At 39.2% G+C, this 426,623-nt stretch overlaps 8 protein-coding genes and 2 pseudogenes across 19 annotated transcripts; 9 read left to right on the top strand and 1 right to left on the bottom strand.

The window, feature by feature from the left end:
- Nucleotides 1–10,572: 10,572 nt before the first annotated feature.
- On the top strand, nucleotides 10,573–50,687 carry SCYL3 (SCY1 like pseudokinase 3). Of its 6 annotated transcripts, XM_059936043.1 has the most exons (15): nucleotides 10,573–11,012; nucleotides 12,087–12,228; nucleotides 16,631–16,848; nucleotides 25,554–25,739; nucleotides 27,592–27,705; nucleotides 29,666–29,722; nucleotides 30,823–30,925; nucleotides 32,128–32,239; nucleotides 34,186–34,263; nucleotides 36,361–36,500; nucleotides 37,158–37,342; nucleotides 45,169–45,340; nucleotides 47,802–47,960; nucleotides 48,776–49,473; nucleotides 50,004–50,687. In XM_059936043.1, exons 3-15 carry the CDS (start codon nucleotides 16,684–16,686, stop codon nucleotides 50,061–50,063), a joined length of 2,229 nt encoding a protein of 742 aa, XP_059792026.1. In that variant the 5' UTR covers nucleotides 10,573–11,012; nucleotides 12,087–12,228; nucleotides 16,631–16,683; the 3' UTR covers nucleotides 50,064–50,687. The 6 variants fall into 6 exon arrangements, with proteins under 6 accessions (XP_059792026.1, XP_059792020.1, XP_059792039.1 ...); XM_059936037.1 differs by lacking the exon at nucleotides 12,087–12,228; XM_059936046.1 differs by lacking the exons at nucleotides 10,573–11,012; nucleotides 12,087–12,228 and adding an exon at nucleotides 11,276–11,336.
- Nucleotides 44,689–44,806, top strand: LOC132354987 (5S ribosomal RNA; annotated as a pseudogene).
- FIRRM (FIGNL1 interacting regulator of recombination and mitosis) lies at nucleotides 49,755–415,913 on the bottom strand. Of its 5 annotated transcripts, XM_059935947.1 has the most exons (24): nucleotides 93,999–94,412; nucleotides 90,470–90,509; nucleotides 89,201–89,289; nucleotides 87,516–87,620; nucleotides 86,657–86,797; nucleotides 84,204–84,369; nucleotides 82,375–82,459; nucleotides 80,536–80,674; nucleotides 75,632–75,712; nucleotides 73,584–73,648; nucleotides 70,393–70,541; nucleotides 69,661–69,790; nucleotides 68,381–68,567; nucleotides 67,444–67,526; nucleotides 67,037–67,088; nucleotides 65,343–65,432; nucleotides 60,463–60,648; nucleotides 58,547–58,669; nucleotides 57,322–57,417; nucleotides 55,811–55,924; nucleotides 54,004–54,108; nucleotides 53,265–53,345; nucleotides 52,222–52,341; nucleotides 49,755–51,015 (listed from the first exon to the last, which is right to left on the bottom strand). In XM_059935947.1, exons 1-24 carry the CDS (start codon nucleotides 94,200–94,202, stop codon nucleotides 50,827–50,829), a joined length of 2,820 nt encoding a protein of 939 aa, XP_059791930.1. In that variant the 5' UTR covers nucleotides 94,203–94,412; the 3' UTR covers nucleotides 49,755–50,826. The 5 variants fall into 5 exon arrangements, with proteins under 5 accessions (XP_059791930.1, XP_059791939.1, XP_059791959.1 ...); XM_059935956.1 differs by lacking the exons at nucleotides 90,470–90,509; nucleotides 93,999–94,412 and adding an exon at nucleotides 415,850–415,913; XM_059935976.1 differs by lacking the exons at nucleotides 90,470–90,509; nucleotides 93,999–94,412 and adding an exon at nucleotides 369,228–369,698.
- Nucleotides 94,185–96,682, top strand: METTL18 (methyltransferase 18, RPL3 N3(tau)-histidine). Of its 2 annotated transcripts, none has more exons than XM_059936107.1 (2): nucleotides 94,185–94,375; nucleotides 95,317–96,682. In XM_059936107.1, the coding sequence occupies exon 2, from the start codon at nucleotides 95,528–95,530 to the stop codon at nucleotides 96,647–96,649; it is 1,122 nt and encodes a 373-aa protein (XP_059792090.1). In that variant the 5' UTR covers nucleotides 94,185–94,375; nucleotides 95,317–95,527; the 3' UTR covers nucleotides 96,650–96,682. The 2 variants fall into 2 exon arrangements, with proteins under 2 accessions (XP_059792090.1, XP_059792080.1); XM_059936097.1 differs by having other exon boundaries at nucleotides 94,185–94,417.
- Nucleotides 134,111–134,832, top strand: LOC132352762 (14-3-3 protein theta-like; annotated as a pseudogene).
- On the top strand, nucleotides 149,339–159,818 carry SELE (selectin E). Its single transcript, XM_059903446.1, has 13 exons — nucleotides 149,339–149,422; nucleotides 149,763–149,846; nucleotides 150,434–150,820; nucleotides 151,380–151,487; nucleotides 151,904–152,089; nucleotides 152,885–153,070; nucleotides 153,178–153,366; nucleotides 154,553–154,741; nucleotides 154,953–155,129; nucleotides 155,696–155,806; nucleotides 156,563–156,584; nucleotides 156,690–156,762; nucleotides 158,011–159,818. The coding sequence occupies exons 2-12, from the start codon at nucleotides 149,810–149,812 to the stop codon at nucleotides 156,745–156,747; spliced, it is 1,650 nt and encodes a 549-aa protein (XP_059759429.1). The 5' UTR covers nucleotides 149,339–149,422; nucleotides 149,763–149,809; the 3' UTR covers nucleotides 156,748–156,762; nucleotides 158,011–159,818.
- On the top strand, nucleotides 166,110–189,455 carry SELL (selectin L). The gene is made up of 9 exons (XM_059903433.1): nucleotides 166,110–166,188; nucleotides 167,052–167,133; nucleotides 168,386–168,772; nucleotides 169,728–169,835; nucleotides 175,891–176,076; nucleotides 177,316–177,501; nucleotides 179,198–179,326; nucleotides 183,257–183,275; nucleotides 188,306–189,455. Exons 1-9 carry the CDS (start codon nucleotides 166,186–166,188, stop codon nucleotides 188,322–188,324), a joined length of 1,119 nt encoding a protein of 372 aa, XP_059759416.1. The 5' UTR covers nucleotides 166,110–166,185; the 3' UTR covers nucleotides 188,325–189,455.
- SELP (selectin P) lies at nucleotides 214,256–260,017 on the top strand. 2 transcript variants are annotated; one of them, XM_059903421.1, is made up of 16 exons: nucleotides 214,256–214,385; nucleotides 230,396–230,486; nucleotides 232,183–232,569; nucleotides 235,827–235,934; nucleotides 236,406–236,591; nucleotides 237,110–237,295; nucleotides 239,603–239,788; nucleotides 242,404–242,589; nucleotides 245,913–246,098; nucleotides 252,029–252,214; nucleotides 253,097–253,306; nucleotides 254,356–254,541; nucleotides 255,391–255,510; nucleotides 257,379–257,409; nucleotides 258,699–258,754; nucleotides 259,339–260,017. In XM_059903421.1, exons 1-15 carry the CDS (start codon nucleotides 214,383–214,385, stop codon nucleotides 258,751–258,753), a joined length of 2,307 nt encoding a protein of 768 aa, XP_059759404.1. In that variant the 5' UTR covers nucleotides 214,256–214,382; the 3' UTR covers nucleotide 258,754; nucleotides 259,339–260,017. The 2 variants fall into 2 exon arrangements, with proteins under 2 accessions (XP_059759404.1, XP_059759410.1); XM_059903427.1 differs by lacking the exon at nucleotides 236,406–236,591.
- Nucleotides 262,307–344,726, top strand: F5 (coagulation factor V). Its single transcript, XM_059935936.1, has 25 exons — nucleotides 262,307–262,730; nucleotides 266,634–266,725; nucleotides 274,077–274,199; nucleotides 294,540–294,752; nucleotides 296,302–296,445; nucleotides 298,848–299,069; nucleotides 300,359–300,524; nucleotides 312,434–312,614; nucleotides 314,130–314,229; nucleotides 314,664–314,875; nucleotides 316,203–316,353; nucleotides 318,744–318,956; nucleotides 320,164–322,846; nucleotides 325,667–325,829; nucleotides 326,576–326,812; nucleotides 327,697–327,907; nucleotides 330,854–331,033; nucleotides 332,883–332,999; nucleotides 333,875–333,946; nucleotides 334,784–334,887; nucleotides 335,502–335,657; nucleotides 337,890–338,034; nucleotides 339,276–339,427; nucleotides 342,299–342,481; nucleotides 344,224–344,726. The coding sequence occupies exons 1-25, from the start codon at nucleotides 262,573–262,575 to the stop codon at nucleotides 344,365–344,367; spliced, it is 6,522 nt and encodes a 2,173-aa protein (XP_059791919.1). The 5' UTR covers nucleotides 262,307–262,572; the 3' UTR covers nucleotides 344,368–344,726.
- Nucleotides 371,684–393,204, top strand: SLC19A2 (solute carrier family 19 member 2). Its single transcript, XM_059936083.1, has 6 exons — nucleotides 371,684–372,090; nucleotides 378,571–379,173; nucleotides 388,164–388,386; nucleotides 389,482–389,674; nucleotides 390,019–390,160; nucleotides 392,467–393,204. The coding sequence occupies exons 1-6, from the start codon at nucleotides 371,887–371,889 to the stop codon at nucleotides 392,593–392,595; spliced, it is 1,494 nt and encodes a 497-aa protein (XP_059792066.1). The 5' UTR covers nucleotides 371,684–371,886; the 3' UTR covers nucleotides 392,596–393,204.
- Nucleotides 415,914–426,623: the final 10,710 nt, after the last annotated feature.

Here is a 426,623-nt window from a genome sequence, read left to right as displayed (position 1 = left end):
ACACAGGGATTCTGCTTCCACATAAAGCAGCCACAGCAAAAAGCACCAGCCTGAAAACCTACAAACACACAATACGGTACACACAAAACCAACTGTCCTAATGGTCATCACAAATGGGGGTTGAGTTGCACAACTGGTCATAAATATTGTCATTGTCCCTGAATACAAGTGTAGGGCAGTAAGTCAACACTGTTTCTTGTTACCTTCATCAGAAGTCCTTAGAATCCATCTACCATGTTCCCTGGGAAATAGTACCCTAGGAACACAATCCTAGGACCTATTTGTAGTATCTGTCAAGGTGGGACACCAAATTAGAGTAGATTTGATTGGCTTTCACTAGTTTAGATCCCAATTTTTACATGTCAGTTACTTGTAAGGGTGGTGCCCAACTCTCAGGATGTTGTCAGAACCCACCTTCCTAATACTTCCATGAAAAGAATCAGTGATGGATAGAACTCCTGTTGCCTCGGTTTTCCTTTTCACAGGCTTAGGGTTCAGGTTGCAGCATCTATTTCATTGCTATATTTAGAAACCTCTTCCTCATCAACTGAGTATCTACATATAACACCAGTGCTTGTGATAGTTCGTTTTCCCACACCGGTTTTCCTTTAATTAACAAGCCATTTTGTTTTCATCTATTTGACTATACGGTTAGTCCATTAGTTATAGCCCACCAGCCACATGGCTTCCTGTGCTGTCTGTATTGAGACTGCCTGGAGCTAAGCATGTTGTGCCAATTAGCTTAGTCCTTCTACAAGGGAATCATCAGAGGGAAGCAAGAAGCCTAGTGTTTAACCTAATTCCAGGTTATGGTGGCATTGCTATCCTTGACTCACAAGTAGTCTTTGTGTTTCCTCTGTTCATCCTGACAGTGTTGTTTCTTTTTAGCAGAGGCTCCCCTCTGATCTCAATTGACATAGCCATCCCTCAGAATAGGAGAGGACCAGTGTTTGTCTTGCCACCTGCTTGTGAACGTAATAGTTTGGCCCTTTCCTTAAAGCACCATTGTCATTTTAATCAGATCAGGATCTAGGCCATCATTCTGGACTGTTCAGAGTTTTAACTGATCCAAAGTATAATTAGAAGCTTTGCTGCTATGGCTGTAGGCACCAGACCCATGAGGCCTTTCAACTCACATAGGTCCAACTAGATAGAAAGTGGTTGTTTTTCTAAGGATATGAATTTGTCTATGTCCCCTGAAATTCCTTACATCAAAATCCCACTGGTGGCTTCTGCTCTTTTCCTGACCCTACAGGGATCATCCTAAGATCTAAGATCCAAAGCCCACCGTGAGTAATACCACTAAAGAAAATTCTGGGACAGATCGAGTCAGCTATTTTTAATTGGTCTTATATCATTCAGAGTTTGATCAGAAAAACAGAACCACTCTGAGTGATATAGCATATGGAATTTATTACAGGAATTAGACTTTATATAATTGTGGGAACCAATAGAAAAGTCTATGAAAAACTGCTTCTTCTTAGTTGTGTGGAGTTTGAACTAGCAGTTGGGAATGGAATAGAGAACACTCCCGGGGAGCAAATCTAGGCCTTAACTAAGGAACACTCCCTGACCCCAGAGTAAAAGGAATTAGCAAATGTGCCTGGCAGGATTTCAGATTTGCCATGAACCAACAACTCCCATTGCTCCCCTTTTTGACTAGGAGTGTCCTTTGTGGTTATCCTGTCCCTGTCTCACCACTGCATATTGGGTGGGAGTAGAGGGGTGATGTGGCAGGTAACTTATTTCAGTTCACAAGTCTCTGAATCAAGAGAAGCCGTAATAGAGGAGAACCTGAAAATCACACCCAAGGGGCCTCATCCTCACCTGAATATGATTTTGATGAGAAGCTCCCGTACTTCAAGCCAGAGCCTAATGCCATAATGGTAGGTGACTTTTGGGGGGAAAATTAAGTATATTCTGTATGTGGACAGAGTATAAATAATGCAGCCATACGGCTATGTGGTTTGATTGAAAAAGATGGCCATGGTATTTTTCTGCTCCTCTCAACGTGAGACGGACTCTGTTTCTTCACTTCTTGAATCTGGGCTCACCTTGTATCTTGCTCTGACCAATACAATGTGGCAGAAATGATAAGTGAGTTCTGGGGCCTGCACCTCAAGAAGGCTTGCAGCTCCTGCCTTTGCCCTTGTAGAATGCTCCCTGAGCCTGACATGCTGTGAAAATACTTGGAGAAGCCCAAACATCCCAGCTGTCTCAGCTGAGCCGCCCACCCCCAACCCTGCTGACATATCACCAAAACTCAGTTATGTGAGTGAGCCCAAGTAAGTCCAGAAGAAGGACCTCCCAATCAACCAAAAAACTGAAAAATGATAAATTGATGTTGTTTTAAGCCTGTGAGTTTTGGGCTGATGTGGCCGATTGTGTTTCCAGTGATGGCCCCTCTGATATATCCCATCCCACATGCTCGGCTAACAAAGTGATATTGACACTCCCCCCATCTAGTAATGGAGTCTATGTCCCCTCCCCTTGAGCCTGGGTTTCAACCAACAGCATTAAGCCGAAGTGATGTTACATGACTTCCTAGGCTAAGTCATAAAAGTACTTTCACTTCTGCCTTGTTCTCTTGGAACCAGCTGCCATGCTGTGAGAGGGTCCAGCCACATGGAGAGGCCAGGTATAGGGCTTGCAGGAGATGGTCCCATCTGAGGTCCCTGCAGACAGGTAGGATCAACAGCTAGAGGTGAATAAGGCTTCAGAGGATTCCAGCCTTCCCCCCACCCCCTACCCTCAAACCCCCGCAGAGGATACCACATGAGCCAAGATCAGCTGCCCTGCCAAGCCCTGCCCAAACCCTTACAGATTTGTGAGCAAAAAGAAAAGTAATGTTGCTGTTTGAGGCTCTTAAATTTGTGATGGTTTGTTATGCAGCAATTGATAACTGATACAAATTATATCAGAGAGTGATATATATAAAGGCCTATACAAATGCTTCAAATCACAAGTACTAAGACTTCCTTAAACCTTTCACTTTCTCTCCACATCTATTACCACCACTAGTATTTTCCACAGATAGGAAGACTGTGAGTTCATGAGAGTTGTTAACTAAATGAAGAACAATCAAGAACAACAACATATCACCCTGTAGAGTGACTATTTTAATTCATTTCCCAGCAAAGTTATCAGTTCCTATAAATCGTGATCTCTCAAGGCCATTTAGAAATATTTTGATTACCAGAGGTCCAACATACGGGGCTTTGCAGTATAAAATACTTGTGTGTGATTCTCATGACCGCTCAATATAGAAACCCTGTAGTTAATTAACTTGTGAGAAGAAATGTTTAGCATGCACTTAACTTCCTCTACTCTTTTCTCTTCCAGGCCTCTTAATCTTGTTTGGTTGGTAGTTTGGGGAACTGAAGTAAGTGAATCTGGAATCTGGAAGTTGGTAACTGCTACTTAAAAGCAAAATAAATACCTCTTATGAGGTCAGCTCTTTTTCCTCCTTACCTGCAATTTACCAATGTCTCAAGTCTGCTGTGTCATCAGCCCTGGGCTAGGGCGTGATTGTGAAATTGAACCCCAGAGAGCATGAATATTATTGTTTGCCCCAGGTGGGATGTGGAGCTGCGCATTAAGGCCTAGAGTCCAGGAGGGCAAGTTAAAGAGGCATTGAAACTTCTCTCAGTTTAGCTTAACTTTCAGCGCTCATTTATTTCCAATCCTGGGCCAAAGGAATCCATTTTAATTCAGTGATTTCAGAAAGGAGACCCCTAATTTTGGAAGGGAGCTCAAAGGGATCTGCAAAGCCCAGAAATGCAGTGAAATACTTTCAAAATGGAAGCCCAGCCTATCAATCATATCTCATTGAAATTAGTTAAGTCTAACCACTTGCTTTGTTTTTTAACATTCCTAATGTTGTCTTTATGACTATCCCCAATTAATTTTCCATTTTTGTCACACTTGACTTTTAGTAACATAGAATATGACATAAGGCACCTACCGATACAGGGTTCCCTTTTGTCACAACTGCTGACAACACCTTGATGAGTATTGATGAGTATTATATCCATCCTCCTTCATGTGCAGGTGTGTGCATGCTCACACATATTATATGCGCATTTTTAACTGAGAAAAAAATTCACACACCATAAAAGGCATCGTTTTAAAACGTACAATTCAGTGGTTATTAATATAGTCATCAGTTGTGCAACCATCACCACTATGTAATTCCAGAACATTTTCATCAAGCTGAAAAGAAGCCCTGTACCAATTAGCATTCACTCCCCATTCCCCTCTACCTCCAACCCATGGCAACCACTAATCTACTTTCTGTCTCTGTGGATTTACCTGTCCTGGATATTTCATATAAATGGAATCATAATATATGGGCTTTTGTGTTTGGCTTCTTTTACATAGAATAAAGTTTTCACAGTCCTGTATGTTCTAGTATGTGTCAGCACAGATCTTCCTCGACTTACCAAGGGGTTACATCTAGATAAACCCATCGTAATGTGAAAATATCATAAGTGGAAAATATATTCGATGCACTCAACCTACTGAAGATCACAGCTTAGCCTAGCCTGCCTTAAACATGCTCAGAACACTTACATTAGCCTACAATTGGGCAAAATCATCTAACACAAAGCCTATTTTATAATAAAGTGTTGAGTATCTCATGTAATTTATTGAATACTGTACTGATGTAACACTACAAGAGCTTCCAATCTAAGTTTACATTTCAGTTCCTTATTCCTTTATTAAATTATCTTTAAAATTACAAAAGTAATCTATGCTCACTCTATCACAAAAAAACACAAAATATGCAGATATATCATGAAAAATAGTAATTCCATCTCCCTACCCCACACAGTGACTATCAAAACAGACTAATATCTATCTTTCCACAGTTCCATTCACCATTCATCAATAAATGCTTGTTGACAACCTACAATGAAGGTTAGATCAATGCACAAAACAAAATTATTTCCCTTGTGGAACTTGTATTACAGCAGAGGAGAAAGAAGCCACTTAAATATAATTGTTTAAAAAGATAGAATGGGGTCTCTCAGGTAAATATGAGTCACACGTTAAGGCTTTGAAGCCCTAAGGCCATGGAAAGGCAAAGGTTCAAGAATGAAAGGAATGAGAACTCTGATGAAAAAAGCCAGGCCCCCTGGGGTCTGGACCAGTCACAGAACAGCAATAACAGGATGTAATAGTGTTTGAATGTTTGACATGTGGTAGCCCTTGACATGCTTTACCTAATCTAACCCTCACAAACACAAGTAGGTACTACTTTAATCCTTATTTTGCAGCTGAGAACATGGAGGTTGAGTAAAATGAATTTTACCCAAGAATACTCCAGACAGTGAGTAGCAAAAGTGGGCTCAAACCAAGATCTGCTAACATTGGAGCCTGCCATATTGGAAGAAAATATGCAATGAGGTTGAAAATAGTCTTAGTGAGAGCAAAACAGGGAACTAGCTAGATGGGATCTGGTCAGAAAGTGGTGCTGTGATTTTGAAAATGATGCACAGTTGAGACTGTAGGGTATGACCTGAGAAAGGCTCGTGGGTCTCCCAGACACGTCTCTGAAGGGTGGCCATAGATGGTCGTGCATACTAGATTCTAGTGTCTGGTCCTCAGCTTTGCTGGATTGGAATTGAGAGTTTGGACACCAGCTATGATCAAGTTCTAGGAGAAAAAAAATAACAAACTCAAAAAAGACTGATGCATATAAAAGCAAGAAGTAAGGGACTTCCCTGGTGGCGCAGTGGTTAAGAATCCACCTGCCAAAGCAGGGGACACAGGTTCAATCCCTGGTCCTGGAAGATCCCATATGCTGCAGAGCAACTAAGCCCGTGCACCACAACTACTGAGCCCGTGTGCCACAACTACTGAAGCCTGAGTGCCTAGAGCCCGAGCTCTGCAACGAGAAGCCACTGCAATGAGAAGCCTGTGCATTGCAACGAAGAGTAGCCCCCTCGCGTGGCAACTAGAGAAAGCCCGCGTGCAACAGTGAAGACCCAACACAGCAAAAAATAAATTAATTAATTTTAAAAAAAAGCAAGAAGTAATTTATTAATTTACAAAGAGAAGTAGAACCAGAAAGTATGAATACCTAGTTAGCATGCACTCATGAGAGTGGCTCATATAGGCTCATGAGAGCTGACTGTAAAATGTTCAGGAATTTTGGAAACCAGTTGTTAAACACAGCCATTGTTAAAAATTAAATTACATAAACTCATCATTAAATATATTTTTAAAGGTAAGAAAGACTAAGAACTCATCACTTAAAACTTATTTTACTATATTATATTATTATCTATGCTCAGAGGTTATTTACATCTTTTATAGCTCTACGATGGAAATACTATATAATGTGGGAGCACATTTCTTCCCAACTCTGCATTCAGTGATGTCATATTGATACCTTGAAGTTGGCCACGGTGGGAGTATTTACACTATAGAAATCAGCAAATCTACAAATCAGGGCTTTGTTTAATGTTTTGTTGATTATCTAGAGTTAATAAAGTGATGAAGAATGTTAATAACAATGCAAATTAAACTTAAAAGTCTTTCTTGACCTACATTAGAAATTGAGGAAATATTCTTCTAGTATTCAAAAATATTATTGGTTTCAGCATAGAAGGTAACTCACAACCAACATATGTCTTTCTCGTTTCATTTTCATCTTAACTGTTAATATAAATGAAAATAGTAACCACCTTTCATATCAAAACTACACTCATTCACCAGTTGCAACCATAGGTTGACCATGAACACAAGAGTATGGCAAAAATCAATGAAAGCATACTGTGAGAATCAACTGGTTATGTGGAATCTACAGTAAAGAATATTATATATGGACAAAGAATCTTACACAGAGAGGCAGTAGTCTCTAAATTCATTTGTTCAGATACTGTGTTGTGTATAGCTGAATCATACAGTATATCAGGATATTTACAACTTGATGAGACCATGATGCCCCAATTTTCGTCTCCTGTCTGGGCCTCTGCAGTGATTCTTCAAACCTTTATAGCCATCAGCTGACTTGATAGCTCCACTTGGATGTTTAACAGGTTCTGCAAACTTGTTATTGTTTCACCATGCATCCAATTGCTAGAGCCAAACCCAAGGCAGCAACCTTGATCCCTTACTTCACTTCCTCTTACCAGCTAATACCATTCATTCTATGTCTTAGTGGGCTTGCACTGCCCAAACAAAATACCATAGACTCAGGGGCTTAAACACCAGACATGTGTATCTTCACAGTTCTAGTGAGAGCTCTCTTCCTGGCTTGCAGATGACTGCCTTCTCACCCTGCCCTCATGTGGCAGAGATAGAGAGAGAGCACGGACTCCGGTGTCTCTTCTTATAAAGGCACTAATCCCATTATGAGGATCACACCCTCATAACCTCATCTAACCCTATTTAACCAAAAGCCCATCCCCAAATGGGGTTAGGGCTTCAATACATGAATTAGGGTTTAGGACTTCAATATCTAGATTTGGTGGTGGTAGTTGGGGGGGGTGGAGAGTTGGGGGTGCACAGTTCAGTCCGTAGCCCTCTATTCCAAAATATATTTCTGACTACTTAAGTCCATCTCTATTCCTTGTCCTGTAGCCCAAGTCACTATTATTCCCCACATAGACTAGTGCTAAAGTCTCCTAACCTGTCTCCTTGCTGCCCTTCTCTCTTCTTATGATCCATTCTCCATATAATGGCCAGCGTGAGTTTTTAAAACTGTAGACTAGATTGTTACTCTCTTGCTTAGAATCCTCAGTGGTTTCCCAAAACGCCTTCCCATGACCCTCAAGCCCCAGCCTCTCCTAGTGGCCTCGTCGTGAACACTCTCCCCTTTACTTACTATACTCCAGCCACACTGGCCCTCTTCCTGTTCCTTAGACACATCAAGCTAGTTCCTGCCTTGGGATGTTTTCCGTTGCTGTCTCTGTGCCATAGATCTTCACATAATTATCATTCAGTGTTAGATCAAACATCACCTTTTCAGAGGCCATCTTTGGAGATCCGTCTAAAATAACTCCCTTTCGTCTCCTGTCTTCCCCCTTACCCTATTACTCTCTATCACATTGGGGTGGCAGTATTGCATAATGGTTAAGAAAATGAAATCTGTAGGCAAACTACTCTATGCCATTACCAGCTGTGTGACTTTGGTCAGCTTACCTAACCTTTCTGTGCATAACTTTTCTCATGGGTAAAGTGGGATTGATGTACAGCTTAAATGAATTAACGCACAGTAAATACTCAACACGTGTTAGCTGCTATTACTACCTTGTTTTATTTTTTTCATGGAATTTACCATTATCTGAATTTATCTTTATTCATTTATATATCGTCTATCTCTCCCCTTATGGCCGCCGCCACCTGCCACCTCCCCTCCAAGACGTGAGGTCTGTGAGAGCAGGAAATTTATCTTGTTTTGTTTGCTGTAATATTTCCCCAGTCTCTAGAGCAGAGGCTGGTATATAGTGAGCACTTCTAAAGTATATGCTGACTAACTAAATGAACAAGAAACAATTGTCAGAAAAGCCTCAGAGTAACCAGGGAAGTGTAGAGTCATTTAGCTCATACCCAGCTTCACACACAGTAGATTGAAACTTATTTGTTGGTGGTGGCACAGGGCACTTCAGAAAACAAAAGTAACATTCCTAGCACTAAGCTACTAGCACCTCCTCAAGCACTTAAAAAGAAAAGTTTTATTTGGGCCCCTCAAAGAACCCACTTTTCTGCAATGACTGTTATCTTTTCCCTCCTTCTTTTCTTAGCGGTCAGCACCATGCATGGCTCAGAAAAGGTGTGTCAAATATCCGTGGAATAAATATAGTCTGTAACATAAGGTTGTAAGTTCTATAACATTTGTATAGTGTTTACAGTTTACAAAGCAGGCCAATATTCCTTACAGCGTGGGTATCATGATGTCTGTGGTCGACTTTAAATTTCTTCAGGACAGTGTAATATTCTGTGTGGGTCATTTGGTTGAAGCTATGCCCTGGAAGCTGCTGGCATTCTAGTAATTAAGAATCCACACTCCAGGAGTAGTTAGCTAGCATCATACCAGAAAGGTCACATTCCAGAGATGGAGCTACAAATACTTTAGTCACCTTGATCTCTGATGACACTGGATGTTTTGCTAATTATCAGAGTGAGTGCCAGAAATGGCTTTTGATTGGCAAAAATAACAGCTTATTAATTATTATGATGAATACTAGAGATGAGCTCTCAAAAGAATGCTCTCCACTCCTGAATAAACAGGGTGAGCACTAAAAATTCGAGTCCTCAGCCTTTGGAGATGCCATCTGAGGCTTCATCGCTATTGGTCCTGGCTCTACCACAGGTCTGGAAGATTTCTGGTTGCCAGATGCTGGCGGTAACTATGATGATAACAGAATCCTGCCTCTGCAGCCCTGTCTGTACTTCTGTTTCTCAGCTTTCTAGTGCAAGGTGGTGGTCAAACCATTTACAACTGCACCCTCCAATACTGTAATCTTTATCTACATGTGAATTTTGAGCATTCATATATGGTCAGTTTAAATTGTAAAACATACATATCAGATTACGAAGACAGTACAAAAAATGTAAAATATCTCAATAATTTTTTATTTTGGGTACGTGTTTAAATGACAACCTTCTGGCTATGTGTTAAAATATAATACTAAAATTGACCCCACCTCATTCTTTTTACAGTTTTGTTGCTGTTGTTGTTGTCGTTTTTGTTTTTTTTGGCTGCACCAGGTGGCATGCAGGATCTTAGTTCCCCCGCCAGGTATGGAAGCCGTACCCCCTTGCAGTATGAGCTCAGAGCCTTAACCCCTGGACCACCAAGGAAGCCCCTCTTTTTATTTTTACTGTTTTAAATATGGCTACCAGAAAATTTTAAATTACATATGTGGCTCAAATTCTATTTCTATAGGACAGTGCTGACCTAGGAAGGAGAGCTCGACTTTCAACAAGCTAATAGGACAGATTAAATACTATTTGTGCCTGCTTTCTAATAAATATTCATTTCTGAATACGGGAAAAATTGGGTTTGATATTTGCTTTCCCTTAATCTAGTGAAGAAACTGTGGAATCCTTATCCATACTGTAACAGACCAGAAAGAATTTAAAACTTTTAGGTGATCAAATGATTTAGGTCAGCTGTGAACTGCGAGGTTGTAAAAGCGTTAAATAGTAGCGATGACTACTACTAAGCTCATATGCAAGATAACAGAGAAAATATACTGGGTTTGAGCCATGTAGTTTTAAAACTATCACGTATATTCATTCTATTCGCACAACACCCTATTAAGTAGAAACCATCAATATTAATAATAAGTACTATTAATATTAATAGTCCCAATTTGACTCTCTGCTGGTTTTAGCATAACTTCAGATTTCCCATTTGAAAGGGATTCAGCCGGAATCATTTCTACCTCTGCCAGCTTCAGCTGCGGATCCGTACGACTTCCGCCCACGCAGCGCAGCCAATCAAGGCTGCGGGGTGAGCGACGTCACTCGCCCAAAAGTCCTCGCCAATTCCCAGAGTACTCCTCTTCTCCGTCCTGCCTCCTTTCTATTTGTCAGAGGCGACCGGCGGCCATTTTAGGTTCGGGCGGAAATCCAGTTAAGACCGTGCGGTTAAAAGCCTGAAAATTAAAATCAAAGCAAACTTGCAGGTTCAAGTCAGAGCCCAAGAGAAGAGACATCTTCACTGACTAACTAGGAGGCTGGGGACAGAGAGTGAACCGCAGGGCCGGCACCCCCGCCCATACTCAAGATGGCGCCGTCCTGAGAATCACCGGCGCGGCCGCCCCATCTGGGTTCCGGATTCTTTTGCCCCAGTGGTGGCGTTGTAGGGCTGAAGGCTGGCATCCTGTCCGGCTTCCGGACCCGTCTCTATGGTGCCGGAGAGACGGGACCTCAGAAGATTGTGGGTGTAGTGGCCAGAGTATCACGGGGGAGGCAAGGGGGGTTGGTGTCAGCAGGGGGCGAAGAGGGGACCGAAGCTAAGATCCTCGGCCGCCTTCCCCGCCGCCCTCCCGCAGGTAACAGGGAGCCCCGCGCTCCGTCCTCCGTCAGTGCGGGCCTGGGCCGCTGGGGAGGGGGCCGGGCCGGGAGCGAGGCGCGGAGGGGTGGGGGGAACGCGCGCCCCGCTCGCGGGTCCGCGCTTGGGGCCCGCTCGGGGGCGAGCTCGGCGTGGCGTCGCTGCCGGTTGAGCTCTGCTTCCCACCTCCGCGCAGTCTCCCCCTGCTTTCTGCGGGGCGCCCTGCTAACCTGGGCTTCGCGGGCGGCCCCCGCCCGGGGCGGCGCTGGCGGCCGGAGCTATCGAAGGAAGCCGCGGAGCCCGGCCTCGCGGGCAGGTGTGAAAGGTGAGGGGCCAGCTAAGCGGGAGCGCCGCCACCGCCCCTCAGAGACCCAGGGGAGTCGCAGTCGGACCCCCGCTGGCCCCCAGCCCCCGCGCCCGGGCCGCCCTCTTCGCCGCGGGGGTGGGGCGAGTGTGCGCGGCGGGGCCGAGCCGCGGGGAGCCTGGGGTTGCGCCCGCGCTGGGATGCTGCCTTCATTCTCGATCCGAGACCAGTGCCAGGCCCCCAGAGGCCCAGCTGGTTCCTGTCTTTGGGTAGTGCATTTTGGTAGTGCATTTAGAATGAAGATGAAACAGTTCTGGGAAAATCGTATGTAGGAAACCGTGTGAATACTTAGAGTTGGGTCCTGAATTGTGGAATCCCTGTTACTGCTCTTTTTAAGGACCCGTGTGCATACCCACATAACATCCCATGTCTTAGCTGAAATCATACTTAGTTCTTTCGCTACGCAAAGGCTTCATAATGTATTGCCGGACTGAGTTCAATATAGGGAATATATACGTGAAACAGATCAAAGCAAAGGGCCCGAAGTAATGTTATCACTAGATAACGAAATACCAATCAATACCGGGTGTCCTTTGAACTCACAGTGCAAGCCTTTATCGTTGGAACTTCCAAGCTGAGGGAGCTAGGATAACGATCATCTAGATTACTTGCTGTGAAAAGAACAGAGGGAGAGTTCCCCAGAGGACACTGATTTCTTAGTTTAGTGTATGAGTTGCCCAGTGACCTAGACAAGGGCTTTTAATCCCACAGGTGGCCCAGAAACTTGATGTGCTGCCCAAGGAAGCAAAAGGATGGAGGAAGATAGGTGAACAGCATTTTAAAGAGAAGACCATCATGCGTATTCAAGTCAGAAACTGTGTACCCCACATTTTATGATAAGAGAGTGGAGATGGTAAATTCTGCAAAATATCCATGCTAATATTCAAATATCATTTTCTGCCTTTCTGTGACTTTTTAATTTCAAAGTTAAATGATTTGGTGTTTTCCCCTTTACTCCTCAAAACAGAAAAAGATAGTATTTTGGAAGTCCAGGTGTTATTGTTTATCAGTATTACATTTCAGTAAATCCATTTAGCTGAATTACCATTTTTTTTTAAGAAATTCACATTCTTTTATTTATTTATTTATTTATTTATGACTGTGTTGAGTCTTCGCCTCTGTGCGAGGTTCCTCCCTAGTTGCGGCAAGTGGGGGCCACTCTTCATCGCGGTGCGCGGGCCTCTCACTATCGCGGCCTCTCTTGTTGCGGAGCACGGGCTCCAGACGCGCAGGCTCAGCAGTTGTGGCTCACGGGCCCAGTTGCTCCGCAGCACGCGGGATCTTCCCAGACCAGGGCTCGAACCCGTGTCCCCTGCATTGGCAGGCAGATTCTCAACCACTGTGCCACCAGGGAAGCCCCCTGAATTACCATTTTTAAAGTACTGTTGATAGCAACCGTTTTTGTGCCTCTTAGGGTACAGTTTTGTGAAGTTAAGAATTACTGCTTTAAGACCATCAAATTGCAATCAACAGCACATCTTTTTGTTTTCCCCCTAATGAAGTTTGCACTGGACATAGGCTATAACCCAGCTACTCTGTAAGCATTGCACGGTTGGTATCAGTAGACTTCTGTCAACAGTAATCATGCTTTCAAACCAATAAAATGTCAGCCTTTTGAGTTCTCACAAGGAAGGGGTTCATTCCTTTCAATTTTTAAGTGGCATTTCTTGGGGTCTTAGACCCAAATACATACTGCTAAGAAAAACTGCCAGTTTTAACCTCTTCCTAAAGCTTTTATAACCCTAAATTGTTAATGATCTTATAGTGGAATTCAGAATATTAAATGAAAGGTTAATAGGTGTTGTAAGGCCCAGTATTCCCACAAGAAGGTATTTTGCTATTTAGAAATGACTTAAGTTCATTGAATGTCCATTGCTGTACCTCTGCTGACTGCCATTCATTCAGCCAGAGCCTGCCCCTGACTCTTGGGACCATTTTATCTCCTTTGGAGATTAATATTAAAGCTAAGTGAATGGCATGATTTTCTGCCAAGAAGATTATTTTCTTGCAGCAATTCCTTATGTGTGGATTTTGGAAAGCTGTATGTGGCTAAGAGAGAAGGAAGTTAGACTAGCTTCAGATACACACTTTTCGAAGTAGGACTTCTCTAGCGCCTTCCTTTAGTCTGACTGGTTTTTCAGACAAGAGGAGTTAAAAAGAACTCCTGCTTATGAAATGGCAGTTGGTTTCAAAGAACATGGACCCATTCAGGCTACCTCAGGTGTGCCTCAGGCTACCCATGATTGTAAGGATGGCAGTGAGGCAGTGGATTTGAAGCTGGGCTTCTTGTAGCCTCGAGTTGGAGTAGTAACGTGACGCTCTAAATCTAAGTTACTCTCTCAGTGTTTGCTTTTCCTTCTCCTGCTGCCAGCTGGCTTCTTCTGTACTTGCCAGGTTTCTGCTTTTATGTGGCTTTGGCTTGCCATAGCCCTGACTCTACCTCATGGCCTCCTTTTACCTTCAGCTGTGCTGCTAACAGACAAAAATATCTCTTGTTCATTCAGATTCCTGGGGCAGACAGTGATTGTCCAGCTTAGCTCTTCATCCAGGTCATGGGTCCTAGAGATGGCTCATGTGTGATTAGACTGCCCTTTGGCCCAGGGTAGGCACCTGACCCATAAACTGTGCCCAAGAAGAAGGCAGGTGCTAAACATGACCCTCCCGACTGGGGTGGGAGTGGGAGGTTGCTGCAGGCGCCACACCATCTCCAGAATAGGGGAATTAACGGTAATTGCTTTTCTCCAAGATCCTACATAAATGCTAATTTTATTTGTAGTCCCAGTAGAAGGATGAGTGTTACATACACAGGTGACCCTTGAACAACATGGGTTTGAACAGCACACGTCCATTTACACGCAGATTTTTTTCAATAAATATGCGCTGCAGTATTTCACGGTCTGCAGTTGGTTGAATCCCCTGCGTTGGTTGAATCCACAGATGTGGAACTGCAGGTGTGGAGGATCAGCTGTAAAGTTACACTCACACTTTTGACTGAGAGGGTGTTGGTGCCCTTAACCCCTGCGTTTTTTAAGGGTCAACTGTAGTTGAGATACTTTTTAATACTGCTTTTCGTTTGTTGGTTTTTTTTTTTACTTCTCTCTATCATTCTTAAGAAAGAGAAATTGCTTGGTAGGTAGGAGCTCAGTGAATTTGTTACAAATCCAGCTTAGTTCTTATCCTCAGAAACATTCTTGGGTTTAAAAAAAAACATCAGTTTTAGGTAGAGCTTTAGCCCTTTTATGTGTTGTGTTCCTTATTCAGTGACGTATGTGGGTCTGTAGGCCCTTGAAATTCTCTGTTTGGGGTATCTGTTTTGAGCAGCATTACATACTCTGATAACCTAGTAAGCGTTGTATGGAACTTCACCAAAGTGGAAAAAAATCCAAATAGAAGGTCAGGATATAATGATTCTTGGGTTTATATTTACCCAAAGGATACAGATTTTAAACTGAATTTTTTTAAAGATCCACATAGAATTTGGGGCTGTTTTTTAGAACTAGCAACTTGTTTCCCACACTGCCAGAGTTAGTAAGAACTCTTTTTATCTTTTATTTTTTAAATAATGGTAAAGCCAGAACTGAAAACTGACTGCCACAAACTTTTCAGACGTGTGTTGTTTGGCCTATGCAGGTTTAAAAACATTTGAGCCAATGTTGGAAAATAGGAAATTTCCGCATAACTGTTCAGGCTCCTGGCTCTGTACGGTAAATGGTGTGACCTGCCAACTCTGAAATGGCAGTCCTGGTTGGAACCTGGTGATGGTGGCTCCCGTCAGAGTGCAAGCCCAGTCAGTAGGTGCCTGTGCACACAGTAGGCCTTTTGCTCTTCCACCAGTACTGCTGCAGTGCTGCGCATTGTCTTTTGTAACCATGTGAGCTTGTATCCCTGTTGTGAAGAGAGATATGCTCTTTTATGGAAGATCTGGGAGGTGCAGGCGGATGTATGTCTGTGTTCATATATATATATATATATATATATATGTGAATCATCCATGATCTGACGCCCACAACAAACCTCTGTTAATAGTTTACATATTTTTCTGTAGTCTGTGTGTGTGTGTGTATGCACGTGTATGTATATATATAGATAGCTATAGCTATAGATCACTCATCACTATAATCATAATCCAAATGCCGAATATATCCATTCTCCCCAAAGTTTCCTTATACCCCTTTGTAATCCTTTCCTCTCCTGTGGCCCCTCTAACTGCCCTCGCCCCAGGCAACCACTGATCTATTTTCTGTCATTATATAGTAGTTTGCATTTTCTGGAATCTCATGTACGTGTGGGTTGTCTTTTTTAAATTTTATTTATTTATTTATTTATGGCTGCGTTGGGTCTTCGTTTCTGCGCGAGGGCTTTCTCTAGTTGCGGCAAGTGGGGGCCACTCTTCATCGCGGTGCGCGGGCCTCTCACTGTCGCGGCCTCTCTTGTTGCGGAGCACAGGCTCCAGACGCGCAGGCTCAGTAGTTGTGGCTCACGGGCCCATTTGCTCCGCGGCATGTGGGATCTTCCCAGACCAGGGCTCGAACCCGTGTCCCCTGCATTGGCAGGCAGATTCTCAACCACTGCGCCACCAGGGAAGCCCCGGGTTGTCTTTTTAACATTTGAGATTATACAATTTTACATTTTCCCCTTTTTAGCCTAACTTTGAAGACAGTTACAGGATTGTACTTTTTCTTATGTTTATTGTCACTTGCGTTCAATGAGTAGTCTGTTTCCTTTCCTATTAATCCACAGGTGTTTTAGTGTTTTCTTGGTTTATATGCACTTTCCATTTGTTAACATGTTTTTCATCATTGTTAGAAATATTCTCCAGTTCGTATTGTTTTCCTTATAATTATACGTTATTTTAGACGTGCAGAAGTTCATCATCTTTGAGTGATCAAGTTTTGCAACACTTCCGTCTGCGAGGCAGGACATGAGTGGTTTTAGGGAGCAAGAGAGTTCTTACTCTGTATTTGATCGCCTTTCCACTGTGAAAGTTCTGCGTGTGCGCAGTGGGGGGTTGGGAGCAGCGGTAACTGCTTGTGTCTGTTTGATTAAGTGTATTTTCTCTAGAGCTGAAAGTTGTTAATTGACAAGCATTGCAGGTAACTTGCTGAACATTTACTACTTCTGTTGTCAAACAGCCTATTTTATGAGGGTTGTAGGAACTAGTAGGGTTGAGTGCCTGGGTCTGAGTACTCGGCTATCTCTGGCTCATGTCTCAGATAGAAACTCAGTGTTAGGAAATGTTTTCTGTTTTCTTTCAGGTCTGCTTGGCTTTGAGGAGGAGCTGCAGCACCCCTGCCTCACGGCCTAAGGGATGGGCTCAGAGAACAGCGCTTTGAAGAGCTATGCCCTGAAGGAACCACCGTTCACCTTACCCTCTGGACTTGCTGTTTACCCCGCTGTATTGCAGGATGGCAAATTCGCTTCGGTTTTTGTGTATAAGAGAGAAAACGAAGACAAGGTTAATAAAGCTGCCAAGGTACTGTAATAGGTGACTATCTAATAGTTAGTACTTTTTACTGTCGTCTTGTTTTCTATTAAAATATGAAATTAATGAACTTCAAAGGGGGTAGGTCATAAGGAATAGTATTTTTATTCATGTCCTTTAAAAATGTAGTTGCCCTTACTTCATGGGAATGTCTCCGACTTGCACGACAAGGTCAAGTACCATAGGTAAGCCAGAAGCTTATGCAACTCAGCGTGATAGCTCTTATCCTATTTTATTTTTTTAGTGAGAAAGTTTGGGAGGTGATTTTACATGGCTCATAGAAGATAAAGGGACTTAATCTAGCTTAGCAAAAATGCTGTAAGTATGGACATTTTAATCGGTGTATTGATGATGGACCTGGAAATTAAATATTTTAGGAACTGTAGCTACTGTTTTTTCTTTTCCTGAGGCATTGTGATGCTCCCAGAAAGAATGTGAAACTGGAATGTGGGACTGGATGCCCCAGAAAGAATGTGACCTGGGCTCTAGTTCTTGCCGAGGGAGCTTAGAGCGTTAACTTCTGGCGGCTTCGGTTTCCTCCTGCCTCACAGCTCCTAAGTGCTCCTCCCGGTAAAGGGTGCCAGTGCCATGCTGGCTGACCTACTGTCAGGGGACCCTGGCCTCTTATTAGAAAAAGTGATTTCTCCTTGGAATATAATTAAAGAAAACAGCCCTAAGTGTCTTTTCAAATTTAGTGAAAACAAAGGTATTAGGTGATATTTCCTTGGATAGCTAGCTGCTTCTTTGGGTATTCAGGCATTCAGATTATCTTCAGGAAGGTTCTGAAAAGGCACGCATTAATTAACTCTTCGTTGTTTACTATGGCAGGCGTACTTTTTCAGATTGATTTGGTATCTTTATTTTGTTAGAGTTATGATCTACGTACCTTGAGTCACTTTGTACTATCAACAAGAATGAAACATTGGTATCTATTTCATAGGTCTGTTTAAATGGTTTGTACCTTTTTTTATGATTATAAAGGGCTATGTTATAATATGTAATATTAGTAATATAATTTTGGCATTTTGTTTGTCACACCGGTTCAGTATTTGATGTCTCTGATCAGGCATGAAGTTAACAGTTGTAAGGTGGTTCCTGAGGAAAACGTTCCTCTCAGGATGCATTTTCCATTTATGGACTGTGGTAAAAAGTATAGCTGGCTGTTGTATTGCTAAGTAATTGTGCTTTTTGGTAAGACTACGTGTTTGTCTCTTTTCATCCCAACTAGGAATTGTTAATAATTTTTTATTGTGATTTTGCAAAAGATAAAATGCCTTGCCTCCCTGTCTTATTAACTGTATGTAGAGTTAATATCTGACATATTTCCTGTTATTTTCATCTGATAAGGTTGCACTTTTTTTTAGTAATAATTTAGAGCGACTGTTACTAGTAAAGTACTAGCAATTTACAATTCTTAGGGTTTTTTTCAAAAGACCATAAGATTTTTGAAAATTACATTAATCTTTATGGTGTATGTACCAAGAAAGTAGAACAACACAGGTCAAAAAGGTTCTAAAGGAAAGAAACAAAGACCTGCGCTCAATGTTTGAGGACTTCCGTGCTGTAGTAATTGCAAAGCTTGAGAGGGAGGATTTTTTTGCCCCTTGGTATCTGTGCATACTCTTCTGAGCCTTTTCAAATAGTTCATACTTGTCTCTTATGTTCTTCAGGCCATTATGTGGCTTTGAATACCTGAGCCATGAACCTGAGAAATCTGAAATGGCAACAAAATGATAAGGAGTTTAGATGTAGGTTACAGTACTTGAGAAATGTATGGCATTGCGTCAGGTTTTAGGAACTTGATTTCCGAGATACCTGAAGTATTAAAACACCATAGGTCACTTGCCTCACTTTCTGTAGAGTTAAGGCTCCTAGTTCTACCACTGATAGTTCTAATGACCGTTTCAAGCAGATATAGCAGTGTTTTCCTTACCAAATATTGTTAGGTAGTGATTGTACTCTTCCTCCACTGTTGTAAATAAAAAATAACAATCACAGCACACTGTTCAACCTCTGAAAAAAGACGAAATGCAAGTATAACCTTTGGCCACAAAACAACATCAGAAATATTTCAAGTCCATCATATCTTCTCATCTTACCTTGAATTCATTAGCTACAATAGTATAACTTTCTCACTGGTGATTATGACTCATTTCTAACCAATAGCCTATAAGGAATGATAAATCCTGAGTCAGAACTCGGTTACTGTGGTTTGCTATAATATAATCTAAGTGCTTAGTTAGGGCTTCATGGTGAGTACAGGCTCAGAGAATGATTCCTGAGTGTCTTTATACCAAGCAGCCACTTCGGAGTAGGTATATAGATGCTATGTCAGTGCTCTGCTTAGTGCCTTAGGAGACATTATGCTCTTCTCCGTGATGGGTTCAGGCTGCTTTGTGGAAAGGTTGGTCAACATATTTGAGAACCACATTGTGTGGGCACGAGAAAGAGATAGAAGGGATGAATGCTGTGCCTGCATTCTGTTTGGAAAATGCTTTACTGCTCTTCCTTAAGTTGACATTTTCTTTCTGTTCCTCTCCCTCTCCAGCCCTTTGCTATGCTACTTACAACCCTCATTCCAGTAAATCAACTTCCCTACATCGTCAGCTTTTAAAAAATGATTTCCTTCCCCTCATGATCAAAATCTGGTTCTCTTACAAGGCTTCTAAGCGTCAGCGGCTCAGGAGAACTTGGGAAGTATTCCCCCCTCCCTCAGGTATGATGGGGTCACCAGGTGGAAGTGGCCCTTTGCCAGCTCCCACCACAGTTTTCAGACTTCACAGTCTCATCCTTTCTTCTCTAAATATCTGTCAAAGCCTCTTGTCTGAACTCCAGATCTATATTTCCACCTGCCTCTTGAATATCTCCACCTGGGTATCCCAGCAGCACCCAACTGCAGGCTTTCCAACATAGAAATCTTTTTTTTTTTTTAACTTTTTATTTTATATCTAAGTATAGCCGATTAATAATGTTGGGATAATTTCAGGTGCACAGCAAAGGGACTCAGCCATACATATCCGTGTATCCATTCTCCCCCAAACTCCCCTCCCATCCAGGCTGCCACATAACATTGAGCAGAGTTCCCTGTGCTATACAGTAGGTCCTTGTTGGTTATTTATTTTAAATATAGCAGTGTGTACATGTCATCAGCTCACTAACTATCCCTTTCCCACCCCTGGTAACCATAAGTTCTTTAAGTCTGTGAGTCTGTTTCTGTTTTGTAAATAAGTTCATTTGTATCATTTCTTTTCCAATTCCGCATATAAGGGATATCATACCATATTTCTCTTTCTCTGTCTGACTTCACCCAGTATGACAATTTCTAGGTCCATCCATGTTGCTGCAAATGGCATTATTTCATTCTTTTTAATGGCTGAGTAATATTCCATTGTATATATGTACCACATCTTCTTTATCCATTCCTCTGTCGATGGACATTTAGGTTGCTTCCATGTCCTGGCTATTGTAAACAGTGCTGCAATGAACATTGGGGTGCATGTATCCTTTCGGACCATGTTTTTCTCTAGATACATGTCCAGGAGTGGGATTGCAGGGTCATATGGTAGCTCTGTTTTTAGTTTTTTAAGGAACAACGTAGAATTCTTTATTCCTTTCCCTTTCTGCATTTTATTCCTAGTTTATGATCTAACCTACAGGCGGTGGGCATTTAAAGACAGAACATACTTACCGTCTTTATCTCAGATTTGCATCTTAAGGGTACAAGGGAAGAATATTTCTCCCTGAAGATTCTTGCCCTCTAGTATAGGCATCTTGTTATTTTGTCATTATTTCTTTAATAGAGTAAAATTAAGGCTTTCTCCCTGTCTTAAAACTTGCAAGTGAATTTGATCTATAGTTAAGAACTACTACTTTGTGTTGTTTTCAAAGTGAAGTAGCAAATTAGAGGTAGAATGGTGATGAAAATTTAAGCCCCTAAGGCTTGAATTAATTCTCTGGGTAACTGATTCCTGAAAAGTAGGGATAGTTTATATTCAAGACTAGAGTCACACACTTAACATCTCTGTGTGGGCATAGATAAGTATACATATTGGCACATTATCTAGTACTACTCATATTTAATAATAAAGGCCCTTACTCAGAATCCTTTTTCAGAGACCAGCACCTAGTACAGTGAATGAGATGTGATAGGCATTCAGTAACTTTGGGACAAATGCTTTCAAGTCACTCTCATCTGACAGCAGTCACCTGTCTTCACCAGAACAAGAGCCATTTATGTCTTTAATTGATGTTCATTGAGAAAATATCCTAGTTACACTTAGCAAATACCTCTTGTTGTTCCCTCTGTTCTTTGGAGCAGCAGAAGCTTGGATGTATTTGATTCGTAACTGCTAACCTTTCCTGTGAATCTGTGCATAATTTTTGCATAACGTTGTGTGTGCCAAAGGGGAGTGACAAGTAAGGTTTTTGCTAAGTTAAGAGCTTTGTTCAGAATCATGCAAGAGTTATCCCATTCTTCATTCAACAAACAAGAAGTCATTTCGGATAAAGAATTTTGCTGGTCGTGTAAGGTTAAAAGGATAAACAGAAGCAAAATAGAACATATTATTTATTAATCAGGTGAACATTTATTGACTGTGTATTTTCATGCCAGCACTGAACCAGGTAGCATTCCTTCTGACTTACTAGTCTGCCCTGAGTATTAGAAGGAGAATAAAAGAAGGTTTAAAACCAAAGGAGAATAATTAGAGCCCTAAGACACAAAAGCTGAATGAAGACTTTTTCCTGAACAGGCAAAAATGAAGTATTTCATGTTTGGCTTGCAAATTATTTGAAATGTTTCTTATAATGAAAATATGAAAGAGGCTGCATAATTTTACTTGGAAACCACAGCTCCAGAGATACCCGTAGGAAGTTCCCTTCATTTAACACACACGCATTCAGCCAACCTGCTAGCACAGTTCTTGGCTTATCTGGACCTTTGCTGTATTTATATGGGTATGTATGGCTTGTTTTAAAAGCTGATATACAAATTAATGGTTTATAATTGCTAGTTAAAAAAATTTTCGTAACTCTTTTTTGTTTATTAGAGTAAATCAGGGGAGAGTAACAGCTTCCTTCTTAAGAATAAACAAAAAATCCTATTGGGGCTATCCCCAGAGTTGGCAAAATTTGAGATAAGAAAATAAATTGGACAAATCAATCCACTCAGAAGATTCTCCTATGATCTTACCTGGGAGAAGTTTAATAGACAAATGTGAGGTGACTGATATAAAACTTGTACCAATGCTGGGTTATGGGCTCTTCAACTATCCCATGTTCTTCTGAGAAGACGTTTTGGAACATTCCAAAGTAACTGCTTATTTGTGAAAATGAAACCTGATATTATATTGGGGGGCTGTTCTCCAAGTGAAATTTTCCATCAGTCTCCTCCCAATTTGATGATTGGTTTACAAGGCTTCCCCAATGTCCAGTGGATTGTACAGGGTAGAACTCGGAGATTTAAAGTCATGTAATTTCTTTTAGAAAAACTGGGTGATTTGTAAGGAAAACCACCAATCCAGCATTTAAGTTTTGCTGTAAATACATGATAAGATTATTACCTGGGTTGGGAATTTTGGCTTATGGATCTCCTAAGTTACTCAGGTCAAATTTTAGGGGGTAAACAGCATGGGTGGAGATTGGAAAAATCTGGATCTCGTAAGTCTGTTATAAAACCAACCAGGGAAGGAAAGCAACTCAACAGAATTAACCTCTCGTGTTCAGACACAAAATTGTTTTATATTTGTCATCCATCTGTGTATACTCTTTGTCTGCTAAGAAAATAGGACAAAGGAAAAAGGTGTGTGTTTTGGGGGAGAATACTCCGTATTAGGAGGTTCTAAAGTGGGTTATCCATACCCTAGGGATTGTGCAGTATGATTCATTGCCATTTGGGGAAAATATATCAAGAATGTCTATTTAAGTTTACCTTTAATCTTTTATTTTGGTACTTTCTCTTTTTTTCCATTTATTTATTTTTGGCTGCGTTGGGTCTTCGTTGCTGCACATGGGCTTTCTCTAGTTGCAGCGAGCAGGGGCTGCTCTTCGTTGTGGTGCGGGGGCTTCTCATTGCGGTGGCTTCTCTTTGTTGAGGAGCATGTGCTCTAGGTGTGCGGGCTTCAGTAGTTGTGGCATGAGGGCTCAGTAGTTGTGGCTTGCGGGCTCAGTAGTTGTGGCGCATGGACTTAGTTGCTCTGTGGCATGTGGGATCTTCCCAGACCAGGGCTTGAACCTGTGTCCCCTGCATTGGCAGCCGGATTCTCAACCACTGCGCCACCAGGGAAGTCCTGGTACTTTCTGTTTTGTGGGTGTTTTATAGTAGTATATGTATTTTATATATATAACATATATATACAAAATATATATTATACGTTCATATAATATATATCATGCATAAGCTACATATTTAACCTTTTTACTGGTGTGAAGTGTGTGAACAAAAACCTTTGACGATCACTTTTCTAGATGATAAAAAGAGGTTTTAAAGATGGTTGAATATTTTAGTATTTTTTAGTATTCCATTTTAATTTATCTTGACTTGGGGTCTGTATTTCTTTATTTTTTTAAAATGGTTGCACTAAGGACTTCAGTATACATAACTAACTTTTAATAGTCTACTTTTGGTTAGTATTGTACCACAGTCAAATAAAATGTAGAAGCCTTGGAATCATATAGGTGTCTCCAGCCCCCAACCCTGCCGTTCTTTGGTTACATATATATCAACTGTACGTGCACACTAGCACACAGGCATACATATACATCACACACATTGAAAATCTCACCAGGCAGTGTTAACAATATTTACTTTACGTAGGCATCTATATTTTAAATAAGAAGTTAAAAAGTAACCTTCAAATTTATCCTGAGGTTTATTATTTCTGGTTTCTGATGCTCTTCCTTCACTCCTGAAGATCTTAGTTTCCCTTTGATATCATTTCCTCTTCAGCTTGAAGAACTTTAACATTTTTGTAGAGCAAATCTTGTAGCAACAACTTTTCTATTTTCCATGATCAAAAATGCCTTTATTTTGCCTTCTTTCCTAAAGGATATTTTTGCTAGATACAGAATTCAGGGCTGATCTTTTTTTTTTTTCTTTCATTGCTTTAAAGATAGTTCCCCTTTGTCTTTTGGACTCTGTTTTCTTATGAGAAATTAGTATCATTCAGTTTGTTATTTCTCTCCACCTGTGTTGTTTTTCTCTAGCTGCTTCCAACATTTTTTAATATATCTTTGATTTTCAGCAGTTTGATCATAATGTAGTTCTATTTATCCTATTTGGTGTTCATTGAAGTTCTTAAATCTGTAAACTTAAGTATTTGGCCAGATTTGGGAAGTTTTCAGCCATTATATTTTTTAGCCCCAATTCTCTCTTCTTTCTTTTTCGGAACTCCAATTATATGCATTAAATTTTTTGTTATCGTCACCCAGTTTTCTAAAGCTCTGATCTTTTTTTTTTTTTTTAATACTTTTTCCTCTTTGTTCTTTAGATTGGTTAACATCTTCAGGTTTACTGACTCTTGCCTCTGTCATCATCATTCTGTTTTTCAGTCCATCCATTTAATTTTTTATTTGTAATATTTTATTTTTAATTTCCAAAATTTCCATTTAGTTCTTTTATGTAACATTCATGTCTCTTCTGAGAACTTCTATCTTACCACTTATCTCATAACTGTTTCCTTTACCTCCAGGGGGAATTGTTATAGTAGCTGCTTCAAATTCTTTCTGATAATTCTCCCTCTGGTCTATCTGGTGGTCAATCTTGGGGTTGATATTTGTTGGTTGTCTTTTCACATTTTCATGGTTCTTTGTCAGTTGAGTGACTTTGGATTGCATTCTGGGCGTTTTGAATGTCCTGTTGCATAGACCTTGGTTCTGCTGTAATCCTCTGGAGAATATTGATGTTTTTTGTTTGCAGGCAGTCAGTCCCCTTGGGTTCAAGCTGCTTCTTCTTCTTCTTTTTTTTTTTAACTACTCTCCTACCACCCTTCCTGTGCATGGTAGTTCAAACCTTAGTTCATTTCTCAAAACTTTGCTGTGCTCGTTTGGGTCTGTCCTGTGCGTGTTTGGTTCAGGGGTTAGTCTGAGACCTGCGTAGGTATACAGATAACTAGGGCATCTCCTTTTCCCTCCCTTAGCCCTCTCTCCTCTGGGGCAGCTTCCTCATACTCAGCCCTGCTTTGGTTCTCCTGGCCAGAAAGATGGCAAGGTTTCTCTCAGCGTTTTAGCCACCTTTGCTGCACTGCTCTGCACCTGGGGACCGCCTTCAGTGCACAGCTGTGAGAAGGGACATTCCCTGAACCGGGAAACTCCCCCCAGTGGGTGACTCCCCTCCATAATCTACGTGTTTTTGTTTACTTTTCAGAGTTCTTAGGTAGTTGTTTTTGGCACTTTGTTAGGAGTTTATAGCAGTAATCATTGGAGATCTAGGCTCTTGGGGGGCTTACCCTCCCATAGTGGAACTGGAATTCTCTGTAGAGTAATGTAAATGTTGGTAAAGTGAATACTGTCAGAGCAAGTCACGTATTCTTCTCTGCCTTTTTTGAAACTTGGCGGGGGTAGGTGGGAGAGGTAGGGAGCTGGAAAAGACCTTGAATGTAAGAATACATTTTCTGACTTGACTACAATGTTAATGACACTATAGTTAATCTTGTTTTGAGTCATTAACTTCACCAACTCTTCTGTTTATATTTTTAAAGCACTTGAAGACACTTCGTCACCCGTGCTTGCTAAGATTTTTATCTTGCACTGTGGAAGCAGATGGTATTCATCTTGTCACTGAGCGAGTGCAGCCTCTGGAAGTGGCTTTGGAAACATTGTCTTCTGCAGAGGTCTGTGCTGGGATCTATGATATATTGCTGGCTCTTATCTTCCTTCATGACAGAGTAAGTAACCTGGACACAGTCTGCCTCACAGGCTTTCATGTAGACCAGGGGTGGGGTGGTGGGAGGAGGCTGATACATGGGGTAGTGCTGGTGAATTACGGTGTCTGTAGAAATCATAAGTTACTATTCTTATCAGAAGGCTTCCTGAGGGAAAACAGCATATAAGATGCTACAGACAGACAGGTGGTTTGGGGAACAGGCGACAAGTTCTTTGTCCCTGGGCAGTTATTTATAGAACTTTATTTCAGTTTACTATAGTCTCTCTAGTTTTCGATAAGTCTTTACATAAAAATAGCTACAGCTGGTATTTGTTATTAAGTCAAGATAAAGGTTTACTAACATCGGTGCTGCTGATGGACCAACGTTCCTATTTGTTTTCAGGAGTTTTTTTTTTTTTTTAGATTTTAAAGAAAGAAATTACCATTTCTTAGAAAGAGGCAGAGTTTTACACACCCCTTTCCATTCAAGTAGGTGGTACCAAAGAGAGAGAGCCCCTAACACTGTGGCAATGTTTGCTATGAAGGGGATAGAGTATTTTGTTTACTTCTTGTTTATTTCTTAAGGGTATTATTGAGCTACTATTTGTTAATGGAATTTACATTCTAAAGTATTAAGGCCTTTGGCAGCCCCTCTCCCCAACCCCCCCAGATTTAAAAACACCAGTTGTAAGTTAGAAGCACTTGCATTTGACTCATCTTAATGTGTTTTTAAAACATTTTCTGTTATTGGGAGACAGACTCTCCAAATATCACTTTGGATTTATCATCTCTTAAAGTATGTCTAAGATTCACATAAGTAGAATTATTAATGCCCCACTGTGGAGGAATATTTTCTTTGTTGGAGAAATGCATGAATGTGGTAAAAAGTTTGAATAGTATGAGAGTGCAGATAGGGAAAAACAAGTCCCTGCCTCATCCTTGAATCCAGCGCCCTACTTCTCTCCATCGACAACCATGATGATCAGTGTGTTGGTCCAGAGATATTCCTTGTGTGTAGAAAGCAGATATCTCTGTGCTTATTCTCCTTTGCTTTTTCTCAAGCGGAAACACACCATGCATACTATTTTAAGCTTTCCTTTAAAAAATATATAACTTGGAGTGTTTTATATAAAAACGTGTACATATTTGATCTGGTGGGTAGAATATTTAAAATGCACTTATCCACTGGAATAATTTCTGGTTTGGAGAAAAACATACTTCAACCCTGTTCTCGTTTTCTTCTTCCCTCTCATTTATTTGACTGTACTATTTTTTATAGTTTTAAATTTGGCTCTTCTGTGGTCTGTGGGATATTTCTGGTGGTCCTTATCATTCCATTTTCCTCTTCTTCAGGCAGAATTTTTTTAATGCCTACTGACAAGATTTCAGGTGAAGTGGATCTGGGTTCGTGATAGAATGTAGGTGAGAAAGAATTTAGAGGAGAAAATTAATACAGTAACCTATGGGAGCAAAGATAAATTGTACCTTTAAAGGCATTTGAAGCATACAATGTAGGTTAAAAAGACTTGCAAATTTATGTTTAAGGACACTTGTATCTCCTGCCTCCCATGGAGATGGGGTTGTGTAATACCTGTGCAGTGGCTTTTACGTCTTTATTAACCTGCCTCACCAGGCAGGGGGAGATAAGCCTTTCTATTGTGTTTTTTCCCTTTTTTCTAACCTCATAATGTTTAAGCAGCCTCATTCAATTCGTCATTCCTTAAAGTTGTAGTTCTGTTTATTATGCCACAAGTAGGAAGACTTGCCATAATTTTTTTTTTTTTTTTTTTTTTTTTGGTAATGAGTACTTAGTTTTTTAAAACTTCTACTCAGAAAATTGGAGTGGCAGTCTTCTTCCTGTTCTTTTTTTCCAGGGACACCTCACACACAACAATGTCTGTTTATCATCTGTGTTTGTGAGTGAAGATGGGCACTGGAAGCTGGGAGGAATGGAAACAGTCTGTAAAGTCCCTCAGGCCACACCAGAGGTAAGCCAGGTGACAGGCCCTCTTTGTTATTCAGAATTTGATAGCATTTTGGTGTGTGGTTCTCCCCTAGGGACTTTCCTTCAATGTTAGTGTGATCTCAGATTCGGAGACTTGACTTTTTTGTCAATACTCATATTCGTAGAATTGTGGGATTTTACTCTCCAGGGGGAGACTAGGAGTCATTTATTCTTTTCTCCTCATTCTATAGTTGAGGAATCAGACTGAAAGAGGTAGAGTGGCTTGGTCAAATTTTTAATTAAATGCCCGTCCTCTGTGCTCCTGTAGTAGCCTGTACTTAATTTTCCCATTGAATGTTTAATATTGAAATTACCTTCATGTGTCTGTCTTCTTTACTAGTGGTTGAGCTTCTTGAGGGTGATAGTCTCGTATACTTATCTTTATATATCCACCTAGAATAGTGCCTGACACATATTAGGTACATTAGAACTGTTCATTGAACAATCGTTCAAGTTGTCCAGAGTCATACGTCATGTCTGAAGAGCTGGCATCAGGAGCTGTGCATCTCAGCTCCTCCTAGTGGGCTGTATTGTTGCTGCCTGTGGTACTTCTTGAACAGTAATTTTGTCTGACAGTGATCTACATATTCCCCTCCTGGGTTGAGCAACCTTGCTATTCTCTGTTTTGTTTCCTGTTTTCACCATCTTGCATGTTGCCACTAGACTTAACTCTTTTTAAAACAGAAAAACCACTCCCATCATAATTTCCCTATTGACAGGGTGACTCCCTGACTTCCTGGCTCGGCCTAATTTCCCTTGTTCCCTTGTGTGCAGCTTCCACACGGGGGCCTTGTTGCATGTGCACCTTCAGGGGCTCTGGCTCAATTCAAATGCTCCTTCCACCACGAAGACATTCCTTTATTATTTCTGCCCCTGTTGATCACTTTCTTCTCAGAAGTCAGCTTCCATCTAATTAGTATACCAGGACATAATTCTTCCTGTGGGGTTCATCCCAGATTCTTTACCATGGCATACAAGGCCCTTCACAGTCTCCTCCCCAGCCTACCTTTAGCTCCGTATACCACTCAGTTATTGAGCTACACTCCGCTTGCATCCTGTTCCACGCAGCTCAGCTGTGTTCTCATGGGTGGTCCTCCTTCACCCTCTTCTTTCTTTGTGTGCCTTCTTTCTTTCTGTTGCTGGGATGCCTTTCTTCCCCTGGGTTCTCTGCAGGATGTAAGATCGGGCTGACGCCTAGCTGAAGTCTGGATCTGGCTAAGTCTCCTCTTTATGAAGCCCTCCCCCAGGCGTTCCCTACCCAGCACGAGTAGTCCCCTCCTGGGCTTCCACGGCACTCAGCCAGCACACGGTACCGAAGTTCTTAGTTTACGTTCTAGGTTGCGAGCACCTGGCTGGGGGCGGGGATTTATTGCATTCATTTTGTATTCCTGGTGCCCTAAATGGCGCTTGGGACATATAAGCTCTTGAAAAATAATCTTTGAATCAGTGAATGAATGTACTTGTTCTGTGGATGTTGGCTTTGTCTCTGTAGTTTATAAGGTCCTCATTATATCTCATGTGACAGCAAACCTTATGATTGACTTGACTCAGTGAGCAGATTAATGATAGATTTGTTCTCCGCTAGAGAAGGCTTTTATTTGTTAGTATCTATGCAGGATGAGAAAGAAGTATTTCTAATTCCCTTATAAGGAAATCAGTTACAGAGATGCCTCTGAACACCAGAGGGTTTCTGTTAAACCAGCTGAAGGGGAAAGGAAAGGGAACTGATAATTTATTTTCCACTAAGCCTTGTGCCATGCCAGGTACTGTGTCTACATTTTTCAGTTATCAGGATTTTAAATTTATGCATTTAATGTGTGGCATTGGTTTGAAGGTTTCATTGCTGCTGTTTCCATTGCTTTTTGCTTTTGTAACTTAATGTAAGAGATTGGTTCACCAAACATACGCTTGAATTACTTTCCTTAATTTATTTCTCTGTCTAGTTTCTAAGGAGTATTCGGTCAGTAAGGGACCCAGCATCTATCCCTCCTGAAGAGATGGTAAGAGGATACGCTTCAGATGTAATGAAGGCTTCTTTGTGTAACTGAGTATGAAACTTTAAAAAAACCTTTCCTCTGCCCACCTCTTTCTTTGCTAAGTTATAGACGCCTCATAATTCCTCTGGCCTTGAAGGCTTCTAAGATTTATTGTATCATCACAGCAGAAAGCCTTTTTCTTGACACTCAGCTTACATTTGTTGGTCATATAGACACCCGTGATAGTGCTTAAAGATAAGAGGTACCTCAGTGAGCAGGGTTGGCGCTTCGTAGCTATTTCATGGTAAGTCTTTGTACATTATTGGAAGCCATGAGAGCTGAGGAGGCAAGATCCGAGCCCTTTTCTGTGCTTCACCCAACCAGTCATCTGCCTATCTGGCCATTAGTTGGGATTCCAAGATGTAAGGAAGAGCAATTATTAATATTATGGTGCTGGTAAAGAAAGAGTGTATTTACCAGTAAATTCAAAAGCAGCTGCTTTCTCTAAATTTGTTCTTAACCACTATAGACATTGACCCCCAAAGACATATTTAGTGTGCTTTACAGGAAATACAAACCCAACTATAAACTTAAGCATAAACCTAAGACTTGAAATAACTCAGGTTTACTCAAGTCAGTACTATGTATATATAGTAGTGTTTTTCAAACTGATGATTTGTGGGTTTTGAATCAATTTAGGGGTCCTGACCAGCATTTTAAGGGAGAAAAAGAAAGGAATAAAATAGAAAATATCATTGGACATCTTGGGTAGTAAAGCTAAATACTGTTTTATGAAACTTTTGTTTCTGATATGTATTTATACATGTATATGCATATGTTGATAATGATAATTATGATAATTTTTTTTCTCTGGTTTGCAGTCAAAAATATTTTTGAAAGCCACAGACATATATTCTGACCTTTTTTTCTTTTTGCCCTTGTTTGATATTATTAGTATCTTTGATAAATTCTATTCACTAATAGTTTTAAGAGCCTATAAATTTGTGTGTGGTAATATGTAGTTAGCTTTGAGTATAATGAAAGTGGGAGAAAGTGCTTCAGAGAAAAGTAGAAATGGTTTGTAAAGCAGATCCTCTGGTTTTAATGGTCTTTACTGCTTTTAGTTTCCAGAATTCACAACTCTGCCAGAGTCACACGGACATGCTCGGGATGCGTATTCTTTTGGGACATTGGTGGAAAGTTTGCTCACAATCTTAAGTGAACAGGGTGAGTTGGAGTTACGCTACTGCATCCACAGAATAAGTAGGAAAATCATCCATGGCTTGTTCTGTGTGTATTCAAAGCACTGCAGTCTTTGATCATAGTAAGGAGCTGTTGCTTACCAAGTAAGTTGTTTAGGGCAGATCCTCATAGCAGTGAGGGAAGAAGCTTTGGGTTTCTTTACTTTGCATAGTTAAAAGAATTTTAAGTAGGAAGCACTTTGAACTATGGCTATGAATATCATATGTTATTATCTTATTAATTGGTATTTATGGTCTAAAGACGATTCCTTATCAAGCCAGCCACTAAGTAAGTGAATGCTGTTATTGATGTATATGTAATGATCTGAAGAGTAGAGGAAGATTCAAAGTTTTTTATTAATTTCTAAATCAAGATTAACGTTTCTTTATCTTTATTTTTTCGAAGTCCTTTTGATTTTTTTCTTTGTGATTTCATTTACTCATACTTTTTTCTTCTGTTGGCCCTCAAAGCCCAGGCCACTGAACCCATAGGTCTCTTCTGAGCTCTCTGGCGGCAGCCTGCTTCACTCTCCTCCAGCCACGCCAGGCCTTCAGTCGTCCACCCTTTAAGTGTCCTGGGGTCCATGTCCCATTAGGCCCCTTACCGGCCTATATCTCACATTGCTGCAGCTCTGACGCAGTTTCTTCTTCCCGGTTCACGCGGTGCTCTGCAGTCACAAGCACCATTCGGCTGTCAGCTCTGCGTTGTCCCAGCCTAAACACTTGAGAATTAAACCCTAAGGCGTTCTTGGTGGATGACGAACTCACTGTTCTTCACTGTGTCTAGAATGGTGGCAATTATGTACCACCCCCGAGAGAATTGAAAATATAGTCATTCAGATAACTTCCTGTGTTCTGTGGGTGAGGAGACTTGGTTGAAAAGGCCCTCAAACCTGCCGCTTATTAAACCTCCTCCTCTGGGCCTGAGCTGAGTTAAACTGACAGTCGGGAAATGAGAGGGCTTCCAAGGGGAGGCACGTGAGCAGGGGCTTGGATGTGTTGGCAGGACAATTTTCTACACCTGCCAAGGAGTTTGGCTTCAGGCAAGCAGGAAGCTGTTCAGCAACAGCCAGGGCTTTGTTTGTTTGGGCTTTTACAGGTTGGTTTTTGCTCTCGTCAGTCTCCAGCTATAGAGGTCCTGAAAAGAGGGAGACGGCCTTGGAAACTAACTGTCGCTCTGGATTTCAGTTTCAGCGGATGTTCTCTCCAGCTTTCAGCAGACCTTGCACTCAACCCTGCTGAATCCCACTCCAAACTGTCGGCCAGCGCTCCACACCCTCCTGTCCCACGACTTCTTCAGGTGAGGGCGCCCGGGGTGACACGCTGGCTGCTCCCCGCCGATGCCCGCCTGCTCTCTTGCGGGTTATGCGCCAGCGCTGGGTTTTGGAGGACCAAATGATGCGGTCCCTTTCGCTGCTCTTGCTGTCCTTCATTATTAGAAGAGAGTGAATCATGTCCACCTGGGAAAACAGAGGGAGAAATCAGGTTGCCTCTCAGGTTCCTATCACAGATAGGAAGTTTTCGAACTCCTTGATTGTCATGGAGGGCCTGGGTCTAGAAACTATAGCTAGATTACTTAGGGCTTCTGAATGGGAAGAAGCTAGGCTGTGTCCAGTGGTTTACAGTTGGAAGTTAATTGAGGAACTTAATAAACATGGCCTCTCCTTTTTGCTGCCATTGTGATACGAGTCTGTTATTGTTGAATTTTACTTGGGCGGGGGGGGGTGGGTGTGGAAATGAGCTGATTTTTCTTCAGGCAGAAGATTGTTTTCTTTGTTTAGTGATACGTGATGGAAGAGCAAAGAAGTCAATTTAGAGGGAGGGCACAGTGTAGCTGTTAATACTGTCGCTGGATTCAGAGGTGTTTTTGAACCTCTCTTCCAGGTTAGTTTTAATTATGTGTCCTTTATTTTTTAATTTCCATGACTGCAGAACTTCTGCACAGGTTAACTCCACATTCATGACTTTTATTAGCAAAATCAATTTTATGTCAGAAACTAAAAATCCTATGTGTTTGCAGTCGGAAAGCCTGAGAGAAACCAGAGTGAAGGGAAAACTAATATTATCCCTGGAGGGGAACAGTTACCTCTAAGGATGGGGCGGGTATATTATTAAACAAGGCAGAGAGGGTATTTTCCTTGTAGTTACAAGGGTTTTGTCACTTATGCTCCAGGGAAACTGTTCAAACCTTTCCCATTATGAGTCTTTTAACCAAGGTATTTCCATGTCTTTTTGGGTGATTCATAGTGATACTTTATTTATCTTGGTATAGAATGTCTACAAAGAAGAATCCTTTACAGTAAATAGATGCTCTCATTACTATGTGTGATAAGAGTTCTTTAGTAAGAATTGGGTATTAAACAGAGACGGGAGAGGGAAGCCAAAACCACACACCGGCTCCCTCTCCCCCAAATCTGATTGTTACACGTGAGGGGAAAGCCCTGCCAGAGGCGGCAGCAGGAGGAGGGCCGGCAGTTCCCGCTGAGGCAGCCGAGCCAATCTGATTACACTTCAGTTAAGGCATTTGTGCTTTTTCTCTGCCGCTGAGCCAGAGGGAGACAGATGTCAATGTGAGGAGTGGAGACCCAGGAGGTCAGCTGTCCTGGCGGGGGCCGCAGGCTGCTGCTGAAGCCTCCTTTCCAGGGGCGACGTTCACTTGGAGCTGAGTGTCCTCGGGACTCTCTGGAGACCCTGCAGGAAACTGACCACTCCTCTCACCCTCTTCCCTGCCTGGCTGCAAAAGTGACCAGACAACTACAGCAGGAGAACTGAGAAGATCCCTATGACTTGTACCAGAAATTCCTCTTTCCCCAACCCTCTTTAATAGTTTTCACCAAAGGAGACTTGAAAATCAGCAACTATTTTGTAATGGTAATACCATTTCTCCCAGGATAGTTCATGTAACCACATCCTATTACAACAAAAAGTTTGGATGATTATGATGATGATTGAAACCGCAGTGTTTGTTAGCGTTTGTTAGCGTTTGTGTACGCACATGTGTGTGTGGTTAAGCGTGTATCCTCTTGACGAATCTCTTTGATATTCTTAAAATATTAAATTCCCTGTGGACTTGTTCCATAGTATTTGTCTTACAAGCTACTTAGTTATAATAGAATCTTCCAAGTGGCACAGGGGAATGTTTCTTTGTTGAATATTATTGTGGTGTGGTCTGTGGTTATGGCTTCAATATTTGACACGCCATCTTTAATCTGTTGTCCTGCATTTTTTTTTTTTTTTGGCATTTAGGAATGATTTTCTAGAAGTTGTGAATTTCTTGAAAAGTTTAACATTGAAGAGTGAAGAGGAAAAAGCTGAATTTTTCAAGTAAGTTTAGAAAATTCAGGCCTTAAAATTCCGTAACTTGGATTAAGACCATGTAATCACTTCAGGTGTCCTAGAGAGAATGAGTCAGACATTTGTTTTCTTAAAGTTTAGTGACATTTCCTATACGTCAGGCTCTTTTCTAGGCCCTGAGATGGATAGTTCTGGTGAGGGAAACAGATACAGACTGATAACTCTTAAACAGTGATGGAGCTTAGGGGGGGGGTCGTCCTGAGAACAACAGAGGATGGAGGAGAAGGAGGTTAGAGAAGAGGTATTCTAGGCAGAGGAGCAACATGAACCGGTGCACAGAGGCAAGACACAGTATGTCTTGTGCAAGGAATGATGAGCGCTTGGGTCCTGCTGGAGGGCAAGGGGTGGGCACCCTTGGACGTGGCAGTTAGGAGTATTGACACTACCGGTAAGCAGTGGACTTCAGGCCTTGAAACCACCGAAGGAGTGAAAACGGGCTGTGAGATGGCTGTCTCCTCGTGGGTGGCTCACTCTGTTTGCACAGGTTTATTTCACATAAGACTTGGGTCGGTTGGTAGACTGCGGTAGGCCAGGTAGTAGATGTGAGGCCTCATGTGAGGGCAGTGATGGTACAGTGAAGAAGACACCGGTAAGAAATATTAAAACAGACCGACAAGCCTTAGTGATTATCACCAAAAGAGTTAGAGAATACTGGAGGAGAGAACCTTCATGCAGGGAAAATGAAGAATTTGGCATTCAGTGTGTTGGTCTGAAGTGTCTGTGGGACTTCAGATAGAGATGTACGTGGGCCTTTGGGCAGATGGGTCTGAAGCTCAGGAGAGAGGTCTTAAGCTGATGAGCTAGAGGCGAATGTGAGGCTTCGTCAGCCTGTAGTTGGTGACATTGTCCCATAGAAAGTGGGTAGCATGAAAAGGACAGTGGCCCAAATGTAACCCTGAGGCACCCAACCTTGTAAGGGGGCCAGTGGGGAGGGAGTGGCTGATGAATGAGACAGAAGCAGTGGTTGGAGGAGGTTGAGAGCCAGGAATGCTGGTATTCCAAAGGAGTAGAAAATTTCAGAAAGATAGGAGCAGTCAACAGATACCTGTTCACTTAGCAGTCAGGAGAACACTGATGACCTTGTCTTGGAGCTGTTTCAGCAGAGCGAATCAAACTGCAGTGAATTGAGAAGTGGGTGGAAGGTGAGAAAGTGGACTTTGGGTAAAATCTCCTGAAAAGCTCGGAGAAGAGGAACATAGAATTGCTAAAGAGTTGCTAATGGAGTCAAGGAAGGATTTTTTTTTTTTTCTTTTTAACAAGGATGTTTTTAAGGCTGGAAGAGACTGGAGCATGTTTGTAGGCTGAGGGGATGGAGCTGGTGGGGGAGTGAGGGAGCAGTTGAAGATGCAGTTGTGTTGGGGGGCTGTCGGTGCATGGCCCTGGGGGAGAAGGGGGTGTTGGGGCAATGGCTCAGTGGGGGTGACCTTCAGTAAGAGGAAGCCGTCGCATCCATGGAACCTGGAAAGGAGCCGGGAGTGAGTTTCGGTGTGGACCCGTTTGTCAGTAGTGGCCGAGGGGCTTGCAGGAGATAAAGCATGGTGGGGCCTGTTTCCCGATTAAGGAGGAGGCAGGATTACCTGCTCAGGGTGATTGTATAGTGGCGTGTTACTACTGCTTACACCTGATATCTGTGTATTTCCTAAGTGCTTGTACATAGCTTGTTTTAATAAGTTGAGTAACAAAAGCTAGTATTTTGTTTACCATGGAAACTTTAGATAATGTAATATCCTACATCTTTTAAACTTGAGAAAGTACCGTTTATTGACTAAAAAGCCTCTGGCTTATTAGCGGGGAAAGAAGACACTCTTGCTATTAATGAGGGGCCGTTTGTTGAAAAAATTTTCCTAGCTTGGATTGGAGGTTGTGTATGTACTGACTAGCTGGCCTTGCCTCACACCTTCTGTGTTTTTCTTAAATACCTGGGGACCGACCTAGCTACAGTTTCTCTAGCTGCATTTCAGATTGATCACTTTGATGGAAGTGGAATAAAGCTGCATGTGTCTAAACTGTACAAGTGAGTTGATACAGTCACAGCCAATTTCCCGGGCTTTCCTTCTTTGCCCTCAGGTTCCTCCTGGACAGAGTCAGCTGCCTGTCAGAGGAATTAATAGCTTCACGGCTGGTGCCTCTTCTGCTTAATCAGTTGGTGTTTGCAGAGCCAGTAGCTGTTAAGAGTTTTCTTCCCTACCTCCTTGGCCCCAAAAAAGGTGAATTTTTTTTCAAAGTATTATTGGTAATTACGGAGTTTGGGAGTTATTAGTCCGTATTTGAGCAGTGCTAGATTATTTCATGGTAATCCGAACCACCTGGGGAGCTTTTTAAAAATTTGCCTGTGCCTGATCCACTGGTTCTGGGACAGAGCAAGGATGGGTAAATGTGTATTTTGAAAGGTGTCCAAATGATTCTGATGCATGTCTCTGTTCAATAACCTACCATAACTACTAGGAAGGAGAGGACTGTCGGCACCAACTCTTGCTGTAGCATTTAACACACTTCCTGGCTTGCGGATAAAATTGCAACGATCATATCCGTTGAATCTAGTATATGAAATTCCTCATTGATTAGATGTAAATATATAAAGAGCTGTCGACTCAGGATTCTATTAGAACATGAGGTTTCTATGTAAATAGTACATTAAGTATGATAGAGTATTTCAGAAGCACTTCTACAAGGTGGAGTGTGATTCAGACAGTTAAGCCTTGAGTAATTTGGGGTCAAAAGAAGCACTTCCCTTTGGTTTGGGACGTAAGAATTTAGAAGAGCACTTAGAACGTGTGTGAAGCTCTGGGCTCAGTTTCTGCGCCGGGCTTCGTGCTGCTTTCACCGAAATGACGAGCTGTTTTTCCCTCTGACCTGGGGAGAAGACGGTGCGAGGGGAGGAGCCCCCCGCCTGCTCTCGCCAGCGCTGTTCCAGGCGCGGGTGATCCCCGTGCTGCTGCGGCTGTTTGAGGTGCACGAGGAGCACGTGCGGACGGTGCTGCTGTCTCACCTGGAGGCCTACGTGGAGCACTTCACCCAGGAGCAGCTGAAGAAAGTCATCCTGCCCCAGGTAGGGGCGGGGCGGGGCGGGGCGCCGCGCCCACAGCGCTGTCCAGGGGAGGAGGCGGGGCCGGGGGCCGCCGCGGGTGCTGGGGGCCGGGGAGCTGGAAGGGAGGGGGGCTTTGGAGCGTCTGGGGAACAGCTGAGAAGGCCTGAGGCAGAACTTCAGTTTAAACGCCTCCTGGGATCCAAAGGGCAGGAATTAAAGTTGCATTTCCAGGCCAGTCACACAGGCAAATCAGTTAAACTAACATATTTGGTTTTCACCTGTTTATAACCTGAAAAACTATAATAATTCTGTTTGCTAATTCTTTGGGGGAAAACGAACGAGATTCGTTTGTGGGATGCTTTGTGAACATAAACTGCAAGTGTCATAATTAAATTACTGTAAGATAATTAAATTATAACTGAGAGGAACAGGAGATGATTCCTGTCAGTGGTTTTCAGCCTGTCAGTCAGCCAACAGGGGGCCTGTTAGATTTGACCACGCCAGGGCTCCAGGTCTGTATCGGTTTTCTGTAACTGATGTAAAAAATTACCACAAACTGCATGGCTTAAAACAAGAGAAATCTATTCTCTTATGGTTCTGGAGGCCAGAAATCCAAAACGAGGGTGTCAGCAGGGCTCCCTCTGAAGGCTCTAGGGGAGACTCCTTCCTTGCCTTCTTCCCAGCTTCTGGTAGCCCTTTAGCGTTTCTTGGCTTGTAGCTCTGTCACTCCCAATTTCTGCTTCCGTTGTCACATGGCCTTTTTATAAGGACACCAGTCATTGGATTTAACCCAGTATGATGCATTTCAAGGTCACATTCTGGGTGGACGTGAATTTTTGGAAGACGCTATTCAACTCAGTCAGTACAAGGTTTTAAAAGATTTTATCGGTCACGTGGTATTTTTCAAATAACTTGTTTTTCTATGAGATTAATTTATTTACAAATTATAAGGCCTGGTTTTATGCCAGTTCTTGTGCTTAGGTACTGGGGCCCTAGAGGTATGTAACACACTTCCTGCTTTCAAGGAGAGAGTAGATCGGAAATAATAGATGTTTGCTGTCTGTGTAGCAAATCACCCCAAAACTTAGTGCCTTAAAATGACAATCATTTTATTAATTCTCACGATTCTTTGGATTGATTGGGCTCAGCTTGGGGTTTCTGTTGTTCCACATGATGTCAGCTGAGGCAGCAGTCATCTGGGGCCCCATAACACATCCAGAACAGCTCCTTGGCACCTTGGAGGGGAAGGTTGAAAGGTGGGCTTACCTGGGACGTCGGGACAGCTGGGGCTCCCTCTCCATAAAGTCTCAGGACATTTCAGGGCCCCTGTTCCCCCATGTGACTTCTCCACATGAGTTCCTTAGCAAGGTGGGTGGGCTTCTTACATGGCTGGCTGCCCAAGGCTACCAGAAGTGCCCAAGCAGCCTTCTTAAGGCATAGATTGGAAACTGACAACATCGCTTCTGTCACGTTCTCTTGGTTGAAGTGAGTCACAGAAGTCAGGCCAGGTTCACCGTGGGGTGGTTTTGTACAAGGGCGTGGATACTGGGGGTGTGGTTCACTGGGGGCTGGCTTTAGAGCCTAGCTACCACAACATACCATTTTGTGTTTACATCTGCAGCAGTAGTTGTCACCCTACTTGTAGTTTGTGTCTGAAAATTTAGAAGAGGAATGAAGCACTCTAATTCTGAAATAGACATGCCATCACAGGTCTCAGAATTGGCACTGAGCTGAGGTCAAATAATAAGTAGATACTCAGCATATGAAAGGCAGTGAAAACTCTCAGTGGAGCTACTTCCCCTGTAGGGGAATAACTTGACTGATTTCAGGGTTCACTTTGGTAGCAGTGTGGAAGATGGACTAAGGGAGTTCAACTAGGAAGTTATTAGAATAGTCCTGCTCAGAGATGACAAGGACTGGGGAAAACATGGCGGCAGTGATTAAGGGTAGAAGGGGTAGGGCTCAGTTTCTCACTAGATGGGAGAGTTTTGAGGATGACTCTTGGGTTTTTGGCTTTGGTGGTTTCTTGTTTTACGATTACCATATTCAGTTGATAGAATTCTAACCATGATTTAGTTTACTTGTACAGCTTTGTTTCGAGAAAGTGCCTGGTTTGTTAGCATTGGACCTGTTAGTTATTTTATTGAGTCCTGTTGGAAACCTTCATCTTGGGTATATGAGGAAACTGGACCAGAATAATGAAGCGATTAATTGGCCGAGTCATACTGAGAAGCCCTGGCAGAGCGAGGACCAGAGCCCAGCACTCCTGATAGCTTGTGTCTGGCTGGTGCACATGCTTTGCCTGCCACCGTCCTTACGTACATGTTTGCCAATTCAGAGCAAAATCTCTCCCGATAGCTCCATGTGAATGTCTTAGTCGAGATTCTTCTGGTTGCAGGTAACTGAAACCCACTTAAACAAGCTAAAGCAAAAAAAAAAAAAAAAAAAAAAAAAAAGGAGAGAGAGACACTTTAATCAAAGGATGTCATTCTGCCTTACATGGAAATCAAGTTCAGCTGGGACTCAGCCATATGGTCTTCATTCCGTTCCTTTCTCTTTTGACTTTTGAAGACCAGCTTTAATTATTTGGTGTACACATGGACAAACATGGTTGACCCATAGCTTCTAAGTTCACTGTCCTCATTTTAAGCAAACCTCAGAGATAACCAGTTTCTCTAAATTCCAGTTTTTGTTACCAGGAAAGAGATCAAAATTGGCTCAGTTTGGGGCAGGTGTTATATGCATCAGATATAAAGAAGGTTTCAAGGTCCTATCCTTATGGGTGTATAAAACTGAGAAGAGGCCAAGGACTGGTAACATAGCTCTTAGTGACCTAGATGAGTGTTTCTAAGTGAGCTCTGCAGAATATTGCCAGTCCATGAACTGTTTGTTATGGTTCTGCAATGAGGTGAGTACAGATATGGAAAATTAACATTTAAAACCTTTTTTTAAAAAATTGAGGTACATTATTGATATATTCGTTTCAGGTGTACAGGAGAATGACTTGATATGCGTGTATATGTATATATATTGCAAATGATCACCACAATAAGCCCAGTTACCATGTGTCACCATACAGAGTTACAAAATCTTTTTTTTGTGATGACTTTTAAGAATTACTCTGTTAGCAACTTTGAAATATGCAATACAGTATTATTAACTATAGTCACCATGCTGTACATTATATCTCCATGACTTTTTAATTTTATAACAGGAAGTATGTACCTTTTGACCCTCTTCACCCATTTCATTTCCTCCCTACCTCCTCACTTCCACCTCTGGCAACCACTGATCTGTTCTCTGTATCTGTGAGCTCGTTTTTCTGTTTGTCCTCTTCCCCACCACCACACACACATATGAGTATTCGTCTTTCTCTGTCTGACTTACTTCCCTTAGCATAACATAATGCCCTCCAGGTTGATCCATGTTGTTGCAAATGGCAAGATTTTATTCTTCTTTATGGCTGAATAGTTTTCCTGTGTGGGTACTACATTTTCTTTATCCATCAATAGACACTTAAATTATTTCCATATCATGGCTATTGTAAATAATGCTGCAGTGAACATGGGAGTGCATATATCTTTTTGAGTTAGTAATTTTTTCTTCAAAGAAATACCCAGAAGTAGAATCACTGGATGGTATGGTAGTTCTGTTTTTAATTTTTTGAGGAACCTCTGTACTGTTTTCCATAGTGGCTACACCAATATAAACTCCCACCAACAGCACACAAAGTTTCCTTTTTCTCCACATCCTCGCCATCACCTGTTGTTTCTTGTCTTTTTGATAATAGCCATTCTAACAGGTGTGTGGTGATATCTCACCGTGGTTTTGATTTGCATTTTCCTGTTGTTTAATGATGTTGAGCATCTTTTCACGTACCTGGTGACCATCTTTCTGTCATCTTTGGAAAAATGTCTATTCATATCTTCAACCTATTTTTTTTTTTTTAAGACAGCTTTCCATCTTTTTTTTTTAATTTTTAATTTTTATTTTATGGCTGTGTTGGGTCTTCATTTCTGTGCGAGGGCTTTCTCTAGTTGCGGCAAGCGGGGGCCACTCTTCATCGCGGTGCGCGGGCCTCTCACTATCATGGCCTCTCTTGTTGCGGAGCACAGGCTCCAGACGTGCAGCCTCAGTAATTGTGGCTCACGGGCCCAGTTGCTCCACGGCATGTGGGATCTTCCCAGACCAGGGCTCGAACCCGTGTCCCCTGCATTGGCAGGCAGATTCTCAACCACTGCGCCACCAGGGAAGCCCAACCTATTTTTTTAATCAAACTGTTTTTGTTTTTGAGTTGTATGAGTTTTTTGGTATATTTTGGATATTAACCTCTTATCAGATATACAATTTGCAAATATTTTCTCCTATTCAGCAGATTACCTTTTTACTTTGTTGATGGTTTCCTTTGCTGTGCAGAAGCTTTTTAGTTTGATGTAGTCCCACTTCTTTGTTTTTTGCTTTTGTAACCTTTGCTTTTGGTGTCAGATCCAAAAACTCATCACCGAGACTGGTGTCACAGAACTTGCTGCCCATGTTTTTTTCTAGGGGCTTTATGGTTTCAGGTCTTACATTTAAGTCATTAACCCATTTTGAGTTAATTTTTGTATGTGGTATAAGATAGTGGTCCAGTTTCATTCTTTTGCATGTAACTGTCCAGTTTTCCCAACACTGTTTATTGAATAGACTGTCCTTTCCGCATTGTATATTCTTGGCTCTTTTTGTCATAAATTAATTGACCATATATTTATACGTTTATTTCTGGGCTCTCTGTTTTGTTCCATTGACCTATGTGACTGTTTTATGCCAGTACTATACTGTTTTGATTACTATAGCTTTGTAATATGGTTTGAAATCAGGGAGTGTGATGCTTCCAGCTTTGTTCTTCTTTCTGAAGATTGCTTTGGCTCTTCAGAGTCTTTTGTGGTTTCATACAAATTTTAGGATTGTTTGTTCTATTTCTGTGAAAAATGCCATTGGAATTTTGATAGGGCTTGCATTGGATCTGTAGATTGCCTAGGGTAGTATGGGCAGTTTATTAACAGTACTAATTCTTCCAATCCATGAGCAGAGAATATCTTTCCATTTATTTATGTCTTCTTCAGTTTCTTTCATCAGTGTCCTATAGTTTTTAGTGTACAGGTCTTTCACTTCCTTGGTTAAATTTATTTCTAGGTATTTTATTCTTTGATGCAACTGTAAATGGGATTGTTTTCTTTCTCTTTCTGACAGTCCATTATTAGTGTATAGAAATGGTACAGGTTTCTTTATATTGATTGTGTATTCTCTGACTTTACTGAAATCATTGTTAGTTCTAAAAGTTTTTTGTTGGAGTCTTTAAGGTTTTCTACATATAGTATTATGTCATCTGCAAAAAGTGACCATTTTACTTCTTACTTTCTGATTTAAATATCTTTTTTTTTTTTTTTTTTCCCAAGCCTAATTGCTGTGGCTAGGACTTCCAATACTGTGTTGGCAAGAGCGGGCATCCTTGGCTTGTTCCTAATCTCAGAGAGACGGCTTTCAGCTTTTCAGTATAATGTTAGCTGTGGACTTGTCATATATGGCATTTACTATGTTGAAGTATGTTTCCTCTATACCCAGTTTGTTGAGAGTTTTTATCATGAATGGATGTTGAATTTTGTCAGATGCTTTTTCTGCATTTATTGAGATGATCCTATGATTTTTATCCTTCATTTTGTTAATGTGGTGTATTACATTGATTAATTTGTGGATGTTCAACCATCCTGGCATCACTGGAATAAATCCCACTTGATCATGGTATATGATCCTTTTAATGTATTGTTGAATTTGTTTTCTAATTCTGTTGAGTATTTTGGCATCTATATTCATCAGGGATATTGGCCTGTAATTTTCTTTTCTTGTGGTATCCTTCTCTGGTTTTGGTGTCAGGGTAATGCTGGCCTTTTAAAATGAGTTCCCTCCTCTTCTATTTTTTTGGAAAGATTTGAAAAGGATTGGTATTAATTCTTTGAATGTTTAGTAGACTTCACCAGTGAAGCCATCTGTGTCTGGACTTTTTGTTTGTTGGTAGGTTTTTGGTTACTGATTCAATCTCCTTACTTGACCTGTCTGTTCAGATTTTCTATTTCTTTATGATTCAGTCTTGATAGGTTGTATGTTTCTAGGAGTTTATCCATTTCTTCTGGTTTGTGAAATTTGTTGGCATATAATTGTTCATAGTAATCTCTTGTGGTCCTTTGTGTGGTATCAGTTGTAGCATCTCCTCTTTTCATTTCTGATTTTATTTGAGTCCTCTCTCCTCTTGGTGAATCTCGCTAAAGTTTTGTCAATTTTATCTTTTGAATAAACTAGCTCTTAGTTTCATTGAATTTTTTTTCTATTGTCTTTTTAGTCTCTATTTCATTTATTTCTGCTGTGATATTTCCTTCCTTCCGCTGTGAGCTTCCTTTGTTCGTCGTTTTCTAGTTTCTTGAGGTATAGAATTCGTTGTTTATTTGGGATTTTTCTTGTTTCTTCAGACAGGCACTTATCACTGTGAACTTCCTTCTTAGAACTGCTTTTGGCTGCATCCCATAGATTTTGGTATGTTTTATTTCCATTTTCATTTGTTGCAAGGTATTTTTTGATTTCTCCTTTGAATCATTGGTTGTTCAGTGGCATACTATTTAATCTCCACATATTTGAATTTTCCAGTTTTCTTCTTGTAATTGATTTCTAGTTTTTTTACTGTCAGAAAAGATGCTTGATATGATTTCAGTCTTCTTAAATTTATCAAGTCTTGTTTTGTCACCTAACATATGATCTGTCCTGGAGAATGTTCCGTGTGCACTTGAGAAGAATGTGTGTTCTGTTGCTTTGGGATGAAATGTTCTTTGTATATCTGTTAAGTCCATCTAATCTAATGTGTCATTCAAGGCCAGTGTTTTCTTACTGACTTTCTGTCTGGATGATCTATCCATTGATGTAAATGGGATATTAAAGTCCCCTACTGTTACTGTATTGCTCTGTTTCTCCCTTTAGGGTCTCTTAATATTTGCTTTGTATATTTAGGTGCTCCTGTGTTTAGTGCATAAATATTTATAAATGTTATAAATGTTGGATTTGACCCCTTTATCATTATGTAATGCCTGCTTTGTTTCTTATTACAGTCTTTGTGTTAAGTCAGTTTTGTCTGATACAAATATAACTTACCTCAGCCTTCTTTTGGTTTTCATTTGCATGGAACATCTTTTTCCATTCCTTCACTTTCAGTCTATGTATGTACTTACACCTGAAGTGAGTCTCTTATGACATCATGTAGATGAGTCTCAGTTTTTTAATCCATTCAGCAACTCTGTCTTTCAGTTGGGAGTATTCAGATTCGTGAAGAATTTGGTTGGGGAATTGTCTACAGCCTTCCCACCCTGAATGCATCCATCTCATCTGATCTCAGATGCTGAGCAGGGTCAGGCCTGGTTAGTACTTGGATGGAAGACCACCTGGGAATACTTGGTGCTGTAGGCTTAAAAGCACTGAGCTCTTGGGAGGACTCTGTGGCCTTGGTTTGGAGGCAAGAGTCAACAGGCATCATGGACAAATCTAAAACCTTTTATAGTAATTTAACAGAGTCATCTTATTCCTAATATATTTCTAATGTATTTATCTACTTAATTTCTGAAAAAGTATCAGGCTGTGATGGATTGGGAGCAGAAAATATTGGTCCTTGACCACAGATAGGTTGCGAGCTACTGACCTAGAACACGTGTCTTAAGAAATGAAGTTCACTTGAGCAAGCACAATCTGATTGCAGCCCAACTACTTGTTTACGGGGGGAGAAAGAGACAGGCAATATGGCTGTGTACACTTACTACCCAATTCACTCCTAGGTATTACTGGGCCTGCGTGATACCAGCGATTCCATTGTGGCAATTACTCTTCACAGCCTGGCAGTGTTGGTCTCTCTACTTGGACCAGAGGTGGTTGTGGGAGGAGAAAGAACCAAGGTCTTCAAACGCACTGCCCCAAGTTTTACTAAAACTATGGACCTTTCCGCAGAAGGTAAGAATGATTAAAGGGCCTAGTGTGTTGTTGTTTTAATTTATTAGATTTTAAACATTATACAGATAATGCAGATAGATTGTATTCAAATGATACATAAGGAAAAAGTTAATAATTTCCCTCCCCCAGCTCCTTCTGGGGCGTCTAAGGTAACAATGGCTTAGTGGGAATTCTTTCATCCTTTTTTCTAAGCCCACAAAGACACACAAATGTATGTTTACACACACACATAGGATTTAAAAAAAAAAAAAGAAAAAAAATATTATGCACAATTCTACAACTTGATATTTTTCTTGTAGCAGCTTATCAGGGACCTGTCTCCAGGTCAGTACATAACTGCCTAATAGTTTTGTTTTGTTTTGTTTTTGATAGCTGCCTAATATTTCATTGAATATAATTCAGTGATTTCCCTATTGATGGCTATTGCACTCATTTCTGGATTTCTTACTGAGTCAGAGAATATATTGAATACTTAAAATTTTAATAGATAGTGTCAGTTTCCAAAAAGGTTGTAGCAGCTCTTAACAACACCAGATGTTTAAGTTCTTTTGATTTTGATGGCTTATTAGGTGACAAGCTCTTGATTTTTGGGTACTTCAAGAAATCAAGAGAAAAAAATGTCCGTATTTCTGGTATGTTCCCATTGGATGCTACATGGAAGTAGCAGTAATTTCTGATCTTTGTAGGCTATAAAAGTCAAGAATAAGAATTTTTTATCAACAGTGTCATTGCTTCTTTGCTCCTTTGTATAACCCCGAAGGATGATGACGTGTTATGAAGCTCTGGATCTCTAATCCGGTTCTCAGTCATAGTGAGTAGATAGCATGGAAACAATTACTAGTAGAAAAGAACTGTCAGATAGACAGTTCTCTAATTTTGATGCCAAGAGAATTTTTAAAGCAACACTGACTTCCTGACGTTTTGAAGGGTTCAGTTCTTCCTTGGTGCTAATGAATCAGTGTCAGTGTGGCTCCAGGGAGCTTAAAGAGGGCGATGGAGAAGCTGTCGCCTCCTCTTCAGCCATGAAATGTCCATACCAAACTGAGTGAGCTCTGCTGTTACCAGTTTTTCTTTTAGCAGAGCGCACAAAGAGCAGATGAAAGATTTATTTATATTTCATCCCAGAGGAATTTCTGGCAGGAGGAGAGGGTATGTATAATTTTGAGATAAGGCTTAGGGGTCAGTCTCTGGGGGGCAGCTTTACATGTTGAATTAGCAGAAGTCCCCACTCCGAACATCTTTTTTATTTACTGGATGGAGTTTTCTGGTTCTAGACGTTTTATATACTATCTACCTGGATTACTCCGTAATCTGAATAGAAAGCTGAAAAGGCACCAAAAGCAGCAACAGTAGATAAGTTTTTACTAAAATAGATTTTCCTGAAAACTTTATGAGTCTAATCCCACTGACTTGCCACATTAGGCTTTTCATCCAAGATGGCTGGGAGCCCTGGTGGCAGCCTACATTCCAAGTTTATACAAAAGAGAGGCCCTTCTTCTACAGGACATGGGGGACTGCTGGGGAAGGGGCATGTGTAAAAGAGGTACTCTTAGACTTTATCTTTTTCCTTCTGTTCTTTTACAGTTTACCTGCATGGTCAGACTTAAGAATAAGGGCTAATATGGAGGTTAGTGAAAAGTGTACCTAAGGGAAATAAGTCTGCATGAACAAGAGTTAGGGAAGACAATTTATAGAAGGGGACATTTTGTAAGACAAATCAGTAGGACTTCAGCAGGGAGGAGAGTGGCAGAAATAAGCAAGAGGGTGGAGGGCTTGTAGAGGTCTGACTGCGCTGAGGAGGGGAGCTGTGGCCTGTGATGAGTTAGCCCAGGCTTCCCCCTCACCCTCACTTTTCTGAGGCAGAGGAAGCATTCAGCCAGAAATTTTGCTAGAATCCTTTTGAGCAATACCCACTCTTGAGTATGAACTTTCTGATAAGCTGTTAAAGACAACATCTTCTTAAAACATTTTCCTTTTCCCAGCTGGGCATTAAATGTCCGTAACAAAGTTTACCATTTTAAACATTTTAAGTGTACAGTCTTGTGGCATTGAGTACATTCACATTGGTGTGTTTGTACTCTTTATTCTTAAAAGGAAAGTAAGTAGAATCAAGTATGATGTTAAATCACCACTAAGATGTTTTTAAAGGCTGTTAACTTTTATAACTAGGTATCCTAAAGGTTTTGTTTTCTCTACTTCAGCTGCTCACCTATGCTTGAAACCTTTCTGTTCCACTACCACCATGTGGGCACAGCCTGTTCTTAAATGCCTCTAGGACAGGCAGTCCCTTCCTTAGTAGCTATGTTTCTTCAAATATTTGGAGGTGCCCTCTTTCTGCAACTTATCTTTTATCTGTGTTAAATATACCCTTTTCCCTTAACCATTGCTCACCTAACATGGGATAGGAAAAGAAGCAATTTACTACCCCTTTCATTTTTTTGGAGTTTTTATTTACCTTCAGATTCTCCCACGCACGTCGTCTGCAGCCAGCGCAGTCCGATCTCGCCCGTCTTGAAGAACCCCTCCTCTAGCATATTCCCCAAATGTTTTTCTGCCAACATGCCCATCACCAGCAAGCAGCACATACAGCGAGATTACTACAGTACTCTTTTACAGACAGGTAGATTCGTTAAATTTATATAGCTGTTCCACTGCTTGGGTGAATGTTTTCCCGAGTAATAAGTTTAAATTCTGAACCTTAAGGGCACTTTGGGAATATTGAGACTGATTTTTATTATTTGTAATTATGTAGTCAGCTTGGGTCTGTCTTTTTTCCCTGGACTATAGGGTATATACCTGTATTTTCTTCATAACTGGTGAAGACGTTGCTTGAATTCTTTTTTGCACCAGATACTTTACTTTGGGACTTTTTCCAAATTGTATCAAAGAATGATAGTTCTGGAAGATGTTAATAGGTGTGCTATGAAAGAGGAGTTCTGTGGTTAAATAAGTTTGGGGAATTGAGCACAGAATCAGACCACACTGCACAAGACTTCAGTGACTTGACTACACTTAAGAAAATCTGTTTAAAATGAGGATATGTTGGGCGAGGCAAACTTATCTGAGCACACAACACTTTTTCAGGGTGTACGTAATTAACATCTCAAGGGTAACATTGCCTGGGTTAGAACATTTTTATATTTGTTTATAGACAGTTATGCCAATAAACAGTATGTTTGAATATTTAGTAAAGGATTAGATGCTTCAGTTAGTTGTTGCTTGGGATGCTTCCATCAAATTACAGTTGAAGTATTTGTTTAACTTACATCACATCTTTGTTGATTTATGTTCTGCTGGGATATCTCATACTTCAGTGTACATGGATATTTCCAAGGAATTGGATCTATACGTTTCTGTAGTGTTAACTTTCTCCTAAATATATTGTTCTTAAAACCAACATTTTATGAGAATAATTCTTGTACTTATCCCCCACAGGCGATCAGTTTTCTCAGCCTATTAAATTTCCCATCAACGGAATCTCAGATGTGAAAATTACCTCAGGAGACAGTGAAAAGTTCCCATCAAGTTCTAAAAAGTCTGAGGAGTGGCCTGACTGGAGCGATCCTGAGGAGCCTGAGAACAACACTGTCAGCATAGAGATCTGTCCCGCAGAAGCCCATGCTGCTGCCAGGTCCCCACTCACTAACTTGAATGCAGAGGCGGCGGCTTGGGATGACTTTGAGCCCAGCAGCTTAGATACTGAAATGAACCCAGGAGGTGGAATCACGGCTGCAAGACCTGTTACCTCAGGGGAACAAAAGGCCACTCCTACTTTGCTTCCACTCACTGAAGAGGCCAAGCCTTTGAAATCAAGCCTACCCGAAAAGACCAGTCTTGTACGAAGCAGGGATGACCCAGACCAAACCAAGCCACCAAAAGTGTTGTCACAAGAAAGGCGCCTTAAAGTTCCATCAGAACTTGGTTTAGGAGAGGAGTTTACCATTCAGGTGAAAAAGAAGCCAGTAAAAGACCCAGAGTTGGATTGGTTTGCTGATATGATCCCAGAAATTAAGCCTTCAGCTGCTATTCTTATTTTACCTGAACTGAGGACAGAAACAGTAGCTCCCACCAAGGATAATGTCTCATCAGTGATGCACTTTTCCTCAAAATTTGCTGCAGCAGAAATTACTGAGGTGAGGATTATTAAATTGTGCTACTAGTTTATGTGTTTCCCTCATAGGTAGCAGCTGCACTGTCCCATTGATAACAAACATGCTGTTTTCCCAGTGAGAGAAAAGACTGATGTCCACAATTGGATAACATGATCAAGCATAAAATGAATAAAATCAGTTCCTATAAGTGGCATCTTTCGTTCCCTAGAAAAATGTAGCAGTGCTTGGGCTAATAAATGGGCCACTTATTACAATAATAATCTTTTTGTCTGGAAAAGGGATTAAACCAAGAATGTGGTGTCATCAAGCTGATTTTATTGGCTTATATGGTCCTTGGAAAGTTATTTTCCAATACTGTGGTTTTGTAATTCTGGAACCAAAGTAATTCTACTTTTCAGCTTCCTGTTACAGTAAATTATTTTACTTAGTACAAGGAAATGTATTCTGGCATCAAAAGACACGTGTTGCGCCCCTTTTAAATTCCTGATCTTTCGAATCTGAACATGATTTGTTTCAGCAGGTTGCCCTTGGCTTGCTTTCTCTTGTTGCAGGGAGAGTCTGCAGGCTGGGGAGAAGACGGCGATCTGAACTGGGAAGACAATAACTGGTGACAACGGGTGTGAGTTAATCTTTAGGAAAATGGATTCCTTTTTTAAAAAAATCAAACTAATACCTCAAAAGCAGGCTCTGCAGACAAGAAAACCCAAAAGCATCCTGTTTTTCTCATACCAGGAGCTCTTTTTCCAGTCAGTGCCGACGGAAGTGTGAGACCTGGCGTGCTGGCGGGGAGCCCTGGGCGGTGCAGAGGTTCCCAGCCCTTCTCAGAGGAGGAGGCTGTGTGTCTGACTGAGGCCAGTTTCTGTGAAGAGCAAGTGGCTGTGGAAAGGTTGAACTTACTGCTTTTTTCCAGAACAATTCTGGAAGTAAAGAAAATACAAAAACTCAAGCTGATTAGCTGAATTTTGTGCTATTTCTTTGTCAGAAGAGTAAGCTCTATTATGAAATCAACTTACTGAAAAAATTTTAGCTATAAAGTATATAAATGATTTTAAATTGCTAAGGTTTCCTTAGGCAGCTTATTTGTTTGTTTACAGATGTACTATCTATCTATCTGAGTTACCGACTGTTCCTGTATTATTACCTTGTACCAAAGCTCTTCATGAGACATATGCCCCACCATCCTGTTCTCTCAATGTCCAATAAAGACTATTTTAACTAGATTCAACTTTAGAAAAGTTTTATGTGTTAGAAAATGTACAGACATAATTAATTACATCAATATTTTCATCTGTAGGTGAAATGCGCTGTAGGATGACAAAAAAATCATCCAACTCTACCTAGTGATAATATGGTCCAGTCCATTCAGTCTTCACCCTAGAATACATGATGTTTTAGCTTATCAATCCTTTCTTGGAGTGCCTCCATTTTCGTCAGAAGCCAGTCTGGAGGAGGAGACTTTTGGAGTAATGACTCGATTGCCTCCAAGGCCGCTGTTGCTGCTTGGAGTGCTGACCTGTACTCTTCTTCCAAGGGGAGCTCGTGACGTGCTCTTTTTGCAGAAGGCTGGCAAATGAGAAAAGCAAGTAGTGCCCATGATACCCATTCCAAAATGGTAAAAATAAAGAACTTTCCTTCTGGACTAGAGTAAAGCTTACAAGGACAAATTCTAAACCTGTTAAGTTTTATATGAAAATTTTATTCTCGTTAGTTATTGGTTCACAAGGGCAGGAGGGCACCCTCCCCCTGCAAGCGTCTGGAGAGAGATGTGAAGGCGTTTTTGGTTTGTCACAGGGATTCAGGCTGCTACCGCCATTAATGCTCAAGGTTGAAGGAAACTAAGAAGTGCTGCCTTGTCCAGTAACTTCCAGTGAGTATTCTTTGGCCATATAATCTGTCTTTTACAAAAAAGCCCCAAATATAAATTTTCGAAATGCCTGCTGTTTTTCCTTTTAATGCTGAGTTTATAATGATGCTTTCGGAGCCAGTTCAGTAAATTGTCAGAGTTTCTAACATCATCGCACCAGGAAGGGGAGGAAGGATTGAGGCCAAGACAGTTTTTATAATCCCTGTCTTCCTAGGGAAGATCATAACATATAAATTCTTGAGGGCTTATTTATACTACTGATATATTTAACTTTACAGATGTAAGGCATAAAAGTTAACATGTCTTAAAAACTAGTTTTTTTTTTTTTTTTTTTTAATGAGAACTGTAACTTAAATTTACCATTGTGGATTACCGTTCCAAATATACTATTACTGCTCAAAACAATTTTGAATATCCTTAGAGGTATCAGATTTCTGCCTTTTAATCGGTAGATGTGATTTCTAGACAGTGCCAAAAACTCTTAGGCTGATTTGATGAATGAGGCAAAGGATCAAAGTAAACATTTTGGAAGGTAAGTTAATTGGTTTTCTTCTGTGGTTCAGAAACTACTGCATTTGTAGCGTCACTGGTACGAAGACATAACTTTCCCAAAGGTTACTACAAATAATTGACAGTTATGTTAGAAGAGTATATTTTGTATGATGCTTAAAACTTTTTTTGTAGTCCCTCCTCTGTTCTATGTGTTGATAACCTTTCAGGAAGAAGAAATGTGATTTTTAAAAGAGTAGCTACCATAAAACAATTTTACATATCTAGACCTATTTATTTTGATATTCAGTACGAGGCCAAGAACCATGCCAGTTTCTGTTTTACTTTTATCATCAGTAAGTAATAAGGCAGAATTTCTTATTAAAGCTTGATTCACACTGAAAAGCAGTCCATACCTGTAAAGATGACTTCTCTGCTTCTTCTACAGTAACTTTAGCAAAGGGCGCCCAGAAAGTACCTTTTTCCTGTTTGACACGTTCCACCCTGGCAGCTGCAGTTTCGTCTACAAACCCCGTCTGCCAGAGACCATGAAAAACCAAGCAAACATCAACATTAGCATTCTCTGCTCAATATTAAAATGGTGTGATATTCAGAAGGTGAAAAGGCCTGCGTGTTTTAAGTGCCGGGTGTTAAACTGTTCTTGCTTAGCCTGTGAACTAAGCAAATTTTGGAAGTTAAGTTGGAGTCATCTGTAAATGTATCCTCAGTGTAATTTGGGTAAAATTATTCTACAGTGTTCTCCTTCCCTACAGAAAAATGATAGTCTGCTAGCCTTTACTGAATAGGGTGAGAAATTGTTAAAAGCAACATGTGCACACACTTACTTACCATCCAGCTTATATGTAATATATGCATATATAAAAATAATAAAGAGACACCGCCCAGTTCAATAATGAGATTAAAAAATTAAGTACTTAAGCATAATTCACTTTCTCCTAGCGTTCTAAATTTGTGGTTTAACTGCTCTATGAGTGCTTCAATTAACCTTTAACTTACATCCTACCACTATCTCCATATAAGTTTCAAAGCATGCACAAATATGGGAGCCATATGATTCAACAGTTTGGTCACTATTTGGAAAAGCCATGACTAAATTACAGCAGTGAACATGATCCTCTCAGGCCTACGACTCCTCTACACGTGAATCTAATTATGATGAGTCACGGGTGAGGGCTCCCCATTCTTCATCTCACTGCCTGAATGATCAGTGCAACAGTATCCCAAACTACAGGCAGAGGGACTCCAAAGTGTTTTACTTCTGACTTGTAATGAGGTCCCAACTGCTTAATAATAATGTGGGTCACCACTGTGTTAAGCACTGTGAAAAACTGGAGCTAACAAAGATATTCAACTTGGTTATAATTTGAAAAAAGAAAAGTAACATGATACAGAACAAAATATGTGCCACTACTATTTTGATTCTATATAAATAAAATACCTTCTCCAGAAAAGATACAACTTTCTTCTTTGTTTCTTCAGAACTGAGACACTGTGGAACTATCTCTTCATGATTTGTTCCCTATTAAAAGATTTGACAAAGCTAATTTCAATATATTTCAACAACTTGCAAAGACAAGTACATGAGCTTTAAGAGCTACCTTAATTAAAAATGCATTTTAAAAGAAAATAATAGTGCCAGAGGATACTCAAAAGATAATCTCATAGTTATTTCAGGGTGCCTTAGGATAATACAATATTCTGCACAAGTGTAGAGCTGTAAGCTGTAATGACTTCTGCCCGGTCATCCGAACATCTCTGGGCCCCCTTATGACCACAGGCACGCTGCACTACAGTGGGTAAAAGTAACCCAGGGCAGGGTCGCCTTCTCTACAGAACCAAGCTAACAGGTCTGTGTTCATCAACCTCTAGCCCCTGTGATTGATAGGTGGAGACGAAATGTATTCTCATTCGACCCCAAAATAGTGTCTGAGTTAGTACACCTGGTCTGAATGCCTGTTCTGATTGTTACTACTCATAGGACCTTAGGAAAGTCACCTCACTTCTCTGGGCCTCATTTTTAGGTCCTGTAAAATAGATGACTAGTAATATATCCGCCAGCAGAAAATTTTACGACTAAGATACAAAAGCAGCTCAATAAATGTTTTTGGAATGTTTTGGAATATCTGAGATACTAAATTATTTTAGAGGTCACTGTGATAGACTGGCCTTCTAATTACCTCAGCAAACTGAGTAAACGCCTCCAAGGAATGTTGTTCTAGTAGCCAATTCCTGTCAGCTAGCAGTGAGGCAAAAACAGAAGATAGGTGGGGCAGAATTTTGTCCTAAAAAGAAAACCAAACCTTATTAAATAGAGGAAAACCTCAGCAGAGTACACTGATTATTCTAACGTTGTCAAATTTCCATAATTCTGTCCCAGTGAACACGTGTTAAAACATGTTAAATCATGTCACTCTTTTGCTCACATCCTTCCAGTAGCTTCCCGTTTCCCTCAGAGTAAAAACCAGAGTCCTCACAACAGCCTGCAAAGCCCCACTGCCTCTGCGTTAGCTCTCCTATCAGGCGTGCTCCCATCTCGGGGACTTCCACTTACTATTTCCCCTGCTCTGGAAATGCTTTCCCCAGATACCTGCTTGGCTTGCTCCCTCAGCTTCAGGTTTTACCCACATGTCACTGTGGTGGGGACTCCAGTGACGAAGTTCGATTTAAGGCTCTGCCTCCCAACATACACATTCTTTCTTCCCTGCTTTATTTCTCTCCATAGCACTCACCACCATTTAGTACACTACATATATCCCCACTTCATTAGTCTGTTGCCTCACAACAGGCTGAGAGTCAGTATTTATTAGTTTCATTCATTACTGAACCCCCAGTGATTAAAATAGTGCCTGACACATAGCAAGAACTCCGTTTTTTCTTGAATGAATAAATGAATCAATTTCATCATGTGGCTTCAAATGCCTCTCATATGCTGATGAATCCCCAAAATTTCTTCACACCTGAACTTCACTCCTGGGAATATGTAAGGTAATGTCTGCTAATAAAACATTTGTTCCATAGGTTCTGGGCCCATTAGGGTCAGTAGTTATGCACTAATGAAGCAGCATTTTAGAATACATTCGTTTTATGCTAAAAAGAAGATAGCTCAAATGCAAGTATCTTTGAATACTTTTGTCCAGAGAGTTGAAAAGAAGCTGCCAAGTACACACCTATCTCATGAGACACCTTACGTGATGAAAACAAATGGTATGGTATTGTTTACCTGTGAACAAGAGAGCCCTTTAGAAACTAACCAGTTCAATTCTTGGTTTCAAAGGTTTTAATCAACATGTACTGAGATAACGTCCATCCATTCATGTTTTTGCTCAAGTTAACGTAAAAAGTTCTCATCACTGAACTCTTCATAGTATAAATAATATCTCCCGTGGAGGTGGGAGAAAAAGGTCAACTGTCTAGAATTGTTGTTTTGACCACAGACAGTAATAAGGAAGAAAAAACTCAATTTAGGAGGAAGACCTCCTTTTGCTGTGAAGCATGTCATAAAATTCAGTAGAAGTGTATTGCCAGGCCTTTACAGTTTTATAAATAAATACCAATTTGTCAACTCTATATATACTTTGCAACATTTTCAAAAATATCGTCTTAAAAAACAAACAGGCTGCCTTTCATGGATCTAAAACCAAGAGAATAACTTTTATAAATCACCCAATTTCCTCATTATACACCATTCCCTAGAAGACATAAATATGTTTTCCTTCCTCAGGAACTTTGTGTGCTAGAGCCCAACTAAAATAAATCTCACACCATAGCCAACTCTATAAATTATTTGTATGTCAACATATATTTTTCTAAAAGTAAATAAAATGAGTTCTATTTTGACAGTCACCCTCTCTTCACAAAATTTATTTTTCCCCCAATTTTCTTTGTCAACAATCCACAGAATTTCAGAAATTAAAGCCTGAAAATCCATCAGTAATTCTTAGAGATTTTGTTAACATGGGAACAAAAGAATTAAGAGAGTATTACCTGGATGGCTTGAGGTATAAAAAGTTTTCCCAGGGAAGACAGAAAATCAAGAACTGCCAAACGAACATGGTCAGGAGGCTCTGATTTGAGTAGTGAGGTCTGCAAAGTTATGACCTAAAGGCACAAAGACCAAAGAACAGTTATAAATGAAAACAAATGCTTTGTAGAGACATGACTAAGATTTTGATGGGTATGTAGGAGGGGAAACAAAACCAAACCCAGGACAGTCGAACATTCCACAAAGCCTACACTTCACAGGTGGAGTTTGAATAAAACAAAATGACTGAGTCAATCATTACAACATTAGTCCTACCAACCACTGTAAAAAAATGAAAAATCCATGTGTTTCTGAAAAATGATACACCAGTGCTCTTCTTTTAAATCTTCAAAAATTATTTTGTATTTTAAATTCTAGAGAGAGAAGTTCATTATTTAAAACATGGGTTGGCCAACTTTCTGTAAAGGGCCAGATGGTAAATATTTTAGGCTTTGCAGGCAACATGTTCCCTGTTACATATATATATACATACACACACACAATTTTTTTTTTAACAAACCTTTAAAAATGTAAAAATCATCCTTAGCACTTGTGCTGAAAACAGAAGGGCAGAATCTAGGCAGGAGGCCATAGTTTGCCAACCCTTGGTTTAAAGGAGCACTGAGCTAGTCTATAAAGGAGGCAATATCTAAATGAACGATTATGTTGACATTTTAAAATGTTATTTGGAGTTTTTGAAGGTAGGCAAAATTATTTACATCAAAACTATCACTATTTAATTTCTCAAAAAATATTAGAATCTTCAGAATCAACATAATTTGAGTCAATTATTTTACTATATTCTCATTCTCTGTAATTACACATACGGTAATTTAAAATATACCTAATTAGTAAATATTTGTTAATGCTAAGTTCTTCATGTGCACAACCAGAAACCAGAGCTACTAAAAATGAAGTGTTGCTAGTCTCACTCTGCAATATGCTGTGACAGGGTATTACTTCTCTCATCCTCCTAAATAGGAAAGGTTAGCTTTACCTTGGGACAGTTTTTGTTTCTTAAGTGACTGTAAGCTTAAGCCACTCTTGAATTAGGGGATCAAGTCTGTCCAGTATGGACTCATTCCAAAGCCTCAAATCACTTCAGGTAAGATTTTCCCCTCTCTCCATCGCTTAGAACCTCCAAAAGCGAGGCACACCTGAGGCAACACCACATGGTGACCCCTGTCCTGCCACGCAAGCTGGGGGCCAGAGAGAAAATTCAGGAGTGCTCCTCCTTGGTCTATTTCTTCAAAGAAACAATGGGGATTATCCTTAAGTCCCTGGTGGTTATATTCCACACTCCCACAGCTGCTGGCATGCCTTTGAAAATGCTATGAATGCAGGGTTCACACGTAAACTATGACTCCTAACCTCAGGGATTTTTCCCGAGCAGTTAACAGCAACAATAAAAAAGGTCTGAGTACTCAGCATCAAGGAGATAGAGAAGAACACATAACTTGCTCACTATTCTTACCTGACTTATCAGCTGAGGATCTAGAGTTTGAATGAAAAATCCCAGCAGTGGAAGTAAAAGGCTGAGTGTCTGTTGAACATAAGGTTGACCTGTTACCTTAAACAAGAAGCACAAAATAATTTTGGTGAAAATTTTCAATTACATGAGAATAGCAACCTTTGCATTTATTATATACCAGGCGATATGCTAAGCACTTTATTACCTCACTTATTCCTTATAACTGTGAGATAGGTATTATTACCCTCACTTTAATAAGAAAAAGGGGCAGAAAGGTTAAATAATTTGCTCTAGATCACAGAGCTAGGAAAAAGAGCCATGTTTCAAACCAAGATTTAACTCAGATGGGGATCTAATTACTTTTATCTGAAAGTCACTGAAAAAGCTTGTTTATTCCTTAGTCTTCTTAAAATTCCATTTCTCCTCTCCATAATTGTTGTTTCTATCATGATATTGCAAGCTATATCACCAGGAGAGGTCCTCAGTGAATATTTATTGAATGATTTGTAAGGATCAGAGGAAAGTACTCAGTGAAGTCAAAATGCTGCAGTAGTGAAATCTGACCTTATACATAAACTTTAATGATAAAACATCATCTGCAAAACCATTTCTATTATTTCCCAAGTGTGAATGTTGCCTTCAGCTTCCACTGACCGGGACAACCAGAGGTCACACATTTATTTCAACTTAAATGTCATATTTAGATATTTAACTAAATATGATTTCTAAAACACAATGATCTGTGGAACATACATCATTCTAATTCTAGCCTGATCATCACCTGGCTTTCCGGCTTTTCTGGAGAAGAGTAATACAAATTAGCCACAGCCATTTACTTGCCCCTTCCACCTTTAAGCCACATCACTCTCCATTGCCCAAAAGATTTTTTATAAAAGACCCTAGAATAACAAACAAGCTATACCAACCAAAGAGAGGAGAAAACAATAGAAGAGATTTTTAAAAAAAACAGGATCCAACTGGTCTTGAAACTAGTTAGCTAGAAGATCACTGTCACTTCTGTAGGTTCTAGTTTTACTGATATAATTCTATCACACTCTTAAATAGAACTGGCTGAAAGAGTACAAGTAGGTATTTTAAGTTCTAACCGCAAGTTCTACCAAGAACCTAAAGAAATTACATACATTTTACTCTACAGGGAAATTTCAGTATTATTCTTTTTTCAATATTTTATTTGTTCTTCAGGGAAATGATTAGTTGCTTTCCTTACCAGTTTAATGTTTAAAAGAGCCCAAAGCTGACTCCCAACTTCCTTAACTGCAGTTTGCTGTCCCATATCCAGAGCTTCGCTAGCAGAATTACACACGGCAAGCAAAGCAGAGAGCACTGGGTTCTAGAGGGGAGAGGCAGGGAAAGGACCTGAGTTTAGATACCAGTCTAAAGGAGCTGGAACCCAGTTACCTGGAGGTTCTGAGTTACTTACCACTCTTCATAAAAACCCACGTAGAATTATATTTCTAAGACCCAAAACCATCTCTTCAGCGATTTCTTTAATACATGTATATTTTGCTAAAACTAATTTTCCTTATACACAGAAACATTTGCTTCATTTTTCTAAATAAAGGAAACTTTTTTTCCTTTTAGGTTGAAAATTTAACAAAATGGAAACAGCATCATATTTTAATAAATAGGTTTGATACAAATGGCCAGTATGGTCAAGCTAATTTATAATCTTCATCAACTAAAAATTTTAGTTTTTTACATTATGTACTTAGCAGTCTTTTAAAGTTATCAGATTATTGTTGCTGCTGTTTTTATAACCTTTAAAATTTTTCAGCAACACTGCATTCAATAAACAAATATAGTACTTAAGTGCACTATCTAGAATTTGAAACTAAAGACAATTTTCCCTGGATTCGCTCTTATCTATACATCACATCTCTCTCCGACTGGCCGGGAATGGGGTTGGTCTGGTCGTGGTAACAATCAGTAACCTTGCCTTTCATCCATTACACGTCAACAACCACACTTAATTTTATGTAATTACCATACAGCTTTTAATTTATGATTTACTTATTTCCTTTTACAAATAAGCATGTTAAATGACCTGCTGAACTAAAGTTTTGGTCACAGAGCAAAGATCTGCTGAATTTTAGAAAATAGATGCTTTTATTTTATCTAATACAAAAGACTTTTTGTCTTTACTATAGAAATCTGTGCACAAAAACTGCAAAACCTGAACAAGTTCACCTACTCCTAACTAGGTATTTAATAGTTTTCCCAAAATAAAGGCACATAAAAATTTATATTTCCTTTCAATGTATGTAAATGTTTTAAATTATCTTGATGATTATGGTCAAGTGCCATTATGTAACAGACTATCAGAACATTTACACTCAGTATAGAAATATAAGTCCTGAGAAAACCCTGAACTCATAATTTAAAACTGCAAATAGGTCCTCATCCCCTTGAATGCCCTGTCTTCATCCTTGCTTGATTCTTCTCTACTTATCACAAACTGATATATAATATATATATTATTAATATATATATTTATTACTTCTCTGTCCACAGCTAAGCTAGAATGTAAGTCCATGAGAGCAGGAATTTTTGTTTGTTCTGTTTGTTTGTTTTGTTCCCTGATATATTTATATCTCCAATGCCTAAAACAGAGCTTGGCATATGAGCACTCAAAATATGAATGAATGAATCAAAGAATGAGCAAATAAACGCAACTACATGTACTATATTCAGTTTTTTAAATTGTATTTTTCTTTACTTACAGATGAATTTCTTTTTTATTCCATTATTTTAAGAGGGAGCATTCTAAATAGAAAGGTACATAAAAGCTCTGAAGAGGTTTGCATAAAATGAGGGTTGTACATCAAACAGAAGAATCATGTCTGCCTAATCCAGAGATATGTCAGCAAAAATACTACAAATAAAGTATTTCATAATGTGTTTCATGTTGTTCCAATGTGTCTTGAGCTACAGACACTCTCCCCCCCTAACATTTACATCAACCAAGATAATAGTAGTTTCTCAAAGACTTTTACAATGTAGAAATCTGAACCTCTTGCTAGATTCTAACCTGAGGGCACAACCTGTCTTTTCAACAATACATCCCCAGTAACTGAGCTTAATAAACAGCTACTGAATGAACCAAGGCCATCAAAATTATCTTACCAGAGACTCCAGTTCTCCCAACGAGCGACTGCTGCTTAGCCACTTCCTGCACTCTGCGGTGCCTGATCTGCTGACCTCAAGTGCAGTTTGTTTCCTAAGCTCAGCAGGTAATGCCTGAAAGGAAATAAACTGCCACAGAAGCAGATTTTCTGCTTCTTTTGGGGAAAATTTCTGGATAAACTCCACCTGAAACAAATTGTTAAACAAAAGTAACATAAAACAGTCTAGTGAATGGATACACCAAAGCTAAGTATTAGCTTCCATATTTAATATTTTTAAAAAGTTCTTAACTGAATAGCAGTATCACAAGATACCAGACCAAGGTAGCTTAAATGAACACACATTTTAGCCGTTATTCTTGTTGTTGCTGCATTTGTTTCCAAAATGAAAAACACAGGTTAAGTGGAGCACGATATAAATGCATTAAGAAATGTTAAATAATGTATTTCATTATTAGTCACATCAGCTATTTTACATGCTCCTACCCAATAATTCTATTTTTTCCTAAGAATTTGTGTAGTCATCACCCTGCACAGCTCAGTCAAAAGTAATATTCCAAAATATGCCAATGAGATTGATTTAGCCAACTTTTGTGGCTTACTACTCAGCTGATTATCATAGAGAACTTAAAGAAGCAAAGGTCATAGGTTCAGTTTTCCAATGGACTAGCCGCCAGCTCGGTTCTACTTTAGACAACATAGGAAACTCATTCACAAGTGTTCAGGATAGTATGGTTGGCAAATCCATTCTACCACTGAAATAATTCAAAGTGCTTGCCAGGTTAATAGGAAAACAGTACTGTTTTAAAACGTGTTGTCAACAGACTAGATAAAAATGGAAAACAAAGTTCTAAAAAAAAAAAGAGTTAAAATATTAAATTAGTTTCTTGTGGAAAAACAGCAAAAACTGGTGCACTTACTAATTTAGGTATACTCTAACTAGGAATATTAATGTAATTTTTTTAGAAGAATAATTCAATTTACAATCCAAAATCTACTCACTGAATGAAATTTTTCCTACATCAAAAATGAAAAAAAACCCCACTATATTAAATTTGACCGAGAAACTCTTCTACGTTATATATTAAATTTATATTTGAATTTTATTTTGTTTAGAGAAAATATTTAGCTGTCAAAACAAGGGAAAAATCATGTGGCTATCTTTTGGGATAGTTGATAAAGCTGGAAAAATGGATCCCTTCATGAGCTATGTCTATTATAATAAGCAGCTTTATTCATGAAACCAAACTGCACCAGGAAAGCTAAGAGAATTGTGCCAACTAATAAACATCTGTTCAAACAAGACCTTTCTTTATAATAATGAAGTCCAGTGAGTGACTGAGTTCCCTTCCCAAAATAGAACTATAAGTAATAACATCCTCGGCAACATTAAAGGGTAGGTGTTGCCAAGATTTGTTACATACAAAGACTGATTGACTGATTTACTATTCTGAGTTTGAAAACCTTGGCCTCACACCATTTCCAAGATTTAAAACTGCGAGTGCTGACAGTTTACAAGGAGTGAAGCATAAGGGGATGACGCGCAGAGCATTATGACTTCCCTCCTTAACACTAAGAGGAAAAATACACCAGTGGGCTTAAAATGCAAATATATGAAGTAATCTTTCCTTTACATAAATATGGTAGAACAACTACAGTGTGCTTAAATCCGGCATATTATATCCTTTCCCCTCAGGTAACCTCCTGGTACTTTTCCTTGTTTCTCTAAAACAGGAATATTGTTAATTTTACACACTAAAAGAAACAATAGGATATGCAATAATTACTCCCCATATTGAAACAGTGGATACATCTTAATCACATTATATACTTGCATTCCCCCCCCCCCAAAATTATTATCACAGACACCATACTTTTTAAAGTAAACCACCACTATACTGAGATTAACTATTTTCATTTACGTTAATGCTGCATCATAGATCCAAAATCTGGGTTTTTATTTCACTATCTAAAAAGACACCATCTTGTATGCAAAAGAATTGAATAATTATTTCCAGCTTCACTGCCTGCCTCTCCTTTTCGCCTAGATGTGCTCTCTCACCTTTGCTCTCTATTCCTGCCGACTCCCTCCCAGTTCACCCTTCCTTTAGCATGACTCTCAAATGCCACCATCTCCAACAGCTTCGCTATTCCTACCTGTTCCCACACCACACGTCCCCAATAAACACCCAACAAAACCTGATTTGCACCTCAGTCTTGACACTCATCACATACTACCTTCTATTATGAGTGTTTTTATAAATTTATAATTTCTACTAGGTTATATGTTGAGATGTCATGATATAGTGCAGTGGAGTCCAAGTTTTTTATTTTAAGCAATAAAACACTATTAAAAATTTGTGAGCAAGCTTTGTATGTCTAAATAAAAGCAGATTTCCTAGGGTAAAAGGGAGTAAGGATGCAGAGTCAACAGCCCACAGACAGAGGAGGCCCCTGAAGTAGCCGCATGAAGACTGAAAAGAATACTGGAGCTGTGGAAAGAGCACAGATTTGCGAGCACGACAGATCTGATCTGAATCCCAGCTCAGTCATTTATTATGTTTGAGTTTGGGGTAGTTCTTTAATTTCCCTGAGTTATTGTTTCTTCATCTGTAAAGTGGACATAATATCATCATCTATCCCACAAGGCTGATGTAAGGACTAAAATAATTGAAGTGCCTAGCACAGAGCCTGGTCCATATTTCAGTCTCAAAAAATACAGGTTTCCTCCCTGCCTACTTTAAGAAGAGGGATCAAGTCTTAAGAGAAACGGAAAAAGAGCTGAGCATGACAGAAGAACTAACCCTTGTTAAATGCTCACTTGATGTATAATATATATACATTCTCTATCTCCTCCAGTCTCGCAACTGCCATCTGAGTAATAGTATTTCAATTTTAGGATTAACTAACTCTCCCAAGGACTCTCAGAACAGGGATTCAAATTCAGGTTTGTCCCTTAATTTTTAGTACAGTAACTTGACCACAGCAGGAAAAATCAGTATTTGATAACTGAAGGAAAAAATTAATAGTAACCCCTCATTTATCTATAACTTACATATCTGATAGCTGCAATTATTTGGAAAAATTTAGAAAACTGAGAGGTATGTAAGAGATCTCTAAACATAGAGTTTATCTATAACAAAGCTTCTAGAACTCAGGGCTAGTTCATTCTGAGTTGTATTATCCTAAAAATTAAAATTTCACAACCCTGGGAAAAGGATTTTATTCCCATTTTGTAAGTGAGAAAACTGAGGATCTCTTCCAGACCCCACTTCTTCAGGAAGGGCCTCCCAGTTAACAGGGCTTCTAGGAAGAACAGTGTACTGGCAACCAGGGGTAAGACATTTGATAGAGGAGAGAAAGGTATTAAAATTCTAAGAGATCTGGAGCAGACAACTCTTGAGGAGTTTTGGAGGGAAGAAGAGCAACCCCAGCATGTTTTCTAGAGGGCTGTGAGGCGGGCCTGGTATGCCTTTTGCCTTGGAGACACCGGTAAGGAAGAGGGCTAGGAGGTCAGTGTGGTTCCTCTGGTGCCTGGCCAACCTCTCTCCGGCAGGAAGGCAGGCATGGGCTTGGGGTAAACACTCTAGTCAGAAATAACTCCCAGCATTTATTGAGCATCCTCTGAGCCTGGTACTATGCTAAGTGTTTTGTATATATTATCTCTAAGTCCTTACAAAATTTTTCAAAATGGTTACACATATCTGTCACTTTGTAGACAGGGAAATAGTTTCAGATAGGATGACTTGCCAAGGCACCAAGGCCTGTAACCCCCTTCACTAACCCAGTGTTTCCCCAGCTTGTATCCATGTCAGAATCATGTAGGAATTTAATAATAACAATAACAACAACAAGTTAATGAGCCTCACCTCAGAGCCACCACTCTATACCCACTCCATTCACAGGTTTAGGTCCCGGAACCTGTATTTTTTAAAAAGCTCCCATAGGAGCTACAAACTGACTAGTCCAAGGGACTATGCAAGGCTACACAGGTTCCCGTAACTGTAGAATCTCCTCTGTCACAGCAGAGTTTGTTTTCCTCACAGTAGCAAACAACTAAGGCTCATACTTTCAGTTTTCCCCAAAAAGTTCAACTTACTTACTTAAAAAAAAAAAAGGTATCATTATCATTAAGAGCATAATTAATATTCTAGTTCTTCAAAATAAGTTAAAAGGGGCAGAGGATATAGAGCCACTTCATTTCAAGCATCTTAAATTTATGAGAAACAAGGAGAAGACAGAATTATCAATAGAATGATTATCTGTAACTTGCAGCAAAGACATTAATAAGGACTCTCTCCTTGACCAAACTTACGTCAGGCTTTTCTTAGCCCTCCTCTCAAGTAGCCTTTGACCTCCGGCTTGTGTCCATCTTTTTTGGGCCTGCATCATCCAGTTTTGGCAAGAATCCTGCTAAGTCAATTTAGAAAAAATCCCTCACCCTTGGTATCTGATCACCCTGGTCTGTGTCCAGCAAGAATCTTGTCAAGCCAGAATCACCCCCTGACTCCTGATGCTTCTTCTTAGTAATTTTTATCCACTGACCCCCACCCTGCTCCTTGATCACAGAACCGCACTAGTTTATGCTGTATTCAGAAATGAGCCCAGTTCTACACTGAAGTCTCTTTGCTCCTATTGCAACAGCTCCGAATAAAATCTGTTTTTGTCACTTTAACTACTGTATAGCTCTGGCTTTTCTTTAACATCAAAATCTAAACACACCTAAAAGCAATAATCAAAGCAATGAAGACATTAAAAATTTATGTTCAGATCATGTCAGCATTTAAATGTAGAACAAATGGGGGTCAAAAAGCCTTCCAAAGTATCTGGATCCAATTCTCCTCAGGTGCTCAAAGACAGTGACGCAGATGGTATCCTTGCCTGCTGGGGTGGGGTCATGAAGAAGAAGAGGCGCCTCAATAGTACTGATAGGCTGGTGAGCTGATGGCATTCTCCGGGGCAAGATTTTATCTGGGAAAGGCAGGAAAGAGAGGAGAGATTGACTGACTTAAAATCATATAAGCTTGTAAAATAGCTTTTACAAGCTTTTATATGCCAAAATATTAACAGCAGCTCTTTCTGGGAAATAACCTGGGTAATTTTAATTTTTAATTTGGAGCTTTTCTTTATTTAATTTTTTCTCTTCCATGAACCTAGATTACTTTTATAATGAGAAAACAATTTTGATATTACTTAAGAACAGTACTTTGGAATTTCTATTTCTAATTACCATTTTGATTATAACTTGGTATGTTAATTCCCCTGCTCAAAGATAATTCATGGAATTTTTTTAGATCTAAGCACAAAAGTGCAGAGGTAAATCTCTATAAGATGGAAGCTTCATTAAAAGATTTTATAAATTCCTATCATAATGTACTAGGAGAGCTTTTATTTAAAGTAGATATAATACACATAACATAAAAATCACTCTTTGTTTTGTGCAAGACGTGTTGAGGATTTAGTAAAGTAGGTAAGCGCTCCAGACCATTAGCCATGGAGATATAGATGTCAGGCTGTCTGGTTATCATACACCTCACTGGATTTAGTCTACAATATCTTTATAAGGTAAACCAAGAAATATATGACACAATGACTCTACTAAAAGACGAAAGACACATGGACCCACATAAGATCAGGTCATGACCATCTTATACGGAACATAAACATCTTGGAATTTAAAAGCAAAAAAAGACCAACATTGAAAAGATTAACATAAGTTGTCATTAAATAATTTTCTCTTTGTATCCATTCACAAAGCATTACTTCTTTTTTTAAAAAAATTTTTATTGGAGTATAGTTGCTTTACATTGTTGGGTTAGTTTCTACTGTACAGCAAAGTGACTCAGCTATACGTATACGTATATCCTGTCTTTTTTGGATTTCCTTCCCATTTAGGTCACCGCAAAGCACTGAGTAGGGTTCCCTGTGCTATACAGTAGGTTCTCATTAGTTATCTATTTTAAACATAGTATCAAGTGTATATATGTCAATCCCCATCTCCCAATTCATCCCACCACCCCACCTTCCCGCCCCCTTGGTATCCATACGTTTGTTCTCTACGTCTGTGTTTTTATTTCTGCACAAAGCATTACTTCTTTTCCCAAAAGGCATCGATCACTATCACATTTAGTCCCTCTCAGAAAGAGATACAACAAAATCAAGAGTCAGATTGTCTAAGTCATTTCAGAGACGGGGGTTGTGGGGTGGGGAGAGAGAGAGAGAGAGAGAAAGGGGGGAGGAGACAGTAAGAAGAACTCTTGGTCATCAACATTAAAGCTAACTCCTATTTTCTACTTTACATTCAATTTTAAATTTATCCTCAATCAACCTAGTCTTTCTTTCCCAGAACAATCAATGAAACTCCATAAAATTTTGAAAATATGAGACAATTTCCCCAGTGTTACACTCTTTCTAGTATATCTTTCTCAAAGCATCAGCATTAATGAAGAGCAAAGAAACTGTCAAAACAATTTAGCTACCATGCTATTTCTCCTTTTGATATTCACTTTAAGATATCATATCCCCAAAGGAAGTGCAAGGAAAGTGGGTGTTTTAGGCCTTATAATTCTACTCACCAGATGAGCCACTATGGTGACATGGTGGGCACAGAGTTCAGCAGTCCCATATCTGTGATTTAAAGAGAAAGCAATTTTCATACAATTATTTATACAATTATTCAGAAAAGCAAGGAGATGACTTCCATAAAGCACTAAATATTCTAAACTGCAGTTATTCCATGGCCAAGGAATATCATAATATACAAAACTACCTAAGCAATAGGTTCTATTGACTTGAACCAAAGAAAGGAAAGAGGGAATTCAGTCTCTAATTTAGTGCTATGATATGAAATCAAACCATTTTGGGGGGCTGTTAAAGGATTATCAAGACAGAATTTTTCTATAAACTTACAAGTATAAAGTCATTTACTGTCAATCACTACTATAAATCAATCCAAACCCCAAAAAAAGTAAGTATGTTGTACCGAGCAAGGAAGCACCATGCGTCCATAGCTAGCAAAGAGGTGATCATATTAGCACTAAGCACAGCATTCAACAGAGCAGTGTCCTAATGAAAAACAAAAAGCTATGATAAATTATCATTAATATTACATTTCTCAAAATAAAACAACAAAATACTATCACAATCCAAAAAACAACAGATCCTCAGTAGGAAAGCTCTACTTTCTAGTATCTGAAAGAAGCTATGTTGCCATTCCCTCAACATTTATTGAGCACCTACTACAATGTTAAGCACTGTGCTGGGCTACAGAGATTCAAAAGTGGTTTTCAATGTGGTAACTCAATCACAAGACTCCAGAGAAATTCTCTATGTAGGCTGAAATTTTTAAAACAATATATACAACACACACGCCTATACTTTTGTTTCTGCCATAAATCATTCAAATACGATATTTAACATGTGCTGAATATTATCCATTGCATAATATCTTAAATGATACTGATCCTTAAGTAAATTCTAAGAATGTTTTCCCTAAAATTTTATCAACATCTTTTCTAATCCAATTACACTAAAAAAAAAATCCACATTAAGCCTAGGATCTATCTATAGGAGACTTGGTACTACATACTATTTACTTCTCCTTTTCTTTTTATGAAACTGAATTAGGTGAAATCCTACCCATTTTTCCTCTTCTCACACTGTCTTTCCGTACCTTCCCACCCAAAATGTTTCCTCAAATATTTTAGCTAAATATTACATCTGAATACTATAGGACCCTAGGATTACCATTTCCTAGGAGCCAACTGAATTAAAGGGTAAAATGTGCAAGCTGAGGGAATGACATTCAAAAATAAATACACATTTACTACCCCACACTTTCTTCTATATCTGAATCACAAGTTCAATGAAAAGAAAGCAAAAGTGTAATCTCAGCTTAGCCCAGCAAGTAACAAACTTACCAGTTCAGGGAACAGTGAGGGATGAAGGGAAGCAATAAATGTACACAGATGAACACAAACGTGCTGATATAAGGTGACAGCAACCTCAGTTTGCCCTTTACTCTTTACTTCCTGTAAATGAACAGGTAGAGACAGTTCACCAGAACACTGCTCAAAACTGGAGAAAATGGCTTTGAGTAGAGACACCCTGCAGGGAAATTGAGAACATTGAACCCAAGATTATTAACATTTAACAATTAGCAGGTGTAATAATATGACATATGGAGGTTTATCTTAGCAAAGCCAAATGTTTCAAGATGTATATATCAACAACAGTTTCCAATATGTGTGAATATGTATCCGTAAAAATAAAATATAGAGAAATCCCTTAAAGGAGAAGAATTTTCATATATATCTTTTATCATTTACCAAGTGTTTATCATAATACAGAACTGTACAGTCTAAGACAAAATTCATCAAGGAACTTAAATAGCTAAGCTAGGTAGCATATATAAAATAGAAACTAGGTATTATCATTCAGATAGGGAGGGGTTATTTTAAGATTTAAATGATTTAAGAATTCTTTATAGAGGATTTAAATAACAAATTAAAAATAGGCAAACTATAACAGGTAAAGAAGACAAAGCCTGAGTATACGGTAGACAGGAATCACCAGTCTGACAGAAGCAAGGTATATGTGTAGAAAATGAGTGAAACGATAAGGAGCAAAAGTAGATGATGACAACAGAATGGGTGGGTTTTAAATGCAAAGCTGGGGAGCTGAGATATTACGCTTTAGTTACTGAGCAGGAGAACAGGAAGCTCAGAGCTGGGGTGTAAGGAGACTAACTGGCAGTGGTACACAGGATGCCACTAAAGGATAGGATAAAAAACTAGGGCACAGCAATAACCCAGGAGGTAAGAAACTAGAGCCTGGTGTTGGCAAGGAAGAGGAATACAAGTGAAATTTCCCAGGAAATAACTTATAGAGTCTAAGCACTCTATTTAACAGAGCTCATTTTTAAATGTTACTAACTACATCTAGTCTGCTACACTCAATGTTTATAACACTATTAGGCAATACCTTCTAAAAGAGTGGACAAAATTAAATTATTTTCAGCGCCTATCGCAGATTTATGTATTTTATATTTTTATTAAGTAGCAATATGCATGAGGTCTACACAGTAACTATTAATTAGAATATGTGACATAACAAAGAACTTAATTTCAAGGTCATTGCAAACAAATAGGGCATTCTAAACCATGGTAATGTGATTGGATATCAACAACACGTTTACTACCTGGTTGTAGCTTCTGAGACCTGGCTCTCTGTGCACCACAGGGTCTGCACGTCCTCAGGCTGAGAGGGCAACTCATCCATGATGACAACCAGCAGCAGACACTGTGGAAACTGTAGTTCACACGGCAGCTCTTAAGGTGGTAAAATTAAGTTACAACAAATTGGTAAACACATACTCTACATACTTTCAGCAGAAATCTGATTGTAATACATAAAAAAATTAGAGGCATAATTTTTAAAAAGCAGAAATATGTTCCAAGAAAAGAAAGTGGAAGAAATTTTAAATAAAATTTTTAAAACTTAAAAGAAGGATGACTGGGACTTCCCTGGTGGTGCAGTGGTTAAGAATCCTCCTGCCAATGCAGGGGACACGGGTTCGAGCCCTGGTCTGGGAAGATCCCACATGCCGTGGAGCAACTAAGCCCGTGCGCTGCAACTACTGAGCCTGTGCTCTAGAGCTCACGAGCCACAACTACTGAGCCCGTGTGCCCCAACTACTGAAGCCCGTGCATCCTAGAGCCCGTGAGAAACCTGCACACCACAATGAAGAGCAGACCCCACTCAACGCAACTAGAGAAAGCCTGTGCACAGCAATGAAGACCCAACGCAGCCAAAAATTAAAGAAAGAAAGAAAGAAAGAAACAGGGTAACTATATAAGAGAAAATTACCCTGTCTCTAACATGTAATAATTAATAAGAGATGATTCAACACTAAATCTGTTTTGAAATTTACCTAATTTACTGTCCAAAACCACTTCCACGAAAGGTTGGAATTTGAGAAGCTGAGTGACAAGTGGATCCAGTGTGACCAGGAAAGCACCTGCTATTTCCTCCTGTTGTGCTTTAGAAATCCCAGCAGCATACAGGCTTGGAGGAAACTTACTGGGAAGGGAGGGAAAAAACTCATTCATTAATAACTATCTTCGAATTTTAGGTAGAGGTAAGTACTGATGTTCTTCCAGCAGTGAAAATATATTTAAAAATTAAGTAGCATGTGTTTTATAAAACAAAATTCAAAGTACTGAACTGATACCATAATTCTATGAAGAACCTCTGAACTAAATAACATGGCTATAATTCTATAAAATTAAAAGTGTATAATCTTAAAGAAAATGCTGGTATGGTTTTGATGCATTTTAATACATTGTTGACAATGATAGTCTTAAAAAATATTGTAAAAATATGAATCAAATAACTAGTAAAAACATATGTAAAAAAGATATTTCTGATAAATTCTGCGGTAATTACTTCCATTGAAAGTTATTTTAAAATAGGTAAGATGCTGAATTTACTATGAATTTAATGCTCAGTTTCTCAGAAGCAAGAGCTTTATAAGAACAAACTGTATACTAACACTGAAGGGAGATGCAAAGAATTTCATGGAAAATGTCTCAGTAACTGAGGTTTAAACTAAACTTCGATCAAAACCTATGTGAAATAAGATATGTATTCAGTATTTTTTGCCATGTTATTTTAACTGTGGCAAATTTGATAGTACATGAGAAAACCCTGTCTAGCAGGGGATGACAGCATTCAAAAGGAAGCACTTAACACCTGAGGCCTTTGTAGTGTGATGGAAGAAGCACCAGTCTGTCAATTACTAGTTATGTGACTTTGGTTCATTCATTCGACCTCCCTGAGCCTCACTTTCTTCACTTGTAACACTGATTCAGAGTTGTGAGGACTAAATTATAAGTGAAATTATAAGGTGAAAGACATATAAAATACAACAAAAGTAAGGAAACTCCATAGATTTGAACTACAGCTACTTAACATCAAAGCAAGTATGTGTTTTTCAATCAAATGATACATTTTTAAATTAATTTATTTGACAAATGTTTATAAAGTGCCTATGTATATGCCATGTACCTTTCTAGGAGTGTGATACAGTAGTAAACAGAATATACAAAGTTACTGCCTTTACCAAGTGTATACTCTAATGAAGGGAAGAAGTTAACAAGTAAGTGAGTAAGTAAATACACAATACAGTAGATGTTAATAATTGCTAAGGTGGACAGGAAATTCCATTGAATTTCTATTTGAAATTCTATTGAATTCTGTTTGAATATGGGTCATTTGAGAGTTTGTGCAGAGAAGTCACATGATCTAATTTATGTTTTATCACTCACTTCGGCTACTGTATGGAGAAAAGACCAGAGCAAGGCAAGGGTGGAAACAGAGACAGCAGATAAGATGTTCTTTTGCAAAAATGCAGGCAAGAAAATAATAGTGGACGCGATTGAATGGTAGCCGTTTAGGTGGTGAGAAGTGGCTGGATTCTGTTTATATACACTGCATATACATACTTATACTGAAGGTGATACTGACAGAATTTGCTAATGCACTAGATGAGGGGTATGAGAGCAAGACAAACATCAAAGATGACAGGAAGGTTTCTGGCCTGATCAATTTGAAGAACCAAATTACCACTTAAACTGAAATGAGGACGCTACAAGAGGAGCAGATTCTGGGGGGTTGGGGAGTGGGGGATAGATGAAATGGGCTGGAATCAGGAGTTTGGTTTGCGTCAGTTTAAGTACAGATGTCCTGATTGGCAGTTAGACATTAAAGGGGAGAGATATAAATTTAAAGTCTTGAGACTAAATGACCATAGAGGAGAGGAGAGGCCTGAAGATGGAGTGCTGGGGCACACCCAACTTAAAGTAGCTGGAGAGATGAGGAGGAACCTGCTGAGGAGGGAGAGGTGTCTTGGAAGCCAACAGAAGAAAGAGTCCAAATGAAAGGGTTAAGTGCTGCTGACAGGTTACATAAGATGAAGCCTAAAACTGCCCACTAGATGTAGCAACATGGAGTCACTGATGACCTTGACAAGAGCTGTTTTGGTGAAATAGTGGAATAGAAAGCCTGACGGGAGTAGCTTCAAAAAAGAAAGTAGAGACAGTGGTAAAGACAACTCTTTCTAAACACATGCAGAAAAATGGGAAGGTGTTTATTTGGAGGAGGACGTAGAGTCGAGAGATTTTGTTTTATATTGTTCTTAAGATGGGAAAAATAACAGCATGTTGGTATACTCATGAGAATGACCGAGAAAGCAGGGAAGATTGATGATGCAAGAGGGAAAAGGAACACCTGCTAAAGCAAGGTCTCTGAGCATGTGAGACAGGGTGAAATCCAATGAATAAATAGACGCTGGCCTTAGATAGGCACACAGACAGCTCACTCATGGGACAAGGAAATATATGGGCCTAGATACAGATAGAATAGTTGATGTGTCAGAAGGAGAATATGGAAGCTCTCTTTCAATTGCTTCCACTTTTCTCAGTGACACACACAGTGAGGACATTAATTGACAATGAGAAATGGGGAGGTGGTGCTGGAGATTTAGGATGTTTGATGAGGGAGAGGTATGAAAAGCTGTCTGGGAGACTAAATGGATTAAGGAAGTATAAGAGGGTTGCTGATGAATGAGCTGACAGAGTCTTTCAGTGTCAAATCAAGGGCTCTTCTGAGGTTACTATCAATTTTAGATGTCATTTAGCCCTCATCTAAATTATGACACCCTTTCTGTAACTCACTTTTTTTCTGAGATGGAGTCAACTACTACTTGAATTAAATCTCACAGAAGTAAAATAAAAATTAAGAAAGATAAAAAACGGTATGCTGATACAAAATGTATGCACGTATATATAACCTCCATTTTTTTTCCTTCGGTATTTATCATCATACCAATATTCATCACTTGGGTATAAAGTACTAGTTAAGAATATAAAGGTAAGTAAAACTCATTCGGAACCTATTCCTTAAAAGCTTCCGTCTCCATTAATTTTAAGCAAGCAGATAAAAATTCACTAAAACATTAAGAAAAAATTACTGTGATATTTTATTTTTAAATGATATACATTAATGTTTGCATGGCTCAAATGGCTCTATTACATTTTAATGGTCATATAGCAGTCTTCTTACCTGTGTACCTGAAGATAAAGCTGGTGCAATGTACAGCAAGAATCAGACAGGAAAGGAAGAAATTCCTAAAAATAAAGCAACTCTATTCACTCTTTATACACAATGTGCTTTGTTAAAATAGATCATCTCATCAAAGGCATGCAAAATAAAATAAAATCCCAGATGTGCTACATAGGGAAAAAATTTTCTTGCATGAGAAGAAAAAAGGGGATGAGGCTAAAAGCACCTCAAATTCTTTACTGTTAAAACTATCAACACAACCACAATTAGGAGCTATCATTTACTGAATATCTCCAAGTGCTCAGTAGACATGTAGTGACTTTACGTACATTATTTTAGTCCTCTCAAAAATATTATGACATATTACTGTCCCCATTTTATAGACTAGAAAGCTGAAGCTAAGGTATCAAGCAACCTGAGCCACATAACTAAAAACCAGTAGGGCTGGGATTAAAGTACAGTTGTGACTGCTCTATCCATTATGGTTATGCTATCTCTTAGAATGTCAAAGAAATAGTTTTAACTGTATTATATGATATAGAAAACAAGCTGATAGTTAATTATGTAAAAAATTTAAATTCCCCTGAAAGAAAAGAATTGGTTTAAAAATGGTATAATTAGGCACAATTTTGCCTCCTAACAACTCTGGCAAATATCAGATGGGTAACTGCTCAACAAGTGCCACTGGCGCCAGGACCCTCCCACCCTGTACCTCTGCCACTGAAATACACACCCTGAGAGCTGTAGGGAGCCCGGTGTTAGAGCAGCCAACTACGGTAAGTGGTAGTGGCCCCGAAGGATGAACTCGGACAGCACACCGATAAGGACGGCAATGTGCCAGTAGTCAGTGAGCCTGCCATGGCGTTCTGACTAATAAACAGTCATCAGAGATCCTTATCTTTTCCTCAGAAAGGAGGAAGACAAGGTCAAAAACAAATTCAACATGGACAATAGTTTTGTTTTTTTCTTTTAGTTACAAATATTTATTACTATTGGTATTTCTTTCACTGGCTGCTATAAGTATTCGCTCCTCTTTTTTCCAAATAATCTGCCTAGACAGCTTATCTATTCTATTCATATATCTTCAACAATCACTATGCTATCCTGATGACTCCCAAATAGACAGGTCTTCTTAAAATTATCACACAGTTTGAACATTTAAACTTTAACAACCTAATTTAGAAATATGGTAGAAATAATTTATAAACAGTATTTAAAGGCAAATTGAATTACCTTCCGAAAACTGATCTGTGCTTATAGAAATAATTTTGTTTATGCTTACAGAAATAAGTTTTTCAGAAAACTGAATAAAACTAGTAACAATATGGACTTCCCTGGTGGCGCAGTGGTTAAGAATCTGCCTGCCAATGCAGGGGGCACAGGTTCAAGCTCTGGTCCAGAAAGATCCCACATGCTGCAGAGCAACTAAGCCCGTGTGCCACAACTACTGAGCCTGTGCTCTACAGCCCAAAAGCCACAACTACTGAGCCCATGAGCTACAACTACTGAGCCCGCGTGCCACAACTACTGAAGCCTGTGCACCCTAGAGCCCACGCGTCACAACTACTGAGCCCATGTGCCGCAACAACTGAAGCCCGCACGCTCTAGGGCCTGTGTGACGTAACTACTGAGCCCGCGTGCTGCAACTGCTGAAGCCGACGTGCCTAGAGCCCGTGCTCTGCAACAAGAGAAGCCACCGCAATGAGAAGCCCACGCACTGCAACAAAGAGTAGCCCCTGCTCGCCGCAACTAGAGAAAGCCCACACGCAGCAACGGAGACCCACTGCAGCCAAAAGTAATAAATAAATAAATCTTCAAAAAAAATTAAAAAAAAACAAATCTAGTAACAATATGATGGTAGCAACTTAAATGATATAACAGATGCTCAATGTTTAACAATTAACAATATCAAACCAAAAACCCTACAAAATATACTCTTGACTAAATAACTTCAAAAGATTGTTTTTGGCAGGAATAATAAAAACAGGATAACTTACAATGTATTGTTGATTTCACATTCACGCATTATTAAAAAAAATAAGCCTTACCTTAGTATAGTGCAAAAGGGAGTTGGCAAAGAAACGACACAATTTGAGTGTTTTCTGAAATAATCTGCAGTCAGTATTATCCTGTTCCAAAAAAAGGAAATAAGAAAGCACAATAAATAGGAAAAGAACATGAAATTAGCTAAACTTGTAAATGAGACAATATTTTCTAAAAAGATCTCTTAATAAACAGAGTGTAAACATTTTCCATAAAAAAGTAATTCTTCTCTGAGTTGTTAGAAGCAATACGAACACACAACAAATGATGATAAACATATGTCAAAAAATTAAACTCTACATCACTGAAAAGAAATCTTAATCTATAACAGCAAAAGAGGTGATCATTTTTGATTGATCTGAAAGTGAAAGAAACTTTAATACCTTATTGTTTTTTGCTATATGGGGATCAGTAGATGGTCAAAAGAAAAAGGTCTTACAAACAAGTAAAAGAATGAGATATAAAAGAAAACAGGTAAGACATGAGAAGGCAGTTCACAGAAAATACAAATTTCCAATAAACTAAAATTGAAAAACTCTAAATTACAACCTAATTACATATTTTTTGAAGGGGGAGTGGAGAGGATTATTTGATTAGCAAAGATCTAAGACTGATAATATCCCAAAGTTGAGGAAGCGGAGTAGTAAGCACTTAATTTTAACATTCATGGGAGCATAAAATAATACACTCTTTGCATTACTATTAAAAGCTAGAGTGTTATAAATTCCTTGACCCAGTAGCAATCCCACTTTTGGAAATATATCCTATAGAAATGCCAGCACAGGTATGCAATGCAATCTTTCTTATATAATGAAAATGGAAATAAATCCAGTATCCATCAACTGGAGAATGGTTAAATAAATTCAAGGTATAAAATTGGATGATGAATACATAGATTCATTATTTAAAAAAAAAAAAAATTCAAGGTATATTCATAAAATGTAGTAGCATAGAGCTATTAAAAGGAATTGGGTAGATATACCTTCACGAATATAGAAAGCCCTAAGACAGATTAAGTAAAAAAATCATGCTGCAAAACAATATGTATAATATCATCCTATTATTATTTTTAAATGTGTGTTATGTGTTAATATTTCCTCCCTAACCCTCCCAAAATAAATCGAAATCTTACCTGTGGTTCTCTGTAGCAGATGAAAGTAGGATTTCACTGTTCATGTTAGGTATTTGTGTAATGTGTGAGGGTTTTCTGAGCATTTGTAAGTTGGTAAAACACTGGGTAATGCCAAGATATCTATGTGTATACAGGGGATGTAGAGGACAGTGGAGTCACCCTACCTGGATTGAAATCCTGGCCTTACCACTACCTCTGCATGATCGTGGGAAAGTTACCAAGCCTCTCTATGAGGGTGCAATGTGGCTTACACTAAGGTTACTGTGAGGTTTAAATAGTGTCTGACACTTAGGCAACTTAGCTTAATAAATATTGGTTGTTATGTCATCCAAATGTGTAATACACACTACAATCCAAAGAGCTTTAAATTAGTACCTTAAAATTAAGTCAAACAGATACATTATTATTTTTTTATTATTATTATTATCTTTAATTTGGAGAATAATTTCAAATGAAATAACTTTATTAACTGTGTATGTTCAATCTCTTTCCAAAAATATATCAAAACCTTAATTAAACCAATCAAAATGGAATTGAATGATCCACTAATTGAGTATGACCCTTCATTTTTACCTTTTATAAAAATATTTGGAAATAGTCAATTTTCCTCAGCAAGAGTAAGTTAGATGAAAATTCACCTCTTTGATAATTATGAATATGAACTCTCTCATACACTGCTATGGAAGTTTGAAAGGACAGAGATTAAAAATGAATCTAAGATACTTATAAGATACTCAATAAGAAATTTTATTTGGCTTAGATGTCATATCACAAGAAACTGTTCTTGACTTCATGATTGGGTTCCTACCTTTACTCACATAAGCCAACCCGCAATTCTCCGAAGATCACACTAGTCTATAATTACCTGCTTATACTATCTCCCAACCTAGACTATAAGTTATTGGAGGCAGAAAGATGTGGCTGGCTTAGTACCCAGCACATTTTCTGGCACACAGTAAGGACTCTGGAGATAGCTGGTAAATGAATTAAATGAATAAATGTTGACACACAACTTATCATGTTTGCCTACTTAAAATTTTTCTTTCTCATTCAAGAGGAAATTGTATAAGATTTGGTTGAAGACTCTGGTTTTACTTCATTACTAAATAGCATACCAATTAAATCTAGAACTGATTTTCACATTTTCAAAAAGCAAGTGTACAACACAAATACTATCCCACCTTGATTTACTCAACTGTTTAAGTCAGAAAGTTTGCATCTCAATGCCAATAAAAAAGGGGTGGGGATATAAACAAGGAAAACCATTTTTAATGTTTCAAAATATTGAGTATCCAGTCTTCCTTTCTTTAAATAAAACAAGAAAAATACCGATAAAATCTGAATGTAGTGAGCAATGAATCTCAGTGTAGGCAACAGATATAAAAATATGAGTTTATTTTCTGAATATAACTTTCAGTAAGCATTATATGAACAAAAGTAGGAATTACAGTGCAAATTAAATTTATATCTAAGAGCGTTACAAATAAATTTCCCTATCTTTATAGAAAAACTAAATTATTTGTGGCTAAAAAGCTTGTTACAAAGTCTAATGCAACAGTCTCATTTTGAAACCATGTTCAAGACTTAAGAGAGAATAAATATCTATTTTAGGGGCTGTCACAGGTTGAACTGTGTCCCCTAAAAAGACAGGGTGAAGTCCTAACCCCCAGTACCTTTACATTGTAGATGCAATTAGTTCAGATGAGGTCATACTGGAGTAGGATGTGCCCTTAATCTAACATGACTGGTGTCCCTATTATGAAGATGATAAGAAGAGACAGGGAGAGGACACCACGTGATGATGGAGGCAGAGACTGAAGTTATACAGCTGCAAGCCAAGGAATGCCAGTGATAGCAGAAACTAAGAAAGGCATGGAGCAGACTCTCCCCTAGAGCCTTCAAGAGAACAGGGCCCTGCTGACACATTTTAGACTTCTATCCTCTAGAAGTGCAAGCGAACAAATGTGCCACCTGATTTGTGGTAATTTGTTATAGCAGCCTCAGGAACCTAATTTAGGGACTGATACATCTACATGCTTCCATAAATAGCATATTACCTATGAAATCTAGAGGTTTTATTCTGATGTTTTTAAAAACAAGGTGAAAAAACTGCTTGGAAGAGTTTAATGAAATAGTTTGATTCTTCAATAAATATCAATAGTGAACAGCAGAGGGCGATGTTAATCAAAATTTAGAGTTAAGAATGGAGAAACTACACAGACCCTCTCAAAGCTCCATTTCAGGCAATGGACAGTAAGTAGTGCTACTTTCGTTTATCAGTACCAAGTAAGTAAAGAAAAACAAGTAAGGCAAAACATGAAAATTTGCTTGGACAGTTAGGAAAGTTTACGATTTAAATTCTCTGATTTTCATATACACGCAGTTTATATACACTGAACTTATGTATTCAATACTTCATGTACAAATAGCCATCCTGGTCAGGTACCCTCGGGACTTCTCTTTCTTCTTCCATTATAGACTATACTGTGGCTTGGGCTTTCCCCAACTTACTCCTGTCCAGGAATCTCTGTCTAATCTTACTCTCCAAGTAACTCTAGCTGGGGGATCTGTGGTGTCAAGATAAGCAAGATGGAAATTGGAAAAAGAGGAGGTGGAGGTTGAGGATACAGATGTATAGGATAAAGGTGGATAGGGGAACGTCCTTCCTGCCACTGACACAGGATACCCAGCAAAATGCCTTCTCCTTTCGGGAAGGTGAGGGGAATCAGAAAGGGTATAGGAAGGAAGTGAGGACACAAAAGAAAAGGAAAAAAGAACGAAAGAATGTAAGGGAAGGATAGATAAAGAGAAACAGAAGAGAAGCAAGAAGGAAAGGGTTTGCCCCTTCCTAAAGTTACTCCTCACTCCCTCTTACCAACTTCAGGACCCCTTTTCAAACTTCCACCCTCCTCTCAGGTTTGTCTTTCCAGATCAGCCCTGCCCCATGAGTTGTGACCAGTGTTTAGGAACTGGATGAATCCTTACATGTCCACCTGCATAGCTGCTGGGCAGGGAAGAGCACAGGTACAAAGGAATACCCTGTATCAGTTTGCAGGTCCACAACAGGAAGGGATGTTACTGTTATTCTATGGAGAAATATTTAACTCATTTTCCCACTGAAATTATTGCTTATAACTGTTAGGTCCTGAGTACTATTAATCCTATAATTTAGGACTATTACGAGTTAAACAAACTTTAAAGAGCTAGTCTGAGAACAGAAGGCACTATGTATAAACACTGTTACAGGAAAATATACTGTAATTCCCAATAAGCATATTACAGATTTTTAGAATACAATCTGTTTTATAAAAGGGATGCCAATTCAACACTATAACTTTTTGAAATCAATATAAATGTAAGTATACACCAAGTATACACACAGCTGTATACTGCATCTCTACAGGTTGTAATGGATTGGTGAAGAAAAGGTTGACTGTGGCTATATCATCAAGACGACCTTAAATAAATACAGGACTAAGGAATTAGATTTTTGTCCAAGGGTAGAAAAGATTCTGAGGAGAATGCCTTGACCAACCAGTGAGTATTTAAAAAGGCAGGGACAGATAGACTATAGATGGAACAAAAGCAGATAGGGGTCTAATGCAATGCTCTGAGTGAAAAGTAATTATGGGCTGTAAATAATCCCACAGATTAAAAACGAAAACAAAACAAATTAAAACCCTTTTAGGTAAACTGATCCGTAGATCTAAATGAGATTTAGTAACTGCCAAAAGAAAAAGAGCTACAGTTCACAGTGTTGTTAGACCATATTTTTACCTGCGCATCTGATTGTGTCATCTGCTCAGCTAACTGCAAACAAGAATGGAAGGAGAAAAGAATGTCTTCGCACAAGCTAGTAATTATATCTTTGTGTTTCAGCTGACTCTTTATAACCGACTGGTGCTTAAGGCTCTGCCTAAATGAATAAAAAGAAAAGAATATAATCACCACAAGTAACACATCAAGTAACTTAGGACCATAAAAATATGACTTGAAAGAACATGTAAAAAATCAAAATGCATCATATATATTAGACACGGCATAATTAAGATGTGTTGACGTTACCTCTGAAGCTGTCATGTTAGTTTGAGTAAGTTGATAATTTTTTTTTTTCTCCTTATAAAATATTAATTGAACTCTTACTATATGCCAGGCACTCTGTGAAGCCCTGGAGATAGAGGGGTGAATGAAAAGACACAATCTCTGGCCTGCCTGCATGGAATTTCTGGTCTAGCACAAAAGAGAACATTAAATAATGTAAGAATAGTTAATTGATTACAGCTGTGATGAATGCCAAGATAGAAAAGTCCAGGGTGCTACAATAGAGAGATCTAATCTAACTGATTCTCAGGGTGAGGATGAAAAGAATGCTACCATGAAGACCTAACACTTAAACTGAGAACTGAAAGATAAGCAGGAATTAGCAAGGTGTAGAGTACACGAGAGAAGCATCCCAGGCAGAGGGAAAAGCTGTGACAAGGCTCTGGGACAGGAGAGTGTATTATGTTTGAGGAGCTGAGAGCAGGGATAGCGCAATGGAGATGGGCTGGTGAAGAAGGCGGGAGCCAGAGAGGATTAGGTTGTTACTTTTAGTAAACTGGGATGGATTTTAAGCAGTAGAGTGACATGATCTGATCTACATTTTTAGAAGATCAGTCTGAATGCTCGATAGAAAATGAATCAGAGCGGGGCAAGACTGGAAGATATTCGATGATGATGGTGATGGCGATGGTGATGGTGATGGTGATGGTGTGGCTAATTCACTGAGCACTCACTATGTGACTTGCAGAGTTGCAAGCATTTCACACTGATAAACTCAATTCTCACTATAACCCCACAAAGAAGGTGCTATTGTTATAACTCCCACTTTCAGATGAGCAAACTAAGACTCAGAGAAGTTAACCAAATTGCCTAAGAGTTCCAGACGGGGTAAGTGATTTCAGAATGGATTCAAGCATATGCGGTATGGCTCTGAGTTGACACTTTGAACCACTGCACTATTACTTGTTGGCAACGTAATGACCTGGTGGTGCAAGAAAAACACCTAAGACCTGAAAGTATTACACTACCTTTAATGTTTTACGCATATGTATAAAGTAGAGGTCCTTAACCATTTTTACATCTCAACTATATCTCCTCCCCCCAAGAATCTGATGAATGCTACGGACAGCCTCCCTAGCAACCCTTCATAATGCTCTAGTTAAAATTATAAATGGAATTAAAATTGAACAACTCAAAAGTATATAATGAGGGGATTATATTCAGCCCTAATTATAATTATTAATTTATCTAAGCCTGGAAATAGGATACTTGATAGTCAGTTAAACAATAGTAGCAGTAGGCAAATGGTTAAGACCCATGGCCCATTATTTCAGATGTACTAGCTAACTGAGTAGAACTTTTTTTTAATTTTAGAGAGAGCAGGATAAAGAAGTATGATTTAGTTTGGGAGCTACATGTACAACATTTGGATTATAAGAGAGCAGTGTCAGTAAATATTGTACACACCCATACAAAATGTTTTAAATGCAATCTAAGAAAACTTACAAATAATTAAGACTTTGGATAAGGAAAATAGATTACAAAAAGTAAAAACAAAACAAAACAGAAACTTACTTAATTATAAATTTCCAAGTATTGGCATGAAATGCATGGTCCATACTGGAAATAACAGAGCAGATATCCAACAATGAATGAATAACTACAAAGAAAGATAACAGAACTCTTAGGACATTCAAATGTCATATGGGGTGAGTTTCTTCTATATTTAAAAATATCTACTGAACAATTTTGACATTTGCTAAAACAGGCAATACAGTTTGAAAAAAATTATCTCAAAATAATTAGTGAAAGTAAGTGTCAGGCTTTTGATTTAGGGTTTTTATAAATTACAGAAAATTAAGTTTGATGTTTACACCTACTCTATGACCTAAATAAAACTAAAAATGTTCAGTGGACTAAAAATTATGCCCTATTATAACTGAAATATTCTACAGATATTCGAATCAAAAATGACAAAATATACTGCTAAGGAAAGAAAACCTAACAAGGAAGAATCAAAATGAATTTGTACAGTACTCATTAAGGCTTGTACTCTGCCTGAGGTAGATTACTTGTTAAAATGAGCACAATAAACCCCCTTGCTGTGTCCACGCTCTTAGTCAGTTCGCTTCCAAAGACCCTGGGCTTCGCGACATAACTTGCTTTGGTCAACAGGACAAAAATAAACATAAACCAAGCAGAGACTTTAAACGTGCCTGCACACTGGGGCCTGCCCTCTCTTGCTGCTCTTAGGACCCCTGAGGCCATCAGCAGGTAGCTGAGCCTGGGCTAACCTGCTGCATGATGGGCTACACGGGACTGGCTCAGGACATTATCTCTCCCTCTGCCGACAAACGACCATGAATAAGGTCAGTGACCACAAACACACGAGTGACCCAGTTACACCATGTGAAGCAGAGAAAGCTGTTCTACATGAGCCCAGCCTAAAACACTAACTCAGAATCATGAATAAATGAAACAGTAGTTGCTTGATTTCTTTCTTCCTTTCTTCCTTCCTCTCTCCCTCCCTCCCTCTCCCTCTCTTTCCCTCCATCTCTGTTTCCTCCCTTCCTCCCTCCTTTCTTTCTTTTTTCCTTTCTTTCTTTCTTTCTTTCCTTCTTGCCATGCCACATGGCTTGCGGGATCTTAGTTCCCTGACCAGGGATTGAACCCAGGCCCCAGCAGTGAAAGCACCGAGTCCTAACCACTGGGCGGCCTGGGAACTCCCTAGTAGTTACTTTAATGTAATAGATTTTTGGGTTGGTTTGTTACAGAGCAAAAGATACCTGATAATACTGCACAAAACCACCTTACTCTCTTTATGCTGAAGCTATGAATGCAATCTTTTCATTAGAGTACTGCTTTTCAAACTCTGGGCCATGATCCATTGGTAAGTGATGAAATTAATAAAGTAGCAATCAGCAATTCTTTAAAAATGAAATAGACTATAATAGAGTACGTTATTTCAAGTACAATAAATAAATGTAGTATATACATACACAGTCACAAACATACATACAAGTATGTAATTATATGTGTTCCGGGAAGAAATGCAAACTTCATTTCTTACTATGAAGTTATGGTTTAAAAACTCTGAAAGCTACTGCTTCAGAATTTGGGCTACTTTAGAGGGTATAAAATTGCATAACTTTCTTTGTTAATCATTGTGGAGAAACAACCTACTTTGAACATTGACTAAATATATAAATCTATGTTAATGCATCAAATATCAATTTTACAAAATCTAAAATTTAAGAGATTAAAGGTTTATTGGGTAGGATTTAAATTTTTTTACACATAATATCATGAATCATTAGAAACAACATTGAGTTCAATAATTTAACTGATGTACAGTTTATAGTCAATATACATCATATACTAAGTAGTAAGTTTTCTTCACTCACCTACTACCATATTCAAAACGTCATCATTCTCATCTATTAAAGAGTCCATGCAAACCATATCCAGCAGTTCCATTAGCTGCTTTTGAAGAGAATAGGCCTCCTTGAAAAGAGCCTGCAGAAGGTCTGAGACTAGGTGTAAACGCCCAGAGTAAACAGATTCGCTATTCTGATCACAAAGAAATAAAAACGAGAGAAAAAGCAAATCATAAAAAACTCAAGAGCCAAATGTATTTTAATTCATTCTATCAGAGCTCATAAATGCAATGCTTTTAGAGAGTGGGTGGGTGGGGAGCATATGCAAAACATGGGGTGCAGAATAGCATCAGAATGTAAGCTGGTGCAGCCACTGTGGAGAACAGTACAGAGGTTCCTCAGGAAACTAAAAATAGAATTACCATGATTCAGCAATCCCACTCCTGGGCATATATCTGGACAAAACTATAATTCAAAAAGATACATGCATGCCTATGTTCATAGCAGCACTATTCATAATAGCCAAGACATGGAAACAACCTCAATGTCCATCGACAGATGAATGGATAAAGAAGATGTGGTACATGTATACAATGGAATACTACTCAGGCATAAAAAAAGAACAAAGTAATGCCATTTGCAGCAACATGGATGCAACTAGAGATTATCAGACTAAGTGAAGTCAGAAAGAGAAAGACAAATACCATATGATATCACTTATATGTGGAATCTAAAATATGACACAGGGACTTCCCTGGTGGCGCAGTGGTTAAGAGTCCGCCTGCCAATGCAGGGGACATGGGTTTGATCCCTGGTCTGGGAAGATCCTACATGCCACAGAGCAACTAAGCCCGTGCGCCACAACTACTGAGCCTGCGCTCTAGAGCCCGCGAGCCACAACTACTGAAGACCGCGCGCCTAGAGCCCGTGCTCTGACACAGGAGAAGCCACCGCAATGAGAAGCCCACGCACTGCAATGAAGAGTGGCCCCCGCTCACCGCAGCTAGAGAAAGCCTGCGCACAGCAACGAAGACCCAATGCAGCCAAAAATAAATAAATAAATTTATAAAATAAAAAAAATATATATATGACACAAATGAACCTGTCTATGAAACAGAAACAGAATCACAGAGAACAGACTGGTGGTTGCCAAGGGGGAGGGGGTTGAGGGAGGGGTAGAGTGGGAGGTTGGGGTTAGCAGATGCAAGCTTTCATATATAGAATGGATAAACAACAAGGTCCTACTGTATAGCACAGAGAACTAGATTCAATATCCTATGATAAATCATAATGGTAAAGAATATTAAAAAAGAGTAAGGTACATATATATATAACTGAATCACTTTGCTGTACAGCAGTAATTAATACAACACTGTAAATCAACTATACTTCAATTAAAGAAAAGAATTCTCACCAGCAAAAAAAAAAAAAAAAAATTTAATGCTTCTTAGTGAATGACATATTCGTTCATTAAACAAAAGTTTAGTGAACCTCCATTATATATAGTGTACTTTGAGAGATGCAGGTATGTATAAAATATGATTTCTGACTTCCAAGATCTTACAAATATAGAACTAAAAGGGAGCTAAATAACGTTAGGCCCGGTGCATGACATTTCAGTATCCTGTCACCAAAGAGAAGCATGAGTTAACTAGCAATTTTCATTCACCCAACAAACAGCATTATCAAAACTTCCTGTGACCCACAAATCCTAGGCCAGCGTTTGTGCTTTAAAGCTGTCTCAGGACTAAATAAGGGTCAGTGTCCCTTTAATAGGCACCTAATTGTTAAGCAATTCATCTGAGCCACTAATGCCATGACAGAACTATTTGAGGATCCCTGTGACTTGACACAAATCTGTATCACTTCTTTCCTTATCAAGAGGAAATAGAATAAGACAACAACAACAAAACTGCAAGAGCCCCCTTTTTAAGATTTCTTTATAACTACTTATTTTGAAACAAATATTTACATACATGCTCTTTGTTCTATGGAAAAATGCACTGCAATAATATAGGTTAAAATGTAAACTTATGAACAAATACTATAAGCACCACAAACTCAGCCCCTTTGCCCATGGATTCTAGGCCATTTAAAGTGTACTTAGGGCTTCCCTGGTGGCGCAGTGGTTAAGAATCCGCCTGCCCATGCAGGGGACTTGGGTTTGAGCCCTGGTCCAGGAAGATCCCACATGCCATAGAGCAACTAAGCCCGTGCGCCACAACTACTAAGCCTGCGCTCCAGAGCCCGCGAGCCACCACTCCTGAAGCCCGGGCGCCTAGAGCCCGTGCTCTGCAACGAGAGAAGCCACCGCAATGAGAAGCCCGCGCACCACGATGAAGAGTAGCCCCCGCTCACCGCAACTAGAGAAAGACCGCGCACAGCGACAAAGACCCAACGCAGCCAGAAAAAAATAAACAAAATAAAAATTTTTAAAAATGTTTTAAAAAAAATAAAGTGTACTTAGACCCATCACTCACCTTACAATGTACAAATGTACTTTTGATTACATGTAGGACCGAGGAGGGAAGACTGTGAATATTTTCTAGAATGATGGATTCCTGAGTGGCACAGACATGCTGAACACATCCTGTAAGAGCTCCTAATAGCTGTACCATTGTCTGGAAATACGGAAAGAAGTTTCATTCAGAGTATATTTTCTGTGTACCTAAAAGGTGTCAGACAATATGCTGAATGCTAAGGATACAGCAGTGAGCAAAATGGACCCTCTCTCTGTTCCTCCTTACACATAACTTCAGTCTGTCAGAACTACAAATATTAAAAGTGACTAGGGACTTCCCTGGCAGTCCAGTGGTTAAGACTTCGCCTTCCAATGCAGGGGGTACAGGTTCGATCCCTGGTCAGGGAGCTAAGATCTCACATGCCTTGTAGCCAAAAAACCAAAATTTAAAAAACAGAAGCAATACTGTAACAAATTCAATAAAGACTTTAAAAATGGTCCACATCGAAAAAATCTTAGAAAAAAAAACCAAAAAAAAACTGGCTAGCCATTTGGTTAAAAAGAAAAAGAAAAAAAGAAGTTGGAATCCTAACCCACAACATCAAAGTATATGGCAGGTGTTCTACATACATACGCTTTAGAATTACAGGTAGGGCATGCTATCTTGATTACCTGTCTTCTTATAGGAGTTTAGATATTTACTAAGCATGAAATTGTATAAGAAATTCAGAATTTATGTTTTTTGCAATATCTTTATATCTTTAATTCTATAAACTTAATTCTAGCATTGGGGCGTTATATAGAGAATATAAAGCTAATTAATATCTCACACTCTTTAAGCTCTCCCACCACCCCCCTTTCTAATATATTTGACATACCTGTAAAATATTTCTTAGAGTGGTCTGGATTTCTAAATTTTGGCTTGATAGTCCTCTGGCTTGACTGGTTAACTCATACATCATGTCATCAAATAATCTCACAGTCTGTGAAAGCAAAGCAGGTCATAAATAGTAGTAACAGAAGTCACTAAAAAAGGAAAGGCATATCTTCAAAGAAATAAATTAGATTTGATTTTGCATTATTAACAGCCACGGGATATTGTCTAGTGTAACAACTGTACCTAATAAAGTTAACAAAATATATATTTTGTATAGTGTTTCTATAGTATTTCTATTTTTTGTATACTATTTTTCTACAATAGAATCTCCTTAAAATAAAAAAGCCTCCAACAAAAATTGATTTGTCTTCCACTTCTGTGATTTGAATCTACTTAATAACATCCATAAAAAAAGATCAAAGTTCATTTTTTGGTGATGTAACAAAAGTGCTACTCTTACACTTAAATAAATAAAAGATGATGATCTTAACCAATCAACATCCATGTGAACATTTACAAGGATATTTTCTGGTAGTGGTAATGAATTTGTGCTGAATTACCTATTCACTTGTTTTCTAACCAGTTCCCCTTTCTGACCAACTCAAAATACTATTCCTGGGTTAGAGACATAGTACGTGACCTCAGAACTAAGTGTTTTTGTCTGTGAAACATTAGCCAACCTAAGATCTTAATACTCTAAACAAGTTAAATGGCCTGAACACTACACTACAAGAATAACCACAGTCAGCAGCACACTGTAATTAAAGAGGGCGCTGCTTCCCATAAGCCTGTTAACACTCAACATCTCGTTTTCATCTATATAATAGCTGGACCTTTTTTGGCGGTCAACAACAAATTTTAAGAAACTTTTTAGATAGAGAACAATCGAGTGAATATGAGTAAAAGGAGTTCTGATAATTATTTGTTTCAAAGCTAAACTTAGAAATCCATTCCAGTAAGAGATAAGTTATCATAAAAAAAATGTTTCATTTTGTCACCAAAGTATGTTTAGTTCCCACAATTAAAAAAAAAAGTTATGACTCTGCTTTTCAGAGAAAAGTTATACCACATATATCTAAAAGGTAACAATGCAGTTGGTGAATCTGATATTTTCTTTTAAGTTACTTGATTTTACCAATCTTCCAGCCATTTTTATTCTAAGGCTTCTTTAATAAATGTTGGCTCCATTTTTCCATACAATGAAATTTAACAGTTATTAATAAATTCTACAGAGACGATAAAGAGACTTAACTAACTTCATCATCCATCCCAATTTTCAATGAATAGCTTTAAAATACAAGAGTATTTAAAACCAACTACAAATAATGTAAATTCAATTAGTAAAGGATCCATACTCTCTGAAAATGTTTTTTTAATTACCTAATAATCATACTAACACCATCATATTCTCATATGAGATCTACTTTTAACTATTTTATTTGTATTTCAAATATGTGATACATTGGGAATTCCCTGGCAGTCCAGTGGTTACGACTCAGCACTTTCACCACTGTGGGCCCGGGTTCAGTCTCTGGTCAGGGAACTAAGATCCCACAAGCCTCACAGCGCAGCCAAAAAAAAAAAAGTGATACATTAAGAAATTAAGAATAAATGGTCTAAAACTGAGGCCAGATCTTAACAGCCTTTATAACAAGTAAATTGATTAAGATAATAATAGTACTATACCTTTGGCAGCACTTGTGAAAAGAAAGTCTGTTCCAATGTCAGGTGGTTCATATGAGGTAAAAACATTTCTACAATAATTTTCAGAATTTCTATAAAGGAAAATAGTAACATATTTTGTAGCAATATTAAGTCATGTCAGCCAACAAAGATCACTACCCTTTCCCAGATTCGAGTATATTAAGTACTAGCAATCAAAAGCTTTGTACAATTTCAAAATGCCATATTCTATGTAGAGAAACTATTAACAATTAAACAACCTGAAAAACTAGAAAAATTTTAAAAAACAAAACAAAACAATGTATGTGTCCAGCAACTGAACATCAGTTAATGGATGTGGGTACATCTACTGAATAGGATCTGCTATCATTAAAATGATTGTTAGAGATTGTTTAAAACCATGACAAAATGTCCACAATACATTAAGCTAAAATGAAAAAACTTCCAAATAGTGTAATTCCAATCTTAATATATATAAACATGTATATACAAAGAATAACAGATAGGCTGGCAGGAATATATAGAATCAAGATGAGAATGTCCTATGCCAAAATCTTAAACATTTCAGATTAATGATTGTTTTATTATCTTTTCTGTTTTTCTCCATGTTACAAATTTTCTATAATGAATATGTACAACTCTCATACACAGGATAAAAAGTAACTGTTCCTTAAAAAAATCAGACCCCACAGGCAGCACACAGATTCAAGATTATAAACAAATATTCCACAACCAAGTGAAATGTAAATAGAAAACTCAAAATATATGAGTAAACTCTGCAGGATAGTCCTAACTCTCTACCTCTCCTTCTAGCTAAATAAATAAATTACGTCAAGTAAGATTAATGAAGACAGATGAAGAAAGTCAACTTTTCCAAATGACAAATCTGTCATGCCTAAGCAATCAGCCTTTTGTAACTTAGAAAGTATTTTCTAATTGACACTAACATGTGAAGAGGCTGAAAGTTATTAAGTAGACTGCAAATTATGTTTTATATTAGTCTAACCAGTTTAACAACTAACATTTAAAATTTACAATGTGCTTATACACACATTATCAAACAGAACACTTTTGGTATCTATCCAAAATGGAATTTAAAACTTTAAGTACTGTAATTTGAAGTAATTCGGTCATTTTAAGTAACTGAAGATTACAAAGGCTGTAACGCTACAATAGGAAGAATAAACTTAAAGGGAATACGAAACTGGGATATGTGGGACTCAGGCCTTAAAGACATCAAAGTAACCGTACAATTAAGATAATTTTACTTACGAATATGCTCAATCCAACTGTCAGAATGCTGATACATAGAGTAAAAAAATTAAGGAAGATACTAGTATTACAGTAGTAAGATATTCACTACTGAGAACAGATTTTAAAAGGACCCTTCTTGAAGCTTAAGCAATGATCAGTAAGAGATTGAAATTAGACTCAAATTACTGGCTTAATTTTGCTGTAAAAAATATAATGTTTACTAGGTATAATGAAATATAATGAAAATACTTTAAGGAAATGTCTTCAAAATTGCTCAGGGATAAACTTATCTTTTCAAACTATGTGTACTTATGACTTACTTCTGACAGATGAGAAACAGTCTATAATAATCCATGGGTTTCTGGTTTCTGAAACAGAAATTTCTTCCTCCTCGGCACTTCTACAGTACTTTATTTGCACCTGTCTTAAGTCACTGATCACCTCCTATCTTCTTTTCATGTTACTAGCATATCTATCTTACCACCTTATCAGACAGAAACTCTTCTGCACATAGAAGCTTACAAATGTCATAATAAATTATGCTATGTTCATTACAAATGTTAATCACATTATAAACTATACACTTTTATACCATTCAGAATAATTGTTAGAAATGTTTTCCTGTAAAAATAATATACGAATTATTAAAGTATGTGTCAATAAGAAAAATGAATAAGCCATAACTCCATCACAGTAATACAGGAATTGATTCTTTTTCTGAAATCTTACTTTGCATATACATATCTTACAGCAGCAATCAAAATGAGATATAGTCATTAACTCATTTTAGTTCAGTAGGGTAGAATTTGCCTCATGGATAAATTTCAGTAAAGGTCAAAAAAATTCTAGCCTCTTCCAAAATTAAACATAAGTTATGATTATGCAGACATGCACGTAAAGACTGGAAAATAAGGGACTTCCCTGGCAGTCCAGTGGTTCAGACTCCACGCTTCCACTGCAGGGGGCACAAGTTTGATCCCTGTCAGGGGACTAAGATCCTGCAGGCCGAGCGGCGCGGCCCCCCACCCCCAAAAAAAGACTGGAAAATAACGTGTGAAATGCAAAACATGAAAATAATTACGTTTGGGTGATGGAGTTACTGAAAATTTCTTTCATTTGTTGAAAAAGTGTTGAAGTAAAACCAAAAGCTGAAAAAAAAGTTATCTAATGAGATTTTCAGGCAGTTTTAAAACCTGACAATATTTTTTAGCCCTTCACTGAATGCTTACTATGTGCCAGGCACTATTCTAGGTGCTGGAGAAAACAAAATTCCTGCCTTTATGAACCTTACAGTATAGCGAGGAAAAGTAAAAAGGAAACAAAGTAAACAAGATAATTTCTATTAAGGTTACTTCTGCTCTTTAGAAAACTGAACAGGGCAATGAGATAAGTATTACAGACTGGGTTTGGGAGAACCACCTAAGACTGAGGACGCTGAAAATGGCTTGCTGACGTGACATCTGAGCTGAGACCTGAATAATGAGATGGACAAAAGGCTGAGAGAAGAACAAACTATGCTGAAGGATCAGCAAAAATGAAGATCCTGAGGCAGGTGAGCTTCATGTATTTGTGGACACAATGTAGTGAGCTAATAAGTAAGCGAGGAAAAGGCTTAGACCATGAGGAGACTTGAAGGTAAAAGTTTAGATTTTCTTCCTAATTTGTTAAGAAGCCACTGGGGTGGAGGGAGTGGTTTAAAAAGGAAATAACATATATTTTAACTGTGAACTTTTTTTGGAGAATGGATTATAAGAGGACATGAGTAGAAGCAAGGGAGCTATTAACAATAGTTCAGGTGAGAGGTTATGGAAGTCTGAAAGAGTGGTAGCAACCAGGATGGAGATAAGCATTCGGATTCAAGATACAGTCTGAGGTCAGAAACAAAAGGACTTGCTGATTGGATGTGAGAGAGAGAGAGAGGACTGAAGGTTTTGGCTTGTAAAACCATTTATTTAGATGAAGAAGACTGGGGGAAGAACAGGTTTGGGTTCTTTTGAATTTTGAGTTTGAGATGCAAAACCAGGTGGGAATGTTGACTTTTTTTTTTGATGTAAATAAACAAGCTTGGGACTTCCTTGGTGGTGCAGTGGTTAAGAATCCACCTGCCAATGCAGGGGACACAGGTTCGAGCCCCAGTCCGGGAAGATCCCACATGCCGCGGAGCAACGAAGCCCGTGCGCCACAACTACTGAGCCTGAGGCTCTAGAGCCTGCGAGCCACAACTACTGAAGCCTGCACGCCTAGAGCCCGTGCTCCACAAGAGAAGCCACCGCAATGAGAAGCGTGCGCACCGCAACGAAGAGTAGCCCCCGCTCGCGGCAACTAGAGAAAGCCCATGTGCAACGAAGACCAAACGCAGCCAAAACTAAATAAATAAATATATAAAAAATAAAAAAATAAAAATAAACAAGCTTGACTTTCAATTACTGAAATCCCCCTATAAGCTTGACAAGAAAAAGAGGAACCGTGTTTCTTATCTTTGTTCCCCCCGAAGCCTAACACTCTGCCTGGTACATATAATATTCTGTACCTAGTAAAATTTTTTGAGGAGGAGGATGGCTATTTGCTACCGAAATCAAAAATCCTTGAGGACAGCAGTTCCATATCTACTCGATAACTAAGAAAGCGCTTTGGTACCTAAGTGGGACTTTGCCAATGCCCAGGTGAATGATTTCTACGTGACCGTAATATTTAAATTTGGCTTTAGCTGTAAAAAAAATTATTTTTGCAGTGTTAAGACTCTCTCAAGTGAAGGTCCTTTTTTTTCGTTTGAGCGTAGTTTTATGTGCTCAAAGCTGTTAAAAAAAAAAAAATTACCCCTTAACATGAAGGGCTAGGACTCCAGGTACAATTAAACCAAAAAGGGACTCGACTACTAAATGGCCTGCATCTGGACAACGGAGACATTAAGTACCTCACACCCAGCAGATGAAAGCCAATCAGCAAAGGAAGCAACTCCTTCTCACCAGCGATAAACCGAAAGAGGTTCAAAAAGGGGAGGGGAAGAACATTTGCATTTACTGAACATCTTACAGACTTGGCACCATGTCAGAGCTACGTCCTTTAATTTGATTCTCAAAATAGTGAGGAAGGTATTCATTTTCACCACCCATTTTAGAGATGAGAGCTCAGAGTACCTCGCTCTCTCTACTTCATCCAGTCAGCTCACCTTACAGCTCAAGCCTGAGTACTTGCCTGCCCCCGCTCCCCCCGCCCCATGGAAAAGTATTCACGCTTAACCACGTACAGAGCAACTCAAAGGCCCAGAGGAATGGCAGAAAACGCCACATCCACTGCCAAAACCACTGGCAGAACATCTCTGCGAGCCCTTCGGATGCCAAAGCCAGGCATGCCTTCGGTCCCGGCACCCACGGCTCTCGCTCGCCCTTCCTTCCCTCGCTTACTCATCTCGCTCATCAACAGAGAAAGGAGAGGGTTGAAGCCGCAGGAACCCAACACGGCCCGGCAGCGGGTGTGATGAGACAGGAGAGAAGATTGGAGACAGGCCCCACACCCCTCTCTAGGTGGAAGTGACAATGAAGGATATAAGGAGACGAGGCAGGACAGATGGCAGTTCCCGGCGGCATAGCTCCTCCGGCCAGCTACTTAATTCTTCCAGGGGAACCGCGCTCGCCGGGACAGCGCGTTCCTGAGACATGCTGTCGCCCAAGACCAAAGCTTCGAAACACTCCCGCCAGAGCCAAGACCGGAAACTCCCACCGTCCCGGCAGGCCTTGCGAGCCAAAACCATAGAGAGGAAGGGCGCCGCTTTCCTTAGTGAGCCCGGGCCCCACACGACTGGGCATAAAAGCCGGGCTTGTCTGGCCCGCGGAGGACTCGACTCACTGGTGCGCGCTTTCAGTCCGGAGGGTCTGGCCGGAGTACTCGGGAGCTGGGAACCTGCCGGGGGGCTAGCGTCCCCAGGTCTGGATCGCTGTAACGTTGCTTTGACACGCTTTGGGGGAGGTGAGTGCCGGAAGTCCCCAGATTTGCTACACTCCGTCCCTTGGGGCTTTGAGGTGGCACATCTGGTGTCGGGTTTCACCTGGGACCTACAGCCAGAAATGACTCCCAAGTCCCGCGGTGAAGTGGGATAGAAACAGGCGCCTTCCTACTCATTTAATGTGTTGACCCTACTCTGTACATCCTATGTAATGGGGATAAAGACCCACCTGCCAGAATTGTTGTGCAAATTGAAGTAGACGGTATATTTTAAGTGTCTAGCACAGTAGATACAGAGAAGAGTCTCTTTATTAACTTGCTTCCATTTTCTACGGACCTCCCCGCACAGTTCAGTGCCCTTATTCTGTGTCAAGCTAATCTTTACTAATTACTCCACAGTTACCTCACTCACTCCCAGTACACTTAGGGCTGCTGGTCTCCGCGAAATGTTTGTAGTGAGGTCATCTGAATGAATTTACACACATCAGAGCATACCTGTTCCTGTTTTTAAAGGGATGCTCATTTATCAAAATACAATCTTGAAGTCCTGTCACTTGAAACGGTAACAGACTGAAGAGATTCTGGCAGTTTAGGAGGTTAATATGTTTGGGCAGGGTCGTGACAGATGAAACACACTAAATAGCTAGGCTTGTCATTTCCTGCCTGAGAATTTTGGACTTTACGTTATTTCTAGTTGTTGCTGCTGCTGTTATTTTGTTTGTTTTTACGGTTTATTCTCTTCTCCAGCTTTTGAAACCTGAAGGGTGTGTGTGTTTCCAAGTCTCCTTTATCTCCCTGTCCCTCCACCGCTTTCATAGAAAAGGCAGCTGCTGGGGGTGGAGCGGGGGACTGTTTAATATTACATTTACATAAAATGTGTCATTTTGCTTTTTAATAACAATTTTCCTTTTTTTTTTCTCCAGAGCTAAATTGAAAAAAGAGCAAAGACCTCTTAAAAGTCATTTGTAAATATCTCTGAATATTTGTAACTGTGTATAAGCAGCTAAAAAGAAATGGACCTCCAGCAAAACTAACAGAATAACTGAAAGCAGGTTTACGTGTGTGTCATCAGTTCTATCCAGAAGTTGAAGAATCTTCGTTTGAGTTTAACGATTGTGTTCATTTTATGAGAGAATGACTTTTCAATTTAATTTCACTATAGAAGACCATCTGGAAGATGAATTAACATCCCTTGGAGACGGAGCCTTGGCCCTAGATTCCTCAAAAGAGTCTTCAGTCTCAGAAAGACAAAAAGGTACACATAGAGACAAAAAATGTTCTACAGAACAGTTTGACCTGCTTCAGGATCATTTGTGGGAACATAAGTCAGCAGGAAATGCAGGTCCCTCTCAAGACACAGACAGGTCACTCAATGCAGCTAACAGTTCAAGTAGCTTGGAGCCACATGAAAAACAGCCCTGCTTGAGAGTTGCCAAAGAGCATGCTATGCCTAAAGATTTAAAGAAAGTGTTAGAAAATAAAGTCATAGAAACATTACCAGGTCTCCAGCATATGAACATATCAGTAGTGAAAACCACCTTGTTGAAAGAGAACTTCCCTGGAGAAAACATCATTTCAAAAAGCTTTTCTTCTCACTCTGATCTGATTACAGGTGTTTATGAAGGAGGCTTAAAAATCTGGGAATGTACCTTTGACCTCCTGGCATATTTTACAAAGGCCAAAGTGAAATTTGCTGGGAAAAAAGTGTTGGATCTTGGTTGTGGATCAGGGTTGCTGGGTATAATGGCGTTCAAGGGAGGCGCCAAAGAAATTCATTTTCAAGATTATAACAGTGTGGTGATTGATGAAGTAACCTTACCTAATGTCGTGGCTAACTCCACTTCGGAAGATGAAGAAAATGATGTAAACGAACCAGATGTGAAAAGGTGCAGGAAATCAAAAGTAGCACAAGAACTATGTAAATTCCGGTTCTTTTCTGGGGAGTGGTCAGAGTTTTGTAAGCTTTTACTAAGCAGTGAAAAACTTTTTGAAAAATATGATCTCATTCTTACCTCAGAAACCATTTACAATCCAGATTATTACGGTCCTTTGCACCAAACATTCCTTAGATTGTTAGATAAAAATGGACGGGTGCTTTTGGCCAGCAAAGCACATTATTTTGGTGTGGGTGGAGGTACTCATCTCTTTCAGAAGTTTGTTGAGGAAAGGAATGTATTTGAGATGAGAACACTCGAAATAATTGATGAAGGACTAAAGAGATTCCTAATTGAGATGAATTTTAAGTACCCCAGTTAATGCCCACTGAGTGTCCTAAGTGAAATAAACAAAATAACCAAAACCTTATTTTGAATGTTTCATTTCTGCTTTGCTATTATTTTTTTCTGAAATTATGGTGTTTGTTTAGTTTTGTTTATCCAAATAAGAGACCAACTATATTAGCGACATTGTACTTGCTAGGTGAGACTGAAAAAATAGTGTTCCTCAGTATTTGAAAAGATCTCCTAGGAAATCATTTTGTGGGAAAGTTTTCTGTTCTCCACTTTCATTCTATTTGACCTTTCTACCACCTTTGACATATAAATTTGTTCCCAGGAAAATCTGCCATTTCTTACCTCAAGTTTGAATTTCTTCCCTGTCTTTGTCAGTTTCTGTTCACATGAAGTGCCTGATCGATCACCATGCTGTTAATTCTAAAGACATACATATGCATCACTAAATCATTGTGAATCTAAATATTAGATTGAAGGCCTTGGGCAACTAGGAAGAAGTTTTTGTTTTGTTTTATTTTTATATTCATTTATCTTGTATAATAAGAATTAGAATGCTGAGCAGTTGAATTCAACATTAAGATGGAGGAAATAAGGGGAATCATGATAGAGAATATAAAGGTGGTACAGAAAACTTACAGTGCTTTTAGCCCTTTTTAGCCAAGGAAGTAGGAGACGCTAGGGTCTTGGTAGGAGGAAAAAGAATAGGAAACAGAATTCCAGATTCTGGGGAGTAAAGACTCTTCACTAGTTAAGTAGGGCAAAGAAGGGGAGAAAAAGTATTTTGATTCTAATGCAAAAATGTTCACACTTAACATATCTAAAATTGGGGTCCACCTTACTGTCTAATAATTATTGTACAACTGGCAGTATTTTTTTCTTTCTTGGAGGTACCTAAAATAATGGTACGACTTGGATTCAATGAAATGTGATATTTACTGGACATCTGTTAACTAGGCACTTTGTATATATCTTGCTTAATATTTATAACCTCATAAATTATATATCATCCCCATTTTAATAATGATCATAATAGCTAACAGTTTTCAGCATTTACTTTATGCAGGGTAGAAGAGATTTACATATACTAACATATAATATTCATAATAGCCCTGAATTAGGTTATCATTACTATCTCGATTTTTAAAGAAATTGAGGGACTTCCCTGGTGGTGCAATGGTTAAAAATCCACCTGCCAATGCAGGGGACATGGGTTCGAGCCCTGGTCCGGGAAGATCCCACATGCTGCAGAGCAACTAAGCCCATGCGCCACAACTACTGAGCTTATGCTCTAGAGCCCGTGCGCCACAACTACTGAAGCCCACGTGCCTAGAGCCCATGCTCTGCAACAAGAGAAGCCCCCGCTCGCCGCAACTAGACCACGTACAGCAACGAAGACCCAACGCAGTCAAAAATAAATAAATTAATTAACTAAAAAAAAAAAAAAAGAAATTGAGACTCAAGAAAGTAAATAATTTGATCCCAATCACATTCCTCACATTCAGAATCAGAATCTGAACTGAAATCTTTTTAAAAGCTTCACTCTTCACCACCCCAATAGTCTTACAATGCCTATTTTTCATCACATATATTTCTTAGCACCCTTTTATTATTCCGAAATGAAAGTCATTGTTAAAGAAACTTATTTACACACATCATTAAAAATTATATGTATTGTACATAAATCCCTAATGCATATATATCATATATGTGTGTGTATGTATATATATATATATATATAAATAAAACTATAATATGAAGAAAGTCATTTATAATCAAATAATTTGTATTCCATCAGGTAAATGCACAGGTGTAGCTGCTGAGAGGACATGTAGTAGTCAGATGCTTGTACCTAGGATACTGTTAACTGCAAATATCACAGCTACAATTCCAGACCCACCTACTAGATAAGGTAGAATAGGCCCTGACAGCAGGTTTGGCTAATTGAGGATGTACAAAGCATTAGATAGAGTCCCATAACAATAGTCAGCATCAGTAATTTCGAGACAAACAGGTATCTCTCAGTTCTCCATGACGAATTAGATACCCAAAGAGGTGTCATCTAGGAGGCCTCTCCAGGAGTAGAAGAGACACAGGCCCTGAACAGGAGGGGGGGGGGGTCCAGTGAAAACAGCAGGAGTCAAAGCAGAAGCCCAGTCCTAGGAACTAGATAATCCTGGGCATTAAAGATAATTCTGGAGGTGACAGCCGAACAGGGACACATCTACCCAAGATAGCTGGCAGCAAAAGAGACTTGAGATAAAATTATGGATATAAATCCAGGAGAGGGATGCATAGTGCACTTTCTCATGTAAATAGCTTAACCATTTAAAGAGGCATATATGTTAAGACAATGAGCTTTGGAGTCCAATACCTGGGTTAAAATTCAGTTTCCCCAACTGCAAAATGGGGTTTATAGTAATATCTCCCTAACAGAATTCTTTTAAAGAATAATAGTTAATATTGGAAACCTTTCAGGGAGTTTGGAGTTTTAGAGCATGAGTCACCCATTCTCCTTGCACTGGTGCCTTACAATAAATGCTGCATTTTCCTTCACAACAACAAAAAAAAAAAAAAAAAAAAGGTAGTATTGAGCACTTATCATGGTTCCTTCCACATGGTTCCTATGTATAAATGGAAATTATTATGTTCATGAATTCTCATAATATTTTTCATCCTGTCACCCTGTTTTCGCAATCAAATAGGAAGCCTTGTTCACGTTTCTTAAAAATTGGGTTTGTGACTTTACAGTTTACAAATCCCAGTTCAGAACTTGGAGAAACAAATAGATTCCAGAACTTTCACTGCCCAAGGCCAACCCCCGTTCTCTCCCTCCACAACCCTCCCCAAACTTCACCTTGCAGTTTCCAAGTTGTCTTTTTTGGATGCTTTGGCATTGCAGAGCATTAAGGATGAAGAAGAATGCATCTTGCAAATTTTTTTCTAAAAACTCATTCACATGTAGCCTGTGTTCTGCCTTTAAACTCCCCGTTTGTCAGATGTGCCTGTACCCTTAGTTCCATTTCCACTGCCCCACAGAGGCTCTCTGCCTGTAGTTCAGAAACTGGGGATGTCTCCACGCGGACCTGGAGCTGACACACTTCCTTTGTCAAATGCAGTTGCCAATGACGCATGTGCTGTACTGTCCTCAGGGGAGATGGGGTCTGATGGGGTCAGCTGCTCATCTAGAGGAGAAAATATGCCTTCACTTTTCAGTACCCTCCATAGTGTTTTATTCAGGTTTTATTATAGCTTAATACATAGCTATTTGAAAAAAAAGAAATAGCAAGTAAACTATGTGACAACATAAACTTGATTCTTTGCCTACACCTCAGCTAGAATTTCCTGAACTTCTCATACTGTGTTGTGGTGGCACTGAGCTTGCTGATATTAAGTGTTTTCTATGGGTGAAAATACACATTCAAAATCACCATCATGACTTGGGTGCAGCCCAGCAGAGAAAGCTCTCTGTGCCATAAAAGAATACTTTTTTGCAGCCCTGGGATGCAGCTTCTAGTCAACCAGGTTGGTTGGGGGAAGCTACAGTACCCTTATCACCGTTAGATAGTCTCTCACAATTCCGATTGCTGTTTTCTTAAGGAATTAAAAGTGAACTCAGATAACCCTTAAAAGTAGCTTCATCATCTATACAGGAAGTTGTCAAAGTGCTTTTTCAGGAGAAGGATTAATACTCTGTTTGAAAGAGACAGTAAAAATTACAATAATAACAAGCAACTTAGTAACCTAAAGATTACTAAAGAAAGTATTGTAAAGGAAGTGTGTCAGCTCCTGGTCTGCATGGAGACCTCAGCCTCCCCAGTTTATGAGCTACGGGCAGAGAGCCTCTGTGGGGCAAGGGAAATGGAACTAAGGGTACAGGCACATCCGAGAAACGGGAAGTTTAAAGGCAGAACATAGCCTGCATGTGACTGAATTTTAGCAACACATTTACAAGATGCATTCTTCTTCATCCTTAATGCTCTGCAATGCCAAAGCAACCAAAAAGGACAACTCTTACCCCTTACACAACAGGATAAGTGGCCGAGAAGGTTATGATCTTCAAAAAATACACTGAAGGGAATGCTACTGCTATCTTTTTCTGTGGTGTATACTGATGGGATGGAAAAAGTCGATGTGAAGGTTTGCTTTTGGCGGTATGTATCATAAGCTTTTGCAGTAGAATCAGATGTACTCATTGTCACAGAACCCCCAGTGCGTCGGCCATGCTGCTGCTGGACTGTGGTGCCTTTGTGCAAAGAAAAAGACACTCTGCCCTCCAGACAGACACAGCTTCAGGTTAGAGAACAGGATGGGGCAGGTAGAACAGGGCTGTTTTCAGCTCCATTTGCCCCCTCAGCACTTCTTAGTAGCCCTGTGCCTTAGCCTTACAAACTTCCACAACTTTCTGACTGATAAAATATTGAAAAATGGGCAATAAACTGATGAACACCAGAGGATCATGTAAAACATCCACTAAATCCAGGAAGTGGAGGCTGTCAGAGACGGTGCTTTTCTTTTCTCTTCTCACGGTGATTTACAGTCTCTCTGTCAGGAGCAACCAGCACAGTTCTATGGAGTAAGGTCTTAGGGATCTTATTTTACAGCAGGTGAACTCAGAAGGAATGTTTGAACTGGGGTATGAGCTACAGAGACAAGAATTCCCACGTAACCTCCCCCTGCAAGCTGGACACTGCCGTGGACGTTATCAACATGAGTACTGGAAGCAGATGCCTCAGAGACCTGTCCCTAGCACCCCATCCAGGAGTCTCAGAGGCCTTTGGCTGCCCTAGTTGCACAGTAGCAGCTGCACAGTTCTGAAAGCCTCCTAACATATCTAGTTAGCCACATAGCACGAGGGTAGCTCTAGCAATTTTCTCAGCTTATTCTGAAATTCAACAGGTCAGTGAGGTTCAGCTCCTGGTCCCAATGTAATGAACAACAATCATTCAACCAGCCCAGTCATCTTTCAGATCTGAGGCTACAGAGAACTCAGTGCCTCAGAACCTGCTGACAACAAACCCACCCACCCTAAGAAAATTATTTAGTCAAAGAGGTAAATAGAAAAATTTATCATCCTCATTCTATTAATGGAAATCTGAGGTAGGAAAGGTCAAGACTTGACCACATTCTTTATGTGTGTCTATAATGTCATAGAACTCAAAATTCTTCTAGATCTTTGCTGTTCTGGGCTAAATTATTTCTGGTGAATTTTTATAAACTTGACTCTGAACTTGTTTTAGATAGCATGAAAAAGAGTGTTTGGGGTGCATTTTTTAGAGGAGACTTTGTGTAAAAGGGTAGAATAAAGCCCTAGAAAAACACACCAGTCAGTCACTGGCACACCATATTCTCATTAACTTATCTCTATGCCAGCTTTTTTATTAACATTGCTTTCCTACCTTCTGTGTTTAAAGAATCTTCAGAGGGAGCTACATTTTCAGTGATTTGCTTTTCTTCTCTGAGCTTTCCACAAATTGAATTCTGTTTCCTGTTTGCTTTGCTGTTTTCAAGCTTCTCCAAGATTTTTACAATAAGAACCAAAAAGGTTCTCTCTTCTAAGGAAAATACCTCAGAAAAACATTTTCTCGGAAGAGTGGCCCACATGTTTCTAATGTGGAGACGTTTTAGTACCTTTAACAGGAAATGTGTTCCGGCCTTTATTTTAAACGTTAAATGTTTTAATGTTTAATTTATTTTAAATATTTTTCATTTTCTCAGAGTAGGAAAAATATCTTATTCTGTACTTAATATCTAATTCTCTTCCCAAAACACTTCAGAAACTCTTCTGTCCTGTCTCCTATAATCCTATAATTCAGCATAAAGAGAAATAACTTTAGAGTCAAAATCATTAGACATTTTTATGTCTCTGATAATTTTAGTTTCCTAACATCTATTACTATCATATTGACATTTTACCCAATTCCTTAATAATAAAGGGCAAAGCCAGATGTCAGAGGCTGAATGTAAATTGCTCTACCCATAATTGGTCTAAAGAGGCATCTTAGTTAAATTTATTCCTAGATATGTTATTCTTTTTGATGCAATTGTGAGTGGGATTGTTTTCTTAATTTCTCTTTCTGACAGTTCAGTGTTAATCTAAAAAAGACAAACAAGTAAACAAAACAAAACTCATAGATACAGAGAACAAATTGCCAGAGGGGAAGGGGGTTGGGGTGAAGGGGATCAAGTGGTACAAACTTCCAGTTATAAAATAAATAAGTCATGGGGAGGTAATGTACAGCATGGTGATTATAGTCAATAATATTGCATTTCAAATCTGAAAGTTGCTAAGAAAATAAATCTCATAAGTTCTCATCACAAGAAAAAAATTTTGTAACCTTGTGTGGTGACAGATAGTAGCTAGACTTATTGTGGTGATCATTTCAACATATATACAAATATCGAGTCATTAGGTTTTACATCTGAAACTTATATAATGTTGTATGTCAGTAATATTTCAATTAAAAAAAAAGTCACCTTGTATGATCCCACTGTTTGGTCACACATAAACATGCACGTGAAGTTTTTACCTCTCAGGAGTATTGTAGTAATAGGAAGAATTGAGACCCCCGCTAGGAGCCACTTCCTAGGTGCCAATCCATTCATGTTTAATCTTGTCCAATACTTAACAAATCAAACAGAATTCTGCTCTATTCTAAAGCCCAAATGCATTCTCTTGCCAACAAGAATTCATCAAGTACTTATTGTATGTAGAAAAGACTATTTCCATCTTTAATAATTTCTCTCAAAGACATGTAATACTTATAAGAAAAGTTTACTCTTGGGTTCTTTGGTAACCAAACACACTTCCAGTTACCCCCCCTTTTCTCCTGGATCTTTATAGAAATGGTGTGATGAGTCAACAAGTCCCCAATTATATTTGACTTCTGTGTGCCCCCTTTACTGTGACTTGTGCATTTCCTTTGTTAATCAAGAGGCTTTGTCAAATTTAATTTATGAAGGGTCAGAGATTAACTAATGGGAAACAGAACAATAGATAACTGATAGGATTCAAGCCTCAGAAGAAGAGAGATGTATGAAAGCAACACAAACAAAGTTGGGAAGGTAAGAGGGAAAGGAGAGAAATGAAGAATGATAGAGAGACATATATGGAATTATATCAATTAAAATTTAGAGCACTAGAAAGAGTCTGGGGAAAGGTAAGATGTTGGAGCCCAAGGAAAAAGACCAATCAGGGAGTCAAGAGATTTCCTGGAATTTGCACAATAGTTGAACCTTTAAACAAGTGACTAGAAGTGGGACTGCTGGTGACTCACAGCGGAGAAGACACTGAAGGAACTGGGTCATGTGACTAGGGTAAGAGGCCAAGGAGAAGCATTTTATGGCAGCCCAAGTGACCTGGCTGTACCCCTAGCATTTCATCCCAGGTGGAGATTTGGTTTATGGGGCAACACTGCTGAGCTTCAAACCTAGAATAACCATACATCCTAGTTTACCTGAGACAGTCCCAGGTCCATACCTGTGGTCCCAGTGTCCCATCTAGTTTAACATTCTAGCATTCTCAAACCTCTGCTGATTTGGATGATAATTGTATGGTTAGCCATTTATACCAATTTGGTAGCACTATCCTTAACCTTATAATTTTGTGGAATAAGTCACAATCGAAAAAAAAAATCACTCATTAAATCAGTATTAACTTCCAAGTTCAGTCTTTTAAAAAACCTACACCCAAGAATCAAGAAAAATGCCCCTCTTCCCATCATATGTCAGACACTGAGCTTGACAACAGGATGTAAAGATAAAATGATACATTCTGTGTTTTTAGGGAGCTTCCAATCTGGGGTAGATATAGTAACACAACTAGGGAACCTCTTGTGCGAATGTCACACATACTGTGCGGGTTTCTGACAGGGTTGTCCTTTCAAGCTCCAGATTAAGACCATTTGCCTGTAATGGGGTGTATAAGGGAGAAAGTGGATGGGGAAGAGGATAGGTGGATATTTCCTAGTGTCAATCATCTGATGGTGACTTAGTAGATTTTCAGATAGAAACAGAAGTTGAAAGATTGGTCACAGAGCTAGGAAATCCTGCCTTTCTTTTTTTTTAATCTTACCTTCAAAAATTGAGACAGTGCTGCAGGGACAGGTGGCCTCTTCCAAGTGGAGGCAAGAAAAGGGAGACCATAGGCTAAAGATGAGTAACCTAGATCTCATAAGGGGAATGTGGGGTGAGTACGACCTCCCTTCCTAATTAAGAGTTTCCCCATTGCCAATCCTAAAGGCTAGGGGTTTTACTTCATTAGAGGAAGTTACTAGTTTCCTTACATAAATATGCAAACAAACAGTTAACATGCAAGAGGAGAGCAGCAATACTAGCAGTCACCCTTGAGCCAGGGCTAACACACAGGAGAAATTCCTTTGGGCCTGTGAGGGAAGACTTCTCAGAAGAGATAACACTTGATCTCAGACTCAAATGTAAGTAGATTTTTTTATCAGATTGCTAGAGGAATGGGGCTGGGAGGGCAGAAGGACTGGTCTGTGAAAAAGCACTGAACGCTGAGAATATGTTAATTCTTTGACTCATTGAATATTTACTGAGCACCTACTATCTGGCAAGCACATTTCTAGGTGCTGCGGGAGGTGGGTAGGGGGAGATTCTGGATTTCTAACAAGCTCAGGCGCTGCTGCTGCTAGACTATGGCTGGCACCATAGTGAAGCAAAGCTCCAAATCATGGCGCTACATGACCTCAGTCAGATGTGAAGCTGACTCATGGTAACAGGTAAAAGCTTCTTCTTGTTTTGTTTTTAATTTATTTATTTTTGGCTGCGTCGGGTCTTCATTGCTGCGCGAGGGCTTTCTCTAGTTGCGGCGAGCAGGGGCTACTCTTCGTTGCGGTGCGCAGGCTTCTCATTGCGGTGGCTTCTCTTGTTGCGGAGCACGGGCTCTAGGTGCATGGGCTTCGGTAGTTGTGGCAGGCAGGCTCAGTACTTGTGGCTCGCGGGCTCTAGAGCACAGGCTCAGTAGTTGTGGCACACGGGCTTAGTTGCTCCACAGCATGTGGGATCTTCCTGGACCAGGGCTCGAACCTGTCTCCCATGCATTGGCAGGCGGATTCTTAACCACTGCGCCACCAGGGAAGCCCCAGGTAAAGGCTTTTAAATTCAATGCTTTTCCTGTTAAAATTTGCCATCAATTATATTTCTTCAGAACTTCATCTTACCAATCTAAATTACATGTTCTATGGGCACATTACAAATTGGCATTCTTTTAAAATAAGCTAATACAGTTTACTACTGTAGTTTTAAATTGTGTTGAGAAAAAAATATTTTAGAGAGTGGGTTTTTTTTTTTAAAAACCTACACCCAAGATTCAAGGAAAATGTCGCCCTTCCTACCTGTTAAGCCTGTAATAGACCTCTGAGCATAAGTCCTTGGATTTTACTTACCACACATAATGATCAATCTGTGAAGATGTGTTTATTTCGTTCGTACATCCATAAAATTCTCAGGGAAAGCAATAGAAACCTTACAGGCCTGAATATTTCTTGGGGGCATCTTCATACCAGTGTTGTGACTTTCTGTTGTTTCTTAATCACTAAGCACATCTCAGAGCCAGCAGCACACAGCAAAGACACACATACAAGGAAGCAGCAGGTAGCATGGTGTTGTGGGAAGGCCACTGGAATAGAAGTCAGACAGACCTGAGTCCTGGACCTGACCCTTGCCCTGAGTAACTGTGAGCATGCCCTTCAGCAAATGACCAAAATCTCTCTAATATCTCCTCTTCAGTAAAATGTTGGGTATTTGTTCTGTTTATCCCCACTGAGCTCTGAGTTTCAAATGTAATATTGTACATTAAAGTTTCATATAAACATGTGACATTAGTCTTATTTGAAACCACTGTTCTTGATTCATGTTTCATTTTCATACCCGTATTTGGCTAAAACAAACTTTTCTAGAGCTGCCACTGCCATTATTTAGTTAATTGCTTCCTTTGTTTTTCTCTCTAATCAAGGATTTCCCCCATTCACCCAATGCTAATTTGACCAATCCTGATCCATTCAACCCATACCACCAGATAATAGTTTTCATAGCACACCTGATTAAAATCTTCTCGTCTCTCCCCTCATTAAAATCTTTAATAGGTTCCCATTTTCAAAGACTGTGGTCTCCAAAGTGGGTATATAAGACCCCTCATTGTAAGGAGAAAGGAAGAAAATATTAGACCATACATTTGCATTCATTTTTTTAAAATCTAAAACATAAGAAAGAAATTAATTCTTGATTTATCTCCTATGGCATAAAACACACCAGGAGTTCACCATAATGTCGTAATACTCTGTCAACATAACTGTTTCTGTCTTTATTTACATTATCTCAGAACCATAAGGACCATGTGTATGGAAAAGAGGACTCAGGATGTCTTCATAAAGAAGTGGTAAAATTGGGGTCACCATAAAAGACTTTCTGGGGGAAATTTTGAGAACTTACTTTGGTAGCCCTGATTATTCCAAAGGCAACCTCCCCCTACCAGACTTCTGGAGAAAGGCCTAAGTGCCTGAGAAATGGGTCAGTATTTTATTACATCACTCCTTTACTCAAAAACTTTCAGCAACTCTTTATTATCTCAAGGGTGAAGTTCAAATCTCTTAGTCTACATTCAAGACTCTCCTTAATTTAGCCAAAACTACCATTTGCATCGTGTCTCTAGAACACTGCTATAACTATTTCTCCTAAAGCAATCTTTCATTATCAAAGGTTACTTACCCCATTACGACTACCTGGGCTTCCTTCTCTCTCTCTTTATAAAAATTTTATTTCTTCTTTCAGTTTCATTGAGATATAATTAACGTACAGCATAGTATAAGTTTAAGGTGTACAGCATAATGACTTGACTTACATACTTTTAGAAATGATTACCACAAGTTTAGTTAACATCCATCATCTCATATAAATATGGAAAAAAAGAAAGAAAAAAGTATTTTTTTTCCTCATGTTGAGAACTTTTAGGATTTGCTCTCTTAGCAACTTTTCAATATCCCATAGAGCAGTGTTAACTATAACCATCATGTCATACATTACATCCCCAGTACTTATTTATCTTATCTTCCAGGTAGGTATAAACTGGAAGTTTGTAACTTTTGACCACCTTCATCCAATTCTCCCACCCGCCCCACCACCCCTACCTCTGGCAACCACAAATCTGATCTCTTTTTCTATTAGGTTTTTTTTAAGATTCCACATATAAGTGAGATCATACAGTATTTGTCTCTCTCTGCCTGACTTACTTTACTTAGTATAATGCCTTCATAGTTTATCTATGTTGTCTCAAATGGCAGGATTTCCTTTCTTTTTCCTGGCTGTGTAGTATTCCAGTGTGTGTGTGTGTGTGTGTGTGTGTGTGTGTGTGTGTGTGTGTGTGTGCATGTGCGCATGTGTGTACCACATTTTCTTTATTCATTCATCTATTGATGGACACTTAGATTGTCTCTCTCCTTGGGATCCCTTTGAAAATACAATTACATTAGAACAATAATACTTTCATGTAAATTATTTTATCAAATCACTTTTTTTTCTGTAAAGGTGAGATTCAGTGACCACAATACTTCTGGTGCCTATGGAAAGAGAAGACACACACAAAAAAAGGGAAAGGGGACTCCAAAGATTAATTTTGCTTGCATGACGGTTTCTCCAGTAGTTGCTCTGAGAAAAGGAACCCATTTGCAAATGAAAAACTCTTATTTTCCGTTCAAGCTATTTCCTATTAGTTATCACCATGGTATATAAATCTGTCCATTGTCAGTTTGCTGAATGTACAGCAATTCCCCAGAGGCTAGTCAACCCTTGGTAAGTTTATGGATTTGACAATTTCAGGAACAAAGGGTGGAAAAGTAAGATACAGCAAGCCAAGAGGTTGGGGGAAACAGCTAACACCCTTTGTCTTACCATATTAGTCACTGAGGACTATTGTCTGATTGCTATGGAAAATGTCTTAGAACAAATCTTGTTTGAGAATTATCTGTCCATCGTCTAGACTAGCCAAGTATATCAACGATTTTCTTGTTACTGACAGAGTTTTGGAAACAGTTAATCCTAAGGACCCTGGTGAACCTTGGGACTTTCCAAATGGGACTTCCAGATTTTTATCCTGAATAGGAAACAACTTTGCAAGATATTAACCACAACCAATGAAACACCAAAACTTTTCCACCAGAAACATGTTAATATCAATGTTCACTTTTTGAAATTCTAAGCAAATAATTGCATCCAATTTTTCCCCTCCTAGCTCACTACACTATAGGCACACTGAACTTCTTTTTGTTCCTTGAGCAGGCCAAGCTTGCTCCCACCTCAGGGCATTTGCACTTACTATTCACTCTAAATGTCTGTCGCACATCTTTGCACACCTAGCTTCTTGATATCCTTTGGGTCTCAGTTCAAATGTGGTCACCTTCTCAGAGAGACCTATTCTAACTATCCAAAGATAAGTAGCTTTCCTTCCCTCACCTTCTCATTGTCCATAGCCTTGTTTTATATTCTTCACAATAGATATCATTGCCTGAAATCACCTTGTTCAATTATATGTTTACTTATTTGTTGTCTTCCTCTCCCTCTTCAGAATGTCAGTTTCGTGAGATCTGGGACTTTATCTGTCCTATTCACGGCTATATCCTCAGTGTGCTTAGGAGGGTGCCTGCACATAAAAGGCTCTCAATCAATATTTGTTGAACAACTGACTGAAACTCTTCAGCTGCTGCCTATGGCATTTAGGATTAGGTTCAGGGTACTTCACAGGGTTTACAAGCTGGTCCCTGCTTCCTTATCTAGTCTTATCTTTCACTACCCAGATTCTCCGAACTCTTCTTGACTTTGACCATATACTGTCAACTATCCACCAATTCTGGACTTTCACGTATGTTGTTCTCTTTCCTTGGATGCTCCTCCCCCTCTATATTCATTTTTGCCTGACTCATTTCTACTTACCTTTTAACTCTTGGCTTAGAGTTCATTTCCTTGGTGATGGTGGTTGATAATCTTGCCAAACTGCTTCCTATTCAGACCAGAAAGCTTGGAGTCCTCATTTAGAAAGTTCAGAGGTCTCCTTGTCTTCTTGGAATTGAATGTTTCCATAAATGTCAATAACAAGAAAAATGTTGATAGGTTTGACTGAGACAATGATGTGACAATTCTTTCTTTCTTTTTTATAAATTTATTTATTTTTGGCTGTGTTGGGTCTTTGTTGCTGCGCGTGGGCTTTCTCTAGTTGTGGCGAGTGGGGGCTACTCTTTGTTGTGGTGCATGGGCTTCTCATTGCGGTGGCTTCTCTTGGTGTGGAGCACGGGCTCTGGGCACATGGGCTTCGGTAGTTGTGGCAGGTGGGCTCAGTAGTTGTGGCTCGCAGGCTCTAGAGCACAGGCTCAGTAGTTGTGGCGCACGGGCTTAGTTGCTCCGCAGCATGTGGGATCTTCCTGGACCAGGGCTCGAACCCGTGTCCCCTGCATTGGCAGGCAGATCCTTAACCACTGCACCACCAGGGAAGCCCGTTGTAACAATTCTTAATGAAGGCTTGTTTTAAATAGTCTGTTACCATAGCAATCAGAAAATAGTTGTAGTGACTAATATAGTAATAAAAGTTTTGAAGGTTAGGTTGAGCAAGATGTTTCCTGTGCAAATTGATGGGTTTCAATTCCTTACCCCTCTGCCCTTGGGCCCCTTTGCTGTTCACTGCATGTTTTCTAAGGAGTGGTCGTTTTCAGGAATTGGTCTTTAATTACCAAGTTTCATGAGCGTATTTCTAAGTTAAAGTCAGACATACGATTAATTTAAACCAGGAAATATCCTTGAACTTAAGAATGGGACATCTCTTCAGGGAAGACAACTGAGGAGGAAAAAACAAGCAAATATCATCGTATATACCAGTGCACTCTAATCTTACAAGTATCTTCAACTTCCAGACTGGATTGTTTCCCCTGCTCTGTTCATTAATACTTCTATCACAAAACTTACTACACTATAATTATTTTTCTACTTGTCAGTTAGCAGATAAAATCTCAAACATGTCTGTAATCTACTTAAAGGCAGTAATCTTATTCTGACTTGGAATTTAATACATACTTGTTGAATGTATGGGTTATTGAATGAAAATTGAAACTAAACAGTTCAACATGGAATATCATAAGATCATCTATGGGTAAATGTGAATTAAAGAGTCAGAAGAATGTCCCGAAGCTCAGAATAGGTAAAAATCACTGTGGGCAGAAGTAGTCAAGGGAGGCTTTGTAGGAGGTGGGATAAGAAAATGGCTTTGGAGGTTGAATACAGTTGAGTAACCCAGATGGAGAAAGGACACTACTCTAGAAACAGTCAGTGGCAGAGCAAACTTAAGCAAGAGGCACAGGGCCAGTGAGTGGACAAGTACTGCAGTGGAATGAGGGCCATGAAATCAGCTTGAGGTCTGCTTAGGGAGAGCTCTGATGTCCAGGCTAAGGGGTCAGAGCCTTTTACCCATAGATAGTGGGAAAATGTTAAAAATCTTTAACCGTACAAGTAATATACTGCAAATTCAATTTAAGGTAAATTTATCTTGTCATGGAATGCAGGGTGTATTGGAAGGAGGAGGAACTGGAGGTAAAGAAACTAGCTGGGAGTCTCATGTAGTAGTAGTAAGGGGAAGGCTTAGATTAGGCAAGTGGCTTGGAAAAAAGTATTCAGAGGAGAAGGATAGCCACCAATGGTGGTGATGCAACACATTAGGGAGGAGATGGTCCATAAGTCCTTTCCTTAAAAGAGTAAATGTGCTGGACTTCTGGTGCTTTTGTGGACTCCTCTCCCTATATTCTTGATACACACCAAGTCTCAACGCCCTTCATCAATTCTAAATCAAGACTCTAAAATTCTTAAGATTAGGAATTTCCTCCCTTCCTCCCTCCCTTCCTTCTTTCCTTCCTTCTTTCTTTCCTTCCAGCAACTTTACAGAAGAATAGCTATATGACAAACTGAATATTTTAATTTAAAGTCTGCAACTTGGTGAGTTTTCACATGTGTACAGCCACGAAACCTCATCACAAACAAGATCATGAGCACATCCATCGCCCCCAAAGTTTCTTGTGCCCCCTTTTTAATCCATCCTTCCTCCTCACAAATTCTGTAAACCTCACCCCTATCCCCACCTAGACAACAACTGTTTTGCTTTTTGTCACTATCGATTAGTTTCCACTTTCTAGAGTTTCATATTAATGGAATCATACAGTATGTATTCTTTCTCATTTACCTTTGTTATTGTTTTGAGATCCATCCTTGCTGTGTGTATCAATAATTTAATTCTTTTGATTGCTGAGTAGCATTTCATTTTATGGATAACCACAATTTGTTTATGCATTCACTTATTGATGGGCATTTGGGTTGTTTCCAGTTTGTGGTTATTACAAATGAAGCTGTTATAATCATCATTGTACCAGCATGTACAAAGAGATTCATGTTAAGGATTGGCTCATGTCTTCACGGGAACTGGCAAGTCTGAAATCTGTAGGGCAGGCCAGTGGACTCGAAACTCAGGCAGGACTTGATGTTGCGCTTGAGGTAGAATTTCTTCCTCTCTGGGAAACCACAGTTTTTCTCCTTAAGTTAGACCTTCAACTTATTGCATGAGGTTCATTCACATTATTGAAAGTAATCTCCTTTACTTAAAATCAACTGATTTTGTATAACTATAGTCCAATATCAAAACTGGGATGTTGACATTGGTATAATACACAGAGCTTCTTCAGATTTCACCAGTTTTACATGCTTGTGTGTGTGAGTAGTTCTACGTAATTTTGTTCCAGTGTAGATTCATGTAACTGCCACCTCAATCAAGATACAGAACTCTTCAACCACAAGCCTCTCTTTTGCTACCCCTTTATAGTTACACCCACACTTTTCCCACTCCCCATCCCGAATCACAGGTAACCACCAATCTGTTCTCTATTTCCATGATTTTGTTATTTGAAAATGTTATATAAATGAAAGCATACAACACGTACCATTTTGTGAATGACCTTAAGATCATCCATGTTCTTGCGTGTATTAATCATAGTTCATAACTACAATTCATTTCTTTTTTTTAAAAAAATTGAAGTACAGTTGATTTACATATTATATTAGTTTCAGGTATATATACAACATAGTGATTCAATATTTTTTTTTGACACTTTGTGACTTCCTTTTATTCACATTAGGGAGGAGAGTGGGAGTGGAATGGGGTGGGCTGGGAAGAGGGAGGTTCCAGGCACTGGAGAGGCAGATGGAGAAGGCAGCCTCTCAGGCACCATTTCCCTCTGCTCATCCTTGGCAAGTTTTGTGAGCCAAGGAAGGATAACCGCAAGCTAGTGCTGTGGAAAGGTCAGGAGACCGAGTTGAAAGATCTGCCGAATTCTGGTTCTGCCATTACCTGCTAGGTGTCCTCGGGCAGGTCATTTCCTTTTGCTGGGTCTGTTACTCCACATGTGGAAAGACACAAGATTCTGCTGAGAGCCAAGGAGCCCAAAGGGGCTCAACCTTGGTACCAGGTCTATAGTCAGACAAGACCCCGTAGAGCTGTTGTGAGGACCAAGTTGAGATAATGTGAGTAAAGGACTCAGCACAGTGCCTGGCACATAAGTGGGCACTCGATAAATGGTTTTTGCTGTTGGCTCTAGGAGATGGGGATGAGAATGGGCACCCAAGCATCCACAGTACAGAAAAGAGGCCAAAAGACATTTCCACTGCATTCTGAGGGGGTATGGGGGACAGCCCACACATATATCATCAAGAGGGGTTTTAGGAGCAGCAATCCTGGGCACACTGGTACAGCACTCATAGCTTTTGTTGCCAGTCTGTCATTAGTGCTCACAGTGGGATTATTGTCCCCATGTTACAAATGAGCAAACTGAGGACTCTCTGAGTCACACAGCTGCTAGACAGGGAGAGGGGCTGAGTCCAGTTTTTCCTGGCTCCTGAGAAACCCAACTCTACCAGTTACTGGTTGTGTGATCTTGGGCAAATTACCTAACCTTTTGGTGACTCAGTTTCTTCATCTGTGAAAGAACTTTAAACTCCATTTAAAGTTATTAAAAAATATTGGCTATATTCCCTGTGCTGTACAATATATCCTTGTAACTTATTTATTTTATACATAGTAGTTTGTACATCTTAATTCCTTACCCCTATCTTCCCCTCCTCCTTCCCTCTCCCCACTGTACCTGTGTACAGGTACACTGTATCTGTTTCTGTTTTGTTATATCCATTCAATTGTTTTATTTTTTAGATTCTACATGTAAGTAATAACATCTAGCATTTGTCTTTCTCTGTCTGACTTATTTCACTAAGTGTAATGCCCTCCAAGTCCATCCATGTTGTTGCAAATGGCAAAATTTCATTCCTTTTTTTAAGTAAGGCTGAGTAAATATTCCATGGTATATATTGAATGGATATACCATATGTGCTTAACTATTCACCCACTAAAGGACATTTGGATTGCTTCCAGTTTTTTATGAATAAAGCTTCTACAAACATTCATTTACGGGTTTTTGGTAAACAGATGTTTTTTCATTTCTCTGGGATAAGCGCTCAAGACTTCAATTCCTGGGTTGTATGGTGAGTACATGTTTAGTTTAAGAAGCTGCCAAACTATTTTCCAGAGTGTCTATTCCATTTTACAGTCCCATCAGCTTTAGGTTATGCTTCAGACCTTTGATTCCAATTGTTTGTTGGGTGAATCGCCCTGGATGTCTCACATCCTGGAATTCAGTATGCTAAAACGTGAGTTCATTATCTTCCCCTACACACCAGTAATCCTCCTTTATTTTCTGTCTTCACTAATATAACCATTTATTACCCAATCCAGACACTGAGAGCCACCTTAGATTCCTCTCTCTCACCTATTCCCACATTAAATCCATCACTTGGATAGGCCCATTTTATCTCGTATCTCTCATACAGAGAAGACAGATCATTATCAGCCACCAAGAATTATAACTATCTAAGCATTTGCATAATGATGTCCTAGCTTGGGGTATTTTTTTGTCAAGTTAAGAGCAGGTATTTTAGAGTTGGTTGGTACATTAATGCTTAAGGCTTGGAGAAGTGAAATAGATTAGCTGGTCACATATAAGCAGGTCTAAACTGCCAAGTGAACTCAAATCCCTCTACGTAGTAGCAGGTTAGAAAACAGATTTATTTGGGGCAGAGTTCTAGCCCAACATCTGGGTCAAAACTGCAAATGAGTTCTACTGTATTTATGAAACAACTATTTTAGCAGTGTGGAGGCTGTCAATCATATATGGCATAGTCTGCTGGCTTGGATCCACTGTTAGTTATAATAACGTGTAAAAGTCTGTTAAAGTCACCGAGGAGTCTAGTTAATAGTAACTGTGCCTTGATGACTTAGCTACTAAGTGTCTACATTTAAAATTTTTGAAGGAAATTTTCAAGTTGTTTGTGAGATGGGCCAGAGCACACTTGTTTCTGGTCAGCACTCTGGCCATTCAACAGAATTTGAGAGTCATAACTCACTGTTGTTACTCACTATACTTATCTAGTTAGGTCAACCACATGACTCCAGACCCCAAACTAGGTCTTTCTTGTCCAAGGAACAAATTTTCCAAATTCTCAGAGACATGACTTAATACTCATCAAATTGATATTCTGAAATAAAGGCCCTGTCAGTGCTGAGAAGTAAAATAAGGAAATGTACAATGCAGAGTCAGGTGCCAATCCATTTAGTGGCTTCTTGGAGATTACCCTGTCTTCTTTTCCAGTTGGGGAGCCAATTCCACTTCTGGTGGAAAAGCCATCGACTCTTTTGCATTTAGTATAAATGTCTATTAAGAAGTTGCTAGTTTGAAAGGAATCACTAATACCATGTCCCTAGAGACTGTGTAGTGACTGCTTGGCATAATTGTAGGTGAGGAAGCCAACCCGGCTTTGTAACAATAAGGAGTATGTTCAGGAAATTCCCCATTTAAGCTCATTTCCAACCAGATTCGTTCAATGAGTGCTATGGGACATTGGAATCCTTGGAAGTCAGAGCCATTATCACTGTCATATCCTTCATATGATCCAAGTTCCATCAGGTTACTGGACTGTCAACAACAGTCGCGAAGGGGAAACACTCACAAGTCTTCAGCCTTAGACATGAGATAGAGAGGGCAGACTCTGACCGTTTGTCTTGTCGCTTGCAGCACAGCTCATTTCCAATCTCCATCTTTTCTTCCCAGCTACACAGGGTCCAGCTTGGACTTTCCTATGGATATACCGGACATACAGTGAGTCTAAGAAAGTGAGGCTGGAGGACTAGACATAATAGTTTGCCATAGAATCAGCTAATCTTCTGAGAAGTTTGTCCAGTGTAGGCCCATATACCTGCAAAGTTTTCAGGGAAGAGCTCACTCTCTCTTGCTTAAGTCTTTCTGTATTAGCTTTACATTGATGCAGTCATAAATTACCACAAATGTATTATCTTACAATTCTGTAGGTCAGAAGTCTGACACAGGTCTCACCCGGCTAAAATCAAGGTGTCATAGGGCTGCATTCCTTTCTGAAGGCTCTAGGGGAAGATTCACTTCCTTGCTCATTTGAGTATTATTATTATTTTGTTAAATATTTATTTATTTATTTGGTTGTGCCAGGTCTTGGTTGCAGCACGTGGGCTACTTAGTTGTGGCAGGCGGGCTCCTTAGTTGTGGCATGTGAACTCTTAGTTGCGGCATGCGTGTGGGATCTAGTTCCCTGACCAAGGATCAAACCCAGGCCCCCTGCATTGGGAGCGCAGAGTCTTAACCCACTGCGCCACCAGGGAAGCCCATCATCTGAGTTGTTGACAGAATTCAATTCCTTGTGGTTTTAGGACTAAGGTCCCTGATTTCTTTTTTTAATTAATTAATTAATTAATTAATTTTTGGATGTGTTGGGGTCTTCGTTGCTGCACGCAGGCTTTCTCTAGTTGTGGTGAGCGGGGGTTACTCTTCGTTGCGGTGCACGGGCTTCTCATTGCGGTGGCTTCTCTTGGTGTGGAGCACGGGCTCTAGGCACACAGGCTTCAGTAGTTGTGGCACGTGGGCTCAGTAGTTGTGGTTCGCTGGCTCCAGAGCACAGGCTCAGTAGTTATGGTGCACGGGCTTAGTTGCTCTGCAGCATGTGGGATCTTTCTGGACCTGGGATCGAACCCGTGTCCCCTGCATTGGCAGGCGGATTCTTGACCACTGCGCCACCAGGGAAGTCCCAGTCCCTGATTTCTTGTTTGCTGTCAGCTGAGGGCTTTTCCCAGTTTCTTGAGGTTACTCACATTCCTAGGTTTGTGGCCCCCTTCCTCCATCTTCAAAGCCAGCAATAGTGGGTAAATTCATTCTCTCACTTTGAATCTCTTCTCTTTTTTCCTCTATCTCATCCTTTTATAACCTAACCAGGAAAGGTTTTCTGCCTTTAAGGTCTCATGTGATTAGACTGGGCCCACATGGGTAATCCAGGATAATCTCACAGTCTCAAAGTCTGTACCCTTAATTACATCAGGAAATTCCTTCTCGCCATGTCATGCAACATAATCACAAGTTCCAGGAATTAGAGTTTGGGCATTTTGGGAGGTCCATTACTGTGCCTACTAAATTATCTAAAGGTAAAAATTCATTCATTGACTTATTCATTTATTCATTTTTTTCAACAAATATTTATTTAGTGCCTACTATATACCAGAAAATTTACGAGGCATTGGATGTTCTGTCCTATTTCACTTGTGAACTGTGAGAGGTGATAAAGCATTTGTGCATTGAGCAAATTTATCTGCTGAATTTTCTCTTGTGCCACATATTGTCTACAAGAAGAAGAGGCCTGGGAGGGAACTGACAACATAGGAGACTCTCAGACAACCATAATTGTGGTGCGTGGTCATCCATCTCTAACTCCTATGCTGATTCAGTTCACTTTTCACAGATCAGGGGCTGGGTGTGAAATGAGGAATTAATGATGTGGATGTACTATTGTGGGAGTTATCTTTAATTCAGAAAGAATCAATTCCTGTAACAATACATAAAGGCTTATGATGCGTGCTATGCTGTCACACGAGCATTCATAAATACAGTTTCTTCCCTACAAGAGCTTACAATTTAATTCAGGAGATATGGCACTTCAAATAGTTTGATGACAATGCAATATTGCATTTCATTAAAGCAAAAGTCATGCTTCACTTACAGGGAGCTTAAGAAGGGCACAACCAGTGCAAGCTTGAGATGTAGGAAAACTTCCTTTCCTTCTTGTGTATGTCACCAGCAGGGGTGGTGGTGGAGGTGGGAGAGAAGGATCAGAGTTCTCAATACCAACTGTGGCCAGAGCATCTCATTAATTGATGGACTACAAATAAAAGATAGTATTGTCATTATATATCCTTTCTCTGTTATCTGTTATCTTCCTTGAAAAAGAAAATCTAGGAAAAATTACACAAAATATAATACTCAAACACTGACAATACCAAATGCTGGTGAGGATGTGGAGTAAGAGGAACTCTCATTCATTGCTGGTGGGAATGCAAAATGGTACAACCACTTTGGAAGACAGTTTGGCAGTTCCATACAAAACTAAATATATCCTTACAATAGGATCCACCAATCCTGCTTGTTGGTGTTTACCCAAATGAATTGAAAACTTACGTCCACCTAAAAACCTGCACACAGATGTTTATAGCAGCTTTATTCATATTTGTCAAAACCTGGAAATGACCAACATGTTCTTCAGTAGGTGAATGGATAAATAAACTATAGTACACTTGGAAAATGGAAAAGTGCTAAAAAGAAATGAGCTATCAAACCATGAAAAGATATGAAGAAAACTTGAATGTATATTACTAAGTGAAAGAAGCCATCTTTCAAAATTACATATTGTGGGCTTCCCTGGTGGCGCAGTGGTTAAGAATCTGCCTGCCGGTGCAGGGGACACGGGTTTGAGCCCTGGTCCGGGAAGATCCCACGTGCCGCGGAGCAACTAAGCCCGTGTGCCATAACTACCGAGCCTGCACTCTAGAGCCTGCCTGCTACAACTATTGAAGTCCGTGTGCCTAGAGCCCATGCTCTGCAACAAGAGAAGCCACCGCAGTGAGAAACCCATGCACCGCAACGAAGAGTAGCCCCCGCTCGCAGCAACTAGAGAAAGCCCATGTAGCAACGAAGACCGAACGCAGCCAAGAATAAATAAAAAATAATAAAGTTCCCTTAAAAAAATTACATATTGTATGATTCCAACCACATGACATTCTGGAAAAATCACAGCTATGGAGAGAGAAAAAAGTTCAGTGGTTGCCATGGGTTTGGAGGCACAGAGGCTTTTCGGGGCAGTGAACCTATTGTGTATAATACTACAAAGGTGGATATATATCATTAGAAATTAAAAAAAATTTTTTTAACATCTTTATTGTTGTATAATTGCTTTACAAAGGTGTGTTGGTTTCTGCAGTATAACAAAGTGAATCAGTTATACATATACATATGTCCCCATATCTCTTCCCTCTTGCGTCTCCCTCCCTCCCACCCTCCCTATCCCACCCCTCTAGGTGGTCACAAAGCACCGAGCTGATCTCCCTGTGCTATGCCGCTGCTTCCCACTAGCAATCTATTTTACATTTGGTAGTGTATATATGTCCATGCCACTCTCTCACTTTCTCCCAGCTTACCCTTCCCCCTCCCCATATCCTCAAGTCCATTCTCATTAGAAATTTATCCAAACCCATAGAATGTATGACACCAAGAGTGAACTCTAAGGTAAATTATGGACTTTGGGTGATAATGATGTGTCAATGCAGGGTCATCAGTTGTAACAAATGTACCCCAGAGTGGTGGGGCCTGTGGATAATGGGGTAGGCTATGCATGGGGAGGGGTAAGGAGTTATATGGGAGTTCTGTACATGCTGCTCAAATTTCCTATGAACCTAAAACTGCTCTAAAAATAAACCCTATTTTTAAAAATGCTATTGCTACTATTTTTTGAGCACCTATTTTGTGCCAGATACCAGGCCAGGCTATGTTAGCCATTTCTTGTCCTCACAGCAATCCGTAAAATAGGTGTTATTAACTTTATTCTACAAATTAGAAAACTGTTTTTTTGTCCAGAATAAACGAGTTTGTCAAGGTCATTCCGCTAATAAGTGAGAATCTGAGATGTTAACCTTGATTCCCTGGCTGCAAAGACCTGTACTTTTTTTATTATATCATTTTCACTAATAAACAAGAATATATATTCCTTTTTATAAATACAAGGGGGGGGCATTATATTTAACAATATGGAGGACACGACAACAATCACTGAATCTTCAAGCAGAAAAAATACCTGACTAAGAAGTAAGGAAATAAAAAGATTATGGCTGAGAAAAACGGAAAATAATGAGTTACACAGGAAGTAGCTAAAAGTCCTTTCCAGAGAAGAATGCTGTTCAAAGGCCAGTTATATCTGGAAGATTCCAACTTCCAGTTACAGGGAAGTAGTCCTTATCAAACCAACTCTCCAAGAGAAAACAACCATAAACTCTGGACTCCAGAGAGCAACCCAAAGCAGGTAGACATTGGGGAGGGGGGTCATCTACACTTGGAAGAAGGGAATAGCACCAAGATGAAAAATTTTCCCATTTTTGTCAAATTTTTGCCTCAGACAAGGCTAAAACTTAGATAGAAAATCCAAAATCTTACTGACCTGAAGAATCAGAAGGCAAAGTTCAGGGCAACCATAGCAGCTAGAGGGAAAAAATCTAGAAAAGGAGAACTCCAGAGAAAGGAGTCCCAAATTCTGTATATAATGTGCCCAAATCTCTAGCTGCTCATGAACTGCTGTGTGGATGGTAGAGGTCAAGCATATGGCTAAGGCTCAAAGAATTGAACAAAGATTTCTGCTGCTGCCCATTATGAAGGAGTTAGAGTTTGGAGTTTGAGTTCAGTTGAGTTACCTGCCTGGTAGAAAAAATATTCCATAATCTTCAGGGAATCCAGCATCTCCACAATGAGCAGTTCAAAATGTCCAGGTGGCAACAAAAAATTATTATACATCTAAATAAACAAGAAAATGTGACCCACACTTTTAAAAAAGGCAATGTAATAGAGACTGACCCCAAAATAACTCAGGTGTTGGAAACTGAGACAAGGATTTTAGATCAGTTATTATAATTATGCTCAAAAATGTAGATGAAAATATGGTCATAATTAATGAACAAATAGGAAATCTCAGCAGAGAAATGGAAACTACAATAAAGTGTGGAAATTCTAGAACTAAAAAATATAGTGTCTAAAAATTTTAAATTCACTGGGTGGACTTAACAGTAGATTGGCGATGACCAAATAGAATTATTGAACTTCAAGTTAGCTAAATAAGCATTACTCAATCTGAAGAACAGAAAGATTGCACACAGCAAAAAAAATAAATAAATAAAAATAAAAGAAGAAAGAAGAATAAAAGGCTCAGTGACATGTGGAACTGATAATGTGGTTGGGTAAGATAATACAAAGATGTTTTCTTACTGACCATAAAACCCACATTTCCTACATTCTGAATACATGCTGTCTGCATATACTAAATCTGCTTTCAGGATGATGTCAATATTTGGCTATAGTTTTCTTTCTATGAGGTCTGCTATTCCCATCTTCGATGGTTTTTATTAGTTAATTCACCCAGCTGTTATGGAGCCTTTTTTCCTTGTATCAGCCACTGTGCTAATTGCTGTAGAAAATAGATGAAATGGATATTATTCTTGAAAGGGCATGAAATGAGTGCTACACTAGAGACGCAGGCAAAAGGCTACTGTATTATTATGATGAGAGGTTCACTGGAGTAATTCTTTCAGCAACTGTCCACCTCCTTACACTGGAGAGATCAGGAGAAGGAGTTGACCCCACAGTGTTTCAGTCTCTCCCTCCCTTCTCTTTGGGATCTGCTTGCCCACAGAGAACTTATGTCCTACTCTGTGATATATGGTATAAGGTGTTGTCCTTTCAGGACAAGACTTGTGTTGGACATGTGAGGTCAGAGACTAAGTGGGTAAGTCCAATTCTAGGTGCAATGTTAAGAAGTCAGTTGCTGAAGACCTAAGCCAAGTTCACCAAATTGTATGTCTATATTAACATTTTTAGTGGTGGTGTAGTATTTTGATGACCTATATGTACCATAGTTTAGGTTGTTTCTGATTTTTTCTTTTTGCTGTTACTAATAGTACTGCAATGAGCAAATTTTTATATGTATATCGTTTTTATTTTTTGGAAGTTTTAAATTTTATTTTATTTTTTATACAGCAGGTTCTTATTAGTTATCCATTTTATACATGTTAGTGTATATATGTTAATCCCAATCTCCCAATTCATCACACCGCCACTCCCCCTGGCCACTTTCTCCCCTTGGTGTCCATATATTTGATCTCTACGTCTCTGTCTCTATTTCTGCCCTGCAAACTGGTTCAGCTGTACCATTTATCTAGGTTTCACATATATGCATTAATATATGATATTTGTTTTTCTCTTTCTGACTTCCTTCACTCTGTATAACAGTCTCTAGATCCATCAACATCTCTACAAATGAGACAGTTTCATTCCTTTTTATGGCAGAGCAATATTCCATTGTATATATGTACCACCTCTTCTTTATCCATTCATCTGTTGATGGGCATTTAGGTTGCTTCCATGTCCTGGCTATTGTAAATAGTGCTGCAATGAACATTGGGGTGCATGTGTCATTTTGAATTATGGTTTTCTCTGGGTATATGCCCAGTAGTGGGATTGCTGGGTCACATGGTAATTCTATTTTTAGTTTTTTAAGGAACCTCCATACTGTCCTCCATAGTGGCTATATCAATTTACATTCCCATCAACAGTGCAAGAGGGTTCCCTTTTCTCCACATCCTTTCCAGCATTTGTTGTTTGTAGATTTTCTGATGATGCCCATTCTAACTGGTGTGAGGTGATACCTCATTGTAGGTTTGATTTGCATTTCTTTAATAATTAGTGATGTTGAGCAGCTTTTCATGTGCTTCTTGGCCATCTGTATGTCTTCTTTGAAGAAATGTCTATTTAGGTCTTCTGCCCATTTTTGATTGGGTTGTTTGTTTTTTTAATATTGAGCTGCATGAGCTGTTTATATATTTTGGAGATTAATCCTTTGTCCATTGATTCGTTTGCAAATATTTTCTCCCAGTCTGAGGGTTGTCTTTTGGTCTTGTTTATGGTTTCCTTTGCTGTGCGAAAGCTTTGAAGTTTCATTAGGTCCCATTTGTTTATTTTTGTTTTTATTTCCATTACTCTAGGTGGTGGATCGAAAAAGATCTTGCTGTGAATTATGTCAAAGAGTGTTCTTCCTATGTTTTCCTCTAAAAGTTTTATAGTGTCCGGTCTTACATTTAGGTCTCTAATTCATTTTGTGTTTATTTTTGTGTATGGTGTTAGGGAGTGTTCTAATTTCATTCTTTTACGTGTAGCTGGCCAGTTTTCTCAGCACCACTTATTGAAAAGACTGTCTTTTCTCCACTGTATATCCTTGCCTCCTTTGTCATAGATTAGTTGACCATAGGTGCGTGGGTTTATCTCTTGGTTTTCTTTCCTGTTCCATTGATCTATATTTCTGTTTTTGTGCCAGTACCATACTGTCTTGATTACTGTAGCTTTGTAGTATAGCCTGAAGTCCGGGAGCCTGATTCCTCCAGCTCTGTTTTTTTCACTCAAGACTGCTTTGGCTATTCGGGGTCTTTTGTGTCTCCTTACAACTTTTAGGATTTTTTGTTCTAGTTCTGTAAAAAATGCCATTGGTAATTTGATAGGGATTGCATTAAATCTGTAGATTGCTTTGGGTAGTATAGTCATTCTCACAATATTGATTCTTCCAATCCAAGAACATGGTATATCTCTCCATCTGCTTGTATCATCTTTAATTTCTTTCATCAGTGGCTTATAGTTTTCTGCATACAGGTCTTTTTTCTCCCTAGGTAGGTTTATTCCTAGGTATTTTACTCTTTTTGTTGCAATGGTAAATGGGAGTGTTTCCTTAATTTCTCTTTCAGATTTTTCATCATTAGTGTATAGGAATGCAAGAGATTTTTGTGCATTAATTTTGTATCCTGCAACTTTACCAAATTCACTGAGTTGCTCTAATAGTTTTCTGGTGGCATCTTTAGGATTCTCTGTGTATAGTATCATGGCATCTGCAAACAGTGACAGTTTTACTTCTTCTTTTCCAATTTGTATTCCTTTTATTTCTTTTCCTTCTCTGATTGCCGTGGCTAGGACTTCCAAAACTATGTTGAATAATAGTGGTGAGAGTGGACATCCTTGTCTCGTTCCTGATCTTAGAGGAAATGCTTTCAGTTTTTCACCATTGAGAATGATGTTTGCTGTGGGTTTGTTGTATATGGCCTTTATTATGTTGAGGTAGGTTCCCTGTATGGCCACTTTCTGGAGAGTTTTTATCATAAATGGGTGTTGAATTTTGTCAAAAGCTTTCTCTGCATCTATTGAGATGATCATAAGTTTTTTATTCTTCAATTTGTTAATATGGTGTATCACATTGATTGATTTGTGTATATTGAAGAATCCTTGCTTCCCAGGGATAAATCCCACTTGATCATGGTGTACGATCCTTTTAATGTGTTGTTGGATTCTGTTTGCTAGTATTTTGTTGAGGATTTTTGCATCTATATTCATCAGTGATATTGGTCTGTAATTTTCATTTTTTGTAGTATCTTTGTCTGGTTTTGGTGTCAGGGTGATGGTGGCCTCATAGAATGAGTTTGGGAGTGTTCCTTCCTCTGCAATTTTTTGGAAGAGTTTGAGAAGGATGGGTGTTAGCTCTTCTCTAAATGTTTGATAGAATTCACCTGTGAAGCCATCTGGTCCTGGACTTTTGTTTGTTGGAAGGTTTTTAATCACAGTTTCAATTTCATTACTTGTGATTGGCCTGTTCATACTTTGTATATCTTGCTGGTTCAGTCTTGGAAGGTTATACCTTTCTCAGAATTTGTCTATTTCTTCCGGGTTGTCCATTTTATTGGCATACAGTTGCTTGTAGTAGTCTCTTAGGATGTTTTGTATTTCTGCTGTGTTTGTTGTAACTTCTCCTTTTTCATTTCTAATTTTATTGATTTGAGTCCTCTCCCCCTTTTTCTTGATGAGTCTGGCTAATGGTTTATCAATTTGTTTATCTTCTCAAAGAACCAGCTTTTAGTTTTATTGATCTTTGCTCTTGTTTTCTTTGTTTCTATTTCATTTATTTCTGTTCTGATCTTTATGCTTTCTTTCCTTCTAGTAACTTTGGGTTTTGTTTGTTCTTCTTTCTCTAGTTCCTTTAGGTGTAAGGTAAGATTGTTTATTTGAAATTTTTCTTGTTTCTTGAGGTAGGCTTGTCTTGCTATAAACTTCCCTCTTAGAACTGCTTTTGCTGCATCCCATAGGTTTTTGGATCATCGTGTTTTTGTTGGCATTTGTCTCTAGGTATTTTTTAATTTCCTCTTTGATTTCTTCAGTGATCTCTTCTTTATTTAGTAATGTATTGTTTAGCCTCCATGTGTTTGTATTTTTTACAGATTTTTTTCCTGTAATTGATATCTAGTCTCATAGCGTTGTGGTCGGAGAAGATACTTGATATGATTTCAATTTTCTTAAACTTACCAAGGCTTGATCTGTACCCAAGATATGATCTATCCTGGAAAATGTTCCATGAGCACTTGAGAAGAAAGTTTAATCTGCTGTTTTTGAATGGAATGTCCTATAAATATCAATTAAATCTATCTGGTCTATTGTGTCATTTAAAGCTTGTGTTTCCTTATTAATTTTCTGTCTGGATGATCTGTCCATTGGTGTAAGTGAGGTGTTAAAGTCCCCCACTATTATTGTGTTACTGTCGATTTCCTTTTTTATAGCTGTTAGCAGTTGCCTTATGTATTGAGGTGCTCCTATGTTGGGTGCATATATATTTACAATTGTTATATCTTCTTCTTGGATTGATCCCTTATGTAGTGTCTATCTTTGTCTCTTGTAATTGTCTTTATTTTAAAGTCTAATTTTTCTGATATGAGTATTGCTACTCCAGCTTTCTTTTAATTTCCATTTGCATGGAATATCTTTTTCCATCCCTTTGCTTTCAGTCTGTATGTGTCCCTAGGTCTGAAGTGGGTCTCTTGTAGATAGCATATATATGGTCTTGTTTTTGTATCCATTCAGCAAGCCTGTGTCTTTTGGTTGGACCATTTAATCCATTCACATTTAAGATAATTATGGATATGTATGTTCCTGTTACCATTTTCTTAATTGTTTTGGGTTTGTTTTTGTAGGCCCTTTTCTTCTCTTGTGTTTCACACTTAGAGAAGATCCTTTAGCATTTTTTGTAGAGCTGGTTTGGTGGTGCTGAATTCTCTTAGCTTTTGCTTCTCTGTAAACTTTTGATTTCTCCATCGAATCTGAATGAGAACCTTGCCAGGTAGAGTAAGCTTCGTTGTAGGTTCTTCCATTTCATCACTTTAAATATGTCATGCCACTACCTTCTGGCTTGTAGAGTTTCTCCTGAGAATCAGCTGTTAACCTTATGGGAGTTCCCTTGTATGTTATTTGTCATTTTTCCCTTGTTGCTTTCAATAATTTTTCTTTGTCTTTAATTTTTGTCAATTTGATTACTATGTGTCTTGGTGTGTTTCTCCTTGGTTTTATACTGTCTGGGACTCTCTGCACTTCCTGGACCTGGGTGGCTATTTCCTTTCCCATGTTAGGGAATTTTTCAACTCTAATCTCTTCAAATATTTTCTCTGGTCCTTTCTCTCTCTCTTCTCCTTCTGCGACCCCTATAATGCGAATGTTGTTATGTTTAATGTTGTCCCAGAGTTCTCTTAGGCTGTCTTCGTTTCTTTTCATTCTCTTTTCTTTATTCTGTTCTGTGGCAGTGAATTCCACCTGTCTGTCTTCCAGGTCACTTACCCATTCTTCTGCCTCAGTTATTTTACTATCGATTCCTTCTAGTGTATTTTTCATTTCAGTTATTGTATTGTTTATCTCTGTTTGTTTGTTCTTTAATTCTTCTAGGTGTTTGTTCTTGAATTCTTCTAGGTCTTTGTTAAACATTTCTTGCATCTTCTCGATCTTTGCCTCCATTCTTTTTTGAGGTCTTGTATCATCTTCACTATCATTATTCTGAATTCTTTTTCTGGAAGGTTGCCTATCTCCACCTCCTTCAGTTGTTTTTCTGGGGTTTTATCTTGTTCCTTCATCTGGTACATAGCCCTCTGCCTTTTCATCTTGTCTATCTTTCTGTGAATGTGGTTTTTGTTCCACAGGCTGCAGGATTGTAGTTCTTCTTGCTTCTGCTGTCTGCCCTCTGGTGGATGAGGCTATCCAAGAAGATTGTGCACTGATGGGAAGGACTGGTGGTGGGTAGAGCTGGGTGTTGCTCTGGTGGGCAGAGCTCATTAAAACTTTAATCCACTTGTCTGCTGATGGGTGGGGCTGTGTCCCCTCCCTGTTGGTTGTTTGGCTGAGGTTGTTTGGTTGTTTGACCCAACAGTGGAGCCCACCCAGCTCTTTGGTGGGGCTAATGGCGGATTCCGGGAGGGCTCATGTCAAGGAGTACTTTCCAGAACTTCTGCCACCAGTGTCCTTGTCCTCACGGTGAGCCACAGCCACCCCCTGCCTCTGCAGGAGACCCTCCAACACTAGCAGGTAGGTCTGGATCAGTATCCTATGGGGTCACTGCTCCTTCCCCTGGGTCCCGATGCGCACACTACTTTGTGTGTGCCCTCCAAGAGTGGAGTCTCTGTTTCCCCCAGTCCTGTCAAAGTCCTGCAGTCAAATCTCACTAGACTTCAAAGTCTGATTCTCTAGGAATTCCTCCTCCCGTTGCCAGACCCCCAGGTTGGGAAGCCCAACATGGGGCTCAGAACCTTCTCTCCAGTGGGTGGACTTCTGTGGTATAAGTGTTCTCCAGTCTGTGAGTCACCCACCCAGCAGTTATGGGATTTGATTTTATTGTGATTGCACCCCTCCTACCATCTCATTGTGGCTTCTCCTTTGCCTTTAGATGTGGGGTATCTTTTTTGGTGAGTTCCAGTGTCTTCCTGTCAATGATTGTTCAGGAGTTAGTTGTGCTTCCGGTGCTCTCGCAAGAGGGAGTTTCATGGATATTTCTGAAGAAAGAAATGGCATTGCTGGGTCAATGGGTTAAAGGCTGATAACTATTGACAAAATTTCCTCCAGAATACGTTGTAACAATTTTTACACCCACCAAGTTTTCACAACCTCCTATCTTTTCATTTGGACCATCCACCTGTCCTCATGCAAACTTGTAGGAGCTCCATTTTGACTGCCTCATTCATCCACATCTTAATACTCTTTGTAGACACCAATCCCTGGGGATTGTCTACTGTCTGGGACATTCTTTAAAAGATGCAATGTTTGCTGATAAATGTGTTGTCCTCTCTCTCTTCAACAATATGTCCCCAATTTCTATACAGACAACAGAAATATATCCAGTTTTTCAATATATGGTTTGAACATGTGGATGTCAAACACTCAACAAGATTTATTTTTAACCATGAAAAGTTTTCCATTTCCTGAGGGCTTGGTGGTAGAGAATGGGGATATAAAAGTAGGATGGAAGTCATTTTTGAGGATAAAGCCTTTTAATTCCATATTCTGAACTGAAACATGCCAGTGGAGCTAAACCAAACACTTCTGGTATCATATCTCAAAATAGTTTACCAACATAGTGATAATAAAAACTTGTCTATGTTTAGGTTAGAGACCTTACAAAACACTTGAAAGACAAGTGGGGTGTGGATTAATATCCCCATTTTAAAAATGAAGAAACTGAGTTTCAGAGAACACAAGTGTCTTGCCCAGGGTCACATTGTAAGTGGCCAAACAGGGACTTAAACTCAGACCTACATTCCAGTTTGAGCTGACAAGAAAGACTGAGGCAGATTAAACAGCACAGTGAATAGCTAAGAGCAAGCTTGTCTTCCTTTCCTCTGCCTTCATTCATGTAAGAGTGAGCAAAGTACAATGGAAAGGGGTACCTTGCATGGGAAGAAGTTGGTAAACAGTTATTTCTTACATAGGTATCTGCTCCTGAATTCTCACCTTGCTGTCTTCTCTGGAACCACCATCCTTCCCAAGATCTTCTCTTGCAGGGATTGATGCTGCCACCTCAACACTGGACCTCTAGGGGGGCACTGATCCCTCCCACCCCTCACCCGACCATGATTAAATATGAGAGAAAAACCTCAATGACCGTTTATTAACTAGCTTCTACGTGCCAATTACTGGGCTAGATTCTTTAATATTATCTCATCTAAACTGGAATTAGTATGCCCATTTTACATGTCAGGAAACTGCCAAGACTCCAGTAAGAACAGAATAGTCAAACATGTCTCTTTTCATCTTGAAGTGGCAAAGACGAGTGGCAGATTCTTTTGCATATTAAAATTAAAATGATGCATCAAAATGTAAAAGAAAAAATTAAAACAGCAAAATCAAAGATAATTCCACCAATCTAACACAACTATCTTTTGTGTACCGTCTTATTATGTGCATACATTTTTCTAGAATTTGCAATCGACATGTATGAAAATTTTATGTTCACTTTTAAAATTTATCATCAGAACCATCTTCCATGTTACCACAATCTTCATAATGAGCATTTTAGTGGTTGCAGAGTAAATGATATCCCCCATGGACATTTAGGTTGTTTCCAGTATTTGGTTGTCCAAATCAAATTATGTTTTGTGCTAAGCGTTTTGTTACTGTTAAATTATTTCCTTAGAATAAATTCTCAAGAGCCATATTATTGAATAAAAGGGTATAAACATTTTTTATAGCCCTTCCCACATGGTACCACATTACTAGGCAAAAGGGCTCTATTAATCTAAGTGACACACATAAGTAAGTGCAGAGTTAGATATTTTCAAAAGAAACCATGCTGTTTTCCATTCCTGGCAATTTGATGAGTTAGGAACCTTGAAAGACTTTCCACGTTAAAACAACCAAGATATTGAATAAAATATAAAAGCCATTTTCTTAAATTAATTACTGAACTGACAAGAAAATACAGAATCTAAGATCCCCAAAATGGATTAAAACCAACAACTCTGGAAAGTAAGTACTAAAGCTCTCCTTTACCTTGGGTACTGCTCAACACAGAAGAATACCACATTGATGATTTGTATCCTTCCTTAGTATGATATTTGTATCATATTAAGAAACACATGATTCAATTTGATACATTATTGGTGACATTAAGTTTGATCACTAGATTAAGGTGGTATCTGTCAGATTTCTCCATTGTAAAGGCACCTTTACCCACTTGTAATGAATAAGTTATCTTTAGGGTATTACCTTGAAACTGTATAAATACCTTGTTCTCCAACCATCTTTACCCAATAGTAATATTATACATCCATTAATAACACTTGCCTGAAAGAAGGTGATTTTTTCCCCATCATTTAAGTACTGTCAAATTCAAACTGCTTGAGCCAATTTGTGCACTCCCACCAGCTAGGTGTGAATTTCCAATGATCCACATCTTCACCAAACTTGCTAAGGTCAGACTTACCAAGTTTTATCATTTTAATGAGTATGGGATTGTATTTCCTATAAACTGACAGATTTAGATGCTTGTTCTATATTCAGGTTCATTTATTTAGGCAAGGATATTTCATACATGATGCTGTATATTTCCTACTGTATCACGTCAAGAGGCACATAATGTCAGATTGTCAATCAATAGGTAAAAATATGGTCAACCGGATCTATCAATAGATATAATAATAAGGTTCCTCATCAAAAAAAAAAAAAAGAGAAAAAACAAACAACCCTGGTATCTAGTATAGCCTATTTTTTATGAAAAAAAAGTTTTTTATATGTATGCAAAATGCTTAAAAATAATAGTTGCCTGAATTGACTATTATAATCATTGCTTGCAAAACAATTTTTCTCCTGTTCTGTCACTTCCTCTTTATTTATTTTGATATTCTTCTGTAAACAAGGGCTTCCCCTTTCTTCTTTCTCTATGGGCTCATGGATTCTTTTGTAGTCAATGTGTTATAATTCATTATTCTCAATATTCTTCTCATGTTCAAATTGCCCCACATTTGGCCAGTGAGGATTATTTCAAGCTGCCTCATATGTCCTTTAGATATGTTCCCATAAGTTTTTGAGCACTTGCTTATTTCTGGCACAGCAATAAATTCCAGGCTCACTTTGTGCTTTTCCTGCTCCAGACCTGGGGTCAGTCATTTCCCCAAGGAGAACTTGGTCCTTTTAGTGGAGAATAGTAATGAGAAATTAAGTTCTGACAATAGGTGTGCATATTTCTACTAGGATTGCCACTGAATCTAGGCCCTGTCAGACAGAGCTAGGAGATATATTTTATTAAGTAATGAGCTTATATGGCTATCTCACCATATAAGGGTTGTCAAATCCATATTTTAACTTCCCTTTTCCCATACTGATGATCTTAGTTCCCAATAACATCAATATATTTATTCATTTACTCAATCCTATAACACACGAAAAACCATTTCAGGATTAGTGTATCAATTTCACTACCAATAAAACCCTACAAGCTAAAGTTCAAGAAATTTTTTGCATTTCTTTTTGTCCTTAGAATATATCTGCTGAGCATGTACTATGCTCCATCGGTACTTGGATTGGCTCTTTTTTTCTCCTCTGAGTTTATGTTATCAATATCATTGCTATGTTATCAATATCATTATTGATAACAATTATTTCCTGTTTGCATTCAATTTTACATTTTTGTTTTTTCTACTCATGTTAGTTTATTTTTATTTTTTATTTTATTTTATTTTTATTTTACTGTGTAAACACGAATATAGCTCAAAAGTCAAAACAATATATAGTTATATAGCCAAAGAAGCCGCATTCTCTTCCACCCTATTCTCACTAACACCAGGAGAAAATCAAGTTCATTAATTTCTGATTTATCCTTCTTGTGCTTATTATTGCAAAATAAGCAGATGCATACATATTTACTTAATTTCCCTATTTTTATACTAAAGGTAGCACACTCAAGGAGTATATAGTACGCTTCCTTTAGCATTAAAAAAAAGGGAAATAAGATAAATAAGATATGTATCTGTTTATTTTAAAATAAGCACCTTGATTTTTTAAAATTAACAATGTAATTGAATGGCACTCCACTGTATAGAGGGTCCATAGTTTATTCAATGTCTCCTATTTTGTCCATTTAGATTGTTCCCAATATTTTGTTACTAAAATTAGAGTATAATTAATAATCTTGTGCATATATATTTTTATATTGTTGGAGTGTATCTTCACCACAAATTCCTAGAAATTGGATTGCTTGGTCAAAGAATAAATGCATGTGTAGTTTTGCTAGATATTGCTGAATTCCTTTCTATAAGTGGGGTACTGTTTCACATCCACACCAGCAATGTATGGAAGTGAATGCTTCCCCTCAGCCTCACCAAAAGAGTATGCTGTCAAATTTTTGAAGAGACCCCCTTTTATATGGTTTGTCCTCGTATGGTCTCTATTCTCTTCCTTGCTCCCACCTCTCATAATCTTTATAGTTTATTTTGCCTTGTCAGGACTTTCTTTGATTCTGTTAAGTCTCCAGAAACAGAGCAGACTAGGAGTATATCATATTTGCCTCGGAATTTTTAAATTTACATTTTCGGAGAGGCTGCTTATTTGCAATGAGTCTGTTCTAAGACAGGGAGGTTCTGCTTCATATTCTTAGAACATCTAAACAAATAAGAACAGTCCTAAAAATAGTGAGCTATGAAACATTCACACTATATCATGCTGAACTTCACAAAAGCAAAGCCAAATTTCTTTTGGAACCAATCACTCCGCAAAACAAATCTCAATACAATTTCTTCCTACCTTGAACTTTTACAAGATTACTTGCAAAAGGGAAAATGAATGTCCAAGCCAGCACCAAAGGTTGGAAGATAGATGTAAAAGATGACAGGAAAACAGCTTACGTTTCTGCTTGTATAGGTAGGAGGGTGGGAGAAACTTATACTTGCACAAAATGTTTTCCTTATTTTTATCAACAGGACTATTTTCCATTAGAGGAGAACCAATGCTTATAGAAACACTTGTCTACACAGTGAGCCCTTGGCACACATTTTGTAATTTGCAGTTTTTCTGAGACTGAAATTTAAATTGTACACACAGCACACAGAAAGGCAAATATATGTTGGTTAGAATGCTCCCCAGGGAGTGAGTGAGTCATTTTCTCTAGGGCTCTGGAAGTCTTAATTATGCACACATAGTTTATGGAGAAAAGGTAAACGCTGTGCATTTATATTTAGATTGTTCCCAATATCTGCTATTAAAAATTATACCATAATGAATAACCTTGTGCATATGTTATTTTCATACTGTTAGAGATATATCAGAGAATGGTATTATAGGGAAAAAAGGTATCCATAATCAAGTAGACTGGGAAAATACCAACTTAGACAGATGTGGAACATAGTTCTACTCTGAAGGACTTCTCAGAGCCTTTAACATGCTAACCTGCATTAAGAATCTTTAAGAAGAGAACTATATTAAGCAGTGTTTTCAAACGTATTTATGATATTCTTTTCACATCTCTGGAAAGTAGTGTTCCATAGAACATATTTTGTAAACCACTGCTGTGGTGGCATTTATACAATTAGGAACTCTGTAAAATCTTGGTACCCATTTCAGAGGAAGGTCAAGTGTCTGCTCTTCTTCATTTTCCAGAATGTAATCTACCCACTCCAGAGCCTCTGGAGGGCCTTATTGCTTTGCTATGAGCAGCATTTCCTATTTATTTTCCTTCACTCAATCCAGGATCTATTTCTCAAGGAATGGGTTTCATGACACTAACCTGGAAATTTCCCACCTGTCCAGGCTGATAGGCTCTTTTTTAGGATTGAGGCATTGCTAACAATTATTTATTCCCATTCTAAAGACCAGGCAAATTCTTAGTTGCCATCTGTCATAGCCAGCTCTGGCTGATCATCTCTGAATAGCTAAGTCTAAAATTAGCATTTCTAATAGTATTTTACATGGTACTATTTATGGAGTGACTACGTCCGCCAAGTGTTTTATTCCTTTTATGTCATCTATTTTTACTTAAAAAGAAAAAGAAACCCACAGCTTTATAGTATAGAAAGAATTCCCATTTTACAGACACCATACTGCTTTACAGATGATGAACCTGAAGTTCACAGAGACATGGCTTTACTCAAGTTCACACAGCCAGTTTGTGGCAATACCCAGAATGGTTTGTTTTGCTGATTTGACCAAATTTTTATTTTATTTCATGCTGCTTCCCAGTTATTTAGCAAAGTGGAGACCTTAGCCAATTATCTATTGGAGTGGCAGACCTTCCCTCTGCAGGCACCGGGGTGGGGTGGGCTGAGCTGAGACCAGAGGGTCCTCGGCTAAAGCCAAAGCAGGTCAAAGTGCTGAGACTCGCGCCACTGAGACGTGAAGGCCCTCCTCAGCTGCCTCCTGATCCAGGTGGGTGGGTGCTCGCCCTAGCTCTCCTCTCCCCCCGCCCCATGGAGAAGACAGAGCTGATCCAGAAGGCGGAGCTGGCCGAGCGCTATGACGATATGGTCACCAGCACTGAAGGCCGTGATGGACCGGGGGCGCCGCGCTGTTTAAGGCAGAGCGCAACCTCCTGTCTCTGGCCTACACGAACGTGGTCAGGGGCCGCAGGTCCGCCTGGAGGATCATCTTGAACATCCAGCAGAAAACTTACACCTCTGAGCAGAAGTTGCTGCTGATTAAGGACTATCGGGAGACGGTGGAGTCCGAACTGAGGTCCATCCGCGCCACGGTCCTGGATTTGTTGGATAGGCATTTAATAGCCGTTGCACCTAATCCAGAGAGTAAGATCTTCTATCTGACAATGAAGGGAGATTACTTCCGGTGCCTTGCTGAAGTTTCATGTGGTGATGATCAGAAATAAATGGTAGATAATTCCCTAGGAGCTTACCAAGAGGCTTAAGCAAGAAAGAGATGCATCCCACACTCCCCATCTGCCTGGGGCTGGCTCTTAACTTTTCTGTATTTTACTAGGAGACCCTTAATAACCCAGAACTTGCCTGCACACTGGCTAAAATGGCTTTTGATGCGGTCACTGAAGAACTCGATACACTGAACGAAGAAGAGGCGTGTAAAGACAGTGCCTTCAACATGCAGTTTCTTAGAGACAACTTTATGGACATCAGACAGTGCAGGAGAAGAATGTGATGCGGCAGAAGGGGCAGAAAACTAAGTACATGTAGGGTGTCGTCCTTCTTCCCCTCAAGAAACCGTTTTACAGTAAGTCCCTTACATACGAACCTTCAAGTTGCGAGCCTTCAAAGATGCGAATGTGGTTTGCATGTCCAGTCACGTAAGTTAGTTCACATGTCTGGCGTACATTGTGACATGCCTGCACACTCTACAAGTGGTTGTGCTTTTGTGTACTCTACTGTATAGTACTGTATAGAGTACAGTAGCACAGTATCTTTATTTCAAGCCCAGGATGTCTGCAAGCAAGCGTAAAAGCAGTGGTTATTGTAGCTGGTACTGCTGAGAAGAGCCAAGCGATAACGATGGAAGCATTGCTAGAGCTAGATCTGCAAAAGGACAACTTCATTGAACTTCCTTGCTGTGCAACATGAGGAGCTTACTAATGAAGACCTGATGGAATTGGAGGCCCAGAGGAAGGATGAAGAGAGACAAGAGAAAGAAGTAAGTGAAGAAGCGAAGAGATTCACTACGCAGGAAATGGCAAGGGGGTTTTCTTTACTTGAGGAGGCACTGTTAGTTTTTGAGGCACAGGACCCGAATGTAGAATGGTACACGAAGGTTACAGCAACCGTTCAGAATGCAATCCAGTGCTACTGTGTCATCTATGATGAGAAAAAAAGAGCTACTACCCAGACATCACTGGATCAGTTTTTCAAGAGGGTAGATGGAATTGAATCCAGCAAGGAACCAGAACATGTGCCATCAATGTCAGGTGTGAGTGGAATTGCAGCTTGCCCTCCATCTCCTGTTGCTGACGATCCTTCAGCTCTACAATCTCCCACCTCTTCCCCCTCCTCCAGTCAGTAACTCTTCTTGCCTGGTCACTCGATGCCAGCCCTTGTATGCTAGCTGTTGTACTGAACTACTGTACTTTTCAAGGTACTGTACTGTAAGATTAAAAATGAAATGGAGGTATTTGTAATGAGGTGGATGGAGTTAGAGTCTGTCATACAGAGTGAAGTAAGTCAGAAAGAGAAAAACAAATACAGTATGCTAACACATATATATGGAATCTAAGGAAAAAAATAAAAAGGTCATGAAGAACCTAGTGGCAAGATGGAAATAAAGACACAGACCTACTAGAGAATGGACTTGAGGATATGGGAAGGGGGAGGGGTGAGATGTGACAGGGTGAGAGAGTGGCATGGACATATATACACTACCAAATGTAAAACAGATAGCTAGTAGGAAGCAGCCGCATAGCACAGGGAGATCAGCTCGGTGCTTTGTGACCACCTAGAGGGGTGGGATAGGGAGGGTGGGAGGGAGGGAGTTGCAAGAGGGAAGAGATATGGGAACATATGTATATGTATAACTGATTCACTTTGTTATAAAGCAGAAACTAACACACCATTGTAAAGCAATTATACTTCAATAAAGATGTTTAAAAAAAATGCTTTCTTTCTTTTTTGTGTTTGTTTTTTATGTATTATTTGTGTGAAAAGTATTACAAACCTATTATAGTACAGTACTATACAGCCGATTGTGTTAGTTGGGTACCTAGGCTAACTTTGTTGGACTTATAATTGGACTTACGAATGCGCTCTTGGAACGGAACTCATTCGTATGTAGGGGACTTACTGTACTCAGCTCCTTATTTCATTTGGATTTCCTATAGCAAAGAAGCCCATTCATGTGTGTGGAATCAATTGTCTGTAGTCTTTTCACATTGCAGCTTTGGGAAAACTCTTTGATTTGTGTTTGTCTTGGCCTTCCTGGTGTGCAGTTACTGCTGTAGAAAGTATCAATAGCTTCATTTCATATAAACATAACTTCCAAATGCTTATGTAGAGGACTAAAAATGTATCTGGTATTTAAGTAATCTGAACCAGTTCTGTAAGTGACTGTGTTTTGCATTAATGTGAAGATATGAAAATGTAATTAACTACAATGTAAAGAGTGTTCTACATAACTTCTTAATTTCTACATTCCCTCCCTTACTCTTCTTCAAGGGTTTCCTTTCAGTAAGCAACATTCCATGCTCTTAATGTATTCCTTTTTGGTAAGAATCCAGAAGTATTAGATTGAATGGAAAAGCATTTGACATTTCTGGGCTGAGAGTCACAAACTGAGATGCCTCTTGTATCATATATGATGGAAGTCTTGTGTATCTATAACAACAGAGAGTTTCCTTATTTGCTCTTCATTTGCTGCTGTTTAAGTTGACAGCTTCCCTTCCCAAGAAAAATTCACTTACTCCTGCTGCCTTTGGAGTCCTGGTATTCACTGTACCATATAACAGAAGTAACGTGTTGCTGTCAGAATACAAGCATTGCTTTTGGCAAATTAAAGTGCATGTCGTTTCCTAATACACTAAAAAGGGGAAATAAGCTAAAGCACACAAGTCTGAGTCTAAAACTTTAGTACTTTTCCATGCAGATTTGTGCACATGTGAGAGGTTGTCCAGTGGTCTAGTGATTATTGTTTAGAGAGTTGGGCCACTACTGCGTGTTGCTAATCATTGACTGTAGTTCCAAATAAGCCTTGTGAAAATGTTATGCCCTATGTAACAGCAGAGTAACATAAAATTAAATTATATTTTATAAACCAAAAAAATTGTCTGTTAGACAAAGAAAATGCAAAAAATATATAGCTTTGCTTCAATTTTCTGAATATTTCAAGAGGAGGAAATGACTCATTTCTGACACTCCAGACAATCGCCTTATTTGTGTTTTATTAGTGGGGATTATGGTCCACTCATATCTGAGAAAGTGTTTCATTTTCCTCGAGTCAGACAAGGCTCTCTTAATTAAGGGAAACATTCCACTCTTTAGAATCATAAAGACGCTCCTATGCCAATTACCTTTATCCAGACTGACTGGAGGCATCTTTTTATGAGATAAAGCTGAGCTTCTTAAAAATGTATTGTTCATCTCTTCCTCTCTATCTATTAAAAGCAGAGACGAAGCCTTGTCGGCTTCGTGAAACTGCCCTCTGTATTCCTGTAACACTCCCTAGAGCATGACCCCTGGGTTTTTGAACTCTGTTTTCTCTCCAAAATCAACATTGTTGAACAACGAAAGGAACCTCTAAACATCAAAGGCCAAGGAAGACAACACCCAGAGAGCAAGGAAATTCCATTTTGAAAGTCAGCCCCAAATCTTCTTCCAGTCTCCTTTCTGGACAATGCATGCAAGCTCCCCATTGTCAGATTTATCATTTCATAACCATGGATGCTCTGCTCCACATAAACATTAACTTTTCAATCTATAACACTGGCAAACAAGATGAAGGGGATGTGGCTTATTACCCTGACTCCTGTGTCTTACACAGATGACTGTCGTGTGTAGACAGGACACACAGAGGCAACGCCAGGGTGGCTGACTCAGGTGGGGTTTCCAGATTGGGATTCTTTTTTCTAGATGTCAAAAGACTGGTTTCTTACTTCTTTTGGGCTTGCACTGTCCAGTTTTGATAGGAAGGTTGTAACTTCCTAGAATTTGTTGGGAAGGTTCAATATATTCTAGTAAAATTTTAAGATATTTTAAAAAGGGTTTGCAGATGCTGTAAACCAGCGTGACTCTTTACTGAGATATCTTCTTCATGCCTTTAAACATAAAAAACATTTTAGCGATGCATCTAATATTTGAGCCTCATTATTTTCAGTGTGGATATGTGCCCCTAGAGGGGAGCTCCCTGCTATCCTGCGATCTGACTACCCACAGGGCTGTCAGCACAACGAGGGGTGTGGGTAAGCCTCATCAACCCTCTCACTTAGCTTCTCAAAGTTGGCACTCAATTTATTATTAGGAGATACTGAGTCTGGCAGCTTTTCTCAGATGCTTTTCTGTCTTTACATTGTGAAAAATTAAAGTGGAAAGAAGAGTGCACACACTTTTTTTAGGATGCCAACCTTTCTAAAACCCATGATGAAGACACATTAACAAATGTTTTACGTGTTTCAAGTGACTTCATTCATTTTTTCATTCAACAAGTATCTGTGATTGTTTACTAAAAGCCAGGCTGAGTCGGAGGCTGGGGATATGACGACTAAAAAAATACTCTATGAGAAGGCCATCATTATGATTTCCAAAATTACCCCCATTTTTCAGTACAAATTCAGACACCAGCAACTAATGGACAGTAAGTAAAACTGGATTATAGAAAACATCATGTACTGGAAAATGACTTCATACAGTGAATTGGCCATTCCATCTCTTTCTCTTTCTTAAGAACAACTCAGTGAAATAAAATTCCAATTTATTGTTGGACAACAGTGTTTCACACATACATCACACGGGCCAAAAAATAAACAGCAACCTCACAGACCAAAAAAAGGAAAAAAAAAAAAGAAGCTTTTACCTTTGGCCGTTTAAATCATCTTATACAAACCAAGTACTTATTGTGCAGCTAAATATAAACACAAAAGATGTTACTAGAACGCTTGGAATAAGATTTTTTGTTGTTTTTGCTCTTTTTACGACTGTATTTTTTTTCTCATTTGAGATTAGAACAAACATGGGCACACCATAAGTAAAGTCAGAAGTAGGGCAGAAAACACTCTGAAGGTTGGTTTGGTCATCTGAGATCATTAGAAATGGCTGACCCCTAACAATATGTACAAAAATACAAAATGTAAATGAAATTTACAAACACATTTTCCTTTTTGAAGAGCTTTCAAGAAAATAAGCAGGCACAAAAACAGACACATAGATCAATGGAACAGGACTGGAAGTCCATAAACAAACCCATGCTAATATGGTCAATTAATCTTAGACAAGGGAGGCAAGAATATACAATGGGGAAAAGACAGCCTCTTTAATAAATGGTGTCTGGAAAACTGGACAGCTACATGCAAAAGAATCAAACTAGACCATTTTCCTACTACATATACAAAAAAACTCAAAACGGATTAAAGACTTAAATGTAAGACTTGAAACCTTAAGACCCCTAGAAGAAAACATACACAGTATGCTCTTTGACACTGATCCTAGCAATATTGTTTTTTGGATCTGTCTCAGGCAAGGGCAACAAAAACAAAAATAAACAAATGGAACTACATTAAACTAAAAAACTTTTGCACAGTGAAAGAAACCTTCAACAAAATGAGAAGGCAGCCTACTGAATGGAAGAAAATATTTGCAAATGATATATTCGATAAGGGGTTAATATCCAAATTATATAAAGAAATCACACAACTAAATATTTAAAAATCCAATTAAAAATGGGCAGAGGACTTGAATAGACATTTTTCCAAAGAAGACATGCAGATGGCCAACAGACACATGAAAAGATGTTCAACACCATTAATCATCAGGGAAATGCAAATCAAAACCACAATGAGACATAACCTCACACCTGTCAGAATGGCTGTCATCAAAAAGACAACAAACAAATGGCAAATGTTGGTGAGGATGTGGAGAAAAGGAAACGCTCATACACTGTTGTTAGGAATGTAAATTGGTGCAACCACTACAGAAAACAGTATGGAGGTTTCTCAAAAAATTAAAAATATCATTAGAAATATCATATGATCCAGCAATTCCACTTACGGGTATTTACCCAAAGAAAACAAAAACAATAATTTAAAAAGATATATGCACCCCTATGTTCACTGCAGCATTATTTATAGCAGCCAAGATATAAAAGCGACGTAAATGTCCATGGATAGATGAATGGATAAGGCCTAGTACACACACACACACACACACACACACACACACACACACACACACACAATGGAATATTACTCACCCATGAAAAAGAATGAAATCTTGCCATTTGTGACAGCATGGATGGGCCTAGAGGGCATTATGCTAAGTGAAATAAGTCAGAGAAAGACAAATACTACATGATTTCATTTATACCTGGAATCTAAAAAACAAAACAAATGAACAAAGAAAACAAAACTTAAGAATAGTAAGAAACAGACTTATAGATACATAGAGCAAACTGGTGGTTGCCAGAGGAGAAGGAGGCAGGGGGTTAAATGAAATAGGTGAAGAGGATTAAGAGATACAAACTTCAAGTTATAAAATGAGTAAGTTACAGAGGTGTAATATGTACCATAAGGAAGAGAGTTAATACTGTAACGATTTTGTATGGTGACAGATAGTTACTGGACTTGTGGTGATCATTTCATAATGTATTTAATTGTTGGATCACCATGTTGTACACCTGAAACTAACACAATATCTTACAGTCAACTACGTTTCCATTTTAAAAAAAAAAGAAGAAAAAAAAGCAGGGCCTTAGAAATTTTGGTTCTTTTTTCCTTCCCTGTTTCAAATTCATGTTACGGTTTTGGTCAGGTAACAGACAAGACGTGTCATCCGTGGGCATGTTGCCCAAGGTGGGCTGACTGGCGGGACTCTGTCCAAAGGTGACCATGTTTAGATTCTGACACAGAATGGTGAATAGGTCACAGTGGCTTTTTTTGTATTGTATTATTTGTTCATTTTCTTTTATTTATTTATTTTTAAAATAAATTTATTTATTTTATTTTATTTTTATTTATTTATTTTTGGCTGCATTGGGTCTTTGTTGCTACGCATGGGCTTCCTCTAGCTGCGGCCAGTGGGGGCTACTCTTTGTTGCAGTGCACGGGCTTCTCATTGCGGTGGCTTCTCTTGTTTCCGAGCACAGGCTCTAGGCACGTGGGCTTCAGTAGTTGCGGCACTCAGGCTCAGTAGTTGTGGCTCGCAGACTTAGTTGCTCCGTGACATGTGGGATCTTCCCGGACCAGGGCTCGAACCTCTGTCCCCTGCATTGGCAGGCGGATTCTTAACCACTGTGCCACCGGGGAAGCCCTATTCTTTTTATTTTTAGTGTAACTTTTCCTTTTTTGCTGTGTAGTCCCCCTCGTCAGTCTCCTGCTCTTGGTATCAGCATTGTCATCCTCATCATCTTCAACTGCCCATTTGCATGTAGCTGCCTCAGCCTCTTCATCTTCCTCTCCATTCTCTTCTTCACCATGTCTTTCATCCTCCTCCTCTTCCTCTTCCTCATCACTTTCTTCCTCTTCTTCACCTACATCTTGCTTCCTATTTTTCTCATTAGCATTCCCACTAGCAAGTGTGGCTCCTTTATTCTCCCCCTCTCCACAATTTCCTTTTTCTCCTTCAAATCCTTGGTGGTGATCTTGCACCTGGTGACTATGGCTATGCCTGACGTCGTGGGGCATGACAGTGATTCCATGCAGTGGATTAAAATTGTTCAGTTGTTCAGTTAGTTATAGCAGAGGCAGTGTGGTAGCCAAGAACATAGACTTTGAAGTCAGTTAGGTCCTAGTTCTACCTCTTACAGGCTATGAGATCTCAGCCAAGTTATTTAAACTCTCTAAACCTCAGGGTCCTCATCTGTAAAATGGGGATAGTAACACCTAGTTTCTAATGCTGTTATGATGATCAAATGACATGGCATATTTAAAGTTCTGGTGTGACATGGCCAATTAATGATAGTTGCTAGATTAAAAGTAATAATTTTATTCAAGTAGTAGGATTGACAAAATGAAGTGTCTATGTATGGGATATCAGTTCACAGAGTGAAGGAGCAAGTGTGATATAAAAACTAACAGGGTTGGGTTATTCACGAAAGATGACTGCTCAGGGGGTATGGGTGGGATGATGTATATAATGTATACATTTAATCCCCACTTAAAGGTCTGGAACATCCTTGGATTCAGGGAATTAGTCCCACTTCTAAGCAGAGGAGATATAATAAGCACCAAGTCAGAAAGCACATCACAACAGAATTGGCCTTAGCACACCAGCACTAATTTAGGCTAGCCATGCAGCTAGGTCCTGGATTGCATCTCTGTGACCAAGTGCCTGCTCTGGTAGGCAAAATGCTAAATGTGTCCTCCTCAACCCCTACAACTTCCCATCTCCTCTTTGATTATCCAATCAAACACTAATCTAGGTACTGCTGGGAAGGGATTTTGCTGATGGAATTCAGTTATTAATGAATTGACCTTAAAATAGGGAGATTATCCTGGATAATCTGAATGAGCCCAGTGTAATCACATGAGCCCTTAGTAGTAGAATTGGAGGCAGCAGAGTAAGGCAGAGAGATGTGGCAGAAGTCATAGGCCAATGAACGATGATGCAGAAGGGGAAGTTGGAGAGATTTGAGGAGAGGGGCTCAAACTGCCATTTTGGACAGCGAAGAGAGCCATAAGCCAGGGAATGAAAATGGCCTGAAGAGGATGAAAATGACTCCTGGCTGACAGCCAGCAAGGAAATAGGGACCCCAGTCCGACAACCACAAGGAACTGGAGTCTACCAACAATTTGGATGACCTTGGAAGTAGATTTTTCCCAGACTCTCCCAAGAAGAGCCCAGCTGGCTGACATCTTGACTTTGGGAATGTGAAACCCAGAGCAGAGAAACCAGCTGAGCCAACCTGTACTTCTGACCTACAGAAACAATGAAATAATAAATCTGGGTTGTATTCAACCATCAGATTTGTAGCAATTTGTTACAGCAGTGATAGAAAACTTACATGCCTATTTTGTCCCAATACAGCATACAGATCATCCTTTAAAAACCCAGGTCAAATCATGTCATTTCCAACCATAAGCACCTGCATCTCTTTGTGGAGGGCTTTCTCTGGCCTCAGGAATCCACTTGGAAGAGCAGGAGAATTAACCATGCCCTCCTAGGATCAGCCCCTAGCCAATGACGGACTGGAATCGGTAGATGCATCCCTCAGCTCCCTCACCACTCCTTGGGGATACTCTGAGGTGTCTCCCAGAGTTCTCTTGTGGGACTGAGTCTTGGTTCCCACAGTGGTAACCTGCTGATTAGCACACCCTTTACTAGATTTGTCCCTTTCCCTGTCTCACTTCCTTACTCCCTTACTAGTGCTTCCTGGGATCACCTCCCAAATAAATGACTTGCACCTATGTCCTTGTCTCTGGGTCTGCTTCAGAAGGAACTCAACCTAAGACACTGAACTTACGAGCTGGCTGGAGGTACAGGAAGCCAAGCAGGTTGCTATAACATTTTTTTTTTAATGTAAAAACTAAGGTATATCTACCTTCTGAGGTTTCAATCTGAGCAGGCATGGAATCAACACAAAGGACATGGGCTTTAGGATAACACAGGCGTGGATTTGAATCCCTGCTTGACCATGTATTAACTGAAAAAACATAGGCAAGTTACTTAACCTTCTGAGGTCTGTGTTTCATCCTCTGGGAAATGGAATTAATAATATCTACCTTTCATTTTGTGAAATTTGTATGAAGTAATGCACGTAAAGTGCACACACAGTAGGCACACATATATACCAATAATATATATGGTATCATTATTAATTATTAGCTAAAAATGTCACGGCAAGGAAAAATAAAGAACACTTGGATTTAAATTAGTCTCTTCCTGTATTTACATGTTATATCATAGTATGTTACAGCTGGCAGGGACTGTAGTCAAACACCTTTAGTTCTAGATGGGAGATCTGAGACTTAAAGAGGCCAAGAAGCTTGCTCCAATTCACAGTGTTGGTGTTAAACTGAAGATTTTTTGGATAGTACATTCACAGGTTCAAAAATTAAAACAATATACAAGGGAAACAGCAGATCTTTTTATTCAAAAAGTGACGAGGCCAGATTTTTCTACATAAGACACTGAGAGCAAAGCTAATAATAATCCTTTAGGAAACTTCTGATTACAAAACAAGCAGCACGATGGCCAAGGAAAACAAGCAAGGAAGCTTTTCTAAAATCCAGGGGTATTTTCCCCTCTCTGTTAACAACTGACGGCAAACAGTCTGGCTACGTTCAGGAAGGGCTCTGTCAATTTACCAGCCCATCTGCAATTATTTCTTCTGCTTTGGGAATTCACCGCTGGAGTTGGCTCATTTTGAAGATATTCCCACTGTTAGTGCTTGGATTCCAAAACAGAAAACGGAAGCTTCAAGATAAGGTGCTGCCAAGCAGGAAGCAAGGAAATACATTAGAACTGAACTCTCAGAATCATGCCAGAAGTTCAAAAAGGGAAATTAGTGGAAATTACAGAGTCCTCTTGAATCAGACAAGAAAAGAGACTAACTTAATATATATCGACTTATGGTACTTCTTTAGAGCTATTCTCTTTCTTTGGTTAAAAACCATTTACTTTCCATGTACGAGAAGTCAAAACATCGACTCATCCTAAATATTTTCTGTATTTGCCCAACACTGTTACAAATGGTGCCTCTAGTCTTCTAGTAGAGAGGGTGTCAGTAACTGTAGTGACATTTTGGTCAAAATCGTACTTAGAGCTGAGCACCAGCCATGGGGTCTTCATGATATTCTCTCCCAAATTAGGTGACCCTGGGCCAATATATCTCAAAGTGTGGTAGGATTTGGGCGTCTGTATCAGAATTACCTGAATATTCATTTAAAGTACGGATTCCTGGTCCCAACAACAGATGGACTGAGTCAGAGTCTCTGAGCATTGGACCTGAAGATATACATTTTAAATGAGCTGCTCAGGTGAGTCTTCTTCATATGACAGAAGTCTGAGAACCCCACTTCTCCCTGGGTGTGGGAGTGCAGACAGAGAGCCCAGGTCTCCTACTTGACCCAGGTGTTCTGAGATAGCTACGCATCCAAAGAAGTGTACATGCCTTTCTGGAGAATGACTTCAGAGGGAACCAGACTAATTTTCTATCAAATATGCTTATGTTTCAAGTCAAGCAAGAAATGCCATTCTACACCGTGATGGCATATTGTTATTAATTTTATTTCACAATTTTGGGTGTGCAAGAAATATCATATTTGTATTCTGCAAAGAGTATTGAATCTTTATTGGGATTTCTTCTCCCTACCTCAGACTCTACAGAAGTACTTTAGATGTCAGCAGAGTCGAATCTGGGGGGAAGTTACCAAAGCTTTCAAAAATAAGCACCTAGCGACACTGCCCAGAGATGAGGGAACCAAGAACCTCAGGAAGGCCACTGCCCATGCTTCATAGTTCCCTTCAGCACTGAGGAACCAAAGCTAAATTCACACTTTAATAGATGGTCTTGCCACAGGTGCGTATGGCCAGTGCTACTTCCCATTAAACCCAATAATCTCCTGTCCGTGGCTTTTATTTGTCCCTATCTATGGAATACGAACAGGATGGCCTTGAGTGACACTGTGACATTTGCCTTGGGAACCCTAACCTTCTCTTTCTGGCTTTCCCTCACTCCCTCAGGGATGTCCCATCACCATAAAGGTGAGAATGAGTTGGCCTGGGCACAGAAGCAAAAGCGGTTAAAGTCCCTGGTGTCCCATTACAGGACGTGGAGGAGAGGCCAGGGCTCTTCCAGGAAAAGAGATGATAAAGCCAGGAAGGGTGGCACCTCAGAGACAAAATAGCCCTGGTGGTGGAGCCTGGGGTGTGCCTGTGTTTGCAGCATCTTCTTTCCTTTTCTCTTTGCCTCTCCAAGTTGGAGATTGTAACGGGTGTCCATATGAGGCCAGGGTTGAAAATGGAGCAGTCCAGGGACAGCCGGCTACATCTTCTGAGCTTGGGAGACTCAATAGGGCCTTGAGGGACCTCTAATCAGCCTGCTACTTGGGACATTAGGTTTATTTGAGGAAGAGGAGATAATATTCAATGCCCCCAGTTATTCAATGCTCACCTAATTTCCTCTTCAACTCATTCTTCCATCCCCAAAATGAGGGTGCCCCTCATCAGATCAGAAAAAGCAGGTGAAGAAGCTACAGACCAGCTGTCAGCCCCTCACAGTGCTGGCGTCTCTCTATGAGAGGCAAACTAGGTCTGTCTATGACCTCTTCAGCAACCCCGGAGCCTGAAGAAAGCCCCTCAGCTCCTAGCAGCCAGGTACATGATTTGTGGTCCCAACCTCAGATGGCAGGGATGTGGAAAATATTCTGGGAGAATGCAGGATAACTATAAGGGTGAGTGAGTTTGGAATGTTACACCTCTGGTAGTGACAACAACAACACTAATAATAAATTACCTTTACTCACAATCTCTTTGACTCCTTATTTCTCTTATCCTTCTTTTTTGGTATTGGGTTCTGTCCCTGAAGTTCTCTCAGTGTAAATTTAAAATAATGATTTCACCCTTTAGCCATAGGGAGATCTGCTTTTGAATCAGGATCTCCTGGAAAGTGTGACCTAGGGATCAAAACTTTTCCTAGGTATAGCTCAGCCTGCCTTGCTTGTATCTTCATCCACTTTTCCCCCATAGCTGAGAACCTAGGGTCCTTTTTCACTGCATTGTCTGTCTACTGCTTACTGCCCCTTGGTTCCCTTCCTGCCTTTATGTCTTGGAAACCAGGACACAGCCCTCTTGGTGGAGAGCTGGGATGGTCACATTGCTCTTGGGAAGAAGAGAGAGATTGGAGACTTGGGAAGAACAGGGAGGCTCGTCGTGGGGCAAAATAACAAGAGAAACTATGGTTTGGGATAGCAGTTAAGGAAGCTGGCTCTGGAGACTGACTGCCTGGGTTTCAACTCCTTAGCTCTGTGTTTTTGGATGAGATAGGTATAATCCTTGGTTCCTCAATTTCCTCCTCTGTACCATGGGGATGATAGGAGTGCCTATTTCATAGGCTGTTGTAAGAATTAAATAATCATCTAGATGAATATGCAAAAAAGCTTAGAACAGGGCCTCGCACATAGTAAGTGCTCAGTAGATGCTACAGATTATAACTGGGGCGGTGGGGGGGGGGGGGCGTGTCCAGGACATATATTTGTAAATGAAATAGGGACTGTACCACCATTGGGGCTATTTTTAGATACTTGTGAAAGGAAAGAGACAAACTATAAACTTAATTTAGTTATGAAAAATCATAATAGTAAATGTAGTTATCTAGGGCTGTATATGACTAATTTCCATCTTCAAAATAATTATTAGGTACTTTATTAGTGTGTCAGATAAAATTTAAGATCTGCCTACAGTACGCATTTTTTAATGGCAAATGATATGTTCGCAACTTATTAAAAAATAAAATATAGACAGATTATGTATTAACCCAGCTTCACATCCTTCTCTAAAATCTAAATAAACACTTGTAACTGACTGCTCTTCCACATTTACTGAGCCATAGCGACCACATTACATAAGTAAAGTCTGATTAAAAAAAATAACGTCAGTATCTAGAAAATATAAGAGAGTGGGAGGTAGATGATAACGTCTCTGTTCAGAGCTGGGCAGTTTTAGGAGTTAAATTAGCTAACTGGGTTATTTATTTAATTTTTAAAATCAGTTGTACTCATTGGAATTTTTCTTCTCTTTGCCTGTTTGGCTTAGGTCTTTATGTACATAGAAAGAGCCAGGGCTACCATGTCTAATGAGACAAATTAACCTGTTATTCCCCGCCTCATTCCCCTGCCACTACTACTTCATGCCTGCTTAGAGTACATTCTTAGATGTCCTATTCTAAAAAGCTGTAATTATAGAATATTAGCTTCACTTGATCTCTACTGAACATGGAAAGTAAAAGATTCCCATTTACTGTCTCTACTGTTTGAATTAAACAAGATGCAGAGATGGGCAATGGTGATTGTATATAACTGCCCAAAAGAAATGCCAGTATAAACAGCAGGAATCAGTGATTATTTTATTTATATATATATATATATATATATATATATATATATATATATATATATATATCCTTCAGTTGCATTTAGACACAGAATTCTTTAAACTGTGTTCTTTTTACTATAAAAGTAATAGAGGGTCATTGCAAAAACTGGGAAAAGCTGAAAATAATCATGAAATTTATAAAAATAACCCCTGAATCCTGCCATCTAGAAATCCACTGTTAACATTTTGATACATTTTTTTATGTTTTTGCAATTCACATTAAAATTTTTTGAACCAAATTTGGGTCAATTAAACACAAGTATATATAGTTTTCATCTTTATTTTCTCACTGAACAAATCATGAATGTTTTGCCAACAGGAATATCTAAGTCTGTTTCCCATTTTTATTGTATTTAAGAAACAAGGCATTATTTCAGACATTTAAGTGGGAGATATTGTTTCTAGTAATTTAGCCATAACTATGCACAGAATCTGAGGATTAACATTTACTTCATGATTCATTCCAATGAGGTACTGTACCTTAAAATGGATTGAGTTGGTAGGTGAGAAAGAGAAAGAAAGTGAGTGATGATATAATTGACTGGTATGGGGTAGGAAAATTGAGGGTAATAGCCCATAGATGACACAACTATTCTTAGTTCGCTTAGGGTGATGAAATTCTGATTGCTACCACAATTTCAGGAGAGGGACTACTAATAAGCAAAGTTAAAAAATGTTTAAAGACATAGATTTCATGTTATTGGGATTAAAACCATGCATTTGTGTCATATCGATAGAATTCATGTAAAATTAAAAGGTATGTAAAAAAGGAGAATTCACTTTGACATCATTGTAATTTTTCGCGTTATGGATATTCCTGGGAAACTTTTTGCATGCTGCCGGGGAATTCCTCTTTACTGGGTTTGGACACATCCTCCTATTACTCACAGGAAGCGTCGTTCTATAAAGGAGCTCCAGCAGGAGCAGTGCTCCACTGTTCTTGGCTGACCTCGCATCAGAACTGCAAGAGTGGCACGAGACAGAAGCAGCAGCAACTCGGGAGGAATCAGACACCGAAACAACTGCTTCACCGAACAGGTAAGTGCAAGAAGTCTTTCACTTAACTAATCTGGCCACGAAACACAGATTATTAATATGAACAGATAGGCAAGAAGCCTTCGATAAAAGATCTGTGCAAGCTCTTATTGTATTCAGACAAGTTAAAAGCTGGCTTTTCTCTTTGACTTAAATGATGAGAATCTTAACTTTTATATGTATTCATTTGGGTAAACTTCTTTGAAATGAAGATGGTGGCAAAAGATTCCAATCCTTTATCTGAAAATCGTATGATGTCGCTATACGCAGCATTGTAGAATGATTTGAGTAATTGGTAGCCTGGGATTTCATTCTATAATTAATTTTGTACTTTTCCCCCCAGAAAAGCATTTCAAGTCTAATCTTGGGATCAAAAGAAGCCTTGAAGTCATGATTGCTTCACAGTTTCTCTCTGCTCTCACTTTCGGTAAGTCAATGCCTGTAGTTAGACCAGGGTGTCTTATCCTTGGCACTACTGACATTTTGGACCAGATAAGTCTTCCTTGTGGGGGCTGCCCTGTGCATTGTAGGTTGTTTAACAGCATCTCTTGCCTCTCCTCACAATGTGTTGTGCCCTGGGCTAGGAGCAATTTACCTCATTGTGTCTCAGCTTCCTTACATATAAAGAGTTGATCATAAATAACCTATTTCCCAGAGGCATTTTGAGGATTCAGTATCGTGGTTCGTGTAAAGTGCCTCCGACAGTGCTTGGTGGTGCATATTTAGTGCCCAAAAAAGCTTAGTTATTCTGATTATTCTTCTACTATTAGGTAGGTATATTGGGTAGGTTATAGTGGGTGAAGCACCAAGTGGAAGGGCAACCACAAAAGAGATACACAGTAAATGGTAGTTTCTCCATTCGTGTACCCATTCTTACTTTGGAAAAGGCGAAAAAAGGTTGAGTCAACCCAAAGGCCACTAGATGCCAAAAAAAAGACAACAAAAGGTCCAGTTAACAGAGTCAAACCATAGCAGGACTAAACTTTCCCATTCCTTTCACATTTTCCCCCTTAGCGCTTCTCCTGTTTAAAGAAAGTGAAGCCTGGTCTTACAACGCCTCCACGGAAACCCTGACTTTTGATGAGGCCAGTGCTTATTGCCAGCAAAGGTACACACATCTGGTTGCAATTCAAAACCAGGAAGAGATTAAACACCTGAACTCCGCATTCAGCTATTCACCAAGTTACTACTGGATCGGAATCAGAAAGATCAACGATACATGGACCTGGATAGGGACCCAGAAGCCTTTGACTGAAGAGGCCGCAAACTGGGCTCCAGGTGAACCAAACAATAAGCAAAACAAGGAGGACTGTATAGAGATCTACATCAAGAGAGAAACGGACTCGGGCAAGTGGAACGATGAGAGATGCAGCAAAAAGAAGCTCGCCTTGTGCTACACAGGTAGGGAGTTCGTGGCAGCAGTGGGAGGGAGATTCAGTGTGTGAGCATCTTGACAGATTGTGGACTGTATGCAAAAACTGGTCTCTATTGTGGGAATTTTATGTTCTAAAAGATACGGTTTTAAAACATTCTGTTTGATGTTTTAAAACAGAATGTGTTTTTGCTTCTTTGTGTGAATGTAGACAAGAATGTATGTATTTATGTATACATATATGCATATATATAGGTCTATACTTATATACAGTGTGTGTACACACACATGATACATTTTTAGCTACTTGTTGTTTATGTGCTGTAAGGAAACTCTCTTTAGAGTTTGTGATAAAGGGAATTTTCTATTTGGGGAGACAGTTACAGCTATACCCCTGACATTAACATCAAGGTTTCAAATGGTTGAGCCTAAAACTCAGCTTTGGCATTTCATCAAGCACTTCTATTAAAATCTCTGGCACTCTGTATCATTGGTGACATCCCCGTTACACACTGTTGACCCTGAATTCCTAAAGAAACTCATTTGAAGCACAATAACAATCGTCACCACGGACTGTCTTTTCCACAGCTGCCTGTACCCCGACATCCTGCAGCGGCCACGGTGACTGTACAGAGACCATCAACAGCTACACTTGTCAGTGCCACCCCGGCTTCAAGGGACTCAAGTGTGAGCAAGGTAAGGCTTGGTCTCACCTTTTCCTTCGCTAGAGATGGTAGGAGGATTTTGTGTCCCAGCTGGCTTCGGAGTCAGGTCTGCATGCCTTCCCTTCCCTGGGGCATATGGTTTCAGAAGGTCGTTAAGAGCTGAGGCTATGAAGTCAGACCCTCCTGGCTTTGAATCCCAGATTCACCACTTATTAATTCCGGCACCTTGACAACATAGTTAAACCCTCTGAGTCCCAGTTTTCTCATTGTAAAATGAGGACAATATAGTACCAACTTCATAGGCTTATGGTTTGGATGATGTGAACAAATGCAGACACAACATTTTCATAGTGTCTGCTATTCAATAAACAGTAGTTAGAGTTTCCAGGGTTCTTCCCACCTGATAAGGTGAGAGAGGAACAGAATTGATTTGGTTTCCCTTTTCAGTTGTGACCTGTCAGGCACAGGAAGCCCCTGAGCACGGAAGCCTGGTTTGCAACGACCCTTTGGGGAGCTTCAGCTACAGTTCTTCCTGCTCTGTCAGCTGTGGGGAGGGCTATCTCCCAAGCAGCACGGAGGCGACCCAGTGCACTTCCTCCGGAGAATGGAGTGTTCCTCTTCCAGCCTGCAATGGTAAGTCTCTCGGAGAAGGCACAGAAGATTCTCTAACTCGTCCCTCATCGCCTTACTTTTTATCCAATTTATACCATTTTCAGCACGTCAGGGAAAGTTCTTTTAAACGTGTCCTAATTAAACAAGTTCTAATTAAACTTGTTCTCTTGGCCAATATATATGGCCAATACGGTACCAGCTGGCTTTGAGAGAGGTTTTTATCCTATGTTTGACATAAGTGTTTCTGGGGCTCCGGTGATTTGTAAGAAAACACATAAAACAGTGGAACCATACTCTTAACATCTTAATGACTTTCCCCTTGCTCTGTTTAACTTCACCCATGCAACTGGACCAATTTAAGGTCATGATAATCAAGCAGCCTCAGTATACCCTGTTCTCTCTGTCTTATCTTTCTAGGCCAAAGACAAAAAAATTCTTTCCTCCAGGTCATGCTGGGTTAAAATAAATGAATGTTCTGTGTACGTCGGGATTGTTTTTTTTATCACTAGTCATAAATCCTGATCTAGAATCTGTTATTTTTCTTTGTTTTTGCCTTATGTAAAATAGAGACCTGATGAGAGAGATCTGATAAAATAGATCAGAAACCACTTAGCATAGTCAGAGTCAATCAGAGAAGATGAAAAGATCAAGAAAAAAGCATAAAAACTTTATTGGGTGTGCGCATGTCCCCAAGGATGAACACAGGGCTTTGGGATCTACCCTCTGATCTATCTTACTGTATTATAAATTCCAGTTCAATAAGAAGTGAGTATGTCACTCTTCTGTAAAATTCATGGTGTTCTTTCAAATCCCCAGTGGCTAAATGTGATGCTTTGACAAATCCTGTCAATGGAGTTGTGAAATGCTTCCAAAGCCACGGAAGCTTCCTGTGGAACACCACCTGTGAATTTGAGTGTAACGAAGGATATAAACTCACTGGACCCCAGCACCTGCAGTGTATCTCCTCTGGGATTTGGGACAACAAGAAACCAACATGTAAAGGTACAGTGGTTCTACATCAGGGTTTATTGTAAACATTCTTTTTTCTCAACCTATACTCCAAATGGGTAAGCCAGACCTGCTAATGTAAACTGGGACATGTGTTACAGCTGTGACATGTGATGCCATCAGCCATCCTCAGAATGGCACTGTGAGCTGTAGCCACTCCCCTGCTGGAGAGTTCACCTATAAGTCATCCTGCCACTTCTCCTGTGCGGAAGGCTTCGTGTTGCAGGGGCCAGCCCAGGTTGAATGCACTACCCAGGGGCAATGGACACAGCAGGTCCCAGTTTGTGAAGGTAAGCCTGAGAGTCTCCTTTACACTCTCCCTTTCTCAAAGAGCAGCAGTCTTCAAATGTGAAGCACTGAAAATGAAACCTGAGGCCTACTTTAACTATAATAATCAGATCTGATGGGCAACATTCATCTTATGTTTTTGAGATGCATATAAAAGAACTGTCCAGGGAAAGGATTGTATGTAGTAAGAGTGGATGCTTTGCTGGTTTCTTAACTGTACTGGACTAATATAACTTTATAGACATTGGCATGGAGTAAGCAGAAATCTTAAGCTGAAGGGAAATCACATTAGAAAATTGACAAAGTAGGATTATGAGAACATGACTTGATTCCAAAATACTTGTCATACCTTTCTTCTGAAATTGCTCATAACTACCAGTGATGAAAATGTTTCAAGTGTGGTGTCAGATATAGAGACTCCCTTAATATATACATAAGCACTAAAATTTAGTTTCATTTAATTTAATAAAGCAAGAGCAAGGACATTGAAAGCAAGCAGTTTTCACTATCAGGTACTGGCATTTTTGTAGCCAAATACAGCACAGAATGATTTACAGTGGCAAAAAAACACAAGACAGAAACCAAACTGCAAAGCAGACAAATTTTATGTGGCTGCCTTCTTATCTTCCTTTCTTTTTGGCCTCATCTGTAAGCATCCAGGACCCATAAGTTGCTCCCTGACTACATAAAATCTTTCCCCTGACCCTGACTTCTTTCACATGTCAGAGCAGAGCTCAGGGACCATTGGTCCTGTTAAAGGCTGTCCTTTAATTAGCACCCCTGTCAATGAAGGGACCGGAATTCAAAGAAAACACAGCCATCTTCCCACTTGTCCAGGGACTAACGAAGAGTCTTGAATTCTCTGAGTGTTCCTTTGTCCAAAGCGATCTGGGTTCAGTCGTCAAATGCCAAGTACTATCCAGTTCCACTATATTATTTTCTGACCATAATTTTGGTAGCTCAGCTTTCCCGTGAAAGCTTTGTCCAGCCCAGAGAGAGGCTACATGAGTTGTCTTCTGAAAGACAACTAGTCTAGCGCTTCTAGTACTTCTGAAAGTTTCCAAAGTGGGTCCATGGGTGAGTTTTCCTGTGAGCACTATTGAAGAGCTATAGGGACTTGGTTACCTCGGGAAACCTGTTGCTGCCCGATAAAAACAAGCTTCTAATGTACTCACTCATGTCTTCCAGCTGTGAAATGTGATGCTGTCCCTCAGCCCAGAAGTGGTTCAGTTAACTGTACCCATTCCCCCACCGGAGAGTTTACCTACAAGTCCTCCTGTGCCATCAGCTGTGAGGAAGGCTTTGAATTACATGGATCAGCTCAACTTGAGTGCACATCTCAGGGACAGTGGACACAGGAGGTCCCCTCCTGCCAAGGTAGGACTGAATTCAATCTTTAAAGGAGTATAGGTCAAGGACCTTAAAACATTTCTGAACCTAGATTGCCCCAAGGGACTTGATCTTAATTTCCTACATGCTGAAAACTAAGTAGTGCTTATAAGTTACACTTATTGGTGACTTTTCTGCCAGTTTTAAAAGTTTTCCAGTAGATTTTTCTTAACCTCTACCCATGTCCTATCATTTGCAGTGGTACAATGTTCAAGTTTGGAGGTTCCCGGAAAGATCGACATAAACTGCAGTGGGGAGCCTGTGTTTGGCACCAGGTGTACATTTGCATGTCCTGAAGGATGGACGCTCAAAGGCTCTGCGGCTCTGACATGTGGTGCCACAGGACACTGGTCTGGGATGATGCCTACCTGTGAAGGTGAAGCATTGATTGATGGTGGTTGTCTGGGGGACCAGAGAGAAGAAAGGGAGCTAAGAAAGGAAGCTATCTGGCTGCAGTAATGAACTACCCAGTATATCCAAACCAGAAAGATCAGAAAGGTTACCCAGGTTGACATTAATGGATGGACCTTTCATTTTATGGGGATAAAGAGAAAACAGAAGAAGTGACATGTCAATGGAATTTTGATAACTGGAAAAAGGAGAGCTAGTGGGAAAAGTTGCGGGGGGGGGGTGGGGGGGGGAAGGGAAATGAGAGAGAGAGCGAGAAAAAGAGAGAGAGAGAGAGGTTAACCAAGGTGTGCTGTGAAAGCTTGGTAAGTTAGAGCTCTGCCTAGCCAGGATGGGAGATAAGCTCGCAAAAGGTGGTTTGGGGCTGATCTCTAAGGCCTTTAGTACCATGTCTCTGCCTCATGTATTGAACTAGATGACTCTTCTGCTTTGTACACTGTAATCAGTGCACAAAGAAAAGGGCAAATGGACAGAACGGAAAGACTTTGAATTTAATTCCTTCTCATGACAGTTTACCCCCCTCTGTTTCCTTAGCTCCTCCTGAGTCCCAAACTCCCTTGGCAGTTGGACTTTCTGCTGCTGGGATCTCCCTCATGACATTAGCATCATTTCTCTTCTGGCTTCTGAAACGCCTTCAGAAGAAAGGTAAGGGCATTTATGAATGTACTCCAAAAAGGTTTTTGAAAAAAATTATTTTCTCATTGATGAGTCATGTTATCTCTCACAGATTTAAAAAGTAATTAGACTCTAGTCACTAGTCATTAGACACTAATAAACTGCAGGGTAATGAAGCAGAAGTCTTAGGGAAAGAGTTTCAGGAAATACAAATGTTAGTGTGCTCACATCGTACAACTCCAGGGGATGCTATTCACATTGAATGCTGTGGTCCCCCTGGGAGTTGTTGCAATGAGGCTGCCATAATTAGCGGTCCTGGGAAAATCAATAAAATGTTTCCAAACATTTTATTTGGAATACAGGCTTAAATATGGGAGTATCTCAGGGGATATGCAAACACATCTAGCCACACTCCTGGTTTGTTTGACCTACGGAGTCTTTAACATTTTTTGAATTAAGTTCTGACATTTACAGAATAGGAAATTTCACATCTAATCCAGATCTGAGATTTCTCATGGCAAACTGGAAGACAGCTGAACCTGGCAAGCAGAGCATGTTGTTATCCGCTTGCATTAGGAAGCTGCTGTGTCCCTTGCATGAGTGTGCACTTTCCATCCCCTGTCCTGCCCGCTTGTTGCCACCAAGCCGTGTCTGGGCTCTGATAATTACAGAGGCCGGGAAGGTACTGAGTTTGCAACCCCTGATGAAAAGAGTCATATTGTTTCAGGATTTAATGTATCCTTAAAAGTCATTTAGTCTAAATGAATGGTTTTCTTTCTCTTGCAGCAAAAAAATTTGTTCCTGCCAGGTAAGCTGCACTCTTGTATAAAGCATGCCATTGAACATTTTACACATTTTTCTCTCTTCATGCTGGAAACCAGTGCTTTACTTAGTGTTCTCATGTATTCCACAGCAGCTGCCAAAGCCTTCAATCAGATGGATCCTACCAAACGCTTTCCGAGTTAATTTAAGCCCAAAGGAATCAGGTAAGACTTGAAAATCACATATGGTTTTGAAAGAAGATATCTTCTCTACATGTTCTGTTGCTCCTGGAACCTTCTGAACCTGCAGTGTCTAGGGAGGAAATCACCACCTTCGTGTTATTTTAGGGAAAGTTGTTTCATTTTTTTGGAGGAGGAGAGGAAAGGAACAAGGATCTGGCCTTTATGGAGGCATTTCATTTATGAACATGAATAATAATCATAGTTAACCCTTATATGGCACTTACTATGTTCTAGGAACTGTTCTAAGCTAGGAATTATATGAGATAAGGGCCATTGTATTTCTTATTATATAGATGAAGAAAATGAGGCACAGAGAACTTAATGCCTAAAATCTCAAAACTAGTTAAGTGGTATAGCCAGGATTCACACCAGGCAGTCTGGCTCTAAAATCTGTGTTCTTAACCACTCTGCTCTGCTTTGTGAGAATTTGGAAGGCTCAAGTCCCCTCCGAATAGATTTTTTTTAAATTAATAGACATTTTTGTGTGTGCAGTTTCAGGTTTACAGAAAATTCAGTAGAAAGTACAGAGTTCCAGCATAACCCCTCATGCCCTCCAATTTCCTCTATTATTTTTTAAAAATTTATTTATTTATTTTATTTTTGGCTGTGTTGGGTCTTCATTGCTGCCCGCGGGCTTTCTCTAGTTGCGGCGAGTGGGGGACTCCCCTTTTTGCGGTGCGCGGGCTTCTCATCGCGGTGGCTTCTCTTGTTGCGGAGCACGGGCTCTAGGCGCGCGGGCTTCAGTAGTTGTGGCTCGCGGGCTCTAGAGCGCAGGCTCAGTAGTTGTGGTGCACGGGCTTAGTTGTTCCACGGCATGTGGTATCTTCCCGGACCAGGGCTTGAACCCGTGTCCCCTGCACTGGCAGGTGGATTCTCAACCACTGTGCCCCCAGGGAAGCCCTCCTGTATTATTAACATCTTACAGTTGTATGGTATTTTGTTACAATTGATGGGCCAGTATTGCTACATTATTATTAACTAAATCCCACAGTTTACAGTAGGGTTTTGTATATTCCATGGGTTTTGACAAATGTATAATGACATGTATCCGCCATTACAGTATCATGCAGAATAGTTTCACTATCCCAGCTATATAGGATTTTGCTGTTTGTATTTGGACTAGCCTTGTGAGAGTGCACACAGTTGTCTGTGCTAGAAGGGGAATTCTGTCGCTGCTGTCAGTATGCAAAATATTAAATGTCCTGACCGCATGCACTCTTATCATTGCAGGAGCACAGGTACATTATGGAACTAGAACGATAACCTGAAGGCGGCAGAGACAGAGAGGTCTGCTTGGGTCTCTGGCCCTTCTCACCTACTACACCCGCTGGCTGCCTTTATAGCTGGGATTATGGTACCTACAAGGACTTCAACGGACTAAAATCCAGTGGGCAAGTCCAGCCTGCCACCAAAAAGACTCAGTTTTCTCCTTTCCGGTGCTGGCTGCTGGAAGGAAAGAATATTCGCTTCCATGCCAGAGTGAAGAGACTAAGGCTCTGGAATCTCAGAATTCCTTTTCTAACTCACCCTTCGCTCACTGTAAAATCTGGTGGCGCAACACACTATTTTGAGGTGCTGTTTCTTTCTTTTGTCCCTCACAGTGTTTGAACTGCTGCTTATGTAGTCGCTGTCATTGGGATGAATAATACTTGTCAAGAGTTTAGAGGAAACAAATTGGTCAAAGATATTCTATTCACAGACCTGGAAAAAAAATGACAAATTTTTAATGCCGTGGGGTGACGACATTGGAAAGGTTGTTAATGGTGGAAATTCTGTTTAGCACTCTGTGGGAGTGCAAACACAGTCTTAATCACTTTTATCCCTGTGGGATTCAGTGCTTTTTAAAGTACTTTTAGAGGCTGTGTGTTCTTTTTACTTGCATTGACTATAGTATAAAGTCCATAAGTCTTAATACAGTACAAGTGTGGTAGGGACTTTAAAATATGTAAATATTAGGACTATAATAGGGTAAAAGTTGCTTATTCCAGATCTTTATTAACAAATTCTAAAGTTTCATCTGTAGTAAATGTATTTCAAAAAGGGCAAATACTGTGCCCTAGCAATGCATAAACCAGTATAAAGTTCTGAATGTTTGACTACAGTTTCTTTAAAAAACATGAGTAGTCTCAGGAGAGCAAAATCTGCATGGCACACACTTGTACACTGTCAGGTATTTTTTCATAGCTATATGGTTTCTATGATGAAAAACTTCCATGAGGTTAAATGTTCTGATTTGACAAAAGCATAAATGCAAACAAACGAAGGTACAGTTTTATGAATGTCTTTCTTGGTAAAAAACATATAGATATATAAATGTGTTTTGCATTCCTACAAAGATGTTTGTCAGATGTGATGTGTCAACATACAATTCCTGTATATTACTTAAGATTTTAAATCCATGCTAGAAACATACCATGTAATGGATCTGTCCAGTGGATTTTTTAAAAGTAAAGATGTCTAATAAGTATTCCCTAATAAGTATTCCCTAATTGTCCCTAATTGTCTCTCTGTTCGGGTGTTCTTAAAGAGAGGAAAGCCTGAATGAGCAAGTATTTGTATTTATTGATAAGAGAGTTCAAAATTCCTAAGGAATCCCTAGTTATTGGTTGATCACTGGCCATAAGAGATACTGGGCCAGTAATTGCCAAAGCTGCTCCAACCTTGCAGGACAGTATAAGAATCAAAACTCTCCCACCCTTTCATTAACTTAGGATGTGTTGAGAAAGCAAAATTTCAGAGAAGTGTTGGCTGCACGCTGGCAAAGACAAAACCAAAAGGAAACAGAGAGATATGATAAGGATCAGAACAGCAGAGGTTTTTAAGGGGCAAAAGAACTCTGGGAAATAAAGGAGAGAGAGAAAAAAAAAACAAGTATTATGAGCAGGCTACATATGGAATGAATTATTGTTTTCTTTGAAATTGTTCAAATGTTGTAGATATTTGTATATACTGCATTGGAAATAGCCGTGTGAAATATAAATGTGGTCTGTGTTTGGGTCTTATAAAATATTTAAAATTACGATTTAAAATGTTTTAAGTATGTATTTATTTAAGCTTATGTCATACCTATTGTATTTGACATGGCATTATGAAGTTTTGTAATAAACATGTTTATATTTAGCCCTGTGTACAGGCTCTTTCTTTTTTTTTTGGTCAGGCTCTTTCTTTTTTTTTTTTTTAATATTTTAATGAGGTTCTTGTCTGCTTACATTCTTTTTTTTTTAATGTATGTATGTATGTATGTATGGCTGTGTTGGGTCTTCGTTTCTGTGCGAGGGCTTTCTCTAGTTGCGGCAAGCGGGGGCCACTCTTCATCGCGGTGCGCGAGCCTCTCACTATCGTGGCCTCTCTTGTTGCGGAGCACAGGCTCCAGACGCGCAGGCTCAGTAACTGTGGCTCACGGGCCGAGTTGCTCCGTGGCATGTGGGATCTTCCCAGATCAGGGCTCGAACCCGCGTCCCCTGCATTGGCAGGCAGATTCTCAACCACTGCGCCACCAGGGAAGTCCCCAGGCTCTTTCTTAAAAATTCTGTTTTACTTAGATAAAAGATACCATAAAAGTCATCCTTTTTAAGTGTACAATCCAACAGCTTCTGGTATATTTACAAGATCCTGTGATCATCACTGCTATCTAACTCTGGAACACTTCTGTCTCCCCAGAAAGAGACCCAGGATCCATTAGAAGTCACTCTCCATCTTCCCCAGCCACTGGTAACTACTAATCTACTTTTTGCCTCTATAAATGTACTTATTGTGGACATTTCATACAAATAGAATCATACAGTACGTGGCCTGTTGTGTCTAGCTTCTTTCATTTAACGTAACGTTTTCAAGGTTCAGCCATTTTGTACCATGTATCAGTACTCCATTCCTTTTTATAAACTGGATAATACTCTATTGTATGAATATGCCACATTCTCTTTTTCCTTTCATCAACTGATGGACATTTGGATTGTTTCTGCTTTTTGGCTATTGTGAATAATGCTGCTATGAACATTCATGCACAAGTTTTTGAGTAGACTTATGTTTTCAGTTCTCTTGGATATATACCCAGAAATGGAATTGTTGGGTCATATGGTAACTTCACGTTTTACTTTTTGAGGGACTGCCAAATTGTTTCCCAAAAGGGTAGCACCATTTCACAAGCCCACCAGCAATGTATGAAAGTTCCTATTTCTCCACATTCTGTTCAATACTTGTTATTGTCTGTCATTTTGATTATCACCACCCTAATGGGTATGAAGTAGTATACATATGGGCTTTTGCATCAATACTCTACAGTTGTCTGAAAAAGTATTAATAATCTGAAAACAGTCATTAAGCTCAATGAAACAAAGACTCCTAGAGTCTTTGCATCATGTCAGTCTCAATTCTAGGCTGCTCAAGTCAACCAATTCATCTTGATTTATTCTGCAGACTCAGTTATTCTCCAGGTTTAGAGCCAGAGCTGTTTTTTCCCACCCAAAATATGTGTCTTCTCTTTTCTAGAATAGTGTCAAGGCACAAAGCCTGGTGTGTACCAAGCTAAAAACCACCTTGAGAATCTCACCGCTATCAAAGAATCCGAATACCTGAATTTCCTAAGAAAACATGGTTTAACTTTTGGCTTGGTTATCCAGACTAAAAAAAAAAGAAATGTGGCTATAACACTGTTACAGACTACAGTTGTTTTCACTTTGATTTTATACTTCTTCTTAGCTCAAAGTATTACTTAAGAGAAAATTAAAGAAAAAAATGAAAAACAAGGATAGATTCTGCTAATTAGGGCTGTTTTCATGTAGGACTGAAATGGGTACACACTTGAGACATCAGCTTGAAGTGCAGAGAAAGCAGGAATGTTAGCTTTTCTAGGTCTAAAAAAAAAAGAGAGTAAATTGAACAAATTAAATGTATTCAGAAGGAAAACAGGTGCCCAAGTCAAATGGACATAGGCAAGTAGAAAGCACAGAAGTGCAAAGTAGAACAATTCTTGGCATCAGCAGATTAAAAGATTAGAAAAGAACTTTTTAATGAAAGAAAACAAACATCTACCTAAACAGAAAGCTTTTGTTCTTCTTTCAATTCGAAAGAATAAATATAGTTTCTACCTCAAAATTTTAGGATCTCTCTCCCAAAAGATTCTAAGCCAAGAGAAATTAAAATATTTCTCTCTTCATTTATGCATATATATAGTCATGCTGCTGGTTTATAAAATCATTTTACTGCAAAGAGGCATGTAGCAATAAGACGAGCCTCCTGTCTTGCCAATCAATCAATCAATCAATTAATAAAACCACAACAGACTTTTGGTCAAAATCAAGGAGATTTTTTTCCCTCTCCTTGATCTCCCAATGGTGTCAAATCCTATCAATAGTCCCTTTAGTAACTTTCATCAACTGATTCCCACTGATAGCTCTCAGAACGGTTCCTTATCACCACCCCTGGACTAAATGATAAAATCTCCACAAACTCATTAGTCTTCAGGTTCTTATTTGGCTCTTGGGATGTACTCTGGTTCCAATATTTAGATATTTCATATAAATGGAATCACACAATATCTGTCCTTTTGTGACTGGCTTCTTTCACTTAGCATAATGTTTTCAAGATTCGTCTGTGTTAGAAGCATGTATCAGGACTTCATTCCTTTTTATGGCTGAGTCATATTCCATAGCATAGGTGAATGTGTATTAAATTTAAAGCAAATTTCTCACTGTATTCCCCCCAAAAATGTTTTCAACAAACTAAGATCCATCCATATGATTCAAAGGCATCCATATGAAAAAAAGCTTTGACAAAAGCCAAAAAAAAGCATTGGTGAACTCAGTGAGAGGATAAGCTGATGTGGTCCAAGTCTTCTAGAAATCTACCTTGATATAAGGGCAGAATTTAAAATGTATGAAAAAGTGAATGGATTGCATGTATATTTGACAATGGTCACTACATAGCTCCCACACACACCATAAATAAATAAAAAAGGAAAGAAAGCAAGAAAGGAAACTTTGGATGGGACCTAAGGTTGCTCCTTCTCTCTGACAAGGGCCTCAAGTGTTGGGATACCATGTAGACATCATGCAACCCTAGGACATGATATAGTTTTGGCTGGGTGCCAGAAGATCAAAACTAGCTTTCTGAAGAAAGCCCTGGCTATTTCTACAATTTTTAAAGAAGAACAGAAATGTCCAGAAAACTAACAGAATAACAAAGATATCCAGAAAAATGATGACTAAGAAGAAAAGGTAAAGTCTTCCCTTTAAAAAAATGTCATTTATAGTTTATGACCACGAAGAGGTTTGTTTATCCATTTATCCATCCTTTTGTTTAACTGATATTTACTGAATGCTGGACTTTCTCCTTCTGGAAATATGGAGGATTAATATTCTGAAAACCCCTACCAGTATAATATTAACAATTGCTAGGTGGATTACAACAGCTTGCTTTAAATAAATAGCTGAGCTTACAAAAAACAATGGAAATCTCAGAGGACAAAAATGACTAGGGAGCAGGGACCTGACCATCCAAGACTTTGTAAGCCAACGTAAGGACTTTAGATTTTACTCTGAGTGGGTTGAGAAGCCGTTGGAGGGTTTTGAACAGGGGAGTGAAGTGGTCTGACTTGTGTTCTTTTGTGCTTGTTATATTCTCCCCCTGTCCAACTGTCATCTAGCATCCATTCCCACCATTCCTTGCTCAGTGTCCCGGCGGGGGGGGGGGGGGCTGACCTCTGCAGATTGCATCACCAAGTCACTGGTGGGCTGGTTTCCAATTGGTTTAACTAATAAGGGGCTCCTAAAGGAGACCAGAGAATGAGAAGAGACAGTGGTCAGGGTGTTTCTGACCCACTCTTTTCCCTCTTTGGTGCTCTTTCTGGAAGCAGCTGCATCCTTCCTCCACTACGACTTCTCTAGGGTCCCAGTCCTCACTGGGTCATGATACACTATCTCCTCCCCTTGAATTTTTAGTCTCAGAGATACAACAGCTTCCTATATTGCCAGTCCCTGGATAGCTCATTTTCTTTTGTTTGTTCTCTTAACCTTGTTGTTAATCTGTTGTAAGTGGCCCCTCCACTAAAGGCTCTTCAGTGGGTGAAGAATTCACCCATCTGGGGTCAATTTTGTTTCTGCCTGGGCCCCTGAATGATACACATTTTAGCTGAATCACTTAAGTTATTTTGTTGAAAACAGGCTATAAGAGGAAAAGAGTAGAAACATGGAGTCCAGGTGGGAGGCTTTTGCAGCAATAACATAGGTGAGAGATGATGGTGGTTTGGATGTGTAATAAAATAGAAGTGAGTGAATGCTGCAAATATTTTGATGATAAAGCCAAAAAGTTGCTGACATATTGGATATGAGTTGTGAGAAGAAGAGAGGAGTCCCAGTTAACTCCAAATCTTTGGCTTAAGTAACCGGAAGGATGGGGTTATAATTTACTGAGATGGGAAAGGCTGTGGGAAGAGCCCACCAGGTTTGGAGGAAATTCAGAAGTTCAGTTCGATACATGTACAATTTGAGAGGCTTATAAAGGAACTAAATGGAGATATGAGGTAGGCATTTGGCTGGGAATGGGGAACATTCCCAGGGCAGGGGGATGGGCTGGATGGAAACATAAATTTGAAAGTCGTCAGCATTTAGCTGGTAATCAAAGTGAAGAGACTGGATTGGATCATCAAGTTTGTGAAGGTAAATAAGAAGAGAAAAGCAGTGAGCACTGGAGCACTCCAAAGATTTTGTGGTTGGACAGATGAGGGAGAATCAACAAATGAAACAGAGAAGGACTAGTCAGGGAAGTAGGAGGAAATCTAGGAGCTGATTGGTCAAATAAGATGAGGACAGATAACTGGCTTTCGGCTTCAGTGAAGTGGAAGACCTTGGCAAGAGCAATCTCAGGTGTGGTTGGAAGCCCGACTGGACAAGGGTTGAGAGAATTGAATGAAAGGACTGAGAAACACGGGTCTAGCCATGTCTTTGGGGTGTAGCAGGAGTACTGGCACCTCCGGGTCTTCTTGGCTCCAGGTTGGTCCCCACTTCAACATGTCTTCCAAGCTCCTTCCAGCAGTGCAGCTTAATCATCAAGAGCATAGTTTCCAGAACTGACTGGCCCTGCTTCAAAACCCCAGCCGTGTCTCTTACTAGCTCTAAGTGACTTACTAGTGACTAAGGCAACTTTCTTAACCTCTCTGAGACTTTTAAAAATGGGGATAATCATGGTATCCACTGGGGAGCAGTGATATTTAAGCTTTATAAAGGTTAAATAAGGTAATAAATATGGAGTGTTGAGCTCTACAGCTATTGTTATTGTCTTTTTAAAAATGCTAATCTGATTATGTCAGTGACTCTTCCTTTCTATTACCCTTCATCAAACGGGTCCTAATTTTATATGCAGACTCTCTCCTTTACATCTTAGCTTCCAGAAATGTAATTGTACCTGTAGGCCCTGAAACCTGCTAGGGCAAAAAGCTAGAGCTGCTTTGCTCTCTTCAGGACTTACCTTTAGGAGGTGCCATTAACAAGAATGTCCACTAGAGGGTGAGCAAGGAAAGAGGAAGGAGAAAGCTGAAATTAATCCAGTCTTTTGGGTTAGCTCTACTGAAGTTGAACACACTATAAATTTGTCTGAAATAATGTTTTTTTTTCCATTCTTTCTTTTTTAAAAATTTAATTTAATTTGTTTTTTATACAGCAGGTTCTTATTAGTTATCTATTTTATACATATTAGTGTATACATGTCAATCCCAATCTCCCAATTCATCACACCACCACCACCCCCTCCCCACTCTCCCCCCTTGGTGTCCATACATTTGTTCTCTACATCTGTGTCTCTCAAAATAATGTTTTGATTGTGTGGTGCTTGCAATTATCAGGGGTCCTCTACCATGGATAACCAGGAGTTAGTCTAATGTTTATAAAAAGAAAGGAGAGAGACAGAGACAGAGACAGACAGAGACAGAGAGGAGGAGAAGAAGAAGGAGAAGAAGAAGGAGAAGGAGAAGGAGAAGGAGAAGGAGAAGAAGAAGGGGAGGAGGAGAAGGAGGGGGAGGAAGAGGAGGGGGGAGGAGGAGGAGGAGATTGGAAGGATGGAAGGAATGAAGGGAGGGAGGAAGGAAGTGAGGAAGGAAATAGGGAAGGAAGAAGGGAGAATCTAGCAATAATGTCCTTGGTCAGCAGCTCTTTTTTTCTCAGGGTAGGTGTTAGAGGCCAGACTAGGAAAGGGGTGGGGAAAGAGGAACAGAAGAGGTGGGGGAAGAGGAGGGATCAGGGGAGGGGGAGGATGTGAACCTTGGTTAGAGAAATAAAAGAAAGTAAGCCTTTCTGGGGACAGTGAGTGCAATCTCTCTGTACACCCATCCTTGGGCAAGGACCCAGAGACCTCTGGTGCTGAGCCCAGAGGCTGAAGTGCTGCAAAAGAACTAGAGAAGGACGGAGCAAAGCCATGGTAAGCTTTTCAGCCTAAAAGATTTCCAGATGCTCAGATAGAACCTCTTCTTGGGATGCAGAGGCAGGTGGCAAAGGAAAAGAAGCAACTCATTTCTTTTTTGGTTTTAAAAAAGCCAAAACTAAAAATGCTGAGTCTAATTTAAAAAGTGCTCCTAGAATCTCTCTTCTCAGATGTGCTGATTTCTTCTCCTTGACTTGTCTCTGGTGAGGTTCTCGAAGAAGTACTACTATCTAGTTGAAATTAGCACTCTTGTGACTAAACATTGGCACTACCTGAGAATTGATACACTTCAGAAAAGATGGTGTTAAGGTGTGAAGAAAATTTGTGGTCTTGTCATTTGAGTTGCTCAAAATGTGTTTCTTTCTAGTTCAAAAAAAAAAAATGAACTCCTTTTTTTTAGTAGTGTCTGTTTGGTTACCTAATTCTTTTAGGTATTTGAAGCATTGACCCATCATAGTCAAGTGTGAGATTTTAACATTAAATCTAGACATCAATAGTTCATTAAAGACCAAAGGACACTTTAAAAATATACATACTAAATATCAAATAGTTTCATCTGACAGCTCAGCAGATAAGTAGACACAAAAAAATTACTAAAATGTAGAAAAAATCAGAACAGTAACAATCAGCAACTTGAGGCTAAAATATGAAAAAACAATAACATCAACTATGCATCAGTTTTGAGGCAAATTTAATTCTACTTTTTCACCCATGTCTGAGAAATCTCTTGCCTCAGACAGGTTTAGTAGGCATAAGTGTTATACTTTGAACTTTGAGAAAGTTGAAGGCACCTCCTCAAGTTGCTATAAAATTGTGATTTAGAGCATAAGTCTGAGTATAATTTTGTATTTTATTTGCAGATATTTCCATGGAAATGTCAGAGTGCTCAGAGGGGCTTATGGAATGTTTTTGAGCTGTGGGCCTGCACTGTGCTCTGTTGTGGTATGTTATGATATTTATATATTACTAAGCTTTTTAAAAAATTTATGTTCATTTTTTGGTAAATATCCACTGGGTGTACATATTCACAGGTAAAATTATTAGGTAGCTAGCTACCCTTTCTACAGACATCCCTTTTCTTCCTCTCACTTCCCCAGAAAACTCCTAACCTTGCCCCACCCTTTGCTGCAGGGTTTATTTTATCACATTCTTTACTCATTAATCATAAGTGTCTCCCAGTTCTCTGTACATTTTTGATATGTTTAAGTTGATCAAGATTAATTATGTTTTCTTTGCATCTGTTATCCCTTGCTCAGAATCCTTACGAAAGTATAAAAATTGGATCTGTGTTTTCTTTGGTATTTCTCCATAGTATTTGCCCTACAGAGTGAAAACTCAGCAAATGGTGATGGCTGTGAAAACCTTTACCTTATGGTATAATAGTGTTTCGCATAGATCATACCATGCTTAGAATGGCATATATTATTATGGTATCATTGTGTAATTATGTGTTTGTTTTGGTTTCTTCAAAGCCCTCGTATTTGAAGCACCCATATGATTATTATACACCATCAGTTGAGTATCTTTGTGTGCATAACATAATCTAAATCAATTTCATAATCCTACATCATTTGGTTTTGTCAATTGTTCTTTTCTTTATTATGTAGTTAGATATATAAGGCTTGGGCTGTGTGCTTTCCCCAGAAGAAGCTCTTCCTATGGTAAAACATTATCTTTTTGATATAAAAGTGATTACTTAAAAGTATGCCATTATTCCTGTTCTTATTTTACTTTCTCCCTTAGAAACACAAATATTGGCCTTTAGGAAATTATCCCAAAATAAAAGAGTGGACAGTAAATTTCAGGGCTATATGATATCACACTTAAATTAATTTTTCATGATTGACAGCTGCTAAGAAAAAGAAATATGAATTTCTAAAAAATGTTGGCTAAATTTTACTTGAAAGAATTTTGAGAAAAAACTGTTTTATGAAAATAAATCTAAAAAGCCACCGAATTCATCTAAAATAGAGCTATGAGCAAAAGGATTCTATATCATGGTGAAAAGTGATTAGGACTAGAAGTTCTAGGTTCTACTTCAAATCTGCAAACGACTAATTCCATCACCTCAAGAGGGTAACTTACCCTCTTGAGGTGTCAGCTTCCTTGTCTCTGGCAGGCTCAGCCTGGATTAGTTCTGGGCTCTTTTCAGCTGTAACCACGAGGCTACATAGTTCACACTGATGTCTTTCAGATTTCTTTGCACATCATGGAACCGATTGCTGGACTTACCATTATTCTAAGAGACCCATGACCTGGGAGAAGGCTAGAATGTTCTGCAGAAAAAATTACACGGATTTAGTTGCCATACAAAACAAGGGGGAGATTGAGTACCTGAACAAGACGCTTCCCTTCAGTCCTAAATACTACTGGATAGGAATCCGGAAGGTAGGAGGGGCATGGACTTGGGTAGGGACCAACAAATCTCTCACCGAAGAAGCGGAGAACTGGGGCGACGGGGAGCCCAATAACAAGAAGAGTAAAGAAGACTGTGTGGAGATCTACATCAAGAGGGAAAAAGATGCAGGGAAATGGAATGACGACGCCTGCCACAAAGCAAAGACAGCCCTCTGCTACACAGGTAGGAGTGAGCAGACTGCTTCTCTGGGAATGACGGCACTAACCCCGCGGAAACCTGGGGGAGCAGAGCAGTTGCCAGGGCATCCTGAAATAAGTCCAGTCCTCTAAATAAGCTTGAGTCAGGTCATTTCTGAGCATTTTTGGTGTGGGAGGCTCGTCCCTATACCCAAGATCTATACCCTTGAATCACTTTTACATCAAGATGATAAATATATGTGGAAAGTAAGGAGGAAGAGCTAGACAATCGGTGCCGCTGATAATAAGGCAAGGAAGTGGAAGCAGAGAGATGGAACCAGCCAAGAGCTGAGGCTCACGTCACCTATTTCCTCCTCGTAAAGTAGGCGGCTTGGTGCTACGTTTCCTTCTTGGCCTAATCTTATATAATTCTATATAATGAAACTTTGCAGTGTTTCATTATCTGTGGTGTATGAAAACTTCTGTAGAGACCACGATGACAGTTCCAAAGCAATCAGCATTTTTTCCAAGTCATTTTTAACAGTGAAACATAGTTCATTTGGTCTCTTGTAAATTGGGCTCTCTAGTAATGTAGCAAGTTCAGATTTTTTAATCTCTATTCAGTACTTTCTATAAAGAAAGGGATTGCTAAACATACTGCGGAAACGATTGGGGTCAGGTCATAGTTTAATCCACTTACCTACATTAAAAACAAAGAAATTTCAAGAGTTTCAATGTATGTCAGTAAGTTCCCTCAAATGTTGTAGAGTATTAGCATTAGTAAATTCATTCTTAAAAAAATGTCTATGGCTGTATGACAAGTATATTACATAAATAAAAATTTTAGCATATGATTTTTATGCAAAAAATGCTATTAATGTACAAATAAAGTTTTCCTGTTTATTAAAGTAGTCACAGCCCCAAAGTTATCTATGTCTAAAGAAATGACTAGGAGTACTAAAAAAGTATTCATCTTAATATAATTTCTCACCCCCTTCAAGCTTCTTGTCAACCCTGGTCATGCAGCGGCCATGGACAATGTATGGAAATCATCAATAATTACACCTGCAACTGTGATTTGGGGTACTATGGGCCCCAGTGTCAGTTCGGTAAGCCACTTTTGTTCCTTTGTTTCTTCCTATGTAAAGTATTGTAGTTTATGAAAGCTGGTTGAAGGAAAATGATACTAGCCATTCTGAGAAATGAGAAGTTTTGATCAGTAGGCTATGCTTGCACAATATTGTTACCTTTCCGTAAAGATTTCATAAGTCAGCATGAAGTTTCAATTCACTTCTCAGAAAGTCTTTTTGAGTGCTACAAAGAATATTGCTTTGGGATAAAAGCTGTAAGGATTACAATAATGAATCAGGCTTGGTAGGAATTCATAATCAAGTAAGCTTGCTGGATTCGTTAGAACTCTGAAACTGAAAGAAACAATAGTACTTATCATTAGGAGGGTGAGTTACCCAGAAGGTAATCTTGCTTTTTCACGTCATCCTCAAGATCATGACAGGGCAAGGCCAACAAGAAAAGTTCACATCATGATATACAGTATCTGTTGGAAAATATGATAATAAATCCAACGCATTTACTTGGGCTGGCATTTCAGGGGGTACAAGGACAAAGTTATTACAGATCCTGACCTTAAAGGATTTACAGTTAACTAGTGGAAATAATACATGCTTATAATTTAATGTGATGGAAAGCCAGATATGCTGGAGTAAGCCTGTGGAGACTGAAAAGCTGCCTAATGAAGGAATCTGCCCTTTAGTTGACAATGAGAGGCCACTTAGTATCTGAACACCTTCATTTAGGGCCATTACCCTAGAAGCGGTACATAAGCTGGATTGAACAAAAAGAGAGAAGCTGGGGAGTATCATCAGGGGTCTATTGAAATCATTCAGAGTCACGGTGGTAGAAACAGAAAGGCAAGAATACGTAGATTCAAAGACATGGAGTCTTTGACTTAGTCAACTCATTACTGAAAGAAACTTCACGCCCTTTGATTGATATTGGTTGAGTTTCAAAACTATGTTTGAAGTATCTGGTGCATAAAATAGAAAATTATAATAAGAAAAAAAAGCGGTGTTTGCAATGAATAGATAAAGAATTAAAGCCAAAATAAATGTAAATGATCAACCAACTGGAACAGATCTGAGTCATTTCAGTCAATTATTGAGCCATGACTTCTACCAATACTTTACTTTCACTCGATTTCTAAATTTTAAAAAATTCTTATGTCATTGGCATGCCCATTTCACTCCTTTTTGAACATTTTACTCTGTTTTTGTCTTGGTTTCCATCATATCAGTCTTTCCTGGTTTTCTTTCTACCTATGATCATTTCTCCTTGGGTTTCTTCATGGGCACTTATCCAAGCCCATACACTTATTGTTATGTCTCATCTTCCATCTTTTGTCCATTGCTCTTCTGACTTTATGTGCCCCCTTTGGTCAAACCTAGCAACTTATGTGGACTCACAAATCTATGTGACCTTTGGACTGACAAACATGTATCCAGCCCTGAACTCCAAATATGCTAAGCATAACCTTTGGGATGCCCAAAAGACGGAAAAATCAATTGTCCCCAGCCAGCTTTCCTTTTTGTATTCCTTATCTCAGTGTGTGGTTCCACGATTTATATGGGTACTCTGGTATAAAACTCTCTCACCTCCCCCTACATTTATGCAAAGTAACACACTACTCTTTTTTTTTTTTAAGCACCTTTATTGGAGTATAATCTTAACAATGGTGTGTTAGTTTCTGCTTTATAACAAAGTGAATCAGCTATACATACACATATATCCCCATATCACCTCCCTCTTGAGCCTCCCTCCCACCCTCCCTATCCCACCTCTTCTAGGTGGTCACAAAGCACCGAGCTGATCTCCCTGTGCTATGCGGCTGCTTCCCACTAGCTATCGGTTTTACATTTGGTAGTGTATATATGTCCATGCTACTCTCTCACTTTGTCCCAGCTTACCCTTCCCCCTCCCTGTGTCCTCAAGTCCATTCTCTAGTAGGTCTGCTTCTTTATTCCTGCCCTGCCCCCAGGTTCTTCATGACCTTTTTTTTTTTTTTTTTTTTTTTAGATTCCATATATATGTGTTAGCATACAGTATTTGTTTTTCTCTTTCTGACTTACTTCATTCTGTATGACAGACTCTAGGTCCATCCACCCCACTACAAATAACTCAATTTCATTTCTTTATATGGCTGAGTAATATTCCATTGTATATATGTGCCACATCTTCTTTGTCCAATCATCTGTCGATGGACACTTGGGTTGTTTCCATGTCCTGGCTATTGTAAATAGAGCTGCAATGAACATTGTGGTACATGACTCTTTTTGAATTATGGTTTTCTCAGGGTATATGCCCAGTAGTGGGATTGCTGGGTCATATGGTAGTTCTATTTTTAATTTTTTAAGGAACCTCCATACTGTTCTCCATAGTGGCTGTATCAATTTACATTCCCACCAACAGTGCAAGAGGGTTCCCTTTTCCCCACACCCTCTACAGAATTTATTGTTTGTAGATTTTTTGATGATGGCCATTCTGACTGGTGTGAGGTGATACCTCATTGTAGTTTTGATTTGTATTTCTCTAATGATTAGTGACGTTGAGCATTCTTTCATGTGTTTGTTGGCAATCTGTATATCTTCTTTGGAGAAATGTCTATTTAGGTCTTCTGCCCATTTTTGGATTGGGTTGTTTGTTTTTCTGATATTGAGCTGCATGAACTGCTTGTAAATTTTGGAGATTAATCCTTTGTCAGTTGCTTCATTTTCAAATATTTTCTCCCATTCTGAGGGTTGTCTTTTGGTCTTGTTTATGGTTTCCTTTGTTGTGCAAAAGCTTTTAAGTTTCATTAGCTCCCATTTGTTTGTTTTTGTTTTTATTTCCATTTCTCTAGGAGGTGGGTCAAAAAGGATCTTGCTGTGATTTATGTCATAGAGTGTTCTGCCTATGTTTTCCTCTAAGAGTTTGATAGTGTCTGGCCTTACATTTAGGTCTTTAATCCATTTTGAGTTTACTTTTGTGTATGGTGTTAGGGAGTGTTCTAATTTCATTCTTTTACATGTAGCTGTCCAGTTTTCCCAGCACCACTTATTGAAGAGGCTGTCTTTTCTCCATTGTATATTCTTGCCTCCTTTATCAAAAATAAGGTGACCATATGTGCGTGGGTTTATCTCTGGGCTTTCTATCCTGTTCCATTGATCTATATTTCTGTTTTTGTGCCAGTACCATACTGTCTTGATTACTGTAGCTTTGTAGTATAGTCTGAAGCCTGGGAGCCTGATTCCTCCAGCTCTGTTTTTCTTTCTCAAGATTCCTTTGGCTATTTGTGGTCTTTTGTGTTTCCATACAAATTGTGAAATTTTTTGTTCTAGTTCTGTGAAAAATGCCATTGGTATTTTGATAGGGATTGCAATCAATCGGTAGATTGCTTTGGGTAGTATAGTCATTTTCACAATGTTGATTCTTCCAATCCAAGAACATGGTATATCTCTCCATCTGTTGGTGTCATCTTTAATTTCTTTCATCAGTGTCTTATAGTTTTCTGCATACAGGTCTTTTGTCTCCTTAGGTAGGTTTATTCCTAGGTATTTTATTCTTTTGGTTGCAGTGGTAAATGGGAGTGTTTCCTTAATTTCACTTTCAGAAATTTCATCATTAGTGTATAGGAATGCAAGAGATTTCTGTACATTAATTTTGTATCCTGCTACTTTACCAAATTCATTGATTAGCTCTAGTAGTTTTCTGGTAGCATCTTTAGGATTCTCTCTGTGTAGTATCATATCATCTGCAAACAGTGACAGCTTTACTTCTTCTTTTCTGATTTGGATTCCTTTTATTTCTCTTTCTTCTCTGATTGCTGTGGCTAAAACTTCCAAAACTATGTTGAATAATAGTGGTGAGAGTGGGCAACCTTGTCTTGTTCCTGATCTTAGTGGAAATGGTTTCAGTTTATCACCATTGAGGACGATGTTGGCTGTGGGGTTGTCATATATGGCCTTTATTATGTTGAGGTAAGTTCCCTCTATGCCTACTTTCTGGAGGGTTTTTATCATAAATGGGTGTTGAATTTTGTCGAAAGATTTTTCTGCATCCATTGAGATGATCATATATTTTCTATTCTTCAATTTGTTAATATGGTGTATCACATTGATTGATTTGCGTATATTGGAGAATCCTTGTATTCCTGGGATAAGCCCCACTTGATCATGGTGTATGATCCTTTTAATGTGCTGTTGGATTCTGTTTGCTAGTATTTTGTTGAGGATTTTTGCATCTATGTTCATCAGTGATATTGGCCTGTAGTTTTCTTTCTTTGTGATATCTTTGTCTGGTTTTGGCATCAGGGTGATGGTGGCCTCATAGAATGAATTTGGAGTGTTCCTCCCTCTGCTATATTTTGGAAGAGTTTGAGAAGGATAGGTGTTAGCTCTTCTCTAAATGTTTGATAGAATTCGCCTGTGAAGCCATCTGGTCCTGGGCTTTTGTTTGTTGGAAGGTTTTTAATCACAGTTTCAATTTCAGTGCTTGTGACTGGTCTGTTCATAATTTCGATTTCTCCCTGGTTCAGTCTTGGAAGGTTACTACTCATTTTTATAACTTACTGTTTCTCCAATTTGTCTTCTACTTATTAACTCTACACTATTGCCTTCATTATCTTCCTCCTAGATTATTGCAGTCATTTCTGAGCTGAGTTCCACATCTTTAAATTAGCGCCCCTCAAATATATTATTCATACTATAGGTAATCTGATCAATTTTAAATATCAAGTAAACATCACACATACGTGACCATCCACCCTTTAATTTCTACCTACCATTTGTCCTACAGAATAAAATCTAAACTCCTGAAGGCATAGAGTAATGCTTGATATATAGTAGATACTCATTAAACCAATGAAAAAAGGTAAAGGCATTTTGTCTTAGCTCCTATCTTTCTCCCTAATCTCATCTCACATCATCCCCTGCCTCCTCTTTCCTTCTAGTAACATCAAAATGCTTGTAGTTCTCCACACTTACCATATTGCTTTGTATATCAATCACTGACTTGCTCAGGGCTTTCTTGTTTTGCACATGGCTAACACACCTATTCATCTGGAAGATAGTAGTTCAGGGACCGTTTCTTTCAGGAAGCTTTCTTTGGATGCCAAGACAGGCTAAGCATCCCTATTCTGTGTTCCAATAGCTCCATATATTTCTTTCTTATTTATCCCACATTTGTTGAAGTCGTCGATTTTCTTGTCTGTATTCCCCAGTAGACTGACAGCAACTTGAGATCAGTCAACATCTTATTTATCACTGCATCTGTAAGACTGAGACCAGGCACTTGCTTGTGGGCATGAACTGTATGGGACAACATAAGTTACTTTCATTTGGACTTGTACTGTATATGGAAAATATTAAAATTCTTCTAATTTCTTGAATTCATTCTTCATTGAACTCTCAAGAAGAAGTTTAAAATGATGGCTCAAATTTGATAAGGAATAAGACACAAGAGTTGCAATATTTGCCTAAATGACATGGCAGGGCCTAAAACTTGAAGATTGAATTCCAAGTTTTACTTTGATCTATTACACCACCAATCAGGCAAGGAAGTAGACATAATTTCTGGAGAGGACTGGCAAAATCAAAAGAACTAAAGTTCTGGAACTGAGCTAGAGATGGTGAAGACAGAATCCAGGCTAAGATGCTTCCTAAAGCTTTTATCTTCTCCCCTTGTAAAGAAGACCAGTTATGGATACCCAGTCTTTCTCCGAACTTCCTACTTCCAACAGTCTAGTATACTCAGGGGCTTTGATGTGACAGTTATTTCCAAACTGAGCTGGTCATTCCCACTTAAACCTATCTACATTTAAAAGCTCTCTCCCCAGGTAATGCCAAAGATAATAAGATTAGCTAATGTTTAATTAAAGCTTCCTATGAGCCAGGCTCTAAGTCCTTGACTTGCATTAAATTATTTAATTCCCACACCAACTTTAGGAAGTCAATACAATTATCATTACCCTTCTTTTAGAGATAAAGAAGCTAAGCTGGAGGGGTTAAGTCACCGTGCTTAAAGGCACTTGGTTATCAAGTATCAGAGCTAAGATTCAAACCCAGTCATCAGGTCCTCGGAACACTGCCCAGTGTTTTCTTTTTCTTGTTGAAGTGACTCAGTGTGAGCCTTTGGAGGCCCCAGAGCTGGGTGCCATGGACTGTATTCACCCTTTGAGAAACTTCAGCTTCACATCACAGTGTGCCTTCAACTGCTTTGAGGGAACAGACATAGTTGGGATTGAAGAAACCACTTGTGGACCATTTGGAAACTGGTCATCTCCAAAGCCAACATGTCGAGGTGAGTAACTGTTCAGACTAGAGGTTTTGTTATGGCAATCCTGTGTTTATAGACTGAGCAAATGTAGTAGAGTCTTGCTAAGAAGTCTGTATCCTCTTTTGAAGCATAATTTAACCTAACTTAGATTATACTGTGATGATTTTCATCAAAGAGGTTATTGTTACTAATTAAAAAGAAAAACCACAAACAAAAAATAGCAACGAAATATCTCTGAGACTACGTCACAGAATATATATATAATTTTCAGCAATACAGTGTGGTTATACTGTATTTTTATTTTATTTTTATTTTCTCATTGCTATGGCATAAATAATCAGTCTTGCTGAACTGCAGTTGAATTTTTGTTGTTCTCTTCTTTCAATAACACCTATTTTATGTGGTGTCCTACTTAACACCAAACAATTTCCTTTTTGGGAGTGGGGGGGCTAGAGGTCTTTTTTGATTGTTTTATTTGGTTTATTCTTAAAATCATTTTTTAGCTTTCCTCCTCCATGAACTCTCAGGAGAATAGCAAATTCTGTGAAAAACAAAAACACAATCTCTTGATTTTCTTTTTCACTTGAAATATGGTGGTTTTTTGTTTTTTGTTTTTTTCTTTTTTACTGTCAAGAAGATTATCCCTTAAGGGGAAAAACTGGTGGTGTCTAAACTTGTGAAGTTTTGGTTACATTTTCTACATTTATGCTTTTGACTCACTAGTTTAAGTGGCTGAATTCTCAAAAGAACTATCCAAATCATTTTTTGAAATCATAGAACTAATTGACCAACCTGCTGAATTTTATAAAAGTTGAGGGACTTGCTTCAGAGAATGGGGATGTTTTTCAAAACTGCTTGGGTAGACTTTAGAAGAGGTGAAAGGGTGGAAATTCTCTACATTCATTGATAATGCACCATAAGAGATCTTGAGGCCAAGGCCACGTAGCATGGCACTTCCAGCTGATGGAGAGTTACCAGGGCTGGGGCAGCAATCTGGAAGAGCCAGCCCTCCCCTCCTCTCCCCAATGCCCCCCTGCCCACCCAGGGCTTTCTGTGTTCTCCTGGCTTCACCTCTGACTCACCACTCTCCATCATTCTCAAGAAAATAAACTCTGGAAGCATCATCAGAAGTAATTTCTAGAAATTAGAAATGTCTAGATTCATGTCAACGGTTCCACAGTTGAGTTAGGCAGTTTGGCTAAAAACTGTTCGTCATGGGAGGGTCTCTGCTCAGAAATACTGATTTTTTCTTTTTCACTGAAGTGATTCAGTGTGAGCCTCTAACAGCACCCGATTTTGGAACCATGGACTGTAGTCACCCCCTGGTCGACTTCGGCTTTACCTCCCTGTGTACCTTCAGCTGCTCAGAAGGAGCTGAGTTAATTGGGGAAAAGAAAACTATTTGTGGATCATCTGGAAATTGGTCCAGTCCTAGTCCAATATGTCAAAGTGAGTAAGTTTGCCCCAATATATTAAAGACTTAAAGAGGTAGCTGATTGATAAGCAGATGGTGGGGAAAGATAGATTAAACTTTTAAGTTTATTTTGCTAAATGTATGTCGCTTAAAAAAATTTGTACACATTAATTTACCATAAAATCCTTGGCTGCTCTTGCCTCTTCCTTCAATGACAGTGATTTTCCTTTTTTTTTTCAGCCAATTCTCAACTCCTCCTATCTTAACCCTTAACATCTAAACTCACTGTCTATACTTACTTATTTCTTATCCATTTTTCTATTCCACTACAATCTCACTTCTCTGTGAGTCTACTAAAATGTCTCTACAAAAGTCGCCAATGACCACCTAATTCCCAAAGTAATGGATACTTCTCAATTATCACTAAGCTGATGCCTACCAAATCTGTCTGTGCATAAGAGGATGTGTCTTCCTCATCTCTATATACCCTCCACCTGACACAGCACCTGGCAATAGATGCTAAATTAATCCATGTTAAATTAGCCTGTGAAAGAATAGCTACCCATGTTTGCTCCGGAGATTATCTATACCAATGACAGAAGTCTTTAAATGGTAGGAATTGTAGAAGCTATCAGAGAAGCTGATCTCTCTGTGGCCCGGGACCAGGAAGTGGGGTAGGGAAATGGGGACATGGCGTGGGGTCTTTAGGGGAGGATTGTACATCAGGCTTAAGGGGCATTTCCTTTTAAGGCTGGACTAGTGTCCGTTTCCTCATCCTCATGCAGCCCATAGGTGTCCTCTGTTTGGATCCTCTGGGAACTTGCACCTCCTTTCCATTATACATTTGGGTGTGGGGATGGAAGCACCTTGAAAGGGTTCATCAAAGTAATGTGAAGAATAAGGGACAGTCAGATGCTGTGCCAATATGCAAAAGTAAGTTTCTTCAATTGGTGGTATCAAAAGAGATATTTTTCATATCAGTATTTTTTCAGTAAAGGTCCCCACATGAACTTAGTTCATACTTATAAGGATATATAGATGTATCCTTTTACTTATTTGTGAGGGAAATGGTAGGACTACATCATTTGAAAGACAGATTAGTGCAGGTCCTTGGCATGTAACAGCGTGTGCGTATGTTTGCACAGTTGCTTCAAAGCATTAATAGATTCCTTTTTTTTTTTAACATCTTTATTGGAGTATAATTGCTTTACAATGGTGTGTTAGTTTCTGCTTTATAACAAAGTGAATCAGCTATACATATACGTATATCCCCATTGCAGCTCTATTTACAATAGCCAGGACAGAGAATAGATTCCTTTTATTGATAAGTTGCCTGGTTCAGATCACTGGCTTTTATTTTTCCTGAAGTTGTACTTGACTTTTTAGCTCTTCTCTGTGTTTGAGTCCCAACCATTCAACAAGGTCATGGAGCTAAATACAATGATGACTACTTTTTGCCAAAATATTTAGGTACATCTCCCAGGAATTCCATGAATCACAAATCTGAGGATTGAGATTCTATAGGCGTTGAGCTAGAAAAGCTGGTCTAGTCTTTTCTCTGTTATAGACTCATCATGGGCTTTCCCATGCCGATTTCCTCATCTGTCAAATAGCATCAAATGGACAATTATTAGAAGATGTAAGAATGAAGAAAGTTTAATGTCATGAGAAGGCACTAAGGAAATAATGCTTGTGGCCTCATGCTACATGCCTTACTGATTTCTCTTGCAGAAGTGGACAGGAATTTCTCAATAATCAAGGAGAGTGACTATAACCCCCTCTTCATTCCGGTGGCAGTCATGGTTACCACATTCTCTGGGTTGGCATTTATCATTTGGCTGGCAAGGAGATTAAAAAAAGGTATGTGAGTTTACTTTCATACAAAAGTAATACAACTTTAAAGTGGAAAAAAACCATAGAAACCCACAGGAAATTAAGTTCGAGAGCCTCAGCTAAAGCAGGATACCAAGTTCTGGGTTCTATAGACATCAGTCCCTGGAGATGTGTGAAGCAGCCCAGAACACACTTTCATCAAAACAAGTTGGCTGATTTTTGCTTTTCATTCTGACAAATCTTTTAAAAATGACTACTGTCTTCAAGGTACCTTGCTAGGGTGTTAACGGACAAATGAGAAATTGTAATGGTTCTTTGCTATTATTTAATTCTAAAAAAAAAAAAAAAAAAAAGGATATGTGATCTTGTCCTATAAGAGCCTACATGTTTTTGATTTCAGTGCAATTCCACTAGGAAGTGAATCTAATGTCCCATAAGGTTTTCAAAGTACTCCTCCCAAATACCTAGCCTTGCCAAGAGTCAGATACCTGTCCGGCTCCTGACATGTGGGAGTTGTATTGTCCCTTAGGGAAATCCCCACATTTTTCCCCAGTGTCTATTCACCAAGGTTACAGCTTTAGCCAAATGTGCCCCATACTCATGCTTTCCATCCACTCTGGACTAGAGAAGAAGAGGGACTAAGGAGGGCTGCCTCAAGAAACTAGTATCTGCTGCTTGGAATAGTAGATGAAACACCACCAGAGAAGAACAACAGCATCACTCCCCTCACCTCCCTCCTGAGTGTGTCCAAACCCTCAAGTGGGACAAACTTGCCAGTTACAGGCCCACAGTCAGGAAGGCCTTGGGTATGTGCTGCCACATTTGGCCAAAGTCATCAGACAGAAACATTCAAGATTATGACATGTATGGATATTAGGCAGCTTTAAAGATAATGCTGCTTCAAGTTCAGGGGCCATCAATGACCTCAAAACAACTGCTAAACAACTGCTCTGTGTTGCCTCTGTGGGGCCATTTTAATTTCAGTTCCATCAAATTAATTAGTATGTATTCTACTCCATGAATATGGTATGTAAAGGCTGCCCCACCACCCATTCTCACTGGCAATTGCAGGAATATTATCTACCAATCCCTAATGGTCTTCTGCTATGACTTGATCTTTCATTCCAAATTTAAGACTAAGGGTACTAGATTAGTTTTATAACCAACCCAGAAACACAATGGACAGGGGTGCTGTTGATGTGCAAGAACTTCAGTAACTGTAAAGTAAGAGCCCTGAGCAGTTAAAATGTCTCTGCCCCTGCTCTTGGAACTTCTGCTGAGATTGGATCCCATTGTCTTAAGAGTACTATGCTATTTACTTAAATATGGCACTAAGGCAAAAAAAGAATGAGATTTTTCTCCCACCATTGATTACCCTTTCCATTGAGACTTAAAGACTGCCCCCAATCATCTTTTCTTTCCTCCTGCCTTGAGTGACCTTGGCAGAAGTGAGGGGGTGGAGAATAGAGTGGGTAATTTACACTCCACCCTCTGGGATAAGAGGGCTATTATCTAAGTAACCACTAAGGACTTTGGGGCTGGGAATCACCTTAGCAAGGAGATGTTCCCAAATTCCAAAATCTTTTAATAAATGTTAGTAGAATAAAAAGAATAGATTTGAAGTCATGTGTATTTAGTGGTGGGGTGCAGGAGGTGGGATGCTGCCTAAGGCTGTACTATAAGCAGTGGTGAGAAAAGCAGTGGGGTTGTTTTGCAATTTTTTTACCTTGGAGTCATTTCTGTACAAGATCTCAAACTGATAACTTGAAAGCTGCATGCCCCTACTGGGGGAATCAGTGTGGGGCAAACAGGAAACAGATAACGGGCAGTTAGGCTAGTTACAATTATGCCAACAAAAAGCACAAGAGAACAGAAGCCCCAAAAGATCACTGACTTTGTAGGAAAGTCAGGGTATCTTTAATCTCACACTAAACAGTCTTCATTTGTGAAACATCTTCTGATAGCTCCAACTTTCAAGTGACTTTGCCTTCTAAAACTTTTAGTTGTAAGTTAGTTCTTTGAAACACGAAGAATATTTTTCCTATAGAGACAATTATTAGAAATGATGGATAGGTTCCCAGGCTAAACCCCTAGAGCTTTTCTAATACAATAAATCTGCATGTATACAGTATTCATCACTCTGATAATTTTATAGGCTTTTGGTGTTCCGAAAGCTGGAAAAAGGGGACAAGCAAATATTTAGAGTACGGTAGCCAATGAAATGACCAGACTCTTGACCCTTGTCCTGTCCTCAGATGGATCTTCTGAAACTGTACTTTGTCCCCTGCCCTAGTTGTCTTAATACCCAGACTTCAGCTCCTTTTTTCGGAGAAAGGAATAAGGGTGGGCTCCAGAAACATGCCTCCCTGTGCATGGGCTTGTCTAGAAATATTTGTTTTCTCCTAGCACCATCATTCTCTGATTAGTCATCATTACTGGCCCTGTTCAGTAAATGAGGAAACTGAAGCAATGATGTTTTAGGCCAAATCTCTAAAATTCCATATCAGCAGGGGCCAGAGTCAGAGATCAGACTCCCATCCATATATGCTCCTTAAAACCACTGGTCTTCAGATTAATAAGGCTCTATTTTTTTACCCACAGAAGAATTGTTTACCTGAACCAACACACAGGGTGAGAACAGGGCACAAAACTGAACACAGGCCCCTTAGTTCCCTTTTTCTTGAAAAAGAAACTTTCTCAATAGGAACAGATTCTTGCTCATGTATGTGTTTCATTGTCCCTAAAAGAAAAATATATTTATATGAAAATGAATGGAATCTGAAATTCACTCAGATTTAATTCTCCCTGCTCAAGTGCTTTTGGCTCATGTCACCAGCAGGCTAAATTTTGGAAGAAATAGTTAAAATAGTAATTTCTAACATTTTAAAGGTTTAAAACAAGAATTGAGCACTGTCTATGCTCTAGGCCCTGGCCTAAATACTTTGAATACATTTTATCAACTCAGTGAGGAAAGTATAATTATCATGCCCCTTTCACAGATGAAGAAATGGTAGCTTAGAGAGAATAAGTAGCTATTCAAAGACACACTACAGTTGGCAAAAAAGGACCTGGACCCAGACTGGATGATCTAGAGCTCTAGTTTATAGACACAGAAATATATTGCTTCCCAGTGATTTTTTTTCTCCTCAAAAAGCATTTTTTGCTTTTATTTCCTCTGGAGCCTAACCCTGCAGTTCATTCATCTACTTATTTATAGTCTGCTTTTTTCAAAAAGAATGTAAGATAGTTTACCAAATGCATTCAACACAGCAAATTAAAATTAGTTTAAAAGTAAGAAAAATAAGGCCCAAATTTAGAATACCAAAAATAAGTCAGAGCCAGGGGTAAAGTTAGGATAGAAGAGGGTTTCAGATCTGGCTGAGTTTCCTTGTAGCCAGTCAAAGAAGGAAACATAACCAGTAATGATACTCACTGTGTTTGTAAGATAAGAACAAACACAATGGTTACCCAGATGAGGCATGTAGTTCCTACCACTGAGACCTAAATGTAATTTCTTTTGTGGATTTTCACAGAGAAGATGGTGTGAAGTGTAATGATACATATTCTTACAGTATTAGCAGCTGAATCTCTTAGGGAAGAATCTGCAGGTAGGATGAGATGGCAGATCGGGATATGTAAACACAAGAATGGGTACATGGGGCCTGATCATCGGATAGTTCGGGCTGGACTTCTGTCTTTATGAGCAGCACAGCGGATGAAATGGTGCTCTGAGAAGCATCTGCATGAATGAGTCTTTTCTGAATAAGTCTCTACCGCTGTTCGAATTAGAACATTAAGCCAGTACCTCAAATCCCCTTAGACACCATGCGGTCCACCTAACAAATACAAAATACACTTCAAGAAACAGTTTTGAGAGAGGGAATCTCCCTTCTCTCTAAGTATAAAAAACTGAAATTGTCTACTTTTTCTGATGCCAATTTTCTCTTCTATTTTTAGGCAAAAAGTCTCGGAGAAGGTAAGTTTTATCAGCAAGAAGTTTCGATATCTGTTGATGTCTTCTCTACCCTCTGCTTACAGAGGGTAAGTATTAAGTATCTTAATACTTCCTCTTATAGCTAGACACATTAACTCCTTATTAGTTATTGACATGGGGTCTCATCCAAATGAAGTTTCCAGATAAAGTAATAAATCTACTAACCTTCCTTAAAAGCTGTCAGGTTTTGTAGTGCTAGGGGAGCTGAATGAATGAATGAACAAGTAATGCCCTATTAAGAAGGGGTAGTTTATGTAAAGACAGTTTTTTCTGATTGCTTCTGAATTTTCTTTGAGGATTGGAAGCATTGTGGTTTATTTCTTCTTATCCTGGCTGAACATGGGGGCAATTCTAAGTACAGTATTCAGGAAACATTCAAGTCAACAAGGATTTATTGAAAAACTAATGAATCCCAGGCTCTAAGAAAAAGGTATAATTCCAGACACCAGGCCCTCAGCACCTAGCACAAGATGGCAAATGACCTCTGATAGGCATTGACCTTCAGAAATGTGGGAAAGGTGTGGAGCCTGAATTCTACTTGCAGCTTCCCCCAAAGAGGGGGAAGTTTTTTGGCTTGGTCTTGAACCTCAGATTTCTTCAGTTGCAGAAACACATACATGTGAAAATACAAGGCCCACCTGGCAGAAATGAAGATAGCAAAACACTTCTCAGTTTCAGGGTTTAGTGACTTGCTTTGAAATATTAAGAAGGAAAGTATAAGTCAAACGAACAATGGAGATGAGACTTCGGTGACAGACTACCCAGCTAGACAACTGGGTACCTTTCCAAATGCTGGAGGAAATGAAGCAAGATGGTCCCTGAGGAGGTTGGTTTCTTGTTCAGGCAACCACCCTACCAACCACAGATTGTTATTGACAAGTCCTTAGTAGTTTAGTGAGCTGTAGTTTAAAGTACAAAAGAAAAACTGGAGAGACAGAAGGCAACAGAGGACAATTATAAAGTAATTTATAAGCCATATGAAGGATTATGGACTTAATCTTGAGGTCTTTGGGGTATTAGTAACAGGGGTTGAAGCAGGTGAATGTCATGCTGAAATTTGCATCTTGGGAGTATCACTTTGCATAAAAGTATGCAAACATGGGAGATGAATGCCTCTGCGGGCAAAGAACTGTTTTGGAGGTATTTGAAGTTCTCAGGTTAAAGCCGATGATGCCTGTTTAGGGCAATAGCAATGAGGATGAGTTCATGAGATAACTGGTGGTAGAATCAACTGAATATGATTACTAATTGGCTAAGAGAGAGGGAGAAGATTCAAGTAAGTTGCCATGGTTCTGATCTGGGAACTGGTGGATGGTTACCATCTCTACTGTATTATTTACTGAGAAGGGAACACGAAAGAATGAGAAGTTTTGGAGGTGGCAATCATGGGTTCAGTTTTGTACCTGTTAAAATTTAGGTGTCTGTGGTTCAACCATAGTCCGTTGATTCTATCTGTAGCAAAAGGGCTACCTTGGGGCAGAAGAAATGGATTTGGAGGTTCTCACATTATAGGAAGTAATTGTATCTCAGGAGCAGGTACAATCACCCAGGGAGTATGTGCAGTGTGAGAATGGAAGAGGATGTGGGAGAGAGGGTAAGAGCCAGAGGAAGGTCAATATCAAACAAGTCAGCTAAGGTAAAGGCGAATGGGAAGAGGTTCCCAGAGATGTAGAAGGAAAATGAGGAGAGTACAGGGTCATGATCCTAAGGAAAAAGGGAAATGGAAACTATTTCAAATACTGCCATGATCCACTGGATATAATAAGGGTATCAGTAGGGAAATTGTTTTCAATGCTGAGGTCATGACAGAAGTCCTGTAGCCAGGGGTCGAGGAATCAGTGGGGATGAGAACATAGAGGCAGAACGTATACATTATCTTTTTCATAAAACTTGGCTGGAAGGAGATGGAAGAGTCAGGAGGGGTAACTGGATGAGGACATAGGGTCCGTGAAGTTTCTTTTATTCTATGTTCTATTATTGCCCTATCTTCCATTAGATAGTGTAGATGGGTTCCCTGACTCTTCTCTAGGCTGAACTCCCTATCTCTGTGGGCAGGAAATCCACAAGCTATAAAGATTTCTTTCATGCTCACACCCACTGAGTGAAAGTCTTTTCTGGCACAATCTACCCAGAGCTGTTTTCTGGCCACAGGAACCACCTGTGTTTTAATTGCCACTAGATGGAAGCAGATCAATTTTTCAGATGTCCTTGGAGGACAGGAAGAGGAGATGCTGGCAGGAAGAGCATTAGGATTAAGTACCATATTAAGCTAATTGCCATATTAAGTTTAATGGTTCACTGATTTTTACAATGAACCAATCAATAGCTGTTTATTAACCCCTTTTTGTTTGGAAAAATGTTCAGCTTGACTGAGACACCAAGAGGAGTAAATCCTTGTGCCAGACCTCAGGGAGATTATTATCTAGTTGGGAAGTTATGACAGAAATGTAGAAAAACATTTCAGAAAAATAAAGGCAGAATATGGTAATGGCCAATGAATTCTGTATTGAAGACCAGACTTCTTCAGTACAGAAGATGTTTGGTGATCGCAGAAAACCTTACAAAGAAGATGGAACCTGGGTTGGTTTTTGAAGGATGGATAGGGTTTAGGTGTATGGACAGAAGCAGGGAAGGCAGTCTGGAAGAGGGAAATGATGTAAATGGTATGGTACTGGGATTCTGAAAACATTCAGGGGCCAGTGAGTAGAACTACCTAGAGCCCGTGGTGTACTGAGGAGCTGTGAACAGAAGTTGGAAGGGAAGCCTTGCCCCATCAACACAGGTCTTGCACACTTCACCAGACATTCCAGAAGGACGTAGCAAAGAAGAATTATTTGCCCAGCTGCCTTGGGATACTTCAAATTTATTGGCCAAAGTGACCATAGAATCACAGAATTTTAGTTCTGGAAAGGACCTTGGTATTCAAACTCTCTTGATAATTGAGCTAATTAAATAACTTTCCTATAGTGCCTGAGCTAGTGACAGAGTTAGTTACAATAATAACAAACATTTATCAAACATTAATTCCATGCTGTGCACTGTTCTGAGTGTCTTGCATGTCTTAAATCATTAAAGATTGCCTACAAGCCTGTGGATGTAGGTACTATTAATATTTCCATTGTAAGGTGAAGGAACGATGAATTTAATTAACTACCTGAGGTCACTGAATAAATGGCAAAGCTGAGATTTGCATCCATCTAGATCCAAAGATCATGTTCTTAACGTTTATGCTTCTAGAACCCAGGTTGGAGGTGTAAGTCCCAGACACCCTCCTCCTCCAGTATTGTAAATTTTTTTGCACTGAAACCATTGTGTGATGGCACTGAGGAAGGGTGGAGTGGAAGAAGTAGGGTGTGTTTCTAAAACAAGCCAAAGGTAAAATGAACACCATCACAACACCATGTATCAGTTTTTTTTAAGCCCTTGAGCTAACACTCATAGTCCTTTGTGCTGATTCCTATTAGCATTTGGTTGGTGAATAACTGACTCCTAGTGCATTTGTGGTTTCAATTCTTGCTGGGTTATTTTGACTCTTCTGCAAACTGGTTCTGTTTATCACCTCATTTGGTTTCTAGAGTCTAAATTCTGCCTGGGTAAAAGCTACGCCCAAGATACACAGGAAGATACGATGCCAACCTCAGAGAGGGGGGTTATATGAAATTTTGTTTTCAGAAACATTTTTATCTCTGTAATTGGCAAGCGCGCTTGCAGCTGCTGAACTGTGGTTTACCCTGGTGGCTCACCATGACAGCAGAGTCTCAGGATCTGGTTCTCCCTTTGAAAGGTGTTATTCAGACATACCCTATTTGGTTCTCCCTTGTTCTCTCCAAGAATGAGTTGTTTTACACACACAAGTGTCATTTTTTTTCCCACAAAACTAAATTTGTCATCATCTCCTTAAATCATATCCCACCAGAATCAGGCATGCAGAACCACTACCATACTTTTCACGAGTTTTGATGTTCTCTAATTTCTCTTTCCATTTAAATATGCCTTATTTTACTTTTCTGACTTTTCACTGTTCAAAATCTATCAAAATGCCCTTCATATTCATTAGCCCTGAAGACAAAGCCTGTCCCGCCAAAATTTCTCTCAGTGTGTTCTGAGGACTAGCCACTTAAGCATTACCAGGGAGCTTGTTAGAAATGCAGAATCTCAGGCCCACTCAGACCTGAATCAGGGTCTGTGTGTGTTTTTTTTTTTTAACATCTTTATTGGAGTATAATTGCTTTACAATGGTGTGTTAGTTTCTGCTTTATAACAAAGTGAATCAGTTATACATATACATATGTCCCCATATCTCTTCCCTCTTGCGTCTCCCTCCCTCCCACCCTCCCTATCCCACCCCTCTAGGTGGTCACAAAGCACCGAGCTGATCTCCCTGTGCTATGCGGCTGCTTCCCACTAGCTATCTATTTTATGTTTGGGAGTGTATATATGTCCATGCCACTCTCTCACTTTGTCACAGCTTACCCTTCCCCCTCCGCATATCCTCAAGTCCATTGTCTAGTAGGTCTGTGTCTTTATTCCCGTCTTGCCCCTAGGTTCTTCATGACCTCTTTTTTTTTTTTTCTTAGATTCCATATATATGTGTTAGCATACGGTATTTGTTATTCTCTTTCTGACTTACTTCACTCTGTATGACAGACTCTAGGTCCATCCACCTCACTACAAATAACTCAATTTTGTTTCTTTTTATCGCCAAAAAATCTTGAAACAATAAATGCTGGAGAGGGTGTGGAGAAAAGGGAACACTCTTGCACTGTTGGTGGGAGGGTCTGTGTTTTAACACCTTGTCTAGGTGGTAAGCACCTGAAAGGGTGAGAAGCGTTGCTTTAGGGTTTTCTTCTCATTCCTGTGCCTTAGTGAATGTCCTGCATCTTGTAACTCATCTGAAAGAGTTCCTTTACTCTTCTGACCTTTAGTGACTATTTACCTTTACTACCAACACTTTATTTTTCACAATTTTTAGGCTCCTGAGTTTAATTTATTTTCTCTTGTTTATCATTCAGCATGGATGAGCCGTATTAAACGACCTGCTGTGAAAGAAAATTCCTGGGAAACTGAAGTGTCCCTGGATCCTTCAAATCCCCCTCCATGCAAAGTTTTGCCTGGTGGCATCTTCTACACTGAAGATGAAGTGTGTCTATTTCAGTGCATCTGCAAAGTTTTCAATACGACCAGCTGCTCCTTCTGTTTCCATTTTGCCCCATCACCCCTACCCCCACAAGTTTCCCCCCAAGTGCACAGTTGTGGGTTTTATAGCTCAGTATTTTATTATTTTTTCCATGGACAAACAAGACCATGGGGAAAGGATTACTGTGGAACATAAATATGCCAATTTCACTCTTTCTCGACTCTGGCTTCCAGCTTCAATTCTGAGCTGTACCTGATGACATATCCTTTGAAATATAGCGAAAATTTGATACATACGCAACTACAGGCTCAGTTTTGTTACAGATCACATTTTACCTCCCCAGCCCTCCAGTGTACAGTGGAGACCTATTCCTATAGAAAGTTTATAAAATTGATGTTACCCTTGCTTTCCAGCTCCAGCAGAGTAATGGGGATCTGCTCCAACTAGGAAAAGTCCTATTTGCACTGCAGCCCCAGCTTCTATAAATGGAGGCCATCCTATTTCACTGCCTTCAGGCTCCCGCCTTCTTCAGCCATCTCCCCTTCTCAGTTGCCTGACTTCCACACGGAGCAGCTCATGACCACCAAGCAAAATGAGAGATGAGAAAGATAGCCTGCACTGTTGGTTTTTTTTTTTTTTTTGGATTTGGGTTTTAATGTCTCATTTTTGTTATTGGGGGTCCTTCCTCACCCCCAATCCTCTTACGTATCCACCTAGATTCTATCTACTCTTTATGATTCACCTCGGGCATCCCCCACCCTTACCACTGTTTTCATAACAAGTCCTTAATTAGTCCAGCCTGTGACAAACTCCCCTTCCTGGCCTCCTACTGTGAGGTTAGTCAGTAACATGCAATTTTATACTTAAATACAGTTTTTTAAAAAAAGTTACCTAGTTTGTTATTTTTAAAATTATCATATGTGTGTTTTCTCCCCAGTGAAACTGAATCCCCTTAAAGGCAGAAATTGGGCCACATTCCTGGAATGTCTAATTCATTACTTGACACTTACTTAGTAAATGTGCATTCAATAAATCCGAAAGAGAACACAGTGTACTGTTGATATCACTTGCAGCGAACTCTCTCTCCACGGCATGTGACAACCCATACAGATACTCATCTAATGTCAAGGGCTGAATTCTTATAAGAGAATAGGGCCCTGTGTAAAAACTAGCTGGAAATACCTCCTTGCGCCATGGCCAATACAGCTTTCATATAAACTTCTACATTTTATGAGAATGATTTTTTTGTGATGATTACGTGTTCCTTTCTCAAAGCCATCTCAGATTTTGCACGACACCAAGGGCTGTTGCAAAAGATTCTCCATGCTGTGCACCATAAATTGAGGATGTGCCATTCACATTCATGTAGCTTAGAATGCATCCCTCAGAGTTATACAGTGCACAACCTGCATGGACTCCCATGGCAGCCCTGATTGCAAGAGCTTATTCAACTAAGACATCAGGATCAAAGAACACAAGTGGAGGCTACTTCTTGGGGGTAATATGTATACAGACTTAAAAACACAGTCCTATGCTTAAGCCCTAAGGCTACTATATGATCTTAGGAATTATGTCATGCCACATTCCTTAAATAAAGATTCATAAGATTCATAAATAAATAAATAAAGATTCATAAAATAAATTTCTCAAAGACCTTGGGCTTAACCTTCCTGAGACTTAGTCGTAAGAGTGAAATATGCCTTGTTTACCTCACAGGGTTATTGCAATGACTGAGTTGGGTCTGAAATTGCTTTGTGAACTGAACCTTAAATGTAGATTTTTTTTCTCCCGCCCAAATCTTGTCTTTCATGCATTCTTAGTATAGGATTCTGGGTCTTATGCAAGGTCTTGAACAGAAGCAGGTCTGAGGCCTTCTCCTGAGATTAGAAGCTAGAGAGGGTCCTTCACTTGTGTTCAAATTGCAACCCAGGGCTCGGATTTTCACCGCAGAAGGTCGGCTCTGCTACCTGTGCCCTTGCTGGGGTGAGATGGAAGGGAATGGTTTGGGGAATCAGACCCACTTGGTTGGGATCCTGTCTCTGCCTCCATGGGGTGAAACTGTAAGTCATTAACCTCTCTGAATTCCAGATTTATTTACGAAATAGGGATACCATTATCTTCCTCACACAGTTATGCTGCAGATTAAATGAAATAACCCCTTTCTCCCATAACCTGGAATACCAGCCTTTGTGAAATCAACAGAATCCAAGGGACACAGAATAATCCATTCCTCTGGATTTGTTTGCCAGAGCTCAGTGGACCTGGGCTATATTATTTTAGTTTCCTCGAGAAATAGTTTATTAAATTACGATTTAATCTTATGACTTTAGCTCTGATAAGAAAAATCTGTCCCCTGAATGTTACCTGCTTCCCATGCGTGGCCCTAGTTTTCACCCCTAAGACTGTTCTGTGTTCTTTGACACATGTCTGAAACAGACCTAACTCCATAATAATTTAATGAGAAGAGATGAGGCAAGAAAGAGGCTTTAGATCCAAACCACACTGTGGAAAATTAATAAAGTTATCCTTTGGACATCTATGCTCTTCCCATTCAAAGTTCCTATTCTCTGCAAGCACAAACCTGTAAATATTCTACTACAAACACAGACGCGTATTCAGGTTGCTTTGAAGGAGGAGTTTAAGGTAAAGAGACTGCTTCCTTAGTTTGGGAAAACAGCAGATATGAAAGAACAGCCACAAAAAGCAAAGTTGGAACAAAATATTTTGGCAGAAACAAAATATTTAGAAGAAAATCAGTACCAAAGTGACCATGAAAATTAAGCTGTCTGGGAATTTTGAGAACTCTCAGAGAGGGTTTTGGGCTTCCATAATGATCAGTAGTGTAATGCATTGTATAATCTATTAATAATAATCCATAAAATTCATTAATAATCTGGATTTTAAGGGGCAGAGAGACCCTACCTGACATCTGGGTTACATTCCTCATAGAATTTAATCCTTGGCCACAGGTATTATTATCCCCATTTCAAATTTTAGGAAACTGAGGCTCAGAGACATTAAATAACTTAAGTCCACATGGTTAGTAAGTGTCTGTTTAACAAGTAAGGAAAGGTGATATTAAAAAGAGCTGTGTGTGACAAGGGTTTAATTTCCAAAATATACAAACAGCTCATACAACTCAATGCCAAAAAACAAACAACCCAATCAGAAAATGGGCAGAAGACCTAAATAGACATTTTTCCGAAGAAGACATACAGATGGTCAACAGGCCCATGAAAAGATGCTCAACATCACTAAGAGAAATGTAAATCAAAACTACAACGAGGTATCATCCCACATCAGTCAGAAAGGCCACCATTAAAAAGTCCACAAACAGTAAATGCTGGAGAGAATGTGGAGAAAAGGGAACCCTCCTACACTGTTGGTGGGAATGTAAATTGGTGCAGCCGCTATGGAGAACAGTACGGAGGTTACTTTAAAAATAGAGCTACATATAATGCTGAGCATATATCCAGAGAAAACTCTAATTTGAAAAGACGCATATGCACCCGATTGTTCATAGCAGCACTATTTACAATAGCCAAGACATGCAAGCAACCTAAATGTCCATCAACAGAGGAATGGATAAAGAAGATGTGATATATATACACAGTGGAATATTACTCAGCCATAAAAAAGAATGAAATAATGCCATTTGCAGCAACATGGATGGACCTAGAGATTATCATATTAAGTGAAGTAAGTCAGATAGAGAAAGACAAATATCATATGATATCACTTATATGTGGAATTTAAAATATGGCACAAATGGACATATTTACAAAACAGAAACAGACTCGTAGACACAGAAAACAAACTTATGGTTACCAAAGGGGAAAGGTGGTAGGGAGGGATAAATTAGGTGTTTGGGATTAGCAGATACAAACTACTATATATAAAACAGATAAACAACAAGGTCCTACTGTATAGCACAGGGAACTATATTCAATATCTTATAATGAAAAAATATGAAAAAGAATATATATGTATAACTGAATCACTTTGCTGTACAGCAGATACTAACACATTTAAAATAAATAAATAAATAAAATCAAAACTAAATAAAATAAACACATTAAACTAATACATTAAAAAATAAAAAATAAATAAATTTTAAAAATAAATAAATTAAAAATAAAATAAAAGGAGCTATGTGTCTAATGTTGAAGAGAAAAGGGAATTAAAAAATCACTCAAAGTAGATTTTATTTTATTTATTTATTTATTTTATTTTTTAATTTTTAATTTTTTTGACCACATTTTCGTCTTCGTTGCTGTGCATGGGCTTTCTCTAGTTGCGATGAGCAGGGGTTACTCTTCATTGCAGTGTACAGGCTTCTCATTGTGGTGGCTTCTCTTGTTGTGGAGCATGGGCTCTAGGCACATGGGCTCAGTAGTTGTGGCAGGCAGGCTCTAGAGTGCAGGCTCAGTAGTTGTGGTGCATGGGCTTAGTTGCTCCGCGGCATGTGGGATCTTCCCAGACCAGGGCTTGAACCCATGTCCCCTGCATTGGCAGGGGGGTTCTTAACCACTGCGCCACCAGGGAAGTCCCAGATTTGATTTTAAATACTAATGCTGGGCTCCTTGAGCAGGCGAAAAGAATGTGTCCGTTCCCCAGTTCACACCAAAATCATCCAAGAAAGTGACCTTGAGAGAACAGGCTGTGTCTCTTGATCTCAGCATCCTTAGAACACATCCCTATATATGGAGGTCAATAGATGATCAAAATGGTTATTGAGTGTTAAATTATATGGGCATGTTTAGTGTGAAGAGGGGCTGACGGCATGGGATAGTGGTTTTCAACTAACCAATTAAACATCTACTGAAAACTCCCTATTATAAGAAATGTTACCAGAGGCTGGAACACACAGGGGCTGAGTCATGCCCTGAGGGACCCAGCATCTGGAGGTGGAGGGAGAAAAACACCTCTAACTGCAAGTGGAGGCAGTGTGAACTATGGCGTGCTGGGTGTGCAAGCTCAGAGACACCACGGCCCAGAGTAGACAGGGGCCACTTGTCAAAGGGCAGCAGAATTTATAGCTAAAGTAGATTCTGAAGGAGGTCTAATTAGGAACCAGAAGGTAAGTTAAGTATCCAAGACAAAGGTATTGAAGTCAGAGTTGTCAGACAGGTCTATAAGCTTAGCAGAGAACCAGCAATGAAAAAGGTACAGAATAGCTTTAAACAGCAGACTAACACTGGTGAAGTTTACTCGGTAGTTTCTGGGAAAACTTGAGCAAGAGAGGGACAGGATCACAATGATATTCTGGGAAGATCAGCGTGTCTAGGGGTTTAGGAATGGAAAGAAGCGGAAGCAGGGAGACTGGTCAGTAAATGTAAACATTCAAGCATGATGACTACGGTGGAGCCAGGAAGATTCCAAAGTGAAACATGATCAAGGCTTTGGTCTCTGACTGGTTGGGGTCCAGAGACAGGGAGGGGGACTGCAAGGGAGTGTAACAAAGCATTCAGAAAGGAAAGACACAAAACAAAGACTCTGGTTAAAAATGGTTTATGCAAATGTTCTTTTTGTTTCTTTTACAAAGATCTTGTAGGAAAGTCCCTCCTTTGTTATATTTCCTCTGCTTGAACATATCTCTTTTATTCTTAATATAGGATTGAGTCAAGGATATGTCAAAATGGCTTTGGATTCACGAAGACAAGTGGCAGAGGAGACTGAGGATGGAAGAAGTTCCCAAACTAAGGGCTTTTAAAGATGTGGGTTTGAATCAGTTCTGACCCTTAAGTGAAAGCAATCTGAGTTTAGTTTCCAAAATACAGTTTTGACAGAAACCCTCATGCAAACCGGCCTCCCCTGTCTCAGTGTGCTGGGACCTGTCCAGTGGGCTCATTTTTGGTTATGTGGTCAGCTTCAGGCGGATTTAGAGTTAACAGACAGGAGGCATGTTTGATGATACCCATGACATGCACAATTGTGCTAGTTACTTCTGAAGCACTGTGTGAATGTTCTAGAGAAATCAGTATTTCTTTAGAAAGCATATACTCACAGGAGTAGTTTCTGAACTTTTCTATTATGAGGAATACTCATTAAAGTTTAAAAATTGCAGGATAGTAGTTATTTTTATTACCCACTAATTGAGAAAATACAGATTATATATGGATGCTCAAAATAAAAGCTCCTTACCCAGAGGGCAGTTAAGGCCCAGAGATTAGAAACTACTGCTTGTTGCTACACTGCAATATGTTTAAAGAGCCCAGCTTTATAGATATCAGGCCTCTCATCTTCATCAAAGAGTATATTCAACTGCAATCCTCATGCAAAAATGTCTATGTTTGATTTCATGGAGGTGTATAGAACACAACAATTAATCAATTCTATTACACATGGAACATGTACAGAAATAGATCATATAATAGACTATAAAGCAGGTGTCAATAAGTTTTAAAGAACCAGAATCATACAGATCAAAGCCTCCTCTGTTATAAGTTAATTAAAAAAAATAAACTTTTGAAAATCCCAGTATGCTTAATAATTTTAAAATATTTAAATAACTCCTAAGTCAAAAAAATCACACAAAAATTTGATTATAATTGAATAATATTTAAGATACTACATTTGGTAATTGTGGAGTACAGCAAAAGAAATATCAAGGAAATTTTATCATTTTAATGCTTATATTAGAAAAGCAAAAAGGCAAAAAATTAAACACCCCACTTAAGAAGTTAGAGGACAAAAATGATAGAATAAACGATAAGAAAGTAAAAAAAGAGGGAAATAATAAATTTAAGAGCAGAAATTAATATATAGAAAAAAAATAGAGAATCAAAGAGGATCAAAAAGTAGACAAACTGATCAAGGAAGTAGAGAAAAATGGTATAAATATACAAAATTAGGAGTATAGAAAAGATACAGCTAATGATATCACAGATGATTTTTCTTTAATTAAAACATTAAGAACAACTTAATAACAATATATTTGGTAATAGTCAAAATAAACAAATTTGCTGAAAAAAATGTACTTGCCAAATTCACTATTTACTCCTGAAGAAATAAAAAGCCTGAATGGTCTCCTATAATCAATAAAGAGTTTGAAACTGGAGTTAAAACTCTTCCCACAAAGTAAACATCAGGCTCAGATAGTTTTACAGGTGAGTTCTACCAATTAAAAAAAAAAAAAAAAACTACCCAGATTTTTTCCAAATATATCCAACATTTTCTAGAGATATGAAAAGAACTATCCCCCAATTATTTTATGGAGGCCAAAATATCCTTGATTTAAAAACCAGATAAAGACTGCAAGAAAAAGAAATTACAGTCCAATCTCTTATGAATATACGTGAAAAAATCTTAAACACAGTATTAGCAAGCCAAATATAGCAGAAAATAAAAAACATAACTTCATGCTCAATTTATTTCTGAACTATAAGGGTAGAATTTGCATTAGAAAATTTCTAACCATAATCACCTTCTTAGTAGCTTAGTGGAGAAAAACCCCATAATCATCTCAATCAATATTGCCAAAATAAAAGAATCCATGATTTTTAAAAAGGAAAAGAAAAGCTTTTAGCAAGCTAGAAGAGGGAATTTCCTTAACCAAAAAAAAGAGATTCTTAGTAAACACTGCGACAAACATCACCCTTAATGGTGAATTGTTAGAACCTGTGCCTCTTTAATTGGGGGTCAGCCAATGATACTGAACAACTGTAGTAGCCGTGAAATTCACCACTCAGATCTCCTGTTTAGGGAGCCAAGTTGACTGACCTTCCTAGCCGCTACCCCTCTGGATCCACCACCACCTTCATGCTGAGGCTACACATCATTCAGGCTGCTCTCAGTCAGTGACTGACAAAAATTTCTGATACAGCTCGAGCCCATCATATGGGTGTGGACTCCTCTAATGGGCAACGTTGCCTCAAGGATTCCCTTTTGGCCTGGCTGAAGCTGTCTCAGGGCTGTGCTACAGTCTGAAATCCTTCCTACTCACTTCTCCTTCCTTTCTCTTCTTTTAATAGGTGTCATGCTTGTACCCCATCCTGAAGGCTCTTCCTATCTACTTCTGCTCTGTTCCCTTTATCCTTCACAGGTGTTCCTTTTAAAGAAAATACTAAGAACAACTTAATGTTCAACACAGCTCTTGAACGTCTACCCATCTAAGTGCCTATTTCTTGGAGAACCTGTACTGACACACTAACCACACACTAACCACGACTACTTCTATTCAGCACTGCACTGTGTACTGGAGGTCTGGCCAGCGTGGTCTCTGAACCTCGACTTAGGTTCTAGACACACTAGGGTAGTTGCTTTTCCTTGAATTCACTCTGTGCTTTTCTGTTTCCGAATCTTTACTTGAGCCATTACCTCCACTTTCCCCATTCTCCATTTATTTAAGTCTAGCCCATCCTATAAGACCCAGCTCACAAAAGGGGATTTTTCCTAAATTTCTAAACTGGAGTAATCTTTTCTTCTACTAAAATTCAACAGAACTCTGTGAATTCACATTGTGTCATACATATCTTATTTATGTGTATGATTCTTCTACTAGATAATTAACTCCTGAAATTGGCCACGGCTAGATAATTAACTCCTGAAAATTGCTTGCCACTGTGCTCATAAATGTTAGAATTATCAAGATCAAAACCTAATCCATCTATAAAGATATATATAATAAAAAAATGAAATAATGCCATTTACGGCAACATGGATGGACCTAGAGATTATCATACTAAGTGAAGTAAGTCAGACAAAGACAAATAGCATATGATATCACTTATATGTTAAATCTAAAAAATGATAACAAATCAACTTATTTATAAGACAGAAATAGACTCACAGACATTGAAAACAAACTTATGGTTACTAAAGGGGAAAGGGGTGGGGGAGGGATAAATGAAGAGTTTGGGATTAAGAGATACACACTACTATATATAAACTAGGTAAACAACAAGGACCTACTGTGTAGTACAGGGAACTATATTCAATATCTTGTAATAACCTAGTATGGAAAAGAATCTGAAAACGGAATCACTTAGCTGTACACCTGAAACTAATACAACATTGTAAGTCAACTATACTTCAATTAAAAAAAAAAACCTAATGCATCTATCTACGGGTTGCAAATAAAAATTAAAAAATACTAATACAAAACATTTTTACTTATTCCACCACACTTCATCTCAGGGATAACAGAATAAATGTCAGCATGGATCCAAACCCTGCAGATCATTTTAGCTTTCAAGATCATTTTAGCTTTCCTTTTGCAGGAAGGTTAGCTACAAGATCATTTTAGCTTTCCTTTTGCAGGAAGGACTCTGAACAGTTCTTCCCTGAAAAAAAAAAAAAATAGTTCCAACGTGTAATTAAACTAGTATTCAGGAAGTTCTTCTTTACATCTAGCTTAAATTCCTCTTGCTACGACCTCAGTATATTTTCTGTTCTTTGGGGGAACTGGTACAGACAGGTATGATTGACCAACTCTTCCACAAAGAGAAAGCCAATATTCTAGTTACAGTTAACCCAAGATTTTATTTTTGCCAACACTTGAGTGCTTTTAAAAATTGTAACAGAATCTGGTGGTGGCCCTGAACTATTCCACTCTGGGTACGGGTCTACTTCTCCTGGTTAGGGTTAGCATTTCTCCCATGGCTGGTGCTGTTCTAGGCTAGGCCACTTCCTCGAAGCAGGAGAGAGATTCGGTGGGTCATCTGGAAATACTCCCTGAGGTCATAGGCCACCACTTCCCCTTCCTGCTCTATTGAGATGTAATGCCCAAGGTTGCCTCCCTGGCCAAGCCCTAGCCAGCCCCCAGGTTGGCTCTTCTGTGTGTCAGCCTATGACTACCTATCAAACACTTTCACATCATGCCTGTAAGAAAGTCCTGGGAAAACCTGTGGGCTGGGGTTCTGACTCATGCACCCCAGCAACAATAGCAGAGGCAAACAAACAAGACATTTGGGCAGCAGGGTGTGCTGCCATAAGTGAAGATAAATTTAACTTTCAGCTTTGGAATGCTGACAAGGAATATGCCAAGAAACTCACTTTTCCTCAGAAGCCACTTGTTATTGCCAACTATCCTGTTCATCTGATTGGAGAGGAGGTTCCCTTTGTATTCTGAGACTCCGTCCTGACTGTGGATCCCAGCTGAACAGAATCCACCCCAGGATGCAGGACAGAGATGGGGTGCAGAATGGAGTTGATGTTCCTTAGCTCTGGAGCATCTGGTAGATGCTGAATGATAAATGAGCAGTTAGCACAAACACTGACACTAGTTAATCAGAGTTTGCTTTACCCTTCTTTCTCTGCCCCTGTATTTATTGGGCTTTAGAGAATAGTGAACTTGGAATTTAAAAGGCTTGAGTTTAACCCCAGGTCCTGAGTGTATAGCTATGTCTTATTTTCCATGGCTTTAAAATGAAAATATCACCTGCAGAAGGTCTCTGCAGCTAATGTTGTTCCTAAATTGCTCTATGGACCCCCAAAATATCCAAACCAAGAGACTCTAATACAAGCCTACTTTGTCATTTTTATAAATGTAATGTGGATACCCTCAAAGCTCCTGCAGTGACTATTCCAGGGGACACCATTTATGTTGTATTCCACATGAATCACATGCCTTAGGGTTACATAATACTCTGGATACTATAATGTGATATTTGTACAAGAAGTAGTTACTCTTTATTGACAAACTAACACAATTGTCTCAAATCCACGTAACCATGTTGCAAGAAGGAACTGTTATCTCCATTTTACAAATGGGAAATCCGGGTCAGAAAAGTTCAATATGTTGACCTCTCTTTCCCCCTAAGAAAGTAAATAGTTAAGGATGAGGAATAAGGTTTTGAAATCTGTTTGTCTGATTCTAAAATGTGGGCTTTTCCTACTACTCTATCAATATCAAATACCTCAGCTGTAAATGGGTATTCCCTCATCCATCCAACAGATGCTTACTGAATGCTATTAATAATAACAGTCAGCAACTACTGACCACACACTATGTACCAGGCTGAGGACACATTTGGGAACAAGACCAACTTTGTCCCTGCATGCATGGAGCTTACTGGAAAGAGAAGCATTAGGCAACTAAGACAATAGCTAATACATTTGGGTTTAATATGTGACATATGTTGTTCTACGTGTTTTACATATATTTATTTAATCCTCACACCAACCCTGTGAGGTAGATATTATTTTTCTGTTTTGCAGATGAAGAAGCTGAGGAAGAAGGATGACTTGCCCAGGGTTACATAGCTGGTCAATGACAGATCTGGGATTAAAGACCAGGGAGTCTAGCTCCAAAGGGCACTTAACTACTAGCAATACTAACGATGATGTAAATCATTATTTCCTGACTACTGTAGTAAAGGCTATAAAGTAAAGGCATGGTGTGAAAGCATGTAATATTGGATTTATTTATTTTTATTCAAAGGGCATTAGTCTCTCAGTTTTTATTAAAATCCATACATGCATTTATAAAGAGAAAGAAGTTTAGGAATATGTGTGTGTGCATATTTTTTTTTAAGGACTTGAAACATTTATTTATTTATATATTTTTGGCTGTGTTGGGTCTTCATTGCTGCACACGGGCTTTCTCTAGTTGCGGCGAGAGGGGGCTACACTTCGTTGCGGTGCACAGGCTTCTCATTGCGGTGGCTTGTCTTTGTTGCAGAGCATGGGCTCTAGGTGCACGGGCTCAGTAGTTGTGGCTCGAGGGCTCTACAGCACAGGCTCAGTAGTTGTGGCGCATGGGCTTAGTTGCTCCATGGCATGTGGGATCTTCCTGGACAAGGGCTCAAACCCATGTCCCCTGCATTGGCAGGCGGATTCTTAACCACTGCGCCACCAGGGACGTCCTGTGTGTGCGTATTTTATAACAAATTCTTAACCACTATTTTCTAGGAGTTCAAACAATTAAAAAAATTTTATTATTTATGATATTTTGGTAATATCCAATTTTTAAAAACAAGAATAACCTATTAATTTTATCATTACAAAAAATGATAGAGCCCTTTTAATCTTGGGAAAATGCTATAAAAACTGGATTTTGATTAAGAAATTATCTTTTAGTGGGGCTGAGGGGGGGAAAAACTGATGTTCAAAGGAAAAAAAATTCACAATGAATCTTTCCATGATTCACCTCTGTGGTGAAAATAAATAAAAAACACTAAATATTTCAACTAAATATTGAATAAGAGTCCTTTGGCTTCAGAAGATCTCACACTATACTCAAAGTTTTTAATTCAAATTTTTGATTTAAATCAAATAAGATAAACACCAGTAAGGGCCTACTCTTCATGAGAGGTATGTTATAAGGAAAGACCAAAGCCTTCTAAATCATTCAGAACCGGGTCCAAATCCTGACTCTTCCACTTCCGAATTAAATGAATTTGCCCCACTTATTTAATCTCTCTGAGGCTCAATTTCCACATTTGTGTAAAAAACAGAGGATACGTCAGTGCTGCAGGGTCATTATGAGATTAAAGTCCACCATGAGATTAAATATCATCTACATAGGGTACCTGGCTTTTGCTCAATAAGTCATAATTTCTCTAATAAAGTAAACATTTTGTTTTAATATGGATGCTCAGGTTCATACCATAAAGTATGTCAACCCCTGCCTTTTTTAGTGAAATGTGTTATAAGCAACACTCAGTGCTAGTAAGAAAAAGAAGTCTAGAATGATATATGTGTATACATGTGTGTATATATATGTGCTTATTTATATATCTAACTCTGCTACTATTATCTCTGGGTGTTAGGATTTCAAGTGAGTTTTAGAAATGTCTCCTTACTAAGGTGACTTCCATCTGTGCTTCTCTGGGAAGCCCTCCCTGGCCCTAGGCTGCTCTTTCAGGGCTGGCTCTGGGGGTGAGGGATGAAGCAGCAGCAGATGGGACAGCCTCTAGGGACATAGGGAACAGATCTCGAGAAAAAAGAAAGAGAAGTCTAGAATGTCCATCTGTAACATACATTTATTTGTTTTCATACTCTTTTCCCCTGGAAAGTTTAAAATACTTTCTGTATCTGATAGGACATAGAACCAAATTTCTCCTACCAATACCTTTCCATGGTTACCCAGTGTGGTTAAATGCATGTTTCAGGTGTTGGAGGTGGCGGTTGTCTTTTTAGAAGAAAGCGACAAAGTGCTCTGACTCCTCAAGCGCTGGAGTCAAGGAATAAACCTATGTTGCTGTAACCTGTGGAAAAGAAACCTATAAACCTAATGGCTCAGTAAATGACCCAATAAACCTAAGTTCTGAATTTTTTAACTTCAGATTTGCCCCTAAATTTGCCCCATCTTAAAATGATGGATGGCTTCTTTTCTAGAAAGATGAAACCATTATCAAGCCAGAATGCTGAGGCTAACTTAGCTAGTCTTGATTGCTAATTACTGTTTGAACTTTTTCAAAGTATAAAATACACATGAAAAAGGGTACAGGTCAAGAATGTACAGCTTGATGAATTTTCACCAGCTGAACACATCTGCGTAATCAGCACCCAGATCAAATAACAGATCGTTACCACACCCCAGCAGCTTCCCTCACTACTTTTTTCAGTCAAGGGTAACCCCCTCAAGGGTAACCCCTTTCCTGATTTCCAACAACACAGGTTGGTCCAACCTGTTTTTGAACTTTATCTATAGAATCTTTCAGCACGTTCTCTTTTTTTGTCTGTTTTCTTTCTTCACTCAGCATTTCATCTACGAGACTCATCCATATTGTTGTGTATAGACTGTTGATCATCATTGCTTTAGAGCAACCTGTTGTATGTGTAACATTTTTTGATCAGATATTTATTTTCAACACATAGAGTTAAAAATAATTATGCACTGGTGTTAAGGCTTTCTTTCTCCAATTTCCTAACCCCCCCAATATGCAGTTTCCTAAAGGAGTTAGTCAAGGAAACTTTTCACTATAGAAAGGAAAATGTTGGATTCCCGTTAATTCTGCCTTGTTGAGATTTTTCCACAATGGGAGGTATTAACAGGGGAAGTATAATGCTGCCCGGGAAAGACATCCACTGTTTGTCATCCACATTTGCCAGGCCAGTGTAACTGACTTCCCGTGTAATTCCTGAGGCACTTGAAGACAGGAAAAGACGCTGCCGTCTCGCTGCTCCTGTGGGAGTGCCCAGACCAAAGCTGGAGCCAGGCCCAGGTGTGATGTGGTTTAAATTGGTCTCTGGTCCTGCCCCATTCTCCTTATCACCATCTGCAATCTCCTATTGCTCACTAAGAAGTCTGTGATTATGGTCTTCTTCATCAGTAGATACGCACCACCTAGAAATGACTTAACTCAGTAGTTTTCCACTATTTCACCACCTCCTATCAACCCAGTTGGGATTTTAGAGATAGTTTGAATAAGGCAATTTCCCTAGACCATGCTACGATCTTTTGTACGTAATTGTGTCTTTATGTCAGAGATACTTGGAGATCAAGTGTCTCCTAAGGAGAGGAATATGAGTTGACAAACCTAGTAAGATACAGGAAACCCTAGTGAGAATATGAATCTTTTACAGGCAATGGAAAACAATTTGTAATCCCACACTAAAGAATAGGGTCTGTTAATACCATCAGCATTCTTCTAGAATGGTGAGGTCAGTCATGTGCATGGAAATGGGAAGAGCCAGAAATCTGGTGTTCCCCTCTGTGTCTCCCTTGACCTGGTGTTATCATGGTCACAATGGGGAAACACACCTTACCTCACTCTTCAAAATACTGGTTGTCTCTTCCCCCTTTTTTAGTTAGGTAGTTGTTTAATAAACTTGCCTTGTACAAAGCAGATGCTCAACAACAATAATAATGTCTACCTTTCCCAGGGATGTTGGCACTTTAGCAGAGGATCCTGAATGCCTAAATCCAACAAATAAATGTCAAGTTTATTGGTTAGAATAAAAATAATAATAGGCATTAGTTTTTAGAGCATTTGCTATGTGCTGGGTACTATGTGAAGCACTATAAATGCATTATCTCGTTTAATCCTCTTATTATCCTCATTCTATGACTGAAGCATTGAGCTCTAGTAAATTTCTGAAGGTCAGACAGCTGATAAGTGGCAGAACTGTAATTCAATTACAGCCAAATCTGTCTGATCGAAGAGCCAAGTTCTCAATCATTACAACATAGACACTCTCTTTTGGACTGTGCATTTACTTCTCTGCTGTAACAATTCTGCTTTTTACTGCTTACTGCCATTATTTTCTTTGCTCTACCACATATTGCATTGAACTTGTTTTTTCTCACACCTGTCCCTGATGCCATATTCTCTTTTGTCTCATTGCACATAGCAAATAGCCAGTTGTATAAAATAGTCTCCTGATTTTTCAGGTTCATAAAGTAAAATACTTTCTAGAGAAAGGCTTTTCTCAGCTCCTGGCTTGGTTCCTGTTTATTATGAAGCATTTCTTCTCCTTCCTATTTAGTCTCCATGATTTTTTTAAATCTTTTTTTTGGCTGCACCATGCAGCATGTGGGATCTTAGTTCCCCGACCAGGGATTGAACCCACACCCCCTACATTGCAAGTGCGGAGTCTTAACCACTGGACTGCCAAGGAAGTCCCTAGTCTCCATGATTTTGATTTATTGATGTTCATTGTCATTCACAAACCTGAAAAGATAGTTTCAAGCATTTGTCTTAAATTACTTACTGAAGCTTCCTAGGGCAAGGACAAGGTAGCAGGCTAGATGGAGTGGAAGCCCAGAACTCCTGCCAGATGAGCTGCAGGGTTTCATTAGCTAGGACTAGGGGTGCAGACCTCAGATCCCATTTCTGAGGCATGGCTGTACATAGATGTTCCCTCCACAATGCATCTGGGTACTGAGGTTAGGCAATTTAGAGGAGAAAGCCAGACTGTGGCAAAATCTTACTCACTTGTGATATAGGGTCGAGCCTTTGTGTCATTATTACTATAGTTACTGAAAAAAAAAAAAAAAAAACCACTGAAGTAATGGCGTTGGAGACACGGAGATTGCTGATATTTTCTTTTATTGCACAATCTTCTTAGGAATCCTGCAACCTGACTCTCCAGTCATGGAATATTTTAGAAACTGAGCCGTTCCAGGAAGGAGAGCTTTTTAGAGAAGCATCCCTGAAATCACATCTCACATCACAGCAGCTGCCAACTTTGCCTAAACACAGAGCCCGGTGGTGCCGGCGTAAGTGAACACTCTACATGCACTTTGTTGCTGCTGCAGCTCTTAACTTGTGCAGCTTTGTGTCCAGGTCATATATACTTTGTGGATATTTCAAAAGCATTTGTGGCTCCATACAGGTACACAGAGGAATGTGCAGTGACTGAACTTTTGGCCAAATGGGGTCTTGGAAACCTGCATGGTGACATGGGAAGAACAGGGGCTTTGAAGTCAGACTTCACGACCCTGGATTTAAGAAGTGGTTCTAGTATTAGCTCTGCAGTCCTGGACAAGGCACCTAACTTGCTTAAGCTTCAATTTTATCATCTGCACAATGTCACTCACACAGCCTATAATCAACATTGCATACTAGTATTGCTGATTTTAAGTCAGTTTCTCCCTCTAGACTAAGGTCCATAAGAAGAAGGATATGTCTTGCTCATTGCTACATTCTACCATGCCTAGTACACCATCTGGCAAGAACTAGGTGATCAATAAACAGTTATTAAGTTAATAAGAAGCTCTATAACAAAAAAAATCTACTGGGATTTTTATTAGAATTGGGATTATATAGAATTAGCTTAATTTTAGGAGTATCTATATTTTTATGATTCATAAACATAATATATCTTTTTGTTTTCTGTAATGTTTTCACTAAGGTTTTATAATTTTTTGCTACAAAGGCTCACACATGTTTTGTTAGGTTTATCCCCAGGTATCTGAAGTTTTTATAACACTGTAAAAGTCTTCTTATAAAAACACCAGATTTTCTAATTCTTGGGGTTGATACTTAGAATTGCAACTTAACTTTGTATATTATTTCTTTATTAAGTCACATTTTAAAGTTTTGTTACTAGTTCTAATAATTTATCTGTAGATTCACTGAGGTTTTCTACCAGACAATTACATCATTTGCAAATAAAGATGATTTTATTTCTTACTCTCCAGTCCTTACATCTTTTTTCCTTTTATTCCTTGTCTTATTCTTTTAATTGAAGTATAGTTAATGTGCAATATTATATGTTTCAGGTGTACAATATAGTAATTCACAATTTTTAAAGATTATACTCCATTTATAGTTGTCATAAAATATTGCCTATATTCCCTGTGTTGTACAATATATCCTTGTAGCTTATTTGATACATAATAGTTTGTACTTCTTAATCCCCTACCCTTATATTGCCCCTCCCCACTTCCCTCTCCCCACTGGTAACCACTAGCCTGTTCTCTATATCTGTGAGTCTGTTTCTTTTTTGTTATATTCACTAGTTCTTGTACTTTTTAGATTCCACACATAAGTGATATCATACAGTAGTTGTCTTTCTCTGTCTGACTTATTTCACTTAGCATAATACCCTCCAAGTCCATCCATGTTGTTGCAAATGGCAGAACACATTAACAAATTGGAGAACAAAAACCATATGATCACCTCAATAGATGCAGAAAAAGCTTTTGATAAAGTCAAACATCCATTTCTGATAAAAACTCTCCAGAAAGTGGACATAGAGGGAACGTACCTCAACATAAGAAAGGCCATATATGACAAACCCACAGCTAATATCATACTCAATGGTGAAAAGCTGAAAGCATTTCCTCTAAGATCAGGAACAAGTCAAGGATGTCCACTCTCACAACTTTTATTCAACATAGTTTTGGAAGTCCTAGCCACAGCATCAGAGGAGAAGAAATAAAAAGGAATCCAAATTGGAAAAGAAGTAAAACTGTCACTGTTTGCAGATGGCATGATACTATACATAGAAAATCCTAAAGATGCCACCAGAAGACTACTAGAACTCATCAATGAATTCAGTAAAGTTGAGGATACAAAATTAATATACATAAATCTGTTGCATTTCTATACACTAACAAAAATATATCAGAAAGAGAAATTTAAAAAAACTACTATTTACCATCTCATCAAAAAGAATAAAATATCTAGGAATAAACCTACCCAAGAAGGTAAAAGACCTATACTAGGAAAACTATACGACACTGTTGAAAGAAATTGAAGACAACACAGATGGAAAGATATACCATGTTCTTGGATTGGAAGAATTAATATCATTAAAATGACCATACTACCCAAGGCAATCTACAGATTCAATGCAATCCCTATCAAAAGACCAATGTCATTTTTCACAGAACTAGAACAAATAATTTCAAAATTTGTGTAGAAACACAATAAACCCTGAATAGCCAAAACAATCTTGAGAAAGAAGAACAGAGCTGGAGGAATCACACTTCCTGACTTCAGACTATACTACAAAACTATAGTGACCAAAACAGTATCGTACTGACACAAAAACAGACACATAAATCAATAGAACAGAATAGAGAGCCAGAAATAAACCCATGTACTTATGGTCAATTAATCTGCAACAAAGAAGGCAAGAATATACAATGGAGAAAAGACAGTCTCTTCAATAAGTGGTGCTGGGGAAACTGGACGGCTACATGTAAAAGAATGAAATTAGAACATTCTCTATTCTTTGTTTTTTATTTCTTGTCTAAGACATCTAGAACAATATTGAATAGAAGTGGAAATAATGGGATCCTGTCTTGTTACTGATCTTAAAGGGAATGTTTACAGTGTTTCACCATTCAGAATAATGCTTACTATAGATTTTCTTTGTAGATAACATTTATCACATTTTGGAAGTTTCCTAACATTCTAATTTTTTTAAATAAATGGAGGTTGAATTTCACTGAACATTTTTTTGTGTATTGAGAAGGTTACATTTTTTTCTTCTTTAATCTGTTAATACGAAGGATTACATAACTGATTTTCTAATGTTAAAACAATTTTGTCTTCCTGGGGTAAATCCCAGTTGGTCATGGTGCATTATGCAACCTCTTCATTGTTCACAATAGGTCACAAAGGGAAAACTGAACTAAGGGAAGTCGAGCCATTTGTCCAAGGCCACACAGCCCAAGTATTTATAAAAAGCAGACTACTGAAACCTTGAAGTTCCGAATAAGGTAGAATGGATAAAATGGATTCAACCCAAAAGGTGTTTAGCGATTACCAGCAGACCACTCCATTCAGAAAGAACCACTCTGTCCCTTGGATAATAACATCTAGAACTAAACTTGCCTTGCAGCGGTGGGACCCCAACATTTCATTTAGGGTCATTCAGGGTCCCCATCATCTCATAAGTAAATCCTCAGGGAGGCTATTAACTCTCTGAGAAAAACAATTCCTGGGCTTCCCTGGTGGCGCAGTGGTTGAGAGTCTGCCTGCCAATGGAGGGGATGCGGGTTCGAGCCCTGGTCTGGGAAGATCCCACGTGTCACGGAGCAACTAGGCCCGTGAGCCACAACTACTGAGCCTGCGCGTCTGGAGCCTGTGCTCTGCAACAAGAGAGGCCGCGACAATGAGAGACCCACACACCACGATGTAGACTGGCCCCCACTCGTCACAACTAGAGAAAGCCCTCGCACAGAAATGAAGACCCAACACAGCCAAAAATAAATAAATAAATAAATAAAACTAAAACAAACAAAAAAACAATTCCCTCTTATCAAGGGCCAGGATCATAGAATTACTTGAGGATCAAAAACTCAGACTTGATTTGATTACTTCCAGCTAAATGACTTTATACAGTTGCTGATTTTCTACTTCTTTATTATATTATGATCTATTGTTTAATGTCACAGCTGGAGTTTATATGTATTTCATTCAATGACCCATTTTGATAACCAAGATATTTGGGTGCCAAGTGTTGTTCCAGAGTACACATGAAGTTTTTTATTATTCAGGTTCATGTTTACCAGAATTCTCCTCTTTGAGTTTAACCATTTTCTAGCAATGTAGTCCCCAGAACTCAGTAATAAAAATAACCTAATTTTCTAAAAATGAGCCAACTGACCAATCCTGTAAAAGGCAGGCAAGCAGAAGCTGAACAACCACAAAAGCTGCAGCCACGAAACCCAGGGAGCAATCCATGTTTGTGTTTTGGACATCTATCTTTTCATTTGTTTTTCACCTCTGTTGAGCCTGCCACCATTCATGCCTCACTGCCAGTGACTGCACCAAAGTTCCCAAGCTTGCAAAGTGGCAGGAGGTGACATCCAAGGCATCTTTATGCAGTGTCCCAATGTTTTGTGTTACTTTCTCAAAACATTACAGATTGGGTAAGTTCCATAATAATCTAAGTCCTAAAAAGTAGAAAAATGAGATTTTTGTTGTAGCTGTTTACCAGCTTGGCCAAGTTTTTTAAAACTGATAAAGTGAGTATTAGAGCAAAAGTGAGGAAAGGGACGCTTTCATATACTACTGGTGAGAGTTCAAATTTATACTTTTATCTGGAGGATAATGAAATAATATCTGTCATCATTTTAAGTGCAAATATACTTTGGCCTAGTAAATCCACTTCTAGAAATTTTCCTAGAGAACATATAGGACAAATATAGGCAAAGATAAATATCCTAAGATGTTTTGCAGTGTTGTTTATAATAGTAAGATTTTCATCAATATGGGATATTTTAAATAAATTATGGTGCATTATAAATGGAATATTATGTAGCCCTTATAAAGGCTGATGTAGGTATATATTTATTAACATGAAAAGATGTCCTTAGTATATGGTTTACTTTTAAGAACCAAAATATAAAAATAAAACTTAGATCTATTTTTGTTGAAAAACTTTTTGTGAATATATGAATTAAAAAATTCTGAAAGCCTACCAAGTTAACAGTGGTTATATTTGGGTAGGGTGATATAATGGATGATTTTCACTTTTTTTTTTTTTTTTGTCTTTCTGTAGGGTATGGATCTTTTATAAAAGAATACATTACTTTTACATTTTCATTTTAGCAAAAGACTATTTTCCTGTGGAAATTGTTTTATTAATTACATTGACAGATGAGCTAAAAAAGTATAGTTTCATTGTAATAACAAAGAGTAAAACAGCAAGCTCCAGCTATAGAAAGAGAAGAACACTTATTAAGCACAGTTTAAGTACAACCGAGTCACCCAAATTAAAATCTCAAATGACGCCTTTTCCCATCTCTTCATTGTTAAAGGAGAGCAAATCCCTAGGAGGCTATCATACATCTTGGTAAGACAATTCCCTTTTATTAGGAGACAGGAGCATAGAATTATTTGAAGTGCTTTTTTTTTTTTTTTTTTTTTTTAAGATGTGCATACCTTTTTTTTTTTTTTTTTTTTTTTTACTTTTATAGCTACTTTATTTATTTATTTATTTATTTTTTTGGCTGTGTTGGGTCTTCGGTTCATGCGAGGGCTTTCTCTAGTTGCGGCAAGTGGGGGCCACTCTTCATCGCGGTGCGGGGACCGCTCTTCATCGCGGTGCGCGGGCCTTTCACTATCGCGGCCCCTCCCGTTGCGGGGCACAGGCTCCAGACGCGCAGGCTCAGTAGTTGTGGCTCACGGGCCCAGCTGCTCCGTGGCATGTGGGATCTTCCCAGACCAGGGCTCGAACCCGTGTCCCCTGCATTAGCAGGCAGATTCTCAACCACTGCGCCACCAGGGAAGCCCCTGAAGTGCTTTTTAAAGAGTTTAATGAAAAACTCACATTTTAGTGTAGTGTCGTTTCAGCTGGACTTGAATTTGAATCCCATCTTTTTCATTTATTAGCTCTGTCATGTTGAGCAAGACATTTAACCCTCCAAGCTGCAATTTACTTTTTAATAAAATGTGTATCATAATAATCTCTGAGTAGATGAGCCAGCTGTGCAGATTGGAACGAACCCATAAGGCTGTTGTGAGGATTCAGTGAGATACAGCTTTTAAAATGCTTAGCATAGGGTCTGGCCCAAGAATAGGGGTTCCATAATAGTAGCTCAAAAATGTAACACTATCTCTGTTTCACTTCCTCAGCGACTTTGAAAGAGTCTATGAGTGGTGTTCATGTACAAATAGGTCACCAATTTAATTGTGTTTCTAGTGTTCAACTGTGGGTGATAACCCTTTTGTGGTTATCACAGCCTTATGGTGATCAAAGGGCCCCAGACACAATATGCTCTTGGAAGGATAAAAATACTTTTAATACAAAAACCACTTCCTAATTCATCTGCTGAGTTTAGAGCATTTTCTGTATGTGCATGTCCAACCACTGAGCTTGCACAAAAGAATCTGACTTATTCTACTCAGCTCAGTGGTCACCTCCTCTAAGCATTCTTTCCAACCACCTCTCCACTGCCACCATCAGACTGAGTCAGATATCTTTTCGTGGAGCTCACACAAGAATGCGTGTGTATACACCGTGTCCTCCATATTGTTACAATTATGTTTCTCTACCTATCTCTTCACTCGTCTTTGAGCTCCGTCAGGACCGGGACTGTGTCCTATTCATCTGTGTGTCTTCAGAGAGTAGCTTAGAAGATAGCGCAGAATGGGCCGTAACAAAAATGTGTAGGACAAATAAATGAAACTCTGGATGGGGCTAAGTGGCATAAATGGGGTAATATGGAGTGTGTCCTGAGAATCTAATTTCTATTTAAGGTTATGTGTGTAGATAGTTTTGTGAAGGTTCATGTTTACTGTTTGAGACCTTGGCCAGTGACTGATTCCCTTGCCTTTCCTTCCCTTTCAAAAACTGCAGAGGAAAGATAAACGAAATGTTTGAGCATAATACCACAGACCAATTTAAATAGAATTTCAGTGGGAAGAGTTAGCAGTTCATGAAATTTGTGTAAGGTATCTTCCGAAAGCTATGTGGGGAGAGCTGACATCTTTGTCCATGACTATGTCAGCCATCAGGGGAGTGACAGACACTTAGGTTTTTTTTTTTTTTTTTTTTTTTTAGTTGTAACTAGAGCAGAAATATTGTATCAGAAAGGTTTATGATATATTATCAAATGACAAAAGCATTGTGCTGAATATACAATGTGATTCCAATTCCATTGGTGACAGTACTTTGGAAAATTTTTTTCCCTACTCTATGCTTTTCTTTACAACAAACATGTATTACATTAACAATGAGGGGGGAAAGCTATATGTTCTTTTTTTGAAGTTCTAACTTGTCATCCTACGGACTAGTCTGTAAAAAGTTCCCTAGTCTTCTATGAGTAGAGGACCAGCTGTGCAGGTGGAACTTCCCTTAGAATGAACTGCCTTCTATTTGACTAGATGACAGATGCTACACATGAAGATACAACCTTAACATGGCCTGTGAGACCCAACATGGTCTGCGTACTCCCTCACTCCCCAGCCTCCTGCCCCACCCTCCAGCCACTGTGGCTATCTGGTAGCTCCTGGGCTACTCCAAGCCTCAACTGACCTAGAAAGTTTCCCCACATCATTTTTTTTCTTCCTGCATTTAATTGTGTGATTTTAATCTAATATCCAATGCCCCACCTCCAAATAAAACAACTCTGAGCTCCACGAAGGTGTTGCTCATTATTGAATCCCTAGTGTTAGCACAAGGCCAGAAGCCTTGAAGGAGCTTAAATATTTCTTGTGTATATGAATGCACCACTGAAATAATATAAATAGAATTCAGAGAGGAAGATGGGAGGGGGCACTTTTATTGTGTCTACCCAGAGCCACCGATCTAATAAATGAATCAACAAGTATGTGTTGGGTGTCTATTTGCCCTCTGCTAGATACTACAGGAGAAGTAAGACTAATACAAAAAGGGGCCCTGCCCTTTGGGAATTTCTAGTACAATATGAAGAGATGAGAAAACGTGATATGAAACGAGAAGTAACACTACTAATTAAATTATATTAGAGGGGGCTTCCCTGGTGGCGCAGTGGTTGAGAATCTGCCTGCCAATGCAGGGGACACGGGTTTGAGCCCTGGTCTGGGAAGATCCCACATGCCACGGAGCAACTGGGCCCGTGAGCCACAACTACTGAGCCTGCGCGTCTGGAGCCTGTGCTCCGCAACGAGAGGCCGCGATAGTGAGAGGCCCACGCACCGCGATGAAGAGTGGTCCCCGCTTGCCACAACTAGAGAAAGCCCTCGCACAGAAACGAAGACCCAACACAGCCAAAAATAAATAAATAAATAAATTAAGAAAAAATTATATTAGAATCATCATGTTTTTAGTGGCCACATAATTAGAAACAATATAAATTTTCTACATAGACTAAATCCATTCAAGCAAATGGTATTCAGCCTGAACAGCTTTTAAACAAAGTCAATGGTATTTTCCTTCCATTCCTATTCCTTGGAATCCTTTTCTACTCCCCTCACACTCCCTAAAATTTAACATTATCCCATTTAAAACACATTGTTGGTAGAACCTAGAGTCTACATAGCACCTTCCCTCATATGCATCTGAGAAATTTTTTTTTTTTAAATAAGGCAATGTCAAGAAGAGGATCTGGTGAGTGAAAATAAGAACAGGAGGGAGTGGAGGCAAGTCTTAGAGAAATAATAGCTAGCACATCCACGGCACTTGCAGTGTGCCAGGGATTGTTCTGAGCACTTCACACGTATTTCCATTTAACTGTCCAAACATTTCCATGCGGTGATAACTGATGACTATTATCCTTATTTGTTAACATAGCTGAGGGAACTGAGTCACAGGAGGATAGTAGTAACTTGCAAGGTCACACAGCTTGTAGGCGGTGGAGGCAGGCAGTCTGGCTCTAAACCTCTGCATCATGCTGCCCAAAGTCCCCCGTGCTTTCCTCTCTCTCAGCATCCCTTGTTCTCCTGCTACCATTCCTCTATCACCGCCTCCTTCACCAGGCTTTCTATTTCTACCATGTATTAATCCTTTCCTCTTTGTCCCAAATTCCCAAGTGCAAATGCAGGCCCAAGCTCTTTAAATCATCTTTATCTTTGGACTTCCAGATTTTTCCATTTAATCCCATTTTTAATCAATCCATGAGATGCCTGTTTACAAGCTATGATAATCATGGAGTGAATGAAGAATAACACCCACTACTGCACAACTAGAATTCCAAGGGGATGAATTGGAGTTATGGTTTTCTGACTTGACACTAAATGCTTGATACTTGATTTTGCTGTCTGATGGCAAATCTGAAAAGTAATAATAATAGCCTACATTTGTTGAGCACTGTGGACCAGATACTGTTTCAAGCACTCTCCACACATCAATTCATTTAATCACATAACAGCCCTGAAAGAGAAGTTCTGCTATAATCATTCTATTTCACAGTTAAAAAAAAAAAAAGGTGTAGAGAGTTTAAGTAGTTTGGCTAAAGGAGAGCCACACATGGAACCAAGTGGGGTCTCTTAACCACTGTGCCACACAGCCTTTTACGTCCCCACACTAACCATTTTTACATCTTTTTTCTGATTTAAGAAGCAGAAGTCCCTTTCTAATAATGACCCGTGTCTGTTTTATATTTTCACTCCCAAACTCCTTCCAACAACCCCTCCAATTGCCAGAAAACCCTCAGTGGCTTTCCCTTTCCCACCTAATTATTTTTTGTTACTATATTTGTCCCTTATCCGTCAGAAGCCTGCTGGAATAGAAAACATTCACTGAGACTTCACAGTAAGTGGAAAACTTACACTAAGACATTATGATTAAGACAAAGTGAGTTTTCCAATATATGACCTTAAATTGGAGCTCATATCATTGTCAGAGGAAACCTGACCACTGCGGGTGTGGGTACGATTCCTACACTACTCAGCCTGGAATGTCCAGGAGTGATTCGCACTCACCCCTGTCTGTGGCCCACCTCCCACGGAAGTCGGCAAACCCCCTCCCCCGCCCGCTTCCTCGGTGACTGTTATTTCTAAGCTGCCAACACTGCTCCTGTATTATCTACATTCTAACTTCATGGGAAGGGCTGTGGTGACTTTCAGGAAAGTGAATAGGAAGTTGCTTTTCTAAACAGCCTGACAGCTGAGGGGAGGCAGCAAGACTATAAGAAGTCTGCGTTGCACAGACGGCAGTAAGCTGGCTGTGTCACAGAGGAGATGGTAAGTTCATTTCTCTTTGCTATGGGAAGTGGTTGGGTTGAAGTGGTTTGGAGCTGAGTCAGGCAGGTAAAGCTTCCGAAAATGAGGAAGAGCCGTAATCATGGAGCTTTATGTTGAGCAGCCCTTTAGAGTTTGTAAGCATTTCAAAACCTGCTGTCCACTTTGACCCTCCCAACATCCTTGTGAGTTGCTATGTCCATGTTACAAATGAAGCTGCTGTGTCCTACAGAGAGGCTAGGTGTTTTACCTAAGGTACACTGTTAGGCTTGATGTTGTCTGGATCTGAACTTCCGTCCTCTGACTCGACAGCTGCTGTTTTTCCTAGCAGGGCTTACAGGGACTCTCTTGGAGCAAACCTTGGTTAACCCTCAACCCCCTTCTCCAGGATTGCTGTTCTATCTGGGTTGAATGCAAGGCTGAGTAAGTGCCCTGGGACAAGACTACAGTTAAATGTTTTCTCATCCCCAGCTCACCTATTTCTTTCTCTGAGCCCTAGGAGTCTGCTGGGACTAACGTGGAGTATTCACACAGTTCCCATTTCTGCCTCAGCTCTCAGTCCTGTTAGTGACTCAGTTTCCTCATCTATAAAATGGACAGAATAATAGTACTCTACTTTGTAGCATCATTGTGAGGATTAAATAAGTTTACACTGAAAAGCATTTAGGTCTGAGCCTGGCACATAGTTGTGGATTAGTAAACATTAGCTGTTATTGTTACGAGAAAGAGAAAATTCTTGGGGTTTAGTGGGATTTGGGATCCAGGGAAGATCCAAGGAAAAAGGCTTTCTTGAACTCATTAACATTATCCTAGATAAGACACACATAGAGTCTTACCCTCGACTTACGAGGCATATCTCATACAGTCCTAGGGTCTACAATCCTGCAGTCTGTGGCTAGAGAGGAACCAGACTGTCCCTGTTTTTGAGCCCCTTTGTATGGGATACCAGAAGAAAGTAGCACTTATACCCAATTCACTCCATCTCTTTGCTTTATTATAGTACAGTTTTCAAATACTTGTAATGAGGATTTTCCAGGTTGGGGAGAATAGGGATAAAAGGACGATGAAAAGAAGAGGAAGGAGTTTGAGTCTGTCCTGAGTTTGAACTCCAATGATGTAAGAACGTGGTTTACTTTTGTCTTATCTCTTGCAAAATTTTCCTGTATTGGTCAACTTAAATGAATGAACAGTTCTTCCTTTCTTCCGTCTATTCTCTTTGGGATCCTCCTCTATTTTAGAGGAATGTTAACAGATTGAATCATGGAGTTCTTTGAGATTCTGACAAAAGGTACAACTCCTTTTCCCAGATGAAAATGCAGACATCCACATAAACACTGAGCTTTATGGATAACTGCAGGGAGTCCCCAGATCTCCATGTGGGTCCCCAGTTAAGAACCCCACCCTTTCGCCTCCTATGCTTTAAGCTCAGAAGTTCCTCCACTGGCATCCTGAAACTAACCTGGAACTCTGCAATGAAGTGCTAAGAACTCCAGCCCTGGAATCATTTTGAATATTTCAATGACAAGACCTCTTCCTTTGCCCTTGAGCACATTTGTCTCTTGGGATTCCGGAACCTCGAACTCTGTGTGAAAATTCAACTTCAAGTTCAGAGTGGCTTCAATTAACCCTAGGACCTGAGGAAAGATGTTAAAGTTTCTCTGGTGGGGTGTTTTCAATCAGATGGATCTCAGAGTTGGGGGAGTGCTAGACGGGGAACTTACAGTTAAATTACGCCAATGTTAGTCAGGGTGTGAGTGGACTAAGAAGCAGGTCTGGATTCATTTCCATTTATACCTTTTAACCATCTTAGGTCTGTTGATTCTAGTTCTTACGCTTCCTTCCATTACCTATTTTTCAAAATGTAATTAAATTGTTCACGCTCTCCTGGGCTGGCTGCTAGCTCTTAGAAAGTGCAGTTTCAGAATTTTGTAAATGGAAGCTTATTAATCAAACCCTCAAACATCACAGTGACTTACTACATAACAGGCAGTACTGGGAAAAGAGTCTGGACCTGACCTTAGAGGGTAGGCACATGATGTTTCATAAGTGGAATTTATTATTACACTGTCTTCTAAGTGACTCATTTCTCTGTTTGAAAAGCACAACAGAAATTTTATAAAGTCAAATACACAAAATGAATCCTTTATATTTGTAGAGATATAGCTCAGCCATGGTCCAAATGGCTTAAAAAATCTTTTAAGTATGCTACTTTATATTTAATGCTAATATTTCATCCTAAATAATGGTGATCAGGAGTCTAAATACATATATATGTGTGTATATATATATATATATATATATATATATATATATATATATATATATATATATATATATACTTTGATTCTTAGTGTTGATGTTGTCCTGGGTTCCTTCCTGTCTTTATTTCTATTTGCTATTTGGCTTATAGACCTCTTTGTTTCACTGTTTCATTTTCTGCCTTTAGGCTGAGGCCACTAATATCTGTGCTATATTATCACCATCACCCATAAACTTAAGGGAAATAATATGATATCAGTTGTACTGCCTTGAAAATCTAGACTCTGCCACCAACAAGTTGTATAGTTCTGTCTCTTCAATAACTCTCATATCTGCCTTCCCCCTTTGTATTCTCATTGACCCTCTTTAATTTCCTTTCTTTCTCATAAGAAATTTCTAAGATAAAACAGACTGATTTTGTAGATATTATAATATCCAACATATGCAAATATTTATTCGGTGCCCCACCATGCACCTAGCAGTGTGCTAGAAGTATATGTAAATAAATGTTGAAGAGAAATCATTTGTTTAAAACCACCTGTAGACTTGCTGCTTTTTAATTTGAAAGACTACAGATTATAATATTACCTCAAATTATAAAAAAGAAACACCATCGTTAGATGCATCTATTCAGGACGCTTCTCTCTTCAAAACCCTGGCAATTGGATCCCTTCTGCAACTGTCATTTCAAACTCACCAGATCTGACTCCAGACCAGCTTCTTTTCAACTAACCTCTAGGACTTCCCAATTTTCAGCAGCAATCAGACCACATCACTATCTCTCGTAAAATCTACTTGCTGCCCCATTTGTCTTACACTTAGAACAAAAAGCTCACCCCCTTGTTTTAGTTCCTAAAGCCCAGAGTGATCTGTCCCCAGCTTTATCTCATACTCTTCTACCCTTGCTCATTCCATTCCAGCGACACTGATGTTTTCATGTTCTTTGAACACTCCACATTTTCCTTCCACCTTAAAGCCTTCACATTAGCATTTCCTTCTGTCTTTAATGCTTTTCCTCCTGCTTCTCACTGGTTTCTTCTGGTCATTCTGCTCTCAGCTTAAATGCCACCTTTTTAGAGAGGTCTTCCCTGACCTCCCTCCCTGTATAATATAACCACCCCGTCACTCTATCACATAACCTGGCTTTAATTCTCTACCTAGCACTTACCACTGTCTTCTATTTTTTATGTTTACTCGTTCAGTACTGTTGTGTATATATTGGTGTTTGTTTCATTGTCTGTCTTCCACAGAATGTCCATTTCATGAGGAAAGGAATCGTGTCTTCTTTTACCATTTTAATTGCCAGTGCCTATAACAGTGCCTGACACATTGTAGGCACTTAATAAATCGATAGTTATTGAAATAAATAATGGGAAAGAATACAGGCAATAACAAGGGCGTGCCTATCTTGGGGTGTGGAGGAAGGGATTGGTAATAGGGAAGGCTCCTTTGAGGAGGAGACTCTTGGACTTTTAGAGCTAGGCACCCACAGAAGGAGAGGGTGCTCTGGGCATAAAAAGAACATGGGGAACATACCGTGCATTCTGGAAAGTACAAGATGTCTTGTTATAAATGCACCGTAGAATTGCGGTGGGGGCAGGGTGTAATTGAGGAGTAATGGCAGGAGATGGGACTAGACAAATAGGAAGAAGCCTCATCTTGAAGAGCCTCACAGTGTCATCTTAAGGAGCTGGTATGTACTGCCCAGGGAGTAGGAACAGCTGATGGGTTTTAAGTAGTGAAGCAATATGATCAGATTTTGTGTTAGGAATATCATTCAGACAGCATTAGAGATAAAGAACTGGAGATGGGTAATCTTGAGAAGAAGAGACCAGTGAGAAGATGATTTCTCTGGTCCAGGAAGGAAATGATAATGTCTGAATTAGTGCTGCAGCAATAAAGTGGAAATCTGGAGAATGGCCAGGTATCTCATCAGAAGGTAAAGTCAATAGGATTTGATGGCAGATTGATGTGAAGGGATCCTTGGTCTTCCCTCCCTGGTCCCACCTGATGGAGGACTTCAGGGTCTCTGTGGGCAGGTAGGCTATGGGGCTTGGGTCAGTGATACTGTCTGTTCATAAGAACATGCATCCCTTATATGAGCCTTCTTCGGTGCTGGAGCCTTTCAAAGGGACACACCCACTCCAGAGAGTTACATGGAATTTGCCTTCACCTCTCCCTCTTCTAAGAGCTGACACTATTTGATGCTTCTCCAGGCTTTCCTGAGACACACCAGCTATGGTAGGTCCTAATTCCCCCACTTCTCCTCCACTTAACCCCATCTGCCACCCGCATGGAGTTAAGTGAGTGAGTCCTTCTCCTTATTTCTCTCACACGGGACGCGAGCCATCATGCCCCTTGTTTCTCTCATACTCAAAGAGAATGAGACCAAGTGCTGAAACATATTTTTTTGCACAGCCGTATTATACTCTTCTACCTAATCATAATACACTTTTACATTTGATACGATCACTGCTGTAACCATATTGTACTTAGTTCTAATTATCACATATTTCTCCAACATTTTCCCATTCAGCACGCCTCTATCTTACTTTCAGTCATTCCCTTGCCATTTTTCACTTATTCATTCATTCATCTATAACATATTTATTAAGGATTAAGCATCTGTTCTCTACTATGGCTGGGATTCAGACATGAGTAAGTCATATCCCTTGCCCTGGGAAGCCTCTGCCAGCAGCTGCCTCCAGCTGTGTGTGCTCATATGTTTGTTTTGCATTTGGATTGCAGACTTCATGCTCAGGAGGAAAGTCAGGGATGGAGATGCTGATGGAGAGCCACTGGCAAACAGATGACCATAAGGAGGCCCTAGGAAAGCAGAAGAGTGATAAGAGAATAGGGCCAGGGAGGTAGGAACCCAGGGGAATCTCCACCTCTATCTCTGCAAGAGGGTTGATGTGGATTCAAGAGAAGACTCAGAACAGTTGCTCAAGATGTCAGAAAAGAATCAAGAGAAGAACCAAGGGAAGCATTTTAAGCAAAAGGAAATAGTCAGTAATATTTATTGCTGCAGAAAGGTCAAGGAAGATAATGATGGAAAGACTTCATTGGGTTTGATAATTAGGATGTCAGCGTAAAGTCAGCAGGAGCAGTTTTGTAGTCTGGTGGGACTGGGGGTTGGAGAGGAAAGGGGAGGCAAGGAAATTAAGAAAACTGAACTGTAAAGGAAGGAGAGAAATCAGACAGGACCTAGGCAGAAGACAGAGGGTCTAGGGAGGGACATTGTAGGTTCTGCCTCTAAAAGTGCAAGGCTGTGGTCTACAACATAGACAGGAGAACAGGATCTCCTTTCTTTCTTTTTCTTTTTCTTAAATTTTTTTCACGTCTTTATTGGAGTACAAATGCTTTACAATGTTGTGTTAGTTTCTGCTGTACAACAAAGTGAATCAGCTATATGTATACATATATCACCATATGCCCTCCCTCTTGAGCCTCCCTCCCACCCTCCCTATCCCACTCCTCTAGGTGGACACAAAGCACCGAGCTGATCTCCCTGTGCTATGCAGCTGATTCCCACTAGCCATCCATTTTACATTTGGTAGTGTATATATGTCAATGATACTCTCTCACTTCATCCCAGCTTCCCCTTCCCCCTGCCCGTTCCCTCAAGTCTGTTCTCTACATCTGCGTCTTTATTCCTGCCTGCCACTAGGTTCATCAGTACCACTTTTTAAAATTCTATATATATGCGTTAGCATATGGTATTTGTTTTTCTCTTTGACTGACTAACTTCACTCTGTATGACAGTCTCTAGGTCCATCCACCTCACTACAAATAACTCAATTTCGTTCCTTTTTATGGCTGAAGTAATATTCCATTGTATATATGTGCCACATCTTCTTTATCCATTCATTTGTTGATGGATATTTAGGTTGCTTCCATGTCCTGGCTGTTGTAAATAGTGCTGCAATGAACATTGTGGTACATATATCTTTTTGAATGATGGTGTTCTCAGGGGATATGCCCAGTAGTGAGATTGCTGGGTCATATGGTAGTTCTATTTGTAGTTTTTTAAGGAATCTCCATACTGTTCTCCATAGTGGCCGTATCAATTTACATTCCCACCAACAGTGCAGGAGGGTTCCCTTTTCTCCACACCCTCTCCAGCATTTATCCTTTGTAGATTTTTTGATGATGGCCATTCTGACTGGTGTGAGGTGATACCCCATTGTGGTTTTGATTTGCATTTCTCTAATGATTAGTGATGTTGAGCATCTTTTCGTGCATTTGTTGGCCATCTGTATGTCTTCTTTGGAGAAATGTCTATTTAGGTCTTCTGCCCATTTTTGGACTGGGTTGTTTGTTTTCGTGATATTGAGCTGCATGAGCTGCTTGTACATTTTGGAGATTAATCCTTTGTCCATTGTTTCATTTGCAAATATTTTCTCCCATTCTGAGGGTTGTCTTTTGGTCTTATTTGTGGTTTCCTTTGCTGTGTAAAAGCTTCTAAGTTTCATTAGGTCCCATTTGTTTATTTTTCTTGTTATTTCCATTACTCTAGGAGGTGGGTCAAAAAGGATCTTGCTGTGATTTATGTCATAGAGTGTTCTGCCTATGTTTTCGTCTAAGAGTTTGATAGTGTCTGGCCTTACATTTAGGTCTTTAATCCATTTTGAGTTTATTTTTGTGTATGGTGTTAGGGAGTGTTCTAATTTCATTCTTTTACATGTAGCTGTCCATTTTTCCCAGCACCACTTATTGAAGAGACTGTCTTTTCTCCACTGTTTATTCTTGCCTCCTTTGTCAAAGATAAGGTGACCAAATGTGCGTGGGTTTATCTCTGGGCTTTCTATCTTGTTCCATTGATCTATATTTCTGTTTTTGTGCCAGTACCATACTGTCTTGATTACTGTAGCTTTGTGGTATAGTTTGACGTCAAGGAGCCTGATTCCTCCAGCTCCATTTTTCTTTCTCAAGATTGCTTTGGCTATTCAGGGTCTTTTGTGTTTCCATACAAATTGTAAAATTTCTTGTTCTAGTTCTGTGAAAAATGCCATTGGCAATTTGATAGGGATTGCACTGAACCTGTAGATTGTTTTGGGTAGTATAGTCATTTTCACAATATTGATTCTTCCAATCCAGTTGCATGGTATATCTCTCCATCTGTTTATGATATCTTTGATTTCTTTCAACAGTGTTTTATAGTTTTCTGAGTACAGGTCTTTTGCTTCCTTAGGTAGGTTTATTCCTAGGTATTTTATTCTTTTCGTTGTGATGGTAAATGGGATTGTTTCCTTAATTTATCTTTCTGGTCTTTCGTTGTTAGTGTATAGGAATGCAAGAGATTTCTGTGCATTAATTTTGTATCCTGCAACCTTACCAAATTCATTGATTAGTTCTAGTAGTTTTCGGGTGGCATCTTTAGGATTTTCTATGTATAGCATCACGTCATTGGCAAACAGTGACAGTTTTACTTCTTCTTTTCCAATTTGTATTCCTTTTATTTCTTTTCCTTCTCTGATTGCTGTGGCTAGGACTTCCAATACTATGTTGAATAATAGTGGTGAGAGTGGACATCCTTGTCTTGTTCCTGATCTTAGAGGAAATGCTTTCAGTTTTTCACCATTGAGAATGATGTTTTCTGTGGGTTTGTCATATATGGCTTTTATTATGTTGAGGTAGGTTCCCACTATGCCCACTTTCTGGAGAGTTTTTATCATAAATGGGTGTTGAATTTTGTCAAAAGCTTTTTCTGCATCTCTTGAGATGTTCATATGGTTTTTATTCTTTAATTTGTTAATATGGTGTATCACACTGACTGTTTCGGGTATATTGAAGAATCCTTGCATCCCTGGGATAAATCCCACTTGATCATGGTGTATGATCCTTTTAATGTGTTGTTGGATTCTGTTTGCTAGTATTTTGTCGAGAATTTTTGCATCTATGTTCATCAGTGATAGTGGTCTATAATTTTCTTTTTTTGTGATATCTTTGCCTGGTTTTGGTATCAGGGTGATGGTGGCCTCGTAGAATGAGTTTGGGAGTGTTCCTTCCTCTGCAATTTTTTGGAACAGTTTGAGAAGGGTAAGTGTTAACTCTTCTCTAAATGTTTGACAGAATTCACCTGTGAAGCCATCCAGTCCTGGACTTTTGTTTGTTGGAAGATTTTTAATTACAGTTTCTGTTTCATTACCTGTGACTAGTCTGTTTATGTTTTCTAATTCTTCCTGTTCAATCTTGGAAGGTTGTACTTTTCTAAGAATTTGTCCATTTCTTTCAGGTTGTCCGTTTTATTGGCATATAGTTGCTTGTACTAGTCTCTTATGATCTTTTGTATTTCTGCAGTGTCAGTTGTAATCTCTCCTTTTTCATTTCTAATTTTATTGATTTGAGTCCTCTCCCTTTTTTTCTTGATGACTCTGGCTAAAGGTTTATCAATTTTATTTATCCTCTCAAAGAAGCAGCTTTTAGTTTTATTGATCTTTGCTATTGTTTTCTTTGTTTCTATTTCACTTATTTCTGCTCTGATCTGTATGATTTCTTTCCTTCTTCTAATTTTGGGTTTTCTTTGTTCATTTTCTAGTTGCTTTACATGTAAGGTTAGATTGTTTATTTGAGATTTCCCTTGTTTCTTGAGGTGAGTTTGAATTGCTATGAACTTCCCACTTAGAACTGTTTTTGCTGTGTCCCATAGGTTTTGAATCATAATGTTTTCATTGTCATTTGTTTCTAGGTATTTTTTGATTTCCTCTTTGATTTCTTCAGTGGTCTCTTGGTTATTTAGCAGTGCGCTCTTTAGCCTCCATGTATTTGTGTTTTTTACCGTTTTTGTCCTGTAATTGATTTCTAATCTCATAGCATTGTGGTCGGAAAAGATGCTTGATACAATTTCAATTTTCTTAAGTTTTCCAAGGCTTGATTTGTGACCCAAAATGTGATTTATTCTGGAGAACGTTCCATGTGCACTTGAGAAGAAAGTGTATTCTTCCACTTTTGGGTGGAATGTCCTGAAAATATCAATTAAGTCTATCTGGTCTGTTGTGTCATTTAAAGCTTGTGTTTCTTATTTATTTTCTGTATGGATGATCTGTATATTGGTGTAAGAGGGGTGTTAAAGTCCCCCACTATTATTGTGCTACAGTCGATTTCTCCTTTTATGGCTGTTAGCATCTGCCCTGTATATTGAGGGGCTCCTATGTTGGCTGCATAAATATTTATAATTGCTATGTTTTCTTCTTGGATTGATCCCTTGATGATTATGTGGTGTCCTTCCTTATCTATTATAACAGCCTTTATTTTAAAGTCTATTTTATCTGATATGAGTATTGCTACTCCAGCTTTCTTGTGATTTCCATTTGCATGGAATATCTTTTTCCAACCCCTCACTTTCAGTCTGTATGTGTCCCTAGTTCTGAAGTGGGTTTCGTGTAGACAGCATATCTAAGGGTCTTGTTTTTGTATCCATTCAGCCAGTCTGTGTCTTTAGGTTGGGGCATTTAATCCATTTACATTCAAGGTATTATTGATATGTATGTTCCTGTTACCATCTTTTTAATTGATCTGGGTTTGTTTCTGTGGGTCTTTTTCTTCCCTTGTGTTTCCCGCTTAGGGAAGTTCCTTTAGCATTTGTTCTAGAGCTGGTTTGGTGGTGCTGAATTCTCTTAGCTTTTGCTTGTCTGTAAAGCTTTTGATTTCTTCATTGAATCTGAATGAGATCCTTGCTGGGTAGAGTAATCTTGGCTGTAGGTTTTTTCCTTTCATCACTTTAAGTATGTCCTGCCATTCCCTTCTGGCTTGCAGAGTTTCTGCTGAAAGATCAGCTGTTAACCTTATGGGGATCCCTAGTATGTTATTTGTTGCTTTTCCCTTGCTGCTCTTAATATTTTTTCTTTCTATTTAATTTTTGATAGTTTGATTAATATGTGTCCTGGTGTGTTTCTCTTTGAGTTTATCCTGTATGGAACTCTCTGTGCTTCCTGGACTTGATTGACTCTTTCCCTTTCCATTTTAGGGAAGTTTTCGACTATAATCCTTCAAATATTTCTCAGACCCTCTGTTTTCTCTTCTTCTTCTGGGACCCCTATAATTCAAATGTTGGTGCATTTAATGTTGTCCCAGAGGTCTCTGAGACTGTCGTCAATTCTTTTCATTCTTTTTTCTTTATTCTGCTCCCTGGCAGTTATTTCCACCATTTAATCTTCCAGCTCACTTATCCGTTCTTCTGCCTCAGTTATTCTACTATTGATTCCTTCTAGAGTAGTTTTTCATATCAGTTATTGTGTTGTTCATCACTGTTTGTTTGCTCTTTAGTTCTTCTAGGTCCTTGTTAAATGTTTCTTGTATTTCCTCCATTCTGTTTCCAAGATTTTGTATCATCTTTACTATCATTACTCTGAATTCTTTCTCAGGTAGGTTGCCTATTTCATTCATTTATTTGGTCTTGTAGGTTTTTACCTTGCTCCTTTGTCTGTAACATATTTTTTGTCATTTCTTTTTTTTTTTTTTTTGATGGGTGGTGCTGTATTCCTGCCTTACTAGTTGTTTGGCCTGAGGTGTTCAGCAATGGAGTTTGAAGGCAGTTGGATAGAGCTGGGTCTTGGTGCTGAGATGAGGACCTCCAGAAGGCCTCTGTCAGATTAATATTCCCTGGGGTCTGAGGTTCTCTGTTAGTCCAGTGGTTTGGACTCAGAGCTCCCACCACAGTAGCTTGGGCCCGACCTCCAGCCTGGGAACCAAGATCCCACAAGCCGTGTGGCGCAGCAAAAAAAAGAAAAAAGAAAAGAGAAAAAAAGGAGTAATACAATAAGAAAGAATAAAAAACAAAATAAAATTAGAAAGATAAAAAATTTATTAGGAAAAATAAAAATATAATTGAAACAACAGCAACAAGGTAAAAGAAAACCACAAAAGAAAAAAGAAAAAAAAATGAAAAGAGGGGAACAAGCCCAAAAGAGCAGAACGATAGCAAAGTATAAAGAATAAAATAAAATTAGAAAAAGAAAAGATTTATTAGAAAAAATAAAAATATAAATGAATCAACAAGGTAAAACAAAACCCCAATCTAAAAGAGGAAAAAAGAAAAAAAAGAAAGCCTTGGCTATGGGGGGCAGAGTTTAGGTGGGGGTGAAACTTAGGCAGGGGTGGGGTTTAGGGGTGGGTGGGGCCTAGGCTCAGGACCCATGCAGCCAGAAAAGGCCTTGGTGGCAGGGCCTAGCAGGGCGACATTCAAGCATGGGGCGGGGCCTCTGCTTAGGACCTGTGCGGAAGGGGAGAGGCAGCACCCAAGTGTGGAGCTGCTCAGTTTGGAGGCAAGGTCCTGGGTGAGGGTGTGTGGGTGCCAGTCCTGTCCTGCCTCCACTTCTCCTCCCCCCTCACTCCCCGCAATGTGCCACGTCCTACCCGGTCGCTGGGGGTTCCTCCCGTCCCCTTAGGTGTCCGTGGCCCCCACTGGTGCCTGGTAGGTGCCCTAGTTGTGCAGAGATGCGAATTCCACATCCTCCTAGTATGCCATCTTGACTCCGCCCCTCCCCCAATCGCCTTTCTATGGTACCATTCCTGCCAACTTTGTAAGCCACCCAGAATGCTGGCAGCCATGGGATTCCTACTGGCATTTACTACCTCTTTTTATGCAAAGGTCGAGGGAAAAACATTTCTGGCTCCTTCTACTTTGTCTCTGCCTCTCTCTTCACCCTGCAATCACTTTTAGTCATTTGAAAAGTAAAATTAAAGATTACCACGGTGCAAAGCAGCCTTCATGAAGGTTTACACAGGCACAGGATGTTATTCTAATGACCCCATCTCAGACTCCTTCCCAGTGACTTCCAGTTTGAAGCAGGTTGCCAAAGAACATTAAGGTAAAAATTAGCAGAGCACACAGCTGCTCCTCCTAGAGAGGCATTTCCTGCTGTTTCAACACGTAACTTGTTTAGTAACAAACACCAGGACAGAATCCTTAACTCTTCACCAATGTAGACCCCTGTCCTAAAGATGACACTGAGAGCAGGGGCAGATGTGAGAAGGCTTACCCACCCCAAGGAAGTTTCAGAGGGAAATTATTACTCGAATGAAGATTTTTAAGCATCATTCGTCCTCCACACCCACACACAAAACCCTTGTCATTTGCCAATGAGTCAAGGTGCTGCCTTACAGTTAACACGGAGATTTGAACTTGGGGTCCATGAACCTTCTGAAATTGTCTAAAAAGTTGCAAGTCTGCAATTTTTTAAAAAAGAATCCTGACTATGGCTTTTATCAGACTTTCAAAGGAGTACACGAGTTCTGTGAAAATAAGAATCACTGTGTTAACCCAACATGCATTCCGGTGCGGAAGCTTCGGCAAATCATCTAAATTCGCTGAGTCTCAGTGATAGGCAGTGATGGTGGTCCCATCTCGAGCATCCATGGTCCAAAAGACCTGCTGAAGAATGCTGGAGAAATGCCTAATTGATTTGGAGTAATCTTTACGGTTTCCTACAGCTCTCAAACATTCTATGAGAGGTGATTCTTGGTATTTGATTTTAAAAAACAGAAAAGTATGGTCAGATTAAAGCAGGGGACACACAATGACTTGCATTTTCCTTTCTTAGATATTGTGTCTTGACCAGAAGCACTTACCAGTCCTCTAAAACCTTAAAATGTTCAAAACTAGCACTCTGTCTCTCTCTCTCTCTATTTTGTTTAAACCAAACCATACTGAAAAGTTTAAACAAACAAGTTAAACCATAAAACAGCTCTGTTGGGATGGTGGGAGGAGCTGGGAATGGAGACAGGGAATAGGAGCCTCATCTGGTCATTGTCCCAACACACTTCCTTGAGCTGGTCCCAAAGCCAGAGAAACCCCTAGAAATACTCTCTACAGGAAGAAAACCACTTTCTAAGGGCACAGGAAGAGCACCACTAGATTAAAAACACTGCGATCCTCCTCCAATCTACCCGAGAAGAAACGCAGTAGAGTTTCAAAGGCAAATACTGAGGTCCCCTTCATTAGGCTACACTACTGTGCTCTTCACCAGCAATATTTTTGCTTCTGTACCTCCAAAAAAATTCTGAAAAACTAGATAACCTCTTGAACCTTTCTAAGTGGAGAGCTAAAATTTTAGCTCTCCACTTAGAAAGGTTTTTTCATCATAAGTTTTTAAATAAAAGATGGAATTTCCAGTACATTATAAAGATTGGCCTTTTACAGTAAATAAATATAACATCATTTCCTAGAATTTATCCAATGGAATAAAATGCCATCGTGATCTGATAACACTTATCACTTAAAAAAACATAAACTAGTTTCTAATAGTAGGGAATTTTATATTATTCATTTTCTCTTCTTTAACACCTATTTCTATTTCACTTCCTCTACAGAATTTAAATCTAATTCATTTCTAAGGTTAAAGTATTTTATTGATCACTATATCATACTTCTTTACACAAATAAAAACATAATTAAGTTGAAATGTAAAAGATGCAATTTTCTGAAACCATAAATCTCTGCTAAATTTTTCACCTTTTTGATTGAGTTAGCATGACAATTACTTTTAGTACACAATTAAATAAAATAGCATAAACATACTACAAATTTTGATAAGTAATTTAAACTTCCCTATTTAAAATGCTGTTGAAGATGCATCTCTACATGAGAAGAGGGGCTTTTTCCCTATTCATGTAATCTTGTATGAATATTATTTATTGATACAATCAAACAAGTTCAGCATCAATTCTATTCCTAAATTTTGTTTTTTGAGGATTTTTAAGCATTAAGGACTTTTATTCATATGACTAAGTAAATGGAAATGGAAGCTTATTATAGCAATGTCTCTCAATTCTTTGAATTCCTTCCAAGTTTCATGTCCCAAATTACATAGTGATGTATTATCAACATTTAGTCAATGGTCTAGAATCTGACAACTTAAGTGGGTCTTCATCAAAGCTGATGAAAAGAGAGAAATGGAAACCACTGGACTTGAAACAGATTTGTTACACTATCATTTGAAGCATTCAAGTTGTCAAGATCTAAACCAATATTTTGGATGGTCTCTGTTTGGCACATCCACTGATGTTTTTTACATACAGAGGCAAGGCCTAATGATAAATAAGAGTCAAGTTATAAAAGGTATTATTCTTTTATAAAATGGGAGAAGACACATTTGTAGGCAGATCGGTTTTAGGAAAGTGCAGATGTTGGAGTTGAGAATCTGAACACAGATTTACTTAAATCCTCCTTGTTTGTGTACCCCTTGGGAAGCCAGGCTCATTCTGGTTTAAAGATTTCTGCTGTAGAACCTGGCATGGTACTCTTTGGGTACTGAATAGAAATATGGTACTAATAATAGCTGGTGATATAATACAATCCACAGAGAACTGCATGGGATTAAGTTTCCACTAAGGAATTATCACCATACTTCCTGTGCAAATAAACAGCACCATAAATCATAACATTATGATACTCCCAGTGTTTGATAATAGGTCCTGCAGAGGCCAGTTGATTAGTGTCCTAGTTCTTAAGAACACAAAATATGCCTGCTTATTTTAAAGACAATATTCAGAAACTCCTAGATGGAAAAGTGCCAGGCTTCTTATACAAAGATAACCCCACTATCTGGGAGACTTGCACTGATTTGTGTTGTATCCACCTCACTGTCTGGTCTGGCTGTGGTCAACAGTGTATATGCACTGTGCACGTGCACACACACACTACCACCACCCCCCCTCTGCATACAGCCTACATCATCCATCTCTGGAGCCCAGCTGTGGCAATTGAGAATTTCTATATGGGAAGGGTTTGGGGTAGCAATCTGGCTGGAAGAGCAATAAAGCTTCAGTTGCAAAGCAAATGCACAATTTTTATGTTGGTGGTTATATTGGGGTAGCTCTGGATGAGTACAGATGCGGCAGCTAGGCTTGGTCATGTCACATATTCTCTCATTGACAACAACGCAGCATGGATTTGAAAGCCTGGAGGTTTACAAAAGTAAAAAAGTAAAGTGGAAAAACCTCTTGTTTCAAAGTCAGGCTCTGCTTCTGTCCTTTTGAATGTTACTTTAGACTCTTCAACCTTCAGTATTTTCATGTGTAACATGAGGGTGTTGGATGAACATTTACAGAACTTATTTGTCTAAAAATGCTTTAAAAATGTTAATAGGTTTGATGAAATCCCAACAGAAGGGAGCTCATGAGAAATCATACTTGCTATAGATCCAAGGAAAATAAGTTTATTATTCATATATTAATAAAAATTAAACATATATGTACGTATACATGTATACATTAAGCATTGGATAATATTATAGATATGTGCTGAAATGATAAAGCAAGAAAAGAAAACATAGATCAATAATACAGGATAGACGACATAGCACAGCACAATTAGTTGATGCTCTGTGCATCAAAGTATAGGTCAGACAACTGTGTGGATCATAGAGTTTCTGTGTGACTTCCTATTAATCTTGGGTATGGCATACCAGTTCTTAAAGGGAGATTACTGCATAATAATAATGACAGTGTTTTTTTACATAAATATTACAAAATATGTCAGAAAAGCAAATACTAGTGGCACAAAGTAGTTACTCAATAAATATTTGTTGAATGAATGAAGAAATGAATTTTGTCCTGAGCCTTGGTGCAGTGTCCAACTGGGGTAGGACTCAAGCAGAGCAGTGAGAAATAAAAAGGGAGCAGAGGGCTTAAGCCACCCCCTAACGGAAACAGGCAGGATTGTAACTCAATACCATGATTATTAACTAGAATTTTTTGGCCACACTGATTGCACATGGATACTAAAAGGAAGTTTTCTTTTCTTATTACAGGCCAGCTGCCTAAAAGCCATCTGGAACTGGAGATTTCAGAGAGTGGTCTTCAGAACCACCCAACTCTTTTGCTTCAGTGCCCTGATCTCTGGTAAAATTTATGCTAACCCTTCACATGGCCCTCAGTGATTAGGGTAACTTCTCCAAGTGGGAGAAGTTAAGGATGGTAGCCGGTTGTTGTGAGGTATTAGAAAACAGTTCAAGCCCAGATTCCTGGAGGAAAAATGCACCCGACACCATCCTATTGGTAGAAAAGGCTTCAGGAAGAACGTAAACAGATATACCCAGGACCAACTTATCCATTAGACTCAATAGACACAGGCCCACGTTACCTTTAGGGACCCACAAAAATGCTTTAATTTCTTTAAAAATCATTTCCTTCTAGGCCCAAAAAAATGTTTTAGTGTATAATACTAATATGTTCATCTTTATACCAATGCAGTTATAAAATAGTTTTTAATATTTTATTATCGAGGAAGGGAACTCCAAAGGCAAAATTGCCTAGAGTCCATGCAAGCCAATATGCAGGCCTGGTGACATCAGAATAAAGTCTTCAGGCAAAAAAATGCCACAGAGGTGCCTGTGAGGGAGGGACAGACGGAAACGACCCTCTTGTGGGCAGCAGAGAAGAAGGTTGAATAGGAACGAGACTTTATAAACAGGAAAAAGAGCCATTTCCAGGTTTGATTGCTTACATTGTACACCTCTTCACATGGGAACTGGCCTCTTCTGGCTGGGGTGAGCTCCCACCGGCTAGGATAACAATACCGCGCATCATAGTGCCCTTTATACCTTTAAGGGGCACATTCTTTATTTCATTTGAGTTCACAAACATCTCTTTAAAAGGCCTGTTTTAAGACCTGTGTTAACAAGTGAGTAAGCAGAGATGGAGGAAGTAGAGTAATTTATCAAAGGGAAATGGCCCAGAGCAGTGGGATGAGTGTAAGATTGCAAACCGGGAGATACAATGAGCCTTTGCCACAAACCTGTTGTGTTTCACCCAACAAGTATGGAGAGAATGCCTGTTAAGTGCCAGGCTCTGTGCTTGATGTTAAGAATCCAGAGGTAAAAAGAGACCACCATCAGGATTCAAAATCTAGCACATAAGACCCATGTCATATAGACAGATGCTGCAATACCTGGCAGTAAGGGAGGTGGAGACAGAGAAGGGTGCAGTGGGAGCTGAATACCAAGCCCACCTGAAGAAGTCAGGAAAGTAGGGGAGGAAAGTTACCACACTAAGCGGTCAGGGCAGCCAGAAGAGCAGGAAGAGCACGTGCAAAGGCATGGAAGTGAGACTTAACGTTTTGCTAAAAAAGTAAATATGGTGGGTGATGAGGCTGGACCAGCAGGTAGGTGCCAGATCATAAAGCATCTTACTTTCCATGTGAAGAGGTAGCACCTGGAGATATGAGGCCGCCATTGAGACATTTTCCATGTCATTTACTTTGGGCTTGGGCAAATTATTTAATGTCTCCTCCATTTATAAAAGGAGAAGATTAGATGACCTCCACGGTCCCTTCCAACTCTGATATCTTATGATTCCAGATCTTGAATACCAAGGATCCTCAGAAGAGGACATTTTCTTATTCCATCTTCATGTATACTTTCAAGTAAAAGATGGAAACCACTCTTTTTGCTTCAAACAACCAGATTAGACATAAAACGGTCATGTTTTTGGTATCTGTCTTCTAGTCCAACTCATCTGACTACACAGAAGTGTACTTATGCTCACACTCTCCTTCTCATTAGGGGTGCTAACCTGACCCACACTTTCCTTTCCTTAGAGCTAATTAACCAGAAAGAAGTGGCAGCGTGGACCTATCACTACAGCAACAAATCATATTCATGGAATTATTCCCGGGCATTCTGCCAGAAGTACTACACGGATTTAGTAGCTATCCAGAATAAAAATGAGATTGCTTACCTCAATGAGGCCATACCTTACTACAGTTCTTACTACTGGATTGGGATCCGAAAGATCAACAACCAGTGGACCTGGGTGGGAACCAGAAAGACTCTCACCGAGGAGGCTGAGAACTGGGCTGACAACGAGCCCAACAACAAGAAGAACAATCAGGACTGCGTGGAGATCTACATCAAGAGCTCGTCAGCCCCTGGCAAGTGGAATGACGAGCCCTGCGGGAAAAAAAAGCGGGCGCTGTGCTATACAGGTAGGGCCTTCTCTGCACTGAAATCTGATTGTTTATAAAAAAAAAAATGCCTTCCCTGCTTCGTTAATATAGCCCCTGAGTCAATGGCATTGAGTCTCAAAGTCAGGGACATGAAAACAAAGAGTAAACTGTCAATCAAGCAGCATTATTGAGCACCTTGAAGAATATAAGCTCAGGATTAGAGAAAACTGGCCTTTTGAAGCCAGAAGGAAATTTTAAATATCATCCGGTCCACCCTTCTAATGTATAATTGATGAAATAGATGCTCAGGAAATTTGTCTCCTAAAATTTATGTCCAGAGCTTGTTTGTACCACTGTGCCCTAGAATAAGAGACTGTGTAAGTTGAGAGGGAACTTGGCCTTGCCTCTAGGAGATACAGTTGTAACTAATACCTATTGAACATCAGTACGTTCCAGGAATTACTATTAGTTCATGTGTCGTTAGTCCATTTAGTATTAGTTGCATTTAGTCCTCATGAGAACCTCATCAATCAGCTCCATCTACTGCCCTCATTTTGCCCTCATTTTGCTGATGAGGGAAAGGCTCAGAGCTATTCAAGAACCTGCCCAAGATTCCGAGTTCCTTGATGATGGAGCCAGTTTCAAACTCATGTTTACTCCAAAGGTGGTATTTTTAGCCACATATGCGACCACACTCTTTGCTCAACATTCTCAGGAGGCAATTTGAGAACATGACCAAGGATGACAGTGCTTTATAGATTCCCTTCAACAACAACATATCTCCAGGTCCATTGGACTTTGGTAGGGGATGAGGGGTGAGGAAAGGGAAGAGGTAACTGAAGGTGAGATCCTGTGAGTATATTTGATTCTCCACTCTCCAGATTCCAGAGTAAGCAGACCTTGCGTGAAAGCTTGGTCTTCCTGTGGCCATGTGCCTCGTGCCAGAACTGATTCCATCTTTCTGATGTGGCTTCCCATCCAGAGGAGCCCACCTTGCCCTGGGTAGCATACAAACACTGTAGCTAGGGAGAGTATGCCCTGGGCAAGAGAGTCCTGAATACTCTGAAGCTTCTTCTTCAATAAATCGTCTTACAGAAGCCACCCACACTCTGCTATATATGTTCTAAATTTGTTAGATTATAAACACCTCCCCTCAGAAGCCCTCAACAATAATGGAACAGAATACAGAGTATAGAGTATTCCCTGTACTTTCTCCCTCTCCTCATACAGCCTCCTAGCTGAGGGGAAACATATCCATACACGCGTTGTCATGTAGTCAGATCTCGCTTTACAAATAACTTATTCTTATATTTAATAAATAAAATAATGACCTGTTCTTTAGAGGCCTGGATGGACATTACGAGAGGGTTAGCTCACCCTACTGCTCTGTCAGTCAGCTCCCTACCCTTCCTGGGCTATGCCTCCCTACAACTGTCCTGCTCAGATTATCTTGGCTGCCACGAGATGTTCCAATATGCCACTGCTTCCCCTCCCCACTCAAACTTCAGCCTCCCTATCTGCAAGATAGTCTCCCTCAACAAAGCTTGCGAGGAAGAAAAGAGATTGAAAATTACTGGCATGAATGATAATGAACAAGGCCACTCCCCTAGCCTGCAACAACGGCAGGCGTCACTAATTGGTACAATTTCACCCGAACACAGTTGGCTTCTACCTCCGCTAATGCAATACTCTAGGCATTGATTGCCATTTTGCCATCCAAGATGTAAAGAATGTAGGGAACCATCAGTTCTCTGTGGGAGATAGATGAGAAATAGATAGGTACACTAGGCTGCAACAAGAAAACTAAGCTGGAATAATTCCCTAAATGTCAGGATTGCTTAGACCTCAGAACAAGGTGTCAAGGAAAAAAAAAAAAAAAAGATTGATTCATTGAGTCACCATTATGTTCTTTCCTGGAGATCCAAGAAATAGATAAGTTATTAACCTGCCTGGAAACCCTGAAATGGAATAGAATACAGAACACTGGCTGTTCTTCCATTCCTAGAGTTCTGAGATCCTGAGGAAGCTACAGTCAGGACAAAATTTTTATGCTCCGAGAGCATAGGGCAGTCAAGTATTACTGTAAGGCACTGGTGGGTCAAGGTGAATAGGGTGGAAGACATGGACCAAACTTCTATTTAGGAGCTCCTGTTGCTTCCTGCATCTTCTCTTCACCTGGAACCCTTCCCAGTGGTTCAGTGCAGCTTCACCAAACTCACTGGCTGCCATGGGAACTTCCCGCTGTAGAACACTGCATGGCTTAGAGAGCTACAGCATCTCAGGGTTAAGAGGGACTATAGAGACCAAATAGCACAACCTGCTATGTGACACATGGATTGCCTCTTGTGATAGACCCCAATGTGGACTAGTGGTTGGCTGGGCTTAGGAAACACCACCAGAAAAGAGTTCAGCCACAGACCTTGCTCCCAGCTATGACCTCATCAATAAAAACACTCTCAGCGCTTTCATGGTATCAATTCTAATACTAATCGACCACCAAGGGCATAGTGCATACACCCTCAACAAGTCTCTTACAGGAAAGAAACTCTGTCCCTTCTCTGTGCTGTCACCCAAGTGGCATAGACTTAGTGAGGAGGGCCTGGCAGGCCAGTCATCTCTGTACCATCTAAATCTGGCATATGTAGACTTGTGACACAGCTCCCCATAAGGTCATTTGTCCTTGACCATGAGTAGGTCTTAAACATCTCATTCAGCTCCTCTGCTCCTCCGCCATGTGGTGTCGGGCATAGACATAAAACAGACCAAAGGTGGAAGGGCTTTGGCCCTAACATTGGGCAGGTCGGGCTCAAAGAAGTAACTTGCCTGAGGTCACATAATATTAGGGAGTGGATTCTGACTATGTATGCATGACCCCTGCCACCCCTGGTTCCTAACCTCCATGCTGTGATATTTGTCATAGGAGTTTCCGTAATAATACAACGCTATGAACCCTCTTGGTTAAAAGCCACACCCTATTTTGTACCACACAGAGGAGTTTCACGGTCTACCCATGTATTGGTGGCTCCGTTTGTCCCTCTGTGTCCACACATGGCAACCCCTCTTCGGGCAACACTAAATGCAGCCTGAAATAGAAGCCAGGGAATGCTCCAGCAGGCTCCGACAGTGTCCTTCACAGGGAACAAGCTGGCTCTCCAGGGGATGCTGGGGTTTTTCTGTTGTCTGGCTAGATCAAGCTTACCCAAGTGGGACTAAGTCTGTGACTTGGAATAAGAATCCAGCTTTTCTGCCCACCTCCTGGGAATGCCCATGATTCTGACCCTTCTGTATCCATGCAGCCTCCTGCCAGGATATGTCCTGCAGCAAGCAAGGAGAATGCATTGAGACCATCGGAAACTACACCTGCTCCTGTTACCCTGGATTCTATGGACCAGAATGTGAATATGGTGAGGCCCCTATTTTGTTGATAGCACTGTGGTCATTGGTCTTGTGCTAGAGGCGATGCCAGGAAGAAAATCATGTTGGAGTTGCTCCAGTGAGTAAAGGCTAGTCCCAGGGCCTCTCTCTACCATCTGTCAGTCTGCCTCACTCAAATTGTCAGAGACACACACTCTGGGTTAAAACACTTTATTCTTAGAGAGAGCATTTCCTCCCCAAATCTCAAAAGGTAAAAGGGAAATGAAAAGGCAGTGAAACAAAGAGAACTCTTTCAGGCTAATTTTGCTTGTTGGGAATAAAAACCAGTGAAAGAGTGATTATTTCCCAAGTTGCAACCAATACAAAACTAAAGATGAACAGGTTGTGTTAGAAGTCCAGGGAGGTTGGTTCAGGTGGTTTATACAAACAGTTCAGCTTGTAGCAAACCTGACATTGTCTTTCCACCTGCAAAGAAAGAAATCAATATTTCGTCCCCACAGTCACAGAGTGTAGCGAATTTGACCTCCCTCAACACGTGCTCATGAACTGCAGTCACCCTCTGGGAAACTTCCCTTTCAACACACAGTGCAGCTTCCACTGCGCTGAAGGGTACACACTGAATGGACCCAGCAAACTGGAATGTTTGGCTTCTGGAATCTGGACGAATACGCCTCCACAGTGTGTAGGTATGTAGACCCAGTTCTTTCCATCTTCACTCACAACTAGAATTTCAGAGGGGAGAACAAGCTCCCCCCATTTAAAAGACAAGGGAAATAATGAGGATCTACATGAGATGGGAAATTCTGCTTGTGACTCTTACCCGGCAACCAGAGTAACACTAATTTTAATTTTCATGATTTTGTATCTGTGGAGTGAGGTAGTCAGTTTGGTTCTTGATTCTCAGGCAAAAGCAATACAAAAGGGTCCTTCTCCATTTGTTAATTGCAAAGTGAACAGAGTACAATAATGATTTAGGGGTTGGGTATTATTAATTTGATCATTTTACCTTGCTTCTTTAAAAAGTAAACAACAAAAGGATGCTTGGATCTTTCCAAACAGCTATTGAAAGTACCATTTAACCACCGAAGTTCATCACCTGCCTGACACTTTGGGAAGATGCAGACAGCTGTTGCAGCATCTTAAGGCTTCCAAGGTGCTAGGCATAATCTAAGGTCTCATGCCATTGTTCTGTGGTTGTTTTTAGCTGTCCAGTGCCCACCCCTGAGGTCTCCTGAGCAAGGAAGCATGACCTGTTTCCACTCTGCAAAAGCATTCCAGCACCAGTCCAGCTGCAGCTTCAGTTGCGAAGAGGGATTTGCATTAGTTGGGCCAGAGGTGGTGCAATGCACAGCCTCGGGGGTGTGGACAGCCCCAGCTCCAGTGTGTAAAGGTGAGTTTCAGGCAGTTGGGGATGTATAATGTCCACTGCACCTGGTTCTTGCTGGGAGCACAGATGAAACTGGCTAGCTTATGGAGAAACTGGCCTGAATCACCATAACTTGACTCTCCTTTTACCTACCACTCAGCTAGATTGTGTTCATCTGAGATAGGAAAAGAGTGTCAGGCTCTAGAAAAAAAAAAAAGAGGATGATTTTACTACTTATTTTAAACAAAATTTAAAAGTCTTCCTTTCCCCCAAACTCACTGCCCTCAAGCAATTTCAGAACGACCTCATTCATAAATTTCACGTAAGAGGGAAAGGGTAGCATCTACATCTGTAAGTAGACACTAGAAGACCTACCAGAACAGGTTTATAGCAGTAAAGGGAATAAAGGACATTAGAAAAAGCTTGAAGGAGTCTTTTATTTTAAAGAGATTTAGGTCCCCCTGAAGCCTGGTACTACATACAAGTCTGGACAAACATCACTAGGGTCTCCTGAACCTTACAGATTCCTAGCGCCACCTGGATTTCCAGAGGTGGTTTCACCATTGCTCTCTAGCTGTGGGCATGGTTTTTCTCCTTCCTCAGTACCTTTCTCTCTGTCCTTGGTTGTTCTCTCCAGCTACGCAGTGTCAGCTCCCGGAAGCCCCTAGCAAAGGAACCCTGGACTGTGTCCATCCCCTCACTGCCTTTGCAATGGCTCCAGCTGCAAATTTGAATGTGAACCTGACCATCGAGTGAGGGGCTGGGACACACTCTGCTGCACTGGCCCTGGCTGGGGGATTGCACCCTTGCCAGCCTTCGAGGGTAGGATTTTTCATTAGCAGCCCCCAGTGCACCGGGAAGGAGTCACAGCACAGTGGAAAGATCAAGGGCTCTTAACGTCAGGATGACCTCCTCCAGGCTCTGGCACTGAAACAGGTTGTCCAACGTCCGGGAGGCATGGTTTTCTCCTCCATGAAATGAGCTACGAATTGCAAGGAGCTTCAATGAGGACGAAGTATATAAAAAGTATACAATTCAATAGCTTGTATAATGTACCTCGCAGACAGCCTTTGTTTCTGCCTCTTTTTTCCCTCCCTGCCTCATTGGTGCATAGAAGCTGTGGGTCAGTGTCCTTCCTATACTTCAGATGGAGTCAGAACAGTGGCTACTAGGACACAGAGAGAGATTGCTCCTCATAGCCCTCAGTGGTAGCCTTTGACAAAGGATCGAAGGAACACTGCATTGAAAAAGAGGTTGTGACACAATTCTAGACAGTTAGCTAATACCACAAAACTGAATTCCGTGTAATCGCCTCACACCTTCATCTTATAAAGCAAAAATGGGGACTAGGATGGGGGGAAATGAAATGTTGGATTAGGGAATTCCCGGGAGACCTGGATTATTAAACCCAGCTCTACTACTGTCTACATATAAGACCTTAGGAATGTCACTTAAAATTTCTGGACCTCACTTTTCTCATCTGCCAAGTAAGCGAGAAACACTAGAGGGTCTTTGGTTCTTAAATGCCCTGATTCTGTAAAAAACAGAGGTCTAAGGTCGCAGTGTACAGGTAGTCTTTATACTCTGAAAAACTCCAGGAGTATCCTGGAGATGAAATGCTTTGTCAAGGAAGAGCAGGAGGAAGCCAGTCTTTATCAGAACTGAGGTCACTCGGGGCTTAATTGTGCTCAGGAACTGACCTTGGGCTGCACTCACTTGGCAATTGAAGTCTGATTAGGATGACATCCTGTGTTCAAGAGACAAGGCTCTTTCAGGATCATTTTATAGGGCTCGGTATTAGAGTGCCAACAATAAGCTATGTTGTTCCAGCTTTTTCCTTAAAAGTCCAGTCTGTACTATATCTCCTCCTTCCAGATCCAATTTCGCAAATATTGCCAATAAATATTTAAATAGCACCTTCAATGTCCGAAACACTGCCAGGCTCTGGGAATACAACTCTGGAAGAATGACACCAGCCTCAAGGAGACTGCAGTCTAAGGGGCAGAATTACAGTAATGCATGAACAGCTCAACAACAGGGGCTGTGGGAGCACACGGGAAGAGCTTCTAGCCCGAGCTGGGGTGGGCAGGGAAGGCTTCTTAAGGAAAGTGAAGTCTAAGCTGAGACTCGAAGGGCAGGTGAGTGATCCAGGTAAAGAGGGGCATGGCAAGGTGTTCCCGGCAGATAGCTCTTTTCGTAAAAGGAGGATTTAGGGTTCTGCATATACTGACAATGTGGGTTGAAAAGATGGAGCATCTCTCAAGGGGCTCTTCTGAGAAAGAATTGAGCCCTTCTACTGCCCAGTATCAGACGATCACTTTTTCCATTTAGCCATTGCCTGTGAACCTCTGGAGAGTCCTGTGCATGGAAGCATGGATTGTTCCCTGTCTTCGAGAGCATTTCAGTACAACACCAACTGTAGCTTTCGTTGTGCTGTGGGTTTCACACTGAGAGGAGCTGGCACAGTTCGATGTGCTGATTTGGGACAGTGGACGGCGCCAGCCCCAGTCTGTCAAGGTACTGTGATAGCAGAACGTTGCTTCCATGCCTCTCAGCTTATTCAAGGCATCAGCATGTGCATTTAGTTCCGTCATTCATTTATTATTCAAACATTCACTAAGACTCTACTATGTTCCAGGCCCTTTGTGTGGGCACTCGGGATGAAGTGGTGAGTGAGGGCAGTCTTAGGCATGTGTTTATTACAGTATCCTGAAACGCAAGGCATGGACTGACATGGATGTCGTGAGTTGGCATGAAGGAGAGGGGGCTGGGAGGAAAGAATTATGCATGAGGAACAGCATGGAACAGTGGAAGGGTAATGACAAGACATTTAGTCCAGTTCTGTCATTTCCTGGCAACAAGCTTTTGGTCTCTCTGAAACTCAGTGTCACCTGCAAAATAAGAGTACTATTATCTCCCTTACCCGCCTCACTACTGGTTGTGGATTAATGTGTGTAAATGCAAGCTTAAAAATGCTACGAGGGACTTCCCTTGTGGCACAGTGGTTAAGAATCCATCTGCCAATGCAGGGGACACAGGTTCCATTTCTGGTCCAGGAAGATCCCACATGCCACAGAGTAACTAAGTCTGTGAGCCACAACTACCGAGTCTGCGCTCTAGAGCCCGCAGGCCACAACTACTGAGCCCGCGCACCACAATTACTGAAGCCTGGGCGCCTAGAGCCCATGCTCCACAATGAAGAGTAGCCCCCGCTCGTTGCAACTAGAGAAAGCCTGCGCACAGCAACGAAGACCCAACACAGCCAAAAATAAATAAAATAAAATAAATAAATTTATTAAAAAAAACTGCTATGAGCTTTACAAATGTAGGTAAAATAATGATCATAACATTACCTTGTAAATCATATGTCTCTGATCTGATTTTACAAAGTGATCTCTTTTAAATAGTTCATGATCTCAATATTTCGCTCTTGAAGAACTGAGGCATAGGGAAGTCACGAAGATTATTTTTTTTACAAGAGGTATCCCACAAAGAATTTATGTCCCAGAAGTGAAAATATTGGCATTTCATGTGAGATCCCAAGCAATTTATGTGAACCCTGGGTCTAAGTATACCTGATTTTAAAATGAGGCAGTGGTTTGAAAGTAGTGTCTTGAAGAGAGATGTATACACCCATGTTCACAGCAGCATTATTCATAACAGTTAAAATGTGGAAGCAACCCAAGTGTCCATCATAGATGAATGGATAAGAAAAACGTGGTATATACATACATACAATGGAATATTATTCAGCCTTAAAAAGGAAGGAAATTCTGACATATGCTACAACATGGATGAATCTCAAGGACATTATGCTGAGTGTAGTAAGCCAATCACAAAAAGACAAGTACTGAGTGATTCCACATGTAGGAGGTACTTAGAGTAGTCAAAATCACTGAGACAGAAAGTGGAATGGTTGTTGCTGGGGCCTAGAGGAGGCATAGGTAGTTGCTGTTAAATGTTCTGGAGATGGATGGTGGTGATAGTTGCACAAAAATATGAGTGTACTTAATCCCACTGGAATGTACACTTAGAAATGGTTAAGTGGTAAAGGATAAGTTTTATGCTGTGTGTATTTTACTACAGTTAAAAAAATTGAAAAAAAAAGTGAGGCAGTAGAGGAATAGATCATCATAACACCATGATGGTGAGGCTTAGCGAGGGGAATGGGAGGTACTGGGAATGTATTGTCTGAGAGACAAAGACACAGAGAGCCCTTTGACATGCTTAAAAGGAGAGGGTCTTAAGGGGTCACTGGAGACATTCTTGTCTCCAGTCAGGTAAATGTCTAATCATCCAGAAGAGAAAATTGACTATTCTCTTAAGCATCTAGATACGTGGTTTCAATAACTCCCCTGGTAGGCCTTCCTAGCGTTTTCCACTCTGACTTTCAAGGTCTGCATCTGATGCATAGCTATAATGATTTTAAGACTATTACTACTACTGCTACTACTGCTGCTGCTACTACTACTATTAGTAATAATAATAATAGATAATATTTATTGAGCATTTTAGTCGAACTCCATGAGGTAGTTAAAACTATTGCTCCCCTTTTAAAGATGAGAAAAGACTTAATATATATAGAATACATGTGCTCTCTCCATTTATGGCCATCTGCATTATATGATTGAGATCATGGTGTGTATATAATTTTTATCCTGCTTTTTCACTTGACATTGTACATTGAGACACCTCCCATATCTTTCCAAGGTGAAATATATCATATTCCTTTCATGCATCCACGATAGTTAATTTTTGGCCTCTAATTAGTGGCATTTATGTTCATTTTCAATATTTTGCTCTCACAAATAATATCATGATAAAAATTCTCTGAACTGATTTTTGATATGCATCTTGTTACATACTTAGCATAGATTCTTGGGTCCAAAAGTACGATATTTTTAAAACTATGAATACATATTGCCAAATGCTTAACAATGGCTCAACATCTCCTCATAAAGTCCTTCATTTGGCATTGGGATTATATGACACTTTTCTCGTCCTCCAGGTTAAACGTGCCCAATTCAGAAATCCCTCTTGTTGGCACTAGAAAGAGTTAAGGGGTGGAAATCAATGAGTACTTGTTTATTACTTTCCTCACTCCCTTACTTTCTCACTTCCTCACTCCTTAGCGTTGCAGTGCCAGTATCTTCCAGCCTCAAACAAGGCCCAGGTGGACTGCTCCCATCCCTTTGGTGCCTTTAGGTACCAGTCGACCTGCAGCTTCACCTGTGATGAGGGCTTGCTCCTGGTGGGAGCAAGTGTGCTGCAATGCTTGGATACGGGGAACTGGAATGCTCCTTTTCCAGAATGCCAAGGTAAAATGAATTCTTTCCAGTGTCTTGGAAATAAACTGTAGGCTTATTTTAAAAAGCTGTATTTTAAAGGTGGTAACTGTCTAGGGGACAGAAACTTGAAATGGACTGGAAAATGAATAAACACTGTCATCAGGTAACCCAGGGATCCAAAATGCAAATGCCTTCAGGGGCTAGGCAGGTACCACAAGCGACAGGATGTCTGGCAAGAGGACGGTGGCAGGGGGGTGGGGTGGTGGCCTGGTGCCAACTCTGTCCTGGGGCCTTTCCCAGGACATGAAGGCTCCTACCATGAACCAGGTGGGCTGTTCTCACTTGGCTAATGATAGTATCTGGAAAGAAGGCCAGAGGGAAGAACTGGCCTCAGGATGGTTGTTCCAAGACTGATCTGGCACTTTGCTCCTAGGAACCACGGAGTACAATGGTGGAATGGGGGGTAACTCCCGGGTTTAATAGTGGAATGGGAGGGGCAGAATTTACACTTTGCAGATCTTGCAGATCTCGGAGGATGCTGCAAACATCCTCCGAGATCTGTGTAAGACTAGAGAGATCCACTTAGGATAAAGTGAAGACTGATGAAAAGAGGAAGAAACTAATCTGTACAGGCAAGGTCAACAGGATTCTCAGAAGAAAAAAAGTATATCTTCAGCATAAGCATATTTATCTGCATTACACTTGATATAAAGTAAAGGCAGTTACTGTATGGAATAGAACCGGTTCTAATCATCTATGTTTAGGAATTGAAGCACAGAGGTACGCTTTTTATACTCCCCATTCCTTTTTCTACTCAATGTATCCAATTATTTACTTACATTTATGGCAAATACTGCTTTTAAAAAATAAAACTTTTATTTATATAAGCTACAGAAAAATAAGAAAATAGAGAAACAAAAAAATCCTCTTAAATACCTCCCCCAAATACCCAACCCTAAAACAGACACTGGTTATGTTTCTCCATTCTTGTATGAATTCTTCCAATATCTTCCCACTTTTTCCTCCATGTGATTAGTATTTTTATGATGCATATATATACAATTTTAATAATAAAATTAGGTAGGTAAAATACTAGCCAATCCTGCATTGTTTGCCTTTGTTTTTCACTTCGTACCCACTTCCAACATGAGTGAAAGCAGGCAGAAACATGTTTTTAATAAAGAGGAAACCACTTGCTATTCAGGTCACACACAAGCACACACATGCACACACACGTACACACTACTGTTAAGTTAGGTCAACAGTGAGTGAATGAACGCACGAACGAACGAACAAAGGGGCTGACCAGCTCAACAGAACTGCGTGTCCTTTAGCCCCAGGCACAAGAGAGCACGGCAAGCCACAGGGGCTAGGGATGGGCACACCTTCTGAGCTGGGTCTGCAGAGACCAAGGTGAGGCTTGTGACCTTGGCTCTTCAGCTCTCACCCGGGCTACACTGAAGGCTGGATATACTACCAAGTCCACACAGCTTTGGGGAAGAACTTGGAGTCCCTGAGGAGGGGTTACAATGCTTAGCACCCTTCCGAACAACCCTGGGCTGTTCAGGGCACAGATTGCAGTTCATTGCCCCACACTGGCCCGCCTGTGGGTGTTTCACAGCAAGGAGGCTTACACTCACCATGGCTTCCTGTGACCTTCCAGTTCCCTTCCGCTTTTAGTTCTTTGTTTACTCTGACTGAACTTTCTCCTCTTGTTGCTGGGCGAGCATCAAGTGAAATACCCAAATGTGGTCTGCGCAGGAAGGTACCACGAGGCTTGCACTCACAAGCTGTTGTAATGCTCTTGAGAGAGTGTTCTCAATTTCCCTTTCCAAGGTCCCCCTTGCCCCTGTATCCCCACCCGAGCTATCAGGAGGCAAGGCCACAAAAGGGCTGCAAACGGACTCATGGTACCAACACCCTCCCAATTTGTCCTTACAGTTTATAGGCTTCTTGACTTGTCTGCTCTCCCTTACCCACCACTCCCACACTGAATACAAGAAGACTTTTCAAGTGGCAGAAAATAACTAGGTCTTTCAACAAAGGGATGAGATTGGGGGGTTGGGGGTGAAATGTAGCAGGAAAGGAGAAGCGAGGAAGGGAAGAGAGAGAAAGAGAAATAGAAAATGCTCTCAAAACCTCAAGCAGTTCAAATCAGTGGAAATGGCCCTAGGTTCATCCACACCACCACTGTCTCTGGTCTAAAGCCATACACTACCCAATCAGGCCAAACAGTGAAGAAGAAACACCCTAAACCATGCGTTCTCTTAGCCTTCATTTTTTAATGCCAATATGTTTAATCTGAGTTTTATTTCACTAATTGGCTGAGGGATATCTTGGTGGCCATTAACATTTGCATACAAAGTATTTTCACTTTTTAGCCTTGTAAAACTCCTGGGAGCTATTTAATGCTATTCTCCACATTTTAAAGGTGAACATATTGAGGTTCAGAGAGGTTAAGTAACTTGCCAAAAGTCACACAGCATGATCTCCAACCAAATCAAGTCCTCTAGCACCACAAACTCCACATGGATAAACTGTGGCAAAGAACCATGAGATCTTATTTACTGTTTTTTGTAGGTGAACAAGTAGGGTCATCTGGGGCTGGTCACTGTAGGATGAGACTGGTGGGAAGAGTATCTGCAGATGGCCAGTTACATTATGTGCCTACTTTGTGTCATGATTGTTAAAATATTTTTTAATTTAATTTTTGCCTATGACTTAGTTAACTTATTGTTTTATATAACTGAGGATCCCTGCAAGGCAAGGATTGTTTTTTCTCCCATTTCATAGATGAAGCAACTGAGATTCAGAAAGCTTATTGTCCAGAGATACATTGCTAGTAAGTAACAGAGGCAGGCTTTGGACCCAGATTCTTTCCACCACTTGGTTGGGGGAAGGAACTTCTGGAAGGGGAAAAAGTATTTTACTCCATTTCCCTATTTCCAATCACTTGTCATTGTTTTATGACAAGGTGATTAGGTCTATCTCTGAAGAAGGTATCAAGGAAGCAGCCAGTCCTTCTCCTGTCCGGGGGCAACTAACATGAGCTGCATCACTATCTTTCCCAACAAAGCACCAGCTGCCTTTTAAATCACCTCTAAAGCTCTTTGGGGGTGAGCATTTCAGGATACCAATCCACTGTCAACTGCTGCTATTTCACATGTACAAGACTTCTACCTGGTGACAAAGCACCATGAAATTCAAACAATCATTTCTAACCCCATGCTGCCCTGGTACGTTAAGGACACACACACACACACACACACACACACACACACACACACACACTGATTTAAGTTTCTGTGTTCTAAAACAACCTCCTCTCTCCTCCTCGGCCACGCCCACGGTAGCCGTTACCTGCGCACCTCTCCCAAACCCGCAGAATGGAACAAAGACCTGTGTCCAGCCTCTTGGAGATTCCAGTTATAAGGCCACATGCCAGTTCACCTGTGATGAGGGATTCTCTCTATCTGGACCGGAAAGATTGGACTGTACTCCATCTGGACACTGGACAGATTCCCCGCCAACGTGTGACGGTAGGACCATGGGTCTATCCTCTCTTACAGCTTCTCAAGTAACAGTATAGCATGGAGGATCATCAGGAATTCAGGTAAACCTGTTCTTAAGCTAAAGGAAGCTTTCTCCACAAAGCGTAACAATCTAGACCAAAAGCTTTTCTCTCTCTCTGAATGTTTTTTTTTTTTTTTATAAATTTATTTATTTGCTGCATTGGGTCTTTATTGCTGCGTGCAGGCATTCTTTAGTCATGGTGAACGGGGGCTACTCTTTGTTGTGGTGTGCGGGCTCTAGGCGTGCAGGCTTCAGTAGTTGTGGCTTGCAGGTTCAGTAGTTGTGGCTCGCGGGCTCTAGAGCTCAGGCAGTAGTTGTGGTGCAGGGGCTTGGCTGCTCTGCGGCATGTGGGATCTTCCTGGACCAGGGCTTGAACCCGCGTCCTCTGCATTGGCAGGCAGATTCTTAACCACTGCACCACCAGGGAAGTCTTCTCTGAATAGTCTTATAATAATAACTTTAAACATTTCATAGTTTTATAACGTGTTTTAGCGTCACTGTGACATTTGATGTTTATTACAATTCTAAAATAATGAGGATAGGCAGTATTGTCTCTATTTTACAGATGAGAAAATAGAGGCTCAGAGATTATGTAACTTGTCGGAATTCACACTGTTAGTAAGTGATGAAGTTCAGCTATGTTACCGGGACTTTTACTTCATTATAAAGAATTTTTCTACTACACTCTTACTCATTCATTCCCACATCCACCTTCGCTGAGCACTACTAAGCCCCAGACACTGAGCTTACTCAGGGATGGATGTGATTTCATCCCAACCCCTCAAGGATCTCACAGTTTAGCTATTTGTGTATGTTTCTCCTTGCTCAACTTCTATATGGATTATGAGGTCCTTGAGGGCATTAACTGTGCCGCATTCCCCTTTGTATTTCCTGCAGCAACTAGACAGAAAAAAAAGTAGGTGTGTGACAAGTATCTGTTGAATTGAAGCTTATCATTTACTGGTTAAATTTATTCAAGCTCCAGCCCTATTGACAATGAATTAGTAGATCCTCAAAGGCAAGGGCCAGATCTTATCTGTCTTTGATTCCCCCGAAACATCTGACTGACACCTACCTAGTATGTAGTATGCTCTAAAATAGAAGTTTATGAATTGATTAATTTATAGCTCAGGTTTACTTTCAAAAGTTGCCATTGTTCTATTGTTCCGCGTACTATACCAGCAGTAATAGCTAATTTGTATTGCTTGTGTAAATAAGTACCAGCTATTTCATATGCATTTTTGCATTCAGACCACACAACAATCCTTAACATGATTATCACTCTCCCCGTTTTAAAGATGAGGAAATGGAAGATAAATAGCTGGCAAAGATCCAACAGATAGGAAGTAAGGAGCTAGGATTCAAACCCAGGTCTAGCCTGATTACAGGGCCAGAGCTTTTACCACTACACTACACTACACTGCCACACAGTGGCAGGTTTCTAAATCCCGGGTCTGTCACTTGTAAATTTACTCTTTTCCACTGCTCTTGTCTAGTTGCCGAAATGAGTGATCAAATGAGAGAATGAGAGTGATCAAATGAGAAAATATGTTGATAGAAATCTATCAGTGAAAAGAGCTAAACACTTATTCCTTCTCGTGGAATGAGCACTAGATTAATATCCAAAGACCTGTATTGCTCTTCCGTGGGGTCATGGACCATGTACATCATGTCACACCCTTGATTTTCTCGATTCCAAAAGCAGAGGAGTGGACGAGATCAACTCTGAGGTCTCCGTATGCTAACACATATAAATGGAATCTAAAGAAAAATGGTTCTAATGAACCTAGGGGCAGGACAGGAATAAAGCCGCAGACGTAGAGAATGGACTTGTGGATACGGCGGGGGGGAGGGGAAGCTGTGATGAGGTGAGAGAGTGGCATGGACGTATATACACTACCAAACGTAAAATAGATAGCTAGTGGGAAGCAGCCGCATAGCACAGGGAGATCAGCTCGGTGCTTTGTGACCACCTAGAGGGGTGGGATAGGGAGTGTGGGAGGGAGACGCAAGAGGGAGAGGGTATGGGGATATATGTACACATACAGCTTATTCACTTTGTTATACAGCAGAAACTAACACAACATTTTAAAGCAATTATACTCCAATAACGATATAAAAAAAAAAAAAAAAACAACAACTCTTGAGGTCTCTTCCCTGGACACGAATTCTGTAGACTAAAGGACATCAAATGCTATCACCTGCTGTTAAAAAGATATACTACAAGCTACCGGAGGAATCTAGAACATTTATGGCTGATATCATTAGGGCTTCATCACTTATTTCTCAATCACTCGTTTGTTTATTCCATGGGCATTTATCATAAGCTCTGTTTTTCCACATTCTGTTTTAAAGCTAAAGAATAAAAAAACCCTAAGAGATATCTCACTAAAGTTTAAATCATATATGCAATCAACATGGTTGTTAAATCTGTAATCTCTGAAGCCCCCATTTCCCCTCACTCCTTTCCACCTCCTGTTCTCCACACGAGGCGGCATTTGCCCACCACCCTTCAGGCCTAGCCCTGCCCAGTGTCTAGAACCAAACTCGACCAGGGGCAGCAGCTTTAGTCAACTATGGGCTTTGGAATTGTCAACCCTGTGTGCACCTGATCATCAGCTCTGGCTTTTGTACCTGTGTTTCTACCTCATTCTCTAAATTTATTCTCTAGATTTAGGCACATAGTTCCTCTTCTTTTCCCATATGCCCGAGTCCATGAATTTTTAACCCTTCAGCACTGAACCTTGATTTTTCACATGGTGTTTTTCAGAGTCCTGGGCTATATCAAAAGGGCTTGAGGGCCACCAAGTAAGGAGGGGTGGTGTGGCAGGTGCAAAGCTGAGTCTCCTGCTTCACAGCACAATGTGAGGTTCCATTTTTTGAGTAGGTCCACAGATATTTCCCTTTTAGTTAGAACGCCAGTTTCCTGGTCTCTCTAGGACTTGAGCTCTGCCTGTATTTCCCAGTCTCCTCCCAGCCTTTGCCCCCCCCCACCCCAGGACCTGAATTCCTTTCCCTGAACCTAAGCAGTGCTGAATTGCTTATATCCGGTTTCTGTGTCCCCCACATCACCACCTGTTGAGCCACTATCCTGACACAGATTACTGTTTTCCCAATCACTTTGTCACTGACCCTCTGGAGACCATGTTTGGCTGCTGGACCCAACTCCTAATGACCAACCTCAGGTTGATGGGGAGGGATGGGTCCTGGTTCCAAACCCCAATCCTAGCTCTGCCCTTCTGCCACATCTTTGCTCATCCAAGTTCTAAAATATAGCAAACTGGTGCCCTCTAAGCTCTGGCCTGGCTCGCTCACATCTCTGTTTTATTTCTCCACTCCCCCAACATTTCTCTGACTCCATGAAGATTCCTAGCCTTTATTTTTAAAATTTGAGTTTAGAACAGCCAACTCAATTAAATTTATTATTTATAATATATCTTCTTTCCAAAAAATTCTTGACAAAACTGTATCCAACTCAAGTAAAAAGAGATAATACAAAGCAACAGAGAATTAACTAAATATGTCATAAGATAATAATAGAGTACCAGTGATCCCAATAATTCATGAATTCACAGGCAATCGTGTACAGCTACTTCATGGATTACAGAAAAACATCAGTGAAGACCTTTCCAGTAGGCAGCACTGCCTTTAAGTCCACAAATATAGAGCATTAAGTATGGTGATAAAAGCAACCCTTATCCATTCTCTATTCTTCTTGTAATGACTCAGGTTTTGGTAAAGTTTTAGAGTAGGCTCAAGAATATGACTACTTTTTAAAGTTACCCACAGAGGTCATTCCTTAGTAAAAATCTCTTCCTCTACATCTGCACTAGGCCCCTTCACTCCAACAACTTCCTTGACAACTCCACAAATTTAATTCAGCCCATGTTTGCTGAGTGCCCAGCACTTGCCAGTTCTGGGTTAGGCTTCCATGAACCTCACCAAGGCTGCCCCTCAGACAGGAAAACATGCTTCCTTACACAAGTTAGTCCTTAGATTCAACAAGGTTCATGTTTACAGAAGAAGGATTAGAGACTTTCCTAGCTACAAAAGGCTATATCTATAACCTTGTCAGAAAAAGACTGACAAGACTGAGACCAAAGCAATATCCTCCAAGTAGAGTTAATGCTGTAGTAATTCTCTTTGTATACTAGGGGTCACTTAAATCAATTTTTTAAAATAGTAACTCCTCTTGTTTCTTTTCACACCATGTAAAAATACGTGTTAGAATGTGTCCAAATTAAATTGTGCTAACTTACTTATTCGTTCATTTGACAAATATTTTTGGACCCCCTACTTTGTGCCAGGCACTGTTGCCTGGGATACAGTGTTGAAAAGAGCTGACAAGGTCCCTGCTCTCATGCAATTGACATTATGTATTTTCTTGGGCTTAAATATGAAATTCTTGGAGATTTTGAAAAAGTTATTTTAGTGAAAATGTTCATAAATGATTTAATGTCTATGACTTACACCAATAGATATGTTTAATAAATGTCTGATAAATGGAATTGATCTGCCAGGCATGGATTTATTAATTACTCAAAAATTTGAGAGTTCTAAACTGAAATTCAGTATGGTACTTTGGCTATTTGAATGGATTCACACAATAAAGATCCACAATCCTTCAGTGAACAGCCTGCCACCAAAAAGCACGTGGGCCAATATGTAAAAGCCAATACATCACTTTTCCATGAGGCATTACATAGGGCTTCAAGAGATTTTTTTTTTTAAAAAGCAAAATAGCTAAGCAAAATGAGCCTTATCTGACCAAGGCATTGCTTTCAGATAGCCTTGGATTTAAAGAAAGAACAGTCACTCAGTTTGTCAATAATCCAATATTTGTTGATAAATAACAGTCTTATGTCAGAGACCTTCGTGGGGAGAAAGACATGATCCTAAGAGAAATAGGTAACTGCAATAATTTATCAAAACAGTTTTTGAGGGAAATAGTAAATTAAAAATTCATTTGCTCATCCACTTGGCATATAGTTGTTGAGATCCTGCAGTGTGAATTGTGGGAGACACAAAGATTTATGGTTCTTGGGTTTTAGGAGCTTTCCATCCAGGAGAAGAGGGAAGAGATGACATGTGACATGACAGCATATGAGTTCAAAGAAAAAACTGATGCGTTCAGAGGAGAAGACTTCAGGTTGCAGTGATCAGCAGAGGCTTTGGAGAGGCTGTGTTCATTTGGATCCTAGAGGAGGGGTGGGATTTTATTCGGTAAAAATTGAAAGAAATTTAGGGCAGTGCGAGCCAAGAACCAGAGGCAAGAACACATGAGGTCAGTTCAGGGACTTCCCAGGAACTAATCTAGCTTTACCAGGAGGTTTTGAGCTTTCCTGTGCTATGAAACTGTGGTTAAAAAAAAAAAAAAAAAAAAAAAGCCTGGGGCTCCAAACAGAAGAAATAGTAGTTTAGGACCCAAGATGATCATTGCAGGTTTAGACATGTTGAATTTGTGGAGACAGCAGGATATCTAACCGGAAGTAGTCTCAGGCAGGAGGAAAGACAGAAGTGAAAACCTGGACTGCATTTATACAGATAGGACAGTGAGAGTTGCGGGGAGGCTATGAGGTCTCTAAAGCAGCAGGTGTAGAGAGAAGAGGATGAAATTGTGAATTCTTGAGTATGACTGCCTAAATCCTTGACTTCTTTGTTTTTGTGACTTCTCCCTATACTCCTCTCTGCAAGCCCACCATCCCTCCCCCTGCCCTTTGTACTTCATGGCCTGCTGTGTTCATTGCGAAATGCCTGCTACCTAGCAAAACACCTGACACAGTGGGAGCTCAATAAGTAGTTAATATTTGTTGAAAATGTGAATGAATAAATTTGGTGCAAAACAGGGCTTCCAAATCAATTTGGAGATTGTGACATTCTTGATTTGATTCTCCAGCCATCAAGTGTCCAGAACTATCTGCCCCAGAGCAGGGAAGCCTGGATTGTCCTGACACTCATGGAGAATTCACTGCTGGCTCCACCTGCCATTTCTCCTGTAATGAGGGCTTTAAGCTGGAGGGGTCCAACCATGTTGAATGCACAGCTTCTGGAAGATGGACAGCACCCCAACCGACCTGTGACGGTAAAACAGGATACACTTGCCCGGACAGCTCTTCTTCTGGAAATTTCCTCAACAAAAATAACAAACACTTATATACACTCTTAGTATATGACGGGTACACATGATATCATTATTATTGTGAAAGCTCCACTTCTTGTCATGAAGTGGGTTATCTACTGGGGTCTAGGAAACACAGCCTGGATTAAAAAATGTATAAGGAGTGACAGGACTTTTTCACATTTGTGAATAAACGATAACACCGATTCTTAAGCACAAATTTTCTTTCGTAATTGTGGCCTCTTTGTCTCAAAGAGCTTTGTTGAGTCGATTGAATGGTTTCCATTGCTTCATCGCCAGGAGAGAGCACTAGGGGTGGAGTCACCGGTCCAGTGTTTCAAATCAAGGAACTGAAGTGGAGAGGGGCCAACTGCCATCTTTCTGCCACGTGGCAAGTTAGTGACAGCCAGTGGCAATATCCACGCCTCACATTTCATGCTGACCTTTGGCCAGAGGACAATACCACCTCCCAATAAAGCAGCACTGAGCAAGCAATTGGCCTATACATATTTCTCTTTCTACTGAATTCTTATATTTCTGCACCAATTATTCTGGTTTTGTTTTGTTTTGTTTTTAGTATCAGTAACATTGACGGCGCCCCCCCCCCCCCTCCAATTTCTTCTTCTGGCCAGGAGAATCATCTCTCCAAGGACAATTTTAGATCATTTTTCTCATCTGGTTTTCCATACCTGATTTTAATAGTTTTCCTTAACTTCCTTAAGGAGCTATTGCTAGAACCTCCCTGATGATGAAAGGAGTGGAAGGCAGTTACTCCATGTCAGTCTTAACTCTGTTGTGCTCTTTCTAATTGGGAGCTCTCTAAATTGAAACATTTTCTCACAACAGACATAGTATCAGCTCCTACTGTAGAGGTGCAATGCCCATCCCTCGTCACTCCAAAGCAAGGAACAATGTCCTGTCAGCATCATGTGGGAACCTTTGGTTTGAATACTACTTGCCACTTCGGATGCAAAGCTGGATTCACACTCACGGGAGACAGTACTCTCCGATGCACACCTTCTGGACAATGGACAGCAGTAGCTCCAGCATGCAGAGGTAATGTGAAAAGGAACAGGCAGTTCTGATGCTATCTTCCAGCAAGCTAGTCACTGGACATGCCTGTCAAAATCCCATCCAACCCCAATGACCACTTCAAGTGTCAGCTCCTCCATGAAATCCACACCAATCCCAATTAGAAGCAATGTGCAACAGGCATACCAACTTTTCCCCTTCCTTATGTCACAAGGTAATGCCCTGGTACTCAAAGACCTAAAGGAGGACACATATGTAAATGTCCAAAATGTGTTAGAACAATACACACGCTAAACACGAAGCCAGCTATATGAATTGTGAAATATAAGTTACAATTCTGTTAATGATGTGGCAGTGTAAATATTCCATATTTTCATAATTGGAAGCTAAATAAAAAGTTAATCATGACTGATACCTCTTGAAGACCTATCGCCCTATGCACGAAGCACTGTGTCTCTTTCATCACTGTACCCCCTAGGAAGCACAGCAGAGTGCTTTGCAAATGTCACTGTTGCTTAATAACATTTGTCTGAGTTAAATTCAGTTTCCTGAGTTGAGTTAAATTTGAGTTATATTTAGTTTTCTATCCACAAATTTAGGAGAATAGCCTGAAATTCCCTGATAAATAGTTTAATCAGTATGGCAGACTCTACCTCTTTCAAACTTCCAGAGGCCAGCTATGCTGAACACTTGTTATTTTAAGAAATATGTGCTGACATGCCAGCTTATTGCCAATGGTAGTAATAATGACATTTAGGACAACAGTATTTTTGAGAAGCAAAATTTTGTAGATAGTACTTTGGTAGGTAAGATCAATCAATCCACTGGCAGGTATTTATTGAATTGCCACTATGTGCCCATCCTAGTTCTTTGGCTATCATTCTTTGAGTGGATATCTTAGTACATGTGATGTTGGAAGGGCTAGTGGGAATGTTAAAAGTAGCTCATTTCCTTTCTGATCTTTTGTATTCTACCTCATCTAATGGCAACACTAGGCAGGTTTCAAATGAATCCATAATCTCTTTTATGTTCATTCTATATGTTTGTTTTTCCTGCATTCTTTTTTTCTGCAGCTGTCAAATGCTCCAAGCTACACGTTACTGAGCCAATAGTGATGAACTGCTCCAACCCTCGGGGAAATTTCAGCTATGGATCAACCTGCAGCTTCCATTGCCCAGAGGGTCGTTTACTTAATGGCTCAGCGAGAACAGTGTGCCAAGAGAATGGCCAGTGGTCAGCTATCATGCCAGCGTGCCAAGGTTTATTTCTCATATGGGTTAAGAAGTTGCTTTGATATGGAAAATAATGAAATCAGTGTTTCTCCTCTGAGTATTTCTGACAGTGGTTGCTTTCCATCACTGGGTTTCCCCTGCATTTAATAATTGTTTCACAATGAATCAGATAGCATCTCTGTACCTCATGCAAAGCAGTGGGAATCAAATTCAGTGACTCTGTGTAAACAATCACCACTCCTTTTTCAAAGCTCCAATTTGTGAAATGAATACTCTCATTTCTTTATAATCTGTGTGTAGTACATCTTGAAGTTTCAAAATGTTTTAAACTGAAGGTTATTTAATGCAGAATCCTAATTTATTATCTCAGAAGATCTTTGTTTAACATATACCTCCAAAAATACAATATATCTTCCTTAATTAAGCTCCATCTGTTTGTAAGGTTTATTTCATCCCCCTCCCTTTTTTTCATTTCTTTTCTCTAGCAGCTTGTTGTAACTACTTTTCATCACATAAAAATCTTCAATTGCCCCCCCCCAATTACCCACAGTTTATTTTGTTTATCCAAACTTCCATTTATTGTGTCTACCATTTAATCATTTAATTCCTTTTATTGAGTCCTTACCCTGACTCCTTTGGAAATTATGTTTGATATCAAAGCATTAGGAAGAAAATCAGGCCCTGCGTGCATCCCATTCTGTTGCAGTGGTTTATGACTTCCAGATCTTTTTGTGCCGGGTTGTTAGCAGTGCCAGGACCTTTGATGACTTACTTGATCTCACATCTTAGAGCTCTTGGGGACCTCCTGGGGGAATGATGGTCTTCTGCACAATACACTTCTTATGTCTTGCACGTGTGCATGTGTTTATTTTGCAGCGGGGCCATTGACTATCCAGGAAGCCTTGACTTATTTTGGTGGAGCAGTGGCTTCTACAACAGGTTTAGTGACGGGTGGGATACTCCTGGCTCTGCTAAGAAAGCGTTGCAGACAAAAAGGTAAATAGGAAAGAATATTCTCCTTATTTTCTTCTTTCATGTGATTTGGGGCAGGGCAGTGAACCGACAACTTCAGTAGTTCATATCTGAAAACATTTGCATTAAAAGAAAACAAGGGGCTTCCCTGGTGGCGCAGTGGTTAAGAATCCGCCTGCCAGTGCAGGGGACACGGGTTCGAGTCCTGGTCCGGGAAGATCCCACATGCCGCAGAGCAACTAAGCCCATGCGCCACAACTACTGAGCATGTGCTCTACAGCCCGCACGCCACAACTACTGAGCCCATGTGCCACAACTACTGAAGCCCGCATGCCTAGAGCCTGTGCTCCACAACAAGAGAAGCCAATAATAAGCCAATCCTCTTCTAATAAGCTAATGGGTCTCTTCATCTTTCCTCATGGAAAGTAACTGGGGGTATCAGAGGGGTCAGGGATGCTCAAATCCAGGAACAGAAAGTGGCTATGTTAAAAGTACCTGCCAGCATTCTCATGGAATTGAGATTTCCACACCTATTTTTTTTTTAACATCTTTATTGGAGTATAACTGCCTTACAATGGTGTGTTAGTTTCTGCTTTATAACAAAGTGAATCAGTTATACATATACATATGTCCCCATATCTCTTCCCTCTTGCGTCTCCCTCCCTCCCACCCTACCTTTTTTTTTTTTTTTTTTTTCCTACCTATTTTCAACTGCTCAGAGGAAGAACCCCTTGTTTCCTATTCTCATGCTCTCTCCCTTCACAAAGCCACCAGCGCATTAGGCTGGTTTTCTAATGTTCCCTCATATACTCTTCTGTGAGTGAATAAATAGGACAATAGACAAACAATAACACTCCTTACAGACCAAAAAGCTACAACCAGTCCCTCCATGCAACATTTGTGCTTGGCTAACCAAATCCAGAAGGCAGAGGTGAGAGCTCCTAAGACCTGAATCCTAATCTCCATTACCATGTAGGAATCACCCTATTCCTGCATTTCCCCCAAGTTCTTTCTTTAGTTTTGAGACATTTCCAGGGAACCCTCTGAACCGTGGAGAGGGACCAGCAGCCACCTATCCTCCACTATCTTTACAATAAATAAATTCATTTGTGGAGATGGGGAATTTTCCCTTGACCTGTCCCAATTTGATTTTAAACTTTCTAGGATTCTATGGTCAAATACTAGGAAAATGCTGCATACTGTGTCCCTCCCCTGCAAATTCAAAGTGCGCATTCATTATTACACTGAAGGCTCAATCATGCCCTGTAATAAATATACTTGTTCATCTTCATGTCACTTAATATTTTCTAAATGTATTTAGGCATGAGATGCTTTTCCTTTTTTATCTACCCATGGGATGAGTGACAGACCTGCTGCCATGTTTAAAGTTTCCACTATCAGAGTCCATTGTTTGGATTAAGACAGGAGGCCCCCAATCACATAGGTGATCAGGCGAGAAAAACATCCACTGTTATGTTGGTTTGGATTTGTTTCCTCGCTTAGCTTGCCCAAATAACGACTGAGGGAGTGTGACAAAGGATGCAAAGGCAGAGGGCCTCCAGTGCCAAAGAAATGAGTTTCGAGAACCAATGGTCTCAACAATAACCAAGAGTAGCGAAGAAGATGAAGGCAGGGACCAGAGGTAGGAGGAGAGGTTGTTACTGAAAGGGAAGAGGAGAAAGATGAGAGGATTCTGGAGTTACATATCGTTGAATGTTTAATTTAGCCTAAAACAGGTCCCACCTCTTAGGGAGGGATGTTCCCTACACGTCTCTTATAATGAGCCCATCTGGAAATCAGTCTGCTGACTCTCCCCTATCACTCATGACCTTTCTCCCTCATCTCATTTTTTACTCTTAAACCAATCTTCTGTGTCTTCTTGCTTATTTCAGATGAAGGAAAAAGCCCCTTGAACCCTCAAAGGTAAGATGGAAATGTTTTATGATGAAGTTTTTCTAGTTTGACTTTTTAATTCACTGTAGTATGTCAGAATGATTATACAGATGACCCCTTTTTGAAACAAATCTTTGGCAATGTCCCCTTGACTAATTCTGAAGTAAAATATACAGATAATATGTCCTAGCAATACATAATGTTTTTAAAAATCAATAGGTGCCCTAATGATAATATAAAGGAACAACACAAGGGAGAGTGACTTGGAAATAAAATGCTAGCGCTGAGGCACTACACTAGCAGATGCTATGGGGTCATCAGATGCTTGTACCTTCATTCAAATAGAATCACTATGAAGGCAACAGCATAAAGGTCAACTGAGAGGAATATTCTGTTAGTGATTCAAACAGTACCAGAACCGTTGCCAACACCAACCTGATTTTTTTAAATGATGAACAACTCTGGTAAAGAGTTGGAAAACCTGTTATTATCTTCCCTTAATTCACATGGCAATTACATTTTAAAAGATGCACAAAAAAATTAATATTTATATGTAAAGCAGTTAAGTTGCAGGATCAGAGATTTTTCACCTCCGTGAACGTTGAGTAGCTATTCTAAAGTTATGTGGAGTGTGTAAGACAATTCTTTTGCGCCCCAGGCATATTAGGACATCCAGCACCCATGGCCCCTGCTTAAAGGTCAATAGTAAGTCTCGATCATTATGAAAATCAAAAAATGCCTATATTGGGACTTCCCTGGTGGCGCATTGGTTAAGAATCTGCCTGCCAATGCAGGGGACACGGGTTCGAGCCCTGGCCTGGGAAGATCCCACATGCTGCGGAGCAGCTAAGCCCCTGCGCCACAACTGCTGAGCAACCCCTGCTCGCCACAACTAGAGAAAGCCCGCACACAACAACGAAGACCCAGTGCAGCCAAAAATAAATAAATAAAAATAAATTTATGTATTAAAAAAATGCCTATAGGGAGCAGTACTACCATTCTTTGAAAACTATTGCCACATGATCAAGTATCAAGGCTGGAGTTTTATAATTCACCAAGAAGAGGCTGCAGCAGGGGCACAGCAAGTATTCAGTACCTAAAGCATCAACAATAACATGGGTATAAAGTGCAATGCAAATTACCCAGAGCTGTTAACTGAGATCTTGAAAATCTCTTTGGTTTTATTCTTCTTTCCCACTAAAAGCAGAGAACTCCAGGGGTGGGATGGTAATCCATGGTCTCTGGAGGAACTATGTGCAGGACTGGGGTCAAGGACAAAGCATAATATGGCAGGTCATCTTTGTGTTTCTCTTCTTTAGCCACCTAGGAACATATGGAGTTTTTACAAATGCTGCATTTGACCCAAGCCCTTAAGGTAAGTTATCTATGAAAGTATTTTTGAAGGAAATAGAACAGTAAGGGAAAAAGGAAGAATATAAAGCTTGACTTTTCTTTATATAATCATGAGTCACATTTTAACCATGTATTAAATGTTCAAACCATGCAGGAAATTGTGTTGGCAGTAGGGGACAAGTATAGCAGTAGAGTGACAATAGAAAGTGAGTTCATAGGAAGATTTCCATTTCCTCCAGGATAGAACTGTTCTAATTAGACATAACTTATGTCAGGATGTATGACATTCAATTACTGGCTTCTAGGTGGTACTGATACTGCAGCTTTGCTTGATCACCAGAAGTCACGAGTGCTAGAAAAATTTTACAGACTTTGTGGAGCCAATTCCCTATGCGACCTGCTAGGAAAACAAAAGTAATATGATAACTTCTCTCTCCCAAAAAGCTCAGTGAATGGTTGAGTTTCCTAAGAGAAGTAGCCTAGATGGCAGAATATCTGGAATCTAGAAAAAGATTATACTAAGCCTTAGGGGGTACATATGATGAGAGCTTTCTTTTATCTTTTTCGGGAAAATATAATTATTTTAATTTTCTGTCTCATTTTCAGAGACCTGTCCTTCTCTTGGTCACCTCACTCAACCTCCACAGGATCCTATTTTTGAACATCAGCCTTCCCGACAGACTTGACTATAACTGTAGTTTATTTGCCTCAGTTTTCTGTAAATACTTGTGAATAAAGGGCATGGAATTTCCTTTAGATTAGCTCTGGACCGGAGCAGAAGAACTGTACCACAAGCCCCAACTCTCCACCCACCACCCCTTCCTGCTCCATTTCCTCTTCCTCCAACACAAGCCTCAGAAGCTGGGATTGAATGTTTCTGCCGTGGTCTGTGGGCTCTGCCCCAGCTGTCACTTGAGATACTAGTTAACTAGGGCCTGGAGCATCTGACTCCCCAGAAGACCAGACTGCAGAAAAATAAGAATGCCTCTTTATTTTTGGATTGGAGGAAATCATCCTCTACTTTGCTGGAAGGCGGGAGGCATCTCTGACTTGAAGGAATTTCTGTAGGATTTCCTGGGTGTTCACTGCTTGCTGTTTGTGAAGGCTTTTAGACCTCTGCTGCAAGGCTTCAAGAGAAGCCTCTGGATGGCACCAGAGGCTGCAGAAGACTAAGAATCAAGACAGGAAGGTACATGTCACTGTAGACCTTCCCTCCACCGGTCCTTCTCCCCCAGAGGACCCAAAGACCAATACTCGAACGTCTAATTAAAAGGATTCCCCCAAATGCCGCGTTCTATTATTTGACGTTTTGTTGAATAAGATCTGTGTCCGTCACTTTGCATACATGAATGTAATGCACAATCACAGTAGTCCCAATTACAAGCTCAACCCTTCAGTGAGCAAATATGTATCTTACCACCACCATAAACACACAAGAAAATCAGAGAAGCAGAAAAATGTCTTCATCACCTGAGTGTGTTTTACACGTTCTTTAATTCACGTGCTTAATAAATAGGTTATTGAAAGTTACACAGTAGTTGTCTGAAACTGATACAAAAAACATAGAGCCAAACAATATAGTTGTCCTCTCTGTTGAAATGTGAGGCAATGAACATGTCACACAGACTAGGTAAACATGCAAATAAAAATGCAAATAAAACACGCAAATAAAAATGGTGAAAGTCTAACTAAAGGTTACAAGATTTTGCAAGAATTTTGGTAGTAACCTTGGGATTTAGGGACACATTGCTTTTAAAAAGTTTCACTCATATACTGTACATAGCGTCTCTGACTGCTTACTTTATGCCGATCACTAGGCTCCGTGTTATAGGACGATGATTATCACCCTGTCTCCTGAGTCAGAATCTACCTTTTGTAAAATCGCCCCAGGGAATTCTGATGGTTTATCAGCTTTGGGAACCACTGGTATTATAGATACAGAAGGATAAGGCACTCACTGTTCCTGTTCTTGAATAGCTTATAATCTAGTTGGGGACACGATAGACACCAATACAAAGTGATAGAGAGTAATCAACATCAGTATGCTATTTGAAGAGTGTGGTAGGAATTCATAAAATGGAAAAGTTAATTTGGCCCAGAATCAAGGAGATAGAACTCTGATTGGACTTCAGAGAGTGGACAGTCTGAGTTGATCAAATAATATCAGCCAAGAAGCAAAGACGGAGACGATATGTTGAGGAGACTAAAGCCATCATAGAGATCTCATGTGAGGTGCTAGATTACAATTTATTGAATCTGTTGAGACAAATCATAGAAGCTTGGAGGCATGTAGATTCAGGGGACCCGGGATAAGTCATAATGATGCTTCAGACAAGATAATTCTCAGATTCTCTATAAATAGCAAAATCATATCTTAAGGCCATGTGATCCTCTGAGATACATAAAGGGCCCTGGAGGCAGGAAAAATATAATCATAGTAATCAACACGTGCTGTGTGCTTTCCAACTGCTAGGAATTATATATACTTCACAGTGTTCTTTTATCCTCCCAACCACCCTATTGGAAAAAACTATTATTATCATCTCTGTTTTGCAGGTGTCAAAATTGAGATCCAGAGAGGTTGTGTCACTTATCCAAGAGAACACTGCTAGTAAGTGGGATTGAAATCTGGTCTGATTCCCTCAGTGAAGCTCTTTAAGCCCTCTCCTCTGTCACTGCCTTAGGTGGCCACAGGCCCTTATCAAGACAGAACTGTGCAACAGAGAGAGACAAATATCATATGATATCGCTTAGAGGTGGAATCTAAAAAAATGATACAAATGAACTTACTTACGAAACAGAAATAGACCCACAGACATAGAAAACAAACTTATGGTTACCAAAGGGGAAGGGGGGAGCAATAAATTAGGAGTTTGGGATTAAAATACACACACTACTATATATAAAATAGGTAAACAACAAGGACCTACTGTATAGCACAGGGAACTCTACTCAATATTTTATAATAACCTATAGTGGAAAATAATCTAAAAATTATATATATATATATATATATATATATATATATATATATATATATATGAATCACTTTGCTGTATACCTGAAACTAACGCAACATTTAATCAACTATATTTCAATATATATATATATTTTTTTTTTTAAAGACAGAACTCTAACACACCATTGTAAAGCAATTATACTCCAATAAAGATGTTAAAAAAATAAATAAATAAATAAATAAAAGACAGAACTGTGCATGGGTAGAAGTCAGTAAAGTGGGCCAGGCCAGCAGGCCCCATTCACGTGACCATCCCCTTGCTTCCTCACCACCTGAAGATGCAATATTCCTGTGCCCAGTAACAGGGCGTAAGGCCCTCTTCCTCAGATCAGAAGGAGAGCAGTGTGGTGAAGGGATTTGGGTCCCACCGCCCTGGGACTTGCAGAGCGCCTGGTAAGTGTGCACGCTGCCGCAGGCGGTGTTTACGGTGGCGGGGGCCGGTGAGCGGCTACTGAGCCGTGGGGTGAGCAGATGGAGGCGTGGGAGGGCAGTACTGCCCCGTCTCACGAATCCCTGAGCACTGCCCTGCCTGCTAGAGCCGCTGATTGCTGCCCTTTCTTCACCGGTAGTAAAACAGTCACTAACCTGGTTGCTCTCCCTAATACCTCCTGTCATCTGGAGCGGTGACCTAGTCAACCCCAGCCTGGAGAGGCCCCAGGAGGTGGGGACAGCGCGGGCTGCAGCGGCCGCGACGCCTGGGGGAGCTGAAGAGGAGGGGGACACTGCCACCCGCAGCCTCGCGGCGCTCACTGCAGTCCCGACAGCGGCCAAGCCCGGCCAAGCCGGGCGCAATCGGCTGAGGCAGAGGCAGGAAAGGAACCATGTTCCCAGCTCGCCCTTGCCTCTGGGTCCTCGTGGTCCTGGGCTCCAGCTGCGGAGGCTGGGGGAGCCTAGGGGCTGAAGCAGCGCGGCTAAGGCAGTTCTACGTGGCTGCTCAGAGCATCAGCTGGAACTATCGCCCCGAGTCCACATACCTTGGGTAAGGCAGGCGTGGCGACCGGGGGGCTTCTCCAGGGAGGACAATCTATTTCTTTTAGAGAGCATTCCCTTTGCAATTCCAATGCTTTTTTTTTTTTTTTTAACTTCAGGTAGGTAAACACAATTAATAGAAGAGTATAATGAATAAAATAAGCTTGGTGGATGCTCATTTTGCCTCCAGTAATACAAGTTTGTCATTCTGAGGATATAGAAAATATTGTTTGATTGGCTAGATGCTGTTTCAAGTTTGCTGTTAACACAGTTTTGTTAGTATGATTGATTGTTAATTTAATATATTGATTGATTCAAAAGCACCAGGTACCTACCTCTTCACTCCTGTTGCAGATTTTTAGTAGTCTAGTATTTTATTAAACTTCTAGTTACATATTATTTATTCCATGTCCACATAACTGCATCTTCTAAAACTAAAGATGTACACTGTGTACTTTATTGTAAGCAGGTTATTCGATAACAACTGCCATAATTTTGTTGTTTTCTTATAAATGACTTTCAAAACATCAGTTCATAAAAATGCAACATTGCTGTTCTTTTACCTTTTTTCTGCTTCGTGTGACTCTTCATTTTTCTCTCATTCTTAATCACTCCCTGGGATATGGTCTACTCTGGCTATTTTGATAGAGTCACTATTAAAAGGCATATGTGACTTAGAGGGGGGTTAAGTAATCAAACTGTGTTTGAGTTGCAAACTATTTTTCCTAATTGAAAGGTTAAAAATAAGACTTCACAGAAATTAAACAAATCATAGGTTCTACTCAGTATTTCCAGTTAGTTATGTTTTTACTTCTTTTAATGGTTAAACCTCTTAGTGTGACTTGAGTTTTTTTTTTAACTTAACATCACAGTTTAAGCGATTGTGAAAGATGTGTTCCTCTTTTACAGTTTCGAAACCAAAGCAATCTGCCAAGAAAATATTGAAATGTTTTAAGCCTTTTAGTGTATAACATTACCCTTTCCAAATCTTTTCTTTGTAATTGGGTTATTTTGGAGGGCATTGCATCTTGGTCTTGTAATAATAAGAAGTCCCTCTTTTTTTTTTATACAAAAAAAGAGGGACTTCTTATTTCAATATTGTACATTTAAATACATTTAAAATATTGTATTTCAAGGTGATAATCTAGGTCACACCCACACCCTCAGAGAACTGCTGCTAACTAAAGCCCCAAAGGAAGTAGCAGTCTTTCCAACATTAATTGTCCTTCTCTTGGGTAGAACACTAACTTGGTTGCTGGCTTTCCTGTGTCACCCTGTGCTTATGCTTTGGAGTTTGTTCTTTCTTCTGTAATTAACAACAAGAATAACAAGCAGAATTTTGGAGGCGGAATCACATAGGGCAACACCCTGATTCCTATGGTGAGTTCACGCAGGAAGCCATGATTGGTCATCTTATCCTCTCTGCGGCTGAGTTTCCAGAATTCTTAGAAGAGTTGTTCCTCTGGTATCAATTATTGAGTCAAGACCATACAGTGATAATCCAGACCAACTGTCCGTATTTTTGAACCTCAAATCATGTCATTTCTTTCTAGTACTTTTATGTGAAAAATCGAACCTTGTATCTGGCTGCTTAAACTGAGAAGTTGTTCTAAATTGTCCTACACCTAGAGCTAATGATACTCGCTATAAAGAAATCAACATAGACAACTCCATCCTTTGCTAAAGTGTATTTTAGCACAAAGCAAAGATCTTTCCTTATTTCATGTAATATTGGCAGGACAGTGCCTTTTAGAGGTGAAATATATCTTTTATTCTTGCTCTGGGGCTGAAGTGAATGTTTTTGAAAATTTCCCTAAGGAAACATGTTCAATCACACGTATATAGTAACAGATATTGAAAAAAATACATATATATTTTTCCTCAAGTGTTCTAGCTTTATATGATTTTATTATGAATAAATCATCCTTAAATAGTCCTCATAAATGGAAAATTCATCATGCATATTGTTTTCATTCATGTCATCTTTAACTTTCAGACAAATTATTTTCCAATAGCAATTCAGTTGTTCAAATTAAAATAAATATACCTCAGTATGCACACATAATATACACAGGGAAACATATTAGGAAACATACCTCTATTAAAATTATTCCACATAAAAGACTAATTTTTCTTTAGTAAAGATTTTATACTGTCACCTATACTCCTGTATTTAAAGATCTAGGGTTAGGGACGGGAGCTACATTTCAATTGTACATAAAACCAAACACACAAAATTACCATCACAGATAAATAAAAATGGACCTCCACATTAGGGACACGAACTAACATACAGAATCCTAGGGTTCTTGGGCCCTAAAAACTCTAAGAGGTTGTTTAATTCATTTTCAACTTTCATGTTTTAACTTCTTACTTTTCCCCACACCCATAGCACCAATACCCCTAGCAAATAGTTGTCTAGTTTCTACTTGAATGCTTCCAGTGACTGAAAACCCACCACCTTCAATAGCTAGCCATTCCAAAAATACTTACTCATGCCTCCTTTAATTCTGCCTCCAAATATTAACACGGTTCTTGTATCTTACATTTTAAAATTATGAGAATGACTATAATTACAGATTTTTCTGCTCACCGGGAAAACCTGAAAGCTAAAATCCAATTTTCATTATAGTTTTAAAATACTACTAGCTAACATGCATTGAATATTTACAGTGTGCCAGCTCTAAACCTTTTGTAGGTATCAACTTATTTAAAACTTGTAACAGTTCTGTGAGGGAGATTTTACTATTTGTCCCAGCTCACAATTACAGACACAGAGGCACAAACTGATTAAATAAACTTTTCAAGGTTATATAGTTAACAAGGGGTAGACACAGGATTCAAACCCAGACACTCTGAATCTACAACCAGTTCTCTTAGCTTCTGTGCTACATAGATGTCATGGCAAATGTGATTAGTATCCCTCTCTGTTACGCCCCAATTATAGTGGGGCCACTCTCTGGATTAGGAAGCATAACAAAGCCAATATGGGCAACTGGTTTAGACTTTGGTAAGAAATTTCCCCTGATTATCTTTCCTTCATCTTTGAGTTTAAGACAAGGATAGGAATCACGTGCCCATCTTTAGAGACAATGAAGAAAAAGATGGGAAAGTATCCCAGTACTCTCCCTGCTGCCCTCTCTCTGAATTCTTAACCATGAAAACAGTCATCCCTTGGTATCTACGGATATGGAACCTGCAGATACAGAGGGATAACTGTACTAGTCTGTTTTATACAAGGGACTTGAACATCTACAGATTTTGGCGTCCAGGGTCGTCCTGGAACCAACCTCCCACAGATGCCAAGGGATGACTGTACAATGGTTTTTGAATCCTGGCTTTGCCATTATCAACTGATTCTCCTTGGGCAAGTTACTTAAACTTTCCGAGACTTAGTTTTTTCATTTGTTTGTTTTCCAAGTGAATCTCAGGGCCTTGACTCCATTAGCTATCTTCAACTTCTCAGCGAGAAATAGAGTCCACCAAATCAATAGTTCTTTACAATGTTCTCCGGTCACTTAAGACTGTATTTGATTGATGAGCTGAAAAACAGCTCACATATTTATTCATAAGGGATTTGGTCATGTCTTTAATCGTTTAAAATCTAAGCCTAAAGTTTGGGTTCACACTATCATCTTGGGTTCTATTTTAGAAAATTGATTCTGAGTAGCAGGATTGGTTAGGGCAGACTAAATTTATGAAAGAATGGTTATCACAACAGAATATTCTTGAAGACACCAATAATTATTTTATTAACTTCTCTTATTGTTCATATTTATAAGACCTTGGGTTTCTGAACTGCAGTTAAAAATACTGTTATTTCTAGTAAAAGTCTGAGGACATGAGAGATATATTTTGTTGTAATGTGAGAAGTAGATGTCATGTAAGCCTTTCAAATTTATTTTATTTCCAGTTCGAATACTTTTGCAACCTCCTTTAAGAAAACTGTCTACAGAGAGTATGAAGCATATTTTCAGAAAGAAAAACCACGATCCAGAACTTCAGGTAAGCCTGAAATATATTTTTCAATTTTAAAGATAAAGCTCTATGGATAATTTGATATTCGTATATATCTAAAATATTCATTTAGTGATATTTTATAGAAATGTGTGTTTTTGTTATTTCGGCTAGATAGTTGGTAGAGCTCTTATTCATAGTATTGAGAATTGAGAAAAGCAAAGCATTAAGCCAAACTAGGGCCCCTTCTGAGCATGGGGCCCTGTGCAATTTCATGGGTCTCATGCCCATGAAGCCAGCTGTTTTTAACTGTGATTAAAAAAAAAGCTAAACAAAACTTCTAAGTGTTTGAATTTTTATTCATTCATCTAACAAACTATTATTGAGCACCTGATGTGGGTGCTCAGTTGAACTAGGCACTATGGATGCCACAGTGGACACTGAACTAGCACTATGGATGCCACAGTGGACATTGAACTAGGCACTATGGATGTCACAGTGGACATTGAACTAGGCACTATGGATGCCACAGTGGACATTGAACTAGGCACTATGAATGAACTAGGCACTATGGATGCCACACTGGACAAGACAGACACATCTCCTGCCTTCCTGGAGCTTATGGTCTAGTTCAATGAGCACAGATGAGCCTTAGCAAATGATCATTTGCTGGGTCCCTAGACTCATTTAAAGGAACTGTATATGGATGATTCTTTTGCATCTATCTTTCCCATCTCTTCTGTTTTATTTAGTGTGATGTATATAACAGCTATAATTTTTAGAGAAAAATCTCCTCTTTATTTCCTCACCTTTTTTTAATTAAGGAAAGTAGGCTGAATGGGTTTCTGGGATCGTAAATATGGTAACATAGTTCACAGAACTGATAAAGGCCATTAAGAGAGAACTTCCTCCAGTTAAGTCCCCTTAGTCAGTAATTCACTCATCCTTCCCCCCAACCAGGTGAAGACCTCTCATCTTCCCCAGACTCGTCCTTCTATCTCTTTTATTCATTCCATCTTGTTCTGCCTCCTCCTCGGATCTCCCTTTATCTTCAATCTTTCCTTAACTGGAGCCTTCCCTTCTGTCAAAAATCCTCAACAATAAAATGGAACACAACTTATGTTCAGATTCACATCCTGTCTCGAAAAAAAATCTCCCCTTGACTCTGTCTGCCTTTTCTCCCCTTTCCTTCACTACCAATTTCCTGTGGGATTGGTGCATTTCATTCTCTATCATACCAAACTACTCTCCCAAAAGAGGCCCCATGACCTCTTAGATGCCAGACCAATGGTTTCTTTCCAGTTATTTTCCCACTTGACATTACTAGGACATGTAATGCTCCCCCTTCTTGAAACTCTCTCTTTACCTGGTTCCCCTGGTGCCACTTTCCCTGCTAACAGAGATGGAATGGAACTGAAGGGAAGGTGAGGAAATGTAAGTAGGAGGAACTAACATAGATAACTCTTTCCTGAAACTTGGCTCCAAATGGGAGGAGAAATAGAGTAGTTCTGGGAGGGAATGAGGGGTTTAAGGATATTTTAAGAGTTTTATTTAAAAAAGAATGACAGTGACTTAAAATATCTAAGTGTTCAAGGGACGAATCCAATAGAAAAGGAGAGGATAAAAACATCTGAGGGAGAATAATTGATGGAGCCAGACTCAGGAGAAACAGGAAGTGATGTGATTCAAAGCTGGGTTGGATCAGCCTGAGGTGGAAGAGATACTAACCTTCATGGGGGGCTGAGGCATTTTAACATTCATTTTCATGCAACCTCTTCCTGAACTCCCAAAGTTGCTTTATTATGAACCCCTGGAGCACAGGGGTGGTATCTTATTCATCTCTGTATCCGTGTAATAATTGATACTAGGAGGCAAACCTGATGTAAAGGAAAAGTCTCAGATTTTTAATAAGATCTGGTGTGAACACTGCCACTGACTATGTGGTCTTCCTCAGTCCGTTGTCTAGTTCTGTGTTCTTTGTACCTTTCGCTTATTTCCTGCTCCACCCATCTGGTGGGTACGATTCTAGCCATGTGCCCCATTTCTGCAGCATGAGCCCAGAAGTTACGGTAATTACAGGTGGGGCTAAGGCTACAGGACTGGAGGTGTGATGAGACACCTGTCCAGTGAGGTTTGTGGACATGGGGACAGGCGGAGGGGCCAGGCTCATTTTCAGAACTCCTGTCTTGGGCTCTAAAACGGCTAGTTTTGAGTCTCTGTGTATTTTCAAGGAAGATTATGAAATGTTTGTCCCCAAAGGGGTTTTATATTAGCAGCAACAATGGGCTGCCCTGTGTTCTGCAACACATTATTCACCTGAGAACAGGGGATTGCATTAGCTGACCTCCTGCAGTCCTTTCCAACTCCAAAACTGCAAGAAATTGGGTACCTGCTGTGGTAACTTCCTGGGATCTCAAGATAGGCCACTCCTTCCCCCAATTTGGCTTTGGGCACTGAGGAGAGGGTGGAAAAGGTCTTAGGCCATCTGGCTAATGGAGGAACTAAACAGCAGCTCAAACAACATTCAGCCATGTGTTTGCCTACATGCACGAAGGTATTTGGTTTGTATTTATAAAAACATCCCTTTGTTTTGCTTTAATTCTGAAGAAGCAGATAGGGAGGCTAAATAAATATTCCAAAGAACTCATTGCAGTAAGAGGTTAAATAACTTAGAAGACTTATTCTGGGCATCTGGCATTTGCAGCCATTTGATGCCAACAAACAAATCAACCGAGCAAGGCAACCACGGCAACAAAATGCGGTGGACAATGTGACAGCGGTCAGCACCTGATTGGGCTCAGGGGCATTCTGGGCGGTGGGAGTAGCCAGTGGGGACTTCTGCCGGGAGCTAGGACTGAGGGTAGCAGCCAGAAGAGAGGGGTCAGCCAGTGGAGTCAGATGTGGCCAGGAGTAAAAAATGGTGTGGACGTTGGGACTGTTCCAGGAAAGTGGGGGATCTGACCCGCCCTGCAGAAGGTGGTGAAGAAAGCTCTGGTTCAAGAGTCCAGAGAACTGAGTTCTACACCCAGCAATGCCACCCAGTCACTCTCTGCACCCACTTCCCAGGCTTTGTAACCATCTCTATAATGAGGATTAAACTCTGTGGCCTCCATGGTCCTGTGCAGAACTAACATAAAAACACACAAACAGGGCTTCCCTGGCGGTGCAGTGGTTGAGAATCTGCCTGCCAATGCAGGGGACACAGGTTCGAGCCCTGGTCTGGGAAGATCCCACATGCTCCGGAGCAACTGGGCCCGTGAGCCACAATTACTGAGCCTGCGCGTCTGGAGCCTGTGCTCCGCAACAAGAGAGGCCGCGATAGTGAGAGGCCCGCGCACCGCGATGAAGAGCGGCCCCCGCTTGCCGCAGCTAGAGAAAGCCCTCGCACAGAAACGAAGACCCAACACAGCCAAAAATAAATAAATAAATTAATTAATTAAATCCATGAAAAAAAAAAAAACCCAAAAAACAAAGTGTACCCTGCTGATAAATAATAGATCAGAAGTTTAAATCCTTGTCTACCGATGTTCAAACACAATGTCATTTCTAAGAAAAAAAAAACCACACACACACACACACAAACAAAAAGCTTCAGGCACAAGGTCAATATAAACTCTAGGACTGGAGTTCAGTGAAAGGAATAAGTGGGTGGAAAGATAGGAGTTGGGGAAAGATAGGACCTCTATCTCAGAGATCACATTTTATCAATGCCAATAGGAAATTAGTTTTCTATTGTTGCTGCAACACATTACCACAAACTTAGGGGCATAAAACAACACAAATTTATTATCTTAGAGCTCTTGAGGCCAGAAGTCCAAAATGAGTTTCACTGGGTTAAAATCAAGGTGTTCGTAGAGCTCTATTCCTTCTGGAGGCTCTAGGGGAGAATCGTTTCCTTGCCTTTTGCAGTTACTAGAAGCCACCTGCACTCATGGGCTCATGGCCCCTTCCTCCACCTTCAAAGCCAGCAGGTAGCATCTTCCAATTGTTAACTCAGATAGTCCTGCATCCCTTTTATGAGAGATTTTATGATTACATTGGGCCCACCTGGATAATCCAGGAAACTCTCCCCATCTCAACATCTTTAACTTAATCACACCCACAGAGTCCATTTTGCCATATAAGGTAGCATATTCATGGGTCCCAGGGATTAGGACAGGCACATCTCTGGGAGGCCATTATCCTGCCTACCACACCCACCAAACAAAACCCTCCCACAGCATCCTCCATTTCAGAGAATGGCACCCTCATCCACCCAGCCCTCCAAGGCAGAACCTCACCAGCCATCCATGGCAACTTGATCTCCCTCATCCTCCACTCTATGTTCAACCCATCAAGTCCTGACAATTGGATTTCCTAAATAGCTCTCTAATACGTTCTCTCCTGATTATCTCCATTGCCCTAACCTTAAACTAAGTCAAGTCACCAACATCTCTCTCCTGGAGCCTTCCATCTATTCTCTCAACATTCACTCTGGTTTCTCCCCAGATCACACTCCACAAATGCAGCCAGAGGTTTAAAAACCAGTATGTGGTTCATGTCACATCCCTGCTTCCAGAAACTCTTAGGTTAAAAAGCAAAAGTCTAAGAGGCCTACAAGGCCCTATGTGACTGGACCTCTGATCATGCCTTTGGCTTCACTTTCTGCCTATCTCTCTTACCTACTAAGCTCTACCTTCCCATGGCTGTCAGTTCTCTGAATAGGCCAAGTTTTCTGGCACCTCAGGGCCTTTGCACATGCTAATCCCACTCCCTGGAATGCCCTTGTCTATCCCTTTGCCTCTTTGCCTTTGGACTTCAGTTAATGCATCACTTCCTCAGGGAAGCATTTCCCAACCCTGATTCCCTCCCTGCCTCTAAGATTAGACTAGATGCCTCTGTCAAATGCTCTTAAGAGAATCCTGTACTTTTCTTTCATAATATGAACCACAGTTTGTAATTCAATATTTGTGTGACCATTTGTTAAAATCTGTCTTTCCTTCTATTTTCTAAGCTCTATGAAGGCAGGGGGTACATCTATTTTACTCACCATTGCAATTCTAACACCTAGGATAATGTGAGCACTCAATATTTGTTGAATGAATGAATAACTACAAGGTGGGGGGCTGCAATACAAACAGGTGGTTAAAAGCTCAGTATCTAGAATCACGCAGATTTAAGTTTAAATCATGGCTCTGCCTCTAATTAGCTGTATAATATTGGGCAAGATATTTAAGTTCTCTGAGGCTCAGTTTCCTCATCTATAAAATAAAGATCTTAATATCTACCTCAAAGATGTATTGGGAGGTTTAATGTAAGGACTTAGAGAGCTCAAACATATCAAGAGGGACGTTTATAATTATCGCCACTGCAAACAAATGCCCGTTGAACTCCATGACTACTGTAACTTCCCTCTCCTGCTCCTGTGATTCCTAATGGGCAGAAGCCAACCCCATGAGAGCTTATGGATGGCTTGGAAGTGAGAACAGTCAATTGTCTGAAAGAGGGCTTTTGGTGACAGGTTCTCAAGCTTTAGAGGACATCAGAATCACTCAGGAGCACACATCTAAAATGCAGGTTCCCAAACCCCACCTCCAGAGACTCAGGTTCATTGAGGCTGAGATAGTATTTACTTGGGAGTCTGCCTTTTAGTTAGACCCTCACTGATTCTGATGCAGAGCATCCAAGGACTACACTTTGGGAAATTCTAATATATGATTCTTCAAAAATCTGACTCAAATATCAACTCTTCCCTTAACTCCGCAGACAGAATTGGTCCTTTATCCTCTCTGCTCCCGTAGCACTTGGCCCGTATCTCAGCTGTAGCTCCTACCAAATGTCTATCTCTAAACGAGCTTGTGATCTCCTTAAGGACAGGGACGGTGCCTTATTTATCCATGTGGCCCCAGAGCCTAGCACAGTGCCTGGGATGTAGTAAGTGAAACCTCACTCTTGATTTCTGCACCCTAATCTGTTCTCCCCGCTGTGTCCCCATCAAAGTAACTGATAACATTATTTATCCATTTGCTCAGATCAAAAACCTTGGTGTCATCCTTGACTTCTCTCTCTCAAGTGCCACATCCAACTCCTCAGCAAATTTGCTGGCTCTACTGTTGAAATGTCCAGAATCCAACCTCTTCTCCCCACTTCACTGCTACACATGCTGGCCCAATACACTGTTGTCTGTCGTTTACACCACCTGGTCTGCTTCCACTCTTGTCACTACACAGAATATTTTCTACACAGCAGCTAGGATGAACTTTTTTAAAAAAATTATTTATTTATTTATACAGCAGGTTCTTATTAGTTATCTATTTTATACATATTAGTGTATATATGTCAATACCAATCTCCCAATTCATCCCACCCCTCCCCCCCCCACTTTCCCCCTTGGTGTCCATACATTTGTTCTCTACATCTGTGTCTCTACTTCTGCCCTGCAAACTGGTTCATCGGTACCGTTTTTCTAGATTCCACATATATGCATTAATATACGATATTTGTTTTTCTCTTTCTGACTTACTCTGTATGACAGTCTCTAGGTCCATCCATGTCTCTACAAATGACCCAATTTTGTTTCTTTTTATGGCTGAGTAATATTCCATTGTATATATGTACCACATCTTCTTTATCCATTCATCTGTCGATGGACATTTAGGTTGTTTCCATGTCCTGGCTATTGTAAATAGAGCTGCAATGAACATTGGGGTGCATGTGTCTTTTTGAATTATGTTTTTCCCTGGGCATATGCCCAGTAGGTTGAACATTTAAAACATATCAGACCATGTCTCTCTGTTGCACAAAGCTCCAGTGATTTCCCATTTCACTTAGAAGAAAATCCAGAGTCCTTACCATGGCCCATAGGGGGTGATCTGCCCCCTCCACCCCCAACTTTTCTCACTCTGGCCACACTGTTCATCTGACTGTTCTTTGGATACATCAAGCTCCTGCCTCAGGGACTTTGAATTTGCCTCAGGACCAGAGAACAGTCTGATTTGCTCCCTGACTTCATTTAGGTCTCTGAGGTCTCTCCTTCAGAGAGATCTAAAGTAGCCAGTCACCCTTCCTACATTACCCTGTATAAGTGAAAATGAACATCTTTCTTGACCCAAGATGGTAGTCTCCCCAGGAATGACAGTGGATCAGAATGGAGTGGACATGGTCAGAACTATTTCTTCTACTCTCTTAACTAGCTTTGGGCCCAAGCCAAGTGTTTCTACCTTCCCATCCTTATCTTCCTGCATGTAATATAGAGTTAATGAGCTGGCAAAGCCTTCTAGATTGAAGATAAGCAGGTCAACCTCAGGACTGAGAGGAATGACAGCAATCACCCGTGGGGTTTTCTGCGTGTTTTTCTTGCTTAGCAGCTCTGTCTTGGTAATCCTGAACACAAACATATTTTAAATCCTTGTTTTCATAGGACTTCTTGGACCTACTTTATATGCTGAAGTTGGCGACATCATGAAAGTTCACTTTAAGAATAAGGCAGACAAGCCCTTAAGCATCCATCCTCAAGGAATTAAGTACAGTAAATTCTCAGAAGGTAAGAGGAATTTAACATCCCTCTGACAAGGGAAAACGTACAACTCTTTACCACCTGTGTCAAACATTTTAAACCATATTGTTGACCAAGTTAGAGAAATCTCCTTTCCTGCAACTGGTAATTATAAAAGTTGTTGCCTTTGTAGATGTCAGAGAGGAAAATGAAAACGTTCTGGGGTCATCTGGACCTCAGTTTTTTTGTAGGTTCTTGTCTTTTAATAGTTGGATGGGCAAGTTACCTAATCTTTATGAACTCCAATATGTTCCTCTGCAAAATGAGAATAATAATACATATATTGCAAGATGGATTAAGGCAGGGGTCTGCATACTTTTCTGTGAAGAGCCAGTAAATATTTTGGGCTTTGTGAGCTATGGAATCTCTGTTGCAACTACTCAACTCTACTCTTTAGTACAAAAGCAGCCATAGACGATATGTAAATGGATGCACATGGCTATGTCCCAATAAAAGTTTATTTACAAAAACAGGCAGCTGACTGGATTTGGCTCATGAGACATAGTTCGAAATAGCAACATAGGACTAGCCTGGCACATAGATGGCACTTAATAAGTGATATTTGGTGGTGACGGTGGTAGTAGAAGTAGTATTAAAATTTTGGACATAGTGAAGTACTTAAGAACATAAGCTTTGAGGGCAGACTTTAATTCAAATTCCAGCTTTACAATTTCTGGTTCTATGACCTTAGCATCTCTGACCTCAGTTTTCTCGTCTATAAAATGAGAACGATTATACCCATTCCATAAGATTACTTTGAGGATCAAATGAGATCACTTAGGTAACAAACTAAACGTGGTTCCTGGAACCTGGTAAGCCCTCAATAAATAATGACAATGATGATGATGATAACAATGATGGTGAAGATCATGAAGATGGTGGTGATAAAAATGACTGCATCAGCCTCAGGATGGTAAGTACCCATGTTGATATTGTTCTGATTATTTCCATTATGTTGATGTTCAGACCACATTAAGCAGAGCAGAGTTCTGTTAGGAACTGATATAAGAAAGTTATCCATATTGTAATAGATATTGGTATAATAACATTTAAAAATAAATTTTAATCCTTCATGATTCACAAATCTTCTTTTTCCCATGTGTTCCAGACATTATACCTTTGAAGAGAAGAACTGAATAGGAGAGTGGTTTACAATGTAGGTTCTGGAACTAGACGCCTGGTGCAAATCCTGGCTGAGACACTTATTAGCTGTGTGACTTCTGAAAAGTTACTTAACCTCTCTGTGCCTCATCTTTCTCATCTATAAAATGGGGATAGTAATTACACTTACCTCATATAGGTTTGTTGTCATGAAATATTAGAACAATGCGTGGCATATAATAAGCACTTGATAAATATTAGCTATGATGGTAAAGGTAATTCTTCAATCAAAATGTGTTCAAATTACAATGTTATATGTCAATTATATCTCAATTAAAAATTTAAAAATATGCTCAAATAATTTAATATTTATTTGACAATATAGGGATTAGAAAGTGACTTTTATATTTATTGTTTCCTATGTAAATTGTTATCAAACTCATTCTGACAATATATAAATGACTGATAATAAGTCAGTGAACTAACCTCCCCAGGGCTATTGGTATTATCACTCAATATTTGGCTTGAGGAAAAACAATGAAGCATTAACTGTAATTTCAGGCATCTTAAAAAGGCACTTTGGCAAGACTCTGGGTGAGGTAGCATGCAATGGCATAGTGACATAGTGAAGAATCACCTACTTATAAGGATTCCAGATGACTGCATCAGGAATTCAGCAACACAATGCACGAGGGGAGAACCCTCAGAATGTCCCATGTAGGTTCTCTTTCAGATGTGGGAGAAGGTAAGCGTTGTGGACTTTGTATTCCAGCTAAGCTGTTTGCACAGGGAATGAACCTTGCAACAGTATCCCCCTTCCTTTACTGTTTATTTGTCCCTACACTCCCCTACAGCCAGAATCACTTATGAGCAATTATTTAAAATGCTCCCACCACTTCCATTGGTCACTTGGTTATTGCCCCTGGTTTCATGAGTCTGAGAAAGGTAAGCACAGATTGATGGGGAAAGTCAAATGTTATCTTAGAAATGAGATGCAAATCTAGTAAACAGCTAAAAAGTGTCCTTTGCAGTGAAAAATACAAATAAAAAAGAAGACAAGCCTTCTATTCATTTTATCATGCCCTCTCTGAGAATAAAACATCTCCTCTTCCTCCTTCATGTCTGACACTCACCCTCACTCATAGCCTCCTTCTATGGTTTGAACTATTTTTTCAGGAGTGGAAATAAATTAACTACATGCTGAGTCAGCTACAAGAGAATCCAGATTCCTTTATCTCAGAGGTAGCTATTTGTGAGACAAATGGTGGGAGGTTGAAACAATATAAGTGGCTTGAAAGAGGACTCAATTCTTGCCTGTGTGTCTGCTTGATCTAATCAGTGAATGATACAACCTAGACAGCAATCGCCCTTATCTGGGAATTAATCCTTGAGCCCCACTACAGATTTGGAGATCTACTGTCATCAGCTAGAAGAAAAAGGTAGCCATGGAAAGAATGCTGGCTTTAGAGCCAGAATGACCTGGGTTTGAACCCTAAGTTTACCTAGAAGATTTCCTTTACCTCTAACTCTCAGTTTTATGTCTATAAAATGGGGATAGCAATTCCTCCCATCTAAAGTTATTGCAAGGGTTAGTCATAATATATGTAAGGTTTTTGGCACACAGTTGCACACAATAAGGATAGTGTTATTGCTGTGGTTCTTTCATGGCTGTTTATATTGCAGGCATTAAATTTTGTTTCCAGAAGCTTAGGTTGAATGAAGACCTTGGCTTTATATACTGCTTGTCATTTTATTTCCACTCAAATGAAATAGAACTCCACGATGGAATTTAGATGACAAAATGAACTAAAATTGCATAGAAAACTTCAGTTGTCCAGGAGGACATAATGAATGAGTTGTTTCGGATAAGAATGTTTTCCAGATAGTTTGAGGTTTCCTTCTTTAAGTGTAAGATACTTTCTTTTAATCACTTTGGATGCAAATCTTTCTAAACGTTATACTTTCCCAGACTTGTTTTACAACAGAAGAGTAAGGAGGAAAATTCGAATCCCTTTCTAAACCATTACTTCCACTCTACTTTGAGATTTTATAAAGATCCACAAATGTTAGAACTGTGTGCAGTCTAAGAGTATACAAACTACATTACTGTCTCTGGTATTGTCTACAGGTAAAGACCCTGAGCTTTTATGCATGGATTATGTAACATTTATTTTGGTTGTCCAGGAACCTTGTTGCTTTTTTAATTCTTGGCTATGCTTTAGTTAGGAGATAATTGGAAATCTGAGTCCTGGCAAGGAAAGATGTTACTGTATTTAGTGTGGAAGTCTCATGATGGCCTTTCATCCATAAACTGGAAGCATCTGACATAAATGCCAAGTTGTAGCATGGTGTTTTCAAATTACTCCCAGTTGCACCCCGTCCCCAGGTGTACAGTGTTACGTAGGGCAATGATGGGTAACCCTTTTGGCAGGATAGACAAATTGTGATTCATAAAAATGCTTACAAGAACATTCCTTTTAGAAATGTATTTAATAGCAATATGTTTTTAAACCAGTAAATAAAATATCTGCAGCTGTACTTAATCATTTTAAAACTTTTTATCACTAAAAGAATTTCAGTTTGAGGCTAAAATTTCAGAAACTCTATAGCCAGTACATGCTGAACTGTTTGATTATAATGCTACACCTTTGAGCAAATTTTGTTGTCCAGTAAGATCTCTGAAGCTGTTTTGGTCCATTACCTTTAAAAGTTTCTTTCAGAGGGAATCTTAATATTATTCTTTGATTTATATTCTCACAATTTAAATGTGTGAGTTGCATTATGAGTACTATACAACAAAATTAGTTCTATAATATCCAGCTGTCTGCTGGTAAGCCAACTCTCCAAATAATAAATAAATAAATGAGCAAGTAAATAAATAACTTTTCCACCAGATAGTGTTCTTTGCATCTAAGTGTTGCCAAATTCTCTATATGAAAAAATATTTTTTCAAAACATTCCAATGCTTGACATCATGTAGTCAATTACATTTTTCACTTTGCATCTGGATATTTTGGGCTTATATAGGTACTTCTTTGAGTATATGATAAATACCTGAAACAAACTGTAAGGGCTAATATAATAATTCTTGTAAATCTAAAAACTATGAACTCTCCTATGAAAGAGACTTGCACGCCCTGTACAATGAAACCAGGCTCTTTACAAAACATCAGCACTCTAATTTGCCCACTGCCTAAATTATAGCTTCTAAAAGAATGTTCTGAATCTTTAAATGCACACTGAACTGTTCACTAAGTTTATTAAATGGAGAGGAAAAGAGCTGTCCAAAAAAAAAAAATAACGAGGGAGGATTTCATGAACAAGCACCCTAATGGGTGACCAAAGTGGCTCTTTATGTAACTTCACTTTTCCAAAGCTTGTACGCACCATTTTACATTTGAAAAAAAAAAAACTCAGAGCCTCTTGGCAAATAATTAGTTCATCATGACAAGGGTAAACAAATAACAAAGCTGACTATGGACTAAGCAGGAAGTGAACAGAATTGAAAAAATATGAAATAAAGGGCTGCCCTTGTATAAAGAATTTATTCTAGCGAGAAGTTAAACAAGGACATTTTGTGCTCTAGCATAATAGTCTTTCCTGTCTATTTCTCATCTTTTCAGTTAAGAGTTTTAAACTTTCCGTTTTGATTACAAAGTCAAAATCAGATTTGCCAAAAATGTATTTCATAAATGCTTCCTCTAAATAGCTATTTATATTTCATACCTCATGTTATATAGGTTGTAAAAACAAATATACAACATGTCTGTTTTATTGTAGATGAAAGGTAAAATAAAATACTTTGCAAGGAAAAGAATTAAAGCATTGAAAACTTATCCCCAAACTGTCTCATTAGTAATCCTCACTCAGTATAATTACAGAATCTATCTCCATATGCAAATTTATTTGTTTCAATATGTGCATAATTAATCTTTTAGTATAGAAACAATTAAAATCATTCATTCAATTATTTGAAATTTATCTTATGTGTTTTTTTTAATATATATTCCACTTATAATAATCTTTTTTTTAATTTTTAAATTTTATTTTATGTATTTTTTTATACAGCAGGTTCTTATTAGTTATCCGTTTTATACACATCAGTGTATACATGTCAATCCCAATCTCCCAATTCATCCCACCACCACCGCCCCCAACCCTGGCCACTTTCCCCCCTTGGTGTCCATATGTTTGTTCTCTACATCTGTGTCTCAATTTCTGCTCTGCAAACCGGTTCATCTGTACCATTTTCTAGGTTCCACATATATGTGTTAATATGCGATATTTGTTTTTCTCTTTCTGACTTATTTCACTCTGTATGACAGTCTGTAGATCCATCCACGTTTCAACAAATGACCCAATTTCGTTCCTTTTTATGGCTGAGTAATATTCCATTGTATATATGTACCACATCTTCTTTATCCATTCGTCTGTCGATGGGCATTTAGGTTGCTTCCATGACCTGGCTATTGTAAATAGTGCTGCAGTGAACATTGGGGTACATGTGTCTTTTTTTTTTTTTTAATTTTTTTTTCAACTTTATTCTGTAAATTTATTTATTTATTTATGGGTACATTGGGTCTTCATTGCTGTGCACAGGCTTTCTCTAGTTGTGGTGAATGGGGGCTACTCTTCGCTGCAGTGCACGGGCTTCTCATTGCAGTGGCTTCTCTTGCTGTGGAGCACAGGCTCTAGGCACACGGGCTTCAGTACTTGTGGCACACGGGCTTAGTTGCTCCACGACACGTGGGATCTTCCCTGACCAGGGCTCGAACCCGTGTCCCCTGCATTGGCAGGTGGATTCTTAACCACTGCGCCACCAGGGAAGTCCCGCATGTTTCTTTTTGAACTATGGTTTTCTCTGGGTATATGCCCAGGAGTGGGATTGCTGGGTCATATGGTAATTCTGTTTTTAGTTTTTTAAGGAACCGCCATACTGTTCTCCACAGTGGCTGTATCAATTTACATTCCCACCAACAGTGCAATAGGGTTCCCTTTCCTCCACACCCTGTCCAGCATTTGTTGTTTGTAGATTTTCTGATGATGCCCATTCTAACTGGTGTGAGGTGATGCCTCATTGTAGTTTTGATTTGCATTTCTCTAATAATTAGCGATGTTGAGCAGCTTTTCATGTGCTTCTTGGCCATCTGTATGTCTTCTTTGGAGAAATGTCTATTTAGGTCTTCTGCCCATTTTTGGATTGGGTTGTTTGTTTTTATAATATTGAGCTGCATGAGCTGTTTATATATTTTGGAGATTAATCCTTTGTCCGTTGATTCGTTTGCAAATATTTTCTCCCATTCTGAGGGTTCTCATTTCGTCTTATTTATGGTTTCCTTTGCTGTGCAAAAGCTTTTAAGTTCCATTAGGTCCCATTTGTTTATTTTTGTTTTTATTTCCATTACTCTAGGAGGTGGATCAAAAAAGATCATGCTGTGATTTATGTCAAAGAGTGTTCTTCCTATGTTTTCCTCTAAGAGTTTGATAGTGTCCGGTCTTACATTTGGGTCTCTAATCCATTTTGAGTTTATTTTTGTGTATGGTGTTAGGGAGTGTTCTAATTTCATTCTTTTACATGTAGCTGTCCAGTTTTCCCAGCACCGCTTATTGAAGAGACTGTCTTTTCTCCATTGTATATCCTTGCCTCCTTTGTCACAGATTAGTTGACCATAGGTACATGGGTTTATCTCTGGGCTTTCTATCTTGTTCCATTGATCTATGTTTCTGTTTTTGTGCCAGTACCATATTGTCTTGATTACTGTAGCTTTACAGTATAGGCTGAAGTCAGGGAGTCTGATTCCTCTAGCTCCGTGTTTTTCCCTCAATACTGCTTTGGCTATTCGGGGTCTTTTGTGTCTCCATACAAATTTTAAGATTTTTTGTTCTAGCTCCGTAAAAAATGTCATTGGTAATTTGATAGGGATTGCATTGAATCTGTAGATTGCTTTGGGTAGTGTAGTCATTTTCACAATATTGATTCTTCCAATCCAAGAACATGGTATATCTCTCCATCTGTTGGTATCATCTTTAATTTCTTTCATCAGTATCTTATAGTTTTCTGCATACAGGTCTTTTGTCTCCCTAGGTAGGTTTATTCCTAGGTATTTTATTCTTTTTGTTGCAATGGTATTGGGGTGTTTCCTTAATTTCTCTTTCAGATTTTTCATCATTAGTGTATAGGAATGCAAGAGATTTCTGTGCATTAATTTTGTATCCTGCAACTTTACCAAATTCATTGATTAGCTCTAGTAGTTTTCTGGTGGCATCTTTAGGTTTCTCTATGTATAGTATCATGTCATCTGCAAACAGTGAGAGTTTTACTTCTTTTCCAATTTGGATTCCTTGTATTTCTTTTTCTTCTCTGATTGCCATGGCTAGGACTTCCAAAGCTGTGTTGAATAATAGTGGCAAGAGCGGATATCCTTGTCTTGTTCCTGATCTTAGAGGAAATGCTTTCAGTTTTTCACCATTGAGAATGATATTTGCTGTGGGTTTGTTGTACATGGCCTTTATTATGTTGAGGTAGGTTCCCTCTATGCCCACTTTCTGGAGAGTGTTTATCATAAATGGGTGTTGAATTTTGTCAAAAGCCTTTTCTGCATCTATTGAGATGATCATATGGTTTTTCTTCTTCAATTTGTTAATATGGTGTATCACATTGATTGATTTGCATATATTGAAGAATCCTTGCATCCCTGGGATAAATCCCACTTGATCATGGTGTATGATCCTTTTAATGTGTTGTTGGATTCTGTTTGCTAGTATTTTGTTGAGGACTTTTGCATCTATATTCATCAGTGATATTCGTCTGTAATTTTCTTTTTTTGTAGTATCTTTGTCTGGTTTTGGTATCACTGTGATGGTGGCCTCATAGAATGAGTTTGGGAGTGTTCCTCCCTCTGAAATTTTTTGGAAGAGCTTGAGAAGGATGGGTGTTAGCTCTTCTCTAAATGTTTGATAGAATTCACCTGTGAAGCCATCCAGTCCTGGACTTTTGTTTGTTGGAAGATTTTTAATCACAGTTTCAAGTTCATTACTTGTGATTGGTCTGTTCATATTTTCTATTTCTTCCTGGTTCAGTCTTGGAAGGTTATACCTTTCTAAGAATTTGTCCATTTCTTCCAGGTTGTCCATTTTATTGGCATAGAGCTGCTTGTAGTAGTCTCTTAGGATGCTTTGTATTTCTGTGGTGTCTGCTGTGACTTCTTTTTCATTTCTAATTTTATTGATTTGAGTCCTCTCCCTCTTTTTCTTGATGAGTATGGCTAATGGTTTATCAATTTTGTTTACCTTCTCAAGGAACCAGCTTTTAGTTTTATTGATCTTTGCTATTGTTTTCTTTGTTTCTATTTCATCTATTTCTGCTCTGATCTTTATGATTTCTTTCCTTCTGCTAACTTTGGGTTTTGTTTGTTCTTCTTTCTCTAGTTTCTTTAGGTGTAAGGTTAGATTGTTTATTTGAGATTTTTCTTGTTTCTTGAAGTAGGCTGTATAGCTATAAACTTCCCTCTTAGAACTGCTTTTGCTGCATCCCATAGGTTTTGGATCGTCGTGTTTTCATTGTCATTTGTCTCTAGGTATTTTTTGATTTCCTCTTTGATTTCTTCAGTGATCTCTTGGTTATTTAGTAACGTATTGTTTAGCCTCCATGTGTTTGCGTTTTTTTATGTTTTTTCCCCTATAATTCATTTCTAATCTCAGAGCGTAGTGGTCAGAAAAGATGCTTGATATGATTTGAATTTTCTTAAATTTACTGAGGCTTGATTTGTGACCCAAGATGTGATCTATCCTGGAGAATGTTCCATGCGTGCTTGAGAAGAAAGTGTAATATGCTGTTTTTGGATGGAATGTCCTATAAATATCAATTAAATCTATCTGGTCTATAGTGTCATTTAAAGCTTCTGTTTCCTTATTTATTTTAATTTTGGATGATCTGTCCATTGGTTTAAGTGAGATGTTAAAGTCCCCCACTATTATTGTGTTATTGTTGATTTCCTCTTTTATAGCTGTTAGCAGTTGCCTTATGTATTGAGGTGCTCCTATGTTGGGTGCATATATATTTATAATTGTTATAGCTTCTTCTTGGATTGATCCCTTGATCATTGTGTAATGTCCTTCCTTGTCTCTTGTAACATTATTTTAAAATCTATTTTATCTGATATGAGTATTGCTACTCCAGCTTTCTTTTGATTTCCATTTTCATGGAATATCTTCTTCCATCCCCTGACTTTCAGTCTGTATGTGTCCCTAGGTCTGAAGTGGGTCTCTTGTAGACAGCATATATATGGGTCTTGTTTTTGTATCCATTCAGCAAGCCTGTGTCTTTTGGTTGGAGCATTTAATCCATTCACGTTTAAGGTAATTATCGATATGTATGTTCCTATGACCATTTTCTTAATTGTTTTGGGTTTGTTGTTGTAGGTCCTTTTCTTCTCTTGTGTTTCCCACTTAGAGAAGTTCCTTTAGCATTTGTTGTAGAGCTGGTTTGGTGGTGCTGAATTCTCTTAGCTTTTCCTTGTCTGTAAAGCTTTTGATTTCTCCATCGAATCTGAATGAGATCCTTGCCGGGTAGAGTAATCTTGGTTGTAGGTTCTTCCCTTTCATCACTTTAAATATGTCATGCCACTCCCTTCTGGCTTGTAGAGTTTCTGTTGAGAAATCAGCTGTTAACCTTATGAGAGTTCCCTTGTATGTTATTTGTCATTTTTCCCTCTCTGCTTTCAATAATTTTTCTTTGTCTTAATTTTTGCCAGTTTGATTACTATGTGTCTCGGCGTGTTTCTCCTTGGGTTTATCCTGTATGGGACTCTCTGTGCTTCCTGGACTTGGGTGGCTATTTCCTTTCCCATGTTAAGGGAGTTTTTGACTATAATCTCTTCAAATATTTTCTCTGGTCCTTTCTCTCTCTCTTCTCCTTCTGGGACCCCTATAATGCGAATGTTGTTGCGTTTAATGTTGTCCCAGAGGTCTCTTAGGCTGTCTTCGTTTCTTTTCATTCTTTTTTCTTTATTCTGTTCCGCAGCAGTGAATTCCACCATTCTGTCTTCCAGGTTACTTACCCGTTCTTCTGCCTCAGTTATTCTGCTATTGATTCCTTCTAGCGTAGTTTTCATTTCAATTATTGTATTGTTCATCTCTGTTTGTTTGTTCTTTAATTCTTCTAGGTCTTTGTTAAGCATTTCTTGCATCTTCTCAATCTTTGCCTCCATTCTTTTTCTGAGGTCTTGGATCATCTTCACTATCATTATTCTGAATTCTTTTTCTGGAAGGTTGCCTATCTCCACTTCATTTGGTTGTTTTTCTGGGGTTTTATCTTGTTCCTTCATCTGGTACATAGCTCTCTGCCTTTTCATCTTGTCTATCTTTCTGTGAATGTGGTTTTTGTTCCACAGGCTGCAGGATTGTAGTTCTTCTTGCTTCTGCTGTCTCTTTATCTTATGTTTAATTAACATGTGGATGTGAAATTCTCAGTAATTTACTCTGGTCGATGAGGTAGACATTAAAAACCATTAAGTGTTCAAATAAACCTGGATATGTAACACCATTTAAAATTAAGTTTGACATTGTTGGATAATTGGTTACGCTGCTATATCTAGCATGTGTTAGGACCGCTTATGTGATTCTTAGAAAATTATATTGGTTGCTCTCATTACAGTTGAACAATGTGTTCTGATTATGGCTTCTCCATTGAAGTGGCCCTAGAAGAAATCTAGAAGTGAAATCCATCACAACCAGTGCACCAGCATGTAATCTACTATTAACTGGGCTGTGAGCCCCTCAGGGTCTCCAGCTGTCTTCCTTACATTTGTGCCCTGGCACCTAACCCAGAGCCTGGAACATAGATGATGATGATGACAATCATTACTGAACTAAACTGAGGGACTGAGGACCAGATTGGAAAGTAGAGACCATGTGTTATTTTCCACCTGCTCTGAAACGTATTAATTTTGTCGGTGATTGTGAGCAGTTACCTGATCTTACTACTAGTTCTTACCCCCTTTAGAATAGATTCAGTCTTTCTCACGTGTATTAAGAGAAATTAAGAACACAAGATAAATCATATCAGAAGTATGAAGTTCATTTCTTCATAAATGAAAGAGGTTATGTTAATTTTAAAATGGCTTGGAAAGGAAATAGCCAAAATACTAAAGTATATTAGCACAGGTTGCCATAGCATTGGTTAGGTGCCAGACATTTTACATATAGTTTTCAGTCCTCAGAACCCATCAAAATGATAATATTATTGCTAGGAAATGATTATATTATCTTAAGTTATGAATGAGAAAACTGAGGCTGAAAGGGAGGTTAAGAAATTTTCCCAAATTCATACAGTTAGCAAGTAGTACAACCAAGAAATTTCAATTCTTGCCTGCAAACTCATGTACTTTCTCCCACAGTCTAGCAGGAAAAGTATCATTAATCATATAATTTCACAAATATTTTAATTATAGTATCATTACAATTTTCAATTAAATATTTGTGAAATTATATGATATATATCAGAGATCAGAGAATGAGTAAACTGACCTATAGGATATGTTTATCCAGAGAAAGAGGAAGAACTTCAAAAGTTCTCTCTCACCCTACAAAGAATATCACATTTTGTCCTTTTGAGAGCTTATGAATGCCATTTGCTACTATAGGAATTTCCTATAGTAGAATCACAGTTGGAACAGTGGAAGTATTACGTCCAGAAACATCATTTTTTAACTTCATGAGATCACAAAGCATGAAGCATTGAATAAGGGTCATCATGCTTGATTCAACATAGCTTTAGTCAACAACTTGCCATTTGAATTCCAGTCAACAGTCAATGTTTAACCTGAGAGGGCAGATCTCCTTATCAGTCCTGTTTGTGCTTTGCTACCAAAGCTATTTTGCAACTTTCCAGAGATAATTCATTGTGTTGATTAGCAAAGACTCTTCCTCATAAACTCTTTTTTCTTTTTGACTTAGACTGGAATAATATTATTATTCACAGGAAGTTATTTCAGCTTTTAACATTTCTCAGCTCCTGATAATTTTAACACTCAAATCCTTTTATCAACGGAGTGAAAGTTCAGCCTATTAAATATTGGTTATCAGTGTCAAAAGGATATCTTTTGTGGGGAAAAAAAAGATACAACAGAGTCCCGTGTTAAGCTTTTCACTAGCACAAGGGTCACAAACTTAGATGCCTACAGCAGCCAGGAGGGTAATTCAATGAAAAACTTAGTCCAGTAGGGACTGGTGATCAGATAGCTAGTGTCCTATCTGAAGGGGGCATCCAGGACTCAGATCCAGCCAAATTCTATGCAGGAATTTGATCCAGTGTCACCAGATCTCCAGGTTTTTATTTGTTGTTGTTGTTATTCTTTAAGAGAAACCAGCAACCAGATTCTTATATAATATCTCCATATTGTTAATGTTGGCATTTAATATGTTTTAATACCATGCAATTCTAACAAACATACACATGAGTTTAGACTTTATGACCTTGCTTCTAGACCATAGGACCTTAAATCTTAAGAGTTCGATAAACATTCATTGAGCACCTTCTCCATGCTAGGTACTGTGAAAGGCACCAGAGATACTAAGACAAATACAATCCAGCACCTGTCTTTGAGTCGCTCATATTCTAGTGACAGAAATGTGCATGGTACAAATAATTATTATCTAGTAGGAAGAAATAAAATTAATCATATAATCTCACACATATCAATACTTAATTATAAATTGTGGTGAGTGCTGTAAAAGAAAAAAAAAAACAGCACAATCATAGATCAGGGAAGAAGTAAGCTTACACTTGACATCTGAAGGATGAGCACACATTTATCCAAAGGAAGAAGAAGAGGAAGAACACTCTAGGCAGAGGGAATAATATCTACAAAGACCCTGAGCTAGGATGTAACTTGGCATTTCTGGGAAACTAAAAGGAGACCCAAGTGTGACTGATACATAGTAAACAAGGGGAAAAGTGACACATGTTGAGAATGGAGAGAGAAGTAGGGGTCGATCATAAATGGACCTGTGGTCGATGTTAAGGATTTTGAGAAATAAGAGGCCATTGTCAGGATTTTAAGCAGGAACATGGCAAAGTAAGATATGGGGTTTTAAGGGATCATTCTGTCTACAGGCTGGGAAATAGATTATGAGGGTCCTCTTATGCCAGAATCCCAGTGACCAGTTAACAGGCTAATTCTGGAGTCTAGGCTTGTCCTAGATTGATGCCTATAGAGATACAGAGAAGAGTGCAAACTTGGAATATATTTTAGACATAGTAAATTGCTGTGGAGTACAAAATATGCATGGCATAGAGATACAAATGGAGATGATACTGGATAGGTAGACTGGGCAAACTCATGAATAACTTCAGCTGCCATAGTAACAAACTTAGTCTTTATCCTGTGGGTAAGACAAAAGTTTGATGGAATGAGTTGACACAGTTGGATTTGTGTTGACCTAATAGTAACCTGATTCAGTCTCCTGTCTTCAGTAAAGACTTTATGGTCCACCCATAACTAGTCTTTTTTTTCCCCTATGGTCTAAGCTTAATCATCTACAATAAATTGGCAGCTTCTGAGGGTATTAAAGTCCATCTTTGTTTCCTATCTCTAAAGCAAATGAAATCATGACTACAATATTACTTCAAGTTTGGTTGTATTCTCTTCCATACATAGAATGGTGTCGTATGGAGAACATGTCAGTGAATCTAGACGTACCTATTCAAATCTTCTACCTTATGGCTTCCATACTCAGAACCTCATGTGGTACAGCAATGCATGTTGCTGCAGTGCCTAAATGCCCCATTGCTGATGGATGCATATGCCTTGTTTCCCACTCCCATCTGAAGAGCCCAAATGTATGCTGATGCCATGCATATTCACATGAGTGTTTCTGAGTGGAATAGATTTTCCTGATGATGTGCAATTAGACAAGGGTAGCTGACACTGCTACAACATAAACTATTTCTTATAGAAATTCAACATCTCAGAGTCTGGCTTTTGGACATGAGGGACCATATTTACCCTTTTGCTTAACAATTAGACAGGCAGACAAAATAACATGAAACAGTTTTCAGACACTGAACAATAGACAATGCAAGAGAATGATCCATGAGGGAATAACAACAAATGAGGTGAGCCCTCTGCCTGGAAAGAGTTTCCAGGGCACAGCACAATGAGGGTGAACCCAAACAGAGCCCAGCAGTCTCTTTGAGTTGAAGAAATAGAGTTTAGACTTTGGGTAGGCCATAGTGTCTAGAACCTGTGATTTGTAGGGCAGAGTCCTAGAGAGAATGGTACAGCCACAGAGAAAGAGCTCTTGCGAATCCAGTGAGAGGTCCTGTCAAGTCTTCAACTAAGTACTAATATGCACATGTATGTGAGGAAAGTGTTAATGGTAAGGTAAATACCACCAAAAAGAAACAGACAGAACAACCCCTAGACCACACACAGGGTCAGGAATAGTGTATGTTCCCACCATCAAAAGTGGAAAGACCTCTTAATAAATGGGTACTGGGTAGAATCACCAGAAGGAACAGAAGTTGGACAAAATTAGTCTAGACTATAGGCCACTCAGGAGATGACAAAGCTTTAAAAATAAGACTTGAAAGTATAAAATTGATTCCAAGCGTCTGAACTATGTGTCAGCATAAAATCCAATACTTGTTACAAGAATGAAACAAAATCCCAAAACCAACATGTAAAACTCACAATGTTAATAAAAATTAATGTGTTCAAAAAATCAGGAGAATCATTACCCTTAATCAAGGAAAAAAATCAATCAATAAAAACAGATCCAGAAAAAGAACATACACACTCTACTATATATAAGATAGATTACCAACAAGGACCTATTGTATAGCACAGGGAACTCTACTCAATATTCTGGGATAACCTATATGAGAAAAGAATCTAAAAAAGAATGAATATATGTATATGTATAACTGAATCACTCTGCTGCACACCTGAAACTAACACAACATTGTGAATCAACTATATTAAAATAAAATTTAAATTTTAAAAAAGAAATGATAGTAGTAGCAAGCAAAGACATTAAGATAGCCCTTATACATATTCTCCATATGTTCTAGAAGGTAGAGAAGAGTATGAGCATGATGAGGAGAGAGATGGAATGTTAAAAAAAAAAACAAACATAAATGGAACCTCTATAGATAAATACAATAGCTGAAATGGTAAGTACACTGGATGAGATTAACAGCACATTAGACACTGTAGAAGAAATATTAGAGAACATTAATACATAATGATAGAAACTATCCAAAATAAAAACATGCAAATAAAAATGACTGAACAAAATGAACAGAGCTTCAGTGAACTATGGGACAATATCAAGTGATCTGACATATGTGTACAGTTAACCCTTAAACAATGTGGGGATTGGGGCACCAACCCTTCACACAGTCGAAAATCCACGTGTAACTTTAGTCTGTCCTCTATATCTGTGGTTCTGCATCTGCAGATTCTACCAACCATGGATGGTGTAGTACATATTTGTTGAAAAAAAACCATGTATAAGTGTACCTGCACAGTTTAAACCATGTTGTTCAAGGGTAAACTGTAATTAGAATCCTAGAAAAGGAAGGGACAGAAAAAAATATTCAAAGAAATAGTGGCTGAAAACTTTCAAACTGTGATGAAAACTATAAACCTACAAAGTCAGGAGGCTCAACAAAACCAAGAAGAAGAAACATGAATAAAACCACACCAAGGCACATCATAATCAAATTGCTGAAAACCAGTGATGAAGAGAAAATGTTGAAAACAGTCAGAGGAAATAAGTCACAGAGAGGGGGCTTCCCTGGTGACGCAGTGGTTAAGAATCCACCTGCCAATGCAGGGGACACGGGTTCGATCCCAGGTCCGGGAAGATCTCACATGCCGTGGAGCAGCTAAGCCCGTGTGCCACAACTACTGAGCCTGTGCACCTAGAGCCTGTGCTCCGCAACAAGAGGCACCACTGAAATGAGAAGCCTGCACACTGCAACGAAGAGTAGCCCCTGCTCATCGCAACTAGAGAAAGCCTAGGTGCAGCAATGAAGACCCAATGCAGCCAAAAAATAAATTTAATTAATTAATTAATTTTAAAAAAAAGTCACAGAGGAAAAAACATAGAATGATAGCAGATATCATTAGAAACAACGCGAGCCAGAAGATAGTTAGGGACATCTTTAAAGTACTGGGTGTGGGGGGATGGAGACAATCTGTCCACTTGACATTCTATACCAAGGAAAAATATTCTTTTAAAATGAAGGCAAAATAAAGACTGTTTTAGACATACAAAGCAGGAACAATTTCTCATTAGCAGACCAGGAAAAAAAATGTTAAAAGAAGTACTTTAGGCAGAAAAAGATTATATCAGAGAGATATTTGGGGCCACAAGAAGGGATAAAAATTCCAGAAATGGGTAAGTATGGAGAAAATTTTTCTTCATTTTTAATCTCTTAAAAAGATAACTGATTATCTAAATTGGAAAGCAAAAAATAACGACAGTTTATTTTGGGGTATATTATATATGTAGAAGTGAAATGGATGACAACCATAGCACAAAGGCTGGGAGGGGGAAGATGGAAATATACTATTGCAAGTTTCTTATAATATAAGTAAAATGGTATAAGATTATTTGAAGGTAGACTATGATAAGTTAAAGTTGTATTTTGTAAGCTGAAGGGCATTGCCAATAAAACAAAGCAAAGCTAATAAACCAATAGTGGAGATAAAAAGGAAACATAAAATATACTGGGCTTCCCTGGTGGCGCAGTGGTTGAGAATCTGCCTGCCAATGCAGGGGACACAGGTTCGAGCCCTGGTCTGGGAAGATCCCACATGCCACGGAGCAAATAGGCCCGTGAGCCACAACTACTGAGCCTGCGCGTCTGGAGCCTGTGCTCGGCAACAAGAGAGGCCGCGACAGTAAGAGGCCTGCACACCGCGATGAAGAGTGGACCCCGCTCGCCACAACTAGAGAAAGCCCGAACACAGCAACGAAGACCCAACACAGCCAAAAATTAAAAAAAAAAAACAAAAACCTCAATTAATCCAAAAGAAAGTAGGAAAGAAAAGAAAATAATGAATAAAAGCCAGATGGACAAATAGAAAACTATAGCAGAATGGTAGATTTAAACCCAACCATATCAATAATTACATTAAAAGCAAATGGGAAGAACACGACAACTAAGAGATTTTAAGATTGAATAAAAAGCAACACCCAACTTTATGCTGAACTCAAGAAATCCACGTTAAAGATAAAAAGTAAAGGATTGAAGGTATACCATACTAACTAACTATAATCAAACACAATGGATGTGTCATTCCATTTATATGACAATATAGGAAAGTAAAACATAGTGACAGAAAGTAAATCAGCGGTTGCATGTGTCCAGAGAACAGGGGAAGGTATGGCTACAAATGGCACATGGAAACTTTTTGGAGTGATGGAAATCTTCTGTACCTCAATAGTGATGGTAGCTATAGAACTGTACTTATTTGTCAAAATTCAGCAAAATTGTACTTAAAATTGGTGAATTGTATTGTTTGTAACTTATACCTTAATAAAGATGATGAAAGGAAGGGGGACCGAGTGAGAGAGAGAGAGAGAGAAAGCAGTGGGGAGGAATAAAGAGGAGAAGAAAAGGAACAGGGAGGAGGAAGGAAAGGGAAGAAAAGAAACTAACCATTTGTTTTCAAAAACTACAGTCACTTCAGTAAGAGTAGTTTCCACTGGCCCTTTACTCCATTATGTAAAACATTTTAGCCCTTTTTTCTGATCCTTATTTTCTACCCACATCTACAGTCTGATGGTCTTACCTTCCACCTCAAGAAATTTATTGACTGTTGTACTAAACAAAGATAACTGTATCCTAAAGAGAAATTCTGGCACCAGCCAGTGATGTGAAACTTTCACCTAATTAAATGAGGAATGCCTCAGAAGAAACTGCCCTTCCCACTTGCTATCTATGACAATGACCTCTGCCCTTCCTGACCTCACTTGCTCCATCTCTGGCCACATCTTCTCTTTGTTGTTGAAAGCCCCACCCAACCCTCTGCACTGCTTTTACTCTTCAGCATCACAGTTCCCTTTCTTCAATAAGGAAGACCATTTCTATATCCTCCCCCGTCTCTCACCAGTAGGGAAAGTTGAATACACATGAAAGTGTTACTAGTGGGCCTTTGGGTACACAAAGGACCAAAGTAAGGCATGTAAACTTCAGACGGTAGATATATATATATTTTTTTTTTTATAGAGAGAAAGTCTTTTATTTATTTATTTATGGCTGTGTTGGGTCTTCATTTCTGTGCGAGGGCCTTCTCTAGTTGTGACAAGTGGGGCCACTCTTCATCGCGGTGTGCGGGCCTCTCACTATCGCGGCCTCTCTTGCTGCGGAGCACAGGTTCCAGACGTGCAGGCTCAGTAATTGTGGCTCATGGACCTAGTTGCTCCGTGGCATGTGGGATCTTCCCAGACCAGGGCTCGAACCTGTGTCCCCTGCATTGGCAGGCAGATTCTCAACCACTGCGCCACCAGGGAAGCCCCGGTAGATATATTTTATACAAGGACAATTAGACTGCATATAGGATAGACTTTAAGACTCTGGGGAAAGAGTTGGGATAATCAGATGGTGGAGGTGTGATAAACTGATAAAACAGGGCTAAGGGTGGCATCAGTTGGAAAGAAGACATAAAATACAGAGCAAAACAATATATAAACAGATCTGAGTGTACTTACAACCACTTAAACCCATGCTAACAGGCGATTAAATATAAGATATCTTACCTACAGACTGGGAGAAAATTTTTGCAAACGATGTGGCCAACAAGGACTTAATCTCCAAAATGTGCAAACAGCTCATACAACTCAATAATGGCAACAACAAGAACAAAAAAAACCCAAACAACCCAATCAAAAAATGGACAGAAGACCTGAATAGACACTTCTATTCCAAAGAAGACATACAAGATGGTCAATAGGCACATGAAAAGATGCTCAACATTGTTAATTATTAGAGAAATGCAAATCAAAACTACAATGAGATATCACCTCACAACAGTCAGAATGGCATCATTTAAAAGCCTACAAATAACAAATGCTGGAGAGGGTGTGGAGAAAAGGGAACCCTCCTACACTGTTGGTGGGAACATATATTGGTGCAGCCACTATGGAAACAGAATGGAGGTTCCTCAAAAAACTGAAAATAGAGTTGCCATATGATCCAGCAATCCCACTCCTGGGCATATATCTGGACAAAACTCTAATCTGGAAAGATACATATACCCCAAGGTTCATACCAGCACTATTTACAATAGCCAAGACATGGAAGCAACCTAAATGTCCACTGACAGATGAATGGATAAAGAAGATGTGGTATATATATACAATGGAATACTACTCAGCCATAAAAAAGAATGAAATAATGCCATTTGCAGCAACATGGATGGACCTAGAGATTATCATACTAAGTGAATTAAATCAGACAAAGACAAATACATGATATCACTTATATGTGGAATTTGAAATATGATACAAATGAACTTATTTACAAAACAGAAACAGATCACAGGCATAGAATGCAAACTTATGGTTACCAAAGGGAAAAGGGGATGGGAGAGGGATAAATTAGGTGTTTGGGATTAGCAGATACAAACTGCTATAAATAAAATAGATAAGCAACAAGCTCCTACTGTATAGCACAGGGAACTATATTCAATATCCTGTAATAAATGATAATGGAAAATAATATATAAAAGAAGATATAGATATAGCTATATAATTGAATCACTCTGCTGTATATCAGAAACTAACACAACACTGTAAATCAACTGTACTTCAATAAAAAATATAAAAATTAAAAAAAAGATGTCTTGTCATGCATCACAGAGAAGATATAACCCATCTTCATATTCTGAGATGATTTTCTGATCAAAGGTGATTCACTTATCTGATTATATTTAAATAATAATTATTTAGATACTTTGGAAAATTAACTTGCTAAACTTTAAATAATGTACTAGTAACATTTCTTGTTCACTTCAGATCACCATGGATCAAAGCCTTTATAATTACATAGACATACAAGTGGATATATGTGAATCTTTCCAAATAATGACGGCTTTCTATAGAAAGGCATATATATCTTCATAGAGAACTTATGTTCCCCCAGACTTGAGAGTGATGAAAAAGTTGTTCTCAGAAACTATCCAGATGTTTTCACGGCTTTTACGTCTCCAGGTGCTTCTTACCCTGACCACACATTCCCTGTGGAGAGGATGGATGATTCTGTAGCTCCGGGCCAAGAATACACCTATGAGTGGAATATCAGTGAGGACAGTGGGCCCACCCACGATGACCCTCCGTGCCTCACACATATCTATTACTCCTATGAAAATCTGGTACACGACTTCAACTCTGGACTGATTGGACCTCTGCTTATTTGTAAGAAAGGTAAAAAAATAAATAAAAACAGCAAAGGCGTTGGATTGGTAAAGATACTATAATGGAATGATGCTTGAGAGTGTCTTGGTATCTTTTCGTAAATCAAGCAGAGAAGGGTGCAGAAACCAGATCATCATTTGACTTTGGTATTTGAGGATTTGCAATCTTCCTCTGTTTCTTCAACCCCTCCTTCATCTCGGTCCTGGGAGTCTCTCCCAAGTAAATCTCTGTCTGAGAGTATGTTCTGCTGCCATGCCCATATGATCCGTAACATTTACCTCAAGGCCAAGTCTTTTTGAAAGTATACAGCAATCTGTACTCTGCTGAGAGTACTTGGAAAGAACTTTGAGTAATATATCTGAGGTTTGGGTTGGTCATTTGGTCTATAAACACACAAAACTCCAGGTTCCTTTCTTGTAAACAAACTGAACACTTTGAGTGGTAGGTTTCAAACACACTCAACTGACTTTATAAGAAATTTCATTGGCTGGGCTTCTTAGGAGCAAGCTTGGACTTTTATTTTACCCCAAACAAATTCATCCCATCTTTCATTAAAACAAACAACCACAACAAACTGCACCGTGGGAGATAATGTGATGGATTCACCATCTGTCTACACATACACGCATACCATACCTACATACATTCCTAATTCATTCATTCACTATACAAATACATATTTTCATTGCCTGGTATAGAGAAGATACTGTGATGACACCGAAAAAATTTTAAACTTATAAAAGTCTCTTCTTTCATTTTACTATCAGGTGCATTTTTTACTCATGAGAGTGGATTAATCTTGACCCTCTCAACCAATTCTCTAGTGTCCCATTACAAGATGGCTATATTAAACTTGGAGTGTGATGCTTTTACCAAATGAGCTACGGTACCTATGCATTATTTTTTTTTAATATAAATTTATTTATTTATTTATTTATTTTTGGCTGCGTTGGGTCTTTGTTGCTGTGCACAGGCTTTCTCTAGTTGGCGGCGAGCGGGGGCTAGTCTTCATTGTGGTGCGCGGGCTTCTCATTGTGGTGGTTTCTCCTGTGGAGCACGGGCTCTAGGCGCATGGACTCAGTAGTTGTGGCTCACGGGCTCTACAGTGCAGGCTCAGTAGTTGTAGTGCACGGGCTTAGTTGCTCCACGACATGTGGGATCTTCCCGGACCAGGGCTCGAACCCATGTCCCCTGCATTAGCAGGTGGATTCTTAATCACTGCACCACCAGGGAAATCCCTGCATTGACTTACTGACACTGGAAGAAATGGATACTTTTACTAAAGCCTTGACAGTCACCAAATGTTTTCTCTCTGTGCCAGATCAAATTTACTTTTAAAGCCCCATTCCTCAAGGCTATCAGGTGCCAGAATAAACAAGGTGGCACCAGGATTTTAATAAGCCTTCAATCATTATTACTTGATAGATGCTATTTTTATAAGAACATTTTACAGTTGACATCATTATGATTGGCTGCTTATCTTAAACTCTGTTATCTAGGAATAGCTAATGAGAGCCTTCTATCTGGGATGCTATTAAAAGTATGTCTTTTTTCACAGGCACCCTAACTGAGGATGGGATACAGAAGATGTTTGACAAGCAACATGTACTGATGTTTGCTGTGTTTGATGAAAGTAAAAGCTGGAACCAGACATCATCCCTAATGTACACAGTCAATGGCTATGTGAATGGGACAATGCCAGGTAACACGTGGGCTGTGTACTATCCAAAAATAGTTGAAGCATTGATCCCATTGTTTTCCTAAAGGCACTAAGGTAGTTGACCATACTCACTATTTTTTTAACTCCTAATCTGAAAGGTGATGTAATCTGGTTCAGTGGTTCTCAAGGTTTAATCTTTTTTTTTTTAACTAGCAAGTACAACAGACAAATTAGAAGCTACCCAAGAGAAGTAGTGTGCAGTCTTATTACATGTAGTGCTCTGAGCAGGTTTCACCTTGGCCTACATCTCCAGGAAGACATCCAGGATATCAGCTTAGTCTCCTTCAGTGAGTTGTGTGGTCCCTGCTGCATGGTGACCATGTTTTCTTCCAGAGAGGAAGCCCTACGAAACAGAGTTCAAGGCCAATCCTCAGCAGGAAGGGTCAGCAGGAAGAATGCAATGAAGACACTTACAGTGAAGATGAACAGGAGATTAGGAGAAATATCTAACATACAGAAATACTACTAGCATTTCAAAAGATGATGGATGAGTAATATTCAATGGCATATGGAATGTTTTTCTCTTTTCATTTACATGTAGACTCTTGTGAAAAAGCAAAATCATAACAATTGTTAAGAGGAAAATAACTGATCCCCACCTAAACCACTTCTAATTCTCTCTGATAGAAATGACCTAGAACCAAAGATCCTGTGGGGGAAAAATGGGAAAAATGAAAATATTACTTTACTAAATAAACTATGCTTCAAAACACTAAGTTTCTCTATATAGAGGCTCTATATAGAGGCTGTTCTCTATATCTGAAAATCACAAATGGCTTCTCTTACTAAAAATAAAACTTGTCAAGAGTTGAGGTCTGGACATTGCTTTTAAATTGTATTCCATTTCATTTGATTCTATCTTCCCACCCGGGTCATTACAAATATACTAAGATGACCCTGGGTTTTGATTCAGAGTTTAAAAACTTAGTTAACTGAGTTAGCATATCTGAGTTCACACCTTGCTCACTTCTCTACCTTAGTGTGGCTTTTAGCAGTTAGTTGTCTCAATGTGCTTTCGTAAAAAAATGGGTTAATCATCTATCCTGGTGCAGAGGGTGTTTAAGAATTATTTTACAGATAACATAGCATGTCTAATACTACGGGCCTTAGAGAGGAGTGGTCAAAAGAGAAATTGTATCTGTGTCCTGGCAAAGTAAATCATCTGTCTAAATATAGAGAAGGAGAAGCCAAAATAACCCATATGAAAACATAAAAATTGATAACTCTATCAGGGCAATTTATGAATTTATAGTTGAAATAGACAGAGTAGCTGGGGTAGAAAGTAGCTGGTAGTAGAAACTGAGAAAAGTTAATGCTTGTAAAACTGCCTTATGGGGCAGTATAAATTGAATAAATATGATAAACGCTAATACAGATGTATGAAATGCTCAACCCAATATAAGCATTGATTGGAGGCAGATAAATTCTTCCACCAAAGCCTCCTATCTTCCAGCTTCTTGTTCTCACCTGTGATACTAGGAATTGGTCTTGTTACAGTGGTCTAAAAAAGACAAGCCCTTAGCCCCTCTTTGGGTAAGGGACTGATTCATGGCCCCAAGATCTAGTATCGAGTGATTAGAGATCTGAAATTTAAAACCCAAGCCAAGGATAGAAGCCAGAGGTTGGAATCTCCTATAGAGCAAGCCAGCATTTTCTGAGTCACTGTGGGAGCAAGAAGGAGCCAAACCGCTTTTGTACTCAGTTCTCATTACTCCATCCATGAAACGCTCCCAGGAGTGACCCAGTATACTGAGGATTTGTCCACTGCATTTTAAGGAGATCCTATAACCCACACAGTAACTCACTGCCTTGTCATTAAAACAATCAACCAGCGGGTAAAGAAACAGTATAAAATCCTTAAAGCATCTTCACATCTTCTTCCTTCCTTAGGATCAAGCCCTTTTAGGATTAGAGGTTTAGGCCCTTAAACTCAGCCCTATTGGAGGCTCTGGCAACTCCCTCCAGCTAAGCCCCGATTGGTATTAGAGTGACCAACTACTCAGGCTTGCCCAGGACTTTCTCAATTCTAATACTGAAAATCCTGCCTCCTGGGAAACCCCTCAGTCCTCAGTAAACCAGGATGGTTGGTCACCTACTTTCTTCTCTCCTTGGCCTTAGCAATCCCTGTGTTTCTAAACTAATGTCCTCCATCTCTGGGCTCTATAGTACCACTTATTGCAATGAGTTGTGACTGCTTGTTTGCCCACCACTCAGATGTCTGCTTTTCTAGGGCAGGAACAAAAATGGGAGTGTCTATACCCCCCGGAACCTTGCACAATGCCTGATGCAAAGCAGGTGCTCAATACGTATCTGGTGAGTGAATTTTTTATCACAGACTGCTGACTGCCTGTTTTGGCCCCCATCTCTCTCTCTCTCTCCCTCAGATATAACAGTTTGTGCCCATGACCACATCAGTTGGCATCTGATTGGAATGAGCTCTGGGCCAGAACTGTTCTCCATTCATTTCAACGGCCAGGTCCTGGAGCAGAACCATCATAAGATCTCAGCCGTCACTCTCGTCAGTGCTACGTCCACAACTGCAAACATGACCGTGAGCCTAGAGGGAAAGTGGGTCATATCTTCGCTCATCCCAAAACATTTTCAAGGCAAGAAATTCTTCCAACAGTCTTGCTTACAAATGTAGGATCCTTTCTTCCTAGGCACTAACTCCCTCATTTTCCTTTGCTTTTGCAAGCCATCCACACTCCAGACATACATTCCTTAGTCTTTGAGAGCAGAATTTAGATACTTTGCTCTTAGACTTAGAGCTCGTTAGTTGGGGATGGAGGAAGCAGAGAAATTGACAAAGATTTTTTAAAATGATGCAAAAGCCGAAGAGGTCTCTACTTCCTTGAAAGGAGAAAGGAGGAAGGAAACAAAAACATACATAGAGATATTCTTTCTTGGGCTATTTAATATGCAGCTAAAGGAAAAGAACTAGGTATTGGAACTGCTCAAACTTCTGTAAATTTATAGAAGCACCAAGTTACCGAAAGTGTAAAAGTTTTAACATGAAAAAGTTGTCTTTCATAACAAGATGAGCACAGAGCCTGGCCCAAAGAGGAACTCAGTGGATGTGTGTTGAATAGAAAAAACATAGTATCTAACCAACTGAGGAGTGAGCTTTAAAGGACATCAGTGAATTCTAGTGGGGGAAAAAAATCAGCCTAGGTTGTTATATGGTATCAGGTAAACAAAATAACTAACGGTCTATTACATATTGTTGCTTTAAAACAGTTAGGAGGAGGGTTCCTGTAAATATAAGTAAATATCACTATAGGAAATCATTGTGTTACCAAAATAATGTGTATAAAAGCAAGAAATATAAAAAAGAGACACTTTATGGGATCACTTCATTTTTTGTTCACACTAAGCAGTCAAAATTATATTTGAAGTAATGAAATTGTCACAATATCCCTGGAAGATAGAGCCCCAAATACTAATGAAACAACAGCAAAACTAACATTATTGAGGTTAAGTGCTTTTTGTATTATCTTATTTAATTTTTAAGAACAATTTCATACAGTACACACTAGTAATATCTTCATTTTACAAATAAAAGGAAGAGGTTATAGGAAATATGAGACATCGACATGACCTAAGTCATAAGGTTTTAAGGATCTGGAAATTTCAAGAAATTTTCCTCCCCGGTAAGAAACAAAGGATAGCTTTCCAAGTTTTTCCTCTAACCCATCCTCTCTTTCCCTCGCTTTTTTATTCTTGCTCCTTCTGCCCTGTATTAAAAGAGCTTCAAACCAAAATGTTCAAAAGTTGCATGAGCATTACTTTCACTGTTATTATTGAAAACTTCCACAAATTTATTTAAAAGATGTACATTTTATCAGCCTTAATTTCTTCTCTCAGATTCTTTCATTGTCTTTATGTCCTAACTCAGCTGGGATGCAGGTTTACATAGACATTAAAAACTGTGCAAAGAAAACCAGGAATCCTAAGAAACTAACTCGAGACCAGAGGCGGCACATTAAGAGATGGGAATACTTCATTGCTGCAGAGGAAGTCATTTGGGACTATGCACCTATAATACCAGCAAACATGGACAAGTGAGTTTGAGGGGTTCTTACTACTGTGCAGATTCAAGACATTTTCCATAGGGTCCTAGATGCATGGGGTGAAATGTCATGAGTTGACAGCTTTCATGGTAATGCATGTATTGGATTTCATTCAGGTTTTCTTTTCCAAAACAATCTGAAATTACTCCAAACTCCTCAAGAGAACTCAGAAAAATAATAATAGTAGTAGTAGTAACAACAGCAATAATAGCAGCTACCACTTCTTGAATGCTTCCTATTGCCAAGCACTGTGTTAAACCTTTCTAAGAGCTTTGCTTTAACTCTACAAGTTAGAAACAGCTTTTACTTATTTTGTAAATTAGGAAATGGGAGAGTGGGATTAAGAAAACTGGAAATGCACATAGCTCTTAAACACTTGAAAAATACTCAAGCTCACTCACAGTAAGAGAAATACGTAAATTAAACTTCTCTCAAATACTATTTTTCTCCTATCAGACTCACAAGTTTAGATGACATAATGTATTGGCCAGGCTGCGAGAAACAAGCTCTATCGTGTATTGCTGGTGGAAGAGCGAATTGGAAAAGCCATTCTAGAGGATAATTTGGCAATGTGTATAAAATTATAAATGCATATATTTTTTGATCCAGCAATCTCACTCTGGGAATTTACTATATAGATATACTTGTATACAGGTGAAATGGTATGTGTACAGGATGTTCAGTGCTGCACTGTTGCAGCAAAATATTGGAAACAACCCATAACGTCCATCAATAGGAAATTAATAAGTTGTGGTACATCATACAATGGAATACTATGCATCTGTTTTAAAGAGGATGCAAAAACTCTCTCTATACTAATATAAAAAGTTCTCCAAGAGATATTTTTAAATTAAAAAGTCAAGGGAGCAAGAAGGTAGAATAGCAGATTCCCCCACTTGTATTCCCCCACAGCAATGATAATTTGGCAGCCATCCACAAACAGAAGTGACTTTGTGAGAGCTTTGGGATCAAAGTAGGAACTTGCAAAATCCCGGTGGAAGTCAAGACCAAGGAGGACTGTTTTGAGAAGGCAAGTCCATGCTCAGATGGTTGGTTCACTAACTGTAATTCAGTTACAAACCTGGAAATAGCCTCCTCCCCTTATGGACTCAGCTACAGCCCCACTTAACCTTGGTCCTGCCACCAGCACCATTTGATAAGAAACCCAGGAGGAGTCACGCCTGTCCATGACCCTGGAGGCTGACCTGCAGACCTCTGTTTGACTGTGGATCTTGAAGCAGCCCTGTAACTAATTCCATCCTTCTCTCAGCCATGATTCAGGAGTAGTCTTGCCTGCCCAGGGACCTGATGGGAGTCACATCCACTCATGGCCCTGGTGGCTGGCCTGCAGACCTTGGTCCCACTACAGATCTTGAAATGGCCCTGTTACCTAGTTCCAGACCTCAAAACTGCAGTTCAGGAGCAGTTCTGCCTACTCAGGGACCCACTGGGAGCCCTCCAAAGGGCCAGATGAGAGCCACACCCATCTACACACTTGGTAATAGGCCTACCATTTGCAAACCCAATTGTGGACCTTGAAGTAGAGTGTTATCCCTGTGCCAGCTCTACTGACCAAGGTCCTGAAGGCAGTTCCATTTTCCCAGGGACCAGACAGGGTCTATGCCCACCTGAGCCCCTGGTAAAAGGCCTTCCAACCACAGATGCTGCTGCAGGCCCAGCAGCAACCACATGACCTGGTCCCAACCTCACTCAACTGTGATCCCAGAGGCAATTCCATCAGGCTGCAGACCTGACAAGAGGTTTTTACCTGCCAAAACCTGTCTGTAAAGATTGGAAAGGGGTGTTTGCTCCATCAAATGCACAAACACCAAAACAAAGCTACACAAATCACAAAGAATCAGGCAATATGACACCACCAAAGGAAACTAATAAAGCTCCAGTAACCAGTGTGAAAGAAATAGAGATCTACAAATTGCCTGACAAAGAATTAAAAATAATCATCTTAGAGAAGCTCAATGAGGTACAAGATAACACAGGTAATCAAATGAAATCAGGAAAACAATAAATGAACAAAATAAGAAATTTAATAAATACATAGAAACCATAAAAAAATAACCAAACAAATCCTAGAGCTGAAGAATGCAATAACAGAAATGAAAATATTCAAAAGAGAGCTTCAATAGCAGACTTATCACTTTAGCTTTAAGGACACCTGCAGATTAATGGATACATGTATATGTATGGCTGAGTCAATTTGCTGTGCACCTGAAGCTATCGCAATATTGTTAATCAGCTATACTCCAACATAAAATAAAAAGTCATAAAAAAAAGGGAAGGGATAAAAAAGACAAGGTCACTATATAATGATAGAGTGGTCAATTAATCAAGAGACTATAACAATTATAAATATATATGCACCCAAGATTAGAGAACCTAAATATATGAAGCAAATATTAACGGAACTACAGGGAAAAATAGACAGCAATACAATAATAGTAGGGGACTTTAATACCACACTTTATTCAATGGATAAAGTATCCAGACATAAAATCAATAAGGAAGCAGTGGAATTGAATAACACTGTAGAACAAGTGTACCTAACAGACATATAAAGAACATTCCATCCAAATAAAGAACATTCCATCAAACAACAGCAGAATACATATTCTTCTCAAGTGCACCTGGAATATTCTCTAGGATTCTTCATAACATATTAGTCCACAAAACAAGTTTTAACAAATTAAGAATATTAAAATAATATCAAGTATCTTTTCTCACCATAATGGTATGGAACTACAAATCAGTAACAGAAGAAAACGGAAAAATTCACAAATATGTGGATTAAATACTAGTCTCCTGAACAACCAATGGATCAAGGAAGAAATCAAATAGGAAATCAAAATATATCTTGAGACAAATGAAAACAGAAATACAACATACTAAAATATATAGAATATAGAAAAGCGGTTGTAAGAGGGAAGTCTATAGTAATAAATGCCTACATTTAAAACAGAAGAAAGAGAGCCTCATGCACCAGAGAGCAGACAGCAGAAGCAAGAAGAACTACAATCCTGCAGCCTGTGGAACAAAAACCACATTCACAGAAAGATAGACAAAATGAAAAGGCAGAGGACTACGTACCAAATGAAGGAACAAGATAAAACCCCAGAAAAACAACTAAATGAAGTGGAGATAGGCAACTTTCCAAAAAAAAAAATTCAGAATAATGATAGTGAAGATGATCCAGGACCTCGGAAAAAGAATGGAGGCAAAGATCGAGAAGGTGCAAGAAATGTTTAACAAAGACCTAGAAAAATTAAAGAACACACACCTAGAAGAATTAAAGAACAAACAAACAGAGATGAACAATACAATAACTGAAATGAAAAATACACTAGAAGGAATCATTAGTAGAATAACTGAGGCAGAAGAACGGATAAGTGACCTGGAAGACAGAATGGTGGAATTCACTGCTGCAGAACAGAATACAGAAAAAAGAATGAAAAGAAATGAAGACAGCCTAAGAGACCTCTGGGTCAACATTAAACATAACAACATTCGCATTATAGGGGTACCAGAAGGAGAAGAGAGAGAGAAAGGACCAGAGAAAATATTTGAAGAGATTATAGTCGAAAACTTCCCTAACATAGGAAAGGAAATAGCCACCCAAGTCCAGGAAGCGCAGAAAGTCCCATACAGGATAAACGCAAGGAGAAACGTGCCGAGACACACAGTATTCAAACTGACAAAGACAAAGAAAAATTATTGAAAGCAACAAGGGAAAAATGACAAATAACATACAAGGGGACAGTTACAGAAAGATAGAGAAGATGAAAAGGCAGAGGGCTATGTACCAGATGAAGGAACAAGAAAAAACCCCAGAAAAACAACTAAATGAAGTGGAGATAGGCAACCTTCCAGAAAAAGAATTCAGAATAATGATAGTGAAGATGATCCAGGACCTTGGAATAAGAATGGAGGCAAAGATTGAGAAGATGCAAGAAATGATTAACAAAGACCTAGAAGAATTAAAGAACAAACAAACAGAGATGACCAATACAATAACTGAAATGAAAACTACACTAGAAGGAATCAATAGCAGAATAACTGAGGCAGAAGAACGGATAAGTGACCTGGAAGACAGAATGATGGAATTCACTGCTGTGGAACAGACTAAAGAAAAAAGAATGAAAAGAAATGAAGACAGCCTAAGAGACCTCTGGGATAACATTAAACGCAACAACATTCGCATTATAGGGGTCCCAGAAGGAGAAGAGAGAGAGAAAGGACCAGAGAAAATATTTGAAGAGATTATAGTCGAAAACTTCCCTAACATGGGAAAGGAAATAGCCACCCAAGTCCAGGAAGCGCAGAGAGTCCCATACAGGATAAACCCAAGGAGAAACACGCCGAGACACATAGTAATCAAAGTGGCAAAAATTAAAGACAAAGAAAAGTTATTGAAAGCAGCAAGGGAAAAACGACAAATAACATACAAGGGAACTCCCATAAGGTTAACAGCTGATTTCTCAGCAGAAACTCTGCAAGCCAGAAGGGAGTGGCATGATATACTTAAAGTGATGAAAGGGAAGAACCTACAACCAAGATTACTCTACCCGGCAAGGATCTCATTTAGATTTGATGGAGAAATCAAAAGCTTTACAGACAAGCAAAAGCTAAGAGAATTCAGCACCACCAAACCAGCTCTACAACAAATGCTAAAGGAACTTCTCTAAGTGGGAAACACAAGAGAAGAAAAGGACCTACAAAAACAAACACAAAACAATTAAGAAAATGGTCATAGGAACATACATATCGATAATTACCTTAAACGTGAATGGATTAAATGCCCCAACCAAAAGACATAGACTGGCTGAATGGATACAAAAACAAGACCCATATATATGCTGTCTACAAGAGACCCACTTTAGACCTAGGGACACATACAGACTGAAAGTGATGGGATGGAAAAAGATATTCCATGCAAATGGAAATCAAAAGAAAGCTGGAGTAGCTATACTCATATCAGATAAAACAGACTTTAAATTAAAGAATGTTACAAGAGACAAGGAAGGACACTACATAATGATCCAGGGATCAATCCAAGAAGAAGATATAACAATTATAAATATATATGCACCCAACATAGGAGCACCTCAATACATAAGGCAACTGCTAACAGCTATAAAAGAGGAAATCGACAGTAACACAATAATAGTGGGGGACTTTAACACCTCACTTACACCAATGGACAGATCATCCAAAATGAAAATAAATAAGGAAACAGAAGCTTTAAATGACACAATAGACCAGATAGATTTAATTGATATATATCGGACATTCCATCCAAAAACAGCAGATTACACGTTCTTCTCAAGTGCGCACGGAACATTCTCCAAGATAGATCACATCTTGGGTCACAAATCAAGCCTCAGTAAATTTAAGAAAATTGAAATCATATCAAGCATCTTTTCTGACCACAACGCTATGAGATTAGAAATGAATTACAGGGAAAAAAACGTAAAAAGGACAAACACATGGAGGCTAAACAATACGTTACTAAATAACCAAGAGATCACTGAAGAAATCAAAGAGGAAATCAAAAAATACCTAGAGACAAATGACAATGAAAACACGACGACCCAAAACTTATGGGATGCAGCAAAAGCAGTTCTAAGAGGGAAGTTTATAGCTATACAAGCCTACCTAAAGAAACAAGAAAAAGCTCAAGTAAACAATCTAACCTTACACTTAAAGAAACTAGAGAAAGAAGAACAAACAAAACCCAAAGTTAGCAGAAGGAAAGAAATCATAAAGATCAGAGCAGAAATAAATGAAATAGAAACAAAGAAAACAATAGCAAAGATCAATAAAACTAAAAGTTGGTTCTTTGAGAAGATAAACAAAATTGATAAACCATTAGCCAGACCCATCAAGAAAAAGAGGGAGAGGACTCAAATCAATAAAATCAGAAATGAAAAAGGAGAAGTTACAACAGACACTGCAGAAATACAAAGCATCCTAAGAGACTACTACAAGCAACTTTATGCCAATAAAATGGACAACCTGGAAGAAATGGACAAATTCTTAGAAAGGTATAACCTTCCAAGACTGAACCAGGAAGAAATAGAAAATATGAACAGACCAATCACAAGTAATGAAATTGAAACTGTGATTAAAAATCTTCCAACAAACAAAAGTCCAGGACCAGATGGCTTCACAGGTGAATTCTATCAAACATTTAGAGAAGAGCTAACACCCATCCTTCTCAAACTCTTCCAAAAAATTGCAGAGGAAGGAACACTCCCAAACTCATTCTATGAGGCCACCATCACCCTGATACCAAAACCAGACAAAGACACTACAAAAAAAGAAAATTACAGACCAATATCACTGATGAATATAGATGCAAAAATCCTCAACAAAATACTAGCAAACAGAATCCAACAACACATTAAAAGGATCATACACCACGATCAAGTGGGATTTATCCCAGGGATGCAAGGATTCTTAAAAAAAAAAAGAAAGAAAAAAAAAAAAAAAAACATACAAGGGAACTCCCATAAGGTTAACAGCTGATTTCTCAACAGAAACTCTACAAGCCAGAAGGGAGTGGGATGATATATTTAAAGTGATGAAAGGGAAGAACCTACAACCAAGATTACTCTACCCAGCAAGGATTTCATTCAGATTCGACGGAGAAATCAAAAGCTTTACAGACAAGGAAAAGCTAAGAGAATTCAGCACCACCAAACCAGCTCTACAACAAATGCTAAAGGAACTTCTCTAAGTGGGAAACAGAAGAAAAGAAAAAGACCTACAAAAACAAACCCAAAGCAATTAAGAAAATGGTCATAGGAACATACATATCAATAATTACCTTAAATGTGAATGGATTAAATGCTCTAACCAAAAGACACAGGCTCGCTGAATGGATACAAAAACAAGACCCATATATATGCTGTCTAAAAGAGACCCACTTCAGACCTAGGGACACATACAGACTGAAAGTGAGGGAATGGAAAAAGATATTCCATGCAAATGGAAATCAGAAGAAACCTGGAGTAGCAATACTCATATCAGAAAAAATAGACTTTAAAATAAAGAATGTTACAAGAGGCAAGGAAGGATACTACATAATGATCAAGGGATCAATCCAAGAAGAAGATATAACAATTATAAATATATATGCACCCAACATAGGAGCACCTCAATACATAAGGCAAATGCTAATAGCTATAAAAGAGGAAACTGACAGTAACACAATAACAGTGGGGGACTTTAACACCTCACTTACACCAATAGACAGATCATCCAGACAGAAGATTAATAAGGAAACATGACCTTTAAATGACACAACAGACCAGATAGATTTAATTGGTATTTATAGGACATTCCATCCGAAAACAGCAGATTACACTTTCTTCTCAAGCGCACACGGAACATTCTCCAGGATAGACCACATCTTGGGTCACAAATCAAGCCTTGGTAAATTTAAGAAAATTCAAATCATATCAAGTATCTTTTCTGACCACAATGCTATGAGATTAGAAATAAATTACAGGGAAAAAAACATAAAAAACACAAACACATGGAGGCCAAACAAACGTTACTAAATAGCCAAGAGATCACTGAAGAAATCAAAGAGGAAATCAAAAAATACCTAGAGACAAATGACAATGAAAACATGATGATCCAGAACCTATGGGATGCAGCAAAAGCAGTTCTAAGAGGGAAGTTTATAGCAATACAGTCCTGCCTCAAGAAACAAGAAAAACCTCAAACAATCTAACCTTACACCTAAAGGAACTAGAGAAAGAAGGAAAAACAAAACCCAAAGTTAGTAGAAGGAAAGAAATCATAAATATCTGAGCAGAAATAAATGAAATAGAAACAAAGAAAACAATAGCAAAGATCAATAAAACTAAAAGCTGGTTCTTTGAGAAGATAAACAAAGTTGATAAACATTTAGCCAGATCCATCAAGAAAAAGAGGGAGAGGACTCAAATCAATAAAATTAGAAATAAAAAAGAAGTTAAAAGGACACCACAGAAATACAAAGCATCATATGAGACTACTACGAGCAACTCTATGCCAATAAAATGGACAACCTGGAAGAAATGGACAAATTCTTAGAAAGGTGTAACCTTCCAAGACTGAACCAGGAAGAAATAGAAAATATGAACAGACCAATCACAAGTAATGAAATTGAAACTGTGATTAAAACTCTTCATCCAGAACCAGATGGCTTCACAGGTGTATTCTATCAAACATTTAGAGAAGAGCTAACACCCATCCTTCTCAAACTCTTTCAAAAAATTTCAGAGGAAGGAACACTCCCAAACTCATTCTATGAGGCCACCATCACCCTGATACCAAAACCAGACAAAGATACTACAAAAAAAGAAAATTATAGACCAATATCACTGAAGAATATAGATGCAGAAATCCTCAACAAAATACTAGCAAACAGAATCCAACAACACATTAAAAGGATCATACACCATGATCAAGTGGGATTTATCCCAGGGATGCAAGGATTCTTCAATATACGCAAATCAATCAATGTGATACACCATATTAACAAATTGAAGGATAAAAACCATATGATCATTTCAATAGATGCAGAAAAAGCTTTTGACAAAATTCAACACCCATTTATGAAAATAACTCATAATGAACAAACAAAACAAAATGAACATAATGAAAACCAGTTGAATTTATATACACTAACAATGAACAATCCAAACGGAAATTAAGAAAATACTTCCATTTACAATAGAATTTTTTTAAAAGAATAAAATACTTAGGAAATTTAACCAAGGTAGTGAAAGAGCTACACACTGAAAACTATAAGACAACAACGAAAGAAATTGAAGAAGATACAATCAAATACAAAGATGTCCCGTGTTTATGGATTAGAAGAATTAACTTTGTTAAAATGCCCACATTACACAAAGGGATCTACAGATTCAAGGCAATCCCTATTAAATTCCAATAACATGTTTCAAAGAAATAGAAAAAAAAAACAATTCTAAATTCAGATGAAACCACAGAAGACCCTGAATATCCCAAGCAATCGTGAGCAAGAAGAGCAAAGCTTGAGGCATCATACTTCCTGATTTCAAACTATATTACAAAGCTATAGTAATTGAACAGTATAATAATGGCATAAAAACAGACACATATAGCAAATGAACAGAAGTAAGGGCCCAGAAATAAACCCATGCATATATGGTCAACTAATCTTTGACAAGGGCACTAAGAATACACAATGAGGAAAGGACAGTCTCTTCAATAAATGATGGTGGAAAAACTGGATATCCATATGCAAAAAATAAAATTATACCCTTAACTTACAGCATAGACAAAAATTAACTCAAAATAAATTAAAAACTTAAATGTAATACCTGAAACCATAAAACCACTAGAAGAAAACATAACAGAAAATCTCTTTGACATTGGTCTTGGCAATAATTTTTTGGGGTATGACACCAAAAGCATAAGTACCAAAAGCAAAAATAAACAAGTGGGGCTACATCAAGCTGAAAAACTTCTGCACAGCAAAAGAAACAATCAACAAAATAAAAATATAACCTACAGAATGGGAGAAAATATTTGCAAACCATATATCTGATAAGAGGTTAATATCCAAAATATAAAAGGAACTCATGTAACTCAAAGGCAAAAAAAAAACAAACAAAAATAGCCTGATTTAAAAAATGGGCAAAGGATCTAAACTGACATCTTTCTAAAGAAAACATACAGGGACTTCCCTGGTGGTGCAGTGGTTAAGAATCTGCCTGCCAATGCAGGAGACACGGGTTTGATCCCTGGTCCGGGAAGATCCCACATGCCACGGAGCAACTGAGCCTGTGCACCACAGCTACTGAGCCTGCGCATCTAGAGCCCGTGCTCTGCAACAAGAGAAGCCACTGAAATGAGAAGGACGTGCACCGCAACAAAAGAGTAGCCCCCACTTGCCACAACTAGGGAAAGCCCACACACAGCAATGAAGACCCAATACAGCAAATAAATAAATAAATAAATTTTAAAAATTAAAAAATTAAAATTGTCAACTGTGGTAAAAAAAAAGAAAACATACAAATGGCCAATAGGCATATGAAAAGGTGTTCAGCATCACTAATCATGAGCGAAATGCAAATCATATCCATGATGAGATATCACCTCATACCTATGAGAATAACTAGGATGAAAAAGAGGTAACAACTGTGGATGAGGGTGTGGAGAAAATGGAATCCTTGTACACTGTTGGTGAGAATGTAAATTGGTGCAGCCTTTATGGAAAACAGTAAGGAGCTTCCTCAAAAAATTAAAAATAGAACTACCACTTCTGGGTATATATCCAAAGGAAATGAAATCAGTATATCAAAGAGATATTTGCACTCCCATGTTCATTGCAGTGTTATCCATGATAGCCTACATATGGAAACAACCTGAGTGTCTATCAATGGATAAATGAATTTTTAGAAATATGGTTTATATATACAATGGAATATCATTCAGCCTTAAAAAAGAAGGAAATCCTGCCATTTGTAACAACATGGATAAACCTGCAGGGCATTAGGCTAAGTGAAATAGTCCAGACACAGAATTACAAATATTTCATGATCTCACTTACATGTGGAATCTAAAAAAGTCGAACTCGTAGAAGCAGAGAGTATAATGGTGGTTGCCAGGGGCTGGGAGGTGAGGGGAATGCAGAGATGTTGATCAAAGTATACAAACCTTCAGTTTCAAAATAAATAAGTTCTGGAGACCTAACAAACAGTGCAGTATATTAACTATAGTTAGTAACACTATAGTTAATAACACTGTATTGTACACTTGAAATTTGTTAAGACAGTAGATCTTAAGTGTTCTCAAAATTTAAAAATATTAGTAACTAGGTGAGGTGATGGAAGTGGTAATTAGCTTGACTGTGGTAGTCTCATATATTCATATATAAATTATTATGTTGTACACCTTAAATACATACATTTGTCAATTATACCTCAATACAGCTGGAAAAATGCAAAAAAACTTCAAGGTATAGTATGGAATATATAAATAGCTGCCTTTTGTTAAAGGAGTGAAAGGATAAGAATATTTATATTTGCAAGTCATATTTGCATAAAGATACTCTGGAATTATACACATGAAATTAATACAAGTGAATATTTAGAAAATGCAGGAAGGGTTAGGGAAGTGGGGTTGAGATAAGAATCCAGAACTCTCTAGCAGCAGTCAGTGATTTTTATTGTGTAAAATAAACACATAAAATGGATAAACTCTACCATGGAACTCTGCTTTTGCAAACTAAGGCTATAAAAAGGACTAAGGGGGAAAGTGGTTCATGTTGCTTCCCCTAAATCATTTATTGCAGTAGCTACAGAAGATGGGTGAAGGCAGTTGGTTTTCAGATGGCACCAGGACTGGGTGGATGGTAGAAGAGATCGCCCAACAGCACAGAACTTATGTTTAATAAAGACAGCAGAAGCTTCCTAGAGTGGGATTGTGCTTTTAGAGATTGAGAAATACCTGGACAGCCAATAAGGATATCATAAGTTAAGTGATAAGAAATACTTAAGAAAAATTCATACTGTATCTTATCCTTTCATCCAGGTAGACCTTTCAGAGATAGCGAAGGCCTACTCTAGAAACCATAGTGACAGGAAGATCTAAGCAGCTGGTTCTAACCATGATTAAGACTTTATCAGTGGTGGAGGAGACAGATCAGAGGTTTCCAGTTTTCCAACTAGAGAGAAGGTATCAGGACTTTGCAAACCACATTAAGGTTTGTTTGTTTGTTTTCCTTAAGGAAACTAGCATTTTAGCTAATTCAATAGCAGAACTTCTAAGCATAAGGGTTTCCCTATCATACTGGGGTCTCTACTTGAGAAAATGATTTAATCTTTTAAATTTTATTTCACTTTAAGAAAGTACAGATCTCTGCATTTGGATAATTTCTCAAACCAAATTGGAAAACATTATAAGAAGGTTGTCTACAAACAGTACCAAGATGCATCCTTCACCAAACGCCTGGAGGATCCCAATAGCAAAGAAGATGGGGGGATCTTGGGCCCTATTATCAGAGCCCAGGTCAGAGACACACTTAAAGTAAGTAACAGAAATATAGAACCATGGAAGAAATTAAATAGTGAAAACAAGATTATAAGTACTGGTTATTTTTTTAATGTGTCCATATAAGTTTTAATTAAAATGCAGCTTTAATTTTTATGTAGTATTTGTGCTTATTGTAGCCTATCTCATAATACAAACAATCTGAGACAGTTTATCAAATTATAAAGGAATAAAACAAGGAGCCAATGTAATTGGGGTGAAGGATAATATGGGGACAAAGAAAATAAAGCCAAGGGTAAGATAAGTATGATGAAACACATACCATATGCTCCTATAATGTTGTCAACAAATTTTGTCCTAAGCTTTCTAGCAGCCGAAGTAAAAAGGGAACTAGGTCAGGGCAGGAGTCACAGCAGTCATAAAAGCACCGTTTCCCCTGCTACTGAGACTTAAGAGGAATTTCTCCCATGGATCCTTAAAAAAGAGGGTGCTGTGTGATGTAGTAGATGGAATCCTTGATAACTTCCTACTGGTACAATAAATTTATAAATTTAAAAGTTACAAAGCTTTTTAAAATAATGTTTCTCATTATAGCTGAGAACATAACCCAACTGAATGAAAACAATTCATCAATGTGGTCTAGGTATGTAGTTCTCTGATGATTGGTCTCTGATGCAGGTAAATTTTGATATGTTTCAAGAACACTGAGTGTTCTTCAGACAGTTTTCCTTAAATGCTGTGTCACATCATCACCTTACCTTCTGATAAGAACTAGACTGCAGAGAATTGAAAGTTGCAATCTTTGGCAAGATTCTAGAATGCAGATAATCTGCAGATTAAGGATGATCCAGATGCTTTGGCAAGCAAGTAGAAGATAAGATTAAAATTCTCTTCTGAAGATTCAGCAGGCTAAGTAGGACTCCTGTGTGCATAAAGCTCCTCCCTTCACCTCTTCATGGGAATGAACCAAGAGGATATCTACAGACAAGGCCAATTCTGTTCATTTAAAAAATAACAAAAGGACAGAAAGCAGCCTTTCTCTGTTCTCTTTTCCTTCCCTCATTTCTGATCCCTTTTAGGTACTCTTAGAAAGTGGAAATATGCCTCATTGGCAATTCAGGATCTGGCTATTTTCTGTGCCCCATCAAGGAGATGACTTGATGACAGGGTTCTGGGGGATCTGGCAGGCTGGAGAAGGTGATCATGGTCTAAGAGAAGAGAAGGAGCAGATTCAAAGGCAGATGTGGTCCAAGCTGAAAGGAGAGGGGACAGGGCATGGCGACCAACTTGGAGAGAGTGATATACTGTGAGGAAAATGTCACTTCTAAGGTTAGACTTCTCTTTCCATTTTCCACCTTACTATGTGAGTGGAACTCTCTCAAACGCATCTGTCAGGTGATGGGGAGAGGTTGCCACTCAGATAAACAGCATTAGTTTGCACTGACATAAACACACACACACTATCCCACAAGTAAATATGCAAAGCTAGCATCCTCTGTTCTCATGATTGACCTTAAATCCTGAAATAATGAATTTGAGTTAATTTTGTAGATCATGTTCAAAAATATGGCCAGCCGCAGCTACAGCATTTACCCTCATGGTGTGACCTTCTCTCCTTATGAAGATGAAGTCAACTCTTCCTCCACCTCAGGTTTGAACCTTTCACTTCTACTGAATGAAACTATTGACTTCTGAGAGGTTGCCGTAATTTTCTACTGTCCTCCTTGCCCAGTAGTATAACTTATACAGTCAGGTAGTACACATATAGGGGTATCCTCAAAGTCACAACCAAACACTGCTCACTTCAGGGATTTTGTTTATCCTAATGATTAAAAAATATGGTGTCCTTCGTTAGTGCCATAAGTGGCCTCTAGTGGACGAATATGTAATAGCTACATGCTATCCAGAGTTCTATCAAGTGGAACTTAATATAAAAATAATATTCCTTTCCCAACATTGATTCTAACAAGAGCTCAATTATTTTAAATTATTCATTCATTTCTTATTTACTTATTTGTTTATTTAATTTATTTCCATGAAATAATTTTGAAAATCGAAAACAATTTTGACTATATTTTCTTTCAGGCAGTAACACCATGATCAAAGCAGTTCAACCAGGGGAAACCTATACTTATAAGTGGAACATCCTAGAGTCGGATGAACCCACGGAAAACGACGCTCAGTGCTTAACAAGACCATACTACAGTAATGTGGACATCACAAGGGACATTGCCTCTGGGCTGATAGGGCTACTTCTAATTTGTAAGAGCAGATCCTTGGATAAGCGAGGCATACAGGTATTTTGTCCTTGAAGTAACCTTTCAGAAATTCCAGGAATTTCTTCTGACTGGAACAGATTAGTTCTCCTTGTTAAATAATGGGGCTTTTGCTTCTAGAGAACCAGAAAATATTAAGTAGTCCTCTTTAGTGTGAATGTAACAATGCTTATTCCTTTAGCTACTTTTTTGTCTTGTCTATTTCCATATGGACTTTCACTGGAGAAGGCAAGTCTACAGTGTGATACTGTATTTTGTTTGTTTGTTTCAAATTCCAGATCTGTCCGTGCTAGTTTCTCTTAATTTCTTCCTTTCATCAAAAGCGTATTACCTGGTGGTGCAGTGGTTAAGACTCGCGCTCCCAATGCAGGGGGCCCAGGGTTTGATCCCTGGTCAGGGAACTAGGTCCCACATGCATGCTGCAACTAAGAGTTTGCATGCCACAACTAAGAAGCCCACGAGCTGCAACTAAGGAGCCCGCCTGCTGCAACTAAGACCCGACACATCCAAATAAATAAATAAATAAACAAATAAATAAAATTTAAAAAAAAAAAAGGGTATTACCCCCTCCTAAAAATTTTATAGGGTTGTCTCACGGCTCAATGAGATACCATCTGGTAAAAGTGTAAAGCTCTGTACCAGTCCTTGTTATTTTTAGAGACCTGCAATAGGGAGAGAAAGGAGATACAGGCAGACATAGCTTGCAGACATAGCTTCTCATGAAGTTGAACCCAGACAATGGTCTATCTCTAGCAAGACCAATTTATACAGAAGAATGTGAACAAAGATATGGATCTTCTGAGCTTATCTTCATTGAAGAATAAAAGCCTCATATCATTAACTTAAAATTCCCAATTAGGCTAAGCTATAATCAAAGAAGTCTCATCCCGAGGCATATAAAATAAATATATGCCTAGAAAAAGCAGAAAGAGACATTTGGAAGACCCTAATTTATTGAGCTGGGAAAGGAAACAGGTAGGGAGAGATATAAAACTTTCCTACTGCACCCTTCTTTTTTATCCTTTGCAACTATTTGGAGCACATCCAATCAATCATTCGAGTTGAAAGGTGATAACAGAGATAAACAGAATTACAGTTGCTAACGTTGAAATGGGATTTTTCTATTAGGATATTTTAGTCTCTGAATTTTCTGATCTGCTCTGTTTGCCTTGACATGCTACCTTTGGCTCTAACAAGGGCTTTGTACACAATGGGCTCTCACAGATGTCTGAATTTATGGCTTCATTGGACCCAAGACCTGTACCCCTTTGGTTTCTGAGAACTCAGTGTTGTAGTTAATCAATCTGCTAGGACGTCAATCACTGAACACAGCACTTTTACCCTCCAGAGGGCAGCAGACATTGAGCAGCAAGCTATGTTTGCTGTGTTTGATGAGAACAAGAGCTGGTACATTGAGGACAACATCTACAAGTTTTGTGAAAATCCTGAGAAGGTGAAACGTGATGACCCCAAGTTTTATGAGTCAAACATCATGAGCAGTAAGTCGGAGCACTCTTTTTGTCCATCAGTTTTTCACTCCTGTGGTTGAAGTGTGACTTTCCTAGAGGAAGAGACATGGATTAGAATCCACTCACCTCTTACCCTCACTTCCAGTCTAGGGATTTGGTGATGAAATTACTGGGTGATATTATAGAAATCTTTTTACAGCATGAGGTAAAAAGCTTGTTATCCTTATAAGTCTTCTTGGTCTCCTGCTCCAAATGTGTATGTGTGTGTGTGTGTGTGTGTGTGTGTGTGCATGCACGCACACATGTGCATGTGCACTTGCTCTGAGCAGGTAAGAACAGGGTGAGGGATGGATGGTGAGGGAAGAGGCCTTGGTCAGAGGTATCTGGGGATTTTAGACTGGGTGCAAGGTGAATACTCTTTATGGCCAGGGCAGAAATATTAAGTAGTCCTCTTTAGCATAAATGTAACAATGCTTATTCCTTTAGTTACTTTTTTGTCCTGTCTATTTCTTATTTCTGCCAGGGCAGAAACAGGGTAAATAATCCAAAATTGGATTGTCAAATCAAACTAAGGCAAAATGCATATGGGAGACAAGAGTCTTGGAAAGTCAATCCATAAAGAAGTTTTAAGTACACAGTAAGAAGTTCAGAACAGAAAGAATTCCCTGAGCCAAGGTTCAGGCTTTTGCTACAGTTTTTAAAGTCAGTGCCCAAAGCCACTGGTATGGGAAGTCAGGGAGAGATTTCACTGAGCCAGCTGGAAGCAAACTTCTCCACAATGGTCATCGTCCCCTTCCTCAGAGTTGAGAGTCACTATTATCACTTTCTCTGATAAGTAATCACAGGTACGAGGATGGTTTCTCCATGGTCTGTTCATATAACTTCAGACAACTAACAACTGGGGATTCTCAGAACTGGCAGGTGCCAGGAAAATAATTTGAAACAGGGAGTTAGCCTCAGCTTTCTGTACTTAATTTCATTTTGGCAATGAATCTGTCATAGCTCTAGACTAGCACTCGCTGTCCGTTAGAAATTATATATGAGCCACAAATATAATTTAAAGTTTTCTAATAGGCATATTAAAAATTAAAGAGAAATATATGAAATTTATTTAATAATGTTTAATTTAATATATCATAAATATTATCATTTCAACATATAATCAATATTAAAATTAATGAGATTTACTTTCTTACTAAATCTTTGAAATCCAGTGTGTATTTTATACTCACAGCACATCTCAATCCAGATTACCCATATTTCGAGTGCCCAGTAGTCACTGGTAGCTAGTGGCTCCCAAATTAGTGCAGCTATAGACCATTTGGAAAAGCTTCCTGAATGAGGCACAAACTAAAAACACATTATGTCAGCTATTCGATAAATATTTAAGTTCTCCCTAGTTCCAGGCATTGTACTAAGATTAGGACTATCGTGGTAACCTAGGCAGACATGGACCCTGCCCTTATAGAAATCATATCTGTGATATTATTATCATGCTTAGTATATAAGTAGACAATGATACTGACTAAAAACTGTATCCCTTGGAAAGAGAATGAAAATGTCTGAACTTGATAGTTGAGTGCAAACTAGAGATTATATAAATGCTAAGACAGAGCAATTAAAATTGCAAAATGTGCTAAATAGGCTTCATTTTTAGGGACATTACTTTGCATTCAATAACTAATGTGTCGAGGATACGGGGAGGGGGAAGGGTAAGCTGGGACAAAGTGAGAGAGTGGCATGGACATATATACACTACCAAACGTAAAATAGATAGCTAGTGGGAAGCAGCCGCATAGCACAGGGAGATCAGCTCGGTGCTTTGTGACCACCTAGAGGGGTGGGATAGGGAGGGTGGGAGGGAGGGAGACGCAAGAGGGAAGAGATATGGAGACATATGTATATGTATAACTGATTTACTTTGTTATAAAGCAGAAACTAACACACCATTGTAAAGCAATTATACTCCAATAAAGATGTTTAAAAAAGAAAAAGAAGAAGAAAAAAATAACTAATGCGTCAAGAATCTGTATTTCTTATATTATGCTTTTTCTCCAGGTAAAATTACTCTAGACAAAATTCTAAGTTACCTTTGGAATATCTTTAAAAGCAGAACCTAGAGTACAAAATATTTAATATACACTTAACAAATGAATAAATAAAATGAATAAATAAATCAATGTGAAAGGCTTTGTCTTTATCCTGACATTTCTCCCTTGGCTAACTTAGGAGAATAAGCTCTCATTTGAAAAGTCTGAGTTTGATTTTCCAGTTACACTTTAGATTTGGTAAAGCTTATCTCAGATAATCACTGCTCAGATGCAACCAAATTACCAATGGGATATTTACCGTAAGTATAATTAGACACATTCCCTTTTGTTGGCATAGGCCTGATGTTTCAACAAATTTCACTCTTTCAGCTATCAATGGCTATGTGCCTGAGAGCATACCCACACTAGGATTCTGCTTTGATGACACCGTCCAGTGGCACTTCTGCAGTATGGGAACCCAGAATGACATTTTGACCATTCACTTCACTGGGCACTCATTCATCTATGGAAAGAAACACGAGGACACCTTGACCCTCTTCCCCATGTGTGGGGAATCTGTGACTGTCACAATGGATAATGTTGGTAAGAGCTTGGACTCTTAAAGGGGACTCTCTGATCTACCCAGTCTGCTGCAGCTCTCCAGACTACCATGGTTCCTGGGCTTCTCTCTCTGATCCCTTGCGGGCTTTCTTTTCAGTACTACTCATGATTTCTGTTTCGGGAATTAATTACTTAAATGGGGCCAGTCCTTTAATGTGCATTCCATTTATCCTTCTCTGGGCTAAGTGAGAAGTAAAGCTACAACAGTAAAAAGATAAGGCATGACTCTGAGGAGAAAGCGTGAGCATTCAGCCACAAAAGAGCATTTCTTTTATCAAAATGCCTTTTTCAGCTTTATAAGACAGCCATCCCACCCTAGGGTTAGTGATCACCCGATATAGTGCCTTAGAGGCTGGCTTCAGAGACAGCAGTGCCATGGAAAGCACATGGGCTTTGGAATTCATCAGACCTGGGTTCAAATCCTGCTTTGCCACTTGATATCTGTGTAGCCTTGGACAAATTACTCCACCTCACTGAGCCTCAGTTTACTCATCTGAAAAACAGAATAATAACACCTTACAGAGTTGCTTTGACCATTAATTGTTATATGTGCCAAGTGCCTAGGACTCAGTAGACAATCAACATGTGGTAACTATTGAAGACTTTTCAGGAAATCTTCAGTGTGCCAGCAAATCATACCATTTCAAAGAAACTCAAAACTGCCCTAGGCCCACCTGAATTATTTATTACTTAGAAATATCTATATGTCTCTTATTTGTGGGGGTAAACATCATCATCTTCCCCCTAACTCCAGCTCTCTAACAAAATGTGCAACTTACAAGATGCTTATGATATTCTAAGTCCATTTCATTCTTGACTCATCCCTTTAAAAATATATTCTAAAATAGTGACTCTCAAACTATCTGTGCTGCAAGTTTTTTTCTCCCTAATTTTCACTGACCAATATGTTGGGTCTATATTCTGTTAAATGAGATAAGTATGCTGATCACATGATTGGATGTCATAGAAATGTCAAATTGCTAAAAGGTTTCCTATACACTTTCCTCTCGATTTCTTTCCTTATGTCACTGTGGAACAGTAACCAACAGTTCACAGATGAGTTGTGGTCCACAGACCACAGTATCCCCGATGAAAGTTCACTGGAAATGATCTGCCACAATGGACCATAGGGTTTTTATATCTTTTGCTGTACTCAGAGCTCTCTGTTCTCTCTGTCTCTATTTTGTAGGAACTTGGATGTTAACTACCATGAATTCCAATCCAAGAAGCAAAAAACTGTGGCTGAGATTCAGGGATGTCAAGTGTATCCGGGATGATGATGACTCATATGAGATTACATACGAACCTTTAGGATCTACATCCCTAACTACAAGGAAAATGCGTGATTCTTCAGAAATCAAAGATAAAAATAATGATGCTGACTATGATTACCAGAACACACTGGCTTTATCATTAGGAATCAGGTCATTCAGAAATTCATCATCGACTCAGGAGAAAGATGAGTTCAATCTTACTGCCCTGGCTCTGGAGAACAACTCTGAATTCATTCCTCCAAGTACCAACAGAACTGTTGGTTCAAATTCTTCTTCCCCAGGTAACATTAGCAGGCTTATTGCCAATAACTTTGCACAACCTCTGAAAATTCTTCCTCACCCAGAAGCCACCACAGCTGGTCCCCCGCTGGAACACACCAGCTTGGATAAGAACTCAGTTCTCAACCCTCCCACAGCAAAGCATTCCAGCCCTTATTCTGAAGATCCTATAGAAGATCCTCTACACTCAGATGTCACAGGGATAAGCCTGCTTCCATTTGGTACAGAAGAATTCAGAAATCAAGAACATGCTAAACGTAAAAGATTCAAGGCAGGAAGAGGCCGAGCAACAAAGCATAGGTTCTCCCAGATGGAATTCCCAGCACATAAAACTGGTAGACATTTAAGCCAAGGCAACTCTTCTTCTTCCAGAATAGGGCCCTGGGAGAACCTTCCCAGTGATCTGTTACTCTTACAACAAAAGGATCCATCTAAGATTCTGAATGGGGAATGGCATTTGGTTTCTGAGAAAGGCAGTTATGAAATAATCCAAGATGCTTATGAAGACAATGCTGTTAATAAGCTGCCAAACAGCCCCCAGAATGACTCAAGGACTTGGGGAGAAAACATCCCTTTTAAAAACAAGCATGGAAAGCAGAGTGGCCACCCAACATTTTTTGTAACTAGACGTAAACCTCTACAAGGAAGACAAGATGGAGGAAATAGTAGATTGAAGAAAGGCCTTTTTTTAATTAGGACACGAAGAAAGAAAAAGGAAGAGAAGCCTGCACACCATGTTCCTCTATCTCCAAGGAGTTTTCACCCACTGAGAGTAGAGGCCAACATCTCATTTTCAGACGGGAGACATAATCATTCATTGTTACTCCATACATCCAATGAAACATCTCTTCCCGCAGACCTCAATCAGACATTCCCCTCTATGAACCTTAGCCTCATAGCCTCACTTCCTGATGGTGATCAAAACCCCCCAAATGACACCAGTCAAACAAGCTCCCCTCCAGATCTTTATCAGACAGTGAGCCCAGAGGAACACTATCAAACATTCCCTATTCAAGACTCTGATCCAACGCACTCCAGTACAGTCCCCAGTCACAGATCTCCTCCTCCAGAGCCCAGCCAGACACCCGACTATGACCTAAGAAACAAGGCCTTCCCTACTGATGTTAGTCAAACGTTCCCTTCCTTGGAACTTGAAGTCTGGCAGACAACCACCTCTCTAGACCTCAGTCAGCCATCCCTCTATCCAGATCTCAGCCAGACAACCCTTTCTCCAGACCCTGGCCAGGAGACTCTCTCTCCAGACCTCAGCCAGACAACACTTTCCCCAGACCTCAGCCAGGCTCTCTCTCCAGACATCAGCCAGACAACCCTTTCTCCAGACCCTGGCCAGGAGACTCTCTCTCCAGACCTCAGCCAGACAACACTTTCCCCAGACCTCAGCCAGACTCTCTCTCCAGACCTCAGCCAGACAACACTTTCCCCAGACCTCAGCCAGACTCTCTCTCCAGACCTCAGCCAGACAACACTTTCCCCAGACCTCAGCCAGACTCTCTCTCCAGACCTCAGCCAGACAACACTTTCCCCAGACCTTAGCCAGGAGACTTTCTCTCCAGACCTCAGCCAGATGGCCCTTTCCCCAGACCTTAGCCAGGAGACTTTCTCTCCAGACCTCAGCCAGACAACCCTTTCTCCAGACCCTGGCCAGCAGAGGCTCTCTCCAGACCTCAGCCAGACAACGCTTTCCCCAGACCTCAGCCAGGCTCTCTCTCCAGACATCAGCCAGACAACCCTTTCTCCAGACCTTGGCCAGACGACTCTTCCCCCAAACCTCAGTCAGATGCCACTTTCCCCAGACCTCAACCAGGCAACTCTCTCTCCAGACATCAGTCAGACATCCCTTCCTCTTGATCTCAGGCAGACATCACCTCCTCTAGATCTCGATCAGACATCCCACACTTCTGAATCTAGTCAGTCATTGCCTCTCCCAGAATTTGGTCACACTTTCCCTTATGCAGATCTTGGTCAGATGCCATCTCCTCCACCACACTCTCCACTAAATAACACTTCTATACCAAGAGAATTTAATCCACTGGTCATAGTAGGCCTCAGTAGAGATGATGGAGATTACATTGAAATTATTCCAAGGCAGAAGGAAGAGAGCAGTGAAGAAGAGTATAGTGAATTTGATTTTGTGGCCTATGATGACCCTTACCAAACTGATCTTAGGACAGACATCAGCTCCTCCAGAAATCCTGACAACATTGCAGCATGGTACCTTCGCAGCAACAATGGAAACAGAAAAAATTATTACATTGCTGCTGAAGAACTATCCTGGGATTATTCAAAATTTGCACAAAGGTTTGGCCAGTTCTCTCCTTTTATATTCTCACTTTTCCACTACTGCTAAAAAAAGTAATTACAGCAGTCTAAGGAGATGATTCTGGGCAAATTATACTAAGTGTAACTTAGTTAAGTATCATTTAGTTCCCCTATTGCAACTTGGTCTATACTGTTTCCTTTGTCAATTCCAAGATTAGCTTCTCTACTTTAGGTGACATCTGGACAATATAAGAGCAATCACTCTAAGAAGTCTATAATATTTTGTAGTTAAATTAGCCCCCTCCTCTCTCTTCTCTTCTCATCACACATGTTCCTACCCCGTCTTCTTGCTCCAATGCAGAGCCCAACCTATCCATAGCTATAGGCTAATCAATATGATTTCATTGAAGTTGGCTTCAAATCCAAACTTGTGATGTAGAAATCTCCTTTTGCAATTACTTATTTAACAAAAACATTTTAAATTGTTTACTGATCAATATAAAGTATATAGCATCTTGGTGAAGATGAATTCAAATTCCATAAGATTCCAGTAGCAGAGGCCAAGGGTATAAAGTAGCTTAGAAACAAAAAGAAAGTTTATACCCTCAACTGAGCCATTCATTACATAGTGATTTATCTTGATTTAAACTTTTGTTTTAACTTGGTTTATAGACTCACTCAGTCAATAACTCTTTAATGAGCACTTATTCTCTCCTAGGCATTGTGCTAAGTGCTGAGACTATAAAAGAGAATATAAACACAGGACTCCTGCCCTGATGGAACTTATGTCTAGTTGGGCAGGAAGATATGAACCAAGTGCTCACATAAATAAGTGTAAAAATTAACCATGATAAAGACCAATAAGGAAAGGTGATATATGGAGATATGAGAACTGGGGAGTCTGACTCTGGAGAAGCGGCATTTGAGCTAAGATCTGAAGATGAACAGGAGGTAGAGAGGGCAGAGCATTCTAGACAGAGAGAACAGCATGATGAAGGCCCTGAGGAAGGAGGAAGCCCTGAAGCTGAAGACCTGTGTAGCTGGAACTCAAGAAGAGGGTGGGTGCTAGGAAAGTGTTCGGCTAGCTCTGCAGAGATCAGATGCCACTAGACTTTGTGAGCCCTGGGAAGAATTTTGATGTTTTTCAAAGAGCAATGAGAAACCCTTCAAAAGCTTTAAGCCATTCCTAGTTTACTGGAATATGTCAGTTCCTTTCCCGAACCTTGTTACTTGCAGTCTTTTTAATGAAGGAGTTACACCAAGTGGCCCCCAAGATCTGCTGCAGCTCTAACATTTTAGGGTTCCAGCCACTCTTCAACCATAGAGTTGAAGGAGTTGATGCAATTTTGTAAGTGGCCTGACTTACAACAGAGAGTTTTTAAGGGAGCCACATGCATTTTTAAAAGATAATTTTTAATTTAATTTTGCTCAAGTGTGGAAAGCCATATTGGTCTGGGTTCTATATTCTGGGATGACAATATAGAGAAAGGAGAGAAAGGGGGACGAGAAGCAACTACAGATTCTCAGGGATATCATGGGGACCATGTGTAAAGTGTCCAGATATAGCCCACAGATTTTACAAAAGCTAACTGTTACACTACTAAAGTTAAAACCAAAGTGCAACTAGAGTAAGCAAACACAATGCATGGTATGACTTACAGAAATTATTTCATTAATCTGATGCCTGACATTTCCATATTAGAATTCTGTTAGTTTAAGAGACTTTCTCCCATGACTTCCTATTTAGATGTAGCACCCATTACTATATGAGAATAAATAGTTTATCTAGGGATTTCTAAGCAAGTCACTGAGGGAATAAGGTTTTCCAGAGTGTAAAGGGATGGAACTAGTTCCTTCAAAATCCTATGTCCCATTCCAGATATGCAACCCATTTTTATGGCAAAGTTGTTTTGCTCCTCCCCATGTGTTCTGTGAGACTGTATGTTATGCTTAGAGTCTGGAAGAACGGGGTTAATCCGGTAGAAAGGCTAGAAGGAAGGCAGAATGGGATTCTCTGTGGATGGCTCATGTTGTATAACAAATACTGTGAGACTGAGGGATGAGCTTTTGGCCTGTTTCCCAGACTCCTGGGAAATTTAAGAGTCAGTAGGAAATGTGCTCTAGCTCCAGACTGAGCTGGCGAACTACATGAGGAATACTATGATTTAGCAAAAGCAAATGTGCGAAGAGTGGCTACTTTCAGAGTATAAAACACTCTCCCATCCAGTGACCTTTACAGGGGTGACCCTCTAAATCAACTGACTCTTATCATCTGCCTGTCCTGGCACTGTCCCATCACATGGCTTTGTCTGCTTTTGATATTAAAATCTGCTATGTTAATATATGATTATATTTGTCATTCATTAATACATTAAATAAATATCTGCTCACTATGTGCCAGATAACTTGCTAGGCACTAGAAATAAAAATTATAAACAAACTAGGCACAATCCCTAACCTCATGGGGCTTTCACTCTAGTGGTAGAGTCAGATATTAATAGATAATCTCATGAATAAATGATATATAATTTACTATATATACTATAGAAATATTATAAGAATACTACAGGGATTTACTATATATACTATAGTAATAGTATAGAAATGTAAGGAATGCTAGAGATTTGACCCAGTCTAAAGGATCATAGGAGGAGATACCAAGAAATGATATATGAGCTGGGAGTTGAAGGATATTTACTGGCTTGTGGTTTTAGTTATTTATATTTTAATTCATTTGTTCATCAAATATTTATCAAATATCTTCTCTATATACTATATTCAGAAACAGAGATAATTTCCTAAATTCTTGAATGGTCTTTAATTTGTTCTTTTAAACAAATGCTATTATTATCATTTCAGTGAAGACATTGATGATGTTTCAAAGGACACCATATACAAGAAAGTAGTTTTTCGACAGTACCTTGATAGCACTTTTAACAAACTTGATCCTCGGGGAGAGTATGAAGAGCATCTTGGCATACTTGGTCCTATCATTAGAGCTGAAGTGGATGACGTTATCCAAGTAAGTCATCTTTTGAGCATTGCTAAGATCATCAGAGGAATTTCCACAAGCACCAGAGGGTTGTAGAGATGAAAGTGGCAAGAGAGCTATGGTGACTTATTTATTTTTCAAAATTAACAAATATCTACATTTCTTTTCAAAGACTTCTTGCCAAGTAACTTGCCACTCTTCAAGAAAAAAAAAAATGATCTTATAATTTTATTTCTCCCTCTGCTAAGCTCCTGTTCATTCTATACGGGCCAATTCCATTTCTCCTAAGAAACTTTCTTTAATTCCCGCAACCTCTCCTAAACATTCAGCTGAATTGCTCCTCCCAGGCATTCCCACCTAATCCCATTCATACTTTGTTTATAGCACCTTTTGTCTCCAGATTTTTAACTTGCATTCACATGTGCACCTCTCTCTATGCCAGTAGGTTGAAACCTTATTGTGAGTAAAACCCAAGTCTCATTCATTTTCAAATCTGTAGCACCTATCTTTATCATTTCATTTGTAAATAATGTCAATACTTTTGCTTTGAGCCTAAAAACAAACCTGTTTTGGCGTTTCTGGAGTAAACTACTCAGGCCCTATCTCATAGGATGGTTGTAAAATTAGATGAAATAATATACGAAAGTTACTTTGCAATTCTAAGCATTCAATATATCTTGGGTTCAATTTAATAGCCATCCACTTTGACCCATAATGCTGACATTTTTTGGGCTTTATTAAACTTAAATACATTTGTGAATCATTCTTTTTTGTAGGTTCATTTTAAAAACTTAGCATCCAGACCATATTCTCTTCATGCCCATGGGCTTTCCTATGAAAAATCATCAGAGGGAAAGACTTATGAAGATGACTCTCCTGAATGGTTTAAGGAAGATAATGCCATTCAGCCCAACAGCACTTATACATATGTATGGCACGCCACTAAGCGATCAGGGCCAGAAAATCCTGGCTCCGCCTGTCGGGCTTGGGCCTACTACTCAGCAGTGAACCAGGTAAGCATAGCCGTCGAAAGTTTTTGTCATTTCCCCTAACTTATAACCTGAGTCCACCAAATGGAAGTGTCATGATTATTTCTTAGTAAATATCTGTCTTTCCATGAGGAATGTGTAAGGATCATGGTCAACAGTCGACAGCTACCGTAATCAGGGACTCTCCATGCAGATCTTCAGATGACAGTGAGAAGCATTTGTTCAGTGGAAAGGAATGAGGAATACTTAAAAGGTTGGCCCTAGTTAGAGTGACTACCTTTACAGAAGAAGATGTTTATCTGCAATTTCCTTGAACAAGTATTAGCTTTCTTCTGCCTTTTTATTCTTTTTTTTTTTTTTTTTTTAATAAAAGAACTACAAAATCAAGACTCCCTCATTTTGAGCATGGTAGAGAGCACAGACTTAGATTTCAATTCCTATCCTGTCACTGACTGTGTAGCCCTAGGAAAGTTACTTGCGCTCGCTCAGCCTCAGCTTCCAAAGTTAAAAATGAGATAACAGTATATAGCATGTATAGTAAGCACTTGGTAATATTTGTTCAAAAAATGAATTTATTTTTTACCATATAGGATTGTCGTCAGCATTAAATAAGATACTATAGGCAAAATATTTAACATAGTAGATGCTCAATAAATAGTATTTATAATAGTATCACTATTATTATTATCATGACTACCATGTCGAAACAAAGGATTAATCAGAGGAAGGGACTGTGAACGTCACAGAATTAGATGATTAATATCCAGGCTTATTAAGCTATTCATTTATAATCTTCAAATTCAGAGCCTCTGAGAAGGTCTCCTTTTCAATATGATCAGTGATTGTCAGAAGGGCAAAGAAAATCTTGAGAAAGAGATAATACGTGCAATTTGCTTACTGTCTTCCAGGAAAAAGATATCCATTCAGGCTTGATAGGACCCCTTCTGATCTGCCGAAAAGGAACACTTCATAAGGAGACCAACATGCCTGTGGACATGAGAGAATTTGTCCTACTTTTTATGGTCTTTGATGAAAAGAAGAGCTGGTACTATGAAAAGAAGCCCACAAGGTCTTGGAGACGCACATCCTCAGAAGTAAAAAACTCCCATGAGTTTCATGGTATTTTCCTCTGACTTTGATCTAGTCTCTGAACCTAATCACTGGGTGATAGTGATTCCTGCCCATAAGTCTTCCCAAAATTAGACATGAGACGCTTCTGTGGAACCAGGAGCTCTAACTGACACCAGGTCCTTAAATGTCTACGAGCGCTGATGTAACCTGGCAGGTGACACTGCAGGTGAAAGAGAGTATACAAAAATCTGAAATCTAAAAGATAGCGCACAAGGCTGCTGCTGCAAAACCAACCCAAGCAAACCAACAAAAAAGCCAGTGTGCTTCAGTTGGTAACATAAATTGGAAAGGAATTAGCATTATTCTGCTATTTAAACAGTTAATAAAACTGTTTCTTGATCTCTAAAGGATCAATTATTTATGTAGAAGTGATCGCCCACACGTACTTTCAAAATAAGAATGACTGTAATATTTGTAGCTCTCAGCAGTTCCCAGGTGGCACCCAAAGCATATGTGGAGAAAATGATATAGGAAACTGTGTAGCCAGCTAATGGAAGAAGGGTGCCAAGAGAGCATTTGGGTGGGAAAAGAGGGGAAAGCATATCTACTCTGAAATCCATTCAGGAACTTTGTCTGCAAATTGGCAACGGAACTACAGTTTTAGAGGAAGGCAGAATTTAGGATTTGGTGAACAACAAATAGAATGACTTAGGGATCAGAAGACAAATGAAGACCCTGTTTTCAGAGTTTGATAAATGGAGGTGATTTCTATGAGATTTCTGATCAGGAAGGTCCTGTGCTTTGGGTGATGGGTCAGTCATTCAGGGTAATAGGAAAGAAGAAAGCTGCTATTGCTTCAGGAATAAAAAAAAAAAAAAAAAAAAAAGACATTATAAGCAATATCCAGTGCACTGCCACCTCCTCTCCCCAGCCAGTCATCAAGGCTAAGTCGGTCTATGCTCCCTCTCCCACCCCATTTATATACTCAGGCTACCCTTTTTTCGCTTATTTTCCTTATTAAACTTCTGTAAGTGTGGAATACGATCTGATCTCACCTGTAAAAACACGTTGGCGTAGAGGAAAGGAAACAATATGATTTACAAGCTGCTCCAAAACCCCACTCTCTGGATTCTGCTTATCACACAAGGTTAAGAAATTCTATTAAGCAGTCTAGAATAGAGTCAGTTGAGAGCTGCCCCACAGACTCCAAGCAGAGCTTTCTTTTCTCTTCTCCTATAATCTCTAGGCCTTTCAGCCCAGGGTGCTTGGTCTCAGGGGTAGGAAACACATCCTCTGAAAATCTCTCAACCTAGTGGAAAGTACAGACTGCAGAATCAGACAGGCCTATTTCTTAGCTATGCCCTTTACTTGCTGAGTACCCTCGAGGCCCTGCTTCCTGATTCTTCAAAGAAAGCGTAAAATGCATCCAGTATAGTTTTAGTTTTAAATGTATTGTCGTCTAAATCTCTGTAATTTGGTAATCTTACATTGTAGAACTTATCAGGGTATTTGATAAGCAGACCATCTATGCCTGGCCTCTGCAGTATGCACTGAGTAAATATGTGTTGGATTAGTAAACAAATGAATGAATTTTATTCACTCAGCTCAATTTATCAAATGTTTACTGAGTGCCTACTCTGTTGAGCATCTTCACTTTTGTATCCTGATGTAATGGTTTAGCAGTGCTGACCTAATAACCACTGGAGATACCTTTTACTTTTAGGAGATCTATTTCTTACACAGAAACTAAGATGAGGAGGTGAGGCTGGTGTTATGAGTATGTAGACAGGCGCTTTCATACCTGATATAATTTTAAGAGCGCCAAAATGATCTCAACTCTTCTCCCTCCAAAAATTCACTTTCCTGGCTCCTGAAATTCCACAGTAGTTCCTTTAACTTTAGAAGAATAAACAACAGCCACCACCACCACCAAAACTTCCCTCACTTCAGTCCCAATTAAGTGCGTGGTAGCATTAAGCTTTATCATTAAAATTTTGTATGTATTCATTTTTTAAGGTGATCAAGTTTATCAGATGCTTAAAAAACACATATTTCAGTAAGGAGAGAGTTGATAAAGTCTGAGAACCCTAGACATCCAAGCTGGGAAGGGGGCAGAGGAGCAATCAGACAAACGAGAGAATAAACATGAATGTCTAAGGCTGGTGGGTACAACAAAGATAAAGACCAACTTCCTGGGCTTCCCTGGTGGTGCAGTGGTTAAGAATCCGCCTGCCAATGCAGGGGACACGGATTCGAGCCCTGGTCCGGGAAGATCCCCCATGCCGCGGAGCAACTAAGCCCATGCGTCACAACTACTGAGCCTGCATGCCACAACTACTGAAGCCCGCATGCCTAGAGCCCGAGCTCTGCAACAAGAGAAGACACTGCAATGAGAAGCCCACGCACCACAACGAAGAGTAGCCCCTGCTCGCCACAACTAAGAGAAAGCCCGCGTGCAGCAACGAAGACCCAACAACGAAGACCCAATGCAGCCAAAAATAAATAAATAAATAAACTAATAAAAAAAAAAAAAGACCGACTTCCTAATTTTGCCTGGAACTATCTCTGAATTTAGGAGGCCTTAGGGTGATACACTGCATATCCCCTCACTTACCCTCTTTCCTCTAAAGACTAGAGTTCACTTATCTGCCCACATTAGTCCTTACCCTTTTCGTAGCCTAGGAAAATTCATACTATAAAGAATAAATGGATAAAGCACAGAACAGGAAAAGTGTAAATCTGGGGAAAAGAGTGATAAACTGCTTGGAAAGGGTACTCACCCACACTTCTGCAGTAGGCTGCTGTGAGAAGGAAAAGGTGGCTCTGTTTCAGCCTGTTACTGATATTATGACATATAGGGGGCCCCTTACTATGTCTGGGTGGGATTGGGCATACAGAGTAATAAAGAAGATGGGTGGTGAGCGGGAGCCCTCATATTTCCTCTTTCCTGATGTACACAGATTTTTGATTGATTGCAACTCTCTGTCCTTACAGCCATTAATGGGATGATCTACAACTTGCCTGGCCTGAGAATGTACGAGCAAGAGTGGGTGAGGTTGCACCTGCTGAACATAGGCGGCTCCCAGGACATTCATGTGGTTCACTTTCATGGCCAGACCCTGCTGGAAAATGGCACTCAACAGCACCAGTTAGGGGTCTGGCCTCTTCTGCCTGGTAAAGATCTCGGCAATGAAAAGAGGTTCCTGTGACAAAATGGCGAGAGCAGACAATCTTAGCATCTGTAACTCTTCCTCATTCCCTCCTTGTGCCTCTCCTTCCAAAGGGGTTAAAGCATGGGCTCTGGCATGGATCCTGGGCAAAGCCATATTCTAAACCTGCATGCAGAATACAGAAGAGTCAGCTAAATGTCTGCACTCTTTGTAGCACCACACGGACTAAATGTGCAGCCCAACTTTCCTCTACAGAGATGCTCTGTCTAGTGCAGATTCTTCCAAGCCGTGATGTGTCACGCAGGCCAGGTCTAAAGCAGATCACAAAATGAATCCCACGAGGTTCAGGCAGCTAAAGCTTTCTGCTGGGAGGAGATCAGAAACTTACCAGGATTTCGGGGTTCTTGAATTCTACTGCTCACTCTATCACCCTGATATCTCTGGGCAAGTGACTGCAGGAATTTGAATCTTAAACTGACTCATGAGGGGAAAAATATATTTTTAAATGATTATAAAACTAAAGAATAATAAAGGTATGTAAAGCTTTTCATATGCAAAATAATGATAAGGTTTAAACAAACTACAATCATCAAGAAGGATTTTTACGTGCCAGTGGTTTGTAGGTGTGTATCGTAGGTGTGTGAGTGGAGGTGTAAGTGCTAGATGCCATTGATCCTCAAACTGCGGTGGACATAATACAAATTTACAAAGCTGGTTAAGACGCAGATGCTGAGAGATTTTGCTCTCAGAGACTTTGATCTGATAGAACTTGGGCAGGGGCCCAGGATTTTTAACATTTTTTTGCATTTTTAACAAGCAGCTTACCTTCCATAAATGCTGAGAAGCTAATCAGGGCAGTCCCTTGATAGGACTTTGGGTGGGGAGGTTGATGTGTGAATCAGCCTCAGATGTAGGCACCCAAGCCCAAATGGGCCTGATTTAGTTAAGGATGGGGTAAAAGGGTCCTTGTTTGTTTGAAACACGCCAGTTTCTCATTAACAAAGCTATAAAGACCCACTCTGTTAATATCAGGGGCAGAAAGGATTAGGTCAAACTCACTCCTAACTTTTCACCAAGTGTTACCAGATCAGTCATCCTTTCCATGAGCCTGCGAGAAGCTGGGGTTCGCTGGCCCACCTAAATCTTCATACCTAATATCTGCATTAGAGAGTAGAAGGCTGGAGGTCTTTTTTAGCGTGTTTGAAGAGGATGACCATCAGTTATTACTTTTGACTCACAATCTAGGAAATGGTCACATATTATAGTCAGCAGAATTTAAGTATTAACTGGCGGTAGGTAATGTTAAATACCAGAATGGATAATCAGAGGTTTCAGAAAGCTCATTCTTTCAGTGATTTTCGGAAACAATTTTTGTACATCTCTCTCTAAAATGTAAACTTTATAGAAATATTGAAACATGGGGGAAGGATGTTTTATTTTAATTTTCTCAGATAAAAAAGAAAAACTAGAGAAATGAAGAGAGAGACAGGAAACATGTACAATATTTTTGAGGCCCAATGACATATCATTCAAGGTTGCTTTGATAAGCTGTATTATATATGGGTTAACTTGTAACATTATATTTAGATAAATGAAAGTTTCTTCCTAGTAAGGGGTGTTGGAGATTTTTTAAAGTCCCAGGGCAATTTATTTTTAGTAAGTTTGTGTGTGTGTTGTTTTGTTTTGATCTCTTTGTTACACCTGCAGTCCTGCCTAAAGAGAAATGGGTAACTCTTAAGCTATATTCTAAACCACTTGCAATTCAGGGATTTTAGGATTCTTTGGTAGTGGTCAACCAATGTTAACCTGTTAATCTTTGTGCATGCAATGTTGTCCTTTACTCTCTATTTTAGGTTCATTTAAAACTCTTGAAATGAAGGCATCAAAACCTGGCTGGTGGCTCCTAGACACAGAAGTTGGAGAAAACCAGAGAGCAGGGATGCAAACGCCATTTCTCATCACAGACAGAGGTATCATCCAAGAGCCACATTATATTTTTAGCAGGAGAGTGCCTGTCCCTAGAATATTACAAATTTTTAGATTGGAAATATTCAACTCTGAGAACTCTGACATAACAGAGGCGTAATCTGTAGCAGTAATTTCTTTTATTCTGACCTATAGTCTGACTATACTGCAAACATCAGTTTTAAGCCAAATGGTTCACACCAAAGGCATTCCTCTCATTTGAGGAACGAATATAAAGCATCCTCCATCATGATTTGTGATCTATGGGGAAGTGAACATAAGAAATTCTCCAGACTCCCGGAGTAGAGGAGGGGAGAGAAACCAGGACTTCAACTGTGACCGAGATGGTCACTGAACTTGGCATTTCAGTATTCGAGAAACACAGTTTCCATCTGTCCATCCATCCAACCAGCCAGCTAGCCAGCAAGCCAGCATTTATTAAGCACCTGTTGAGTACCAAGCACTGTGTCAACATCCAGATAGTTCAGTGGCTAGTATTCCCTTCTTTGATCAGTATATAAATAACATTGTAACTTTCAGGTCAACTTTTGAGAACATAGTCTTATGAGGGATAGTACTTAATATTGTAAAATGGCTTATTTTAAGATACAAACAGATGGAAATCAATTTAAAAAGTATTTGCACTTCAGGATAAGTTGTCTTCCACTAGGGCGTCACTAATTTTAATTTCTGTTAAAGTACCAGTTCTTGCTAGTACATTTACGATTTTATGGTCAGACATATTTAAGTCAGTGCCACACAGGTAGGTGAAAACATCTAATTACTGACCCACTAGAGGTATAATCTATAGCCATAGAGATTTTACTTTATTATATGTACTTTCTAAGCAAAAATTATTCATTGTTCTATTTTTTTGTAGACTGTAAAATGCCAGTGGGACTAAGCACTGGTCTCATAGCTGATTCACAGATCAAGGCTTCTGAGTTTTGGGGTACGTAGTAGCGTCATAGCCTGTAAAAGGCACCTCCTACAATTGTGCTGTATACGGCCTGCAAAACTGTACATGACAACGCTGCCTATTGAATCCATGGGCCATTGCTCCTCTCTAGGCTTTTCTCTACCACAACACAGTAAAACAGCAGTAAAATATCTAATTACTGACCCCCTAGAGGTCAGTAATCTCTAACCATGGAAATTTTACTTTGTTATACGTATTTTCTAAGCAGAAATTACTCATTACTCTGTTTTTTGCAGAATGTAAGATGTCAATGGAACTAACCCGTGTAATATTCTAGCCAGATTCACAGGGTCTTATAGGCCAGGTATTACAGTCCCCATTAATAGAGCCCTTTGCTGCATCAACCATGCATCTGTTCAAGAAATTTTTTGTTCACCCACTGTGTGTCAGGAACTCCTCCTAAGTTTCCTCTCTCTGCCTCAAACTCTTCCCAACATCAAAAGGTCAATTGTAAGGGATCATGAGGCTCCCATAAATTCCTCTCATGTCTTTCTGTTAGGCAGGCACACTAGGCAGAAAACACATCACCGTAACTGAGAAAAAATAAATATGACCTATATGCAAGAAAGGGGGTGGGTGGTAGTTGACAGCTGTCCAAGCACAGACCTGAAACCAAGATTTCATCATCAGGGACTGACTTAGTAGCTGAGGCCCGCGTCAACTACCTGGTCTCCTAATTGCAACAGAAGTTCCTTTAGGAATCTGGTTTTCCACTGGGACTAAACTCACTTGAGAAATTGCTAGCTGTATGGTGTTTTTTGTTTGTTTTTTTTTAATTCAGAATAAATTTTTTTCTTCCTTTGGATTTAGGTTATTGGGAACCCAAATTAGCAAGACTAAACAACGGTGGATCATATAATGCTTGGATCCCAGAAAAACTTTCAACAGAATTTAACCCTAAGCCTTGGATCCAGGTATAACCTGGATCTTATTAACCTGATAATATTTACTGCTACTGTAATAGTAAAAATGTGCGGTGTTTTGTTTTTGTTTTTGTTTTTGTTTTTGTTTTTTGGCAGTGCTACGTGGCTTGTGGGATATTAGTTCCCTGACCAGGGATTGAACCCAGGCCCTCAGAAGAGCAAGTGCAGAGTCTTAACCACTGGACTGCCAGGGGATTCCCTGTAATAATAAAAATGACAGTGATTTAATAATTTCTTCTTGTTGTTCTTGCAATGTTGTTAGGGGAAATAACAATTACTAGGTGCTAGGCACCATTCTAAGTACTTTGCATACTCAAAATGGACCCTATGAGGTTATTTCTAGTAATATCCCATTTTACAGATAAAAAAAAACCTAATGTACAGAGGGATTAACTAACTTCCCAATGTCACATACATTAGTTAGTGGTTGAGTTTGGATTCAAGTTCAGGTACCCTGTGCTCAAATACGGATTGCTCCTAGCCATTTTATTAGTTTGTTAGGTGTTGGTTCTTTTTTCTAAAGAAGGTTAGTTGTACAATGAATTAAGGCAGTGTGTGACTTGTTGACAAGGATGGTTATGCTTAGTGGCTTTTCTATATTGCAGGTAGACATGCAAAGGGAAGTCCTGTTCACAGGGATCCAGACCCAAGGTGCCAAACACTACCTGAAGTCTTACTACACCACCGAGTTCTTTGTGGCTTACAGCTCTGACCGGACAAACTGGCGGATCTTCAAAGGGAACAGCACTAGGAACGTGATGGTCTGTGTGCATTGTTGTTTCTTCCTGAGCCTAGGGTTACTATATCTTTTTTAAAAATACCTTTCTGGGTGTTATAAATACAAATGGCTTTCTTAGTGTCTTATGGAGGAAGGTGGTAAAATGACGTGTCTATATATTACAAATTGGAGGGATAAGCTTGACTTCTGAAATTTCAAAACTTCATAAAACTTGAAAAAAAAATCTCTTTATAATCAAACTAAATAACCAGACTTCTCAGATTGACAGATGATATGCAGTAGGGTAGAATATCTGGTCTTGTGCCTTCAAGAGCTCATGCTAAAAATTGGCCACCAAGAGTTTTGATTTTACTAACTCTTACACTTTATTTTGTTCTTTATTTCAGTGTAACTGAAGGAAATAGTAGTGTTGCTCTGAGGCAGTGTGATTCTCACATTATTTTTTTTGCTGCCATGCCTGAGGAGTGACTTTCCCCTGTTGGATTGTCCAGGGCCTCAGCCAGTTTATTCCCAATGACCCAATTATACCAGCCCTAATTCTTCCCCTTCTCCCTCACCCCCCTCTCCAAAGAAAGCTATCTGAATGCAAGGAGTCAGTCCACCATTATTACATTGATAACCTTGAATCAGTTTCATTTTTTCTGTAAATCATTTACTATGTTACTATCTTCTATATTATCATTTAGCTATATCTAATAATAAATTATTTGCACTATACCTTAGAATAGATCATGAAAATCTTAAATTATGGTTCTTACCAATCAGTATTGGAGACAGTACACAAATTACAGTTAAACTCCATAGCTTAAAGATTTTTGCATCTGTGTTCATGAGGGATATTTGTGTGTAGTTTTATTTGTTTATACTGTCTTTTTTGTTTTAATATCAGAGTAATACTAGCTTCATAAAATAAATTAGGTAGTGTGCTCTTCTATTCTGTTTTCTGGAAGAGATAATCTAGTATTGGTGTTAATTCTTTAAACATTCGGTATAATTCACCAGCAAAACCAGGTGGACCTGGAGATTTGTTTTCTGGGAATTTTAAAATTACAAATTCAATTTCTTTAATAGTTACAGGCCCTTCAAATTATCTATTTCATATTGGGTGAATTTGGATAGTTTGTGTTTTTTCAGTCAATTGGTCCATTTCCTCTAAGTTGTTAAATTTATGTGTAAGGGTTGTTTGTAGTATTCTCTTATTATCCTTTTGATGTCTGCAGGGTCTGTAGTGATATTGCCTATTGCATTTATGATACTGGTAATTTGCATCTCTTCTTTTTTGCTTTGTCAGTCTTGCTAGAGATTTGCCAATTTTTAAAAATCTTTTCAAATAACTGGCCCTTTGTTTCATTGCTGTTATCTATTGTTTTTCTGTTTTCAGTATCACTGATATCCGCTCTTTTGTTTTAGTTGGCTCTTCCTGACACTGTTCTGGCAGGGAAATGGGATGGGGCACAGCCTCTTACTGCCAGGTAGAGGTCAAAGTCCATTCCCTACTTGGCCTCCTCTGTTGACACCTGAGCTGGAACCCCTCCTCTTTGCTGCTGGGTGGGGATGGGATGGTATCCACTGACACTGCAGGAGTGGGAGCCTTATTAGAAGCTGGAAGAGATGAAGATCCTGGGTCTCTATTTGGCTTTCTCTGACACAACCCCAGTCAGGGTGTTGGGGTGCCTCCTTACAGTCTCATGAGCATGGAAGTCTAGGCTCCCCAGTTGTTCTTTGCTGCTGTTGGTAGGAAAGGGGCCACAGTGTTTTCTATTCTATGATGTTTGGCTTGAAGTAGAATAATTGTTATCTAAAAGTTTTCTGTCTTGCTAGACTGCTCTTTTCTGGTCCTGAGGCTAGAGAAAGAAGGCTTTTGCTGGCTTTCTTTTTTTTTTTTTTTGTCTGCACCTATTCGTGTTTCCTGGTTCCTGGCTTCTTTACTTATAAGTCTGTATATGCAGTAAAAAGAAAACCCAGGGGACTCACCACTGTGTTGTTCCTTGGGTCCTGAGAACCCTAGCCAGTCTGCCTTTTCTCCACCTTTCAGAGTCTTTTTATGTTTTCAGTTGTACTTAGCAGGAGGAATATGGCAAAGTATACCATCTTCCTGAAGTGGAAGTATTCCCAGTTATCTTTTAAGACCAAATTAATTTGATTCAGGCTACATGAAAACTTAATATTACAATATGAAATTGGATGAAAATTTTATTATAAAATCACTTTATAGAGAATTGTTATGTAACTAAATTTTCCTCTCTTCCTCTAGTATTTTAATGGCAATTCGGATGCCTCTACAATAAAAGAGAATCAGTTTGACCCACCTGTTGTGGCTAGATATATTAGGATCTCTCCAACTAAATCCTATAACAAACCTGCCCTTCGATTGGAGCTGCAAGGTTGCGAGGTTAATGGTAAGGAACACAGATGCATTGTTTTCTAGCTGCCACTCAGAAAATCAAGATTTGGGGGGTAAGGGAGAATGGGTAGAATTTTTAGTTCTCTTCACTTAGGCTCCTAGAAAAACCTTTGTGAAACAGAGTTTCCAGTCAGGTAAACTCTCATTGTGATCTAGACTGAGACTGGTTCTACCAGCCAGAGGGCAGGCTCTCTGAACAATTCCTGGATCATATGGCTACTGCCTTGACCCTCTAAGGAAGGGCCCTAGGGAAGAATGACCTCCATCAGCCCATTTTCAGTAAGAACTGAGAGTCAAACTAGGTCTGACTCTTCCAAAGTCTTCCAGCCACGTCACTCAGACTTTAATGTAATAAAAGTATCTAGCAACATTACTGGCATATATTAGGTGTTCAGTGAATGTTTTTGAAATATAAATCTGCCTCCCAACTTCCTGAAACCTTGCTTGAACTCTGTATTCTGTTTCACACTCTGTGTAGGTACCCAAGCCTTTTCTATGTAAGCTTCTATTTTTCAGGGGATGTAATGTGACCTGTGGTATAAATAAATCTAGATAACCATAAATGGCCAGAATAAAATTCTACTATATATAACAAGATGCTTAAGGATTTTATCAACTGTTCTTCTTCTCTGACTCTTAAAGTGGTGCTTTCCAAATTTTTTCACTTCAAAGCACATATAAAATATAATATCTGTCTCACAGTCTGGGGTAAAAGAATGAAGCAATCCACCCTGGGCTTGGTTGATCTAGGCACCACCTAGCTGCTCAAGGACTGAGGGGGTAGGGAGATCAATATACAGGCACACCTGTCCAGCAAAAATATTCTTCTACAAGGAAGGCAAAATAAAGACATATTTAAACAATATAACAAAGGTTCCATGACTCACTGAAGGAGGGAAATGAGTTTAGATGTTTAGAACATGGTATTTGATGTCAGACTGCCTGGGCTCAAAGCTAGTTTCTGATTCTTCTAGCAGTGTTATTTTAGTCAAGTCACTTTTTCTTGCTGTGCTTTTGTTTTCTCCTTTGTAAAATGGAGATATTTAAGAGCATTAAGTAATACATGTGAAGCCTGAAAACAGGGTTTAGCACTTGGACAATAAATGTTCATTGCTCTGATGGTTGTTTTTGTCATTACTTAGCAGTAATATTATTTCTTGTCTCCTCTGAAGTACAAAATGCCATGCAAGGAATATCAGTGGTATATAATTAATCACATTACTTTTTTCTTGACAGGATGCTCCACACCACTGGGTATGGAAAGTGGAAAGATAGAAAACAAGCAAATCACAGCTTCCTCATTTAAAAAATCGTGGTGGGGAGATTACTGGGAACCCTTCTGTGCCCGTCTTAATGCCCAGGGCCGTGTGAATGCTTGGCAAGCCAAGGTGAAATGTCCCCTGCAAATGGAATTCCCTCAGCCTTTCAGAAGAAAGCATAGGCCCTCACTACAGGGAACATGGGGGGCCTGGGAAGCCAGAGTATCATCTCCTGCTTCTGCAGATTATGATCCTAGGTCTGAGAACTAGGATGTGTGTTGTCTTGATAGCTTTAGCTTGAACTTTGGCTCAGAGAGAAGTTGTCATCTCTGTGGTCTTGATTTAGACTAGGGGTGGGCAAAATTTTTCTGCAAAGGGCCAGATAATATTTTAGCCTTTGTGAGCCATACATTCTCTGTCATAACTACTCAACTGTGCCATTGTTGCAGGGAAGCAGCCGTCAAGGATAGGTAAATGCACGAACGTGGCTGTGTTCCAATAAAACCTTATTTACAAAAACAGGCAGTAGGCCAAGTTTGGCCTTGGGCTGTAGTTTGCCAACTCCTGATCGAGACAACTTCCATTAGGGATAAATGACTTAGATCTGCAACATCTTGTTTTCTTTTTGTTCTCTCCAGAATTTAGCAATATTTTTCATTTTCTTAAGAGTGTCATTTAAATTTTTTTGTTCTCATTTTTTCAGAACTTTGTAACATTCCTTTAAATAATTGGCAGCCTGATAAGATGCTGCAAAACCAGGTTTATAAATCTGTGATCTAAGTTTTGTGAACATCTCGCAGAGAGTTATATTGCCCTTGATATTAGCCCATTGAGTAATTAAGGTAACTTAGTTCTAGGGTAACGATTAATAATTGACTCATATTTATTTCATTCTTTGACTGACCTGAAAAATCTGAATGGCATCAGAAATCAGAACAGTCCAGTCAATCAACTTAATCCAGGTTCCCTATTTTCTGTCCTCCTAACTCCCTCCCTTAAGGAAGCTACACTCCAATTCCCTGGACTCTGTATAGAATCCCACATCCTAATCTTAAATCAGGCCACCAGATAAAGGAGGAGGGAATGGCGTGATGCAAGGGGAGCAAGTAGAAGAGACTATCTGGGCCCCATACAGAGAGTCTTGGGCAACTATGTCTGTGCCTTGAGACTCATTTCTGGATCATCACAGAATCACAGAATGTTAGAAAGGCAAAGGGTTTTACAAAGCATCTGGTCCAGATTTTCCTTTTAAGTCCAAACGCAGAAGAGGTTAAATAATTTTAGCTTAGCCTGGCGGCAGAATCAGGAATCCCACTCTCCCGATAGACAGATCTATGCTCCTTGCACCATTTGAAGCAACCCAAGCACCTCATTTTGCAATTTTGCAAAGGGGGGAACTGAGACTCACAGAAGCTAAAGTAATAAAAGTAATAATGTTATGTAACATTATATTGATTTAATTTCTATAATATAAATAAAATAAAATAAATATAACTAAAATAAAGGGACTTCCCTGGCGTTCCAGTGGTTAGGACTCCGCTTCCACTGCCGGTGGCCTGGGTTTGATCCCTGGTGGGGGAACTAAGATCTGCAAGCCACGCAGCGCGGCCAAAAAAAAAAAGGTTAGAGAGAGGGTATCAACCAATTCTTTCCCAGATGGCCCTTTAGACCTGTTCATGATGTAACCTTGTCATCCCACCCTCCGTTTTACAGCCTTTAAAAAAATTTTGCTCTCTATATAATTTGCTCTTACTTTTGTGATATAGTAAAGGCTGCAAAGATAAAAGTCTAATTTTAATTTTTAAAGCTGTCATTTTAAATCTGGAATTTTAGGTCAAAACTATTTGTTTCACTTAACCTTCAATAGTATGAAATGTCTTGTATAGGGTTTCTTTAGAGAGGTGGAAAATCTAAGCCAGACATATGCAGGTATGCACGCAGACTGAAGTGTCTCTACCTCTTTGATGCCTCCAAAAAAAATTTACACCTACAAAGCTCCCCTAGCTATGTATATGCATTCTGTATCACTCGTACAACCTTGATTTGAAGACACACTAAAACACCACCAGATGTCACTAGAGGGTGTTACAAAATTAACCAAAATTATCTAATACAATCATTTTAATTCAATTAATTTGCTTTAAAAATACATGTGACTACACATATACACACATATGTGTATACACATATACACATACAGACATGCACATATGAGTGATGTTGAGAAAGTATATCAATATTCATTATTTCACATAGAATTGAATGAGACTATGGGGCATGATAAACCTCCCAAAGATGAAAATTAATCTCAGATTACTCTAAAACTCAATTAGTCTTTCTGATCGTCTTTCTCCAAGCGCCTATCATGAAATTAGGCATTTTGTTAGGTCAGAGACAGGATAACTACTATGCCATATCCAGCCCTGGGTGTAGCTTTATTAGGTCTCTCAGATATTACATTTATTTGAAATATCAGAAAAGAAGAAATTGAACTACTTCTCCTATTGGACATTAGCAATGGAAAGAAAAGTGGGGCTTTTCTAAAATAAGTTAAATTGAGAGAGGATACTATCTAATTCTTTCTCAGATAACTCTTCAGTAATATCACCGTAGCATTTAAATAAACTTGCTTAAGAGAAAAATATTTACAGGTAATTTAGCAATTTAATACGTTTTCTCAAATAAAATGTATTTTTTTGTTGAGCACCATCTGTGGGCCATACATCGTGGTGAACACCTGAAAACAAAACTAAGTCCCTGCCCTCAAAGGGTAAGGAACACAAGTAAACAAATAACTGTTGTACAATGTGTGAAATATTCCAAAAGTTTATAAACCTGCTGACAATAAACAAGAAGGAACAGGGAAGGATTCTAGGAGAAAGGGAATCCTCAGGGATGAGACAGAAAAGAAATCCTTCCAGCTCAGTGCATTTCTGAGTATCTTGGTCTAAAAAAGCAAAGGTTTTAATGTCAAATGCATTGTTCTAATCATTTTCATAGGCAAACAACAACAATCAGTGGTTACAAATTGATCTGCTCAAAATCAAGAAGATAACAGCGATTGTAACACAGGGTTGCAAGTCTCTGTCCTCTGAAATGTATGTGAAGAGCTACACCATCCAGTACAGTGACCAGGGAGTTGAATGGAAACCTTACAGAGAGAAATCCTCGTTGGTGGACAAGGTACAGGGGTATCTTGGCAAAAAGAAAATAATTTGAAAACTGCTGTGATGAGAACAGAACCTCAAATTTGCAAATAGTTCTTCAATAGTTCTTCAAAATCAATAGTTTGATAAGCATGCACTGACATGTGTCACTCTTTAAGTCTTCTAAGTCCTAGCTCTGTAGGTAGTTGGTCTTGGGACAGGGACCATGCACACTATCTTTCTGCTTTGACTGAGCCACCTATAAAAGAATGAGGACAAAACAGCAGGGGCTGGTGTGAAGTTTAATTAGCTCTGATTGAGAAAGATGGTGAAAGGGTTGTCTCAGCCTGCTTGGACTGTATAACAAATTACCATAGACTGGGTGACAAACAAAAAACACGTATTTCTCACAGTTCTGGAGGCTAGAATCCTAGATCAGGGTACCAGCATGGTCGGGTTTTTGGTGAGGGCAGTCTTCCTGGTTGTGCTTTCATATGGCCTTCCTTGGTACGTGCACACACAGAGATGCCATGAGGGCCCTACCCCCATCCTAGCCCTAATCATCTCCCAAAGGACCCACCTCCTTGTATCATCCCATTGAGGATTAGGGTTTGAACATATGCATTTTGGAAGGACACAAACATACAGTCTGTAACAGGGGTCTAGAAAACCTTCTACCATATTAGCATTAGCTTGGATGTACTTGTTATTCATGGCTGATCACATACTCATGGCCATATACCTTTCTGTGTCATATTGTCATTAAAACAATTGTTATCCTTCCTGATGAGGAGACTAATTTCCTGCAAGATGAACTATTCCATTATACTCCTGAATTCCTAGTTATACGGTTTTAAAATACTACCAGAGGCAAAACTAAGGAGATGAACCTAATATTCCAGGAATGGGAATTGGGCTGAAACCAGTAGGAGGGGCAACACAGGAGAAGGGGATGGACATTTACACTCACCATGGGCTCAGCACTTAATCTCAGTTAATGGATTTGAATCTCTTTCTCTCTAAACCCCTGGGTTGTTTATTTGTTAGGTTTGGTTTGGTTTATTTCTCACTGTATCAAGATATCCTCATAGTAGGGCAAAAATCATTTTTATAAACAAATAGTGACTTAGCTTCTGATGCATGTAAATCTTGGGGAACTTGCTGGGGATGACAGAAACGCACCTAAAACACAGTTTAGTTGATGATATAGGGCATATGACCAAAAAGGATAAATAAAAATACATGATGCATTTTATTTTAAAAGTTAGTAATAGCTAACCATTTATTGGTGCCCATTATCTGGCACTTAATAAAGACTTGTCATATGTTTACATACTCTTTAAAATCTTTACAACAACTTCTATGAGGTAAAATTTATTATCCCTGTTTTGCCAATAAGGAAATGGATAATCAGAGACTATAAGTAATTTGCTCCAAGTCACATAGCTACAAAGGGGCTAAAGGCAGATATGCTTTTGCAGCTGCTCCACAGCACTGTATCAGATTTCTTTATTTTTCCCTGTTTCAACTCAGATCACTGATGAGGTGATATCACTAAAGAGGTATGTCTGGAGTGCGAGTTCATAATTGATTGAGGATCATCTTTGTGATAATGTTGTATGTGTTCACTAACGCCCACAGTTTGAACTAAAAGGATAAAAAAATTATAAGTTTTTTAAATTGAGATACAGTTGATATACAATATTATGTTACCTTCAGGTATAAGATTTTTACACCCATTATGCCATCCTTAAAGATTTTCTCATATTTTGCTTTCAGATTTTCGAAGGAAATAATAATATCAAAGGACATGTGAAGAACTTTTTCAACCCACCAATCATTTCCAGGTTTATACGCATCATTCCTAAAACATGGAATCAAAGCATTGCACTTCGCCTGGAACTCTTTGGCTGTGATATTTAATAGAATTGATTATTCTAAAAGATAGGAGGGACTCAAAGATATCAAACCATTTAGAGTGGACAATGTATTTTAGAGCTATTTTAAATATTAAAATTTTTCCACTATTTCTCTTTTTTCTATTAGAGAATAAAATTTTATATGTGAAACCTTTATAACTCCTTATAACCACTAAGTAAGATGATGACTATTATCTCTGCATTAATTTGAGTATAGATGGGAAAATATCAAGAACCAACAAGAAAAGGCTTATCTTTCATTGATTAAAAATGCTATATAAAGAAATATTCATGTAGTTAACATTCTTCATTATAGTTCTCAAACCCTATACACATTAATAAAAGAGATATTACTCTATTAAATCATTTATAAACCCGGATAACTTTCATTCTTATATTTTTCTTTAAAGAAACTATGATTTAAGAGTATAGGAAACAAACAGTATTTCTAAATGGTTTGTTTTTCTTGACAGTGGAGAGAAAAAGTCTTACTATATGAAACGACACGTGCTTAAAATACTCTGTCTTACTGACATGATAATGATTTTTCTGACCCTCCACGAGTAAAGATACAAGTAAGCATGTTTTCAGTGGTCCCGCTGGACTTGTGAATCTGGTCTGGTCTCCCTTGGGACTGATTGCATATATTGATGTTCAGGGTTAGGGATCATTAATAGAACAGATCTAAAATAACCATGGGATGGCTGAACATGTAACCTTGGCTTCATTCCAGCTGGTAGTACATGGCACACTGTTTCAAAACACAGGCTCACCTACAGGAAAGTGAATACCTGTAATACAGAGCATTGAAACCCTTGGCCCAAATGCAGCTGTTCTTGCTAGAACTGGCCCCTGCCCAAAGTGGCAAACAGTTGAAATTCTCTCTCAGTGCCTTTCTCTTTATGGCCCCAGCCTCCACCTCTCCCTTCCCCTTTCAAGCACTCCCTTCCCTGGGAACTTGGCATCTAATGATTTTACAGACATTTTGAGACTGAGGAGCCTTCTGGTATCCTCTAAGTCACATGGGAGAGACTCACTGGTGAGGCTATCTATTTTAGTGGAACAAACCACCCCAAAACTTAGTGCTTAAAACAACCACTAATTTATTATTTCTCTTGATTCTGTAGGTTGACTGGGCACAGCTGGGTGGTTTTACTGCTGGCTTCATTTGGGGTCTCTAGTGAGTTTACAGTTAGACAGTGACTGTAGCCAGAGTCATCAGGAGGCTCAACTGACTGTTGGGACAGCTGGTCCTCTGTCCCTCTCCAAGTAGTTTCAGATTCTCTCCTCATTGCATGGCTTCTCCACGTGGTCTGTTCACTTGGTGTCTCCAACAAGTGATCTAGACTTCTTAAAGGGTGATAGAGGCTCCCAAAAGCAAGTGTGTTCAAGAGGTAGGAAGCAGGGGCTTCCCAGGTGGCACAGTGGTTGAGAATCTGCCTGCCAATGCAGGGGACACGGGTTCGAGCCCTGGTCTGGGAATATCCCACATGCCACGGATGCAACTGGGCCCGTGAGCCACAATTACTGAGCCTGCGCATCTGGAGCCTGTGCTCCACAACAAGAGAGGCCGCGATAGTGAGAGGCCCGCACACCATGATGAATAGTGGCCCCCACTTGCCACAACTAGAGAAAGCCCTCGCACAGAAACGAAGACCTAACACAGCCATAAATAAATTAATTAACTAAAAAAAAAAAAGAGGTAGGAAGCAGAAGCTGCCAGTCCTTTTTTTTTTTTAATAGATCTTTATTGTAGTATAATTACTTCACAATACTGTGTTAGTTTCTGTTGCACAGCAAAGTGAATCAGCCATATGCAGACACATGTCCCCATATCCCCTCCATCTTGAGCTTCCCTCTCATCCTCCCTATCCCATCCCTCCAGGTCATCACAAAGCACCGAGCTGATCTCCCTGTGCTATGCTGCTGCTTCCCACCAGCCATCTATTTTACATTCGGTAGTGCGTGTATGTCGATGCTACTCTCACTTTGCCTCAGCTTCACCCTCCCACCTCATGTCCTCAAGTCCATTTTCTATGTCTATCTTTTTATTCCTGCCCTGCAACTAGGTTCATCAGTACCATTTTTTTTTTTTAGATTAGATATATATGTGTTAGCATACGGTATTTATTTTTCTCTTTCTGACTTACTTCACTCTGTATGACAGTCTCTAGGTCCATCCACCTCACTACAAATAACTCAATTTTGTTTCTTTTTATGGCTGAGTAATATTCCATTGTATATATGTGCCACATCTTCTTTATCCATTCATCTGTTGATGGACATTTAGGTTGCTTCCATGTCCTGGCTATTGTAAATAGTGCTGCAATGAACATTGTGGTACATATCTCTTTTTGAATTATGGTTTTCTCAGGGTATATGCCCAGTAGTGGGATTGCTGGGTCATATGGTAGTTCTATTTTTAGTTTTGTAAGGAACCTCCATACTGTTTTTCATAGAGGTTGTATCAATTTACATTCCCACCAACACTGCAAGAGGGTGCCCTTTTCACCATACCCTTTCCAGCATTTATTGTTTCTAGATTTGTTGATAATCACCATTCTGACCAGTGTGAGGTAATATCTCATTGTAGTTTTGATTTGCATTTCTCTAATAATTAGTGATTTTGAGCATCTTTTCATGTGCCTCTTGGCCATCTGTATATCTTCCTTGGTGAAATGTCTATTTAGGTCTTCAGCCCATTTTTTAACTGGATTGTTTGTTTTTTTGATATTGACCTCCATGAGCTGTTTGTATATTTTGGAGATTAATCCTTTGTCCATTGTTTCATTTGCAAATATTTTCTCCCATTCTGAGGGTTGTCTTTTTGTTGTCTTGTTTACGGTTTCCTTTGCTGTGCAAAAGCTTTTAAGTCCCATTTGTTTATTTTAGTTTTTATTTCCATTACTCTAGGAGGTGGGTCAAAAAAGATCTTGCTGTGGTTTATGTCAAAGAGTGTTTTCCTATCTTTTCCTCTAAGAGTTTTATAGTGTCTGGTCTTACATTTAAGTCTTTAATCCATTTGGAGTTTATTTTTGTGTATGGTGTTAGGTAGTGTTCTAATTTCATTCTTTTACATGCAGCTGTCCAGTTTTCCCAGCACCACTTATTGAAGAGGTTGTCTTTTCTCCATTGTATGTTCTTGCCTCCTTTGTCATAAATTAGGTGCCCATATGTGCGTGGGTTTATCTCTGGGCATTCTATCCTGTATCATTGATCTATATTTCTGTTTTTGTGCCAGTAACATACTGTCTTGATTACTGTAGCTTTGTGGTATAGTTTGAGATTGGGGAGTCTGATTCCTCCAACTCCATTTTTCTTTCTCAGGATTGCTTTGGCTATTCGGGGTCTTTTGTGTTTCCATATGAATTGTAATTTTTTTTTCTAATTCTAATTATAATTCTGTGAAGAATGCCATTGGTAGTTTGAAAGGGATGGCATTGAATCTGTAGATTGCTTTGGGTAGTATAGTCATTTTCACAATATTGATTCTTCCCATCCAAGAACATGGTATATATCTCCATCTGTTTATGTCATCTTTGATTTCTTTCATCAGTGTTTTATAGTTTTCTGAGTACAAGTCTTTCGTCTCCTTAGGTTTATTCCTAAGTATTGTATTCTTTTTGTTGCAATGGTAAATGGGAGTGTTTCCTTAATTTCTCTTTCTGATTTTTCGATGTTGGTGTATAGGAATGCCAGAGATTTCTGTGCATTAATTTTGTATCCTACAACCTTACCAAATTCATTGATTAGTTCTAGTAGCTTTCTGGTGGCATCTTTAGGATTTTCTATGTATAGTATCATGTCATCAGCAAACAGTGACAGTTTTACTTCTTTACCAATTTGTATTCCTTTTATTTCTTTTTCTTCTCTGATTGCTGTGGCTAGGACTTCCAATACTATGTTGAATAAGAGTGGTGAGAGTCTTGTTCCTGATCTTAGCAGAAATGCTTTCAGTTTTTCACCATTGAGTATGATGCTTGCTGTGGGTTTGTCATATATGGCCTTTATTATGTTGAGGTAGGTTCCCTCTATGCCCATTTTCTGGAGAGTTTTTATCATAAATTGGTGTTGAATTTTGTCAGAAGCTTTTTCTGCATCTATTGAGATGATCATATGGTTTTTATTCCTTAATTTGTTAATGTGGTGTATCACATTGATTGATTTGCATATATTGAAGAATGCTTGCATCCCTGGGATAAATCCCACTTGATCATGGTGTATGATCCTTTTAATGTGCTATTGGATTCTGTTTGCTAGTATTTAGTTCAGGATTTTTGCATCTATGTTCATCAGTGATATTGACCTATAATTTTCTTTTTTTGTGATATCTTTTGTGGTTTTGGTATCAGGGTGATGGTGGCTTCATAGAATGAATTTGGGAGTGTTTCTTCCCCTGCAATTTTTTGGACGAGTTTGAGAAGGATCGGTGTTAGCTCTTCTCTAGATGTTTGATAGAATTTGCCTGTGAAGCCATCTGGTCCTGGACTTTCGTTTGTTGGAAGATTTTAAATTATGGTTTCAATTTCATTACTTGTGATAGGTCTGTTTATATTTTCTAATTCTTCCTGGTTCACTCTTGAAAATTGTACCTTTCCAAGAATTTGTCCATTTCTTCATGGTTGTCCATTTTATTGGCATAGAGCTGCTTTTAGTAGACTCTTAGGATGCTTTGTATTTCTGCGGTGTCTGCTGTAACTTCTCCTTTTTCATTTCTAATTTTATTGATTTGCATCCTCTCCCTTTTTTTCTTGATGAGTCTGGCTAAGGGTTTATCAATTTTGTTTATCTTCCCAAAGAACCAGCTTTTAGTTTTATTGAGCTTTGCTATTGTTTTCTTCGTTTGTATTTCATTTATTTTTGCTCTGATCTTTATGATTTCTTTCCTTCTACTGACTTTAGGTTTTGTTTGTTCTTCTTTCTCTAGTTGTTTTAAGTGTAGCGTTAGATTGTTTATTTGAGATTTTTCTTGTTTCTTAAGGTGAGCTTGAATTGCTATACACTTCCCTTTTAGAACTGCTTTTGCTGCGTCCCATAGGTTTTGGGTTGTCGTGTTTTCATTGTCATTTGTTTCTATGTATTTTTCTTTTTTGATTTCTTCAGTGATCTCTTGGTTATTTAGTAGTGCTGTTTAGCCTCTATGTATTTGTGTTTTTTACAGTTTTTTTCCTGTAATTGCTTTCCAATCTCATAGCGTTGTGGTCAGAAAAGATGCTTGATACGATTTCAATTTTCTTAAATTTTCTGAGGCTTGATTTGTGACCCAAGATGTGATCTATCCTGGAGAATGTTCCATGTGCTCTTGAGAACAAAGTGTATTCTGCCACTTTTGGGTGGAATGTTCTATAAATATCAATTAGATCTATATGGTCTATTGTGTCATTTAAAGCTTGTGTTTCCTTATTTATTTTCTGTTTGGATGATCTGTCCATTGGTGTAAGTGGGGTGTTAAATTCCCCTACTCTTATTGTGTTACTGTTGATTTCTCCTTTCATGGTTGTTAGCATTTGCCTTATGTATTGAGGTGCTCCTATGTTGGGTGCATAAACATTTATAAGTGTTATATGTTCTTCTTGGATTGATCCTTTGATCATCATGTAGTGTCCCTCCTTATCTCTTGTAACAGTCTTTATTCTAAAGTCTATTTTATCTGATATAAGTATTGGTACTCCAGCTTTCTTGTGATTTCCATTTGCATGGAATATCTTTTTCCATCCCTTCACTTTCAGTCTGTATGTGTCCCTAGGTCTGAAGTGGGTCTCTTGTAGACAGCATATATATGGGTCTTGTTTTTGTATCCATTCAGCCAGTCTGTCTTTTGGTGGGGGCATTTAATCCATTTACATTCAAGGTTATTACTGATATGTATGTTCCTATGACCATTTTCTTAATTGTTTTGGGTTTGTTTTTGTGGGTCTTTTTCTTCTCTTGTGTTTCCTGCTTAGAGAAGTTTCTTTAGCATTTGTTGTAAAGCTGGTTTGGTGGTGCTGAATTCTCTTAGCTTTTGCTCATCTGAAAAGCTTTTGACTTCTCCATTGAATCTGAATGAGATCCTTGCTGGGTAGAGTAATCTTGGTTGTAGGTTTTTCTCTTTCATCACCTTAAGTATATCCTGCCACTCCCTTCTGGCCTGTAGAGTTTCCACTGAAAAATCAGCTGATAACCTTATGGGGATTCCTTTGTATGTTGTTTTTTGTTTTTCCCTTGCTGCTTTTAATACTTTTTCTTTGAATAATTTTTTGTTAGTTTGATTAATATGTGTCTTGGTGTCTTTTTCCTAGGGTTTATCCTGTATGGAACCCTCTGTGCTTCCTGGACTTGGGTGACTATTTCCTTTCCCATGTTAGGGAAGTTTTCAACTATAATCTCTTCAAATATTTTCTCACACCCTTTCTTTTTCTCTTCTTCTTCTGGGACCCCTACAATTCAAATGTTGGTGCGTTTAGTGTTGTCCCAGAGGTCTCGGAGATTGTCTTCAATTCTTTTTTTCTTTTTTCTTTATTCTGCTCCTCGGCAGTTATTTCCACTGTTTTGTCTTTCAGCTCACTTATTCATTCTTCTGCCTCAGTTATTCTGTTATTGATTCCTCCTAGTGTATTTTTCATTTCAGTTATTATGTTGTTCATCTCTGTTTGTTTGTTCTTTAGTTCTTCTAGATCTTTGTTAAACACTTCTTGTATTTTCTCAATCTGTGCCTCCATTCTATTTCTGAGATTCTGGATCATCTTTACTATCATTACTCTGAATTCTTTTTCAGGTAGATTGCCTATTTCCTCCTCATTTATTTGGTCTTGTAGGTTTTTACCTTGCTCCTTCATCTGTTACATATATTTTTGCCATCTCATTTTTTTTTTTTTTTAATGAGTGGGATCATGTTCCTTTCTTACTGGTTGTTTGGCCTGAGGTTTCCAACTCTGGGGTTTGTAAGCTATTGGGTAGAGCTGGGTCTTGGTGTTGAGATGAGGAACTCCATGAAATCTCACTCCGATGAATATTCCCTGGGGTCTGAGGTTCTCTCTTAGTCCAGTGGTTCGGACTCGGAGCTCCCACTGCAGGAGCTTTGGCCCAACCCCAGGCTCGTGAGCCAAGATCCCACCTGGGGCGGCAAAAAAAAAAACAAAAACAAAAGCAATAACAAAGTAAAAAATAAAATTAGACCAGGAAAATAACAGATATGTTAGGAAGAATATAAAAATAAAAATATAGATGACTCAACAACCAGAAGGTACAGCAGTACCACAATAGTAAAAAAGAGGAGGGGAAAAAAAGGGGGGATGGGGGAAGGCCTTGGCTGTGGAGGGCGGGGCTTAAGTAAGGGTGAGGTTTGGGTGGTGGGCGGGGCCAATGCTCAGGACCCATAGGGCTGGAAAAGGCCCTGGGGGTTGTGGGGGGTGGGGCTTATGCTCAAAGAACAGAAGGGGCCCAGGCGTGCCCCCCATCCCTGGTCTCAGAGGGCAGGGGACCTCACCTGGGAGCCCAGCAGGCTCCTGGGCTCAAGTGGGCAGGGCAAACGCCCTCCTCTCCTCTCCTGCTCCTCTGGTATGGTAGAGCCCCTCCCTCTGCCTCTCCTGATCTCCCCAGCCTCCCTCGTATGCTCCCAAGGACCTATGCGGCCTGGAGGGGGCTTTAGAGCACAGGGGACTGGCCTGGGAGCTCAGCAGGCTCCCCATGACCGAGTGGGCAGGGCAATCACCCTCCTCTCCTCTTCCGCTCCTCCCGGAGGGCCCCTCTTTCCTGCATCTCCTGATCTCCCAGACTCTCTCCTATGCCCCCAGGACCCACACGTCCTGGATGGGGCTTTGGAGCAAGGGGTACCGGTCTGGGAGCTCAACAGGCTCCTGGCCAGAGTGGGCCAGGCGATCGCCCTCCACTCCTCTCCTGCTCTTCCCGGAGAGTCCCTCCCACCTGCCTCTCCTGATCTCCCTGGCTTCAGGGGCGCCAATCCTGTCTGGCCTCCACTTCTCCTCCCCTCTCAGTCCCCATATGTCCTACTGGTTCATCTTGGGGTTCCTCCCGTCTCCTTGGGTGTCACAGTCCCCCACCAGTGGCCAGTAGGTGCCCTAGTTGTGGGGAGATGCTCACTCCACGTCTTCCCACACCACCATCCTGACTCCACCTCAGAAGCTGCCTGTCCTTTTAAAGCTAGGCCCAGAACTGGAGCCTCCCTTCTGCTGCATTCTATTGGTTCACACAAGTCACAGGCCAGTCTAGATGCAATGTAGGATGTAATGACACAAAGGTTGTTCCAGGGGAGATAAATCTTTGGGAGCATCTTTAGATACTAACTACCAGAGTTCCTATTGCACCTATGGGTGGGCTGAGCATTGTGAATACATACAGGAGTTTCAAACATCCACAAAACATTGGCTTTCTTTTTTTAAGTTTTAAACGTTTGAGTTTTGAGGCATAATTGAAAAATAAAATAGAAATATATTTAAAGTGTATGTGTTGGTTTGATATATGTGTGCATTGTAAAAAGATTCCCATCAAGTTATTTAACACCTCCATCAACTTACATAGTTACTTTTTCTAAAAATGAGAATGCTGAAGATCTAATATTAGCAAATCTCAATTATACAATGTAGTATCATTGACTGTAGTCACCATGCTATACTGATGATTCTCAGAATTTATTCATCTTATAACAGTAAGTTTGTACCCTTTTACCAACCTCTTCCTGTTTCCCCTACCAGCCAGCCCCTGGCCACCACCATTCTACTCTTTGTTTCTATAAGTTTGACTTTTTTTTTAGGATTCCACATATAAGTGATACCATGCAGTACTTGTCTTTCTCTGTCTAGCTTATTTCACTTATGATACACTCCCGATTCATCCATGTTGTCACAAATGACAAGATTTTATTCTTTTTCATGGCTCAATAATCCTCCATTGTATATACAGACCACATTTTCTTTATCCATTCATCCATCTACAAATACTTAGGTCGTTTCTATACCTTGGCTTTTGTGAAAATGCTGTAAGGAACATGGGAGTGCAGATATGTCTTCAGGCTAGTAGTTTTCTTTCCTTTGGATATATACTCAGAAGTGGGATTGCTGGATCATATGGTAGTTTCATTTCTAATTTTTTGAGGAATCTTCATACTGTTTCCCATAGTGGCTGTACCAGTTTACATTCTCACTAACAGCGTACAAGGGTTCCCTTGCTCTACATCCTCACCAACACTTGTTATTTCTTATCTTTTTGATAATAGTCATTCTAACAGGTTAGGTGATATCTCTTTATAGTTTTGATTTGCGTTTCCGTGGTGATTAGTGACATTGAGTATCTTTTCATATACCTGTTGGCCATCTGTATGTCATCTTTGGAAAAATGTCTTTTCAGGTTTTGCCCATTTTTAAATTGAGTTATTTGGTGTTTTTGCTCTTGAGTTATATGAGTTCCTTAAATGTTTAGGATATTAATCTCTTGTTGATTATGTAGTTTGCAAATATTTTCTCCCATTTCATAGGCTGCCTTTGCACTTTGCTGATGGTTTCCTTTGCTGTACAGAACCTTTTTAGTTTGGTAAGTTCCATTTGTTTACTTTTGCTTTTGTTGCCTGTGCTTTGGGTGTCATATCCAAAAAAATCGTTGCCAAGAAAAATGTCAAGGAGCCATGCCATATATTTTATTTTAGAAGTTTTATGATTTCAGATCTTGCATTCAAGTCTTTAATACATTTCAAGTTGATTTTTGTGTATGGTGTAAGATAGAGGTCCAATTTCATTCTTTTGCATGTGGATTTTGAGTTTTTACACAATTTGTCGAAGAGACTATCCTTTCCCCATTGCGTATTTTTGGTACCTCTGTCAAAAATTAATTGACCATATCTTCATGGGTTAATTTCTGGGCTTTGATTCTGTTCCATTTGTCCATGTGTCTGTTTTTATGCCAATACCATAATGTTTTGATTACTATAGCTTTATAATATAGTTGAAATCAGGAAGTGTGATGTCTCCACCTTTACTCTTTAAGATTGCTATAGCAATTCAGGGTCTTTTGTGGATACATAGAAATTTTAGGATTGCTTTTTCTATTTCCGTGAAAAAAAGCCATTGAAATTTTTAGAGGGATTGCATTGAATTTGTAGACTGCTTTGGATACTATGGACATTTTAACATTATACATTCTTGCAATCCATGATAGAAAACATCTTTCCATTCAACTGTGTCTTTGATTTCTTTTCTCAATGTTTTATACTTTTCAGTGTACAGATCTTTCACGTGAGAGAATTTATTCCTAAATATTTATTCTTTTTGATTCTGTTATAGATGGGATTGTTTTAATTTCTCTTTTCAATAGTTCATTGTTAGTGTATAGAAATGCAACTAGTTTTTGTATAATGATTTCGTATCCTGCCATTTTACTGAATTCATTTACTAATTCCAAAGGTTTTTTGGTTGAGCCTTTAGGATTTTCTACATATAAGATCATATCATCTGCAAATAACAATTTTACATGTTCCTTTCAGATTTGGATATCTTTTTTTTTTTTTTGCATAATTCCTCCCGCTATAACTTCCATATGTTGAATAGAAATGGTGAACGTAGGCATCCTTTTCTTATTCCTGATCTTAAAGGAAAAGTTTTCAGCTTTTCACCATTGAGTATGATATTAGTTGTGGACTTCTCAGATATGCTCTGTATTATGCTGAGGTGCATTTCAGCTATACCCAACTTGAGAGTTTTTATCATGAAAGGATGTTGAATTTTGTCAAATACTTTTTCTGCATGTATTGAGATGATACGATTTTTATCATTAATTTTTTAATGTGGTATATCACATATTTTGATTTGCATATGTCGAACCAGGAATAAATCCCATGTGATCACAGAGTATGATCCTTTTGATGTACTGTTGAATTCAGTTTGCTAAAATTTTGATGAGCATTTTTGTATCTATGTTCATCAAGGATATTGGCCTGTAATCTTCTTTTGTGTCCTTATCTGGCTTTGGTATGAGTATAATGTTGGCCTTGTAATATAAGTTTAGGAATATTCTCACTTCTTCAATTTTTTGGAAGAGTTTGAGAAGGATTGGTATTAATTCTTCGTTACGTGTTCTGTAGAATTCAACTGTGAAGCCATCCGGTCAGTTTCTGGATATTTACCTTGTTCTTCTGTTTGGAATATATCTTCCTGTTTCTTCCTTTTTCTTGACTCTCTACATTTGTTTCTGTGCATTAGATAAAACAGCCACCTCTCCCAGTCTTGACAGACTGTGTCGTGTAGGAGATGAACCTCATCAGTCAGCCCACCTGAGCTCCTGGTTGCCTCTCAAACCTCTGTGATTGACCAAGCCACCTTCTTTGCTCCTAGTGGCTCCCAGTAGATTAGGTTGTACCAGGACCTGCCACTGTCCCAAAGGCAATGGGAAATGCCCACACGGCTGTTCAGGGGTCCCAGAGGACTGTTAACTGCCTGCCCCATCAGCTCTCTGATGAAGGCTAATTGGAAGCTTGACTTTCGAGCAGCAGCTAAGAAAGTCAGGACATTAGATATGCAATATAGATCTATCAGGGAGAAACTTGGAAATGGGTGTTTTTGCCTACTCACTCTGCTGAGCCAGAAGCAATAGTCTCTGGTAGGACTTGTGCACCCATACAGAGCCACCTCTTTGTTTTCTGTGGTCCTGGGGGACTCGTAAATGCCAAGCCCCATCAGTACCCAGAGCTAGGTGATTTGCGAGCCAGTCCCTCATGTGGCAGCTGTGATATTTGATGTGCTACATGGGTGAGTATGTTTCTTCCAGGGAGAAGCTGGAGACTTGGTTTACCGCTGTAGCAAGCTAGGGGACACAGCAGGGGACATGCCCACCAACTCTTTCAGGCTCCTGGGAGGATCCCAGTCAGCTGCCACATGCAGGCTGATTAGAAGCCAGAACCTCAAATAGCAGCTGGGAAAGTATACAGTCAAATCCCTTCTAGCAGAAATTGGGAGAAGGGAGTTTTTGACTGCTCCCTTTGCACTGAGCCCTGGGGTATAACTGCAGGGAGTGTTCATGTGCTCCTTTAACCATTCTTTCTCTGTTTGCTATGGTCCTGTGGGACTTGTGAATGCCAAACTCGACTGGCTCTCTCAGCTGGGTGATTTGGGCATTTCCATTCCTCAGGTGGCAGTTGTAAAAGTTGGGGCACTAGATGTGTGATCCAAACCTTTACTCACAGGGAGAAGCTGAGAATTTTGGGGTTCTCTCCTGATTGAAAGGCACTCTGCTGGGGGTCGGGTTTATGGTGAATATGTATTCTCAGCCCTTCCTACCCATTTCGATGTGGGCATTTTCTCAGTCACCCAATGTGTAGGAGTCACTCAATTTGTTTCTAGATTTCTCTCAAAGGAAATTGACCCATGTGTAGCTGTACATTCAGTGAATCTGTGGGAGGAAGGAAAGTCTGGAGCCCCCTATCTCGCCACTTTGGTCAGTCTAAAACAGTGGCTTTCTAATATTGTATTCCCATTATTGCTTCCCTTTAATGATTCATGCCACTGTTCCACCAAAATTTCTCTCATTTGCATTCTGTTAAGAGCAAAAGAGTGTGTCTAAATGGGAAGGAAAAATTCCTTTGGTCTCTCCAGGGTCAGCCTCAAGGGTGTGTGATCTGTTCAGTTACAAAGAGCCTCCATGCCCAGAGTGGCCCCGTGCTTAGTTTAATGCTCCATGGTCACCCTCGTGAATTTCTTAATAATTTTTTTAACAAGGAGTCTGACAGTTTCATTTTGCAATGGGCCCCACAAATTACGTAGCTAGTCCTGGGTCCCTCTACTGAACAAATGGGCAGCATCTCTTCCAATCTAGCATCTACCTAAGTATAATAGGGCAAGAATATAATAGGAGTGATAGGGGAAGAGATGAGAATGGAGCATGAGGTCCAGCTTCATTATCCTATGTAAGAAAAAACTAGGGACTTCCCTGGTGGTGCAGTGGTTAAGAATCCACCTGCCAATGCAGAGGACACGGGTTCAAGCCTTGGTCCCGGAAGATCCCACATGCCGTGGAGCAACTAAGCCTGTGCACCACAACTACTGAGCCTGTGCCCTAGAGCCTGAGAGCCACAACTGCTGAGCCCACGCACCACAACTACTGAACCCACACGCCACAACTACTAAAGCCTGCATGCCCTAGAACCCATGCTCCACAACAAGAGAAGCCACCACAATGGGAAGCCTGCGCACCGCAATGAAGAGTAGCCCCTGCTCGCCACAACTAGAGAGAGCCTGCGCGCAGCAATGAAGACCCAATGCAGCCAAAAATAAAATAAAATAAAATAAGGCCACAAAGTTTCAACAACCTACCTGATGCTATGGTTTGTTTATGTCAGAGCTGAAACCAGAAACCAGATGATCAGATGCCCAGTCTCTCTTTCAGTCTGGTTTCTCTTCCATACAATGGAAATTATAACGTTTATGATCCATGGGTTATATCTGATGCTGTGTAGAAATATTAAAACCCCTCTTATTTTGACATAAGCATTTCCATGTTTTTATTCTTCTCTTTGAAGTCATTTAGATAAAATTAAACCTTTGCTATGTAGTACAACCTCCACTGACATAACAGATAGCAAGCAAACATACTGCTTGCTATATCATAACTAGTTGCTATGGAAAAGAGTTAAATGGCTTGCAGTAGAATCATGACTCGGAAGAGGAAACCAACAGATAATATCCTAAACATTATTAATTATTCTAATTGAGAATTGGAAAAGAGCGGCTGTGAGTGTATCACAATTATGAAAGGGTCATAGGAAACATGGAATTAGTTCTCCATGATTTTTTCAGATTGTTGAAAGAAATTACAAACTGCATGTCTCTTTTAGAATAACTGAATAATCACTCTATTTTGAGTTCAGGACATTTTGGCAAACTCGGGGAAAAAACATTCACCAAATAGCTTGGATCCTCCGAAGAGCCATGAACATTTCACCATTTATTTCTCTGGATGGACCAAGAAGGAGCAAGTCACGGGGCAGTGGAGTTTGGTTCTATAATTGGTATGTGCCCTAAGGCAGTGGTTCTAACACACACTTAAAAATATCTGAAGGTTCCATGCTACCATTTTTATTGTGTGGGGTTTTTTTTTTTCTAATAGAGAGGTATTTTAGGGAAAATTCTGAATGCTTAATTCTTCCAAGTTCTTATGGTTTTATAGACTAGAGATAGGAAAAGCAGTAGGACACAGGCAGATAAAATGACTTTGTCTCGTTGGATTGTACCTAGCCAGAGTTCTGAAGACTTTTCACACAGAGGTCAAGCCTTAATTATCCAGGTTAAACAAAGAATTGAACAGCTTGAGTTGACTTTAGTCAGTGGACTTAACTGACCTAATTATGTTTTTCTCAGGGATAGAGACTATTTAACAGCAGTTTACATCCTGAGTCCATAGGCCTAGTATGGGATTCAGAAATTATTGTAAATTATCCACAAACTGAGATAATTTAAAACAGAAGTAAGTAAAAATTTACAAGAAAAAATGAGTTGGTTGCCAATGAAGAAGGCTTGAAAAAGGGAGTTGTAAATAACGTGCCGGAGGCTAAACTAGGAAGAATGGTCAGCTTGCTAGATTGTAGCATGTATTGTGAAGGCTGTACTTTTCTGTAATGAACCAAATAGGTCTTTAAAAATTTATCAGCTGGTGATGATAGTGTAGTTTGATATCTTCCGGATATTATAAAGAATCTTCTCTGCCTTCCTATCAGCTAATATTCTAAATCAAAGATTCTCATACTTCTTCAGGACATAATACTTCTTCAGGCAACATAATTGGAAAGCACCATGCTCTTGGCAAAAGACAAAACTCAAATGACTAAACACAACATAATTTTATGTATATATGAATGAATATATTCATGTATCTCTCATCTTGTTCTTCCAAAAGATTTAAGGTTGCTTAAAAGAAAACATAAAATACTACTAGGTAACATATGTTAGAAGTAAGAGAGAAAGCAAAAACAGAGGTAGGACCATAAACAGGAAGTATAAAAATGCATACCATAAAGCCCTTCACCTTGCTATGGGTGGGGCTTGGGTTTACCAGGAAGTTTGTAAATACCAATGTAAAAAGAAAAGCCTTATCAGCTATACAATTCAGTGTCCCTGAAAAATGCCCCAAAGAGCACTTTTTTTTGATACTGAAATTAAATTTCGCCCGAAGATCCATAGAAAGAGGCCACCATATAATGTGCAGAGCACTCTTGTTTTTAACAAGAGTAGATTTTATAAGATTGTTTCCTGTGTATCCTTCAGGAGGCGCTGAAGGATTCCCACCAAAGCACACTTCAGCGAAAGCAAGTCTACAGAGGCCAGTAATATGTGATCCAACTGCGTTGCTCTCTCCTGGTCTGGTAGATTTTATAGTTCCTCAAGGAAAATTGTTTTCCTTCAGACAACAGCTTATATCATAAATATCATTTTTCCTAAGTCATGATTTTGATAGCAATTCAATGACAATGACCTCAAGATTAAACACTGAACTAAATTTTTTGCAAAGTTGTTATGTTCTTGCACCAGATTCTATTGTAAGCAAATTGTAGTAGACGCCAAATATTTCAGAAAAATTAATGGGAGAAAAAATGTAAATTGAGAAAATTATTTCCATTAATCTAATTTTTTCCTATAATTTTGGACTAGACCACCATTCTATTTTGGTAGTAGAACACCTTAATCCAGCTCACAGAAGAATACCTATGGTAAACCCATCAACATTCAAATATAAATATAGACATAATCTGTCTATTTAGTACAGATTAATCATTTCTAAAAATTGCCTTTCCTGAAAATGAATATAACATGTTTGGGAGTCTTTCAATTCAGTTAAACAAATACTTATTTGTTAATCAATTATAGAACTCAAAGAACTAACAGAGTTATTTACAAATTTCTAGTTATTAAGGCCTGGTTTGAGTAATTACATATTGATCTCTTCTTAAGAGCTAACAATATTTTATGGTGTGTTGTTATATTAACACTCAGTACAATGAACTCTAAACAAACAGTTTCTCCCAGAATTTGAAATCGTTTGGACTATAGCCTAGATTTTGAAACATAAATAATGTTATGAGCTCCCTGGACGAGGTATTTGCTTTAAGACGGTACCATTTATCAAGATGAAAGCTTTGCAAATAAACCCAGGTTTATGTTTAACTACCTTCCCTCATTCCCCTCTCCAACACACAACCCTGTTACCCTAACACTTTATTCACTCTATTTTTTCAATATTCACAAGATGTAAGTATTTTTTCCTTTTTCACACTAAGAGAACTTCTTTCAAAATAATCATTTCTATCCTCTGCTTTACCAAGACACATCTTGTCATCCTATGTTTAGCCCCCTTTAAAGTACTGTTCTACTTAAACCTAATGTCACATTTTAAAAAACACCCTTTCTAATGATGTTCTGCAGTTTCTTACCATCTAAATTTGTATGAATGTGGAGGGATGTTAAATTCGATTGCAGGCTTTTCCTAGAATATATACTTGGAGTGCAAGGGTTCCAGTTGATTTCTTAAATTCTTATCCTATTCTTTTATTTTCTATCTCTGACCTTTGATCTGTCTGACTTTGAACTATTAAGGATCTACTAGTAAACATTAGTAGCTTTTTGTTTTTATTTTCTTCTTTCTTTTTTCATTTTCTCTTTTCCTTTTTTTCCAGAGAAAATGACCTTTTTATCATGTTTCTTTCTCCTTTGTCTATCAAAGCTTGCATTCAATGAAAATTGAATCTCTCAGGAGCAAATCTGTCCTCAGTCAATTCACTGATTACATACTAAGTGCCAGGCACCCTATGCCTGGCTACCTTACCAAGAAATGAAAGTGTCTTTTCTGTTAATAAGGATTCCAGCCAAGAACTCTCAGCCTCAGAATAGGGAGGAAATACATGTCTCGCCAAAGCGAGCACAGAATAGGGAAGAAATAAAAGGTAGACATCTTAATGGGAGTTTGGGGTTATGAGAACCTGGACAGGAGATCCTGAACTAACATTTAGATTAAGAGTTGGGGAGAGCATTTCCCTACTAATCTCTTCTATCTGGGTAGACTTTACATAAAATGCTTTGAGCCCTTAATTTACCATTGGAGAGTATTTTAAAATACCTCACCAAACCACATGGAGACTATATAACCTTAGTTATAAGGTGAGAGGAGAGAAAGTAAGTGTGTGATTGTGTGTTTGCATGTGTTTATACATTGTTGAGAGGCAGAGAGGAGAGTGACACGTCAGAAACATTTTAATAGATATGGACTGACTGTGGCCATGAGAATCTCATAAAGCATTTCACCTATTCCTTGGCCAATTATGTTGCCACAAATGATTATTAGATGAGAGAAATCAACACACCCTTATTTCAGCTCATTCAGGATTTCCTAACTTACAGCTCATTCCCATGGGATCGTGAATGCTGTTTTTTGGAGGCTGCCGTAAGAGTCTGCATGTTTTTATAAAACGGGACATAACATTTTTCCTAAAAGTTCTATGCATTCCTTTAGAGATAAAGTATATCAGAAAGTAAATTATTTCACCACATGGCTTGGCTAAGTAGGCTAGGCAGCTCTGGCCTCAGGTGAAATCTATTCTGTGTGGTCTGACATGAGGAGGCTCTTCGGCCTGTGAGTCACAGACCGGACTTCCAGGGCTGCCGCCTCACAAGGGACCGTCCACTGCCAATGTGCCTCTGCTAATCTCTGGAACCCCCTGGGAATTTCCAAAGGGCACACTCTGAGCGCTGGGCCACATTGATTCTAACTCTCAGAGAAAAACCCAACAGCAGAGCTAAGACAACCACCACAATGCTGAGAGGTTTGCAGTCTCCTGATTAAGCCCTTCTCAGCTACACATATTGCTTAAACCCTGCTAGAGGGGCATCCCACCCTTCCCCTCATCTCCACCTCTTCCGTCTTGGTGGAAGCCAAGCTGCTGTAAGGTTGAAGAAGGCAGTTATGTAGGAACGGGAGTGCAAATGGGATTTAAGGCCTGTTTCCAGGCTCCGCCAGGTGTCAGACTCTGTCGTTATACCTCCCCATGCCAAGTCACTGGTGTTGAGAGAGAATACATTCCTTTCCCAGACTCAGTTTATTCCACTGAGTACAGCCACTTGGGTACAACCTCCTGGCTGAATCAATCAATAGACCTTTACAGCTGGAAAAGGTTTTGGAGCTCGTCTAGTACCAATCCCTCTGTTAGAGGTGAAAGGTGCAGCCACTTATCCAAAATCATGGACCCTGTTTGTAGAAAAACCTGAGCTACAACTTAGGGTTTCCAACTCCTTAAACAATGCTGTTTTCTACTACAGTAAGTTTTATCCTTAGATTGGCTCCTAGAGTGTGGATGAGGTCCATAGACTCATGCCAGTCAGGTGGGTGATAGATTACAGTCTCGTTCCTAAGACCATCAATTTTATTTTCTGATTAAATTCTACAAGTGACTGGTATTTGTAACATGACCTTCATGTCAGGACTGTTACACATTCGCTTGTTTTTTAAGGCTTTAGCTGTAATCACCATCCAAGCTATTTTTGGAGGCCCAAGGAAGGCCAAAAGCCCTCACGAAGAGAAATTTGGGAAATAATGGTAGACTGGAAGGAGATATTTTTACATTTTTCCCTTGGACATCTATATTAAAATGAACGCCTGCCCTTAGTCTCAGTGTAGCCTCCAGAAGATGGGATTAATAAAGAGCTCATACATTTGAATCCTAGAATCTCCAATGTAGCTGTATCATTCTGCTTCTCCCATTTTCATTCATTCCACATGTTTTCACCAAATTAGTGCTGGATGCCATGAAGTATATGTAGATAAGTAAGACATCTGTGTCTGAGGATTTTATAGACTTGTAAGGGATAAGAGGCAAAAGGTTACAATAAAAAATGTGATAGCTGTAACAGAGGTATATACATAGCTCCAATGGAACAGAGAATAAAACCAGTAACCTGGAGGTGTTAGGGAAGTGTGCAGAGAGAAGCTGACATTTTATTCATTCATTCACTCATTCATTCATCCAACAAATATTTATTGAGATCCTATTGCTGCCAGGCACTGTTCTAGAGCAGCAAAGAAAAACAAAGTCACTTCTTTTACGGAACACTCACTCTAGTGCCCTAGGAAATAGGCAAGCAAACAAATAATTACATAATACTGTAAGTGGGGATGAGTACTAAGATGAATAAATCAGGGTAGAGGGACAGAGTGGTGCCAGGATGAGGATATGTGCTATTTTAAGTAGGATAAGGTGATAATTAGGCAGTAACCTGAAAGTAGTGAGAGAGGACATCAAGCAAGTATCTAGGAAGAGGCTGTTCCAGGCAGAGGGGAACAGCAAGTGCAAGGGTTCTGAGGTGGGAGTGTGGTTGGTATCTACAAGGAACAATGAGGAAGCCGGTGCGGCTGGCCCAGAGCAGGAAGGTGAAGAGTCATAGGAGGTGAGAACAGAGATATACTGAGGTGGAGTGAGCAGATCAGGCAGGGCTTTACAGGCCATGGTAAAAACTTAGGATTTAATTCCAAGTGGAATGGGAAGCTACTGGAGGGGTTTGAGCAGAAAAATGGCATGATTTGATCTAGGCTTTAGGAAGATCACTCTGGCTGCTGTGCAAACAGACTACAGTTCGGGGAAGACTAGGTTCAAAAAAACAAGCTAGGAGTCTAGTGTAGTATCTCAGAGAAGAAATGGTGATAGCTTGGACTAGGGTTGTAGTAGTAGAGGAGATAAGATAGCTGAACACCATCTTGAGAAATCGGTGAGCCACTTGTAGCTGAACATAGGGAGTGCACGGGCCAGTAGTGAAGAATGAGACTGGAGAGGTTAGCAAAAGTCAGAAATAAGAAGTTTTGGCTTTATTCAGTAAACACCCAAAATTCTTAAACAATCAGAATTAAGGACAAGGGTAATATTTGATTCCAGGAAGATTATTCTGACTGTGGTATGGAAACTGGCCTGAGCTAGGAAGAGACTAGAGGCAAGAAAACTACAATCAAATAAATGCAAGTCAGAGGATAAAGGTGGTGGTTTAATAATATCTGAGTTACGGTTAACGATAGGTTTGTTCTCATAGGGTGCACTAACTTTTCACACAGGACAGAATTTTTTAAGATTAGGGAGTGATGGGGACTTCCCTGGCGGTCCAGTGGTTAAGACGCCGTGCTTCCATTGCAGGAAGCGAGGGTTTGATCCCTTGTCTGGGAACTAAGATCCTGCATGCTGTGTGGTGCAGCCAAAAAATAGAAAAAAAAAAAAAAAAAAAGATTAGGGAGTGGTGGTGGCATTCCCATTTAGATGTCAAGGATGGCAGAAGATGGGCAGAGGCAGGAGGGAGGCATGTTTCCACAAAATATATACTGAGCAAACCCCAGAGCACTTTCCCAAAGGGCCTTGCTCGTGCGGCACCACATTCTAGGCCCACACAGGCTGAGCCGGCTGATGAGTAGGCAGGCCTTTGGATGGGCTGTTCCATGCCATGGCTGAGCTGTAGGGCAATGTTCTGATGACTACATACAACATTCTGGGTCCAGTATATTTAAGAAACAGGCAGGAGAGTCACTTGTGAGCTGAGCTGGCCTTTTACTGGATAGCACAGTATAGTCGTTCAGTCTATGATTACTGTCAGGACACATCATGCTTCTGTTTGTGACATAGGTCATCAACTTAGGGGCAATTCAGGGTCACAGCCTAGAGCAGAACTTGGATGACTGATTCACTGCTGATTCATCGTATGAGCACTTCAAGGTGGAGACTGTCTTATCATTGTTTTCTACGGCACAAAGGACAATGCTTGGACAACAGGCTCTTAATAAACTCACGTTGAGGGAATAAATGTGACTTGGAAGGACTGAGATTCCTTGTCCCTCAGTGTTCCCATTTATAAACTGAGGAAAACGTCTATTTGTACATATCGTACTTATAAGAATGAATTAAGAATGTAAGTTGGAGTAAATACATTTGAAAGGCATTTCAATGCTTTCAAGGAGAACTGATTTGTGGTACATTATATTGAAAAGTAAAGAAATATTAAATAAAAGAGAACATAAAAGGCTGCATGGCATGGAGGATTAATATTGGACTGTTAGTCTGCACAACCAAAGACTGTTTTGACTTTGCATCTAATTCTCTTGGCGATCTTGGTAGATTGATTTACATTTCTTGGCCTCAGCTTTGATATTATTTCCAAAATTAAGTCTATGATTATAATTATGTTTTTCTGAATTACATCATTATTTCTATTGTAGAACAAAGTTCAAACTGGGCCAAGAGGCATGTTTCCAATTTCATCACATCACATCTCTTAACTTCTCTGTAACTTGGAGTCTTCCCCTGGAAAGTAATGCAATAGGTAAACTGATCTTAATTCTTGCTTTTGCTCTAAAGTTCTATATGCCCTACCATGGGTATGAATCCATGCTCCTTTCCTGCCTGGGCTACCACACCACAGATTCTCAATGTTTAACTCACTCATGCTTTGTGAGTGAGTTAAGCAAGCAGATCACTGCTTGCTCGGAAGCTGTCCTTGATGTTTTTGAAATGGGTCACTAAGGGATTAGAATCAACGATCTATAGAGGGCCATTCATTCACCAAGATTCATTAAGCTCCTTCAACTAGACAGATATTGTGCCAGAAAAACAAAACATTAAGACAAAAAGGTTTCTGTTTTCAGTCCAGAAATCTCCTCAATAAGGTCAAGTTAACAAGTATGATCATTTTATTATTCTCTTTATATTTTATTTCATATTAGTGCATTTTTAGTCTTAGTTAAAGGGTTTCATTGTCTACTAGAGTATACATGTAGTCTCGTAGATTTGGGGGGAAGATTATTATTATTACTTAAATTTAAATCATTTCTATATCTGGAATTTATTTTTACATATGGTATAAAGTTGCCTCAAATTTAATTTCCTTCATATGGATCAACAGTTTTGCCAGTAACATTTATTAAATTATTTACCCTTTTTTCATTTAATTGAACAAAATAGTTGTCAAATATTAAATTTTCACATATAGTGAGCTCTATTTCTGGATATCCTAGTCTGTTTCACTTATATATTTCTCCATTCCAATTATATTACCAAATTGATTTGCTTCTAGAGCCTTTAAAGTATGTTCTGATACCCGGTTAGGCAAGTACCCCCTTACTAGTCTTTCTTTGCAAAATTTTATTAGCTCTTCTTGTACATTTATCATTTTACCTGAACTTTAAAATGGTTTTGGATTCTTAATTGAATATTGTTTGGATTCCAATTGGAACTGCATTAAAGTTATAAATTAACTTAGGGGAAAGGGACATTTTTATGATGTTATTTTCCTACCCAAGGTCATAATATGTCTGACCACTGGTTCAGACCTTCTTTTACGTCAGGTCAATAAAAAATATATTTGAAAAGTAATGTTTTCAATGAAGAGGATAAATAAAGCATTTATAAGACAAAGCACTGTTATAAATTAATGAGAGGAATAAACAACCAAAAGAAAAATGAGCAAAGGACACGAACAGGTAATTTACAGAAGAGTAAATCCAAATACCTGACAAACATATGGAAAGATACTCAAATTCATCCATAAAGATTTTCAAACTGAAGACAAAATGAGGTATCGCTTTACATCAGGGTTTCTCAGCCTCGGCACTATTGGCATTCTAGGCTGGATAACTCTTTGTTGTGGAGGCTGCCTTGAGTATTTTAGGATATTTAGCAGAATCCCTGGCTGTGCCCACTAGAAGCTAGTAGCACCTACTCCCCAACTATGATTGACAGTTATGACAATCAAAAATCTCTCCAGACTCTGCCAAATGTCCTGGGGGTCGGGCTGGGGCAAAATCATTACAGGTCGAGAACCACTGATTTTCACCTATCAGACTAGCAAAAATTTTAAAGCCTGATTACACCTGTTGTTGGCAAGTATGCAGTGCAAAAAGAATACTCTCATATGTGGCTAGTAAAAATGTAAGTTATTATGGATTTTATGTAAAGTGACTGAACAATTCCTATTAAAAAATATACAACTGACTCAGTTATCCCACTCCTTGGAATAAATCCCATAAAATGAAAACAATACACAGACATATATTGTATGAGGATGTTAACTGCAGGATTGTTGGCAGTGGCCAAAAAACTAAAACCAGAGAGGCCATAAAAGGGAATAGTTGAATAAATTTTAGCACACCTACACAATGCAACCTTAGAAAGAATTAGAGCTTAACCTTATTCCATGGAATGTTTTGCACGAATTATTCCTGAGTGAGAAAAAGCAAGATTCGAAAGGGTACATAATATAATTCTACTTTTTGCAAAACACACATTCCCTCATGCTTTCATATATAGATCTTCCTCGACTTACACTGGGGCTATGTCTCAATAAACCCATTGTAAGTTGAAAATATCTTCAGTCGAAAATGCATTTAATACACCTACTGAACATCATAGCTTAGTCTAGCCAACCTTAAACATGTTTAGAACACTTACATTAGCTTACAATTGGGCAAAATCATCTAACACAAGGCCTATTTTATAATAAAAGTGTTGACTATCTCATAATTTATTAAATGCTGTACTGAAAATGAAAAACATAATGGTTGTCTGGGTACAGAATGGTTATAAACATATTGGTCGGTTACCCTCATGATCACCTGGCTGACTTGGATTTGTGGCCTCAATAGCTGCCCAGCATCACAAGAGAGAATCATACCACACTAGCCCCAGAAAAGCTCAAAATTCAAAATTCCAAGTACAGTTTCTACTGAATGCTTATTGCTTTCACGCCATCATAAAGTCGAAAAACCATTAAGTTGAACCATTAAGTTGGAGACCATCTGTATAGAGAAAAATGTCTCTCAATGTTCTATTTACCCTTACAGAATGGGCAAAAGATTTGCATATCATATACCTGACAAAGCTCTACTCTCCAGAATATATGAAGAACTCTTACAACTCAACAAAAAGATAATTCAATTATAAAGTGGACAAAAGACTTGAGCTGACATTTCTCCAAAGAAGACACACAAATGGCTAACAAATCCATGAAAAGATGGTCAACATCATTAGTCATTCGGGAAATGTAAATCAAAACCTCGAGACACCATTTCACATCCCTAGGATGGATATTTTAAAAAAGGAAAAAAGAAAACAAGTGTTGCCAAAGATGTGGAGTAATTGGAATCCTCATACATTGCTGGTGGGAATGTTAAATGGTGTAGGTTCTGTGGAAAACAGTTTGGCCATTCCTTAAACTGCAGAACATAGAATTAGTAGGCGATCTGGCAATTCCACTCCTATATACCCAAAAGAATTGAAACCAGGTATTCAAACACTTACACATAAATGTTCATAGCAGCACTATTCACATAGCCAAAAAAAGGGAAACACCCAAATGTCCATCAACTGATGAATGGATAAACAAAATGTGTTATGTAAAGTGGAATATTTTTCAGCTATAAAAAGAATGGAGTCTGATACATGCTACAATGTTGGTGAACCTTGAAAATGCTATGCGAAATGAAGGAAGGCAGAAACAGAAACTCACATATTGTATGATTCCCTTTGTAGGAAACATCCAGAATAGGTAAATCCATAGAGACAGAAAGCACATGAGTGTTTGCCAGGGGCTGGGGGGAGGGAAGAAAAGGGAGTGATCCCTTAACGGGTACAAGTTTCCTTTGAGGTGGTGAAATATCTTAGAACTAGACAGAGGTGATGGTTGCACAACATTGTGAATGTACTAATGCCACGGAGTAGTACGCTTAAATATGGTTAATGGGTAATCTCATATTATGTGACTATTACCTCAATTTAAAAAATATATTCTATTTACCTTTGTATTAGCTTCCTATTGCTGTATAACAAATTACCACAAACTCAGCTGCTTAAAAAATTAGAAGAACTTAACTCACAGTTCTGTAGATGAGACATTCAGGTGGGCTTGGGTGGTTTCTCTGCTTAAAGTTGACAGGCAGAAATTAAGGTGTTGGCTGTGCTGTGCTCTTATCTGGAGGTTCTGAGGAAGAATCCACTTCCAAGCTTGTTTAGGTTTTTAGCAGAATTCAGTTCCTTGTGACTGTAGGACTGAAATCCCCAGTTCTTTGCTGGCTGTCAGCCAAGAGTCAGTCTCAACTGCCACAGGGTACCCACATTCTTGGCACACAGCTCCCTCCAGCAACAGCATGGCTATCTTTCTCCTTCAAATATCTCTTCCTGCCTCTTCTGCCACCAGCAGGAGACAATTCTCTGCTTTTAAAGCGCTAGTGTGATTAGATGGGCCCACCTGGATAATCTCACGTTGGCCACACAATGTAACAAGCAGTTGTATTGTCTCATTAAATTCAGGGGTGCCACCCCACACTCAAAGGGGTGCGGATTATAGAAGGGCAGGCTCACTGGGAGTCATTCTTAGAATTCTGCCATGACCTCTTAGAGAAAAATAATAAAAAAGTTTCTACCTAATTCAAGAACAATTGTTATTTGTTAACGCCCAACATTGCCTAAATGATTAACACCAAGGAAAAATTTCAGAACCAATGATTTACAGATGAACACAATTCAGGTCTCCAAGACTCAGGGAAGGGATGGAAAGCTGTTCTTAATAAGTGGGCTTCTCTTTCTGAGGCCTCTTGTTTTTCTCTTTCCTTCTCTTCTACTAAAGCACTGAATGTATCAATAAATGTGAAGGGAAGCAATTGCCAAGAGGACCACTGATGTTCTCTCTGTAGTCATAATGAGAGGTAGATACTATGGCTGAAGTTTAGAGGACTAGATAATTGTATTTTGTAGAAGTTCTTACTTTTTTGGCTTCAAGATGCCTGTTATTGAGGACCCTAAATACTCTTTATTTTTGTGGGTTATATCTACTCATAGTTGCCATATTAGAAATTAAATCTGAAAAGTTTTTAAATGCAAAAATATACAAACACACATTCTCTTGGTCTTTAAAGTGACAATGTCATCACATATCATGTAGTCTCTAGAGTGCAAAAGGAAATAAAGTCTTAGTAGTATTATGAAAGTAGTTTGACCACATGGAATTCTGAAAAGATCCCAAGGTTCCCTTGGGCTTCCTGGACCTCACTTTGAGACCCACTGATAGATGTAAATACCAACAACTGCATTTCTTCAGCGATCAATCAACTTACATATTTTGGTTCATTCACTTGTGCAGTCTTAGAAACAAATCTCCTTTCCCTTTACTAGTATGTCGTTCCATCTGGTAGAGTTGTGTGGCTGATTGCAAACAGTATCCTTTTTGCAACAAGTGTCATTTGCTGACCCAGGAAGAAAATTGAGCTAGATAGGTCGTAACATACATTAAAGCAAAATAGAGTTCAAAAATGTTTTCTGTGAGCTTCTGGTAGGATCTGTTAGTCTGCAAATACTGCACAGGGGAAATTGCTTTAAATGGTGCAGCTGGTCTGCAGTGGAAGGATTGGGATACAGTCAGGCTGAGTCAGGCAGAAAGAGGTTTATAGACAAAAATTAAAGAAAGCACTGCGGATTCTTGTCATGCTTTGCCCTTGAAAACTATGCCAAGACCTCTGTTTTGGTTTTTTTAATAAAGAGATCCATGATATTTCGTGATTGCTTTAATGACTCGGGATTTCCCCCTTACGTTTTAAACACAGCCTGTATCTACAGTTATGTTTGCTTTCTTTGTATCCCGCTTACAAAAAGTAACGACATAAAGCTAAAACCCTTTCATTAGGACTCCATTACGATCCTTCTGTTAAGCAACTAGCTCGTTCATTCTTTTCACAGCATTTTATCCACTTTTTCCTTCTCCGGCTCTTGGTAAACGCCTCGGAGCGCTTAGAACCCGGGCTTCTAATGTCTCTTTACTACAGATGAATACAATTTAAAACCTGAAAGCTGCTGGAAGAAAGGTAGAGCATTCCCCCGTCCCAAGGTTAAATCTTTGCCCGGCGCTGGCCACTTGCGAAGGAAAATCTGAACGGACCGTGGTTAAGAATCAGAAAATGACTGTGTGTAACAGCGTTTCTCTTGGTGGGGATAAGGCCCACGCGGAGCATTCCCGACAGGTGAGCTGCAGCACGAGGGATGACTTAGCCGACCTCCAGCGTGGGCGGACAGCTCTCCCCCTGAGCAGCGCACGCCAGAACAGCGGCATTCTGACCTGAGTCCTACAAGTCCTCTGAGCCCGAGCCAGCGGACGTCAGCGCTCTAACGTGCCGCCGCCACCGCCGCCGCCGCGGGTTCGCATCTTGTGAGCCACCGACCAATGGGAGAGAAGCCAATGCCCGGCGTCCTCTGTGATTGGCTCTCAGCAGGGAGGAGGTGGCGGAGGGTGGGCCTTAGGGCTTGTCAGGTTTTCTGCCGCTCAGCGGGCGGGTGGCGACACGTGAGGCTCCTGCAATCAGGAAAGGCTGGGAGTCATTGCGATCAGAGGCGGCTGTCTCAGAACTGCTTGGCCCCGCCGGGAGGAGGCGCCACTCGCGATTGCAGGTGCCCGCGCTGGGGCAGCGATTCAACCTCACTCCGGTTGGCCGAGGAGGAAAAGGAGAAGGAAAGGGCAGGGCCGGGTCCCCGCCCCTCGCGCCCCGGATGGATGTGCCTGGCCCGGTGACACGACGGGCGGCGGCGGCGGCGGCCACAATGCTCCTGCGCACGGCTCGGGTCCCGCGCGAGTGCTGGTTCGTGCCCACCGCGCTGCTCTGCGCCTACGGCTTCTTCGCCAGCCTCAGGCCGTCCGAGCCCTTCCTGACCCCCTACCTGCTGGGGCCCGACAAGAACCTGACGGAGAGGGAGGTAGGCGCGGGGGGCAGGCGGGAGGTGACTCGGCCGGCGCGGGGCGCGGGCGCCGAGATGTGCGGGAAAAGGTGAGAGCGGGCGGAGGGGATGTAGTTGAGGAAAGGAGGAGTGAGAAAGGCGCTCGAAACGCAGGAGCCATTCTGAGCAGAGATTGCTGACTTTTCCCAGTTGGAAGGCGGCTCCGTGCTGGGCGCTGCCTTAATTCACGCTGTTTTTCTGCCCTCCGTTGGATTGATAGGCTGTGTCTTAGGTGAAGGGCTCGAAACGCAGTTCGGGAGCCCCAGTGCACGTGTGCTTCAGGCGATGATGCTGTAATGGAACTTAGCCCCACTCTGCTCCGACTGATCCAGCAGTTCCTGCTTGGGGGCGGGGACGGGGGCGAGGGGGAGGAGAATATTTGAAGAAAAAAAGGGAAAACAGCAGGTTGTACCTTGGACATGGTAAAGGTTTAAATAAATATTTGCTGCCAGAAAGTAAGGAACCAGATGCTGAGTAACTACTGCTTTCTGAAAGGATCTTCCCTCTACCTGCTGCACCCTCTTCCTTCCCCTACTTTGCATTGTTTACCCTTGACAGATGGATGTGCTCAAATAAGGACTGTACAAGACAACAAGAACCCATTATCTTGTCTTGATTTTTGATTGGGCGAGACTGTGTCCAAGAATACGCTTCCCACACAATCCCCCAACCCCACCTCCTGGGATAAAAGCAGATATTTAGATGGTATCACACAGTTGGCATTTAATTGTAGTTTTTCTTGCGTTGTGAATTGTTGCTTCACGGATGTTAGTTTTGCTCCTTTCTGTTCTGCTGCGATGTTCAGAGTAGTTGAGAGTACATAGTCCATGATCAAGAACTTTTTGCTGATTGACTTCCCCAGGAGGACTTATAAGTAAAGTACTTGAAGTGCATTGTGTACTTTAAAAATGTGTTTAACTCTTTAAAGCGTATGGTCAATCTCAACACCAGTTTTTTGAAAAAGAAAGACATTATATTAACTGAAAAGGGACTTAAACTCAAGCTGCTACCACAAAACCCAAATAAAGCAGATTCAGCATCCTCTTCCTTGAACACTACAAAGCAAGAAATCTGAGGTCTGGTATTCCTTTCTGGAACAAAAGGGTGAAAGCTGAGTGGGCAGTTGTTAGCTGTTCCTTGTTTTGTTTTGTTTTTTTAACTCATTTGCGTTTTCTTTTTTTATTTTTTAATTAATTTATTTATTTATTTTTGGCTGTGTTGGGTCTTCGTTTCTGTGCGAGGGCTTTCTCTAGCTGCGGCAAGCGGGGGCCACTCTTCATCGCGGTGCGCGGGCCTCTCACTATCGCGGCCTCTCTTGTTGCGGAGCACAGGCTCCAGACGCGCAGGCTCAGTAGCTGTGGCTCACGGGCCTAGTTGCTCCGCGGCATGTGGGATCTTCCCAGACCAGGGCTCGAACCCGTGTCCCCTGCATTAGCAGGCAGATTCTCAACCACTGCGCCACCAGGGAAGCCCTGTTCCTTTTTTCTTATGTCTAATTCTCCTCCCACCCTGCCTTCCTGCCCCAGCTGCTGTGAAGTACTCCTCCCACTTAAACCTTACTCTCTCCCCTGTGATTAGCAGTCACCTGTTTTGAGTGTCCCTGAATAACAGGTCAGAGCAGGATGTAATTACTCATAGTCCCGTTTGTCGTTGCATTGCTCCTCCATTTTCAAGGTCACTTAACAGGGAAGGGGTTGAACTCTTGGTTGAGGATTTCATTTGAGTTTCCCACATTATCTCACCCCTAGCAAGTGGCACTGACTTTTACCCAACTTCAGATCTATTTCTCAGTCTTATGGACCACTCCACAAGGAACTGTAAGAGTTACTCATTACCTATGTGAATGATAGTATTGCCTAAAAACAGTAATAAAGTGGAAAGGGCCAACTCTTGTGAACAGAATGATTCACCAAGAAGAAAATTACTTCAGTAAATACAAGAGAGAATGATTCTGGAGACCCACAGCAACCACCAAATCTGAAGTGTAGCCGCTGAAGCAGAAATGATACTGTGTGTGAGCTGCTAACAATTAAAATTTCATGTGAACTGCCACGTGATCTGCACAGTTTGTGCACCTTGCCTGAAAGAGAAGCACACGGGGAGAGAAACATACTCCCATTGTTGATATTTGAAAGCCGAACTGTTTTGTACAAGTGCCCTGGGCAGAATTGCTGTGTGATGTGCCATCATGTGTCCTGTCTTATCGGAAAGTTACCTAGGTGAGTGAAATATGTTCCGGGCATATAGCAATAAAGCAGAGGTACCAGGCCCAGGAAACATTTGCTGAATGCGTAACAAAAACATAGCACACTTCTGTTACTGCACATTAGATGAGGAAGAGGACAGGGTTTGAAGAAAAATCCAGAAGTCTGGAAAGGGATGTTGTTTGTCTCTGAGGACCTCAGAATCATGGCCGATTCTGATGGTCGGGCACAGTATGGCTCTGTCCACCCTCTCTGGAACCCTAGGTTTTTTTAAATCTCCAATAACTGAAATAAATAGGACAACTTGTTCTCCTTTCTGACTGCGTTTTTCACCAATGTACAGTTATTTATTTATTTAATATTACATGATTTTTAGGCAAAGCAAATGCCAAATCATGGTCAGTCTATTTGTGTTGAATTTTGTATTTCCTTCAGGAGACTTTAGAAGGTCCAAGAGCAGTCATCTTAGATAGAGCTGTTGTTAACTAAGGCCAAAGACAAAAGGAGGAAAAAAAAAGGTCAGAATTTCCTCTTTCCACTCTCAAAGGATTTTTTTTTTTCTTAGATTTCAGGAAAACCATTAACCTGTATCACTTTATAAATTTTAAACAGGTTAAAATTTGTATTTCAGTAGTTGAAAGCCAAACTTTTAATAAAATAGAGCTCTTTATCACCAAAAATTTTTTATCCTTTCATCTTTTTCAGCATGGGATTTGACATTCACTACCTTTCTTTGATATTTTTGAGACATTAAATTTAAAACTATTCTGCCTAATATTCAGAGCTTTACAGAATTTGGCTCGTATCTCCTTAACACCCTTATCTCCCACTACATCCTTCTTCCCCTTGCCTTCTACATGCCCAAGCTCCATCCACGTTAATCTTATAGTCATAAGTCCAGTGTATCTAACTTTCTCATCCTTCAAGGTCCATCTCAAAGGAGCACCCCCCCATATTTCTTAACTCCCTTGTCAATAATTTATGTGTATGTGCTCTTCACTAGGTTCAGAACTCCTGGAGAACTGAGGCTTCATTTTATTCTTTTTTTGTTTTTGTAATCTCCATACAGTTTGAAAACAGTGTTGTGTGAATAAATGCTTACTAACTAGTTGTCTAATTGAAATGTGATTCTAAGATAAAGTGTAAATCTGAATTAGAGCTTAAAACTGAACAGCTGTTTTCCCTTGACTTTTTGTGTCTTAGAAGAAAGCACAAACAAGCTCTGATCCAAAGAACTGTGAAAGGCACCTTAGAATAAAATCAGTTCCCTTTGCTCACACGGCAGATTTTGCCTGAGATAAGAAGGTATCGTCCAGGCGTGGCGAGTCTGTAATCTGTACATTTTTACATGTGGGAAGTTTCCCTTCAGGATTCAGAGTATCCATCAAAGAAGCATTTCCTGGTGTGACAGCTTCTCCTTGGAGGCATTGAGAGAGAAGGGATCTTCTGGAGACTTTTGGAGACACAGTGGCTAAGCTCTGCATATTGTCTGGTCTTCTCTCTTCATGAAAGCCCCATAAAAGCACCCCTACGCAGGTTGAAAAAGCTGCTTAATGGCATTAGAAGTAAGCCTGGAACATAGTAGATGATCAACAGCAGTTTTCTGATTGAAGAAATGGGGCATTTTAGTGTGGTGGATTCAGAATATCTAGGTGCAGATGCTCCCTCTGCCGGTGACTAGCTGGGATAACTTTGGGCAATTCACGTAAGGCCTAGTTTCCTTGCTTGTAAGATAGAGATGATAAAAGCGTCTACCACTTAGCGTTGTTTGGATTAAATGAGGTCATATAGGTGAGGTGATTAGCATAGTGTGTGGTGTCAGTAGAGATGTACTATTATAATGCTGATAATGCTGTGGGAGGGACAGTCCTCTTGGGTTGATGTCTCTCCTAGGAGTAAATTCAGATTTCTTATTGAGAATAAGTTAAAAAGAACATATCTGGTCTTTTTCCCCTGCTTGCCTTTATTTTTGTTTCTACTTGGCATTGCTTTTCCTTATCTTCATTATGTAAACTGTGGTTTTTGTATTGGGAGTGGAATTAGACTCATAAGCATAAACACTTTAAATTGATAATTGAAAGGATGAGGTTTATATAACGAAAACTTCACAGTTAATCTTTTGGGGACAACTAGTATTGAAGGGTATATAACATGTCTAAGTGCAGACAGTATTACTGGAGTGAAGAATCAGTGAAAGTCCCAAGGTGTGTGGTGGAGAACAAAGAAGATGGGGTACAGAAGGAAGGTATTTTTAAAGGGAAGGTGTGGTGGCTAACAGCTTGTAGTATTATGTTGGGGAAGATGTGAAGGTGAAGAAATATGCAGAGTCAAACAGAGGAGGCAGTTTCACACTTAAGAAAACTGTAGGAGAATGAATAAAACTATAGGCAAAAAAGGAGTGGGAAGTTGCTAATGGAGCACACCTGTGAAAAGTCTGTGGGGAAGCCTTCACTCTTCTTCGGGGCTTTCATCTCAAGGTTGCCCTTATCCCCTTTGGTTTTCTACTGAGAAGTCTCTGACCCTGTCTTATGTCAGCCAAGTGCACTTTGTTCCTCATTTGATAAAACTTCCACACTTGTGAATAAGAGTCATTTCTACAGTTCTCGATTATTCTTTCACGCACACATTCAGGCACAAGAAAGTTTCCTGGTAATTGGAGGTTGCTAGATGATTTGCAAACACAAATTAGACCGGAATTCATGAAGGCGAGGCTATTAGACAAATCACTTTTGATATTCAGCCAGTCAGAAATCAAGTCTGGAATGTATTTCAGATTATGTTTTCTGTTTATAGTTGTTCTCTGCATTGGCAAATATTTTATAATAATTTACTAAAAATAAAATTTTTACTTTATTGTTCCTCTAAAACCTTAAAACAATTAGTTGGGTGAACTGAGGTATACACAAGAGTTAAAAAGTAAGTCAAACCCAAGGATTAGATTGCTCCATCACAAAGTATTTAGCCTGTTAGCAAGACTACCTTTCAGAACGCACTTAAAAACTGGGGCCACTGATCCAAACTTTGAAATGATCACTTATAAAACTGACTTACTTAAACCCCCAGGAACTTGCTAGGCTATGGGGTAGGTGTAAGAAGAGGGAAAAGTCTCCTACAATGATTGTTATTTGAAGAATGGGGACGACAGTTCAATTAATTTAATTTGTATTGTCCCAAGTGGTCTGTGTTTCAGCTTCAGTCCTTAAGTCTTTAAACCTATCAAAAAAGAGTAAGTGATTTACACGTACTCTCTCATTTAGTCCTTGCAAGAAACAACCCTGTGGCATAGGCTTTACTTCTCTTTTACTGATAATGGAGATTAAGGCTAAAAGGAACTAAAAAAAAACTTGCTTAAAATCATATGGCAAATGATGGAACAGAAATTCCAGCTGGGGTCTTTGTGGTTTAAATATTATTTCTACTATCTTCCAATGAAAAATTAATGAAAAAAAAAAAAACCTTCCTTTTTTTTTCATATTATAGACATACAAAAAGAAGGACATCAGAGTTGCTTATAATGCTACCATCCACAGATAGTTACTCTGTTAAGACTGTAGGACAGATTTACCTTCTTTATCTATTCATGTTACCCCAAAGAAATGAAACTTAAAATCAGAGAAACCTAATCAAACAGTAGGATCATGGCTCCCTGTTCTGTGGCTAGAAGTAAGGAGTGACAATGATTTCAAAACATTTGTTTCCAAAGCATTTATTGAGCCAAGTATCTTCCAAACAGTGTGTGAGCTATTAGGTTGTGCAAATGAAAGTCAAGTCTACCCTGAAAGAACCTATAAAGCAATGGTTCTAAACTCTGGCTCATAATAAAATCTCCTGGGAGGTTTCTAAAAAATGCCTGTGGCAAGGCATCCACATTTTTTAAAGCTCCTTGGGAGATGTGTAGCCATGGTTAAGAAGCAGCGCAATGAGGTAATTGAAGAGACTGACACGTACAAAGCAGTATCAGGAGAGCTTTTTGGGTGCTGGGATACAAACAGTATCAGCTGCAGCAAAGTCTTCCAGGATGAGGAAGGCGTTGAACTAGGCTTTGATGAATAGGGAAGATTTTATTAGGAAAAAGACGATGGGGTGGAAATGGAGAAGTATATTCCAAACAATTATCAGAATTGTTGTCAAGATTTCTTTGGTTGATAAAAATGAGATCTTTGAGGTACTGGTAGATTGTTTTATAAGAATAAATTGTTACGAATGTTCCAGGTCCTTTGAGATCACTAACGTGATTTTATCTTTTTTCTACCAGGTCTTCAATGAAATATATCCAGTATGGACTTACTCTTACCTGGTGCTGTTGTTTCCTGTGTTCCTTGCCACAGACTTCCTCCGTTATAAACCTGTTGTTCTGCTGCAGGGACTCAGCCTTATTGTTACATGGTTCATGCTGCTCTATGCCCAGGGACTGCTGGCCATTCAGTTCTTGGAATTCTTCTATGGCATCGCCACCGCCACTGAAATTGCCTATTACTCCTACATCTACAGTGTGGTAGACCTGAGCATGTACCAGAAAGTCACGAGTTACTGTCGAAGTGCCACCTTGGTGGGCTTCACAGTGGGCTCTCTCCTAGGGCAGATCCTCGTCTCAGTGGCAGGCTGGTCCCTATTCAGCCTGAATGTCATCTCTCTTACCTGTGTTTCTGTGGCTTTCGCTGTGGCCTGGTTTCTGCCTATGCCACAGAAGAGTCTTTTCTTTCACCACATTCCTCCCTCCTGCCGGGGAGCAAATGGCGTCAAGGTACACAGTGGTGGCATTGCTACTGATACCTCAGCTTCTAACCACCTTCCGCAGTGGGAAGACGTTGAATCAAAAATCCCTCTAAATACAGAGGAGCCTCCCATGGAAGAACAGGTAAGCACAACCTTAAATGCCTGTTGGTTGCTACTCTGGGGCTAGACCAATGGTGAAAAAAGACAGGAAAGTCCCTCAATTCATTTGGATTCTGGTTTTATCTTGAGTTGCTTCATTGGTTCATTCATTCATTCATTCAATATAACGTTGATTTATATTAGGGATGACAAATGTATTTTCCTCTGGAGTAAATGACCTCCAGGACTGTCACAACATTATATTGCTCATGTTGGAGATGTCTTAGAAGCCACAGCAATGTCTGTCTCTTCTTCATCTTTCTATCCTCAGAATTTGGTATGTAAAGGAAGCTCTAGAAAAAATTTTCTAAATGAATAGGTGAAATGATTCCAGTAAATGATGACTATCTACTTCCAGTTTCTGAATTGAAGTCCAAAGTATGTAAGGATAGGAAGTTATCTTCCTCATCTGTGCTGAAAACTATGTGTGATACGGGCATACCTCAAGGATATTGCGGGTTTAGTTCCAGACCGCTGAGGTAAAGCAAATATTGTAATAAAGCAAGTCACACAATTTTTTTTGTTTCACGGTGCATATAAAAGTTATGTTTGCACTATACTGTAGTCTATTAAGTGTGCAGTAGCATTATGTATAAAATAATATACATACCTAAATTTAAAAATACATAATTGCCAAAAAATGCCAACCATCATCTGGGCCTTCAGCAAGTCGTAATCTTTTTGCTGGTGGAGGGTCTTGCCATGATCTTGTTGGCTGCTGACTGATCAGGGTGGTGGTTGCTGAAGGTGGGGGTGCTGTGGCAATGTCTTAAAATAAGACAACAGTGAAGTTTGCCGCATCGATTGACTCTTCCTTCAGGAATGATTTCTCTGCAGCATCAATGCTGTTTGATAGCATTTTACCCATAGTAAAATTTCTTTGAAAATTGGAGTCAATCCTCTTAAACCCTGCTTTATGAGCTAAGTTTATGTAATGCGCTAAATCCTTGGTTGTCATTTCAGCAGTCTTCACAGCATCTTTACCAGGAGTAGATTCCATCTCAAGAAACCACTTTCTTTGCTCATCCATTGGAAGCAGCTGCTTATCCATTCAAGTTTTATCATAAAATTGCAGCAATTCAGTCACAACTTCAGGTTTCACTTCTTTTTTTTTTTTTTAATCAGATAAAGGAAATATTTAATTAATTAATTAATTTATTTATTTTTAATTTTTGGCTGTGTTGGGTCTTCGTTTCTGTGCAAGGGCTTTCTCCAGTTGCGGCGAGCGGGGGCCACTCTTCATCGCGGTGCATGGGCCTCTCACTATCGCGGCCTCTCTTGTTGCGGAGCACAGGCTCCAGATGCGCAGGCTCAGTAGTTGTGGCTCACGGGCCTAGTTGCTCCGTGGCATGTGGGATCTTCCCAGACCAGGGCTCGAACCCGTGTCCCCTGCATTGGCAGGCAGATTCTCAACCACTGCGCCACCAGGGAAGCCCCTCAGGTTTCACTTCTAATTCTAGTTTTCTTGCTATTTCCACCACATCTGCAGTTATTTCCTCCACTGAAGTCTTGAACCCCTCAAAGTCATCCATGAAACAAAAGTTTTACAACACAATGGTTTATTCTGACACATTTCGTTTATTTTTTATAATGTGATCACTGCCCACTAAATTGATTTTATTACCAACTAATGAGTTGAAATCTAAAATTTAAAAATCTCTGTCCTAGACCACCTTGATATTTGTTATTTATAGATATGCAAAATGTCAGTACTTGACATGCTGAAGAATTATAAACTTTTAGAGTTAGAAGTGATTCTAACCACAAATCATAGAACAATCAGAGCATGTTAAAGGGATTTTAGATCACATCACCCTTTCATTTTAGAGATTAGGATTCAGATCCAACATTAGTGAGTCGTGCAAAATTACACACATGTACTCCTAAACATAATTTTAGAGCAGATATGAGATCCACTTCAATCTATACCTTGTTCCATGAAGTCCTTCACTGGGATAACAACATGGTCAGAACCATCATGTTGGCCATGGTGAGGTAAAATTAGGATTCAAGTCAGTTTCACGATCTCCTGGGCTCAGCTACCGACACTGTGACAGGCAAGCAGTGCTGCTTGGCAGCTGTACAGCCCTAAAACACTGCTTGTTTTTCTTTGACAAGCTTGAAGGAAAATTAGAATGTGGATATTGGAGATCACAGTGCCATCTTAAGTTGACAAAGCCCATCAATGAACCATAAATGATAATTGTGGTAATTACGGTAAAGAAGAGTTCTAGGTCAGTGGGTGGTTTTATCTTGACTTAAAAAGAGGGAAAATGAGGTAGAAGTCAAAGTGATAGTCCAGTCCACAAGTTACCTTAGAGTATTTGTAAGTTGATTTTCAGAATGAGTCTACTGCTTTGGGGCAGAGGGTGCTGACATTGCAGGAGGAGGAGCTGCCAAAGCCAGTGATTTTCTTGCCCAAACAGGCAACTGGACTCATTTTGTGCTTGGCATGTAGTTGGACATGATTTTTTTTAAGTTGCTTACCCATTAGAAATGATGTAAATTAAACCAACTCTTTAGCACAGGGCTTGACATGAGATAAATGCTTAATAAATATCTGTTAATATAACTATACTTTTATTTGTAGACTGACACCTTTTACTATTAGGAAGCATTCTGTGTATGTGTGTGCATGTGTGTGTGTGTGTGTGTGTGTGTGTGTGTGTGTGTTTGAGTTCCATAAAACACTGACAGCAGCAAAATAAATGTTTTTACCTTGTACTCGATATCATTTATAGCAGCAGAGTATAGCGGATTTTGAAGAAGGAAGGCAGTCCCCAGTACTAGTACTTACCAGCAGGGTGATCTTGGGCCAGTTTCTTAATTCTTTGCGACTTTTAGTTCCCTCATTCATATACCTACCTCATAGGGCTATTTCAAGTATTAAATAAAGCCATGTAGAGCTTTCAAATTAGTATACATAAGTAGGTAATCAATACATGGTAATTTCTGTTATTATCTTTATCATTAGATATGAATAATCAAGAACAGCTTTGTACCTTCACTGTAGATCTTTATTTGTGGGGCTGTAAATAATTTCTCATTTTCCCTTTGAATTTGTTGAAGGTATTCTGGGCATTATGAAAAGAGTTATGAGAGTCTGGTACTAATTCCATCACAAATTTTTTTTCTTTTTTTTTCTCTTTTTCTTTTTTTTTTACTTTTTGGTCACACTGCGTGGCATGCGGTATCTTAGTTCCCCCGACCAGGGAGGGAACCTGCGCCCGCTGCAGTGGAAGTGTGGAGTCTTAACTGCTGGACCACCAGGGAAGTCCCACAAATTCTTTTTCTTTAACTGAGTTAGGCTACCCCTAAATGTAGAGAGTGTTAAATCAGATGATCACTAAGCTTTACTTGACTCTAGAATCCTGAGTTTTGTGAGCTGATTGATGTGAAGGTACTCTGTCTTTTTTCTTCTGTCTCCCAGGCATACCATGAACAACTTCTCCTTTCCTGTCCAGTCCCCCATATATGTAGGGATACATAGAAATAATTTAATTGCAATCATCAGCCCTTGACTTAAATCTTCATAGTCTAGGCATTAAACCCTAATTATCCCCTCCCCCTACATTTTCCTATTGTATGTAGAAGAAAATGCAAAATTCTCATCATGGCCTATAAAACCCCATACAATTTGGCTCCTTGCCAACCTCTCTGACCTTATCTCTTAATTGGGCTGAAACACATCAAGCTTGTTCCCACCTCAGAACTTCAAATCAGGAGATTGTGTCAGTCAGGACTGCCCTTCATCCTGATCTTCATGACTGGTTCCTTTACGTCACTCAGGTCACAGCTCGGACATCAGCTTTTCAGAAAGCCATTTAACACTCTTAGCAATCATTACTCCATTCCAAAGTCACTTGCTAGCCCATTACCCTTTTTGCTTTCTTCATAGTATTATTCCTACCATAAGCTCTCTTGTATGTGTGTGTTTATCATCTGTCTCTCTTACTCCAGTGTAAATTTCATAAGGGCAGGGACTTTCCTGCTGTATCACCCGTGTCTAGAACATTGCCAGACACATTGTATGGGCACTCAGGAACTATTTGTTGATTATGTTAATGAGTCATGGTAAATAGAATATAAGGGAAACCAACATGTATCGAGCCCTTGCTACATACTGAGTAATACTTACCTAGTTCTTGCAATAACCTGTTGAAGTGAGCATTAATTTCCATTTTACTGTAAAAAGCCTAAGATTGAGAAATTTTTCTCATCTGAGTGTAGGCAAGTATGCTGCTGATTCATCGTCTCAGCTCCCATTTATTTTGACCTGGGTACCAGACACTGTGCCCAAAGTCTTATATTCATTATCTCATTCTTATTAAAACTCTATGATATAGGTATCACTGTCTCCATTTTACAGGTGAGGGAACTGAAGCTCTACTGATTTTATTTAAAAGATTCATACTTAATTTTTTAAGTAAACAATACAGAAAACTACATAAAAAGAAGTCAAAATAATCTGAACGGCTGGGTGCAAAGATTACCACTATTAATATTTTAGTGCCCTTTCTAAGTATCACTGTTTGTACAGATTTTATAGTAAATGGAATTGTAATCTACATGTAGGTTTATAACTTTATGTTTTTTTACTCAGTGTTAACTCAAGACTGATCTTTCTTTCTTTTCATGTCAGAAAAGCCTTCAGAATCCAAAGAATTGAAATCATAATGGTGAAAATGACTGGTGGGAGGTCTGTGTTAGGCAGTATTCTGCCTTTCTCACCAGGCTGGCCCTGAGCACCAAAAGCCAGAATCAGAAAGACTTGTGTGAAGGACAAAGTCTGTCTTTTGACCCTCCCCATTTTTTTCTCATTTGTGGTCACAGCCTTTCCCTCTGGATATCTCCAGTTGGACCGCTGCCAACGTATATGTCTGAGTTGGGATGGAGGGGAGAGGGTGTATAGCCGTATATGGCTGTACCCCCTCCCTTTTGCAGCTTAATGCCCTTGAAGCTCAGATAGGTGTTATCTCCCCTGAAAAAGAGTAGCCAAAGGCAGGTCTGTGTGCCAACTCTTGAAAGGTTTCCAATGCCCCTGAACTAGGGCTTATGAACTAGGGCTTTACGAGATACCAGGCAAAGGCAAGAATGAGTATTCTTGGAACAAGATAAGTGCACAGCAGGCCAGAGCAGGACAGAGTGTCCCAGAAGCCTTTTATGTTGGAAGAGAACTTTATCATTGCAGATTCTTAAGTACACCTTGAAAGTGCCTGCTTCTGTGCTATTGTTCTTGTTTCCTTTGCTTTGAATGTTCTTAATTGTTTCTCTATTCTAATCTTATCTATCTCCCAAAGCCTGTCTCAAACACCAGTTCTTCCATGATACATATTTTGGTTCCTTTTCCTTGAAACCAGATGTACTATATTTGTCCCCATTGGTTAAGGCTCATTGTATATGTTTTTACTATGTTTTGGGTAATGAAATATCAATATCTGAGAAAATAAATGATAGTCTTCCTTTCATCATGAAAAAAATGTTCATTGTTTATAGCAAGAATTAGGATTGTGTCCTTCAACAGCACAATAAAAGAAGCAAACTTATTCTCAAGTTTCCATCCTAGCTATTGGCTTGATGATAGACAAATCTCCCTCTGCATATAGCTGAGCTAAGAAAAGAGTAGCATTTAACTTGGTATTATAGACACCTAACTATCCCTATTAAAAGGTTCTATTTAAAGGAGAAGGGGCTGCACAGAAATTAACGTAAAATGGATTAAAGACTTGAATGTGTAAGACCTGAAATCATAAAACGCCTTAGAAGAAAACATACGTGGTAAGCTCCTTGACATCTGTCTTGGCAATGTGTTTTTTAATTTGATACCAAAAGCAAAAATAATTAAGTGGGACAACATCAAACTAAAAAGCTTCTATACAACAAAGAAAAACATCAACAAAATGAAAAGACAACCTACTGAATGGGAGAAAATATATGCAAATCATATGTCTGACAAGGGGTTAATATCCAAATTATAGAAGGAACTCATACAACTCAATAGCAAAAAAAGGATCCAATTTAAAAATGGGGAGAAGATCTGAATAGACATTTTTCCCAAGAAGACATTCAGTCAGCCAACAGGTACATGTAAAGATGCTCAACATCACTAATCATCAGGGGAATGCAACTCAAAACCAGAATGAGGTATCACCTCACACCTGTTAGAATGACTATTATCAAAAAGACAAGAGGGGCTTCCGTGGTGGCGCAGTGGTTGAGAATCTGCCTGCCAATGCAGGGGATGCGGGTTCGAGCCCTGGTCTGGGAAGATCCCACATGCCGCGGAGCAACTAGGCCCGTGAGCCACAACTACTGAGCCTGCGCGTCTGGAGCCTGTGCTCCGCAACAAGAGAGGCCGTGATAGTGAGAGGCCCGGGCACCGCGATGAAGAGTGGCCCCCGCTTGCCACAACTAGAGAAAGCCCTCGCACAGAAACGAAGACCCAACGCAGCCAAAAATAAATAAATAAATAAAATTTTAAAAAAATTAAAAAAAAAAAAAAAGACAAGAAATAAGTGTTGGCGAGGATGTGGAGAAAAGGGAACCCTTGTGCACTATTGGTGGGAATGTAGATTGTTGCAGTCACTGGAAAACAGTGTGGAGGTTCCTCAAAAAATTAAAAATCAGGGACTTCCCTGGTGGCGCAGTAGTTAAGAATCTGCCTGCCCGTACAGGGGACATGGGTTTGATCCCTGGTCCAGGAAGATCCCTCATGCCACGGAGCAACTAAGCCCGTGCGCCACAACTACTGAGCCCACACACCACAACTAATGAAGCCTGCGCACCTAGAGCCCATGTTCTGCAACACGAGAAGCCACCGCAGTGAGAAGCCTGCGCGCCGCAATGAAGAGTAGCCCCCACTCGCCGCAACTAGGGAAAGCCCTCACGCGCAGCAACGAAGACCTCACGCAGCCAAAAATAAATAAATTAAATAAATAAGTTAAAAAAAAAATCAGACTACCACATGATTCAAGAATTCTACTTCTAGGTATATATCCAAAGGAAATGGAAACACTAACTCAAAAAGATACAGGCACCCACCAGTTCACTGCAGCATTATTTACAATAGCCAAGATATGGAAACAACCTAAGGGTCCATCAGTGGATGAATGGATAAAGAAAATGTGGTATACGGGGACACATTTATATACACACTGGAACGCTATTTATTCAGCCATTAAAAAGCGAATGAAGTCTTGCCATTTGCAACAATGTGGATGGACTTGGAGGGCATTATACTAAGTGAAGTAAATCAGACAGAGAAAGACAAATATCGCATGATCTCATTTATATGTGGAAACTAAAAACAAAACAAAAAAACCCCAAGCTCATAGATACAGAGAACAGATTGGTAGTTGCCAGAGGAAGGGGGTAGGGGGTAGCAAAATGGGTAAAGGGGAGTCAAAAGGTACAACTCCCAGTTGTAAAGTCTTGGGGATGTAATGTACAGCATGGTGACTATAATTAGTAATACCATATTGCATATTTGAAAGTTGCTAAGAGAGTAGATCTTAAAACTTCTCATCACGGGAAAAAAAAATTATAACTGTATGGTGACAGATATTGACTAGGCTTATTGTGGTGATCATTTCACAGTATATACAAATATAAAATCATTATGTTATACACCTAAAACTAATATAAAGTTAAAGGTCAATTATACCTCAGTTTTTAAAAATAAAGGAGAAAGGGCTGACAGTAGGTGGGAGTAGTCATTTTACATCTGGAGGTTCTCATGTGCAATATATGGGTTCCAGGCGGTGAGCGGGTTGAATCATGCTGCTGCCATTGGTGTTAATAATCTGTAACATGGCTCCTGTCACACGTCCTGGCTCTTACATGCTAATTCACAGTTAGCTTCCTCTTGGTCCCTTTGGATTCTCTCATTTTGCCTTCCCATGTTAGTTGCAAAAGTAAAATTTCCTATGTTCTGAGCGAGGCTCCGGCATTATGGCAACCTTTGATAGCTATTTCACAGGATGTCTGGAATCTCATATTGACTTCTTGGCATAGTCCAGGGATGATGGTACATAGTAATGTTTTGATTCACTCAGTTACGTGCATAGTGGCTTTATTACTTCATTGTAATAGTAATATTTCCCATAAATACTGGGTAATAGAAAAATCATAAGGAAGAAAATTAAAATCACTGATTACCCCATCAGTCAGAGAGAATTGCTGCTAATATTTTGATTTATTTCTTTCTAAGATTTCTGTCTTAACCATTATCTTTCAGTGAATCTGATAGGTTCTCATTCATGGATTCTACCTGAACAGTGATTTACTAGGGTTGCTAATTATTGCTCTTTTTTTTTTTTTTTTTTTTTTGGTTGCTTTGGGCTTGTGGGCTTTCTCTAGTTGCCGTGAGCGGGAGCTACGCTTCGTTGTGGTGCACGGGCTTCTCATTGCGGTGGCTTCTCTTGTTGCGGAGCACGGGCTCTAGGCGCGTGGGCTTCACTGGTTGTGGCTCACGGGCTCTAGAGTGCAGGCTCAGTAGTTGTGGCGCACGGGCTTAGTTGCTCTGCGGCATGTGGGATCTTCCCGGAACAGGGCTCGAACCCGTGTCCCCTGCATTGGCACGTGGATTCTTAACCACTGTGCCACCAGGGAAGCCCAAATTATTGCTTATTCTTAATGTTGCTTGCCATTGTATGGGGAGATATAGAATGTCATCTCCCTTTGGCTAAAGTATGCAATCTCTGACCATCTTTCTACCTTCATTTTGTAAACAATATATCATTTGCTGGATGTACTAATGTTTATAGAGCATTCAAAGCAAAAATTATATAAGAATGTGTTTTTTTCCCCAGAGGGGATAAATGTAATTGCTAAGAAGTTTATACATGCACACACACACTTATATGAAATAAGCAATTGGTTTTCACAAGGAACAAGAAAAAAGTCTGTTGAGTGGAAGATTGAGTCTATACAATTGCTTTCTGTACAGTTGGCTTCTTCCCTTTTTCTGTGTAGGAATCCAAGCCAGACCGTCTCCTCGTGCTGAAGGTCCTGTGGAATGATTTCCTGGTGTGCTACTCTTCTCGCCCTCTGCTCTGCTGGTCCGTGTGGTGGGCCCTCTCCACCTGCGGCTACTTTCAAGTCGTGAACTATGCACAGGGCCTGTGGGAGCAGGTGATGCCTTCTCGTCATGCTGCCATCTATAACGGCGGCGTGGAGGCCGTTTCAACCTTACTGGGTAAGCAGCGCCGGGTGGCAGGGCAGCTTGGGAGGGGGAGATTCCTCTGGTAGTGAAGTCAACCATAATCAGATTTTCTCTCCCCTCCCAAGTTTGAAGTAGCCCCAAAGAATGGATTCCTTATTTTGAGCTCTGATTTTATAATTTAGGAGGACAATTTAGAATTGCGCATGAGGTGGAAGACTATGACTAACAAACTTAAATTCTTTTAACCTTTGGGAAACCTAATATAATGGTCCTCTAAATTGTCTTCTTATCCAGGCTTCCATGATCTCTGATTTACTGGGTTCTTCTGCCACTTGTTGAAAAACTTGGAGTAACCTATACAATACTTTATAACAACAGTAGCAAATATATTGTTTATATGCGCCAAGCGCTGCTCTAAAGACTTTATGTATGTTCACTCAGTCCTCACAGAATTCCTAAGACAGGTGTAATTATTATCCCCAGTTTACAGTTAAGGAAGCTGTGGACAGACAGCTTAATCACTTGGCCAAGATGATACAGATGGTAAGTGGTAAAGTCGAGGTGTGAACTCAGAGCCTGTGTCTTTGGCCATTTTATTCTGTTGTCCCTTCCTAATTTGTTGACCCACCTCAGAAGGTTTTGGAAAACTTTATATGATTTCTGTAAACACTTAAAACTGTGACTGGCACTTAGAAAGCACGCCGTACATTTTAGCTATCGTTATCATAATCATCATCATTTTACCACATGATAAACTGCCCCTCAGTTGGGAAGAGAGATGAGCCATCCTGCCGTGTTGCCAAGCTACAAGCAGTGGTTCTTTTTGGTTCTCGCCTCTGTGTCCGCCTCGGTAGTTTTTCCTTAGCAGCGTCCCTGGCTCTGTATCCTCCTTTTCCTTCTCATTACCAGCTGCCCTCGTTCAGTCTCTCATCATCTCTCCATGGCTCCATACTGTTTATTCCATCAAGTCCAAAATCCTCTGCCGGACTTTCAAGGTCCTCCATAATCTTGAGCTACCCTGTTTAAAAGTTAAAAGATCTTAAAATGTAGTAATCTAAGATGAATTTTGAATTCATTGAAATAGTATCTGTGTAGCAAAATGACAAATTTTCTCTTTTTGTTTTGTAGGTGCTGTTGCTGTGTTTGCAGTTGGTTACATAAAAATATCCTGGTCCACTTGGGGAGAACTGACATTGTCTCTGTTTTCTCTCCTGATTGCTGCTGCGGTGTACATCATGGACACCGTGGGTAACATTTGGGTGTGCTACGCATCCTACGTTGTCTTCAGAATCATCTACATGTTACTCATCACTATAGCAACGTATGTATTTTGATTCAAAGAACCATTAGGAAGAGCTGACAGGATTAGCTTTTTGGTTTCTTTACAAATTAAATTTTCTGGTTAAAAGAGGCAAATGGGAGGAAGCATTATATTATATGTGCATTGCCAGTTTTTCTCCTGAGGAAGCATTTAGGCAAGGTTCTTTATTTCCTTGTTTAAATGTTCCTGCTGTTTTCAGATGTTTGCATGAGGTTTACATCATTTAGCAACAAAATATTCTTCACTTGGTTGGGAAGGGAATTGACAGTAGAAAGTACGGGCTACTCTTCACACTATCCTGGAAGTAATTCTTGTCTATGCATTCTTTTTATTCATTTTTTAAGTTTCCAGATTGCTGCAAACCTCAGCATGGAGCGCTACGCCCTAGTGTTTGGTGTAAATACCTTCATCGCTCTGGCACTGCAGACTCTGCTCACTCTAATTGTGGTAGATGCCAGTGGCCTTGGCTTGGAAATTACCACTCAAGTAAGATCTCTGTTTCGGTACTGAAGATGTTATGAGTTGATCAGGGTAACGGAAGTGGAGCATGCTTCATGGAAACAAATTCAAACAATATAGACAGATACAAAATAAAAAGTAAAAGTGTTCTCTCTTTCCTTCAGTCATCCCCCATCCTTAGTTCTTTTCTACCAGGAGGATGTTGGGACCATCATCTTTTTGATGAGGCCCTAGAACATTTCTGTGTGTAATTAACCAGCCTGGTGGAGTTGAGAGGTAATATTGGTTCCTTCCAGGCCAAGCCCTTCTGCTTCCTCATCCATTATTTCCCTCCATTTTTAATTCTATGCCTGGAATACTGCATCTCATGTTCGAGATGCCATGCTTCACCTCAAAGCTCTCTAAGTCTCCTCCTTCTTTATTTAAAACGCCCCTCACCCAAATACCAAGGTAATGACTTCCTGTTGCTGAATAGCATTATGATTCTTAACATATGACCTATTGAGAAAACACCTGCACAAACACTCAGAGACAGTGTGAATAATTTTATTCACTCAGGAATGGTATAGTTGTATGTGCCTTCATGCATTGTGAGTTGTAGGTAGGGCTTGTTCTGTACTTCAGCAAAATGGGCAATTGAATAAAAAAGTGCCTACCCTACCTCATCTCAGCCCAAATGATTCCATCTCCATTATTCCTTCCTTACTTACATATTAGTTTTCTTAGAATACAAAGACCTAACATGTTAGCAGTAATTAACTTTGTTTTTACTGAGGAGATCTAAAAGAGAAATAGGTAATGTGCATTGAGTGCTTTCTATGTGCCGGGTACTTTATATAGAATTTTGCAGCATTGTTATCAGGATTAGACATCAAGAAAATGAATCTGAGAGATGTTGTGTTGTTTAAGGTCACAGTCAATAATAGTATGGCAGAACCAGGATTCAAACCAGCATCTGACTCCAAAGCTTAGGCATCTCCCACTGCATCATGCTGCCTCAAAAAAGGATGGGGGAGGGGGTGGATAGAGCAGAGGAATGGGAGCTTATTACTTTCGTTTAAGTAAGAATTACTTAAGTGTTTCCCAATTACTACCTGCAATAAAAACCTTGAGGAGACCTCTCAAGGGTTAGGTACTTTCATCTGGGATGGAGAGTAGAAGAGTAACTAAATGCTTGTCATCTTGCTATAGAAGTGGTAGGTTTAAACGTATGGAATAATAGAATTTTGTGGGCTGTGCTGAAACTTGTAACTGCCATGATTAATTAACGAGTTTCCTATAGGAAAATGAATCAGAATTTTAAAGGACCTGGCTCAGAGGGTTAGCTTATCAGTAGTTAGTAAGTTGTTTTAAGAAGAAAAATGATGATGATGTTGATAAACAACATAGTTACATTAAAAAATTGGCTTGGAGGGACTTCCCTGGTGTCACAGTAGTTAAGAATCCGCCTGCCAATGCAGGGGACACGGGTTCAATTCCTGGTCCAGGAAGATCCCACATGCTGCAGAGCAACTAAGCCCATGCGCCACAACTACTGAGCCTGTGCTCTAGAGCCTGCGAGCCACAACTACGGAGCCCACGTGCCACAACTACTGAAGCCCGTGTGCCTAGAGCCCATGCTCCGCAACAAGAGAAGCCACCGCAATGAGAAGCCCGCGCACCGCAATGAAGAGTAGCCCCCGCTTGCCGCAACTAGAGAAAGCCCGCATGCAGCAACAAAGGCCCAACACAGCCAAAAAATAAATAAAATTAAGAAAAAATTTGGCTTAGAGAAGATTCTTATAAAAAGTAATCTTATAATGGAATATATTGATAGTTGACCTTCTACTGCCCTCTTCTGGGCAAGAGTAGAGGTCTTGATATTCAGAATTTGGCCTGTTAATCATATCAGCTTGAGGGTAGAGACCAGGATTCAGTTATAACAGCAACAAAAATAAAAACAATAGTATTAACAGCATTAGCATTGTGCTAATAAACATTTGCATACATAATCTCATCCTTTCCCAACAACTCTGCAATTAGGAAATATTATGAATTACAAAATGTTTTGCAAATGAAGTTGAGGCTCAGAGACTGAGTCTCTCAATCCAGGTCATACAACTAGTAAGGGGGAAGTCGGGATTTGCACCCAAGAGTCAGGCTTCAGTATCACCATGCTGTGCTGCCTCTTTGTATCCTCAGTGCCTGGCACATTGTTTAAGCATACAATGTTTTTTGAAGTTTTATAGAGAAACTGAATATACCTTTAATTATAGAGTCTGTTCACATATATGTAATAAAAGAGCTTACCTTCTAATTGATAATTCTATAAATTATTCTTTCCCCCTCTTTAGTTCTTCATCTATGCTGGTTATTTTGCACTCATCGCTGTGGTTTTCCTGTCTAATGGTGCAGTCAATATTTTGAAGAAATACAGAAAGCCGGAAGATCCAGAATCAAGTACTCAAGTGACCACTTCATAACGCACTGCTGATGAGCTTCTTATCACAAGAACTCTGCACAGCAGCTGTGCCTGGATGTATTTAATTTTTTAAAGTGTAGACACATATTTATGAGTGTGCATTTCATGGCTTCAAAGCAGCCAATTGACTATACCTTGTCCTCCTAGAGTAATAGAATACTGTTCAGAAGTGAAATGTACTTCATGGATTATTTACGAGGCCAATATAAGGATGACTGTTTTCTGATGTGAAAGTGAGCTTGCTTTCGAAAACCAAGTAATCAAGAGCAATCAAGCAGCACATGGTGATGTATACTTGCTAGGAAGTGAGTCTGGTGTTTCATAGGTCAAGTACTTCTGTATCAGATTAGCCAGATGCTTGGCCTGGTGGGACCAGGGCTTCACAGGGGCCACAGATGTTACAGGTCAGAACAGAAATATGTTCTAACAGCACCTGCCTCTGTTCAACTTAATTCTTATTTCTGTGTTATTCATGTGCATTTGTGTTTCTACAGATGAAAGTTGTTCCTATCACCGACAATATGTGCTCTGGTTTGGTGTTTTATAAGGAATATGTGTCGTTTCTAATTTAAGTTATTTAAAAAAATTCATTGTGTAAATATTCTCAATTCCCATCTTGACAATTATGTATTTGTGTGGATTTTTCATTTTTACATTATTCATATGCTTCCCAGAGAAGCTAATTTAGTTAAATAATAAGGCAAGTTTTGAAGCCTGCTAAAAATCTAAGTGACCTAATCAGAAAACTTAAAGCAGGTTTGCTTGTCTTTTATTCTTCAGTATGAAGGACTATTAATTCTATGATGAAAAGTTACTAAATGGGCTAAAGATACAACTAACCCATTTTGTATTTGCATCCCCTTTTACCTCCAAAATAAAATGAAAAATTCTTTTTTTAAATAACTTCATCTCCATTTATAGCTTTTATATTATTTGTCCTTCTTATTCAAGATAAAGATGTCATTAAGAGTTGGATTATTCCAAGGTCTTTTTCACAAACTGAGCCTCTTATTAATTATTTTGGTGGGACAGGAACTAGGATAGACTTAGTTCCTGCATTTTGTACATTAAATCTGCCTTTGTTTCTAAAGGTGGATCATCTTGAATATCTGCTTAAAATAAGAATTGCTATTGATTCCGTTTCTAGGTTACTTGAAAAAAATGTTATTCTGTGCACATTTAATTGGGAAGTTAGTCTACCAAGTGGCTGCTAGCCTATGTGAGACGTAACTATTTTGAAGCCAATTTTGTTGCCTAATCTTAAAAAAAAAAAAAAAAAAACAAAAACTAGGTTAACTTTTTTAGAACGACATAGGTAAACACTGAATAATAGTGTCAAGATTCCAAAACTGATGTATTCATTTATGTAAGCAGGAATTCTAGAAGCAAATGAATGAGGATAAGAATAAGTCATTTTCCACTCACCTTCCTTTCTGAATAAGGGAAAGGAAAAGAACACTAGCTAAGTAAGGGAAGAGGAAGTGATATAAATAGCAGCCTCTAATTTTATATTTTGTCTTTGTTGTGTTTTATTTTGCTACATAGGGAATTGTTTACTCAGAAACAAGTAGAAAAGTGGTATTTGAGGAATTTTATTTAATTTTTTAAATAAAATAGACTGTGGTACAATCAATACTAAAGCAGTATTTCCCTGGAATTTAATCCAAAGTTTGTGGTACACAGTTAGAGCCTTTACTTATTTAAGACAATAATAAGTTTACATCTTGGTGTGTGGCCCTATTTGTAGAATGCTGAACCCAATTTGCAAGTTGTACTGTATGCAGTTTTGTAAAGTGAAAATAATTTGTTGTACTTTTTATTCAATTCTGTATAGATTACAAACTTATTTATTAAATAAATATTTTACAGTATATTTTTCCTTTTTAATCAAAATTGTTTTTAATTTATCTTTTGCTGTAGTAGGAGCTTTGGATTACTTCTTTAAATCTTTTAGTTGTTTCGACTAGGACAAATTTCAGAGTAAGCCTTCCCCTCACCTGACCTTACTAACTAACCGAGAGTCATCCTGTTAATTCTTCCATTGCTTTGTGATCTTTACCTTTGACTCTTCCCTTTCATTTCTGTTTTTCCAATTTTCTTCTAACACCACATTGTACTGTTTATTTTTCTTGGTCTTCATCTTGGTACCTCTTACTGTTTTAAAGCATTCTCCCATTTAGAAACCAAAAAGACCTACAGTCCCTTCAGTGTTAACTGGATTTTTTAAGTAAATGAAATGAAATTGAATCAAAGGCATAAGGTACCATCTTGTTTTGAATAATCATAGCCTTTTTGTTCCAACCCCAAATATTCTGAAACCCAGGGAAGCATCTTCTTGCCATCAGTTGAGAATCACTTGTTCATTATACCCTAGAAACCAAATCAGTCTTCTCTCACAGTAACCGAATGGGTACCTTCTCTTTAATTCCGATTCCCAAACCTGCTTCATTAAGGCATTTCATTGATTATCACCAAAGACTTGGAAATCTTTCATGCAAAAACGTTTTATAAAGCTTTCTCTCCCTATAGTTATATCCCCTGTATCTTAAGGCCTTTCAGACTGTAAGCCTGCTTACATGCCTCAGACCATGCCTTATTTTTGTCTTTTGTTACAAAACACATCCTGTGATGTGTTTGTGTGCTATGAATATTGAATTATACAAATGATATGGACTCAACATACCCACCTGCCGATACAACAGCTAAATGCTCACTATTTTTAAAAAGGTACATCAACGTAAAACATTAAGATTTAAATGCCTATCAATGATCTCTAGACCACTGGATGCTTTATTCAAGGCATTATGCTCAAATGATAGAAACTGGATATCTGTTTGTTTTACTTATTATGGCATCCTCATAATTAGTACCTTACTTGTTTAACATGTTTTAGTTTGGAAAAAGTATTTGTGAACATCATCTCCTTTGATTCTGGAAAAAGCATCTTGTAGTAGTACTAATTCCTCTACTTTTTTCATTAAGTAATGCTGATTGATAGAAGAGAGTTCAAAATACTGGGTTTGCCACTCAAAGCTCTGATACATTAGGGAAGTCACTCTTGAGCTTCAGTTTCCTCATCGGTAAGTGGGGATGATACTTACCTCACAAGATTGTGTGAAGAAATGAAAGAACATATGTGAAAGCACCTATCACATCAGAGACAGTAAGGGACTGAGAAATCAGTTCCCTTCCCCCTCACTCTCCATTTATTGGGTTGGCCAAAAAGTGCCTTTGGTTTTTAAGTAAAAATAAAAGACATTTTTTCATTTTCACCAAGAACTTTATTGAACAACATATTCACCCTTTTGTTCTACTACCTTCTGCCATTTTTCAGGCAACTTCATACTTCCATCTTCCCAAAACTTTTCATCTTTTTGAGCAAAGAACTGTTCCAGGTACCTTTTACAGTCTTAACAGGGAATGGAAATTTTTTCCTTTAAGAGAATTTTGTGAAGACCGAAATAAATGGAAATGCAAAGATGCAATGTCTAGTGAATACGGTGGATGAATCAGAACTTCCCAGCCAAGCTGGGAAGCCACCACCCTTTTTTTCTAATTTTTCAAACCACAGGAGTTGACCATCATTCTTTGCAGGATGCCAAAAATCCTGGAGGACTCACCTGCCATATTCTGGGAGTGTTGCCAGAAGTCGACCTTGAACTCCAGATCAGTACTTAAAGATTGAACACTTGGACAGAAAAGGCTACCTGGAAATTCCTGCCTGTGTCTTGTGTTTGACTGATTAAGAGGCAGTAGGCCAGAGAATGTATCCGTAGTGAGAGAGTACCCAAGTTGGCTTAATGATCTGTTTTTATCTCCAACTCTTACAATTAAATCCCATAAATATAGTTTTCTGATTCTCTCCTCCCTACCCTGATTTTTTCTTTGTATTTTGGTCTCCTTTCCTTAGGTATAAACCATTTCATACTTACCCAAAGCCATTCCTCCATACCCATTTTAATAAAAAAAGACCTGCTATGTCTAGTAGAAAGGACTCCAGCATTAAGTCAGGGGTCTATGTGGGAGCTAAAGTGGTTCCAAATGGGTAGAAATCCCTGGCTGATATTAGAATTTTAAAAACAATATTTAAAAATAATCTCTAGAGAATAGCATTCCCTTTTAAGCCCCTGCACTGACAGAGTTATGGAATAAAAAGTCACAGAGAAGAAGATACCTTAATCTTCAATAAATAGCCTCCTAAGAAGTGACCTAAAATCCTACCTCATGATGTATGATAAAATTTTACTAGCTGAGTTTATTTGTGGTTGGCAAGTATTCTGGTTCCATGGTTATTTTAACATTATTTCCCGGTTTTAAGAGTATTATGTATTATGTATTTATGGTAGGAAATTTGGGAAATGTAAAAAAGCTTAAGGAATAATGGTTACTCTTAATATCTGTCAACTCTAATCTCATATGCATGATTTTTATCCTCTCACACCCTCCAAGAAACCACAATAGAGCATAAGTAGTTAATAAGACACTTAGTGGCAGATCATGCTCAGATCAAATAAATATATAAAATATTTATTTTAGAAATTAAGTTATTAAAAATTAAATACATTATTTTAAAAATCACCAGAGACATAAGCAACCACAAATAAAGAGTTGGCAGAAAAAACAACAGATAAGTGTGCTAATGATTTAGGTTTTGGAATGATCATATACAGAGTATAAAATGAATATCTATAAAATTTTAAATATAAAAGATGAAATCACAAAATTGAACAAGTAAAAAGAGATTAACAAAAATGAAAAGAGTGACTTTAAAAAGAACCTAAAGATATATTTTGGAAATTAAAAATAGAAATGCTGAAATTAAAATTCAATGGATAGGGCTCCCCTGGTGGCTCAGTGGTTAAGAATCTGCCTGCCAATGCAGGGGACACGGGTTCGAGCCCTGGTCCAGGAAGATCCCACGTGCCGCGGAGCAACTAAGCCCGTGCGCAACAACTACTGAGCCTGCGTGCCACAACTACTGAAGCTCGCGTACCTACAGCCTGTGCTCTGCAATAAGAGAAGCCACTGCAATGAGAAGCCCGCGCACTGCAACGAAGAGTAGCCCCCACTTGCCACAACTAGAGAAAGCCCATATGCATCAACAAAGACCCAATGCAGCGAAAAATAAATAAATAAAATAAATTTATAAAAAAAAATTCAATGGATAATGTCTCATAAATTGCTGGTGGCACGTAAGGTGATACAACCCCTTTGAATAGCATTCTGGCATGGCCCTTTAAAACCAAAGATATGCATCCTCTATGACCCAGCATTCCATTCCTATAGAAATGTGACTATACAGGAATGAAAATGAATAAAACGGAGCTACAAGAAATAATTTCAATGAATATTTATTTATTTATTTATTTATTTATTTATTTATTTATTGCCACACCACGTGGCATGTTGGATCTTAGTTCCTTGACCAGGGATCGAACCCACGCCCCTTGCACTGGAAGCGTGGAGTATTAAGCACTGGACTGCCAGGGAAGTCCTCTATGAATTTTATAAACACAATTTTGAGCAAAAGAAGTAAGACACAAAAGAATATAGCAATACAATTCCATTTTTCAAAAGCAAACTATACTGATTAAATCTATATACATAAGTGATTTTAAAAAGTATAAAACAAAGAAATGATTGCTACAAAAGTCTAGCAAGTATTTACTGCTGAGGAATGCAAAGAGGTATGATTAAGGGGCACACAGCCATTTCTTGGCTTGGAAGAGGATATGTGTGTGCTTGCAATATAATTTTTCATTATAGTATACATTTATGTTTTATGTTCTTTTCTGTATGTTCAGTAAATTTCACACTAAAAACACTTTAAAAACTCAATAACTAGGTTAAATAGCAGATTAAACACAGCTGAAGCGGGAAGTAGTGAAGTGGAAAATAAAACTGAAAAAGTTATCTAGTGTGCAGTAAAGAGACAGTCCTTTAAAGATGTAAGAAGAAGTTAAGGTGCTCTCACTCCCTCTTGCGAGAGCACCAGAATCACAACTGGCTGCTGGACAATCATTGACAGGAAGACCCTGGACTTCACCAAGGAGGATACCCCACGTCCAAGGACAGAGGAGAAGCCACAGTGAGACGGTAGGAGGGGCGCAATCAGAGTAAAATCAAATCCCATAACTGCTGGGTGGGTGACTCACAGACTGGCGAACACTTATACCACAGAAGTCCACCCACTGAAGTGAAGGTTCTGAGCCCCACGTCAGGATTCCCATCCTGGGGGTCCGGCAACGGGAGGAGGAATTCCTAGAGAATCAGACTTTGAAGCCTAGTGGGAATTGATTGCAGGACTTCGACAGGACTGGGGGAAACAGAGACCCCACTCTTGGAGGGCACACACAAAGTAGTGTGCGCATCAGGACCCAGGGGAAGGAGCAGTGACCCTGGGGGAGACTAAACCAGACCTACCTGCTGGTGTTGGGGGGTCTCCTGCAGAGGCGGGGGGTGGCTCTGTTTCACCGTGGGGACAAGGACGCTGGCAGCGGAGGTTCTGGGAAGTGCTCCTTGGCGTGAGCCCTCCCAGAGTCTGCCATTAACCTCACCAAAGAGCCCAGGTAGGCTCCAGTGTTGGGTTGCCTCAGGCAAAACAACCAACAGGGAGGAACCCAGCCCCACCCATCAACAGTCAAGTGGATTAAAGTTTTACGGAGCTCTGACCACCACAGCACCAGTCAGCTATACCCAACACCAGAGCCTCCCATCAAGCCTCTTAGATAGCCCCAACCACCAGAGGGCAGACAGCAGAAGCAAGAAAAACTACAATCCTGCAGCCTGTGGACCAAAAACCACAGTTACAGAAAGATAGACAAGATGAAAAGGCAGAGGGCTATGTACCAGATGAAGGAACAAGAAAAAACCCCAGAAAAACAACTAAATGAAGTGGAGATAGGCAACCTTCCAGAAAAAGAATTCAGAATAATGATAGTGAAGATGATCCAGGACCTTGGAATAAGAATGGAGGCAAAGATTGAGAAGATGCAAGAAATGATTAACAAAGACCTAGAAGAATTAAAGAACAAACAAACACAGATGACCAATACAATAACTGAAATGAAAACTACGCTAGAAGGAATCAATAGCAGAATAACTGAGGCAGAAGAACGGATAAGTGACCTGGAAGACGGAATGGTGGAATTCACTGCTGCGGAACAGAATAAAGAAAAAAAGAATGAAAAGAAACGAAGACAGCCTAAGAGACCTCTGGGACAACATTAAACGCAACAACATTCGCATTATAGGGGTCCCAGAAGGAGAAGAGAGAGAGATAGGACCAGAGAAAATATTTGAAGAGATTATAGTCGAAAACTTCCCTAACATGGGAAAGGAAATAGCCACCCAAGTCCAGGAAGCACAGAGAGTCCCATACAGGATAAACCCAAGGAGAAACACACCGAGACACATAGTAATCAAAGTGGCAAAAATTAAAGACAAAGAAAAATTATTGAAAGCAGTGGGGGGAAAACGACAAATAACATACAAGGGAACTCCCATAAGGTTAACAGCTGATTTCTCAGCAGAAACTCTGCAAGCCAGAAGGGAGTGGCATGATATACTTAAAGTGATGAAAGGGAAGAACCTACAACCAAGATTACTCTACCCGGCAAGGATCTCATTTAGATTTGATGGAGAAATCAAAAGCTTTACAGACAAGCAAAAGCTAAGAGAATTCAGCACCACCAAACCAGCTCTACAACAAATGCTAAAGGAACTTCTCTAAGTGGGAAACACAAGAGAAGAAAAGGACCTACAAAAACAAACCCAAAACAATTAAGAAAATGGTAACAGGAACATACATATCGATAATTACCTTAAACGTGAATGGATTAAATGCCCCAACCAAAAGACATAGACTGGCTGAATGGATACAAAAACAAGACCCATATATATGCTGTCTACAAGAGAACCACTTCAGACCTAGGGACACATACAGAGTGAAAGTCAGGGGATGGAAAAAGATATTCCATGCAAATGGAAATCAAAAGAAAGCTGGAGTAGCTATACTCATATCAGATAAAATAGACTTTAAAATGAAGAATGTTACAAGAGACAAGGAAGGACACTACATAATGATCAAGGGATCAATCCAAGAAGAAGATATAACAATTATAAATATATATGCACCCGACATAGGAGCACCTCAATACATAAGGCAACTGCTAACAGCTATAAAAGAGGAAATTGACAGTAACACAATAATAGTGGGGGGCTTTAACACCTCACTTACACCAATGGACAGATCATCCAAAATGAAAATAAATAAGGAAACAGAAGCTTTAAATGATACAATAGACCAGATAGATTTAATTGATATATATAGGACATTCCATCCAAAAACAGCAGATTACACGTTCTTCTCAAGTGCGCACGGAACATTCTCCAGGATAGATCACATCTTGGGTCACAAATCAAGCCTCAGTAAATTTAAGAAAATTGAAATCATATCAAGCATCTTTTCTGACCACAACGCTATGAGATTAGAAATGAATTACAGGGAAAAAAACGTAAAAAACACAAACACATGGAGGCTAAACAATACGTTACTAAATAACCAAGAGATCACTGAAGAAAACAAAGAGGTAATAAAAAAATACCTAGAGACAAATGACAATGAAAACACGATGACCCAAAACCTATGGGATGCAGCAAAAGCAGTTCTAAGAGGGAAGTTTATAGCTATACAAGCCTACCTCAAGAAACAAGAAAAATCTCAAGTAAACAATCTAACCTTACACCTAAAGAAACTAGAGAAAGAAGAACAAACAAAACCCAAAGTTAGCAGAAGGAAAGAAATCATAAAGATCAGAGCAGAAATAAATGAAATAGAAACAAAGAAAACAATAGCAAAGATCAATAAAACTAAAAGTTGGTTCTTTGAGAAGATAAACAAAATTGATAAGCCATTAGCCAGACTCATCAAGAAAAAGAGGGAGAGGACTCAAATCAATAAAATCAGAAATGAAAAAGGAGAAGTTACAACAGACACCGCAGAAATACAAAGCATCCTAAGAGACTACTACAAGCAACTTTATGCCAATAAAATGGACAACCTGGAAGAAATGGACAAATTTTTAGAAAGGTATAACCTTCCAAGACTGAACCAGGAAGAAACAGAAAATATGAACAGACCAATCACAAGTAATGAAATTGAAACTGTGATTAAAAATCTTCCAACAAACAAAAGTCCAGGACCAGATGGCTTCACAGGTGAATTCTATCAAACATTTAGAGAAGAGCTAACACCCATCCTTCTCAAACTCTTCCAAAAAATTGCAGAGGAAGGAACACTCCCAAACTCATTCTATGAGGCCACCATCACCCTGATACCAAAACCAGACAAAGACAGTACAAAAAAAGAAAATTACAGACCAATATCACTGATGAATATAGATGCAAAAATCCTCAACAAAATACTAGCAAACAGAATCCAACAACACATTAAAAGGATCATACACCACGATCAAGTGGGATTTATCCCAGGGATGCAAGGATTCTTCAATATACGCAAATCAATCAATGTGATACACCATATTAACAAATTGGAGAATAAAAACCATATGATCATCTCAATAGATGCAGAAAAAGCTTTTGACAAAATTAAATACCCATTTATGATAAAAACTCTCCAGAAAGTGGGCATAGAGGGAACCTACCTCAACATAATAAAGGCCATATATGACAAACCCACAGCAAACATCATTCTCAATGGTGAAAAACTGAAAGCATTTCCTCTAAGATCTGGAACGAGACAAGGATGTCCACTCTCACCACTAGTATTCAACATAGTTCTGGAAGTCCTAGCCACGGCAATCAGAGAAGAAAAAGAAATAAAAGGAATACAAATTGGAAAAGAAGAAGTAAAACTGTCACTGTTTGCAGATGACATGATACTATACACAGAGAATCCTAAAGATGCCACCAGAAAACTATTAGAGCAACTCAGTGAATTTGGTAAAGTTGCAGGATACAAAATTAATGCACAGAAATCTCTTGCATTCCTATACACTAATGATGAAAAATCTGAAGGAGAAATTATGGAAACACTCCCATTTACCACTGCAACAAAAAGAATAAAATACCTAGGAATAAACCTACCTAGGGAGACAAAAGACCTGTATGCAGAAAACTATAAGACACTGATGAAAGAAATTAAAGATGATACCAGTAGGTGGAGAGATATACCATGTTCTGGGATTGGAAGAATCAACATTGTGAAAATGAGTATACTACCCAAAGCAATCTACAGATTCAATGCAATCCCTATCAAATTACCAATGGCATTTTTTACGGAGCTAGAACAAATCATCTTAAAATTTGTATGGAGACACAAAAGACCCCGAATACCCAAAGCAGTCTTGAGGAAAAAAAATGGAGCTGGAGGAATCAGACTCCCTGACTTCAGACTCTACTACAAAGCTACAGTAATCAAGACAATATGGTACTGGCACAAAAACAGAAACATAGATCAATGGAACAAGATAGAAAGCCCAGAGATTAACCCACGCACCTATGGTGAACTAATCTATGACAAAGGAGGCAAAGATATACAATGGAGAAAAGACAGTCTCTTCAATAAGTGGTGCTGGGAAAACTGGACAGCTACATGTAAAAGAATGAAATTAGAATACTCCCTAACACCATACACAAAAATAAACTCAAAATGGATTAGAGACCTAAATATAAGACTGGACACTATCAAACTCTTAGAGGAAAACATAGGAAGAACACTCTTTGACATAAATCACAGCAACATCCTTTTTGATCCACCTCCTAGAGTAATGGAAATAAAAACAAAAATAAACAAATGGGACCTAATGAAACTTCAAAGCTTTTGCACAGCAAAGGAAACCATAAACAAGACGAAAAGACAACCCTCAGAATGGGAGAAAATATTTGCAAATGAATCAACGGACAAAGGATTAATCTCCAAAATACATAAACAGCTCATTCAGCTCAATATTAAAGAAACAAACACCCCAATTCAAAAATGGGCAGAAGACCTAAATAGACATTTCTCCAAAGAAGACATACAGACGGCCATGAAGCATATGAAAAGATGCTCAACATCACTAATTATTAGAGAAATGCAAATCAAAACTACAATGAGGTATCACCTCACTCCTGTTAGAATGGGCATCATCAGAAAATCTACAAACAACAAATGCTGGAGAGGGTGTGGAGAAAAGGGAACCCTCTTGCACTGTTGGTGGGAATGTAAATTGATACAGCCACTATGGAGAACAATATGGAGGTTCCTTAAAAAACTAAAAGTAGAATTACCATATGATCCAGCAATCCCACTACTGGGCATATACCCAGAGAAAACCATAATTCAAAAAGACACATGCACCCGAATGTTCATTGCAGCACTATTTACAATAGCCAGGTCATGGAAGCAACCTAAATGCCCATCAACAGACGAATGGATAAAGAAGTTGTGGTACATATATACAATGGAATATTACTCAGCCATAAAAAGGAACAAAATTGAGTCATTTGTTGAGAAGTGGATGGATCTAGAGACTGTCATACAGAGTGAAGTAAGTCAGAAAGAGAAAAACAAATATTGTATATTAATGCATGTATGTGGAACCTAGAAAAATGGTACAGATGAGCCGGTTTGCAGGGTAGAAGTTGAGACACAGATGTAGAGAACGGACATATGGACACCAAGGGAGGAAAACTGCGGTGGGGTGGGGATGGTGGTGTGCTGAATTGGGCGATTGGGATTGACATGTATACACTAATGTGTATAAAATTGATGCCTAATAAGAACCTGCAGTATAAAAAAACAAACAAACAAAACAACTAATACTAAACTTTCATTGGGTTATTTGTATGGAAATATGTTAATATAAATGTTTCAGACATTACATGAAATTTCTAACAATCTTATATTTGTATTTGTATGGAAATATGTTAATATAAATGTTTCAGACATTACATGAAATTTCTAAAAATCTTATATGTTCTGGTATAATGTTATAAGTAATAATCCTAGTTATTACTTTAAAATGTATATCTCAGAAATAAGTAATTTTCTTGTCAACTGCATTATTATGAACTTTCATCAAATCTTTAACTGTGGTCATGTTTAAGTCTTTTGTCATTTACAGACAGTTCTGGGTGTACTCTGATGCTTTGGCAAATATGTTCCTATAAAAGGGTTTCATCTTCAAGAAATTCATGGAAAAGACTCTGACAAGTACAGGTTTCTGGTAACTGACTGTACTGCTGAACTGAATGAATAAGCATTTTCAGAACTCTAATGAAAAACTGATGAACTCATAAAAGTGCTAACAAAAGATTAAGATGAAAAAAAAATTAATTACATGGGACTGAGTGAACTGATGAGGATGAGTATAATTTTTGTGACTTTCTGTCTGAATTAAAAAAAAAAAATCCCACAAGGACTCAGAGGCAAAGAATATACAAATCAATTTTCACTGCAAAGTAAAGGAGCTGTTACAGTGGAGGATTACTGGACTGAATGTCAATATTATGACATAGTATGAGTGTGTTTCATGTTTGGTAATTGCAATCATTGTTGCTTTTGTTGTGGTCATCCATGTACAATGCTTGGTGTCAGTCTATTTATCTCTTGTAAAAATAAAATACAGTGTGTGTGTGTGTGCGAAAAAAAAAAAAGAAGTTAAGATATGTGGGGGGAAATGAGAAGATCTTACATCACAGCCTCAGAAAGAATGCGCAGATAGAATGGAGGTGAGGCAATATGCTACAATATGACTGAGAATTTTGCAGACACATAGTAGTAAAATTGCAGTTAACTTAGGAAAAAGAGAAGATTGTAAAAGCAGCCAGAGAGAAAAGACAGATCATCTATAAAAGAACACAGCTGACAGCTCTTATGAGAGATATTTAGAAATGAAGTATTCTAAATTCCTTATGTTATTCATGAGGAATATTAAGATACAGATTAGATGAGATTGTGTTAAATTAGATATCACAGTAAGGTTTAAAGAATAGCAAAGAATAAAATTAGAGTGTATAATTTACTAAACAGTTGAGAGAATAAAATAAAGTAAAAGCAAACAAAACAGGGATGATTTTAGCAGCAACAACCATGCAACCTGGCTTTGTAAAGTTTCCCAAAGTGCTGTGGCCATAGGCACCCAGGCACCTGCCCTCCCCACCACAAACCACTGCCACAGTAGCTCAAGGTGAAGATCAGTTTAGCTGAAGGGATAGTAAAAGAAGAGCTCTAGAGGAGACTGCAAGATTTTCAGCTAAACTAATTCTTGAAGACATTGAAACCAAACTCAAAAGGGCAGTGAGAAAGAAGAAATCATCTGCCAAAAAATTACAAATGAAAAAATAGAGCAAAAGGGAAACAGGCTGAAATGTCTATCCAGGAAACTAAAGACAAATAACCTGCAGAAGTTAAAGAAAGTAGAAATGAGGAGAGTTAGCAGGAGAGAGAGACGTCAGTCTGATTAATATCATTTACCAAGTCTTGGTGATTTCTGTATACTTTTTAAAAGCCAGAAAAATATTTTTATCACCTACTTTGTAAATGCAAGTTTTAAAAAAATAGCTCTAAAATCACATGTTTGGAAGGAATGAATACCACCACATCCAATTGTGTGTGTGTGTACATACTTTTTTTAAAAGAAGAATTCACGTGCTGGCTATTTTTTTTTTTTTTTTTTTTTGTACAACCAAAACATCTGGGGATATTTATCTGAGAGGTTTTGACTGTCTTGATAGGGAGGGCAGTTTTCACATCCTATACCTTGAAGTATAACTAAATGGCAATTTGGAGTCACAGTTATTCATTTAACATGCCTGAAATATTTCAAACTATTTAATGTCTGTCTCCAAGCCATTATTTATAGATATAGTGAGGGAGAGAGAGAATTGCTTCTAAAGAAAACTGCTCCCTAATCTTGGCCTAGATGACTTTAGATTTTTGGTACTTAAATTTAAAGATTTGTTTACAGATTATTCATAATATCTGAACATGATTGAATAAAATCACAACTATGAAAGAAAAATTAAGAATTATTAAATTGTTAAATGACAATTTAAACACAAAACATAAAAAGAAAAACATGAAATAACCCAAATGCCATTAACAGGAGAATGAATAGAAAACTTCTGATATATTGTACTAATGGAATGCTATACAGTGGCAAAAATACAAACATAATAATGTGCAAAACATTTATAAATTTTAGAAAATAATTATACTGTTAAGTGAGGAAAAAAACAAATAGCTGGCACATCCATGCTGCATTATACCATTTAAAAAATGAAGCTCAAAAGTAAGTAAATGAAACAATGTTTTGGTTAAGAATAACATACATAAGTGGTAAAAAAATTTTTTTAAAAGAATGTAACGATGCACTAAAAATTTGTGATAGTGGTTACCTTTTTTGGTAAGATAGGGAGATGGTGTAGGTAGATCATGAATATTGGTAATGTTCTTATTTTGGTAGGTGACTTTTATTACACAGTAATTTACATACATATTATATATATAGTCTTTCGTGTGTATCAAATATAATATTTTTTCAGAGACTGAATCATTGCCAACTTTCTGTGAATTTTGATCAGTATTTCTATCATCCTTCAGCATCACTTGCCAGAATTCAAATCAATTATAGTTGAGACCCTGAAGGAAACATTTTCTCCTGAGTAGAAGAAATCTAATAGTTGCCTTCTTTTATTGTAAGCTTTTAATTTCTCCCTAATGTCTGGTTAACCCCCAAATATAAACCACAATTAATGCAGCAATTCTGCAAAGTATCTGAACAAACACAAAAATGCAAAAATATTTTATCTATTTGTAATATTTTGTTAGAGTTGGCAAATAATTTTGTGTGGAATTACCTACAATCATAGAAACTTCATATTACTTAAAGTGGGCAAATGAGTGAGGGTATTTTCATTCTGTGGGGTAAGGAGACAAAATATCCATACCTCCTGGTTGTCTATTTTGGACTCCAATAGTATTGAAACACAGATTTCATTTTTTCCTGATGAAAAACATTATGAAGTGAAAAAATACAACTAAAAGAAGTTATGCTTTTGTCTGACTACCGCAAAAAAAAAAAAAAAAAAAAAGGCTGTTTTGTAATGAAAACAATGAAAAGACATTCTTAAAATGGAAAACATCAGCTGTGGGTTTGCAACTGTTTCAAGAATGCATCTATTGGGTCCTAAAGAAGGAAGAGACGCCAAAAGCAACAACTTGAGTAAGGTTATCGAGAATCCGCATGTGTCATACAGATGGAGGAGTCTTTAAGAAGCCCACCACTGCAAGGTGAAGGTAATTTCAAAATTAATTCACCTAGCTATGCAGATGTCTTATTCTCTTGCTCCTATTGTAGTGATCATGATTTCAGGAATGCATTTCCTTGAAGATGCCCACTTGTAGGAAGGGACATTCACTTTATGCTCTTTTAAATATTTATGTTAGTATTCACTCCCCCCCACCCCCAAATGTACAAAACAAAAGATGAGAACTGGGAGGAAAGGAGGGAGAAGAGTATCAACGAAAAGGAGAGTGAGTTTGGGAGCAACCTCTCTAAGGTTACAGACTCTGCTCCATGTTTGTAGTCTTGGAGCTCCTTGCTATAATGTGAAGCAGAGTAAGTAAGCAACAAAAATATGGGCCCCCTGTGAAAGTGGCAGCTCTGTGTCCCTCATGTCCTTCTAGGAGAGGCTGAGTGACCATGTATTTATATATTACACTAGGAGAATGTTGTATACAAATCCAGCAGTTTATGAAAATTTATTTCAAGATTTCTGGAAATAAAGTTTCACATTTATTACTACTTAATGTGCATCAAGTTGAAACAGGAGGAAAGGGGGCAGGGCACAACCTTTAAAAGAATGACACAGCTGTTGAGGATACTATATAAACTAGTTAGAACAAATTAGGCCCAAGATGGTGCAAGATTCGAATTCTAGTAGACCTTGAAGCTCACTGTAATACATTAGCATGCTAAATAACACACCCACAGGCACCAAGACAGTTCTGAGGCAGACCATTAAAGGCCAAAAAGTGGGTGGTGGCCCAAGTCCTGGAAATCCCTGCCCCTTCTTCAAAATAGTTAGAATATTCCTCCTACTCGTGTATGGAATTACTCAGCCCATAAAAACTAACCACGCCCACAGCCCAGGGCTGTTCTCAGCTTCTGAGAGGACTGCATTCTGCCTTTGGAATGTGTATCTCTCTAAATAAACTTGCTTTCACTTTACCGTGGCTTGCTCTTGGATTCCTTCCTACATGAGGCCAAGGACCCTCACTTGGTGGCCTGCCCCATGGACTCACTCGCCTGAAACCTGGGACATGACCATCTTCTTGAGCCCTCCATTTTCCTGCAACAAAGTTGTAGTCAAACTGTAGTGTTCATACAATACTATATTTTACAGAGATACTGGTTTGCCACTGAGTGGTTCAAATTAACATTAAAGAAATCGTGGCTGTCTAGTTATTTCAGAAAGTCTTAAAAATTCTAATGGAAATATAACTTTCTTGCTAATTTCTTCTTTTCTATTTTACTGTATTTAACGAAGAGGTTTGGTTCTCTGAGTAGGCATTTATTGCAAAAGGACGCATATTTTGCTGAGTCACCTTCCTTACTGTTACTGACCTGGTTTCTTGGACTCTGTAATCAACAGAAATTGATACGAGACCAGACAAGGAATTCAGGCAAGACTTTATAAGGACTACTGCTGCAGCACGAGGGAGTGAAAACAAGTAACAGGTTCACTTGCTCAATCCCTGGCGGCGGGGGTGGGGGGGGTGGGGGGGTGGGGGGGGTAAGCTGGTTCCTTAAATGGGGTGAGGGTAGGGGTTGATCTGTGGGTGGGGCCGGAGGCGTGGCTTAGGTGGTCTGCCCACCCTCTTGGTGGTGCTGTGTGCAGGGATCACGGCAGTACCCTGCTTTTGCTCCTGGCACCTCAGAAGTAGCAGCTGGGTTTTGGCCTTTTGTATCCTATTGTTCATAACTGCCCAAACTGTGCATGTGTGCAGATATTTTTAGTCCTTTATAGTTTCTTTGTATTCTGTTGCTCAAGGAGACATTTGTCCAGGTGCAAGGACTGAGTAAAGGGTCTCAGGCTCCAGGTCCTAGCCTGTCTCATTATTATCTCACAGCATTTCTTGTTTTAAATCCTTACATTCTTTCTCAAATTTTGCTTCACATGATTACATATTTCTTCAAAAAATGAAAATTAACGCATCTAGAGCCAAGAATAACTGCATTGCTTTATAACTTTGTGACCAGAAACTTGCAATTCTTGGTACTTCTTTTTTCACAGTACATTAGGCTTGGATAGGTAGTTTTATTTTTTCTCACTCAAGTTCTTCAGGATTTAAGTGGTAGAGAAGAAGGAATGTAATTCTCAATTCAATGCAATCATTGTTTTTGTTATACTTGAAAATACTTTTGTTGTTCAGAGTTAAAACAAAACATGGACCCAAATTACCTGTATTCCTAACTTAACTCTCCTTTACTCAAGTACCAGCAGTGTCTGCAGCCAGACAAAAGTAGAGAACATTTGATGGAGGGAAGCTAGAATGGAAGGAGACACTGGTTCATTGTCATTAAAATATTTTATCCTGGGAAATTTTACAAAAACATATTTTCACAGAAACACATTGTTAGGACCCTTCCTAGGGCTACAGAAGAAGCCGGTGCAGATGAGAAGCCCTGAAATGTAAGCTTTATTAGCTTCATGATAAATCCTCCTCTGCTTGAACTTCTATGTCCTTTTAGCTCCTGTCCCTTTTCTTCTTTTCCCTCTGTAGCAATACTCCTTGAAGTGAACTGGCAATGCTGCGGTCTCTGCTTACTCTCCTCTATTTTGTTTAGGATCCCATCATTGCCCTAAAACTGCGACTGAGCTCACTCTGCTCGCTGCACGACAGACAGGCCGATAAATCGGGAGACGAATTGTTGCGTCAAGGAATAATGACTTTAATCAGAAAGCTAGCAGATCAAGAAGATGGCAGACTAGTGTCCCCCCCCAACAAAATCTTCCCTCAGTCCCAGTTCGGGCTCCTTTATACAGAGGAAGGGGAGTGGGAGGGGCCCATTGCGATGCCAACCAATGGCTGGCTGGGACTGCTAATGGTAGCCTTCTAAGGGTTGCTCCCTAATGGCTGCTAACGGTGGTCTGCTTCCGGGAGGGGCCCATTGTGACCAATGGCTGAGCGGGACCGCTACCAGTCACTGCTAACAACCCCGCACCTGCCCCGCCTCTATTATACCCTGATCATGTATTAGTCATTCCTCCCAACAGCCTTAGTAGATGTCCATCCCCATTTTAAAACAGGGTCCAGAGCATAAGTACAATACTAACTTGCTCAAGGTCACAGAAAGAAACAAAACAAAACACAACTATTGTCAAAACAGTGGTTCCCAGTCCTCATTGTATTTGGCCTGTCAGCAGCATTTGAAACAGTGAACATCCCTTCTTTAAACAAGACCTTCCCTTGGCTTCTGGAACACAACTCTCTCTTGATTCTCTGTAACTCACTGGTTGCACCAGGGTCTTGTTTACTGGCTCTTCCTCTTCTTCCTGACAGCTAGATAGATGTTGGAACACTCTCAGGCTTACTTCTCTGAACTTTTGTTTCCCTCCTCATCTACATCCCCTCCCTGTGTGTCATGTATATCCCTTTCCTCTTCTCTGAATTCCAGGCTCTATATCCAACTGCTCAGTTCCATCTCTACTTGATTGCCTAACTAATCACAACAAAACTGAAAAAACAAACTCTTGATTTGTACTCTGCTTGTCCTAGATCTCAGTAAAGTGCCATTTCATTCTTTCATTTGCACAAGCTAAACAAAAGCATTAAGTCATTCGTGACTCCTATTTTTCTTTCACTCTCCCCTCAGTCTATGGATAGCAAATCCTATTGACAATATTTCTCCCCATCTTTTCATACCGTCTTTCTCTTATTGCATCAACTCAGGTATTATGTAATTCTTTGTGAAGTCATTCATTTATACTTGTTACCTGAGAGTTGGTTAGTCTAGAATCAGTGAATGGGGTAGAACCTGGGACAGAAATGATTTGTTTTGCTCTACATTTTTCTTGCTCCCTTAAAAGGAAGAGAAGAAAAAAAGAGAGTGGCAACCATCAAAACACCTTCCTCTCTGCTCATCAAAATTAATTCAGTTCACTGCAATATTAGGCCAAATAAAGATTGGCATAAGAGTAGTTATGAATTTCAAGTGCTCAGCCTATAGGATTTCTACTTCTATGCCACCTCTTATCAATCTCATTTATTAATAATGCTACTGTATTTTATTTATCTTTGTGCTTTACAATTATTTTAACAGCAAAATTTATACTAATTTCTACTCTTAAAATTAAACTTTTTGGGGCTTCCCTGGTGGCGCAGTGGTTGAGAATCTGCCTGCCAATGCAGGGGACACGGGTTTGAGCCCTGGTCTAGGAAGATCCCACATGCCGCGGAGCGACTAAGCCCGTGAGCCACAATTGTTGAGCCTGTGTGTCTGGAGCCTGTGCTCCGCAAACAAGAGAGGCCGCGATAGTGAGAGGCCCGCGCAACGCGATGAAGAGTGGCCCCCACTTGCCGCAACTAGAGAAAGCCCTCGCACAGAAACAAAGACCCAACACAGCCAAAAATAAATAACTAACTAAATAAATATATAAATAAAAAATTTTTTTAAAAAATTAAACTTTTTATCACATGAGGTAATTGTCAGTATTCTTGAATCTGGTTATGGAATAGGCATATAGAAAACAACAACTGCTTATGTTTGAACCCAGGAGTAATGGAATTGGAGATTGGTTATTTGAAAATTAGTTGCTTTTTAACATCTCAAGTAGATACTTTTTTCTGCCCTTTGGCCTCCTCTCTCCCCCTCTACTATGCATTGTGTGTCTGCATTAGGCATCAACCAAACCTCCCCCATGGGTAGAAATACTTGCTCAACCATAAAGAGCAACATTCTCCTAGCATCAACAAGACAACTCCTTAAAAGATAACATTCTTTCTTGATCTTGTAAGGGGCCACGATGATGCTTAGATCTAGATTGTGTAAACTGTCAATAATACATTATTTAATGTACAGCCCTCTGTAGCAACAAACTTATATAACTGTGCCTTGATTTCTAACGGGCAGAACAGTTCTTGGAGTTTTCTTTTTCTTTTTAATAGATTTTGTTGTTGTTGTTGTTTTATAACTTTATTTATTTATTTTTGGCTGCGTTGGGTCTTCATTGCTGCATGCGGGCTTCCTCTAGTTGCGGCAAGTGGGGGCTACTCTTCTTTGAGGTGCGTGGGCTTCTCATTGTGGTCGCTTCTCTTGTTGCAGAGCACGGGCTCTAGGCATGTGGGCTGCAGTAGTTGTGGCACGTGGGCTCAGTAATTGTGGCTCCCAGTCTCTAGAGCGCAGGCTCAGTAGTTGTGGCGCACGGGCTTAGTTGCTCTGCGGCATGTGGGATCTTCCCGGACCAGGGCTCAAACCCGTGTCCCCTGTACTGGCAGGTGGATTCTTAACCACTGTGCCACCAGGGAAGTCCTCTCACAGCTTTATAAGATGCTGTTCCTGGACTATAATCGTCAAATTTGGCTCAAAATTTTCCATTTCTTTCCTTTTTTTTCTTTTTGCTTTTTTACTTTATTTTTTCAAGTTATTTTATTGAAATATAGTCAATTTACAATGTTGTGTTAGTTTCTGCTGTACAGCAAAGTGATTCCGTTATACATATGAATATAGATTCTTTTTCACATTCTTTTCCATTATGGTTTATTACAAGATACTGAATATAGTTCCCTGTGCTATCCAGTAAGACCTTGGTGTTTATCCATTTCTTTCTTGATCTACTGATTAATTTTTCATCAACATTGAGATGTTCTAGAATTTCAGGACTTAGAAATTTTTATTACTTTTTATTGTAAAGTACACTGAATATTAACCAACCACCTTTACGATAAACAAATACAGTAACAGTAACTCACACTAACACAAAACATGTTCCTAACAAGCCATTGTTTTTCTGTCTGGGGCAGTTTTAAAGTCACCTTTTCCCCCCCACAAAAACAGAAATGTACTTATACAAAAACCATCTTTTTAAACAAAGCTAATGGTTCACAAAAAGCCATGAATATAGTAACTAGTTGATACACATCTAACAGATTTTGTTAAAATCAGTCTCATAGTAACATGTCTGAAGTGTTCTTTAGCAAAATATGTGAAGAGAAGACTTTATCAATGTCTAAAAAAGTGGGCCTTCTTTATAGACAATCTGGGACATTATCATAAAATATTAAAATTTTCCATTATTATAATTTTTAAGACTAATCTTTAAAAAATATACAGTTACAAATTTACTATCAGGTACACTATATTGCACATTTAATGTCTTTTAAACTAATTATAAATAACAAATATGGTACCTGTGAATTTATTAATGTCTTCATAAAAATTAGAATTTGATTACAATTGAGAGGAAGATTTGTCTTTTGATAGAATAGTAACTGTGGGATAATACAAACACAAAAATCTGTGAACCATTCCCTCAGATTACCTAGCAATGTTGGGAACAGTAGGTGGTCAATAAACCTCTAATGGATTGAATTTAAGACTCTTCACAGCCTTTCCCTACCTGATTTTCCAGCTTTGTTTCACGACAGCATCCTACACTATTCCAGAATACATGCTGTGTTGTTGACATTACTCAGGAGCCTCAGATTCTATGCTTTTGCACATATTAGTCCCTGTGTCTGGAATGCCCTCACCCCGATTTCTGCCTTTGATATCCAACTCATTTGTCAAGATTAGCTCAAATGCCACTTTTTATAGGCAGCCTTCTCCAATATTTCTACGCTACCACACATACATACAGCTATGTATTACAGTTATTTGTATGTATATATGTCCACTTTAAGCTCTTTGAGGGCAGAAACTTGTTTTGTTCATTGTTTGTCTCTTAGTACCTAGCACAACACCCTATAAATGTTCATTGAATTGATTGATTAAAGTGGAGATTTTTAAGTTTTTCTAAGGTTCATATCTTTTGCTAAAGATGATATGAATTCATGTAAGAAATATCTTTGGGAAATACACTTTAGATCTTGTGCACTCGAAGCCAGTGACTGAAGAGAATTCTGGCTTTATTACTGATAAATCTGTGATCTACTCTCAGGGAGGGATAGAATATATACTAGTGAAGCTCTTAATATATGCCAATCCACTACTGCTGGTTTGATTTCATACTCTGCTAAATTGTCTGCTATGTACAAATATCAACAATTTAGAAAAGAACCCTGCCTCAGGTTGTGATGGGTGCCACTGTGCTGTAAGAAGGGCTATAACTCAGCTGAGATTGGCTCCAGAGGTAGGAGTTTCTGGAGTTCAATTCTCCCTTGGAAAATTTCCTATTGAATCAGAGGTAATGCTGATTTACGAATCATCTGAAGATTGAGCTGGTGGGTGGATTAATGAAGAAAAACAAAGGAAAACCTAAAACCAAAAGCAAGATTAGATAAGCCACAGACTGGGGAAAAATATTTATAAATCAAATATCTGATAAAGGACTTGTACCCAGAATATATAAAGAATCCTTACAACTCAATACTAAAACAAATAACCCAGTTTATTAGATAGCCACAGACTGGGGAAAAATATTTATAAATCAAATATCTGATAAAGGACTTGTACCCAGAATATATAAAGAATCCTTACAACTCAATACTAAAACAAATAACCCAGTTTCAAAATGGACAAAAGACTTGAATAGACATATCACCAAAGAAGACACACTAATGGCTAACAAGTGTATGAAAAGTGCTTCAAATTAGTAGCATTAAGGAAATGAAAATTAATACCAAATTGAAACAGGAAGGAAGGGAGCATTTTAAAATGACATAGCCATTGCGGATACAACATAAACTGGTTAGAACCAACTAGGTCCAAGATGACAGAAGATTTGACTTCCAGTAGACCTTTAGCCTCATTATATGCTCATTGTAGTATATTAGCATGCTACTGAGCTATGACCAGGTTTGAGGCTGACCATAAAATGCCAAAAAGTGGGTGGTAGCCCAAATCCTCAAAATCCCCACCCCTTCTCCAAAATAGTTGGAATAATCCTCCCACTTGTTAGCCTATGGAATTACCCAGCCCATATAAACTAACCACACCGTATTTTGGGCCACTCTCAAGCCTTTTGAGAACAGATTGCATTCTGTCTATGGGATGTGTATCTCTCTCAATAAATCTACTTCTTACCTACCACTTTGCCTCTCGCTGAATTCCTTCTGTGCTGAGACATAAAGAACCTGAGCTTCATTAAGTCCTGAGACCAGGCCTGCAATTTCAATTAAAAGACAGTGGGTTTGAGTCTCAGCCCATGGATTCAAGGCCCAATCTGAGTTTGGGCTGAGTAAAAGTCTCAGCCTGTGGGTTCAAGAACCAATCTGAGTTTTGGCTGGGTTCAAATCTCATCTGAGTTGTGCAGTTTCAAAATGGGATGCCATTACACACCCTCTAGGAAGGTATAATTTAAAAAGCAGAAAATACCAAGTGTTGGTAAGGATATAGAGAAACTGGAATTCCCATGCATTACTGCTGGAAATGTATCAGCACAGCCACTTTTGAAAACAGATGGGTAGTTTCTTAAAAATTACACACAGCCCAATAATTCCACTCATAGAAGTCTAACCAAGAGAAATGAAAAAGATAGGCCCACACAAAGACTTGTACACACATGTTTAAAGCAACATTATAATAGTCATTATAAGCAGAAACAACCCAAATGTTCAGCACCCAGGGAGTGGATAAACAAAAGATGGTATAGCCACACAATGAATACTATCTTGTGTTCAAAAGGAACAAAATACTACGCATACTACACAACAGATGAACTTTAAAAACTTTGTTAGTGATAGAGGCCAGATGCAAAAGACTACATAGTGTCAGAAAGTAGAATGGTGGTTGCCAGGGGTTCGGGAGAGGGAAAAATGGGGAGTTAATGTTTAACAGGTACAAATTTTCATTTGGGGAAGATGAAAAAGTTCTGTAGCTAGAGGCAGAAAGTAACCATTGTGAATATCTAAGCCTAGACATTCTTCATAACAAAGGCTTAATCTCCAGGGAAAAAGACTTTCCCAGAGCCTTATCTTATGTGAGGGAAGGGCATGTCCTCAACTCCAGTTCCCTCTAGCCTTTCTGTCTCACCTAAATAGATAGAGGGGGAAGCTAAGAAACACTTGAGAAGCTCAGGGCCCAGGGACCAAGGCCCACTGAAAGAGTGAGATTTAATCATAAGATTATAGAATGATTCTCTTCTTCCATACTTTACCACCATACCAGTAGGGCTCCAGTAGAATAACAGTGAATTACAGCTGAAGGAGATGCAAGCTCTCTTTGAGGAGGAGTTCTTATGGAAGCCCAAAAACTAGAGAGAGAAAAAGAAGGACACTAGAGAAATTTGAACCCTCTGGCACATGCAGCTATGGAAAACATTAAACACAGCCCAACTTCTAACCATATTAACATAAAATCTCACACTAAAGGCCTATCTGCTTCAGTCCCTATTATCTGATATATCATGTCCAGATTTCAACAAAAAAATTTACAAGTCATGCTAAAAGCCAAGAAAAAACACAGTCTGAAAAGACAAAGAAAGCAACAGGACCAGGCCCAGCTTGACAGAGATATTAGAGTTATCAGATTGGGAATTTAACTATGGTCATTACGTTAAGGGCTCTAATGGAAAGTATAAGAAAACATGCATGAACAGATGGGTAATATAAGCAGAGATATGGAAACTCTAAGAAAGAATCAAAAGGAAATGCTATAAATCAAAAGCACTGTAACAGAACTGATGACTCCATAAAAGGCATTCATCACTACTCTGACACAGCAGAAGAACCAGTAAGCTTGAAGACTGGTCAATGGAAACTTCCCAAAATTTAAGGCAAAGAGGAAAAAGAATGAAAAAAAGAATAGAATGCCTAAGAACTGTGGGACAATTACAGAAGATGTACCATACATGTAATTGGAATACCAGAAGGAGAAGGAACAAATGAAGCAGAAGAAATATGCAAAGTAATAATAGCCAAATAACCTTCCAAAATTAATGAAAGACAGCAAACCACATATCCAGAAAGCTCAAAGAATACCAAGCAGGGTAAAAAACAAAACAAAACAAAACAAAAAACCAAAAAACACGAAGAAAAAAAAAACTACATTAAGGTATGTCATATTCAAATTGTGGAAAACCAAAGACAAAGTTAAAAATCTTGAAAAAGCCAGAGGCAGGAAAATCTTACCTATAGAGGAACACAGAATTACAGCAGATTCTTGTCAGAAACCATGCAAGCACAAAGAAAGTTGAGTGAAATATTTAAAATATTGAAGGAAAAAAATCATCAACCTAGAATTCTGTATTCAACAAAATTGTCCTTTTGTTCAGGATAAAGACTTTCTCAGAAAATTAAAAACTGAGAGAATTCAGTGCAAGCAAGAAGTATTAAAATGTTCTATCCTGCAAGAAATATTAGAAGTTCTTCAGGGGGAAGGAAAATGATATATAGGTCAGAAACTTGGATCTACATAAAGAAAGAAAGAATGTTAGGAAAGGAATAAATAAAGGTAAAATAAATTTTTATTTAATCTTAATTTATTAAAAACTAAACCTTAAAATGTTTAAAGTAATAATAGAAGCAATGTATTGAGTGATTATATCATATGGATAGGTAAAATGAATGACAGCGATGTCACAAGGATCAGAGGAAGGAACTGGGAATACTTTTATAAGGTACCTGCACTACATATGAAGCAGTAGTGTTATTTGAAATTAATTTTAGATTAGTTAAAAATGTACTGTAAACTCTAGGGCAGCCACCAAAAATGTTTTTTGAGGAAGTATAATTGCTATCCTAAGAGAAGAGATAAAATAGATAATATAAAATGCTCAACTAAAACCAGAGAAGGCAGAAAAAAAAGGGGGAAACATAACAAAGAATAAATGCAATAAATAGAAATCAATTATAAACATGGAGGATATTAATCCAAGTATATCAGTAATTGCTTTAAATGTAAATGGTGTAAATACAACAATTAAAAGGAAAGAGACTGTCAGAGTAGATAAAACATAAGACCTAACTTATTTATAAGAAACCCACTTTAAAGACACATGTATGAATAGATTAGAAGCAACGGGCTGGGGAAAGATATACCATGCTAACAATCATTAAAAGGAAGCTGAAGTAGCTATATTGATTTCAGACAAAACTGAATTCAGAACAACGACAATTAGCAGATATAAAGAGGGTCATTACATAATGATAAAGAGTCCAATTTTCTAAGAAGACATAACAATTCTTAGTGTGAATGCACTTAACAACAGAGCCTTGAAATACATGAATCAAAATCTGACAACTAAAAGGAGAAATAGAAAAATACACTATTATAGTTAAATTATTCAACACCCTCTTTTAGTAATTGATAGATCAAACAGGCAGAAAATCAGTAAGGATATGGTTGGCCTGAAAAGCACTATCAACCTGATCTAATTGACATTTATAGAATACTCCATCAAACAACAGCAGAATGTACATTTTTTCCAAACCTGAATAAACAATTTCCCAAATGGGCCACATTCTTAGTTGTAAAACATACGTTTACAAACTTGAAAGTATAGAAATCATACAAATTATATTTTCACACCACAGTGAAATTAAACTAGAAATAAATAACAGAAAGATAACTGTAAAACCTCCAAATATTTGGAGTTAAAAGCCACATGTCTAAATACACCTGTCAAAAAGAAGTCTCGAGAGAAATTTAAAAATGTTTTGAACTAAAAGAAAATACTATTTATCAAAAGTTGTGGGAGGCAGCAAAAGCAATGTTTAGAGAGAAGTTTATAACATTAAAGACATATATTAGAAAAGAAGAAAGATCCAAATTCAGTAATATAAACTTCCACTTTAAGAAACTAAAGAAAAAAGGGCAATTTAAACCTAAGGCAAGCCGAAGAAGATAAATAATCTTTAAAAGGCAGAAAAAAATGAAATTGAAAACAAGAAATCAACAGAGAAAATTAATGAAACACAGTTGTTAAGATATCAATAAATCAATAAACCTCTTGCCAGGCTGAGAAGACACTAATCACCAATGTCAGAAATGAAAGAGGGGGGCTTCCCTGGTGGCACAGTGGTTGAGAATCTGCCTGCCAATGCAGGGGACACGGGTTCCAGCCCTGGTCTGGGAAGATCCCACATGCCGCGGAGTGACTAGGTCCATGAGCCACAATTGCTGAGCCTGCGCGTCTGGAGCCTGTGCTCCGCAAACAAGAGAGGCCGCGATAGTGAGAGGCCCATGCACCGTGATGAAGAGTGGCCCCCACTTGCCACAACTAGAGAAAACCCTTGCATAGAAACGGAGCCCCAACACAGCCATAAATAAATAAATAAATAAATAAAATTTAAAAAAAAAGGAAATGAAAGAGGGATTATTACATGGACACTTAAGAATAATAAAGAAATAACATAAACAGCTCTAGGCCCACAAATTTGATAACTTAGATGAAATGAATGAACTCCTTGAAAAACACAATCTGAATAGGCCTATAACTATTAAAGAAATTGTATCACTAATATCCTTCCAAAATAGAAAGCACTAGGCCTGGATGGTTTCACTGGTGAATTCTACCAAATATTTAAGGAAGAAATAATGCCGATTCTCCACAATCTCTTCCAGAAAACAGAAGCCGAGGGAACACTTCCTAACTCAGTCTATGAGGCCAGCATTACCCTAACACCAAAAACAAACAGACTTTACAACAAAGAAAAACTACAGACTAAAATCTTTCATGAACATAGAAGCAAAAATCCTCAACAAAATATTAGCAAATTGAATCCAGCAGTGAAAAGAAGTATACACCACAAACAAGTGGGATTTATTCCAGGTGTGCAAGGTGGCTCAACATTAAAAAATCAATCAATGTAGTCCACCATATCGACAGGCTAAAGAGAAAAATAATGTGATCATATCAATTAATGTAGAAAAAGCATTTGACAAAATCCAAAAGCCATTCATGATTAAAAAAAAATAAATAAATAAAAAACCCAAAAACTTACAGTAAACTAAGGATAGAGAGGAACTTCCTCAACTTGATAAAGAACATTTACAAAAAACCTACACCTAACATCATACTTAATGGTGAGAAATTGGGCATTTTCTCCCTAAAATCAAAAACAAGGCAAGAATGTCCACTCTTACCTAAAGGATGAGAAGGATTTAGAAGTGCAAATATCTGGGGAAGAGCATTCCTGGCAGAGGAAATAGCAAAGATGGAAAAGAGCTCGACGTACTTGAGGAACAGAGAGGAGGTCAAGGTGCTTGGTGTATCATAAATGAGCAGCAAAGTGGTAGGAGGTGAGATTACAGGAGTAAGATGGGGCCCGATTATGCAGAATCTTGGAAGTAAGTTAAGGAATTTGAATTTTATTCTAATAGCATTGGAAGGTCAGAGAGGGGTATGATCTGATTTACATTTTTAGAAGAGTGTGGCTTGCTGACATGAACCTCTCGGTTGTGGCCATATACGTTCTAGGGAGGCATTCACTCTTTGCATGTAGATTCAGAAGACAAGATGAGTCCATTTTCAGTTAATGCATAGGTACTCTTGCATATCCAAGTTTTGTAATGAGCTTTAATGATATTGCCATCCCCAGAGAAGAGAGACAGCCCTCATTGCTATTGGATTGTCACTTTAAGGCAGGAGACATTCACCAGGCATAGGTGAAGAGAAAAAGTTGGAAGAATTCAAAGTCAATTTTTTTAAGTTTATGGTTTTGAAGTATAGCTTTAAAAAATTATTATTCTCAAGAAAATCGGAACAGCCTTAGGGAACTTGTCTATAACTTTGTTATAAAAATGCTACTGAAGGCCTTGTCCCTTTCATCACTGACTACTCCTACTAAAAACCCCACCAAAGAAATTATTTTAAAAATAAATGCCAGGACAACAGGTTTTTCTTGAGGAACACATGTGATTTCTTTTAAGAGCTAGAAAGTGTACTTTATTTCCATTTTTACACTAGCTGCTTAAAATTTGAAAACTCAGTTACAGAAACTGAACTGACTCTTAGTGTTAGCATACTGGCATTCGCTTCATCTATATCTACCATTCATTGTATCCAGGATGGTATTGCAAGCAGCTTCAAATTCCTTTGGGAACATGTTGAATATAAACTTAATCACAGGCAAATTTTATGCCTAATTGTATATTACCTTCAATAAAGCGAAATGTACTTTGCCTTTCTATGGGGTGATGTTAATAGTAAAGAATATAAGTGGAACATGAAGGACTATAGAGATTATTAATTTAAAAGTATTTTTATGACAACAGAGTGACCTGAAGTGCATTTCCTCATGTTGATGAGTCAATTATTTGATCTCGCACAGACGATAAGCAGGGTCATTCTTATCACTAGTCATCAATACTATTTGCATACCTTAAATAGAGCCTTTGTAGTTTAGCTTTCATATTTAATTATTTTTTGCTTTTCACATTAAATATGTATGCCTAGAAGTCAAGAAAGTGCAACTTCTGCTATAAAACTGCAAAGAGCTAGACCTATAGGACAGCTTAGCAAACGGCACTTAATGTTTAACCATATGGGTAGTTTCAAAGAGTAGTTATTCAATCAGGCAATAAAACACTACTTATAAACAGAGGGTTTTCCTGTCAATAATTTAAAAGGTAAATTATGTTTGTTGTTTTTCCTCAAAGGCTAACCTCTGATTCATTTTGCTTCTTTCCCTCTATAATTTATTTCTATAAAATCCTTCTCCCAGATTTCAGGATTTCTAATCACATACTGAGTTAAGCTAGAGCCTCATAGCAGGAGATCCCTTGAAACTTCTGCCTTATGGGGGCTGGGCATACACTCAAAAGTGCTGAACACATGAAACAAGTGCTGAATAATTTTTTTGTGTTAAAGGGATGTACTTATTGCTGGCATACAAGCTGAAAAAGGGATTGTCCTGCTGCTAAGGGTCATATGCAAACTCAAGCTCTCCAGCCTTTACTGTGACACACTCATAATAGTGCACTACAGAAAGAATGTCTTGATTTTTTCAGCAGTTGCTATATTTTTATTATAACTATATCCAAATATAAGATATATCTGATATGTAATATATACGTAATTGATAAATATTATTATACATCAAATCTGTGTATAACTACTATTAAAAGTATCAAATGTCACCTCAATAAGGCTTAACTTGACTAAATTATTTGAAATAGCAGCCCCATTACTACAACATAGCCCCACACTTCTGATCCTCTCTTCTTTGCTTTATGTTTTATATATCATTTCTCACCTTCTAACACACAATATGATTTACTTATTTAGTATGTTTATTATTTATTGTCTTTTCTCCCTACTAGAAGGTGAGCTCCATAAAGGCGGTGAATTTTTCACTTCCTAAAGAAAATATTCCCTACATTATAAAATAGCTTTTTGAATTTACAAAAGATCCAGATGTTAATGTATCGATTTCAAATACATGTACGTAAACATTATAAAGCCCTTGTGTTCTGTAAATAAATGAGCCTTAAAGGTGGAATGTATAGGTATAAAATTCAGAAAAATACATGCTTAAAATTTCACCTCTTCTTTTTCCCTTCCTTTCAAATGATAACATTCTAATTTCTGGGCTAGGAACTCAGAGATCTGAACTTATTAGAATAAAGTAAGGCAAAGGACTCTGAGACTTTTGCACCTTTTTTTTTTGGCAATTGGGTTCTAGGTGTTTGAGATAGTTGGAACTCTGACTTCCAGGGAATATGATAGTTCATTGATATAGTCCAAGTATCTAGAACAGTGTCTGCCATTTAAGTGCTGAGTAATATTTGTTGAATGATTTAGAATATTGTGACTCTATGCAGAATCTGAATATCGTCTGTAAAGTGTATTACTTTGAACAGTTTTATAGAAGACATGTACAGTCATGTCTTCTTAATTCTTGGCATTTATTTAATCTCTTCCAGGTACTTAAGTTAAATAAATATTGGCTTTTCTAAATCAAAGCCTTCAAAGTGTTTTTTTTATTGAAAGAGAGTTGCTCAACTTTATGCTGCTCTCTTCCTCATTTTGTGTACTTATTTCTATACTATGTATAATGAACAATGACAGAAAACTGGGGGAGTTTTATCTCTTTCTTGGATCATTTTTTCAGAATGGACATTCGAAATTTATAGTTATAACTAGTATTAAATTAACCAGTGGAGAGGGAAAACACATGGCACTATTCATATACACAGTGATCGCTATTTGTAAAATCCCATAGTCTTTCATTTCTCTAAAGAAGACATACAGATGGCCAAGAGGCACATGAAAAGATGCTCAACATCACTAATCATTAGACAAATGCAAATCAAAACTACAATGAGGTATCACCTCATACCATCAGAATGGCCATCATCAAAATATCTACAAATAGTAAATGCTGGAGAGGGTGTGGAGAACAGGGAACCCTCTTGCACTGTTGATGGGAATGTAAATTGATATAGCCACTATGGAGAACAGTATGGAGGTTCCTTAAAAAACTAAAAATAGAATTACCATAATGCCCAGCAATCCCAATACTGGGCATATACCCAGAGAAAACCATAATTCAAAAAGACACATGCACCTCCAGTGTTCACTGCAGCACTATTTACAATAGCCAGGTCATGGAAGCAACCTAAGTGTCCACTGACAGACGAATGGATAAAGAAGTTGTGGTACATATATACAATGGAATATTACTTAGCCATAAAAAGGAATGAAATTGGGTCATTTGTAGAGACGTGGATGGACCTAGAGACTATCACACAGAGTGAAGTAAGTCAGAAGGAAAAAAACAAATATCATATATTAACGCATATATGTGGAATCTAGAAAAATGGTACAGATGAACTGGTTTGCAAGTCAGAAATAGAGATGCAGATGTAGAGAACAAACGTATGGACACCAAGAGGGGGAGGGGGGGTGGGATGAACTGGGAGATTGGGATTGACATATATACACTACTATGTATAAAATAGATAACTAATGAGAACCTGCTGTATAGCACAGGGAACTCCACTTCACTGTACAGTAAAAACTAACACAACATTGTAAAAAAACTATACCCAAATAAAAAAAAATTAATTAATTGAAAAAAAAGAAGATGGGGACTTCCCTCGTGGCACAGCGGTTAAGAATCCACTGCCTGCCAATGCAGGGGACATGGGTTCTAAGTGCGGTCTGGGAATATCCTACATGCAGCAGAGCAGCTAAGCCCGTGCGCCAAAACTATTGAGCCTGCGCTCTAGAGCACGTGAGCCACAACTACTGAAGCCTGCATGCGTAGAGCCTGTGCTCTGCAACAAGAGAAGCCACCGCAATGAGAAGCCCATGCACCACAACGAAGAGTAGTCCCTGCTCGCCACAACTAGAGAAAGCCTGCATGCAGCAATGAAGACCCATCGCAACCAAAAATAAATAAATAAATTAATTAATTAAAAATAGAAGATGTGGCACATATATACAATGGAATATTACTCAGCCATAAAAAGGAACAAAATTGGGTCATTTGTAGAGACGTGGACAGACCTAGAGACTGTCATACAGAGTGAAGTAAGTCAGAAAGAGAAAAACAAATATCATATAATAACACATATATGTGGAATCCAGAAAAATGGTACAGATGGACCAGTTTGCAAGGCAGAAATAGAGACGCAGATGTAGAGAACAAACATATGGACACCAAGGGGGGAAAGGGTGGGGGGTGGGATGAATTGGGTGATTGGGATTGACACATATACACTAATACATATAAAATAGATAACTAATGAGAATTGCTGTATACCACAGGGAACTCCACTTTGCTGTACAGTAGAAACTAACACAACATTGTAAAACAACTATACCCCAATTAAAAAAAAAAATCCCAGTCTTTGATGAGTCATAAATTCCAAACACATTTCTGCTGCCTATTACTAAAACACAGTCATTTATTGATGTTTAACATTTTCTGACTTTGAAGAGCATTAAAGTCCATCTAAGTGAAAGGGCCTGGATAGCAGAAAACTTTTCTTTTTGTACCTGCATTTACCTAAATCATCCTGTTTTTATATTTCCTTAATTCTCCTTCCTTGTGCAGTCATTGGTAGTCCAAAGGGCTCACACTAGAGAGAAGAGAAAAGAGGACTTTATTTTTCCAGCTTCACTGAGGTATAATTAACAAATAAAAATTGTATATAGTTAGGTTATATGACATGATTTTTAAGGCGTACAATATGATGACTTTATATATATAAATATTTTATATGTAAATATTATATATTATTAAATATTATACTATATATAATATTTATAAGTATAAATGATTACAACAATCAAGTTAATTAACACATGCATTACCTCCCATAGTTACTTTTCTTTTTTTGGTGATAACACTTAGGATCTATTCTCTAAGCATGGGTCCGGTTGACCAATTCAGTAACATTTTCAAGGTTCATCCATGTTGTAGTATTGAATATTTATCAGTACTTCATTCCTTTTTACAGCTGAAATATTCCATTGAATGGATATACTACATTTTATGTATCCATTCATTATTTTTTGGCCATTTGGGTTGTTTCTGCTTTTTGGATATTATGAACAATGGTGCTATATTCCATTAATATTTACAAAAATACTTAAAATATTTAGGAGGGTCAGTGGAAAAAATATTCAACTAGGAGTTCAGAAACGTAAGGTCAACTTTCGCTTTGTAGTAATTCCATGTTCACTAAAGGAGATTTGACTAAAATTCCTTTGACCTTCAACACTTGATAATTTTATATTTTTTGTCTCTTTCAAGTGTTTGGCCTAAGACCAAAGTCCTGCAGCAGAAGAAACATTAGGTCATTACAACTATACATTCTACACTGTAGCTAGGAAGTGCACTCAATATTGTAATTAATCTTAACCTTAAATCTTTTCTATGTTTTTTAACTTAGTCTACTGTACAGT

This window comes from Balaenoptera ricei, chromosome 1 (genome assembly GCF_028023285.1).
Source record: "Balaenoptera ricei isolate mBalRic1 chromosome 1, mBalRic1.hap2, whole genome shotgun sequence".
Taxonomy (NCBI): domain Eukaryota; kingdom Metazoa; phylum Chordata; class Mammalia; order Artiodactyla; family Balaenopteridae; genus Balaenoptera; species Balaenoptera ricei.
The sequence above is the reverse complement of the archived record's forward strand: the minus strand, read 5'-3'. Positions and strand labels throughout refer to the sequence as shown.

What these genes read in the sequence shown, in the direction of transcription:
- SCYL3 (XM_059936037.1), top strand. Translation starts at nt 16,684, where the DNA reads ATGGGCTCAGAGAACAGCGCTTTGAAGAGCTATGCCCTGAAGGAACCA. An exon ending in TTATCTTCCTTCATGACAGA is followed by an intron (nt 25,740 to 27,591) that starts GTAAGTAACCTG and finishes CTTTTTTTCCAG; the next exon opens with GGACACCTCACACACAACAA. An exon ending in CCTCCTTGGCCCCAAAAAAG is followed by an intron (nt 36,501 to 37,157) that starts GTGAATTTTTTT and finishes CCTGGGGAGAAG; the next exon opens with ACGGTGCGAGGGGAGGAGCC.
- FIRRM (XM_059935947.1), bottom strand. Translation starts at nt 94,202, where the DNA reads ATGGTTTTGGCTCGCAAGGCCTGCCGGGACGGTGGGAGTTTCCGGTCT. An exon ending in GGTTTTGGACAGTAAATTAG is followed by an intron (nt 69,791 to 70,392) that starts GTAAATTTCAAA and finishes TACCACCTTAAG; the next exon opens with AGCTGCCGTGTGAACTACAG. An exon ending in CGTTTACTCAGTTTGCTGAG is followed by an intron (nt 53,346 to 54,003) that starts GTAATTAGAAGG and finishes ATCTTTTAATAG; the next exon opens with GGAACAAATCATGAAGAGAT.
- METTL18 (XM_059936107.1), top strand. Translation starts at nt 95,528, where the DNA reads ATGACTTTTCAATTTAATTTCACTATAGAAGACCATCTGGAAGATGAA.
- SELE (XM_059903446.1), top strand. Translation starts at nt 149,810, where the DNA reads ATGATTGCTTCACAGTTTCTCTCTGCTCTCACTTTCG. An exon ending in GGGACTCAAGTGTGAGCAAG is followed by an intron (nt 151,488 to 151,903) that starts GTAAGGCTTGGT and finishes TTCCCTTTTCAG; the next exon opens with TTGTGACCTGTCAGGCACAG. An exon ending in TCCTCTTCCAGCCTGCAATG is followed by an intron (nt 152,090 to 152,884) that starts GTAAGTCTCTCG and finishes TCAAATCCCCAG; the next exon opens with TGGCTAAATGTGATGCTTTG.
- SELL (XM_059903433.1), top strand. An exon ending in TGGGCCCCAGTGTCAGTTCG is followed by an intron (nt 169,836 to 175,890) that starts GTAAGCCACTTT and finishes TTCTTGTTGAAG; the next exon opens with TGACTCAGTGTGAGCCTTTG. An exon ending in TCCAAAGCCAACATGTCGAG is followed by an intron (nt 176,077 to 177,315) that starts GTGAGTAACTGT and finishes TTTTCACTGAAG; the next exon opens with TGATTCAGTGTGAGCCTCTA.
- SELP (XM_059903421.1), top strand. An exon ending in CCCAGCTCCAGTGTGTAAAG is followed by an intron (nt 237,296 to 239,602) that starts GTGAGTTTCAGG and finishes TTTTCCATTTAG; the next exon opens with CCATTGCCTGTGAACCTCTG. An exon ending in GCCAGCCCCAGTCTGTCAAG is followed by an intron (nt 239,789 to 242,403) that starts GTACTGTGATAG and finishes CTCACTCCTTAG; the next exon opens with CGTTGCAGTGCCAGTATCTT.
- F5 (XM_059935936.1), top strand. Translation starts at nt 262,573, where the DNA reads ATGTTCCCAGCTCGCCCTTGCCTCTGGGTCCTCGTGGTCCTGGGCTCC. An exon ending in CCCGAGTCCACATACCTTGG is followed by an intron (nt 262,731 to 266,633) that starts GTAAGGCAGGCG and finishes TTTTATTTCCAG; the next exon opens with TTCGAATACTTTTGCAACCT. An exon ending in ATACCAGCAAACATGGACAA is followed by an intron (nt 300,525 to 312,433) that starts GTGAGTTTGAGG and finishes TTTCACTTTAAG; the next exon opens with AAAGTACAGATCTCTGCATT.
- SLC19A2 (XM_059936083.1), top strand. Translation starts at nt 371,887, where the DNA reads ATGGATGTGCCTGGCCCGGTGACACGACGGGCGGCGGCGGCGGCGGCC. An exon ending in AGCCTCCCATGGAAGAACAG is followed by an intron (nt 379,174 to 388,163) that starts GTAAGCACAACC and finishes TTTTCTGTGTAG; the next exon opens with GAATCCAAGCCAGACCGTCT. An exon ending in GCTTGGAAATTACCACTCAA is followed by an intron (nt 390,161 to 392,466) that starts GTAAGATCTCTG and finishes CCCCCTCTTTAG; the next exon opens with TTCTTCATCTATGCTGGTTA.